The 478521-nt window shown below is 37.7% G+C and overlaps 5 protein-coding genes across 12 annotated transcripts; all 5 read left to right on the top strand.

The window, feature by feature from the left end:
- The first annotated feature begins 2259 nt into the window (after nucleotides 1–2259).
- On the top strand, nucleotides 2260–21400 carry IQUB (IQ motif and ubiquitin domain containing). The gene is given in 12 exon segments (XM_056515722.1): nucleotides 2260–3057; nucleotides 3897–4007; nucleotides 4115–4290; nucleotides 4509–4664; nucleotides 6464–6674; nucleotides 10371–10546; nucleotides 14802–14972; nucleotides 16356–16532; nucleotides 18045–18293; nucleotides 18703–18888; nucleotides 21106–21243; nucleotides 21246–21400. Coding segments are annotated over 12 exon segments (1977 nt in total). The 5' UTR covers nucleotides 2260–2858; the 3' UTR covers nucleotides 21273–21400.
- A 6793-nt stretch (nucleotides 21401–28193) lies between these two features.
- Nucleotides 28194–77030, top strand: ATP6AP1 (ATPase H+ transporting accessory protein 1). 2 transcript variants are annotated; one of them, XM_056516375.1, is made up of 11 exons: nucleotides 28194–28461; nucleotides 28546–28685; nucleotides 34405–34531; nucleotides 34632–34700; nucleotides 40739–40932; nucleotides 41945–41988; nucleotides 45486–45571; nucleotides 63894–64135; nucleotides 64715–64768; nucleotides 71426–71663; nucleotides 76331–77030. In XM_056516375.1, the coding sequence occupies exons 1-11, from the start codon at nucleotides 28336–28338 to the stop codon at nucleotides 76538–76540; spliced, it is 1530 nt and encodes a 509-aa protein (XP_056372350.1). In that variant the 5' UTR covers nucleotides 28194–28335; the 3' UTR covers nucleotides 76541–77030. The 2 variants fall into 2 exon arrangements, with proteins under 2 accessions (XP_056372350.1, XP_056372351.1); XM_056516376.1 differs by having other exon boundaries at nucleotides 28195–28475; nucleotides 28590–28685.
- Nucleotides 77031–99559: 22529 nt separating this feature from the next.
- Nucleotides 99560–118923, top strand: SLC13A1 (solute carrier family 13 member 1). 2 transcript variants are annotated; one of them, XM_056481951.1, is made up of 15 exons: nucleotides 99560–99690; nucleotides 101508–101636; nucleotides 102388–102524; nucleotides 106313–106500; nucleotides 107081–107138; nucleotides 107228–107291; nucleotides 107790–107950; nucleotides 110447–110566; nucleotides 111746–111844; nucleotides 111934–112035; nucleotides 114783–114886; nucleotides 115764–115873; nucleotides 116553–116714; nucleotides 118519–118656; nucleotides 118757–118923. In XM_056481951.1, the coding sequence occupies exons 1-15, from the start codon at nucleotides 99592–99594 to the stop codon at nucleotides 118898–118900; spliced, it is 1815 nt and encodes a 604-aa protein (XP_056337926.1). In that variant the 5' UTR covers nucleotides 99560–99591; the 3' UTR covers nucleotides 118901–118923. The 2 variants fall into 2 exon arrangements, with proteins under 2 accessions (XP_056337926.1, XP_056337925.1); XM_056481950.1 differs by having other exon boundaries at nucleotides 99564–99690; nucleotides 107787–107950.
- Nucleotides 118924–190899: 71976 nt separating this feature from the next.
- CADPS2 (calcium dependent secretion activator 2) lies at nucleotides 190900–465154 on the top strand. Of its 6 annotated transcripts, XM_056481827.1 has the most exons (30): nucleotides 190900–191336; nucleotides 246732–246845; nucleotides 278301–278633; nucleotides 300513–300593; nucleotides 302205–302441; nucleotides 306604–306725; nucleotides 320950–321061; nucleotides 330585–330724; nucleotides 357778–357844; nucleotides 363096–363204; nucleotides 364363–364566; nucleotides 372112–372248; nucleotides 375749–375936; nucleotides 387458–387559; nucleotides 391602–391665; nucleotides 393740–393863; nucleotides 396392–396412; nucleotides 406276–406379; nucleotides 409832–409988; nucleotides 416933–417074; nucleotides 417204–417323; nucleotides 424794–424949; nucleotides 427041–427188; nucleotides 428196–428210; nucleotides 430726–430800; nucleotides 434051–434134; nucleotides 434249–434281; nucleotides 443745–443852; nucleotides 460266–460370; nucleotides 464195–465154. In XM_056481827.1, the coding sequence occupies exons 1-30, from the start codon at nucleotides 191013–191015 to the stop codon at nucleotides 464363–464365; spliced, it is 3897 nt and encodes a 1298-aa protein (XP_056337802.1). In that variant the 5' UTR covers nucleotides 190900–191012; the 3' UTR covers nucleotides 464366–465154. The 6 variants fall into 6 exon arrangements, with proteins under 6 accessions (XP_056337802.1, XP_056337804.1, XP_056337806.1 ...); XM_056481829.1 differs by lacking the exon at nucleotides 417204–417323; XM_056481831.1 differs by lacking the exons at nucleotides 396392–396412; nucleotides 417204–417323.
- Nucleotides 465155–474677: 9523 nt separating this feature from the next.
- On the top strand, nucleotides 474678–477104 carry FEZF1 (FEZ family zinc finger 1). Its single transcript, XM_056481888.1, has 4 exons — nucleotides 474678–475475; nucleotides 475644–475778; nucleotides 476067–476199; nucleotides 476800–477104. The coding sequence occupies exons 1-4, from the start codon at nucleotides 474678–474680 to the stop codon at nucleotides 477102–477104; spliced, it is 1371 nt and encodes a 456-aa protein (XP_056337863.1).
- The last annotated feature ends 1417 nt before the right edge of the window (nucleotides 477105–478521 follow it).

Genomic DNA, 478521 nt, shown 5'->3' with positions numbered 1-478521 from the left:
TTTTTTCATAGTTTTTAGGCTATAAATTTACTTGTGACATCATTATTAGAAATTTTTAATTACAAATTTATATTTTATGCAATGGTATTGGGGGGTAGGTCAATAAAAGAGAAAAACAGTATTCTTAAGTTATTCACTCCAGAAACTATTTTCACTGCATTCTTTAGGATTAGATTTTTTTCCCCAACTGTTTTTACTATAATTACAGAAATTTTTAGATTTTGAATATTAAAAAAGTGAAAAGTACTTAGTTTCATTGTTTGGTTTTGAAGGATTTTTCAGTCTTGACCAAGGTAGAAGCTGGTCTTTTCCTAAGTAAAACCACTAGATGGCATTCCAGAAGAGGACTTTGCAATAAACACAATTTTCACATGAGAAATATTAAGGGATTACAGACTGAATGAGGGCTAATGCTGTCACATGAATAATGAAAATTAATGGATTTCAGAAGTAAGTATTGAGCTGACCTGAAAGGAATCAAAATAAATTTAAAAAAATGCCCCAAAGTCTAGTATAATTATAGTGGCATGAAATTCTGGGGGCAGGGGGGGAGGAATATGGTAGCAACTATTGGAATTCTTTCTACTCTTCCATAACTGAGCTCTCTTCCATTTGCTGAACTCTCTTCTTGTTCAGTTATTTTCTCTACTTCTAAAGATGTATTTGTCATGTGATTTAAAACAGCTCTCCTATAAGCTTATTAATTGTGCTCCAGGGGAGAGGAAGTCTTTTTCACGGCTCACTGCTGCTGCAACTTGATATATGGTGTTTTAAAACTGAGCTTCACAGATAAAGGCACAAATGCATGTATGTGTCCTCCATACATGTCCTAATTTACTCCAAGAGGAATATGCTAGCAAGGTATCATTTGAAGGCTAACTAATGATTTTGCTTGATTTTTCTCTTTTAATTGTTGGAAATACACGATGATGCAAAGAATTTCATCATCTGTTGTAAAATGGTAAGGTAGATAATTGCAAGCTTTGAGTTAACAAACTTTAGATCCTTAAAACACTTTCAGATTATCTGACTGAAGTCATGTGAGTAAATAAAATAGTTTTTCTGCAAGGATGGGACCTAGAGACAGAGGCTGTTACACCAGAAAAACAACTTTCCCATCAGCAGAGCAAGTAATGAGGTTTTTGTCATTCCTAGCCTGCCATCTCTGCTTCTTAAGCTGTCCCGAGTGGCTGTGTTCTGAATCTGAAGCCAAAACCAATAGGAGATAAGTGAAAGCTACTTTTTATTATATTTATTTTAATATTCAAAGCTTATATGCTGTTTCATTAGGAAAAAAATGAAAAATCATTGCAACTTGAAAGTGAGTTTGAATGTTTAATCGGCTATATAACTGACAAAGTGACAGTCTCTTTCTATAGGATTAATGGTGATCCTATTCTGGGAGTTCAAACAAGGTATTAGAAAAAACAGCATTAGCAGTGGTAATGGGAAATTTCTGTCCTTTTCATGGGAAGCAGGCCCACGTTCAAGTGCCAAACAATGTCTGAGAAACGTGGTAACAATGATCATGGCATACAATTATTGAGTATCCATTTAAATTCAATGCCTGTTGAAATGCTTTTTAAAGGATTCTCCTGGAATTTCAACACAGAACTGTATATTTCACGTCTGAAAGTTACGCGATGTGACCGTGTCTTCAGTTTTCTTGTAGCATGCAGAACACATTTGGAGGAGTTGTGTCAGAAATGGCACCTCAGAAACCAGGAAATTCAATTTCAGATGGTTTTCATTCTGATTTACGTGTGGTTAATTTGCACTTGGCAGCCTCAGTGCTCACACCGCGGGCCTCGGGACAGAGCAGCACTACGAGGCACAGGCGGTGAGTGCCACCGGCTGCGAGTGACGGTGCGGAGCACGACGGCTGCCAGCATCACGCACAGGACCCTTTCTCGATACCCAACAGTTCTGGGGGTTGGTACAACTTCTGCTGCTACCTACAGCACAAGGATAGGTGTTTTCATGCATTAGTGCCGCTGTGGGCTGGTTCGAGCTCCCCACGGCGCTGCTCAGGGCCACGGCGTGGGCACGGCACGGCGGGTGTGCCAGCCCTGGGGCCGCTCCGGGCAGGCGCCGTGAGCTGCAGGGAGCCCGCGGAGCCGCCCGTCCTTTCGCACCGCTCCCGCTCTTCCGTGCCCTCTCATTCCCGTTTCCAGCCGGCCCCGCTCCCAGCGCGCACGCTCCTGCTCCGGCCGCACGGCCCGTTGCCGTGGCTACCGCGCGGCCGGCGGGGCGAGCAGCGCCCGCCCGGAGCGCCGCGGGGCCCGGAGGGGCCGGGAGGTGCTGCCGGGGCTGGGCTGGGGCCGGGGCCGGGGCCGGGGCTGGGGCAGGGGCTGCGGGGGTCCCACCGTGCGCCGAGCGGCCGCCGCGGCCCGGCCCCGGCGCGCACCGTGCCAGCGCCGCCCCGGCTGTTTCCATCGCCGGGAGCTGCGTCCCGGCTCCGGCGGGCTTGGTTGTGGTTTTATGTTGAGGAATATGGGTTTAGAACTCTTCCAGCCCGTGTCGTTTTGGTGACAACTCGGAAAGCCGTAAAGGTGTGCTGTCTCTGGGTAACGACCCCTTGGGCCATCTTGTGCTATAGGCAGAGAAAGAGAGGTAAAATGAATTGTGCCGGCTACCTGCCTTCCAGTATTAAGTTTGGTAAACACCAGCCAAAAGTGCTTTCTGTTTGGTGGAAGCAAAGATCTCTTGCTGTTCTCAATTGGACTTTGGGGAATAGATACAGGAAAAGCTTTTCAGCACAGTAAGTCACCCGTAATTCTGGTAGTAGAAATGTGCCAGTATGCAATTTATAACAGACCCTGTGATTATTCTTGCAGAAAGGTTAAAAGCACGAACTGATGCTTCAGGAAATGGAAGGTGCATCAGAAGGGTCAAGTGCAGAGCAGTCACCTGCATCCTCACAACGGGAAGCTGGGGACCCAGCAGAGAAACCTCTGCCTCCAGAACCTGCACGCACTGCACAGTCAGAGGGCTGGGACCAGCAGTCTTCACAAAATTCAGTGCTACCAAAGAATACAGCAAAGGGGACACAGACAGGTAAAGAAGTTGTTAGTATATTGAGCATCAATGGTTGAAAGAGATATTTTTTTTTCAGTTTGGTTATAGTTTCTTGCACCTCCATGCACCCTCATTCTGTTTATGCTTGCTGGGATTTGGTCCTTCTGTAACTTTTAAAATTCTCATATGAAACATACTCCAAAGGTAAGAAATGTATTCTTCATCTCAAACTGTAGTAGTCTTTTCTAGATGGTATTTTATAGAATGATCCTTATTTCCAGAAATGTGTATGAGTAGGTATGCATATTTTGTATGTGCATTTAAATTAATAGTTTAGCCAATATTCTAGAAATCACCTTACTATTTTGCCTTTCTTAGATTTTCCTGTAACTTACCTACCACCCTTCTTTATCCTTGTCTTTCTTTTGCAGTCCTCCAAATGCTCCATCATTTCCCACACCTGTTCTGCAGTGTTCTGGGTGTCTTCAGTCAGTTCCTCTTCCCAATACAGGACCATATTTTCTTAGCTCTTCAGAGCAGAACAGAGCGTATCCTGTTCAGCACCTGAGCACAGTGAATAATAATTCCTATTTTGGACTTGCTGACTACTTTCCTCTTGGCTGAGTTGCATTCATCTGCTCTCATTCTGAGTAGCTGACTAGGAATGTCTGTATGTTGTGACAGCATTACATTAGATATCACCTTTAAAATTGTATGATAATACAATTTCAGCTTTCAAATAGACTCTTTCCAGTGGAAAAAAACTATGATTATGCTGTATTGTAGTGTTATAATAAAAGTATCCTGGTGTAAACTTGAAAGAGTTATTTGTTTATTTTTAGAAGCTTCTTAGGAATGAATTTTGGTTTTATTTTTAGCAAGCAGGATTGAGGATAATGAAAGACTTAGGAAGACTAGGGAAAGTCCTGGGAAAGTCATTCAAGAGAATTATCACATGCCTGATGTCCTAACTGTCAGAGTACAAAGAGGTAAATACTAGTTTTGCATGTTTATTTATACACATAAAATTGTGGTATAATCTAGATGTATTACTGAAAGAAGCAATATTTATATTTTGGAGCTTCCATTTTAACAGGTTCAGATTCATTTCAAGAAGTAGATGTAAAAATTGAAAGACCTACCTATAATAAACCTTTTCTGGGTGGATTTAGGAATGTGTCGACAGGAGTGGAATTTCATAACGCAGGATCACAAACAAAACCCCCAAAACGACCTCACAAAGGAATTCAGTTATTTTGTAAGGAAACACAGGTAAAGGCTTTGTAATGTCTTTTTAGAATGTTGTTTTTGCCAAATGGAATAGGAAAGAGGAAGTAAATCTGAGATAAATGTGCAAATGAAAATATTTAGTGGACAAATATCATTAGTCTTGTGATTTTTATTACAAATAGCTAATTTTGCCACTTGCTGTAATGGGGAAAAAAAAATCTCTCTATTTTCTTCTAATCTGACATGCATTTCTTCCCCAGACAGCTGTGGAAAAAAATGAGCGACAACAAACAAGCAATACAACATCGACACAGATGACTAAAATTGGCCTTTATGTATCAAACATGACTGACAAACTAATAACTCCTGGAAAGTATTTTACAGCAGAGGAATACCATAAACGTAGGCTTGAAGCTGTAAGTCCTTATCTGTTTCAAACAATTTGTAAAATAACGTATTGTGAAGGATACCTGAATATTTAATGAATGTTCAGAGTTTTCAAAGACTGGATTTAAAAGTGTAAAATGTAAAATGCCTTTTTATGCTCATCTTTTGTCATGTTTTAGATACAGGGGAAGCGTGTGTGCTCTGTGCTTTTAGTGACATTTGATACCTTGCAATCACTTAAATATTAAGAATTCTGAATTTATTGTTTTCTGTCTTACAGTGACAGTTAAGTTTCCATGTAGAGCATTAAGGATTAAAACAAGCTTGTTCCAACAACATTCTTATTATCTCTTTGGAATAACCTAAGCTACATGGCTAATGTAGGGCCTGAAATTTATTGGTTTAGGATTTAGGATCCATTTTGGATTCTGTTCAAGCTCCCTGCTTTGACACTAAGGTAGAAATGGGCTGTTCAAACACAAGCAGTGGGTCTGTGGGGTTTCCTGGTGTACTGAGCTGCCTCATGAAGGCAATTCACATTACAGATCTGCATATTCATTGTGCAGAGGATGCCATTTAGGCATTCCACACTGCTTTTTGGAAATCATGTATTCTGCAACTGCACATCTAACTCAAGCATGCCCTGAATCCTGTTAGGTGAGGCACGGCTTTGTAAATGCTCTAGTTATTAATTTGATTGCTGAAAATAGTATGAATCCAACTGCATGGGGAAACAGTTGATTCCCCAAGTGTCTAAGGAGAATAATTGTATTGGTAATTGTACTGGCATGGTTGGCAAGATCTTTGAAATTTGGGTAGAAGTTTTCTTGTAAGAACTTCTTAAATCAGTCAGCTTTAGCTGATGGCAATAAGCATCTTATAGAAGTGGAACCCAAGTAGGGAGTAATTTCCTCAGTTTTACTGAGGAAATATGTTTTACTGTGGGCTTTAGTGACACTGAAATCTGTAGTGTGTCCTTAAGGAATTTACAATGCACAGTAGAGAGACGTCAGTTTGGTGTTGGCTCTCGTTAATGAATTTGCACAGTGCAGTATAGGTCCATATTGGAGTGCTGTTTGAAGGCATAGTCAAGAGAAGTTTTAGATTAGGATATTACCAGAGACGGTGTATTAGAATGATTTTGTGCTTGATAGTTTTTGATGCTGAGCAGTGCAAGGTATCTGAGGGTATTGGTCTGACTAACCTGCTCATAGTGCAAGTGCTAACTCAGCCAGCAGAAGGTGAGGCCTGTGCAGTATTCTCCCTTAACATATTGTAGACATTTCCCCAGTCCTGAATAGCCACAGCTTGGGAAGGTTAGTGATTTAATTTTCTTTTTTCATTTCTGTAACAACAGCATTAGTAATTTCACTTTCATTATTTGTTCAGAAATACAGTGCAGTTGATTTTGTGTCTATGTGTTGATTTTTGTAACTAAAAATTTAAAAGAAATTTTGCAAATGTGTCTACATTTCCACTCCGTGAATTGGTATTAAGATGAGGAAAAGAATAAAAACAGTGCATGGCAAAAGACATTTTTAAGGGGATTTAAATGTAGTTTATATTTTCATTTGATTATTTGAACCTAATTTATCCACTGTACTCACTAGTTAAATTCCTGCAGTTATCTAACTGAGTAATCATACTAGTGCTTAAACTAATAGCACATGACTGATTTATTAACATTTAAATTAGTTTCAGTACAAGAAAAATCTTGGATAATGTAATTGGGGAGCTGGAGAAAAGAACAATTAAGAAAAAACACTATGCTACAAAATGCTACATTGTTTTTTAAATTCGTGATTCTTTGGTATTGTATCACATATAGGTAATAGTATTGCAGAAATATTTCCGTCGTTGGCATGCTGGAAATTTAGTACAAAACCTGAAGGAACAAAGGAGGTTAAGGCTGGCACGGGAGGCAGAAGAAGAATTACAGAAAAAGAGGGAGAAAGAAGAAAAATTGATAAGGGAGTATGAGAAAAAACTGAACCCTAAAACAAAAGAAGACTTTGAGCTACTGTACCATGAGTTGGAATGTAAGTTTTCTTAAAGAGATATCCTTAAAGGAACAAAATAGTACAGCTTGTTTAAAACAAACTTAGGGTTTTTACATGTTCTTATAGATACTTCCATGATGGTTTTCTGCTTTGCAGTGGAATTTGTTTAATTTGAAAATAATTATTTTACTTTCATGTAGTACTAGAAACAGAAAGAAAGCCTTGATGCTCTGTTAGCACTGTTCAGCAATAACTAAACATCCCTGTTATCAACATCCATCACCTTACAAGCTACTGTGACTAAAAATTAACACTATCACAGCCAAAACCAGTACACCTTTTTCAGAAATAACAGTGCTATTTGGCAGTTTTATTAACATTATTTATTTATGTCTAAATTTAAGGTCAGCTAGAAGAACAAAAAGGGTTTTTTTCAGATCAGAGTTACTTTTATTTTTCACTCTACATTTAAGATCCTGAAAGCAATTATGTGAAAAAATTAGTGTTAAGATCCATAATTCATTATTTGCTATAGACTTTTTTATAATGGATAATTTTTGCACATAATTTGACAACATATGACAGAAGTTATTCCTTTTGTCTTAGTTGTCCTCTGCTGATGCTTTTTCTCCTTTCTGGTTAATTCCATGTTTCACAAAACTCTGTTGCCAAAATTTTAAAAAACTCTTAGGAGTTCTGCAGGACATTCTGAAAGTCATACATTTCCTGTTCTTGGAGTAGATGATGTCTAATACAGGCAAGCACCTCTAAATTTTTCCAGAAAAATAATGTGAATGCTGTAGATAATTGACATAAAACCTTACAAGAATCTAATGGTGTAAATTGAACAAAAATCTTAGAGTATGTCCTTCAGAAAAATAAAAACAGTCAAAAGCTGTCTATTTGTACCAGCATAATGAAACAGCAAGACATATTTTAGTTCTTTACAATGTCTCTTTTAAAGCTAGAGGTTTGTAGTGTGACTTGTAATAACTCTTATGTTATCTAGGTTACAGTGCTTTATGGTCTAGCTCTTTGATAGTTTGGATATTGTTGTCCCTGTAGCAGAACTGACCTAGTGGATTATCTACTTCATTGCAAAGCCACCTACCCTTCCTTGAACCATCTCTGCTCTTCAGTGCTAAACTGAGCTTAAATTTGGTGGCATGTGTTATTCATAGAGCTTAGGATCACGATTCAAGAGTTCCCAATTTATGCACTAATCCTTTAATGCTGTCATACTTGGTGTGACATTGAACAAATTGCTTTATCTGAATGAATAAATGATTTATAAATATCACTGTTCATGACAAATGTAAAAATTATTGCTTGTCTTGAACTTTGCAGTTGTTGGAATGGTATCTTCATGAGATTTGTGGTTTGTTTGGGGTTATCTACCCCCTCCCTTTTTCTTTGTAGATAGTTTGCTTTTCACTTCCCAAGTGTCAAGCCCCTTTAAAGGTGTATCTCACTAAGTAATCAAAAGCCAAGGTACTCAAACAGTACTTTCTTTCCTTGCAACTTCACTATTTGGCATCTGATTTTCTGCAATATTTTCTTCAAGAAGGTGCTTCCAGAGTAATGTGCTTTCTGATGCATGATCCACTTTTTTTTTTTTTAAAGTGTGAAAAGTCTTACTTGCAGTAGAAACAACCAAGTCCAGTTAAAGTTATGGAAGAGTGCTGATCTTCATGATATTTTTAGATTTGAAATTTATGATTATGCAAGTGTCTCTTGCTTAATTTAATGACTTTGGATTCACAAATAATAAAACATTCAGCCAAGCATGTTCAAGAATTTCATATCTAGGAAACCTGAAAAAGACATGTGCCACTTCAGAAAAGAACAAATTCCAGTATTTGAAACCTTTTTGTAATATTTTGTTAAAAATAATGGTCTGGCATCAATCTCACTGTTTAGTTATTGTAAACTGTTGTTGACTAGTTGCTTCTCTACGTGGAGATTTGCAGTCATGCTCTTCATTTTAATAAAGCTTAATGATTCTAGGAAGCTGGGAGGTTTTTCCTACCTACATCTGAAACAATTTTGCATTCTTATAGTGTCAACAGTTTACACATGCTAAATCATTGTGACAGTAACAGAATGAGACTATTGTCCTCCAGCGATCTGTGAAGGTTATTGCTGCAATCACAACAGGTTACTATTACAGGGTCAGCCAGTACATGCAATTCCTGGTGGTACAAAACTTGCCTGTTGACAAATGACAAATAGTGCAAATGAGATCTATCTATATATTCAGCATGTCTGCATAGGCATTTATTATTTATTTGAAAAGTATGAACTATTTTACTTTATAAACACTGGAATAAAAATTGTAATGAGTAAAATCTCTGCCTATAGAACAGATAATCTAAGAGGAGTGTTCTAACTTGGTTGCATTTAAATGGGGAATCAAGAGGTGAGTATCCATGGTGAGTGACAGCTTCTTCATTTCTGAAAGTATAAAATTCCTTACAGTATTTATTAGCTCCACCTTAGAAATTGCTGCCCCCTTCAGGCACAATAAAGCTTCATGTAAATTAATTTTATAAAATGCTGTTTGCTGAATTGTCTTTATTTAAAATATATATATTTGGGTTCTCAGTACTTGTCAGACAGCTGTCATATTACAGCTTGGAGAGCCTTAAGGAAATGAATTGAAATACTTAAAAATGGAAAACATAAGGTATTGCAGATAAGAAGCCACAGGCAGAAAACAGGCCTTTCTCCTTTCCCTCCTCCTGCCTCTAATCTTACCTGATCCAGGATGTTACAGGCTTTTTCAGTGCACCACATATTGGATGGTTTTCTTCTATGCTGGGTTTTGATTTTGCATAACTGTTCTGGGATGATAACAATACTTTGAGGTATTATTGTTGAAGTTTTGAATCTTATAAAATTCCCTACAAAACTCCAGAGGTATTTGAACTGGATCAGACTCTTCAGAGAAGCCAGGAATTGTTACAGGATATGCAAAGGCAGTAAACACAGTTTGATTTTACAAGCAGATTTCTCTAAAGCCATATAGTCTGTATATGGGCAGCATAAGTGTCAGGGGCTCAGATTCTTATGCAGCATGTACTGATCCATGTGCTGCTGTCATGACCATCCTGTGGCTTCTTCTGTGGCCACTTTCACCCACTTGGAGGGTTATGCTGTAGAAGAGGAAAGGGAGTGCAAAGCAGTGACTGTTGAGTTATTAATGTATATTCATCTGCCTTGGATGGCAAAAGGTGATACCACTGCAATATTCAGTATAAGACCTGGAGGGATAAAAACTGTCAGTCAAGTTTTATCTTGGTTTTAGAGGACTTCAAGCTTCTTTAGATTTTACACATTTATGCAGGGAGAAGCAGTAATATTCTCAGCACTGAGTACTAGTGGTACCACTGTAAGATGCAGCCATTTCATCATATATTTCCACAGGCGCTAAATTATTTTTTTTTTCACACAGAGCTTCTTTTTCTCCTACTCCTCCTTGAGTTTGGAGTACAAATTGGCAGTCTGGAACTGATATACACACACATACTCTCACGGAACATCTGTATAATTTACATTCATTTCTAGGCCATCTTGCATGTATTGAAAATAGCCATAACCATCAGTTCCTTAAAATGGAAACTGGCTTTTAGTGAATATTGAAAGAAAAGTCAATTATGGTGCTTCTTAAATATGAAAGCAGAATTTTTGCTGGAAAGTACCTTGTAAAAAATACCCCAAATATTCTATCTGCAGTATGGATGCGGGAGGAGACTGAGCGAATTAACAGAACTCTTAGTGGAGCTGAAAGAAAGGCAGCACTTTGTGCACTTCTGGAGGAAGAGACACAGCTCATTGCTTGCATTGGGATGCACAAACTCGATGCCAATTTGGAGAATCAGCAAAAATCAATTCTGCACCTTCTGCGTAAGGTCAGTAATCAGGCTGATCATGAAGAATACCAAAGTGTAGGAACAGAAAATACACCTGAAAAGAATAAAAAATGCTTTTTGCAGTTTTTAACAGTTAATCATGAATGCTGATGTAAATATCCAAATTTTGTGGTTGCTCATGTCAATACAATTCAGTAAATTTCTTAAGCCAAGCTGAGAATTTCATAGCTGTCAGACCAATTGGAGGTTGAACAGTGCATCATTAAGGCTGTTAACTATTAAAAATATAAACAATAAATATAGTTAATTATAATAATATAAATATATTATCCTTCAGAAAGTAAATTTGTCATTAATTTCCCAAATGAGCATAGGCCTCTGGTCCTCATATGTCTGTCTTTAAAGAAAGCAATTATTCTGTTTTCCTGTACAAAGAAGAGTTTGAATCTGATGTTGAACTCAGTTGTTCAATCACTAAATTTAGTTCCATTAGAACTTTAAAGTGTTCTTCAGTCTTGATTAAAAAATATGAGAATTCCTGCATTCACAAAGATAATTAAAAATGGCATTAAATTCAATGGTATCTTAATGTCAGATACAAAAAAGTTTGTCCTTTTAGGTGGATATCCAGTGATTGGAAAAAAGTAATGGTTTATTTTTCTGGCTGTTTTCAAAGTATATGACATCATTATGAAAATAATAACTGCAACATAAATAGTTTTTAGCTATCTAAAGTTTTTATTATTATTCTAAAATTTTGACTATTTAATGATCAAAAGTAAAAATGGCAGTTTTGTCCAAAATAGACTTTTTTTCATTCTTTTCATTGTTGATGCAGGGGAACTGTACTCTAAATATGATTTGATAAAATCTATTACATTTCTAATCATGAACAAATTGCTTATCTGAAATGCTGGTGGAACTGTTACCACATTTATTACTTTGGTGTGATTGTTTTCTGTCTTACTGCTTCAAGAATGAAAAATCCCCAGAAAACCAAATAATTTTCAGAGCCTTGAAACATTTCTATCTTTGCTGTTTGCTTCTACTCCTTACAATCTATTCTGTTACCTTCTAAGACGAAGAAGCCTGGAAAAGTCAAAGCAAATACATTTCTCTCTTAACTGAATCTGTCATTACTTTTCCCATAAGGACAGATTTTCAGTGTCCTACCCTGTACAGATTACTTCCAGCACATATTCTGACAAGCTGTACAATTTTCTTACATCTAGAATCAGAAACAAAATGTTCTTCAGCACAAGAACTCTCAGTGACAGTTGATGTTTGGAGAATCAGGAGACACATCAGAGACAACAGATATTTTTTCTTTCCAAACAGTGAACAGACTCCTGAAGCAGTTACTAAGAATTTATTTAATCCTATTTATATGTATAAATTATGTTTTTCATCAGAGAGACTGTAATCTTTTTAGTTTTAAAATCTATTGAGCTTCTGAACTAGTGGAACTTTTAATGTTTATTTAGTCATGACAGCTGTAGGATTTTGAGTGTTGTTCTAAACTGTTGACATAGATAGCTCTAACACAGAGGGAGAAAAAGTAACAATTTCTGCATTTTTAAAAAGATAAAATAAATATAATTTTGCAAGTCTCATTGTTTGGTATGACTAACCATGCAATTTAAGCATTTTAAATTACAGTATAAAATTTATTTCTGAGTGCTTGATTAGGGATTTTTTAGTTTTTTTCTTGAACTTTGAGCTGGTAATGTTGATCTGGACACTTGCCAGTTAAAGCTGGAATAACATCTTTCACAGCTGAAGACTGCAAGCTGCAATAGCCAATGTGGTATGAAACTTGCTTCTCCATGGAAACCTTTGTTCCCTTCTTTGCTGCTTTAAGCATGTACCTCCACAGGCATGTGTGCTCTTATGAAGGTTGCTGCTGGTTGTGTTCACCATGTTCTAGGGGGTTCTTTATGCTGAGCTTGTTTTTCAGCATTTATACTTTGGAGAGGAAGTATTTGATTAAGCTTTTACACAGCAATCATATTTAGTTAAAGAAATTTGTGCAATTATTGACTGTCACTCAGGTCATACCTTTCATGCTTTGTACTATTTATGCATGCATCCTATGGATTTTTTTTGGTCATACTTAACTTTTTCTCTCTGTTTGTGGTGGTGTGTTTCTCTCCTCAGGCGCTTTTTCTGCTTTCATGCATTGGCAGCAGAGTGTAGTTATAGTAGTCTTGCTTTCTGAAGTAATACAGATAACAGGATTATTGTAAATTCCACAGCAGTACCAGCAGACCAAAAGAAAAGAGAAAGCTGGCAGAAGATCTCAAAGTTTTAGTTTTTCTCATGTCAGCCTGGAGTACAGAAAAACAGTCCTGAAATCAGAGAACTTGAGATTCTTTCTTTTTTTCTGTAAAATGCTGCATTTTTTTTTTTTTACATTTTCAAATGTTTTTATGTAATATCCAGCTATGATAAGGTAGTAAGAAAATATACAGAAGTTACAGATATATTTTTAAAGAATTAATTATAATAACACAATTGGACTGTATTAAGGATCATTTGCAAAATGGGATGCCAAGACTGCTTGCATATACTGGGTTTGCCAATTATCAGAAGAACATAATTTTGCTGTTTCCTAGGATCTACTCTGGCCATTGAATCTTTCTAGCATAAGCAAATGACCTTTCTCTGTTACTGTAAATCCTTGAAGAGGATCAAATGTAGGCACTGAATTAATTACTACATGGAAAACAGTGGTTTGTCCCAGTTTAACATGCCAAGGTTTGACAGCATGATAGACCTTCTAAGTTGGTCTGAATTTTATTGTTTGCAAAGTGTGTGTTGGGGGGTTGTTTCGTTTTGGGGTTTATTAAACAATTTCTTGTACTGTACAGAAATAGTGAAACAAAATGAAGATACAGTAGAATGCTCCCTATTTATGACAGAGAAAAAATTGCCTGGCTCTAGTTTTGCAGAAATCCAAAGATTTCACCAAGTAATTTTTTTAGGGTTTTTTTTTAAGCTTATGTCTGGTTTTGTTACTGCATTTCTTAGTTTTGGCTCTGAAATGTAACCTCTGGTTAACAATATCTCCTTTAATTAGAGTTCTGCCCTCACTGATAATACAATTAAATGTTGATAATTTGATGTTAAATCTTTTTGAAAATTATTTTGTCTTTCTTTTCCTTACCTAACTTTATTTGTTTAAAAGTTAGGAAAAGTCAATTTTGTTTGTGGTGATAACTAATCATATCTCTTCTAGCTACCTAATATTCTTGGTATTTTTATTCCTTATCACCAATTCCAGTCTATTTCATCAAAACAATGATTGTGTCAATGCTGGAGTCATGTCCAGAAAACTGCTAGGCATGTGAATGCTAAATGAAGTGTTGCTGTTGTTAGGTCACACTGAGACTGCAAGGTGAAGCTTGTGAGTGTTAGTGAATGCCTAAGTTCCAAATATAGTGAAAGAGAATTAAAACACAGAAAGAGGTTTCAAATACCTCTCCCCATTAAGAAAAGGAAATGTAGTTAAATAATGATGGGGAGAGGCTTTTGAAAATTCTTTTTCTATTGGAATTGGATACCTGTCTCCTTATGTAACAGTGTGATTTGCAACTAAAACCAGTGTTCTGGAAAGAAGAAAATGGTTGTACTTTTCAGACCTCATGGGACAGGTGACATCATGTATTTTCTTACTGTCTACAAAAGTTAAAGTTGTGCAAAGAGATACTTGAAGCATAAGGCATATGGCATGTGGTTAAGTTAGCAAACAAGAAGCTGGATGAAGTGTCTGATAAACTGTAAACACATACCTTGCCCTAGCTCCAACAAAGTGTATTCTTTCTGCAGCTAGTATAAATAGAGCAGTTTCCTGGATATATTTTTTACTGCAGTAGACTTTAAGGTTCTAAATTTGCAATCTTTACACAGTCAACAGACCTATTGATTTTTACTGATAGATTGACGGGATTTATGACTGCAAAGAGAAATACAGAGCAAATGTATTCTAACACTACTGTCAGTAAATTGACTTTAAAGAAGTAGAGCATATCCCTGTAGGAGAATATTATTTGCTTTTAATATCCTGTAAGTCGAAATTGTCATGACCTGCAGCTTTAAATAAAGTGTGCAATTAAATGTTTGCTTTGGTGGAAGAGGCACTGTATCAACATCGACAGCAGAATTAGCCTTTTGCATTATCAGGCGTTAACGTTAAGTCCCTGTTTGCTCTGATGAAACTTGATGTAACATAATGCAATTGTTCAGTTGGTGGTCAGATTTTAATAGCTCAGAGTTCTGCAAATTGTTTCTGAAGTGTGCACAACCTAGGAGGTGGAAAGCATTTGATGGAAAAATCACTGAAATGGACACACAGAACACGCTCCGTGGCAAAGAACTACTTGAAATCTACCGCAGCCTTACCAAAGAGGACATCCCAAAAGATGAGAGAATATCTCTGCTGTTAACAGTCAAATGTACAGTGCAGGTAAGGTTTAGGTTTCTATTATGTTTTGCTTGAAGCTGTACTTCCCAAAGATGCTGTCAGTTAATTATGTTGACACATAAGCAGTGCTTATGTGCCAAGTGACATCATGGACAAGTGCCATGATGGTGAGCTGGCAGCTAGAGAACCTTATGTACTACCTGGTGTGTGAGTGTAATTTACATTCCAGATACACTCTAAATTCATATTTCACTTTATCAGGTGCATATTCGTCTTCAGGTTGTGTTAGAATTTTAAGGCTTTAGACTATTTTTTATATTAATGCATCATACAATTTGAGTACAAAGTTTAGTTTACTACTTAATATCAATCTTATGAGAACCGTGGCAGGAACGTATGTGGTGATTGCAATTTATTTTTTCTCAGATCTTTGAAATATCTGTTTAGAACCTTATCTATCTATTGGTTTGGATTACCAGTTTTATGGGTAGCAAATACTGATTTTTTTTCTTCTCTTTGCCCCTCTCTCCCCACCCTCACTGTTGCTGCTAGTGTTCCCATTTAATTAGAAGCTAGTTGCATTTTTTTTAGTCTTTCGCATTGGTTTTATTTATTTATTCATGTACAAAACGAATGAGTTTCAAGGTCCTTTCAGGATGGTACTCTTGACATCAGCCTAGAATATAATGCTGCTTCCTGGTTTTATTAAAACAAACAAGCATTTTGCTATTTGTTTTAGTAGTGCCAGTATTTGATTTAGAGTCACTATGGCATTGAGAGCACTTCTGGCTTATGAACTCTTGCCCATCTTAATATAAGTCAATATTGCTGCAGTGAACAAGTGAGTTTCTATAAATTAGCACTCTCTTTTACCTGAGAAATCACTGAACTCATTCACCTCTTATGTCTCTTTCTCTGGAGAATTTCCTGTCAAGCATTTGAAATACTGAAGTGACTAATTTCCAGGCATACTGTCAAAGTCTCCCATGCCTTTTTTAAACCCCTCCATGTTACACCTCCAATCTCGTAGCCAAAGGAAGCTTTTTAGGGAAATATTTCTTTGGGCTTTTGAAAACTTAAAATTTTGCTTGTTGAGTAACTCTGCTAAGTATCTTTTAGTGCTTCCAGGCTTATAGTTCCTGACAGCTTTGGTATACATGTACAGGCTTTTTAAAACAGAATTTTTAAGCATTCTCATGTAGGACTTCTGTAGTTCTACAGTTGTTACATTGGAGATTTTTCCCTGAGATACTAATGAGTTCTTCTGTGAACATGTTCTTATATGAACATACAGAGGTGTGAATGGTAATGGGTGTAGAATCCATAGTTTGCTTTCATGTCTCATTGAATGATTTTGTTTACTTCTTTATTGTTGTGTAGTTTATTTTCCTTTTTCTCTCTTTTTATTTTTCCCTTTCTTTTTAGGAACATGAATGTAAGTTAACACAGGAAATAGTAGCGTTAATTGACAGGGAAATTGATCTTTTGTCAAGAGATGTGAAAGAATGCAACTTGGAAGGACTGAGGAAAAGAATTTGTACATTATTTCTTCAGTATATCAAAAGTCCAGAGTTTAACCCTGAAGTTGCTGGGTTACTTAAGGTATTGTTCTTATTTTGCAGCCTGACATAGTGGCCATTGAGTTAAAGAGAAGAGGGATGGAAACCACTGAAAGCTTTTTTATTTTACGTTTTGCTGTAGAATTGGTGAAGGAGTTCCTCAGAGAGTAAAATGTAGCAAGTACACAGGCTTCACACAAATAAATTTATATAGTCCTATTAGGAAGCATGGGGCATAGACATGGTTATAAGTACCTGACAAGTGGCTGACAGCACTTAGAGAGCCCAGGAGCTCTTTTGTCTGAAATAAAAAATCTAAAAGTTATAAATGGTGGATCTTATGGGATGGTATCAGTAAAATGCAATAGCAAAATGGTAACCATGTACTGAGAGAGGAATTGTTATTTTTTTGTACTGGACAAGAGGCAGCATGCCATGCATCCAGAAAGGAAGAACATTGCCCATATCTAGTGAGCTTGCATCTAAGCAAAAACTGTTCAGGCCTTCTGTTGTAGAATCAGTTGCTACTGTGTGCAAGAAGATGTTAGTTTTAGTTTAGTTTAGATGTTAGAAGTTAGTTTTGTGTGAGTGTTTTTCTTCTCTCACTACAGATTACAAATAAAAATATGATTCACTATCATATGTTGCTGCTCTAAGTAGCAATGTCTGTTTTGCATCTATCAGAAGAGTATTCCTCGAACAGAGGTCAGTGTTATCTCAAGAACAGAAAATCTGTGAGATTTAGATGCTGATGTTAGATTTAGAACCAGCTAGCAGTTAATTTTGCACTAGTTTTATTAGAAGATGTACCATAGCAGAGACTGAAGATTATCAGATTACTCAAACTATCAGGTTACAGACTTGGTCCCTCTGCACAGACTACATTACATTCTTTCCAGAATCCATGAAGGAATATGGGGGTGAGGAGGTCATTATCAAGTTTCTCTATTTTCTTTCCATGTTGTTTCTGGGCATGTGGGTTTGATGAGTTTCTATTCTAATGCTAAAATATTAATATGCCCATAATCTCAAGGTTTTATCTTCATGATAAAGGGCAGATTCTACATGAATAATCAAATGTGTTGGAGTCAGTGAGTCAGGGGTCTCTGTAAATTCTTCATAGAGAAATCAGAGTGCAGAGATTGAATTAAAGCCTTTGAATGGATTGAAGTCAAAAACCTCACACAAATGTGGAGAATTTAGTTTCTGTTTTCTCTGTGTTGTCATCTTTCCAGAATAACTGACAATCTGCATACATAAAAGCACCAGGAAGAGCACTGGAACATCATGTTTAGGATCTTCATATAGCTTAAAAGTGAAATAGAACTGATTTTAGCAAATGCAGTAAGAAAATACAGTGACTCTAGGTATCCTATCAAAGAAAAATCACAACACTTGATTGTGTATTTTAAAATAAATACATGTAGCTTTTACATATTGAAATACTTGCACAAAGATACGCAAAACATACCCTGACAGTGTCAGAGTAACAGACAACTAATACAAAGATACCCTGTAGTAAACTAACTTTTTTTTTTTGTTTTTTGTTTTTTAGGTTCCACAAGATCCCTTAAAGCTTTATAAAAAAGTTTACTTCTGTCACAGCTGTGAAAATTACTTACCATCTACCGAGTTTCCCGTTGCTGCAAATTCCCGCACCATTGGCAGATGTCGCTCGTGCTACCGGCTGGACAATGAGGCTCGGCAGCGAGAAGCGTACTTGAAGTACAGACTTATACTGGAGGATCTCAGAAAGTCTGAAGTTGATTATCAGGATGATAGTAAAATTGTTTTCTTAGTTCAGGTACTGTTGCTACTCATGTAAGCAGTGGCTTTGACTACATGTCCTTTATTTTGTGAATGTTGTTGATAGGTTGAGAAATAGGGTAACAGCTACAGCTTCTTCCTGTGATATGTATGTTCCACACCATAAAGAAACAGCCCTTAAGCTCTTGAAGCATAGGTGTACTTCTGAAGGTGGTTTGCAAGCAGCATACTAAAAGAAGCCTATCTGACAGATCAAAGAATCAGATGTTGCAACAACTATGCAAAAAGTATACGTGTATGTCAGGATGCTCTTTAACCAAGTGATCATATGACATGTGCATAGAAACTTTTTTTTTGCCCAATGATTTATTTGGATTTTTCACATGGGTGCAAGACTTGTAGAATGAAACGTGCTTCTTCATTTTTAACCCTGTTTGTCATTTCAGCTTCCAGATATGCAGTACCTGATTGAGAACATATGGAACTGCCAGTCAGCTCTCAGTGCCTCCAGTGACCTGTATGATTTGGTTATGGTTAGGTGGGATAAGCAGCATGAGTGGTCTCCATGGAACACTATTCTCCTCACTAAAGAAGAGGCAGATGCACATCTTAAGCTGTGTGACCTTCAGAAGGTAAATTTCAATGAACTTTATTTTTTACATTATTTATGTTATTTTTTAATAGAATCCTGTGACTAATTATGTTAGGCCAAATTTAGTCATTACACTGTATTTAAATTGGCTCATTGTGAGTATTTAAATTATTGCATCTGTACTATTGAAAAAAATGGACACTAATTCCAGAAGGCATCTGGCCTGTACAGCCCATTTCATGTACCTGAACTCTGTCCTGCCCTGATTCTCCCTCCTGAAATGCAAGAAGCTGAGTGGTCTTATCCATGCAGCCTGCTGAGAGCAGTGCAATGCATGTGCTCTTCCTTCAGGTCAGATCAGACAAGAGCTAGCCTGGATGAAAAGCATACTAAAGACTAAACATAAATACTCTGACAGTTTGTGCCTGTTCTCTTGCACATGCCCTGGCCTCATTAGTTTCTGGTCTTCTAAATTTCTCATCAAATAGAAGAATGATTCCTTGTCTATAACTTACCCATTTGTTATAAAATTTGTCACTTCTTTCTTGCATAGATATCAGCTACATATTCCTTACAATGTAACCTTACTGTTTGCATTTAAGCAATATAAGCATAATTTATCTTCTGAATTAAAACCACTTAGGACTGTGTTAAACTTATCATCAAAACTGTTTTTTTACACCAATCCTCCCAAATTCAATATCTAAATGTGTGAGATATATCTCTCCACTGAACATCATATATTATTAAGACTATTTAGTATTTAGTATTGTATTTAGTATTGTGTTTGTCCTCCCCTTAATAATGGCTTATTAAGCCTTTCAGTAAGCCTATCAGTGAGCCATTCAGTAAGTAGTGATCTGCAGTGATTGTTGCCTAATGTTCTTTTGTTCAGGGTGTTCTTAATCCAATTTTTAACACAATATAGGTGCATCAGAAATGCAGCTTCAGCTGTTATGTATTGCTCTTCTTTTTGGAAGTCTTAAGAGCAAACCAAACAGAGCAAATTAATTGCTCTCTTTAAAGTTTTGCTTTATGAATGAAATATATCAGCAAATTCTAAAGGCAATAGGGATTTTGACATCCATTCTATTTTGTGTGTGAGTGCCCAGCTTGTGTCTTCAAGCAGACATGTTTATGTGAGCTTTATCTTTAGAAGGTAAAATGGGTTTCAAGCTGGAAATCCCCTCATTGACTCCTCTCTCTCACTGAGAGTCAAGAAGGTTATTCAGACAATCTGAATCCAGAGATGCTCCTCAGCATCCCTAAATTTCTGTGACCAGCATTACAGCAGGCAAGATCCTGATTGAGCACTTCTCTGGTTTGATGCCATGAGTCTGGATGCTATAGTCAAAAATTGCCATTAACTTGATCAGGTCCAGAGCTTCAGTGGATTGGGGAGTTAGGTCAGAACAGGTAAGCTGCACAGACCTACATAAAAACCATGATGTATTTTCTTTAGCTCTTGCAAAAAATATAGAAGTGAATCAGCTGTAGTGAGGACTCAACTTTCTTCTTCAAAAAAACAAAATGAAAAGAATGTGAAATAAGGAATGAGGCAAAGATGAAATGTTGTGAGTTGAATCATTGTTTTTCATCCACTGAAACAGAAAAGGCCTCTTAAACCATTTATTCTATAGTAATTATTCATAGTGATTTTATTTAATAGCAATTGTTTGCAGTGATGACTACAGCAATAGCAAAAGGTCTTTCAGTTCAATATTCTGGCTATTTATTCCATCATCCAAACTACTACTAATAAGTAGGAAATTGGGAAGATGTCACCACTGCATGCAAGTGCTGACTGAAATGCTGCAAAATATTTGCTCTCAGGATTAGTTGAAAATAATGACTCTGATTCTTATCAAGGAATGCCCCTGCAGTCTTCACCTTGCACATGATGCTATCTAAGCATTGCCTTATTTAAATTTCAGATGTAAGTACAAATGTTCTCACCTGAAATAAAGAAATAAGTTTTACCATTAATGGATAGAAAAAGTTAGTCTGGTTTTAAAACATGACTAATATTTCACAAGGAGAAATTTTCACCACTGGGCTATAAGATAGTACTACATAACTACAAAATATTTCATTAAATATATATACAAATAAATGATCTGCCTTAGTTTATTAAAGGGTCACTGTTTATACTGTTGAAAATATGTCCAAATGTTTATAATGTCTAAAATATGAAGCAACACATATTTTTAGATATTTTAGTTGTATTTATAGGATTTGAATTTATTTCTCTTTTCAGACTTATGAAGCTCCATTTATTTACAAAATGGAACAAAAGCATATCCGGGCAAAAAACTACTTTGCTCAGATTCCTGTGATGTCATCATTTTTGCATAGAAGTAACAATCAGGCTAATGAAAATTCCTACAAAAAACATAGTTCTTCAAAGTTAAAGAAGTGAACTAAATTCCTAGGTTTTAAAGAAATATACTTTTTCATCAATACCCTAATTCTATTACACAGATCAAAATAAACTTCTTAGGATAAAATATTTTTGTCTCAATCAATTAATTTAACTGCATTTCAAGTTTTGTAACCTCATTAAAAAAAATAAAATGTTGTTAAAGAGCTTTGTAAATTCTCAGTTTTTACAGCAATGATTATTCTTGAATTGCTTGGAACATTCTGTTTATAGTGTAATATTCCTGGTGGGCAAATTCTGTTAATTCTTTGTCACCCTTTAATTAAAAAAATTAATACTATAGCACTGTATTAAATTTATTTTTCTTGTCTTAAGCACATAAGGCAGAAACTCTCTCAAACCCTGGGTTCTTACAGAACAACAGAATAGATATAGCTTTCCAGATATAGCTGCTTTTCCATGCAAACATTTGTGCAAAAGAACAACTTTACATTTTGAAGCTCATCTAGATGGTCATAGTGGAACTGCCAGCATGTAATTACTGTATCCAAGATGCTGAAATAATTGTAATTATTATAATTTGAGTATTTAACTTAAATATCATAATTTGGAATACACATTTCAGACTGTTTGAAATATGTTTATTTTTGAGATGTTTGTATTATTCAAAGAAGTAAATTCTCCCCATAATTAAAAAAGTTTGTTGGATCATAGTTACAGTAAAAAACACGGTGTGGTGTTAATTCAAAAATCCAACAGAAAGTTGCAAGGTTCTTCTTGAAGCCTCTATTATAGATGTGGTTTTGACCCAGCCTTGTGCTCTAACAGATGAAACTACCTAGGAAAAAGCAGTAGCATTTACAAAGAGAAATTAGCACCTAACAGCTGGAAACTGAATGGAGTCCCTCAACAGAACATGAATTGTAGAACCAGTACCTGCCTGACCTGTGCATTTTAACATCAATGGAACCTTTCCACTGATTTTACCATTAAATTCAGAATTTTAGTTTCATGAAATTCTGGATTTTAGTTTAGTACTGAACTAATTGCAGGATTGCAGCACATGAGCATTGCAGCTGACTTATCTGCTTTCTGGCATCTGAGCCTTAAGATAGGCTGCTAAGTCTGAATTTCCCTCAGAGTGATAAAAGGAGTTTTTGAGTAAATTATGGGTTGAATGGCAATAGTCACATAGATAGGAATCTGCCTCTTTATAAATTAGTTTCCTTCCTTCCTTTAACATATTTTTAAAAAGGTAATTTTTAACTTACCTCTTAATTAAAGGTAGTAATTAAAAAAGGTAAAACTCCAGAAAGATGGTTTAAATAAAAAGTAAGGAAATAGTTCAAACAAATGTGAAAGGCCAGTAGTCCATTGATTTCAATGCAATGCAGTGTTGGAAGTTTCTGGAATCCTAGAATCATTTAGGTTGTGAGGACCTTTAAGATTGAGTCCAACCATTAACCTGACACTGCCAAGTTCATTAAACTGTCTCTCTAAGTTTCACATCTCCATGGCTTTTAAATGCCTCCAGGTGTGGTGACTTCACCACTCCCCTGGGCAGCCTCTTCCAGTGCTTGACTACCCTTTCAAGTGAAGAATTTTTTCCTATTATCCAACATAGATCTCCTGTGGTGTAGCTTGAGGCCATCTTCCCTTGTCTCTTGACTCTTCAGCAGCTTCACTGCCCTTCTGTGGACATGCTCCAGCACCTCAATCTCTTTCTCTAGTGAGGGGCCCAAAACTATTCAAGGTGCAGCTTTAACAGAACAGCATTTGAGGTGTGACCTCACCTGTGCCGAGTGCAGGGGGGCAATCCCTGCTCTAGTCCTGCTGGCCACACTGTTTCTCATCCAGGCCAGGATGCCATTGGCCCTCTTGGCCACCTGGGCACACACTGGCTGATATTCAGACAGGTCCTTTTTCCTGCCCAGGTCCTTTTCCACTGGGCAGTTTTCCAGCTGCTCTGCTCCCAGCCGGTGGAGCTGCCTGGAGCTGTTGTGATAAAAGGGCAGGACTCAGCACTTTTCCCTGTTAAACCTCATACACTTGGCCTTGGCCATCAGTCCAGCCTGTCCAGATCCCTCTGGACAGAGGGGAGAGCCTTCCTTCACTCTGTCAGATCCACTCTCCTGCCCAGCTTGTTGTCTGCAAACAGATTGAGGGTGCCCTGATCCCCTCATCCAGGTCATTGGTAAAGACATTAATCTGAACTGGCCCCAGCCACTGGTGACTGTGCCAGCTGGATGTAAACTCCATCCACCACCATCATTAGCTCTTTCCTGGCAGTGCCATTTAGTCACACTGGGAAAACTTCTGTGTGAACAGTTAAAAATTTGTGCTGGAAATATAGTGAGTTGGATGCTTGACTGTTTGAATATTTGGAACGTGCTGTTCCACAAAATAAGTGTCTTCTAACTAATGTAATCCTTAAAATCAGTGTCCAAAAATGGCATTTGAAAGCATGGAAATGGAAAGTTTTAGAGGACATGTTGTATGGAAAGTGAGCTGTTGCAAGATAGAAAAAGTATTTTCAATACTTTAGATAGTTGAGTTATTTGTTAGGGCAAAGCCAAGTAAAACCAACATAATTAAAATAGTATAGTTAAAAAAAAAAAAATAATTGAAATTACCAAAATCGTCCATGTTAGTGGTCTTTAGTTGCTAATTTTAATTATTACAGATTTTTTTTGTTGATACTGTTACTAAATTTAAAACCAATTACTTTTTTACCACTTTTTGCCCATAGCATTTATAATTATATTCCATTTTGAGAAGGAATACATTGTATTGCTTCACCTGTTTATCTAGCTTATATATGATATAAAAAAACGTACTGGACAAATATGAAGAATGATCATTTTCTCTGTATCAGACAGTGGAGAATACTGGGAAAATTGGCTGAAAATACCAGAATCTAGGAGAAGTCATTGCATTTTATCAGGAAAAGAAACCTTTCAGCTAAAGGGCCAGTTTCTAATAGAACTGAGTAAATTCTTTAAAAGCACAGCTGATCATCTTTGCTTGTATTTCAGAGAGTTACTCAAAAGATGATTTTAGAATCTGGTAAATTGGTAAAAAAGGTCTTTTGGGGCATAGATCCTTCCAGGATAATGAGAATAAATGACTGCAAAATGTCAGTACCTCTTCAAAAAACAGAATGTGAGGTGAACCTTCATTCACTTCTGGTAAGTGGTTGAAGTGATGAACTTTATCAAGTCTCTTAAATCACAGCTTAGAGGTTGAGATCATGAGGAATCCATACTCCTGGAGGGCTGATGAGAGATGCTGGGATTGACTCAGTTCTTTCCAAAGACTCTCACTCCCAGGCAAAGGGGATCAGCCCATATGGCGTGTATGCTTCCTTCTGCAGAAACACAAGGTCAATCCACAACTTCTCTTACCTCACAGGACTCTTCTGAGCAGGAGTTTTGGAGCAGGAGCCAAAATTTGCCTTCTCCCCACCTCCAAGACCACTGTCAATCCATTTCCAGAGGGAAAGGCTCTACCTTTCTTCCCACATGCACAAGTGATTAGCATGGTAATTTGCAAGGAAACACTTGTGTTTTTCCTCCCCATTCTGAAGAGGAAAATCCATGCTTTTTTCAGGATGAAAATTTCCCTATTCATATGTCAAAGGAAGAAGACTGAGAACAATTGTTTTCTCCACCTCCTTGCCCAAAAAAGATGTCCCAGTGAGCAAAATATTAGGTCTTTTCTTAGATAATAAAATTATTGTAAACAATGATAAAGCAGGGTTCTATATTAAATATGTGAGGGCAGCAAAGTAGTTGCTGACTCCCATTTGGCATATGGAAAATACTTTTTCAGTAGGAAATTATACTAATAATAACTGAGATAAAACCCAAAGTCATCCATGTCTTGATTCTTTTAATTATTATTTATTTTTAAAGAGCCTAAATTTAAATATGTCTATTAGCTGAGATGGGAGAAGTTTTTTAATATGCTGCTGTAGTACCATGTTAACTCCCAACCTGTTGCCTAAGGATGAAATTTTCATGCCAAATGGATAGGAGTTATTTTTGTCACCTATATATAGATAGTTCTTCTAGCTTATCTTGTACTGTCAGTTGTCCTTATTACAACAGTCATCCCTGCATGTCTTGCAGGCCTAAATGTACATTTATCATTCACACTTCTTTTTTAATCCAATTTTTTACATCAGGAATGTGGAATTCTGAAGTTGAGAGTTTTGATGAGAGTTTGCTTCTTTGTTCATTTAAAAAGCAGTTCATTTGCAAAAGATGTTAGAGTTCAATCATCTTGGTCTTTTCTCTCCAATTATTTTTTATGACTCCCATCTTTCCACTTCAGCAGGATAAGAAATACAGATTATATGTGATAGGCATACAATTGTAAAAGAGAGCATGTAAAAATCCAGAGAAATGGATAAGAGTAGAATGTAGAAGAAAAGTATTTAATATTATAGTTTTATTAATAAAATTATTGTAGTTAAGTGGGGATGCATGGTAATGGAAATATTTCCTTTTTCATTGCCATTTTATAATACTGATTTCACAGTAGTTTGATTTTCAGTATTTTGAATCTGGGTTGCATTTAAAAATATCTTCATAATAAAGCAGTTCTAAAATTGGACTCAAGATCATATATGAATTTTCAAGGAAAAAGCAATGTGGAAATGCAACAGTAAACTGTGTGTGCTTTTGTGCATACCAACACACATTAATAAAAACTAGGTTTAGGTTCCTACTCACAGAAGAAAAAACACTTTGATCTTAATTAAATGAAAGAAAATAATATTATTGTTAAAATCTCTTTGCAATAGGTACATTTTTTTCTTATCATGTGGCAAAAACCCACAATTTTTAGGAAGGAGAAAATATATGCAGATGTATTTGTGAGCTAAATTTACTTAGTGAAGCAAATCAAAATCCCACTCAGTAGGTTCTTCTCGTTCTTTTTTTCCAAAGCTTTCTTCGCTCCAGTTGTTCCCAAACTGCAGTTTGTGGAGAAATATTAAAAAGACAGCTTGTTTTCAGTTAAAAGTTGTTCTTAAGTGATATGGTAATCTGAGAGAAAACAATCTGGCTATGTTTCAAGAAGTTTTAAGACTGTTTCTGTAAGGCAGAACCAACTGTGCATGTCACTTGTGAGTGCTGTAAGCAGCAGCAGGGAAGGGAAGGGAAGGAGGCAAAGCTCAGCGTGCGATGGCGGGGCCGGCGGATGGGAGCGTGCGGAACCCAGTCCTGTGTGTGCTGCCACTGCCCTGGGGAGGAACAGGAAGGGAGGGGACAAACCACATGGCTGCACTCTGCACAATAATGGTTAATAAAGTATAAAATGTACCCCAGTTTTGTACCTCAATGGAGGATGAGAATTTGACACAAAATTTTAAGAGGGAGATTGGCAGGCTTGTTTTTCTCGGCCTCCACAAAAAGGATGTCTCTTGGTAAGTCTTGGGTCATCAGTTATGCTGAGTATTGACCCAGGAAATTCCACCTGTGATTGCAGCAGTGTTGTTAATACTATATATTCTGCAGTAACTGCATTTGTCACCAGTGGCAATCCCAAAGAAACATATAGGCTGCATTCAATAAACCATTGATTTGTGAACTCAGCTGGCTCTTCTGAATGTGACGAGACCTGCAGACTCTTTGTGCATCTGACATAGGGCCTAGGGTGGCGTTTTTGCAAGTGTGTGAATTGGTTAGTGTGTCAAATATTGTCCTTCTGCAAAATTGAGTTTTGTTGGAAATTCTGCAATTCTTTTATTCTGTCCAGGTGCTTCTTGCTGTCTTACCTGTACACACCCATAGACAGACAAACACTGGCTTGTTAAAGGGATCAGACAAGATTTCTAATATATCTTTGAGAAAGAGAGGCAAAGGTACAGTTAAAGAGTTAAATTCTGTGTTATATAAAGGTAATATGGAGAAGGACCATGACAATGTTTTATTGCTACCCTTAAAATTATTTTTTTCTGAGAAATCAGATTTCAGATTGAGTTGATGAACAAATTGCCTTATATTAGGCAACCACACTATAACAATGTACTGTGATTCAAGGCAAATCACATGATTTAGCTGATCTGGCTACATGTGCTCAGATTTAGACATGCATGTCTTCTGACCTCTATCTGTGTCTTCTTGTACAATTTTCACTCTGCTTCCTTATATTTCCCTTATCACAACTCGTTTTAACACAGCACAGAACTTCTTTTGTGTATGATCTCTAACATCCTGTTCTGGTGGTGAGGATTTGTGCCCAGATCCAAACATGTGCTGAGGCTGCTACTGCCTAATGTAGTCACAAGGTGTAGAAACAGCTCAGTGTTTGCAGGCACAAAAGAGTGTGCCAGAGCAATTTGCTTCCGGGCATGAAGGAACTCTCTAAGACTATTTTGATCTTGCATGAGACTTGTGAAATACTGAAGTCGTGTCATGTTCTGAAGCGATTATAATTTGCCCCTGACTTTAGATACTTTTTGATTTCTGAGACAGCATTGCTTCATGCAAAAGATATCTTAACAATTCTGAGTTTCAGTGGCTCTGAACGTGCCATTTTCTCTCTCTCTTCCTTCTTGCTGAAATCTGCAGTTTGTTGCAGATTTCAAACCTGTCAACACCCAAATGTGTGACGCCAATTCTCAATACATGTGAAAAATCTGAGCTGAGGGACATGATAATATGTAGCAAGGGAAGAAGACAGAAGTTCTGCAGAATACATTTTGTGCAGTACAGGAAACTTTTCTGTAAACTCCATTTTGAAGTTATATAACTGCTGTAACTGGGTAGGACAGGACTTCACGGCTCGCACTTCAAGGTTAGAGGAAACTGACAGTGCTCCCACCGCGGGGAGTTTTACGAGCGGCTTAAAGCACAAACCTGAACGTATTAAAAGTGTGAGTAAGCTCAAGTGAAGGAAGTTGATGTTTTGAAGGTTCCCCCTGGTGTCGGGCAGCTCAGCCCGCAGCCTGGCTGATCCGGGAAGTGCAGCCGTGCACAGGCTCGGGCTGTCCCTTGGCGGCTGGGCAGGTCCGTGTGCCTGTCCCGGAGGAGCACGGCTCGGGCTCTGTCCCGGTCCGTGTGCCGCTCCCGGGGCACGGCTCGGGCTCTGTCCCGGTCCATGTGCCGCTCCCGGGGCACGGCTCGGCTCTGCCCTGCACAGGCTCGGGCTCTGTCCCGGTCCATGTGCCGCTCCCGGAGCACGGCTCGGGCTCTGTCCCGGTCCATGTGCCGCTCCCGGGGCACGGCTCGGCTCTGCCCGGCACAGGCTCGGGCTCTGTCCCGGTCCATGTGCCGCTCCCGGAGCACGGCTCGGCTCTGCCCGGCAGAGGCTCGGGCTCTGTCCCGGTCCGTGTGCCCGGCTCGGCTCTGCCCCGCCGCTCCTGCCCTGCTGCTGGGCTGCCTCGCCGTGCTGCTCCAGCCCTCTGTGTCAGCGGAGCATGTGCCGATGCTGCTTTGGTCGACTCAGAGGTAAGAAATCGAGTAAGAGTGTATCCCTGTGTGTGTGTGCCATTGTGCCATCGAATATGGTAAATCAGCTATGGGCCCTAAAATTATCCAATAAATAAATTCGCACCCTGGCCATCAAACAAGCCAGCAGATGATTTTACCCATTTTTATTTATAATTTTAGTGTTCTAAGCTGAGCAGTAAGAAGTAAATAAATCCTGTAAACTAAAAATCTGAAGTAGATGTGCTTTATTCACCCTAAAGTATCTTTGAACTCCGCTGTTAGAGATGTTGTGACTTAAAGCCACACAAAAAGGAGCTGGCCAAAAACTCTGAGGCAGTTTTTAAGCCTTGGATTTCCTAACTTCTGAACCCTGACTTTTCACTTTAATATTCTTTTAATACAGGTTTTTAAGTACACTGCTGTATGTATATGCATCAGGTGATGGAAATAACTGCAGACGTGAAATTCAGGGGTTTGCATATACTTATGAAATAAGACTTTGAAGCTGTTTTAAAAGAGCCAAGTGTAGATATCTTTCTTTCCAACCAGGAATTTTATCCATGCTCAATTTAAGGATTTTTGCACCATTATTTGGAATTTCCAGAAACATGGCAGGTTGGGCAATGCAGTAGCTTCAAGTGGATACCAGATACGTAAAGTTGTCAGAAAAATATGGGTCACTTATTTGCCACCTTTGCCTTATTTTTACTCATCTTTTATGTATTTCCAAAACCTGAAACTCTGCATATGGAAATCTGCAAGTTTTGAAAAAGTTTGATTTTATAGCTTTACTTTGTTTAAAAAAATAAAAAAAAAGTTTCAACGTCAAGGAAGTTTTATATTCAAAATACGTAGTGATTCACCACTATATGACAGGCACTCATATGAGTATTAACCTCTGTATTTAAAACCAAAGTAAATGTTGGAAAACATTGTTCTTAGGTTAAAAGTAATTCTAAACATCTATGAAAAGATCAGTCTTTCCTTTGTCCTACTTCCTGGTTTATATAAAAAACATACCTGCTGTATATATCTAAACAAGATCTCATAACTTAATCCCATGTGGTCATAAAAGCGAGCTTTCCACCAAGATGCAATTAGCAGCTTGTTCTACTGCAGATTTTTCCGGTTTCTACAAATCCAGAGCAAGAAAATTCAGGAGACTGGACTGGGTAAACAGTTTAATGTCGCCAGGAATAGGACCTTTTGTGGAGGAAGTGTTCCTCCAGCCATGACATTTGCATTTTGAAAGGAGAAGTTCTTGAGGGGCCAAAATTAGTTCTGGTGAAGGTCTATGAAGCAACTGAAAAGAACTGAAAATAAAAAAGCCCTGACAACTTTCTGTTGCTCACCCCTAACTCTGTGCTTTACATTTGGTTCTTCACAGTGATGCGAGGTTTGCAGTGTGTGATCCACAGGCCTATGAAATTTGGAAATCACTATTAAGAGTCTTAGCAAAGTGAACTACTGCAGAATTGCAGTAATTATGGATATCTATGGATATCTATTCACTCTGTAGAAACCCAGTATAAATCCCACCAGTATGAAAGTTTAGCGATTCGTTAATCAACAGAAGTTGCAATTCACTGATCTATTCCATCACCTTTTTACAGGTTATCCGTTAGGATTTGATATTGAATAATTGCATTTTTAATTTAGAATTAGCCACTGTCAGCCAAATCATATCTCAGGACAGCTGTATTAGAGAATGTAACACTTTAAAGTCTCTTTTATGCATCATTACTGTACTGTAATCATGCTATTAAAGATAATTTTAGATGCCAGATTGAGGTGAAACCTGCAGCTGACAAACACAGGCAGTGCACAAAGCAAAGGGAATTATATCAGTTCTCACAGAGACATTGGTAAATCAAATACCTCTTTCCTCTAGAAAGAAAAATGCTGATCCCTACTTGGAGAAAAGTGGTTTTTTTAAAAAAACAATATTCTTTCTCAAATCAACTAGGGAATAACTCAGTATGTCACACTGTCCTCATTTTCTCAAAAGAATATATCACTGGATATTCTTCAAATAAGTTTGACATGGAAAATTTGATCTTTATTTTAAATCAGCCTTTAAACTGATATTACCTGGTTGGGTTTTTGAAGTAGGGAAGGTTGAGAGGCTCTTCTTGCATATGATACACAGAACAAATTTGATTTAGCCATTTTGAACCAATATTCAGAAGAATTTCTTTCCCTCCACAGATAAAGAGAAGGAGTTTGAGCAAATAAATTCATTAAAATTAGCTTCTGTAATTGCCCCCTCATGTGTTTGTTTTAGGAATTATTTTTGCCTATATTCTAAAATATATTACTTACCTTTTTTTTAATATTATGCTTATATAGGGAAAATAATTCTTTTCTTGCAAATCCAGGTTATAAGTGACTTTGAGAAGGTGTTGATGCCAAATAGTACCTTTGCACTATTTTTTTTTCCTAAACTAAAAAGGTTTCTAAACTATGGGGACTTTACTGATAAATCTGCTGAAAGAAGGTGTAATTTAAAAAGGAAATTTTTTTTTTTTGCTATAATTTTATTGGATGCCTATGGAGACACTGTGTGCCAGCATGAGCAGGGGAAAACATGATTTCTTATATGGCAATCACAAGGTGACTGATAGAGACAACTGACAAGAATAACTTGTAGGAAAGAGTTCTGAAGCCAGCTACAAAGCAAAAGTGTAAACTCATGAGTTAGACTGCTAGAAGTCCTGTTGTCTTCCCATCAGCCCTTCTGGTGGGTCCAGATACAGGAAATCTTGAAATCTTTGCTTCCTTCAACCTAATTGTTCAAGTTCCAGGAAAAATACAGTTCAGGAAAGAACATGATGTTGTCATGTCAGAATAAGAAAGAAGCAAAATACCAAGCTAAGCTTGCTTTCCTCACTTTCTTTAGGGCATTGTTTGACTATTGGAGGAAAGAGAGAGCAGTTAAGTCAAACTTAAAGCTTCCTTAGGATTCCTTAAACTTGTGTGCTCCTGCACACACATCAAGGAGCATACATGAGCAGAGGTGCTCGTCACTGTGAGCCCCAGTGTGCTGTGGCAGGGCTCAGAATGCACTTGGCACGTGGAGTCTGTGTGTCTTTGGACACGAGATCTTATGTGAACAATCAATGACAGCAATCAATATGTGTGCTGGCCTGCTGCTGGTTTCACACTGTGCCATCTCCAGGGAAGCACATCACTGGTGTATCCAGGGCCCCTTGGCACTCACAGATCTGTCTCACCCCACAGTAAAACACAGTAAAACAGACTGACCAGGCAAGGAAGCTGGAGCACAAGTCTTGTGAGGCATGGCTGAGGGACCTGGGGGTGGTAAGCCTGGAGAAAAGGGGGCTGAGAGGAGACCTCATTGCTCTCTACAACTCCCTGAAAGGAGGTTGTAGCCAGGTGAGGTTTGGGGTCTTCTCCCAACTAGCAAGTGATTAGATAAGAGGAAACAGCCTCAAGTTGCACCAGGGGAAGTTTGGGTTGGATATTAGGAAAAATCTCTTCACTGCAAGTGTGGTCAGGCATTGGAATAGGGAAGTGGTTGAGTCAGCTGGAAATGTTCTAAAAACACATGGGTGTTGCACATGGTTTAGTGGTGGACGTGTCAGTGATGGATTAACGGTTGGACTTGATGATTTTGGAGGTCTTTTCCAGCCTAAATGTTTCTATGGTTCTATTTCATGTCTGAACCACACTGAGAATGTTGTTGCACCAAGCAGACAGCAATAGCCCCTCAGTGAAGGATGTAGCCTTCCCTACTGCCATGTGTAGTGCTCAGCAAACTTTTAAAAAGAAGCAAAATTAATGCATGCAGAATCTTGTGAATATAAGTATTAGGCTAATGCTGAATTTTAATAGAATTATTAAGCAACTCATGTATTTTTTTTAATGACGATGAAGTTACTAAAGTTGACTGCTTGAAAGTTAAAAAGTGTCTCAGAAGGTGTTTTCAAGGTTAGATAGTTAACAAGAACTGCTTCAAGGAACAGGGAATTTCTTAGAAGCAAGTATGCTTTAAAAGAAGATCATTAAACTTCTGAGGTTTTGAGTTCACAGCAAAAGCCTTTACCATTGTGCTGCTGCAAATAATTTTGTTTTGTTTGATGTGCTTTCTGTTACCTTTTATTCTTAATTGCAAGTCTCCAAAGCTCTCAAAAGTGTCATTTTTTCCCCCTAAGATTAGGTGTGAAATGGATTTATTTAGTTATTTTTAAAATAGATATACCAAGATATTCAGTGTCACTTTCTTTCACACAAGTCATTTTTATCATCTCTTAATTTAATCTATGTGCTTTTTCTTTAATATCATTAGTATTTTGATGTGTCCATGCAAGGCACAAAGTCAGTATGAAAGTCAGTTCCTGAAGAGTCATTCAGATTCTTTGGAACTTTCTGTATTTTAAAATATATTCATTAAAAAGATTATACTTAATTTTTTGAAATTGTGAGGTTTGTCTTCTCTGAAAACTGGAAGCATGCCTGTTACAGTTTCTCAGTTCTTAATGTTCATAAATATAAATTAATGTGGATTTCCAAGAACAAATGCTGGGTTTATCTCTGCCATGTGTGCAATATTGATTCACTTTCAGCAATCTTCATTGGAATTGCAGGGAAGACTTGGAGTGCAATTTAGATTTTCTTTATCCAAAAACAACATTGAACCCCACCTATGTGTTCATTAACCCTGTTCTCCCTCCATGTTAAACAACTGCAAAGCTTGTTGTCATTCATAAAAGCTTGCTGTGCAATGGTCATTCACAAATTGTTTTGGGTTAGAAAATTTAACTTTTATCCCAGCTTGATCAAATTGCCATCATATAATAACTGGTGCTAGAGCACACAACAATTGCCTATATTTGAATCTTTGTAATTAGAACCAGTTGGAGTGTCTGGAATACCTGTTTTCTCAGGTTTTAGTAATTGATGTGTACCTGAGAAAAGATGGGAGATTATGCATCAAGCTCATGGCTTTCCACAGACAATGAAAACACCTAGGATAAAAATGTTCATAAAAATTTTCATCCCTATACACCAGTGTTGCACACTGCTAAAATCCCAATGAGGTGTTGAAAGGATAATGCTACCTCTTGTTTTGCCTGTTTTCTGTAGAAAGAAAACTAAATAGATGAGTTATTTCTCTGTCCAGTCCTCATAGTGACAGGTTGGCAAAAGAGTTGTAAGCTGGGTGCCTTGAGTCCTTTCTGCTGTTGGAAATGTGACTCTTCTGAGCAGCTTTAGTAGAATGGCTCCTTCATCGTTAAAACCTTAAGACAGAACCTGTTTACAATAGCACTGAACGACACTTCTACTAACAAAAGTTTATTAAAAAAACCCCAAAAAACAGTTTATAACAACTTGTGACCTAGTTGTCTGAGTTCTACTCCTCCTGACCTCCATTTGTCAGCACTGCAAAGTGTTGGGAGTTGGGATGCTGTCTGGGAATTCTCTCTGAATGTTTTCAATGTCTTCTTTTTTGGAAAGATGCAACTCTGATGTTGTACACAAACAAGAAAATTGAGAGAGACAACCCCTATCCATTCTTGCTGTAATACAGTCAAATTGATACAGGCATAAATGGGCAAGTTCTTTTTCTCTTGAGTGGAATGAAAGTAAACTGAACTGCAAAGTTGATCTTAAATGAAAGATGATGATTTCATTACCTGCTGCTGCATATTTAGAGAAGGAAGAGTTGTCATCACTAGCAGCAAATGTTACAGAAAAAGGCATTATTCCTTTGTAGATCACAGTGGAATCCAGACACTGCTGTGCATGAAGGACAAGTTGTCTCAGCCCAGGAGCTGACAGTGCTCTTGCAACCTCTTTTTACCCAGAGCTCCAGAAACCTCGTCTTGTTCCTGCAGGATAGGGTATGTAAAGCTTTTTTTTCTCACCAATACTGAGCACAAGTCTGTACCTAAATGAGATGCCATGGTTCCTTCTCACCAACCTACTCTCTTTGTTTTTCAGCTTAGCATAGATGATTTCACATACTTCAGTGAATCCTATGGCAACAAGAATCCGTTTCAAAATGTTCAGGCAAGCATTTATCTCTTTTATTTCTTTGTGTGCAATACTTAAAAAGAAAAATAGAAAGATGTAAGAAATATGCAAAGAGACAGTAACTGGGAAAATGGCACTGAGTTGTAAAAGTTTTCCTATTTAAATTACTGATATTACTTCAGTTTAAGCAGAGTGTTAAAGGAAATCAACTGAGTTTACAGATATGTGCTTTGTAGCTATTATATTTTCAAAGACTGAGTTTTCACAATTCATCATAACTGACAAAATTCTTCTTAAATATGCTGCAATTTTCTGTTGTAAAAAACAACATAAACTTCAAGACCAACACCCCAAAATTTTGGTTTGAAGGCGTAGGAAGAAAAGAACTTACAGGAACCAATCTTCTTTTTTTTTTTTTTCTTATCTTCAGATTTTAATGCCTATTTTGTTCTTACAGAAATTGAAGCTTATTCAGGGAGTTAACTGTTTTATATTGTATTAAGTTAATATATCACTAAATGCTATATTGCCTTAATCTTCATGAAAATGATAATGCTGCTTGATTAACTTGAAATAAGCTCTAGGCACAGAATTCAAAATGGAATCCTCCAGAGTCAGTCAACAGCTTCAAATTCTATCCTCACTGAGAAGGTTTATAGATTTTGTGCAGAGTATCTATGGTTGTACTTACATGTCAGTTTATTGAAATGTAATCAGACAAAATGTTCACTTGTGGAAGTCATAAAGACATTCCTGGAGGCACTGCAAGATGCACTGAGCTATTAGTAATGTAAATGGTATCAGAGCACACAAGTGTAAATTCCCAAGCACCACACAGCAAGCACTATATGTAATTAAATACATAAATATTCACATAATACCTGTCTCTACATCTGTACTAAGAACCTCACATCTTCCTTGTCTAACTGGAACTGGAGATATTAATCTCTTTGTCATGTAACAGCATTTTAACACCGATGCTGGGAGAGAAACAATTATTCAAAGTATCTTTGTGGGTTTTCTGAGGAATAAGTGGGAGTCACAATCATCTGTGGTTGTGTCTGCAGGCAGATGCACTGCTTATTCTCTGCTGTGCATTATCTTCTCAGGGTTTAACATCTCTCCAAGGCTGTGTCTGGAGCAAATTTTTATTGCTGCCTGACTACAAAACTGGTTTAATTTCAGCTGTTTGACATGCATTGCAATGCATGACATTGCAAGCTCCTAATAATGTGTGGTCTTATTTAAGTAGGCTCTGGGTGTTTAAGGGGCATATCAAAGTATTTATAACATTCTTCTTTTGCCTTGTAATCAGGACTCCATCAGCACTGTAGATAGAGATTAAAGGCTTTGAATCTAGAGAGAAGGCCAGAGACTGATGGGTTGGAAATCAGGTGTGCAAGGGGATTTGGCACCTAGTGAGGGCTGGTCAGAGGTCCTCAGCTAAACAAAAGGTCCTGTTTAAGTAAATCTTTGTCTGTATCTGGCATGTCAAAGACTTATGCCCAAGTTTTTAACAATCTGAATAAATGTCAGCAACTGGTTTTTTTCCTAGCCTTGCCTCTGTTCCCTCTCTGTCTTCAAGCTGAGAAATTTTTCTGTATTGTGGCTTCTTTAAAACTGGAAAGTTTATTTTTACAGATTGCTCACCTTAACTCCAGCAGTTCCTACATTTGTTCTGTTGAGTTTGGCAATCTTCATGCTTTTCTAGTGTAGTTTGATGGAGGTGAGGTGCTGTAATGAGTGAAAGAAAATGAGATATGTGAACTACATGCTTCTTTCTCTCCTAGGTGCCCATGGAGTGAGTTTTGTCAATATCTATTATATAGAGTTTAGTTCTTAAGGCCAGAAAAGGAACTTTATAGTCATCCACATTGGGCATAACAGAGTCTACAAAAATTTGCTCAGTTGCTGTCATATTGCTTGAACTCCACTTGAGATACTTTGGGTATGAAATCAGTTCTTATATATGCTATGAAAGATTGCAATAATATTCACACAACACTGGACAAAGTGAAGGTCAGGTCTGAATTATCTGGGATAATTCAGATAATATCTGGGGATATTAGAATCCTTGATGATGTATAATCACAAGTTTTTTACCTACACAGTCTATATTATACAAGTGATCAGTGAAGCTATAATAAATGTTCCATTGCTCTCAAGCATCCTCCTCTATGAACTTCAGAAATGCAAACTAATTCATGAACCTAAGCTGGAGATTTTGTTTAGAATGTATAAGTGCATATAACAGTATGTATACTACTGGAAGAAATTGTTATTTGAAAAAGAGTTAAAGGTTTTTAAACCCCAGAAACATTTGCAGATATTCTATTTGTTCAGCTGCATTAGCAGCTGTTCTGAGCTTTTGGTATCAATGGGTTTGCATGCAATAAAAGAATCTTATTTCCAGTTAATACAAAGGGAATCTTATAGGTAGATCATTTATCTTGAACTTTCCAACAACTTCTAAATTAAATAATAAAATACAAATATTAGCATTTGGGGAACTTCTTTCTCAAGCAGTCACCCACCCTACAAACTGTTTTTCTTTAGTATTATCTTTGGCTTTCCCCAGACAATGCTCAGCTCCTTAGAACTGCAGTGTATATTAACACATTCCAATTAGTGGCCAGCTGTGCAGCTTCATAATTATGACTCTAAGTCATTGACACTTGTAGTGTGATAACTCCAACCTGTCCTCACTCAGTGGTCATAGACTGAGCAGTACTATTTAGTAATGTGTGATACAGAGATTCTAATAAAGTTTTCATTGTCTTTATTTCCTTTCTTTTAGTTTTATTATATTATTTTTTTGACAAGGGAACATGCACAGAACTGCATAATAATCAAGATAAAAGTTCATCACAGACTTATTCGGTGACATGATGATGTTTTGTTCTCTAGCCTTTTCTAAAATGTGATTAATATTTGATTTTTTTCAATCCTGATGTTGGGGGTTGACCTGTCCTTCAAACCAGGACACCTGATCACTATCAGCCTCTGAATTACTATTTTTAAGGAGCAGTTGTAACTCTCAAGGTTTCATTACTGAAGGGTAACCCTCAGTTCTGAGTCTATTACCTATTATTGTGTATATGAAATTAGGTTTATTTTTCTGTCACCCTGTACTGTGCTAAAATCAATTGAATCTTATCAGTTACTCAGTTGCCCAAGAGGTTGTACCAGCAGCTGCTTCTGTAGTTCATCAATCAGCCACTGCCTTTACTAACCTGAAAAATTCATCATAAGGAGCAAGTTTCATTAGCTCAATATTTATCTTTTTATCAGATAGTTTAGGAAGGTATGGAACAGAACAGGCCATAGTGCAGTAACAGATACTTTTTTATACCACTTGCTTGCTAGATCTTTACCTATTCTTTTGCTACCTTCATGGAAAAACTGCCTCTCTCTCTGCAAAGCAGATTAGTTTCTTTAGTAGTCCTTGCTTCAAGACTCTGCTGAATGCCTTGTGTGTGACCAAGTAGACTGTACATCTAGAGCTTCCTAGAGTACATGCCTATTGACTCCTTCAGATATCTTCAGCAGAATTGTTAGGGAAAACTTTTTTGTGAAAGCCACATCAATCTTTTCCCCAGTACAGTCCTTTGTTATTGCTCTAGTCTGTATTTTAGTCTTTGGAATACTTCCTCCCATTCTTGGACTTCAGGTTTTCTTCTCAACAGTCACTTGGATCTCTCTGTTACCCTTAGAAAAGAAAAAAAAAATTGGTGTCATGTTTCCCACTGTACAGTACAGCATGGAGGTTTTTTCAACAATACTTCCTGTGGTTGCAACACACTTTATCAGGTTAAGTACATCAGATCAGTTTTCATTAAATTGTAACTTACAGCTTTATGCTTACATTTGGAGGGCATGGCTACAGTGTAAAAGTCTGTGGGATAGATAATAATTGGAAAGTTAAAATTAAACCTTCCCCTTCTCCTTCTTTTCCCCTTCCCTTCTCTCCTGTCGTTCTCCTGTTCCTAGTTACTATGTTGTTTTCTTTAGCAGAATGCAAAACCAGATGTTCTTCAATATCCTCTTCATTCTCCACCCCCTTTTGGAGTTTTCATGTTTTGAGCAAGCATGGTTGCTGAAATCCTAAAATGTGTAAAGCAACAGATAGGCATTGTAAAGAAAAGTGCATAATTGCCAAATGGCAAAAAGGACAAAGAAGCAAGGGATCAGATTGCCTGCCTGAGGCTGTTGAGTTGATACCCAGCTGTGTCTGCCCTTCAGATGAAAAGCAGCTGAATACCAGAGGCTGGAAGCTGAGACAGATGGCAGTGCAGCATTGATTAGGAGCAGAGGCACAATTAACATATTACTCAGTAATTATACATTTTATATCTTATTCTACATTAAATGAGTAATCTGCTTAATATATATCCTTGGATGAAATGTCTGTTGCCATTCTGGCTGCTGCTATGGGACAAGGCATTAAAATATATAAAATAAAACAAAATCATTGAATGGCATAGAATTTGAGGTCTAAATGCAAATCTGTAAATAAATCAAAATGAAATGCTTCATCTTTTTCTTCCAGGAGGTGCTAAAAACACTACTCAAAGATCTGTACACAAGATCAGTGCTTTCTGCTCTATTTTTGTTTCTGCAGTTACTTTTCTATGAGTCTGGCAAATCAGACAATACTGCATAATCCTTTATACCTATAACCTTTGCCTAAGAAGGAAGTTGTGAGCAATTATAAAGAACCAGAGCAGGTCAGAAAAGTGGTAAACAGTCAAAGAACAGACAAAAATGTAAAAATGAATAGTAGGAGAAAAGTGTTAGGAACATCAGAACACGTGCATCAGAGGGAGAGCAAGTCTGTAACAGCCTGAAGATCTGAATGTTGGATCAAGTGGCAGACTTAATCTAGATTAAATGTAGAAAATACAAAAGCAAAGTTAACAAGCTATAAACTAGGACTCAATGAAAATTCACCTTCGAGTATTCATATTTGCATTGTCTTTCTGTGGCAAGACTTTGCTTGTGGGCAGAGTCCAGGGGTGGCTTTTTTGAGAAGCTGCCAGAAGCTTCCCCCATATCCAACAGTGTCAGTGCTCCAAGGGGGACCCACCAGCACATCATAGACAGTGGTGACATCTTTAAAGAGGTGAAGAAGTTACTGCACAGAAGCAATTGTGTTTTGAGAAGAGAAGAGTGAGAATGTATGAGAAACCAGCAGCAAGGTCAGCACGGAAGGGATGGGAGGAGGTGCTCCAGGCACTGGAGCAGAGATCCACCTGCAGCCCATGGAAGGGACCCCATGTGGGGGCAGGGGAAGAGTATGAGTAGTCCTCCCCCTGAGAAGGAAGAGGCAGTAGACACAGTGTGTGATGAACTGACCTCAGACCCCATTCTCTATCCCCCTTCACCCCTGCAGGGCAGGAGGTGTAGAATGATGGGTGATGTGGTGCCTGGAAGAAGAGAGGGGTGGGTAGAAGATTTGGCTTTATTTCTGTTTATTTGTATTTATTTCTATTATCATACTCTGATTTGATTGTTAATAAGTTTAATTATTTTTCCCAAGTCAAGTCTGTTTTTCTTGTATAATTGGTTAGTGAACTCTCCCTGGCCCATGAGCCTTTTATTTTCTCTCCTTTGTGTAGCTGAAGAGGGCAATGATAGAGCAGCTTTGGTTGGTACCTGGCATCAAGACAGTGTCAACCCACCACAACATTAAACATGGGCTACGTTAATTTTGATAATTTTCAAATCTTCATCTTGCATTTTCTTTCCCCAAATATTTCAGTTTAATTTTAATATCAAGAAAAATGTTTGGAAAGATGTTTTTTGACTATGCAGGTTCCACATTTATATAATGAGAATGTTATAATGAAGACAGTAAAAATTTGGTGTTACTGAATTCTTTAAGCTTGCTGCAAGCAAATTCAGGAGTAGCCTACAATCCATTATCAATCAGGCTGGTGAGAATTTACTTGCTGTTTACTGTGGAAGTTCCTCACCCTGAATATTAACTAAAGATCCATTAAAAAAGGTTATATTTAATTGTTAAGCAACTAAATATTAAGCAAGTAAATAAACTTCTCATAAATTTCTTGCAGGAAATTCTTCAGACTTCTCCTTCATCTTTAGTTTTGCCAGCTGTTGACAGCAAGGCTACCAGGTATCTCCTCAGTGCTCTTCAAGAATCAGGAGATTGGAAGTTAACAAATGTAACTAACCTCAATGTCTCTCAGCTGGAAGTGAATCCATCTAACCCAAACTTACTGGTGGTACAGCTGCAACCACTTGCCAGGTAAAAGTTTATCACAAACAGAGCTGACCCACATGTTGCATGATTTTTGAAAATGTGGTTGTATTCAGGAAATTCAGAAAAACACAGTGGAAGCTTGTAGGGCTATCAAAATTGTTTCTCTTACAAGGATGAATTCAGTGTTTTTCAGAGTCCCCTGCTGAGCTTACCAGGTGTAATAGATGAATTATGTTGAGAAAGGCAGTCAGGCATTCCTGTTGTCTGCCTCATTATATGAGAACAAAGGGGCAGCTAATAAAACTAAATGGCAACACACTTTTTAGCAGAAAGACTCAATTATTTTACTCGACACATGATTAACCTGCAGAATTAATTGCTGGGAGGCATTCCAGGGGTCAAAAATACTGGCAAGATAAATAAGCAAGCAAATAAACAGACAGACAAACCTGAAGCTAATAAAGAGCCTGATTTTCCATCACTATGGAAGGAAGAGGAGGGCTATAACTCTTTGTTTTCAGCTCTAGGAGGGCTGTGATCTAACAGAGATAGGAAGAGACTGTTCCTTCAGGTGAATGTATATTTAGAAAATATAAGGGATGGTTGCTGAGCTGCTTGCTCTTCTTCCCAGCTTGTTACTTGGGCATTTGTACCTGATGGTGTAAAGTACAGATATCAACATGTCCTAAACAAATGCAATTTAGCTGTCTCGTCACTACACAAAAAGAGGCATGATAACTATTTTAAAGAGCTCCTGCACAAATGTTAAACAAGGGGCCAACACCAAATGAAAAAACTTCCCAGAGACTGATCAAAATACTGTCAATTTTATGGCTTTTCTGCTGCCAAGGAAATTTGAGGGGTTTAAGAATCAGAAGATGGGGTCCTTACATTTTTAATGGCTTTGCAGAAGAAAAGAGTCATTAGGACGAGATGAAAGAATTACAGAGGGACTGACAGCAATCCTTTTATCAGTCAGTATCTTCATACATTTCTGATTCACATAATTCTTGCCTAGCAAAGATTTTTAATTATTTCTCTCCCTATTTTTCTCTAGTGATTTAAAAGAGATTTCCACCCTGGAAGCAATTGCTGAAAATGGTGAGTAATACTACCTAGACATAACTCACATTTGTGTTTTCACTTGAGCAGGTTGTATTCTCTAGTTCCCAGGCTTTGCTGTGCTACTACTATTCAAAGGCTTTTATCCCACTTCCCTTCTACAGTATTTATAGGCTGTGGTTATCTTAGTTTTAATCAGACAGTAAATATCTGATTAAAAATCCCCCTGGATACATCTCTATGACATGAAATTTAGGCTTGATAAATTCCCATCTGCTTCAGGCATGGGCTTTTGCTCATTCTCTGAGCCCAGCCCTGCATGTCTGTACAACTTGAGCTGCCTCCTTTGATCTCACCTTGCACACTGGCAGCTGGAGCTGCCAGGCTCATCTATTCCAAGGCCTTGGTCTCAGCAATGTGTGTCTGCATGAATAGGAAATGCTTTTCTAATCTTTATGAAACAATACTGATGGCCTTCTTTGCCTTTGATATCAGTCTTTTACTGGTTTTGCAGTGTGTTAAACACTACTTGTTAATATAATACTATAGACATTTTTTCTTGCCTGGCATCTGGTTGAGGAAGTGGTGCCACACATGAAAAGGGCTGAGAGGCATCTCATTGCAGAGCTTTTATTTACTACTTTAAGTTAGAAATCAAATTATAAAGTGTGCCAATCAATGAAATGGTAGTTTGGGGGTTTACAGTGTAGTGGGCTGATAATTAAACAGTATTCTTGTTGGCTATGACTATTCCTGCTCAGAACTGGGGTTGTGAAATCAGAAACTGATTTGAAAATCAGAGGAAAATACCTTAGTACTGAAATCAGTTGTGTATTCTTTTCTGTTTGTTTTTGCACAAAATGAGTGGGTTTATGCTAAAACAAGCAGTTGGGTTTTCATCTCTGAATTTCAGAGGAGTTATTTTGTTCTCTTTTCTTGTCGACAGAGCATACTGGATAGCTGAGCCTTGGCTTAATGTTGGTCTCAGCAAAATAGTGGCTTTTCTTTATGGGACATTTCTCTCATCAGTAGCACAGATTCAAGAATAAGCTTCCCAAGCCCTAGAATCATAGTACCATAGAATATGTTGAGTTGGTAGGGACCCCCTGGGATCCCTGAGTCCATCCTGGCCCTGCACAGCACACCCCAAGAACCACATCATGTGCCTGACAGGTTCTCCAAATGCTTCTTGAGCCCTGCCAGGTTTGGTTCTCTGCCACTTCTCTGGGAGCCTATTGCAGTGCTCTGGGTAGAAAACCTATTCTTGATAAGCAGCCTAACCCTCCACTGACTCAGTTTGGTGCCATTTCCTTGGCTCCTGTCACAGGTCACGAGTGGTGAGATCAGCAGTGTCTGCCCTTCTTCTCCCCTCATGAGGAAGTTGCAGACTGCAATGAGGTCTTCTCAGCCTCTTTTTCTGCAGGCTGAACACACCAAGCAGCCTCAGCTGCTCCTCCCTTCCCCCTTCAGACCCTTCACCAGCCTCATTGCCCTCCTCTGGACACTCTCTAATAGCTTTATATCCTCCTTATATCCTCCTTTATATCCTGCCCCCAGCACTGGAGGTGAGGCTGCCCCAGCCCAGAGCAGAGCAGGACAATCCCTCCCTTGCCCAGCTGTGAGGCTGTCCCTGATGGCACCCAGGACAGGGTTGGCACTGCTGCCAGGGCACACACAGACTCATACAACTGCTGTCTCAGGCCACTTTGTTTTGGGAAAGCAAAGTTAGGAGGTGATCTGTGGGAGCAAGATAAGGCTATGCCAGCTTTTTGGTTGGCATCAGCTAGAATTGGGAAGAAGGTGTGTGGGTTAGGGAAGATGTGCAACTTTTCTTGGCCAAATACAGAATCTGCACTATTGTTCCCATGAAAGCACCTAATTTAGATGCTCTAAAACATGGTGCACAGTCTGAGGTATTTTCTTTGGAGAATTTGAATATACTTTGTAAGAATGGTGGAGTTCTGATCCCAGGCAAACAAGAGATCTATATCAACTCTGTTGTCATCAGGATGTTCACAGAAGCTTCTCTGGATGAAGGAGTTGCCTCTAGAATCTTCCTGAAAGCAGGAGTTATAGATGTTACTGGTAACTATAGTTACATGTAGCTCCTTTCTGAAGGGAAATGAAAATAACATGTTTCAGAAAGCTTTGGGTTGTTTTCATGAAAGAAAACCCAAAGTCAGTCTCTGCATTTTTATACATATTATTTTTTGTTCCGCAAGTTTTTGCTAAGGCTGAAGAAAATTTCCAAAATCTATGAATCCAGAATACAAAATCTACATTATATAATGCCTTAGATCTTCACAGCCTATAAATTGTGGCAATAGTTTTTAGGCAGTTGTTTTTCTGAGTAAGTGCATTTCTTATAATAGATTATCTTAGCAATAATTTACAGCTATGATTCTTGATTCATATGAGGAAATCAGTGCAGTTGAAACCCTACAGAAAAAAAAAAAAAAGCTTGAATTCTTACAAAAGCTAAGTATTTTACTCAACCAGGACACCATAATTACAGTAAATTGAAGTGGTTAAAGAGGATAATAATAAAAACACCTAATTTCAGCAAATACGAATAAAAGACAATTTCTATAAAGTATAAGCTCAAAATCTGAGAAGTTTGTACGTCCAGATTATAAAATATCCATCAACCAGGCTGGTCCATGAATGAGAAGTGGGAAGGCCCTGAAGCAGTAAATGTGAGTCTGCTTGCTTGCTTCTCAGGCAGTCCCAATAACAACACTAATAATGGCTCATGATTCACAACTATTGTGCTCCTTATAAGCAGATGTTCATGTTTCTGCATAAATATTGAAAACATTTATCAGCTGTATTTATTACAGCTGCCTGTGGTTTCAGAACTAGAGGAGGATCTTTTGTAGAAGCATATTTGGACCTCTTTGAAAGGCCCTCTCTTCCTTGATTTCTCTTCCTTTTTCAGAAATATTCCACCATGTTTCTTCTTTGGTGTTCAATGTAATGAGCAGGAAAATTTCCTGTGTCCTATTGGGAGTGCAGAAGGCCTTAAATCCACAGAAGGCAAAAGAAATCTGGCTACCAGTATTCTACATATCATGCCCCACACTGAACACCATTTTTGAGTGTTCCTCAGTAGTAGTTATGTGGATTTTGCCATTCACAGAACAATGGTGCTTAAATGTTATTATTAATTTAATAATTAACTGATCACTTGGCTAATAGTCATCCTGCTCTCGTTTTTAAGTGATTTCTTCTGCTCCTGCTCTTGATTGCCCAAAGTTCAAACTTTTGGCTATATTTTCCATGGTTTTACTTTTCAGTTTCAAAATCACTGCTTTTTCTGAACTGTTGTATTTTTTTTATATTGTCACTGAAATTGTGCATTTTTCAAGACACTGAGTGTGTCTTATCCCATTTGTACCTAGATAGAATGAGCTCTTAAGTTGCTTAAACAAACTGACCAAGCTTAAACCTCTAGCTCATTACTTCATTAACTACTGTAGGATTTTAGCTTTCTCAGCTTGCAGAGTTTGTTGAATTATACATGTTTCTATTTACAGACAAAATAATTGGAAGAGTGACCATGGATCTGCAGGAACAAGGGATTAACTTTTCAGTAATTTATACTGCAATGAGACCTTCAAGGGTGAGTAATCTTCAGTGCCTAGAACTGTCAGATTTTTATCATCCAATAACTTAATGTTTACAAAAGAACTCTGTAGATGATTTTCAAGATTATACAGACAAGCAATCTATATTATGTGGGATTTTGCCCAGAAATGATTGCATGAATTTTCATATATGATAACTATATCATGTAAGTATTGAAGTTTTACTGTTCTAGGGGATTATAAATCTGCCTTTCTCTGTAGAACTTAATACTGTTTTTAAGAACTGTAAATTAATTTTCTTTTCAGTTTAACTCTAGTGGTCTTGTAGTGAGTTCTATGTGGAATGTTATCAAGCTTCCTAGTGTGGCTGGTTAGTATAGACAGAGTGTTATTGATTAACTGAAGGCTACTAAAGTATCCATTTTAAAATGAATTGGTTTAATTTCTTATAATCAATACTGAGGATTTACAAGTGCAAGATAAAGTTTTCCCCCTAGCTGATTGTTAGAATATAAATCATAAGTCACATCATATCACATTAACAGCAATAATGCAGGATAGTTATTTATGAAGATTTTTGTATGACATACAGGTTGCAATAAATAAATAGTAAATTTTCAATTTTAATATGAATAAATGGAAGGCAGTCTTGCCTTGAGAAAAAAAAAAGAGTTCCCATTAAGAAGAGAAACATTTGAAGGATGGGCTGAATCCCAAAAAATGCAGCTTTGAAAGAAACATGTCTATCTGCTTCAGAGGTAACACAATCAGAGCTCCTAATATGATAATGGAATCACAGAATCATTAAGATTGGAAAAGACCTCCAAGATCATTGAATCCAACCTTTGACTGATCACCATCATGTCAGCTAAGCTATAGCACTAAGTGCCTCATCTTGAGCACTTCCAAGGATGGTGACTCCACCACCTTCCTGGACAGTTTCAGTGCTTGACAGCCCCTTCAGGGAAGAAATTCATCCTGATGTCCTGCCTGACCCTCCCCTGGTGCAGCTCGAGCCCATGTGCTCTTGTCCTGTTGCCTGGAAGAAGAGGCAGCCCCCACCTGGCCACAGCCTCCTTTCAGGCAGTGGGAAAGGATGAGGTCCTGGCTGAACACCCCACTTCCCTCAGCCCCTCCTCATGGGATGCACTCTTTAGACCCTTCACCAGCCCCACTGCCCTTCTCTTGCAGTGAGGGGCCAGAATTAAACCCAGAATTAAACCCAAGGTGTGAGCTCACCAGTGCTGGGTCCAGGGGAGCAATCCACCCTGCTCCTGCTGGACACACTCTTGCTGGAGCAGACCAGGGTGGCTTTGGCATTCTTGGCCACCTGGGCACACCCTGGCTCGTGTTCAGCTGCTGTCACCAGCCCTGCCAGGCCCTCTGGGCTCACACAGACTGCAGGTGGCACAGTGGGTCACCAGCTGCTTCCTCCTGGGTGGCAGGGTCCTGTTCTGCTCCCAGACCCTGTCTGCCAGCTCGGGGGGCATGCTGTCCTGAGGCTGAGGCAAAGAAAGTGCAAGTACCTCAGCCTTTTTCTGGTCCTTTGTTACAGGTTTCCTCCTTCCCCACCTCCAAGGATAGAGAATTTCTGTAGCTCTCCTTTTGTTGCTAATTAATTTATAAAAACACTTTTTATTATCTCTCACAGTGCTTGCCAGATTGAGTTCTAGCTGAGCTTTCAACTTTCTAATTTTCTCTCTACATGACCTAATGACACCCTTGTACTCTCCCTGAATTGCCTACCCCTTCTTGGAAAGGTCATCAACTCATTTTTCTCTGATTTCCAGTGAGACCTGCCTGTTTAGCCAGCCCAGTCTTCTTCCCACATCAGCTCATCTCCTGGCACATGGGGATGGTTTGCTTCTGTGGTTTTAACTTTTCTTTCTTAAAGTATGAATAGCTCTCCTGGCCTCCTTTTTATTGAGTACTGTCCAAGGTAGAGGTTTTGGTGACCTCTTTCCACACTTCATCAATAATTGTAAGCTCTATCATTTTGGGGTTGCCCAAGACAGCCTCTGACCACCACATCTCCCACCAATCCTTCTGTGTTCATAAACAGCAGGTCTAGCAGGGCACTTTCTTCAAAAATTCACCCTGTGAAATTAACTTCCAGAGCTTTTAGAGACCAAATTTAGAAAAAAACCCAATAGCATGAGAAGACAAGCTCACATTGAGATTCTGTGTACTGTGTGTTTTTGTGGCAAAAGAAAGAATATTAGTCCAGAACTTGTGATCTGCCTTTTTTTTTTCTTTTTTAAACAAAGATCCAAAATAAAAATTAAATTTATTTTATTATTTTGGCTCTTTACTGTTTGAAATCAAAGGCAAATGGACATTCTTAGCTGAAAATTGCATTTAGAACAATTGGAATGAAAAATATTTTTAATTAATTAGAAATTGGAATTAAGAGAAGGAAGTTTCTTATCAATATAAAAATATTTTAAATCTATGCATATTTCAACAGGCTTTCCAAATTAAAGTAACTTAGTTTGAGCAGCTGAAGCACTTTTAAATAATTAAAGCAATGCATTTTAAGATGTTCTACATTTTTAAAATATAAGCAATTTAAACTTTTCTCAATTGTATAAACGTAATACTTTATAAAACCATTTGAAGCATTTTTGGCCCCTCACAATAATTTTTAAGTTATTTTAGTGCATTCAAGGTTATCAGCTTCTGTACAGAGCTAGAAAAACCAAAGCAGAGTGTACTTTTGAGGGTTCATCACTCTGTGTATTTGTATATAACCTCTCCTTGGTATGTATTGCATATCTTTGGCTGCTTGAACTGGAAGGTATGAACTGTTTTATAACCATACCTGAAAATACTAACTCCCTTTGCTTAAACTATGAAGACTATATTGCATGATCTATGTTACAAGATCACTCCCCAGTGATAACCAAGAGAATTATATGTAAGAAGTAAAAGGCTTTAATCATATTGAGAATTATTTTCAAATGCACTATGTAAACTATATAGTGTCATTCACTATGGAAGAATTTGAATTCACTAGTGGCCTTATTCTCTGTGATGAAGGAAATTAGCTTTAGGTATTACACTTCATTAAAAAAAATGGTAATCTCCTTCTATTTAGGTAAATGAATTTTACACAATAATATCCCAAAAAATGGTGGTTTTGAGATGCTTCTCTTTTGAAAACTCTACCTCCTTGCTCTTGGGCTTAAATAACATTGCTATGTTATATTTTTTTGTTCCTCCATTGCCTCAAGCAGAGAAAAATAGATGTTAGAAATACATATATTAGAAAAGGTTCCAGACTGGTATTGGCTTCATGGAAAGTGAATTAATGAGCAAAACTGACCTATGATTGAGCATCTTTTCTGATTTGATGAGCAGGAGCTATTCAGTTTAGTCAGTGCAGACACAGATGCCTTTAGGCTATTATAATTCATTACCCCAGTTCATGATGGGGATTTGTTCAGACTGGTTCTTGTTCTGTTCCAGTTTCAGCATGATTGGAGGGCTAGAGCACCTCTTCTGTGAGGAAAGGCTAAGGGAATTGGGATTGTTCAGCCTAGGGAAGAGAAAGAGTCAAGGTGAACTAATTGCTGTCTTTCCAGTGCCTCAAGGCAACCTGCAGGAAAGCTGGAGAGAGGCTTTTTAACAAGAGAATGTAGTTGTAGGAAAAAGGGGAATGGTTTAGATTCAATATTGGGAAGAAATTCTTTAGTGTGTGGGTGGTGAGGGCCTGAAACAGGCCAGTGCCCCATCCCTGCAAGTGTTCAAGGCTGGATGAGACACTGAGCAACCTGCTCTAGTGGGAGGTGTCCCTGCCCATGGCAAGGGGCTTGGAACTATGTGCCTTTTAATTCAAGGCATTCTGTGATTCCATGATTTGAAGCTGGAAGAATTAAGAAAGAGGCACCACTTGGTGACCTACTTGAAGTGGTTTCACTAACCAGTTTTCACTTTGAAATGGTTTCACCATAAAGGAGCTGTCTTCTTCCAACAAGGCAACTGCTGAGTCTTGTGGCTCATGTTTTGAAATGCTTTGACTTGTAGGTCTGTCTGAGTTGGGGTGAGTTGGGATCTTTCTGGTTGAGATAATAATTTGTATCATCTAATTCTGGGCAAGTGAAGTTAATGTGTCTGTATCTGAAGTCATCAACCACAGTTCTCTTTACGATCAGGGGTTTTTTAGGATAAGGTCCTTCTGACTGTTTTGTAGGAGACTGCTGCAGGATGAGATGAAACTTGCCCTTAAAGGCAGTCATTGTTAGATCTTGACATGTACAGACAGCGAGACAACTCTCACTCAACATTTCTCATCTTTTTTTCCATTAAAAACCAGAAACTTATCTCAAGATATGAGGAAAGTCTGGCCTTCGCTTTGAAAATTGTTTGATAGCTTATTTTTCTTCACGATAACCAAACCTCTCTGCAGTCCTTGTTCTTCTCTTTCATCAGCAGTTCTCATGAATATATGAATTTCTGTGTTCTTGAGGAGTTTGATCATGGTCACTCTCTGCTTTCCTCTGGTTAGCTTTTTGGCTTATGGCTGTAATGCATAATTTTACCTTGCTGTTGTAATTCAAGAGGTTAAAAAGGCTGCAGTGATTTAAAGACAGATATGCTTCAGATCATAAATCTCATCAAGTTCCCCATCCTTCTGATCATCATAGGTGTCCTTGTAACATTTTTACTAGTTTTCTTTTGAAACTGCAAGACAGTTTTATAGTTGTTATCTTTTCTCAGTGAGATTGAATGCTGAGGGACCACATATTGCTGAAAGGAGATTTATGGCCACATTCCAGCTGATACTCATTTTGTTGACTCCACTTTTTACAGATGAATTGTGAAATGCTGCTTAAATTTTCTGTACTGCCTCCACTTTTTCAGAGAGCTTGTTGCCATCAGCTTTGGGCTCCTTCATTCTACAAGCTATCTGCTCTAGTTGGTGTTTCTGTGTGTTGAGTCTTTGATACCACTCAGAGCCAAGCAGTATGAGTTATAGGAAATTCTTACAGCCAGAAGTAACATTGGAATCTGTCACACAAGTAGTTACTTTTGACACTTAAAAAGTGTCTCTTGGAGATATCTTCAGGTGCTATTGCTGTGCACCCCAGCTGAAAGGAGTATGAAAAGTTTTTATCTGCTTTGATAAGTGTTTGTGGTTATGTTTTCTTCGTTTCTGCCTTCTATCTAACATATTTTTAAAAATGCATCATCCACTTATGTCCAGGTCTCCTCTGTTTTATTAACTATTCAGTTTACCACTCCAAGGAGACTAAATGCTGCAACAGCCACTCCACTGACTTCACAGCTCCTGGCTAATGGAATGCTTTTGACCATTTAATATACTCAAACATTACATAACATGAGCTTTCCCATGAATAAACATTAGAAAAATGCTTATAATGCCATTTCAGGAGCTGCAGTGTGGATTAAATATCTTCACACATCCTTGAATACAGGAATTGCCTTATTCATTTAGTCTTCTATTTTTACATTTGAAGGAGCAACTGTAGTTTGACACAGTATAATAAAGCATCAGTGTTTCCAGCCTAAAAGAAGAAATTCTTTATCCTTTGGTCCTTTCCTCTCCCCACTTAATGAATGCAGTTATAATAAAACATTAACTTGTAGATGAAGAATGTACATTTGATTATTTCCTAGCAAACTCCATTTTGAGAATTTTTTTGACACGGGTTTTTTTAAATGACTACAAAAGAACTGCTTGAGACAGGCAGGTTGAAGCCAGTTAGTTGTCACTCTAGATGAACAAACATTTAGCCAAATTAGTTTAAAAAAATTGAGTGATGAAAAAGTGATTCTTCTTAGCAATTCTTTATGGTTCATTCCATGTGTCAGTGGGGAATTCAGAGAAATAACTGGTGTTTTACCTTTAACTCTAGACTTTGCACCAGAGCGAGTTAAGATTCACTTGCTTTAAACATTTTTCAACTTCAGCTTACATTTTATAATATATTTATATATACATATGTTTATGCACTTCACTGCTAAATGAAGGACAGCCTGGAACTAAGCTATTATTTTTATCTGATCAGAACAGTTTTATTATTTTTGGCTACTAAGTTTTTAAGGCATAGATGAAACCTGTACAGAGGTCCCATATGGATCAAATCAGAAAGGTTTATTTATTTTGCTTTTAAAACTAAGGACAAAAAAGAAAATTGGGGCAAGGAGGTAAGGTGTAGAAGGATACAGGTAAGGATGAATTGGACTAAAATTTACCACAAAGTGGTAAAATGCAGGGATAAACATTCAGTCATATATAAGCAGAAGTTATAAACATAATAATGGCAAATGAAATTAAGGTATAAGGGTAAAATAGGATAGATTAAATGGAAAGTGTAACTGTAAACAAGCATATTTATATGACATGCTGGTAGGCATGCTAAACACTTTCTGGAAGGAAGATGCCTAAGTATAAAAAGTATTGGAATGACAGACTAGAGCTGTAAAGGACTGATGTTGGGTCTTAAAGGAATTTTGGATTCCAGAAGACAAAGATAAATATTCTGAGAATCCTGGAGACTATTCTAAGAACAGTCTTTGAAGGCTGAGGCTGAATGCAATATCCAAGTGGTATGTCTTTAACATAAGGGTTAAAATAATCCGTCTATCTGTGATTTGCTAAATTACCCAATAATCTCCACTAATTATGTTGACTGACACTGCTTGTGTATGGAATACAAACTGCTTCAACACAACATACTAAAAGGTCAGACTATATGTTGAAAAAGCATTTTCCCCTCTCCTCCCCACATGGAAGCATCCCAAACTGTGTCATAATTAACAGAGTGAAAGAGGTGAGGCTATTAAAAGTAATAGTCATGCTTCAAAAAGCATAGTCCTGTATGATACAGAAAATTAAAAGGAATATAAATTCTTGCAAATTTAGTTCAGTATCATATGGCAGACCTAAAGATACTCAGAGAAATAATGTGCACAAGACCCGAAAGCTGTTTGTAAAAACACATTAGACAAGAATTCTTTAAGAGAGTACTGGATCTAATGAAAAAGAGGAATGCAGAAAAATGAGTGACAATGCAAAGCCAAAAGGCCTGTGCATTGATCATTGCTGTGGCAGCACATAAGTTCTCACTTCAAACACTTTTTCAATAGACATTGATCCTCAAAACTTCTTCTTCTCCGTTAGCAATAGAAGAGATTTCAGAATAAATCAATACAATTTATTGTGTCCTATCATCAAGGTCATATACTATTCACCTAAGTTTAAACTAAAATAAGAAACTGCCAAACTGTCATCATGATTTCTAATTTACAATTTTTGAATTAGAATTTTTATACTATATATGAAAATTAAAAAATAGTATAGCTTTCATCTCAGAGGAGCAGGATATTTCAAGTTTGATTTGGAGCTTGAAAAGAGGCTCCATATGTCTGGAGAAATACTTCCAGGAAACCTACCTTCCATACTGGCAAAAATGGTTGAAACTGTAGTCATAGATGTGTGGATCTATGAAGAAAATACAATGTGGTTTCATTGTTTTCTGAGAGGCATAGGACAGTGACTGTATTGCTAAAGTAAAAAGGGTAAAAAGGTAGAATTATTTGGTAGCAGAAGTAAAATCTTTAAAGGCAGGAAACAAAGGATAAAAATAAAGGTTTCTTGTTCACAGGGGGGAGTATTTGCCAGTGGAACTCTGTGGGGATTGATGTTGATGCCTGTGCTGTTCAGCAGAGTCATTAGTATGGAAAGGGGGCTGAAATCCAAAGGTGCCAGAGTTTGCTGATGTACTGACAAGTTGGAGAAACCACTCATAGCACTGCATTACTGAGTGATAAAAAGACAGATACAATCCAGCCTGAAGAAAAGTAACATGTAGGGAAAACCTTAAATCTGCATATTACACTGTAGTGAGTGGCTGCTATTTCTCAGAAGAGGAACTGCAGTACAAATGTGGGTAGATCTCTTGGAACATCCCAGCAGTCAGCAGTAGGATGAATAGCAAGTATTTGGAAGGAGGAGGACAAAGCAGCTTCAGTTCACTAAGCCCTTACTGAGTACAAGTCTGCCAGTGGAATAGTGCATGTGGTTCTGGCCACCCCATCTCCAAAGGACACAGTAAAACTGTATGATTAAAATATTTCAGCTAGGACAGTTCAGGAAATTCAAGAGGGAACTAATAAATAAAACTGCCAATTACATGGACAGGCTGAACCAGAAATACTACACATTATCTCTGGAAAATATTCATGACCACTTGGACCATAACACAGGAATTCAGGGGCAGCAAAATCCTTTAAAGAAAAAAACAACTATTTTTGGATGACAAAAGCAGACAAATTTCAAAGATTACATAAACTAATGGAAGAAAGAGAAGAAAGATGGGTGGAAAGAAGGTCCTAATGCACGTGTTGATTTGAATGCAACCTTCAGCCCTTAAGGTTTCTAAGCCAAAGATTACAGAAATCAAGGAGGGCATCGTAGGACAAGTATTGTTTGTATTTACCCTTTCCTTGTTTCAGCTGCCAGTTACTATCAGGAGCTCTGGCTGTGAGCTAGGTGGACCTTTGCCCTCACAGAGTTTAGCTGCTCTCATGTCTTGGCAGTGGAAGCTTGGGATATTGACATAGAATTTCTCTGGAACAGGAGTGTGAAAAGTAATATGTAACTTATTTAACTAAAGGCCAAGAGCCTGAAGAGGCAGCCAACAGAATAAGCAAAGCTCCACTGTGAGAAGCTCACAGGCTTTCCTCCTCATGCTCACCTGTTAGTTTATTGTAGAACTGCCACCTGTGAAAATGAAAATAATAGCCACACCATAAAAAAAAAAGCCTGCTGCATGTAAACCATTGTTCTGTTGGCAGCCAGGAAATCCCTAAGGGGAAGTGACTGTGTCAGCTGAAAATCAGGTCGGTGGCAGCTCAAGCTCAGAGCAGTCTTTCCTACTTTCAGTACACTGAAACAGGCTGGATTCTCAAGATCCTTGTGATTAAGCATCTGCAAATTGCCCCTGGGGACTCTGAATCCTTTCCCTGTTCATTGCTACTGGTGAGCACAGAGACTTGAGTCTTCAGTGCCTTCTCCTGACACCAAAGCCCAGCCAAAGCCCACTATCATGATCTTTTTCACAGGCAGGTAGATGTTCCATTTTAGGGAAGCACAGAGCTAGAAGTGGGAATGATTCCATCTCCCCAGAGGATGCTGTGAATCCTCCCCATGAGATATCTGGGGCTGAAAAGCCAGGAGCTCAGCTGTGTGGCTGTATGGTTGGGTGGGCTCTGCACGTGGTCAGAGCAACCCTCAATATCTACCTGCAGTACTATTGTCTTCCTTCCCTCCATAGGAAATTAGAGGGATGCTGTGCACTGCAAACACCACTTGTATCCTGCATAACTCGTTCTGTACTGCAGCCTCTGTTGTCTGTCTGAGAAAGAGCTGTTAGAGGAACAAAGACAGACTTTACTAACACAGGACATAAAAATTTTCTCTTCATAGTAAAATGCAGATCACATATCCTGGGAAATGTGAGATCTGATGGCACAATAACAAAGCCCTAAATTTTAGTGCATGCAGTCTGTAATACAGTTAGGACTAGTTAGAAGAAACCTGGATTATTTAATTTTAGTTCCAAGTGAAATTCTGTGTTCTTTCTTTTCAGCTTATAAAAAATTCTGAAAAAAAAATATTTTATGTAGTGCCACAGAAAGTTTTGTTTTTGGAGCTTTAATGTTTTGTGGCAGGAAGACATTTTGTTGTGCTGTTCTAGATCTGCTATATTTATGCATGTAGCAGCTGTGTTTTCTTCTAATTTTTAACTCTTACCCTGAATGTGATTCCCTGAAGTATTAAAGTGTTCAAAGACATCAACTTATGATTTCCTGCCATATGAAAAAGTAAAAAGGAGCCATCATTATTCATACATAGTCATTGTGTATACAAAACCATAGATTCATTAAGGTTGGAAAAGACCTCTAAGATCACTGAGTTCAACTGTCAAACTATGCAGCCATTTAATCTCTTAAGTGCAGCATGCATTCCTCTAAGGTTAGGATAAAGTATGATAATGTTTTAATGGAATTTTCAAACATATTTGTGATTTTAGCAGAGGAATATATCTTTCCTTTAGGGATGGATATTGAAATGTTCTCTCTAAAAGTTACCTTTATTCAATCCTAAAGGCTTTTCCATAAAAATCTGTGAACCTGGAATTTCTCTTTTCCAAGTTTGTACATTAGAGGGTTAAGCATACAAAGCTAAGAAGTAGCCAGTTAATGCAGTGTTGTGGGATTGAAACACAGATCTTATTTCTTTCTGAGGGCTGTGTTATGCTTTCCTGTTAGCTGACAACTTTAAATTGAAACAGATTTCAGTCAACTTTTAGAAAGCTGTCTAATTAGAAAATCTAATCGATTAACTTTCTTATTTCTAATTAGAAAATTGACTGATTAAAGAAAGCTGTGCTATTAATGTCCTTTTAAGAAAAAGTCCTGTATGGCCAGACTCCTGTACAGCCACCTGTGCCAGCAGCATTAAAAGTGCAGCAGAGCTCGGGGCAGTGGTGGGAGAGTTCTGGGACTGTTAGCTGGGGATGCTGGAAGAGCCAAATTTGCCCTGCACCAGGCTGACAAGTCATTGTTTCATCTGGGATCCTACCTGGTATTGTAGCAATGCTCTGACCATGCCTCCAGCTCCTCCAGCCTCACATGGCAGTCTTTGTTATTGAGTTGCTGCATTATGTGTGTCCTTAGTATCACTGGTAGGCCAGAAAAAAAGGCAAGAAACTAATCCCTTTCCTGACAAAATGCCATAGATATATTTTTTAATTTGTTGATGGAAGCATTGCTTTGAAAGCTGTACATAAAGTGATGCCTGACATCAAATTGGATATTACACAGAATATTTTGTTCTCATTCAGTCTTTTCTGTTTTATGAAGACCTCAATGTTTACAATTTTATTGAAAAAATGCATCTATTACTCTGTAATTTTATTTCAGATTTAGACCAAGTAATTGAGTGAGTTCCTAGATTGATATTTAATGAATCAGAAAAAGTATATTCTGCTTTTAGTGCACTACAGGATGAAAGTTAAACCTCAGTTATTTTAACAGCTAGATATCTCTTCCTCTGGGGCTTTCAGCCAAATCACTTGTAAAATTCTGCAATGGAACAGGGAGGGTGTCTTGCCTTATGTTGAGCAGAACTATTGGAAGGTGAATGTTGGAATCTGCTGTGCCTTCTCACTGTTAAAACTCCTTCCTTCTCCCCAATACACGATTTCCTTATGACCCTAAAAATGTTCCTTGCTCCTGATCCTCACTTCTCAGAATCTGAACTTCCAGCAGGAGTAACTGACTGTGGTTGAACCAAATCCTCAGCCAGGCTTGCTGTTTCCAGGCATTGAAGCTTGGATATGGTGTAAAAACAGCAACAGGCATCAAAAATGCTGGAATGAAGTTGGTGTTTGTTCTCTAATAAGCCTGACCTTATAAATTTCCAGTTTCCAAAGTTCCATATCAAAACATCCTGACAAGGATCCATAACTAGCAGACACAGAGGTGGTAGTTCCACCTAACTGCTGGGAAAGATTGCATGCTTTGGTCTCATTTTGGTTAATTTGATCAGACAGAGACTGGTAGGAAATAAAGGAAATTATGAAATTGTGGTTGATGACATTGGCTGAAGTGTGTTAAGTGGAAGATTTAACTAGGTTTTGGTGGAAACAGGTCTATTTTGAAAAAAAACTTGGAAGAGGAAGAAAGGTTTGTCAAGAGAAACAAAAGCATGGAAATCTTGAAAAAAAAGCATGGATATTATTTCTAAGATTAGCTTTGTCTAGACTTTCTGATGTTGATTTAATTTATATATAGACCCCTTCTAGCTTACATACCCTATTTCACAAAAATTATATGGATATTAAGTGCAAGAAAGCAGAGTAGAAACTGGAAACCTTTTTATAGGTTTTCTGTGAAAAAAAAAAAATAAAAATTCTTCCCTGTCAAAAGATCCAATTTGCTAGATTTATTGGCCAGTTTTGCAGATTAGTCCTCCAAAGTCCTGCAGGATCCAAATATTATGTAGAGAATGGGAAAATTTTAAGGGTCTTCAGATTTTTAATTTCCCTGTGACTAGCCTACATCTGGGACAAACAGTGCTGGCAATTCTCCCAGCACTGTGAGTAACACACTTTGGCTCCTGTCTGCATTTTTCAATTAAGTAACCTACCAGACCCCTGTGTAACCTCTGTCCAACTCTCACTGCATATCTGTTCCATTTTATTGCAGCAGACACTCCTCCATCCTTTTTCACATCTCCCATAGCAACTTGGATTTTACATATGGATATAAGAAAGGGAGGAAAACAACCAGTTGGAAGTGGGTATTCCCCTAGCAGTCTAAAAATTATGCAAAATCTGTAGCTTCTTTTATCTCTGTGGCAGAATTGCCTGAAACAGGGCCCAAAATCTAATGCTCAGCCTGGGGACATTGGCATCAGCAAATATTTCTTGGATGGTACATCTGGTAGGTTCCTTTCAGGATTCATTTTGTTTTACAAGGCAAGTTCTTAATATATTTTTTCTCCCCTTTATATATTGCCTGCAAAATCTGATTTACTAAAAAGATGTAAGTTCTAACACTTTTGAAGAATGACCAATACATTGTTTTCATTGAAATAATTGTGTTTGGGTTATTTGTCCTAACTGAAATTTAAGGTGGCGAATTAAGTGTAGTAGCTCCTTCTAACTGCTATTCCAGCTTATTCTGTTTTACTTTCTAAAATCAGGATATCTTTATAGATAATTTCCTGCTCTTAGGTTAGATGAAAAAGTTTGGTATAAAAATCCATTGAAAGTTGTAGCAAGAAAATACCAGGAAATACACTTTTCTGCAGAAAATGGGGACTGCATTTACAAATGTTCTTGTATGTGCCATCCATTGTCTTATTTTAAAGCCTTTCAAGTGGAATTGTTCTCACAAGTGCTGCACCACACCACCTTGCTCTGCTCTGGGTTCTGTTGCTTGCATGGCCCCTGCTAACTCTCTTGTCTCTGCACAGTGTCAGAGGCACAGAGAAGTTCCATTCTCTGTAAATGACAGTCAGGAGATCTTTTATCCATCCCAGTGCTGCTAAAGGACAGGCCTGTGAAGAAGCAATCCTAGGCATGAATACATGAGCTGATAGTGCAGATTGTGTTTGTGCAGGCCACTGAACTGAGCAGCGCAGTAAATACTCCAGTTTTATTGCCTCTTCTGGCAGGAGACCTTGAAGTGCTTGCTCATGACTTCAGCAATCTCCACAAGTCCAGCAGTTGTATCAATTATAAAAGAGAACATTGTGTTTTACAGTGAGATCATTATGTCTTACTGTAAGACATGCATTTTGACTTCAACATTCGTGTCCCAGCCTTGTTTTTGTGAAAGCACAGGTGAGTGATGCAGAACACCAGGTACAATCTGAGTGTCACAGGTACCAAGCCATTTGGCTTGCTGGTAGAAGTGTGCATGGTTCAGCAGGGAAGCCATCAGATACCAGTGTGAGACAGCAAGGTTGGTCATACATCCTGCAGGGCACTAAAATCATAGTAACCATTGTTAACAAATGAAAGCACATTTCTGTGCATCCTTTTTCACCTGCTTCATCAGATTAATAATAGAGATGGGAAATAGAGGTCAAGGATTCTTCTGGGAAAAATATCAATGTGCTGTTGAAATTTATTCTGATGTCTTATTTAGGCTTAGAGTTGTTGTACAAGTAAGTAAAATAGGGCTGGAAGGGACCCTAAATATCATCCAGTTCCAATCTTCATGCCGTGAGCAGAAACTCTCAAGTACACCAGCTTGCTCTGAGCCCTGTCCAACCTGGCCTTAAACACTTCCAGGTCTGAGGCAGCCACAAGTCAGCCTAGAAGGGAATTAAAATCCCAAAACGTTAGAAATCAGAAAAATGTTAGCAGTTAAAACTCTGAAGAGTAGAGATAATTGATAACTCTGCTTAATGTTCTAGATTTTGACAGCTTAAAACACTGTTATGCTACCGTGTTCCACTGACAGGGGAATGAAATTAGTCCCACCAAATATATTTCTGTTCACTGTATTTGTGATTTTGTAAACTTGATACCACAAAGAACATTTTTTACAGTTATACCAAATTCTAGTGCTTGCCTTTCAAATTGTTGACCTTTAGCAGTGAGATTGCCTGCATCACAGATTCGGGATACACTATCCATCAGGAAATGGATGTATCAGCAGGGATGGTGGTGATGCTACCCATAGTGAGACCATGATGCCACATCAAATAGAAAACATGGAGGAAAACTGATCTGCTTGTGTGGGAAGGAATTTAAAATGATAATTTCAGAAAAAGCATTTGAAATGTGCTGATACTTGGCTGGGATGTGGATTCTGAAGTGGCTTCTAATATGCCACAGCCAAACCCCAGAAAGAAGCATGATCTGCCATTCTGCAGTACCCCTCCACTGAGCACATGGCAGCCTCCTAGTGTCATTTTTAAAATATATATCTTGAAAAAAAAAAAAAAAAAAAAAAAAAAAAGATGGTCTGTGTTAAAGCAAATTGAGAAAATGCAAGCATACAGTTCCTGGTATCCTGTGAGAAGAATTACAGTTGTTACATGATATGAAGATGCAGTTCCATCTACCAAACCCAAAATCTACTTCAGATAACTGGTATTTGTCTTTGTGCTGTTATTGTAGGAGTTGCAGCACCTGCCCTGCCTTCCTTGGACCTTGCATTTCATTATTTAGGTCATTATATGTGATCCAAGAAGATTCTTTGTCCTCATTTTTACAATGCATTTTGAACTAAATACATTCTGTAACTATTTTCAGGTTCTTTTCTTCATTTGTGCTATACCATGCAATGCTAATAAGCAATATCTGACTCTAAAACTGCTTTTTTTTTTGTTTTCTATAGTAGAAGCAAGGATTCTTACGTAGTTTTGCAATACTAACAGCTGACTTAATCAGGTTATGACTAGAATTGGAAAAATTGCCATTTGCTATCCAAGTCAGGTATATACAGAGAACATACTGTAGTCCACAATGCAATGTGGATGTATGGACTAAACTAAGGTACAGCCTAAAATGAGAAAGGGAATGGACCTTTCTGCCTACTCATCTCCATCCTTGAAAGTACAGAAATACCTTTTCAATAAGAGCAGCAATCCCTCAGAGAGAATGTGGTCGTAAATCTATGCTGTTAGGAATTAAAAGAAGCAGCAAGGACAGTTTTGTTATTCTTGATGTGCACACTTTAACACAGCAATAAGAAGTCAAGAAACGAGAGATTGAAACAGAATACACAATCATCTGTTGAACTGATACTCAGAAATTCCATGTTGTAACCAGTGTAAAATGTAGTCTGTTTCTGTTGTTCATTGCCATTCATCATTTCAGCAAATGGAAGTTTCATTTTTGTATGGTTCTCATATGTGTTTACAACTATTTGATTGATATTTGTTTTCAACTATAGTTTCAAATGTATAAAATGGCCCAAATATTTTTTCTTGTCTCTAGCCACTCTGTGTTGGAAGAGCCAACAAAACTGTGGCAACAACAACAAAACGAGTAATTTTGGATGTAAGGTCTGTTTGCTTTGAAAAAGATATGTATGTTGGTGTATCAAAATGTTACCAGATCTGCTTGCTTTCTTGTTTTCAAGAGAAATGATTGTGAATTAGGAGCCTTGAAAAACAGATCAAAGGGAAGAAGTTTGTTCAGGCTACCTCTATGGCAGGTTCAGTTAGTAATTAAAACATTCCATTGTGGTCTAGGAAAATGTAAGCAGCTCCCTTCCTTTTTTTCCATTATGTACGTGATTTAATCAGGTCTTGCTGTTGTTCTCTGCTTGACAGAGATCAAAAATGCCATTGATAAATTCAGAGAAGATGACAGTGATTCACACATCTCTGTTTGGATTAGGTGAAGGAGAAGGGCACACTGAATGACAGAATTAAATGTGGTTTAATGATTGGCAGCACTTCCACAATGTACTGTTTCAAATAATATAATTTGATTTACAGTAATTCACTGTAAATATAATCCATTTGTCAAGGAAGTGTCTTGTAAATTATTGTCTAGTATGAAATGTATGACATCGGATAATGATTTTGATTCGGTACGCTCGTGTTTGTGCAGCAACAGAAGAAAAAGAAAATATTCCTTATACAGAGAACCAGGGACATTGTTGGGAAGCTCTCAGCTGCCCACTGCAGTGACCTGGAAGGAGCAGCTGCTGTCCTCAGCTCTCCAGTGAGTTCCAGGCTGGGCTGTTTCAGAGCTCTTCCTTCCAGCCTGAAGACTAAGTTTTTAAAAATCTCTCTCTGATTTCAAGCGTGCTTAATTCACAGAATCACAGAATATGCTGAGCTGGAAGCAGATTGAGGGGTGCTGTTAATGCTCATTTACGCAAGTTTTGACACACCACCTCATTGCTCATCACTGGACAGCCTGGTTTTGTTCCTTTCCCCCTTCCAAGTTAGTTTAAAGATTTTGCATCAAGCCCCACTAGCTCCTGGGCTGGAGCTCTTCTTCCCCTCTGACACAGGTGCCTCCTGCCAGGTGTCAGTGCACCTCATGTTGAGTAGAATATCCCATAGTCAGCAAACACAAAATTTTGCTTCTGTACCAAACTTGGAGCCATGCATTGACCTGATGGGTCTGCCTATTCCTATCAATTAATGGATTCCTTTGTCTCTAAAAGCTCTTCTTTCCAGGTTTGCACTCTTCTTGTTCATATGCTTTCTGAAAGAGACAAGGGAATCTGTATGCAAGAGCCTCATGGCAAAGTACTGCTCAGAGAGCAATAGAAATAAAGCTGTAGTCTTATGATTATATTTTAATAGCTTTCTTTTTATTTTAAGGTACTTCAACCTAATCCCCCAAGTTATCCCAATCACAGTATCCAGTGTGGCTTTGTTTTCAGCTGGTAGCAGGTGGTTTTTAAAGCCCTCTTTAGATGATACCTGGGGCCCACATAGTGAAGTCAATAGTTAGACAGGATATAATTTAGACTTCAGCTTTTCCTCTCAGTTTGAAATAAAATGATTACATTTCAGGAAAGCCTAAGGAAAGATTTAAAGTTTTATATCAAAAATTGAATATTTTCTTTTGTTGTACCCTCTTCTTTTAAAGAAAATGGTATTAATTTAAAATAATGGTTGTTCTGATGTCTTTGAAAAGGCACTACTCTGAATTAAAAAGAAATTCATAAAGTATGCATGTATGGGAGGGGAAGATTGCATTCTTCACTGGAGCATTTAGTCAAAGGGTTTTAGTGGAGCCCATTCTGCTTAATTGATAGAATGAGGTATCTACAAAGACAAACTGTAAATAACAGATGGCCAATAGCATTTGCAGAGCAGCTGTTAAGGTGACAAAATCTTCTGAGGCTCCTCTCCACAGACAGGTTATGAAGCAATATTATAGTCTCCATTTCAGACTGGAAAATGGTCCTTGACTGTCTTTAAACCCATGAAAAGTAGTTCTAGGCAATAGTTCCACATAATTACAGTTCTGGTAACCCTTGTAGCCTTTGGAATGCCTTTCATTTCTTGTACCCTAGAGTTATAGGAGAGTAGAGGCCACTTGTAGCATACAAAGTTGTAAAGCTGACATGGGACTCAAAAATAGGTGGAATATCCCAGATATGAATGGAGTAAAGAGTGAGGAGTGAGGTAAGAACAGAATAAATTTCTTGTGTGATAAGGTAAGGTTGCTTCAACTGTTGGTATCTGTGGGGCTGCTTTACCAAGGATGCCCTGGGCACATTTTTTAAAAGCATTACCTATTAAATGGAATTCCTGGAAATATCCTAAAAGCAGATGTGTCACTTCTAGGAGTTCACCACATCAGCCAAATGTGCAAAGGTCTTCTTTTTCAGAAGCCATCAGAAGAGTGTAAAAATATGCTTGCTGTAGCTAAGTAGACTGCTCTCATGCTTATTAAAATACAGTCTGCAAAAACTGTTACTGTTGCTTAAGGGGAGAATGTCACTGAACTAGGAAGTTGAAATTTTCTTTTGATTATCTTGCAGAAAAAAAAGAGCTAATCTCTTTCAGTATATTCGTCTGGAAGAAAAAAAAATCTTCTACTTGTTAGCACAAATGAATACTATTGTCTTAAGGCAACACTACCAACATTGTTTTACATACATTTGCATAGTATCAGTGGTTCTTATTTTTACATGTGGACACCTGGCCATGGGAACTTAGGTTATTATTGCCTCATTAGCCTCCACACCACCAGTTAAATACAGGCAGTAACAAATATTGAGGTTGGTTGAGGATTTAAGAACAGGTGCTCATGGTACAGAATGGTGAAAGTCTGTTTTCAACTGAAATGACTTACAAAGGGATGAATTGTTAATGTGTTGTTATTGCAGATTTCTAGAAGAACTGATGTGATGTCAGAATTAAGACGACAATTAATGGCTGCTGAGGAAGAAGACAGTTTATCATATCCTCCTCTGAATGTGACCACTGGAAATGTTTCATGCATCCTTTTTTATGCTAGTAATTTCAGCCTCAAAGCCAACAGTTCGGTTTTAATAGATTTGACAAATGCAACATTTTTAGCAGAGAATGTGGATGTTTCTGCCTCTGAGTGCTCAGACAGCAACACAACGTGAGTAGCATAAGAGATTTCATACCATAATACTTGTAATTCTGAAAACCATCAGAAATGCTACAGTGTAAAATCGGTTTTAATCTTCTTCTTCTAAAGCATCCAAAATTTTTAAAAAATATATTATTAGAGGAAAAAAGTTAAGACCACAAAAAATGTTCATTTGAGGCCTCTTATTGTCATAATTTTTTCTTTCTATGTTCCCTACTTTCTTGTTTGTTTCTATTTGCTCCAAACAGGTTTCCCCTGCACCTGATCTCACAATCACAAAAATCTCCACTGGCATTAATGAGATCTTAATTTCATTCCCTTGAAGGGGAGTATTGCCAGTTAGGATGTAGTAACTCAGCTAGAAGTACATTAATGAAACATGATCTGTTTTCCTTTACTTTGAAGCACCTGCTCTTGGGTAAATAAAACTCTAGAAATATTTAGTCATATTTTTCTATGTACTGAACCTTTGCTATATGACTTTTGTAATTGCCTAGTGATTTACAATGTATCCCTCAAATTGAAATGTCACAATGATCTAATTAAAGCTGACTAGTCTAACATTAAAAATCTGTTTCTTATTCTTAGACTGTCACTAAAATACACAAAACCAGTGAATGGAATCAACAGCCTAGAGATAAGGTAACTTTTGATTTATTTTAAATAGATCTTTTGTGGTTTACAATACCTGCTAGTAAATTAGGAGTAAAAAATAGGGGAGAAGTTAAATGAAAATATTTTTAAATTTATTATTTGCTTTTTCTTCAGAGGAGTCATTATGCAGGAAAACAATAGTATAGTCTTTATGCAGAAAATATATTCATATGCTCAAGTAAAGTTCTGAAAAAATATTGTATGCAAACATCCATACTGTAAGGTGCTGGTATATGCAGCTTCCACAGTCCTCTCAGGTAAATCTAACTGTGATTTATAAAAACTTTAAGGAGTTGAAGTCTACCTGCATGGCCAGGGCTGTATTGAGTCCTAGTGTGGATTGCCAATGCACTCTATTAGTGCTAACTTGTGGTTAATGAGAGGTCCAAAAAGTTTTAAAGTCTCTACTGTCCATGGGGGGTGACAAGACCACATTTCTCCTACTGTGACAAGAAATAAGAAAAGATAGGGGATTGGAAGACCTGGGAAGAAAAATCAAAGGGAGAATTATAGAATTGTTTACACTGGAAAATATCTCTTTGGTCATTGAATCCAATCTTTAACCCAGTGCTGCCAAGTCCACCACTAAACCATGTCCTAAGTGCAACATTTTCCAAATATCTTCAAGGATGGAGACTCAGGCCACTTACCTTGGAAGAAGTTCCAAGGCCTGGCAACCCTTTAACTAAATAAACTTTTCCTAATATCCAACCTAAACCTCTGTGGTGCAATTTGAGGCCATTTCCTCTTGCTCTATGTGTTCTTATTAAGGAGAGGAAACTAAGCCCCACCTCACCACAACCTCCTGTTGTGTAGAGACTGATAAGGTCCCCCTGAGCTTCCTCCCCTCCAGGCTGAACACCTCAGCTCCCTCAGCCTTGTGCCACAGGACCTGTGCTCCAGCCCCTTCCACAGTTTTGTTTCCCTTCCCTGGACATGCTCTGGTACCTCAATGTCTTTCTTGTGGTGAGGGGCCCAGAACTGAGCTCTGGATTCGAGGTGCAGCCTCACCAGTGCTGAGCACAGGGGGACAAACACTGCCCTGGTCCTGCTGGCCACACTACTGCTGATCCAGGCCAGGATGCCATTGCCCTCTTGGCCACCTGGGCACAGGCACGGTCATGTTCAGATGCTGTTGACCAGCACCCCCAGGTCCTTTTCCACTCTGCCCCAGCCTGTGGTGCTGCCTGGGGCTGTTACAACCCAAGTGCAGGGCTTGGCATTGCTGATCCTCATACCATTGGCTCTGGAATATCAATCAAGCCTCTCCAGATAAATGCTCAAGTGAATAAATGCCATTATTTACACTGAGACAGAAAAACATACTGTGTTTAGTTAAAAGGATCCCAGAAGAACTTATCTTGAGAGTCAGTGATGTGTTTAGAGTGGTATTCAGAGTGCATGAAGACACTCATAGTCAATATCAGAGATCATGACAGGTGGCAAAAAAACAGACAGACTTTGTTATTTAGCATCCCCCTTCTCCCTCAACCAGCTAAAACTTTGTAAGAGAGCATACTTTACAGATAGGATTGCTGTTAGTATAGTATTTTTATTTTTTTGAGTATTGAAGTTAGCTGTGGGATCCCTGGGACTTGTCCTTGGTGATGGTATCAAGCATGCCTTGGCTTCAGTAATGTAAATTATCAAAGAGACGTGTATTTCCCTAAACATCATGGGGAATTAAGAAGATATTTTCCTTGGATCTCAAACCAAGATTCTACCCAAGCTGTATTTTTCCTTTTACTACAAGTCTCAAAATATCATTTTCTCTGGTGCTGCTGCCTTGTTGCTCTTCTGTCTGCTCGTTAGTGCTCCTATCCCACTCTGATAGAGACAGGCCCTCCAAAACACTGCTGTGATTCTCATTCTTCATCTTTGCACATCCTAGCACAAGTCTTAGCTGTAACCTCTTCCTGTATGAATGAATGTGGTTGTTTCCTACATTTGCCCTGAATATGGCTATCCTCAGCATAATATCATCCTTTCTAGTAAAATTACAGGTCTGAGAAAATAGTACAAATCACAAAGCATCCTATGGAGCATGGCACTGTGCTTCAGAACTGGTTAATAGCTAGACCTTAAAGGTGTTGTTTTCTTGAGCAGTCAACAGGCTTCTCTTAACTGTACAATGGCAAATTGCAAACATTGAGACAGTACTATAGAAACAAAATCCTGTGGCAATTGAAACATTTATTTTGAATTTTGTTTTCTGTAGCTGGCAGAAGATCAAATGTGATGTTCGTGCACGCATGGATTTAGTGAGGATTATTTAGATTTATGTTTAGTAATTTGTTTGTTTAAAACTTGTAATTTCAATTAATTATTGGATGAAAAATTGATTGCAGTCATGAATCTGGGTTGCATCTGGAGAGAAGAAATTTTAAGCAACTCTGCAGACAAACTGTAATTTAAATGAAAATGCCAGTACAAAAGGTGAATGGTTCATGTTTTCTTTCTTTTTCAGGAAAACTTTTTATATCGTTTTGAGACTGTTGTAGTAGAGGCAGAAATATTCACAAAGTCTTTCTTGACCTGTGGTTCTACTTGAACACACTATAGCTAAATACCAAAATGCATAAACAGCTCTTGAAGCTGGAATAAGAAACTCACAGACTCCACAATAGGTGAGGTCTTGAAAAGAGAGCTCAGGTAAGGTCATGGATGTTTTCATGCCAAGCATGTAAGAGTAGCATAGGCTGGCTGTGTTTTGCAGGATAATTCGATTTATTCCATTGGGCCATGTGTGATCTAAGTTTTTAATAGACCTTCTGGGCAAATAAATACAAATATGTCTAAATTGATTGATTTTTATTTATGACACAGGTGCTTAGAAATATAAAATGGAATAGAGGAAGAATGTAGGGAGTAGCTTCCAGGGTAACAGTTTCTTGAACCTTGTGTGTGGGAGATAGAGACTGACTGCTTCTGTACTGCTTTTTTCCTCTCTTCCCTTAATTTGTTAAACTTTATCTTGACCCATGAGTTTCCTCATTATGCTCTTTCTATTCTCCCCCTTTTCCTGTTGAACATGGGGAGTGAGGAAACAGCTAAATGTGTGCTTGGCTTCTGGCTGGTGTCAATCCGTAACACCTCAGAACCTTTATAAATTAACAATAGTTCTAAAGGCTCACCTGATTATTTGTAGTTTTCTGTTGGATTCTGTGACTTGATGGGACAATGGTGTCATTTTAGCCCTCTGTTAGCTACCATAACACAGTATTGCATGCTATATAAGGCAAATAAAGAGATACACAGAACAGAACCAGAAGAAGCCATTAACTTTTTTCATGATTTGCCAACACTTTATTCACCTTGTGTATCTCAGCATGTCTCTTGTCAAGAGCTTCTAAAATCCACAGAGATACGTTAGAACCTCTGTTTTCCCCTTCTGGTTAGTTTTGATTGGATTTCTTTTTCAAGATTACATCTTGGTAAGATCATGGTCTGCCTTAACAAACAGGACACAAGCAGGGCAAAGAGGTGGAAGGAGAGACACGACTGCACTTTTTGCCTCTGTAAAGGCCTTTATTTATAAAGTGTAGGATAGCAAATCTTGAAGACTCAGAGTGACTCCAGAGAGGATCATGTTAAACTAGCTCAGTTTATTCATCAATAAAAGAGGTTCTAACTTCAGCAGCATGAGCAGGATCCAGGGCCTGGCTCCCTCATCCACACCAGTGTAAGCCCACGTACAGAGCAGCTGTGCAGGTCACATCCACCTCCCCCTGTCAGCTGTGACTGTGCTTATCCTGTGCAACACAGCTGTCACCTCCCTCTCTCCAGCAGGAGCTACAGCCTCACTCATCCTCCTGCACTTGCAGCGGGAGATGAGCTGGAAGGGAGTGGCTGTGGGGTGTTGTGATGGTGTTAGGAAAGTCAGCCACTGCTGCAGCAGGAGTGGGAGCAGTGGGAGGAGTCCTCTGCTGGAAGAAGCATCATCTCAGCTCTCTCATAAACTGATCCAGCTGTTCCAGCATTTGTTTGTCATTTTCTCTGGGAAAAAGTGTCAAAGTGAATGGAAGTGCAGAGCATTAGTATTCCAAACTTACATTGATACATACTTGGCTACTGTTGTTGCTCAATGTATAGAACAGAATAGGGTTGACCCAAAAAACCCCATGTTTCAAAGTCTTTTGCTTAACAGTTGTGCTCTTCTTTGAATATTTGAAACAGTAATTGTAGCTATCTTCTGCTTCAGAAATACCTCTGCTTGTAATGATTAGCACATGGGACACTAACAGTGGTGGTGGCATTCAGAGTTCATACAATTATCTGGCACAAAGGGAGCCTGGCCCAGGACCAGGAATTTTTTGTGCTCCCATACATAAAGTACATAATGTCTCTAATGTACATGATTATCTCTAATGTTTAACATGAACAAAACATTTCCTTAAGAAGCCAAGGTACTTTCAGTTCTGCAGATAAAACCTTTGTTCTCTCTCTGCTATGTATCATTAATTTGTTATAATGTGCTATTTGCTATCTACTCATTTGAGAAAATGTTAAACTAAATGAAGTAATTCTATAGATTTTTGCTGTTCAAATGCCTTTTTTTCTTGTATTTTAATGAACTCTAGTTACATCCATTATCAGTTAAGTGTGTGCTTGTTGGAGGCTATTCACTGTTAGCTGTTTGGAAAAATGCCAAGGATAGCCTTTATTACTAAGTTAACTGTGCTCAACTAGTTAACCAATTAGAATGTTAATTCTCAGAAGTCTGCAAGTAACACAACATTTTAGTATTTGGTGTAATGTGAAGAGACAGCATTCCCTTCTAAGTAATTTTAGACTGTACTCACATACATGGCCTTGTAAAACTTTCTTCATATGGTCAGTTTAATGTATTTTGTTCATGTGGTCAGCTTTTAAAGGAATTTCCTTCTTTACCACTTTTCTCATCTTATGAGCAAAAGTACAGACCACACCCAGCCTCTGTGGTAGTTGTAAGCATTTAAGTAAGCTTCTCTGTGTTTATAACTGGCTTTCAGCTTGTGCCTAAAGCATTGCTACTGGGACACCATGGAAATTCTGTTCTGATTGTACTGTACATCAGGAAAAGGTTCCTTTCTCATAGCAATAATATCAAGGTTTTAATTTTGTAACTGCATAAGAATAGAATATTAGAATAATAGAATACATATATTTGTAAATGTGGACTGGATGGATTTTTTTTTTTTCTCTTTTTCAATAATGCTTGCAGCTCAATGTTTTATGGATAGAACTGCTCAGGCTTAAAACATGAGGGATGCCATAAGACAAAACATCCTTTTCTCACTTGAATGACACTGTGTCCTGGAATTTCTTCTGAGCATTTTGAAACTCCTGAGGTTTCTGAACTTATATGAATCAAAAGCCACCAATTGTTAATAATTTTTTTAAAGCATGGTTAGATTCTATGCTGTGTGTATGATATGATATTGAAAGTAACTAATTTGAACAAACAAGCAATATTCTACAGAGAGAATATTCTCTCTGTATACATATACCCTACAGAACATAAAATAGTCTATATTGTGCCTCATTTAAGAATGACTATACTTTTCTTTCAAACCAATCATAATTCATTGAAGTTATTACTTCAGATTTTAAAGTCAACATACAGTGTTACCCATTGTGGATAGAAAAATTAGAATATTTCATTTTGTAGCAATTCTTATATATTGCTAAATAGATTTCTCTTTTGTGGTTACCAATAATCAAAAGAAATCATCAGCAAACTATGTAGAGATACACATGCATAGACCAAGTAGGGTTAAAGTTATTAAATAATGTTGTTATTAAACAATGTATACCAGGGAGAAAGGTTTATAATTTCCTTATGAAATAGCTTGAATGCCTAAAAGTAACTGTATAAAAAATGGTAAAGATTTTTTATTTAGATTTATCTAGATTTTTATACAGTCCTGATCTGTAAAGGATCAGAATATACTTCTGCATGTCTGGATGTTCTCAATTATTTCTGTTGGGAGCTGTTCAGATTGCATTAGGAGTAACATAAATTTCATTAATATAAACTGCTGCAATACCACATATACACAGATGCTTTCAAAATAAGAAAATACTTTTTTAGTGTCTAGCCTACTTCAAATTGTGAAACTAGAGCTGACAATCCTTCCTGACCCACTAGTGAGAGAAAGCTCTGTCTTCTCTGCCAAATTCAGACCTTTGCAAAGGAAATTGCCATTTAGGTATTTGAGCCAAAAAAGAATTGCAGTGATAAATTAGAATGTCTATCATACCTGTACCTATCATAAAAGCAATTTTCATAAAATCCCATAAAATGTTTATTCAGAGCTACTGCAGTCTGACTTACTTTTTCAGCTTCTCCTCCACTGATATTAAACTGTTGGTAACTGATGAAATACAGCACTGGCTGATGCCCTTGAAGAATGGAATTGCATTTACTTCTTGCCTGCCACAGTTGTACAAAGCTGTGCTTGTGAGGTGAAACTCTAAGCAGTGAACACATTCACAGAACCTCTTCACTTGTGAGCAATCTTGGGAGGCCATGTCATCATCAGCTGTGATGTTTGCAGCCAGCAATAATGAAACTTTATCTACTACTGGTACTTTATCAAATGTATATTAATTTTTGCTTCTAACCTTTTGACTTTTTCTTTTTGTCCTCTGTTGTGTTCCTAGGTTTTTAATGACCAGCAAGTTCTATGAAGTCTCGGCTAGAAAATGGTTCACTTTAGATTCAGTTGAGATTGTACAAGATGGAGACAAGTTTGCTAAATTTAATGTTTCTGGCATCTCTGCCCCTGCAGAGTATTCATTTCACTGTCAGCTGGTGGGAACAAGCAATCACTATCCTGCAAGGCTGGTTTCATCCAACAATGAGGCACAAAATTGGGATATTTTCATTTCCGAGTTGCAAGTGAGTATGCCTTGCCATTTCAGAGATAACTCCAAGAACTATTACTTGCTGTTGTAGGTGGTGAACAACACACATTCGTAATGCCCTTACTTTCATTCCAGCCTGAGGGAAAATGTAAAAGAAAAGCTGTTCCCCAAGGTGAGCTATTCAGTAGAGGGGTAAAAAAGATGCCAGTTGCTGAACAAGGAAAACATGAAAGCAAAGCTTTGAAAAACAAAACTATGAAGTTGTCCACAGAAAGAAAACCTAATTAAACCAAATGCACTTAATCAGGCAAAGAATGACTAAGTCCTCATGCCTGTTTAATGAACTGGGCTGCTCTTGGAAACAGGGGCCTCTTAGGTGGGTGGCTTTATGCTGCTTATCTTGTTTTTATTTGATTTCTTGGTGCATTGTTTACCTAGGAAAGTACAGCTTAGTGTGGCTGCTGTTTTCAATCACATGGACTGTCTGTACTCCTCAGATAGAAACAAAGCCCAGAGCAATTAGATTTAATGGAAAGTTTGCCATGGACTTCAGTCAGGAATGGTACTAGTTCCTGCATGACCCAGAAGGAAAGCAGATTGCTTTTTTTGAATGATACATAGCTTTTCTGCATATTTAGTAGTAGTTCAGAGTACATATGTGAGGTGTAGATGATTACACCTTTACTACTTTAAGCTTTGTTCTTGACTTTAGCATGACAACATTTATATCTTAAAACAATGTTGCACTAAGGGATCTCTTTGATGAAAGAGATCATGTAAATAATAGGAATAATTCCAAACTGTACTCTATTTGTCAAACATGAGCTAATCTCATGATAACTGGATACAAATGCTGATAGAATTGTATTTATAATTTTGATAACAAACCAAATCTCAGTAATCTGACTCCGGACTTGACACTTTCCTTAAGCAATGGAAATCTCACAGAAGGAGCACTGGTGCTTAGATTCATTTTCCACAAATTCCAGTCTCACCATTTTTTGAGAAGCAATGTTGCAATACATACCAATGTTGTGAAGTTCCTTATGATGTTATTTTTATCTAAAGGTGTGAAAATACCTTCATTCAATAGTTCATGCAACTGTACTTTTCCTAGTAAGTCTTTGGAGTCAGGCTTTCACATCACTAAGATATGAAAGGACATGACCTATAAAAGTACAAAGTGTATACTTACCACCTATGTTTTCTTTCAGTTTCTGTATGCACTGATATTATTGCTTTCTTAAAGCTTAAATAGGCCTTGCTCCAACCTTAGTAGGCATCCTTTCATTGTGGTCTTAACCAGCATTAGAAATAATGGTTTCCCACCTTCTTTATTGATGTGAACAGCAGCTACTTCCACTCTTCAGATAACAGAATCTCCAGTTCCTCCTGAGAAAGGGGTTTTTATCTGATCAAGTCCTAAACACGGAACACAACCTGAAAACTCCCAGTCTGATATTTTTCTGTTGTGTGAGAAAACAGAAGGTCACCATTCTAGGCTCATTTCCAAGTTCTGTCTGACCTAGATCATACTTTTCCAGGTATCTTCCACTGACACATACTGAAAGGTGATCTCAGTATCAGTCTTTGTTATTGCATAAGTTTTAGAAACCCTCAAACTCTCTTTCATGGTGAAAAAAGCATGTGGGATGTGCTCAGTAGTTGCAGCCAGCACAAAATCTTGTTGCTGAAGTGAGGAACATGATTTTCATGTCAGTGTTACACAATGAATTAGAAACCAGGATCCAATGCCAGTCAAACTGGCACAATAGCACTTTGCAAGGCTGGGTCCTGGAAGCTGAATCACAGTAACAGAGGAGCAGTGGCAGCTGCACAGGGAAGCCTTGCACAGCTTATTCCTAGGCAAGGCTGAACAGGGGTAGCCTTTCCCTTCATTCAGTTCTGGAGCTGCCTCACTCACCACCATCTAAAAGATGATCTGTGGGATGCTGGCTAGGCATGCTCACAGCCTAGGATGTCACACACCTCCACAGAGCACCAAAACTGCTCCAGGTGCTTGTTGCTGCTACAGGAATGGTTGTTCTACCACCATACCTTTTGAGGATCTCATATTTGTCAATGAAGTTAAAGAGGAGGCTGCCACCAAAAGCACTGCTTTTCTGTGGCATGTATGGTTCAGAAGTACTTTGAAACCTATGAAAAACTGCCAGAAAACTTCAAAAGCAAGAATATTTTGATTCTTTGTAGCTAAAATATCTCAAAGTTCTAAAATTAGAAGTTTGGTGTGCACTTAAGAGCTATAAACCCAGCATATTTTACTTTTAAGTTTTTGTCAAAGGCCATATGATGAGAAATCTGCATTCAAAAATATTCAAAAATTAACAGTAAATACAGACTTGTATAATCAAGATGAATGACTGGTCCAAACACCAAAATTAAAACTTCCACTGGACAGAGGCCTGTATACAAAAGACTTTTGCATTCATAAATATTAGGGAACCACACATAAGTTTTTTTAACTTTTCTATATATGCTGCTCAGATTCTCATTTTCTGCCTGGTATCTAACACCCCCACAGAAATGATAAAACTTCAAAAAAACAATTAAATACCCTGGCATATTCTTCACCTCCTTCCTAAAAGTAGACATAGCATTTTAGGAATTGACAGTGGAGTCTTTCACCTAGATGGTTCAATAAACATAATGCTGTTGAATTGAAATCATTAATTTCAGTATTTCTGGCTCTAAAGCAGGAGTGGCAATGCCCTTCTAAACTGTATATACCTGTTAAGTACTTCAGAGAGTCCTTGTAAATGTGGTAAGAAATGTGTATTGTTTTGGGAATTTCAATCCATTTTTTGGAACAGAAATGACATAAACCATCACCTTCTGTCTGTTTTTATTGTCAATAACTCTTTCAGGCTACATCTCACAACTCCTATTCACATTCTCACTTGTTGTCAAAGCAGTGGCTTAACAAGCAAAGGCTTTTGCAATCATGTATTCTCTAAAACTGTGCAAATAGTTGTCCAGCCCTGCAGCTTATTTTCACTAATCCTGCTTTAATCAGAAGTCTGAGTACCTTTGGTGAAAGCAATCTTTGAAAGTTAGCTACCATGATTTGACTTGGAAAGATTATTCTAAAAGGTTGAATTGCTAAAATTGTCTTTACCTCCACATTACCTAAGGAGTCTTTAGTTCCTCACATAATATTAGTTTTATTACCCACCATTCTGGAAGGTACAGACATTGTTCATAGCACACATATTACATAAACATAAACTTTAGAGACCTGAGCCATGACTGAATACAAACCCAGAATGTTTACTGATGTATTTGTTGCACAGCAGATTTGTTCAGTTTGTACCAAAACCTTCCCTAGGAAGTACAAACTCTTTTATTGCCACAAATAAACTCAAGTTTTCCATTTATTTTATTTTAAATCATAGAATAATCATGGTGTGGGAACACATAAAAGTAGGAATCCATGATCATCTGCTTTCTTGCTTGGGTGAGATTCTTTTAAATAAAAGAATCATTTTTTAATTTTATTTGATATTTTATTGAAAATATTGTTTTTTATCAAGTTGTTTCTTTACCAGTGGATTAATGATATTTGATGCTTTCCTTACACACCCATTTCAAAGATTCTGTAAATACATAAGAATCCCAGTCTTCATTTTTCTTTATAAAATTATTTAAGAATTAATCAAAATGAGATCAGATTTATTCTTTCCTTCCTCTTCCCCCAGTTTTGTTCCCTTCCTTCTAAAGTACTTATGCCATTATATGCCTTTTTGTAGAGGGGGGATTGTCTTCCCTTTATTCATAATTTTCTATTCCTTTGATTGGTTTGAACAAAATTTCTAGAAAGTTAGTGGTCTCAAAGGCATTGTTTGTTGATATTTTTGTATAATTGGGATCTAGACAGAGAATATATATATCCAAATTTGTTGGTTTTTCTGAGGAAAAGATTATGTTTGGAGGATGTTCAGTGGCAGACATTGCAAATCCAGTCAAATCAGAGCTATTACAAACTTTTCTAAATGGTGGAAAAGTTTATATGAGTTCTATAAGTTAATAGACAACACAAATCCCATACCTCAATAAAGCAAGCCTGTCCTTCTGTTTTGAGTCTTTGGTGTCTAAGGAGGGAGGGAAAAAGATTTCACAACTTGTTTCTCCTTGAACTTTCACTAAAACTCAGCCAACAAAGGTCATCTTTATTTGATGCATTTTGAGGTAGGTTCTAGAAATTTTATTTGTCAAGGAGCTATTAGCTAAAACTCTCAGACTATTTCAACAAATCTCATGATCTGAGGAGCCTTAATTCTCATGTTTTTGAGTGCTTTGAGTTTCCTGGTTGTGTGGTCATAGAGCTGATGATCCATGAATGCTTAGACACTGATTATGTGATACAGAATACTGATCAGAATACAGAGAATGGAGCATACTGGTCACATGTCCCCTCTGGGACTTCACTTCTAAAAATAATATACATTTCTGAATTGGGGGGACCTAACGCTTACTTAAGAAATGGATTCTACATTTTTAATTTCCTGGTTCTAAAGGAGATCTGGAAACTTGTTTTGCAGAGGATTTTGTTCTCACTTGTTTTTTAATGGGCAGAGTATGACTGGTAGTTTAAAGGTGTGGCTTTTTGTAATTACCACATATATCCTGAAAGTAAGGACTATGCTTAATTGCACTCATCTATCTACCTTTCCTCATTTTCAGATTCAAGGCTTCAGCATTGTAAACAACCAGTTTTCCTATGCAAGTGACTGTACAGGTTTCTTCACTTCTGGAATTTGGATGGGCTTGGTGACATCTATAATTTTACTGTGGATCCTGACCTATGGAATCCATATGATCATGCAGCTCACAACAAACAGCAGATTTGATGATCCCAAAGGTCCAGCTCTATCAGTTCCTCAGACAGAATAGCCAGGGATTGACTTCATGCCACTGTGGCTTTTCCTAGTCTGATGTTTATGATTTTTATAAACTTTTTATGTCATAATATGTTTAACTTAAAAATATATCATAGGAAAACCAGATAATTAAGCTATATATAAAAATGATCCTTATTCTTGGCAACAATAATAATTCAATCTGTTATTATGATCATTTGTTAACAGCTTTTTGTGTTAAGGTTCTGAAGTGAGACTGTAGAGGTTATTAAGCTCTCTGGCTCTTAGGAAGACAATTAAAAACTTTTATTGGCAAAGAAAACATACCAAAACATAGATAATTGGGAAGGATACAATATTTGCTGAGAAACTATATGTTGAAAATACTGTTTTTCTCTCTAAAGGCTCTTTAGTGTCATGATGATGCTGCGTCTTAAGAAATTTTAACTGTGTTTTGAAATTTTTTCTCTTGAGTAAAACGTCCAGAAATATACAGAACTAATAAAGTATAAATTACTAAATAAGTGGTCCTGAGAAGTCTTTTCAAAATACATCACTTTGTTCAGATGTGGTATCACAAAGGAGAATGGGTAGATTAAGGTTTAGCTTCCATCTAATATTATCTTACACTTGTGAGAATTATGTCGAGTAATTTAGTGCTGGCTTGTGTTTGTTTTAGCCATGGACAACTGATGGGAGGTCAGTCAGTGGCAGAGAGGTCCTTGTCCAAGCTGATCAGAAAATTAGATTTGCTGTCATGGAAATGAATGCAAATTTTCATGTTCAGAACCTGTTATGATTCAATGTGCTGGTGCAGCAGCATCTTAACAGCAATGAGGTAGTTTTCTTAGCCTCCTCCATTTTCCAGGTATGTGTGGAAAAGTTATGAATTTCATTTTAAAAAAAAAAAAGGAAAAATAATGTTATATAAAATTATTAGAAGCACTGTGCCAATGTACTGTTTAAGTCCAAGCATTTTATGATCACCTCAGTGCTTCTAGAAGTCTGAAAACATTGTCAGTGTGCTTTTCTACTGCAATTAATAGAAACACCACATCTTCTAACTGGGTAATCTGATTATGGAGTGAATTACTAAATTTTATGTAGAACTAGGAAATAGTAAAGGATCAATGGTAAAATGTTAAAAATATTAAAAATAAGACTTTTATTCTTTCTTCTGGAATGTTTTTTTTTATGACTGTGCATGTTCAATTAGTAGTTAAAACCTCCAAAAATATCGTTTTGACAAAATTACATTCATGAATTGAGAGAAAATTCTAACTTTTCTCATCTTGATCCATGTCATAGTACAGTGATACAGAGGAAAGACAGTTAGAATCAACTATTTAACTAGACAGACAACAGTTTCTATCCATCATTTCTGGTGTCACACTTCTATTATGCAGTCCAAAAAGTAGATTAAATGCTGTCTGAAGCTATTCCTTCTGAATCATTCAATCCTGACCTGGAAAACAAAAGGAAAGTGTCATATAACTAGCAGAGGTGTCTCCTGCACTGTAATATTTTTCCCAAATGCTTTTCAGAACCTCAAAGAATGCATTTGATGTACAGAGAACCTGTGTGTTAGAAAGGCATATTTTCTGTGCACAAATTAGTTGCCAGGAGACAACTGGACTTGTTTTATTAATTCTCCCTTTGAAGCAAGCTGTATGAATGTGACAATGGAAAATTGACATAATAGTCATTTTTAGCAATAACTGTTGCTAGAAGAGGGAAAGGCTATGCAAAGGAGTTGATTTGTAGAAAACAGCTTTCTTAGGACTTTTATCTAGCTTCAGTAAAATTTGGAAAAGATTTTGTTCAACAGTGGTGATAAGAAGAACTGAAGAGGAGCTTTACCAGGCCACTTAGCTTAGGATTCTATCTCCAGCAGCAATATGAGTGTGGTGAGCATCTCTTAGTGCTCCCTGATGATGTTCTCCATTCTCCACCATTTAGCTCAGGTCTTTCTCCTCCAGAGGTGTTGCTTTTGTATTTAATAACTCTGGGTACTGCCATAGCCCATGAATTTGTCACGAATTTGAGCCTGTGGGCTCTCGTGCAGCTCACAGTGCCCTGATGTTGGTGGATGATGGTGGATGATGATGGAACAGACTCATGTTAACTGTACCATGAGATAAAGATAAGCCTCTCTCAGAAGAGCTGTTTGATGTGTTTGGTGTTCCAAGGTGAAGGTGAAGTTATTTTTAATGGAGAAAAGCTTTTTCTACCTTCCCTCACAGCAAGGGTACCATGCTTTGGCAAGTAGAGCCTGTCTGTTTCTATAGTGACTTGGGATATCTTTGTAATGGAAAGATCAAACCACAGGCTTATCCTTGTGAGTCTGTGCTGGAAAACAGATGAGGAAGAAAAGGAACAATCTGGCTGTAGCTGTGCTGTGGGCCAGGTGGGCTGGGCTCTGGGGACAGTGGCCTGTCTGTCATGGAAAGGAGCTGCTCTCTGTCCCCATGGTATGGGCTCACCTTGGCTGGCAAACACCCACCCTGTGCTCGGGCTCTTCTCAGGGTCCAGCCCTGCTGAGAGCACCTGGACCAGGCACCCAGACCCACCTGGGAGGGCCCTGCAGGTGCTGGAGTCCCCCTGCCTCTGAAACCCCTGCAGCTGCACATCACCCTCTGTGGCTGGAGACAAACACAGCTGGTCACCTCTGCAGCGCTGCCTTCCTTCTCTGTAAAGAGGAATGAGCCTCAGCAAATTCCAGGAGGATTTTGCACCTGTCTGTGTTTGTTTCCCTTTCTGAATAAAGTTGAAACCCTGTCAGGAGCCTTCCAGTTCTGCGTTCTTCTGATTTCACAATTCAGCTTAATCATAAATGTACTTGTTAAAACATGCCTGTTTGGGGAGCTGTTCCAGACAGAATATTAGCTCTGTCTGGAAGAGTGTGAGCCTTTAGGACTTCTACCAGGGTATGCTGAATTTATCAGGAGTACTGACTTCTGTGTGTGCTAGCTCATTTCTCTACCAATTTAAAAATTATATAGAAAAGATGAAGGGGATGGTGGGTAAGAGTATGAGTTAGAGAAGTAAAAGCTTTTTTTTCATTTACATATACATAAATTAAATTTTATGGAAAAAAACCCAGGAACTTAAAAAAACTGCTAAAACTAAAAAAAAAAAAAAAATCAATTTAATGCTCAAGAATCAAGATTAAAACCAGAGAAACCCCAAAACTGAACTGAAGAAATAAGGTATTTCATCACAAAATTCAGCAATAATCATTTATTGAAAGGGATTGTTGAGATGGAACTAGAATCTGAACCTCCTGATTTGTGTCCTGGGCTGTTGGTTTCTCTGCCTGTGAAATTACTCAAATTACTCATTTCACACACCATGCAGAAACCCATCGATGACTTATAGTGACACAATTATAATAGAAATAGTCCAAAAATAATATTTTTATGTGGGCAATAAAGGAAGACAGGTTACTCCATCTGCAAGGGACAACTGAATGAAGTAATTAGCTCCACCTTTCTTTCTGTGTGCCTAATAAATTACATGCAAATCTAAATCAGCTGAATTATTAGGCAGTGTCCAAGCATTAAAGAGTTCTGTAATTATTTCAGCATAAACTGAGGTCAAACAGGAGAAGCTACAGAGGCTGAAAACAAGGAATGGCCTTGAAAAGCTAATTCCTGAGATAATCAGAGTCACAAGAAGTCTGAATGTTGGATGCTGGCCACTGCTGGCAAAACAATAGCAGTAGTGGTGATGATTTTTGGGGCAAGTTAAGTGACAAACTTATTGTTACACTGAACAAGAGGAAGAGCCAGTGCACACAAGGGGCCAGGGGACTCCTTTTCCTGAAGGCTGTTTTTTAATCTTGCATTCTGTCATGGGTTGACCTTGGCTGCCTGATGCCCACTCAGCTACTCTCTCCCTGCTCCTCAACAGGACAAGGGAAGAAAATAAGATGGTGATCTTGTGGGTCAAGATAAAGACAGTTACCACTATGGGCTAAACAGATTTATGGAACATTGATCTATTGCCAATTAAAATATGTTGGGAAGTAAGAAACCAAAGCAAGACTAAAATAATACCTTCAGTGTGCACAAATGCCAAAAAATCCATGGTGTCTAATACCTTTAGTAAAAAGCCCTGATCTTCAGTTTCTTAAGAAAGGTTCTGTTCTCAGGTTGTTTCATTACCTATCAAAAATAAAATAAAGGAGAAAAGAACAGTTTCTTTGGAACTCCGATTTCTAAAGGCTTAAAAATGTTTGAGGTACGAGGGGGGTGGGGCAAGGAAAAAAAAGAGATCTTACCAAGGGGTGGGTCCTTAAGCAAGTAGTCTCTCCTGACCAGAATGTGGGCCAGTGTCTTTCTTAATCTTCCTCCCTGTGTAGGTGGAAAGGGCATTTACAGCAGAGCCCAAGAGCAAATCAGCTGCTATTGATGTCCCACAAATGAAGTGGCTTCCTTCTCTCCACCACAACTTTTTGTATACCTCCTCTTGGAGCCAGGTTTCCTGCTCCAGATTATCTGGATTTCTGTATCACCCTGGAGCTGGTATGTTCTTGAATTATTATAGTTGAGCTTCATTTTAGACTGTTTCTTATGTCATTCATTGTTGCCATAATAGAAGATACTTTACTGAATGATTGTATATTTTCTGCTTTGCAGAGAGAAATGTAAGTGTCCAGTGGAAGACTGAGAAACCCATTTTTAGTCTTAGTATTTCTTTAACTAGTTGTGTAAAAGTAAGATAAAATGAATGACATACAGTCACCATGGCATCATATGCAACTAACTTTGATTAATGAAAACTGCAAAACTAATGTTTGTAATGTAAAAGAAAACCCTAACTTTTTTTATAAAAGTAATTTAGGAAGGTGGATAAGTTAGGGACTTATTGATGTAATGTTTAAACTATAATTTTGTGTAGCCTATTTACTTTGGGGAAATATAGATGCACTTGGATAATAAAGTGACCAATTTAGTTATTTAGCAGATCTCTTTCACTGAAGTGTACTGGCATGATTTAAGACATTGCTGTCCCTACCTTCCCTGCCTTCCATTCATGCATATCTGTGCCTCAGCTGCCTGTCAAGACCACTCTGCTGTGCTCTCTTGCTCCACCAAAGATGCAGTGTAAAGGTTTTGCACTAGAGTAGCAGGTTCTTCTCTGGATCTGCCATTTCTGCTGTGAGTAATAAAATCCTGGCAGAGGAGCAAAGCAGGTAGCTGCAAACACTGATGTCTTAACATATTACAGCAATACTGGGGAAAGGTCTTTACTATAGATGTCAAAAGGGGAAATATAAAGGATGCAACTAGCCAAGTGCCTTGGCAGGATCAACATTAGCCTGAGAGGCAGAACCAGCTCCAGTTCAGGGAATGTGTTTCTGTCTCCACATGCCTCAGCCTGTGCCAGGGCAAGTTCAGGAGGGCTCTGCTTCATATCCTGCTATGAACACCCCTAAAGGCTGTCCATGGCAGAGGATAACTAGAGAGCATCAAGATCCAGCTGTGGACACCTTCTCTCATTCTGTATCTTCAGACTGCAAATGAACAGGGATGGTCCAGTCCTCCAACCAGTCCCAACCCTTGTCTTTAGTGAAAAATAGGAAAACAAATGTGGAAGAGGAAGGGAAGAACAGATAATCATATTTTCCTCAATAGTGAGAATTCTTGCCCTTCTGGGTGGTTTCCAGAGTCCTTGCTTGGAAAAGCAAGACCAAAAACAAAGGATCCAGCCACTTTCAGTGGAAGTATGGACACCTGTGTGATGTTGGGCTGTCTTAGAACATTGTTCAAATCTTCAACTTTCTCTCCCAGAGTCACTCTTTGGGGCTGTCTGCAACCTAAGGCAGGAGTCACTGCTTTGGCTGCCCTCCAGAAATTCTGAGGTAGGTGAAAGGGAGTGTAAGGAGGATACTGTGCAGCTATATCACATTTATCTTACCACCTGCATGAAGCATCAGAATTGGATGCCAGAGTGCTTGAAACAGAAAGCTGACTTCTGAGTAGAAAAATCTGAGGTTTCATCCATCTTTTTAATATTACAATACCGAGATAGTCTGCATTTGTTTGTAGAGCTTTCTTGGATTTGTACTTACACTGCAAGAATGGACCAGTTCCATCAGTTTTTATTGATTTAGATTTTCATAGGAGTTTTTGCCAGTGTACTGATTAGTTTTGATATCAGAATTTGCACCTTAATGCCTTACTGCTACCAATTTCTGTGGTCTAACAGTGATTAATAGATACCTAAATGGAAATAAATTAGTATGGTGGGGTTTTTGTCTGGCTTGTTTTTTTTTCTTTTCCTTAAATAGCACAAGAAATTCTTTACTGGATATATCAGGGAATTTATAGTTCACTCATGTTTTGACATAATTTAAACCCATTTCTGCTATAATTGCTTTCGTAGCACTCTGGAGTTCAAGGGGGCAGAAAGGATTTATTGGGCTAAGGATGCTTCTGGCAATGGGCAAATGAGCTAAAGATTAATGATGACTTTTCTGAATTGTGATATCTGAAACTCTTTATAAAACTGATGTCTGAGAATTAAGAAAGACATAGATTTTTGCCTAATGAATCACTGTCTTCTGTTTCTCATGAAGCTCTTGGTTAACACTTGATCTAGTTACTTTTACCAACTTATTTGATCAGAATGCTGAGGGCCTCCTTCAGCAGGGTCACTGTTTTCATCTGGATAGCTGGTGGTTTCACTTCAAAGATTCAGTAAGATTGCATGTTACTCATTAAGTAAATCTGCCCCTTGTCTAATCAGGAGTGTTTGCATCTTCTGCACATCCAGGGTCAGATTCAGCTGCTTTTCAATGGGACTCTTGTTCCAGCAGCTCTTTATGTTATATCTGGAAGTTACATAGTGATCAGCATTAAAGCTTGGGTCCTTCTCTGACAGTGTAATATATGGGGTCCCCTGTCTCAAAGTGTCAGCACAATTCAACTGCAATAGGATCTGTGCTCCAGCACTTTGCACCCTGGAGGGCACTTGCAACAGAGGAGGCAATGCCCACCATTTGTCTTCTAAGTGAAATAATTTCATTGTTGTCATTATAAATCATTGTTTTAGTGTATTTGGGGGAAGAATGATCTTTCCCCTTTAAACACTAAGGCCAATGTAATTTCCTATTGGATACTTCTTTTAAGGAACCTTGAATTTTCACTCTAGTGGTGGTGCTGTGGTGGTAGTCATTTCATACCAGATCCTAGTACAAGCTTCTGATACTGAAAGAGTCCCCAAATCTTGATGTATTAATGGAAATCAGTTCATGTATACATAAAAACTGCAGCTTTTTGTCAGATGCAGCCTCTTCTTTCTGGCATGCTACAGCATGTTGTCATATATAAGTTCCAGCTTATACCTGAGGTAACACTGGTTGCACAGGCCATGTGGTCTGTCCAGGACCATAAAATTAGCATTTCTCCCCCAAAACCTGAGGGATTAATGTGAAGATTATACAGATTTTCCTCCTCTGCAGTGTGATGGTCCTGCCATGTCTTCTCCAAGCAAAGAATTTCATGCTCCCATCACACAGGTAAAATACACAAATGACATTTGTATATTGCCCTTCTTTTGCTTCATCGTTTCTTTTCATGGGGCTATGCCATCCATCTGGACTTCTGGTTTTAAGGTTGGCCTGAGTTGAAACTTGAATTGTTTCTCCATTTCTGAGTGTTTACAATGACTCTTTGCCAGTAAGCAGCAGAAGTGAGGGTTGACCTGATCTGATTTGGAAACGCTGTCCAGTGTGAAACTTGAGATCCCTTCTGCCCACACAAGGCAGCACCTTCTAGCTGGTCCTTCCTGTTAGGTGACCTGCTTGCTTAGAGCTGAGCTCTGTGCTTAAAAGCATTTGGCAAGTGCAATGCACACCTGAGAGCAGCACAAGGCCCACTCACAGCCCTCTGCAGAAGGAAGCTGCTTATTTGTTTAGAAAATAGAGGCTATTGCTTAACTGGTGATATTTCAGTCACATCCATGGCAACAGGCTCTGAGAGACAAAGCAGGTCTTCACCAGAACACACAGCAGCTAGAAAACAGAATGGAGTTAATTTTACATAGCAACAATATGAAGTTTCCATTAACTTTTGAATTTTACCTCTTAGTTAGCTGATGATTTAATGGCTGTTCTGCTAACCATTTATGAGCAAATTGGCATTGATTTCTGTCAGTTGTCAAGCATCCCTTGTTTTTGTAATGACTGGGGATCTGCCAGCACAGTGTGGTGCCCCCTTCCCTCCTCTGCCCACACAATCTGTCAGGTGCCTTGCAATGATAACTGTATTTAAGGGGTAGAAGCATTTGGAAATTATGGCCTAGTTCAATGGCACTGTAATTTTTCTATCTATTCCCAGATGACAAAGGAATCTGTAGCAAGTTACACCCATGTTTGTGATTGAATATGAAAGAATATGAAAGTATTTGGAAGTGATGAAACATGGTTGATGCTGTCTTTATGTTGTTCTCCCACCTCAGGTTTTTTAACTGGTTTTGGAGAAGCAGAGGAAGCCTTGACAGATCTCCACAAAATTTTAGTTCTTTATACTTTTGTTCATGGGTATTTGTGTCTAGTATTCCTATCAAGCATCTGGGAAGGACAAGTATTCTGATATTCAAATCATGGGCAAATACTGTAATTTTATCCTCTTATTTCATGATTTTATCCTATTTTGTCTAATGATTGGATCAAGATTGTAAGAACATAAAGTACCAAATAATCTCCTGTTGGTCATGCTTTCAGATGATATGACATTTTTTTTAACACAGTTAATTTTGAGAGCTAAAAAAGAATCCTGTTTTAGAGCAGAAACCCCACAATACTGTTGTAGTTCTATAAAGAACTACTTAGCCATGAGGTAGCTCCATAAAATCCTTGATTTTGGACTGAAAACAATGTCCTCTTGAAAACTTCTCCCTCAATTGTATTTTTTCACTTAAATATGTAGGCTACTTTACAGAAATTTTTGGCAAACCAAAGGCTGCTATAGAAGCCACTGGCTCAGCAAACAATAGGAAATGTTCTGTCCATCTATCCATCTCACAGAATCACAGAAAGGCTCATTTTGGAAGGGAACCCAGTGGGTTATCTGGTGCAGCTTCCCTGCTCAGGCTCAGGGTCATCCCAGAGCACATGGCTCAGGATTGCATCTGGATGGTTCTTGAGTATCTCCAGTCAGGGAGACTCCACAACTGCTCTGTGCAACCTGTTCCACTGCATGGTCACTGTCAGTAAAGAAGTTCTTCCTCATATTTGGGTAGAATTTCCATGCACCCACCCTGTTGTTGCCCAGACAAACACCCCCTCTGCTGTGCCATTGCTGCACCTGGACTCACACAGGGGTGCAGGGAGAGCTCCAGGTGTCATCATACTTGTGAGGAGTCTAATCACCATTTAGTCTGTCCTCAGACCTTGTTTCCATGCAGCACTCCCATGAACTTCCCTGAACATCTTCTCTACTATCTCATTAGTTTTGGTGTTAGGAACAATTTTTATAATTCCACATGTACAGAACATTTTATTTTCTTCAATTCTTTCACTGTAGTTTTTCTTGGCTGTAAGAAAATCAAATCCTTTGACACCTAATACATATTCTTTTCCTTATACAATTTGCTGAGATGAAAAATTATAACTTTTTAATTGTATATGAACTGAAAATATAGGAGAAGCTTTGTAAACAGTCCCATATTCAAAATAATTTTGTGAATGTTCAAAGTAGAAAAGGTCAGACATATTTAATCCCTTACTCTTCCTGCAGGAGAAGGTTTTCCTTCTCCTTCACCCTTTAAACAACTTATCTCTCAAGTCAGTTAAACATTAGAATCTCAAGACCACAATACTAATTTTATATTTCATTATCTGAAGAATGAATGAAAGTCATTAGCATTTTTGTTGCTAGATTAGAGACAAATGACAGACCATTCAATTTTTGTGAAGCCTGGATATTTTCAACAAGTCAGTGGAGTAGAATCCTTTGAAAAGCCAGTGTTGAAAACTTTTCCCTTTCTCCTGAAGTAATACTCTTTGCCTGGCTGTGACAAAATTCTCACTGTGGTGAAATTAATTGGGAGGATTCTGTCCTGTTAAGCAGAGAAAGGAACCATTTTTAATTAAAATTTTTCTGTAGTCTAGCCTGCCAGAACTTTTCTTTAGTTTAGCCTGCCAGCAAGTCCACTGAGGAGCAGAGAAAAGAAAGAGAGCAGAGAGACAGAAATGACAGGGCATACCAAAAATGAGATGAAAAAAGGAAAAACTGGAAAACTTAATTCTTCCTGCTAAAAAGTTGCTTCTGGTACTGCAAAAAAGGCTCAGCTCCCCTGTCCAGAGACAGGGAAGCTGCATATCTGTAATAATTACAGCTGGATGAATACCATGAATAGTCATTCATATTCTAAATGGATTTGCTTTGATGGTATTTGTCATCTTTTTTGTTTGGTTTTGGTGGATATTCTAGTAAGCTTGTGGTAAACAGTGGCCAACAGATAACTGATGTACTCCTTGGATATACATGTGAGCTTTAACAATATAGTAGTAATAATTCAGAATCTTTAGCAAAAGAGATTTAAACAAAAAAGGTACTTCCCCTTCCCACCATTCCCTCCCCCACAAAAAAAAAAAAAAAAAAAAAAAAAAAAAAAAAAAAAAAATCCTTCTTCTTTCCTTCCTTTGGGGTGTCATAAGACACACAAAAATATATCTTAGTGAGGATTACTGAGAATTTTTAACAAAGAAATCTTTCCTTTTATGTACTAACAGTGAACTGTGTAACCCCTAAATAATCCTAGCAAATCCTCCCTAAGTGATCTTACATACTTATAAAGGTTTGAAAGTTTACTACCTTTAGAATTCTACTGACCTTTGCAACAGCAGAGCTTATGAGAAAATTTGAGTATTAAAAATACTTGTTCTTGTTGCTTTGTTGTAAGTTTGAATTTGGCACACACTTATGTTACAAATACTGCATGTTCTTTCTATAAAATATAGTCTACTCCAATGTATTGATAGCCTGTTTTTTGCTGTTTTCTGAGAAACTTTTGTCAAATCATGCTACAGCAAACAATGGAAAACAACTGCAAAAAGAAATCTTGCTAAAAATAATGTAAATGCATAGTTAGAATTAAGTGAATTAGTAGAAAATTAGGGAATATTGTACACAGACTTTTGAAACTCCAAGAAGAGTGCAATGTGTGTTTTGAGTTATGCTCAGCTATAACTCACCTCCCTGCCAGGATTTGACACAGCCACTGTTTGCACCACATTAGTCACTAGCTGTAAACCAAGTATGTTCAGCTGTAGAGATTAGTCAACATTAAATTGCATTAAGTAAGGAGTTTCCTCACTAATTATTGTATTTATAGTCCCATTGCTTACAGTACTGATAACAGTGGGCATGGACTTAACAAGAATGTTGTTTTGCAGCTAGTCTATTCTGATTGTGAGTTTTGATTGGGTTTTCTTTTCTTTTCTTTTTTTTTTTAAGAGATGGGCCTTAATTGCAGTGGCCATTTCCACCCCTGACTTCCTCCACAAGTCTGCATGTGCCTCTCTCCAGGTTTGATGGTGCCATTCAGGCTCAGGGGATGCTACCAGCTCCCCTGCAGTCTGTTTTCAGGGAACAGGGCTGACATGTGTCACCTCAGCCTTGGAGAAGGCAGCCAGGGTGCAAAGCTGAGGTGACTGACATGTGGCAGTAGCAGCAGAGCCCTGGTGATGCTGCCAGGTCTTTTTGTGCAAGTGTCTGGGTTTGCTGGATTTGCTGTGTGGCCTGTCAAGAGACAAGACAGGTGAGGAAGATATTAACAGAATTAATGGCTTTTAATGAGGCTGTGCACAGCACGTTTCCCTTTGCCTCCAAGGCTGAGCAGCAGTCCTAACTCATCTTACCCATAGTCCTGGCCACCAAAAAGCCAGTTGATCCACTCAGCTGAGACATTTTGAGCCAGGCAGATTTAACACTTGATTTGTTGCTACAGGTGTATTCATGCTGATCACTTAAATAGAAACTTAATTGGCTAAGCCATCTGAAAAGAAGGCAAGACGGGGGCACTTGCTCTTAAGGGAGTGTGCTGAGGGCTGGGCAGGTTCAGGAGCTGTCAGGGAGGAGTAGCAAAGGATCAGGGCACAGAGATGGGAGCCTTTAGCTCAGAGATGGGAACTGCTGCAAAGAGCATGGAGCAGCTGGGCAGCCCTGACAGGCACAGAGGGAAAATGTCCACATCAGAGAGCTGTGCAGAATTTGCTCTGTTCAGGAAGCCACAAAACTAGCTAAACCAACATCAGAATAAGGACTGTTTGAGAGGTCCAAGTAAAAAGGTAATATTTATTTATTTAATTGTCCTTGCATACTGAGTAGTTGATTTTTTTTCCTATTTAAAATGTTAGCCTATTCACTTTATATTACAATAAAGCCCATTTGGTTTAGGGGTTGTTTGTTTGTTTGCTTGTTTTTAAAGCTTTCAAGCCACTCAGTTACCTTTGAGGAGACCTGTAAGAAAGCAGTTTACAGAGGACACTTAACACTGTGGGAAGCTTGCAGTCCCATCACCCAGCAGAGATCAGGGTATTCCCTGGCCCCACCAATACTGACCCGAGCTTGGCTGAAGACCAAATTGTTATAATACAGATTATCTGTCTCCTTGGTTGCTCTGCAACCAGCAACAGCAGGTTTCCTGTTGTTAGATCACCCTGACACTCTGCAAAGGAATGTGGAGGCATTGAACCTTGTGACAGAGGAATTTGCAGACTGCTTAAGAAGCCGGGAGAGTTTTCAGAATCTGTCAGAAATTCTCATTAACCTCCCATTTTCATTGTTCAGAATACCTGGGGAAAGTGGTGTTTATCTACATAGCCACACAACATATTTATCTTTTAAGAGACATCATGACCACTCTTCATCTTGGCTGCAGTGGGTCAGCAGCACTTGCCATCTGCACACAGCTAGTGCACAAGTGAAATGGGAGCTATTAACACACACAGCAGAAATCTCTATTTCACACTGTCTTGACCTCAGCAGCCAGAAGAGACTGGTCTGGTTTTGGGAGTCAAGCTGGACCAGGGCTGCAGAGCTGCCTCTGCTCCCCACTGGAGCCTCTGGGCAGGCAGGAGCAGTGTGCCTGCTTGCCAATGGTTGCTGTTAACCAGCAGCTGCCCCTTCTCAGGAAAAGCAACAAGCCTGGTGATGTCCCACAGGAAAAGCTGATGTCTGGGATCAGCCAGCATTGAGTTGTGCCTGTCTTATTGCTGCAGACAGAAACAGGGAGTTGTATCGTCCCCATCAGGGGTTAAAACAGAGGAGCCCAAGCAGTCGGTTCTGTACCAGTTTGGCCCTGAGTACCACAGCTGGGAATGTAAGCTGTTTTCAAGAAGTATTTCCTCTGTATTGATAAATAATGGTTTCTACAGAGATCTTAAGCTGCTGAATCAGGTAGAAAGCAGTTTTTATAGCAAAAGGGAAGTTGACTAGGAGTGTTATACATGGGGGGTTTTTTACATCAAAGTTACTGTGTCACACATCAGTGTAAAGTAAAAGGAAAGGAAAATTTTGCTGAAATGCAGACAATTTGTTTAAAGTGTCCAAGAGTTGGCCCAGAAGCTAATTTAAGCTACTGTTGTTCAGTTTCCTCTGTTAAGAATCCAGCCCTTGGGAGCCCAGAGCTGCTGTGCCCTGCTACCCAGCAGTACACAAAAACATCTTTTATCCTGAACTATGTTCTTCTGCCTTCTTAATAAGTAAAGTTATAATCATGCAGGATAAGTTTTAGGAAAAAAAAAAATGACCCTGTTCTGAAAAAGTCAGAATAAAATATAATTTTTTTTGTTCTCTTTTTTGGTTGTTGTTCCACTATTATTGAATGAATTTAATTTTATTTTGAGGGAGAGGGATGGTGGGGAAGGGAACATATACTGGGATTTGATTTGGAAGAACTGTGAAGATAGGAAGTTTGCTAGGATATCTGAAACTCTTTCCTACCATTTGAACCTGTAAATCTTTTACAGAGCTATATATATGTAAATTGGCTGGTTGTTAATCTTTGCAAAGATTAAGAATAGAAGTAATGACCTGAAGCCAGGTTAAAGGGGACAGTGATTAATGTCTCTATAACCAATTTCAGTAAGGAATTCCAGATTGCCATACTTTACATATTTGTGGTGTTCTGTCTCTCTCCCTTTGTCCTTCATGTTTTTCTGGGACAGCTAATGAAGCCTTTTATATTATTGAAAAAAAATACTGTTAGTTTGTAAGACATAGAAGAAGCTTAAGTTCTTGTGACCCATAAAGTATGCTTTTGCCACTTTCTTTCTGATTCACACCCACTGTATCTGGTGATTTGGCTTCCCAGATGTAAGCAGATCCTTCAGGCAAATGGGTCAGTAGGGCTGGCAAAGGCTCTGTGTTTCCAGGTCACAGGAGCTGTTAATATGCAAACTTACCTCTGTTTTTGGTCAGATCAAAACTAGATTAAAAGCAAGAAAACTCTAGCATGTTAGAAAATTTAGAGAGGGGAAACATTTGTTTCTAAGGCATGAGGTGTTTCCAAAATTAAATTGTTCAGCTGATATTGGCTTTGGGAGCAGCTGCTGGCAATCTGAGCAAGTTCCTGTGCATTGCTCTCACTGATATGAAATAATCTGTGGTCATTTATTCCTACTTCATATCTGCCAGACAAGGCTAGTAGCTGACCTGTTGCAAATGCATCTTCTGAATTTTTGTTGAAGTCACTTGTTGGAGAGAGAGGCCACTGGTGTAAACTTGCATGAGCCCATCAGTGCTGGGGGCTCAGCCTCTTGAGACTGAGCTGGCTGCCTTGGAGCCAGGGCACTCCAGGGACCTAGGAGGCTCAGAATTACATCTAATAACAAAGTAATAGCATATTTATGCATATTTTATACATCCTCTTAAGTTCAATTAAGAGTTCTGTTCTTTCTGCAAAAATGGCATGGCCATACAATATTAATTTAGAGCTTTCTTTGAACCTGAAAAAGGTAATTATATCAGAATAAAGGAGAGGGGAATGGTGCAAGTTCCCATGCTGTTAGAATTTAATACTGAGTTAAATTCAAATGAAACAAATTAGAAGAGCTCTAACATATGGTTCAGTGCAACTCTGGACCTGATCTCTGAGCTTGGTCTATTTTAAAGGCAAATATTAATGGTTAAGCACTTACTGATTAATATTTTTGTCCTCTGTATTACTTTAATAAACACATTACAGAAATCAAAGTGGGATTTTTAGTGTGATTTCACATCTGAATTTTAGTCTTTACTCACTGGAATAAGTTTTCCTTTACTGTTGATTAAATGACAGATACAAATATGCTCTCTTGTTAGGAGGCTGATCTTGCATCCCACAAGAAATCATTTTATTGCAAGAAAAAAAAACAACTCTTGCAACATGGCATATAAGTCTCATGTTGCCTTAATCTTTAAGGGGATTGCTCCCCAACTCAATTAAACCTCCTTGTCTAAATTAAGAAGGATGCATGCTAATTTGTGCAGGTTAATTCTGTAGGATATGAGAGGATTTGCACTTTTCATCTCATGACGTTTTCAAAAATCATTTTTTCAGGTGATTTTTTTCCTGCTGCCCTATTACTCCCTCAGATAATTGCTGTGATAGTAAAAGAAGTAATCTTTGAAAATATATTAATTCAAGCAAAATTTACTCTTCAGAGTTGGGCTGCCTTTGGTTGACATGACAGCAGTAGGCTTTGGGCATGGGCAGTGTAAAGAGAGGGACAATGCAGATGCAGATAGAAACATCCCAGCACTGCTTCTGAATTTTGGACTGTTCTTAAGATATTTATTAATGACACAGCTACCCTAATATTCTGTGATGAATTTCAGTAGGTAGTAAAATATGTACACATGGATATAGGCATGAGGAGGAGAGCAGAGACTGTCTGCTCCACCCTGGAGGAGGTTATTTGGCTGCAGACTCCTCTCATTGCTGTGTTCCAGCCTGAAATTTAACTTTGTTAGCAGGAAATTTCCTCAGACGTGCTGAATAGGGCTGGAGATGGGAAATGTGTACTTAAAAATGCTGGCAGAAAATATTTTCCCCTAAAATCATAAGTATTATGAAGTCAGAACATTTACCTGTTATAAGATGCATTTATTCATGTGCTTGGGTGGGTTTTTTTTGGTTTTTTTTTTGTTTTGGTTTGGTTTTTTTGGGTTTTTTTTTTTGGTTTTCTTTGTTTGTTTTTTTGGTTTGTTTTTTTACATGAGGACATTTATGACAAGCAAATACTGTTCAGAGAACAAAATATTAATGTGAAGTTTTGGGTCAAGGTGGGAGAAGATCTAATAAAGAATTATAAAAATCTCCAGAAGATAAAGTAAAATTATGCAGAAACTTCATTAACAAAATATCACCTGGGGGAGAAAAATGTGAGAACTTATGAAGTGTATTAATAAAATGGAAATATAAATGTATTTTACTGAAAGGAAGCAAACTGTTGAAATCATTAGTAATTAAAAAAAAAAAAAGAAAAAAAAGTAAGATTAAATCTAGGAATGACTGTGGTTAGAATAATTATACCATTGAAAAATTTCGTATAGATACTTCTATCAATTAAAAGTTCCTACATAATTTTTGCAAACTTCCTTTATTCTATTTTGTATTTCACCAGAATAAATGTATCCAAGGAAGTGAATTGGAACTTTGCTCTAAGTCAAGCTTAATAGTTAATGTTTTGGCTAATTAACATCTTTCCTCAACAGTGACACAAGTGATCAAACATCTTAGATAAAAGCCAGCATGGTTGATGACAGTAGCATGTCATCATCACACAGGCAACATCAATTATGGGAAGTATAATTCTACCACTTCCAATTATCTGTCATCACCTGGAATAATTAAAAATGAAAAAACTAGCAAACAATTGGGGAAAGGATTTAAATATTTTTCTTTCTCATATTGTGTCTCAACAGACATCATTATGGTAGTACTGACTCGCATTTTATTTGATAGAGGTCCACATAAAAGTTTTTGCTGTCATGAAGGGAAAACCCCCTGCAAACAAAGACACCTTTTATAGTGCTGTTGTCTACAGAATTTTTCCTGCTGCTTTTGCAGCAGGAAAACCAAACACAGATTAGTTTGGGTTGGAAAGGACCTTTAAAGAGCATCAAGTCCATCTCCTGCTGTGGGCAAGGACATCTTTTGCTAGATCAGGCTGTTCAAAGCTCATCTGAGCTGCCTTGAATGCATAGACTTCCCAAAATTGAAACCCTTCTCTGGGAGTTATATCTTGTAACTAATTTTAAAACAAAATTCCTCCTCCAAAATGATTAAAATCAAAAGTATAGTATGGTGTTTTATCAGAGGATACCTAAGGTTTTTTTTGCAGCTCAGATAATTTTCTGACAATTGTGGACTGTTTTCAGACATACACTTTGAAATTCATTACCAAGCTTGTAAGTTTGAGGAATATTATTAGCACTTCATGGAATGTAGTCTTACAAATCTGTGTCAACTCTACCACAGCCTCCATCCTTTCATGAGGAATGTGCACATTTCCAAGTGAACTCTGCCAGGCTGTGAGAGTGTCTCTCCTGGTAAGAAGGCTTGCCCATGCAGATGCTCTGCAAGTTAAAGCTTTTGGTAGCCATGGGGTCACACAGCACCAACTACACATCATTCAACAAGAATAAACATGGAGCCACGTTTGAAGGAGGCAAAATACTGTTAAATGATAAATTAGGCCTATAAATGCTTTAAGATTTGTGTTCTGATTTTATATTGGAGAACCTCTGTGCTATCATTGGAAGAGAATGTTTTGCTTCAGAAACCTGGAAGAATATATCTAGTGATTTCTGAAGCACTTGAACTGAAGCACTTGAACTGATTCAAAGAAAATGGCTCTAAGTACAGGTCATCTTGAAAAATCACGACCCTAAGGTCCTTTAAGTACCCTTTAAGTGGGTTTCTATTAAAAATGAAAAGGAACATGTTTACAATGAATAGTGAACTTCTTACTCATTAAAATTTTCAGTGTCAAGTGATTGGATTTTGTTTCTTTTCAGTTTGTTTGCTTTTATGCAGTAACGAGTGTGAAAGTGTATTCAACATGTCAGAGCCTTTCCATTCAGAAATACAGATTGAATGTAGGGATAAAATGTGTTTGTTCGCTCATCACATGATGAAAATTGATTTAATCTGTTTTTTGGGAGCTGCTTCTCCAAAAGGTGTCAATGATCTCTTTCAAAGAGAACTTCTCCAGTTGTTCTGTGGTGTAGAAACAGAAATGTCTGGTAATATTGCCATACTGTCTGTGATAATCAAAAGGTTTCTAACAGCATTTTGAGATAAAGAGATAATATAATTTACAAGGCCAATGGCAAGGTGTGGTGGGTTGACTCAGTTCATCAGCTCAGCATCACATGGATACTCAGCTGCTCTGACTCCAGTGAGAGGCAGGAGGGACAATAGGAAGAGCAAAGGTGAGAAAGCTTGTGGGTTAAAAATATTTAATAACTAAAATAAAGAGGAATAGTAAAATGGAATAAAAAATTAATACAAAACTAAACACTGACCACCTCCAGCAACTAGGTCAACCCCCAGCCAGGCTCTGAGCAATGTCTCTCATCCCAAACTACCTCCCCCCCCCTCAGTTTTTATTGTTAAACCTGTTTTATATGGCAGAAAATATCCTGTTTAATCAGTTTATGTCAGTTACCTTTGTTTGTCCTAACCTCTTGCACACCCTCAGCCAACTCACTGGGAGGCAGAGTGGGAATGTCTTGATGCCATGGAAGGACTTCTCAGCAATATCCAAAACATGGGCCTGCTATCTACATTTTTAGTCACATTTTCAAAACATCACATGGTCCAAACCAGCACCATGACAGATGCCATGAACAAAATCCATCCATATATCCATCCATCCATCCATCCATATATCCATCCATCCATCCATCCATCCATCCATCCATCCCAGCTCAATCTCTAGCCCCTAGTCCATGCTAAAGTCCATGCTCAAGCCTTACACTATCCAATACAACCTTACCAAGCAGCACTCTCTTTCCTGTTGTGTGATATATATATATACAGACATGATTCTCTTAGTCTAGGCATGACCCCTGTAAAACATTCAGAAAACGTCCATTGGGTTGTTTTGTGCAAGACTTGGCCTTCATGTGTTGTGGTGGTTGGACACAAGAGATTGTGTTGGGTCATGTTGGGTCATCATGGTGCTTGCCTGCCTCTTTGCAAGGCTCATGCTCCTTTGCTTCAGGTGATTCTTGATGTAGAACTTCCTGTAATATGCAAATGAAATCGCATTTTATTTTCCCCAAAAGTTAAATGTCCCTGGGGCATAGAATAGATATCCCAGTTTTCCCACAATACCCATGAGCTGTGCCCAGGTCTTTGAGCAGATTTCCCTGTAGCCCTGCTCCAGCAGCCTTGGCACTGCTGGTGTGTCTGCCAGAGGCTCCAGTGGAGTCATGCCTCCTGGCACTGGGACACAGAACATTTCCCTCACCTGGTCCTGTCTGGAGTGGCCTGTGGGGACTGCATGAGCTAATGCTGCTAGGTCTGTGCAGCAGTTTGTAGCTCAGGGCTCCAGTCAGAGCAGTTCTCTTGGATCACTCAAGAGAGGGCACACAAGCAGACTGTAAGTCCTGGGATATGCATTCTGCAGAATCTCACAGTACCTAGGAAAGTTTATTTTTCTTTGTGTGCTAAGCAGTGGGAATGTGACTTCTGTCTCATTGTATCTGTTGGGGTGTGATGATGCCCCTCTTTCTTTCTCATTCCCCTGTGGATCTCTCATACAAGATCCTCTTTTGTTTTATTGAAAAATTAACATATAGAACAACGTGAATTTTTCATTTCTCTGTTTCAAACACTTCTGCTTTGTTGTCCCACACAACTATGTTTTGGAGCCCTTCAGTCCTCAAGGATTGAAGAGAAATAGCAGTCCTCAACCAAGCTGCAAATGCAGCTATACCTCAGCATAAAAGGACCATTCCTACAGGCTTTTCTGAGGTCTGAAGAAATGAACCAGAAAATTCAACTACTGAGAAAATACACGAGTTAGCTCAAGACATAACAAAAATAAACTAAGCTTTCCAAGAAAGCTAGAGATTAAGGGATCAATACTGACCCAGATCAGCTAACACTGGGTAGCATAACTAGAAATATTCTTTCTCCTTAGAAACTCTGTCACTTTTAATTTTTTTCCAGTGTTGCAAATATGACCTTATTTATTTTTCAAATTGAATTTATAATATTTTTTCATAATCGTTCAGTAACACCTCAAATCACATTAAAACCACTTTTTTCTTCACATGCAGAGCTGTATGTTTAAAGCTCTTGTAAGCAGGATTGCAAATCCTCTCTTGTTCCTTCTTCCTGCTTGAAAGGAAAGTTCTGCCCCAGATTCCATTCTTTCAGAAAGACCTCAGCTCTCCACCACTAAACTTAGTCCACTGCACATTAATTCTTTCCCTGAGCATCTGTCTGTCAATCCATTCTCAGGTTACCTGTAGAAGCTTGACTGTCCAAAATGTCTCAGCATAAGTTTGGAAGGAAACTTCTTCAGTGGAACTCCTTATTCTGCTCTGACCATCTCTGATAGCTGACCAGGGACCTGCAGACAGGTTTGAGAATTTCAGTGTGGATTATGCAGTACAATTCTTCTCTTCATTGGCAATATTATATTTGAATCAGTTTTGGAAGTCTCTTTTCTCCTTTGTTCTGGATTTCTATCTCCACGCAGCATTTTGCTCTAACAGTGATTGTCTAAGAATGCTGAAAAAAACACATTTTATGGTCCAGTATCAGGTATTATATTTGTTCTGCTGCTTACTAGTGTATTATTCAAAAACATTAACAAAAATATGGGGTAGAAAACTAAGCAGAATAGACCTCTTAAGGATTCCATTTGAAATACATTGAAAGTAGGAATCTAAAACAATTGCAACTGCTCTTCAAGAACAACTTTTTAAAAACTTGTACACACAGGCATAATTTCCCCTAGAGCATTTCTTCTATGTTTACCTCTGACTTGTTCTCTTAGTTTATCTAAAAAGTTTATTGAAGTAAAATAAAATGCTTATAACTTACACTTTAGGTCACTAAGTGAATTGCTCCAAAAAAAGAGAAAACTAAATTGAGTTTATGTGACACATTTAATTTCAATTTATTATTTATGTCTTATCAGTTTTCTAGAAACTTGTAATACTCCAAAATTTTTCAAATATTTGGCATTACAAAATACATTGAAATATATTCTAAAATAGTTCTCAGATTACTGTATGAATTATCACCCATGAATTCTGCGTGGATTTCATCTGGAACTGTTGACTTGAACACTTATATTAAATCTAAGTATTTACTACATCCACATAGTGTGTTCAATTTTTCATATTAAAACCTTTGTGAAGACTCAAGGAAAGTAAGTTTTGAAAACTCCGTCACTGCCTGGAGTCTGTCTTGCCTTTTGCCTACTAAATCACTCTCCTCTCATTTCCATTTAGTTCTGATACTTTAATAAAAATTTTCCATGACTTCTCCAGATGAAATATATTTCATATTGCAATCCTTCTGAATTTATCAGTCTAAATGTTTGTTACTCCTTTCTAGCACAGTTTTTTCCAGATCTCACACAATTCTCTTTTGATTTTTGGATGTTTGAAAATTTCTTAACTCTGTCTCTGAATTCTTTAGACAAGTTTGTCTTTATATATTTAGAACAGTCCCTTTCAAAAGTTACCAGTTCACTTGAACATCTTTAATCCCTTACATTATCTCCCCAGGAAGTCTCAGTCTCATCTCCCTAGGCTGTGTCAAAGCTGTTTTCCCAATTCCCCAGTAGCAAGGCTGTTTTTTCATTATACTTTCTCCAGTTGATTTCTCACCTTTGGGTTTTCAGTCAATTGCTTTCTGACAGTTAGATATGAGATACTGCTTTCCCATAGCCAAAGTCCTGCCTTCCTGAAACCAGGAGTGTGTGCTCAACACTGACAATCTGATCACTTGCTTTGGCTGCACCTTGACACATGGGATTCTTATAATCAAAAGGTTATATGGGTAGCAAAAATCTACCTTTATTACCTGTCCTTTGGACAGTTCTGATGGCAGCTCAAACACTGCACCATCTGTCTCCTCTTCTGATTTTCTGCTTCATGTAAGATCCCAAGCACAAAACAATGTGTTCTTCCCCCTTTTGATCTTCACCCACACACAGTGTACAAGCTTCTTTCCTTTCTTTTCCTGTTCTTCATTTGATGCTATTTTGTTGCATTACAAAGACAGTACCAAGTTTTCTTTTTATTGAAAAGGAGGAAAATTCAGGCCAAAGGATTTATTTATTTTTACTTTTGTCTCAAAAAGTCCCCTACTCTTAGACTTCCTCAAAACTTTGTATGAGGTACATAAAAAAAGACTTATCTTTTTTTCTGGATGAGAAGAAAATATGAGCTCTTCCCTGCCTGGCAAGAGAAAGAAAAAGTCCCCATTTTCTCATATGCTTTAGATTCTAGACATAAAAGCAGCAGAAAGGCTGAGGCTGAAAGGGACTTCTGCAAGTCATCTAATCCAACCTTTTACTCACAGCAGAACAAAGTTCAGGTCACGTTGCTCCAGATCTTGTCCTAGGGAGTTTTGAATATCTCTACATGTGGAGAAGATGATGAAGAATTTTTAATCCTGTTCAATAAAATTGTCTTGCTTATGATTTCACAGAAAACCCCAACTGGTTTTGAACATCTATTCTATTTACGTTATATGTTTTGACTTCCTATGGAAGTTGACAGTGATTGGAGAGCACCTGAAGTTTTTATTTTTTCAGCTGTCTAAAACCTGTTGTAATTACATAAACTTGTTATGAGGAAGGGCAGGGAGAGAAAGTCCTGAGAGGGCTGACATCTAGGCTTGGTTTAAGGCAAGCACTTATCTTATCAACCTACTGTTAATAAACTCACTAAAACAATAAAGACCCAGATTTAATTTTAACTTCCTTTACTGACTTGCTTTAGCAATGGCTAAAGGTGATAGCTTGGAAAAATATTAATCAGAGTCAGCTATTTAAAGCCAGACTTTTTTTTGGCAGTTTCTTCAGGGAAGTTCATCTAACAGCCAACAACCATGAAGATTCTTAGTTACCTCCTGGCTTACCGAAGGTTTCTGCTCATTGTCCTCACCCCACTGCTTTTGCTTCCACTTCCACTTATCATCAAAACCAAAGTAAGTGACCTGCTTGGAGAGATAATTATTTTGCACCTGTATGTAAAGACTGAGATTCCCAGACCTTTTCAGATTAACAGAATCACAGATAGTTTGAGTTGGAAGGGATCTTAAATGAATGATGTTTGCATTGTGATTATTTTTTTGTCAACTCAGTGTATTTTCACAGAAATGTAGAGAAGACAGCTTCAATATAAAATTCTGTACTAGATGCATGAAGCTCTGAATCACATATTTGTTTTCTAACAACATCTGGACTACATTGAAAATACTGTTCTCATTACTTTCTGGATTCTTTTAAAAAGAGCTCTGTATGATTGACAATGGAGATGAATTGTCAGGAAAAGAGCTGCAATTATTTTTTGTTTAATGAACGATTTTAGTTTCATCACATTTTGTGTTGTCTGACTGGAAATAACTGAAATCTGACAAATTCCCTCTGGTTCCTAAAGAGCAAAATCTATGACAGGACATCATAGTTTTATTTTATGTTATGAAATAAATTCTGGCATTCACTAACTCTTGCAACAATTCCAAGCTGATGAAACAGCTATCTAACAATGCCATTAGTGACTCCCTTGGTACAGCTCTGATGCCAGCAGAATGAAATGGAATTCTGTGATGTCTTACCCTGTGTGCATTATACATAGCATGTGTGGACATGAGTGAAAGTTTGGTTCAGAAGTCCTTGTGTCACAGCTAGATGGTGGTTCCAGAGCAATGTGCTTCATGCTCTCACATCACAGTTCTAATAGTCCAGTTTCATTTCTGAGAGGAAAATTATGGGAAACTCTTAATGTGGTAGGACTTAAGTGAGATGAAAGTTTCCCAGGTGAATGGATATTTTCAAGTTGTTTCATACATAACAAAAATTTCTTCCCCAAAATAAATGATAGCCACAGCTGACTGACTTAGGTTTAATATTGTTGTTTTCCAGTCAAAGGTTCCAAGAGCCACATCATTAAACTGTTTCTTTCCCAGTACAAACCATCTCTGCTGCTGTTGAGTAATTTCATGCCCTAACCAGGGGCACTAAGAGTTCCAACTGTTTTCCTTAAAAGCAGAAATATAAATTAAAAACTACACAAAAGAGATTTCTAATAACTCTGGAAGAAACTAGGTTTACTTCACCTCATTATATTTGTCTGGGGCTGAATTTTACAGGCAGCACTGAAAATCATTCTCCGTTCTGGGAGAACTGAGAGAGAAAAAAAAAAAATAGAAAAAGGAAAAAAGAGAAAAAGAAAAAACTCCTGATTTTAAGGACTTGAAACAGAATTGCTAAAATTCCAAGCCTTAAAAACAACGGTTGTGTTTCTTGTCAGTCTTGCATACCTTTTTTGTTAGATGATATCCTTGCCTTACTGCTACTGATGACAAAACTTCAGGAGAGAAAAAATTTGATCAATTATTGACTGTGAATACTCCTTGAGTCTTAAAGGTTTGCTTACAGAGGCAGAAGCTTTTGATTTATAGGAATTCATAGCCTGAGAATGCTCCAGAATGACCTAGATAATTAATTGTCCTTGAAGGAATGGGCAGCTGACTTTTTTTCCCACCTTTCCTGAGTGATAGAATTTAAAGAATTTTACTATCTCTTAGAGAAAACTCTCTACACCTTTTTTACTGGTTGTGTTTCATGTCTCAGCAGGATTGTCAATAGCACACAATAACTGCCCTAAATACAGGTCCTTTGACTCATACTTTTCCAGGTGTGGGGAGTCTCTCTAGTGAAGGAGCTGTACTTTTTGAATTGTGATTTTTATTTTCCCCTGGGTGATCATCTCATGTTCTTATTGGTTCCTTTTGTATTTTAGGAAGCAGAATGTGCCTACACATTGTTTGTAGTTGCCATCCTTTGGCTCACAGAAGCTTTGCCACTGGCTGTTTCAGCTTTGCTCCCTGCCTTCATGTTCCCATTGTTTGGTATAATGTCATCTAAGCAGGTAACCTTTACTTGTCTCTCCTTTATACTGTGCATGTCAGGAATCAAAACTCCAAAGAAACAAACACATAATGTTGAAACATGTCAGGCAAATCCATGGATTTGCTGAGTGCCAATCACAATAGTTCTGCCTCAAGACTTGCTGACATGCTTTGTCTTCAGGATTTGTTCACATTTCTTTAATAATTTCATTAATAATTTCTTCTAGATAGTGGCTCAGAGTTTAGATGCCAGTTGATGGGAAAATTCTAGATAGTTATGAAATATCCTCAATATTACAGAGGCAAAATGTTACAATAATGACCCCATGTGCAAACTGATGATTCTACACCTTTGTGCCAAAGAGATGCAATCACAGATAATCATAATCTAAGTCTATGCTTAAGGTTATTATTTTACCTGTTGGCTAAATAAAAAAGTAACAAAAACAACATTTAATTGCTGATTTAGTATGTATGTGAGACGTGGTTGATGTTTTTAGGTTGTTCTATCCTAAGCTTTACTTTTCATTTTGTTTTTAAATGTATGCACTTTAGTGCATTTATTCTTGAATAATTTGGTTAAAGGAAATTAACCATTCCAACGAACTTAACAGTTTAATATTAAGCAAAAAAAAAGTATATTTATTTATTTCATAATACAATATTACTGATTTTTTTCATAAAGTGATATTACCAAATGCTAAAAGAAATTCACCATTTAATTTTTAAAAATGAGTTTACTTCCCTTTTTTTTTTTAACTTTTGTTTCAGGTAGCATCTGCTTATTTTAAAGACTTTCATCTGCTGCTGATTGGAGTAATTTGTTTGGCAACCTCAATAGAAAAATGGAATCTTCACAAAAGAGTGGCTTTAAAAATGGTGATGCTGGTGGGTGTCAACCCTGCATGGTATGTGCTAAACAATGTCTGGAAGGACAATAATACTTGTGGAAAGCTATGTAATCCAGAAATAATTGCCTACTGCTTTTTCTACAGCAGAAATCCAGCCTTTCTTTTCTACTCAAACAAAGTAGATATTTAAATTTATGAGAATGGTTTGTAGGTGACACTTTAATATTCTGCTGAAATCCTAATTGAATGTTCCCTTCATGCTGCTGTTCATAATAAGGATCCTTCTGAACAAAAAGTATGATTAGTTTGTGAATAATAGAAGGGTCCCATTTCTTGATGGTCCTTGGAACATTCCCACCCAATGCCTACAGCATAAAATGCTGATTTTTTTTTTTTTTTTTATTTCAACAGTGTTTTCAAAAATATGGACATTCCCAAAATTATAAAAAGAGTTCAAGTACACAGTGAGGGGGAAAAAAATCATAAAACTCAGCAGATGGTAGGGAAGGAAAATCACATTAACGCAATGTCTTTACTTAAGGTGTTTTCCTTTGTCTGCATAAGAAAAAAATCAAAGGATAGGCACTTCAGCTGGATGAGGTGATAAGGGAAAAGAAATCACACTGTCTGCTTACTCACTCTCAGCATATATCTTAGGAAGTGAAAAATCTTTCTTTGCTTGCTTTACAAAGTTGCAGAAAAGGTTTAGGCTGAGAGAGGCACCAATAAGGCTACACATAAGATCTGTGGAGCAAGTAGAGCTTCCCAGAATACACCATGCTCATGATTCTTTGCCAGAAAGCAGAAAGGAATCAAATGGTCAGAAAACTAGAAACCCCAGGTCTAAAAAATGATGCCTCTTAAGTAATTTAACTAATGACACTTCATAGGAATTCTGGGTTATTTCTATTCTTCAGTAATTTGACTGACCTAATTTTAAATCTCACGTGTCTTTTGGTTTAGTTCTGCCTCTCTTGGTAGCTGGTAGCTTTCTGTTGGGAAAAAATTATCTTTATATTTTGTTCTACTGCCTCCTGTTATCTTAAGCTGTATTCTTGTGCTATGCAGGTTTAGTTATTTCAGGTTGTCTTTTGAACACTCCTAAATTCTCATCTTTTAGCTGAAATGTTGAAAGGGAGAGCACAAGTGGATGCTGTGCTGTGCTGAGCTGAACATGGCTGTGAACAGTCAAACCTGAACCCAGCATCTGAGGATACCTAAAGCAACTCCACAGAGTTGTAACCCTGAGGGAGCATCCTTCATATCTGTCACACTGCCTGATCATGACAGAGGGAGGATGAGGTTATGATGAAGTGATCAGTGAAGGAGAGGATCTGCCCACCTGCCTGGCAGGCATGGTGCTGCTCTCTGCAGCTCCTCAGCTGCTGGCAGCACACCTTGCACTCTGCAGCCTCACCCAGCTCTGCAGGGATATCCCTGCACCACACCTCTGCACTAGAGGGCATGAAGGGCAGCAGTGACAGCAAAATAACGAGGGATCCTGGATTCTGCATTGTATATTCCTCTGGAGAAGCTGATGTGTATCAGAAATATGTGACCAGCAGGACCAGAGCAGGGATGGTCTCCAGTACTTGACACTGGTGGGGCTGCACCTCAAATCCTGTGTTCAGTTCTGGGCCCCTCACTACAAGTAAGACATTGAGGTGCTGATGCAAGTCCAGAGGAGGACAATGAAACTGGTGAAGGGTCTGAAGCTTCATAAGCCTGAGTCTTATGAAGGGCAGCTGAGAGAGCTGGGATTGTTTAGTCTGGAGAAAAAGCATCTCAGGGGTGACCTTATCCCTGTCTACAACTCCCTGAAAGGAGGCTGCAGCCAAGGGAAGGTCAGCCTCTTCTCCCAGGTGAAAGGTGAGAAGAAGAAATGGCTTCAAGTTGGGCCAGAGGAGGATTAGATTGGATAACAGGAAAAATTCCTTCACTGAATGGTTGGTCAGGCACTGAAACTGGATGCCAAGGAAAGTGATTGAGTCATCAGCCCTGGAGGTATTTGCAGATGTGGCACTTAAGAACGTAGTTCAGTGATGGACGTGGCAGTCTTATGTTTATGGTGGGACTTGATGATCTTAAGGGTTTTTCACAGCCCAGATTATTCTATGATCCTGTAAAGGCTTTTCATTTGAGCTATGCAGTAAGGTCTCCACACTAGCAGAGAAAGGTAATATGTCTATGCAACCTGCAAGGACTAAAAAGAGTAATAAAATACCAATTGTGAACTACAATGAAAAGAATGACTTTATAGTTGGATATAATGAAATAATTATCCCAGATTCCATGCATAATCTATTTTTTAACAAGACTACAGGGAAAATAATCCAGAAAAGCTGGGGCTGAACAGGGTAGGATATATTTCATTATTTTGCAATCACTTTTAGAGTCCCTCAGTAGAGCCCACCCCGTGTACCAAATGGTCACCTGACCATCCATTATACCTGACCATCAATCCATCTAATGCTGGAAATTTATGATGAATAATATTGAAATACATTAGTGAATGTTTCCATTTGTTTTTATTTTTAAATCCCCTTGCAATTTCTACTAAGATGACATTTTTCTACAGTATGAAAATTCATATTCAGTGTCCTTATTCTGACCTGTATTTTCTGCATAAGAAGCACAATTCTCCCTCAACTTCTGTCTGAGGACCTAATCAAAAAATTAATGGATTTTACACTACTGATGACAATTTGTTCTGAGTCAAGTCTGTGACTTGCTGGTCTACAGATAATTAATCATTGTGCAATTAAAAGTACACAGGAAAAAACAAGGTTCCCCTACTGAGAAAAAATCCAGTTTGAAATGTTGTTGCTATTAGCTGAATTGAAAGGCTATGAGAGACATTTTGATTTTTTACATCATCAAATAATCTTTACATAATTTTTATATAATTTCTCTATTGACTTCATGTGCTAAGAAAAACTGACATTTTTTGTGAAGCTTCTGATCAAGGCTGGGCAAAGAACTTTACAAATTGCACAGATGTCTTCTGAGAGAAAGGTGCAGCAGCACCATTCCTCCACTAACTTCTCTTGCTGTGGTGATGCATGGCAGGTGTTTAATGCCAGTGACAGCACCTTGGAATAGGGAGTCAAGAGGACTGATCACATTTCCAACTCCAAGAAATGCATTAAAGCAACATTGTGACCTGTAGTCTAAATTTACAATCCAACTTCACCAGATATGAAGTGGAATGTTTGATTTTTCAGTCATTGATGCAATTCAGTGTATTGTATTACTATTTGTAGTAAACCTAGAAAAAGTTGAGCCAAGACCAGATTAAGGAATTGTAATGACTTTCCCTTTGCCATTTAATATTGAAGATGACATTTATTGAAGCCCAAATAATGCCTACACATCTTGGTGCTCTGTATAAGAGCTAAGTTTTGTACCACTTACTGAATTTTTAATATTTTTTCCTATAACAACTGCACTGGTATATCTAGAGGACTTAACTAAGTGATAACTCCAGGGTTTTGACCTAGACTGTACAATAGGAGATTAATAACATCAGCAGTGTGGACATTTTAATTCTCATTTGAATTTGTGACATGCATGGTGCTCTTTCTTCAAAGATGGTTCAAATACAATATAATTCTGTGAATAAATATTATTGCTTCTGCTTCACATTATAACATATTTGAACCTCTAAGATACGATAATTTCAGTGTCTTAGAGACAATTTTAATTCAAAAATGTTCTCAGAATTACAAGCCTTAAATTTTCAGTGTTTCAACTTTTCTGTTTACAAACTTTCTCTCTTTATATTAAATAGGATGATGATAGGAGGTGTTCTTGTAGCTGTCCCAGACTCTCCTCTCCTGTTGCAGGCTTACTCTGGGTTTCATGGTTAGCTGCGCTTTCCTGTCGATGTGGCTCAGCAACACCTCTGCTGCTGCCATGGTGATGCCAATTGTGGAAGCTGTAGCCCAGCAGATCATCAGAGCAGAAGCAGAGGCTGATGAGCTGGAGCTGTCCTGCTGCAATGGCTCCATCAACCCCGCGCTGGAGCTGGACGGTAGGCGCTGCAGCTCTGCCTCTGCCACCCTCGCTGGCAGCAAGGGGCACAGCGAGTGCAGTCACGGCCAGGGAAGGACTGGCATCATCACAGCCCTCACTCTGGGACTCCTCCTGGACTACTGTGTGTGAGCTCCCTCGTGATCACAAAGATTCACTAGAACTGAGCAGGTGGATAAGAGGACGGGAGAAGGGAAGGGGCTGGCTTATCAACCTCTCTTATCAACCACATAAAATGTCTGGAAATATGACTCCAGGCTATAGAGATGCACAGGCTTAAATAATAGCACAAGAAAGGAGCTCGTTAAGCTATAGGGTAATGTTGGAAGAGTTGAATCTGAACTGATTACCTCCACAGTTGGATTGTAAATTAGAAATATTTCTCCTCATTAGAAGATTCAGATTCCAAGGTACAGGAGTCATGCAGCAGTAGGGCATAATTCAGCTGTTTCTGAGATTGGTGCTTGCAAATGGATTGATGGGATGATGTGAAGTGAGGGCATGGGATGAGACATGCTGATGGAGCCTTTCCAATTTCACTTCCTTAAATGCTGTTCTGTCTTTGCATCACTATCTTACAGAAAATATAGGTGAACATGAAAACCCAGATTGGAAAGAGAAAGAAAAACAAGTTAATGGGTAATTGTTATTAATTTAGTAAATTCTGTTCTAAGAATTCATCTAAATAGAGTATCTGTTTGTTACAATACATGCCTTTGTTTCTCCAGATGTAACAACGTGGGTAGTACTGTATGCCCAGTTGAAAAGGAAACTGAAAAAGGAAATGAACAGGTACTTAAAGTCTTTTTATTATGCAACAATATTAGTTTTATCCTAAATTTCACTTCTGGTGCCACACCTAAAAAGGCACAGGTTGCAATGAAGATGATTACATATGAATAAGAAATACACCTGTAGTCACACGCATGTACACACTTTGCTTGTACAGCTATTTCATTGCTGGTTTTGTCCTCCCATTTTGTACAAGTTAAAGCAACCTCACCAGAGTACAAACTCTATATATCAGGTGTGTGTATATGTATCAATCTATAAAGAGGCAGTTCTGTAAAAACTAAGACAGATCAGGGAAAGGACTTCAGGATTTGACTCTGCCTCCTTTTCCTTTACTTTAATTATTGCATTACCATTGTAACTGCCAACCAAACCACGCTGCAAACAACTGTATTGCCAGTAAATTGACTGGCTCCTCTGAGATATCCTCAAGTTCTACTTTTGTGCCTGATGATGAGCCCTTCTTATGCATTAATTGGTGTATATACTTTTAAGCAGAACCTACCACCTGCTGAAGCAGAGAGAAAAAGCAGAAAGGACAAATACAGTGGGATTTTCAAAGTGATGTGCTTATGTGTGGCTTACTCTGCTACCATTGGAGGACTGACCACAATCACAGGAACATCGACTAATCTGATTTTTACTGAGCACTTCAATTCGTAAGAGACTATATTATATTATTTGTATTCTTAGAAATTTTAACTTTCTTTCTTGAGCTCTCCCCTAAAACACATTAGCAACCTTGCCCTTTGATTTGATATTATTTGATTCTATTGCTTTTCTTAATTGTTTGTTAAGGAGATAAAAAGAAATTGCATGTTTGTATTTGTCTTGCACGGGTAAGGTCTATAAATGATCTGCCAACACATGCAACAGGATTGTTTGGTTAAGTAGTACTTTCCTATTTGGATAGCTGGATGGAAAATGGTAGATTTTTCTGAGAAGGAAAGCAATACTTAGCATGAATAGAACAGCCACTATCTAAAGATATGTCATTAATTTCTAAATACAGCAGGAAATAAGTTCAATCTGCTTAGCAAAGAGCATCAGGAGAATTTCAAGAGGCCAAGCACTGCTGAAATGAGAAAACTGGGTCTATTAATCAACAAAAAACACAAATAATTTCAAAGCAGTCTGAAACTTTGCATTCAATGGAAAAATGTTTTAAGGTTTTCCAAAGCATTTTTAAATATTCATACTCTACCTTAGGTAGAACTGCTTTGAAAAGAAAATTGGCAGATTTCAGTACAAACCACTTGCAATCCAATAGTTCTTGCTGATCATTTTTTTTCTTCTGCAAATTTTTTTTCTTCTTACCATTGTCAGAAATAGTCCTACTTCAGTTTTGAAATAAAACAAAATAAAGCAAAACCCTTTTTTGCCCTCCATCCACTGTTTTATATTGTACATGATAAAATTGTTGAAGACCAGTATTTGATAGCATTTGTAGTGTTTGCCTGCAAAGAGTTTACTGTTATTGACACTAAATCACTGTAGAAAATAGATTACTAAAATCAAGCACACTTGCTCAGTTTCCAGAGGAAATAGGTCTAGAAAATAAATCAGTGTGTCCTGTCCATCCTTGCTTCAGGCAAGATATGTAGTAGATAATCCAACAATGGCAGATAATCTGCCCAGAACTATGTAAGAGATTGTTTTTAAAAAACATTTAATTTTCATTCTGCTTGATAAATATTTGCTCTAGAGATGAAAAAATCTTGAGTTCAGTATTCAGATTACTAGAAATATTTACACAAACACCCATCCTTGTCCAAACTTATTGAAGAACCTGACTACAATAAACTAACATTTTGTAATGGCATCGACTCTTTAGTATAAAGTTTTTAAGAGCTTGTTTTGTTGCTCAATAAGAAATTATCACACATATTTCAGGAAAGATCATGGTGCATAGCCATGTAATCAATAAATTATGTAACATCACAATGCTTCATATGTTCTGTATTGTTACATTGAGAGTTTTGCTGTCCCATCATTATGTGCAGTTGCAACTTAGAGCAGCACCCCCAAAAAAGGGCAGGGGTTTAGGTTTTGTTTGCACTTTATTTGCAATATATATAAGCATCATAGTAATTATAGATCAAATGTAAAATTTTCACAATACTTGAGAGAGCATTTATAATAAGTACTTAGAGCTTTAAAACCCTATGGAATCATCAAAATTATTTTCCTTCTAGCGAGACCTGAAATAAAAAAGATTGGCTAATAATTTTAAATAGTCATTAGGATGTCCTCTGTCTGGACATTTTCCTTTCCCTTCTATCTGATTTTTGCATCAAGAAGGAAAGCTGCTGAAGGAGACTTGAATTTTCTCACTTCTAGCATTAAGAGCTATCTCAGTAGAGGTGGAGGAGCTCAAAGAAAGATTAACTTCTGTTCATAATGTAAATTGGAAAACAGGCTGTTTTCACTCTGCCTTTTTGCCTATCTGGCATCAAACAAATTCAGCAGTAAACCAATTTCTTTCAGAGATGCAAAGCCCTTCCCCTTTTCTTAAATGCATGTGGAAGGGAGATCTCTGCTTGAATGACCCACATTTACAAACAGTAGCTTGAGACAGCCTCAAAGAGACAAGCTGAGTGGAGAGATATCCACCTGGCCAATGAACACTTATGGAAACTAGTAATAATAATTTTGATTTTAATCAGTTTTGAATCATTGATGGAAGTCTAAACAATACAAGTTTCAGTGTTGCTTCCAATGTTGCCTTCTACATTTGCTGGAATTTTTTCATTTGAGTATATTTTTCTTGTGCTGAAATCTCATCTCAAAAAACTCCTTTCTTTCAAGTTCTATATCTTTATTGTCCCAACAGCCCTTAGGTTGTGCATGGCCTTCCTTTGCTTACTGAACTCACTTTAGACACACCTCAGTCAGTGTCAGATTCCCCAGACTGTTGCTGATCCATTGCTCAAATAACTGGCACAGCTGGTTCCTGCAGTGGTCATGATGAGCAGGAATAGGATGGGAGGGTGAAGCAAGAGGATGCCACAGGCCACCTCATGCTGAAGTCTGCTGCCAGCCAGAAACTCTCCCACAGCAGTGCTTTTTGGCAATTCTCACAAGTCTTAGTTTCTTTGCAAAGGTGAACCAAATTTTTTTTTTTTTTTTTTTTTTTTTTTTATGCTTTCCTCCAGACGTTACCCAAAATGCCAGTGCATCAATTTTGGATCCTGGTTTATCCTTTCCATCCCCATTGCAGTTACTATTCTTCTGCTCTGCTGGGTCTGGCTCCAGTGGCTTTTCCTTGGGTTTGAGTAAGTGAATGGTATAATTAATAAAACTAAAGGTTGTTTATATAAAAGATAATTTGTACCAGGAGTAAATATTGCATCTTAGTTTAATAGGGTCAATAGGGAGAAAATGCAGCAATGGTGATTTGTAACCTTGATTAGTATGGCTCAGTCTCCAGATGGGACAAGAATTATCTAAAATAAGGACCCTGGACTACTCAGCCCAATGTGAAAAGTCCATACCACAAATGGGTGTACTCACTCCTTTACAATAATCATAATCATTAATCAGTGCATGTTTGCAAGACAGAAGAATACTGAAATCATATACTTTTTTTTGGCTGGAAGAGTCATAGGAATACACCATTTATTGGAGTGAGGCATTGGTTTGAATACTTGAACAATGTCTGTTATAAACTGGATTACTGTGTTTGTAAATTTGAGGTAAGAAACTTCTGCTTTTCCTAAATTTGTATGTGGTGGTATGGTATCTGTTTCTCCACAAAGCTTGGGCTTTTATGGTTTTGGAGAGGAAAATACTTCTTTGGGGATGATTCTTCAAAGCCTTTTTCTCCATGAGTTCACTAACATCTGGAGGGATAGGTGGGACACGAATCTTCCAAAATTACAGAGCTGCTTATTGTACAAGACATGAAAAGTGAGACTAGTTTTAAGCAGACAGAATCATCCTATGCTTACCACTCTATGTAAACATATATAGTTTATCTTTCTTGATTGTTTTGATAGTGTTCTTTTTAATATTGTGTAAGAGTTTTATTCAAGAATGAAAACTGGCTTATAGCAAGTACTCTGCTGATCAGTATGTAAGCCAATCACATGATAAAAAATTTGCATACAAAAACAAAGTAAAGCAAAGCCATAGATTTAAAGAGACTCTCCTTAAAGGCAGTTATATATTTGACTCTTTCAATTAGTTCACACGATTAAAGTTTCATTCTTCTTGGCCAAATGACCTTGTCAATAACAGGACACATTCTGTTGCTGCCTCTGTCAGTCTCCCACTGGGCATTGTCAATTAATTCCAATATGCTCAGTTTGGTGTGTGATAACTAAATGGGAGATACTGCATTGTAAAGTGACAATTTTACATTTGTCAAGTGCTATTGGTAACTGGAAAGGTTGGACACTTTTTTCTGTATACACTGTTAACTCATCATTCAATATTGCTGCTTTACATTCCAGTTTTAAAAACATGTTCAAGTGTGGCAAGAAGAAAACAGCTAGAGAAAAGGCCTCATCACAGGTGATTCAGGAGCAGTACAAGAAACTGGGACCAATTAGGTATTTCAAACTATAAATCTGCAAACAAGAGCAGGTAAATCCAAGTGTCAATTCTGGAAAATTTATAATTCATTCTACTTCTGCTATAGCTACCCAGAAACTGTTACACTTGTCCTGTTCATTCTAATGACCCTCCTGTGGTTCACCAGAGATCCTGGCTTCATCCCAGGATGGTCTTCACTTTTCCCAAAGTAAGTGATCTCTTTTGATAAACCAATGAGAACTGTACTGTGCCTTAACTACACACCTTCTTTTCTTACCAATTTTCAAAAATTAAAATAATTTCAATATTTCAGAAATATGCTGCCAGGCCAAAGCTGTTGCAAACTTTTGTAGCATATACAGAAGATAAACCCCAGCAACTTCACATATGTATGTCAGCAATAGCTGAAATGTGCTAAACCTGTTATAGGATAAAATAAAGTGCCTCCTAATAGGGATTATTACTAGATTTTAGGCTTAATGTGGTGAGGGAAAATGCATAACAATTGCTGCCACAGTACCCCACTTCCTCATCAAATGTGAAATTTATGGAATAAATCTGGTTGGAATTTTTTCAACTAGTGCTCCTGGTGACAGCACATACATGCATACAGGCCAACACCTCCTGCTTTGACAGCTGAAATTACTGGTATAAATTACTGTCCATTCATACATAACTCCCTTAAAGTTCAACTAAACACCAAAAAGCCAAGAACTATTGTATTTTTTTTGCCTTCTGCTGCAACTTCTCCAGGATCACCTGGATTTCTTTCCCTAAGTAATCAGTCAGTCATACAGGAACTTATATTACTGTGATATCCCCTTTTCTCTTGCTGTAATTACTGTTATTTCAGTTCTGGTTTCCTGTCATAAAGTTTTGAGTTTTGCCCTGGAGTGGTGGGAAGTAGTCAGAGGTTTGGGACAAGTAGGACTTAATGCTATTTAGGTCCTTATGGATTTAACATTTATTACTGGCTATCCCAAAGGCCAGTTCTGAACTAGGAGGGTAATTTTCCATTTTGTTTTCCTGTGTGTTCATGATAAATTACATGTGAACACACATACAACACACCTTCTCCCTTTAAATATATTCCACCACTTACACACCTTCCCAGTGCTCTTCCAGTCTGGGAGGGGGTGTCACAAGGAATTATTGTAACACTTCAAAGATTTAAAATAAAGTATTAACACAAAATTATTTTGTGCAAAAAATACCATTAAAAACTGTATTTAAAACTAAGATTGTTTTTAAATTATTTACTTTTAATCATCAGAAAAAAATTGAAAAAGAACATTTATTTTTACCTTGTAGCAACAGCAGAGCTGATGATCTATGTCTGTTATGAAACACTATACTCTTGGAAGGGTTTTGGAGTAGTGATCTAATTAAGCAATCAGCTAGCTAAGCACAGCCAGAACCTCCTGCCTTAAGAAAGCATAAAAATACCAAATTTTTTTTTCAAAATGTATTTTCTTTGCAGGCAGACAATAAGAAGCAGGAGAACTAAAATGTTAGATAATCACTTCAACTTCTATGGCACCTTCATTTTGTGACAGTGTTAGCTAAAATTATGCTGATTTTGGTGTAAATCAGCTGTACATATGTAATACATATGTATTACATATACATTTGGGATTTTTTTTTAATTTCACCTAAACAAAGCAAAGGGATACATCAGATTAGATATTTGTAGCATATAACTGAGAGAACTTTTTTTCTTTTCAGTGAAATGCTCTGTTTCAGTACAAAACATTAAGCTGCTGGGAAGATCTGATGGGAAGTTATTATTGGACCTACTGTAGCTGAATATTTAGAAAGCATATGGTCTGAGGAGGAGAGAACAAATATATTGGGGTATTGGTTCAGAAAATCTTACAGAAGAACTTGCAGAAAATAGAAAAAAATAACAAGGTTAAGAAAATGTTTGCTTAGCTTTCTTCAGTAAAATTTCTCATTTTAATGACCATCTTGACTGAAATAAGACAGACTGAGACCTGTCACCAGCTAACATTGCATAACAGTCTTGGATGTGTTAAAATGGCCTTACAGCTCAGCTTTGCACCTTGCCTGATCTTGGGCTACTCCTCACAAGTTGGAAGGATATTGAAGCAGTTTAAGAAACAGTAGTGCAAACAGTTTTTAGGCACTGGAAATGACCAAATCAAACATGACCCTTGTGACTGTGACCCCAGTAATAACAGCCATAGGAGGATGATAATAAAGCTCTGCTGCTTTCCTCAGCTATAAAGGCATTGCCCTTTAAGGCTATGCACTGTGCTCTTTAAGGCCTCTTAAACTGAATCTATTGCAGAGCATATTGAAATAATTAAATTTATCATTAAACTGTGAAAACTGGTTATTTAAGCACCAGCTACTCCTGAATGTCCTTCTCCCTCAGCTTACTTCTGTGGGGCAAAATAGCATATGCTTACTCAAGATGTTTATTTATGAATTTATAGGGCCTGCACCAAAAATTTCTATAGATGTGAGGAACTACCTTGATTGTCTGGCAAGTGCCCACTCAGCCACTTCCTCACTGCCTCTCCTCAGCAAGGCAGGGAAGAAATTATGGTGAAAAAGCTTGTGGGTCAGGATAAAGACAGGGATAACTGATTGCTTATCAGTTACCATTATGGGCTTGATATGGGAAAAAGTAATTTTACTGCAAATTAAAAACAGAGTTGGATGGTGAGAAATAAAGACAAAAACTAAAACACTTTCCCCACATCCTCTTTTTACCAGGTTCAACCTGACTCCTTCATTCCTTACTCCTCTACCTCTTTCCACCACACCTAGTGGTGCAAGGGATGGGGAATAGAGGGTTATGGTCAGCCCACAGCAGACTGTGAACTTTTCTGCTGCTCCACCCTCTTCCTCTCTCCTCCCCTCCTTCTCCTGACTATATATATGACTATATATATTTATGTGGTTTTTTCCTTGTTAATTTCTCCTTAGGTATAAAAGCTACATCACAGATTCAACAGCTGCCTTAGTGATAGGCCTCCTGTTCTTTATTATTCCAGCAAAAACATTGTCTAGGACATCAAATGGAGAAAACAGTTGAGTATATTTTTATGTCGATTTTACTACAATAATGTACATAAGATGCTACTGTAAATGTAACTTGTTGCCCTGGTTAGAGGGATGTTGTTAAATTATAATGCCTTAAAGATATTAGACATTAAGACATTAAATTATAATGTCTTAATAGAGGGTGTAAAGCATTCCTGGCCTGGAAATCAGCACCAACAATTGCACAATTGAGCAGCAGGAGCCAGTGCTGTGCAGGAAGCTGCTGCCTGCAGCCCATGGACACCCATGGAAACCACCTTCCCATTGACTGCAATGGGCTTTAAAATGGGTCTGCATGGGGCAGATGCTTTGAAAATGTTGCTGCTGGATTAGGGTACCCTATAAAACTCAAAACTGTACATTAATTCATTATCATGTCATTTTTCCTCTTCAAAATGGAATTTTTGTTTAAAGTACACCTCTGGCTTGTCCTCTTTATGCATTCAGTTGTGCTGGTGAAGACAATGAGATCGAGGTCAGAACCTAAATGAGTCCAAGTGAAATGGCATTTGTTCAACAATCTGTCTGAATAGCACAGTTTTACTGAGTAAATTAAACTCACTGATATCCTACAGCTGTCTTTCACAATAGGCAAGGAGGGTAAAGGGGCCGGTGCCCCACTGATGGAAATCATCTCAGCTCTAATGTCTCCAAGACATTTCAGTTTTCCCCAGTTAAAGATCTGTCCCAGGAAGTACAGGTTGTTTCTGTCAGACACTTCTTTCATGTTCTAATGATGAGGTTTCTGTCTTTGAATTTTTCCCAAGTACTTCCCCAGAAAGATTATTTCAAGAGCTTTTCAATATGTTTTTAAATGTTGGTTAGAGTGCTTTATATTTTTTAATTCTATTTTTTTCTCTCTAGCTGTTTTTGGTTACATTCCACTGATAACTTGGAAGGAATTTCAGTCATGCATGCCCTGGGAAATAGCTGTTCTTGTTGGTGGTGGGTTTGCACTGGCAGACGGCTGCGAGGTAATGCAATTTATAGAAGGTACTGAATAAATAACATGACCCAATCAGGAGCAATTCAGACATGCTGTGAATTCACACTTATTCTCTTGTTTTAGCATGTTACTCTGCAGCAATATTGAACAGGATAAATGTGAGGAATATTCAAGGTGTTCAGAAAGCAGGTTTAGAGGAAAAGAAGTTTCCTACGTCTTCCAATACTATGCACAATGATGACTACTGTTTCTTATCTAATTTAAACCTAATGGGAGCAGGAGTTTTGAAGACACACTATTTTTAAAGCCATAGAGTTAATGTCACTGAGATAATTCCCATGTGGAGCCTAATGGCTACTCCAGAAAAATCAAACAGCTTTGGACCTGGACTCTGGTTATGAAGCCTAATGTAGTCATATTACCATTCTGATTAAGACTCCTCTAATCATCTCAGAGATGCAGATATAAATAAATGGAATATAGTTTGCATGGGCTCCTATAGGGCCCATTTCTAGCATTGAATTAGAAAAATGGTCTTGAAAATGTGGTAGAAATATGGAAAATATTTCACATTTTTCTCTTTTACCTGAATACTCCACAATAAGAGAAGTGTGTTATATGCATATATATTGTGTTATATACAATTTAAAAAAATTTCCTTTCAGTGACTTGCTGAACTTAATCATGTTCTCACGTTCCTTACGCAGGTTTCAAAACTTTCTGAGTGGGTAGCAAGTAAATTAACCCCTCTAGGATCATTACCCTTGTGGCTGATTATCCTGATATCCTGCCTTATTGTCACTTCAGTGACAGAAGTAGCCAGCAATCCAGCTACTATCACAATCTTTTTGCCCATACTATCTCCTTTGGTGAGTATAACAAGCCTATTTTTAATCAGAATCTACTCTGTCGTCCATGTAATAATGCAGCTGCTCAAAGAAGCAGTTTTAAAAGTCTCAATAAAATACTTCATGCAGGTTTTTTTGCTGTCCTATACCACACATTGGATACTTGGTTGCTTTAGGTGTTTCTAACAAGACATGCTGAAAAATTGGTAAAGTTAGATAAAAGTTCATTTCGTGATTTAAACCCAGAAAGCAATTAAGCCACAGGCAGCTGCTCACTCTCTCCTGTGCCAGTGGGGTCCTGGACAGAATTAGAAGGGGGAAAGCTCATGGGTTCAAATGAAGATAATTCAAGAGGAAAGCAAAAGCCCCACGTGTAAGCAAAGCAAAACAAGGGATTAATTCACAGCTTCCCCTGGGCAGGCTGCTGTTCAGCCATCTCCAGGAGAGCAGGGTCCCATCACCCTTAACACTTACCTGAGGTGAGAAATGCCACTGCTCCAAATTCCCCCTGCTTCATACAGTGAGCATGATGCCATGTGGTCTGGAATATCCCTTGGTCAGATGGGGTCACCTGTCCCAGCTGTGTCTCCCACCAATTCCACCCCAGCCTCCTTATCAGCATGGCAGTGAGAAAAATAGAAAAGGCCTTTGGTCTGTGTTTTTTGGTCTGGCCTCTTGTCAGAAGAAAAACACCCCTATATTGACAACATTGTCTTCAGCACAAAACCAAAACATAAAAGTCACTGTGAAGAAAACTACCTCAGAAAAATCCAGTACAGTTCAACATGTGAAAATTGGTGCTGTCATTACTATTTGTGAATATTTGAAGCTCTTGAAAGGACAGTTCTCATCTTCAGCAAAAATGGTTAACACTGCAGGTTGTCACAAAAGGGAGGAGAGGGCTAATAGATCTGCTTTGTATGTAATTCCAATTTCTCCTGTCCTTAGATCAATTCTGTTCTTTCTTCTCATTATTCAATTCTGTTCTTTCTTCTCATTATCTTTATCAAAACATTCGATCCTTTCTTCTTCAAAACTTCCTGATTGTCTTCTAGTCTGTAGCTTTTCCTCTTGCCAGCCTTGAAACATACTAATGCCTTTTCTCTTTCTTTCAACAAAATGCTACTCCTGTTTTCACAGAATTACAGAATCATTTAGGTTGGAAAAAATTTATGAGATCATCGTGTCCAACATCTGACTGATAACCACATCTGATAACCACTTTGCCAAAAACTATGACACTAAGTGTTCTGTCCAATTGTTTTTTGGACACTTGCACAGATAATGACTCCACCACCTCCATGAGCAGTCCCTTCCAATGTTTAACAACCCTCACTAAAGAAATTCTTCCTGATGTCCAACCTGAGCTTCCCTTTGTGCAGCCTGAGGCCATTTTCTCTTGTCTATCACTAGCTGTCTGGGACAAAAGACTGACCACCCTCCCACCACCTCCTTTCAGGTATCTGTAGAGAGTGATGAGGTCTGCCCTGAGCCTCCTTTCCTCAGGCTGAGCACCCTCAGTCCCTTCAGCTGCTCCTCACAGGACTTGAGCTCCCAAATTTCCTCCTCTGGACACGCTCCAGCCCCTCAATGTCCATTTTGTATTACATACAAATTCAGCTTTATCATCTTTCTTACAGAATTCTTGCTTTTTCTGCCTGTGAAATGTTCTTAAAAAATAGTCACCAAAAAAGGTGATTTCTCATTGTTTAAACCAGCAGTTCCATGCACATTTCACTTGTCTTAATATAGGAAGTTTGTATTTCTGTATTTGATTTGGCAAATGCATCCATTGACAGCTGTACTCTCTTTCATTTTTTGGTAGGCTGAAGCCATTCATGTGAACCCACTTTTCATTTTGATACCTGCTACCTTGTGTACTTCCTTTGCATTCCTGCTTCCTGTAGCAAACCCAGCCAATGCCATTGTGTTTTCATATGGTCATTTAACTATTATGGACATGGTGAGTTTTAAGCTAAAGTCCTAGAGGGGATTTTTGACATTTAAAATTTTTTCTTCAGTATCTTGATGGATGTTTCTTCTTTCTTTTTCCTCTTTTTTAGGTGAAAGCTGGCTTGGGCATTAACATCATTGGAGTTGCTGTAGTTATGCTTGCAATTATGACGTGGATAGTGCCTATATTTGATCTCTATACTTACCCAAGTTGGGCACCCAACATTTCATTTACAAATGGCACAGGACTGTAAATAAAAAAAAAAAGTTTCTTTTCTTTTTTCTCACATGTGGTGAGTCACTTAAAATGCTTTCAGTCACCACAATGATAAGGACCTACATTACTATAAATGCTGTATTTCACAGTCCCAGAGACTGATGATCCAGTCTGAGAGTCTAATCAGGAAGAGTGCTAGACTTTCTAAAGATCATAGTTAGATCAGGTGTCTAATCTAGTTCAGCTAGTCTGAATTTTAATATCTTCATGTTATGAAGGAAGGAAATAAATGTGCATAGCCATTATCACTGGCAATTTGCCCCCATTCATAGGGTAGCAGAATAATGAAATTTTGATTTTATTATTTCAAATACAAATTCTTGTTATTACTTATTTGGGGGTAGTCAGAGAGCATGTTGGTTTCTGTTTTCTAGATTCAAGCTCTGTTTGAAACAGTATTGATCACAAAAAAAAGATCAGGGAAGGGACTGTCTTGAACCCATAGTTTACAGACCAGTCAAAAATGCACAAGAAATGAAGAGAGGCATGATCACTTACACAGCACTTTATCTATTAAGCACCTTGTAGCCTGGATGGAGAATGCATACTTAAGCATGTGTTTAACCTACGTTCCCCCAGGACCTCACTAAAATATGTTGTTTCACTTGTAAAAAAAAAAAAAATCTATTTCTCTGGATAGACATATGTTGATCTATCTGAGTTGATCTGTACAAAGTGATACTAAATTATCATCATACCTCTCTGCCAAAAGTAGATATATCCCCTTGAGGAAAAAACCAGAAGAAAATGTTGAAGATTTGACAGTCAATCTGTCAATCAAGTGCATCTTTACCAGGAGGCTCATGAATCTGCAGGACAGGTGTCAGTTTAAGGTTACTAGACTGTGTTAATATTGTAATGTTTTAAACACAAAACAGTGCAATGTGGTCAGAATGTAAGTTGGAGTTCAAAGGTATCTTCAAATAATGATGTTCTATTGATTGTTACACATTTTTCACCTAAAGACTACAGCCTTACCTGTTGTGAAGATCTGTGATAATTTGTAAAGAGAATGGAATTAGTAGTCTGAATTTAGGCTGCAGGTATTTAGATTGGATCATGCCTTGGGACATCTGTATGACAGTTGTAAACATCAATCTGTCTTTTAAAGATAGTGTCAATTTTTGTTAACAGCAACAACCAAAAAATACTTTTGGTTTTTGATTAAGGGTTTACATTTATTTTTGGTAGTGCATATTTAGAGATGTTAGTCATGACTTCTGTAATGCCAGAATGCAGTGTATAACGTTGTATATGTAGTTTGTTTCCTGTAGCTATTAGTTGCAGGTTCAGCTGCAGTGAATTATTAAAGAAGCACTTTTTCTTAATGAATGGCTCTGTGTAAGTATTGAAGTAAGTATTGGTGCATGACACTGTGCTTTTAAGCCTGATTGAGGTTATCACATTTTTTTTATACAGTGGCAAACTAGGGCTATGACCATCACTGGGGCAGTCAGGAGCTGCCACTACACAAATAAAGTTTATTGATGCCCTGCAGCAATGATTATCATTGCAGATGTACAGCACTCGGCTAAATGAAGGCAGGTACCAGAGGAAAAGGCTGATACAAGTAACTAATCCAAGATACAAATCCTGGATTATATAATCTGGCGTTTTTCCAGAAGCCAGTGCAGTCAGGAGCTCCTGGGCTGCTCAAGCCTTTGGTCGTGCAGGCACAGGGAGGAAGACAGCAAAGAGAGCTCTTACTTACTTTAAGGTATCACCTTCCAATTTTGTCAGTAATTTCCCGATTATTCAAGAGCAGTGGAAACAGTGAATCACAGCATTTCAAGTGGAAAGGATCTCAGAAGCATCCAGTGTTGCTCAAAGCAAGGTTATCACTCTGTTCACACCAGATTGCTCAGGGGTTTGTCTAGTCCTCTTGAAACTCTCCAACATGAAACAGCCACATGCACAATTTCCCTGACTAATGTTCTCCAGTCCTTTACTGTCCTTGTGGTGCAATATTTTATCTTTAAACAAATGAGCAAACATATTAATTTTAAGTTAACAGACTTATTATTCTCCCTTTTATTTGGGATAGATTCTTTTCTGTTTGTAAAACTGTTTTATTTTTACTTTTACATGAACCAGGAAAAAGGGAAGACAATCCTCTTTGTGGCCTTATGCTCACCACTCCCACTGGATGTGATATTTTTAATCTCCACAGGTTTGCTCTGCAAAGACTTACAATCATGTGGCAACTGTTGTTTAGCCAAAGGAAATCCATTAACTGCTTCTGAGCTGCCCCTGACTTTCATTGATTTTCCCAATACAGAATTGGCTGTTATAACCTTAGCCTTGAATATGACAATGAGATCTACAGGGGTCCACGAGCCCACTTCTCCATTAAATCAGGCTTTGACATCAGTATTCTCTCTTCAACTTGCATATCTTCATGGAAGGAAAAAACCATGTTGCACCAGTTAAGAGAACTCTTAAGAAGCTGTGGACTAGGACAAGTGATACAATTTTCAGTAAAGCTGAAGCTGTTTGTGCTGGTTGATTTCCAGCTGTTCATTTTCTTTACTTTCTGGCTTATTCATAAAATCAGTATGACAACACAGGCCTGTCATGTCAGAACCCTCACTTAATTTAGACCACAGTATTTCCCTAAACTGTTTTTTCAGGTCAGAAATTATGGTTAAGTATCTTATTACTCAAGAAAAAAAGAGTAAAATTGTTTAATGAAGGATGCATTTTTAAAAACTGTTTTCACTAAACTTGGTGTATGCAGTGGATAATACACAAAGAGACAAGGGAGAGATTTGTGAAGCTGGTCATCTCTTGGACCTCATGTTTTTATAATCTGTTGAAATGAAACACAATTATATATAAATTGACTTTTAGCAACCAGCAGCTTAATTGTGTCATAATGTACTAAATTAGTGACAAAAGTAAACGATTAAGCATGATGTTTTTGGAGACCATATCCTGTAAGTAAGCCAGTTATGAACAATCAAGTTGCTAGTACTGGGAAAGTGTCTTAGCAGGATTTTTAACTTGTTTTGCCAAAAGTTTAAGGAATCAGTCAGGTGTTGCATTTGAGATAATTTGTTATTATTACTAACTTATTTTTAAAGCTTTTAGGAATGTTTTAAGTAAAAATTAACAACCCTGCGGTGCAGGGATTAATATTGATATTATATTCCCCACCTGAGAGCACTGAAATGGAGGAAAAATCATTTCAGAGTGTGGCAATCTGGATACCCAAAGAGTGGATTTAGTCTGGACTGCAGGCACAGATCACTATGCTGATCACCAGCAGAAACACACTCTTCATATGTTGCTATTATATTCCTTGCTTTGACCCAATTTGTATTAGGATAAATGGTGGAAGTGCACCTATAATTATTTTAAGAGTTGATTAATATATGACATTAATGATTTGTGATTTGCTTTGTTCATAATTTCCATATGAAATTGGGTTTTTTTCCTTTGAATCAGATGAGTCTCATTAGTTTACTGTAATAGTACATAAGTAATATTTTTGACTTATTATTTATTTGTGATCTGATTCCTGATGAATTAGAAGGAGCTTTTGCCATGTACTTCGTTGGGGATATGTGCCAGGTCTCTGTTCTCCTTTCCTATGGCTATGCTACACTTAGTGTATTTTCACTTTATTTTGAAAGATGTGCCTTTAGATTGCCAGAAACCACAAACCATGTGTACCCTGGAAAAATCTTGACTTTTCTATTTTACAATCAGGCAATCAGATCAATCTTGCAGCACAAATCCCTTTATGTACTTTTAAAATAAAACTGCTGTGTTTGTTTGCTGCCAGGGTCTAGCTTGTTTAAAATCAACCAGCCCATAGCTCAAGGGCTGACTGAAGAGCAGTGCAGCTCAGGAAGAGTGTAGCAAGGAAAAAATCCCAGATCTTACAACTCTGATTAGGTGTAGATAGCAAACCACAACAATAAAAACTGTCTTGCATGTTGTGTGCAGCTGCTGGCAGGACTGGAAGGCTTCTGGTGATCTCTTAGACATCCAGAAGTCCTGCCCCCTCTCCTCCCCTGTCCTTGGCACTTTCTCTGATGGTGACACCTTGCTGCCCTGGAGATCCTGAGGATATCCCCAGTGGTCAGGCCTGCACATAGATCAGATCCCTTTGCAGATATTAGTCAGAAATGATAACTGCAGTTATCAGCTTAATTCTTTGTCTCTGCAAACTTCATTTGATGGTTTATGGTTTTAACAATCACTTGAACTGAATTCTTGTCAGTGTTATTCTCTAACACTTTTGCCTTTTGTTTTTGAAAGCCTATGTATGTTATTATACTTGCACAATGTTCAATTTCTGCACAACTTTCCTTTACAATACAAATCTACTATTTTTAAAATAGTATTTTCTGAACTCTGTACAGTCCAACATGTATTAGTGATACACTAAAAGGGGCTAAAGTTGTGATCTTCAAAGAAAAACTATTTGTCAATAAAAGTGCCTGAGATTTCTTAAACCTTCTTTATTGTTGTATCTCAACACTTGATATACAGAGAAATGGCAGAGAAAAAACCTGCTGAGAATAATTAAAAATTGCTCGATATTGAAAAAGTCTACTATAAAAATAATCTAAAAAGGGGGAAGGTCTTTTTGCTGTGAAAAGCAGTTGCAGTAAAAAAATCTGCTCTCTGCCATGTTCCTCTACAAACACAGAATAAATATATCACAGTCTCAAACTGCTTTAGGATTAATCAGAAATTAAAATATCAGAAAGCAAGCTATATACCTATGCAAAATAGCACTTTAGTACCTGGTTTCTGATTCAGGAATAACCATTTTAGGTCAGGATGCTGGAGCAGACCCACAAGGATAGCTGGAAGAGTCACTTCCAAGCATTTCATTTGGTCATATTTCAGTGGAGGGTCTCATGTTCTGCCATCTTCAGCTGTGGCAAAAGTGGAAACTTGGGTGAAAATTTGAGATTGCTGAACTAAGTTTACAAAATATCATAGAAGTTGTAGGATAAAAGGTACCATGAGAAATCTAAAGAGCCAGCAAGCTGATACACTCAAAACCATCCACAATAAAATTCTAGTTAAAAGCATGGTGCTGAAACTCTTGTCCTCAGGCATCAGTCCAAGAATGCTGCAGGGCATTTTTGTGCATCTTGTTTCCTTCCCATAGAGATTTCCATCTTCATCCTCTGACATCCTCTAACAACACACTGAAGCATGAAAACTTTTGTGATCCTTCCCCAAATGCTGACTAATTTGAACCCCCAGTTTTTACATCTCGAGAGAAACAAGTGTTACCAGGATAAACCTTCTTCTGACAGACCTTAGAGCCAGCAGAGAAATATTCCTGAGCCCCAGAAACAAAGCTTTAAGTAAATAGCCTGGGCAATGAGCTGTAGGGGAAGCTCTGGGTCTGGTGGCCACAGTCACACCTGTGCTTCTCACACTGCTGCCCCTCCAAGGCACAGGCAGAGATTTTCACCCTGGCAAATGAGGATAAGAATGTTTTGCTGTGGCTGGATTATGGTCTCATACCCGACAGAGAGATACAGGCACAGTGACATTCACAGATTGTGACATTAGGAATCAATTTGCAAAATCTAAGAGAGTAATTTAATATTTCCAGGACTAAGCAGGCAGGCAGACTCCCAGATTTTTCTTTGAATATAACTCTTTATAATTAAGCATGAAAAATTAATCTTTATAATTAATCATGAAAGAAAAGTAATTTCAAAGCCTATGCTAAAACAAAGACTGCTGGTTTCTCAGGCTAGGTGTTTACTTTAGAAATGAAAGTCTTTTAATTGTAAGTGGGATTTAAAACAATATAATTCAAGAGGCTAAGAGGCAAGACCTTTATGGTACACAGATCATCACTGAGCTAAGGTTTTCCTCACTCTGGACACTGTAATTTATGCTATATGATGTCCATCTTAACCTGTGTTATCATGAGCAAAGACAGCAAAGCAGGCATATGTACTAAAGCTGAAAAACATTGGCATCCTAGGCTAAGCAAGTCTGGAATAACAAGCCATAAGCATTTAATAGTTTTTACTTCTTGGCTCAGCAGAAGTAAACAATTTTAAAGTCTTTTGTATTTTGCAGCATTTGCTTGAATGTATAACAAATGGGAAAAGCATTTTCTGCTCTCCTAGATGATTTCTCTGAACAATTACCCCTTAAGTTAACTTGAAAAGCTCTGTCTCTTATTGCATTGAAATATAAGGAAGAAAAAAAAATAAAAGAAAGTAAATGAGAAGAGCAAGGGAGCAAGGAAGGAGAAGAGTAAGGAAGAGAGAGGGAGACAGAGGGGGAGAGAGAAAAGCTAACCTACAATCTGTAGTTCTGAGTCTCACCTTTCAAAACTGGTAATGATCTGTGCAAAAGACTGACAGCTTCTCCTGACATTCTTCATGGATTTGAAAAGTTCAGTTTGCATAATATAGAAACCATGTGGTGGCTAGTTCTTTCTTTAGATGTTATTATAATGCATCAAAGGAGAAGGAAATGGATGGCATAGATAGTACTATAATTTTTCCTGTTCTCACTGTGAAAGCAGATGGAGTTTTGCACCCATTAAGAACAAGTCTTCAATTTCAATAAGCCTTTAACCCTTTCCTAGTTACACTCATATTTTCAGTGTAGCAATTATTGAATACATGGCTTAGGCAGTATCTCATGGGTGACATTTTTGAACACCACTCTTGAAATTCTTGGGTGTGGAGTCCTCTTCATGGAATAATGGAATAGGATTTATATAATAACTTATTAATATACAGCCTTATAACTAAAGCTTATAATTTCCAGTGTGCTCTGGCAGCCACCTAGCTCCTTACTCTCAAGTTGTATTGCACTTACAGTATGATTGTACAGACCACAAAGAGAAAATAGATTGTGTTATACATGATGTTGACAGGTCAATGAAGGTTATTATATGAAGCTGCCAGGAGATTAGGAGTTTTCTGCTTCTTCTACAGAACTATGATTGGACTGAATAACAGGAAGCCTAAATGTCCTGTTAGTTAATCCAAGATGGAAACCTCCATCTGCTCTGATTCCCCTTCAAAGGTGGAAAAGTACAGTAGTAGGCAGCTGAACTTGGTCCAGCCAAACAGGTTTCACATCTGTAATGCTCCCTCAAACTGTGTCACAGCCAAAGGCAGCTAAATGTTTGTTGGACCCTAATCCAACCTCTTCCCATGGATTTCACCTTGCACTGTCACCTGCCTGCACAGCTCCTGGGATTGCTCTTGAGGTTGTCTCCTGGCAGTAGAAACCCATACAAGAAGCTTCCAGTCCAAGGAGGCATCCTCAGCTTGGTTCAGTTTCTACAGCAACCTGTAGAGTGCATCCCCTCAGCATCTCTTGGGTCTTCTTCCTTGTCCACATCTGGGAAATGTCAAGCTGTCTCTGATTTGAAGCCATTGAGCTGAAAAGTAAATAGAGTTAGCAGAAAAGCAAAAAATACTAAAAGAAAACAATAGTACTAATTGCTGCTCTCTACTGTATTATATAGGGCCCTAGCAAAACTGTGAATGTTCTTTTAGGCTAGCCAAGCAAATGAAAGTAAAAAACATTTTCAGAGACTGGTGACAGAGAACATTAATGAAAGGTTTGAGCTATTTAGCAGAGGACCAGAGCTATAGAAAATCCCACTCATTTTACTTTTAAGAATAGCTGCAAGCCCTTGCAGTGTGATTACCCAAGGTTGTGAACCACATCCTGCTGAAATCCATTTGTAAATAAAATTCATACATAAATAAAATCACATCACTTGATTATGGTTGCAAATTAAATAGAACTGCTTCCCAAGATATGTGCTCCCCTAGGATAAAATGATAACTCTCAGCAGGACCAAGCAATAAATTTCCAGCATTATATTGGCTTCTATCTTAATTGTGAAAATAACTAAATACCAGCTGGAATGTGGAACTGGTTGAGCATTTTTCCATATTTTCCTGTGTCTACTCAAAGCATAGCAATAGCAAAATGTTTTTGTAGGCACTTACTACTACAATAAATAGCCTTTGTAATTTTGATTATAGGCAAGACAGTAAGGAACTTGTTTTAACAATACTTGTAAATGCAAAAGGCATGGCAAAATAATTAAACATTTTGAATTTGGTTAACATATTAGCATTTGCACGTGTTAATGTCGCTATTAACGTCAGGAGGTACTACTCCAACTGGAAAAAAATAAAGAGTAGTGAGGAAAGAGAACTCCATTCAGATAAATGCCAAGTTCATCTACTTGAGTTTCAAGAAAGAAGACTGACTGCAGAGTAAGTTTCATAATACGAATTCCAATTCATGACATATAATTTAAATTTTTCTTGTCTCAGCTGGAACCAGAGGACAGGGTGACCAATTGATCAATGCTCCCTGTAAAGGTTTATTTTGTGCCTGTGTTTAACACTTTGAGCTGCCATTCTCAAACTTCAGCTCTCTAGACTGAAACAAATAAGATGTTTCTGTAAGTTCCTGAGCATGGTGCCAGTCATGGGTAGATCAGCACAGAGACAATTTATACTTTACCCACTACATGAGTCTGAAAAGTTGTACTGCTCATGGAATTATCTGTATATAGAAGCAGCATTTCATTTGTGAAGTTCAGTATCCTGAGTGCCCAGATGCACAGATATATTGACAAAATTAGTTCTGGATAAAGTTATGTATGTTTTAAGCAAAGTGAAGTATTTATCTGACAGAGGAAAGTTTTCAATGGGATATCTGCCTAGTGAGTTCTTCATCATTAGACAGTTTTCAATTTCTAAATTACTTGACTGTTTTATAATTATTTTTTTAAACTTTAGTTAATTTATTTGTGCGTTTCTGGGCAGTTTGTAATGTATTCACATCCTTCTGAACCCAGGTGCCACAGAGGTGAACCTCTTAGGTTTCAATCATATATAGGCAGGCATTCCCGATAAATCTACATAAAGCCCCATCAGCTCTGAGTTTGGTACCCACACTCATTTTCTACATCCCAAAATGCAGGTTATATAATTTTTAAATTCCTTTTGGAGAAGCATCTTTCTCTGCTTATGAACCTCTACAGACTCTGGACTTTTTCAATCCTTGTGCTGTCCAGGTACGAAGTCCTTAACTTCATGAAGGTAATTTCATTGGAATCCTTCATGAGGAGCCTTCATGAAATCTTTATCCTCACCAAGGGCCAAGAGCAAGGTGCTGCACCTGGATTGGAGCAAACCCCAATATCAATACAAACTGGGGGATTAATGGATTTAGAGCAACCTTGCTGACAAAGGGCGATAATTTTAACTGAAGGAAGGGAGATTTAAATTGGATATAAGGAAGAAAGCCTTTATGAAGAGGGTGGTAAGGCACTGGAACCAGTTGCCCAGAGAAGCTGTGGATGTCTCATCCCTGGAAAAGTTCAAGACCAGGTTGGTTGGGGCTTTGATTGCACTTCAGAATATTTACTCAATCTTGCAGTATAGTTTTGAATTCTAAATCTGTTCCAAAGAGTCCATTACCCACAGAATATTTCTGTTACCTGTAAGTTTTATTGCATCATTACCTTACATGTTATCTAAATCACAGATTAAACTAATGCTACAGGAGCCCAGAAATAAAATTTTATCCAAGATAACCTACTAGATACAAGCCTCCACTGTTTTTGGCAATTGACCCTTCTTTTTTAAGCACATATTTTTAACACACTATGTATGTGCTATACCTACACTATATAATTTTCTTGTAGGTCATATCACTCTAAATTACGTAGAAGAATGAAGTGAATCAAAATCTTCACTAAACTTAAGATATGTTACTTTTATTGCTTCTTCATCTACTAGACCAGTCTTTTTAGTAGTCAGAGAAGGCATTGCTTTTTCTGGCATGACTGGCTTTTGACAAACTAGTGTTGGCTGTTTCTGCCCAGGTTACTATCCTCTAAATATTTAGAACTGGTTATTTGATTGCTAAAATAGCATTCTGTGTATCCAAGTGAGCTTGACACATTTGGTTGCTCATTCTTTACTCATGTCAGACCTTGCTGCTCGCTATCTTCTCACAAAGAAGAGACAATTATTCAGAATTTTTTCCATGCAAATTCCTGAAGTATTCAAGAGTGAAAATTCAATCAGCTGTCCCTAGTCTGAACACATCATACCTATCCAAGGTGAAGTGTCCTTCACCTACTGTTTTTATACTCTGTATTGCTTCCCATACCCTCTATAATTCCCTTTTATTGAGCATTTGGTTATAACTCACCTCCTGTATGAAAATTGAAACAGAAGTAAAAGGTTCAGAAGATTTTGTCTTCTTGTTGACATAATGAATTACACCTCTTACCTTGTAAACTGTGGCTTAGACTATATTCCCTCAAATTTGGTTGTTAAACAATATTCTGTTGTATATTTATGTTCTTCACTACTTGAAATGCATTTTGAATCCTGGCTGTGGAGGGTTCTGGAAAGACATGAACCAGTAAGTAGCTATGAGTAAGCAACCCTGGTTCATGGCTTCTGCTCAGTTTGGTGCCCCTGTGTGTGTCAGGCAGCAGAGTGTGCACATTATCAGATAACTAAACTTTAGCACACTGTAATTGCAAGAGTCATGGGGGCTCAGATGTTGTACCCTTTATGAGTCTGTTCCACAAAGGTGCACAAAGGTGGAATGGATGTGATTCATCACTAATTTTTTAAGGCAGACAGAAGGTATTTACGTTCAATTCAGTTGAGAAAAAAAAATTATTTTCCAGATTACTTAATGTTTAATATTTTACATTAGGTTCAATGCTTTTGTTTTAACTTCAAATATGGCAGACACATGGTATAAGCTTTGGCTTTCCTTTATCTAATTTATTTCCTTTTGGGCTAAAATAATAAAAGAAATCTTCTCAGTGTGAAGAGACACATAAATTGGCTTTTTGGCACTTCATGTTTTTGTGCTTCAGGATGTACAACATTATTGAACTAGATATTCAGGAGCATGTTGGAAGTTCTTAAAACATCTGAACATAAAATTAAAGGCATAAAAGTGGGATGTAATGGAGTTGCAGTTTTGTCTTTTATTTCTGAGAAGCCTCTGTATGTATCCAGGCTTTGCTGACTTCATAGAACCTTGCTGAAGTGCCTCCAAGAAGCAAACAACAGCATCTAAATTATTTAAGGAAAAAATCACAGCACCATAATGAATACTAACCTTCCTCAAGAATAAAGGTCAGTAAATCTATTAGGGTCCTTGAGCTTTGCCTTGCTGATATTTCCAATTCCTCTAACTGATTTCACTATTATTTTAAACAAGGAAATATAATTTAGCCTTGAATTTATTAGTCACCTATGCCACTAACTAGACTACAGATAACTGTTAGAAAAACACAAGATAGATAATACTAAATAATCACACACAGACTTTTTAAATTGGCATTGCCTCAGCTAATTACAGTTAAGTGAAGCCAATATGTAACTATATTCAGCTATAAATATATTTGCATCAGAGGCTTTCCATGGACCCACGAAAAAATAATAACTGATATTCATGTAGCTACATAATAATCACCACTCAGGTGTCACAAGGAAAGAGTTTGTGTATAGAATTTCAGTGAAGAGTCAAAGACAGGACCATGAGATAGGGGCCATGGGCTTCTCTTCACTGTTTGGCTGCTGCTTCATTCTAACCAGTATCTCAACATTCATGTGCTTTTTTAAGTAATACTATTGAAGATTATAGAATAAAAACACCTTCACATTCTTCTAGGAGATTGCTGACATACAAAAGAAGTTGCTCTATATTATCCAAGATAGAATTAATATTTTTATTGGAACAAGGTGAAAAAACAGAGAAAATTTGCTGAAATTTTCACCATATTCTTCTGCTAAAACTATGGATACTCAAGTTGAAGATAATGTCATAATACCATCTATTTCCCAGTGTACCAATAGCAAAGTCAAATAAGGTTAATTGTTTCCCAGACTGAGAAATAGCTGTAGGTGAAAGAACCTCTTCCTGAGACCAGAGTGGAGCCCAGTGAAAACAAACATGTTCCCTAGACTTCATGGTTTATAGCTAAAGAAGTTAAAGAAAACCTCAAACAGTTACAGAAAACACCAAATCCTTTCTAGCATCTAAAGCAAGGAATCTTGTAAGCTCTTTCTTCCCTAACTCATTCAGTTTCCAGTTACTTTTTACAAAAATAATCTTCTCCTGTTTTGTCTCTCTCCTTTTATGCACAAAGAGCTGGCAATTGTCTAGAGAGCCCTCAGGAGACCAGGTTAGATTTTGGCTGATCTTGTACAGATGTCTACAGAACAGTAGGAATGTTCTCTTGTACCAAAATGCCACATAGTGAATAAATCCCAAATTTCCAATAACCCCTATAACTGTTTGATCAATGTTGCTGTTCTTTGCCAGCTGGCATCAGGGTAATCCCCCACACAGACAGGAGTGCTAGTGTGCAGAGATCAAAAGAAAGAGTTATGACTTATTTAAGACACTCTGCTCTTGAAACATCCCTTGAACATACAGCACCAACAGAACCTGGCCATTGTAAAAATAAACATCTAAAAGGGTCACGTGCAGCTGGAAATTAAGATTGTGCTGTTTGTTAGTCATTAAATACAAGTACTATTGATGTGACTTACAGAACTTACAGAACTCAAAGCCTTCAACAACCTGATCCCACAATCTGTCTTGTCTGCCCTTAAATATTCTAGGCATATGAACTTGCCCTTTAATACATTTAATACCAATAAATCTTACCATCCCTGGACTGATGCTGGTTGGAAACATCATGGCTTTTTCATTTTCCTCTGTTCACTTAAGGGAAGATACTCTAAAATGTGAGTTTTTCTGTTTATGAATTAAAATGTTGTGATAGGGTGCATTCTTGTTGTTATCCTGTTTGTTTGGGTTGAAACTGGATGGGAAAAGTATCCTTTCACTTCATAAAAGGTAAGGGAAAAAAATAGTAGCTTCTGGCATTTATGGTAAGCAAGTGACAGATGTGAAAATCTAATAATGCGTTCCTAACAAGATGCAAGAACTAAAGATATATTCACAGATGGCATCTCCAGGAATCCCATTCTGTAAAATTATGGCAATGAAAGATTGCCATAACAGAAATGCACATTACCACTCCATTTTGTTCTGTTCTCTTTATCAAATACATATTCAGAAGTGAATTATTATTTATCTGACTGTTGGACTGTGGAGAGCACAAAAAATTTGCTATTTGTTTAGCACTGAAAAAAAATGGGGAAAAATTATAATCCATGTGTATTTTTAATACATACTGGTAAAATAATATGTTAGAATCAACTGCATACAGGTGACTTTGAGAAGCAGCAGGAAAGTATTTGTTTCAAGGCTTGTCAAACTGCTTATCACTATCTTGTTCCACTATGCTGCTGGGTATTCTGGCTTGAAACCAGGGCACACTGTCCTTAAAATTACCAACGTGTAAGTGCTTTGCTGGGGAGTGGCCAATGATACCAGGCAAGATAAAGTCCATTGAGCTTTAATATTGCATTTGTATAGATAAAACTTACAGATAACATCTGTTGGATATACTCAAGAGTATCTTAATTTGTTTGTCATATTTGGGAATCTACCCAAGCGTTTTTCTTCTCTCTGTTATGAATAGATTTACTCTGAAAACCATGATATTTGTTTAAATTCCACCTATCCTGTAGGGGATCCAGCTGCCTGGATCCAGCTGCCTGACAGGATCAGGGCTTTAAAAATTACAAGCCTAAAGATCTGTAAAAAGAGATATTCTCTTTCAGTAGTAGTGATGATATTTTATGCTCCAATTTAGAGGGTTTTTGGGGTTGTTTTCTTCATACAAACAATTCACTAAACTGAAATTAGCCTGAACTGATATTTAAATATATAATGACCTGGATCCAGAGGCACACACAGATTTCTGCTACATAACCCTCAAAACAATACATTTCATGGTAGGGTGCTTGAGAGACAAATTTTAAATAAACAGGAAAGTCTGTGTAATATTATGGAATATCCTTGAAAAGGATGTTGTAGCAGAGTCAAACTGGAGATAAGGATGGTACTAGAATTGCAACAGAAACAAATAGCTCTTGCACATTTAATTGAAATTTAATTAATTTAAAAGTTGGGATTGCTTTTCCATTAGAAAATTCCAAAAGGCCATTACTGTTTGCCAAGAAGTATTTTCCTTACAATAATTAGTACTTGTGATATGCCTTACAGAAAAGAGCAATGTATTCAGGCAATTAGGAAGTAATCTCCAAGTCCTGCTGAATGTCTGTCAGCAGTGATGCCTCTGGTGGGACAATCCTCCTGCTCCCAGGCTTCCCCAGACTCCTAGTGTCACCTTGGAGAGATCACTCAGCTTTGGCATGGGCAGGAGGGAATATTCTCCATGAGCTGCTACCAATTAAACATAATAAATGAACAGATATGTGAATACATGTTTAGAACCATTGCAGTGTAACCACATTCTGGTGTTACAGAGCTTCACCTTCACTTTCTATCACAAATAAATTAATCAAGAACAGCTCATCCATATAAAAATGTTTTCCCTGCTGTATAGCCAGGAACCATGCTGTCTGCAATATAGTGATCAGTCAAATCAGTTCTATTGAAAATTAAAACTGCCTGAAGGCAGCTTTATTTCATCTAAATAACTTTCTCACATCTTCATATAAAATGATAGAGAGAGAGACTCTAGGCATGCTACTGGTTTTAACTGAGTTTATTTAAAGCAGATTTGTAGCACCATTTGGACATTGGCTCCTTCTCTACATGTACAAAGTAAATAATTCATCTTTACATCCAGAGTTGCTGATCAAATTAAATTAAACTCCGAGTTTCACCAAGTTAAAGTACAGGCTTAAGTAGGACCTCAGATATTTAAAATCCTGGTATTGAAATAGAGAGATACTTTTCTCTGCATTAAATTCTTTACCCTACATTTTAGCCATCAACAGTATAGATGGCTATATATATATATATGATTATATAAATATATATATAATTATTATATATATGTATAATTCTTTCAATTAATCCTCTTTCCTGGAGCCCCTTTCTAGTTGCAAGGGAAAGAGAGAGATGGCCCTAGAAGAAGATTCTTTTGGCTTAGCAGCTATCCTACAAAGTACAGCTTCTGCCCTCTGAAATGACTCTTTCTAGAAGCAGACACATGCACTAGAGGATGCTTCAGACAAGATGTTTGACAGTAAAATAGTTAAAAGTTTAGCCTACTCCCAACTATTGCCCCAAGATATTTATCAAAAACATCCAAGAAACGTCAGCTGATTAAACCTGGTGGCAAGTGCCTGGGTTCCCAGAGCTGCTGGCAGGTGCAGAGGATGTCTGTGCAGTGCAGACATATCAGATATGGCAGTGGTATGGGAGAAAAACTGCTAGCTCTAGACCTACTGGTTATCGTTTTCTCCCTTTTTTTTTTTTTTTTTTTTTTTTTTTTTTCTCTCTCTCTAAATACTCTCCTAGGAATGCCACAGTGAATCAGTGATACAGATCTTGTTGCTGGGTCCTTATTAATCCCTTTTGGAACTCCTTTAGTGCATTTTGTACCTTAAGATGGGTAGTAGAAGCAACTGACAGTCAGTAAACTATGGCAATTTTCTGGGAGTCTATGACTCCTGAAGTGATCATTGTCAGTTGGTTTAAATTGCAGAAATCTTCAGGCTGTTCTGTCAGCATCTGGATTTCTCAGGTTATGAGGAAAAAAAAATCAAGGCTATTTTCTCCTCTGCTCAGCAAAAGAACAGGAAAATTTATTCCTGTAGGTTAGGTTAAGACAAAAAAGAAAAGAAATAAAACAAAAAACAAATTTTTCATTATTTTTTTTTCATGTGAGAAAGAGAAAGACATCAAAATCAGAGATGTGTATGGCCTCATACAACTCACACCAAGTCTCAGCTTGCTCTGAACACCATGCCATCAATCCTGATTCACAAAGGCAGTCCAACAGAAGGATTCTAAAAGTCATTACTGAATGTTCAGTGTTTCATCTTGAGTTACATTATCTGAGAAATAAGTTTTTAACCCATAGCTGGGCTATAACCTTACATGAAGACATGCTGGGGTGACTCCTATGGCTATAGTGTTGGAATGAAGGACAGATCTTTTGGAAGGACAGGTGGAGCTGATGAGTCAAAGAGCAGGTGGAGGGCCTTGAGCTCCACATGGGAATGGAAAGATGATTGGGAGTTTGTGAGTGAGGATTAAAGGGAGAGCAGGGACAGGTGACATTGTAGGTGGGTGTGCTACAGGCTACATGCTGCCTGACCAGGAAGGCTGAGTGGATAAAAACCTGCATGGACAGTGGTCCCATATTCACCAGCCCTGGTCCCCATGGGGGAATTTAATTGTAGTTGTTGAAGGGACAACACAGGGGGACATAACCAATACTTTTCCAAGTGCTGGAGGAGCCTACAGGCAGAGGTGCTATGCTGGACCTTTTTCTCACCAGTGCTCTTGGGGAATGTGAAGATCAAGGGCAGCCTGACCTTCACATCCGTGCAGTGACTGAAATAGCAGAGGTCCATCCCAAGATACTTAGGAGAGCAGGGAATTTGAACAGCAAGCTCCCTAGCCTGGATTTTAAGAGAGCAGATTTTTGCCCCTTAAGGGATCTCCTTGGAAGAGTACCACTGGATAAAAACCTGGAGGGATGAAAGGTCCAAGAAAACTGGCTGATATTCAAGGACCACCTCCTGCAAATTCAGGAACGATGCATCCTATCAAAGAGGGAGTTGGGGAAAAATGTCAGCTGGCCTAAAAACAAACAATTATCTCCTGCTCAAACTCAAACATCAAAAGGAAGCCTACAGAGGGTTGAAGGTCAGGTAGCCTGGGAAGAATAAAGGGAGAATGTCCAAGCAGGTAGGGATCAGAGTAAGTTAAAGCCCTGATAGCATTAAAACACATCTTGGATGACAATGGCAACAAGAAAAGCTTCTGTAGGAACTTTGGTGAATAAGGGAAGACTAGGGAAAATACAGATCCTGTCCAGAAGGAAATGGAAAACTAGGTTACCTGGGATACAGAAAAGGCTGAATTATTCAAAGTCTTTGCTTCAATTCATTACTGGCAAATGGTCCAGCCATGCTGCTCAAGTCACACAAGGTAAAAGCAGGGACTGGAAAAATGAAGAACCTTCCACTGTATACGATCAGATCTGAGCATTTAAGGAATCTGAAGGCATGCAAGTCCATGAGACCTGATGAGATGCATCCATGAGTTCTGAGGGAACAGGCAGAGAAGGTGGCTAAGCTACTATCCATAGTATTTGAGAAATTGTGGCATTTCAATATAGAAGGAGGGTGTATGAGAAAGATGGAGAGAAACCTTTTACCGAGATCTGTAGTGACAGGACAAGGGCAACAGTTTTATCCTCAGATAAATTTAGAATGAACATAATGAAGAAATTGTTCACTGTGAGGGTGTTGAGGCACTGCACCAGGCTGGCAGGAGAAGTTGTGCATGTCCTCTCCCTGGAAGCATTCAAATCCAGTTTGCATGGGGACCAGGGCAACCTGATCTAGTGGGTGGCATCCCTGCTCATGGCAGGGGGTTGGGAACTACATGACCTTAAATTTGCCTTCCAATTCAAACCATCTATGGTAACAAACTCATCAAATGACATTTATTTAAAATAAAAAATAAATGTTCAAAATATTTTTTGATTCTGTCATCTGACTTCATTGTATTCTGTAATACTCTCCCAGGAATTTATTTAGCCAAAAGTATAAACTATGAGCCTGCTCACTGAAGAGCTCTTAATTAGTTCAAGTGATAGAAAGACTGAGATTAGCTGACCAGTTCTTTTCTTTGCAGAAAAGAATGCTAATTTTAAGTCATACCATACTGATTTGTTTTTCCTTCACAATTTATTTTTAATCTCAGCTTTTTTAGCTTGGTCTGTACAGATATAAAAAAGGCAAATGCATGAGCTTTGTTCTTATTATTCCCTAGCATTCCATTTGAATATTTACTAGTGGAGAATATGGGAGCCAACAATGAAATTTCAATGCAGGAATTCACAAAACTCCTTTGGAAAGATGATTAATAATGGTTGTTGAAAGTACAGGATATGAATCAGCCTCTATGTCCTAATGATTGGCTCTGTGAGAAAAAGAAAAGATCACCATACCAGGGGAAAAAAAATTTATAAAGTGATTTAAAGCAATCTTGTTGCTGACTTACTTAGCTAGGTAATCATTACAGCTATGGTCTAGGGAAAGAAAGATTTCTGGCTCAGCTTAAAAATATGAATTGGTATCTCAGAACACGACTTCTGAACAGAAAAAAATATTTTGTCTTTGATTTATCTTAGATCAACAGTGAATCTCTGACTAAACACTGCAAAATAGGTATTATTGTGCATACTGTGATACAGCAATTTGTGCTTGCTTTTCCTTTGTTAATAGGCCTTATCTAGGAAAAAGTAGGGATGAACATACTCAATTATCTTTCCATAATACAGTGTCGTTATTTAATTCTCCTACCTTTTTATCCGTGGACATTTTCCCAGTCATTTTTAGTTACTGCCTCCTGTGGGCTTGTGCAGCAGACATGCTGACTCCTTAATTAAAATTGCATGCCAGGAAGTAAGAAACTGCCAACTGAATGCTTGCCTCCTACTGCTGCATTCTGTCAGCTCAGGAATGGTTATCTTTCTCCTCCCCTCTTATTATTTTTTTAAGGAAATGTCAGTTTCTGAAAGTAAATTTAGGGAAATCTTGAAAATGCACTTAATTTGGTGATCAAATCTAGAAAATGTTATTTTTTTGTACAAAAGAAAAACGCAAGCACATTAGAAGGATGAAGTCAGTTTGATAAGTCTGGATAACCCAAAGACCATGCAATTAATACAGGTATAAAAACATTGAGGGACAAATCATAGTGGCTTATGCTGCAGGTTTCTCCCATCTGGGGACATATCTGCAGAACACTCCTGGAATTAAACAAGAACCTTCCTAAGACATTTCTCTATTTTCCTGGAGGTTAAGTCCTTGTCCTAGGTTACAATGTAAAGATATGCCCAAAAGTATGTATTCTATCACCATCTGCTGAAAACAGGTGGGTCAGTGATCCTTATCTCTGTGGAGATATCCTCTGCTAATGGGCCATCTGTTAAAACCAGATGGGGCAATGTTCTTTATCTTTCCCATGACCCATCCTCCCCCCAGGAAGATATCTTCTGTTAATGGGCCATTGAGTCCCACTGCATTACTGATAAAATTACATCATCCCACTGTGAGAGGCTCCACCCAGGGGGAGGAGCCAAACCTAGATAAAAACTGAGATTTGGAGCACCAAAGCAGCCCTTACCCACTGGTTTCCAGAGGACAAGAGCTACCAGAACTTTTTACAGGATCACTGCTTCAAGAAGACCACTTCATCTGGACTGCTACCACCACCCTGACTAGTGGGGTGTCAGGTTGTATTCTGACTCTATCAGTGGGGGTTTTTTTGGTTTTTTTTTTTTTTGTTTTGTTTTTGTTTGTTTTTTTTTGTTTGTTTTTTGGGTTTTTTTAACTGTTGCATGCATTTTATTTTTCTCTCTCTTTTTTTTTTTTTTTTAATTTTTTTTTTATTTTTCCCTATTGACTTGTATTTCTGATTTGGAGTCTCTCTCTGGTTTTGCTTTCAAAACCATTACAGTCCTATTCATGGAGGAATGAGGAGTCTGGACACCTGTCTGATGCTGCTGAGGCTTTAAGAAAAGAGGCAGGACAGCAGCTGGTCTTCCAGAGCACACAGGTGGGACACACATCCCTGCAAAGCCAAGAGGCTCCCTCACCATCCATGCTGCTGCTGCCTGAGTCAGAGCAGAGAGTTCAAGGTGATTTCTGGGGTGGGAATGTTGAAGTCAGAATTGTTAGGGCCCGCACCAACATTTGTTTATTTTCACCATTGCTTCCCACTACATCAGCCTCAGGTAGTTTCTGTTTTTGCTCCTAGGAGATTACATACTGGAGCCTTCTCTCAAAGAGGGGGAAATAGAAAGGGTGTGGCAAAAGTTGCTCCTATCCTTCTAGTTGTACCTTTTGCACATTCCTCATTTTGTCGATATAAACTCACAGTTCCAAAGCTTTCCACATATCTGCAGAGAGTTGAAACAGGCTGGTTTGTTTGCTCTGGTAAGTGGAATCCACCTTTATGCTGGCTGCCAGAGACCTCCAGGTAACTTCTCTAGCAGCTCCCAAGAATGGAGCTCCTGCAGCCAGAGGCCTCAGCAATTTCAGTTCACATGTATGCTCTGCTCCACAGCTTCTACAGAGAAACAAGAGCAGAACAGCTCCTTTAGCATTTCATATCTTCAGGCTATGAATTTTTTTTTTTTTTTTTTTTTTTTTTACAATTGTCTTTGTTTTTGCACTTACAGAGTGAAATTTTGACCCCAGAGAACTCAATAGGAAAGTTCTCCTTGATTTTAGCTAAGCTAGGATGTCAACTTAATATGGCAAAATGGGGAAGCAAAGCAAAGGTTTTAGAGACAAATAACATCTTTTATTGTAGTAACTTACATACTTGGGAAAAGGCAGGTAAGCCTTTGGGCTTACAAGCTTTATATTCATATTGCATGGCTTAAATATTCATTTGAAGTTAAAATGTACATGAATATAATCTAAATACAGCAGGGCTTGTATTTTAACTAGTACCCAGTTATTCACACTTTTCAGAACTAAATTTAGGCTTCCATTTTTGGGTTGAAACTGATAAAGCACAAAGCTCCACCACAACCAAAACACTAAAAAGGAAAATAAATTTTAAAAGCCCTCAGAGTGCAAGTTGAAAACCAGCTAATATCCTTGTGCAGATTGGAGAGAAATGTATCTCTTGCTCTGCTTTGCATTTTAGTTCTCATTTTTCATGTTTACTGCAAGCAGGTAGGAGCAAAAATCATGAGTCCAGGTGTCTTGCTGCATTCAAATCCTCTTGAGTTTGAATTACAGGGAGGAGAAAAGGAGCAGACAAAATCATGGATAAATACAAGATAAATTTTGAAAGAAAACTTTTGAAAGCCAATCATGGTTGCTAAGTAACAAAAGCATACTTAACCTTTGCTAATGATTAACAAACCACAAAATTTGCACAAGCCAGGAAACAAGTAGCAAAGGAATTTTGTTTTGGGAGTTTTATAGGTTTTTTTACAGTTTTTGCTCTTATAAAATTTGCAAGGAGATAAGAGGGAGGAAATCGCCGAATTACTGAGCTGAAGAAGGCCTTGTTCTGCTGTGAAATACTAGCAAGAGATGTTTGTGTTCAGAAGACTTTTCCCCAAATGATAATCACCCTGAAATGAGATCTGAGCCTGACTGTACCAAGCTCCCTTTTGAGCTTCCCAAGATTTATTCACCTACTCATCACTGCAAAGACTTGGGGCACCACCTTAACTTAAGTCAATTTTGGTGAGTCTTCACAGAATATTTTCCATGTCATGTCTTAATCTTTTTCTCTCAGCATGGGTGATCACAGATATTGCTTAACAAATATTTTTCAGTCCTTGAAATCTCTTATTGCATCAGCTAGAGGTAAATCCAGTCCATCTGATCTACATTTCTCTAAATTCATTTATAAGGCCTTTATCACTATATTTTGCTAAAGTTCTTGCAAACTTCCCCCAGAGTAGTACATAAGGGATCAAATTAATTTCTCTTTAAGGGTTGGGCTGTTAGATAACTGGAAGTTGTACAGTGAGGTACAGTACATGAAAATGTATTCTAGATATCAATGAAACCACAATTTAGTCCATGGCTACCAATGCTACGAGTGCAAGCTCCTCTGCAAGTAGTTTTTTCCTCTAAAAATCTCAAGGAAATTGTGACTTTAAGAACATCTGTTGGTTTGTTTATGTAATTAAGCTAGCTAGATTTTTTTTAAGATTTATTTTTTATGTATGGCTCCTCTTTTACATATCTGCCTGTTTAATTATAAGAGATGCAATAACCTGAAGTTATGAAAGTAAGATTTTCTCTCTATATGGTTGTAAGATCCTTGATCTCTGGACATTTCTGCTGTGTGATTCCATTTCTGCATCCAGTGAAAACTTTTACTGTTGTTCTCTTTCCTACTTTTCCTTTCTGCCCTCCATTAGCAGGCAGTACATCCTCACAGGGTACATTATGTCACAGAAAAAGATGGTGTCTGTTCTTGTCAAACAGCCTTTGTTTGGAATGCCAAAGGAGAGCAGTAGGACAGAGATTTCTTATCTCTGGATCAGAAATAGATGTCACACACCTGTGTACTGGAAAACAAGATATTCAGTGAAACTGGTCAAATATTTTGGGAATTATGTGCTATATTCTCCAAAAAATAACAGTTTATTGAAATTGAAACATAGAAGAGGCCCTTTACCCTTTATGATCCAATTTCTTATATGAAAACAGAAATTCCATTTGCCCAGTTTGAAATTATATTTAGATTCATAATTTAGGATGAGACAGATGTTAAAAATTATCTAATATGTGAAACCATTCAAAGTCAATTGGAAGAGTACATCTTGATTGATCCAGACAAACTAAAAAATACACATATGATCGTTATTGCGCCAAAAACATTTAAAAAGACAAATGTTTACCCTAAGTTTGGAAAAGGAGTTCTTTCAATTACATAAAAACATTCTTAGGATGAAAAATCTTACTTCCCAGAAAATCTGCAAGAAAATCCTGGCAGTACTTTTTCTCAAAAACAAGACAAAGTACAAACAGACTAGGAATAGGAATGCAGACAAAGCACAAATGCCTTTACAATTTAAGACTTTTTTTGGTTCTAAATTTAAAAGCTTGTACTCTGGTAGATGGTGATTTAAAGCATCCATAGACTGAGATATTAAAGATGAATTTCCTCATTGATCTTCAGAAGATTCTTAGAAGATCTAGATTTGGAGGATGCACTGTATATCAGAGACCTAGATGTAAAAAGCAGTTTTCATCAATCTGTTCAATAGGGGTAAAGTTTATTTCATTTATTTGTGACACACCTACATCAGATGCCTAGGCCTTTACCAATGGTGTGTTCTGTTTCTAATGAAGGGATTAAAAGACACAGGTCCTGTTGATGATTTCTTGGGTTTATACTAGAGATGTCTCTCAGAATACACTCAATTGCTCTGGTTGCATTCTTGTAATGTAGATTATTATGGCAGTGTAGGATATCCATCTTAGAACTGGAAGCCTAGTGTTTGTTCACCTAAGTAAAACCAGACAATTTCTCAAGTGTGTTTGTTTTATTTTGAGGATTGCTATGACCAAGATGACAGTATCTTTCTCCAATTGTTATGATGGTTCAAAATATCCCTCTCATGTACTTGCTTAACCCATGGTGCTGGTTAAACACAGCTGTGTATACTACTTACTCATCTCTGCAGAAATTATTAGATCTTCATGTAGCTCTAGACATGATTATTCACAAATGAAAGAGTTTTATTACAACTTCCAGTGTACTAAAATGCTTCCAATCTAAGCAAAATTAAATTGCCCCTGGATTATGGATGCTGTCATAACAGCTTTGAAGCCATTGCCTTGCTTCATAATTCTGTTCTTTTTGAAAGCAATCCCATTCTTTTTAGGAGCATTAAACATCAAGTCGATTCTATATGCCAAGATCTGAAATCAAGAGGAGAGTTATAACAGATTAACTTTACATAAATATTTGTGGAGTTCAAAAATTTCAGAGCAAAACTGAACCAACCAAATAGATACTCCTTAATAATATTTACAGTTAAAAGGAGGAAACAGGAAAGAGGAGAAAAAAAATGACCACATCCTGATTGGATTAATAAAGTAAGCAGGATTAACAAGGCTGATGAAATTAGGTAAGAGAGTCTGCTAGAAACAATAAAACCATTTTTATGGGTTTTCCTTTTACTGGGAAACATTATGTGAAACTAACCAATGCTCTGGAAAATGAAAGCACTGATGGACTGGAGAAAGCATGATGCATCAGATACTGAATAATCCAGACATAATACTTTGTATATTTGCAAACTATGAGGAGACACAACTGAACAGAAACTTCAAGCATCTGAAAATTCATGCAAAATAAGTCAGCAGGCCAAAAGACTGTAGAAATTTTCTGCAGAAAATTATCAGTGCCATGGCTGAGATTAATCCTAGGAACTTCTAAATCAATTATGGTTTTTTGTAGATGTTTCTCTTCAGGATGTTAATCTACAGGAACTGTATAGAAATTATTGGTCTATACCTTAACACAGATCTTTTTTTAAAGCCCCCCATATTTAAACTGCAGTTCCTCACATTTCCAACAGATACATACAAGAGATGATGGGAGGCATGACACTTGAACCCTACTTGAGCTTCCCTGCCCTCTTTCCTTGGCTCAGTCAAAATTTTGAATCTTTTATACTAGAAGCCTTAACTTTGTTATAGAGTTTAAGATTTTTTTGGTGTATGCTTGCACTTAGAAAGATGAAGTAAAAAAGATGGGGGAGAGTCAGACTCATTAGTATAATTGGCCCCCTCCAGACCTACATTTCTGAGTGTGAATTAGACCTCATTTCTCCCTTTCTGCCTGCCTCCTACACATACACACTGACACACATCTTGTTGCTGATCATTTCTAAACTCATAGCAACTATCTTAAATTAACTTACATTTTCAAGGGGAAATTACTCTTATTCTTGAAAGACACTTAGTTTTTCAAACAAGCTCCTTCTTTACCCTTGCAGTTTCTTCATAGGAAGGGGAATTCCCTCCTCTGGCACAATTCAAAGTCCAGTTCTGCAGTTAAGCTCAGTATTTAAATTGTCTTATGAGACACTCCCTAGGTGAAACTCATTCATATTCTCATGAACAGTTTATTTTTCAGTATTCTGTTTGAAATTTGGCACAAACTACCTATGTTCCTCATAAAAAAAAAAAAAAAAAAAAAAAAAAGAATTTGTTTTCAAGAACTGTTGCCAAAACTCTGGGCATTATGCAAAAGCAAGGAAAATCTCTTAGAAAGCAGTAGAAAAGGTTCACTATCTTTAGCTAATAATATTACATGTGAGCCAAGATGCTGGGTCAGAGTGGACATCTGATGTACACTGGGAAATGCATGTTCACAGACCTGATAAAGAAAAGGCAGAGTGATACTTTTGTGCCTGAGAGAAAATATAAAACATTTTATTTACAGAAGTTTAACTCTTTTATCACAAAAGAATTAATCAGCCTCTTTTTTACATGCAGTACTCAGAACCAATTCTCTGCTTTGTGAAGATTCACGTTTATGTCTGTACAAAAGAAAATTCCCCCAAGATCAGACATCTCCAAAATCATATTTCATTGCCAAAGCATCATGGTTACTGGGCAGCTCAAACAGAAGAAGCTGAAGAGGGATAGGACAGGCTGATTTAATCATTTGCCTATCAGAACAGAAAATGAATTCTCAGTTCTACTGATATGAACAATTCAAAGAGAGTGTGACAGGCATATGTAATTAAAAAAAAAAAAAAAAAAAATCTATTTCTTCCCAGATGCAGAATCCAGCTGTTTGAAACTAGGACCAAAAAGCCACAAAGTGAAGCACATGTAATCCAAATGGCCTGACACCCTGATCTCCACTGAAAGACTGGATATGAAAAAAATTATTTAAATTCTATTTGATTCTTTAGCTATTAATAATTTCAGTAACTATAACACCTCAAGAGAATCTGACAAAGCAGTAACAAAACCATAGAGGTTAAGTATGAGATAAAATCCCCACACCTGTGCAGGACAGTGTTTTAAATGGCCATAAGGTACAAGCCAGTACTCAAGATCAAATGATCTAAAGTGAGCTGCCACTGAACCTAAAGTCTAAAACAGAACCTTAAGCTTCTGTTTTGGCTCTGAAAGTTCTCTAGCCTTTGACACCTGGCCCTTATCTCATGGAGTGCTTGTGTTGGGTGACTCTTCAGGGACTCTGAGGCACCCACCTGCAGTCAGGGAAGGTTTTCTGCCTTCCCAGAGCCAAGGTCCCAGAGGGAGCCTCAACATGTCACAAGCACAAACTACCATCCACTGTAACTCTTCCATGTGGTCATGACTCCAACAGAAAAACCTCTCTCTTTTAACCTGAATGCATGAAAATTAGTTCCTTCACTGCCTGAAAGGCTACTCACTGTGGGATTTAAACTCGTTGTTTACTTCTGTAATTGCCACATCATTAATTGCTATAATATCCTATGTGATATCTGTGGATGCTTGATGAGTACCTTCAATATTTATTCATATACACATATTCTCTCCTCTTGGAATTAGAGCTGATGACAGTCTTACATTGAACAGCATTTTCTTTCACAGAACAAATTTCTTACATGGGTTAAGTGCAGTTACTGTGGGTTTGATTTTTTATACCAGCCTTTGCACTGCTGGTATTTTCAGAAATTGGATATAGATCAAATTCTTGGCAAATAATTCTAAGCAACACATTTTTGTTCCATTTATTTTTGGCAATTGCAGTATATAATCTCCAGTGTTCACTAAGGCTGACATCTATTTTTTCATGTTGCTGACACTTTTGCTTCACATTGACATGTAGGACAACTGTCACTTAGCATGACTGGACAGCTTTCTACAAATCTCCCCTTCTTGCTCAGACTAACTCAGTGTTCCTCTTATCTTGTCGCTTTTCTACTGAAATACTTTTTCCCCACTTATACCAAAAAGCCACCAAGTAGATTGATTCTATAATTTTTATGGGAAATCCTATTTCTGCACTGTGACTTCAGGGAACTGATCTTTGCTTTCCTGGCTATGTCTTTCCTGTCCTGTAGAGTGAAATAATAATAACAACTTTAAAACATTTATATAAATGCTTTATATAAAGCATTCCACATCCTAACAGGGAAGGAAGTACAGAAAGCAAAATACTGTTATTATTCACCTTACATCTACACTATATCTCTTCCTCCAAACAGCATTTTATTCTAAACAAAAGAAATTCATCAGAAGTTCAACTTCATCCTTGGCCCATCATGTTTCTATGGTTACAGAGCCTGTGTTTTTCATCTGTAGAAAGTAGCAAGAATTTTCCATTTTACAAGACTGTTGTGGCCCATCTCTCTGACCCTCCCTTATCAAGGACAGGTTATTCTCATTTTGCCAGCCTTGTCAAGCCCTGCACTGAAAGCATCTCCCCATCAGACTGTAGGACAAAGCTTTTAAATACACAGTAGGCATTATTTGCAGTAATACCAAGAAATGTCATCACTAAAAAATACAGATGTAAGAAGGGATGTTAGACTTCATCCCTGAAGGCTATTTTTCCACAGATCAGCCAGGCTTGGCATGATGGAAGGGGCATGATCCTCTTCCTGCCAGCACTATGTGCCTTGGCCTCCCTCTCAAGCCTGTTGCATGGCTAGTGTCAGAGACAAGGCACCAGACTTCACCTCAGATCCAGTCCATCTTGGGTATTTTCTCATGGCATTTGATTTTGTATGTCAAGTGCAATTCAATGCATACACAAGCATGTATATATGTCTATATATGCATGTGCTGTCACAGTAGATAAGCAATATAGGTAAATATACAGACACAGACACCTCTGTTGCACACCTCTACCATGAGGCAGTACAGATCCCTCTTCTCACCCCAGCCTTTCTACAGTGATAACACATGCTTATAGACTAAATTTAAGCTTCCCTTAAGCACAAGTTTACAATTCCCTACAATCCCCTTAACATCCTCTTAAAATATTTTTTTTCTATTTTCTATGCTCCTATGAAGAAAAACAGCCCTCCCTTCTGAGAAAAGGAGCAAAGACCATCCCTTCTCAGAATAACATCAGAAAATGGCTGATTCTGAGTCAGCTACCCCTGTCCTGACCAGTGTATTCCTCATTTGCATTCCTCTCCTTCAGTCATGTCTGGGATTTTATCTGTTGCTGTAACATTAGTGAAAATTACCATATAAAACTTCAAAGTTAGTTTAGTGCAGTGATCTACCATGACTTCTTGTTAAAAAACCCTTTAACAGAATATTGTTTCCATGATCGTTCCCAGACTTCTTCTTCCTTATTTTTTTTTTTTTTTGGACTCTTTCTAACTCCACAGGGAATGACCAGGGTTTGAGGAACCTGTGAGAGTGTCTGAAAGAAAAAGCCTAGGAAAAAGTACATGGCAGAATATCCTGCCAAACTTCATTAGAGAGAATGGAAATTTTCTGTAGTTAATGAAAGGCAACTTCCCAATGTCTAATAACTCTTGCTGTGCTTTTCTACCATGAGCCAGCACATGTTCATCTTGAACCCTTTTCAAACATTCACAATTTTCCAGAGCAAGGAGATCTGGTCTCCTTGGGTATGGCAATTAGGTGTGGCATGAAGCACCCCTTACTTTTGTTTGACCTTGTGCATATCTCTATCACACAATTTCTGAGTGTATGGTTTTTGGACTATATGTTCATGCTACTGACTGTGAATTCACAGTGAAGAAAAGAGGAGTATTAAATCATAGCCAGTGTGCTGCTCCAAATGATTGGCACAAAGGTTCAACTGAGAAGAGGCTGGCACAACCAAGATGTCACAAATTTAAGTGACAGAGCAACTAAAATTCACAGGAGAATAAAGTGTTATTCACCTTTTTCTTCTAGACTACAGAGTTTAGAAGTAGGATAAATATTTGGCTGTGAAAGAAGGTTTACCAGGGTGACATATGTCAGAAAGGGAATAAGAGGTTGATAGCAGGAGTTGCTTGGAGAGGAACCTGTCATGACCTCTCTCTCAAGAGCTGCTGATTCAGCACAATAACTAAACCCAAGTCTACCACTCTAGGTCAGGTTATGGCTAATTTTATTTTTGTGCCTCATCAAAAGCTTAACTGCAGTTCTAATTTAAAAAAAATTGACAATTAAGTGGCTGCCAATTCCGCCTTAATTATTACATTCACCAAATACAAGAGCTAACTTGCCAGCATTTTGAATTTTCTAAGTGGAAAGAAGTAGAGAAAATAGATAAGATGTCAATTACAGTGAATTGCAATTAAGATTATTGGCAGATGAAGACCCCTGGGGATCTAGAGTCCCACATAGCAGTAAGCTTGATAATCAGATAGTCTAACCTTGCACTAAAAAAGAGAATGTGCCATGTTATGCAATATAAATTAATCATTTAAGGACAAAGTTTAAAAGAAAAAATGGATAGAGAAGTACACACTCAAAATCCTCCCAGTTTTCCTTGTCTTTGAAGTGACAATCACTCATCTGATCCCAGGATTCTTGCCTACACCCAGAGCAGAGAGCCCAGGAGCTCCTGGCACACACCAGCTATGTTCCCAGCCCTGTGACACTGAAACCCCCAGGTGCTCCTGCCTAAAAAACTGGCTCAGGCTTCCCTATTGGATGTTGTTCAGGCTCCTCAGTTTATTTGGAGAGGATTTGCTGGGCAGCCCTGTGGGATTGCTGATGGGATCTGCAGGTCAAGACACCACAGCACATCCCCAGCAGAAAACAGATGCTGCTTTTTCCTTCTGTCATTAAACCACAGCAAAAGCAGCTAGCTGATCTAATATGTAGATTATCATAACAAAAGACATATCTAAGGAATGATCCTGAAGATGATATCAGAAAGTAGGGAGGCTTTCTGTATTGCCACCTTCTGTGGTAAATCAATTCAGAAATTACTGATGACAGAATGAAAGACCCTGCCCTCTGATATTAGAGATAAGAAGTGTCATTTAAAGACAATGCCAATCTTTCCACCAGCCAGACCTTGTGGAACAGCACTCAAGTCACGTTAGAAGCATGCAAACAAGATTTCTTCTGTTCACATTTGTTCCCATCATGTCTCTCAAACAATACTGAGGCTGAGGGGAAAGGAACTCATTGTGGTTTTACCAGCTGTAATAAAATATTCACACCAGTTAATACCATGGGGTTAGACTAGATAAGCCAGTCCTGGAAACAGGATTTCTGTCCTTAACTCTGTAACCACCACAGAGGCTTCCTCATGGTTATGCTGGACTGCCTTTGCATTTCTTATTCTGAAAGGGGTGAACAAAAGAGAGCTGTACCTGTTTTCATCCCTATTATAACTGCCTAAGGGGTCATACAGGTCAGAAATACCACGTTCTCCCCTTTAGCATGGAGCTCTATCGAGCTTTCCTGTAATACCCTCTTATTCACTACAGTCTCCTTTAAATCTAAATAATCAATTTCTTTCAGCATTCAGAGTGCCATCTGCTTACTCAGGGGACAAGAGAAAACTGACATCCTTTAGGCAGCAATAAACCACCAGCACATTTCAGAGAACATCCATGAGGTTTTATTGTGACTTCTGTATGTTATAGTTCCCAAAAGTAATTCTACTCTCAATTTTTTTCTGCTGACAGCACTGTGTGACAGGGACCATACAAGCAAATAGCTTTTATAGACAGCCTGATAGACCATACAGATAAAATAGTAGAGACACAAGTTCACTTTGCCTTGTGCATCAGTAAAATTCACCACTGGATTTGACTAGCAGAAAATGTATTTTTATGAGACATAAAGTAGATGTAGACCTTGAGATCCAGAACTAAGATGCATTGCACACAGAAAGTGCTGTTTTGGTTCACAAAAACATTGCCCTGTGTCATTGCTTCAGTGGTTATTTGAAAGAATAGGGAGTTTAGCACCCTCAGAATAGAAAGAATGAGAAAACTTGGCAATTACACATAATAGTCTTCAAGGATGACAGCTGCTTTTGCATACCTGGCACACTGTGACTTCCAGCATCAACTGCAGAAAATGGGATTGTGGAGGTGACATCTGCATCCCAGTGGCTGGTCCTGGGCCATGTGCCTAGAGGGTAACTGGGAGCCACAGTGTCCCAGCTGCAGCTGGGATTTACACTGTACCTCCATATTCTGCTGGAAAACCCCAGCTCACCAGTGCAGGGGGACACCCTTCCTCATCCCAAGTGCAGTGCTCACCCTTCCTCATCCCAAAAACAGTGCTCACCCTTCCTCATCCCAAGTGCAGTTGTGGGATGCTGTCCAGTGTCAATGCAAAATGGGAGAGCAGGCTCCAAGCTCCTGCAGTCAACATCTACTGCTTTGAAATAAATTTTAATTTTCAAAGACTTGTTATAGGTTTTTACAGCTCATTAATGTTGTCCCCAAACTATCAAGTGACTTCTTTAATTTCTTTTTGCTAAAACTTGTGACACTTCTCTGCCTTGGAAACTGACAGGACTGCCAGACTTATGCTGGTGATCTCTTACAAAAATACAGGAGTGACATGTTCAATTAAATAGTACTAGAATTAACTAAAACAGCAATGGTTGGCAATTGGTTGGAATTATACACTATATAAGTGTGGTTGTTAAGTAAACTTAACTTTGGAAATAAAGCATATACAGTCACCTGAAAGCAAATGGAAGTTTTCCCACTAATCATTAAATTATACTTTCAGAGGGACAAGACACATTCCATTTTAGAAAATCACTGTGTTAGAAAGAAGCAATGATGTAGCCCATGAAGATATTGTAGTGGATTTTCCATTATTTGATATTTTTAAATTAGAATTATCATTCAAAAAGAGACACTGTAGCTTAAAGAGAAAATAACTGATTAAGTGCCAAAATTACTTGCTGAGTTTTTAGATTTTTATATGCTCTACTAAGTCAGGTGGTTAAATTACTAGATCACCATGTGTTTCTACAATTGAAAATCTATAAATTTCCAACCAAGATTAGTGATGTTAGTGACAGACTACAGACAAAAGGGTTGCAAATTACCAAGACAATTATTTCACTAATAATCAATTCTATTTTGAAAGTACTCTGACACTGCAGTTCAGATCTCATCTTTCCATTAAATAATAACATAGAAACTTAGGAAATAGAAAACAATTCATTTTGGTCAAGGCAAAGTAGATAAAATAATGCAGACAACAGAAAATTCAGTACTGGTAATACTTAAAGATTATACTCATTTTAGTTCTGATCAAAAGGTTTCAAGTCCTAAATTGCATAATGCTCCCAGTTATTTTTCATACAATTCCTATTGTGCACTGGATGTGAATAAAAACCTGCCTGTAAACTTTAAATCATGAGCATCAAAAGAGATACTGTGGTTGAAAGTTTGCTCCATAAGCATTCATAAAATTTTTTATTCATTCAGAAGTCAGGAAGTCACCAGGGTAGAGCACATACAGAACCAACTTAGACTGATTTACAGCCTTATTTAGAGAACTGCATTATTCTCTGGAGCTCTCTGCTTTTTTTTCTTGGTGACACACCTAGACTACCCACTTCTAATTTAGATCCCCAAACTGTGTTTTGTATTCCTATCATGTTGAGAAGATGAAAAAATACCCTCTGAAAGAGACATGAGAAAGAAGTGGGGACAGGAAAATTAAAGTTTTGAGGTGAGCCAGGAAAGAGATTTGCTGCAGTTTTTCAGACAAGCAGGATCCAGTTTTCTACTTAACCTCAGAGAGGGAAAAAAGCAAATTTTGAAGACCATAGGTATGTTTGAATGGAGCTATAGAGGACTTAATTGCAAAAGACCTTTAAAAGGTGTGTCTATATATATATGCAATTATTTATCTAACAATCTAAAAAAAATCCCAAGAATGTGTATGGAATGCAGATAGCCTCTACAAAGTTAACACTGAATATAGAATATCATTATTATTCAGTACCAGGATATGTTCCTGGTATTGAATAAAGCTTTCAACTTCAGCCTTTTTCTTCCAAATTCTATCAAAAGAGAAAAAATATCATGCAATTTACATAAAATAGCTCATCTCAGATTACCCAGGTTTTTAAATTTTTTAAGATAAATTATGATTAAGTATTTTTGCTTACTTTTAAATAACATTTTGAACTTTGTTTTATATTTTTCTGAAAATGACAATAAGAAATGTCATCACAGTGGAAATTTATTTAAATGGTTTAACTAACAATGGAATTCATAATTAACTCTACATTTTTCTGAAATTGTATGATAAATATCTTCTTGGAAATGATGTTAGGAAAGTAGGGACCTATGAGATTAAAACCAGGAGCTAGTTATTACACTGAAAGTATCTCAAAGTCAAAGCCACCTTTGGGCTGTAATGGATGTTAGTTGATGACTTAACACATCCACCCAATCACACCTGTCACTGGCTTACCTCCTTTTTCATCCTAAAAAAGTCCAAAGCAGGTACACATGTACCTGCTTACATGTTCCTCTCTAAAACAGGATGGACATTGTCCTCTCAGTGATCTGGGGAGGTCCAGGCTGCAGGCACAGCATATGAGTCTTGATATTATGTCCTTCAATTTCTCAAAAATATATTTTTTTTTGTTGCTTTGCCACCAGCTATCACCCCTGAAAGCTCCATCTGGGAGTTCATTCCTCTCTTCAGTCCATCAAGGTACATTTGTCCAACTGACAGCTAGAAAGTGTCTGAAACATTCTTGTATCTCATTCTGGTGGATGAGAGAGGGAGAAGTCCAGAAGACCACCCTCCTTATTGTGCAGTGCCTTTTTGCTAGTCCTTGCTGGCCCCTTTGAGCAGATGTGCCATCAAAAAATACCCCTACTCATCTTGTATCAGTCCACTCAAGCCTTCTGACTCTCAGAGGTAAGAAGACAATCTCTTCTTCCTGGCTGGAGAAACAGAAACCAGAAACTGTGTGCAGCAGGTTTCCCCCTGTGTGTTTATCCCACATGCAAGGGACAGAGTGTGGGACTGGGAGCCTCCCCTGTGTTTTTTCTGCAATAACTGCAGCCTCCAAATAGCTCATGAGATTTGTGCTGAGAGCTTTTGCTGCCCCAGGACTGGACCAAAACCTTCTGCAGGACTGCCAAGGTTTTCAAACAGCCATGACTCACAGGCATGATGGCAGAAAACCATTTAGTTTTCATGCTAAATGCAGTTCAGAGGCAGTTTCTAGTGCTGCTGATGAACTGCTCTCTTCTATGGAGTGTACTCCATCCACACCCTTAGCTCAATGGAACTCAGAGAAAATTAAATGCCTCTCAAATTAACTCTTTCCATCCCTCTCACTCCATGCTCACACTTTCTTCTTTGATCATGCTTGTCAGATCCATGTAAAGTAGATAGTCACAGTTTATAGATTACAACTTGATTTTTTCTTCTCCCCCCTCCACTCCCACACAAAAAATGCAGTGACCCCTTATTTGGTCTGTCTTATGTATATAGCTGCATATTTTACACCTTTACAGTTGAGTTTGTTTTCCTGCATCTGCAGTGTTATGCAATTCTGTTACCTCAAACATAAATATGAAATCATGTATTTGAGTAGTTATGCACTATTTAGTACGTCCCAGAAATAATTTGTTAATATTTGAACTATAATGAAAGCACATAGCAGACATTATCTTGAAAAAAGACATAAACCTGTACTTAAATTGTAGTAATTTTAAGATATTTGTTATTAATAAATTAAACAGTCTGATTAGAATAAATACCTTAGAGATACTTCAATAATAGTTATTGATAATCATTACACAATTAAAAGTTTTTGTTGTTTGTGCTTATAGTTATATACTCATCACTGACCACTGGGTCTAAGTGACTTCACTATTAATTGCATGTTCACCCTTCATGGAACTTTGTCTTCCTTTTCTTATCATTTTTTTTTAATGCAATATATACTTTGTAACATTTATGACAAATTTCCACAATGCTTTTCAGCTACTTCTCTGCACTTTTCAAATATTTTTCATTTGATTCCCTCTAGGTCAGACATTGAAAGACCTAAGCCAGAAAAACTCAAGTCAAGCTGAATATAATTAATTGGCCCCAAAAGGGCCAATAAAAATTATTTCTGTCTCCTGTTTGAATCTTGGTATTTCTGAAAATCACTCACAAGTCCATAAAGGGAAGGCACAGAGAGGAGCAGCACAGAGAATGGAAGGTTTTGCAAAAGCCCCAGCCACTGGCACAACCTGTGGGTGTAGCTCCTGCAGAAAAGTGTGACCAGCTGCTGCTGGGAGAAAACCATCAAGCATTCACACAAGCCCCATCAGCTCAGGACACCCTCACCACCATTGGACAAGCAGGGCTTAATTCAATCCCTTATCTACCCTCAGTAATACAACTGGAAATGCTGATTTTCTTCCTCTTTTTCCTCTGACATTCAGCACTAGGATTTATGTTTGGCTTTCACCTTGTATCATCTCTTTTCAGCAAATCTATCCTCTCCTTTGCTTTCTCTCTCTCTCTCTCTTTTTTTTTCTTTTTTCTTCTTTAAGCTTTTCACTTCAAATCTTAGTAGTTAAACAGAAACCACACTTAGCAATTCCTCCCTGGGTTTTTCTTTCCAGGAGGATTTGCAAAGCCCATGCTTGGCAGCAAGTGCTGATGCCACCCCAACGAAGTCCCCACTGAGCAGCACTGCTTACTGGTGACAGCACTGTCCTTGCATGAATCACAGACATGTGCAAAGATGCAGAGTTTAGCACTAGGATGTGTATGAATATTCAGCTTAAATATATGCCTGAAGCCCTCATTTCTACAATTAGAAAAGGCTTCCAAATATCACAATAAAAATTAAAGGTATGTGTATGGTTTTCTGTGAATTGTTTGGCAATCTCACTTCAAGCACTATCAGATCTTTCTTACACTTGGAGATGTTGCTGCTGCTGACTAGCAGATGGCTGGGTTGTATCTTTTGCCCTTTGCACAGGAATGATTTTGCTGTTATTGTCTGATGAAATAGCTGGCTTTCAACAGCAATTTTAATTTAACTAATGTACTCTTTGGGAGACAGGTGAAATTTATAAATGTTTGCTGAAGCAAAGTGTCTGGTCACGGACACACATATTTAAAATGAGGGACATGTACGAGGCAATTTGGGTAGGATGTTCAGAACAATGGCTTGAAAAAAGCTGCTGTTTATAAATTGCTATTTACATAATCTGCCATTTCTGTTATCTGCAACATTCTGCACAACAAAATTACTGCAAGCAAATGAAATTTAAATGTCACTAGATGAACTAATCTTAGCTAAAGCATAAGAAATTTAAATTAGCCCATCGTTAAAGCAGCTTCCATGACACCCTTAGAAGATGAAGTAATCTTTTCAGCTGGACAAGGATGGTGGCTCAGCCCTTATTTTTGCTCTACTGGTAATTTGTCTGTAATCTGAAGATGAGGAGTCTCATTCTTAGAAGGTATCACTGTCTGCCAAAATGACACACATCTAACATGGGTGATCCACTGCAGGTCACCTTGTGTTTCATATTGAACAACGAGGCTGTTCTTGTTTAACTGTGCAACATTTGATATTGTCACATCTGGGACAGTTAACCAGGAATGGAAAAACATTGGGCATAATGGGTTCAGTCCCTACATGGGTCGTCTGACTCTGATTCAGCAAAACATTTAAAGCCAAGTTAAATGGGAACAATGAGAGCATTCCTTCCTTCCATCCACTGGCCTTATTGCTGAGGAAGTCAAGAGGAAGATCTGGTTCTTAGGCTGCAGCATCTGCTTGTGGACACTCAGCACTCATTGCAGAAGCACATGGACCACAGGAGGCTCAAGCACAGCCTTTCTCTCAAAGATCTCACACAGATCAGCACAGCACAGCACAGCTGCTGGGTTCAGCTGCAGCCCAGAATCACACCAGTTGGGTGCCCCAATCCTTTATCTTTGCATCCACACTGCAGTGCAACTTGCACAAACCCAGCTCAATCCAGGTGGCCCAGTATAATTTCACATTAGGACAAGGGAAATGCACAAGAGAGAGAAAATCTCTCCATTTCCCAGATCCACCAAGTATAAACTCCATTTCTGCAGTTCTTTTTGCCTCCTATACAGGTCCTTCCATATGGCTATGTTATACCATCCCATACATGTTTTGTTTTTTTTTTGTAGTGGGATCCATATATGACAAGGATAAGTGTGGAGATAATGAGGGTACAAAATATTACACAGACAACTACCACTGTAAAGAGATGCAGAGACACCTTATGGTCTAGGATGAGAAAAATGGCAGAAGAAATTCAGTGTAGGTGAATTAAGAGATGAGGTAAAACTAAGCACTCCTTACTTGATATATCTGAAAAAGATGAGCTTCAAAAAAAATATTTCCAAGAAACAAAATTTGGCATTATAATAGATACCTCTATGATCTCTCTGTCTTTAGAGGACCACCTCCCTAGGGAGGAATAAATGTTTTTGTTATTACATGTAGTCTTAAGGAGCACATTATACAATAATTTGTTGTTGTATATTTTAAGAGATCTGTATTTAAATTTATATAGTGAGATAAAACAGATGCAAAAATTTTTATTGGATTATTTTCTGCAATTTTTCACTTCCTTGTCAGGTTGTTTGTAAAGATGATGGAAAATTCCTGAGGGTATCATAATTGTGTTTCATAATATAATAATAATATATGCAAGACTTTAAAAATGGAGAAATCTTTAGGGATATCTTCTTTTTATAGACTGTGGTATTATCACAAAACCCAACAGTCATATAGAAAATTAAATAATTAAATGTCAGAAATTGCTTGTGTTTTTAATTTCTTCCACTAACCTTGTCATCATGATTTGTTGGTATGTATTTTTACAACAAACATAGAGCATACAGAGAAAGCATACTAACAAATTTAGTTCTTTAGACTAAAATTACAGAAGTCATTCCTTTTAGATAAAACACTTATAAATAGTTCTTTTTTTTTTCTTTTTTTTTTCTTGTATTGACTCAGGCAGCAGTACTAAAGCAGTGTAACTGAATTGTGCTGTGTTTTCTGTACTGTAGGACTAGATGACCTCCTGAGTCCTTGCCAACCTGAATGAATCAACAGCTCTGTGATCACTGCCCCAGACCAAGACTGTGGCTAATTTTAAGCTGCTCTGCCACTATTCCCCAAGTGGTTAAATACTTTTTAAGAGAAGAAAAGGACTTGGCCAATATTTTAAGTTTAGCCCAGCACTATAACAGAACCCTGAAACCACCACTCCATTTACTGTGGCTGCTTTTTACAGTGGCATTAGTCTGAAATTAACCACAATCTCTCTTTTCAATTGCCATGCCTACAGCCAAGGTCCAGTGATACAGATTACCCAATACAAAGAGGGGCAGCATCTCATAAAGCAAACTCATAATTTTCTTCCATACCCTGTTCCAAAGCTGGAAACTGAGTATTTCAAAACTGAGATGAGTAAAACCAGGAATGTGAGAATCATAAGGACTCTGGCAGAGGAGGTCCCCTCAATGATGCATGTGTGTCTTTTCCAGTTCTACAACAGAAAAATTGTGATGTTACAGAAAAGAATGGTAAAAAACAGTGGCAGAGGACTATAGCCTATAGTTGAATTATACCACAAACCCAAAATAATACAGCTATTAGCCAGCTAAATGATCAAATACTGTATTTAGGTATCATGTTTATAAGGCTTTAGTGTGACAAAACTCAGTCAACATGGTTTGTTCTGCATAACAAACTCTGTTAGGAAAAACATCTACATCCTGATTAATTTGACCTGCTTGACCATGGTAAATGGAGATCTGCAGAAAAAGTCTTCATACAAGGAAAACTTTTAATAATGAGTGCATGTAAAAGTATTAAAACTAAGGGAGGAAAAAAGTCTTAGAAAACTATAAGGGGACTGTTTACAGACCTATACTAGAGTACCAAGTTCCAACATGTGAGCCCATAAAAGGATAAGGAATTAGAATGCATAAAATACATGTGTCTTAGAATACAATATTAATGGGCAAGTAAAGCCTAAATATTTAATTCCAGCTAAGTGAGTCAAAGGAAGCAGAAGATAAAGAAGAAACTGATTCATTAAGAAATGAAATGTGAGCTAAACAGAAAGCCCTGTGATAAAGGGAACAGGCATCCATTCACCAGACTATTAAAAAAATTTAGAAACTGATGGCTAATTTATTCCTTCACTTTTGTCTGTGCAAACTCAAAGAAACACCCTAAATTTCAGTGGAGCTGGTCCAAACTTCTATCATTTTTAATGATGTCTGTCCTTTGTCAGAAAGATCAATATTCCTAAACCCTGAGGGCTATTGTCTGCTTTTCAGTGCTGTAGAAGTTTTTAATAAGATTAGTATTTTATCTCTTGATGTTCTTTTTAATATCCCAAGGAACTAGATAGTTTCTGTAATGTTCTGTGTGGCTGCCTCCATAAACTGTTCTTGTTCTGAATTCACTGAACAGGTGTTACTTTTATATACCTGCAGATGGTAAGGCTACCAGAAGGGACATCACAGCAAAGCTAAATAGCACTTCTTACAATATAATGCCAGTTCCTCACCCAGCATACATCTATCAGGAGTAACTTCAAAATGACCAGGCTCCAAATACCAAAGTAGACTTAGATGGAGTAGTGGGGATACAGAGTTCTGAGGGGTAGTCCAGAAGTCTCACACTTCCTACAGGAAGAGATGTTCTTGCTTTATACACACTACTAGACCCTCAGAAAAAAAAACAAAAACAAAACAACAACAACAAAAATGCCCACAAAAAAACCCCAAACACAAAAAAAAAAAAAAAACCAACAAAAAAAAAAAAACCAAAAAACCCAAAGAAAACTCAAAAAAACCAACCAAATCAAAACCAAAAAATAACCAAACTACTTCCCAGGAAAAAATGCTCCCATACAACAACTTGGTTTTAACTTTGGCAAAAGGGCTTTTCTGGGGCTTCCTGGATTATTTCATCGCTATATTTTGTGTATATTGAGTTGTAATATTAAATAAGAACTTTTTTTTTTATGTGGTTTTACAAGAGACAAGACAAGGCTGTGACTTGAGAGGAAAAGGACTTTTTTATTATTTTATTGTGTCTGTCTGTTCTGGTTCCCTTCAAGCATCTGATAACCACCATTTTTCACTACCTGAGATTTTAAATGCTGGCACTTATAAAGAGTTTCATAGAGTTAGCCCAATCCAGAAGCTGCTGTGGCATAATCTCATCCCCTTGGTCCTGTGCCTCTTTGCATCAAGAGGAATGAATATGTTTGTAGTGTCTTAGAGATGTGCCCTTTGCCTCCTCTCCACCACAATTCTGCTGTTGGAAGCACCTGAGTTCAGGAAGTTACCTGCACTACAGAAAACTGAAAACAACAGTATCCAAACCTATGCTGGCAGCCTTCATGGACTAAGATTCTAAATGTGACGAAGAATAGGAGAGAGATTATGGATTTCACAATAAAATACAATAAAGCTATGTCAATCTGAAGCAAATAGAATTGCAGTTCTGTAGCATGTAAAACCACAAGATTTGCACTTTGGACTTAGGAATTTTTTAACCATACTTACAGCACAGAGTAATCATTTTGAGCTAAGCTTTACAAGTAGCCTCCATGACACTGCTTCCTACTTGATATCTGACAAACAAAGCAGGTAGGTATTAACAAAGCCTTAAAACATCTAATCAAATAGAATTATAAAAATCTAATATAGAAATCTTAAAGGCAAGATATATAAAAAATCAACAGCTACTGATTTCATTTCTTAGGTTCAAGAGCCAAGAAACTGAGATATTTTTATTTTTAGAATATGCCAACAGATGAGGCCCCTGCTTAATAAAAGTACAACATACTGCATTTTTTATGGACCAATATGTCCTCACTCTTAACCATAGGAAAAAATTTGGTTGTTTTAATGATCAGAAGCAAGAAGCACCTTTTTGTTCCAAAATAAAACTACAGTGGGATTGCATAACTCTGTTTCTCTCACGCTCTCTGGCACAAGCTGAGAGTTTGTCATTGACACAGCTGATAGGTATGATTTGCCCTAATGACAACACTTTGCATCTGAAATCAATCTCCCTATCTACAGCTGAGTTCTAAGATACAGCATGATTTAGTACAAATTTCAGGATTAAAGCACATAAAGAATAAAGTCATAGCCACTGAGACTGCAGGAAGATTTTGGGGAGAGAATAAATTAATTTACTCAAGTTTGGATTAGTCAGGATACATGATAAAGATCTTCATTTGTGTTGCTTTTTTTTTTTTGGTAAAGAGATGTAAATAACAGTACTTCATTTCTCAGCTTAGCCCCATTATCAGCCTTAGATCCAAAAGTATTTTTATTCATTAACTGATAGTGATATTCGTTATGAGTTTTCTACTAACACAGGCCATAAATCTTTTATTCAGCATTCTAAGGCTGTAAGAAAATTAAGAAAAAATTATAGAGGGCAACCTAGCCATTCACAGCTGTTACAGTTTGTCATTAAAATACCAGTTAAGAATTCCAAGTTGATTGGTAGTTACATTAAAAATGTATTAACTAAAAGTTTCCAGGAAAGAAAGGAGAGAGGAATAACCTCTTGATTTACAAAGGTATAGAATCACCAGTATAATACACTAGAAATCTAGAAGAAATAGATTCTAAGGATTCCAACCAAATAACCTTAGAAATAGAAATAGAAATATCATTACTTGATAATAAACACTATATAAAGAAAAAATCTAGTTTAATTCTGACTGAACTCTTAGGTCCTGAAAACTTGTACTTTATTCATCAAGTCCAGCTGGAAATGACTCGATCAGTACACAGACTTGACTATACAAGGCAGACTGTGCAAGCACTCACATTCAAGACAAATTTGTATTTATGAGCAAGTCCTGAATATGCATAGATATGAAAAAAGGCATTTCTGTGTTCATGTACTTATTTACTTAATACACAAATGCAACACCAGCTACATTCAGCAAGAAAGCATATTATATAATAACTACTTTATTAGGCAAGAATAAGAGCATATAAAGGGAAGGGGAGTATCAGTATCCCAGTTTTACAGAGCATGAAATAATGAACAAAGAGCTTATCTTGAGTTACAGAGGAAGTCTGAGGCTCAGGCAGGAAATGAAACCAGGACTGCCTGCTTTGTCCCCAATTCTTAGCACAAGATCAGCCCTCACCTTTAAGTCTACATATCTGGGATCAAAGGCATACAGATGCTTTCAGACTAAATCAGAGGTTTGCACAGCACTTTTCTTGTAAGCAGTAAATCTTCAACTTAATCCATAATTGAAGAGGCAGCATTTCCAGGAGGCAAGCCCATGGCAGGGCACTGCTGCAGTACAGAATATGGCTGCTCATGAAATTTTTAGTACTTTTTCCTCAATCAGGTCTGTGGTCCTTACATTTTTCCATTTGAATTTACTGTATCTAGTAAGACCATGACCATAAATGATATGGCAGCAAGAAAACAAATCAATAAAATATATCACAGGTATAGTCAAACCAAGAGACCACTTGCTTTTACAGAGCAGAACAAGAAGCACTACCTAATGAGACCTATGGCCACAGGTTTGATGGGTACTGGTGAATTCAATCTCTTGCTGGACAGCTGAACTCTCCAAGGTAAACTGTAGACAGACACAGGTCCTTGTTACACAGTGTAATTTCTTTGTGTTACTAAATTTTGTGAGAAATATTTTCATCAACTGCAAAAGAACCTGCAAGAAGAAAATAACTATCTGCCTAAAAATATAATTTTTTATTTTTTCCCCCCAGTATAAGGAACCTAAGATGAAATAAATGAACTTCTGATTGAATGCAAAACAGAATTATAAATGTAACATATCTGTGTTGTTATGGCTTAGAACAATTATATGGACAACTACAGTGGAAGCCACATACCTGCATTTGTTCTCAGGGAGTGAATGCCTCTTGATCAGATTCTTCTCCATCACCCACAGCACTTCAGTGCCACTGTCTGTTCTGGGCTTACCAACCTCTCTGTGACTTTAAATCTGTGAGCCTGACTTCCCATCAGCTCTTGGTTCTCTCCCACTCTGCCTGCCCTTTAGTTCACTTGTGTGCAGTTGCTCCTGTCTGTGTTTTTGTCTCCTGCACCTTTGGTCATGACCATGGAAACTGTCTCCATCTAGCCTGTCAGTCAAGTCTGCAGCACAGCTGGCACCTTTGGCAACAACCCAGATCACCTACAATTTTTCTAAATAATATTCCTAAATTGTTGATGATAATTGATAATGATATTTCTTGCTATCTTTCAGCTAAATATTTGGCCATATTTTTATGATTCAGTATGTGATTGCTATTACAATCTTTTCCTGCTGTTTCTGACATGTGTCTTCTTGACCAGTTGTGCCTATCAAAATTTTTATTCAAGGAGCACCTTCTTGGCTTGTGGCTACAGCAGTGTCTGTCTCTCCATAGACTCTCCTTTTTTTGCTCTCCAGGCACACACCATGTGTTTTGGGTTCCTCACATCCTCTGTCTATCCCACCTGAACCTCTTATTCAGTGTCAGGAGTCACCTCACAGCTCCTGTTCCCATAATACCACCTTCCACTCTGTACTTTCTAATTTTTCAAGGATGCCTTTGGCTTGCCTCCCTGCAAGACTAGTTCTCATTGGACATCTCCAGCAGCAGCACCCAGCACTGCCCCACCTTGTGTCAAATCTGCTGTTTCTTGTGTCATGTTTGTTGGGATGAACCAAGGCTTCAGGCTCCTGGGCACCATGATGATGGAAGCAGTATAAATGCTTCCAGATCTGAGTCCTAACTCCATTGTTGTTGAATTTGATGGTCCCAGTAGACTCTCTGAACTCAAACCAGATGAAATGAGAGCAGAAATCACTTTGTGCATTGTAGGTTTTGTATTAATCTGTGTATAGAGTTCCAATCTGAATATGGTTTTGCAGCATGCAAGGGCCATTTATTTCCTACTATGTCCATCTTCAATTGACAAAAAAATGAAGTGTTGCCACTTAATCAGGGGGTCCCTTCCTTACTACAAATATATATAAAATATTGTTATAATATATTGCACCTTTCAAAATTAAAAATCAGTATCTGTACTTGTGTCAACATGAGTGATTCCAGTTTTGGGGCTTTCTCACAGAAACTTCTCCAGCCTTTTAGAGCTACCAGTTAGTTTTACTTAGTGCTCTGTACTTTCCTAAGTAATGTATTCCTAATTTCTGAGCTAGGATAATAAATTGTTTTGTAGGGGACTGCTAACTAAAGGAATGTAGTTTACCCAATAAGGCAAAAAAACCCCTTGGTTTTATATAAGCTCATAGGAGCAAATCTAGTTTGTGTTATCAGGTGGCAGGGCCAGGATGATTCATTATAACTCAAATCACCTATTCAAAACTCTGTGAACTGTATTTCAGCTCTATTTTCTTTGTGTTCAGGGTATTCCACAAACTGGAAAAAAAAGCTAGTCTGAAACAACCTCATTGCTGCTGATATAGGAGCAGTTTAGGAAAAGATCTCCTTAAAACCAAGTCATAACAGCAATGAGCTGACCTGTTGGAGAACTACAGCCCACACTTGGACAGGTCACAGCACTGGGAATCACCTTGCAGACGACTAGATGGCACTGTTCTGCTTGGCACAGCTGCACACAGAGACTTGTTTGCTTGGCTACTGAAACACCCAAAGACCTGACTGAGTGGCTTTCAAAATCAGCATGAGCACAAAAGAAAGAAAACACAATTTTAATATCTTTTTGTATGTGCAAAATATGTTTTATTCTTCTCTTCTTATTTATTGTAAGGGCACTTTAAAAGCCCTAAGCATTAAAAATATATAATCAGGTATTTCATATTACATTATTCTGGTAATTTCCAACATGGTCTCATTAGCTAAATGCTCTAATCATTGTAGACCCCAAATTAAAATCAAGCTGCAGTGAGCAATGACAGTTATATTAAAAACATATTTTTCATGTGAGTTTCAATGGTTTTAAGACAAGCTAATTTTAGTATAACTGATGGTCTAAGAGGGAAGCAATATTCACTGTCATTCGAAGAGATTCAAAACCAATTATATATATGGAAAGTAATTGCATGTGTGAAACAGAGGAACTCGAGGGACAGACCCAAAGGACAAAGCTGTTAACAGTTAAATGATGATCTTTTTTTTCAGTGCAGTGTTTGAACCAAGATAATGATCTCTGATTAACAAAATCAGGGTTTTTATTCTGATGTGCTAATGACCTAGGGTGAATCTGTGAACTGTACTTCAAAACTCAGAGCTGACCTGCCCCTGCAGAGCCAGCTGGAGCCTCAGGCCTGCATGGATGCACCAGCTGGAGCTGAGAGGATTTTCAGATCTGGTGGAATAAGAAGTGAATTTTTCATCATCCAATTCAGGCAAAATCAGGCAAATTAACTCAAATCACCTCCTTAAATGCTCCAAAGAGAATGCTTCTGTGATCCCATCTGTTCAGCAGAAGAGCTTGGGAAGCAAGTATCCCCAGAAGAAAAGTTCCAAGAAACACCTCTGGGTTAAGAACTTCTTAAATCACTGCAGCTTTTTGCAAAGTTAAGGTCTGTGCTTGACATCTTTATTCCTTTATAGAGTTTGTCTGCCCAAGGGCTGCAGAAGACCTAATGTAATTTAGATTGCAAAAGGGAAGTACAGAAGATCTTGATAAGCAGCACATCCTTTCCTGATCTGCTTCTGTTACTCCATGCAATAATCTCATATATCTCTCACCTCAAAGACTCAGCTTTTCTTTACTGCCAAGCTGTGTTGAAGTCTTTGCAGAGATCTTTACTTGTTTATGTTTGGCAAAGAGATAATCTGCCACATGCCAAACAGAAAACTTCTATGTGATCATTCTAACACTTCAATCTTTTAATCTGGAATAGAAAAGCCAAAACTGTGGGAGAGGGCTTCGTATCTTGTATTTACCCAGATTTCTGAAGTTTTTTTCTGCTACATGAAAAAATGCTGCAGACTGTTAAGTGACAAAAGATTTGTCTAGTTCACCAGATCTTTTGCTTTGGGACTTCTTTTGCCTCCAGTATTTACAATAAGGCACCTTCAATTTCTAGCAGCTGCATTGTTCTTTGACAAACCTTTGCCCTAATATTGCTATAAGCCTAATGTAAACTATTCAGCTGTGCTCACAATCAACCACAGAATGAATTGCCTTGCAGAAAAGAGAGAGAAATTATGTCTCAAAGACCTTTAAAATAAATTCAATAAAATTGATAGAAGCCTTCCAGCACTTTGCCTGAGAGCAAAGCATTTCTCAGCAGGCCCATCAGGTCTGGCACGGGGGAGCCAGGCGACCCACTCCCACTGCCCCCGGCTGCTGCACACACAATTTGTGCAGAGAAACCTCTCTCTCAACCCCTGATCCCACATGTCAGACCCAGTTAGATGATGGGTCACTCCTGGGTGGTCCAAGGAGCATTCAGTTATGGTTTTTTTTTCTTTCATTACTAGTCTGTTATACCTAGCTTCAGTTAAGACAAATCATTATTGTTTTCACTGTTTAAGAACTTTGTGAGGATGATTTTTAAAATACAGAAGCCCATTTCTGTGACTATTCAACTGTTTTTAATTAATTTATCTTCTTTTTAGTTATGATTTTTGTCTCTTTTTCCCCCCACCCCAAATGTGATGTGTTCTAACCCACTTCAGATCTTAAATCCTTTGTTGTACAGCTGACAGGAGGTTGACCTAGTACAAGGGAACTAATGATGTGAGGATAAGAAGCAGCAGGCATGGGAAACAGTGCAGGGATAGCTTTTCCTATGGCAATGAAAATATTGTATATTTTCACTGATATTGTAGAAGAACACAGCCTTTGACTCAACACAGGGATTCTGTTGCCCAGGGTCCTCCTGAAGCCCAGGATGGTCAGGGGTCTCACTCCTGGCACAGCTGGGGGTTCTAAGGTCAGAAGTACAACTGCCACAACGGGGTGAGCTCAGTGGAGCAGTGTCTCATCATAAGGGAACTGCTGTGGAGTGCTCCCTTTCTGCCCAGGTATTCTCAGATTGCAAGCAAAACATCAAGAATGTGAGAGTATTTAAAAGAGCAACATAGGAAGGCGTTTTCCATCTTACCATGTACACATGGGATATCTTTCAAATTTATTTTTGCTGTCTAGAATCTCCTTAATTAAATTTAAACTTATTTTTCCTTAGTAGCTTAGAAAACCAGGAGACAACAAAAATTCCTCTACCAGAAAATTCAGGATAAAATTCTGCATACTGGCAATGCTGACTGTATGAGATGCTACCCCTTCAATTACCAATTCATTTTGTGATATTTTTTTCTGCTTTATTTCCAAGTAAATCCATCTTGCTGCTTTACCAGCCCCACTCTGTTTTGCTTATGAGCTCTAACAAGATCACAGCATGAGGTGGCATGATTGCCATCAATAGACAGAACAGGACTGTGATCATGGTGATTTGCTGAGACATTCAGGCCTGTAATTGCTTAATAATAACCATATCTGGGGTTTTTTTGCACAGCAATCCTGTGTTAAAGTTGTCTCTGACTCTTAGCTAACTCAAAGTCGTGGTGCAAAAAGTACAGCTGCTTGCAAATGGTGAGACAAATATAGAAACCATCAGATATGTAAAATGCTGCAATAGAGGAGTAAGAGCAGCTAGCAGAGAAATCCCTGCTTGGAAAAATCAGGCTTGAGAAGCCCTTGGTTTCCTGAAATAAAATAGTACATAGTCAAACTTAGGAAATATAGTTCTATATCTCAAATTATACTTCTACAGGACATCCTGTTTGCTTGTGGTCACTTTTCAATTTTTCTTAATTGTTTTCCTGATCTGCCAGTGAATCCTGACTGCTGAACATGATTACTTTATTCCCTCAAAGCTATTCCTTAAGGAATGCCATTTGGGTGAGTGTTAGAAAACAGTCTTGGAGAAAAGACTTTTTATTAAATGCCTTCTATATTAAACTATTTTAAGAACCATGATTGATTGGCAATGCATTTCTCTGGACCAACCACTATAAACATTAATCTTTGCAAGAGCAAGTACTGAGGATATTCAGGTGACACTTTTTCTTAATGCAGAAGGAAATTAATGTCTGGGACAAGTTGTCAAGTAGCAGTTGTACCTGTCAACATCACTTTGTGCCAGTGTAATACATGAATTGTATTACAAATATATAGAACAAAATGACAGTCCAGATGTGAAAGTTAGACAGAAGGATATACAGACTCAGATAAGACACCTGTCTGCCTTTTCTGATTGAATTTTACCATTTTGAGTAACATCCCTAGGTAAGAAGCATGGGGATTCATGAATAAAAATGAAGTCTATCTATTTTATTTAGTATTTTTCAATATTTTAATGATGGGTTTCTCCATATATGCTTTTTCAGCAGTGAGAAGTATCATTATAGTGTAAAAAATGCTACTGAGGAGAAACTAAGAGGAATAAAAAGCAGAGCAGCAGCAATCAGTACAATAATAGGAAATCTGGTAAAAAAAAAAACAATTTTGTTAAAAGACATGACATAGGTTTACATAACTAGTCAAAACTTATAAATCAAATGTCCTGACAGCCCACAATTTGAGTCAGTTTGTTGCTCAAAGGAACTTGAGGAAAAAAAAGATTTTTGCATCAAAACAGAGTGAGTTCGATTCCTGATTGCAGAGAGAGAAGATTATGGTCTTTACATGTAAATCAAAAGAGTTATGTACTATATACTGTGGCATAAATATGAAATAAAACAACTCCACTTTCTGGTGATGATGGGATGATAGGAACAGTGGCTGGAGTCACAAGACTTTGGGACAGACTGGGTAGATGCTGAAGCAAAGGATGCAGAGAGCAGGTTATAATTGGCAGCAGATTTTCCAAGTACTTTTCTGCTTCTGTGATGGTACAAGCTGTGCAAAATGATGATGATGTGCTTAAATCAAGGTGTTCTATTAATTTATACTTTTGTCCACGGTATGTTGCTCTGTACTTAAATAACTGCTCAAAGCTGTGTGTTACAAGAATCCAGAGACTCACAGCTACAGGAGAGAAAGAAGGAATAAATCAAGCCAAACTAGGTGGCTTGAGGGTGCACATAGCTATTAGACTTTGTGGTGCTCTCAAACAGACTTTCAAGCTGTAAATTTCCCAGTCTGCTTAACAGTATTATGTTTTACAAACTCACTACTAGATTAGACTAATGAAAACAGCCATAAATCTGTAGCATTCAATTTAATTCCCTTGAGAAAGCTTTCTGATCCTCAGTCTAGTCATTAAAGACTTTTTGGTGATTGTAACATAAAAAAAAAAAAAAATCCTCCCAAAATTTTAAAGTAGAACACAAAAAGTAATTGCTACTTTGATCAGTCTTACACTGCATGAACTTTCCACAGGTAATTTTTACCCATCAGATCAAAAGTCTGACTTCTTCCTGGCTGCACTGAACTTCTTTAAATTCTTGCAAATAAAAGAGCAGTAGTATCACAGAAGAACCATGTTGTTCATATATGAATAGATTTTCTGACTCATGTAATTACATTAAAAAAAAATTAAAATATTGATTCCCCATGTAGAGCAAAGGATTTATCAACCCTTCAGAGGTTTTGCCTATAGAATAGCATCTTCTACATTCAAAAGCCTAAATTTCAAATTGTAGGTAAATGAATAAATTCCTATATTTTCTTTAAAACTGAAAACATGTCCATGTTGGAAACCCTGAGGATTCTGCAGTTTTCAAGGAGTTTGCAAATCTAATTAAAGGGCAGACTCAAATTGTTAAAGAGATTACTAGACCTTCCAAGTCTAAGTGTCTAACATTGGTTCAGTTGATGGACTCCAGAGGGAATAAATCTGAGGCCATGACTCTGAAAAATATACACACTTAAACATCTTTTTCTGCAAATGCCAAGATATGAACTCATACATCTCCTCAGGGCAGTGTCTTTTAACTATGTAGATCTTTCTCAGTTGTCTTTCTTAGGAATATTTTCCCAAATCAAAGCCTAAAACAGTACACCTGCTGCAGAATATGTATGTGTATCTGGTGGGGGTAGAAGAGGTTCTTGTGTCCTTTGGCTCCTGGCATTTTGCTACACGATCAAACTGCCACAGTTGATATTTTCAAGGACAGCTAATCACACTGCACTTAAGCAAAAAACAACAATATTCAGCTCACAGTGTCAGAAATTCCAAGGCTATGGAAACAATATTACACTCGAAAGAAACATCCTAACAAATTTGTAGATTCAAGATCATTGGCAAAATTTGGGGTTTTAAAACTTAAGAGGCCCTGGCAATTTCTGACCCAAATACCTCTCACAAACAAACATATATTAAAAGAACAAGGAAAAAAACAAAAAACAAAAAACCCAAAACTGGTTGCATGTAAGTTATTATTGTGTGGCAGAGCATGTTCTTATCTTTCCAATATACATAATGAAATACAATCACTCACCAGTTCATCATTCAAACAGCTAAATCTGATTTCACAGTGAAAATGCAATTTTGTCTCATCAGGTTCCATAGTGCTGAAATGCTAAACTTAACAATAGAAACTGATGTGATATGTTTGAAATTAAATTGAATCACTGCAAACAATGGGTTTCTTCAGAGGCCAGCCTTGACTGAATATGTTTTTCCACTTCATTTTGCAAAGAAATCATCAAGTGTAATGGCTTCAAGCAATCTAAGTGACATGTAGGTTGAGAAAATAGAAAAGCATTGCTGAAAAAAAGTCAGGCACAAAGAAGGAGAAATTATCACACACAGCACTGAAGGCCTTATCACTTCCACATTTCATCTGGAGTCCTAAGCCAAGCAAGGAGCCCAGCCTTAAACCAGTGAAGTCAATAAAAAAAGATTTATTCTTCTTCAATCCCTGAATAAGGCCCAATGCCTGAAGCCCACTGTGTGAACCTGGTGTGACTGTAAAAGGTGGATACAGAGGTATGAGCTTGGATTTTTTTTTCAAATGTCAGAGGATTTGTCAAGACCCATCATGAGGAAAACAGAAGAACAAGTTGCAGCCTGCAGACAGCACATCTCAGAGCCAGCCTGATGGGCACCCAAGGGGCAGGATGGACCATGGGCTGCTCTGCACAGCTGCTCACTCCACACAGAAAAATTTGGAATGTTCCTCTAGAAGAGGAGGATCTTGCAGTGATTTTCATCCACTATCCTGGGAAGAAGGAGACTGTACAGGCCTGAGAGCACATCACAGAAAGAGGTTTGTTTAGCTCTCAAACAATCATTTTAAAATCTACAGATAAAACAGGATGGATCTCAGCCTGAATTTAGTCTTTTTGTGACCATTAATTTCCTTTAAATACTGTGAGAGACAGATTTCTTTAATATAGCCACTATACACTAATTTTTTTTTTTTTCTCTGTCCCCAAATAAAAAATAAAAGGTCAGGGAGAAATACCCAGTGTTGTTTGTTTCCTTTAGAGCTGAACTGCCAGCCAATTCCTCCTTTCAGAGCCAGATGGCTGTTAGGTAATTCAGTATCAACTGTCCAATTCCTAGATTCCTGTTTAACAATATTGTTCATTTTTATTTGTTTACTTTAAGGATAGATCTGCAGGGAGGTTTACAGTCTCTTTCCTTACTTAGGAGAAAGCCTATATGAATAAAGAAGAAGTTAGGAAAACAAAAACTGTGAGGTTTCCTGGGGAAGACTTTCTCCTAATCCTTCCAGGAAAATAATGAGTTGAGTGATTTATTGAAAGAAAAAGCACTCAGTTGAATAGGGCTCCAGTCCTTAGACAATATGGGCACCTGAGCCTTCCCTGCAGGACAGCAAACATGTACACAGCAGTGCTTCCTTTTCAGAGCTGAGCTCCACTGCCTTCTGTTGGCTCCAAAGCCCTCCTGCTACAGAGACTCCAGGAGAATTTCTAGGGAAAATAAGTAAATTCACAGAAACCAGTTCAGTATCTCACATGGAAACACCTTCTGTTTGGCTCATAAATTAACAGATACAAAAAAACAGTAATGATAATGATAATGATAATGATAATGATAATGATAATGATAATGATAATAATAATAATGAAATTTTGTCTTCCTTCTACATTCATGTTCTTGCTCTGGGTAAGTTATACAACTAAGGTGAAAAAATGCTGACCTGCTAGAGTCAATGATCTTCATTAATATCTACCAGAAGAGAAAATGACAGATGATACATCAAGAATACCATATGTGTCAAACTAAGACATTTTTACATTTACAAATATAAAGAAACTTTAACAAATAAAAATATTCACCATTTCCTTCCTGTATTATTAAAATTTAAACCAGGGTTTTTTTTTTCTTTTCATGAGTAAAACTTTTGAAAAGTTGGCAAACCCTTTGTTTGCCCTGGCAGCACAGAATTATCACGACTTTTTTATTATTATTATTATTATCTCAATAGCAGAGTCTGCTGAAGTTATGATGACATAGTTTTCATGATAGTCTTTTTATTCCTACTAAATGAAAGAAGTCTAATGCAGTTTGTAATACTCCAATCAAATCAAATGGGTAAAGTCAGATCAAATGAGTGATGATTAGATATGGAAAACTCACACAGCTAACTACATTTTTATACATAATTTTATTCTGGTGAAAATAATTTTGCAATATGACAACATCTCAGCATCTTCTATATTACATGTTCTTTTACAGGCTGCTCCTGGAAAGTAAAGAATAAACTGGGAATCACACCATGATCCCTTTTATTTCTTCCAGCCATTTTTCTTGGTCATTTCTGCAGGTCAGATTCTGCTTTACTAATGCCTGTGCAGCTTCAGTGTTTTAGAAGAGTGTCAGGAGAAGAAAAGGCAAGAGAGACCTGACAGCATAAGCAATAGATTGTGCTACCTTGGGAGAAATTTTGTGTAGGGGTCCAAAGGAAATGTTCAGCTTTGTATAATAAGAGAAAATATAATAATTTAGGAATTATGTGACTAGAGGAACTGATGATAAAGATTAATTTTGGAGCACCCTTTTGGCTATGTTGATGTGGACAGACAGAGCAAGGGTGAAAAACTAAGTTGCCTTGGGCAGGAATTTTAATGGTGAAGGAGAGCAGAATTTGAATGTGAATCAGGAAAAAGAAATTTGAAAGCACATTGATCCTGGGGAAGTGGAGACAGTCATTAGGGAATATGACCCCAATTAAATATACCACCTTAAAATATTTGTACTTAACTCAGGCATTACATTTTGAATGTGTGATTCTTTGTCAGCCCTCCATAGGACTAGACAAATAGCCTCTGGAAATTAAACTGATAACAAATAGTCTTGGGAATTTAATCTGATAATTCCCTTTTTTTTTCTTCTTTCTTTTTTTTTTTTCTTATTTAGTTTTTTTTTGTGACAATCAAAGACCTTATGAAGGCTGGTGAACAGAAGTAATTGGCTTTCACAGTGTAAGTACCAGGATTTCATCTTGATTTGACAGAGGATTCATTTAAACTTGAGTTTTCAATACCTTCTTTCTTAAAATGATACAAATATGTACATTTCCTCCATTTTTATGCTCATGTAATCTAATTAATAAAGGTACAAGCATTAAGCTTTTCTTAGATGTTAATAAATGTGAGGCTAATGAGCAGTGGAAGAACAATTTGAACCATGCAGCCACACTACTTGGTTCTAAATTAACTTTAACCACTCAGAAAATGTACTTAGGTTATCATCAAATCTCTGATCTGTGAGAGTACTTAAGCAAAAAAATTGCTAGAATTTAAAAGGAGCAGGTGGGAAAGTAATAGCAAAAGTGCCATTCCCTGAATTGACAGAATGATAGTTCTGGCTCTAGACTCCCTATCCCCACAAAAGACAATGTAGGAAAAAAAAAATAGAGCTAGAGACAGATGAAGAGAATAATTAGATACAGGAAAGAGAGAATGGTACTATTTTCAGAGAATAATTGGAACAGATATGCACAAGATTGCATAAAAATATATATTTTTTTAAAGTTGTCCCTCTTTCTAAAGCATCTGTACTTTCTTGCAGACAGTCCTGATGGTGTCAGTACTACACATACCACAGACGAGTCTTACCTAATTTCTAGGTGATAACAGTATATGAAGAACTCCATATTAAAGATTTCCTTAAAGCTAACCCAGTGAACATCTTCCTATTTACTCTGCCTTCTACTTTTTCCTGTGGCCTGTTTCCTATCCCCACTGAGGCCTGTGATGCAGCTGAAGGTGATGTTTAGTGAGAATGCAGCTGAAGGTGATGTTTAGTGAGAATGCAGCTGAAGGTGATGTTTAGTGAGAATGCAGCTGAAGGTGATGTTTAGTGAGAATGCAGCTGAAGGTGATGTTTAGTGAGAATGCAGCTGAAGGTGATGTTTAGTGAGAATGCAGCTCATCCCCTCCATGCTGGCAGCAGGTGAGCAATGACAGGCGTGCATGGCACTGCTATGATCACACACAGCCCTGGCTTATCCAAAGTGTTTGATCAGGTCAGTATCAGTAAATTGGCTCATCCTCAGGTGTATTCCTTCCCACATAAGGACCAGGAGGTTGGCTCTGAGCCCACGTGAGGGAGAACAATGTTAGCAGGTAGATGAAATTACTCTGAAGAATTTTCTGTGCAGTCATCTGTGGTTAGAGGCACATATTCTTTCCAGCCAATTGAGCCTGTTGCTAAGGCATGCTCTCTCATCTCTCCATGCCACTCAGCTCTCCCAGCCAGCAGCTCCAAGCAGCTTCAGTTGCCTGGGAGACCCTGCTCCATCCTGGGCAGCAGCAATTGCCTCCCTTCTGCACACCTTCCCAGGTCTCTGCTGAGCCACAGTGACCTCCCCACACAGAGCACCCAGGTGAGAGCAGAGAGTGCCCTTGCCCATCCCTCCAAAACCTGAGCAGCTGTGGAACAGCACCTCTGCAGACATGTCAGCACACAGCTCCACTGAGTGCCATCCAGCCCCACAGGTGCTAAGCTTTTCTTAAAGATGCCCCATGGTACAGGCCAAAACCAGCTGGAAAATCCAGCATGAATATCACAGTTTATACCTTAGGAACAAAATCATTTCAGTTCAAAATTATTGCAGAGAACTCAGATTTTTCAGGCATATGAAAATGTGACATAAATTTGCATAGGCAGTACTCAGCTGCAAACTTCACCCTCTTGCTTCAGCTTCAAAGAAAACAGCTTCCAATTTACTTTCTCATAAAATAAAAACAGCTAATATAATAAAAATTAAGTAAAAAATATAAAAACTTAGACAGTAAGTCCATCAAAGCCAAGCACTACCCTTCACACAATTCTTCTCCTTGAAGAACAGATAAAGAAAATGAACCATATATAATTTTGGCCATTTGGGTAATTTAAAGAATTACTGCCAAAATAACTGGGAGAGCTTGGCTGTGACTCACATTTTTCTGTTAAAATCCCATGAAAAAACACATTTGTGACAGACCTTGGCTCCTAAGTAATAGCACACCACATAATAGCTTGAATCTTTGTGTCTTTCTAAACTAAATTTCCTCAAGCTCACAGCTTTTCAGGAAGATGATGACTATATTTTTGAAGAACCTAATTTGCATGAATTTTTTCAAGAAAAAACACAAACCCACCAAAAATACAAAGCATATATCTTGCTATCACAAGAAAAAAAAAAATCTTCAAATAGCCTAAGATCACATGCCAATAGAGTTTACTGACATACTGTGAAGCATTTCTTAAACTTGTTTAGATACTGTTCAACATCAGATATGCGAGACATAGAAATTAAATATTGGTTTATTTACACCTAGACTTCATCAAAATTCATTGAAATTTACTTAGGCTTTTAAATTACCCATACAAACAGATTTCCTTCAAAGGAGCTTTTTTTTAAAAAAGTGGCCCTTTAAACCCTAATTGTAATCAGACTTCAGACAAAATTTCCAGATGGTTCAGTCCAGACAATCTGCTCTTTTGAGTGCCTCTCTCTGTAAAGCCCAATGAGCATCAAGTGTATTTATCACATTCTGATGCAGTTCCTGGCACAAGATAAATTTACTTTTCATCTACTAGAATATCAAATATTTTACATTGTAATAATTGATGCAGTGATTGCAAAATTGCTGTTCAGCAGTGGAAAAAAATGCCATTACAGAGCACAGCCAAGCACCCTGACAGTCTGATGTGAACCCTAATGAATTAGCTGACAAACAAGCACAGTAAATTCTGCTCAAGTATGCTCTCTAAGCAGCAATTCACAAAATCTGCTTTTTTCCCTTGTAAGGCTAAAATCCATGCAAATTAGCTTTCAGTGGGGTCATCATATTAAATAGAAAGCATTTGAAGAGAAGCTTCCAGACTGGCTCCAGCCCAGTGCTGCTCTCAGCACTTCCTTCCTTTCTGCACTAAACCCCTCCCAGCCTCTCAGCACCAGCCATGCTTCAGCACTTCTTGGCTGTGGCACTCAAACAGATGGAACAAGGACATTCTGACCACAGACCAAACCAGGATTTGCTCCTTGGAGGTGTGTCTCCCTTGCCCTGTTGTACCCTTGCCTCAGAAGAGTCCTTCTGCAGCATCCCAGGCCCACACTGAATCTCACAGAACCGTCACAGAATCTGCTAAAGATAATTTGAAATTCTCTGCTGCAGCCATAGTGCAAAGCCTGTCTACCAAGTGTTCTGTAAATCTTGTTCTGGCAAATTTTGATTCAGAAACAGGATTTAGGCTTTATCTCAGTTAAGGATTGCAGGCCACTGAAGATAATGTGGCATGGGAATTAAGCTGCATCAGAATCCCCACCTGCTTAAAGTTCTATCCCTGCTTTGAAAATCACTTTTGTAGTATTTCTAATCTTAAGCAGATTTTTCACAACTGATTGATCACCTGCATTTCTTCCACTCTCTCACAGTACAGGGCAGCCTGGTAGAGCTGGGTAGTTGTTGATTGTTCTTTGTGAACAGAGACAGTCTTCACTAATCTTAGTGAGCCTTCTGTGCACATAAAGACAGGGCAATTCTCCACCAGACCACCAACCCACAGCTCACCAAAAACTTCTGAACTAGTCCATAATGACTAGCAACATGAAACTGGAACTGTGGGATCCAGTGGCCTTGGGCAGAGAAATCTCTTCATGACCCAGAATCATGGAATCATTCAGGCTGGAAAAAGCCTTTAAAATCTGAAGACCTCACCTAACAATGGACATCACATAAAATGGACACAATGCATTTCAGAGACAGAGATTCATCTCCTCTGCTGTTGGAAATGGAAAAAGTGCCCCTTAGAAAGCATATTCAGGAAACTGGACCACAAATGTCATATAGGGGTCCAACAATGACCTTGCAGGGAAAGCACTGCAATTGGATGTGATGCTAGAGACAGATGCAAAAAAAAAAAAATGGAGAAGACCTATGGTCAGACCACAAAAGCAATTCTCCATTTTAAAGTTATTTTTAAAATAAATTACAGTTATTTTAAATTTATGTTCAGATAAATTACACTTTATGTGTTAAAACAAATTACATTTTTTGTACCTCTGAAATTACCTGTCCCAGAAGGACTGCAACAGAGCACTCACATACATGTGCATGGAAGGGATGCTGTAAAGGCTGTCCCAACTTCAGCCCTTAGTCCACCTCCAGAGAGACCCAGATTTCACAGAAGTGATTTGTGTGTGCTGGTGCTGTTCAGAAGCTGACCTTTGCTCAAGGTATCTATTCCTCATGATGCATTCTGATGTCTTCACCTGTCACAAAGTCTGTTAACTGCAAGCATCTATGGCTTTTATGACTTATATTAGAACTCATTTTAGAAGTTACTTCTTTTTGCATGTCAATTATATATCTACTGAAAACATAGTATTTAGTCATCAGATCTCCTGGAAATAGCTGCTTTATAAAACTATAAAATAAGTACATTTCAGAAATACTTTAATTTTTTCATTTTCTTATTCTGTTGATGGTATATATACAAAATAAACCAAGAATTCTGTCATGTCAAGATTATAATGGCTGAGTTCATGAGTTCATATTTTTTTTTAATAGGTTTTCTTAGTCTTGAATTATCTTACAAGTTTCATAAAATGAAAAATAAAAAGCCAAGGGGCATTTTGCCACTGCTTCATATCTATGGTTTTTACCCTGAATCCATGCTTGCCACTGAAACATTCTATCTTTTTAGAAATGATGTGAGCACTTTGCTTTGTTGATGTGGTTTGCTACCCAATGTATCAAACAAATGAGGTACCAGGTGGCATTATAATAACACAGCACATCAGCAGAGTTAGCTGTCTCTGTGATCAGGTCTTGCATCATTACACCAGAAAGCAATCAAAAAGCTGCTTGAAACATAGCACTGTAGGAAGGAAGAAAAAAATTCTGAAGCATCTTTAACAAGAATTCACAGAATTAAATTAAACCAGAATATACTGACATCTCTTACATGATACAAGGTAGAAGCTCTAGTCTTACATTATCATGTAATCTTCTGCAACCAATCCTACAGCATCCCATGAATAATTGGGCATACACTACATCTGCTTTATATATGTATATTTTTAGCCTCCAGTTTATATTGGCTCCATTAAAGTAGCTTATGCTTCCCTTTTTTTTTCCTGATCCTCTGAAGTGGTTCAAGAATCAATTTACCTGCAGAGAGGTGTTATCATAAGGCCATACAATTAAGAATGATATTTCATGTTTTGATCAACATTTAATAATAAGGAGAAAAAAATTGAAAAATATCTTTCAAGTTTAATTGTACCTTTCACCAAAAGTACTGATTTTTTTCAATCCAGGGACCATTTTAGGAGTATGAGAACACAGGTTTTCTCCATAACATTTACATGTGAATTAAATCCATTAGCCATCTGAAAAAAGTTTCTAGTTTCTAACCTTCTTTTCTTAGTCCTTCTTACCTTCATTACCTAATGAGGTAATTTGAGTTTCAATTGGAGGTCTGGAATCACCAGGATGGCAGGTTTATCCAAAAAGGCAAAGGAGGATGCAGTCTCCAGCTATTATCCTTCAAATCCCTCAAAAACAGAGGGAAGATGCTGAGTTTCTTATTGGCATATTCCATCTCCTAGACTGTGCTGGATCAGCTCAGGTACACTGCTGAAACTAAGTGCTCTCTGTCTCAACCACTAAAAAAATCATTCACCATTTCCTTTTTTTCCTTGCTGCCCACAGCATTATGCTACAATCTTTCCTTCTTCCTCCACTTCTGCATTAGACATTTTGCATGTTGTATCTTCCCTGATCCTTGTTTTCATAGAGAAAAACTGACTCAGACTATGTGCAAGTGACTCCAGAAGTAAATGAGTAACTGAAAATACTGTACAGAAAAAACAGAGATTTATCAACTGATCAGCTGCTCTTGTCATCACACCCCTTCAGAGAAACGAGCAGGGGGAAAATGTACAAGCACACCTGGATGCCTCAAGAAGGTAAAATTCCCAGTGCAACAAGGTCTTTGAAGCATAGGAGCCTCCTAGCTGAAGCACAGATGGAATTATATGGACCTGGGAAGATGTGACAGCCTATTCCCCCTCTGACAGCCCTTTTCCCTCCCCCTGTCAGCAGTCTGGCTGGGCTGGCAGCCCATGGGATGTGGTGGAAGGCTCCAGGGCCACAATCTGTAACTGGGTGCTCTCCAGCCAGTCCTCCATCTGACACCATTGTTATCAACAAAATCCCACAAAACTATGTGTTGGCTGCACAGGAAATCTCTGCTCTTGAGTGGGTATGATGTCTCAAATTCATTTCTCCCACAGTCTTTTCACTTGCTGGACAGATTTGGCCATTATCTGTAATAGCAAACTTAGCCCTTTAAGTAGACACCCCAGTGCACTGGTTTTTTTGGTTGATTTTTTTTTTTTCCATTAAAGTAATATCTAGAGGAGTTCTTGCACTAGCACTTGCCTTTAGAAAAAAGGGAGGGAGTGAAACTCACCTTGAAAGCAAGGTACTGACTGCTCATAATCTGAGCATGACTGATCCTACCTTTAGCTGGTTTTACACTTTTCAGGCTTGAACAAAAGTGCTGTGACTAATATTTTAATACATGTAAATTAACATATTGGAGTGACTGGAAACTAACATTTGCAATATGTTTGCCAAAGAAATTGTTACCAACACAGCTTACAACAAGAGCTCAAAGATACAATTGCAGCATAAATTTTATTTTTCAATGCAAATTACTCTGGTCAGATTTAAGATACAGCACCATCTTATGGATATTTCTTTATAGATTAATGAGTGCAAGTGGTTATCTGCTGGCAAAAATGTTTCTTTGCAAACAAAATGTAGCAGGGAAAAACTATTCATTGCTGCACTTTTTGTATATGGGAAAAGCCAGAATGAGCTCTGGAAATGGGAAAGGATATTGTTCTGACACACTCACTCTGGCAAATCTTCCTTTTATCTACCAAGTCTATGCTCAGGATGCCAAGTATTCCCACTACTGTAGTATCACAGATTTCAACAAGTACTAAAGTTTCACGTAAGAGATATCAAAAATACTTGCTGGTAATTTCTTGAGCATGTTAATATACAAACATTTAAATCTCATTTTATTTGTTTCTTTGTTTTAGAGCCATTTATATAAAGTAGGGTCAAGTTTTCAAGGTATTTTTAACCTCAATTTTAAATAATACGATCTCTGTAAGTTTTCTTTCAAAGTTTAAATTCATTCCCATTTTGATGATTCCACAAGCTCCAGAAAAAACCCAACAGAAAAAAACCAAAGCACATTCAAATAGTGAGAACCAGCAATTCTGGTTTCCAATTTAACAGCCCACTATTTAAGAGATCATTTAATTAAAGGAGGTGTAACTGTTCACTGTCATTTCATGCATTCTTAGTCATAAATGTCAAATAGAATCCTTTGTGAAAGTAAAAGCCACACCTAACTTTTTTTTTCCTTTCATCAGCATTGTGAAAAAAAAATTAAACACATTAAATGTATTTTTGCCATTTGTCACTTAGCAAGAAAAGCATTAGCTGAGTTTATTGCTTTGGTATTTAAAGTATTCAATTAAGCATTGAAACATCGAATGCTTCAACTCATCAACAGTGACTGACTACACAAACCCTGATTCTCTCAACTCATTCAGATCTGATTATAGGAAAAAAACATGCTATCACTTAAAAAAGAACAACCTACAATAAAACTCCTCCTCTTTGGGAGCCCATGTAAGTGTTTAACCATAAATACAGGTTTTAGTCTCATCAAACTCAACAGCCTTGAAGTTTTGCAGGTACTTGCTTGACTAGTGTTAAGTTTGCAGGTAAAATGAAATACCTTCCTGAATGGTGGAAAAAAATGTATGTCAGATTGATGGATGGATGGATGTGTGTGTGTATTGTACACAAATATTTTAAATTACATTACTTTTACCTAAAATACAGTCTAAAATTCTAAGTACCCTGCAACAATATAGTGCATACAGTGAAATCCTAGGGGCTGTGAAACATTAATTGATTTATAGAATAAATTATGTCTGAGACTTTGATTCTTAAGGAAACATAGGTTTCAAAAACCCCATTAGGCTGTATGTTTGCAACCTTCCTGAAATGTCACCACTGAGGGGTGAAGGAGAAAGGTTTACTTTGTCTTGGGTCATTAAGAGTATGTTGCTGCCTTCTCCCACACTGTCCTAACCCAGGCCTTTTACAGTTTTCTGATTTACAAGAAATGTCTTAAACTGCTCTAGAAACCAAGGGACAGCCAGTGCAGTATCATGATAACAGTGTTGAGGTTTCACATTGAAGCAGCATCATCACAACTTCACCTGTAGGATCTTTGTAATCAAAAACCAATTGCAAAACCCAGTAACAATGAGTGGCAGGAGAACTTGGCACAGTTTCTGCCATTCATTTTGTTAACTTTCTCTTTAACACTAATCTCACACCATTACTTAGCAACCATTCCCCAAAGGTTGTATTCCAAAGAACTGATTGCAAGATGCAGGACAGCAAAAAGAAATTATATTTGTATTTATTGTTTGCCTTTGGAATTAGTTTAGCACAAATATTTAAACACATTCTCTATGAAGAAAGTGTCACCTTCTACTTGTTTATCTATTGTGGGGACAAATATGTTTCAATAAACTTGCATTGAAGCACATGCGTTCATCTAGGACTCTACTGTCTTCAAATAATTTTTTGTGAAAAAAAAAACCAGAATTAATTTTTAAAAATGTACTTAGTAAATGTCCACTTTACTTAAAATATTAGATACATTAATAGTTGGGAAAAAAGAAAATAAAATATTAGTATTACCTTTGAGATGTCCTGTGCAGGCCCAGGAATTGGACTTGATGATCCTGACAGGTCCCTTCTAACTCAATATATTCTATGATTCTATAAATATGTTTCTACTTTAGAAGCAAATGCAAGAATTACTTATCTGGCAGAGGTTTCCAGCACTCCTGTCAGCTTACTGCCAGGCAGAACTTTGGTAGTTTCATAAAAATAATGTCAGGGCTTCATTCAAACCAAATCAAAGTCTTACCTGTCTTGATTTTTTAATGATTTTATAACAGCCTTTCTGACAGAGTCACCAGACGACAGAAGATGATAAAAGGCTGAAGAGCCAATGTGACATTATAAAAAGGTGCATACAGCCAAAGGCAGCAGTACCAAGCTCAAGTTCTTGGGAGTCCAGCATCCCAAATCATAATATTTCAATATTTTGAAATCACCAGATCTGGGCAAAGCCAGACCCACACTGCACTCTTTTAAACTATGACAAGGCAATAGAGCACAACCACTTCAACTTCCCTCCACAGGCAGGACAGGGGGTTTTTGGAGGGAGTAGGGGAATATGAAATCTGAATTCTCAATATACTAACTGCAGGTGATTAATTTAAAGATATTCAGATTGTATCACATTACATGATCAATGCAACTTTAAGTTTAAACCAAAAATTTCTGGGGAAAGGATCATCAGGTCACCTGTGAGAGGAATGAACTGAGCTGTATGAAAATTGCGCTGAAACTGTACTAAAACAACTATATTGAAACCACATCTTCAGCTAACTCAAGGCATTTTGTTAGAAGACCATGAGGCTGAGAGCATGAGAAAGCAGAATATTTTCAAATGGTGATGGAGAGAAAAGAGCCCTGTCACTTCCACTTATGTGATTTAAATTATTGTGCTGGTTCAAAATAAGGAAATATTTTATCCAAGTCTAGCCACAGAATAGTAATTTTTAAAAAGTGATTAAGAAATGTTTCCAGCTTGCTAGATCTAAAGATATTCCCCTTCAGAAAGGCTGTAAGAAAGTCTTCTAAAGGATAAATCCAGACACTAACAAGACTTCTCTTACCCCTGGATTAAAAATTATTTTATTCTGGCATATCCAACTGACAACTTCCTTAAAGTTCAAAGGCAGGGCAGAGTTTAGGAGTCTTTGGAAAACAAATGGTGAAAAGTTCACTGAAGAGAAGAAAGGGGATATTTCTGTCAGCAGTAGACCTAACTTGTCAAGATCTACATTCAAAACATGGACAACTGGTATGATCAGAAGACTTTTCAAAGAGGCATAATCATAGTGACAAGCTTTTTACCCTTTTCAGAGCACAGCCCTTGGGTATTCTTGCTGCAGCTGCCTCTGTCTGCATTCTCTGCCACATTTTTCTGTGCAATAAAGTGTGTAAGTTGTTTGTAAGGAATTCTTCTGGGAGATATATCAAACTCAAACTCATACATAGGCATCTGAGCAGATTATGACTGTCTGAGCACTCAAAATGCAGATTTCAACCCTGAGAAGAAGGATTCTTTTTGTTTTGACCATATGCTGTGAAAGATCTGACAATGCATTCAAGCACTCTCTCCAGCACCAAACAGAAAACGACCATGTCTATCACTCCATAAGGGTTTGAATCAGATGGTTTCCTCACATGCAGTGGAAAGATGTGGTCAGAATCAAAGGTTCCCTTGATATAATTTCAAAATCTTGAAGAAATTTCCATTGAGTCTCATCATCCTTTAGAATGGTTTGATTAAGCAGTGTTGCTTTGCCATCCAGGAGCATTTTCTTTACATGAATCACCGAGTTAATGACCCTCTGTACCATTTATTTCATTATCCACCATCTGACAAAACAAACATTGACTCTGACTGTTGTTCTGAATGTTAGGGCATGATTGTTTAAAGTTAATCTATTTTCTTTTCCAGAAGGATGATTCTCAACAGTGATGATTTGGTCAGGGCAGTGCAAGATAGGGCCATGTTAAATGACAGGTCATTTCTATAACAAATGGAATGGAAGATACAGCAAGGACACTGTTAATCCACCTGAACTCCAACAGCCACCTTAAAGGAAGACAAATTAATTTTAAGTGACTGGACTGAGGCTGAATTCCAGAGTTCAGAACAAATAAGAAATAATTCTCCTGAACAATGCAGGCAGTCACCCATTGTGAGATAGTTATAAGCCCAGTTCCTAGTAAGAGTTCATACAAACTGCATTTTTTGATAATTTTGATTAATTATGTTCATTGCCAGGGACCTGAGCTCACCCAGGAAACAAAATTAACAGGATACTAACACACTCAAAATATTTTTAAGTAGATGATATGCAAAACTGCAGACTTGCATAGTGAGAGGAGAAAGAATTAAAAAGGATGAGCCCCATTCTGCATTCCTATTCTTCTCCCTTTCTCATCCCTACTCCTTTCACAATCACAGAGCTGCTCTCACTGGTAATAACACTGCACCAAACCCCTGCTTTGACTGGAGCAGGGCCACATTTCTAACAGAATAACATTAGTGGCTGTTTAATTCATAGTGTTAGGAAAATGAGGCAGCTCTGCCACTGGAAATATTAAAGCTGCATGGCACAAATTTTGAGAATGGGAGGCTTGGGGTAACATTAAGACCAGCTCTCTGATTTGAAAAAGTTCAGTGTTGGAACTATTTGCCTGGGAAGATTAAATACTAGAAGGTATTAAGAAAAGGTTAGACAAGAACCAGTCACAAATTATTTAGGCATAGGAGATCTTATTTTGGAGCAGAAATACAATCCCAATAACTTCTTAAGTTCCTTTCCAAGTCAATATTCTATTTTTTTTTTTTTAGAACTGAATGGGTCTTAAGCAAGCCATGGATTCCATGGAACTCACTAGCTGTGTCTTGCAGCATCACACGTGCAGCACGTCCTATAAAGGATACCACATTCCAGGGTTTTGCTGGAAAGACTCCACACCACTCACAACAGCAAGTCCTGTGTCATCTGGGCTTGCTATAAAACCAGGTATTTTAGAAAGTAGTAACAGTCCCTGGAAATGCTACCTGTGTGTTAATGATAACAGCCACATGAAAGTATTAATGTAATATGGCTACTCCACAATGGCTCTGTACATTCCTTGAGGTTGCTAATTCAGAAGTTCACTAACATGTGACAAGACTACACTGGCATTATTAAGCTAACAGGACAATAGACTCTGTGGTGTACATGGTTCTAACATTCTTGCCAATAAAGACAGGTTGTGAGTTAGAGAGGTTTCTTGTAGGTAGAAGCATTCCTCTAAAAAATAATTTGGATATTTGTTTAGGATTTTAAAGGAGATTTGTGTCACTTTTTCAACCCCACATGTAAAAATCAAATTGCTGTAAATATTTGAGCTTAAGATGTAGAGAACACTACCTTTCAGACACAAGGCTACCCTGAAACAAATTAATTCAAAAATCTCCATTTTATAGAATAGCTTTTAGTACTAAGTCATGATGTGACACAAATTTTAATATGTCCTCTTAGTGATAACCTACTCCTTGCATAGCTGCTGCACAGCTTGTGAGTAATGCAGCATCACCAAAATGTCAGAGCAGGGCATATGATTAGCATTTTCTCAGATATTTCTGTACATTTACATACCTATGCACGAACTAAAGTACAAAAGCTACAAAACTGGGAACTAAGTGTGGAAATGCTTGGATCTAACCTAGGTTTTCTCTTTATATGAATCAGCTCCTGCCATCACTTATGCTGCTCAGCTGCCCTGAGGACTCAACTGTGGAGTTTTGGGTTAGATAGTACAAAAAGACTCTTCACATGGAGGGTGGCTGGGCGCTGGAATGGGTTCCCAGGGAACTGGTCACAGCACCAGCCTGACAGAGGTCAGGAAGCCTCTGGACAATGCTCTCAGGCACTTGGTGTGGCTCTGGGGGTGGTGCTGTGCAGGGCAGGAGTTGGATGATCCTTGTGGGTCCCTTCCAGCTCAGCATATTCTGTGATTCCGTGATTCTGTGAACTGAGGGGACAATGAGAATTTCCCTTAAGGGCTAGGAAAGCTAGTTAGGAATCAAGCATGTAGATGCTCTTTGATCCTCCCTATATTCTTGTTTGAGACTTATCTAACTCAGATATCTAACTGGCATGCCAAAAAAAAAAGACATAAAAGCCATTTTGTTTAATGATTACTCACAGGGAATCAGATCAAATGGAATAGTTTGGGAGGAATTCTGTCCCAAACTCTGCAATTCTGATATACATCAGTGGAGCAAAGGTGTTTTTATAGAAGAAGAATGTATTACACACTGTCTGCAAATGAAAATTGTGATGAATAACAAGAACTTTGAAGCAGAGTAACAGTGTGATGGTGGCTGCAAGAGTGCAACCTCTCCCTCTAAGCCTGTGAATGCTTGCTTGTCTGGTTGAGAGGACCAAAGAAATAAATTCCATCTTTTCAGGCAAGCAGAAAGACAGAAAGAAGCTGCCTGAATATTTATGCAGAGTCCCACAACCTGTATTGTGCTATAGTGAGAGCCACTACGAAGTAAATCGGTGGCAAGTCTAGTTTTCAAAGAAAACTCTATTTTGTCAGCACAAGCTGAAGAGCTCTGTTCTTTGCAATCCAGTTATTACTACTACCCATTTTATATGTGATCAACACCACAATGTCTAGTCATTTCTTTCTACAAATTCCCATCCAAATACTTGAATCTGCACAGAACACTGAAATTAATAGAGGTACCATTTGACATGCCTCTGGGAGAAATGCAGTCCTGAAATGAAATGAATTAATATAATATATATAAAATATTAATAATAAGTAATATCATAACGTTCCTTTCCAGAAATGAAACCAGCAGAAATTTTAGCCACTTCCTGCAAACTCATCACAAAGGATTAAATTAATCTTCTACAGAAAAGCAGGAGGACTGGAAAATGCATCAGCTATGCCCAAACATCTCATACTATAGAGTGAGCACTACAGTGGTAGTAGTACACAAATGATGATATATTTATTTTTCTGAAGATCTACTGCACACAGAACATCAGGAAAAGAATGTAATCTCTTTCGAACTTTCAAATTTACATTCTTCCAAGCAGACTGCAAATCCACATTAACAATACCATAGGCCCCTAGAGCCTCTTCATTATGTGGTTTTGCCTAGGCAAAAGTTCATACATAAAAGTGGACAACAGTGTCAACAAATGCCTTCAGAAGCTGTAAGCAAGCACACAAAAACGATATATGCTCAACTTAACCATCTTATTATTAAAAAAATCCCCTAAATGTCATAAAAATTGTGTTTCTCTACTTTACATTTAGGTTTTGTACTTTTGAAGAAATATTCTCTCATGCTTTCCAGTTTTTCTCCACAAGTTCGTGGTATACAAAGGAGGTCAGAGTGGGTAAGGGAAAGGGTGAAGCAGTACTTCACCCACACTAAGTGCTGCCTGGTGTGGTATATCCTCATGAAAAAAACAATTACACAGCACTCCAGAAACATCACTGTCATGTCTGGCTTTGGCTATGACCTGCTTAAAAATAACATAAGGTGAGATTCATGCTTAATCACATGGTTTGGTAACCCAAAACAATAAAGAAAAATAGCACAAGAAGTGTCTAAAATGACAATCCTATGCTCATTGCTGAGCCTCAAAATAATAACGAATTTTATGACCAAAAGACAGTTACAGGTGAATTACAAGGCACTGATATTCTACTAGGAAATCTTTACTAAGCATAAATACGTTCTTATATGCCTTAATTTTAGCCATATATTTTCTCAAATGAAGGATTTGAAAACATAGCTATAATTTCTATATCTTGGGAAAAAAAATCTCAAATCAATTCAAAACTGATTTTTTCATCACTAGTTATTTTATTGCTTCATTTATCCCCTAAATTGCAAACCTTAACAACAATATCCTCATTTCATTGCCATATAAAAAAGAACAATCCAGTTCTTAATACCATTTTGTTTAGACTAATATATTCCACAAATTAAGTAAGACAGAATATTAGAACTAGGTAGAAAAAAATGCAGTTGAGTGAGTGCAATTGTGTATAAATCTGTGCTGAGGTTGGGCAAATTGAAGAGTAAATATAAATATAATAGTTTTAGTTAAATTTTCTTAATGAGAAGTAATTATTAACTTTTTCATTGTTGTGGCTGGATTTTTTTAAGGTTGTAAGTATTTGAGTATAAATATTATGCATTGACATTTGTGCACTTAACTCGCTGAGTATTTGAACACAATCATCTGAGGAATTCAGGGACTAGTTCTGACTAATTTCTTTAAGACAGACACCACCATTGTTTGATGGCAGCACTATGAGTGAAGTACAAAAAGGGCTCCAGAAACTTAGCTTTTGTGCTCTGCAGACATTCTAAAATATATATTTGAAAAATATACTCTACATTTAAATGCACCAGATGGAAAATAGCACCAAGAATCAACAAAAGATCAGAAGCAAAAATGCAAAAAATGTTAGACAAGAGTAGCTTTACAGAATGGAAATACACAAGATCAAATAAAGGGTTGTGATACAAGTAGCTGCAGAAGGTAAGGGTGTTCATCCTAAGCTGTTAGATATACTGATAGATATTGTCAATTCATTTTACCAATGTACCCAATTCCAAGCTGAGAACATTCTGTTTGGAGCCTGGTCTGATGGAAAACAAAATCTAAATTGTTTCTAAATTTCATCATCTTCCCCAAAAAAGGAGATAAAAAAATTTAGGAGGGAAGAAAAGCTGAGGCCTAAAAGCAATGCATGAGACTTTTGCTGACTTGCTAGAGGTCCTTTGGATGCAGCTCTAGGGAAGACATGGATGTTTCAAGTAGTGGAAGAAAGCAAATAGCACTCCTATCTTCAGTACAGACTAGAAGACAAGAATAAAGAATAAAAGAACTACAAACCAGTCAGCCTCACTTTGATTCCCAGGAAAATGATCGAACAAATAAATCTGGAAACTGTTTCCAAACATTTTCAAAGCAGAAAGCTGATGGGATAGCCAGTATGGGTGTAAGGATGAGAAATTATGCTCGAACAACCTGATAGGCTTCCATGACTGAGCAACTCACTTGGTGGATGAGCAGAGAGCAGTGGACACTTTTTATCTTGACTTCAGCCAGGCTTTTAACACAGTCTCTCTCCCATAGCACTCTCATAGACAACAGATGAAGTGCAGGCTGGCCTAAGCTGCTGGCTAAAGGTTTGTGATCATTGACACAAGGATCACCAGAAAGCCAATCACTAGTGCTGTACCCAGGGATTGATGCTGTGACCAATTTAACATCTCCATTAATGACCTGGACAGACCACACCCTCTGACAGTTTGCAGACACCACAAACTTGGGAGGAGGAGTTGATACACCACATGACTGTGTGACTGTTCAGATTGTGTGATTTAGCAAGCTGGAGAAAATGGAATCTCAAGAAGCTCGACAAAGGGAATGGTGAAGTCCTGCACCTAAGGGATGAAAACCTTCAGGTGCAGGCTGGGGGCTGGCTCCTGAAAGCAGCTTTTCAGAAAGATTTAAGTTCTGGTGGACACCATGCTGAACATGAGCCATCAATGCACCCTTGCAGCAATGAAGGCAAACAGCATCCTGGGCTGCATCAAAATGAGTGCCACCAGCAGATCAAGGGTATGATAGTTCTCTCTTCAGCACTGGATGGGCCACATCCAGAGTGCTGGGCTCCATGATACAAGAGAAACACAGACATGCTGAAAAAAAAATAAAGGTTAGGAAGGTGATTAATGATTTGAAGCATGTGAGCAACGTGGAGAGGCTGAGAAAGCTGGAATAGATCAACCTGGAAAAGAGAAGACTCAAAGGAATCTTAACAATTTATAAATACCTGATGGAGGGCAATAAAGAACACAGAGCCAGACACCTCTCAGTGATGCCCTGGGAAGGAGAAGTAGTAATGGGCACACAAAATTAAATGCAGGAAATTAATTATGTTTAGACAAAGGACAAAGATTTTTTTTATTTTATTTTTTTTTTTATTTTATTTTTATTTTTATTGTGAGAATGGTCAAACACGGGCATGAATTGTGGAATCTCTATCCTTGCAGATGTTCAAAACCTGATTGGGCTCAGCCCTGGGCAATCTGCTTGAGGTGACCCTGCTCCACCAGTTGGACTAGATGAGCTGAGAAAGTTCCTGTCCATCTTAACAATTCTGATTTTGATATAAAGTGTGAAAGAAAGTGAGACATTTCCCCTCCATAAAGGTTCAGGCAGCTAGTGGAGCAACCATAGCCTTTTCTAATAAGAAGAGCCATGTAATCTTATGTATGAAAACATGATCATCCTGGCCTTAATGCAGCAGTATTTCAGAGATGGCACTACTGGATTGAGTCATTACATTTAAAATTGTCTGGGACCTGACTGCTTTAAAGTTTCATAGAATTCATATCCCAATTTGTGCTTTGCATATCTTCAGTAGCAAGATTTTTGTACTGTTACTTTAGTTTTATTTGCTATTAGAATGAGAGCAAGTTTTTGCAAATGACATCCACAAATCTGAGAGGAAATTGTACTCCTCTTAGTGAAAAAGTAATTTACAGTAACCATGTGTTTTATGGAACTATCTACTACAGGACTAACGCTACTTGCCATGGAGACACAAGCACTGGCAATCACAAGTGATTGGTGATGGTGGTCCCATAAGAATCGGCTTTAGCAATTACTGCACTGAGGAAATGTGACCAGAGTTGTTCAAAAGGTTGATATTCATGCTTTTCCCTGACTATCTTTCTGCATTTCACAGATTTTGCCTACTATTGTTAGTTAATGTTAAGGACACGAGTCATCCATAAAAATAGCCCACCTATTTCTGTACAACCGCTACACTTTGCACCCAAAGTGTGAAGAAAGCCAGTGTGTTTGTTAGCACAACTCTCCCTCAGTGTTCCCTTCATTTCCCTGGTACAGATCCAGCGGCAGAAGGACTCAGACTCTTAATGCCTAATACTGCCATCTAGCTAATGGTTGCTGCCCACAGCAGGAGGAATTTCACCCTCTGAGAAGTGGCTCAGTAGGGAGGTAACTGACAGCTTTAAAGATCCTTCGTAAATTTGCAGCGCTGGGCATTTCAAAATATTGATAACGGACTAGAGACCTTCACCACTCTAACCCCAGCTCAGTTCATACAGTGAGAATTGGGTCGGCTGCCTGAGTTTGTTGAGTTTTCATACAGGGCTTTGAAAACTTGCCACTGGTAATGAGCAGGGCCCGGAGCAGTGTGGGCACAGCCTCAGTTGCCTTTGTTTTAGAGCTGCGTACAGAGTCATGGTCTTTCTGTGTGCCCGTCCATCCCTCCAGTCTTTGTCCCTTGTCCTCCCTGGTCCCGTATCTGTGGGCATGTAGGGAGTGAGAGAAGGACTTGTTGATCCTCACAAAATCTGATGTCCCTTCCTGCCCCGTTCTGCCTTCCCAGGACGCCCTGATCAGACTTCAGAAATTTCTCTCTCACATGGTGAAGCCTTTTTTTGTTTAATTTTAGTGGGTGCTAGTGGTAGGCTTTTGTATGGCTCTCACAGCCTTAACTGTGACAGCAACCACTGAGACGATGCACCTATCTGGATCCTCAGATATTCTAGAAAAACGATGTCAGAGAGATGAGAACTACCTATTTGTGGCTGCAAGCTCTCAACAGAAGTAACTTGCGAGAGCAGTGTACGCTTCAGCATCAGCTCAGAAACGCAAAGCTCCGGTGCCTTTTTTTTAGGTCCATTTGAAATGCCTCTCATTCCTCTACCAACACTTGGCAGAGGATGCCAGCCAGGCTCGGGGTCCAGCAGGGAGTCAGCCGTGTGTCCGAGCCTGGCGAGCGGCGGGCGCGCTCCACAGCTGGCCGGGAAGCGGGGCAGGGAGCCCGGCACCAGCCCGGCCGGGCCCGAGCGGAGCAGCTGCTGAGCGCTCCCTGGCCGTGCCGTGCCGTGCCGAGCCGTGCCGTGCCGTGCCGAGCCGAGCCGAGCCGAGCCGAGCCGAGCCGAGCCGTGCCGTGCGCTGGCAGCCGCGGTGTCACGGCAGTCCCGGCGCAGCCCGCCTGCCCCGTCCCGGGCGGAGATGTTAGCCCGGCCCCGGTCCCGCCTCTGCCTCCGCCGGGAGCCGCTCGCAGCGATTCCCACGACAAGCCAGGCTCGACCCCCTTCCCAAACCCCGCCTCTGCTCCCCGCCCCGCCGCTCCCGCCCGGCGGCCGCCGCCGGTCGGAAACAGTCCGTGTGTAAACTCGACGTGTCCGGAAAGGTGCGCGCCGCTCCCCGCCCCGCTCCGCGCCCGGCCGCGGGGCGCGCCCGCCGAGAGCGATGCTGGACCCTTCCTCCAGCGAGGAGGAGTCCGATGAGCTGCTGGAAGAGGAGCGGCGGGACGTGCTGGTGGCGGCGGGCGGCGGCTCGCCGCGCTCGCTGCCGCCGGCGCCCCGGGACGCGCGGGGCAGGGAGGCCGGGGCGGCGCGGGCGGCCAGCCCCAGCCCCTCGGTGCTGAGCGAGGGCCGCGAGGAGCAGGAGCGCCTGCAGCGAGAGGAGCGGGAGAAGCGGCTCCGGCTGCAGCTCTACGTGTTCATCGCGAGGTGCATCGCGCACCCCTTCAACGCCAAGCAGCCCACGGACATGGCCCGCCGGCAGCAGAAGGTGAGCCCCGCCGCCCCGCCCCGCCGTGCGCTCGCCCCCCGCGGGACGCCCCGCTCGCCGTCCCGCTCCGCTCGCCGTGCCGCCCCGCCCTGGCGTTCGGCAACAGGTGGAGCGGGCCCGGCGGCGGCCGAGCTGCCGGAGCGCCTGCCGCTGCAGGGCTGCTGCCAGCGCCCTGCCCTGAGCGCACCCTCTGTCCAGAAATCCCCCGCTCACCGGCCTGAAGTCGTGTAAGTTTCTAGAGTTGCGCTCGGAGTCGCCGGGAGCGCGGGGAGCGGCGCCGGGCCGTTCTGCGCTGGAGGATGCGTTCCTGCTGCTCGGCGGTGCCTGATGGGTGGGAATAAACCTTCCAGAGGTGCCTCTGCCAGTCGCGTTCTGACCGTCTGTACACAACCCGAGCAATTTAAGCCATAAAACACGGGTGAACGAGAAAACTATTTTGTTTCATGAATTATTGAGTGTGCTCTCTGTACATAGAAACAACCAACATGCATGTTTGTAGTGAGAATGACCTTCTAATGAAGGTTGACCTAAGGTATTCTCTGTCTTTTGCATGTGAAGGACAAGCTTTTGAGAACTGGCAGGTGTGTGGTAGGTATTTATGCTTATTCTCTATTAATTTTGAGCTATTGAATAAGTAGAATACCTAAAGTTTTGGATTAAGGCACTGCATTTCCAGATAACTACTTAAAAGCTCAGTTCTTGAAATGTTTGTTCTAAAAAATTGGTTATTTACTTTCAGTTCTGTAAACAAACAAACTAATCCAAAACAAAAGAAACAAACAAAACCCCCATTCTACATCACTTTCCAGACGGATAGTGATAGAACACAAAAATTATTTAGTTCTACTTGGCTTTTATGATCTTGATACTTCCATATGTCTAAGGGTTTGCAAAATCCATTACTAGATGTTTTGGGGTATCTGAAGTATGCCTGCTATAGGTAATTGTGTTTAGTGAATTCTCAGACAAGTTAACATGGCAACATGGTAGTAGTAAGATTGTTTCTGGAAGATTGTTTTTATTAAGTGTTAGGTACTTAAACTCTGAAGCCTGAAAAGAGACATCTTGTAAGCAGAAAGCCAAAGAAAATCTGAAATGAAAATTTTCAATCCACTGGAAATTCCCTACCACAACACGGAATCATCATAGAAATTATATTTTGAAGAGACATCTGGATCCCTCCAAGTGTGACTTCCCACTGGACAAAGCCAAAGCAGACTTTCTGTAGTGTTGATTTCAATCTAGGTTCAAGTAGGAGGCTCAGAAGCCTCCAGGGATGAGATCTCACAACCTCTCTGTGTGACCTGCTCTACTGCTGCATTGCCCTCCTCTTGATTAAATTTTCTTAATCAGCTTCTAAGTTGCAGCTTGTGGCCATCAATTGCAAAAGATACTGAGCATTTAGAAGTTCTCACGGATCTAAGTCACTGAGTATAGGAACTGTTTTAAAAACAACTACTGTGTTAATTATTTTTATTATTAAAATGTCTGAAAAAAGATTACTGATGTGCAGCAAATGCAGAAAGAAAACTGTTGTGGATTTAACTATGAGCAATGAACAGACTGATTGACAAATTGACTTGATACCTAAAAATAAATATTGCTCTTGCTAATTGCTATTTTTAAGTGAACTCTGGATTTTGCATTAATTGCTGTATGTACAAAGAGACTTTTGTCATATTTAGTAATTTAGCTGCAGAACAAGGATGACTTGTCTTTTCCTGGTCAGGAAGTAGTGTTTTAAATAAGATGTAACGCAAAAAATATGTGTTTTATTGCAGGAGTTGCACTTCTGTCTAGATGTAATGAACTGCACATAACCATCCTTCCTCTTATTTGACAATTTTCTATATATTAGCCAGCAAATTATTGCATGTAGAGGAGTTGAACTGGTCATGAGTTTTGAGAGTTTAGAAAACCTGCTTTGATGGTTTGGAATTGTCAAGAGCTGTATCAAGGAGCCCTCTTTATGTCTAATTTCTGTTCTCTGTGCTGCACAGTGGCCCCCTGGCAGCTTTGGGAATGAGAGTACAGCCACCTGTCTTAAACTGTGTCCTGAAGACACTTTGGAGGTGTGACAGGTGGTCTAGAGAAGAGATGGCTGAGAGGGAACCTTATCTATTTATATAAGTATCTGAAGGGAGGATTTCAAGAGGATGCTCTTAGTGGTGCAGAGTAGTAAGACAAGAGACAGCAGGCAGAAGCTGATGCACAGAAGTTGCACCTGAATATGGGAAAGAACTTCTTTACTGGGATATGAGGAAGAGCTTCTTAACTGTATGGGTGATTGCACACAGGAACAGATTGCCCAGAGAGGCTGTGGAGTCTCCCTGACTGGAGATATTCAAGAACCATCTGGACACAATCCTGTGCCATGTGCTCTGGGATGACCCTGCTTAAACAGCGAGGTTGGACCAGATGACCCACTGTTGCCCCTTCCAGCCTTACCCATTGTGTAATTCTGTGACTCATATTCTATGGAATAAAAGTCTGCCTTATTTCCTGAATTAATTTTCTATCTGCCAAGATAGGATACGGTTATGGAATGTTCCTTCATCTCTTGCTCTTTGGCTTCAGTTCAGACTTGTGTGACAGCATGTGGCTGCTGTCCATTGTGAGCTGGCCTGAGGTTCCTTACCTGTGTTATGTAACTGGAGCTGTTGGCTGCAGCATGCCATGTCCATCATCACTTATCCAGGGTATGGTTTTGAATGAGAATCTGTGATGCTGTGTGGTTTCAGCCCCCTGCCTCTTGCTGCTTGTGAACTCCTTGTAGTGCTGTTGCACCAGCAGTCTTTCAGATAACCTAAGAATAGTATCCATCCTGCTTAAGAGCAGAAGTAATTTGTTCTTTCTGCCAGTTCATTTGGCATATTGCTGAGCAAGTATTGAGGAATGCAGTTTGCTTCCTTTTTAATGTGGAGGATATTATCCAGTAAGGGAATTAGATGGAATTCATATATCAAGTATCTTCAACTGCATTGTAATATTAGTAAGAAAATGGGTTACAGTATGGCTGGCTTCTTATGTTCTTGCTTTAGTATCAGATTAAAATGTACTATGTAGTATCTCAAAGCCACCATACTTAATGGACTGTGTTATACTAATTAAACAATTTTGAATGCAGGCAGTGTTTCACTCCCCTGTTGTCCTTTCTTCTTCCTTCTTTCTTCTCACTAAGTAAAATTAGCTCTGCTGTATTGTGATAGATAAGATTAACTAAAAAAGAAAATCAAACTTGAAGAAAAAACAAGAACTAGCATAATTCACCAGAGTCTATCAATTCCTCTAACTTGCTTTAATGACAAATTCAATGTAATTTAGCCCAGGGTTTGCTGAATCACATACTCTATAATATGGCTGCGTTTTTTTTTTTTTTATTTTTTCCCCTTAGTCTCTAGGATGAATATGTAATAGAAATACTCTTTTTTAACTGTTCAGAGTTAGTTGATGACCTGCTATTATATCCTGCCTTACTTTGGTTGCTGGTAGATTTTTGATAGAGAAGGGGGAATAATCAAATATTGGAGGTGTGGAACTGAAGCATAGTGTTATTTTTCAAGGTGAGGTGGCATATCCTGATGAAGATGGAGTTCTACAGAGTAGAGCTAGGATGTGTTTAGTAACATATTTTCCTTAGATACTCGTGGATATCTAGTCATGTATTTTCTACCTTGCAGACAAATATTGATGCATCATTTCATACTGTTCCTTTATAAAGCAAATTTTGTCTGTACCTGTTTTAAAGAGACTCACTTTTGTGAAGTTACCACTTTATGAGTCTCCTCAAACATATTTTGCCATTTTTTTCTTCTCTTCACTCATCCTTGTTTCTAGTCCTAACAAAAGAGAAGACAATTGTTAACTGAGCCCATTCCTCTTTCTTCTGTTCTCCTACTCCATCCAAACTGAACTGCAAACTGCCAGATTGAATTTATCCATATATTGAGACTTGGGTTGTGAAAAAAATCACTTGTGACTGTCTTCCAATAATGGAAAGTGGTGTATGTGAACATATATTAGATGTATGAGTGTATATCTACTGATTAGATGATGCCCCTGGTAACTGCTGTTTATACTAATCAGATTCTGCATCTGAGAGATGAATCAGTGTTAAAGTTCCTGGGGAAGGAAGGGGCAGCAAAGTGCTGCAATTAACTAGCAAAAAAAAGCCCAAAAAAACAAAAAGGTGTTCCTGTGTTTTTCTCTCTTAACATTTAATTACTCTAGTAATCCAGTGGCCTCACATAAATCCAAGACTAAGGGAGAAGAGTAGCACTCCTGGGCTGAACAAGACTAAACTAAAGGCTTAGTACATAAAAGCTGATAATTCAAGTCTTGCTTTCACAAATGATAGGTATTAGAAGTAATTGAACTGGCCACGTAGAATTCATCACCTAGTGAGTTTACTTCCTGAATGCTTGGTGACTTATTTTCATTCCATTCCATTCCATTCCATTCCATTCCATTCCATTCCATTCCATTCCATTCCATTCCATTCCATTCCATTCCATTCCATTCCATTCCATTCCATTCCATTCCGCTACTAAACCATGAGTAGATCAAAACCATTGACTTCTAGCTAATTCTCCAAAGCAGGAGCAGTAATAATCAGTAATTTATTTTCATCTAAATTTTGTGCATTCATTCTTTCCTCTTTCTTGGACTTTATCTGTAAAGGAGAGGTCTGTAATGATACATGCTCACTGCATAACACTGTCAGGAAATGCTGGTTGTGGGGATAGACTTCATTCTCTGGATTGCAGTTTCATTGCCAATCTCTGTTCTGTCTCAAGCCCTATATCTCCTTACTTTTGAGCTGGTGATGTGTATCTGCTTATTTATTGGCTAAGCATGTTTTGGAAAGAAAAAATTTCTCTTGGCCTCTGATCATGCTTCATTAGATGTTGCTTTCTGCACTGCTAATGTAGCAAAGAGAATACATCCAAAACCATTGTTTTCAGAAACTCTAGATACATTTCAGAGAAAAAACATAGCTATAAAACTTGTTCATCTGGTCAAAATTCTGTGTCATCCTGCTCTAAGCTCTGTATAGTTTTTTATTTTTAGTCAAGTGAGTATAGAGAGTTCTGGTAAATCCTGTCAAAACCCAAAATATGGTAGCCTCCAGACCTCTTTACATGAGACAAGATTATTCACAAATAGATCTTTCTACCCCCGTGAGAACTGGCTGTTAGGGGAAGAAGTTGGTTTTGCTTGCAGTAGGAAAGTTGCTTGCCATGGGCAATTGAATCAGCCACGATTGAAGAAGTACTGAAGGGTGATGAGAGAAGCAAAGCCTTCTAATAATCAGTGCTGCTTCAGAAATGACAACCCATCAGAGTTTTTTTTTTAATCTTAAATTCTTCTTCTGGCCTACCAGCTCAGATTGATCAGTGTGGCTTGGCCAGAAGCTGGAAAGGTGCTGGGAAAACCACGTATTGGTAAACAGCTGTTTAATGAAGTGAACATATTTGGACAGTCTGTAAACCTGGTCTGCCAGGATGAAAAATTTATCACTCTCTTCTTTTTCCTGCTTTTTTTTTTTTTTTTGTTTTCCCTGTCTATTTTACCTATACTTGCCTTTGAAATTTGAGTAGTTGTTATTATTTTTTGATGGGGCAATTTAATTTTTTTTTTTTTTTGTAAATTAATGACCTCAGGTTGTTTCTTTTTTTCTGTCATCCACACAGTTTTGCAAATGTGTTAACTCTGTTTGCAAGTACCTCATTTAAAGTGTCTTTAGAAGACTAGTTATTAGTTTTTTCTACAGGGGAGCTGACAAGAGGAAAATTGCCACCCTGTCTGTAGGGACTGTACAGGGGAATTGTCTGGCTGGGCTGCCTTGCATTTCTAACCCTTTGCAGTTGTTATTCTCACACTGTGGTTTGTGTATCTGAACTGCTGTAATTGGTGATTGAGAAGCAGAAATACCAAATCAGTTCATCTTGTCTTCAATACTTTCTCTGACATCATCTGTGAAATATACTCATTGATGCTCTGGAATAACAAAGCTGTTTTTCCTCCTCTGAACCACACTCCTTTACCTGCCTGAGGCGCAGTATATCAAAATATCAATTACTACATACTGTCATTAACTGTACACAATTGCCAGAACAGAAAATACTGTTTGGTTGCTAGTTTACTATTCATTGAGCAGTGTATTTCTGTAATAGCAAATTTTCAATTTTTCCCCTTTGCTCCCTCATGCAAACCTGTTGTCATCAGTTCTTTTTTGGGGGACACTACTAACCAACCGCCTTTCCATTTTCATGCTGGTTATTAGAGTTGTTTTTTCTCTTTCTGGCTTTGTACCATTTCTTTTTCATATTGGTGAATATCATCCTGAAGTTGCTTTCAGTATGTGCTGGTTTGCTTTTTTTAATGTACCTTTGTATTTGTGTTCTACTTTCCCTTAACCTTGTTTTTTCCTTGTATGTAGATATCCCTTACTTTGCTAGCTTAACAAACCTCTGCCTCTTGCTGCTTCCCCTGCTACCAGTGGAAAGCTAATAGCTCAGGGATGAGATTTGCTTTATTGACCCAAGAGGTATCCTTAGAGGAAGATGGGATGATGTGCTTGTTGTCTGCTAGGAAAGTACTTGGCTGGCTGCCTGGCCTCTGCTCATTGAGGGATGTGTTTTGGGGTGTTTGTCTTTATGCCTTGACTCTGGTCCTTACATTTCATGTACTGAGCCCCAGTTACTGTGTTACTCTGTCTGAACAGGTGCCAGTCTCTAAGGCTTTTAATCGTTTAATCCCGAAGTCAGTTCTCACGTAGGGCTTTTTTGGCACATCAGCTGCAAGCATGCCTCCTGTTTCTTTCCAAGTTACTCCTGCTGCTGCCAGCTGATGGCAGTGGCAGGCACAGGTCTGGCTCTCAGGCTTGTCCCTGACTTCTGGCTCTTGCCTTCCAGGACGGAGGCAGGGCGAGGAGCAGCGCCTGCTGGAGTCCTGCTCATCTGCCCAGTGCCTGTCTCCAGTTCCATTTCTGCCTGCAAGTGCTGGCACTGAGTGGAAAGCAGCCCAGTTCTTGTGCATTGCAGCTGATTCCCCCAGGTTTCAGAAGAGCAGCTGTGAAAAGGCAGTTTCCAGTTTGTTACTGTGTGTGGGAAACTCGGAGCAGCAGGAGAGATGGATTGTTTGCATGTCGGTACCAGGCTACATCTTAAGCTTGCATTTTGAAGGTTATTTACTCAGCCATAAGCATTGAAGGCTTTTCATTTTGTATTTAAAACTCCCTGGAAGTTGATGGTACTTACTCATAGAATTTATTCCTGCTTCTTATTTATTTTGCAGTGAGGAGATAAAGCATATGCTTCTCTTCAGCTGTTTGTGTGCATGAGTTCAAGAATGTTCTTGAGTGTTTTTCCTGTCAGGAAGGGGAAAGCATTAACAGCATTGTGAAAAATGAAAAGAGCTAAAGTGAGTACTTCTTTAAATAGTGACCTGGTGAGTCAAAATTAGAAAAAGAGAAGGTGATTATACAAAATTTTTCTGTTTCCATTTTTCTCTCAACTATTAATTATTCATTTATGTTCACTTGTCTTGTCTGTGGAGTTTTAGAAATAGATGATAGCAGTGTCTGTGTAGTGAAAGTGCTGCAGGGATACTCTGAGTGATAGACACAAAAAGAATCCTTAGGATAATACTTTTTTATTAGACTTGTTTGGGCCATAGACAAGGATGTGAAAGAAAGGACAAATCTATAGGGTATAAATGAGACCTCTGAAGAGATGGTGTACATCTACAATTGTTAGAGGAGAAATAGCCATCAGTGATAAGAGTTTCATGGACTGAGTTGAAGGTGTTGAGAAGGTGTATGGAACTAAATTAATTTTGGTGTAGGGGAACTTTTCAGGAAGGACAGTTAGAAAGTTAAAGAGGAATGAATTTGTAGCAGAGAAATCCATTGGTCATGAGAGTTAGGCTTTTCATTAATTAACAGAAGTGAAGAAGGAATATCTTAGGGGTGAGTTTGCAAGAAATATATTGGTCTAGAAAAGAGGATAATGATAAAACTGGTAAATAAGGGAATAGTCTCAAAATCCATGTCAGTGTAATGCAGAATAGCTAGGGCAAATAACTGATGAGAAAAATGGTATGCTGAAGTTGGACTGCATGAAAATCAAAGCAGTAGCATATAGTGCACTGGGGAAAACTGTGGGGTTTTTTTTCTGCAGAAAGTTGGAGTTGTTTTATATGTTTAGGTTTTTCAAATGATGAATTCATGAGTTTTCTTTTTCTAAGAAAAAGTTCACCTTCAGGCAGTCTACACCAAATGTTTATCTTGCTGGCTTTTGCTGGGAAACATCCCTAGTTTATGCCTATTCCTCATAAATTCCTTGATTTATTTGTAAATTATATATTCTGAAGCCTTGTAGCAAAGTTATTTCTTATTCAGAAGTGTTCTACAAATGTTCCCCACCAACTATTTAATACATCAAATACGTATTATTGCTAAAATATTAATAATGACCATTTAATTTTTTTATTATTTTGACCTCCTTATGGATGGAGCATAGGCAAAGAGAAGAAATTAAAAAAAGATTACGTTGTTTGGTGTAGATTTGATAATAAATCATCTTAGAAGTCACCTCCCCTTTCACTTTCTCTTCCTTCCTACAGTGTCATTAAAAGGCAGCGGATTTTTCACTCTCACCAGTGGGGAGTTAGAATAAATAGTGTTATTATTTAGAGATGGAAATTAACAAACTCCATTAGAATTTTTTTTTTTTGTAGTAATCTTCAGCTAGCTGTTGGAGTATTTGTCTAAATGGAGGCTTAGATTCTGCTTGCTGTGACTTAGCTCCAAATGCAGTATCATTCTCATAGCCACACGTGCTACACACAGTAGACAGTCTGAGCTTAGTGGTACATGGTTATGAAGTAACTAGATGTGTTTTTAGTTTAAAATATTCTGTGATAAAAGTTCTGACAATCTTCTTTATATGACTTTGGGTTCTTTTCAGCATACTCTGTCTCCTAAATTAATTTACTTTAAAAACACGACTTGAGATTAAAAGCTTGCCAACTTTTAAAGTTGTCTTTCTCAGCCATCCAAGGTTTTAGCTACTTAATAACTTAATGTTCCCAGGCCTTTTTCTGTGATAATAAATGTTACACAGTTATATAAATGTTATATAAAGCTATTATAAGACTGGCTATGTTTTGCTAATATAAGCCTTCCATTTTACCACATTTAATATAAAAACCCAAATACTCTGTGGAGAGCTAGGGTAGTGCAGGAGGGTATTTTCCATAATGACTTGCAGCTGTACTTATTACCAATCAGTAATGTGCCTGGCCAGTCAATCTTCAGGATATAAAGCAGTAGACCAGTTTTCCATCAGCTACAGGTATTTGAAGATGGAGATGCAGTGAAATCAGGTGGTTGCTGGCTGTGCTGGAAGGAGCCAAGGGACATGTGGTCATGTGAGGGACAGATCAGGTAAGATAATGTTGTATGAGGGACAGTCCAGGGTCAGGTGGCTGGGACAGGGAAAGCTTGGGGCAGCCAGCCAAGCAGAAAGATAGAAGGAACCAGAGCCATGTAAACTGCTCATAGATAAAGGAATCAGTACAAACTGCTAATAAGAGAATGGAGTCAGAATTAACAGAGAGGCTCATAAGATAAGGAGACAGTGTTGTATAAGGAAAAGGTCTGTAGAAGAAAATGTGTTGAGTTCAGAGTTGTATAAGGACTGAAGATGAAAATGTGTAGAGTTGAGGCTGGTAAGAAATGCAAATGAAAGGGCTGATGGTGTTGCCAGCCCTATCTGTCTTGTCTTAGCTGTGACAATATTCTGAAAGCTGAAAATTACAAGATCCAGCTGTATGTGTATATATCAATGTATTTTGCTCAGGTGTTGATGAAAAAAAAGTGTCAACTGTGTATTGAAAAGCTAATCTGTTTGTTCTGCAGATCAGTCACCCACTGTTATCAGACAATGTGAGTATTTTTGTGCATGGCTTTCTCAGACACCCTGAGTGTAGGATGTGTCTCATGGGACTTCTCTTAGAGCCAGATGAAAATTAGTTTGTCCCCTCTTTGCCCCCACCACTCATAGCCTGGGGTGGGAAATTTTTAAAAACTTTTCCTTGCTGAATTGCCTAGGTCAGTGGTAGGCTGTGAACAGAGGTGCTGGTTTTGCTTGACTCTTCCTTAAACTTTAATTTGAGTAACTGGATTACATCAGTCTTTCTTCTGCTTTAATATACTTTGCAGCCTGTAGATGAAAAAACACCTTGTAAGAACGAGAAGTATTATCTATTTAAAATAATAAATTTATTCAGATTATTACTAAACTTCCAGCTGGTTTATGTATTCTGGGTATTTAAACTCTAATGGTTTATTAACCCATTGATTGCTAACAACATTTGGTCAGAACTCAGTCCAGAAGGGCCTTCAAGAGGTGTTATAAAATCAGCAAACTGGGTAAAGTCTCCCTACACGACCCTCTTGCTGTTACAAGTGCACTTAACTATGCAAAGCAACACAAAAGTGTAGGATATTGTACAGGCTGGCAGGTTCTGTTTCACTGTACAGATGCACTTTTCTGGTGTCACACTGCTTGCCAGTGTAGATGTGACATCAGAGTCAGATTTATTATACAGCAACTAACACAGAGGCAAGAAAGAGAGGTGGAACTTAAATGAGATAAATAGCACAACAGGGACACAACAGTCTCCTTTCTGAGCCATTAAAGCAGGACAGCATATGCAATGCAAACATAAAACCAGCTGAAATAACAAAGTAATAAGAGTCTTGCTATGTCTGAAGTTAATTAGGGGCAACAAACTGCCCTTAATTACTGAAAGTGTGGGATCCTCAGCAAAGCTGCATGGGATACTAATTAAAAGAACTAATTATAAGAAATAGAATGAATAATTAATGACCAAGAAATCATTTTCAAGAGTATCTTCAGAGAGCAAATAAAGTGCCCTTGGAAAATATTGTGACACCCTGAGCCATCCACTGAATCTAATCCTGCAGATAGACCTGAACTGATTTGCAAGTTTGCTGTGCTTATGCTTTCTAGTGCTGAGGCAGGGACTAATAAGGGCAGAATGACAGACAAGATAGGAATAGTATTGCCATTTCAATATCAAATGCTCTCTTCAACTGTTTTCTTAATGTATGACTTCAATAGACCCTGCTTATTAAATATGCTGATATTTTAAGTATTTTGAGTAGTTGGCTTTGCAGCTGGAGCTGAGAGAGGTCTTTGGTGCTTGCAGAGGGCCTCTGGGTGGTATCCTCTGTGTTGATCAGTAGCATGTGTATCTGTAGCAACTGTTGGCTGTCAAGTGTATGGGCCACCAAATGGACTGTGATTTTTCTGTGTTTTTGAAAAAACAGCAACATGGAAATTGTCTGTCTGAATAAAAATTGAAAGTTTAAAGATTTATCTTCTCAAAAAAAAAACCTAACAAAATCAAAAACTATCTCGATTAATAAGGCTTTTTTGTCCTAAGCAGCTCTTTAAAGGGTCTAATCAGGGGTAAAGTTTTATCCAGTCATCTGTATGGGTGTTCCCACCTAGTTGGCACTACTGAATTTATTAATTTGAACTGGTTTTAATAGCCTTAATCGTCAATTACATTGACACATATATAGACATTTAGATTAGGAATAAATAAAAATAAATGCTTGGAAGTATTAAACCCCAGGAGCAATTTCCTAAGCTGGTTCTGAGTCTCTGCTGGAGGCTGAGGTGGGAGGCTGCAGGTACCCCAGAGTGGTGGGATGCACATGGGTCTTGAAGGGTCTAGGCTGGGAGTCAACCCACTGCTGTGTGATGTCTAAGACAGGCATGACATTTAGTTCTCAATGATTGATCTGTCATCACTGTAGTGAGCCCATCTTTATGTGGGATTAATGTTCACAGGGGGACCAAGCCCAGAACTGAAATACCTTTGCAATCCTTTGCAGTGTCTTTTAGTTGTTCTGAGCTTCAGTAGATTCACTGGTGTCTCCTTGGTCCCATAAGGTTGTGTGTTGCAGTGAATGGATTAGTATCTGCTTGGTCCCATAAGGTTGTGTCCTGCAGCTCTGAGTGCGTTCACATCCTGGAAGGAGGATGTGAGCACAATTGACTCCTGTCTGCTCAAAGTGAGACCCTGATCCATGGCAGAGAGTCCTGCTGTTGGTGGTGCATTGATGCTTCCCTGCAGGAATTCTCTATGGGATGTGAAAAGCCTGCATTTGTGTGGAGTTTTATATATATATATATATATATATATATATATATATATATATATATATATATGTATATATATATGTATGTATGTGGGAGGAGAGAGTGTGTGTCTGCATGAGACAGGCAGGGGAAAGAAGCTATAGGAACTATAGAAGGGGATTAGAATGAGTGCTGCACTCTGTGTTATGATCTCATTGGTTTTAAAGTTATGCATTAAGCATAAAATACTGAAATACAAGTTACTTAATGCTACTACTTTTTCAGAAATATCTTTTTATTTGTTCTGTTTATTGTAGTAGAACCTGTAAATTGCTATTTATTTAAAAACAAGCACACACTCCCAACCCCCCAAACCCAAGCCAACAGATCCAACATCCCAAACCCTGCAGATCTATATTTCTGCCTTGGCTTTTGTAGCTTTTTCAGACACAAAACTCCTAAACCTTGTGATAAGGAAGCACAGATGTTCGTATGAACTGTGTTAATAGTGAAGATTTTATTTTTATTAATATTGAGCTTTTAGAATTGATCTGACTCCTTAGGGCTAGGTCAGCATGCCTGTTGAAATGAATACAGTGAATTTCTATTTTCTCTTTCTGCTCTTTTCATAAGACTCAAATATCTTGCTTGATTTTGTAGTTAGGATGGATTTATACCTTGGCTGTAGACATTTGCTTTGGAAGCATACATGCTCTTGGTGTGAAGGATAATTTACTTTCCTAATTTGATTAAATTTGTGGGTTTTTTCCTATAGTGGAAAAATTAGTCCAACAGGAAGACAGCTATCAGAATTATGTAGTTAAAAAAAAAAGTAAGAAAAAATTCTCCTCCTGCACTGCACAACTGTGGAGATAGTGCTTACCTGTTACTCAGTCTGACTTTGAGGCTACAGAGCAGCCAACACAGCTGTCATAAGTCACTTTTTGGGGAAAAATATAAGTTGGTCTATTTTATTTTTAGTGGTGATGTGGTTAGGATGGAACAGCTCCTTCATATTGGTGGTCAGACTAACACTGCCTCAGTCAGTGCTAATAAAATAAATGGGGTAATTCCTATTGACTTTAATAGCTGGAGTAATAAGTATTCTCAGAGATTGATTGAAGAGGTGTGAGGAGCTGAATCTCTGAGCAATACAGATGGTCAGTGATGCAGATCCCTTTCAATCCATAGTGCTGGAGAGCCTGGAAAATGAACAGAATTGCATAATAGCATCAGAATAAGATAGGCACCCTCTAACCTTTCCTTTCTGAAAGGCTGAAGGATTCAGGGAGAAACTCAGTCATTTTGTCAATGAAGTTAACCCATCCTTGAACAGGATGTGCATTTGTGTGTAAGGCAGGTGTCAGGTAGCACATACTCACCACAGTCATTCACATGAATAAGTAAGGAAAAAAAGTAGTACTTAAGGAACCAAAACCAAAAACTGTCTCAAAATACCTGTAAGTTGCTTTCTAATTTTGGGTAAATAAGTTTGTGCAATCAATGCAGGAGAATGAGAAAGATCAAGATGGACTAAACTAATGATGCTTTGAGGAGGATGTGATAGTCTGAGTTAAGGACACCATTTCTGATGCAGCAGCTTCTAAACAGTTTAGTGTGTGTATTTGCAAATTGTATGCATACAACTTAGGAAGCCAAAGCAGGGATTTTTTTTGAAAGGTGGCACAAATAGGAGAGCTGTAGATTTTTCCCTCTATATATTGTGTGAAAACAGGTATTTTGTCCCCCTGCTAGTTCACAAGATTCTTTTTGAATCACCACATAGTTACCAGGGGATACATCTGCTGCCGAACAGCTCTGCTGCTGTATTTGTGCCTTTGACAGAGCATGGAACAAGCCAGGGTGACAAAGCTGCAGTGCCTCGGGTACACCAAGTGTGCATGCTGGCGAATATCATGGCAGAGTGAAATTGTAGATCTGCTGTGGGATGGAAAGGCTATATTGCAAAATTGTTGCAAAGTGAGGAATGTATTCAACTCAGACAAGTTACTGTGTATCATACTTGATCTGCAAGTGGGAAGGGACCTCCTGGGTTGAGTCAGTCTCATGTCTGAAAATAAGACATCTCTTTTATTAGCAGGTGAAATTTCTCTTAGTAAGTATTGCTGTTTTTCCTTTCTCTAATGTTGTGAGACTTTTGTTTCCCTGACAAATGCATTTGCAGGTTTGGTTTATACCCACTTCCTGTTCTGTCAGCTCTGCCCTTCAGCTGTAATAACAACTTTTCCTTCCTGAAGAATTTAGTAGAGGATGGCATCTTGTTCTGCTAAATGAAACAAGCCAGGGTCTGAACCATCCCTCAGGCAGTAGTCTCTCTTCTTCTCTGACTATCCTGCCTGTAGCTGTAGGTTTTTCAGCTGGAATGAATGCCCCCTTGTTATCATGTCACATTAACTTGGTGCCTGGAGTGTTCTAAGGCAGTGCATCTGAGCCTTCAGCTCAGAGCAGCCAAGGAGAATGAAAATCTTGCAGAAGTTGTTGTGAGTCCTGGCCTGAAGTTTAGGATTCTGAATTTCAGCCCATTTCTGTTACCACAGAAATGATAACAGAAAGTTACCACACAGTTACCACACACAGTTCCTGTCGTGGCTGTTTTCCAGTATGTCTTTTTATCCAATAAGTTTTTTTTTATCCACTCTTGTGTGCTAGTGCATCCCAACCCTGAATGCCAATATCAGTTTCCAGATTCAGAATATTTATAGTCGTATTCCCCTTCTCTGTAATGGTAACAGTGTACTTATGGTGAATTTTCAGCTACCTTTCCTTCTGTTTCTCCTTTACTAGTTACAGTCACATTTTTTGGAGTCTTTTTCCCCTTTGTGTCAGTATCTCTGCTGTGTAACACTTGTGTAGGTAAGATACACAGTATTCTCCTAGCTGGAAAGCAAGAATAAAAAGAAAACAGGTTATTTGATATTTTTATCATATCTTAAGTAGTTGTGGTAAATCAGTGACTTTTTAATCCTTCCTATTTTGGGTGAGATATTACTCCATTGCCCTTACCCTGATTCTAACCTTATTTTTATATCCTTGTCCTGAGGAGTCTATGCTCCTCTGCATATACCTGCTGCCCTCTTTTGGGAAGGAGTATACTTTGGCCAGTGCTTTCAGACTCTTCTAAAGAGTTTGCACACTGCCTCATTCAGGTCTCTCAACTCTTCAGATGACTGAATTGAACAACTCCCATTTATTCCTTGACATAGAGAATAAATTACCACTTCTCAGTTTCCAGGCTAAAGAGATCTTCCTGACAAAATGCAAACTGCTGAGACCAGATTTGTGTTCAATAACAATGCCTATCGGCAAGCTCTCAAAATAATTAAATGCTGTGGTGATAAAGAACAAAACATGTTCAGTGGCACAATTTGTATGAATCCACTTGCAGTGTTGCTGTGTGTCTTCCTTCTAATTTGTTTTTAGCCCAGCTGCCATCAATAGTCTTGAATTCCTGGTTGTCCAGTAAGCTTCTGAAAAGGTTGTTTTTGGCATTCTGCCCTGGCCACATTTGGCACACTGCAGAGCAGAGTTGATGAAACATCTGTTAGGTCGAGTGTTTTGTTGACCACAGGAGGCTAAATGGTTAGGACATACTGATTTCTCTATAGAAGGTGTCCAGACTTGTGAATTTTCACTGTACTTTTGCATATGACTTCAATGCTTGTAGCAGTCATGTGTAACACAAATAACATGCATAACAGCAGCATTTGGAGTTAATCCTTCCCTCTAAAATATTGAGCCAATGCTTTTGTTTTGAAACCCATTGACATGTATATATATGAGTTTTCTGTGCAACAAAAAACAGACTGGTGCTTCCTTCCTGACTTTCCTTCATTTGACACCATAACTCTGTGGTTGAATAGAGCACAAGAATGAGTTGCATATGTCCCTATGTCATCTTTTATTCAGCCTGTAGTGTGGTAATTCAGGCATCTCCCTGCATTGGAAAGTTGGCCTGTCTGCCTTACTCCTACTCAGCTCTTGTAAGTAATAATTTTAGGGGAAGCTGTTACAATTTATATACTGTGAATTTTTTCTGAAGGTCAGTCATTTTTTTTCTGTGCTTCTTGAGAATAGTGCTTGTGACCAAATGAATTACTTTGAAAGTCTGGTTCTTGTTCCTGTGATGGTTAATTGCACAAAGTTAAGCAAACCTCATTAATCACAACTCTTCCACTTCTCACACTCCTCAACTGAACTGGTTTTTGTGGAATGGCGTAGATGTCTTTTGGTTTAAGCTTGTGTGGTCTGGTCCTTTGCACCAGGAGGAAGAAAAGCTTTAGAAAGGGAAAAAGAGGCATCCTGTTACATTAAGTTGGTAGTCTCAGTAGAAGAGTTTGAGGAGTTAGAGTAACTGGGAGTTAGAGGGAGGAATAAGCTCTCTCTCTGGAAACTTTTCTTCGATCCTTCATCATTATGCCTCCTGTGCAGAACAGGAAGAATATCAAAGTGTTGCTCCTCTACTGTCAGTTTGAAAATATTAGAAATACTGAAAGTTGTGTTCTGTCTGAAGTTTGGAAAGGAAGTTGCCTCTCCAGAATATCAGAGTTAGCTGACAGTGCAATAGCTGTGTAGTAAGTGTCAGCTCAGTTCCTCTGACATGTACCTAATCACTGTGCCATTTTTTATTGTGACAGTGGAAGAGATGGAGATCTGGAATCCTATTCTGTTGCCTTTTGGTTAGATACATAAACCACCAGTACAGTCTATACCAAAGTTTTCTTAGGCAACTTTTGCAGGATTAAAGATAAGAATTTACTCCTGACTTAAACTGGGGAGGCTGGGAAGCTTTCAGCCAACTTCCTTTCATTGTTTCCTTCAAACATCCGATGTTATCTGGTCTCCTGTCATGTTATTAAATATGTTTGCTGTTCTGGAGCCTCTTAACCTTTTTCCCTTTGCCTGTGTGCTATGCCCTGCTCACATCCTGACCTGCAGGGGAACTTCATGGTTCAGTGGAATTTTGCACAAGTGGATGCTCTGTGAATATATTGTGATGTTGTAACTAAGCATTTATGGAGAGTAATAGCTTCAACACTATTTTATTTTTTTCTTTTCTTTTTATCTTTAAGAAGGGAACAAAAAAATGGTCATGCTGCTAAACTCTAATTAGAGTAGCTTTAGAGAGACCTGCTTGATTTGCCTTTTGAGCTCTGTGCTCTGTCAGGTAGGTTTTGATCAAATGCTTTCCTGCCAGCATTCAATTGTTAGCATTCAGTCTAAGTTACTCACCAGTGAATTATGGTCTGTGATGTGGTCCAGGTCCCATTGCTCTAGTTCTTTTCTCTTTACTGATTTCCATCCTTATTTTCGTTATTGTCCTGGTCTCTCACTCTGTGCTTCCTAGTGCTTTTATTTTGTAGCTTTTCAGAATGAATGTCCATGAGTCATGATTTGAAATAAAATGCTAATAATGACAATGTGCAGCACTTTGAAATAAACATTTCTGAGATTGTTCCTTTTAAGTGGTAGACTTTGAGAAAAATTATACCACTCTGCAATGATAAGGCAGTAGGTATTGAAAAAAAAGAACAGGCTGGTAAACTTTAACATTTTAATTTAAATAACTTGTTCTTGAATAGGTTTGCCAGCATCAGGAAGAGTGAGAATTTTCTTGGCCATTTCCTCTAAGCCAAAATCAAGAAATTGAATCATAATTGGTGCAGAATTAAAATTACATAATTATATGGTTTTCCTAATCTACACAGATCTGAATAATGGCTAAATAGTGTTATGCCCCCTTTGACTGTGGGTTTCTGTCTTCTGGAGTGTGCAGATATTAAATGCTAGCTCCACCAAGTTGTCCATAGGGATGTAACATGGTATGGCCATGAAGCCAGATGTTGTATTAAAATAGGTAAATTTGAGCATGGACTATGTGACATGAAAACTTACCAATTTTTGACTGTTTCTAGTCAGCTGTTGGGTCTATAGTTCTGGGTTTGTTTCTAAACTGAGATTTCCACATTCCCCTTTGTTTCTGTGGTTTCCTTCTCCCTGGAAGTAGTACTTTTAGAGGCCCACTGATGGATGGGAAACACTTCTGGTAGAAGTCTGTGTCCCTTGTCTTTTCTTATCTCTACAACTCTCTTTACGGCTTCCTTGGAAGTGAGACCTTGGAATGCAGCTGTAATTGAAGAAGTTTAGTGATATACTTTGCAGAAGTACAACTCCCATCCTAACTGCTGATTTCTAATTAAATACTTGAGATCATGTAATCTGTAGTTAACTGTTTTTCAGGGGTCTTAGTACATGGCATAAGGGTGGGCAGTGAGAGGGAGAATAATTTGTTCTAGGGGAGGCAGACTGGATTTTCCTTTACTGATGGTGATGAACACCCTTGCTTGAAAGTTTTGACTGAAGAAAACGTTAGAAGTGTTAGCAAAGGAAAACTCTCGTTTGGCAAAATTTATCAGAACTAAGCATGCTTTAATTTGGGTAGTATAGTGTTTCCTAGTAATTGGTATTTTTTCCAAAATTAGTTTACCTGGTTTTACTTGTTTGGAAAATGGTGCCTCTGAAGATCAGACATGAATAAGAACCCCTCAAACTTTTCACTCTTTTAGCCCTTCTGCTTTCAAGATACTAATTTATCTTGAATGATCTAAAATGAATAGGAATTACCAAACTGTTGGTGGTTGGGAGCCAACTGTTTATGACTGTAAAAATAAAATCAATTGTTAGAGAAGAGACAAGCATCTCAAAGACTTGGGTGATTTATACAGTGGTATCAAACAGTTATCTAAGGCAAATCTGTTGTTATTTGACTTTAAAATGCCTGTTGAGCTTATAGGCAGCTCAGTTTAGCAATTACTAATTGGTGTGTGACTTAGGAGCACCTGGAGGTGATGAAAGGGCTTCAGTGTTATTTGAGTGAAGCCAGACCAATATGAATGGGTACTACTGCACTGAAAATTAGGTGTGTGGCACTAACAGCCCATAGCCACATTGTAAGATATCTTCTTTTTTTGGTATTTCTTTCAGCCTCCTGTTCAGAGAGTGATATGTTTGACTCTACCTTGGAGGGAGATTTTGATTTTTGCTAGGTGTGTTCATTTTGGAAGAACAATAATATACTATTCTTATAATTATTCAGGATTTCTGGGTGGAGGAGAAAAATACTTGGCTTTAAACCAAATGGCTCATGAGGAGTCTAAATTTATTCTTTAACATGTGACTCTGGGATTTCACCCTATATAAGCAACATAGTCATCAATCTTTATTTTAGATTACTTTGTAGCTGTGTTTGTAGGAGTAATATGATTTGGGTACGTATGCCTGAAAGTCCTTGTTGTTAGAAGTTTAGACTGAATTTGCATTATTTGCATAGCTCTAAAATTTAGCAGAAATAGAGATCAAATCCTGGGGGAAAATTCCTTGTCAAAAGATGAGGTAGTGTTTACAAAAGGCTCACAGAATACTGATTTATTTTCCTTATTTTTCTGTCGTTTGATACCGTTTATGATTAAATAATTCATTTTATATTGAGGTTTTTTTGCTTACACAGAATGTTATTTTCTATAGTAAGAGAAGCATTGTTCCTTAAGTGTTAGCTGCCTTTGAGTGTGGATTTTCCACAAATTCTGGATTATTGTGGATGCTGTGAGCATGCTGCTGTCTTGTCACGACGCCAGAAACATCTGTCATTTTTGGGTAATAAAATGCTCCACTTTCAGAGTATTTTGTAACCTGTGATTCTGTATCAGAATGGAAACAGAGATGTAAAGTTTTGTGTCAGCCTTTTTAGTGACTATAAATTTTTTTTTTGTCCTGCATGCAATAAATGGATCTGTGTGCTTTACACTATCGTGCACTCCAACCACTCTTCTTATGTTTTATAAATAAAAGAATGAAGAATTTGTAGGGAATGTACTAATTATTGTAGATTTAAAAATCTTCCATGTAGTAGGATTATTTCCCTCACTTCATACACAAAGAGGCTTTATTCTCAAGTGCTGTAATGTCAAAGTGGCAGTATTGTCATGGATGTAATCAGTGACTCATTTCTGAGTTAGCTAATTTCAGTTCTGTATTTAACTGAAGAGGTGAGTTTGCACATGCAAGACGAGAAGCCTGGGAAGGTGATGTGTAAATTTGGGCACTCTTGTCTGGAGTCCCATTTAGTTAGAGGTGATTTGGTCAGCACACCTGTGTGCATCAGTTCATTCATGAAGTCATCCCCTCGTTTGGGATATTTATAAGGCATGTGCTGCAGGGTGACAGGCGACTTGCTTGCTTGGGTACATCAACTGCATGGCTAAAATCTCCACTGAGCACATGGAGGGATTTGAACATCTTCAACACTGAAGACTCTGACCTTTCTGACCATCTGTTCAGGGATCTGACCACTCTTGTGAGAGTAAAAAAAATTCTGTAGGTCTAGAGAAGAATTGCTCATGAGTTGAGTTCTGCAACTGTGGCAGATACATACAGCTGTGGTGGGATACAGCTGCCTGGGACTCTGGCTGACCTGGGCTGCCACTCAAGTTGTGGTAAGGAATGTCTGTGTGACACTCTGATAAGGAAATATATCCTGTATCCTGAAGTGTTGCCAAACTGTTTACAATATAGACTGTATCTAGAGTTGAATGTGGGCAATCATTTTTCTGGTGTGCTGCATTGTTATCACATTGTGTTTTGCATGGGGTTACTTCCATCAGACCAGAATTCATCAAATCCAAAATGAGTAAGACTCACAACAATATTTTGTTTGCACATAGTGGTGAAAGGTCCTAAGAAACCTCTGCTTTCTCTTATTCACACAGCATCACTTTTAGAAATCCTCATGTTCACTGGAACAAACAACAGGAACAAGCTACCCAATTTAATTTTGGCCAGATGATGAGAATTAAAAGTTTCTGATCTAATGATCTAATCATGGACTTTTCTAAAAATATGGATGTCTCTCTATCAGTGTGAAGTAGGTTGTATATTAAGGAAAGATTCTCCACCCAGAGGGTGTCTGGACACTGGAATGAGCTTCCCAAGGAAGTAATCACAGCACCAGCCTGACAGAGTTCAGGAAGCCTTTGGATAATGCTGTCAGATGCATGGGTGTGGGTGTCCTGTGCCAGGCCAGGAGCTGGACTTGGATATTTATTAGTCCCATCCACCTCAGACTGTTCTGTGAATCTTTGTGCATACTTCAGTGCAGCTCTAGTACAGTGCTGTAGATAAACACTTTTCACTTGGTGGGCTGGGATGCTTCAGGATCCTGAAATAGTCAGGCCTTAAATTTGAAAGCATACTGTGCTATCAGAAGTCAAGACAATTTTATCCTGATACACTTGAATAATAAAGATTAATATTCTATCAGCTGGAAACATAAGATTTTTCTATCATAGATATAATAAAGTTGTTAGAATTAGCAAGTATTTTTATTTAAGAAAGATGATTATTTCTTTTTGTATCTTGCCTTGTGCTTAATGTTATTAATTACCTGTTCCAATTATTTTTTCTCTGTACCTCTTATATGCCTCTTGCAACTTGCTCTGTCATATTTTAATAAAACAGCAGTTGTGTTTTTAATACAATATGAAATTTTATTAAACTTATTTAGCAAAATTATTTTTTTTTACATTTTTCTAAATTGCTTGAAAGTTTTTTTTTCTTTTCTCCTGAAGGAGAGCCTTATTTCATTTAAAGCAACTAGCTTTTTGGCTTGGGGTGTTTTTTTGGTTGTCTCTTTTTTTGGTTGGTAGTTCAGTGCTGGTTGCCTGCCTGTTTGAATTTTTAGGTTCAGAAATGTTGCTTTGAAGGAAGAAGCAATCTATCATGATGAATTTCCTTTCTTCCCCTCTGCTGGATCGAGTGGTCCTAGAAAAGATGCTTTCCCCTATAGTGTTCTGACTGAAAAGAAGTGGCTACTGCAGCTTTGGCATTAGGTGTTGGTCTGTCTAGTTGTTAATTTCATGCAGTTGGATCTCAGGAGATGATAGCACTCGTTCTTCCTATGGTTATCTGAAAAGTAGAATCTTATGTTTTTTGCAATTTGCTTGCTTTCTCCTTTCTCAAGAGTATTAATCTTATTGCAGTCTTTCTCTGGAAAAACCTTTTGAGGTAACTTGCTGCCTTTGAAACCTTTCATGGTGACTTCATTCTTCACAACGTGCTGTCTTAGGTTTGTCTTTAAAAAAGGAACAGAAGTTCTACCTCCTTTTGGCTGGTTTTTGAAAGCAAACTTTCTTGGCATAGGGGCTTTTAAAATTTAAACCTTCAAGTTTTTTTCCAAAGGAAAACTTAGTGCTTTTATGAGACTGCTTTACTTTCTTGAAACTTTTGACTTAGATCAGAGATAATGCCTTGGGGAATCACTCTTCAAGTAACAGACATGCAGATGACAGTGAATTCTAATGTCAGAAAAGATCATGATATGGGATTCCTGAGTGTTAGTAATATTAGAGCAAAATTGTCATTCAAGACTTACTCATTTTGGGTGGTTTTTGCTTCCTCTTTTTTTCAGCTGGCTAGCTTGTAAAACCAGATTGGATTCCAAGGACTTTCAAACTGTTGAGAGCAGCATATCTGTAAATGTGAATTATATAAGGAATGTAGCTTAAGGTACATAAGAAATAGAAATCAGGAGCTTAATCTGCAAGACCAAAAAAATAATGGAATATACATTCAGTATTCTTTGTGTTTCTGGTAACTCCTTCAGTGGCCAGTTGTGTTCTGTTATCTTTGTGTTGTCATGGAGTTCACAATCTCTCTTTTCCCTGGGAACTGTGCTCACTTGTATCACCCATGGGATGCTGTAATAGCTATGCACCATTCTGAAATGTCTGGTGCTGAAATTTCTGGTCAGGCTCTGGGAAATTTTAGTATTGAGCTCCTGACTAACTTCTTCCTGTGTTGATAGAAGACTGTCTTCCACTGTAGAATCTTAAGTTTACCTAAAATCATGGAGTTTGGCTCATTTATTAAACAGGTTTATTTTTCTTTTTTTTAATCCCTGTGTATTTCTTATTCTACCACTGTTGTTGCAAGTTGGTCAGCTTGATGAGCTTATTTTGAAGCCAAAGTATAACAGGCTTTTCTTTAAAAAAAAAAAATAATATGAAGGTCAGAGCTTTAAGCCTACGCTTGTGTAGTCTTAAACCATATTCATGGGTCATCATATGGCTTTTTGTTTAAAAACCAAAACAAAACCCTGATGTTATCCACAAATCTTCTTGGGCACAAACTAGTTTTATTTAGTATTTTATCCTAAATTCTCTTGACTATGAGGAAAAGCAATTTTGATTTTAGGTTTAGAAACTCTTCCTGCTTGGTTTCTTTGGAGCAGTTTGTTGGCTTCGGTTTAGCTGGAATATGAACCTCAGCACTGAGATGCAGTTGCTTAGAGAGGATTCTTACAAAGTGTGAACAAGAATGCCATGGGCATAATGTAGCATTTGTATTGATTTCTCTTTTTGTTTACTGCAGATCTGTGTTCAAGTGTAGCATCCTTCTAAGACCTGACACTTGAGAATTCCTAAGAGCTCCTTCTCTGTTCTGTGTAGCTGTTTCTCAAGGGTAGAGATGCTTTCAGTGAGCTGCCTAGTAGTCTGCTCTGCAAACTCTTTGCTATCAGAGTTCACTTTGATAGGGATTGAAAAGAATTAACTGTTTCAGAGGGAGAAACAAAAGTATTGTTGAGATGTAATCTTTCAAATAATTACTTCTTGTAACACAGTGGTCTAAAGCACTTCAGATGGTGTAGAAAGCTTGGTGGAGGAATAACTAAATATTTCTTCAAGTCCAGGCTTGCATCAGGCCTGATGCCAGTGCATCAGCAGATGGGCAGCTTTAGGAAGGGCTGCAGCTCAGAGGAGGGCATTGCTGGCAGGATCACTGTGCTGTGTGCTGCAGGCACACTGATGGGGAACATCAGCCAGGCTGCTGGGGCTCAGGCTGCTCCATCACCTGCTGAGCCCTTTTTCTGCCCCTTGGCGATCACTCCCTGGCAGGGGGAATTTAACAGTAATCAGAGCACTGCACAAAACATCTTAACTGCCCATGTGCTGGGAGGGAAGAGTTTGCTGCCAGCAAAGGGATTTGACTTTGCTTTAGCCATGGTGGTCAGCCTTGCTGCTTTTCCTGGACATGTTGAAGGATATGCCATAGGGCAGATATCACACAGACAGCAGCCCTGCTTATGTCACCAAACTGACTTGTGAGGGCTTTTCTAACCAGTTCTTGCTCATTTTTTAACTAATTTTTCTTTGCTGCCAGAAGTCATCCTGTAATGGAGCTCTCCTGTCAGTCCTGTTTCCTTGCACTGGTCTTTCTCTGTTTCCCTGTTCTTACCTCCAGGTCCTGTCCCAGCCTTGTGCACCCTGACCCACCTCTAGCTCTGTTTTTCCCAGTTTTCATCTTCAAACTGTTCACCACTCTCTCACTCTCTCTTTATTCATCAAATCACCTTATTTTTTACCATCTTTGTATATCTAGTGTCTCCAGTACTAAGAGGTGCTTACAGGAAAGCTGGAGAGGGACTTTTTTCAAGGGCATGTAGTGATAGTACAAGGGGGAGTGACCTTAAGCTGAAGGAGGGTAGATTTACATTGGACATTAAGAAGAAATTCTTCACTGTGAGGCTGATGGGGCACTTGAACAGATTGCCCAGAGAAATTTGGGACTTCCCATCTTGAGGTGTTCAAGGTGAGGTCAGTGGGGACTTTGAGCAACCTGGTTTAGTGGCAAGTTGCTGCCATGGCAGGGGGGGTAGGGGTAGATGATCTTTAAGGTCACTTCCAACCCAAACTATTCCATGATTCTGTGACACCCTAAGCTGAGTAGGGTGATCTCATTGATCTGGGGGAAGCACACAGCATGGTGATGCTGGCAAAGGCAGCCTGGCTGTTTGTAGTTATCTTTTGTAACTTCTCTTTGCTTGTTAGCTGTGTCAGAGGGCAGGCCAGCACCTTGTGGTTTTGGCTGCAGGGGGAGGTTTTAGCTTCTGGAGGTTTTTCATGGTACACAGCTGCAGAAGGCTTGATTGACTAGAGAGAAATTAGAGTTTTATAGCTCTGCTGGGTTGACCTTGGCCAGCTGCCAAACATACAACCAGCTGCTCTCTCATTCCCTTCCTTAATAGGACAGGAAAAGAAAATAAGATGGAAAAGTTCATGTGTCAAGGTAGACAGGGAAATCATTTAACAGTTGCCATCATAGGCAAAACAGACTTGACATGGGGAGAATTAATTTAATTTATGGTCAATCACAAGGGTTGTGAGAAATGGTGGTCAAAACTAAAATGCCTTCCACTCCTATTGCACCTCATCTTTTTCCCAGGCTCGTTATCACTTCTTTATTTCCAGCTCATCTACCTCTCTCCCCCTCCCTGAGTGGCACAGTGAGAAGGGTGGTGGGGGCTGTGATCTGTACAGGACAGCTTCTCCCTGCTGCTCCTTCCTCTCACACTTTTTCCCTGTTCCAAGCACGGGTCTCCCCCAGGCTCTGCAGTCCTTCAGAAAATTCCACATGCTCCAGAGTGGTCTCCAAGGGCTGTTGGGGCACAACCTGCTGCCCTGTGGTCCCTCTGCTTGGAGCCTGAAGCTCCTTCTCCACTTCTCTCACCTGAGTGTCCCAAGACAGGTTCTCACAGTTTTTCCTCCCTCCTTAGTGCTGTGTTTTGCCCTTTCTCAGTGTCTTTTCCCAGTGTCTGTCAGTGTATCCAAGGGGCTCAGCAGTGCCCTGTGGTCAGTGCAATGACACCCTGTGCAGTAACTTGTCTAAAACAAGGGGTTGTTTTTATATAGATGGCAAAATACCCTTTCTGGACACAGAGAACATTCTTTTGTCATGCTTTTGAGTCCGTGGCCTCCAGAGGTGTTTCCAGGACCTCTTTCAGGTTACACCCTGTACTGGTAACCATGGTCATTGCTGGGATAGAGGGGCAGTGGGGTGGGCTGTGCTGAAAGGGGAGATCACTGCAGGCACATGAAAACAAAGTTACAGCCTAAAGATGAAATGTGTGCTGTATGATCCAATTAAGGGGTTTCCTGTTGAATGTGTCAATCTTCCTTACCCAAGCAAAGCATCTATGTAAGTATGTTAAATCATGCATAGGAAGAGTGAGATTTATTTAGAAGTGAACTGTGTTTTTGTACAACACAGTGATTGCATTTTTATTTGTGGCATTTGTTCTTCTCTATGCATTTGATATATTTTCTAGTGAATAATAATCTTGATTACTTTCTTCTGGTAACATTTAAGTCTGTCCTTCATCTCCCCTTCTTTTTGAAAAAGATAATTAACTCCTTGTTTCTTATTTTTGGGTCTAGGTGGACTGGATATTATGCTCTGTTTATCTGCCATAGCAGCCAGAGAAGGAATCAAGAGCTGCACAGTCCATTGTCATAGTGCTCTTTTTCATTTAAAACAAAACAATTGGTTTAAGTAATGCAGGAGGAAAAAACATTCGACTTTAGAAATATTTCATTTCTGTTTTCTCTAGTGATAAAAGGATATGTGGGAGTCACTTAAACCCTCTTGTATTAAATGTTACTGCTTCATGGTGATTATTGCTGTTCTCTGCAATTTGTCTTTAAAAAGCAAGAGGGAAGGCAAGTCAGACTTGGCCTCCCTATGTGTGAGGGTGGACCCTCAGAGGTGCAAAGCAGCCTCTGCTCCCTTTGCACACCAGTGGAATTGCTGGGGTTTTTTTAATGTTGCAGTATTTTTGCCACATATATTCAGGCCCAAACTGTATGTAATTTTAAGGCTGGAACATGAAAGAACTGTTTTAGCTAGAAATATCTTGGGAGGCTTATTTATTTTCTCTTTTTGTCTCTCTCAGGTTTTATCTATTACTTGAAGGAGACAAAGGAAACACGAATATAGCTATTTCTGTCCATTGTGGCTTTGATCTGTTCCAAGAAGGAAATAAAGGCTGTGTTGATGCATCCTGTCTCTAAAGGTGACCCTATACCACTGTTGAAGATCAGAGATTGACTTTCATCCCTCCTAGCTTTTAATGTGCCAAGGGAGGAAGAGCAGGGGACCAGACCTCTTTGCAAAAGTTTTTGCATTCTATTGCACAGCAGAAATACTTGCCTTTTCTGTTTTTTCCAATCCCACCTGATGCACCTGAAGAAAGTTTAGTTTTGAGCTGGCATTGAGAACTAATAGATAAGATGGTGTGAAGAAGGCTGGCTGTTTGGACTGCAGCAGGTAGGGGAGAGCTCAGCACCTGGGATGTGTGGGAATCAGGGAAAGATGGAGAGTAACCTGAGTGTTACTTTTACAAGTTTGCAGGCAGCATGAAGGCCTACATCCCATGACTGTCATGGGGTATATTTGCAATTAGACTGTTTCTGGGTTTCAAGACACTTTTTTATTGTTCGGAGTAACAGAGAAGAACATCAGAGTGTATCCAATAGTTCATTATTCAAGTGTACAGAAATACTACATGTGAGCATAATTCTGTTCACATTTATCCATGTTCTTATCCTTTCCTGCACAAAAATTCCTTTGAAAATCATGCTGAAATGCTGACAAGGAATGGATGGAATAAGTGTTTTACACTGTTATTTGAATAGTCCAGTTGACTTTGATACTGTTAATATGCTTGAAAGAAGTGCTCTACTGAAGTACATGTAATTTTGCTCTAAAGCCAGATTCATTGTCTCTTAATAGCTCACTTTTTAGCACTGAGAGATCTTGTTCTGAAGCAATACAAGTCTTAAGAATTATTGTAACTGACTTCATATTATTAAGTCTTACTGCTTTAGGTTTGCAGGATAAAACCACAAATCCTACAAATGCCAAAATCTTTCAGCAAGTTAAACTGTACTTATAAGATGTAGGTGTCTAGTAGAGGAGACTTAAGAATTCATGTGATTCATGTGTTAATTCTTTGCAGCAGTAACCCCTTACTACTACCCAGAAGCTCTTGGGCTTTAACTGTGGTAGCTCCTCTTGCTGGAGAGGTCACATTGACTTTTCTAGTGTAGGTGATCACTTGAGATACAAAAAAAGCCTGGAAAAAATTATCTGTGAGAAGCATCTGTAGGACAAGGTAAAACTTCTTCAGGAAGAATCAGAAAGCCAAAGAAATACAGTTAGAAACACACTAGTAGCCTACAGCTAAAAACTGAGTAGCATCTAGTTACATATGGTAGTTCAACTTGGCCTTAAGTTAAAATTGCTGATGAATTTTAACCCAAAAAACCCTTTTAAATTGTTTGTCTTTGTAAATCAGGAGTTGAGTCATTTTTCCATTATTGCTTAGTGATATGCAAGTGATATCAGATTCCTTTTTGAATGCACTAATTTCTGTTGTGCCTTTAAGTGTGTGGGTAAAAGTAAGTAAGACTTTGATACTTACAGTATGGCCATATTTAATGGCCTCTGTAAGCAAAGTGGTTTGTAATACATTTCTGATAGTTTGTGAGCAGGAGGATTATTTATGTACAAATTATGTTTGCTTCTGAAATAATAGATCTATTTTATTCTCATTTTTAAGTTTTAGTATTTGTGGCAAGGATGTACTGTACCCTATATGTCAGATCAAGTGGAATTCATCACAGAGCCATAGAACACAGAATGGTTCAGGTTGGAAGGACCACAGTGGATCATCAGGTCCACCCTCCCTGCTCAGGCAGGGCCATCCCAGAGCACATGGCACAGGATTGTGTCCAGACAGTTCTTGAATATCTCCAGTGAGGGAGACTCCTCTTCCAGTGCTCACTCACTCTCAGTTAAGTTCTTCCTCATATTCAGGTGGAATTTCCTGTGCATCAGTTTCTGCCCATTGCTCAGCACCCCTGAGAAGAACCTGGCTAGTGGAAATGTGTGTCTGTGTCTTACAGGTGTCCCTTTCCATCCTCAGCAGAGGTAAGGCAGGCATTCCAGGGCTGCAGAGTCTCATCTCTCTGTGTTTGCATTAGGATGAGCAGATTGTGCCTTGCCTGTTTGTCTGCACTGTCTGGAGGGGGCCTAAGCTGATGGATCAGCTGCCAGCATAAATATTTATTTTTTATATAATGTGTTCAAAGGCATCTCATGTGAATGAGATGAAGAAGGAGCCTGCCACTATTCAATGCTGGCAGGACCAGAATCTTTTGGACTTTTTGTTGTAGAAGCTTAGGTTTCTAGTAGTAAAAAGTGAAAAAGTAGTGTCTTGTTAATAATGATTCTTGTGCTCCTAGTTTGTCAGACAATGTTTTTGTCAATGTGTTTGCCCTGTTAACAATTTTTTTCTACAATGCATGTAAAACTATACAAAATCTTTCTGTAATCTCAGAAAGACTAATAACACATTTAAACTCACCAATTTAAACACTCCTTTTCCTATCAATGACTTATTTTGCTTTACTTGAGTGAGTCAGAGGCTTTCTACTTGTGAATTTAACTTAATTCCTTCATTTGTCCAGTTCAACATCAATATATTATAATTTTTGTCCTGCCTTTCTAGTTCAAATTAGAAGGCTGAAACTAGAAACTTTGGATAATGTAGGATGTATTTGAAAACTCTTCCAGAACTTTATAAACTCAGAAATCTGCATCTTGACATAACAAATGCTCTTGAGTCTTTGGAGGGAAATTGTCATTGGGAAGTATCTTGGAGCTTTAATGTTTCTGTCACAGGGATTTTATTGCCAGACAAGGTGTTGTGTAATTAACTGATGACTTGAAATCGCAAGTTCTTGTCAAAAAGTGGAATACTACATCATTCTGAATTGGGATCTGTTTGTTTGAAGACAAAGTTAATTATATTATGCTTCTTAATACTTCTTTTGTGGTTCTCTTTCTTTAGAAAACGGATTTTCTTAAAAATTCTGAGTATTTGGCTTATCTTCATTAATTTGCATTTAAATTATGACTTTGGTCTTTTCTGCAGCTAGAATATAAAGAAATGCTGATACAGACATAATTAGGTAGCACTTTCCTTTAAGGGTTTAAAACTGCTTGCTACTGAGATATGTGAGGGGAAGGGGGAAAGAAATTGATAGTATTGTGCTGATCCTCAGATAAACTTTTCTTCCAAAGGCATCCAGTGCATACCCTGCAGTTCAAACCAGAAGTCTTTTTTCTATTGGCATGCAAGTTTTATGGGATAGTTAACCTTTGTCCTCTCTAGCCTATAAAAAAGAGAACAGAGGTTGGTGAGATTGTGAATATATACATATATAATTCATAGAGACTGTATTGTTTAAGCAAGATAGCATTTAGCAGGTTGCTGGGTTTCCCCTTCCTCTATTTCCTTTGCTTTTCCATTATGTTAACACTCACATTATAACTCAAGCTAGATGGTCACCCCTTCAAGTGCATTTTGTAAGAATAAGCAAAGGAGGGAGGAAATGACTTGTATCCACTTACTTGTACTTGTGGAGTGCATTACACCTCAGTAATGTAAGTAGGTTTGACACATACAGTAAAAGTGTATCTGTAAATGAATGTATGAATGAAATGGCAAAGAGGGTATCTCTGAATAGTTAAAATAATGTACATTCTGTAAAATATGTTAATATATGCTACAGGAACTCTATGAAGCATGTGGTTTTACAAGAGATGTAAGGGGGGGAAAGAGGAGACAAAATAGAAGTGTAAGATAAGAAGATAATCACACACAATCCTCTGTCTCTGGGGAATCATCTGTAAACTGGGAGATCATGAGTTTCTCATGCTGTTGATAGTCCTTCAATTCAGGAGATTGAGAAATGTGAAAGAAATAATAAATTGCTGTCTTAGAATATCTTCTGATTCTCCCTGTCCCAAAGATTCTGACTTCAGTTTTAATTTTTGCTCACAGAAAATCACAGACATCCTTGAAAAACTTTGAATGCCTAGTCAAAGCAGTAGGCAGAAAAAATAATAAATGTTTTTATCTGCTCAAAACAACACAGCTCATTCAAACTCCGTAGCTGTACTTTTTGGGTTTTAGATGCTTTCAGAATTGTTAAAGATTTTTTGCATTATTATCCTGTGGGATGCAGCTGTTAGTCACCCATTTTACAGTTGAAAGTTGTAGGTTTACATGTGGCTTCAAGCTGAGTTCTGAATAAAATTTTTTATTTACAGTGATTATCCCACATAGGAAGTGAGGTGTATTCTGCACACCTTTCTGCATATCAAATGAAAACTGGCGGTAGACTCAAAATTTATGATTCACATTTGGATTTAATAGTCACCAGTGGGTCTTTACCTAGAGATGACAAACAGCTTTGGCTGTTGCAGTAGTTCACATAAACATTTTTCTGCTTGCTAGCATTTTTTTGCTTTGTCTTTATAATTTGTTTCTGTCTGAACTAGGATAGACAGTAACAGTGTTACTCTGCTTTCCTTTTTTGTTTTGTTTAAGGTCCTGAAGAATTTGTGAAACCTGAATTTTATTTTTTTTTTCTATTTTAAGATTGTGCATATATAAATGTGACACAAGTAGGACTTATCACCTTTTAAGAGAAGAATAGAAGATTACTGGAACTCCTCTGACCTAAACAGTCAGTTTTCCCAAGCTCGCTGGATCTTTTCTTGGCTGGTGGTTTTGAGCACTTTCTGTGCTAAAAGCTGAAAGTTTTCTGCTTTTTAGCCTTCTTTGAAAGTATGTGTATAAAGCTTAACACTGTCTATGGTAATACATAAATTCTGGCTAATTGGCTAATATTTTTAAAACGTGCCATGAATTTTTAATGATTATTTTTTTATTATATCTGGTCTTCTGGACAGAAATTACTGTAGTGCATTGCCTCTAGACTGAATTCATGCTAGAAACACATGGCTGTATTAGGTGCCTGTGCATGGTGGTCCATTTTGCTGTTTAATATTGTAGCAGGAGATCATGCCTGTATTCTTCCCACAGATGACTCTAATGGGATATTTTATAGTTGTATATATAGCCTGTCATCTTTAGGCTGCATTCTTGTTCTTGGAGCCATGTATAAACATCTTATCCTGAATATTCTGCTTCTGTCACAAAGTTAGTGGTTTCCTGGTGGACCATATGTTGTCCATATGGGCTGTTGTCCATATGGGCTGCTCTACATGCTGCTTCCCCTCCAGTCATTCCTATCCACTGTGTTGTGGATCTGAGAGTTTTAGGTTCCAGCACTGGATGACCTACATATGACTGAGAAGTAGCCTGATGCAAGGACAGTGATATCAGTGGGGAATAACAAAGGTTTCTTCACTAACAAAACATAAATTAATAACTGCCTAAGCAGTTTGTATTCCAAGACTCAGATAATTCACCAACATAATAAAATCAATGACATGCTGGAGTTCTGCAGCCAAATATTCCTTGGGCAAAGCAAACTAGTAAAACACAGCACTGAAGGGCCATCTGCTAACATGAGACACTGTATTAAAACCTTTCATGTTACCATTTGCACCTGTGTGCATGTAAAATGGGATCCTGCAAATCTTTAAAAAGGAGAAAAAAAAGTGATACTATTTGTATCTAGTGTAAAAGCTATTAAAATACAATAATTCCAAAATTATTTTGCAATTCCTCTTATTGATGCATATATTCATGATTGTGTGGGATGTTTTTAAGTGAGAGAATTAAATCCTTTTTCCAAAAGGTAGAAATGATCAGCGACAGGATTCTTGAGAAAAGACTTAGCACTAGGCTCTGCTATTATTATAATGTTCAGTAATGTGCTAACTTTTAGTCTGCCTTAGCAATATAAGGGAAAAAAGCTCCTTTCTGAGAGCCTGCTCTGCATATCTTCCTGAGAAAAAAACTTAAAAAAGTATGACACTGATCAGGAAAATCATAATTTTATGTACTGGGCCACTCTGACTGAACTGATGCCAATTGTCTAAGGCTCTTCCCAAATCCCTCTGAAGTGGCAAGATGATTATGCACTGTGTATATTACCTCTGCTTCATTGTCTTGCTTTTTTCACTGTTTCATACTGATAGGAATTTATGATTAATCTCCAATCAAATTAGTTATCATGCAAGCCTCTTATTCTGGCTGTGGCTGCACTGTAACTTGCCAGGCTTTGTACCATTAACAAAGAAATAAACCTGAGATTTTTGACACTTGCTTATTACTTGTAGGATGCACTGTGTGTTCTCTAGCTGCATCTTCTGATTTTCACTCTCAGTTTTGTCTTCTTTCAAAGCTCAGCTGATTGATTCAGCTCTTTCACCTACTGTACACCTTGTATGGTTTCTGTACCTTTTTCCTGCCTTTTCCTTTCCCAAATCTCTGCCCTAAATGCTTCCACAAAATTTTAGAAGGAAGGTATAAACTGAGATTTAAAAAAAAAAACTTGGGGAAAATATTAGGAGACTTACAATTTGATTATAATTGCTGGTATACGTTGGATTTTGGGGGCTTTTTGAAAGTTTATATTGAGTCAATAAATGAGCTTCTAAATATAACAGTTTCATTTGTTTTAACTATAAGATTAAACTTCTTTTCCAACATTTTTTGTTTGTTTTTTTTTTTTGTGGGGGGGGAAGGCAGGGGTGGAAGAAATGGTGTAGAAGGAACTGTTTCCTTAAGCATGTCCCAATTTTAATTAATATAATCAGCTGATTTGTCACAATTTTTCAGTGTCTAGGGAAGAAGGGGATGATGAAAGGGACCAGTTTGTTATCTTGTAATTCTGTGTTCATTTTCCATGTTTCACAATAATGGCTGTGAAAGCACCAGGCTGCCAAATACCATTATTCCATTGCATTTGACAAATTAGGACAGCAGAAAGTGTCTTGAGACTCATCTGTGATGGTAAATACTGGTTTAGTTTGATTATCTCAGGAGACTTTTAAATATCTCAGAGCAGGTAGAGTTGGAAGGGAGCACTGGAGACAACCCAGTCCACCTCCCTGCTCAAACACACACAGCACATCACTCAGAATTGTGTCCAGACAGCATCAGAGTATCTCCAGAGAAGGACAATCCACAACCTCTGAAATGCAGTCTAAGGTTACTCACACGGCAGACAAACTTTCATTTCTTTTGATAACTTTGAAGTAATTAGTGTGGTTTTTCTTTAAACTTTTCTTATAGCAATTCATCATGGTATTTAAAAATGAAGGATTTCTAAATTATCCTTGATAACCATATCCCTGTTAGTGCTCTAGGCAGCTTGGTTTATATGAAATTAGCTCTGATTCTGGGTTTGCACTAAATGACTTCCAGGCATTTCTGCCAACCCTGAATTCTCTATGATTATATTAGAACAAAGATTCAGCTATTTAAAATATAAAGTTCCAGGACTGCAAACATGACTGATTGCATGTGTGATTGCAGATTGGGTAATTAGTTTGTTAAAATCTGTTTGGAATTAATCCTTCATATAGATTTTGAAAAGACAATTTCATTACCTTAAAATAAAGACAATTTTTTCTAGTTAATAACATCTGCTTCTGTTTTAAATCTGAACTCTAAACCAAATTTCTAAGATTTAGAATTTGTCACTTGGGTTGACTTCTTGTCCCCCATGAACTCCTAGGATGTAGGGAGTTTGTTAACTTGTTGTTCATTTTTTTTCAACACTAATATGTACCTTTAGAGTCAATGTGCTTGTATTAACCATCATCCTTTCCTTTCATTAATTAGAATACTAATTATCCAGTTTCCCCCCTGAACTTCCTGCCAAGAAATCTGTGAAGCAGTCTTGCATAATAGATTTAATTGAAGTGTTTTGGTTAATAAGACAGATCTGAACATACTTGGTTCAACTTCTTGCTTCAGTTCTTTTCCACGGCTGCTTATTTTTTTAAACTTTCTCTTGAGATTCAGCTTCATCTGTGTAAATGAGATCACCCTATAGCATCAAAGAGTGGTTTGGGTTTCCAGCAGTTATTTAACTGCCTGGTTTTACAGAACAAGTGGTATGCAATGAGCATTCTTAACCTCATCCTCACTGAGGTAATAGGATTTTGGAACTGTCAACACTGTCTCAACAAGTGCTCTGTCTGTAGAACTGGAGTTGTGTCTATTGATTGCATTTTCTCTGACTTAATTAAACTACATACAAATTTATTGAGCTTTTAATCAAACAGCTTAATTGTCTGCAGTCAACAGCTGAATTTGTCAGTGGGGTACCTCAGGAAAGAAACTGTCTTCTAGAGAGTTACCTGACGTGCAGGGAGGACAAATGTGCATGCATCTGTGCATATGCTGTTTATAAAGATTAATTTCATATGTGAAAAATATTTTGTGATTATTTTTGTGACATCAGACAGCCTGACATTAACGTGTGTAGATATACTGGAGGCAAGTTAAGGTGGTAACTTTAATTCTGGTTTCTTTTGAGTTCTTGGTTTTTGAAAATTGAATGGGTAATTTAAACACAACTTGAGTATACAGTTTATTATCTTTAATAAATGCATATTCCATTGTCACTTTGTTCTAAACAAGAACAAGAATTCCTGTTCTTAAGAACATTTTATGAACTTCCTGCAAATGTCTGTTACTACAGAAGGAGAGATGGGCTAGCAGTGGTATTAATATATTGGCTGCACTTGTCAATACAGTCAAACCCCTTAATACAGACACTTTTTGAGTTTTAACCTGGAAAACCAGGAGACTTTCAGATAGATAGACAGACAGATCTGTGAATCTAAACAAAGCTTCAGGGACAGCACAAAATAAATCTAGGGTGTTTATTTAACCTCAAAGATTTACTGCAAATGAGATCAAGATTTAGAGCTTCTGTGGGGTACTGCATGCATCTTACCTAAAAGGGCCAAATTTTAGGTAGTGAAAATCACAGATCATTAGCAGCTGCTTCTTTACTTACTTGTAGGAGTAGCAAATATTTACTGAAATGAGACAAAGCTCCATTGGATGTGTTATTTTATGGAAAGAGCAAAATCCTGGAATCCTGACAGCTTAGAATTTAGCTAGTGGGTATCAGGTTTTCCATCCAAAGTGAGAGTGTTCAAAATAGGTGTAATTCAGCTTTATTGGAGAGGGTTTTGGCCAAAAATCATAAAAATACTCAATCACTTGATGTAGTGCAATGTGGTTTTTACTTTTTTTTTTTTTTTTCCAGTGAAAAATATCAGATGCTGAGGAGAAAAACAGGAAAGTGGGGAAAAATAACACAAAAGCTCTTAACAAAACCGACACACCAAACTCTAACCCTATGTATGTGCTTCCAAATAATCATGCCTCTTTGTCTAGCTTCTTTCTCCAAGCCAAAGTTAAGCAGTCCCCTGAAAGCTGAGATTTATTTTCCTCATTGGTATTCAAATTATTGCTTTGGGATTGCTGTTAGTGTGGAAGTGATAGTAACTGATAAACAGCTTTCAGTTGGTAAGTGGCTGTAGTACCTTGCTGTGCTTTTGCTTTTTACCTTTCCTCCTTTCTGCAGGTTTGTTATAAATTGAGTTTTCTGCCACTTGTTTTCTCTCTAGCAAGGCAGCAGAAGACAGTGCTTCAGCTGGTCATCTTCTGGACACACTGCTGTCCCACTGATCAGGCATAAGTGGTGAGACAGTGCTTTAAAACTCAAAAATTTACCATTTTGTATGAGGGCTATTTCTGCTCCCCATATCACTGCACTCCTATTACTCACCTATCTTTGTTCTTCTGTTGAAATTTGTATCCTTAGTGCTGGCACAGACCTGGCTGCACTTGTTGGAGGAAACAATTTCCTCCTTCTCCTCTCTCATGGATAAATTCTGCCAGTGTTGAAGTATTTGGGATACACTCTTCTGTTACTTGTGGGTGCTGGAAAGCCTTATTCACAATGGGTAGATGGATGTTTGGCCTTTAAAGTCAGGGAGCAACTCAATAGGAGTGCCCTGGAACAGAATAAAGACAAATGTCATGAGGCAGAACTCTGATAAGGGCTGGAAGGAGTGGGAAGGATCATTTTAGGATGGAAAGTCATTTCAAGAGGACCAGAAGATTCTCATCAGTACCCTTTTAATATCTTCTTTAGCACAGCTGAAAGATCCAATTGCTTCATAAGAAGCTTGCCTGCTTTCCTGTTGTATTCAGCCTGTGAGTTAAAACTCACTTAGACAATACTATTCAAAAACTCATAGTCCTCCTTCCTACACTTTCTTGCAGAATAAGTGGAGAAGGCAATATGATGAACCAGAAAAAAAATCAGTATACAGAGTCTTGGCAGACATTTCTTAGCATAGTTGCCATACACTAAATGTGCAGCAGATGTATGACTAGGAGTAATGGTCAGGATGGTCAGTTGTGTATACACAGTATCAACTAAACCATGCTCTGTTGTCAATGAAAGAGTCCATATGAAAATTTTTAAGAAAACTGATGCTCTAAAATACTGGAAGAAAATATATCTACCTGTTTATCTGGCCCACAGAAGCAAAATATGAAATTTAAGTTCTTCACTTAATGTCATCATGTTTAGAGATAGAGAAGTATTATGTAAGGTTGTGTCTTTAGACCTATCTCAATCATTAGGGAGTCTTCCCTTCAATTCCTTCGCAGTTTGTATGCAATTAATTATTGAATGAATGAACTGAGTAATATGAATTAAAAAAAGAAATTAATGAAGTTATTGAAATAAATAGTAATGTTCTAGAATCACTGAAACCTGGAACTCCATATTTACCAATCTAGGTAACTCACACTTCAGAATAACTGGGCTAAGCATGCAGCTCTTCTGAAACAACATCCCCCCAGCAGAACAACTCCTACAAGAAATAATAAGTCCTCCACAGCTACCTTCCCATACATCTGGTAAAGACTATAATTTGTCAGTCAGAACACTATTTCTAAAATACTAAAAAAATATTGCTATTTTTTTCCCTTTTGAAAAAAAAACAAAAAACAAACCAGTGCTAAAAAATTGGATTGGTAACTCTTAGAAACACAGTTAAGTCATCTACAGAGCCATTGTCTTGTTCTGCTGCAGATCAGGTATTTTGAAAACTGGTGTTTTCAGACATGCTTTGACATTTGATCTGTCTCTAGCAGATATAGGAGATTCATCACATTTTGTGCATTTTTTCTTCTCTGGGTGATTCTGAAGGAATAACTAGCTATGTTGAAATACTTCACATGTACTCTCTGCTTTTAGTCTTAAGTTTGGATTTCAGTATAATTAACTCTGAATTTCAACTATTTCTAATGCACAGTTCTGGAGAGGGTGACTGCAGTCTGTTAGCTAAAAACTTTGTTCTGGCACATATAATTTCAATGTACTGTGACTCTTTCTAGTTTCAAAAATCTTGTTAAACTACTTTGCATAGAGAAGCACAGTATCAGAATTAATTTTCTGGTACTGGCAGGAAAGATGAGATTGCAGAATCAATGTATGCACTTTCAAGGACCTTAGCACAGGATCTTCTGTCTGTGATGCCTTGAATGTGACTTCCACATTTTCTGCTATTATCAGTGTAGTCTGGAGATGAGGAAACCTTTAAAGAATGCAGAGATATTTGCAAGGTATCTACCCAGAGAAATGTGAATTTGTGCAGTATCTCTCTCAGACAACTAAGTACTTAAGAGTGCTGCTATTTTTTTTTCCTTTTAGGCAAGTGTTCTTGTTTTTACCAATCATATGTGCAGAAGACATATCTAGCTATTGCCTTATATATAGAAGAGTGCCTTCCTCTTTTCTTCCTCTTTTTCTTCCCCTTTTTTTTTTAGTATTAATCTTTTTTTTAGTAGCTTTGCTATTGATATATAGTGGAAATAATGAGAAAAGGTCTCAAAAGCAGTTTCCAGGCAGCTTTTGAAGAGGCAGGGCCAGTGGAATAGAAGAAATGAGAGATGGACAGCAAAAGGCTGAGATGCAGAAGTTGTGAATTGCAACAAAGGAAACTCCAGCTGGATGTCAGGAAATTCAGTTCTGTTGGTGAATATGGTTAAGCACTGGAAGAAGTTGCTCAGAGATTTTTCAGAATCCATATTACTGCAGGTGTGCATGCCTGGACAGGCCAAGGCCTTGAACACCATAGCAGTTTCAGTACAGCAAATTTGCTGGCTTTGCTTTGAATAAGAGTTTGGACTGTATGTTCTCTACATATCTCAGCCATCCTAAATTTTTCTTTGATTTTTTTGTTCTTTTTTCCAAGAAATTTTGGATTGATTTATTTGGCCATATGTGTACCAGCTGTATGGTGTATTCAGACATGTCTCAAAAGCGTGGGACACACTGGGCTTTGATGACATTGCCCAGAAATAAGAAACTGTTAGGAAAATTCTAGAAAGATCTATGCTTAGGGAGGGTTGGGGAAGCTTACTTAGTGACTTGTTTTAGAACTGTGAGCTGAATGTAGCAATGTCACACCAGTGTGCTGGAACATGTGGGTTCTTGGCACAGCTGGAGTTGAAAATGTGCTGCTAGTACTGTAAATGATACTGGAAATAGTCCTGTACTGTGAGAGCTACTCATGGTGGCAGAGTTGACTTTTGGTAATGTCACACTATCTCCTTAGTTAATCCCTGCCTGTTTCCTCATGTATTAATCCATTAAATGCACTGGGTGCAATTTAACCTAATTACTATATATTTTTATTGAAATATACCCTATTTGCTTCATGTGAAGTAATTGTAACCATATGGGAAACTCCATGTGTTTCGAGAATTCTTTTAGAAAATATTCTGAAAGAATAAAGAGCAAAAGCTATGCCTCTGGAAGAGCTGAGATAGATCATGAGCTGGTTCATTTGTGATCTTTAGCCCTTGAAGGCTTCAATTTTTGCTTAATAGCTTAGCCTTTTGGAGGCAAAAGCAGTGTTTAGTTTAAGCAGCAGTTTTAGCTGTTGATAGTCAACTATGCAATTTTGGTATGTTTTTGCTTGCTTATTTTCATCATCTCTCTCTGCTCTCTTAACTAGAGAGAAAACAGTTAACATTGTTATTTCATTCTTCCTCCCCTACTCCCCTTTGTCAAGGGGACAAGTACTCATTGTGAGGGTGACAAAATAGGAAGATGTGTAGAAGATTAGGGCAATAAAATGTGTATGGAATCCCCTTTTCACTCTATTGTGTGCATATTGCAGAATTTATGATCGAATGTTTGGACTTTAGGAATAAAGAGGGAGGATGGCTGTATGATATATACTTTCTTACTTATCTTCCTATATTACTTGGACACCTAATTTTTATATATTAGGATAGTAGTAGCTTGAGGGAGTGACAGAATTCTTGGAACCTTGACTTCTGAAATGTTAATCAAACTCATATCATACTGCAAATACTTGTCAGTGTAGAAGAAGAGGTAAATTGAGAAGAGTTCAGTGGTTTTTCTACATTTCATAAATTTGGAAATTGATTTCAAGAGGACATAATGAAAGTGTTCCCAGTAGATTTTTAATGTATATTCAGTAATAAATAAGAGGAAACCACATCTCTACTCACCTGCAGCCCATCTTACTCTGAGGTCCACTCTGTGGTTGCTGTGGTACTCAGGATTTTTCTTATAGCTCTTTGCTCCCTTTTTTGTTCTTTATTGCACACCTTTATTAAAGTCTGGCACAGGACATTGCCTCTTGGTGCTTGTGTCACACTGAGCTTTGTCCTTGAATTGCAGTTGGCCGCTTTCAATCCCAGAAACCTTGGTGAATCTGGTACTTCAGGCTTGGGCTGTTCACTCGTGGCTAACCAATTTTATTTGGGTATATCTCTTTTCCCATCTATTTCTTAAAATTGCAACATAATTTTTTCTAGTGTAAGTAGAAACTAAACACAATATCTGATAAAAAGTTATACTATCTTGTGTAAGGATGTCAGTAATGCAGGGATTTTGTGAAGTGTAAAAACTGTTTCAGAGACTCCATCCTCTCATATCCTCAGACCAAGTTTTGAACCAGTTGTTCCTTCAGAGTTGTTTACTGTGTACATGAAGTCCAAACAGTTCAGTATCCAACCAGTTACCAAATTCTATTTATGATCTTCTTTTTATAGACTCTGCACCTTTGAATTCTGTTTTCTAATAATAAATAAATAAATAAATGTTTGTTGAATTCTAATAATGTTCTCACAAGTAGATTCCTTGTAGCTGTGTGGTGCATTTCCTTGTCTATTTTCTTTAGCTAGCTCCTAATCAGAATTGTAAGACTTCTACATTGTGTTTATAATCTTGATCTGACTATTTTTTTTACACTACACTGAGTTTAACAAATGCATGTATCCCAAAATACTCTGTCAATCCAGTTCTTTTTCAAACCTTAATGGATAGTCTGTGACAACTAATTAGGGATATTTGTAACAATTCTAGACTTATTAATATCCTTATCTGAAAAAGTTACTAGATACTGTGTTGTCCTCTTAACATAGAGATAATATTTTTGGGTTAAAATTTGGAGGTGGTAAAAATGGAATATATCTATTGCAGCAAGTCCAGAAAAAAACCCTGGCACTGGTTTAAGTGATTTAATCTCTAGCAAAGTTTGAAGAGAGAAAAGAAACGTGATCACGAAATATTTTTGCTATACCATGATTTCCACTTTTGGGTTACTTTATCAAGTCAAAGAACCATTGTTTCTTCTATTGGAATGCTAGTGACAAACTACTGAACTTGGCTCAGATGTGGCTCCCTCACTTAGATCTCTGGCCATCTGTCCCTGCTCCACCCAGGCTGCATCTGATGCTGCTGCCTTTTCCTTCTGGTCTCTTGTGTTTTATCAAACCTGATTCCACAATGTGCCCTGGAAATTACTGCAGTCTAAATCAATAGTATAAAACTGTCAAGTTTTATACCACTCTTCTCTTTCCAGATGCATTACCACAGTGTATGGCACTTTTATTTCCTAGCAGGGAAGCATGGACACTTGATAGAAGAAAGAAATAGTGAGATTTCACTGGCATGGGCTGTTCTGGCAAAAACCTGTGAACCTTACCAGAGTCTAAAAAGGAATGTCTTTGTAAAAAATTGATCATAGGTAAATCTTCAGATTCACATGTTTTTGTAGTGGAAGAGCTTTTGTTTGAAGTAACTTCTTGCCTAATGTGATTATTGATTGATCTATTGGAGAATGTCTTGAAGCCTTTGTTCTCCATTATTTGACATATGGAGGCTGTACAAAAAGAGGAGAGAAATAATACATATTCTGTACGCTGTGCAGAGTAAGAGTGAAAATCTTAGAGGTAACATTACCATTGGATTTTCTTTGTTATTTTACAAATAAAAAACCCCTAAAACTTTCCTGTAGAATTATTTACTGTTGAGTTGAATATGCATGTATAGAGTAAACAAATCTGCAGTATTGTGCTGTACAACCTCATTGTTTGTTTTGATTCATTTGGTTTACTCATTGAAGAGAGAGCAAGCTACCAATACACCAGGCATGGTACAGTGACGTGTCCACTGGCAGACACTCAGCTTTTGTTTTCAGTATTCTGTCCTGATTAGTATTCAGAGCATGGAGGAGAATGTGATGCAAGGGAATTGGTTTGCTGTTTTACTGACTGACTCAGCCATTTAACTCTGCTCCCTCAAGGCATCAAAGACTACAATAAAAAAAATACATTTTGCCAATAACTTCCTATGGAAATAAGTGCAGCTTAATAACTTTTTTAATTAGTACTAACATTATTGCAGAATGGAAAACTCCTTAATTAACCTTGTCTTCTTTTTTTTTCCCTCTTGTTTCCTGTAAGACTGTTACTGATACTGAAAACTTTTGTTAATCTAACCTCTCATTTATCATTGGAAAAGAGATTTCTCTTTTAATTGAAATTTCAATTGTAAGGTGGTTCATTCCAGTACTATTTCTAGTGGGAAGCAGAATTTTCTGTGATTTTATTGCTCCTTATTTTTAAGTAGAATAAGTGATAAGGTTAAGGCCAGACTTCTCCAGACTTTTATGCTCTATTTTCACAGAATTAAATTTATCTCAGCACTGTATTGTGCATTGCAATGTGTCTGGTGGTTCCTGATGCTTGCATTGAAGGGCTGATGAGAAATGAGGTACTGGGATACAACTCTAAAAGACAAAAAACCTTCAGTTAAACATTGTATTGAACACTTAATAAAAAAGTAATTGTGAGAATATTAGGAACCTAAACCCCAAAACTTCTCCATTAATTGATTTAGAAAAATGCATCTTTGTAAAACTGGTGATATGACTGAATTATAGCTTAACTATCTATCTTCTTTTCATGTCAAAAAAAGGAGCAGATATTTGCAGTGGTGAATAATTATATCTTTGGGAGATAGTGGTATTGGGCTTAGGTAGAAATTGAGAAAATAGCTCAAGCATGAGCAGCTTGTGTTGAATGTAGGATTATGTAGGGAGAAGCAAAAATTCTGCCTGGAAGGAGGCCTGAGCTGAAGATGATTTATTTTCCAGTCCTGATTTTCCAGAGAATTCCAGGGGATTGCAGTGTCTCTCCATCAGCAGTGAGAGAAGGAAGGAAATGAGTCGAGCATGGACAACACTGTGAATATCTGAGGAGGGGTGTGGACCCAGGTTGATGCCTGGGCACCATGGGAGAGATGCCAGAGTGATACCAGTCCCTTTTTCAAGTTGAACCTGAGATGAGGGAAGAGGCAGAGACCTGTGGGTCATCTGCTTGGATGAGCCTATTGCATGAGATCCCCTTGTACATGAGAGCTGCAATGAATACAAAGATGAAATCTTTAGGATTCTCTCTGAAGCATCTGTGAGGAAAGAAGATCATAAAGAGAAAATTAATGAAACCTGAATGACTGCAAAATTTTGAAAATGGTACAGAAATGGGGAAGACAGAGATACAACATGGTTTATATTTTAAAAGAAATCATTGGAAATCTTGATGAAAGCTCTTCTGATAGCATCAGTGAGTAGCTTGTACAATTTATGCACTGTGAATGTGGAGATCTATGTGGAGATGTTGTGAATTATGTTTCTGCTTCTATTTGATTAATGTAGGTTCAAAAGTTAGAAGTATTATTTTTTTATAGAAGTATGTATTTTTATTCAGGGTGGTGAGGGTTGGTTGTTTTTAAGGGTGATGTTCTGCCTTTCTGCTGGAGCATACCTGACAGGAGCAGGAGGAGGGGGAACATGGGAAGCAGCATGCTAGAAGCTCTGTGATCACTGAAGCTGGAGGCAGAAGTAAGGAAAGAGGGGAGAGATGTGAAGATTCCAGGCTATTGCTAGGAAAGGGATGATTTTGAGAGTGATGAAGAGAAATGAAGGGGGCATCAGGGACAGATTGACCCCTAAGGGGACCAAGCTGGGATGCTGATAGATCCAGAGTCATGATGATGTCTGAAGACACTGTCCAGAGAAGGCTGTGGTGATGAGGCAGATTGAAAACCATGGCAGGGAATCCTGTCAGTGGGTGATTTTCAGGTGGAGGATCAGGGAGACAAGAGACAAGATGCTGATGTGTGCCAGAGAGCCACCACAGTGGCCAGAAAAAAACAACTCCCAAGATAGGAGGCTCAGGACCTGTCTGCTGCCCTCCACCACAACTGTGCAATGAAGGGACTGACCTGTAACTCACCAGCACAATATACAGCAGAGAGGACAAACACAGTTATTTTACTCAGAAGTGTTAAAATACTGATATTGTCCATTATTCAGGTTCTCTCTTGTGCAAGCACATATGTGCTGCAGACCAAATTAAAGCTCATCAGTTGTGAAAATTGTGGTGGCCTGAATTGTGCACATCAGGTTGCAGAAAGGCTTGGTGAGAAGCAAGGAGCATTTTCAGAAGGGAAGACAGAAATAACACCAGGAATGAAATTTGTAGGTTATAATTAGTAGGTGGTGTAATAGCAAATACTGCAAGTTCATTTCAAATGGTTAAGAAGAGAGAACTATTTAATGAAGTAGAGAAGGAAAATGAATCCAGAATCTTGATTATGAAAGAAAAAAGACAAAAAATAGTTTCTTTTTAAAGTATGAAACTGCTTCCTGCCTCCAAAAAACCCCCACAGAAGCAAGGATGAGATGGAAAAAATGTGCTGATAAGCAGAAGTATCTTCTAAAATGTTTGGATGATATTAATAAATCCCATGCAGAGGAAATCACTTATCATAACAAATGCAGCAGTAGAAATAGAGTTAAAAGGCATAAAGAAAGGAGAAGGTTCTGAATCACTGTCAGGAAAAGCCTGACAATAAAATCTGTTAGCTCCTGTTATAAGTTCCTATTTAACCATTATGAAGATCCTGTTGCTTGAAATGTCTGAAACAGAAGGTTTTTATGGTATTCAGGGTGGGAGGGTGTTCGAGTATTCCTCCTTTTAAAGGAATTTTAATAGTGTCTTCTTGAGGCTCTTAATTGCATAAAGATTAACTGGCAAAATATAGCTTTAGATAGCATTATTGTACCAGTCTCTTGTGTGAAGTCTGACAGATTTATTTTGGGTGTGAAAACTGTACATTTAGATTTATGTACTGTGTTTTCCTTCTACACTTAAATGTTATAGCATACAGCTCTGAGACAAGCTCATTTTTTCAGAGGTGAGTGATTTTGCAACAATTAATTAATTTACCCATTATTAAATGTGCTTTGGAAAAAAGGTATCTACAGATGTTTGAGTGCTGCTTTAAACTTTTCCCAGACTAAAATGACTCTTCGACAGAAAGGGGACAATGTAGTCATGAATGGTAACCAAAATTAAATGGACTGTGAAATTCTCCATCTTGTGTTTCAAATACATGGTTCAATATGGCTAAGTATGTCATTTGGATAGGATGTCTATGTGTTTTGGTATGGAAAGGATTAATTGAGTCCAGTGTACCTAGACATCTGAGAACATATGTGATTGTAATGCTCAAGAATTTTAGGCTACCTCTACATCCCTTTTGGAAAGCTTTGGTTTTATTTTGCTTGTGAATTCAAAAGTAAGTGGAGTACTGCTTAAAGTTGCAATCAAATGTCATTAAAAATCTGTATTGCTCTTCCCAGTAGCCATGTAAATTAAGCCTTGAGAACTTTGCAAACTGACCAGAAGGATTGTGATGATCATGACTTCATGATTGTATGCATGTAAATAAATCCTGTTGTTCCATTTTTCAAATCCTTTCCCTCTGCCAGAATATTTGGTTCAAGGAGATGTCCCCTTATACTTGAGTCTTTGAATGGTGGAGGGTCTCCTACATATCTCAATGAGCAAGTCTAGTGGAGTATTAAGAATTTCCATTTGAGTGTATTAGATTGACTGCCAGTGTTGAATAATCCTGCAGCAATCATGGCTCTTTGATTTAAGAAGAACAAGATTTGTGGGGGAAAATAAATGCCTTCTATTAGGGGAGTTGGGGAAGCAAAAGGGACTTTTAGGTATGTGAGATATTAAAATCTGTGACAAAACCAGAAAGTTTCAGAGTTACTTATATTAGAGAATAGTTTGTGGAAGGTGTACATGGTATTGGCAGGGGACATGGTAAAACTTGTTGGACATTTCTCTGGTAGAATCTTATAGTGCAACACAAAACTAAACTTTCATGGGTTTGTGAGTGCTGCAATCCTCTAGGTTAATGAAAACTGGTTTCCAGAGAGAGTTCTGGGAGATGGGGCTGAGAAGCCAGAAAGGAAAGCACTTTCATGAGAAGCACTCTCTTTGTGGTTAAGGAGGAGCTGTTAAGTTCTGTAAGATTGGTTGCTGTGTGCAGTTGGTTAGTTTCATCCCTGTAGTTTTTGAGATTATCTGCTGCACTGGTTCTAACTCATATTGCATGCTGAGAAATAAATGTATTCAGGGACTTGGATGTGTCTTTCATGGAGGATGTTTATTGGGATGGCTATGCAGATATTTGTATTTATTGTGCAGGTAGTGTCTAGATTTTGTTTGCTGTAAATGTATTCCTGAGGCTCCTAGAAAAGTAGGAGATGAGAATGTTTGAAGTCTCATCTCGTGAGGCTGGGAAAGGATTTCAAAGTAGAAATTTTTCTCACTGCAGGTTTCCAAGGGAGAAAAGTATATTACAAATAGAAGTGTACAAGATGAGATGATACCTGGATAACTCATTCAAAGCTCATTCAAAGTCCTCTTTTACAAGAAGGGGTGTCCTTGCCTGACAAAAAGGAGGGTCACTTGGGTTAGCACAGTATTTACTTTTTTGATGTGCTCTCTAATATTAAGGGTCTTTGAGCACCCTAGTTCTACAGTACCATAGTTAAATTGGGTTGTGTATTGATGTGAAGTATTTATGTCCATATGATGTGATGACTGAACTGTTAATGACCTTACAGGCCAGACTTTACCTCTGTTTCTTTAATTTCCTCAGTTTGTTAATGGATCAGCAAACCAGCCAGCAGTGGTCTAGTGGAAGGTTTTCTTCTCACAGTGCAGGGTTGGAACTGAGTGATCCTGAAGGTCTCTTCCAGGCCCTTACCCTATGAAAGGCAGTGGTAGCTGAGGTTCCCACTGTGTGTTCCAAGGCATGATTTTCGTGGTCTCTGCAAGAGTCATCATCACTTCTCGTGGCTGGAGGCTTTGTCTGCAGAGCTTCAGGCATGGCTGTTCTTGTGGCTCTGGCCAGCTCAGTGAGGCTGCAGTGCCCCTGTGTGCTGTGCATGGCACATGGCCTCAGAGTGCCTCACAGGGGACAGCAGAACACAGCTGCCCCAGGGGAGAGTTTGGCAGCCACTCCAGACTGAGGGGAGATCGGTGAAGCACAGCACAGAGGAAACAAATATAACATTATAGAGCTGCTGGTTGTCAGCCAAGCTCTACAGCAAATCTCAGGTAGTAGGAGTAGGTACAAAGAAAATGATTGCAACTCTACTGACAACCTCATCTCAGTGGAGATAGTTTTTATTGGGGTGTGATATTTACTTCCTTTAGGAAAAACACATAGCAGATTCTTTTCTAGCATGGTGTAGTCTGTAAAAGTTTGATTTTTCAACAAGAAAGAAACGTATCATTGCTGTATCTTCTAAGCAGTTAAATTATCCTGTATTTATCTATATATTTTCACTCTTCTGCCAAAAAGTTAGGAAAGTATAATTTTTATTTCTTCTTTTTCCCCACAAAATACTTGTTCCTCTTCATTCTCAAAATACCTGTTTATCTTTTCCTCTCAGGTGCCAGTTTGACCTTGCTGGAATCTGTATCCAGCTCTATATTTTGGAGGTCAGTGGGGTACACCTGAATGCCTTCATGTAAATCAGGCTTTGCTTTGCTCACTTCCTGGGATTTTTGTGCCGTCACCTCTACTCCCTGAAGAAAACCAACCCCTAAACCCTCTGGTCCTTGTGAGATACTTTTCAATTCTGCTAAAGAATCTTGAGTATGCTCCTTTGGACAATGAAAGTATTTAAAATTTCAGACTTAATGATGCATAAAATATTTATAACTTAAACACTTTGTAAGTGGAATTGAATGACCATTATGGTACTGGTAACGTTTCCAGTTTTTAAACAAACGAGAGAAAGGTAAATGCAATATTATTCTTGTTAGATTATAAAGAATGACAAATGTGTTTGGTACATGAATTGGCTGATTTTAGCAATCTAATACTTGATGCTACAAGGCACTGAATTGTTACACTAGGATTGTGTACTCAATGTAGTGTGCATGGAGTGACAGCAAACAGAATCCTTGCAGACAATGTTTTACTTGGAATTACTTCAACTTTAAGAAAATCAAAGAACAGTCGAGGTTGCTAAGTGACAGCAAAATATTTATCCTTTTTTTAGAAAATCAAACTGGTTTATGCAATGAATAGTAGGGGACAGCATATATTGTGTGCCACCCACATGCTGTATAGGACCATTATTGCACATAATTAAGACCTGCATAATTCAGCTCAATAACCACAGCTATCACCTCTGTCTTAGTACTGAAATTTTCTAATACTGTTTATTTAGTCGTCTTCCCCAGAAGAAAATCTGTCAAGTAATCCAGTGTAAATGAGTACTCTCTATCTCTGCTGTGAAATACAAGTGTTATTCTTTTGTAGGCAGATACTGGAAGAGGAGGCAGGATGGGAGAGGAAAGAGCAAGAATCACAGTTTATAACTGGCTGTTTGCTTTGCAGGCTTATTCTCATCACCAGTGTGAGATGAAGCGCACTGAGAGGCAATGATGTGGCACAAGTGTCACGTTTTTCTGGAAAGGGAGGGTAATGATGGGTTCAGCCTAAGGCTCCATGCCTCGTTCTTGGCTCTCACAGAGGAGCTGTGTGTGGCTTTTCACTCTGACCCTGTGGATAAAGCCCTCCCCACCACCACGGAGGGTGGTGAGAATCTCTAATTACAGCAGAGTGGTGAGGGCTTGGGTTGCTCTTGAGTCTCACTCAGCAACAGAGTGAGAGATTTTTCAAGTGTTGTTAGATGCAGTCCTGCCATTCGAATGCTAAGGCTGATTTGGGAAGCAGAAAGCTGCTGAATTGTCTCGCAGCTGAGCTGGGCCACCCTGCAGAGGAGACATAGAGAGGGAGTCACTGAGCTCACCATCCTTGAGAGCTGTGGCAGTGGGATGAGTTAGACCTTGACAGAATTTTGACTTTTCTTTTGTTGTTGTTGTTTGTCCCTTGACAAAGAGGTTGTCAGACGAGAAACAAAGTTATGTTCAAAGGTATGTGTGAGAAGTTGACTGGGGAAAAAAATTATTTGTACCTTCAGTTCTCTTAATTCACTCCTGAGTGAATCAGAAGAGAGGGACAGGCTCTTTTTTCACTCTGCTCTCAAAAATTAAAGCTTTGACTAAAGTTTTTCAAAACCAACTGCTGCTGCCAAAGACATTATACAAAATGGCATAATTTTGAAATAAAAATGCTTGTTATTTTTTGGAAGTGTTGAGGGACTTTGGTGCTACAGAGAGTACACGTTGCAGCACTGAGGTTTCAGGAGGTGTCCCTTTGGTTGGCTCCTCCCTTACCCCTGTGTTTTTGCAGTCTGTGTAAGAAATATTTTCTCTTGCTCTGTCTTTAGTTGCAGCCATCACCTCCTGCTATTTCCCTAAAATACCCATATGGTCTGACAAGGGTAGTTGCACACTACAGCGTGGGAGGAGAGAAGAAACAGAGCGAGCATCAGCGGGCGCCTGACCTCGGCGCACGCCGCAGCCGGAGCGCGTCCCGGGGCGGCCGCCAGGGGGCGATGGCGCCCAGCGGGGACCCCTGAACCGCGCGTCTTAGAAAATCAGGATTTCAGTCACCTTGCTGAAAATTAGTAAAAGTTAAAAGTTAGAAACTTAAATAATTGATTGTCTGCCATTTCATGTTTGCTCAGCTGCGCTTACAATGGGAAAAGACGAAACTAATGAGCAGACCCAAAGGAAGATTGACAATGCGACCAGAAACCCATGCTTTGAAAAAATTGGACTATCCCCAGAAATCATTTGCATTGTCATTGATAGAAAAGGTCAAAAGTTTAGGGTGAGGAAGACTGGCGTTACTTCCTCCTTTTAAGACCCCTCCCCACGAGAATGACCCCAGACTTAATTTAAGAAGTCAATCACGCATGCTTAATAGCTACTCAAGCTAATTATCATAGGACGCGGGGGATGGGAGGGGCTGTTAATATGAATACGTATTTGTTTGAATCCTTTGCTAATAGACTCTGTGATCACCTGTGATTTGGCAGCGCGCATTAGACGATTACCTCACGCTGCTGCCCAGCGCTGAATAAACATTCACTTTCTAACTCTAAATTGTTAGAGACTCTTTTGTCCGTCACAGTTGAGTGTCGGTATTAGACCAATACTCGTATTTTGGTAAATCACCCGGCGCTGCCCGTGTGTGCCCGGAGCCGGGAATGCCGCCCGGGGGCTGTACAGGGGTCTGTGCTGGCAGCCCGGGGGCTGTACCGGGGGTTGTGATGGGCTGTACCGGGGGTTGTGATGGGCTGTGCCGGGGGCTGTGCGGGGCTGTGCCGGGGGCTGTACGGGGCTGTACCGGGGGCTGTACCGATAGCCCGGGGCTGTGCCGGGGGCTGTGATGGGCTGTACCGATAGCGCGGGGCTGTGCCGGGGGCTGTACCCGGGGCTGTGCGGGGCTGTACCGGGGGCTGTACCCGGGGCTGTGCTGGGCTGTGCTGGCAGCCCGGGGGCTGTGCGGGGCTGTGCCAGGGCTGTACCGGGGGCTGTGATGGGCTGTGCGGGGCTGTACCGGGGGCTGTACCGATAGCCCGGGGCTGTGCCGGGGGCTGTGCCGGGGCTGTACCGGGGGCTGTACCGGGGGCTGTACCGATAGTCCGGGGCTGTGGCGGGGCTGTACCGGGGGTTGTGATGGGCTGTGCGGGGCTGTACCGGGGGCTGTACCCGGGGCTGTGCGGGGCTGTGCTGGCAGCCCGCTGGTGGCCCACCACAAGCCGCCTGCTAAACGCGTTCCTGTGCGGCCGGAGTTGTTCAGGGCAGCGGTGCTGTGAGTTGTGTCCTTGCCGCTGCTGTTGGCTCTGTGTGCCTAGGCAGCGAGAAGCCGATGAAGATGCTCTCAATGAAACATGTAGCACAGTGAAGCTACAGTTTTATTTTTTCCTTTTGTCTTTCAAAGAGGAATAAACGGTATTACTCTTAAAAATCTGTACATGCTTCATTTTTCCTTCGTTTGAGTCTATTAAGGAAGCAAAACTTGTGACATTGGAATAACTCACTAAACTTCGAGATCTATTTGAAATACAACTTTTTATACAAACAGGAGTTTAGCTCTATATAAAATCCATTTAATGAAATGCTTAAAGGTATGAGTGGAGCTAAACCAGAAGCACCTTTAGGTTTTCATACCCAGCTTTCACTTTAGAAGGAAAAAAGCAAATCTTTAAATTAATACTCAAAGAGGAATAGATCTGGATATTTGACTTCTTTGAAATGTAAAGTGCAAGGTGAGAAACTTTTTAAGTAGTTAACTGCTTCAGGCTCTTTCATGTTTTTATATTACTCTGGTTAAATTGCTACTGCAACTTGAAAAAGTTACTCTTAATTTAATTAAATAGCTCTTTGAGAAGTTGAAATAATGTATTAAATATTTTAAATATTTTCATTATCTGATAGCTTACTAAGGTTAGCAAATGTAAAGTGAAAAAGAAAGTTACCTTTTTTGAAAGACACAGGGGTGGAAGGGAAGGGAAGAAAAGTTTTTATCTGTTGTGTGACTGCAATAAAGAAAAAAAAGTCTGAGTGCAGTTAATCTTGCTTTCCCTTAAATTTGTCTTTACTTATCTTCAGTCATTTTGCAGAATGCAATCAGATCTGATATTCTGAGTCACTGGAATTTAGCTACAGTATGCATTCTCCCATGAAGCAGCAGTAGTTGTTTATGAAGTATCACACAGAGTTATGACAACAGATTCTGTACCACTGAGAATGCAAAATCCAAAGAAGCAATACAGAACTGAAGCAGGTTAATGGGAAGCAACAGAATCAATGAGGCTCTGCTGTATACTTTTGATGGTATTCTGAGTTTAGTTTATGTTTTGGGGGTACATAGTATTGTGGGGGTTTTTAAATTTAGGTTTCCTATTTATGGTTCTTCCTACTAAATGACAGTGAAGATGAGAGTGGACTGAAAGTGAAGGTCTGATGTGCAGGGATCTTGCACAGAGCAGAGGAGGAAGGGCTGGTGTGACTGAAAGGAAGTGCTCTTGCAAAGGACTTGGAGAGAATCTGCCCAGGCTTACTGCCCTCAAGTTTAAACACTTCTTTGGGATTCTGATTGTACATAATGTCTTTTCTTGTTCCATGCTGACCAACTTCAAAGGTAGCTCAGACTTTGACAGGCTGGGCTTTTTAGCAGTATCTGAGAGCTGATGTCCTGTACAAACACCTGTTTCTCTGCTTTTGCTACTGCAGCATCCCAATGCAAATACTTTTTCTCTCCACATTTCCAAGCTATTACTTTTACTGTTAGCTTTGTTTCATTTTTAAGCGCTTCAAATTGAAGGGTGTTAATGAATTCATTAAAAATGACCAACATAAAAAAAAAGAGATGAGAGAAAACTTTACACTCAATATTCTGACAAGTAAAAAAATGCAGAGGAGCTGTATGCTGCAGTAGACTACTATAAATTATTCTGTATCTTGATGGTTGACTGCATCTCTACATATGACAGTACTTGGGGCATGTAAAATAGACTTCAGATCATCCTTAGTGCAAATTGTAGTTTTTCATATTTTCCACTGGAAATACTATTCTTTTTTAGCTTTGCAGGAGAACTTTATTCTGTACATCCAGATATTGCTTTATTTTGCTTTATTTATTACTTTGAGATAAAAGTAATTTAAGAAATATACAATAATCCTAAAATGCCACTCAACCCTTTGAAATTCTTACTACCTAAAGCAGTGAATATGAAAGCCATATATAAATATTTCAAAGGCATTTCAGTTTGCTGAACTATGATGGTTAGAAATGAGAAAGTCAGAATTAAATTTATATTTCATTGCCTTATTCATAATGTTGTTGTTTGGTATGTGGGTAATAGAGAAGCAAATCACCTAAAGAATGAAGTCTGCAAGCATGAAAACACATTTTCATAATTGCCTTGGCAGGAAGCCTGCATGTTCTCGTGGCAGAGCTGTGAATATGCCATGGGATGAAGGAGCTGCTCACTCAGGGGCACTCTCCTCTCTTTTCAAAGTTCTCCAAAAGAACGTGTATGCTGGAAAAAAAGTCCTCAAACCATCCATAATAATTTGCATTTTCTGGTGTCTCAACTTGTGCAAAGTATTTAGAAAATGAGAAGAATAAGAGGGATCACATCAGTGGGATGAGGTTTGATTTCTGTCAGAAAGAGCTCTCAGGTGTTGTGAAGGTTGTGTGCCAGGAGTGGATGTTTGGCAGGCATGGATAGGTGTGGTTTTGGGTGGATGTGCAGACACAATATGAGTATTTCTCCCATTGATTTTTAATTAGCAGTGTTACAGGGTGGGGTATCAGTGTCAGGCTGCTGCTCTCAGGAGTTCATGCAGGGAATTTATCCAAGTCACAGCAACCTCTGTTGAAGTTTCCTTGTCTCTACAGGGGGTCTTTTTTTCCATAGGGGTCTCCTGGGGCTTGTTCTGTATCGTTAATTGTTCTGTTAAGATAAGGAACAGAATTATCATGTATTTTTAGCTAGATTGGATTTTTTTTTTCAGAGGCACTTTTCTTGGCTTTGCATCACTACTGCCTACATTTCATTATTTTTTTAGAGGATTTCTGATACCCAGTATATAGATGGCATCTATATTATTGTTTGCTGTCAAAATAAAAGAGATTTCAGGTTGGCAATAAATTTGGAGAATTTTGCAGAAAATTGTTAATTTTTTCAAAGAAGCACATGAATTTGCAAACTTAGCAAACTTTGTGTGGGATGAAAATCTTCCTGTGATGTTAAAAAAACAGAAGTTGTTCGTGGTAAGCCCATTATGAGGATACCAGAGATTTCACTAATTTTATAACAGTGTTGTAGCTTAAATTACTTCTAAGTGTTGATATAAGAGATTTGAAAGCCTAAGGCCACTGTATTAATGTAGGTGGCAAAAAATAATTCAAGAAGAAATTATTAAACCAAAGGGAGCTATTATTTGCTGCAGGTTAGCCATTACAAATATTGCTTTCTGTCCTCTGGAAAAATGTTTTCATTTTCTGGCTATACATTTGTTTGTTTGTTTGTTTTACTTAAGCAAAATACAGGAAGGATGAAAATAACTTTCTGTCAGTTGTGTTTGAAATTTTTTTTAGTGTTCAATTTAAAGTTCAAGAATATGATGTAATATTCAAACCTCACAGATTTGATAAGGAGAAACACAAAATAATTCAAGAGTTGATAGAAACCTTGGCAAAAGACCTGTATCTGGATCACTGGGGAGCTTCCAAACTTTGCTTTTTTCCTAAAAATTGAACTTTGATAAAAATGGGTTGATTGCAAGGTTTAATTGTGTAATGTGCTCTTCTAGGAGTTTGTTTTCAAAATGTGTTCAACTTTGATATGAAGTCCACCAAATGTTATTGGGTGTCAATCTTGGAGCCTTTGTCTGCTCTTCACTGAGATCCAGTTATTATAGCTCCATTTTCTTCCCAGTGCACATGCTTGAAACACTCCAATGGTAGTGCCTAGTTTACTCCAAAAAATGGAGGCATCTCAGTTGTTTATGTTCAGTTATTTGAAGGCTGAAAAGAAAATTATGCATTTGAAGACAAGCTAAGAGCCAAGTTTTATTAACTGCTGCTGCCATGGAGCAGATCAACCATTATATTCAGCATATGCATATAAAATCCTGCACAGAGGCATCCATGCAGACCTACCTCTGGAATCCCCAGGGCACCAGGGGAAGAGCAGAAGTTCCCCTGTGTGCCTGTCCAGCTGGGACTCCAGAGCTGCCTCTCACCAGGGACCCTCTGTCTTTTCCCTGCTCACAGGTTCCCAGTGTGTGCAGTGTGTGCATTTTCACTTGGAGGCTAACTGCATTTCTTTTTGTCCTCTCCCCTCTCCTTGTTTTTCTCTTGCCCAGCTCAACAAGCAGCAGCTGCAGGTGCTGAAGGAGCGTTTCCAGGCCTTTCTGAACGGGGAGACACAGATTGTGGCAGATGAAGCATTTTGCAATGCTGTGCGAAGTTACTATGAGGTGAGCTCTGTGCTTTCTTCTCTGGATTATCTTCACACTCTGCCTTTTCATGCAGGTACAAGGAAAGTAATTTTAAGTTTCAAAGGCTGAGGACTTCCAAACCTTCTAGAAACAATTTCCTCCTAAAACAGCTTTGCTGTTTTAAAGGTTGAAATCTACTGCCTGAGCACAGGAGAGAAACTGAACTGGAAAATATTCACCCTTTTTTAAGAAGGGGAAAAAAAAATTAAAAGAGAAGATAAAATGAAAAACCCCTGGTGCTAAAAATCTTCCTGGCAGCACTTGATACAACTCGGCACTGCTATCTTTATCTCCATATGTCCAAGGTAGCTCTTTTAATCAGCACTTTGTAAGTTGCCACCCTGAGAAATATGTCTTCAGATTTAGTTACCATGCAGAAGGTTTTGGTGAGGACCTGCCTGTTCCCTTCCAAAAGAGCAGAAGCTTTTCCTGCAGACAGGCAGCTCTCACTGGCTGTGACCTCCAGGCATGTTCAGTGCCTACAGCCCCAGTGCAGATCTGTAGGTGCAGTTTTAATTTCCTAAGATCCAGTTCCAAACTAGGGGATGGTTCCCTGTCTGTCAGCAGCCTAGGGCTAGTGAATTAACTTGTTACTCTTAGTAAATAATATTGTGTTTTCATTTTGCTTCATCTAACTTCTGACCTGCTCAATGAATCAAAAAGACTGCCTTATGAGAGGGCTTCCTTCATATTTCAGCCTACCAAATTTTTTTTTTCCAAAATTAGCTTTATTTTTGGTATATTATTTGTTCATTTTACCTGCTATTCTTTGGTAGTGAACAACTTTTTCCTCAAGCAGAAAAATATGTGATTTATGTCCTACTTTGGTTTTATCTACAATGAATTATATTGCACAGCAAAAAAGAGAGGGATAGGCAAATGGTTTTCCTGTTATGCTGTATGCTGTGAAGTCATGGACTCAGAGTGTGGAAATAGAAATTTGAATGTAAGCCATAAAACTCAGTGTGAGTTTTCCCATATTATGGTATGATCAGTTCTGTGGCATTTGAAATTAAGGAATTCTCACAAGAACACTTGTTAAAAGCTGGGGATAGGTCTGCAGGTGAAACTAGAATATGAACATTCTCAAGGTACTATTTTAGGTGTGTGAGAACATGACAGAAGTGGTTAGAAAGTAATCCATTCTTCTGTATAGCCAGTGAAGAAGTTAAGGCTGGGAGGAGGGACAGTTTGGAAGATGGTGTAGGGCAAGGCTGAGCCATTTGGTGGCCCAGCAGTAGGTTTCAGAGCAGGGGGATGTCTCAAGGGGCTGAACTTGGGGTAGAACTGAAAAGGACTTAAAGGTTATAGTTCACACTGTGTAAAAAGCTTGATGTGTTAGAGGAAGTGGTCTGCTCTTTGGAAAGGATGTGAATTAAACTGATTTTAAAATAAATGTCTAAACAGCAACTGTTCTGTTAAGATTTACTTTGTGCCTTTTATTTGATGAAATTTTTTAGGGGCGTTGAGAACTGTTTTTTAGCTTATCTTCTCTTGCAATGAAAGGCTGTGCATAATAATCTAAGATAGCTTTATAAAATGAAAGGCTGAAATTTTCCAGCTATTTTCAGACATTCACCATCCAAAACTCTCAGCATTGCTGTAATAAGGATATAATGACACCAGGGCCTTCATCCTGTGTTAATATACCTTGAGCTGATATACTAGCTGTAATTTTAGTCTTTTTTTATTTGTTTATCCCAGCCTCCCAATTCCATTTTACATTCTTTCCACAGACTTTCTTCCAGACTTGCACTGCCCTTCCCAGTTTGAGTCAGCATTTGCTTGTCTTGAATTTTTAATTTCTTGTCAGGGTTGTAGTAGATAGTTGCCAGTAGATTTAAGGACCAGAGCACTGGAATCCAGATGGAGACTTAGTTCAAGCTACTGCTTCTTTTAAATGCATTTCAGTCAAATTTTATGCATCTGATCACGTATTCTCATCCTTACTTGTATGTGTCTCTTGTGCCTTTTCCTTTTCTTTGCTCCCCATTGGTTGCAAATATTAGTCTCTGTTACTTCTTGGTGTGTTCTGTTCATGCTGGGCTTTGATGCTTTTTCCTCTCTATGTCTACCACATATGGTCCATTACATCTTCCATGTGGTGATGTTTGTACCTTGAATTAGGGTCATCTTCCTTGTTTCTGTCATACAGCATCTTACAAAAGTCCATGTTAATTTCCTTATACTTTAGTTGCTCATCTGCAGTTCAATTATACCTGACAGGGTAAGAAAGAAATATGTGGTCTGCTCAGTAATTATTTTATCCTGAGAAGTGAATATTCTGAAATTTATTCTGATTAAACTTGCCTTTAATCCTTTGCAGTAGTCATATTTTGAGAGTTATTATAATATTCTTTGCAAATCCAGGGTATTTTCATTACTGTAGTTGATTTTCTACTTTAACTTTGAATGTGAAAGAGAACATCTGTTTTGGGGATGTGATATAAATTCTATCAGTAGTTGCAGGTGTTTTCACTGTAATCTGTAATTAATGAGTTTGTTCAGACCGTGTTATCTTAACAATCCTAAGAGAAAGCTCCAAGGATTTAGGAACTTATTATTGCTCAGTCTTTGATTTACTTTTTATAAATATTAGCAGGAAAAGCAATTTATTTGCTAAATAAATAAACATTAATTTCTGCACTCATTTCACTAGGCTGTAGGTCATGCTCTTGTGTTAGAACCACTTGGGAAGTTTAACCCATCTGGCATCAGTTTTCATTTATCTTCCAAATGTAGTAGGAAAAAAATTTATATTCATAGGAAAAGTTACATAAACTCTTCTTTAACTGTGCAGAAAAGGTTATTTTGTGTGATCTCCCCCTCGAATCCCAGCACACTTTCTTTAGAGTCTCACTGAAATTTAGCATGTTTTATTTTTGTATGCATGAAAGTATGATTATCTTGTTTTCCTCTTCAGTCTTTGTTTATAGAAGGTATGGAAATGTTTACTCTTTCTGAAATCATTCTCTCAGAATTAACATAGGATTTTATTTTTTTGTGCGTGGAAAATTCCATTACAGACATTGAGCCAGATTCTAATCAGCAGAGCATCAGACACTGGTGCTGCTTTTCAGATAAAGAGAAAAATTCAATCATATGGCAATTTTTTTGAGTAATTATATTGGACACACTGCTAAGTATAAAATTAAGTGAGAAAGTGACTTATGAAACAAAGTCTTTTTTGCTTAATTCAACCCTGTGGTTTTAAAAACTTGTTTGTGCAATAGTAGATAATCTTTCATTCATCAGTTCCTGTGTGTTCTTTCACTGAGATGTTTATTCACCACCTTTAATATACTTACCTCTAATAGATGTGCATATACCTTGGGCTAAACTCACAGTGCTAATCCTTCAGCCTGAATGTTTGCAGTCTTAAGTATCAGTAAAATGGGTGCAAAGAACTGTAATGAATGTTTGAAATACTGTGAAAACTTTTTCAATATTGTAATGATTGCAAGTTCTCAGGTTTTCAACTCTGCTGAAGGCAATGTGAAGCTGCAAGAAGTGCTCCATACTGGTGTTTTTCCTGTTTTCCTTGCTGCTCCATTTTAAATATGTAGTTCTAAGCCATGATTATTTCATGCTGCTTAAATCTGAATGTTAAATGCAGGATCTGTAACACTTAGTACTGTGGGGTGTTTTGTGAATTTAAAATCAGACTTTGTTCAACTGTATTGGTTTGCCTGTGATACAAAGATCATATTTAACATACCTTCTGTTTAAGTTGAGGGGATTTGTGTACACGAACCTAGGTGTTAGTTTGGCACTGCCAGGCTGCAAAAAAATGAACTAAAAATAGAAAACAAAGAAAATAAAAAATAAGAAAGAGGACCCACATCATAAAATGATTTGAGTGGGAGGAGACTCTAAAGATCACATAGTCCAATCTGCCTGCCACAGGCAGGGACATCTTTTACTAGATAAGTTACTCATAGTCCCATCCAATCTGACTTTGAGGACTTCCAGCAATGAGGCATTTTCAAGTTCTCTGGACAATCTGTTCCTGTATTTTACCACCCTTATTATAAAAATTTCTTCCTTACATCCAGCCCAAATCTCCCCTTAAGAGCTTTCTAAATGGTAAAATAAAGCATTTCCCTTCCTTCATTCCAATGTTGTGTTGCTCTGTAAAAAAAGTGGAGGCATTTCTGTAAAGAAAGGAGTGAAAATATCTATTTTTGCCTGTGATTTTGGAAAACTTGGTCTGAAATTTTTTTGCATGGATGTGAGGGCAGAAGGATCTCACTGATGAAATGAGAAAAAGGACCCATCTTCCTGGACTAAATGGTGCTTTGGTGCTTTTACAATTTTATTTTTACTATCAGCTATTTTAGGCACACCACTTTTATTTGAGGTAACAAAAGGCATAGTTGATCCTGATGAATGTTTCAGAGGTGAAGATGACACCTAAAGAAACAAAAAGCATTCATTAGAATCAAAACATAAATTGTAATTAAATGTTGGGGCATTCTGGTTTTATATTGAGATAAAATAATAGAATCAGTAGATTAAGCATTTATTTAAATACCTTAGGTTGTTAAGTGTAGAAGCTAGCAGCTTCAGAGCACTAATTCACTGGTTTCTGCTTTCATTTTTTTAAAAAGTCATAATTGGCATATGCATGTATTTAAGGATATGGGTTTTTGCTCTGTTCAGGTTCTCTTCAAAAACCTGAGCACTACACCAGCATGGGATTTATGATTGGTACAATCTCATTTGGAGAAGCTGTTTCTAAAGGATGGTTTTTGATATTAACTTTAGGATAATCTTGTGTTTTGCCTTGCAAGGATGCCTTTTTACACCAGATACATTTGTAGTTGCAACCTATTAGCACTTCCACAGTTTCCTTCCAGTTGCTTGAAAACATTGGCTGACTTGAGGTGAGTGTGATAATATTCTGTGGGATCTGTTATTTTAAATGTCTGGTGTAGGCTAGTTCTTTGAAAAGCTTCATAAAAGTTTTAGGGTACCCTAAAAAGGAAAGTTGCATAACACTGATTTATTTAGGTCATCTGTTTTGTTGAAGAAACTCTAATGCCTTCAGTGTTTTGGATCACCAACCACAATTTGGCATGTAATGGAGATTGTCTCACTGTTAGCAGACTAATTATTTTTCTGAAAGAAGTGAGAGGGAGATAAGATACAACAAATTAAAACATGCTTTACATGATCTCGACCTCTTCCAGGCAAAGGAGAGACCCATAGAGTGGAACTGCAGGGTTTGTGATGTGCAGCTTTCTCCTGAGAGTGCTCTTGGGTTGCTGTTCCATGGAAAGTGCTGAAATCCACCAAGTCTCTTGCTTTAGACATAGCTGTGTGTAACAATTCTTTGCCTTTTCAGACTGGAGCTCCCCTTTTCTCTCACCTGGATGGTGTCAGAGAGGCTGTACATCTGCACAGAAACATACAGCTGCTGTTAAAACTGTGTTTGCCCAGTCTCTCTGGACACTGACCACTATTCATTTGAGGATGCCATAAGGTTTCTATATTGTAATAGCTTGTAAAAGACCTGTATTTCAAACTTTCAAATGAGGTTGATGGATAGAGTTTAGGCATTACTTGTACCAGTCCTTTGATTTGGATGTGTTGATAGGAAGACAGAAAAGAATGGCTCATTGAATGTAGATGAAAAAAAATTTCCAGTAATTGTATCCTTTTTTGTTCATTTGGTGGCTGTTGTCCCAGGAAAGAAGGATGCCTTGTAGGTCTGCATTACACTACAGAGGTTGTTAGTGTTGGGTGGTGAGGTATGTCTCTACTCTGATAAGCATTATGTGATGTTAGCTATTGTTTATTAGATAAATTCTGGATGTCTGTTAATCTGAACAAACCAATTAGAAAACCAGCAATGGCCCACACTGTTACACAACAGTGAATTTGCTTAATTGTTTTTTCCCTAATCTCAGTGCTGTTTTACTCAGTCTCAGAGGAAAACAAAATTTATCTGCACCTTGGTTTTGCAATTAACAGCATGTTGCACTGAGGCAGACTATACATGTTGTTGTTGATGCTGTCTTTTGGGCAACTAAAGGTGGTAGGGATGGTTTTTAGCTAGCCTGATATTAGGAAAAAATATGACAGTTTAACATCTCATCTGCCTAAAATCTTTCAGGAGATACTAACATTTTATTTTGCATTTTTTTAATCTGAAAATTATAATGTGGAAGCATTTTGCTTTCACTTCATGATGAAAGGATTATAACTCTTGATCTTTTTAACTTATCCTTCCTGCCACTTTTTCCAGGTCTCAGCACAGGTCTCCTCTGAATGTGGAAGTATCTCAAAATATTTCATTAAGAGTTATGTTAATGCAGTGAATTTTATTTTGTGCCTTAGTATCATGACATTTGTGTGTTCCATTCAGCAATATCTCAGGGAGTCTCCAAATCAATGTGGAGCACCAGGACAGTTTTTTTCTCCTTTTAGCAGTCAAACAGATGTTCAGCCATGGCTGAATTGCTCTCTCTCTGTATGACCAGAGAGAGGTGTGTAGTTTCACCTTAATGGTACACATGATTGTCTCAATACAAGTGAAAATTCTTACAAAATGCTTATGGACTCCATTTGAGCCAAAGCTAGTCCAAACAGGGTCTCTCTGTCTCATGACTCTTTAGGTTCTAGAATTTTCTCATGTAATTAGCAGTCCACTGTAGAAAGTTGCTATATTCATTCTAATTAATTATTTCACTGAAATGCAAAAAAGCTACTATCTAATTGATTTAGTGATCTTAAACACTCAAAAAAACCCCCAAAACCCCCACAAAAAACCCCAAACCAAAGCAATCAACCAACCAAACACCCAAAACCCAACTCATTCAACAAAAAAGTAGTAAAGGAGAAAACCTCTCATTTTCATGCATCATCAGATTGAATTTTTACTTTTCTTTTTTTTTTTTTTTTTTTTTTTTTTTTTTTTTTTTTTTTTGTTTACTCCATATACTATATTGCTTACTCTTGGATTTCTAGATGGTGGGATAAATAGCTTTTCTTTGCATGTTTTAACTGAACCTTTGTCACTATTTTACTTTGTGTTAGAAAGCTTTACCTGTCAAATCCTTAGAGATGTGTAACTTCTCAAAATCTTTTAAACTTAAAAGTAATCGCTTGAAAAAGTGCTATTATTGGTGAATTCTTAAACTCTAAGTAAACCAAGCTAAAGAAGGCATGGCAGTAAGGGCTAAAAAAACTCAGCAAATGCATGGCTGAAATCCAGAAATCAGTAAATAACAAGTGAGGTTTTAAATTCTCACTGATCTCTCTCAAGTCCATTTCAAATCTGTTCTGATACTAATTTCAAAAGCCAACAGCAAATTCTTATATCCTGGGAAATGTAAGGGCACAGCACAGACAGTGAGGATGTAAATATTTTCTAAGTGATTTTTTCCTCGAGTTCTGCCTGATTTATGTTTCCCACCATGGGGTATTTCTGAAAAGCTCATTGGAAAACAAGATTTTTCTCAAGCTTTTATTTCTAAAGTTCTGCAGAGATGGCTTTTTCTATTTCATGTTGCCTTAAAAAAGGTTGAGCAAGCAAGAGGTTTCTTCAAAGTTAAACACAGGCATGAAGTTTCTATCCAGCCAAGATTCTCAACAAGAAACAACATTATCTTAAACAGAGCATACTAGAGAAACAGATTAGTGAGTCTGTTCCAGTTAGTGAATGCTTTCTTCAAGAATTGCTAGTGAACAGTAACTACCTCATTAAGGAAACTTTCTTTCCACTTGGCCTTGCCATTAAACCATTTCTCCTAATTTCCTCATTCAGATTTTCCTATTAACTTAAGGTCATTGCATTAATTTAAGGTCATTGCTTAGCTTGGTTTGTTTTAAATGTGAAGTATACAGTCCCTTCTTTTATTGAATTATCCTTTTATATAAATGTGTCCATCCTTTGCCTTCTTAGCAAAACAAAAATACTGAGCGAATTACACATTCTTAATCTGTAGTATATAATTTTATATCAGGCATTTATTATGGTCCATCTTTGGACCTATCACTATCTTATTTCATAGGGTTGCAAACAAATCAAAATCCTGCCGTGGTTCTGATACTTTGTACTGTTTTATATTTTACTCTGTAATTCCTTTCATCCATGTAGTGGTGGTCCTTACAGAAGTGAGTGATCAGAAGGGATTTGAATTTTAGGAATAGTGTAAAGGAAGAAGAATATGTCAGCATGTGTCTAGGCCAGATGTTCCCCTGAGCTATCCTGTCTGTGCCTCAGTTAACTTGTCCAGAACTGGCTCCTGTCTGTCTGCTTGCCACCATGTGGTCACAGAGATGTGCTCCAGCTTTCAGAGCCACACAGCCTGCCTGCTTGCACAGCTTCCAGTGACTGGCAAGATCATTAAAGACATGCTGCTGGTTGGTTGTTTTTTTTTTTTTTTTTTTTTTTTTTTTTTTTTTTTTTTTTTGGGGTTTTTTTTTTTTTTTTTTTGTTATGAAATAGTCAAAAGATGCAGTTGTGCATCTGTACGTAGAGGTCCAGATGGTCCTAGATGTGCATCTGATTTGATTTCTCTTTGTGCTTCCTGATCTCTTAAGAGCTGATGCTGAAGTAACTGCTAAGATGCTCACCAGGCTCACCCAGCTACTGCCCAGCTAGAAAGCTGCAGCTGGGTGCAGAGAACTCATGAGCATCACATCACTTTCAGCATTTCCCCTCAGCTTCAATGTCAGCATGCTGGTCCACAGCCCAGCCTGAGGAAGTGAATAATCTCCTGGGGATGAGACCTTGATATTCTTGCTATATTTAAGTTTTCCATTCTTGGTGTATTTTTTGTAAACTAGGAAAGGTTTTCCTTTGAGAGCGGCAGGTGTCCTTTGTTTCCATGTGTTTTGTCTCTGCAATTTTCACAGGGATAAATATGCTTCATAAATAATATGTTATTCTACTCCTTGCATGCAGGGTACTCCTGCAGCAGAGCCTTCTAAGTCTAAGAGTAAGAAGTATATTAATCAGAGATGAAGTTTCAGTTTCAAGGAAATCCAAGTTTTTTTCTTAAATCTTTATTCCTGATCAGCATAAGATTAGTGACAAATAAATACTTATCTCCCTTTTTTCAGTCTATTCACTTGCAAGTCTGCTGTAATCTTTCTTTGAACATTAACAGTTTATATTGTCAGTTTATATATTAAATTACAAGTTGTTTATTTAGTCTTTCTCTTTTGGTTTATTTGTTCCCTTTGGTTTGTTTATGCCCAGACAATCTGGAATGCTGTGGTAGAAATGTGGACAAATTACAAGTCAATATCCTAAAACTACCCCTTCACTGTTTTACTGGTTTTTTCCTGAATGCAATTCAGTTTTTAATGCTTTCAAGAGTGTTTCCTTTATAAGTAGTTTAATTACATGGAAGCAAAAGGAAACAAAGCAAACCCAAGTCTCTAGTTCTGTACTGTTTTTTGCAGTGTTGTAATGAGCTGTGACACATGCAATGTGATCAGCAGTACTGAAATGCCCACTGAAACCTCTTTGGCTTTACTCTCTTGTCATCTCTAACACCTTCCTTCAGGCTAGTAGTGCAGAAGTCTTTTCTTTAAAATAAATCTGAAAATAAGAAAATGTCTTTAATTTTTGCCTTCAGTTAAGTGATTTTGTAATTTTAAAGTTTAATCTTTAATAATGGAAAGCAAGTTACCTTCTTTTCTTGCCTTTTGAGCATTTGTAGCTCAATAAAACTTAGAGAAAGCTATGAAAAGAACACCAAAAACAAAAGTGCCAAATTATTTTAAAAACTTGATTTTAAAAAAAGGCAATGAGCAAGTTTCCCAAACTTAGTAACATTCAAGCAGCAATATTGTGCCATATCAAAATCCAAGATATTCAGTATCCTTTGTCATATACTGTCAAATCAAAGGAGATTTTTGATGAAAAAATACCAGGACAGGAGAGGCTCATGCAAGGAGTGTCTTCTTCAGTTCTAGTCATCATGGCTGAGGGGAATCCTCTGCCTGTCCATGTTTCCATCACTGGTAACAGTGTAAGGCAATTAAACAGGTCTTCAGCTTTGTCTTTCAGCAACAGGAAGAGCTTGTGGTTAATGTATTTGTATTCCATGCAGGCACTTCTGTGTCTGGAAAATGAGCCTTCCATCAGTTGTTAAAATGTTACCCTTTTTCATTTCTCAGGAGTTTGTTTTTGGGAAGGCACATGGGTGAGGTTTTAGAAGCCCTGTTGTCTTATCACCCTCCACAATCAATTCCTCCAATGTAGTAAAGGTGGTTCTAGTTGCTGTTTGACCATTCTTTCTCTGCTTGTGTTGGGAGGAATAATAGACTTAGAGAAGTAATCTTAACATACAGACATTTCTTCTGACAGTGGCATACTGTCCTAAAATTTTACAGATGTTCAATTGTGGAAAGACCAAGTAAGCTAGTCCTTGGGACTCCAGCAACTGATGTAATTTGTGTAACTGGAGAAAAAAGTTCTTTTGAAACACCAATTCTGATCTGAGTCTTACAGCAGTAATGAGTGATTAATTGTAAATGATCTCTGTTGCCTTATTCCAACTCTCAGCCTTCTGACTGCGCTTCAGATATGCTGCAAATACAATTGAGAAAATGAAACAAGGGAACAAAAAGAAGTGATGCATTCTATTTATCTCCTTCTGTTTCACTGCATGCTTTGAGCTGATGAGTCTTCTGTGCCTTAATTCTGGCAAGAGGCTCAGAGGGGAAGAAGAAGGAATGTGTCTCAAAGTGTGCTGGGAATCCACAGCCCCACCATGGCACTGCAGCTCAGTGATGCTTTTAGCTCTCTTTCCCTCTTGGACTACTGAGCACATCCATCAAGGCTCACTGGGAAGTAAGCTAAAGCTTTCATCCTTCCACATGAAAGAGATTTACCACTTTTCTGATCCAACTAGCAGTGAGTACTGCTTCAGAAAGTCAATTTCTGCTGCTGATGAACTGATCAGAAAGGAAAAGGTAAAATGTCCTACTTCTCTACTTGAGTTCTCCCAGTGCTACTCTAGAATGTAGTTACAGTTCAACATGTTCAACAGTGGTGCTGAATTCAAAGCTAAGACTGAAAGGAAGGATAGATCCAAGTCCACACCAATTACAGGTGATTTGAAGTATTAAAGACCAAGAGGAATAAAAGACCATCACCCTCCTGTGAGTAGCAAGTTTCTCACTGTTTGAGGAGTGAACTGTGAACACACAGGACTCATGGTAGTGGCCATTGGCCTAGATATCTATGGATGCCAAAGTCCTTTTTTTGGACACCTCTGAAACAAAACTTGAGATGTCTACTCAGAATCTACTTGAAAAGCATTCTCCTGGAAAGATGCCTTGTTTCTGTTTTAAGCAAGGACAGGTCTTCTGCCTTTGAGGATGAACCCAGAAGGAGTATGCAGCTTTTGTTTCCCTGGCAATATTACAAAGATGGGTCTGAGAACTGCAGGTGGGCTGCATCCTTCCAGTGCCAGCCTGATCATCACGACCCAGCAGGTGTGCAGTATGCATCTGATTGCATTCTGTAGGCCCATGGAGACTGAATTGTCTGCCAGTATTATAAGACAGTTTGATGATGCAGAGGTCAGGCTTCTATAACCAAAAATGGCTGCAAGAAAAGAAAAATTTACACGTGAGAGCTGCTATAACTATTCTAAGACTGCCTGTGGAACAAAGATAAATCCTTCTTGAGCAGGAGTCACTGAGAAATTTCCAAGCAGTGGAGGAGAAGATGATTTAACTTGTGAAATGCAGATTTCTCTTCTACCATTGAGTCTGAGAAGTGTTTGTCTGTGAACCCAGACCTGATCCTTTGAGGAAGCAATAGTGAATACAGGTGGCAGGGGAGTCTGCAAAGCACAAGCAGGCATAGACTGAAAGCTTTGGCAGTAATAAGATGTCCTTCTTATTACTGTTTAGAGAGGGGGGAAAACCTTTTTTACTGAAAGCTCTTAGAATATACTGAGGTTAACAGTAAGCTGTCAAAATGTCAGAAAAGGTTATGGTTAAACAGCAGCAGCATTAACAGCTTTTGTTAAAGACAATGTTCCCTTTCCACTCAATGGACTTTGACACAGGAGTTGGTGATTTGAAAAGGAAGTCTACTTTTCCTGTCAAAGTATTGTTACAGCTATCCTAATGACAGTCAGTCCCTGATTTGGAGTTTGTTACCTTCAGCACCAAAAGACCCTTAATGCTCCTGCTAAAGCAGTCTTGCTCCTTTTTTATCTCCTTGTTCTCTGCATAGAGCAGGCTAGAAGAAAGGTCTCCTGCACCTGCTGCATGTTTGAGTCCATTGCTTTTTTGAGGAAATGCCCAGGACTTCAGTGTCCTGTGTTCTTTTGCTGGATACCAGTGTAAAACTGAATAATATTTATTAGACTATTTGAAACTAATGGAAGCATTTAGCTCAGTCTTTGGTGATTCTTTAAAACATTTATTTGTTTACCTTTAAAATATATTTCTAAATTTTACAAATCTGTGATCATGAAACAGCTGCTGTTCTGGTTGAAATCAACTGGAGACCTAAGCCTGCTGCAATTCAGAGCTTCAGAATGAGTACAAAATACCTAATTTGCTATGGTAGTGGGTGAAAGTGTGTGGGGAGGGGTGCTAAATTTTTTGGGAGGTTTCTCTTTACTTTGTTCATTAACTGAGCAAGCTTTGTGGTGAAAGAGGGTAAAGTGGGTCTGGAATATACAGAAGCTTAAAGTGGAAATCAGGAAAAGTCACAAATGACACTTTTATAGGTGATTTCTGTAAAATGTTCTTGGTGCTTGTAATTCATATGTTGCTGTGTGATGAGATCCAGCTGCTACCTGTCAGCTTGATCATGGGTGGGACAGATGGCCTAAGCATGGCCCATTACTGAAATAAAATGCATTCATGAAAAACAACTACAAGGGAGGCTGTTTACATTTAAAATTCACCACACATTTAGCTAATTAATAAAGTTTCAACAAGGGACTCATCACGTTACAGCCTTCAGAAATTTACTTTTTCTGGAATATAGCAGCAGATCAGGCTACATTTTGTAGAAATGCTAAGGTTCTGGTTCTCACATTTGGATTGACAGGTCTGTTTAAATTAGAAATCCTCCTCCATTTCTTGTACCTGTGCCAAGTTTCAACCTGTCCAGTCCAAGCTCAGACACTGGCTTTCTGCCTTACATTGAAGTTGGTTGAAATTTGCTTGGAGTTCCTGAAAAATAAGGAGACATGGTAATTTAAAAAGCAGGATTTAAAACAGATTTTCCCAGTGATTATCTGTTCAGATGAAGGGTGAATAATGGACGAAAACTCGGTGGGAGTTCTGTGTGCATAGAATGTGCTGAGTTGGGAGGGAACCACAAGGATGATCCAGTCCATCTCCTGCCCTGCCCAGCACCATCCCAGCAGTCACACCCTGTGCCTGAGAGCACTGTCCAAACCCTTCTGGAGCTGTGTCAGGCTGGGGCTGTGACCCTGCCCTGGGAGCCTGTTCAGTGCCCAGACACCCTCTGGGGGAAGAACCTGTTTCTAACATCCAGCCTAAACATGCCTGACAGAACTTCAAGCCATTCCCTCAGGTCCTGTCACAGTCACCACAGAGCAGAGATCAGTGCCTGCCCCTCCTCTTCCTCTCGTGAGGATGCTGTAACTGCAGTGAGGTCTCCCCTCTGTCTCCTCCAGGCTGAACAGACCAAGTGACCTCAAAGGCTCCTCACAGGGCTTCCCCTCAAGGCCCTTCACCATCTGTATTGCTGTCCTTTGGATGCTCTCCAATAGCTAATATCTTTATAACAGCACCCAAAACTGCATGCACTTATTTACTGTTCTAGCATATAAGTCTGTGCTTGAAGAAGAAACTGCTGGTGCTGCCCTGCCTCCTGTGGGGGCTGGGCTTGATAATTAAATTAAACATCTGCAATACAGACCCAGTGAACTTGGATGGCAACGAGCAAGAGGTTGCCATAAGCAGAGCTGAATGTTTGTTTTTCAAATTTGCATAACTAATTGACAGCTTATTAGGAAAGCTGAAAGCTAGAGGCAGGAAAACAAATTGGTTACAGCAGAGGAAAATTATTGTTACAGCGTTTGGGTACTGGGGGCACTTAAACCACATTAAAAAATGATCCTTCAGGAGGGCAGATGGAGAGGTCTGTCAGAAATCAGTTTCAGCTGAGTGTGTTGGTATTGCCACTCATTTCATTCCATGGCTGTGCTTCTGCAGCACACTGCCTGACTGCTACACCATGGCCAGAGTGACAGTAAATCTTGTTCCTCACTCTGGTTTTCTTCTCTGAGAGCTCCAGTTGTCCTGTTTCTGCACCTCCATGCCATGCTGGATGGCTGCACTGTTCATCTCCATGGGGCCTGACAGGCAAAGTGCTGAGCATAGGGGATGCTGCTGGCTGGGCTGTGAGTTCATAGCTGCTCTGGGGCTGCTGTCATTGCAAGGCACCCAGTGCTGCTTCCCAGGGCTCCTCTGTCTGCCAGCAGCATCCTGAGCCACACTTCTGGGAGAGAAACTTTGGTTCTGACTGGAAGGGCAGTGTTGACTGTATTGCACTGAATGACAACGAGGATAACCAAGTGTAGGGAAGGAAAGGATGTATCCAGCCTCAAAGAAAACATCTACCTCAAATACCCTAAAATAAAAAAAACCTGTTAATTATGTTAAAATAGTTCCAATCATATATGTCTCGTGGTCATGATGAAAGCAGCAGTCTTAAAGATAAGAAGCACAGAAAAATTAGCTTCAGAGGTAGAAGAGAAGGCTCTTCATGCTGCCTGCTGATTTATGTTTGAGAGTGGGAGAAACTTGTTTCTTAATTTCTGTTATAAGGAGGGGAAAATTAAGGAAAAAAAAATTTTAGGTGACTTTGATTGGAGATTTCATGTAACTGGTTGTAAAATACCATCAGATCTTTTTAGGGCTTCTTGCAATGATTTTTCATATAGGACTTTTAAGGAATATCTTTTGGGTCATGTAAAAATAGGACTTAAAGAGTAAAATTTCCATGGCAGCATTCTGAAGCTCATCCTGCCTGTTTAGCTGGCCCTGTGCCTTGAGCTGGGAGCATTTCAGTATGTTCTTGAGGAAAATGCTGTGAGGAGGAGGAGGTTTGTTAAGAACTAGCTAAAGTTTAGACAGTCAGAGGGCTGTAGGAAAAAGATGGGCATTATCTAAGCCAGAAAAGAACTAGGTTGATGAAAACTGGAAAAAGATTGTACTAGATTTTTAAAAACAAACTATAGGAGAAAGCAATAACTTCAAGATAATGCATTGTTTGTAAATGAAATCATAACATCCTATCTTAGAAAAAATAGGAAAAAAGTCTGTTAAAACCCCCAATAAATAGGAAAAAGCAGTTTTAAAAAATGTTAGCTAAGCAGAGCATGTATATTAAAAGCTGAAAATAATTCCCAGTAATCCAAGTGAGTAGTTGTACAAATGGTTCTCATTGAAGGGGACAGATATTTTCACCATATTTTCAGATGGCAGGACCAAAACTATGATCTGTAGAGAGCAAGTGATAACTCTGCAGAAGGAAGACTTTTCAAGAAAGAAGACAAACCCATAATTATTCTGCACAAATCACAGAACAGTTAGGGTTGGAAGGGACCTCTTGCAAAGGTAGAGTCCCTTATAGCAGGTGGCAGAGGAACCTGTACAAGGTATATTTATGTATATATATTTTATATTTATTTGTTAACCAGAATGCAGATTATAAAGACTTTTCAACAAGGCTGCTGGAGTAAATGCAACTACACAGTTTTTGAAGCATAGAAGAATCACTAAAGCTCCTGAAGCTTAAGAAACTGTTAAGATTCACTGGATGGGAGGGGGAAAATTAGGAGCACTTTTATTAAAGTTGATTGCCCACAAACTGTAGTTGCAAATGTGTTGAACTAAAGCAACCATATCCACGAGGAAGGAGAGCCTGCAGTTAAACTGAGTGTAAAACATCTGTCAGTGGAAACAATAAGTGTAACTGAGAATATATTAAATGTAGGAGATTGATAAGAGAAATACTGATAGGGGGCAGTGTAGAAGAGAAATTCTGGAGTTACCAAGAAAAGGATTCATGTTCTCTACCTCTGATTCAGCACTTCTTGTAGTTCATAGAAGAAAAAAAAAAGAGTGCTGTAAATTAAAATGCCAAGGGTGTTACTCAGCATCTTTTCTAACTGATACCTATAGCTTCTATTAAACTAGTTTTAGTCTGGCAAAAGGAGACACAATTTTAGCTATATGTCTTGGAAAAAATACTATCACAGTAATTCATATGACAATAATTCTTTGGGTAGACCTTCACATGAGATGGTTTCTTGAAACCTTTAAGATCAGAATAGCTACAGCCTTGATACATTAGTTAAATATAAGCTAGGTTTCCCTTATCAGACCTCACACATGGTAACTGAGTCAGATTCCTTGCTCAGAGGTTAAATATTTGTTTTCTAAATATGTAAACAAGGTCATGCTAAGTTTGTGAGGAGTTTCTGACTTTAGGAACCACAATAGCTTCTCCTTCTCCAGAACTTTTATCTGTTTTTCTGTCTACTTTCTTGGCATTTTATCTTCTTTGAGGCTTCTCTCCAGTGATTTGCTCATGCTCGTGTTTATGTATTTTAAATCAATTTTTTGCTGGTAAAACAGATTAGCATGCCTAAGAGGAGAAACTAAGAACAAAAAGTGCTCCCTCCCAGGTGAATATTGTAATATCATTAATCCAACTTCCCAGGTCTCAGCTGTATTAGGAAGATGGAGAAGGGTCCTTGACTGGGGAAAGTCAATCTCCTCATTGATGGAGAATTGCTTTAGAAAACAGGAGGTATAGTTTTCATTCTCCCAACCTCCACCACCTCACATTGTGGAGGAAGTGCCTTCTTGCCTGTATCTCAGTTCAATTATTTGACCATTTCTCTCCAGGACTGTGGGGCAAGTTAGGTCAGACAGCTTGATGCTTGACAGTGGAGCCCTGAAGAGAAATAAGATCTTTAAATATCACCCCTTTTGGCTGTGTTTAGACATCTGTGAACCCTGTAATGTTATGCCAAACCTTCTGGTACAATGCTTTTAGCATGTGGAGGCACCTAGGTCTGGAATTTCTGTGCATGGTAAATTGTTGCCATCAGAGCTGCAGGGTCCTCTCAGGTTTGTCCCTGAGTTTTCCCAGCTCCTTGCATTATAAAGGGCTTCTGATGTCTGTTATGCCACAAGTACTTAAATAATTGATGGCTTAAATAAATGGAAAGAGTGAAATGGTTTTTAGCATGTGTATGTAAATGCTTTCAAATCTAGTGGTTTGAGAATTCATTTAGGATGACCTTAGTGAAAACTGCCCGTGGGAGGATTTCTCTCCCCACACCTCACTGTCCCCACTGCACAGCCAAGCTGTGAGCCAGGTTTGTCACCTCATAGAGACATAGAGCAGGTTGTTTCAATTATCCATTTTTTGTTAATTTTCAGCTGGATCAGCTCTTTGATTCATATGACTGAGTCAGGGAATTGAGATAATCAGCAGATTTGAGTCAGCTGCCAGATAGCCTGAACAGTTGATGAGGAGCTTGGGCAAGAGCTATTGGCTGCCTTTTGCTGGCTGCCAGTCTCAGATTGTCAAAAGCATTTTTGCTCAAGGCTACTTATTTTTCCTAGCATTTCAGTAATTTGCAGGGGAAATTGAATGCTAATATTATTGGCCTTGTTAGATGTCATTATTTAGGTGACAGAGCTGGTGTTAATGCACACACACACAATTATTCAAATTTCATCAACGAAAAAACTTTAATGGTAATATGGGAAATAATTGGACAGTGTTTCTTCACCTTTTTTCCAGCATTCTGTAGCAGATTAAAACTTTGTCCACCGATAGCAATTTTTTAAAATATAAGATGATGCTGCCCTCCAAGCCCCCTCCATGCTTTTTCCCTTAAGATATGGATAATCATTATTGTGACATGAAAAAGCTTTAATAATATTTTCTTCATGTAGTATGTGGCTCATAATTGTTATGTAAAAACACAAAGTGAAGTGCACCCAATTAAACAGCTGCAGGAGTAAAATAGGTTAAGTCAGGAGAGAAGCCACCTCTGTGTGGTTAGGGTACACATCTGTGGTACATTTCTTTTCTAATTCCACTTACACAAATTTAAAAATGTAACATTTTTCTGATACTGTTCCCAGAGTTCTCAACTAGATAAAATGAGAAAAATTGAATTATTGTCTTCTGATCCTAACTGAAATATCAGAAGATGTTATCTAAAAAGATGAGGAAGTCAATAACAGCCCCATTAGGTTTTAGATTGATAACATTGATCCCTATGACTGTGTTGGAGTCAAAAGTTCATATTGCTTATGTAGCATATGCATATATATTGCTTATGTTGCATATGCTTACATGGCATTTACGTGAAATCTCTGTTGTATTATGGATTACTTTGAAGCTGTCTCCAATCCTTCAGTTTTTTCTTCTCTAAGTAAAGCTGCAGAATGGAAGCTCAGCACGGATTTACTCTAAAACTAAAACCAGCCAAACAAAAATCACTAGATGGAGTGTAGCATAATATCCAGAAAGTGCTAGCAAATTAGGGTTCCTAAGTTACTTTTGAGCTGGAACCATGCCATAAATGACAATATGTAACTAAACTGCTTTTTTCCCCTCACATTATGGCTTCCTTACCTGTTAACTCAATGGGCATAATGTTAAAAAATGGATGCTGTTCATAAACAGTGTTTTTGATGAAGAAAACAGTGCATGGAGGAATCTTTTTAGAAGAAAACCATGCATCCAGTTTAATGCCTTCTCTCAGTTTAGTGTTAGTTCTGAGTATGTCTGGGTAGGCAGGAGAAAGGGGCCTGGGCTGTGTTTCAGTGGCTGCTGCACATGGAGTCAAGGCAGACCTTGGGTGAGTGGAAGATACATCTTCTTGGATATGTCCTAGGAATATTCCAGCAGGGAGCATTCCCAGTCTTAAAGGCTATAGAGAGGAAAATTAAGGGTTAAAAAGGTAGCATCTTGCTTTTAATTAGGTACTGAGAAATACTGCTAGCTAGCATGAACCTTTATTTGAAGTAAAGCTAAAATCTGGTCTAATTTCAGTGTAAATCTGTGTCTGTTGCTGACATTGAGACATAACTGCCTTTATTGAAGTTTTTAATTTACAGCTTTTTCAAATCTAGAAGAGGCTGCTAAGCTTGGCATTTTTTCATTCTAGATGTCAGTTGTTCTTTGCATCCCAAAAGATCAAAGTTGAGTGTGACAGTGAAGTTTTCCTGCCTTTTGACAATGTGTTTATGAACTGCCTCTGTGATGGTTCCACTGCCAGTTTCTTACTTGATGACAATGCAGCTCTAATTGCTTCTGGATTGCATGGCTGAAGCTGAACCTCGCTCTGGGCCTGGAAGCTCCAAAATTTTTGGTATAATTTAATGCAGACAGATTACAAATTCAACCTGCCAAAATGTATAATAACTTGAGATGTTGGCCTTGGCTCTGTCAGCACGTGAAGAAGTGCTTGCTAAAGCCAGTTGGATGTGCTGGGTGGGAACAGGGGCAGCTCCAGGCAATGCCAAGGCAGCATTCCTGTGTTTGCTGCAGCTGCCATGTGTCTTGCAGATGTTGTGTGCATCCTCCTGCCTGTGGCTGCTCCACGAGCCCATGCTCTGGGACGTGGCAGAGCTGCTGCACAGCTTTGCTCCAGTGTGCCAGGCTTTGTAGCTGGAATCTGACAGTCTTGTACAAACTCTTTTCTCCTTGACTTGAATAGAGTTCACTTTTTTGGTCTTGTTGGGCAGATGTGTACTAACTTTGTGACTGCAGCAAGAATTAGACTTACCTTCCAATAGTGTGTTTCTTGTTACAGTTTTTTTTCCTTAAACTTTACCCCTTATGTGTTCAAATTCTCTAGCCTTTTGTCTATTTCATGTTTTATGGGCTCAATTCCTAGTGTGAGGGTGAGATAATTTGAATTATTTCACTGAATGGAGCCATGAATTCTAAAATAACATCACAATACAAATTCTAAGTACACGCTTTCTGCTTCTCTTGTAACTGATTTTTTTTTCAGTATTTAAATAGTGATCATGATAAATATGCAAATTCTACAGCAAATTAACCTGTCAGTACTAATAAGTATGTTGAAAGGTGCAATCATTTGTAGAAGTGACCATGATAAGGAGGTTGTTTCTGGCTGTCATAAATGTATGATTAAAATAAAAAACCTTTAGGATTATTCTGGGCTCTTCGGACCATCAAATTTGAAAATCTGTGTTAGAAGATGACAGAAGGCTCTTGGTATGAGTAATGTGTTTCAGAAGTTGGCAGATGAATGGTGCAAATGTTTCCAAATAGCCTGATGCAAAATTGAGTTACTTTTTTATAAAAACTACTTTGATCAGTGTGAGTCTGCTTCTTAGATAAGTAAGTGGGAAATATGTTTTGAGAGTAGTCTAAAAGAAGCTGTAATAAAAATAAAAAATCTTATGCATTAGTCCAGTTATGACTAGAAATTGAGTGGAATAACAGTACAAAGACTAAAATGAGAAGAATTTGTGATCAGACTTTGGCTTTGCAGTGTTCAGGATTTAGCCTTTTGAGTGACAAGAGATGTGTGGTCTTCTCTCTGGGCATTAAAAATGGATTATGATGTTGACTAATAGGCTAGTCACAATAACCAAATAACTTAAGCTTTATCTTGGTGTAAGTAGAGTTGTTTTTACAGCAGGAGGGTAATGTTTGTTTGCTTATTACATTTGACTTGTAAGCCATTTGCATTTCTTGCCAGAGCTCTTGATTGGCTTAGCTTGAAAACATTTTGGAATACAGGTGCTAATGTCACTTAAGAGACAAAGCTAAAAAATAAGCATACACTCCTGTACCTTTCTAATTTATTGAAACTGGTGCCCATAAAAGAGGAAGAGGTGCAGTCTTGTTAGGGTGAATTAGAAATCAGACTGGGCACAACAGGAGAAGGAGAACTTTTCAACATCATGGTGGTAATGTTTTTTTTATTTCTTTTTTCATCCTCAGGTCTCCACACTGTACTTGTTGCAGTGAGCTGTGAAGCAAAAAAGTTCAGGACTTTAGGGTTTCTTTCAGCTCAATTATAAGAGCTCTGTGAAGATTTCTTTTTCTTACTTATATGTGTAACTGTCCAGCAAAACACTGTAGATCTTGAATTAGATAACTGGATAGATAACTAAGCTTTTGTCCCTTGGTATACCACCACAGGCAGGAGGTTCCTCTGACTGCAATAATTTCAGACTGCCCCATTAATTGCAAAGGAAGTTTCATGGGTTGTTCTGCTGTTATCAGCACTCCCCTCTGGCAGCCCAGGAAAGGAAGGGCATGGTTGTGGAGATGCTGAGGGAGGAGGATAAAGGCATATGGACAGTGTTTTCCCCATTGTCCCAGCCCGGGTGCAAGTTTTCTTACCTCACCTTACCATTCTTCTGGACTTCAGGCTTTACCTGAGCAGTATGGACACCAAGGAGGTCAGGGGCAGCAGAACTGGACAGGCAGCAGCTGTTCCTGTCAGAGGTAGGGGCAATAACTGGCTGGTGTGGCTGTGGAGAGGAACTCACTGTTCACTTTTTGTGTTTTAAGTTAAATTTTAGAGCAAAAGAAAGTTAAATCTTTGCCATAGAATACTACTAGGAAGTCAAACAGTTGATTCTTGTGTAAAATAAATGAATAAGCAAGAAATTGAAGGTGTTTATGACTTGAGATGATATCTTAAAAGGTAATCTTTAAAATGGTGTAGAGAAGACTGAAGTGTTGTGAATTAATATTTTATAAAACTTAAGTACTCTAAAGGGAGATCAAACTATGACTAAGAAGCCTCAAAGTTACCATTAAAGCTATTTGGACCTTGACATATAATTGGAATGCATAAAAATAGTCCAGCTTGTAAAAGTTTGCATTCTGCATGCTAAAATCTAGAGGGATTAAACTGCAGACCAACTGTTCATTAATCTTCCCATTGAAGCATTGCTGTCTGAAGTGCAGCCAGTGGGTGATTATTAAATCTAAGGAAGGGTTTAAAATTTAGAATGCATTTTGAAGCTTTTTTTGCATATTATAACTTTCCTGCAGACACCATGAATCGATCACCCTTGTGAAAAATTAATCAAGGAAAATGTATTGTTGTTTTTTGACACAGAAAGATTGCTCTTACTAAAGAGGGAGAGAGAAATATATTTATGATAAAGGCCAGTTTTGTAAGAAAGTTGAATTGGAATAAAAATATTTGTGAAACTACAGTTAGCAGCTAAATCCAACATGCCAATGGCTTAGTGCTGCCAGCCCTGAATATCCTTTATAACTTACTGGAATAGAAATGAGTGATGAGATGGTTGATGTTGAGAAATGTCCACAAAAATAATAATTCATTCTAAGTGCAGAGACATTAAAAAAATTCCCCAAGCACTCCCATTTTCATGATGCATTGTCCCTGTTGGTATTTGCACTTACATTCCATTGTTCTTAGCTTCTTCTTAAAACAGAAACATTTTGAAGTACAGATTATCTTTTAGGAGAGGCAAGGAAGCAGTTTATTGTAACACCAAATACATTATCATCACATAACTAGTATTATCCATCACATCAGCTTGCAGTTAAACTAAACTGTTGCTTCATCCTGTTTCTCCCCAAATGGCCCAAAATCTTCTGTTGTGACTGTTTAGAACTTCTGGAAGGCATTTGTGCCACGGGATGTCTTGTAGAACAGTCTGTACAAGGAATCCTTGCAAGCTTCTCTGTCCTCATTGTGGCAAGAGAGGTTCCTCTCCTTCACAGCAGAGCCTGCACTGGGAGATCTGGGTTGTCCTCTGGGGCAGTATACTCTAGCCCAGCATATGGAAAAGGGTCAAAACAGGTGAATTGCAGAGCTAAACATGAGTTGTAGGACAGTTTGTACTCCTTTAATCTCCTAGTTTGCCTCTATTTACTTGACTCCAGTCAAGCAGTTCTAGATACCTGTGGCAGTTGTCACCTTTTATCCTTTTCAGCCTATTTGCAGCCTATTTATTGTTACTTCTCTTATTTTAGTAATGATGGAATTATTTTTTAGAAGTTGTAGTGAGCTATCCTAGCAGCTGTTGGGTCAGACAGGAGGCAGTAGGTGCAAGCAGCCTTTTCTACTTGGCTTTGGGGTGTGAAGTACACAGCTGTGGTTCTTTCTCGTTGGTCTTTTTCTCTGCCACTCCTGCACACTACATCTAATTCCCAAGAATACTGTTAAAATGATGCCACCCTTCATAGGATGCAAAAGAAATTTTTTCTTAGATGGAAAGTGGCTGCATTTTCCCATATGTCTGTTTTTGCCCAAATCCTGGCAATCACAGTAGGGGAAAGGTGCCACATTGATAGACAGGACATCACCACTAAGCCTTCAAAGGCTTAAGAGGATCTACTCTGGTCCTTGTTTTCAGTGACTACCCAAGTTTTGCAGTATTCACAATGTGTCAGTTCTTTTCCAGTTTCCTTAGGCCAAAGAGTGAAGTCAGTGCTTTAACCTTTCTCCCCACCCAAGAATGCCCTTTCTACTCCACCAAAAAAATAAGCCACTAAAACTAATTAGTACAGGGAAAGAAAGTGGCAGGTTATTTGCTTAAGTTGTCAGTTTGCTGGCACTTCTTCAGTTGCTAAAACAGGAAAAAAATAATGTTATGAGACAACATTTCAGGTGGCTTCAGCCCAATTTCTATTTGCTCATGTCCTTTTTGAATATTCAGCTGCAGTGGCAGAATATATAAACTGGAAATGAAAAAGTGGCATTGATCAGTAAAATGATATATGTTCTGAAATAGTGTCCTCACTCTTCTTGAAAGTATTTAGGGTGGTGGTGGGTGTTAGGGACTGAAAGGATCTCAGCAGACCTGCTCTGACTATAGAGTGCCTGGTATTATGTTTAAAATTAGAGTTACAGTAGAATGCTCATTTGAACTAAAAGCTATTAGTCTATACTCAGGTGAAAATGGTTAATGCAGAAACACATTAATGGCAACAGGGAAGTGAAATAACCAATTCTCTTCATCTCTGACAAAATGAACCCAGTGCAATGCCAATGATGAAAACTGTCACTTAACTTCCACTTTCAGTCAAGTGGAATAAAAATTAGAACCACAAGTGACTCCAGAGAAGAATTTAGAGAAGTGAAGGACTGTTTTCCCTTCTTTATTGCATTTTGCCATTTGCTGCAATTTTTCTCACAGATAAGGCAAGAAATTGGATTTTATATTTAGTAACATTGTAGCCTCAGAGGTAGCCTTATCATAAGAGATGAAGTGCTGGGACTACTTGTGAATTGTACAGCACTCAGTAAACACCAAGAAGGCAGAGAACTGAGAAGGTTTTTAGGCAAATGAAGATATGAGTTACTGTTTTTAAGCAGGTGTGTGTTTTTCTCATTTTTCAGATATCAGAGGTAGCTTTGCATAAACTAGTCATCATCTGTTGATTGTGAAATAGATAAATATGCTAAGTAAATGGTTTTTTTCCTAATCCTTTTTAGCAAGATTCAGTTTGCTACTCATTATTTCTATGTAAATATGTTTCCTTTTCAAACTCTTTTTTTTTTTTTTTCTCAATATTTGGTTTTTTCTTTCTGCTTTATTATTTTTGTCATCTTTTGTTGTCCTTCGTCTTCTTCCCTCATACTCAGGACACTTTCCTTCTGGAATTTGCTGGAAAATAGGGACCAATTGTGAGGTGACATCACTGTGTTATATATTCAATTTAACAGCCTTTTTCAATCTTACACTATTTAAAATAGACCCTTTGAAATTCTCATGACCTGGAAATTTCCAGTGGTCACCAAAGGAAGGAGTTCTGGTCAGGCAGAATCAGCATACTGGAGAGCAAGCTGCTAGCTCTCTTATGAAGAGGAAAAACTCTGGAAGCAATGTGCTGATCAGCTCCTAATGCCTTCCTTAAATTTCACTTTACTAACCAAGAAAATGCACCTTGGCAAAAAGAGATTTTGCAAATCACTTCTTTGTGGCATCAGATGGTGATGGATATAACCAAGAACAGTGAGCATGTTGAAATCCTACTCAGTGGAGGAAAAGATTCCTAATATGGTCAAGGAAGAACTCTGCTTTGTATTTCCCTGCTGAAGCAGTTTCATGATTGCTTTTATTGCCATTTCTTGAATAAATTGGGAAAATAGCAGAAGAATAGGTTGCTGGTGACTTACCTGGCTTGGTGACAAGACAAGCCCTGCATTCAACTTGCAAGCAAACAAATGTGTTTGTCAAAGCATAAAACTCTTCTCCCTTCCTTTGGAATTTTGTGTTGCTCAATATAAAGATTTGTAAAGTACTTCTTGTGCTCATGGTCTGTATCAGTCAATATATTAAAATTATATTGAAAATATCTCATGTCTAGCATGGAGTTGGGTTTTTCTTGCTGTGATGCTAATTAACTTCTTCCCCTGGCAGCTGAAGTACCATTTCTGCTGTGAAACTATTGAACTACATGATTTATTCTAGATCCACTGTGTGTGGTCTGTTTTATATCTAAAGCTCCTGAGAAACATCTACAGAGAGTTAATGGATAGAAAAGGCTGTATGGAACTTGCTCAGTCTCCAGTGACATATGCATTATTTCCACAATTAAATGGGAATGATGAGTTGACCATATAGGTGTGATTTCAGACTTCATGGCATTGCCTACAGCATTTGTACAGTCTCCTAGCCAGGGGAAAAGCAATATGCAGAAGGAATAGTGTTTTCTCCAAAGCAGCATATCGGTTTTTCCATGCCATTAATGGACAAAGAATTATAAAAATTTCTTTTATCAGCTCCCTGCTTCTTATGTTTCAACAAACTAAGCATCACAACATTTTTAAATATGCAGATCTATTTCTGCTGGTTTTTTACCTATTTATCAGCTAATTTCTCCCTGACGTAGACAACTGGAAGATGAGAAGTCATTTTGGAAATTGCTTGCTTGTAATTACCCTCATGCAGGGTCTAGCCTGAGCATTCTTAGCATAATCTTTGGGGAAGATTTGCATCTTTTTGGCTGCTAGAGTTGAATACGTGGCTGTGGATCAGCCTGCAGAGATCTAAGGTTATGTGAACATCCACTGCCTGTGTGAGCAAAGTCACTCAGGAGGGAATACATCCAGGTGGTATTTGGAGAAAATCTTCTGCAGGATCCTGGTACCACCTGAGGGCCAGTACCATGATGCACAAAACCCCTCAACATGCTTCATCCTGAGCAATGGGGTTTGGTCAGAGGGGACACTACTGTTAAAGTGAAGGTCACAATGCCTGTTCCAAGTGGAGGCACAGCAAAAATAATCACACCCATGCTCATGTAGGCAGCAATCCACACACTGTGTCACACTAGGTGCAAAAACTACTGTTGCTGTTGTCACCTGTGAAAGAAGGAAAAATGTGCTTGTTTCAAAAGGGTAGCTGGTTAACTTTAATAAATTAATCCAGGAGAAAGCACTGCTCCTGGGTGGAAGAGTTTTGTGGATTTTTATGGTGATTGTCACTATACCTCTGTTTGTTCTTATGCCCAAGGCACGAACGTTGCAGAACATGACTCTGAAATGTGCTGCCATCAGGAACAGCAGTTTGGGGAGACATTGGCTATTGCTTGTGCATTTTGAAACAGCTGGCAAACAACACATCCCAGTGCACTGTGTTGTGTAGTACACTTACAGTCATGTACCTCTGGGGCAGTAGCACACATTTTAATTTTCAAGAGTTTGAGTTTTGGTGGGTTTTTTTTTGCAGTTAGCTGGTTGCTAAGTTGTAGTAAATGTCCACTGTGAAACTGTAGTGCCCCAGAGAGCTGAAGAAAGCAAAGTAAATCACCTGAAAATTTCAACCTGTGATAGTTTTTGAACCATTAATCTTAATAAGAAGCAATTATAGCTTAATGTGCTCACGAAGGCTAGTAGATATATTTAAAAAACAAAAAGGGGAAAAATATTAAATGATTATGTTTCTTTGGATTATGATGATTTATTACTTTAAATTTTATTTCCTTTTTTCACCTTAATGTAATGTTCTACTTTAGAGAGGTTTTAAAAACAAAGAACCACAACCTCACTGTTAGCCAGAATTAAAGATTTTTTTTTATTTATTTCAGATTTCTCAGCTACTCAAAATTAAGGAGGACTGTATATGATACTTCTAAGGGACATAACCTTTCATTAATAAAATAATTATGGAAATTTTGAAGTAGAGTAATCAGAGTTTATAAGTGTGATTTCTTAAAATATCAATATCTTTTGCTTTTACCTGAAGATGAGGACTGTGTTCTGAAGACTCACATAGATTTAAAAATAGGATCCTTTAACTCTGATCATTTCATTGTAAAAAAAAATCAAAATAGTGCCCAGAGGATATTTCTAGGGCATGAAAGAGAACAAGGGAGGAAGAAGACCGGCAAGCAATGCCTAATTTTTTTTTTTTTTCTAAAAATGTGAAAAGTGCTTCTGATTTCAAAATACTGAGCAAATCTCATTAACTAGCTCAATTTCCACTCATCTTCAGCAGCCAAGCGTTATTAGAAGTAGCTATTAAAATACATTGATAACTATTAATGTCTTCTTTGATATAAATGCTATTTCAGTGGCCAATACAGTAATTTTATTCAAGGAGCATAAAAGTAATTAATATTCCTCTTGGATGTATGATGCTACTATATTAAACATTTATTTTTAACCCAAAATGATCTTGTTCTTGTAATGTGCTTCGTTGAACTAATCTAAACATCAATTTAATTTTTTTGGTGGTTTTTCTGTTTGTCTTTCTTTCAAGACCACTGTAAGTGCAGTGAGAACATCATATCTGAAAAAATGTTTTTTTCTCAGCTCCAAGGTATAGCAGCAGGCAGTGCTGGTCATGGTATATATTAATTACTACTAGGAATAAGCCTTTGTGTGGTTTTAGTCTAGAGTAGAACTACTGAGGGCTGTGAGAGCTGGTCCAAAGAACATTGCTCACATTAATGACTGAAAGTGGAATACTTTGTGTTCCTGTGGAGCAGGTTGGTGACATCTCTTGACAGTGACAAGTGTTGCTAATGAGTTGTGGTATGAGAAGCTTTGAAGAGCTGCTGCAGTATCTGCATAGGGGCTATTAATATTGCACATGCTTTGTTTTGCCTCAAGTAATGCTTCTAGCACAACATGATGATGCATGACACATCCAATTTTTAAATAAGAAACTTATTTCAATTCCTTTTAGTTTGCAGGGAGAGTATTTTCTGTCTTTTGCAGAAATTTTAGAGCTCAGTTTAGCCCTGAAAATTGCTGTCTTTTTTTAAAAAAATACTCAATGTGTCACAAACTCAAGAGTTCTGGTAATTGTACAAAACACAGCAGGAACTTGAGTACAGAACACATCAGAAAAATATATCAGAAACCTGAAAAGCTTTCATAGACTTGAATATTCCTTGGACTTCCATCAAAGTCCTTTTTGCCCTTGTTCAGTCCTTATCAAAGAGGTACTTCTGTTCCTTTTTATTTTTTAAGTGACAAATTTTAATATTACATAGTTGCCATTAATCTTAATACAGTCCCTGCTTTGCTTCTGGTAAGCTTAAAGAAGAAGAAGAAGAAAATTCCTTTAAAACAAGAACACATCCTTAATAACAAAATGTTGCTCTCTGTCTGTGTCTGGGTGATAGGGTGCTTCTGAAAAAAATCTCCAAAGAGAAATATCTGTAGCCCTTACAGGACAGTCTTCTTTCTGTTCTAACATTAATGTGTTTTAAGGATGCCTCAAACATCAGCTGCAGTACATTGTCCTGAGTAAACACACTGGAGATCTAGGTGGTGAACTCTGGTTCAGTCTTTGTGCAGCTGTAGGAGGGCAATGTTTGGCCCTCATGCAAAAATACATTTACAATAGTGTCAGCCTCTGGTGGAGTCTTTGGAAGAGTGTCACCATTAAAGAATGTGTTTGGATTGGTGGTGCTAGCCCAATGGCCACACTGTAGTTCTTGCAGCTCCTTAGCAAGCTTCAGGAGGTCCACAGAGACCTGCATAGTCCTTATTAGAAGGACATAATGTACTTTCACAGGTAAAATAATGTGCAGCATCATTTGGAGCCGTTGATGCAATCAGTTATGAATGCTTAGTGTAGGTAATGGAGCATTTCTTATGGTCTGCATCAGATGCCTGTTACAGCTTTGATTAGTAGTCTGGAAGAAAGAATTGTTTTATTCTTCATTCAGAATGGCATACGAGTAATCATAGTAATAGGAGGAAGAACTCCTGGGTGACCAGTTAAGGTCCTCTGTGCAATGGCTGTGGTGTGTATTTCACCTTGTTATGAATGGGTGGTTTAGATTTCTTTAAAAAGCCTTATGAAAGATATTAGCAAAAGCATTTTTAATATGGTGTTGTGAAAATGCAGCTTAACAAGGTTCAATGTCAATGTTTACTCTGCTACTCTGTGGCACAGTTGAACAGTTGATTCAAAACTACAAATGCATAAATAAAGCTACCAAGGCCAAAGTTTCATATTAAAAGGTTACACACAATGTCGGTCACTTACCAAAGATCTGCCATTGTAAAAAGTCTCAGCCTTGAGAGGCTCAAGGGAAGATCACTGGGATACAGCCAGGCTGTTTAGCTGGGAGGGCACAAAGAAAACTCACTTCATCTCTCATATATATGGAACACAGTGGTTGGCTTTCAGTAAAATTTCCTGCAGTGGGAGAGGCATGCATGAACCTTCTTGTACCCACAGCCTCTTTGTTCCTTCATAAACAGGTCTTGGAAAAGCCATTCATGTGTGAACTGCCTGATCAGTGCTCCCAGGTCACATGCACTGGTGCTCACTTGAGTCACTCTGCTCCTTTTTGGGCTTTCAGAGAACACATAGAGGAGTTTGTGGCCAAGCTGTGGCACAGGCCATGACCTCTGTTGGAGCTGGTACCAAACTGCTGCTTGTTTGGCCACGTGGCTTAGTGCATCCATCACACCTATTACTGTGCTGTTACAGAATCTATTTTGCAGGTTTGGAGTTGGTTGGCTTTTTCTTGTGGTTTTTTTTTTTTTTGTTTGTTTGTTTTTTTTTTTTGTTTTTTGTTTTTTGTTTTTTTTTTTCCCCACAAGACTTATCCCGTTATATTAGCAATACATTGATTATGTGATCTTGCAAGAATATGAGATTTTGGGTGGGAAGTGTCTATAAATATTCTTGATTTCTCACTGTCTTCTGCATCTCTCATTGGCTATGTAGACTCATGTGATGGAAGGTTAAATATTGTTTATGAACAGTATGAAGTAGCTGAAATAAGTTTGAAGTCATGTGTTTTACTTGTGAAGCTATTAGAGGAATGTATCATTTGAATTTGCAGACTGTTAAAAAAAGGAAAGCCTTAATATCCTTGCACCTGTTTGTTTTGATAAGTTTTACTGCTGAATGGAATTTCTGACTACTAGTTGTTTTGAAATGAGATTCAATATATGTGTGGCCTTTTGAGGAATTTAATATAAACATTAATTGCCAGTAACTATATCAGGTCTCATTATGGGTAGGCATTTAACCTTAGATACTTCTGTTTACATAAAAGGAAATGTATCATGGTAGAGCTGGAGCATAATGTGATTAGCATTTATTGGTGATGGGGTTTTTTAAATAATCTCTTTGGGCAAATACTTTTAGGTTTAATCCGCAGCATTTCTGTACAATATCAATTAGGATATCTTTTGAAAAATACATTTTATAGCTAACCACATTTTAAAATGCACTACAAGAGTTATCCTTTCAATGGCATGATGTAGTTCAAACCCTACCCCAGGCACACATCCATTGCTTGCACAGCTGACTGTGCTGCACTCTCAGATTTTTGTTGGTTGCATCTTGCAGAGAAACAGTTTCATGAGCCTTGGTACTATAAATGAGCTACATGCAGGCCACGTAGAGTCCTGGAAAGATTGACTTTGCCAAGGCCCTTCTAAAAGAAGAGATGGAAACAACCATTCTTAGACATTGGAAAGATTTTACAGAATGCTGGAACTGATTTAATTGGTTTAATGTTGTAATTTGCCTTGTCATATCTTAGAGTATGACTAGTGGGGAGGGGCTTTTTATGTTGGTCTTTGGTGATTTTAATTGTTAATTATTAATATTGATTGTGGTGTTTCTTTAGTTTTTTGGTTTTTTTTCCTTTGTGCTTTTTTTTTCCTCCTGGATTTCTGTCTCATTGTGAGTAAATTTTAAATTAGCTGCTGTTAATTCAAAGTTCATCTAATCTAGCTATTATGAATTTATTCACAAATTTTTTTAAAACTACGTAGTTTAAGTATTTAGTGCAGAAACCTGGTTTCAACATGGTCACTTGTTTCTTTATGGAAAACAGGACAAATTTGGCTTGTATAACTTTCATATAAAGCTGACTTGTGTAGTAGCAAAGTACTAGACTGTGTTCCTTTATATAGGGATTCTTTTGTATTTGTGTCCATGCCTAACTGTTTCTGTTTCTTTTTTTCTCTTTTACTTTTAAAGGTATTTCTCAAGAGTGACCGGGTTGCAAGAATGGTCCACAGTGGAGGATGTTCTGCAAGTGACTTTAGAGATGTTTTTAAGAAAAACATAGAAAAAAGAGTCCGAAGTTTGCCGGAAATTGATGGGCTAAGCAAAGAGACAGTGTTGAGTTCTTGGCTAGCCAAATACGATGCCATATACAGGGGAGAAGAGGACTTTTGCAAACAGCCAAATAGAATGGCCCTAAGTGCTGTATCAGAGCTGATTCTGAGCAAGGAGCAGCTTTATGAAATGTTTCAGCAGATTCTAGGGATCAAAAAATTGGAGCACCAGTTGATTTATAATGCCTGCCAAGTAAGTATTGGTGTCATGTGTTGTGTCCACAATGTCTCCCCTCTGCCAGCTTCCACCCTGTGTGTAGAATCCTTCAGTTTTAGGTACATCTCTGCAGTCCAAGGAGATGAGACTGCTCAGCAAGGGATCTTTGCATGATCTGATTGCTGCTGAGCACTTGTATAAAGGTATGCAGAGTGTGTGGTGCTTAGGCTAGAGGGGTCTCCTTTAGCAGTGTCACACCCCACACAGTTTGAGGGATTCTGAGGAATGTGCTGTGCTCTGTACATCTGCATACCCTCTGAAAAATTACATATGCATGCACCTACATTTCTGAGCCTGTGTGTTAATCTTTAAAAGAAATTTGCTGCCTATAAATAGATATTCAGGTGATTCAGGCTCCTATTGGATATCCAGTGCCTAAGAAGGTTCATTTGTTAGAACTAAATGTGCTTCAATTTAAACATCCTCTACAAAGCTAATTTTCACATTTCTGCATTGTTGTTTTGTTGGATAAATGATTTTTCCTGTAGATTACTGAGGCCAAGACAGTCCATTCAACAGCCATATTTAGATTTATGTGTATAAGCTCTCACTAATCAGTAATATAGTTGGAATGTAAAATTATTTTATTAACCAGTGTTCATAGTGTAAATTAACAGTTACTTATGGAGGAAAAACCTGAAGAAAAATAAGGTATTTTTGCAAGTCTCACAACCAAGCAGCATAGATGAAACATTTAAACTGAGATCACACAACTTCTTACTCTGTCTATAAATACTCAACCAGATTACAGCTAAAATGTTTTTCATGTATGCTGAAGGCTGGTTTGTAGTTACAGGCCATCTTAATATAGGAACAAATTATATGTATTAGTGTAGCATGAAATCATGTACATGATTGAAACATCTGCAGTGCATCACACTTCTGCTGAATCAAATTATGAGCAGTGTTTTGAATTAAAAGAAAGAGAAATTATTCCTTCTTATTTTTTTTTCCTATTTGGCCCCTCTTTTTTCCTTTTGCCTCTAAATTCACATTCATGTCTATCACTGAGCCTCTGGGACATGTGGGTTGGTAATAAGATGAGGAAGCATTGAAATCTGGGATAATCATTCTGCTTAATTTTGTGAGGGTTTTATATACAATAGAACATAGAGGCATGGGAGGCATAAGTTTGGATAAGCCATCAGGAGGTCCTTCAGTCCAGCCTCCTGCTCAAGGCAGGGTCAGCTTTAAAAGCAGGGTCAGCTGTGAGACCAGGTTACTGAGGGTTTCACCAGGCAGGTCTTAAAACTTCCAACAGTGGAGACACACTGTGCAAACCTTCTGGGCAACCTGTTCCATTATCTGAAAACATGAAAAAACCACTGTGTTTTCCAAGTATATAACTTGTTACTTATAGTAGAAACTCAATATGGATTCCTCTCACCTCTGGTGTCTGGGGATTGCTAAGTCTTGCTTTGTACATTTCTGTGTGTGATCAAAATCTGCTGTGAGTTTGCACTGGGCTAGAGGAAAACAAAATAAGTGTGATCTGTAGAACTTTGAACAATTAAACAAGAAAATTGTTCTTTTAGTCTAGAAGTGGTTTTGGTCATACATCCACTAGGTTATTGTATCTGTATACTTGAAGGTCTCTTTATTTTGGTTGGTATGTGTATAAAATTTGATGGACCAAAACTGTTTGGCAAATATCAACAATTTTCTGTCTTAAATTCTTGTTCCATCACCCATAGAGAGACTGAAACATCCCAGTGGCTAATTTTTGTCTTCTAACTTGGTAGAATAGTGAGCATGGAATGGTTGTATTTTCTTATTTTTTTGCTTGCAAATTAAAGAGAAAATAAACTTGTTGTGTGTAATAAGGGAGAAAGATTGACCACCCTGAAGTGTGCAAAAATGACTCAGTGGAATTAAGAGAAGGCATTTCTCTTGCTCTTCCTGCTTTTGAGCACTGAAGGTTGTAAAATCTCTGTGCCGGTCACTGAAGTACACAGATTCATATAAGTATTGGAGGATGGGAAGTGATTAAAATAATCTACCTCTTCAGGAGCAGATTCATGAGCATCTATGTACTTCAAGCTGGAAAGAATGGAGAAGCTATACCCTTGCTTGGGGTTCTAGCTTTGTGCAGATTTTAGTTTTCTGAGGCAAAGAGGAGGTTACTTTGCTAAAGCAAAAACTTTTATTATGTACTCCAACAGAGTTCCTACCAACAACAGTTTTCATATCCTGCTCCTGTGGTCCAGTCAAGCATATAATAGACCAAAGTTATGAGAAGAAGTCTGTTGCAAAGAAAATGACAACAATCATACCTAGCCTTGCCAAAAAGTGCAGTGTAGACAGCAACCAGTCTCTGATAATGTAATATCTTTTCTTCTTTGGTGAAATCCCTTATTTCTCATTATAATTTTAATAATATTTTAGTTTAGGCTGTATCTTATTCCCTTCTATTGACAGTGTATTTATAGAAGATGAGATGAAGTTCGACTCGGATTTCAGTCAGCACCAGCAGTTTTCATTGTGCCCTAGAAGCCTCTATCTGTCTTTGTATGGAAATGCTCACTTTCATTTCCCTTTGCTGCTGCTGTTTAGAATACTAGAGACATGAAGATAATGATAATCAATAGTGTCTGGGAGCAGTGAGATAAAGTCCAAGTCCAAATAGATGTTAAAATTGTATTTTTGATAGAGCTTTTGATTAGTTTGGCTTCTAGCCTGTGCTTCTAGCAGAGGATCAGATATATGAAATTTTGTATATTTTCCAGCTCTGAGAAACAGCTGCCCTTAAAAGCAAATCTGTCCAGTTATAATTTGTGCAGAAAACTCTTTTTCCTTTCCCCCATTTTTTATACCTTCCAGTCCTTTGGAAATAGGAAAGAGAAAAATGTCTTACAATGTTGATGATAAGAGTAAATTATCCTGCTCCTGCAGGGCTGCTAATCAGACAAGGGTGCTCTGTATAACCATAAGAGGTATTGTCTGCCAGCCTCCTCCTTGTGACTTCCTCAGCATTTAGAAACTTTTCATTGGATTTCAGTGGCTTCTGCTCCCCAGCCTGGTCTAAATGGAGCATTCCCTTCCACTCTTAAACCATTGGAGTCTTGATATCCCAGCCCAGCAGACAGTTCTGCTGGGGTGTGGGCTCCTGTGGGTCCACAGTGATTGCCATTCTCCATCCTTCATGTGATAGCAGGGAGAACCAGTGTTCGTTCAACCAGCAGAAAAACCTAATCAGAAATAACGTGAGTAATAATAGATCAGCTCTCTGACACTCTCAAACAGAGTCCACATAGCTATGGGAATTTTATGCATTTTTCTTTGAAGAATAACTTTTTTTCACTATCTTTTAACATAGGCTAAATGCCTTAGCTTGTACTTAGGCAGTGAGCATTAACAAGATCACATTGGGATGCTGAAGACTTATGTGATCTTGTTTTCAACTTCACAATTAGAGAAAGGCCAGAAACTGCTGTCAACCACCCCATCTCTTTGTAATTAAAAGGTTCAGTGTTGTAAATGTTAAGACTTTCACCTGATTCTTATCTACATTATGTTGCCTCAAGCTGTGTTATATGATAAAGAAATGATTGCAAATTAGCTGGGATCTAATGTGCTCCTTGACTTGCATTTTAGATGCTTGGCCAAACTGTTTCAATTTATTTGAGAGCTCAAGAATGATACTTTTTTTTGGTTATTATTATTTTCTGTTAGAAGATAACTTTTCAGTAAGTCGAACTGGAAGTCCAACTCAAACTGATTTGTGGTCATACACTATTATTCTGCTTCAGCAGAATTTCTTTGTCAGCTGAATTGTAACTCCACACAGGAGTTTATTTTATTTTGAAAGTGCTGATGCCTAAAGAGGCTACCTGGAGCAGAGGCTAGACAGTGCTAAAGGAATAAAACAGGTATTTTATTAAAAGGCCTTCAAAGGATACACTTGGGCAGTACAAGATGGACCCAAGATGGACAACAGGTCATGAGTTTTCACACTTTTATAAGTTTTGGTCCATTTACATGTTTGGGTTAATTGTCCAATTACAGCTTCAGGTTATGAAGCCAGTTTGCTCTCCTCAATTCAGTGTTTACACTTTTTGGGCCCAAAGCTGCAGCAGTGTCCTTGGTTCTCAGGCTGGAAAAGGATTGTTTTGTCTAACTGAACTGTGAGGAGAACTTGCTAACACTTTATGTGCAGTTCAGAGTCACACACCAATGCAGTACAGAATCTTAAAAATGTAAAAGCTAAAACTTAAGGTATCAGTGCCTTTTATAGGGTTGCCTTTTTTGGCCTTCTTGAGTGCCCAGAGGAGGGAACAATACTTTTCATAATGAAAGAATGCAAATCATATTCTTGTTTTCTAACAAGCAATAAATAACTTTTAGTTTAATGTAACAGTTTTTAAGAATTATTTTTTGCTAAGTGTTTTCATCTTGACAGTTCTGGGAATCAACCACAAACTAATTCTTTTGGAAATAGCTTTAGATGGTACTTTGCTACAAGATATAATTATCTGCTTAAAATCCTTTTATTGTGTCTGATCCTTGATTATCTTTAGCTTTTGCAAGATATAAATCCTTGTATAAGTGTCTAATATTGAGAATGATGGCTTATATTGTATCTTCCAAAATAAATATCTTTATTTTTAATTCTAAGAGTAGTTTCTGCCAAGAACTTCTGACTGGTCTGCTTATGGTGCTGAATACAATTGGAGTCTTTCACCCAGCACTTTTCTGAGGCACAGTTAATTATGCAGTTTTGGAAATAAGTCAGGTTAAGGGCAATTTAATTTGCAGCAAGGCCTTTGTGACTTTTGTATGTTTTTAGTTCTGATCCTTTCCTTGGTAAAATGATGAGAAATAGTGCAGTTATTTCACAGATCACAGAATTTCCCATACTTCTGAATATTTTCTGTAGAAACTTTCATACCCTGTATAAGTTATGAGGACAGGTGTGAATTTATGAAGCAGAAAGAATAATAATGCCTTTGTACAGAAGGTTTCAGTGTAGTGTTGATAATCTTCTTGAAGTGATTAAACAAGTACTAAGATTCCACTTAGTTTTCAGACCAAAATTTAAACGGATTAATTATTTTTTTTAAGTTCAGGCCTGGCACAGGGAAAAAAAAATTGTATGGGCTGTATATTCTAAAACATGTAAGTATGTATATCTGCAGGTTTTTTAGTCACAAGAAAAGACACTGGCTCTGTGAGATGCTCTAATGTGACCAGGGCTTCTGTTAAGCCAGTGTATTTCTGGTGGTCACCAATGCCTGTCATTCCTTACTTCATGCACAGTTATACCCTGTACAACAAAGTGACCTGTGAACAATATGGGCAAGGTCCATTGCTGTATTTTCAAGTTAACATCAGGTGATAGCTAAGACATCCACTGATGCCTTAAACATCCCACAGAGCTCAAAATGTCCTTTCACCTGGCCCAAAATATTCCTATTGGCCTTTAAAAAAAAATAAAAAATCCCACACCGCAGTTTTGTTCTCGTCACTGCTTTATGCAGGAGATCTGCTACTTTTGAGCCTTACCTGCTGAGAGTTTACTGCTGATGCACAGCCCCAGCATGGGGCAGGGATTTTGCTCTCTAGATAAAAGACATTTTTGCAGACACTGCAGAGTGGATGCAGACAGGGAGGAGTCAGGGTAGAAGCTGTCAGGCCTCTCAGTGGGCAGAAAGGACTGCAGGGTATGAGAGATGGCTGGGGAGAAGAAAAGCAGTGATTTTGGGGGACTGTGGGAGGCTGTAGAGTTATAGTTAGTATTCGAGTATTGACTGGATTTTTACATGCAAATGGGAGTCTAGAAAGTTTATGCACATTGCCATGGGATAATAGTGATGTCCTTTCTTAGAGAACAGGTCAGTCCTTTAAAATTGTCCTGTGTGTCTTCCAACCTGAAAAGTGCTTCATGCCTTTTATAGCAGAAAAATTCCAATAACCACACTTCAGGCTTATTCATACATCTGCTTTTAGTTTCTAGTCCCTGTAAATACCAGAATATATCTTCCTCCATGCTGTCCTCCTCTCCCCCCAAAAACAAATTGCTTTCTGATTGATTTTACCCTCTTCAAGGGAAAGAAAGATTGGCCAGTCTGTTTTTGAGCAGAATAATTCAAACCAAATGTTTCAATGAAGAAATAAATCATCATTTCCTACAGGATTTTAGATGTTGCCTTTTGTTCATGAGATGTCACTCTTGATTACATGCATATAGGATTTTAATATGAAATTATTTCAGTAGTTATATTTTCTTAAATTTTTTTTCTGAGGTGCTTCATTGGTATTTTACCTCCATTCAAGAGGTTTGGAAAGGTCTTGCTCAAGACAAAAAATTTCAGTCTTGGAGGAATAGTGCTGCAACCTTAACCATTCCTCCCAAGATTACTTATGTAATCTTCTTGTGAGAAATTCAGAGCTAAAATGAATGGTGTTTCTCAGGCCAGTTTGGATTTTCAGCTTAATAACATGAGTTCTGATGAAAAAGGAAGTCTTGTAACCCCAGGTGCTTCAGTTCTGTTAGCATGCAGTGATGGTACCTAAATAGGCTGGAGGGAGAATGCTTTAGCTCCTGTAAAAATATTTATTTTCTATAGTGGCAGAGTTTACTTTCAAAAAAAAGTCTCTAATTGGCCCAAAGGTTGTTGATTTGTTCTCATTTACTCTAATGATAAAAAAGTGATGGGAAGAATATTAAAATATCCTCAGAAAAGCAAGTTACCTTTTTACCATTCTTAAGTATCTGGCTTGTTTAAGTATCTGAACAATGTTTAGAAGCCATGCAAACTACATAAAGAAATACTTAGAATTATTTTTGTTTGTAGCTAAAGCAATACTGAGAAAATACCAGGGAGAAATTTTGTGTAGGCAGCATTAATACATTTTCACTACTTGAGGTACTTCTTATTCAGCTATTGGATGAGGAAAATTTGCTTTGACATACACAGTTAAAAGAAGAGCAAGTGGATCTTCTGAAAACTATGAAATTATTCAAAGCTTTTATTTATCCAGTATAAGCGTTAAGAAAAAAACTCTGAAGGATAGTTTTGCACTTTTAATTTTAAGATGAAACTTACATGTGGATTTTTCTATCATCGAGCTCTTTATGCATATTTGGCTTCTGTTTTGTATCTGCATGAGGGAACTGGACATTTAGGGTCTCTAGTAGACTGAGAGAGTATCAGCAGTCATAGGCTAGCAGATTTCCTTCTGTTGTCTGAGTGGGCATCCTCATAGACCTGTTCTGCTGGGCATCACCTCTCTTGCCATGAGAGGCATCAGCAGAGAGAAGCTGAGGGTCAATCACCCATCTTCCCTGCTCTGTCTTATGCCTGCTCTGAGGATGAAATCACAGACACTGGGGTTTGGGCTGCAGGTCTTTCTTTGAAGCTGCTCTGTTTTCTAGGACTGTCTCTGGCATTCAGTGAGTGAAGGAACAGCAGCAGAATGGCTGTGTTAGCACAAAGAAATGAGGAAGTTGGTTTGGGCTTTGTTACAGGAGATCCTTTGAAGCTTTTAATTTTACCTAGCCTGTGTTTCTTCCCCTAAATACTCTTTTGGAGCTTTAATGAAGTAATTAATGGTGTTTTGACATTTGCTTGAGTTAAGGGAGTTAAGCTTGCCTGAACACTCAAAGCCAAATATATCCGGCATTTAACTTGCACTTATATTAAAATCACCAGAGCATTTGACTCATCATGTTTTATATCACCAGATGAGAATAAAATTTATCTACTTTGGTATTAAGGAATAAAAATAAATCTTTTCTACAAAGGCTGTTGTATTATTAATTTTTTTTAATATATTTTAAAATCTTTTTTAAGGAGAGATTCTCTTTCTCAGGTAGGTGAATATAAAACAAATTATTTTTACAGCCACATTTCCAGACTGATGATTAAGTTTATTAATGTGTCTGCTAGCTTATATGTGCATTTGAATGAATCACTGTGAGCAAGCTGAATAAGTTAATGACCCTTAGCATGAATTTGTCACCTGTTCTTCTTATGGCATGTTAGTATTATAAATTTCCTCTTTATTAATTTGAAGTAAAGAAGTTTTGCTTAGACAATCCTTTGTTTCTCTGCAGCATTTTTCATTCTGGGGAGTCTTCAGCAGTTATTGTGTGGCTACTCCTATGGAAAAGCCACAGGAAATTAATTACCCTGTTTCTGTACCTTTCTGGCTCACTGGTAGTGAATTTTTGTTCTGAAGCTTAGCTGCTTTTTTCCCCCTTTTAGGAGTTTTTGAGGAGAATCCTCTTAGCTTCTTCAGAGGAATTTTCTTTGCAACCAGCTGCCAGGCCAAGGCCTTAAGGGTTCCTGTATCCTGCATAAGGAAAGATGCAGGTGAATGTGGAAATGAGCTGTCTCTTTCTCTCTCTCTCTGTGTATATATATATATATATATATATTTATGTATTTATGTGTGTATATATATATATTTATGTGTGTATATATATATATATATGATAGATACATATTTTGGCTGTAAACTCAGTATCAGGAAGAACTTCTTTGACCATTGGAAAAGGCTGCTCAGAAAGGTCCCATCTGGACACTTTAGGTTTAACCCTGCCTTGGCAGGGAGGTTGGACTAGATAATTTCCTGAGGTCTCCTCCAAACATTCCTATACTGTGATATTTTAAATAGAAATGTAATAGCAGCTCCATAATACAGGGTGGACTGCCCTATGCAAGAGTAAAATGGTTGAGAAATCTACAGATCTCTTTGAATGAGCTGTAATTTGTGTGTTTATTTTTTGTCCTCTAGGAAGATATTTTTGTACCTGTCCTAAAAATGAGAGAACTCTCAGGACACCTTTTCAGCTGTCTCCTCTGCTGAGGGCATCCTGATCTCTAGGATCTAATCTCTCAGTCTCTAAGCTTTCAGGCTGTCTATCCCAGATACCTTCTCACCTTGAAAGTGGATTGATTCTCAACAGAAGAACCATGATGCAGGGAGATGCTGCTTTCCCTTTCATTTATTCCCATACTCTGTATTACAAGCTTCAAGGATAGTTGTTGAGATTCAGTCTGGTGTCTGTGCCAAAGCTGTCTGACTTGTGATTAGATGTTCATAATTTCAAACTTCTGAAATGTTTACAAGGAAGTGCCTGATTCTCTCTCTAGGTCTTCTGTAGGTAGATGAATTATCTTCATTTTAGTGCTATAGGCATTATATAAAAATTCTTAGGGCAACTAAAATAACCTTGGTCAGTAACATGAGTAGAGATTAAAAGAAAATAAGTCACCCTCAGACTAAAAGTTTACAGCCTACTGGGAAAAAGTAAGAGAAGAGTAAAAATAGGATTCATCTGTACTTTTTCCTTATAGGAATCTGTTTCTTGAGATAATGAATAAATAAATTGACTTCCAGACATTTTAGCTGTAAACAGAAAAATTCTGAAATAAAATTGAGGCTACATGTTTGGTAGAAATGTCAGCTTCTAGCTGATGTTGAAAGGAGGTGTATGGAAACACTCTGGGACTGTGGCAGGAGAAATATCCCTTTGCAAACGCTGGAAGGGAAGAGTCACTCCCAGTAGCACCTCTGAATAAGCTGTCTTCCTAACTGGTTATGTAGTGCCAAGGTATTTTTAATGGGGGAACACTTAAACTTCCTGTAAATGAGGGAAAACAGTACTGACCCATGCCTGAGAGAGCCTCAAGGTATATACAATTTCTGGAGAAGCTTTGTTTTATTCCTAGGAGCACTATAAACTCATGTTCCAGTCAATCTGGCAGTCTTCTCATTGTACTGTGCCTTTTCTCAGGAGGCTGGAGACAGCAGAATCTTGCCTGAAACACCTTTGCCTCCTGTGGGAAACTCTTCTGAATGATATTCCTTTTTTACTATACTAGAACAACTATTTTGCCTTAAAGATGGATAGCAGACTTTCTGTAACTGGTGTTTTCGCACGTTTGGTGTTAGCAATCTCCATGTTTCCAGGAGAATAGAAGCTGGAAGTTTGTAACTTCTAGCAGCAGGAGAAAGGATCCCTGTCTCTCTGCAGTTCTAGAAAACTTGTTCAGGACCCTGGCTGCAGGGGAGGATGAGTCAGGTCTGTTGTGGGAAAAGTGCATGTTAGACACTCAGGTCGTGGGGTGGGACCAGAGGAAAGACGAAGCAAAGTGTTATTTGTTGTCTTCACCCTGTCTCTGGTGGTCACACCTTTATACCTGCTCCTAGCCTGAATCTGATGGTAGAAAGATTCCTGAGGCCCTTTCAGCCTTCCAGCTACTGCCCCTTAACCTGTGCAAGCACCAGTGACATGACCAGACATCCAAGGTGACTGTAGGACTGACAACAACGATGGCCCAGGATGGCACATCCAGCGTGACCAGGAAGCAAAGGTGTGATTGTGGACAGGATTTTAAACTAGACTGTCTTTTGGGCCTCACTTCACAGATCAGAACCTTCAAAAGTAGCAAAATTCTCATGGTGCAATACAAATTTGAAGTTTGCCTTCTTTTACGTTTGCCTCTGGATTAAATATATTCTTCAGTCCTTACTCAACTATTTGGGATTTTTATTTTGTGGATGGGTATCTATACATCACACCACCACTGACTCCTAGAAACAGGTGGAAATACAGAATATTTTCCAGGTTATGCTGTAGAATAGAACAGAAAGGGAGAAAATTGGATTCCATTTCTGCTATCTTCTAGCTAGCTTCTCCACATCATATTTACAGAAAGTTGTCAGCCTGAATTCTGTCTAGGTAAATCAACAATATTTAATTATTTTAAAAGATATTGACATGACATTCAAGGTGCTTTTGCTTACTTAACGCAATTCTCATTAACTTTTATTGCCCTAATTGTATATATTCCCTTTGGTTTCAACACCCCAAAGAAATTCTCACTAGTGATTAATAAGGCAAGAAAATATTCTGCATGATATTTTTGGAGAGTGAGTAGGGTAAGCAGAAGGAGAGGGGATTTCCTTATGGAGCAATGATGACTTCAGGAAAACTGAAAACACTGTGAGCCACTTTAGGACATAAATATGCATATACCAGCAAGGTTTGCATGCTAATCTTCTGGTTGTCTTGGATATGGTAATCTCTGTGCAGGTGGTGGGAGAGGATGAGGGTGGAAGACTTTTTCTAAGTAGGATCAGGATATGAGTCATAACTAATTTAAGGCCCATCATGTCCTGCCTAGGGTGGGTGTGGGAGGGTATTCCCTAGGCAGAACCTGAAACTAAGTTGTATTTAAGGTGACAGCCAGTATCTATTTCAGCAGGGTCCGGGGGAAGGTGAGAGAGGGAATACACACGCCCATTTCTTTGATCATCTTACTCACCAGAGATTACCAGTGCAGCTGGGACTTCCACAGTGTCCATGTAGGCGTGCAGATAACTGCTTAAGCACTTTAAATAACTCTGGAGGCTTTTCCATCTCTCCATTGATTACCTAGGGACCCCACGTTTCTGACTTGAAAGATACTTTATTTAGATGGTTCAATAAGCTCTCTAAATAGCTCTGAAGCTTTTTGCCCTGCCTAGCTGTAGGAAGAACACCCATGCAAATAAGAAGACAAAGACTTGAGTGAAAAAAATTAGTAAAAATTAAGCTATTTCATGTGTGCATATTAATAATTTTGTGGTGGCAAAGTTGGAGTGGAAGGTATTTTCATAGTTGGCAACAACTGAAGAGTTTGACCTTTACAGTGCAGAAGACAGCACTGTGATGAGTGTGAAAAGTCTGTCTTGATGGTATCCCTGAAGTCCAGTATGCAGATGTGGAAACCAAAATGCTGTTGGATAAAAAATGTTTACAGTATGGTATTTTACAGACTTAATTTTTCCTATTTCTATTCATAAAAAAAAAAAAAAAAAATGCTTTGCATCCATGTCCTGGATTTATCTGAAGGATGTATTCATAGTATTTATTGTGACTAAATATGTAAATAGTAAGAGCCTGTCATTATTATCCTTCCTTCTGTCACAGCATAATGTGCTTTCCTTGTGTTTTCATCCAGTCTAGCAGTGGTGGCCAAACATTGTAGTTTCAACAAATAAGAAGTCCACTGATCTGTTGCATTGCAAATGCCAAGAGAAAGAGAGGCAGAAAATTCAATTGTGTGTAGTGGCACTTCTGACCTGTACTAACATCTTGTTTCTCCTTTATAATCCCCTACTGATTCACTAATTTGAATCCTATTGTGATTCTAATCAAATCTAATTCTGCAGTTTAATATTTATGTTTTTTATTCAAAAACAGTGCTGCTCTAGACACCCAGTGGTCTGACTCCTTATCTCACCCCATGACACTTTTCTGAAGGACAAACTCTGTTTTAAATATCCAAGTAGCAGTAATCTTATGGTGCAGTCTTGATGTTTTCAAAGAAGGTTTTGGATAAAAGTTTCATATGTTTTCCTTTTGATTGGTTCCTAGGGAATTTAAGTGTTGTTTCTATCTGGCTCACTCTGTTTTGGAGAATTGTTGCATGTTTATTCAATATGTTGTGTCCTGGAAAAGGCAGTGTAAGGAAACCTCTGACTTTACAGATGAGATAAAAATGTTGTGTCTACTCTAATGTTGCTTGAGCTGCAGGGAACTGAAGGGGATCTCCAAAACTGCATGGGCAGGAGTGTGACAAGATATGATTTCATGTAGGAGATATGATTTGTAGGAGATTGAAAATGGAAGCAATGCTTCTGTATATGACTTTTGGAGAATTTCCCAAACCTTTTGTCATGGGAAGTGATGAGGGCAGAGGTCCAAAAAGGTTGGGACAAGTTGTTGGAGAGCAGGCACATAATTTGACATTAATAGGATTTTTTCTGTGTGTGCCTTATAACATGCTACACATTTCCTCAGGCTCCACAACCATCCTTAGGATGTTTCATTTGGAGAACAGCCAGGCCTCAGCATTTATCCAAATAACCTCTTTTGTTATATCAACAGTTTTGGTCTATAGGGACCAAATTTAGGGGGAGTTTAATGTTGTCATTTTCTTTTTCGATTTTGTTTCTATTTGGGCTTTTTTCCCCCTTTCAGAATCTGCTGGTAGTAATGTCCAAGTATTATAATGATTCCAAGGCTAAGTAAAGAGTCTGTAATACTTACAGAATCACTAGCTAAAGACCATTGAGTGTCTCAGTACATGCTGTCTGATTTTTCTCTTGTTGCCTAAACAGATGGCTGTGAATAAATAAATATTTAAAATATCTGTATCTAGGTCAGAGTATCTTTATCACTGAATGCCCACATTGCATGATTATCAGCTTCTGTGAACCAAATAAAGCATCATCTTTTATCTTTGTGTTAACTCAGAGTTAAAACTAGTAGCAGACTCAGTATGGAGGTAGTGATTTTCTTTGTAAATATGAGGTCTTAGCAGACTTTCTTCATTATCCCAATGCTTAGGCAAAATAGTGATATGTGTGCATTATTGAATTCTGTATATTTTTTTTGTTTACTTGTCATGATTTTTTCAAGACAAGAAACACTTCTCAAATCTTAGAATTTAAGTTATCAGAACATCAACAGTCCTATAAAATAAAATGTGTAAAATTTTTTAATTGGGCAGTTGATGCAGAGCAATTATATGGTTTCTTTGTGGAAAGGCTCATGCCCATAAATTAGTGAAAGTCCTGATTAGGAAACTCTAATTTCTTTTCAGCCCACATGGACAGTAATGGTGCTGGGGTCTGTTCAAATCCAAATACACCAACAAAAACCTCATTCTTAACTGTGCAAGAGCATTTGCATTACTTTTCCAAGTGTCCTGTTCAAAAAATATCAATTCAACTCTGTAGATCAAAATATCCAAGAAAATATTGAAGACTACATTTTAATTTGGTCTAGAATAAATTTTGAACTGTTAATTTATTTTTTAGTTTTCTTTAGTAATGGTAATATTAAGTAGAAGATGCATGTCACATGACATTTGAGACATACACTGGCAAGGTTAATCAAGTTCACTGTTAATAAAAGGTTTTTCACAAATAGTTTTTCTGAAAGGTTAATGGCAGTCAAGTAGGAAAGATGGTTGGTAGGGAAGCAGTCATTGGCTGAAATTGCATTGTACAGCTGCACATCATTTATATCACATTATTTTTATTAAATAAATTCTTTCTTGATAGAGATTTCCTCAATAATACATGTGTATTTAATTCTTCAGATGTCTTATTATTTGCAGTATTGGCAATGTACAGTGAAAATTTGATCTATGTACATGTACTGAATGGAGTGGATTTATGTTAGCTCTTCCCATTGTGTACATTTTGACTAGCTTGAATATTATATGAACTTCCTTTCCTGTTTATTTTCAGGTGTTATTGTAGGTTTTACTTGGGATTTGGTGTTGGAAGTCCCTGAGTAAAATGAATCATGAGAGGCATTTTAACCAGTACTGAAAACTCAAAACTGCATATATATTTTTTTTTCCCAAACTTGAATGTAAGGAAAGGCCATATTAAATTCTCAGATTGATTATTTTGGAAACTGCCTAAGGTTCCATCCAGGGAAAAAACAAACAAAAAAAAAAAAAAAAAAAACAACAAAAAAAAACAAAAAACAAAAAAACAACAAAAAAAAAAACAAAACAAAAACAAAAAAAAAAAAAAAAAACCAAAAAAAAACCAAACCAAACCAAACCAAAACAAAAATATATATATATAATTATGTTTTAAAATTGTATAGTTTTCAGTGTTGTTTTTTGGCAAATTTGAATTATTTTTAAAATTAATAATAACTCCAGATTTTGTGTTGCTTTTAATATTTTTATGGTAACCATATTTTATGAATCAGTATATAGTAATTTTAATTACTGAGTAAAAGCAATTAGTGCAAATAATATCTTAAAAATCAATATTGGAATCAAATAAACTGGTTTAAGACTTTATAAAAATATTTCTGAGAACAAAGTATCTCACTATCTGAGATTGTACATGATTTTTTTGACCTTTTTAGGTAGTACCAAAATTCTGACTGAGGTCCTATATCTCATGTACTGAAAGTACTCAGGCACAGTCTTTGAAAACATTGATTTGATTGGATTTTTTTTTTTTCAGCTGAAACTAGTGTAGAATATTTGACTGTTGACTGACCTTGCTCTTTACCTGCATTTTTATTTGTTTTTAACAATAACAACACACTACAGAGAGTGATATGCTAATTGCTTTCTCTGTTCATCCAAAGACCTTCCATCCTAATTTCAATATTTATATGTTTATAAAACTGCTGCTTACTCTCACCCCAAAAAAAACTGTTAAAAAAATTAGCAGTCAGTAAGACTTTTGACTAAAAGTAATTTTAGCATATGTTTGAGCTATTTGTGGGCTCTGTATTGCCAGAAAACTGAGTGATCAGCTTGGCCAGTTGTCTGAGAGACAATCTTGTGCTCTGCTAGAGCAAAATCAATACAAAAAGCCTGTGAGGCCTGATGGTGCATTGGGAGGAGCTGTTTGAACACCTCATGTGGGTTTGGGACCTGTGCAGCTTTTATAAATCTACTTGCTGAAGGCAAATTGAAAGTAAAAATGGTTTCAGTTTGGTTGCTGAGTTTTGTCATAAAATGTGCTGAAAACATGTCTAATGCATTCTACAAGAGAAATAATTTCGAAAGTAGGTGCCTTTTCTCCCTCTTTATTTCAGCCATACAGATTTTCTCTCTCGACATCCTTTCCCATATGTTTCAATTGATTTTTTATTGCACATATGCTAAACAAAATTCTCCATATATTTGCCAAAACTAGTGATTTTTTTTTTTTTTTGGGCTTTGTGTATGTTGCCTGGGAAAAGGAGTGAGTTTGGAAGAGCAGGATATAGGAAATGAGTTTTTAAAATTTGTGGTTTGCAGAGTTGTGTGAGAAATCCACAGGATTTCACTACCACGGTCTGGGTCATCTGCCTGCATAGCCATTTGTGTGATATGTGATAGGGATTTTATGGCATGCAGAGAAAAAGAGAGTTTTAAAATATCATTTTATTGATCTCTTTTATGAATCTTAATTAATCCTCTGTATAATCTATGGACAAGGGAGAGAAAATATCTTAAATCAAAAGCTAAATGGCACAGCCTCCTCTGAAGTAGAGGAGTGATGACATTTTCTTTATTTTTACAGCTGTGTCTTTCTTGCTGTGAAACAGGAGGCAGGAGGTTTATCAAAAGATCCAGCAGTAGCTTAAGAAAGCTCCACACATCCTGCCCTTTAATTAAATCTGTTTTTTGCCTCCTGTATGATGTGGAAGCAGTTTACTTCCATCACAGTCTTATCTTTCAGAAGTTAAGTTGAGTTGAATTCATATCCAAAAGTGGTTGCAGTCATGAACTGAGTATGACTGCTCTGTTTTGGCCTGACTTGGAATTTGTTGATTCTTCCACTCTCCCATATTTAGTTGCTAATCTTGGTTCACAAACTTGGGAAACTTTGGGAATCTCCAGGCTGTTTGTGTTCAGTGCACTGTGGCTCCTTAGCGCTGCAGACACTTTTATTCTTTTCCCAGTCTGCTCCTTTCAAGCAACTCCACCTGTGTGAAGATAAGCACAGGAGCAAATCCTGCAGGCCTGAGAGGCACCAGGTCTGTCTGGAGCAAAACTCCCTTTTTTAGAGTCAGAGGTAAGAGCAGCAGGGACAGTGATGTGAAAACTGCTGGTATTTGCATCTACTACACCCATTACCTGCCTGCTGCTTTCTTCATTGACGACCAAAGTTGAGCACTAGGACTTCCCTGTCCTCTTCCAGCCATGCTCCTGGATGCCATTAGTTGCTTCCAGAAAACCATTTTTGTCCATTACTGTGTTATCTCGACAGTTTAGATCCAAGTCCTTTATTCCATGTGGCTGATGTTGAAAGTTTTTAGCTCGGCTGCCTGGCAGTAGTCAGGGTTACCTGACAGGGGCATCTGCAAACGAGCTTTCAGCTCAGCAGGGCTCAGCCTTGGCTATGTGTCACACAAGGTAGCTGTAAAGGAAAAACAAGCATTGCTGCCACACAGAATGAAAAAATACTTTGGATTTCATGTTGCAGAGAGAAAAGCAAGTACTTAGGTACGTGTACCATCATTTTAGTCATTAAATGAAGAGAAATTTGTAGTGCTGTGGGCATATATATGTAGTTTCATGTTGATGTTACTGTGAATTAGAAAGCTGCAGGGAAGCTAACAAAGCAGTAATAAAATAGTCACATAGAGGAACTATCAGTTTGAGCACTGTGAAAGTGGAGAGCATTAATTTCAGCAGGTCTGTATTCATCTATGCACAAGCTGATCTCATTTCTTGGCCATAGGGTATCTGACTTTGTGTGTAGAGTAATGCAGGTGTGTGCCAGGGGCTTCAGCACAGCACCTCCTGGCAGCATTAGTACCTTTTTCACCTTAAGTTGCACATTAACCAGATTTTTTTCTGGTGTACAGTTTGTCTTTTGGACTAATATACACTGGTTACATTACAGCCTTGTAAGTAATTTTAAAAGAGAAAAAATATTTTAATAGGAAGCACAATGCCATCTTTTTCTGACCTGCTAAAATATAAAAACATTCATTTATTCAGATGTATTTCTGTTCTGTGCTGTTCAGGCATACACAAAAAGCAATAGTTTGTCAAGTAAGATAGCATGATGTTTCTGAACAGTAGTTTTTAACTCTGGTAATTTCATAGTCTTTCTAAAATGACCAGATAAACTGAGGAGCATTGGCTTCATGCAGATTCAAGGAAGAGGGCAGCACAACCTGAAGATGTGTCTGAATGCAGTTTGATTTAACCTCTGGTAGTGGCTGTTTGTAACTTGACTACTGCAAAAGGGATTTTTCAAAGGTTCTTTCTGTGACCAGAGTTGAGCCAATTTTCACAGTTGGAATCCTGCTAAATGTCAGATCCTTGCTCTAAAGCAAGATACTGCTTGAACACTTTGACAAGATGGTCCCCACTTTCCTTATTATGGACAAAGCAGTGTGTTGTCTATTGTCTATCATGGTTTCTTCAGAAGCAAGGGAATGTTTTGGCTGGAATCGTTAAAGCAGAAACTTGGAGTAGAAAACTTCAGTCTGTCTTTCAGGACACTTATATAAGAAACTGAAATCCTCTTAATAAGAATTGTTGGTCAGCTTGCATTTTGAGGATGCTGCCACTCCATCTCCAAAGGTGATTGCCCTTTTCAGAGTGAGAAAAAAATAAAGACAATGTCAAGCATTAAGGAATAAAAATATTTTTTAATTAATAGCTAGCTGTCTGATGGTGGTAAGTTTATTTTTAGAAACCTGTTTTAATGTAACACCATTGGGAAAAAAAGAGATAATTATCTGTCTTTATTTTTTTTCGAAGTAACTTTTTATTCACCCAAGTGTAGTCGCTCGTAAGAACTAATTTTTCTTATGAAGCTTTAAAAATCATAATCATCTTTGCAGAAAGAAAACCTGTCTTTCTCATGCTTTTGCTCAGTTGGGAATGCTCCTGCTGAATTACCTAGCCCTCAAAAGGGGAGTCAATGTCTTTACCTAGGTTTTACAAGATTCCAATGCCTAGGTGTGGCATTAAGGGGAAACATTTGTTTGTCAGGACTTCTGATGTATCTGATTTACTGAAAACAGGTCTCTGGTGTCTGTAGAGTTGTTCTGTAGTGAGGTCCCCCTCTGCTGAAATACAGTAAGAGGGGTTTAAGTGACATGGGAGCATCTCTAGTGTTGTTCTGTAAGTGAATATTGATGGGATAGTACAATTACTATTGCAGCAAGCTGAAAAGTTTTTTGTTAAATGAAATTTCTATGTACCCTCTTTTTCAATAATCTCTAATGATGTAATTTTTTTAAAAAAATGACTTTATATTTAAGAGTTGGAAACGTTGTATGTGATGCCCATGTAAATGTGAATTATTCTTAAAAAAAAAAACAAAAAAAAAACCCCTTTTTTACAAAGCCTCTATTATAAATCCTTTCAAATTAGTGGTTTCTTTTAACCAAATTTCAGTTGCAGTACTGAGAAGATCTGAATAGCTGTTCTGCTTTGTTACATTTTTACTAATTTCTATGCAGTGTCATGCTTTTCTAGTTTTTATTTAACAGTTTGAAAATTATTCCAGTGGTTGTCATAACTTGAAATCTGCAGATATGTTAGATATGGATCTGATCCTCAAATATGGAATTAAGGAAAAGGGTACATTTGATGTTAATGATTGTCACTTCTCCCCATTCATGTGATGGGCTATATCAAGTAAAAAAGTGGACATAACTCAAAAATTCCAAATACTGCTTATATTTGCAGAATTTTAACAATCTTTCCGTTGTTTTCACTTCATAGGCAGTAGATAAATAAATTATGATTGAGTGCACATTCATAATCACTTAAATGCCTTGTTTGTAAAGTTGTTTTTTCCTGTATTTTTTGAGTTTGGAATAAAAACAGGTAAAATGATGTTGCCTGGAATGAGATATCAAGGTTACTGTTTTTCTGATCATCATTTCATTTTGCATAATGCAAAAATAATAACATTGACAGTTTTACTTCTCATTGGGAAATGTGAATGACCTACCAGTCGTTATTACCTTGGCTCTTTTCTGCTTTTCACCTCTTCAGCTTCTTTCCATACTTTACAAAACATCATTACATACAAACAGAAAACTCATTACAATTTACAAGTGTTTCAGGAAGAAGACTGAAGTCTTAAAATAAGTAAGTAGGGAAATCACATTTTAAGTTTTAAAATAAATAAGTAGGGAAATCACATTTTAAGTACTCAAGTACAAAGAGATGATGGAAAACAATGCAAAATTAAGAAGAAAAAAAAAAGCTAAGATTTTTAAAACTGGGTTACATATTCATTAACCTGAATGATCATATTTCTTTTTAAATGAAAAAATAGCTAAATATCAGTCTTTAAGTAAAATCTCTTCTTACTTCTTCAAAGGAGTTAATAATGAAGGCAGTCATTTAAGTTGTGTATTGACCCAAGGAAGGGCTTTAGCTTTGTTCCATTCTCCTACACTCTCCTTTGTGCAGAAATCAAAATTCAGTCATTGAAATTACCTTCAAACAGATATTTTCAAGCAATTGCCTGTCATATATATTGTTATATATTATATATATAATAGATTTTTATTATATTATATATAATTATTATATATATATTAATATATATATTATATATTATGGGATATATTATTAAAATAATTTTGACCTTCTCTTAGCCAAAAAGAAAAGCAAAATTGGTTTCATATTGGACTGGCTTTCATACTGAGAAAACAAAAATAATTAGAAAAGTATGTGGTTAAAATACAAAGGAAAATATAAATCTTCTCAGTGACAAGTTCAATAAGCAGTCTCTTCTTTTGAGAAATGGAAGAATACTAACTTATATGTGTATTCTGAAAAGTTGAAACATTTTCTTTCATGTAAAACAGTCTTGCCATTTATGCTCACAGTCAAGTTAGGAGGAGGTTTATTGACAGGCTTAGTGGGAGAACCCTTCCAGTCTGGCACATGATCCAGCTTCTACTCTCTGATATAAACTTGAGCCTCTTTTGGGGATGCCATCAGGTTTTGTTCTCTTTCTTTCTGGTAGCCTGGCTCAGTTTCTGCAAAGATCTTGTAAGCTGCCAGATTGCACAGGTGGCAGATTCCATGTTCTGTTATCATTTCTGGACTAGCACTGAAACACTTTTCATCCTGTTTCTAAATATGGCCAGATTTGCATCAAACACATTGCTCTAATTAACCTGTAAGCACTGGATAGTGCATTTTTAATTTTTGTTTGGTTTTGATTTTGTTTCTTTTTTGTTTTTGTTTTTTTTTTTTTAATTGGAATTTTAATATTCATGAATGCTTTGGTTTAAAAAGCATTGGATTTAACTGGGGAGCACTGTAAAAGGAGGTGGTGTTACATATTTGGCGTGATGCACTCAGAGTAGCAGTCTTAGTGAAAAAAACACTGAAAAACCTTAGTTTATTGTAATGAATAATTTGCCAAACTAACTCTATGTTCATTAGCTGGAGATCTGATTTAATTGAAGAACCAGTTTTTGCCAGTTTGCATCACTTATCATTTTAAGTTTTCTTTTAGTCAAGAGTGATTCAGGTATCCTTAAACCTTAGCTATATACCAAATGCACTGGGGTTTTTTCAGCATGTCACAATCTGTGTTCAGCCCTAGGGACAGAAAGAACCCTCTGTAGTAACTCTGCCCTGGTTTGGCAATTATTCAGGTAAGATGGCAAGATGTGGCTGATCTTTTCCAGATGTGTCACTCTTTTTTCCCCTTAACCACCCCATGCATTGGGCTGAAGCTCCACTTCACCTCCCCTCCCTCTTCACTGCCCTTAAAAGTAGGCAGGTGAAAAATTAGTTGGGGAGTCTCATTCCTGTTGAGAGCCAGCTGTTCTGTTGAGGTGAAGACATGTGTCCTTCCCCTTTACCTCCCTGATAGAAGTCAGATGTTTAGTCCTGACTGTTCTGTAGGTATGAAAATATTAGAAGTTCACAAATTGGATATGCCTTAATGTGAGCAGTTGGGCAATACTGGGAGAAAAGAGCTTTGTGAGTGAAATAATACCATTCTTAGAAGGCATAGTCACACAGTTTTCTTCCAGGTACCTATATATGCCTATACAGGAACACATGGCACCCAAGAGCAAATATTTCTAAGCCAATCTGTCATTCCAGTTTTCTGATTCATGGAGAAATTATTTTAGCTGCTCTTTTTATAAAGAAACAATACCCCTTCTGTATAGCCTGAGTATTGAAAATGCAAGGGAGCACTTGTTGCCCTTCAGAAACCCTGACTGCTCTGACTATGTGGTGGCCATTATATTTCTTTTGCTGAGTGTTTCACTGATTTTAAGATGAAAATTAGTTTTTCTTTTTCTTTAGCTACATGGCTTGCTATAAAGCTAAAGTTCAGTGTGTTTCTCATGGTTGGATTTATTTTTGTTCTCTGTCCAAGCTGGATAATGGAGATGAGCAAGCAGCCCAGATCAGACGTGAACTAGACGGACGGCTACAACTGGCAGAACAAATGGCAAGGGTAAGTGACTGCTTCCTTCTACCAAGAACATACCTTCATGTGAGATTGGGTGGGATGATCCATAATGTGTGTTTCTGGTTCTAAAATTGAGCAGAAGATTGTTTGAAAACAATCTGGCAGGTGCATTTCTTTCTGCTCTGAAGAATGTCTGACAGCTGGGGTTGGGAGAAAGCAAAACCTGGTTTTGGAAAGAAATATCCTGTGTGATCCAACATTGCCTTCAACAGCAAGTCCAATTTTCCTCATTTTTTTACATTAGATGGAAAAAGCATCTTTGCCAGAGTAAAGATCTTTTAACACCATAACAGTGTGTTTTATTTATCTTCTGTGTGGGCACATTATTATTTGAATGATCCTCACAGGATATAGTAGTTTAAAAAACACTGCTAAGGGTCTGGGGTTTTTTGCTTGACAACCCTGTGCCTTGGCCTGTGTTTTTAGTCTCTAAATATAAATTACTTGGTTTTATTTTTAGTTTTTTTTTTTTTTTAAATGTAATTTACTGGCTCTGTCATGCTGTGATGAGCCAGTCCACACAACTTGCTGCAGGAATTTTTGGTCACAGTCAACTTGCTTGGTCTTTGTTATTGAAACAAAATCAAAGGTTTTAATGTAAAACATTTTATGATAGGCCTTATAACACATAATGATAAAAATTGTCTGGTTTAGGAGCAGAGTGCCTATGACTTTGCTGAGAATATATTGGGATTGGTGTTTGTTTGTCATTTATATGTAAAACATATATTTTAGAATAATTTTCATTTTTGTTTAATCTTGAATGACACTCTCCTAAGCATCCAGTATTCAATATTTGGAGAAACTGTGGATAAAATTACCTATGTATGAGTTCATATATGCACTTTATGTGTACATATGTTTCTTCTTTTTGTTTATTGTTATAAACACCATATTTAAATGCTATAATCTCACTTCTACAGTGGGAAAAAAAATTAAGTTATCTCTAATGTTCAAGAGAGAGGTTATTATTTAAAATAAACCATTGCATAGTAAGTACACATTACTTTAAAAATGAATGACCCATTATTAAAAATAAAGGTAAACAGTGATAGGCATTTCTTCTCATGGTTTTAGTTTATTAGGTTTATATTAGAAGCATGAATGGGACTGACTTATTTTTGGTAGCATGGGAAATAGATGAAGTAACAAAATTACCAGTGGGCAGATAATTTTATAATGTCAGTTTATAAATTATTAAAGGTATCATTAAAGGTGTATTATTAATTACTATGCTTACAACATAAGTAGAAATAAGTAAATGGAAGTAAGAATAAGTAAGTAGAAATACCTAATGTGTGGTTCTTCAGCTTGGATTTATGATTAAATGATTAGGGGAGATGTGCAAGGTTCCATTTTTACTTTGTTTCTTCTTTCCAAGATTAACTGTACTGTATTTTTGAGTCAGGATTAGCCTTTTGATTGCTGTTTTGAAGACTTAAAAATAGATAGACACTGAAATTCTGAATTATATTTTTATTTATTGTCTCTTAACTGAAAGCACGTGATCTATATGTATGATATATGATCTATAATGTGATCTATAATATGGGAAATTTTTTTTTCTGCCCTGACTTTTAAACTATATTTTCCAAGGAAAGAAAATTCCCACAATTTGTAACAAGGGAAATGGAGAACATGTACATAGAAGAGTTGAGGTCTTCAGTGAATTTGCTGATGGCAAATTTGGAAAGTCTGCCAGTGTCTAAAGGTGGGCCAGAATTCAAACTGCAGAAGTTAAAGAGATCACAGAATTCTGCCTTCTTGGACATAGGAGATGAAAATGAAGTTCAGCTGTCAAAGTCTGATGTGGTTCTCTCCTTCACATTAGAGGTAAGCACAAATTTCACAGAAAACTTGGTGATGGTTTAAATTGCTGGAATATCTGCCTTGATACTCTTTTGTTATTAGTCTTGGTAATTTTAAAATGTTATGTTAAAGAAGCAAATTACACTTTGTATCTTTGGTAATTAGGATTTAGAATATGGCTGTGAGATGCATTTTCCTCTTCCAGCAGAGTTGCATTTGGGCCCACACAGTAGTGTGGGAAGTTTAATCTCCCACACAAATGTAACTTTAAAAGAATTCCAGTTTATGAAATAGCTATGTATAATTTTAAATGTTATAAAGAAATACTGTTATTATCTGGAATGCATTCATACAATTTTATAAACAAATGGAATTTTCTCACTAGAAGCATTTAGAGCAAACACAGTGATTTTCTTTATTGGTGATCATAGCAGTTCAGTTTTTTATACATTTCTGCATTTTCCTCAAGAATCTGTCTTGTATTTTCTGAGATTATGCAGGAAGTCTGGCCTGTAGGGTTGCAGTCCTAATCTGTATAGATCTCAATTTACTTCAAGAGGAAGCCACAAATACATTAGGTTATTTAAACAATTCTGATGACAGAATAGAATCACAGAATGGCTTGGATTGGAAGTGACCTTAAAGATCATCTGGTTCCATCCCCCTGCCATGGCCACCTTCCACTAGACAGGATTGATTAAAGCCCTCTCCAGCCTGGCCTCATAACTCAGGTCCAATTCTGCAAATCTGCATACCAAGAAATGCTTATCTTGCTTTCAATAATAGTGGAATCAAAATATTGCCACAGTGTGCATTGTGTATTTGTTGGTCAGAAGGTGCCACACTGTGTTATGCACTTTAAGTGGCATTAGTTTGTTTAAGACAGCAGGTAATGATACACAATAAATATTTCAATTGATAAAGAGTGCAAAATAAATAGAAATTGTTTATCTTTTAAATATTTTTTCTCAAGTGAAATGAGTATGTTTTTTTTCATGTGTTGAAAAGTCAGATAATTTTTTCTCATTTCATCATTGAAGATACAGAATAAAAAAACATCAAATATGGACAATGAAGACATTTCAATTCTTTGTATAAAAGAGAATTTACTTATCCCACTATATGCAATTTTAATATTACTAACTATTAATGTAAAAGCCCAAAAATCAGCTTTCAAACAGCAGTAAGATCCATCATTCTATAAGCCAAAAAGTTTTAGTTCATCAAGCATGTAAAACTGGAGTGCAGTCCTTAGTGTTGAAGTATAGAAGATGAAGTATTTATAACTCTTGTGCTGAATCCTGTGTGCCTCCATCACGTGTGCCATTTCTGCCTCAAGGGGAATACCAAGCCTGGAATGGTCCATAAATAGCATTTATAGGAGTAGGTCTGAATAATCTAAAAAGTGCCAAAAAAGTTTGGCTATAATGTTTCTGTACTTCAAGAAAGTGTGCTTGGTGGTAGATATAAGAGGAAGAAAAGCTCTCTCTGTCCTTCTAGAGAGAGCTATTATGTACTAGAAATTGTGTGATATTTAGGGGAAAAGCACGGTAAAAGTTTGAAACAATCATGAAATTAAAAATGACAGGAGATATAATTTCTGGTAAATTTATAGCAGCTTTGCCTTGTGTACAGCCTTTCCTCTATTCCACCAGATATGTGGACTATTAGGTCTGGTGAACTAATTTTTTTTTTCCTTTTTCCCCATCAGCAATAAAGAGGTTTGCTTCAAGATAACTAATCTACAGTTCATCCCATGCAAGGCAAAGAATGAAAGTATTAAAGTGTGATAGTTTTTAGTAGGGCAGATTTTCATTTTAGACATGATAGTAACCACATAAGTTTGCTCTCTTGCCAAACAGTATGTGCATATTTTGCTCTTGGGAAGAAAAATCTCAAAAGATATAAGGGCAAGAGGAAGCAGTTGATCTGATATTAATGAAAACTGAAATATGGAAGATGTGATCTTTTTCTATGCAAATGGCCAAATAGGAAATGTTGATTGCATTTCCTAGAAGACATTTTTTGGAAATGTGAGGTCAATGCACACAATTTCACATGTCTTGAATAACACAAACATATCTATTTTGCATCTTGTGGGGACTCAGTTGCAGGGTAACCAGCAGAATCCCTTTTGAGGGCTGCTGAACTAGGACATGAATGAATAGGAAATCTGTATTGGATAGGATAGAGTGGAAGAACCCCAACAGTTCTAGATGGGGGTAAAGTGTCCAGGGTTCTTGCTATCACTGTGTATTGTTATTATAAATAGTAGAATTTGCTAGGGATTTTAACAGTGTTCCAGCAGAAATGAGCTTTACTGACTAAGGTCAGAGGCATTCTTGAACATTGCTGCAAGCAAAAGCCACTGTTTTTACAAGTTGAATAAATATGTTTAAATATCTTATTTGTCGAAAGTTAAAAAAAATAATTTAAAACATAATAGTAGGAGAAGACTTATTTATATTCTTCAGCTGTTAGACAGTTTAAAAATAGACAAGCATTTAGGAAGCTGTTTATCAGCTAATGAGTTAATACACCCACTAGTGACAGTTTCCCTTGGAAGGAATTAAATGCAACTTTTTTCCAGTGTTGGAATCCAGAATTGTTAACAAAGAAAAATGTACTGTGCAATTAAGTTGGAAACTCAGGAAAAGAAGTATCAATGTAAAAATGAGTAAACACAAAGCCAGTATTCAGCAAGGACATTGTATATTCGGTATGTGGAAAGACCATGTAGGCAGTATTACCTAGAAGGATCTTTAGTGCTGTCTAACTACTAGAATTCCTGAACAATAGATGGAAAAGAGGGATGACTTAATCATTCTCCCTGAATTGCTGTTATTATTTATAAACCATAATAGGCATTACTGATAATTTATGGGTAATATAAATAGGTCTAAATGATCAATGACTGTCATCTCACTGTAATATTTACAAACTAGCAATTTTGCAAGACATGTAACTATTAATAACATTCTAGGAGTTTAAAAGTACAAAGGATTTTATAGCTGGGGGCGAAGTCTGGTTTCATTTACTTGAATTGGAGCAAAGTGGCACACGTGCAAAGTTTAATAGCAAAATATTTTAGTAGTTGCTTGCTGACCTAAGAAACCAATTGCCCCTAATGAGACCAAAAGTAGTCCTAACTTCTGACATCTTTAAAACAAATTAAACAAATGTTTGTTTACATGTAAGGTTCAGTTGAGGGCAGCTTCTCTTGATAAGAGAACATTTTTCCCAGCTTCTTTGCATGGGCCTAAATGGAACTGGCAAGAAAAGCAACTTTTCCAAAGAAAGCAGGGGAGCCTGACTGTCTTCTCAAGTCTTCTGAATTAAAAACATCTGAAATGCAAAAATTCCAATAAGTTCACACTGTGACAAGATTTATAAAAGGCAGAGAGCATTTAAAGTAGAGCTGCATTTGGCTTTTCTGAGCTAGTGTGGAGTAGTCCAGAGGAGGTGAAAATCTATAGGATCTGCCAAGCTCATAATTTCCCTGGTGAGGAGCACTTGCATGGCACAGCTGGTAGTGGTGGCTTTTTCTGTTTCTCTACTCCCTCTTCCCCATATGCATACTGAACCTGACTGCAAGTACTGCACTGGGAGAAGGAGAGGATGTGCATAGTGGGGAAGAGGTGTAACTGTAATTTTACAGTGCTGTGACCTCCCTCTTCCTCAGCACAACACCAAATCCCTTCTGAGGTTCAAGGGTTGCAACCTCCAGAGAAACAGCCACCATCATTTACCTTTCTAGATATGATCAAAGTATTTCTGTGTTTACCATCAGACTTAGTAACCTATTTGCTCTATAAATATTCACTTAGATGACTTATTAAGAGATACAGTTTCTTGTGTATAAAAGTTTAAAATTATATTCTGGCATTAGTCTCAAATTGCACTATTGGCATTTAAGTTATGATTGGAGTGAGTTTTTGGTCACTGTCCAAGTAGAAAGAAAGCAAAAATTTTAATTCCTTCTAGATGATGTCGAAAGTGGAAAAAGAAGATAAGATCAAAACTTTTCTCTGTCTTAAGATTTGATTTGAGTGACTGAACTTCAGGATTTTGGGGAATTTTCCCTTTTTTTTTCCTTTTTTTAAAAATATCCATGGGGCTTAGTACTGCATTAATTGTGCTGTGTAATTTTTCCTGAAGGATAAACTATTTGCTTTCTTTTCCTCAGATTGTTATAATGGAGGTACAAGGTTTAAAGTCAGTTGCTCCCAACCGGATTGTGTACTGCACCATGGAAGTGGAAGGGGGTGAAAAGCTTCAGACAGACCAAGCAGAAGCTTCCAGGCCACAGTAAGCCTTTCTGCTCTTGCTGCATCAGTATCTATTTTCTGTCATGGGAGAACTCATCTGATTTCCTTTGCAATTTTTACAATTAGCTTAGTGTTAGGTTATGTGAATTTTCTCCTGAGTAATCTCAATTTCTTTCTGAGAAGGTAAAATGCAAATAATACGTATTTAGGGTGAAGCAAGTACCAAGTGTGGATGCTGCCCAAATGAAAATCGTTGAATGTACAGATGAGGGAAAGAGCTAGAGACTGCATCCTCCAAAAATACAGACCTCCAATAGGTGTTAGTCTGAGGTGATTTTTTATATTGTAGGTTAATGTGTGTGTAGGTGGCCTTGTGGAGTGTAACTTGTACAGTTGGAGGGAAATCAATACTCAGTAATCAGTCTTGACAAAGCTTGCTCACCTGCTGAGCCTATTTCATTTTAAATTATAGCAACCACTTCTTTCAATTAATTTTTGATGGAGGCAGTCAGAAAACTTACTTGGAGAGAGATAACATCATGCCATCTGTAGTTGAACCAGTTAGTGTAGCAGAGAGTAAGAAATTAAATTGGTTGATTTCTTTGACCTACACACTGTCTTCAGACACTTTTCACTCTGTTAAAATGTCATTTGGAATCTTTTGTAGATATCTTTTCAGACAGTATGTTGGGGTTTTAGTGGCACCATGGTGTGCCATGTGAAATACAATTTAAAAATTGCAGTTGTTACAATGTCTGATAAAACATCTTCTATGCAATTGGGATGGTAGTTTCTAGTCCATTCAGACCACAAAGACAGAATTTTTTTGGGCAAAATTCAAAGCACAATTTTGTCTGTCTCTTCTACGATTGGGAATAGAAGGAGATCTAATTTGGTGGGCTTTCCTCTAGCTGTGGCAACTTTCCTTGGCAAATAAGCCAGCAGCATATTCAAGCACCTTTGCAGAACACTAAGTATGTGGGACAAGATGTGAAATTCATTTGTCACAGTCCCTGGCTGTGTTCCTTCTCCAGGGTATTGGAATACTTTTTCTTATCATTTCCATGTACTACCTGAGGGCCTTCTAAAAAGGAATGATGATAAAAAGACACACAGATGTGCACATTGAAGCAAGGTCATAAGTGGGTATTCAACATCACCTGCTTGTTTTTTGATCTTTGGGTGTGTTTTCTGGTGGTACAGGGAGAGACCCACTAGGCTTTTTGATGGAGGGCACATCCCCAAAATGTCCTTTTTCTTACAGTTGCTCTCATATTGTTTTCTGCAACACGTGCCTGCAGCCTTTACCTGCTGACAAAGCCAAGGTTCTTGTTTCTTCTGATGGTGTATTCCCCCTTCTTCCTCACCCTTGAACTCACTGGGGTCTCTCTTAAATACCTGGTTAAGCCCTGATATTGTTGGTATGAGTCTTTTAATCACCTAGAATATACAAGTTTCTGAATTTTGGACATGTTTTTCTTCCTTCCAGAAAGCAGTCTATGGACATTAAGGGTTTTGTTTTCTCTAGCTATTTACAGTTATGGTGAGCAAAACATGATAGGGATGGTTCACAATCAGTTCATGGCTTACTTATTTCATACTGCAGGTTAAGGTAAAGGTTGTAAAATCAATCAGAAGTATATAGATGTAAGTATGATCAAGTAAGAAGTATCAAGAAATTAATTGGTTTTCCTACTAACAAAAGTGGAAGCTTTGTGAAAAGGAAGTTCCAGAAAGGATGGAACCAATGCAAGAACAACTGAAGTGTTTCTAGGAAAAGGTGCAATGTTAGGACCTGCTCCAAGCTTGTAAACTGATTTAATGAACTTCAGGCTCAAAAGGTATGAGCTATTTCATCTAAATGGTGGTTTAAAAACCAAAGTAATTTGTTTGGAAATAATTGTGTATCTTTCGAAGATGAATTTTAGAGAAATGCCCTGAACTGTAGTGTGGAAGCACAGGAAAGGGAGTTACAGGTGCTGTTAACCTGCTGTCCTGTAAAACAGTGTAGCTTAGAGGGGAAAGGATTATAGAGCTCTGAATAGTATCTAGTTCTTGTGCTCCTCTGAGTTGTGCTCTTTTCTGTTTCTGGCAAGAGTGATTAGGAGACATTGGCATGCAGTATGATTATGGGTATTTAGAGACACAGGTTTTGAGCACAGATAGAGACCTCTTTTGAGGCAATGAGGGAGGATATTAAATTAGACAAGCATGAAATTAGCAAATTACGAGCAAACAGAAAGAAGATGGAGGAAGCTGCCTATGAAAAGGGACATGCTTTCTTCCATAGTTTAGTTTTTCTGTTAGAGCCAAATCAGGTTTTCTTGGCAGTAGCAATATTGCTTTTATTGATTGGTGGTGGAGACAACTAAGAGGGCTTAGCAGAATTTAATCAGAAATTATGCTGGTGGAAGAGCACTGGTGGGCAAGCACAGCCAGACCACCTCTTTCCTGATACAGAAAAAACAGCTGTCAGATGCCTGAGGCTGCTGCCTGCCTGCTTTGCCTGCTGCTGGAGCTGGCTTCTTACTGGTGTAATTTTTGGTACTGTCTTTCTGATATGAAGGAAAAGTATCAGTGAGGCTGGAGGAGATCATAACTTCAGGTTTTATGTAGGATGTGCAGCTAGAAAAGGGTACCAAAGCTCTCATACTAAGCATAGAATGAGACAGTGATGAAAAGTGAATGATTACCACCAGCCTGCTGTGGGAGACTGCTGGCAGGAGCTCCAAATCATGTGCTTGTCACACACATTTTTCTGTAGTCAGTTTATCATTTTGAGCTGGTAGCTGCATTTGTGGAAAAAAAAAAAAATCAAAACAAACAAAACCCACTAACAGCATAAAGAATTATTCGTGGCTATTTTTTCATCTGTGAAACATCAGTGTGTGCAATGCAATGCTACTACTCAGTCAGAAAATTCAGAAGCTCTGATAGTGAAAAGGACAAAATAAGATGTTTTGAATGTTTCAAAATGCCACTGCAAGCCAGTGTGATCCTAGAGGAGAGATTAATGGAAACATGAGTCAAGTGCACACTTAATTCACCATTTATCCACTATTCCAAAACGCTGAATATTTTCTCTAGTATTTTTATACATGTGTATAAGTATTCATCTAAATCCCTGAGTGCCACCTTAAGACTAATATGAAAACTAGAAACAATATTAGTTCTTAAAGAGAAGATGCCTGATTGGAGTCCCTGGAAGGAGACCATAGTTTTCATAATAAATATTTTCTGGTTTGTTAATGCATTTAACCCCTGCTTTCTCTCTCTTTGAATAATAACTTTGTGAGTTTAAGTGCTTAATTTTCTTCAGCAAGCTAAATGAAGTACTGCTTATATGTATCTTACTAAGTAACTAATGATCATTCTAAAATGCAATTGCTATAGAATAATGCAGTTTTACTGAGCTTATGTCTTGGACAGTTTTACAAACAGATCAGTTACACAGCTTCACATGCAAATCCTATAAAATTTTTATAACTGCCTGTGAAATATTTCTTCATTCCTTCCAACTGTTTCCTGCCTTTTAGCCCTGCTGAAAATCCCTCCAAGGTAGCCTGTGACCTTTCCTACCAGAGATCAGAAAGCAGAGCCCTCAGAGGGCCCTTTTAGTTGTGGAGCTTTGCATAACTTTGTTGCTGTGATGCCACAGGGGGTCATCTGCAGAAATCCAGTGCTAATTTCATTTTTCAAACATTACTGAAGTGGCCTTGGTTTTAGTCTTGTGGAGTCTGGTATCCACATTTGTTTCTTATCCTTGACTTTTATTCATTCGGAATATTAAATAATGTGATTTCTTGTAAGTGTCATGTTTTAGGCATCCAAAATCGTGCCTAAAAAGTGGGAACATACTATCATTTAGTACTACACATGACTTTTTCTTGTCACATACTTATACAATAGGAAAATATCAGATCTTGATGATGAGAAAACTTTAATAGAGACAGGATATTCTTCATGAAAACAAGACAAATAAGATTATCATATTTTACTGCCAGTGATTGTAGAATCTTATTAAAAGGGCTATTATATGTTAGAAGTATGGGAAGAATGCATGATTAAAATCTGACTAGAGGAGGCAGGGAACCTCAGTCAGTACTGCACAAATAAATTAAATGCTGCTCACATTATTTTTATGCCATGTTCTACTATCATTAATTCCATAAAATGTTTGAAGTATGATAACTTCTGCATATATTAACTAAAGATTGCATAGAAAAACTTCCATAGAGGTGTTTGAGAGACATAATTATGCTCATGGATACAATGCTGAAAACTTGGTAAAGGTGGGCATGATCCTTTAATAGTAGTTTGGAATTTGAGGGGGGCAAGTGGGAATCATGACAGGAAGCAAAGTGTGTCTGCTCTCATAAATTCAGCTTGACTGAGTTGTATAATGATTGTTATCATTTTCTCTAAGATTCATCTTTATATCTCTAAAGGATAAATTCCATCATTGTGTTTATCTTGTCATATGCCAGTATGTCTTTCTTTTTGGAGCAATTGAAAAAATAGGGTAGAAGAAACAATCTTCCAAAAAATTGGAATACCATATATGTTTGTTATTCAGCTGTTAAGAGGGGAAAAAAAGAAATTAACAGTATCAAATTATTTGATGTTTCCTTGGTTCTGCAAAGGAAATGTTGGAGAAGAAAAAGAATACACATTTATACCAGTGTGTCTTCTGGATTAATGATGGAAAAGTTTCACAAAAGAAATATGGATTCAGGTGAAAATACACTTGATGCCTTGGTTCTCTGATGTCATTGATTACTATTTTATATTCTAAAAGAAGTTTTTCATCTCTCCTATTGCAGAGAAATATATAGAGAAACAATATTAAAAAACATTTAAAACTCCACTGGATAAAAACCTGAGCAACCTAATTTTAACTGTTCTTGCTCTGCACAGGAATTGAACCAGGTGACCTCTAGAGGTTCCTTTCAACCTAAATTTTATAGTGATTCTATTATTAACTCCCAAAATATTCTAGGTCTGTCTATCTAAGGGACTTGTGAAAGCCACTACCATTAGAAGGGAATATTGTATTTTCAAATAAAGAAGTGTAGTGTGGAAGAAATTGGGATGAGAGGAGATAATTAAGGTTGGTTGTATTCCCTGCTTTATTTGGGTAGTTAACAATAAACATAATCCTTATGTCACCAAGGTATATATTAGGGTATATAAAATATATGATACATATGGCATTTAGAGAATGGATTAACTCTCCTCATCTAGAGGCACCACTGGAAAGAACAGTTGTTTATCTGTCTTCTTTTAAAATGTAATATTATATTACATGTCTCTTTCAAGACTGATACCAGCTTTATTTCACAGTGCATTTTGGAAATCTTTGGGTTTGAAGATGCATGTCTCACCCATGCCTTTCACTATAACAAAGAGCTTGGAGGAAGGCTGTTTACACACTGCTTAATGCACAATTTTAATCTGTTTCCATTCTCATTCCCACCTCATCCTCAACAGATGCCACTAGCATCTTGCAGACAGATTAAAGCTTTCTATAACATTGTGCTAAAGCATTGTGCAGTTGTGTGATCCAACTTAAAACTGGAAGGCCTTTGGCTGTGAATATCATGGTGAAGCCAAAGCTAATTAAATATTGCTTATAAGCAAAATGGTTTTGATCAGACTAAGCCTTATTCTAATATATCCACCTGGTCTCTGGCTGGGTCAAACTGGAGTCAAAGGCAGCTGTAAAGGCATCTAGAGGGATGTGGTCTGTCAGAGAAAAGGTGGGGTTGAGAGGGATTACCTCAGATTTTACCTTCCATCTCCTCCTGGAATACTTAAGTAGAGTAAATTTGAAATTTGTGTTTCAGAGTGGTCTGCACCTGTCTTATCTTGGAAAAGTTTAATTATTGTTTGTGGGCAATAGTTGACATGAAAACAATTCCTTTAGATTCTTCTTAAATTTTGATATGACCTAAATGTCCAATCTTACATTTTAAACATATCTTATTCTTGTATCTTGATTTGAAGAGACCTTTCAAAATTATGTGTCTTGTAAGCAGTATGACACAGCTGCATTCAAATTAATTGCTAAACATTTTACTAGATATAGTGTTTGAACTGGAATGCATTTTACAGCCTAATTTAGTTTAGGGTTGTTGTTTTGGGTAAAGAGAAATCTTGAGAAAAAGGATTTGAAAGAAAGAAGTTTCTGCTTTTGGATCCTGTTCAGTCTAAGAATACTTTATACATCCCAAATGCTCATGACACTCAGAAAACTATTTTTCACCCCACTATGGGCAGACTCTTCTTTGCTGTCACTGTGTTAGTATGTGCATTGATCCTCAGAGGTGTCAAGAGGTCCAGTACTTTTAGAATATAGAACAGTCCACTGGACAGATGAAGAAAATATATTTATAGATCCTGAAATTTCTTAGCAACTATACATCATTTAAGGTGTGATTCTACACGTTAATGTGCCTATTTGAAAGCAATACCAGTGGACTGAGAGTAGGAGGACAGCAAAAACAAAGGCAGGGTAGTGTGGACAGCTGATAAGAGCAGTACTAGTCAGAAGGAGCAAAAAAGGGTTTCAGATTAAAATATACCAACTGGTCTTATGCCAGCTGGAATACTGACATTTCCTTATTTGATTCCTGGCTCTTTCCTGACAGACTCTGCAGGCCCAGGTGGGTCAGCCTAGTTTGTGATTTGTTTTCCCACATCTTTAGACTTAACATGACAGCATCTACCTGCTTCATCAAAGTGCTGTGAGTTTATAAATGTTTCTAAAACGTTTTGAATGTTTAAAGTGTCACAGAAACATGGAGTAAATAGGAGTTGAAACTTTTGACAGTTTGTGATGGATTCATAATTATCTTTTTCAAGGAAAAAAAGTGAAATAAATACACATATAGAAATTTTAAGAGCATAAATCACTATGTCTTGCTCTTGTGCCCATCACCTCTCTCCAGGTGGGTTTGAACCTTGGTAGGAAACAGGAGGTAATGCCTCTCATGAATTGTTCACTTGATATGTACCAGCACCTGGCAGTGTGCCAGGCTAGATACATACCCATGAAAATTTTCACCCTGGCTTGTCTTAGTTGCCTGTGTTGAAATTGAGATGGGAAAGCAAGACTAATAATTTATTCATACCATTTTATGTTTGTAATGACAATACTTGTCATAATACCACTCTGTACTGTTAGAGTGCACTTTTCTTCTTTTCAGTGTAGGAAGCCTAAATGAGTGTTTTTACTTAGTTGCTTATTATGCACTGAACCCCTCTTCTGGTTTGCCTTTTTGATTTCTATTAGATACTTTTTGTTTGATAGAAAAACTAGTCGCACTTTTGTTGTGATTTTTTTACAAGTGATTTTTCATGTATTAATAATTTTTATGCTTATAATAAATACATGATTGTGCATAGATCATTATTAGCTCTCAGATAAATAGCAATTTAGAGCTCTGTTAATTCCTTCATTCAAAACAGTTGTTATTTTACCAAAAGCAAATCCTGGGAAAAAAATCTGCATATTAACAGATTATTCTTTTTTCCTTTCATAATAGTCTAGTTGTATAAAGGAGCTTTACAGATTAGCATATCCATCAAAACAGTGTATCCTTGCTGTTGCTGAAATAACAATTTGGAACTTTCTTTTCCTTGAGAAAAAAGTTCCAAGAAGAAATTCCCAGTGTTTTATAACAATCACCCTCAAACTCTGTAATTTTGCTGCTGAATCCACTAAAAGAAAAAATTACCCAAACATTTACTTTTTTTTGAGTGACTACACTAGATAGTGACTCAACAAGGCATCAATTAAATTAAATTAGTGAAATTAAATGGTAGACTGCTTAGTGTGTGCAGCTGCAGATGCTGAACACACATTTTCTGGAAGGGAAGTGCTGAAGAGATGGTTTGTTAGTCTGCATTTCAAACCATTAGTGTGCCAGGTCAAAAGTTCCCATATAGACAGAAATAAACAATAAATGGTAAAAGACAGTGGTGTAGATTCCACTTAGGTGGAATCAAAGGTGACCTTTAAAAGTAATTGAGTGACTTTCCATGCTTAGACCAAGACTTACCTTTCTGTTGTACTTTCCCTTCCTCCTGTCATTGACCTCTGTAGAAAAATTTATTTTTCTCCTATCTACATTTTGTAGCTTTAGGAACACTTTGATGGGAACCTCAGGGTTAAAACCATTACCATTGTCATGTTCCTTCAAGAGCTGGCAGCCCATAGATAGTAGCTAAATAAAGTATTTATGCAAAGTATCAGTGTTTCTTCGATAGGGATTGTAAAACAATGAATCTGTAGTTCTCCTCAAGATTTGTGCTTAAAATCATGGGGTCACAGTAACACAGGGAAGAACAGAGTCAGAGAAGATTAGATGAGGTTGCTAATGAAAGGCCAAAACACATGGCTCAGTTTGTCTGAGTGTGGGGATTGTCTGTGATTCTACTCTGAAAGGGTGTTAGGATTTGTTTAGAACTTTCTTTATGCCTTGCTTTTCAGCTGCAGTTTAATGTGCTTGCTCTGAGCAAGGAAATTATGCTCCTTGTTCTTCCATTAAAATAAAGGGGTATTTTTAAAATAGGGAAATAAAAAAAATATTTTCCAGGGAAAGCATTTACCATGTAAACCCCATTATAAGCATTCTAGAAAGGTGCAAGCATACCAGCTTTCCCTTGTGGTTCCAAACATTAATTCCCAGTCTCACTGATGTGTACTGGGGAATGCATATGTAAATAAAGAACAAAAAAATAAATTTGTCATGTTGCATATAAGGAATAATCTTTACCCTATTAAATCCTTGTGCAGTACCTTTCAATATCCTTTTTCAAAGGGAGAAGCTGCAATGTTCATGTTATTTTGTGTGGTGGTCATGAGGAAAAAATAAACATGCTTTTGGGCTGTATGAGACAGCTGTTAGAGTCTATGATTTCTAGTGTAGCATCCTGGTGTCAATCATTTACAAATGGATGAGTATTTTTGTGCTCAGAAGAGAAAATTAAATGCTTATGATATTTTTCCAAGTATCAGCAGGGAAGAGCTAGTAGCAATTAGCACCAACTAATGCTCTCTTTATGAGTCTCAGTAAAAACACCAAAATCAGATAAGTATGGATTTAACTCTGCTTTTATTTGGGTGAGTGGAAACTCCTCATCAAATTATTGATTGATTGTCAGATTGCTGTGGGGTGACTTGCCCTGCTGGAGCAGCACCTGGCTCTCTGTCTCACATTTTGTGTGTCTGTATCTGTGCAGTTGGACATAGTAATATGCAACACTTCATAAATTCCACACTCACACAATCCTCCACTAACAACAGACCTGGATTTGAAGTGTTTTAATGTATTGGTGTACTTGGATGTGTCAGGAGGTGCTGAGCCTCCTTTGTCCTTTTGTTTCCTGGCATTTCATCTCCAATGTGCACTGTGAGTATGGTTTCTAACCTGAGCATTATAGACACCTTTAATACAATTAAAGCTTGTTCTCAGCAAAGTAGAAGCAGCAGGGTTAGTATAGGTTCTTGACACAGCTGAAACACAAAGATATTGCAGAGACCTCAGCCTACTATTTCAGTCCAGCTCCAAGATGTGCAATGATGAAGTGCTGGTAAATGTCTCGCTCCAGTGGAGCAGTAAGATGCCTAACAAAATGGCTTGGGTGGGTCTTCCTGCTCATTCCAGCTCTGTCCACATCCCTGTTTGGATAGCAAATAACAAAACTCTTCCAGAGGACCTCTTAAGACAATTTAATTAATAGTTAAGAAACACGTTATGCAGAAGACTTAAACCCAGAATCAAAACCAGAAAGATGCAAAATATGGCACCAAGAAGACCAATACACTCTGGTACTGCTTTCAAAAATGAGGTTTCCATATTGCTCATGACAAAAAATGGTGTAAAAATTCTGTAGAATTGGTATTTTATCAGAAATAAAGTATTCCAGTAAATAGGGCTAAAATAAAACTTCTAGATCTGTGCTTAGGATAATAAATTTTATTACATTCACTCCCATGATCTCATAAAAAAAGTTTTGACTAACAGAGACCATGAGTTAAATGGAAAACCTGAGAGAGAAATTTGCTGCTGTTCCCAGTGTATGAAATGTGTTCTAAACTGAAGTAGAAAAATTAATTCGCTTACAGGGATTTCTGTGACACAGTGATAAATCTTTAGCTGAAATAAACATTCACCTTCTTGCTGGCAGGAGGTACTTTTGCAGTAAGGAAAATAAACTTTGGCAATATATTTTGTCTCTAATTACTATATCAGCCCACATACTTCTGACAGCAGCAGAGAAATATGGTGAAAAGACTGTGGCTTATGGTTGAAGATGAACATGCATCAAATCACTGCAGTTTCTGTAGTAAAGAGAATGAGAAGGTAAAAGCAGAAAAATTATTTAAACAAAGGAAAATTATGTGGTGAAATATGAGCCTGAAGAGGCAGAATTAGGGCTTTTTTTCAGACTTAAAGTTGTTAGTTTTAGAGGTATCCAGTATTCTACATGGGCTACAGCTAGCAGTGCTGTGAGCTCACTGTTAGTTAGTTGCTAGTTAAAACATGTACTATCACAAACATGAATAGTTAAGATTTAATAAAGGTACACTGTAAATAACAATTTCATAAGCTAGATAAATTTGCTTGTTCTTTCTTCTCATCCTTTCTTCCATCCTTCCTTCTAGAACTCCATAGCAGAGCAAGTAAATTATCTGAATATACTTTACTCAAACAAGATCAAAATGGCACAAAGTAACTACTGCTCTTTTCAGAAAGCTAGGTTTCAACCTACAGGTTCACCTGTATGAAAAGTAAAAGTCAGCTCTAAGATTTATTTTTGTGTAGAAAGTATTTCAGTTATTGATGTTGAAAGTTAAAATATAAAGGAAATCATCTTTTCTTTATTTGGCTTTCAGATTTTGGAGGCCACATTCTAAGTTCCTGTTTAAAACAGAAAGTAGTTCAATTAAGCAGTTTAAAAGTTTTTGTCTTATGAATGATGTGAACAATCTTTTTTATGGTGGTTGACTTTGATATCTGTGGTTCAGAAAAAGAATCCTCTCTGGGAAGTTCTGTATCTTCTTCAGGAAAGCTACCATGGTGCAAACCCAAAGTTAAAAGAAAATCATTGATTTTTGTTACCTATACATAGCAGCTTAGGTTTTAAACTTAATGGAGATATTCTGATAAAATATTTGCTCCAGAGAGATTAAGCAAATGTGAGAATCAGAAATATTAATGCTTTAATTGGGATTAAAAATGCATTTGACAGACAACAAATGTGTTTTGGAAGAAAATAATTAAAATGTTGGGAAACTAAGTGGATGTAATTATACTAGAATATATAAGCTGAAATAAGAAACCACAGTAATGGTGATCAAGATTTTCATAATGATAATTAATATTCAGGTATTGATTTCATTAATTATTAGGTATACTCCTAACCTATTTTCACCATTAAACTCACCAGATCTTTGAACAGATATATAGATCTAGAATAAATATCCAAAAGTATGTTAAAATATGATGGAATTTTACAGTGGAAATAACAAGTGATTCAGTAAAATCTTATTTATTGGTTAGGAAGACTGTGTTTACAATCTTGGCATTATAGGTAAGTTTATGCAGTTTAATTACACAGTTCTTAGTCACAGCTGATGGTGGGACAGTACCTTATTGAAAGTGATTGTTTGCATGTATGTTGTAATAGTTTTAAATTGATCTATATGCTGAAAATCTGATATTATTTTTTACACTTTAAGATATAGAAGCTGAAAGTGTGATGCTATCCATTGAAATGGCATTCAGTTAATACAAAGTATTATTCATAAACAGGAAGAATAAACAAATCATTGATTTGTTGAGTGGAGTCTGACCAGGTGTCATAAAAGAAATAGCTGGGAGAAAATAAAGTTGAAATCTGACAGCTCTTGAGCACCTATATAATTTCAGAATAGTATGTACACCTGCATGCTTTACTCAGTCTTTCCTTTATTTTGGGTCATCCTTAATAAATACTGAGTTCCTGGTATCTTCATGGCACAATCTTTACAGATCAGAATTTTATTTCTAACAGAACTGAAGTTTATTAGGAGGTGTTGACAGTGCAAACTACAGCCAAAAAAGCCATTCTTATTGCTACACCTCATTTCACACCAACAAAACAAAAAATGCAAATTGCAAGCTGTTATTAGCATGAACATTCATACAGGTTAGACTACAAGTTGGAGTTTGGATTAGGCTGTCATTTCTGACTTCTGCTTCAGTTCTTGCCTGATGTATTAATACTATGCATAATAACATAAAAATGCTTTTAAATGTACAGCATATAGATGAATTGTATCTAGATAAAGTCATTCTGCCTGGAGTATTGGGTCACTTATGTTCTTTCTTGAAAAGAGCAAACTAAATTGAACAAGGTCTCACTATTTTGGCTGCTGATTTCAAAAGGTATGAACTGATGCCTCTGCGAAAACATGAAGCTTCAAAGAGACAGGACTTGTGTTCTAGTAATACACAAGGAACATAAAGATAAGCTACTTTGCTGTTCTATTGGCAGCTGATAGGAACATAAGGTGCCCACAATAAGTGTGATAGTAAAGGATGCAATCTTGGATTTGCCTTTTCTAACAGAACATGATTTCTCATCAAAGTGCTTAGATTGTGTTTCCACATTCAAACCAATGTTCTTCCTGAATACTGGGATCTGGAGACTAAACTGAAGATACAACAATCTCATCTTTTAGAAAGGTGCTTTCTCCTTGGAAGTTTCATTTCTGTACAGTGACAAAACCTATCCCTGACACCACCAGTAGTGCTAGGGATGGTCTTATTCTGCAGCTGTAGCATCAATCATCAGATCATAAACATGTTTTCTCCCAGTCAGGAAGGTAATTTCTGAGAGTTCCTATTTCAGTTACCACTTTGCTGAGGCTAAAGCTATGCACACCACAGAGTGAGTGTCTGTTTAACCTAGACAGAGCAAAGAAGAGAGAATTTAGTGCAATATTCAGTTAATTTGTGATGAACCTCACTTTCAGAGTCAGACACGTTCAGCCACCTGTAGGACTGGTTTATACAGGGCTGCTGCTTCCTTAAAGCTTTTTGGGTTTGATTGCATATTACTTTCTGGGCTTTGTCTTGAAGTCTGTAACTCATGGTAGCTGAAGCTGGTTTTTTGCCTAATCCTTTGCTGGAAAATTGCTACTCTATGTTCACATAGCAGTACTGGAGAGATTGTGTACTCTTGAATGTAAATGAAAATTATTGCATCTCCTAAATGAGGGCCTAAGATTGTGTAATGCATTGTTTTATAGAGCATACTCTTAAGGTCATCTGCTTATTTTATTAGTTTCTGATAATTGTAATATTTCACACAGTGAACAAAAGCAGGAGAAAATGGGGCTGTGCTTTCTTTTTTGCATTTTTTGCATTTAGTAGCATAATCACAATCAGTTTAATCAATGCAATGAGCTCCATGTGGTTGTCCAGGAATATGGAATAGATCATTGAAGGAAGTTGCAACTGAATTTGTATAACTTTCATTTTTTGTATCACTGGCACACAGGGAGGAGGAGGGGAAGGCTGGCAAACCAAGTGTCTTAACTGAGATAAGAGATTAATGACTAGAAGTCTGCCTAATTAAGGTTCTCTAGAAGCATGGAGCCTTGTGGCAGTAATTATTTTGCCGAGCTATAGTCACTCTGATAATAATTTTTTCCTAGTATTTGCATTTGTGTTTATGTTTTTTCTCCATTCTCATACCAAGTTGTAAAATATATATAATATAAAATATAAGATTTTGTCTGCCTAAGTTTCCTAAATTATTCATGCTGTGGTTGCCTGAAGTGAATTGAGACATGATTCTTTGCTAAATTAATATGACTTGTATGCAGAAGACAGTGAATATGTTTCATAAAAAGTAGATCTCTCTTTATTTTACTTCTTGCTTGATTCTTTTGTCTCTATGAAGATATAATTTCTGTTCTTTGAGTTTTGCCATTAAAAATTTTTAATTGATATTTTATGACAAAATTAATACAGAAATGCCCTGATTTGTTTTATTGTAAAAAAAAAAAAAATGCCATTTTTTCTATGTAGATATTTGATCTTGGATTTTCGAAAATGTACCTCCCATTCCTTTCCCACCCTCCTCCTAAAGCTTGAAAATTAAGTTCTAGGACTGCATTGGTAAATATTCTGCAGAAGAGATTACAGTCCTATCACTCTCAGGCCTGTGCTGAGCCCAGTTAAATTTTGATGTTTTGTTTATTGCAGATGGGGAACCCAAGGGGATTTCACCACTACTCACCCTCGGCCTGTTGTCAAAGTAAAACTCTTTACAGAAAGCACCGGGGTGCTGGCACTTGAAGATAAAGAACTGGGAAGAGTGAGTATTATGTGCAGAGAAGAGAAATATGTGAGAAATGGTGGGTAGAAGTGTGAATATTGATAAAACGTGCCATAAAGTGGTATGAGGCCTTCAGTAGCAGCCTGCTCTGCTGTGGCTCTACCCAACAGTGCTTTTCTTGTATAAAGGTGACTTTTACCAGGGTTCAAAATGTGGTAGGTTGACTTCAATTACCTTTCAGAAACTTATATCAGCCATCCATGATAGTTCTCTTTGTCTTGTTTAAAACATTAATTTCTACATGACATATCAATGCTTTTAACGATTCAAATTAGGACTGAAAGGGAGAGAGGTAAGACTTGGAGTATAATAAATGTTGTAAACAATGGGGGAAAGGAAAGGAAGTGGTAGAAGGATGGGGCAGAATGGGAGAGGAGTGATATATGAGAGTAAAATAAGAGTTTATTCTTGTTCTCCATGAGCTTTTCCTCCATTTTCATGTTTTCCCTGTCTTGACAGGATAATCTGATATTGGCTCAGTGAGAGGACAGTGCTGATAAAGCCAAGGTCATTCTTTTGATTGCCATATGGGCCATCCACTTAAAAGCTGGACTCAATTACCCTCCTGGGTCTCTTCCAACTCAGACTATTCTGCAAATTCTTCTTAGGATGGAACCAAGAGCTAAAGAGTGCAATGTATCATGGAAAGAAGAGGATAGGGTGAATGAGGCAGGGAGGGTCTGCAAATCTCCCCCTCTTCTCCTGTTGAAATTTTCCACTCTGACACGGAGCACATGGAAGATAACTCACATTTTAATGCTCAGTTCTACAGAGTCCTGGCTCATGGTTTCTCATTCAAGCAAGCACAATTTGTAGGAAAGAGCTGGGCTCTTCTGCACTTCGTGTCCTCTGAGCACAGGTGGTTATGCAAAGACACATTCTCCCATACATTGTGTTACTTTTTGAGGCCAGGACTGTGTCTTCAGGATTACTTCTTGCCTCATCTCATATCCTTCTAAGGTCACTTGGTCTAGGTGTAGGTAGGATGTGCATGGGGAAGGTTCCCATGGGGGTAGCCCCCTGGAAAGAGCCAGGCAGGCAGGGTGACAGGTTCAAAGGAAGCACAGGTGTGTAACTCAGCAAAACAGTCACCAGTATCTGCATTCAGAACAGTAAAAGAGACACTGAAAGGGTGAAATTGCAGGAGCTGCATGGTGTTACTAAATGCAGAGAAGTTCCATCTCTGTCCCTCCTTGCTCAGTCCTTTTAAAGAAGCAAAAGGGAAGTCAAGTGCCAAGGTGAAGGATGTTGGAGGAGGGACTGTGTGGCCATTGTGAACAGTAGCCAGCATACTTATTGCCAAGGACTCAGAGAAGAAAATAGTATCAATATAAAGAGGCTAAGTATCACAGGTTTTAGCAAGATCCTCTGTGTCTGCCACCTCTAATATCCAAAATTTAGGTACCAGCCTTGGTCTGCTTTCTTATGCTGCAGCTTGTCTAAGTTTCCAGGACAGGAAAGGTTTCAAATTTAAAGAATGAATACATTTCAAATGTAAAGTATTGAATGTAGCTTCTGCCTTACTTGTGTCTTGTGGCCACAGATGATTGGTTTGTAGTTTTTTTTTTCACTCTTTCCTCTCCCTACACACTCCTGGCTGCTTTCTGACACATCTGTGTTTGTCACCTGGTCAAACCAATTTAAAGAAGGTGTCTTGGTTGGGAGGGGTGAGGGAAAAGAGGAAAATAGGTAATTGAGAGGGGATAGTGACCTCAGTGCCCTGTTGTTGGAGTCTGACCTAGCTTTCCCAAAGACAAAACAGGATCTATAAAAGATGAGGTAAGGAAAAGCAATCTTCTTTTTCTGATTCTTACTCTCCTGGTATTCTTCCAACTTACTTGTCTGGTTTAACCAGAATATTTGTGAGTGGTGGTTGCTAGCTTCAGGGGAGATTGTAAGAAGATTTGACAGAATTTTTACATAATAATTTTCAGTACTATGGACTCCTGTGGTACACATTTTAGCTTTCAAAGTCTTCTTTTGTGGTGATGTCTTTGTTTTCCTGTCTGAGAGATTTAAATTCAAGTAACATTTGGAAAGATGTGGGGTCCCGTTGGATATGCTTAATTTTTATAAAGTTTGGCAACTTTGTGCCTGGCAGTGACTTGCAGGAGTACATCTGATCCAGGTTTCTTATCCTTGGAAAAGGTCTGAAGATACTTCCTACTGGTATTTTTCCTGTACTTAAAAATTCAATTCAAACCTACCCCTTCTGAGGTAGGCTTACTGTGAACATTAATTCTCATCTGTCAAGTACTTTCTTAAAAGTGTGTGTCTTGACCTGATACCACTTTTCTACATCACTGAAGCTTGCATTTCCAATACCTTGCAGTTGTTCTGAAGCTTTTGTTCTGTTTAATCTATAATTAGAAACAGAAAGCAACATCAAGTTACATGATTTGAATTTTGAACTTCCATCATATACCAAAAGGTTTCTTCTGCCACCAAGGGATCAGTTTTTTAGGAAAGAAGATCTAAGGTATGAAATACGGAGCCAGCAAAGGTTTCCCCAGTACTGTAGAGGATAAGGGATTTCCATTGAAGCCATCAGTGCATGGTGATTTCTCTAACTAATGAACTTAAGATGTAGACCCTGATATCAGCAGGCCCCTCATTTTTGGAGAACACACCGATTCTTTCCAGAAGTAACTCACTCATTGGGGAGCAGAAGGGAGGCAGCCTGTGCTTTCAGTAGAGAGGACAGATCATACTTACAGTTTATGTACTCCATGTTTGAAAGCTTAGGCTGGGACATCATAACCTCTGCTGCAGAAGCCACCAGGTCAGCTCCAAGTGATGGAAGGGCTGATGTCTTTTATCTTTGATGTCTTAACATCTTTTCTCTTCAAAGCATTTAAGATGTGTTTGCTATGTCACTTGTCTGATATGGCTGTCTTCCTCCAAAAATACCAATAAACCCAGCTGTGAATCCCAAGAGAAGATTTTGCTTGCTGCAGGATATTATTCTGGCTTCCTGCTGACCACTTTCAAACAATAATAAATCTTAACCTTTATTCTCTGTTCTATACAAACTGGAGAACAGTTGTAGAAATTCAGTTTTTCACTGAAATTAAAAAGAGAGATGTGTGCTGCACAAAAGGGGAAATAATGTTATTTGGATTTGGGTTCTGCAGAACATGAGCTTTTGGAGTGGTCTGTGTCTGTGTTTGTGCAGACCTCTACATAAAGTGAAACCCCTGACTTTAACTTCTAGAAAGTGAAGCAAGCTACATCTTTGAAGCTAAACTTATTCTTATGAGGAAATGTTAAGAACTTACTTTAGTCAAATATCTTTGAAATTTGTGGTAGAGATTTTATGTGACTGATACTGATCTGGCCACCTGAATAATTTTTCTATGTGCATACAGAAGGCAGAAATTATGTTTGGATTTGTAGGTGCAACAGCTGAGAAAGTGTGAAGAAGCCTTCAAGAGCTTGATGTAACTACTTCTGAAAAATCAGCCTGGTGGGTTCTGAAACACAGGGATCTGATACCACTTTTGCTTGTTCAGTACTTTGTGTATAAAGATGTTCAAACCCAGTAATTGAAAGTGACAGCCCTTGTGAGTGCTTAGAGCACATGTGGATACAATGGGAGAGCAGCAGGTGGTGTTTGATTGCTGATACTTTTTGAACATAAGAGTATTTCAGCCTTGTTGCTCTGACTATTCAATTAAAAGAGAACTATTGTCTCACAGCCTGCCTGTCACAGTCAGCTGCAACCAGCAATAATTAGCTGTGCAGCTATGCTTTTTGGGTTTTTTTCCTTTAGTGCTGTTACTGTGTGTTTGATATAAAATTATAAGATAGCAGTACTGGCTAGGTACCTATACTCACAGGACTGATGGGTTTCTGAATGTTCTGCACTGGGCATCTTATTTATCTTCTGTGCCACATTCAAAGAGCCCCTGAGCAGAGACAGTTTCATTCTGTGACTGCTAATGTAAAGCCTGCCATCCTGGGGATTGTGTTTCTCCATCACACTTTGAAATTACTGAGGTTTCTCAGGCTTGAGTTCTTCTGTTTTTCTTTTTTAAGTATGGAAAAATTGAAGAGATTGCTTCCCCCCTGCTTTGTCTCTTGCCCCCCGAGCAGTCTGCCTGTCAGCACTCTGTGATGTCTGAGTGCTGTTGTTTCCACTCTTAACAGGGGGGTTCTCAGTAGCTTCTTTGAGAGTGCCTCTTATTGAAAATGCTTGAGATACTTTGCATTCAGGCCTTGTCTCTCTCAGATGTGGGGGAGAGGCTCTTTGGGAAGGGCTCAAAGACTACTTTATCAATTGCTAAGACCTGCTAGGGTAAGTGTTCAGCCAGCACCATCAACAGAGGTTGATTGTATAAATTGTGAAGTTTTCCCAGTTCTTTTTCATCAGCAGTATTCTAGATAGCTCTCTCACCATGTGACTATTTAGTCTCTCTGTTGTTTCTTGTTTCATTTTAACCACCTGCTACCCAAAGCCTTGTCCCAGTGTTTCAGCTGTAATGCAATCATAGCCAAAAAGCAAGAGATCACTCAATAGGTGAGATGATAGAGCTTGCAGAGAAAACTCATAAACTCCCTTGGTGATCAAGCTCTTATTAACCCATTCTTAGGGGTTCCCAAGGTCATAACTTTTCTAAGGGAATTACTCTGAAGAGAGACATCTCCTTTTGCCCTTTCTACCTCCAATTTTGAGCCTCTTCTTGAGGTTCTTTTTCCTCATCCTCCTGGCAGCAGAGTGTCATGACTTAATGCTCAGGGAAAGTGGTGCAGTGCTGTGCTTGGCAGGCTGCTGCTGGGCCATTTGATGGAGCTTCTTGTCACACTGACAGCAGCTTCTGCCTTTCTGACATTAGCCAGTCTTTGGGCAAGGGGCTCTCATAACACACAACAGCTCCAAACTTTCAAGTTAGAGCAGAAGGTATCTTGAGAAGAGTCAGTAGATATTTCTGTCAAAACCATAAATGAGGCTGGGGCTAGAGTTACACAAACAACATAACATTAAAGGGTTTCTCTAGGCATCTATTTCATATCCCAAACCAGCTTCAATAATTTTTGTTCTACAGCTATTTTCAAATCAGTGAAACAGCTTATTTAATTAAGGGATTTTACTATGTTGTTTGTTCAGGGGATGACCAGCAACATAAATTTGCATGTGCTCAATAATAACAGGTACTTGCATCATAACTTAAATTTTGCCTATTCTCTCTGCTTGCACTGGCATCTTTTCAAATCACTGCGTTTGAAAACATGAAAGAAAATCCTTATATTGTATTAATTAGTCCTGTTGCATGATGAAAGCTTTGGCAAATGCAGTTGACAGGTTGTGTGATCTTTTATGTCAGGCATTGGCTGTTTTTCATAGCTTTAAATAATCACAAATTGAGTTTGAAATGTCTCTGGTAGAGCATGGGAGTTAGAGAGCTTTGTTTCTCTAGGTCATTGTGGAATTTGTTGCATGACTAGGAGTGTGTTTTTTATTCTGAGCAAACCTCACAAAGCTGCTTATGACTAAGACCACGTTATGTATATTCAGTTCTCAACAATTTTTAACTTGGAAAGACCGTAAGATAGGAGGTTAAAATTGTTCATCCTGTGTATGCAGTAAGATATAAAAGGAAATGCAGCAAAAAAACACCATTTGTATTCAGGCATGAGTACTTTTGTCTCAGAAAATTTTCTACCTTTTCTGTTGGAGACTATAGAGTTTGAAGAAAGGAGAGGAAGCTTGATGCCAGAAGCAGGAGCATCAGGGCACAGGGCAGGACTGGGAGACACCAGGGCAGCCCCATGCACTGGGAGCCTCCAGAATGTTGGCTGAAACTCAGCCACAAGTGTCAGGTGGGGGAAAATGTGGAGAATATCTTGACTCTTGGTTTTTCTCGAGGTGCTTACAAGTTTCTAGTCTGTTTGCCTCTTGCCTTCATTAGTGCCTTTTGAAGCCTGCATATTCTTTTGAAAACAGGACAACTACAGCCAGGAATGGTTAGATTGAGAGCTTTATCTCAACATGGGAGTACCAGGAAGAGATATTTCTGCCCAGTACTTTTGACATTGAACCTTTTGCTCAGTTATCTTCTCTGAGAAAGCAAGAATGCCCCCAGTTTGGTTTGTTCAAGCTTTAGAGTACTTTGGACAGCTCAACCTTTCTTTCATACTTTTAAAAGAAGATATGATCAATGGGCCAAAAATAGAATTAATAGTTGCTTGTCTGGATTGACTGTTTGGCTCAGGTGTACTTAAATTAACTTCTTTTATTGTGATCCAGCTGAGGACCTAAATAAATATTGGAATCACAAAAATGGTGGTTAGTTTAGTTGTCAAATGATATTAGCTTCAACATCTTTCTACCTGTCATCTTTTAAGCCCAAGAGAGAAACATTTGCAGTCATTCACGACTAAGAAATAATATTTTGAGAACATCACTTTGCACAAATGACTGCAATGTTGCTCTATAATATTAAAGAATTCTGTGTTTATTTTACATCCAGATGAGGAGAGGCATAAAGTGAACTTGACACTTTCTCAGTTACAGTGTGGTCTGAGGAAATGTAATGTTGACATAATTGGAACACGTGGTCAAGTATTTTTTAATGATTATGAAATGATTTAAATTATTGAATTATCTCAACCCAGACTGTTCTGATACTATTAATTTGCCTTAAATGAGTTGAAACAATGCAATGCCCAGCAGCTATGTTTGCTGTGTAGCTTTCTAGTCATTAATAATTCATTATAGTTTTTAATGTAGATTACCTGTTAGTATAATTATGGTAAACACTTTCATATACTAAAACCTCAAAATTCTCTGGGCTGCTGCTGAACTAACAACCATGGTGATATCCACAGGTATATGAACAACAAAATAAATCAAAATCAAATAAAATAAAGCAAAACTTCATAAATATATGATGTAGTAGAGAAATGTATGATGCAGTAGGAATTCTATAAAAGTTATAAAAGTTTTAGGCATAGTGAGGGTATCCTCTCTTGTGACTGTTATATCTGCCAGAGATGACATTTCAGTGGATACCATTGCATTTTTTTAAAGTAGACTATGAAACAACCAGATTTAAGATTTAGATACTTAAGCAGTGTTGAAAGGAGATCTGAGACAGAATAACCTTGGGAAGTTTTTCCATGGACAATGGCAATGACCTCACATTGCCCTGTTCCATGATGGAGAGAATGCTTTTAATAGGAATTTTAGCAATTCTTTTTTACTTTTCTTATCAAGGAGAAGTTGCCAAGTGTTTTGGTTTCAGTGATTTTGTGGGAGCTTGCAGCTTGTGCCACCTGATGCTGTGGCTGTCATTGCCCTTAAGGGCAGTATTGGTATGAAGATTATTGTCAAAATAATTAATGTTTGTTGAATACTTTGAGTGTGTTTGTATGTAAAAAAAAGTTTGATTACAAAGTTCTTTCAAGCTCTCATTGTTTAAAGCTGGAAAGCATGACAAAGTGTGATACAAACCCAGCACAGTGCATACTTAAATAATCTGACACATACTTATTCTTTGTGAGAACTTTGAAACTGAAGCTCCATAATACTCCTTTTAAAACTCAGAAAAGGAATTGTCAATACCAGATATAAATTAATTATACTCTTGTCTGCTTTTATTTTCATCAGCATTCTAAGAACTCAGGAAGTTGACAGGAGAAAGATGTCACTTGAGATGCATGAGCTGTGATAAGCTGTTACAGGACTGCAGAAAAGGAAAAATTCTTAGCATCACCTGCAGTCCTATGTGAATGCCTACTGAATAAACACAAGGAATGTATAATAATTCTGTTTATATAGTCTTGCAGTTAAAGGGATAAATAAACTAAAAATAATTTTCCCTTTGATACATCAGAACGCAAAGGTTGCCGTGCTCATAATGTTTTTAAATGTTATTTAGGGAATGCCTTTTACTCAGAATGAAAACCAGAAAAAAGGAATAAGATCTGTTATAAATAGTGGTTTCTGTGCATTGAAAAAAGAAAAAAAAATAACCTCCTGGTTTGCTAAAATCAGAATATACTGATTCTTCTGCTATCACTTTAAAAGGTACTGAATGTACTCAATAGATCTGACAGGTTAATTCTTTCACTGGTTTTACAAAGGTTGCATATTTGATTAGGAGTGATGCATCATATTTCTCTGCTTGACTGGAGCACCTGATATTAACAGGATGCAGGAATGTGCTTCTGCAAAATATTGAGATGAGAAGCTGAGGGCCTTCCACTTACACCATCTTTCAGATGATTAGATCTAAATGACACTGTTCTAATATTTTTGGTTTAATAACATCTGCTAGATTTATTCTTCCTTGGACAGATTTGCTCAAATCTTTAATTTAACCTTCATAGTAAAACAGAGGATAATATGCTGTGTTTTAGATATATGACACAAGTACTATGTGTAAGAAATTAACTTGATGGTTAACATAATGATTAATTTTATTTTTCAAGAAGTGAAAGATGTGAAGAACGATGCTTTTTAGATTGTTGTTACTTTTGAAATGATAATGGTAATTGATGGTAATTGATGGTAATTGTAATTCAGAACTCTCTGAAAGTCTCCCAAGTAGTATGTTTGGAATACTTTAGAGTCTAAATTCTAATACTTTAGAATACTTCAGAGTCCAGATTTAAAAGCAGTGTTTAAGGAAATTATGTTTCAGCAGCATTTAACTGCTGAACATATCACTTTGGGTAAGGATTTGATGCAGTAGTTTTTAATTGTACTGGCCCTAAATGGATACATTTTTGGGTGGTAAATAAATATTTAACAGCTTGTGACTAACAGTAATCTAAACTTAGTTGTTAATAAAACTTTCAAGAAATTTATATAACTGTTTTAAAAATTAAATATTTAAAATTCAATGGTTTGGGGGTTTTTATGTCTGTTACTGTAGATTAAACAAAAGGTTTGTGTGATATCACATGTGAATTGGACATAGTATCTTACATTTATTATATTCCATTTTCAGCAAAGGTGCTTTGGAATTCATCTATGATTTCTGTTGTTTTCACTAAAATTGACTTTTATTTATGCTATTGATCAAAAATTGGAGACAGTAACAAGACAAATACTTTGGTTATCTTCTCTCAAGCAATGCCACTACTGAGGGCTGATCCATTGCATAACACTACAGCAAATTGCTTCAAAAGGGTGTTTCCAGCAGAGCAGTGAATAATGTAGAAGTTTAGGTTGCTATTTAATTGTACATCACCCTTTTGAAATGCCAGCTGTTCATTTTTAAAAAGAAATTGTTAATTCAGAATGTATTAACAGGAGGAAATTTTATTAACTCATATGAAAATTCCCATTTGTAAGAGAAGGAAGGAGTTAATTTTTGAAATTGGTCTGTTAAAATGAGATTGAGTCAGCTGGTTTATTAGATCTAGAAATTTTTTTTAGTCATCTTTCATATTGGAGGAGATGCAACAAGAATATTCACTGCTTAGTGTCTCCATTAAAGACTACAAGTGATTTTTTTATTCAGCTTGCTGAAGTTTTTCTTTTAATTTCTTGCAGGTTGTGTTATATCCAACATCCAATAGCCCAAAGTCTCCTGATCTGCATAAAATGATAGTTCCCAAAAACAGCCAGGACAGTGACCTGAAAATTAAACTGGCAGTGAGAATGGATAAACCACCTCACATGAAGCACTGTGGGTAAGTGATCCATTTCCTGCCTGTCTTTGTTTTATTATATTGTCTCACTGCACCTGTGTTTTAATAAAGTGTATCTAAAACCATGAAGTTTGTAAAATATTGTAAATGTCTAAAACATTTCCTATAGTATGGTATTGTGTTATATCTACATTTTATACAAAAAGTTTGGATTTGTCAGGAACAGCCTTCATTTCAGGTGTTCAGTAATGTGTTAAGACAAATGATGAGCTACATCCAAAATGCAGAACTAAGAGTGCAGTCTTATTGAGATACTGGTTTTGAATGTTACAATTTATGGCACTTTAAAAAAAAATATTTAGGAGAAATATATTTTTCCATTAAAATAGGATTAATTATATATCTGAATAGAGTGGTATTTGCCACATAGTCTTCCCTTCCTTTCTTTGTCTGCTGCATAGTCTTTCTCTTGAAAAAAATTTAGATATGATTGTTAGTTTAAGGATGTTTTTATGTCTAACACCAATACTATGTGGAATAGATTATTCAAAAAGACAGCTCCTTTAATTGCTGCCACTATTCCTCAGCCCATCTGCAAAAACAGGTAGCATTGCTGACAGTAAGCAGGTTTGTATCTTTTGTTGTAAAGCAATCACAAAGAATCAATGCATTGTCCATGCTATTTAGGTTTCTTTTTAGTCTCCTCCTGTTTGTATTCTGCCCACTGTACACAGGCAGTGATTGCCAAAATTTTCTGTGTATGATGCTTACTTTAAAAAAGCAACCAAACTGACTTACTTTTTGTCAAAGTGTTAATCAGTTGGGCTCAAATTTCCCAGGTGTAAATCTTATTCCTCATTTTGGTTTTGAGGAACTTAGACACAAGTTATTGGGACTGTAACAATGAGACTTACTGGATAGAGAACTGTGGCTGGTGACCAGGAACGTGAGGAAAGAGAGGAAAACCAATCATGAAGTCAACGGGGGAACTGGAGCTACTGTGCTTGGAGACTGGAAAACTTCAAAGCAGGGCAGCAAATACTTAAGAGCAATGGGATAATGTAGCAGGAGAGAGCAGGAAGACTCAGCTGGATGAGTAAGTTGGAGTAGAGAGGAGCTGGAGAGCAGAGATAAGTGTTTGTACTGAAGCATGATGCTCTCCTGTGAGTCCCACCTCCTGCCCCATTTGTTTGCAAACACCTGTGAAATGGTTTGGTGATGTGGCACATCTGTGTCTAGGTCCAGCCCACTAGTGTGGATTCAGCTTCCTGCTGCTGGAAGGTGCTCAGCCTGCTGCAGTAGTGCAGGGTTCAGGGACACACTGTGCTTGCTGCCTGCCCTCTTCAGCAGGCTTGTCAAAAGGCAGCCATGGAGGCAGGCTGACTTGAACCACATCAGCAAAGAATGATGTGCAGCCAGGTTCATGTGCACATGGCCTGGTTCTATTGCAAACTTCACCCTAAACACATCAGAGATGTGGTGCTGCCATGCATCTATCCCAACGATGACTAAGAGAAGTTGCCATTTTTGATCAGGTCACTAATAATGTTGGGGTCATGCTGTTGCACCCCCAATTAGAGTATAATGTGCAACTGGATCCAGCAACAAGGAGACATCTCCAATGTTTCCTCTCATCATGCTCCTGTGTTTCCCCAGAGACTGTCTTGGCAAGGAACTGTTCTTCTGGGGTCTTCAGAGGGTCTTCCTAAACCTCCTAGTTCAGTTTTCCATACTGCTTTGTATCAGTAGTCTTGTCTGATCATTAAAGAAACCAATAAAATATTGTTGTCAATAATTTAGTTCAACCATTGTCCCTTTTGTCTGCTGCTGATGGTTGCTTCCTCAGATTGATTTTGAATGCTCATCTCCTGGCACTGTGATTTACTTCTACATTTTAATTCAGGGTCACTGCTGTGACTATTCTCCAGCCAGATACTGTATTTCATCCCACCAAAAATGCTCTAGGCCAGTTATCATTTCCTTTTCTTTATAGCTGTTAGCTGTAATGATTATTACCTAGACAACCTAGACACTTTTTAAGGAAAGTTTGGGCACCAGCGGATGCGTGGATTTCTCCATCATTAATGTGTGTGAAATTAAATAAAGGCTTAATAATTCCTTCAATAACCATTGAAGAGATTGATGAGGAACTGTAGGAAACACTGGAGTTGCAGTGAGAGGAAGGAAAAGATTATTTATTTGGAGGGAAAAAAACACCTGCAAGTAGAATTGTTAGTGTGAGCAGTTAGTAACTATTAATGTTATGAAGAGCCATCATCCTGGCACTCCCTGCAACCTTCTCCTGACTTCCTGGGTAAGTGTAAGTATTGACAGGTCATTTGCTGTTTTTTCAAGAGGGATTCCCACCTGCTTCAATACACATATTACAGCTGCTCTGGTCCTGTACTGATACTGTGTTATCAGGAAAATCTGCATTTGCAAAGAGACTGTAAACATGTGATGGATGATGGGCAGTATCATCAGAAAGGCAAAGGAATATTTTGCAGTTAAAACAGTTGAGGGTTGCTTGGAAGAAACTGGCTTTTATCCCTATTTGTGCTGCACAGAAGGACTTCCTTGTAAGGAACTGAAATGTTTCCACCTGTAGTAACTGATAGTATGTCATTTGCTTCCTGTGTCCAGTTTGATAAACTGGAATCTGATTTCATAGAGCTGCGTGCCACTCACAGCTATTAGCTGAAGTCAGTGGAAATGGGGCTTTAAATATTCATTGTGTTGTTCATGTCCAAATATCCTAAAAATTAATATTTGAAGCCTGAAACTTTTAGTATTTCACTTGTCTTGTTATCAAGGAAAAATAGTACCACCTCCCAGGATCATACACATATGAAGGTGAATCTAGAGAAGCATCTGGTAGAAAAGGTTCCCACACTGGAGGAGCCACGGGAGTGGAGGCACTGTCACTTTGCTCAGCCAAAGGTTTGTGCTTTGCTGAGCAGGGTTATAACAGTGCAGGCTCTGCAATTCCCTGGAAAACCTGCACAATATGGGAATGCAAATAACTCTAGTCCCTCAGTAAAGCAGTTTATGTTTATAAAACATAATTAAGGAGGCCATAGGATAAAATTAAGTGCTGAAGAGCTCAGAGGCAGCTGCTGCTATCCTGAATAGGGAAAATGACAGGGAGATTTTTGTCTATGTTAATTTTATTTTTAATTTTTTTTATTTTAGTGTTAGAATGTTGTCATATATTTTAGTACAGTGTCATAGAGTACACAAAAGGAATGGATATAAAAGGATGACAGAATGTGATCATCCTTTCTCCTGGAATTTATTCACCATGTCAGCAAGTTGAATTTTACAACCTTTATAACAGACTTCTTCTGTAGTTAGAATGTTCAACCCAGCTAAGTTCTAATTTTTCATTGTATTTTTCAGAAGCATCTCATGCTTTGTCTTTAACCAGTGTTTGTACTAGACAACTTAAGTTTTTTGTCAGAGTTTACAAACTAACATACAAAATTCATATGTCTCTGGTAGGAAGGGAAGGCAATCTGTTGGTATTGTATAATGTTTTTCAGATGAGAGTCTCAAAATTTACTCAGAGTTGAATTCAAATTTTATCCTACAGCCAATTGCAGAAAGATGGGTTTTAGTAGATTAATACTCTATCTAAGACAACTACAGTTAGACAGCTTTTTAAGATATGGGAACTGTGCCCAAATATTTCAGGTTCTGCAGGGCTGGCAAAACCCACAGGCCCAATCAAATGGTGGTTTTCAATTTTATCTCTTCAGAAAAGTTTCTCCTTTTTAAGACTGACATTACTTACTAACACAGGGGATATGCTGGAAGACTTCAAAACTTGTCTTGCATTTATGCTTCAAGAATATTCAATTCTACAAATTATATTGTCTTGTACTAAAGTCACAAATAGTATTCTGGACTATTCGCCTTCAAAGCATCACTTAGATTTCCACAGTCATAACCAAAAATTATATTTTAAATTAGATTATAAAGTTGGGATTTTTAATTACTAATTGTAACCTTTCTAAGAGCAAGAAACAAAAATATTTATGACTCAACAAAGCTGTGAATCTCAATTGCAGTTTATTTGTACTTCTCCAAAAAAGAGGTTTCTTTTTAGGTTGCACATTCCTAAAATTAATCTAGTGTTACTCCACTAATATGACTTCTAAAAAAAAATTGATCAAGGAAACAATTCATGTTTTTAAAAGATACTCTGTTACATGCTTTAAAAAATGGAGCACTATTATACATCTTACAGTAAATATAATCTTATTACTTTTACATTTTTATTTTTATTCTTGCATGTAAAGCAAGTGGGAATTAACTTGGTGGATATATATCCATCCTTTTGTATCTGAATTGTGTCAATACATCTCAAGGCAAAGCACTCTCAGCTGGTCTGAGAAGTGACAAGGTAAATATTGCTCATTAATGGAGGTTTGTAGAACAGTTCCAATTATTGACAATTCATTATAGTCCAGATTCCTTTCTCATAATTTGTACTGCATTTGCTTTCTCACAGAATGTGGTAATCTTTCCCTTTTCTAAAATGATTAGCACATATCAGATACTTTAAAAATGTCCTTTATTTTGTAAAGCAAACATCAAAACTATGATTTTTTCACATTTATAATTTTTTTTCTGGTGCAATCTTGAATCTAAAACAAATCATCAGAGGAAAGAAGTAAAATTTGAGCTAAAAACTTCCTCTGTAAAATTCTAAAAGCCTGTTTCTTTCTGTTGAGTTACAATAGCAGCATTAGGGAGGTACTGTTTGCTTCAGGAAGGCTCAATTGGATCTCCTTAATTCCTAATTATATTAGGGTTGAAAACCCCAGCAGGACAGGTTAATTCACTCAAGATATGTGGATTACTCTAAATATCTTCTCTAATGCATGGGGGTTTTTTGATGTGCCTTTGCACATCTGTGTGCATTTAAATCATGCATTATTTTAAAAACTAGATTGTGGGCCTGTTGAGTTGTATCTTAGCATAGCCTAGTGGTTGTTAAAGGGTATTATTCTATTGCTTCCTATCTAGTAATAAAAAAGAAATGCTGAGATTTTTTTTTAAAGCTTGCTTTAAAAGGGTTAGTAATACTCAGTGGTTTTAAGACACACACAAAAAAAGGGAAAAAAAATAAAGTAAAATAACATTCTTACTAATTAAACAGCCCAAACAGGACAATATTACTAAGTGTAGTAAGTGGCAATATTTGGATTTGACTTCCAAAGTAAAACATTTCAGCTTCGCTCAAAAGTCCTGAACTTTTTCCATGATTTGAGAGGCAAAATTAATTCCTTTTTGTTCTGTTCTGCTTTCTGCTATGGTATGTTGCATATGGAAATCATATACCTTTAATTCCTTAAACTTTTGCATTTGGAATAACATTACACAGGCACTTAGAATTTTCCATCTCTCATTTATAAAGAAAGTATTTTGATGATTATTTAAAATCATTGTCTCTGTAATAATAAAGAATCTGTGTGAAATGATTTTTCTCTCACAACTTGTTGATGTTTTGGGTTTTGATTTGTGTTTTTTTGTTTATAATTGTATTTTGAGAATATGAAGATCACCATTAATTGCTAGTAATGCTAAATTACTTTTTTTCACTTGAAACTGGCTGAGATGTTCTTAGGAGAGCATTTATAAATAGTAAATATAGCTACTGGTTCCTCAGTGTGACTGAGGAATCACATTTCTCCTCCTGCTGCTGTAGTTTCAGAACTGAAGTAAATGCTTTGGTTAGCACTCTTCTAAGATGTAGAATTAGAGGATAAGTAATTTTTTTCTCTCATTTTTGTGGCACTTGTCACCCATCCTTAGAGGGGAAGATGAGTATAACCTGGTTTGCAGCTGAGTGAAATGAAACAGGAATAAACAGAGATCACCCACGGTCAGGAGCAGTTTGGTGACAGCTCTGGGGTCTGCTGGCTGCTCAGTGCAGGGCTGTCCTGTGCCTGTCACCTGCATAAACCACAGTCATTGCTGCTGCTGAGCTCTTGGCACGGGGCACTGAAGTCAGCCAGAATGAGGCTGGTGCCAGCTCTTCAGGGCTGTTTGTCCATGGACCTGGCAAAGACCAGGACGAGAAGCAGAGTTAGCTTTACAGCTTCAGGATGTGTAATATGGGTTTGATCTGAAGATGATATCTGTTCCCACTGTCATTATTTCAGAAAAATATGCAAGGTGAATACATTGAAGTTAGTCTACTGCAATTCTGGGTTACTTGTGCAGATAAAGTAAGATGTCAGGAATACAATCACACTTCTCTCAGCAAGCGCTGCAAGATCCCTGTCACAGATAAACCTTCATAATTTGAAATGTGTCAGTCCTTAGTCACTGAGCCAAAACATACAAATATATCAGAATAACTAAACAATTTGTTTTACCAACAGTAAAAAGTTTAAATAGCAATAATTTTTTGCTAATATAAAACCTCAAGTTTAATTTTTCTTAAATTAATAGCTGTAGAATTGCTTCAAAGTGAAGGAAAGTGTTAGAAACCTACAGTAATACTTAAGATGTTTTTAGCATCTTAGAAAATCCTTACTAATGCTTGGTATTATATGGTAATATGAAGCAGTAGTACTACTTTCTATGAGATAAAACTTTGTATATTACTTTTCACCAGTTACTGAAAATGTTTCTCCTTAATGCTTTTCTCTTTCAAAAGCAAGGGTGGATTATCTGAGAGATTTGTTTCACTTTTTCATTTCTTAACAACATAGCATAATTTCCTGAACCAAATGTTAAAATACTCAAATATTTACCTAACTACAGCATTTTTTCATCTACATGTGTAAACTCTTCTGGATCCCTTTATAGTATTTGATTCATTTTCCCAAGTTTGTGTGCTGCCTATCTGGTTGTATCCATAAAATCAGCATAGTAGCACCATCTAGCTTTCTGTTTGCTGCTGCTGCATTTCTTCTTAGAAAACAGTAGCAGAGCAATGACTTCAGCTGCTGCCTCAAAGAGCAAAGTTCTCCCTTGTCCTTTGGTAGAATGCTTACTTTTTGGGTTGTGGATGTCAAGACCAGGAAGCATAGAAGTCAGATGGAAGCTGTTGAGTTTGTTTCAATTTTGCAAGCTTTACATAACATCTGATAGTTTGGAATTCTTTCCTGATCATTTAATCATATGGCCTCACTATAAGAGCAAAAAAATTTAGGTGTTTGGGATATGTAAGCATTTTCTGAGTTTTCTCAAAGCAAGTACTAGGTAGGGTGGGTTACCTTGACACATTGGTTTATCAGTGCTAAGACAATTGAAAAACAGAAAAGGGTCACTGGAGGTAGTAAGGTAAACTTTCCTCTATATATATTGCAGCCAGAACAGGAGTTATTATCTTAGTAATTTATACCATCATAAAGTTTAACAAGTTTAGAAGGTAAATCTTTCTAAAAAAAGAGAGATTGCTCACTTCCAGCATTAGGCCCTCCAGGGTTTTTTTTAGATGACCAGCAATCCATATATAAATGGGAGATTTTCAACTAGCTTTGTGCCACTTGAAGCTCCTCTGTGAAAAAATAATCCTCAGTCAGTCTTCCTCATATTTAGGAAAGGGATGATTACCACAGAGTAAATATATGTTCTTGGTTCACTAATCAAGTAACAAAAATACTCCTGACTCCTGTTTGTCACAGTTGTTGCCCTGTGAAATCTTGCTGCATGTTGAAACATTGTGGGATGCAGCTGTCTGCTGCAAAATGATCCCATTCCAGGAGTTGTGTGTATTCATCTCAGCTGGGTCTGTGTAAAACTCACTTGCTCCCTCTCACTGTGATTTTATGTTGTGCACAGTATTTCTTGTCTGTCCTGTTACTGAAAAATGAGATGCAATGTTTGCTCAGTCTAGCTGTCCCCTAATGCTCAAGTTGTCCAAAGAATCTCATTCTCATCTACTCACACTGAGGAATTCTTTTCCAAAGAGTACCTTGTAAGCTAATGTAAGCTATTCTTCTGGAATACAGAAAATGAACAGAAGTGTATATCTCTAAAGGAAATTGTCTCATAAAGAAATTTATTTATGAAGCAAAACTTATTTATGAGTTGGAGATTTCTTTTATTCTAATTGAAGAGGTCATGGAACTTGGTAGCAGAGAGAGGGAGACATACTACCTGGCCAAAACCCAACACAAAACCCAAAAATTGACACAGTGATGCCAGTACCTGCACTACAGAACTGTTGGGTCACTGACATGTTCACAACACTTTTGAATTAGAGTTGGCTTGTTTCAGATTCAACACATGGACAATGTGACCTTGAGACACCAGGTGAAAGATTTCATTGTAATTTCTGGCAGGAAGGCATAAAGAAGTATTAGAGTTTCAGCTGGGTTTATTTGACTTCAAAGACAAAAGAGGTGAACTACAAGTTTCATTTCCCAATCCATGTTCAGTCTAGACCTAGCATGACAATCTCAGGTTTGATCAAGACAAGCACTGTAGCTGTAGGTGGTTCTGTAGTGCTGAAGCAAACTGTATAAATGCAAGGTTTTTACCACTCATGGAAGATATGTTGTGTGGCTGATGAAAAAGGCTTTGTTTGAATTTCAAACAGTGGACTGTTGAAGAAAAAAAGTGGGATTGGTAAAAAAAAGTGATCAGCACAGCAAATATGACTGCATATTCAGGAATGCCTGCTCCTTTCTTTACATCAAAGTGTCATCTAACATCCAGCACCACAAATCTATGTGTAGAGGATATTTTCTCCACTCAGTGAAAGATCCTGAAGAAGGATATGTCACAAGCTGCTATGAAAATATCCTGGCTGCAAACTTCAGAATGCTTCATTAAATGCAGTCACTGCTGAACATCTTGTACTGGAAAAGACTGGCATGGTTGATCTGTAAATTAACTACAGCATGAAGTTAACATGATTCCTTTGAAACCATATGTGTTTTTCAAGAAAACTTATGAAGAGGAGATATTTTTTTATTTTCAAGAGTAAATCACAGACAGTTGCTGACTCTGAAGATCCAAGACCCTGAAACCCTGAAGACAAGTGAGTATCCCTTTCTGCAAGATAAAACTCATAAATCCCAGCACAGAGTAAACCCAAATATTTCAAGGACTTCCAACATTTGGAATGAGACTACTGAGAAAGTAACAGAAATTTAAAAACTGAAACAGTGGATTTATATTTCTGCAGAAATAATGCTCAAATTTTGGTCAATAATTAATAAACAATTTTAAATTGGGTTCAAAGGCAATGGTGTGTATTTTTTGTTTATTTTATCAGAGAGTCAAAACTGTCATTCATGCAGATGTAACTATCTTATCTTGCTGAATTCTGACAAACCTGTCCTCATTTTAACATTCATAAAGGAACATACACTTGTATATATTAAGGTCAAAATTTCCTATGTACATAATAAGCTGCACTTTCAGTGATGTATGAAGGTGTTACTATTATTATACCAAGGTGTCTCATGTGAGTATTTTCTGTTATGCTACTTTGTGCTTGATGCTGGTATTTCATTGTGCTAAATGAATGTTAGCATCTTGCCATGGAGAAGAGTGCTAATGTGATAACTGTCTTCATTTAAATGATTTTACTGTTACACACTTTTGCAAAATCAATTTACTATAATCAGTTACATTTTAAGAATTAAATTGAACTTCATGAAAAATGACACATTAAAATTACATTAATGATTGATTGGATAATGATAATGGGTTAATGGAAAATTGCTATGGAAAGAAGAAGCAAAAGTGTTTATCCTGCTGCTAGATCCTTAGAGAACAGATTATAGCTATGAGCCTGATTTTCTGTGCTTCACACAGTAATTGCTTCTGAGGAGGCACTGGGAATCTTTGAAGATCTTAATGATATGCCACTGCCACTTTAATTGCTAAAAGAAGCCAAGAGAATCCTAATTGCCAAGAGAAGCATTACTAATTAAGGTGTCATTCTTCATTTATTCCATAGTAATTTATCTGAAATATTTGTAAAAGCTGAGATACAAATTTAGATCCAAACTCACTTAGCTTAATCACAACAGACTTCATATGAAAAATATCTATGGGTTAGGCAAGGTTAATCATAAAACTTAAACTATTTTTTTTCATATCAAAAATTTTGGTTTGCTTTTGCTCACAACTTTTTAAAAAGTGAAGTAAAAAATTGAGAATAGATTAAAGAATCTGTTTTTATTAATATGTAATTTATACTTAAATTGTGATTCTACCCTGACATTAAAAAATGTTTATATGGGGTATTCATTTTTTTGTATTTCACCTTAAATCTCCATGCTTCTGAAATGTTAAGATGGGTTTTCTTCAGCTCTGTGATGGGCAGGGTGATGCAGGTTCAGTTGTATATGTATTGTCTTTAGATCATAACTGTAGCAACACTTGTTCACTATCTTCTTGCCTTTACTAGGATGAAGTGTGCATAATCGATTTGGTATAGAAAATCCCTGTGATCAGTACTGCATGTGTGTCAAATCCTTCTTTGGCTTGGCTTTGCTAAAGTCCTTATTTCACTTCACAAAGTAAGCAGTTGAGATGAGTGGTCATGCTGGTACCTGTCCATTTCCTGCATACTGGGTTTTGTACCTTGTTCTCTTCTCAGCCTTCTTTAATGCAGTTATTCACATTCTCAGCCATGTCCTAAACTCTTCTGGTTTTGGCATGGATTTTCTCTTATGGTTTACCTTAATGGTGCCTTGCATATATAAATACCAATTTTTTTTCTTCTTGTTTTATATTATCTCAGAATCTATCATCAAACATCTCAGTGACCCATAGAATAGCTAGGTAGACATTTCTAGTTTATACTATCAATTTTTAGTTTGCAGTTATTAACTTTAAAGCTCTTCCTATCTCAACTTCTTGGTCTTTATGTGCATGTGTTAGGAAAAAAATGAGTGAAAAAAACCTTTGGCAGCAATTCTCAGCTCATCACAAAAGAGAAGAGATTATTTCCAGGCCATAAAGATAGTAATGAGCTATGCTGAAGCATCACTTAGGATTTGTCATCATAGTTTATGGGACTGACTCCAAATTCATGTCTTCTCCACATGGGAAATTTGAATGCAGCATCACTGCTGAGAAACCCTGGTCAAATGAGTTCTAGCAACAGCCACTTGTTACAGCAGTGAGATGAGATTCAGCCCTGTACCAATAAGGCTAATTGCATGTGATAATCTGCCAGGGAGAGAGAAGAATTAAAGAATTAGTGGTATAAAGAGCAGTAAACTGGGCTTGTCTGAAGCATCTGTGAATGATTTTTAGCCACTGATGGCTACCAAAATTATGTTACCCAATACAAAGAGCTGGTAATCTGGAAGACCTGAACTCTGATATTTGTCTTCTTGACTGCAAAGGGAGCCAGGTGTGAAGTGTGCCCAGACAGATCTGTACAGAGACTCAGTGATGGCTGGGGTCTGGTAATCACCTCATGCATTTCTGGTGATGTAGTTCAATCTCTGTTCAATCTAGACTTACAGCACCTTGGTGGCTGCAATATGTGAGGTGCACCAGCTGAGCACCACAGCTGATTTCATTTAATGCAAGAGGAGTTTAGTTCACCTGCTGTGGATCAGTTCTGCAGTGTGAACCAAGTGCTGCAACCTTGGGCAGTGAAGGGATTTTCTTCAAAAACACACTTCTTACTCAGACTAATTTACCAATGTAGATAAATTCTCTCTTTTTTTAGGTATTTGACTGAAGTACCTGAAAGGGGTTGGGCCAAACTGGGCAACATCTTCAACTGATGCCCATGCCAAGGGTTCCATTAAGGCTTCCATCCTGGAAGTACTTGAAATACATGTGGTTATCTGAAACAAGAATTTGTGCTTGTAAATATTTCCTTTGCTGGATTTTTTAACAATATAAAAAATGCAATCTAAGCAGTTTTGCCTGTTATTGAAAATGCTCAAATCAGAACTTTGGAAAGTTATTAATGTGCAAATTTTTTTTTCTGTATTTTCATTAAAAGTAGCAAAGCTGTTGGTAACTTAGAAACAATCCACTAATCAAAAATAGAAAATAGACCTTAAGTTCATTAAATTGTAGGGGAGGAATTGAGAAAATACTTTGATTTGTAACTGGTTTTTGTTTTTTTCTAAAACACTAAGTAATAACTTTCATGTTTCATTTGCATGTGTTTTTCCTACCAAGTAGACTAGATGGGCTGACCAGTCAGTGCTATGTGGATTGAAGGTAGTATTGAGAAATTAATTGTTATGCTGTAGCAAAATGCATGCCTTTTTAGGTTCTCACAGGGAAGATCATGATCTGAGTAATTTCATGGACATGAGGTGAAATAAAGGCAGGGCATTTTTTTTTTTACTATGCATCATTGGTCTGACTAAAATGAAAGCATAGTGTAGGCTGCTTACTTTTATTACAATAAATGATGAAGAAATTATCATATCAGAAGTGTTCTAAAATTTGCAATCATAAGTTCAGAGTATTGGGAACTTCACAGTAACTCTACAGCATAATTGAGGAGACTCTGACCTGACTGGAAGGTTCAGGTTGGCTTCTGCTGAAATTTTTTCATGCTGTTGTTACACAGTTCCCATAGCTTTGGAAAACTATCATTCAGAGCAAAATTTGACTTTTAGTTTTGCTTGAATTTGCTGCTCTGTAAATGCACCCAAAATATGCTGGCTGTAGAATGAAATTGCATGCAAGTATTCCTGCTTCATAGCCTATTCCAGAATTATATATGGTAGATTCTATGTGTTATTTCGTATTATATATTTATTTATTTCAGATTAAATCTTTTAACTTTTTGCCATCTAAATTTCTTTTGAAACTTGTCTAGAAACTTCCCTTACATGCATGAGTCTGCAGTAGTGGAGATGTGGCTGATTATGATATTCATAACATTATGCTGTACAAAGTCACCTAAGCAATATCCTTATTTTCACAGACTGCAGGACCAATCATCATTTAAATAATTGTTTTTGTTTTTGTTAATATTGCTTTATTCTACTACAAATAAGCATAGCACACATATCATGCAGGTGAAATATGCAGTTTATTTATTGGCCTTTCTCATCAGGTGATCTGAGTTGTTTCTTGATACCATGCACTCATCTGTGACATGAAATTTAAGAGAGAGTTATTTTCACCTGATGTACATTGACACTGCATGTGGCCTGGCCTGTCCTGGCATTATTTCTATACCCAGAGTGCCAGTCCTATTAACTGCAAGGATGAGGGCATGCCACCTACCTCTTATGTCCTTCTGTTTCTTATGCTGCCCATCTGTTACTTCTAGAAAGGTAAAATTCACCTAGTTTTTGTCTTTTGGAATATAAGCCTTTACAAAATCAAAGGTACTTATGGCAGCAAAATTATTTTCAGAAACTAAAAGTGACCAATCTAATCCACTCTGTGTGTCAGAATGCTTCCTCAGAAACTTTAGGGTCAGTTGTGCTATCATGGGTCTGAGGGTGGATTTCAATTTATAATACACTATTCTTTATGGGCAAAAATAATTCTGACACAATACTGAATGTAAAGGCAGAGGTAATTTTTTATAAATTCAATTAGGTGGTTTGTTGGTTCTGTTTTTTCTCCACAGTAGTATAATTTCATTTATTAAAATATTGTGTTTATTTTTCACGTAATAGCAGAGCCTCATGGTCCTGTATTACTCCTGTTTTCTTCAAACCATGTTTGCCATACCTACCTCCCTTTAAATAGTCCATGTCCTGTTAAATGTCAACACAATTGTGTTGGCAGATCAATTCTGTTTTGTCAGATGCCTTGAGTGTGTCTCATCCCCAAATAGGCATCACCAGGTAGGCTGGCAGTTTCTGCACTGTCATCAGTGTAGTGATGCTTTCATACAGAGTTATGCACTATTAGCTCATTCAGTCTTTTCCTGTAAAGAAGAACTTGTCTTGCACTACAAATGATCTTTTTCTATGTGCAAACCATCACAAACCTTTTAATTTAATCTATTTTAAATTAACTTTATGCCTTCTGAGTGGTGTTGCTGAAAGCCCCATCTAATCTGGCTGTGAACACTTCCAGGGATGGGGCATCCACAGCTTCCCTGGGCAGTCTTTTCCAGTGTCTCACCACCCTCACAGGAAAGAATTTATTTTTAATATCTACTCTAAACTTACCCTTCTTTAGCCTAAAGCCATTCCTGCTTATCCTACCACTACATGCCCTTGCAAAAAGTCCCTCTCTTGTTTTCCTGTAGGTTCTCTTTAGGCTCTGGAAAGCTGCCCTAAGATCTCCTCAAAGCCTTCTCATCTCCAGGCTGAACAACCCCAAGGGTCTCAGCCTTTCTTCCTAGGAGAGGTGCTCCAAACCTCTGAGCATCTTTATGACTCCCTCTGGACTCAATCCAGCACATCCTTCTCCTTATTTTAGTTTTTTCCAAAGATGAAAGTCAGTGTGGTTGTGATGAGAGAAGTGTACCTTCTCCTAAATACACAACTACTTACCCTTTCTTAGTAAATCAGTGGCTTAGAAGTGACTATTTTTATCATGGGTTCCTACATTTATAATTTTAACTGCTGGTTTAAATTTTGAGATCATTTTAGGTTCAAGGTCTTAAGTAAAATGCACTGTCATAGACCAAGTGAAAGAGAGTAAGAAACTTGGGTCAGTTTTTAGTGGTGTTGGTGTAGAGAAGTGTGCCTAAAAATGTACTCCCTTCACAGCTGGATAGCTAATAGCAATTCTCTTTTCTAAAACTGAATGTTTGAAGCTCTCTAACCTTTTTCATCTGGTTTAAATTCTTAGTTTTGAAGGGCAAGATAAGATCTGAAGCAAAGGTCTAAAGATTTAAGAGTATGGAATGATTTGTTTTAGGTTAAGTGCAATACACTGGGCATGGGATGTCATTTTACAGAGGTTTTAGTCAAGCCATTTAGAAAAACATTCTGAGTAATGAAGACATCCAGATGAAATTGGAGTTGTGCAAGCAACACATCTGGGACAGGTATTAAATATTACAAATATTGCCAGTAGCTGAGAGCACTTGCTAGGCTAAGATGTCTACAAATGGTACATACATTACAATTTGGTGTTTTTATTCATTACTGATGAAAATCTTAAAAGTTTTAGAGGAGGGAACCCAATAATTTCTGTAAATCAGCTTTACCATTCTTTTTTATATTGAGGAGAAATGGATCCATTTTCAAACAGAAAATAACTGTGATACTTAGATTAGAATTGGATGATTAAGTTAATAAAGTAATCATGTAATGTAAAACTTTATTGTCGTTATAGAATGTGGGTGTTCAACTTAATCACAAATGTTAAATTCATTTTTAATTGAGCTGTATATAGTCTCCATAATGGAAGACTTGTTTTTTTTCTCTTGCACATGCAATGTATTTTAATTGAACACCTGATTCTTGCCATCAGCACATAACATCTGGGCACTATGTTTTTTGCATTTAGATACACTGATTAAAACTCAGCAGAGAAGGGGATAATGGGAAAATAAAATGACAACATTATAGAACACTTTCATCCATATTTTTTAATTATATATTGAGAAGCTTTTAATTATCTTATTTCATTTAATTAATCCCACTGCTTAGGTCATTTGTTTTTTATTGATAATGGCATGTCAGCAGCTTCACTAATTGGCACAAAATGGCATGTGGCTAAACTGTCTTGTCTAGTTTGATCCAAAAGAATTTCTTACTTTTTTCACATTCCTGAGACTTTTTATTTATTTCACAGTCTTTTCAGCAATATAAAAAATATTTTGACAGAGCAGCTTGATTTAAAATTTAACATTTCACTTCTCATTTTTGTTTCTGAGATAAAGAAGATTCTAAAGAAAAAGTTTTTATTTCCTAATGCGTTTTAGCATCAGAAAATAACACTACACTTTGTAGATTTTAAAAGTTTTAGTCTTCAGAGAGTGAAGTATTTAAAGCATTTTTTATCATTAAGTCTTTAGGCACAGTTTGTCAGCATTCACAAATTTAGTCTGGAAGAAAAGCAACAGTCCTGTGCCACTCCAGCAGTTGTACTTTAGGGTTTTAGGGATGTTTTGCACTGTTCTTTTTTAAATTAGTCATTTAACAAATCTGACAACTCTTGAGTATAGATGAGCTCAAGTTATACAAACATTTTAGTGCATAACATTAATTTCCTGTTGATTATTACATCTTATAACAACAGAGATTTTATGTAAATATAATTGATAAAAAAATAATCTTTTTTTGATGAATTTCTTTGAATAATTGATTAGAGACATCCCCGTAATTTTAGATTCTTCTGTTCCAAAACATCTTTTATATTTTTCTTTGAAGATGTAACATATTTTTACTCAATAATTTCTCAAGATGTGTGTACCAGGCAAAAAAGATTACAGTTTAACTAATTAGAATTTTTGGTTTACCAAATACTGATACTTTTGCAAATTATTTCTATGCTTTTTGAGTTGTTGGATAATCTTTATAATGTATGTGTTCAACTGTGTTGGCACTTCAGCAGATGAAGTAACTCATCGTTATGCAATGAATGTCCTCCCCCTAATTTGAGAATAAATGTATTATTAATATGTATGACTCTCTGCTCCCAGATTCATGATTTGTGAAACAGTAAGAAATTCTACTCATTTAAAATACTAATTTTAAAGCTATTTGAAATACAAGTTTCACATTCCTTGCCCTGAAGTTTAATTTAACCACTTTTTGTGATTACATGGTGGCATTTTCATTGCTCTTCAAGTCTGTCACAAGCAGGTAACAGGGATTGATTTGAACCAGATTTTTGTTAGTCTGGGCCATGGCATTATACACATCCTGACATCCACAGGAGGGCAGCATGGTTAAATCAAGGGAGAAGATGGGAGTATGATTATAATGCAGCTAAATTAATCTCACTTTTGATAGTTTATATTGTCTTGTGAAAGTGTTTATAATTGAAAAAAGTGCATGTTTTCCTAGGCAGTACAGGTAAAGAAAGTGCATGTTAATTTTAGAAGTTTCAAAGTGTAGCTTTTTAGTACCTATAAACATTAAGTTTTTCTCTGTATATACATGATCTATTTTGGAAGCAGGTTATAAAATATTTAGTGTAGGAGTTACTAAAGCCTAGTTCAAAAATTAGCTCTGAAAATTTCAATAAATTCTGTTATAATATCGTGGTAAATAAAATATTTGGAGAGTGGAGGCAGCTGTTCTTATATGTTTACAAGACATAGGAACTGCTCTATCCTCTACTGCTGACTGAGCTATAGCAGGAAATGAATCCTTTTATATATCTGTGTCTAAAAATATATATAGATATAGATATATAGATATAGATATAGATATAGATATAGATATAGATATAGATATAGATATAGATATACATATACATATACATATACATATACATATACATATACATATACATATACATATACATATACATATACATATACATATATGTGTAAAATTCTGTTTGGGGAAAAATTAAAAAATCTCAGTCTCAGATTTGAACAATAATTATGAATAATACTAAAAATATTTATTCTAATTTTTTGTTTTTAAATTGATCACCCATACACCCATAGCAGATATTTAATTTGTTCATGTTATTTACAAATAATTGCCATCTTTCAAAAAGTATTTCTAAAACTTGAAGTAAAGAGAAGCTGCTTAAACCTCTCCTTGCATCCAATTCATCAGCACTACAGCTTCTATTTTCTCTTGAATTTTATGGATTTAAAAAAAAAATATTTAATGACAATTTTGTAGGTGAATACCTACAAATACCTACAGTATGTAGTTTTGTAGTTCCTTGTCAGACAAGTCTGCAGCAGGAATGGACTGACCCCAGTAGATGGCTCTGATGCTCCCTCCCAGGTAGTATTCTGTATTCCAAAACTCCCACTTCTACAGCTCCAGTCAGAAATCAGTTGCAGTTTAGTAACTCCAGAGAGGGAACAGCATTTGAATGTTTTATTTTCTACATACTTGTTACGATAAAAGACTTTTCACAAAGAGCAAATCTGTGCTGTTTTTGTAGGCTTATATCTTTCTTGCCTAGCTTTTTTTTTTCCCCTTACCACTACCCAAACTAAAACCATCTTAGAAATTTTTTTCCTAATAATATTGATCACTTTTTAAAATCTTAAATACCATGAAGAGATACATGAGGAACTTTCTCAAAGGGCATATATTTTTCAGTGATGCATTTATGTTTGTTTTAGATTGCTTGCTTCTGTGTAGCATTTCCAAGGACAAACATCCAATCATGTTAATGTTTCTGAAAAAAAATACGCTGAAATCTCTCTCTTCCAGTGCCACAAGACAATTGCTGAACAGTATTAGTGGGTGCTAGTTTCACTGTGAACCATACCAGCTGCTTTCAGGCACAGCTAGTTGAGATGTGGAACTGTGCTACTGGCTGTATATTCTAAAGTTTAAAATGGTTGAGAAAATCATAATAGAAATGAAGTTTAATTATTACTAAGCTTAAATTATTATTATTAAATTATTATTTAAAACCCATTCCAAAGTTACAAACACATTTCTAGATGAAGAAGCTTCTAGGGACAGTATCAGCATGAACATATGAGGAATCTGTGGGAATATATACCTGCATGATTCCCTCCATGTCCTGTTGAGAACAAGGCACAGGCCTGAAATTGCTTCTGAGTGCCCATTTCTGTGTTCTTTTGGAGATGCTTCTTCCTGAGTGACATGGAGTGAGAAGTCTATTTGTTTCTCTGGCATTTTTAACATTCTAGATGTACTCTAGAATTTTATATATATACTCTAGTATAGGAAAGTTGTTTGTTTTTTTTTAAATGGATGTTTTCAGAGAACTGATTTGCTGGGTCACACTATGAAAGCTTTCTTCCTTGTTTTTACCATTGTATTGTCATCAAAAGATGGCCAGGAGTGTAAATGTACTTTTTTGAATCTAGTTTTTGATGAAAGCATCACCTGCAGTAGATTTCTGCATTCTCCACCAGTAGGTTTTTTGAGGCAGAATGTCTCTCTTCGATTAGCCTTACTGTCTTGGACCAAATCTTCATCTAACCTGTCTTCCACTGTGGCCAGCATCAGATGACTTGGAAATTTATAAGTGTAATTTCAGTATTCTTTCAAGACTCCACCCATCTGCAGATGAAGGACTTTCTGAGCCAGATATGACTCTTGGCATATGCAAACATTCGTTGCAATTAAACTTCTCTTTCACAGCCTGTCCAGGAATGCCTAAAATGCACAATGAAATGTAACTAATTTGACTTCATCTAATTTGACTTGAGGAAACAAGCCTCAACGGTGGCACTGCTGTGTAAGAGTGGAAATTAATGTCTGGCACTGTTCCTACATTCCTTAGAGGTGCTCGAGACGTGATGGAGACAATCCACACCACTGATACACAGGCAGCATTGTGTCTCATTGCTGCTGTATGCTGGGTAGAAAGAAAAGTGGCATTTGTTGGATCCAATGTTTACATGAAGTCTGATAAATAAAAAGAGAGTTTTCCAGTGTATGAGAGCATAAAAGAAGTGTCAAAATTTTAACCCAGAAGAAAATTGTATAGTAAACAGCTCTTTATTTCTGCGGCATGGGGAGAGACTGCTATTTCAAAGATTGTGTATGAAGTCCAAAAAGATAACTTCATTTTTTTGCCACTACTGCTTAAATTGTGTGTGTATTCTAGTACTTTTCATTCTGGATGGTTCTGTAGTTGCACAAATAAAAAGAATTGTTTTCTGCCAAGTGTGCCAAGCGTTTTGAAATCTCTATAGTCGATGTCATCTCTATTTATTATTAGCTAAGTTCAGCCATTGCATCCACAGATGTTTTACCCCACAGAATTGGCTGAAAAGAGCAAACAGGTTTATTATTCTGATTGTGCTTTAGAATGAATAACTTTGCAAATAACAAACATGTTCCATGAATGTCATACAGTTGACTTTTCATGATTCCTGGGTGCAGAAAACCTGCTTAATATGGTCTGTTTTCACACAACTAATTCCAACAGCTAAGTTAGGAGTCTTTGCACCATAGGCATCTAGGACAGCCCAGGGAGACAGAAGGATGCTTCCAAGGGGGGGAATCTGCAAAGTTCTGAAGAGAAAATACACCCCAAGCACTTTACACTGGATCCATACAAAATTCAAGGGAAATATGAGCACTGAAATTGGCAAAGTGGAGTTGCAGAAAGAAATACATTTAATTTGCTGTTTCCCTTTAGAACATTTTGTTTTCACGTTTTTTGGTTTGTTTTTGTTTTTTTAAATCATAAGTGTGTTGCATGTTTTGACACACAGTTAAAAGGCTGAAGAGCTTTACAAGCTTCTGAAATGCATTTTCCAACTTCTGGAAGATAAGGGCTGTTGTGAGGCTTTCCTGAGTGTTTCTTCTGGTGCACTAGGACCTCAAGTTTTGAACAATCTTGCTCTTTTCCACTTCGGTTTTTCTCCCAACAGAAATTAATGTGGAAATACTCACCTCCTGCACTGGACATGTTGTGAGGAATAATTGCTTAGTTTATAAAGCACTTGAGTAAGTGTCAAGTAAAGCTCCTATTAAGAGAATAATGCTATGTAAGTGGGAGCTTGTTAAACTGATTTGTTTCAAAGCTTTTTAAGTGGTGGTTTTAATTGAATTCTTTTAAGGTTTGTTGGGTTTTTTAAATCCAGCTATCAAGAATTTTACAAAATAGTTGGAAAACATCATATAATTCTGAATAAGCATCTTCTGTGTGCGCAAATTAAAGGAAGGTGCTAGACTCATTCATTATCATAATTTCTGTACTTCATTTCAAATCACAAATAGGGATACCAAGTTTCACATGCCTCCTCATGCCTCTGCTAGTTTAGATATACCACTTTATACTAATTCATAAATACTTACTCATGACAATGACAAGAAATGTTATGAAAATACTTAGAATTTACTGTCTTTAGAATGAAAATGTATGTATGTCGTTCTTCTAACACATTTTATTTTAAAAAAATTACTCTGCTGAGTTCTGTATTCTTTATGAAATTAAAATCGTATCAATACAAAAATGGCAGTTAAAAGAAGTACATAACCAATCAGAGATAATCAAAGCCAAGTATAATTCCAGAAGGAGCTCACTGCTTTTACTGTCCTCTACCACCAAAGTTTTCAACACCTTTTGACTGTTTCCGTCAGTGTGTATGACCTAGAAACAAAAGCAAATTTTTCATGCAAACAAGTTATCAGCAATTTAGGCTTTCTAGATCACAAATAATATCACTACCTGCAAGGAAAAAAAGTCATCAGTTTTTTCTATCTGATTGCAATGCCATGTGCTTCCAGTGCCATGGAGAGGTGTCTGGGCTGGACACCAGGCTGATTCTGGGTGCTCAAGATGATTGCAGGTCCCTTAAGGTCTGTAAGTGTTTCCATAGCCAAAGTGAATGCTCAAGGGAGAGCAGTGCAATTTAAATTTTTTCTACTACTTCAATTTAAATTTAGGTTTTCACTTTGAAAACCAGTCTCTTATCTCCTGCTTTCTGTGCTTTTGTGGTCACAGACTATTATCTTTTTGGATGAAATGAAACCAAGAGATCTCCTTCAGGGGTGTACCCATATATACTGCAAAACACTGGTAGCTGCTTTGTCCATGGGTTCAGTTTAGAGCTAGTCCAAAATGTCTCAAAAAGCACAGAGGGTAGATGTCAGCTCCTCAGCACCAGCTGTTTTGCAGTAGTGCTGTATTACCTGTTTACTTTGCAATTAGATTCCATCAGGATCAGAGTGCTTTCTACATTTATGTTGCATCTGAGGGATTTCATTATTTTATTGCCTGGTATTCTCTCAAAGCTAAAGGATGTTTTTCTGTCATGACAAACACTCACATTTACATGCCAATTAGGTTTCATGATATGACATAAATCAGATTAATAATTCTCAAGTTGTAGTTACTTCACAGGTTCTGTAAGTACTGGCATGCATATTCACAAATGGTGAAGCGGTTTAGAGTGCAGTAGGATATCACTGTTAAAGAATCTAAAAATATCAGATTGTCCAGCATTCTTAAAACCATTTATACTGTAAGTGAAAAGTGTTTAGCAGGAAAAAAAAAGCCACACATTTTCCTGTTCATACGATGAATATCTTGCTTATTGGAATAAATGGAACCATTTTCTGTGGCTGTGATGTTTTTATTACTTGACATTCTTCAATATTTCTTTATTCTTAGCAGGCATAATTACAGTAGTTTAGGCTGATTGTTTTCCATTCCATCTGTTGAAGGCTTATTTAGTTCTCTTTCTCAAGAGCACAGAAAGGACTAAAATGAATCTGAGAATGTTTACAGCTAGGTTTCTTATGACCCAGGTCATATTGTTGTCTTGAATCAGTTTTCTCCTCGTCCTCAACTGAAAACAAAAAAAAATTCTTAATCTTGCAGGGTTAAATAAAAGGATGAATGCAGTGCAAGGAAGATTCCTTTTATGCAAGGCACGGGGATGACTGAAAGTGCCTGTGGGCATTTGGTCCCCATTGGCTCTCTCAGCGAATGCAGTGATGCCCACGGATAGCCTGTATTGTTGTCAGTTAAATGGGATCATGAGTGTCTGAAAGGTGTTTGAGAATGAACTGAAAATCATTTTCACAAGTGGATGATTACTTCTGCCACATGTTAACCGAACTCTATCAGAGTGGCCCAGATTTTTGAGACTGCATTAATTGCTCTTTCAACCTTGACTGAGGTTTCTCTTTAAGAAAGGCCTTTGCTGGACTAAACTGCTACACATATTGATTTTTCTTTCTATATTTTTTTTCATTGTTTGTGATAAATGAAGCCTTTTACAAGTAGAGAATTTATCATTCAAGATGTAGATAGATTGCTTCATTCCTTAGAATAAAAAGGCTGGTCTAAAAATGATCTCTGTAGAAGGAGTGAGTCCATTCTCATTTCTCCCTCAGTGAATAGCTCTGGTATTCCACACACAATTATGCTTTTTCAGCTATTCATTAGTGCTGATTTTTTTCATCAAAAAGTGGAACCCTGCACTCTCACAGTGAGGTGAGGACAGAGCAAATAAGCTGCTGTCTTCCTTCCTGTGTATGTCATCACATAACTGAAACTGAACTATAATATTTAGCAATATGGTTTTGCATTTTGGTAGCACAAGGAAATGCACTTTGAGAGATATTGAAACTTTATGTAATTAAAACCTGGTTATGCCCAGACTTTTTAAAGAAAATGTTTGTTCATTTTATTCTTAGTATTTCTGGAGAAATTTATACTGAAAGAAAATATATACTGGAGAAAATTATACTGACTGAGATGAGATTATATCTAAAACATTTTTATCCGAGTGTTTCTGTATTTTGTAGTGGAAATGTAATTTCTTGTAATTTTATTTGTTTTCCAGGAAAGCTAACTTTAAATATTAAATGGGAGTTTTTTGTACCATGTTGTAAGCATTGTGAGGTATAATCATGTAATTGATGATTTCGTACAAATCCTTTTTTTTTTTTTCACTTGGGACTGAGTGAAAACATGAAAACACCTTTTCTCCTTGTCAGAATATTTATTAAACATTCTCAAAACATGATCTTAAAGAGAAGTAGAAACAAATCTGAGTGTTCAGATACAGGGGCAGTTTTCAGTGTCTTCCTTCCCTGTATATGGCTGAACTTTAATTATTCAAGAATTATTTTAGATTATATCAACTTTGGAACCCAAATTAGAGCAAGAAAAAATTGAAGCAAATGGTGTGGTTATTGTTTAGAAATATGGAACTGGCACTTCTGGATATCAGTTTCTAGCTTGTGTTGCACAAAATCTTTTGAATCTTTTGCCTAAAGGTACAGTGTTAGAATGAATGGCTGTTCTTTGTTTCTTGTTGCTGCTGAGGGTGTTTAAAATAATCTGAGCAACTGATGCTGTGTGTTTTGTGCACATTATTTTGGATGGAGAGAGTGACTGTGGCTTCTGGGTGAATACAGATACACTTATGGGTATAGAAATAGGAGGCTGGAGCTCTGTGAGTTGGGACTGAGAGATTCTGTTCTGTTTTCTGTCCTGGCATTTACCTGAGACTCTTGAAAAGTTATGCCATTCCCCTCTTAAAAATGAAACATTCTTTGGCTTAGCTCACTTCTGAATCTGTTAACCTATTAATTTTCTGCTCCAGCTGTGAAGCCCAAGTGTCATTTAATTGTGAAAACTGGCTATTGTAGATTTTTTTTTGTTCTAGATATCAGCTGCAGTTCCTACAGATCCTAGATGTTACTGTCTAAATATAGGAAGGTTCTTGAAGATCCTTGGGTCCTTTGCTTCTCTTTTTTTTTACTTTTTCTTTTTTTTTCTCCAAATAGAAAATTAATGAGAAAGAGGTGCTCAAAGAAGACTCTAGAAGCTTAGGTGGGTCCTTCCACCTAAAAATGTTTGACTCTTGAGTAAGAATTGATCTCTTTATCATTCAGGAGCAGACACACTTAAGATGACCCCAGGATATGCCCCTTGTAAATGGCTGAAACTTTGTACATTAGAAAAAACCTGGTACCATTAGAGATGGCACTGGAAGAGCCATCACATAACTGTGTTTATAGTGATTTGTAAAACCAGATGGCATAAGTCTTTGTATTTCTATAATAAATCCCAGCTTTCTGTCATGAATATTATCTTTTTTATCTGGTCTTATGTAAGATCTGTGAATTTTAAAGGTAGGTAGTTAATGTTCCACTCCTTTGTTTCCCAAGGAAGCTCTAATTTGGCACCTTAGTTGGAAGCGATTTATAGGAGGAATAAAAGTGCACTTTGCCATTTAATTTCTTTTTGTGCGCTTTATTATTTTATACTTTTGGATTTATTGTATCTTATACTATTTCTGCCTGTACTGCAAAACTATAGGTGGTATATCTTACATGAAGAGTAATTTAAAAGGCAGCCAAGTAATATAAAAGCATCACCTTTTCTCTAATAACAAATGTTCTTTTAAGACCTCTAATTTTAAAAGCACATTTCTGCAACAGGATCAGCTAATAATGAGAAAGAGTTAGCATGGAGTTTCTAAGGTTGGGTTACTCATTTTCTGATGTGCAAGAGGCAAGAAGCCTTTGTTAATCTATGGCTTCTTTACAGTCATTTAAGACATGTCAGGAGGGTGGGAGCATGGTCAGGATATCTCTGTACTGTAGCTTTGGAGGACTCTGTATTTTCAACTGTGTTTTCAAAATACAGTTTCAAAATGGGGCAGTTGCCTAATGACATATATTAAAAAAAAAACCTTTATGATACTCTGGGGGATGGAGTGGGATGCAGTGGCAGAATCACCATGAGGAACAGGGCAGTCTTGGGACTGAGAGAGACCAAGGGCACCTGTGGACTTTTTCACTTTTCTCCCTCAGGTCATTAAGCTTCAAGGTGAAATTCATGATTTATTCCCCTCCACCCTCTGGCAATAGTAAAGAGATGAGCATGGCAATAGCAATGTTGTGTGCTTTGGGGAAAGCAAATGCTCTGGTACATGCATGAAAAGGAAAACAGTTTGTATTTTGTGGGAGAATGTGTGACCATAAGTCTGTGAGGTAAATGCTTCCTTAGCTGCAAAATATTATAAATTTTAACATAAACCCTAGAATGTGCTTTCTTTTGAACCCTTTCTGATACAACCCTTACTCCTTTCTTTTCATTGAATTTATAATAGTCACAGAATTAAGAAGTTAAAAAGACTGTGGCAAGATCTGAACTATTCAAAGGCCACATCAACTGATAATTTGTACACAAAGCAAATTTTATATCCTCTCATTCAAATAAAAAGCAGAGTAACCAAGTAAGGTAGACCTTCAAAACAGGTGCAGAAGTTGAAGAAGGACAAACACTGGTGTCATAATGATAAGGGAGCCACTGCATAATTTGACAAACAACAATTAATGATCAGCATGCTGAACGTTTATTTTAGACATAAATTTGTCCTTTGTGGTGCCTCATGTGGGAGAAAACATTCTTGAGGTTTCATCCAGGACAGGTATATAAAGGGTTTTGCCTTTATCTTGCTTATTTATTTCACACAAGATGTTGGTTCATTGCTCTGTTTTTTGACTGAGGTGCAATCACAGAAGTGAGTAGAGGGCAGCAGATCATATTCTCTTACCAGAGAAGCCTCTGTTCATCTGTCAGTCCTCTGACCAACCATCTCCCATCCTATTATCATGGCTACTTCATAATGTATGTGCAGCATCCTCTGGAGAGTGCCCTGTGAAGCCAGTTCATTGGTGTGAACCATCATTTTCTGCCTTTGACCAGCCTGGCTGTACCAGATGTCCTTGACAGAAGCTGGCCAGCCAGAAGGGGCAGCTCATAGGTAATGTTTTGTTCTCCTGTCAGGTTTTAAGCAGCAGATCCTTACCACTCATGGGCTCTTGCTCATAATCTCACAGCTCATCCTTTTCTTCTTGCTGTCTTTGTTAACAACAGTACAACATGACCAGAGTAACAGTAAAAATGTCACTATAATGCCAGAAAATTCACTGCAAATTCTTGGGTAATGACTGTGCTCTGCCACCAAACCATATCTGTATCTGTGGTTTTCTCATCTCACTGGTCGATTCTCCTGATTATTTCCTCTGATTCAAAGCCTGGAAATTGCTAAAGTGACAAGGAGTTTTTGTAATCCAAGAGCTTTTCTAGTGAAGTACTTCTGTTTGGGAAATTAGATTCTACTTTACTCTGAAAAAAATTTAATCTTGTGTGTCTGCTGACATTGTGTTATGTGAGAATTTTATCACACTTTCTCTGGGACTGACTCCTCACAGACTAAACAAACACTAGCAAATCTGTGGAAACCAAGTGGAATAAAAATTGTTGCAAGCATCAACTTTTCTAACATTTGGCATTTCTGTGTAGTCAGAAGTGTTCTACTGTAAGCTACTTTTTCTATTTTTCAGATCAAATTGGTGAAATAAAAAGTGATAAGTAGGTATATCTTCACAAACATGTGATCATTTGTTTCTGATTTTTGTCTGTTTTGAGTGAAAAGGAATGTCTCTTTGCATTTTTATGATATGAGTAAATAGAAGAAAAATCCCTTTTTACATATGACAACACTGAAGAATCAGCTCAGTAGACTGAATAAGTTAATACACAGATTTGTGTTTGGTCCTCCTAATGTCATGCTACTTATTAATGGAAACCCACTCCCTTTATTATTTCCTCTGCAGGTACTTGTATGCTCTAGGACAGAAGGTTTGGAAGCGGTGGAAAAAACGTTACTTTGTCCTTGTTCAGGTTAGTAGCCAGCCATGGAATTTCAGTAAAATAGTTCTTGGACTATAAATTGTGTATGATTTCTGGAGTAGTTTGTAAATTAATATCTTCAGGCAATGTATGCAGTACTACTCCCAGCTTCTTGCAGCATTTTTTTTTTAATTTAAAAAAGAATTTTTTTTTTTAATTTATATACCTAGTAAACAGAAATGCTACTAAGTTTTATAGATATATATATAAATGGGGCCCTACACTGAGCAAAGTTTCAACTGAAACCTAGAAATTTCTGGATGAAATTTTTGTCACCTGATGACAGCTGTTTGTCAGCACTCAATTTAAAGTAAAGTCATATTTCACAAAATGTATTGTGCTTACGATTTAATTTATTCTATCTCAACAAATATTTCCTGCCTTTGAAATTAAAGCAACAATACTTATATTAAGAACTTTTTCTAATTTTTTTCATAATGTTTTTTTTTCTTTCTTACAACATTAAATTGGGTAAAATTATATAATTGTTACAGAAAATACAGTGTAGTAGTTGGTCACAAAAATGTGCTAGGCTCATATTTTGTAACTTTTTGTCCAAACCCAATAATATTAGTATTTTCACATGCTAGTGAATGGTAATATTGACTTGAGATAAATAGAATAGTAGATTTTGAGTGGTCAAAACAGAGAAATTAAAGATTTTTAGGGAGTCTTTGAAGAAAAAAAAATAATTTTCTGTTGGTGTTTGCCTTCAGATTGCATTCAATGTTCTTTGTATTAAGTTCAGAGAATTCTGTTCCATCTTTTTTTTTTTATTGACAGAAAACTCCTTAAGTCTGAGTCTACATAAGTATCATACAAAGGCTGAAGCCTGTTAATGAGGCTTTTTTAAGAACAAAGTCTTCTAAGACTGCAGGAAGTCTGATTTCTTTATCAGTCAGTTACACTTACCTGCTCTCCTCCTTAAAATCATATGGCTGTAAAAGAAAAATTGCTGGACAAATTCTTTATTAATGTAAAAAGCCAAGAGTATTTGAAGGAGATTCTGTAAAGTCTATAGAATTCATTTGGGTTCTGATTTTACCAAGGTCATTTGTGAAGAGATGAGGACATTTTATGACTATTAGTATTTGTTGGGAAGATCTCTAGATAGGATAGCTGTCAAGGCATAGCTGGGAACAGAAAATAATTTCAGTAAGACTGTGCTCCCTTGTCCTTCATTCTTTTTCTTTAATACTCATCCTAGTTGTCACCCCTTTCACAGAAAGAATGAACTTGTTCTTTTCCTCTAGCCACAGGTGTCATCTGATTTTTAAATTCTACATCTAAGAGACACATAGTCTTTATGTGCATGCAATATGGAACCATCATCTGGGAGACTGGTTTATTCCAGTCAAGTTAATTTTAACTATTTTCTACTCTCTATGCTGAAATTGAAATACTGGAGGAGAATATTACAGGAATTTTCCTACTGTGATGGGATTTAGTCATCTATTTCATTTTAAAACAGCTATCAATTCAATAAAGCTGTATAAAAAATATGGTGTTAAATCAATATTTACTGTCCAGACAGCTCTGGCTCATTTATATAGTCCTGCTGTGATACATTCACTGGCAATAAGCTGAAGTCAATACATGTGAAATAAACATTCAGTAATGAACCAGTCTGTTGTATTGATATATTATTGACATATTGACAAGTCTTCCTCTATAGATTAACTTTTTGCTAGCAGTAGGAAAATATCAAGGACACGAAATTCAGTGTTAAAATAGAGGCTACCAGTATGGTTTACACACACACTTTGAAAATTTACCTCAACTGTGACATTAGAAGAATAATGTTGATTTTTTCAGAGTGTGATGTGAGTAATGTGCACCTTCATTATTGCTGCACCTATTACAAGTTGTTAGTGGTTTCTGAAAGAACAGATCAATGTTATAGAAAGGTTAAAGTATCTGGAAATTTTAATCTCTTCCATTTATTTGATTTTTATCCTTTAGTATCCAGTCACTTCTCTAAAAGGTTATTAATTTAAAACCAGAAAAAGACAGTTGGTAAAAAGCCTGAGCTGGACCTGATGTGTTTTACTTAATTTACTGTCTGATATCTCCCTCCAGTAATTGGAAGGCAGATCCACTTCTGCTGTTTTAATTTCACCTGGTCAAATGTTTAAAAACTCAGTAAATTGTTTCATGGGTAATTTTTTCCTAAACACTCAAGCCATGCAGGCTAATTCTTGCTGCTGAGCTCCTGGAGTGGGCTGCCCAGTGATGTTGCAGACACCACAGAATCAGCCAGATGTGCAGTAACACCTCCTCCCAGCACATTAAACAGTCCTTGTGCCCCTGGGGACATCCCTTAGTGACACTCCTCATAAGTCACAGTCACATTTCTGTACCTATCTGTCTGTCATAAATGCATAGGTTGTTGGTTTTCCCCCTTGTTACAAAACAGGTAGAACAGCTGGTGGTCAGATGTTTGTACATCTGGGGAATAACAAAATTCAAGTAAATGCAGTTGTAGGAAGAGGAAGCCTTTTATTCTGTCAAGATTACCATTCAAAAGGATAAACTTATTCTGCTTTTGCCTAAGAATGTGTTGCACATAGTCCTGACTTTTGAGTACTCATTATTCTACTAAGTATTTATGCTAATTTGATGAATTCTTAGGCAAAGCTGATTACAGCTCCATTTACTAATAATACACTTAAATCCAGTCATGGATCTATATTAAAAAGTGTTATTTCAGACTGTGCTAGTGATTCTCTTTGTAGTAAGTGAGGGAAGCCACTGATGACCATAAGGAAAAGGGTTTAATAGACTTCAAGTGTAAATAAATGAGGCAATTTCTGTATTTCTTCATTTTGTTTGGACTTTTTTTCCCCAACAAAATTTTCTTGGAATTTTTCTATCTGTTTCTTTGGTGAGGAAACTTCCAAATGTCTCATTTTCAACAAAAAGATGAATTGTCACTGATTGTGACTGACTGTTCCTTTAAAATAAGAGAACACATTTGCAATATGTTCAATAAAATAAAATCAGCAGCATTCTAATGTCTGTCTTGTTATAATGGTAAGGTTAAAAATTAATAAAGATACATAGCCCAGGTCTTAAATAGGTTTATCTTAAAAAACATTCCATGGCTGAAGAAATCTTAAAAATATGTGCATCCTATGCATTTGCATGATTAGTGTTTGCTAGCTTCCCTTTTGATGGCTCAGATTGCTTACACAGTGTGGTTATGTGGAATTGTTAACATGAAAATGTGAGAGATGAATGTGGGTCCTTGCCAGCTTATTTCATTCAACCAAATGGAATAAATTGAAAAACGTTTTTACTGCAGTGCCGAGTATCAAAAATTAAAATTGTAGTCAGTTTGCAAAGAAAAGGAAAGGAGGAGGTTCTCATTAAATATAATGCTAATTGCAAAGGATTTACAGTTGTGTGACTCTGTTGTGTGGCCAACAGCTCCCTCCCTGCTTGCCCATGAGGGCAGATTTGGCTGTGGGACAATAAGCAGGGAAATACCAAGCAGTGGCAGAGGTGATGCTGCTGCCAGGCATAGAGCAGGGGAAGGATGGGCTGGCTGCTGTAGTAGTCCCTTTCTGGCCTGAAAATCTGAATTTTGGGGTAGACTAGATTGTCTTTTGTGTTTATGTCTATTTAATGTGGTCTTGGTGTGCCCATGTAAGTGAATGTACCAAACCTGGTGTGGAAAGCTCACACTCAGTTTCAGTTGCCTGAAAGTGTCTCTCAAATTCTTATCTCCTGTGAAATCTCTTTGCCTAACTAACAAAATAACTAAAACCAGAAAAGCTATATTTAGTTTCCTGCCCCCTGTAGACACCTGCTGTGGTTCTAGAGACATCAGTTTGGCAATTGAGGCCCAATGGGCATTTTACAGAGAGAGCTGTTACAACTGTTCCTTTTGCTTGTCAAGGCTGTGCCAGGGGATGTTCAGTCACCATGCACTGCATACACATAGATAGCATAGTCCTGTTTCAAAAAAGCCCTAATATATAAAATAATGAAATATTAATCACACATTTCACCCTTATTTTCAAAAAGAATCAATCTTTTACAAAGAGTAAAGGTACAACACCAGCAAATATATGAATGAAGCTGAAATCAACTGTCCAAATTTTATTTCAAAAAGGATCATTCCTGAACTTGTAGCTAGAGCAATAAATTTAGATAAGTTAGCTGAGCAGTTAAGATAAAAATGATCCATTATATATTGTAGATGAGCTCCTTACCTATCTGTACATCCTAGCATAATAATTTTACAGATAGTTTAACTCAAGTCTTTTGGCCAGGTATCCTACAGTCTTTGGAGATGAGAGTTTCAGAGGTGCATAAACATTCAGTTCCCTTTAGTTTCAAGTGTTCACAGATTCATGTGCTCTTTCTTTGGGTCATCTATAATCCTCCCAGCTCTTCACATAAAGCTGGGAACACCTCGGTTTTGTTTCAGTGATTGCTTTTCTCCTCCCAGATACTACATTTCTTTCTTTATCATTCTTTATCTTTTCAGTCAGCTTTTCCTCTCCTATCCTTATAATTTTCTATTCTGTCCACAAAGTAAAAAACCACCTGGAGACACATTCTCTTCTTACTCCTTTATAAGTTTTTTGATAATTGTACTTGATGACAAGTAACCAATGTTGTCCATGCCAGCTGCAAGCAGCTTGGCCTACACAGTACATTATCTGGTGAGCCAAGCAGTGCAGGGGTAGGTGAGAACACAGGTGCAAAAGGTACAGAAATTAGACTATACAATCAAACTGAATATTCTGATGCTTGCCATCATTAACTAGAATTGGCCAGATTATGTGTTCCTTTTTTCCAGTTTCATGATAATTGTGCCATTCCTTCTGCAAACAGTACTTCTATGCATAAAAGTTCTTCTTTTCTCTGTTTCTTGGAGTATAGTTCTTTTTTTCCTCATACAGTATACTGAGCAATTTGGTCAGTACCACAATACTTTCCCTACCAGAATCTAAATGTCTTCCCTTCACTTTTTTGTAAAGCATCAACCCAAAATGTATTTCAGGAAACTGCAGAGAGGTGTGTTTATGGGTTATTTTGTTTGGAGTTTTTTGTTTCTTCATTTTGGCAGAAAGGGGAAAGAAGGAGAATTTTTACACTGTAAATACTTCTGGAAAGGGGAAAAAAAGGGAATTTATTTATTTAGCAAATGAAAGCTAATTTAAACCATGGTACATTTGTTAATACAGTTCTGAAATGCAATTCAGTAATTAAGAAGTCCTTTTTTATTCAGGTTAGCCAATACACATTTGCAATGTGCAGTTACAGAGAAAAGAAGTCTGAGCCTCAGGAACTGATGCAGCTGGAAGGATACACTGTGGATTACACAGCTCCTCACACAGGTACTTTTCCTGGTTTTGAAGTAGGATACTGAAGCACAATATATTTGTGTAAAATAGCTGTTTCAATTTGGTTGTTTTGATCTAGGAGCAAAAACTCTCAAGGTTCTTTGGCAGCAAAAAAATCCCAAGATTCTATGGCAATTATTCCCCTGGGGCATTCTGGTGTGAAAAATCATGCTTTTAGAAAGAAGCTTTTTGTAAGACTAATGAAAAATAAACTTTACACTAAAGTTTCCTAAAACATTGTAAGACCACATATAGTACAAGGAGAAATTTGTGAATTCCAATCAGTCTTCCCCTTTCCTCTTTTTGATGGTGATGGCATGTGATAGTATACTGTGCAGTATATTCGTACATAATTTAGAAAAGAAGACAAATTATGACAATGCCTGTGAAAGACAAGTTACTTATAGTACTCAGAAATAAATTTTGAGATATCAGAAAAATCTCCACAAGCTAATCTCTCCAAGTTAATATTAAAATGGAAGAGGGAAATCACATGCAGAGAAAAATAATTCTACCTATGCAGTGGAGGGTTATGAAATGAGGAGACTTCTGAAACATTAAAGATTGATCTTTGAAAAATATTGTGTCAATGTTTAGAATAATTGAGAAATCAAACATTGTTCAGAAGGCATTTTGGAAACCAAAACAATTCTGTCATCAAGAAATCCCTAGTACAGCCATGTTGGCTGTTGTGTTCTCTTCAAAAAACAGTGGAATGAGAAAAAGAACTAAAGAGCAGCACTCATAAAGGATATGGATCTATCTCAGTTCAATAAGAGATAAAGTTGACAGGAATTTCCAGCTAATAAAATAATAACAGGAAGGAGAATATATTAAAAAAATGCAGAATAGTATATGGCAGAGAGAAGATAAATAAGAAATAAGTTGGAGCTGAATTTAAGGTGAAGTCATGTAAATATTTTCTCCTGTGATTTCTGCATTTATTCTACTTATGATCCCTCTATGTATTACCATTTGATCCTTATAGCTCTAGATTTATCTTATTTCTAGGTCATAATCACCTATAAAACGTTTTAGCACACCCCTCCACACACACACATACTCTGATAAAACCAATAATGTAATAAGCATTGATGGTGATTTAGAAGTAACTTGCATGTATCAAGATTACCTTCCTATTTACTGCTTCAGGTCTTCAGGGTGGAAGAATGTTTTTCAACGCTGTTAAGGAAGGCGACACGGTGATATTTGCCAGTGACGATGAGCAGGATAGAATTCTCTGGGTTCAAGCTATGTACAGAGCCACAGGTCAATCTTACAAGCCTGTTCCTGCAAGTCAAGCTCAGAAGATGAATCTTAAAGGAGGCAATGCCAACACAGATATATCCCCACTTTGTAAGTTGGCTTTTCTTTTCTTTTGTGGCTTTGGTTTTGGTTTTAGCTGGTGAAATATGTAGCAGCTCACTCAATGAAGTTTAATTAAGCAGAACTTATTCACTAGGCAAATGTGTCTAGCAGTTCATTGTCAGCCAGAAGCTCTTTAACTCAGATTATTATTAACAACAAGGGAAATCCTGACTTGCAGGTCATTATTTTTATTATAATCCATGAAAATACAGCAATTAGCTTCATATTCCTTACAATTGACCCATATATTACCATGGAGACGGTGTTTGGTTTGCATTATATTTTTCATTAGCCAGCCAGTGTAGTGTTGAATAGAAAGGCATCAATCTATTCTCAGAATTTTTATAGATTTAGGTCAGCTTTATCATACATTGTATGTATTAGTTACCAAAAAATTGCTATGCAGACAAATTGGGAGTTGAAAGGCAATAGGTGGGCTCCTGGATTTTATTTTTTTTTTTGGCACATAATGTAATATTAAATTACATATAAAAAATTCTTGAAATTATTCAGGTTTAAATTTTCATCACCTTTCTTTGAGGAAAATATAATTTCAGAGAAATCAAGGTAGAGAGCATGTGTTAAACATATTTTAAATCTTCATGTTATCTCTTTGAAAGCATTCTGTCATGTAGATATCTGTACAAAGGAAGCATATATATTAGGTTTTTTTGATGTTGTTAGGGAGGCTGAGTGCAATCCAAGGACCTTTCATAGTAGCCATCAAATTTCTGGAACATCATATGATTATTATACAATAATCCTTCATTATCATATAATCATAATGTGTAGTGATAGAAGGGAAACAGTTTTTAGACTAAACTTGGTTTAGTGTCTGAAGTCTGTAGCAGGTTGAGTCAAACCCATTCTCCTCCCTCAGTTATGTCACTCAGTCTCGCAACCTCCTATTCATCCTGTAATCTTATATCAGTTTGCTTTTAGAAAACAGCAAAATGTGCTTGTTAAACTTAGTAATATTTATCTAAAATCCTGAGGAGCTCTCAACGTAATTGAAAAAAAGTTTAATCTCACAAAAGCACTGACACCTTTTTTTCATCTGAAACCATTTGGTGGGGAATTAATCTGAAACACTTTGTAAAGAAATCTTTCATTATGGGGCCATTAAGGTGAAGTAGGATGGAAGTAACATTGCAAAAGCAAAGGTGGGGCAACAGCCAAGAAGTGCTTCTGCTCTCCTCCTCCCAATTCCCTGGATTTGTGCTGGATGGAGTTCACTGTGTTCCCACCTATTTCCCTACTTCATGTGCATCAGTTAGAAAGTACAAATGAAGTGACCACTAACAGCAGTAGCCAAGGACCTGCTCCTGGTTTTGGACACGGTGTTAACCTGGAAGTGAGAGCAGCTAGAAAACTCTGACCACGGGGCAATGAAAATTATACAAAGGAAAAGGTACAAAAAACAATCACAAGTTTGGATATATTTAAATTGTGTTGTCAGAAATAAAACTACTGATAATGTTAAAGAATTAAACAGCAATCATCACATCTTGATATTACTTTAGAAATTATTTTAGAGGGACTATAGTTCTTAGGTGGAAACCATAGGAAAAGTAAGGATTATTTTAAAGATGTTTTAAGGGAAGCTCAAAAGCCTAAAATATCATGTATTTTTCTGTCATGCTTATGCATCTACTTACACAAACTAGTATGACTGAATTGTATATAAATCAAAAATCTGTGTTTAAATTATTACTTTTCCTTTGGATTTAATATACTTTAGTGTCGATATTTTGTAATAATTCACAAAATAATTCATAATTTATAATAATTCATAAATTTCTTTGTAATAGAGTAACTTGTAGAATTTAATTGAATATGATATTTAGAACCATTGTTTCACTGACTTCTATAATACCCCAGTTCTCTCTACATGAGGAAATTTTTTTTATTCTGTCTCTTACACTTGAAGTAGAAATGGGCATAATCAAATTATGCAGTTTTTAAGAAACTTCAAGAACTGAGGTTTTCAGATATAACCTTAGATAATTTTCTAAGGGTCCTACTTTCTCTAAATATATAGTGAATTTCTTGAGGCATAGTTCTACTCATAAGAAGACTCTATAGCTGGCCTTTTGTCACATTTAAATAGATTCCATTTCATGAGAAGTTCATTTTCTTTTCCATGGAAAAATGTTTACATGAAGCTAAGTGTCTTATATTTCTAATCAAGATATAATACCACTTACTTGAGAGCTGGCACATATATTAAATTAAATTAAATTAATTCTCAATTTTTTCTTCTTTACTATGGTACATTTTTAGTATTAGGAAATACAGTTTTGACCAGATTATTTGTCAATCGCTATTTTTATGATTTTTATTTTCCTATTAATGCATAATTTAATAATTTCCAGCCAATAGAAGCTCACATTGTTTAAGTTTCTGCAGTGTGTCATGCAATGCCATCTCCACATACAGAAAGCAGAAAACCAGCTCGGGCTTTGTGAAATAAATGTCAGTTAGTGGCATTCAAACCTTGGAAGTCTGTCCCCATTTTCTTTATCCTCTAAGATGAAAAATCAACTCAACCTGATAAAATGTGCAAAAAGAATTTTCAATAATTTGGAGAAAATTAAATATCTTTAAACTGCAGGATGTAGAAAAAAAACAACTTGAGGAGAAATGTTTCAGTGCTTTTCTGTATAGTGTTTATAAAATATCTTCTTTTATCCAGAAATTGTGTTGATAGTTACGAAAAGCATCAGAAAGTGGTATTTAACAGATTCAAACTACTGTAGTACCTGACCAGCTTCTAAAATGTATACTAGTCGATTTTTTCATCTCTAAGTAACTTGGTATCACAGTTTTGTGGTATTAGGTGACTCCAAAACAAAAGTGAAGACAGGCTAATATCAGCAATGATCAAGAAAAAGAGACTGACCTTCACTTCCACTGTTCTGCATGAGCATGTTGAATGAAAGAACAGAGTCTTTAAGGATGCATGATTGTAGAATAGCCAGAAGTTTCCCAAGGACATTAATGTTTCAGGCAAAGAGCCAGGGAAAAATAGATTTATTTGAATCACATAAAGGTTCAGGAAGTGATCCCTTTCTTAATGAGCAATGTATTAGAATATATATTCATACAATTGGAACAGCTACTGGAGTGCTTAGCACTGCTAATAATGCAGGAGTTAGCAATTGTTCATAGCACAGGAGTTAAAAGCAGCACAAGGGGATTGTCATGTCTTAATGAAGAAATACAAAGCCAAACATAATTCTGAACCTACACCCTCATGAGTTCAGAGACAATCTCTTTCAATTAATTACATTTTTAGAAACAAACAAGTAAAAGATATTTTTGTCGTTTTGATATAGTTTCTTTGGCAGGTTTTACAGCTTTATGTGCACCATGCCCCTTTGGGAATTTGGAAGACTGGAATAACTCCATCCTCCCTGCATGTTTCCCCATTCTCCTTTATGCCCATCCCTGTCTCCCTTCTAGAAAGAAAATGTTTACACCAGCCTCCACCACCTCAGGCAGCCAGTAAGTCACCTGTGTTCTCTCTTTTGTACTAGTCAGGAACATGTAAAAACTACACAATCATCTTGAAATCTGCCCTTCCACAAAATGCTGGCAGTCATTCAGTGTGGTATCCCAGCCTGACAGTCAGGCCACATGGGCCAGCTGCTTTCTCATTCTCTGCCACTTTCTCTGCAGAGCTTATTTCATGGCCTGATACCTACATTATGGAGTTCTGGGGTCACAGATTGTCTCTTTGGCCTGTGTAGCACTTTGGAGTCCTGGTCAATGATCAGGAGTCAAAGTGTTCCCAATGTAAGCTGTCACCATCTGTCTGGAGTGGCACTTGAAGGAATGTAATGCATGTCTTACCACTGTCTTTTCCAACCAGTTCCAGCCTCTCTGGAACAGAGTCAGAGCTCTTACCCTGCTAGTCTTAGTCTTTAAATCTTTTTAAACCCTACAATACTAGACTGCTTGCCTCTACCTTCTTTTCTTCCCTGCTTGCCTGAGCTAGTTCAAATTGCTTTCAAGATGCTTAAAATCAAGCAGAGATGTTACTGAGAGCCACAAAAAGGAGCAGGTCACCACTCAGCAAGGCCAGCACCTGCAGTTCACCCTAGCACAGGGTAGATGATGCAGGAAGTGTCTGTTTGCTTCTGGGCTGGAACAGGGCAGAGATGCTGTGTAGGGATGCTAGAACCACTTGAGGATGTCCATAAACGTCTGGATTGTCTTAATTCAGTCAACTCTGTATGAGCTGAATCACTGAGGATGAGGTGATTTTAATAGCCTTTGCAGCTGGGCTAAAATTTAAAGTTTCTTGCAAAAATGGCAAAAGGCATACTCAGAATGCTGTTCTGCCCAAATGAATATCTTTGTCTAAAAAAAATCACCCAAAGAATATGCTTAAATTCCTGCAGTAGCTTTTGTTTATTTTTAACATTGTCTGAAAATATATTTATTTGTCCTATCTTGATTAAAAAAAAAACCCAAAAACAAATTATAATTTCCAAAAGATGAAATACACAGCCTGAAACTGGCAGTGCAACATGGAAATAGCAGCCAATGATTTTGAGTTAAAGGCAACATGGAAAGCATAGCAACAAATTTGATTAAGAAGGGAAGAAAAACTAACTGTGAAAAAGCAAGATAAGTATTACTGCTTCAAAGCTCTCCCCAAATATCTTCCCAATATTTTCCAAGATTGAGAAAATGTAGAGAAAATGTATTTGTATTTTTTTCTTAACTGTATGGCAATATAGCACCTTATATGCCTTTTTTATTTGCATGTGTTTGAAGAGGACAGCTAAAGCTCATTTGTATAAGAATTTTAAAAATGCAATCACTCTAACAATTTTTAAGAGGATTTTGACTTATTTTATTAGTCACAATCATATACCATTTATGAATTCCTCATGATCAAGTTCTTAAATTTTTTAAAATTCCTTTTTGTTGCAAAATACTTACCAGTTGTCTTGCATGAACATCATAGCAAGAAACAAAAAAGTAATGTATTACATTAGATATATTTTTCTGTTATTTCCTGCTTGCCTACAGCTGGCAAAGGTAAGTTTTTAGTTATTTATCTGTTGCTTAAATATATTTAGTAACTGATCTTCTGTTACTATTTGACAATGTTATTTGTACTACTTGATTCACTCAAAAAGATGATCAGTCATGGATCTTTCTTTTAGAATTAAATCTAGCAAATGTTTATGCTTTTAAATCCATACTTTTGGTTAGTTTGCCCAAATTGTGTAATAGCAAATTCTGCTTTCACAATCTGTATTGTGTTCAATAGGTCACCTTACTCCTTAGGATCATCTGGATACTGTATCAGTATGCTGGATCTGTTTTATTTGCAACATCCAATCTCCTGATTTTAAAATACTTGAATTACTTGTCAGTACTTACATTTTCTCTCTTAAAAAAGGGGCATCTTTTATATTGGTGTGGTTAACCAGAGAAAAAAACAAAAGGTTATTTTAAGAATTATTCAGCTCTGTGTGATTTTCTACACAATGGCAAAAAGAAATCTTGATACTTTTTTTTTGTTTTTTTTTTTTTTTTTTTTTTTTTTGTTATATGTCTTACTATGAATAATGTTTATAGTATATGGCAAACCTGATATTCGTGTAAGAAGGAATACTTTATAGAAATGCTAAAATCAGTCACTTGCACATTACATATAACTGATTTGAAAAGAGTTTTATCTATGTATGGACATTTTGGAAGCTACAGATAACTTCATATGTTGTTCAGTACTTTTGGCAATGTAGTTGTGTTGATATCAGTTGTTTGCCTTTGAATTAATGTGTTTAAATACAGTTAAATTGCACTAATTAAGAGACAGCATTTCCTGTACCTATGCCAAAAATGTGAGCTGGGTTTGTCATTAATGATAGGCTAGTCTAATGCTCATTGAAATATTGCTAATCTGTGTAATCACATATGCTACAGATCTTTCAAGCATTTAAAATACATGCTGCTGCTTCTCTGGGGTGATGGTCTCATACCTTACACCATCGACATATTGTCATCCTGTTTATTTGCTGCATCCACCTTGCTGAAATCTGTCACATGGATGTGACTCTTGCTTTGACAATGCAGGCCAAGTGATATGAATTAGTTTCTGCATCTTTCTAGGATTTGATGTTGCAGATCCTTCAGCTTGAATTAAATAATTCTCCCATCCACAAATACAGCTGGAAGTCGGACTTGACATGGATCAATATGATCTGGGGCTAAATTTCTAAATGTGACTGATTATGTTAGCATCATGCCCACAGATCAATATTGAGTTTTATTATGAACCTGACTCTATAATTGTGTTTAATCAATAAACTTTTGTCTCCTTTCTTTAGAAATTTTAGATTTCTACTATGCAGGTTTTCAAAATTGCATTTAGGATACACTTAGATCTATACTTTTCTGGTAACGAATATAAAAAGACCTAGGTTTGAATTTAAAGGAACAAAGAGCTAAGACCCTATTGAAAGGGGAAGTCAATTTTTAAGTTGATAGGACTGTTCACCCCAGTACAGTCTATAGAATCCAAGACAGCTAATGTGCTAATACATAACTAGTCCTTTTGGGCACTGTAAGGCTTTTTCTGTCCATACTAGATAGATAATTCACATTGAAGACTTTGACAAAACATAACATTAATGAAAGCAATCACTAGAGCTTCTCTTTTGATAAACCCGCGGGGTTTAAAGGCGTTGAAAGATGCAATCTGTGAAGAACAATAAATTTGGGCCTTTGATTGAAGTGCCATTTGGGATGGTATGCTTTCTCAATGTATTTACACAAAAATGCTGCTCCCTTTTTCAGTACACTTTGCTGGAAGGTTGAAGGAGCTCTTTGCCATTACTACATTAAGGTTTGTCTCATTAAAAGCCGAGTACAAAAAGAAGGCTGGAAATGACCTAGCTCAAGCCAGTGTGTTCATTTCTGCTCCAGTTTGCCATTTGAGAAGTAGGCTTCAAGCCATGATGAATATTTCTATTAAGTGGTACTTTGAACTGCAGTAAAGATGCTCTTTCTTTTCTGAAGAAACAAATGCATAAAAGTGTTTGGGGTTCTTTTAGCTTCTTCTTTTTTTTCCCCTGTATTTTGTGGTTATTTTGCTAAAATTAGAAAGAGAGCCATACTAAACCAGGAAATTACAGAATATTTTTCTTTTCTACTTCATAACATTGTTCTTAAATTGAAACATTTGCATAGCCTACCAGAAAACAATGCTTTGATACTTTTTTAATGTGCTGTGTTGTGTTTTCTGACAGCCTTTCTAAATTTTGGTTCACTTGTCAGTGGGCAGCAATTTATTTCACTGCTACACTCCATAAATTGGTATAACAGAAAAATAGTTCAGTGCTAATATTTTCAGATTAAAAGACCAAGATTCTATAATAATGAGTTATTTCTTTGAGATACTTTCAGGAAAGCTTAGACACTGGGGCATGTATGCCATGTGAACACTGGTGTCTGTAAGTCTGAACACACTCTCACATGTATTGTTCTGCACATTTCTCCTTTGTGTAACAGATACAGACCGTGGCCAGAAACATGGCATGGATGAGTTTATTTCTGCTAATCCCTGCAAATTTGACCATGCTTCCCTCTTTAGACTGCTTCAGAGACAGACCTTGGATCACAGATTGAATGACTCCTATTCTTGTTTGGTGAGTACTGGCTGGAAGATATAAAGAAGTGAGAAATAGTTGTTACAAAGTAGTTCTTTCTTCCTCGTTCATTCAACAACTGCAGTTGTAGGTGGAATAAAAGGTCCAATCGATTGGTTTTAAATTTGGAAATTACATACTTGCAAGCCTCTGCTGTGCCACTCAATAGAAAGCAAAGAGACACAAACTGTCTTCTGTTTTATCAGCTGAAATTTATCATGTCCTCTGGGGAGGTTTGAATAAAAACAGAGACTTTTCACGATGGCAAGAACTCCTGTGGTATGATTTCCTGACTCCTGTACAGGTATTTTAAGGTCCAAATGTAATTGGCCCATCTCAGACATTTTCATCTGCCTTGTAATTCTTCATTCCACTCTGATGTGAAGGAAAAACACCAAAGAAGGGAGCCAGACCCTGTAGTGCAAGTAACAAAGGGGTGTATAATTATTTAAAGTAAATAGAATGTGATCTCTGTATAAAATTGAATGTTTTCCACATTCAAAGAATACCACCATTTCCATCATAAAAGGTAAGATATTGGCTGCAGTTTCCTTTTCATACAATCATTTTCTGTTCTGTGCTTTGTGAACTAGTTCAGGATGGGGCTGCTTCAGGTTTTGTTTTCATTAGAGAAGAAAACCAGCAACAATCTTGTAGAAGTTCATCAGATTATACACACTTCTTAAACAGGTTTGTGTGGGTCAGACCTCCTAAATTCCTGAGGCTTCATTTTTCACCTGATATCCTGCCTGAAATAGTGATCTCTCACTAAGGATCTAAAATGCCCCACAGCACATAATTTTTTTTTTTTCACTTTAATGTCCCAACAGCAACAAAAAAAGATAATGGGGATTTTTACTTCTTTTTTTCCATTGTTCTGACTAGTCTTGTAATACTAAGATAATAATTGGAATTTTTAGGTTTGTTTGCAGTTGTTAAAAAGAGGAAAAAATTATTATTTGATGACAGTTGCCTCCCTTTTAAAATGCTGCCAGATAAGTATGTGTAGGAAAGTTAAAGGTCTCATTTTTTGTCTGTGGGTTGCACACTGAATCAAAGAGGCCTGAAGGTACATCTGTACAAAGTAATTGGCACTCAAAGAGAAAATGGTTAGCTTTCTACCAGTGCATTGGGGTCAAACTCTTTTTTTTATAATAATAATAATGTAGTAAGACACTTAATATAACCTTGAAATCAGGAACTTTTAGAAGAGGTTAGGTGAAATGTACAGTGCTATAGCAACCATAAAGCAGATGTATGTCTTACCATTCTTTTTTAAATTCAGGTTTTAATAAGTGGAATGGGTGATAATTTTTTTAAATTGCATATTTAACTACCTTTTTTTTTATTTAAAAAAATTTGGAATGTCAAGGTAACAATAGGATACATGTAAGTGTAATTTTTCTTTTCTCCTATAATTTTTTAGAAACAATTCATCCCTTATTTCAACAAATGCAGTTTAACCACACGCATGACATGCAAAAAAAAATTAAAAAGCATAGGAATTAATATTATGCAAAGTTCTCTAAATTATTATATAACCTCAAATTCTTCAATCCTACATTCTTCTTGGTATAGGGAAAGTATTGAGGAGGTGGGGGATTTGGGTTTTTTTCAATTATAAAATAAAGAAAAAGTGGTTATCTAATACCAACACTTTGTAGGATAGAGTTGTTATGTGTTTGAGAGACTTGTGCATGATATGGGATTGAAAAAGGGCAAGGGAATCACATTTAAATGAAAAACGACCACACAAACAGATCTTTTAAGAGAGACTGAAATTAAATTAATGAGCTCTTTAATTTTTTTTTATTCTTGTCACAATTATATCTTATGAGAATGAGCAGAAATTTTAATAGTTTGCTTTTGTGCTGCGAGTCAATGATAATCAACATTTTGTTATGTTTTCCATAAAAACATAGGGAGAAAACAGTGACAATGACAACATATTGAGAGAATATCAATCACAATAACCACTGTTAATTATATCTAGGGCTAGGATACATATTATTGTAAAAATACAGTTAAAATCCCTTTTCTTTCTTCTTTCAATATAATACCATATTTTGTATCAAAACTGTGTAAGCTATATGAGGCATTGCAACATGATCAAATACTAGATTAACATCCTGAATGCTGTTCTGTGTTCTAAACCTTAGTGTTCTCTAGAAACAGCTAAAGCTGTTCTGACTTCAAAGAAATTAATTGGAAGCAATTTAAAAAAAAAAAAAAAAAAAAAAGAAATACCTTTGAGTTGTTTCTTCTTTGCACATAATATGTTAAATAGAAGACTTTGGGGGAGACACACACAGACTAAATTCCTGTCTCAAGTAAGTCTTTTAGTAAAGTTAAAACATTTTTTTTTTAACTGATTTGAATATATTTTTAAGTATTGTTCAATAGTATTTTTGCTGATATTTTGTGCAAATACTAAACACCTGATCTTACAGAAGTATTCACAAGCATTAGAGAAATATTGGTCTTCAGCTGCTATAGTGATGTTATAAATTCATGAATCTCCAAAATCATTTTGCTTATCCAAGTTATTTGTATATTTGAGTTTTGATATTTCTCAATCTATCTTAACCATTTGGTGAGATGGAATGATGAGAGATGACGAGAGGGAAATATCACCACAATCAAAACAAGAACAAAGAAAAATGCTTACATAGAACAGCTGTGCAGTAGTTGCAGTTTTCCAAGGTTTATTTTTTCTCCTTGCTGCTTTTTGGAAGCTCACTGTGCTACTTCTTATCGTATTTCTGCATCAAGACTCAATTATATTTTTTACACTCTGGACTCACTCAAGAACTGTTTTTGTTGTATGGAGGAGTCTTTACTTTGCACATGTCTGTGTGAGGGTTAAGCTGTTCTCATCAATACTGACAGAAAACTCTCCTTAAGCTTGAGAATATCTAATAATTATTTAAGGTCAAATCTTACTCAGATGGCTTTTAACAAGCTACCTAGCTTCTCTTTATCAGTAAAAGTTGTTTTAAAGTCGTTAGAAGTGCATGCATGTTACATGGGTAAAGGGTTGAATTGTGGTCAGAATATTACAGTTGCAGCCACAGAGAACTGACCATCCAGAAACTGAGTTTTAATGTCCATGTTAATGTCCCTCAGCACTTCTCAATTCTAGTTTGTATCTTACAATTCATTGCTAAAAAAATTAATCATTTTAAAGTGTTTGTTTATTTTAGGTTTTGATATATCATTAATCTGTACCAGACTTTGGATGTAATAGCATGATTTTGTAAACAGTGTGTTTCATGGTAGTGGTAACTCATAACTGCAGATAGTTTCCTGACATGTAATCCTTTCAATAATGGGGCTGTTGTAGGATCTAGCTTCCCATGCCATCAGCACTAGTCAGATGGAAATCATTCTAATATAGAAAGTTTATAATGGACATAAAAATCTATGTTTCTGTTCTTTGTCTGATTTAAAGCCCAGAGTGGGAACATAAATCTCCAAATGTGTGTTTTTTTGCCTCTCAGGGCTGGTTTAGCCCGGGCCAGGTGTTCGTGTTGGATGAATACTGCGCTCGCTACGGGGTGAGGGGCTGTCACCGCCATCTCTGCTACCTCGATGAGCTGATTGAATATTCAGAGAATGGGTCTGTCATTGATCCAACCTTGCTCCACTACAGCTTTGCATTTTGTGCTTCTCATGTTCATGGTAACAGGTAATTTAATGATATATTTTTAATCCATAGATTTAAATTCATGCTCTAAATAAAAGTGTTATAGGCGCTTGCATTCACCAATTAAGGAACTGCACACAGCAGAAATAAGTTAATGAAAGTTTCTTCAGGGGTACTGGAGGTTCCATACAGATTACTGTTTAAAAAAATCTCCTTTTAGCATGTAGCGTCTTAATGCAATGTGTTTTCAAGATAAAAGGAACTCATCCTGGTAAAAGGGTAGTCTTCTTAATTCTGCATTTATTTTGTGGTACTACATGGTGTTTTCAGTAAACATTTTGAAAAATTTTGTGGTTTAAGGGAAATTTTTACTCTTATTCTGCAGTCTGTAGCTTGGCAACTAGTCATACTATACTGAGTTCTTCTGTCTGTGCTATCACAAAGAGAAATAACATATATTGGGAATTAGGTGCTAACCCCCAGCCAGGAAGGGCTAGGACCCTTTCCACTAGACAGGTAGACTGCTTCAGGAGCTTTTTGCCACAGTGATTGTCTTGAGATGGTATCTTCATTCCACTTGCAAGTGAAAGACTTAGAAAAAAAATTAAGTTGTTACTTTGCTATTTTTGCCCATTCTTTAAAAGAAGCACTGCTTCATCCCTGTCTTGCTTTGTCTGTGTCATTCCAGACTGTGAGAGGACAAGCTCTGCTGTTGGAGACAGCTATTGCAGATCAGACCATGGGATAGCTCAGGTCAGGAGGGAAGACAGGAGATCTCTAGGCAAGCCTCCTGCATGAAGCAGGGTCAGTTACAAGGTCAGACCAGGTTGCTCAGGGCTTTTTCCAGTCAGGGCTTTACCCCATTTGAACCTGTCTAATTTCAGTGTAGTTACATCTATTGCCTCTTGTCTACCACCCAGTACACCCAGAGGGCTGCCATTCAATCCACCTCAACACCTCCTATTCTCCAGGCTGAGCAAGCCCAGCTCCCTCAGCCTCACATCACAGCACATGCTCTGGTCTGTCACTGTCACAGTGGCAATTCAATAAACTTGCTCCCCATCTTCCTTGTATATGAGTGGGAAGTGAGGCAGGCAGTCAATCAAATTGTAGGGGAATGTGCATTTATTCCTATTTTATGCCCTGGAGCTGTAGACTGCTGTATGGACTATGTTTAACAAGTTCAAAAATAGCAAGGAGAAACCCAATAGATCCTCCCAACTGATCCAATCCTGCCACTGGGGTAAAACATCACAGTCCCAAAAAGAAATTTCTCTCAGTAAATCCCCAAACTGAATCTTGATCAGGATTGGAAGAGAGATTTTCTGCCCAAGTTATATTCTTGTGTTGCTTTGCTAGCAGTCAGCCACAGAGGCTGTTTTACTTGTCCTCGAGCCAGAGAAGAAGAGGTAATCCTCAGGAAGGATATTGTTTCCCTCACTGAGGCTCAGACAAAGCCTCAGCTGGAGCTGGGGATTTGTGACCTGAGTGATTTCATAGTGGTAGACTAACAATATATAATACGTGATAATAATATCCAAAATTGAAATGGTTTTGAATGTGCTTGAAATGCTGTCAAGAATCTTAACATTCATACCAGTAAGTTAGGAGATTTCTGGCTTTTATATGGTAACCTATTCTCTGTAAAAGCATTCTTCTTCATCAGTTCCTCAAGAACCTGACACATTCGTATTTTCTATTGAGCCTAAGTCTTTGTTGTTTCTCGCCTTTTTATTATTGGTTTCAACCTAAGAAGACAAACACATGTGATAATTGCTCAAACTTATTTCAAGAATTCAAAGAAAGGTAGATACATTTCTTTTTATTTCATAATTTGAGTGAAGGACAACTGTGCACGCAGTGCATGAAAATATCTCAGGGAGCACATCATTTACACAGTGGTAAGCACTCTGTATTCTGTCTATTCCTACAGTACAGATATTCTCTGAATAGCATTATGAGTGTTTTAGGAATAAAAGAAGTGTTGAACAGAGAGGGTCTGACTAGAACTGAGATATTGTAAAAAGGAAGAAAAAAGAAACATGAAGAAAGAAAAAAAGTAAGTCAAGGACAGAGGCAGACACACTCACTCAGAATGACAGACACAGATATACGGGCACATAATATACCCACTCATTCATTTACTGCAGCACTAAGGAATAGTGAAAGGTAAAAGAGAATTTCACAGACAATGCACGACAGGCCAAAGTTCTAGGCTGGTCCCTGGCGTTATACATTTTTGTTTTGTAAGTCAGGCTGGGAATCAGAAAGACCACAGAACAAAGGGCTTTATACTCTGGCCATGATGTATTTAATTGGTATGTCACCTTTGCTTCACAGGGGGATCTTAGACCCTCCCCTAGCCTGAGAAAGATCATCAAAATTGATCTTGAAGTCAGGTGGTGGAGGAGCATGTAGAAATGCAGCTGTATCTGTAGTTCATATTGTCCATTTCTTTTATGTATGAATTTAAAAATAACAGGCAATCTAATGCCATCAGTCAGATGATCAGATACAAGTGTCTCACCGTCATTTCTGGTGAGGAGAAACTCAATCTGAATCAGTTTTGGCTCTTTTCACCCTTCATATGTTTTCAAAATTCTTTCAACACGTTTTTGAACCTTCAGGTGTCTCCTGTGCTGTTTTGCTGTGCCCTAGGACTTGAAGCATGTTTCATGCTGCAGGCTGTCATCTTGCAGACTTTAACACAGTACTGTGGGTTTATTTCAAAACATCTGGAATAAACGTGTAGAAGTTTTGTTGTCGTAGAGCTTCAGGGATATTTGGGGCACAGAACTGAGCTCCAGCGTAGGCTGTATGCAGCAGACCTTGTCTCCTGATCTCAGGACTAGGGATCAGTCCTCAGCTTTCTTTTTTTTCCTGAGATGAAGATATAGACAGCAACTTCTGCTAGATTTATCAAGTGTACCTGTGCTTTGTGTGTCTTATGCCAGTGTTGTTGGTTTAGGAACAGAAATGTTTACTCAGGGTCAAAAACAATATGCTGAGTCCTAGACTGAGAAATTCAAAGCTTATTTATCCTTTTCCTTTCCTTTTCTTTAGTCCATTATAGCTGGGCTAACCAGCTGCTTATGTAGAAAAGGTGTTTCTGCTTTTGTAGATGACAGTCTTAAGACATTCTCTTCCTAAAAACCAACAAGGAAAATATTTTAGCAAAAACTATATCTGTGCTGTTTAAATAAATGTACATCCTTGGTTTCGAGTCAACTATTTTCTTCTGTAAATAAAATCATTTTTCATTGTCTGTACTTCTGGTGCTATGAGGATTTACTGCTCTATCTCCTTTGACTTCTCATCACAATGTTTTTCTTCTGAAGTATTACATGATCATTCATATGAAATTTTCCATATAGTTCCCATCAATATAGTTATTTCACAAGTAAACTTTTTGCTCTGCACTTATGCATAAACTTATTGCTGGTGAAAGTTAAATGGGCAGAACAGGGAACTATAGGACATTCCTGAATGATGACATTTCAGTCTAAACAGTCCAGGTAGGAGCTATTGTTTTCTTCCCCATCATGTTCACTCTTGTCTCCTTTTCATGCTGTGACTTCTATTCAGTTCCTCTTGTCTGAAATGAATGCTGGTGGGTATCACATGAAGTGTGAAGTGACTTCTTTCCACCTGCTGAGTTACAGGCTGAATTGAAAATTTCAAAATTCAAGCATATTCCCTTGCTATACCTTTCCTTATTCAGAAAGATATCTGATGAAATGGAAGTTCAGATATGAGAAGGAAATGTGAAAGTAATGCTACAAAAATCAGTATATGACTGAAGATGAATAAGTTGGGGAGTTTTTTGTCTTTATTGTAAAAGCTTCAGCACATGTGTGTTTCCATAGAATAGTCATATTGAGTCAGGGTTCTTCTAAGCCAGTCAGTCATCTATCTTCAGAATTCACCTGCTTGGAGTAAAAGAAGAGCAAGCATGTGCAATACTTCCTCTTTCTGACTCCCAGCTCTTTGCAGCTCAGAATATGCCCTGTTTGGTAACCTGGAGTGAGTCTTTATTTCAGGTACTTGTCCACTGCACCCCTGAACCACTGAAAGCCCTTTTCACCCTCAACACCTCTGACAGCAAGTTCCACAACTCAGCCCCTCTTGCTTGAAGAACTATTGCTTTGAACTCGACTCCTACACATCTCATTTTATGCTCTGCTGCTATTGGAGAGGTAAAGGAGAAAAAGGAAAAATCCTATTCTGTCTCTTTGCTATTTAAGATTCAAGAATTGGAAGTGAACAATGCAATGATTGCATTGGGCAGAAGTTTTTGGCTAATTCCTTGTCCTTTTCTGGTGTTTCCAGTGCTGATTTGCTCATTTGACTACTACTGAACAGGGAATTCCATGGAATTATCCATCATAAAACCAGGATCTCCATTCTGAATAACAGCTGTGCTTTCCTTACATTTATCTATGTTTCTCATTGTTTTCTGTTGTATTTCTACCTGATTTCATGGGTCTTTCTGGAATTTCACACTATGCCACTGTCATTAAAATTACATTTTCTATCACCTCAGTTCTCAGCTGTTAACCAGGTCATTTATAAATACTGTAAAATAGCACAAGTCTCATCACAGATCTCTGCAGAAGAACTCTACTGGTAACACGCCTTCACAGCAGGTACTCACCTCTCTAATTTTAAATGTAAATGTAGAAACTTTTAGTCAGGCACTGTTTAATTGCCTTTAAAGCCTTTAATTAGGGACTCAGTCAAAAGAGCTTTGGAAATCAGATATTTCATATGAGTCAGGTCACACTGATCCTGGTTTTAGTCCTTTTAGAGAACTTCAAGAACAGAAGGTAGGATTTCTTTGTCTTATGGCTTCAAAGCCATACAGACTTGAAAATAGGTGATAACTACCCAAATTTCCTTACTCTTATCCTTAAATATCCTTCTATTATAGTTCCTTCTGATTTTCTGGGATGTTTGTAATACTTACTGGCCTGTATTCCCCTTAGCTCTTTGGAGGTTTTTTTTATTTTTATCCTCCCATTTTGATTCTGATCTCCCATTCCCCAGAAGGATGGCAGCTCTCAATGAGAACTTTCACATACCCACAGGTAATTCAGGTTGCCAGCTGGTCCTGGCAACTTAGAGCTGTCTGTTTTTCTCATTTCTTACATGAGGGGATTTTTAGTTGCTTTCATTTTTAAAACATACTGTGCTGAAAATTAAGAATTATTTTGCTATGAACAAAGAAGGGTTCCAGCATAGAAGTCTTCTTTATAATATTTTACTTCATAATAATACACCAGTACAAAAAAAATCATTTTCTATCTCTGTAATAGCCTTGCCCTCTCTGAGAGCTACCTTTAGCTCATTGCCATCATTTGGCAATATAGACTCTCTGATAGGCTTCTTACTTTGGTTATGCTTGAAGAATAGTAGAATAAAATGACACACAAGAGAAGTGAAACTATGGAAACTTTGGAAAGTGCTATACATTCATATATTTGTTTTCATTGTTCAGTGTTTTGAGGTGAGAAACGTTTATTTGCAATTCTACACTTTGTGTCAAGTCATAAAAGAATGTTGAGAGAAATCATCCCTTTTAAATCTGGGACAAGGAACTTCATAAAAATAAAGAAAATAGTATCATTACATTGCCCTGTTTCTTCTGATCTTTTTTTTCTGGAACTTCTGAATATGTATTTTCTTCTCTGACTAACTTAACTTTCAAGTAAGGTTGTTTATATCTTGATGGTTTCTCTTTCATTTTGTATCTTTCATAAACAATATGTAATTAGACTTAAAATTAAATTCCAGAATGTTAGTCCATAGTTTCACCATTTATCTGCACATGGTTACCATCTGACATGAAAGGTTTTGTCCTGTTCATCTCAGGAGTGTTATGTTTTCACATGCACAATTCCATATATAAAATATTTGAATGTCATATAGACTTTTTCTTAGGTGGTTTTCCCAAAAAAATATTGCCAGCAGAATTTAGTGGAACATTTTGGCTTTAAGGACTTGAAAATTCTTCCTCTTTCTGCTATCTTTCTTACTTACTCTCAATTCTACATGTTCTGTCTGGGCTGTAGTTACAGCAGGTGCAAGGTCTACTTTAACTGGGTTTTATTGGCAATTGGCCCTTCTGCTTTAATCTTAGATCTGTTCCAAGGCTGTCCAAGAGCTGGAAGAAGGAGCCTGAGTTCCCTTAGAGTGTGGATCTTTAGGGAAGTGTGTAACATCAGTCTTCTAGTGTCTCTCGTGTTTGATACAGCATTTAGAGATGTAGCAAGAGTCTATTGTTTTTGTAGTTTGTCTCATTTTTTATGAGTCATCTATCATGAAAATGTTGAGAGTGGATTTCTCATACTTAAACCCATGTTTTTATTCAGAAGTCACTTGTTATCAGTTACTATTTGCCCAGAGCAGTGGAATGAGAAAATGACCTTTCAGGATTGATATGCTATGTGAGTTTGTGCTGCTAAATGAGAAGCAGTATTCTCTCCATATAAAAACTATCCCTCTCCTTCCTAGTGAATATGATCTTCCCTTTTTCTGAATTGTTGAGCAATTCTGAGAATAGAAATTTTTCACTAGCCCCAATGTCAAACAACTTGCATCATCCAGTTCATCCTTCTTTTTTGGAAGCTGATAATGTCCAAGGTATATGCAGCACAGAGAAGGTGAACTTTTCATTTAATCTGTATTCTCCTTTTTAAGTGGTTTGCCTATTAGCATCACAGCCCCAAGCCTTTGATGGGAGATGTCTCTAAATAGTTAGGTTTGGAGCAACTGGTTTAGTTGATACTTACTTTTTAATATATGTCATTCAATTAGTGGCGCAGTTTTCTATATATTACTCATGTAAGGATCCAGAATAAAGCTGTCAATGGGGTTCTCTTGTATTCAAAGCTAGAAGCAAAACACTTCACCTTGTTGCAGGTGGCAACTGAAGCCGTTGTCTTCACCTTTGTTTAAAGAAGGGCTACTCTCCTATGTTGAAAAGTGTTTCTAGCTACAATAAAGTTTTAACAAAATGTGTCCTCACTACATTATTAACAGAGGCACATTTTTCAATGACTCAAAAAAAAATTTGCAGCTGAAAAGCCTCAGAGAAAATTTCAATAGGAATCTCAATAGAAAATTAAATATAATTCACACATTACTAAGAATTACCATAAAAAAGTTCTGCCTGTTTAAGGTTATACTTGCCATCTTAGGCAGTGAAGGAATGCTGTTACATACACTTACCATCCCTAAACATTGTACAGTATTTCGTTATTAATTTCAACTGCTTACTGCCTTTACATACCCTTTTACATTGGGTAAAATGATATTATATTAATGCATGCTTTGCTTTTCAGTAGAAGGTCACTAATGAATCCTAACTAAAATATACCTGCATAAAAGATTATTAAAATTAAGCTGGTTTATTATCTTAATCTGTTTTAGTCACCTTCAGAATTGGTCTTTTTCATTCAGTTGTGAAAAAAGGGCATGACCCACAAGCAGATGTCGGAGCAGTCTGAGAACTGCGTACAGCAGAAGGCTCTATTGTGCCAGTTTTGTGTCAGAATATTTGAAGAATAGTTAATATAAACAACAAAATGCTCAGTCTTCAAGTTTCTGCTGGGTAAAGCTGTGTTTGAATGTGTGGTAATGCACTGTCTTCATTTTCTGTGATAAAAACTCCCTCTATTTTGTCTGCTTATAATCTGGAAATCATCATTCTTGTATTTATGTAACATAAACCATGGACTCTGCAAAAGCCTTAACACAGTTGCCTTTAAAAGGAAAATTTGGATATTTCAGTTCTTGAATATTAAGTCCTGTAAACAGATAACAAAAATTCTACATCAAATTGTAAAATTTTTAATATTTGATTTTCTACTAAACAAGAAAACTTTCATCTTGCTAATTTGAAACTTTTCACTATTCTTTCATTTGATTGTACATCCTGCTTAGTATAAAAACAAGTGCTCTTAGAAAGCACAGAAGTTTTCCAAAACAAATTGTTTCTAGAAGAAAGGATGCCTTTTAAGTTTGGTTTTGTGTTTTCTATGTCCTTGAAATGTAGTTTATTACAAAAATGTCTTATGGACCTTAGCTGAAATATCTTTTCTTTTATTTTGTTTTCCATAATAAGTTCTTATCTTGTTCTGGCAAGATGGCAAATTCTTTTTGGTCAGCCTTACTGCTCATACCTGTGTGTCTGTTAGAATATCAATCTGTGCATTACTCTCCTCACACTGTTTTCATGACACACCAAAGTGATGGTCTATGTTTTTAACGAGGAAAGCACATTCAAAATACTTCTGAAATCTTTAAAATATGTAAAGATGCAAAAAAGCACCAGTATCAATAATATTCCAGAGGAAAAAAGTCAGGTATGTTCAGTTAGTGTTTCCAAGGCTGTCTCAACAAAGCAGCCTTGCTTAAGGTAACAATTCACTCTCTGAGAGGCCACTAGGAGAAGCTGTTTCCAAAGTTGAGGGCTGGAAACAATCCACAGTCAGCCCAGTGTCCATGTCCAATTCCCATTGGAACTGGAATAGTTTCATCTTACGTGCTGTACATCTTCACAATAATCTTAATCCTCCAATTCATCAAGTGACCTTTGCAAATTATTGCAGATTTTAAGACCTCTAGAGATCAAAATAATTCTAGATGATGCTCCAAGCCTCAAAGGATTATATCAAGTGAGGAAAAAGAGTCCATTGCAACAGGAAAACTGAAATCCACCATCTAATCAGTCAGCTTCTCTAGAGTAACTGCTGTCAGGACAACAATCTTCCAATACCTTTGCAGTAAAAATGAGTTTTAAAATTCTGGTCAACCTCTACTTTTAATTATTTTACTGTTCATTATTTGAGTGATTTATGGTTAAACAGCTATTTCCACTTGAATTTGCTAGCTCTAGGTCATGAGGTATTTATTTCAAATCTCTTCTGATATTTAAGTCTGAGTGAATTAAACAATTTGACTTGTGACCAGAGACAACACTACATCTGTGCCAGTTAGACTGTGATCTAAGCAGATAAGACAAGCCAATCCAAATCCAATTGACAGAGTTCTCAAAAAATGGTAAACTAATATAAGTGAGAGAGAGAAGGCTACTCAGGTTTTGAGTGTTCACTGTTTCACCTAGTTCTCTAATTCTAAAAAAATGTTGTGAACAATAAGGAGGAAAAAGATTGTGGAGGAAAGGAAAATCTCCACTCTCCATTACCTTCTTGAGAAGATGATGTTAAAATGAAAACTCTTCTTAGGGCAGTCCATCACTTTTCTTGGCTGAGTTCTCATAAGAGAGGTCCCAGGTTGCAATATCAAAACCTAGTACTAGTTTAGAATTGAAAGAAATCAAGTCCACAACATCTGACTAAGCAGGAAAGACACATTTGTTGTTGCTTTTAATTGCAAAATAGTTCTTGCATAGTTTATGGATGATCTAAACCTTTGAAAACTAAATGACTGCATTACTCTAATTTTCCTTGCAGGCATAATAACACTTAAATAAAAATAACCAGATCAAAACAATATTATTTATTTTACTCAGTCTCCAAAATAAATAAAATAAAATAAATAAATAACATAAAAAATATCCAGAAGATTAAATGAGTGGGAATTTTGAAGTATTTTGCTATTTTTAATATTTCAGCTTATCTCAGAAACAGATTTTTTTTTTTCTATGGATTCTTTCCTAATCAGCAGTAGGTATATATTCCCTAAAGTACAAAAATTATCACCAGCATGGTATGTCTCAGAACCATGTTGCAAAAATGCATTTTTATATTCTTGTTGCAATAGAGTTTGAAACAAGAACCAAAATTGTGATTTAGACTTCATGCTATTTTCTAAAAGCATATTTTCAGGAGATGAGATTTGCAGTGCTATAGGTGGTAGTTTTCCAACACCTTTTTGTGTACTTTTTCTTCTGGGACATCTGCTTCTATGCAAACATATATTTAGCAGTTCTGAAAATTTTAGTTATTGTCAACAAGGCTCCTTATGACAACAAACTCAGAGAAGTGACAGGTCCCTGGTATGTAGTGATCCTAGCCTTAGTGCAGGATGACAGATATGACATCCTACTGGCTCACCTTTTTCACTTATTGCTATCTGGACCCCTAGGTCTTCCCTGACATATATATGACATGCCTCAGCAAGGCTTAATATGACAGAACTATTTACTTTATCACTCCAGAGTGCAATCTCTCCTGACAATGGAATCAGACAGTGCAATTTACTTAAATTTGAGCTCATTCCATTTGTCAGAAGGCTGAGTAAAGTATCCTGGCATCCATCAAAATAGAGAAGATAAGTTTTTTGCTTTTTCACATCAAATTTATGCAATGGTGTATTGATGTGCCTGACTACTTCCATGCCCACCATATCTGAATTTTATTGTTGTCTTCACAATAATTTAAGGAAATCAGGCATTCTTTCCACCTTGACTTGACATATCACAAATATAAGTGATTTAAACAGTGAGAGAATTGTTTATGTCATGACCAGATACCAACTTATCCCTTCTAGTTTAAGCATAGTGCAGAAAGTTAAAGTAACAATTTAGGAAAAAGGTGCTCACAGAATCCTAGAATTATTCTTGGAACATTCAGAAAGTTCCAAGAAAGAATGCTGTCTGTCTTTATGTAATTTTACTATGGTTTTCTCAGTTCTAGAAACACTGAGATAGTTTTGGAGGCTCTGGAGAAGCTACAGAGCAGATCCACACATAGTGTCAGGTTCAGAAACTCAGATGAGAAGCAGTAGTTGATTGTGTTACCTTGGGAGTTAAGAAAGTAAAAAGAACATTTCAGATACTTCTTTTTAAAGTATGCTGCATGTGGGGAAGTTGTGACTGGGTGGCAAAAATAATATTTGTGAACTGTGTATTTAATTTTTTTTTTACTTCTGTCATCATTTTAATATAAATATATCAGTAACACCTTTAGGCTATGACTAGACCAAGTGTATGTTTAACATACTAACTATAAGCTTCTTTTTAATTGTTGTGACTTAAATTTGATGTTCAAAACAATGCCAGTGCTTTTGTTTTTTAAAGACTTTTAGTTGCATCTTTAAAGCTGCACCTATGTGGAAGTCTTGATTACATGATGTTATTGTCAGTATAGGATGGGAATCAAACTCTATCCCCACTGTGCAGGATTCCTAGGTGCTGCCTGCTGTGGCTTTTCTCGCTCTAGTTTCCCTTCCACATTTACTTTAAAATCACTTTTAGCCATTTTGTGCCTCTAGGAAAATAAACAGAAGATTCAAGGAGATGAAATTTAATAGTATTTGGTGGGGTGTCACTACTGTGACAGCAGTACTAACTCGTGTTCATATTGAGATGATGTAGGACTTGAATTCAAAATTTCAGCTCAAAAGTTAAATTCTTTGTCCAATTGCAGCCTGTGCTTTAGCTAGATTCACAAGTAACTGTCTATCCTTTGAGGCAATGAGAAAGAGGAAATAGGACTTAACACTCATGTTAAATGAAAACTTTAGAAATAAAGATCATTGTCCAAAGACAAGTCAGCATGAAGATATATCAATGATTCTTAAATATTTAATATTACAGGCCAGATGGAATTGGAACAGTAACTGTGGAAGAGAAGGAAAGGTTTGAGGAAATTAAGGACAGACTTTCTTCCCTTTTAGAAAACCAAATAAGCCATTTCAGGTGAGTCTATAATTCATTCAATGATTGCTACATTTTTTCTGGAAGATTTTTCTCATGGTGTTTAATTTTGGTCTTGAGCAAGTGGAATGAAAATAAAATTGTATGCTTGCAAAGGAATAGCTTAAATATGGAATAATTCATTTACACAAGTGGATTTACTTGAAATTTATTTGTGAAATATGTTAGTTGATAGATATGATAGAAAAGATTGTGCAAGAATATATGCCTGGATTTTGTTGATTTTTTTAAAGTTCAAGCTTTTTATAACTCTAACCAAGAAAATCATCTGAATGAAAGTGATTGTGCCTTAACTATTTCTGGATTACTATAGATCAGTAAAATCACATGAGTAGAGAACATCTTTGATAGATGGCAGTTAAAACTTTTCCTGGTATCTAATATAATTTTCTTGGTTTCATGATAGACTTTATTAAGTTATGATATATCTTCGTTAAGTTAGGGGTCATCATGCTCACTAAAGATTTTGTCATATCAAGGACTGTCAATGCCAGCAGAAGGTGTTTACAGGACTACAAGAAACTGAAGGAACATGGGATTTGCTGCTATTTTGTAGCAATTGATGGTTTATGAGACAGTATAAAAATTGCAGGTAGACCACCAAACCTGTTACTTTGTCACACTAAGCCAACCTATCTGCCACTATTCTGTCAATATACTCCTTTTAGACTGTATTTATAGAATTTTTTTGTCTCTGTATCACATCATAACAGTCAGTTCCACTGTTTAAATAGTTCTGTGTGAAACAGAACTTTGGTTTGGCAGGGTTGACTGTGAGTTTGTTGAATGCCTCTCTTATTTCATGAGGTAAATATCTAGTATTCAGTGGCATCATAGGTCATTGGGGATTTTTTTTTTAGAGGACATAACAGCCTTCACTTGGGACTTCATATCCATATTAAACTGAAGAGAGCTAGAGTTCTCCTTGGAGAGTGTTCCTTTGGGAGAAAAACAATGGTCTTTCCTTTCCTCTTTCCTCCCTTTTACAAGAATAAAGAGCTCTTGCAAGAGTGCTCCCTATTATACAGAATGCTCCCTACCTTCAGGCCTTCACATGCATGAGACTAATTACAAAATGTATAATAAAGTCTAAATGATATTTTGGTTGGAACAAATAAAAATCCCCATCATGTCTGCTAACCTACACTATGGGGTTATGTTGATGAGATTGTTCTGCAACAGTTACCGTAGAATTTTTCTGCCTCAGTCTTGGTGGATTTTGAGCAAATTTAAATAGCATTAGAAGTTCATCCTTGACAGCAATTAAATGTGTCATTCAGACATGAATGATTTCATCCTTCAGAGGTTTGCCTTAAAATACTATTTAATCAATACAGACAAACTGTGCTCTGCCAGGTGGGGAGTTTCTTTCTGTCAAAAAATATTAAAAATAAAATTTTAAAAATAATGAATTATCTGGATTTAAACAAGGATAATGGCATAATACTGGAAGAAAGAAAAAAGATAGTGCCTTAAAATATGAGTTTATAAAAATGTAGGACATCCTGACAAAGCATTGGAAGTAATATTTGAAATAAAACCTAGACTCAAGACATGTTTAGGGATCACCACTGTCAATTAACAGTTAATAACCTTGGCTGTCAGGTTACTTTCTTAGGAAAACATGGCATTAAAACAACTCCACATTTCAGTCCTTCAAAATTGTTATGATAAGCGAGAAATGCCAAATATTTGGAAAAATGCATTCAAGGGTAAGAATTTATGGAGAGTATGCACTGAATTTCTCTGCTTTGGCCTTACTGTCCTTGAATGCTCTGTATTCCTTGTCACCAGGCAGTGCCACCATCTCCCAGGCTGGTTTCTTGCTTCCACTGTGCTTTTTTCTGTCAGTTTGGGCATCCATGCTCTTGTATTTGTTACATTTCCTGGATTATTTCAGAGACTTTCCTGCCCTCCATGTTCAGATAAGTTTTATCGTTTTTCAGTGCCAGATTCTCTATGGTAACCTTTATCTTCCTCACAGAATCACAGAGAGGGTGTCTGATTGTTTGGTTTCTTAATTGTAACATGCATTTGCCTCCTACTTTTTTGAATTTTACCTCAGGCTACTTGTAGACTTCTTGCTTTTTAAAAATTGTATCTTTAAAGTTTTTGCTTTTGTTTTCCAAGTTCTTTGTTTTTCTCATAGATCCCGTTCTTGAAATTTTATATGCATGTACTAAACTTTCATATACTGAATTTTTTTTGCCTTTTTTTTCTTTTGCTACATTATTAAATTATATTGTGTTATGACTGTTACTACAGAGCACTTCTTCTGCTCTGCACCTCTCAAACTATGTCCTCTTATGGGAGACTGAATCCAAAATAACATCTTTTTTTGTGGGTTTTAAATTAGCTGTTCAAGGAAACAATTCAATCCTGTGTCCCAAAATACTGTCATTATACCTTGTCCTAATGAGATACCAGTCAAGTGCATATGCCTGGAGTTGAAATCTTGAATTTGCAGCTCCTCTAAACTCACTTAACATTTTGTAATCACTTGTTCATGGTAACTAGGGGATCAGTGGTACAGACTTCCAAGGATCATCGGTAGCACTTTTATTTCTCTCTGCAATATGTTGATATTGGTTAGTGTTGTGTGCCCTGGTCAGCTGTGATGGGCAGTTTAACTGAGGAGTGCATGTCTCTTGCTGCCTTTTCAGAGCAGCTCTGAACCTTTGCTGTGTCCACCTCAGTGCCCAGGTCACACCCATCTGAAAAAGACACTCTCCCTTGCCTGCCAGCTGACCTGCAGCTCCATTTTAACACTCCCCTATGGCCTTTTTAATTTTCATTTTCACTGCCACCAGCCTGGTTCCATTATGATTTAGATGCAGTCAGCCCATCCTGTGCTAGTGGCTGTCATCTAAAGTAGTTCTTAAGGTACTTACACCTTTCCTCTCTGTCACCTTGTCTACCCACTGAGACAGATCTCTGCCAGCCTCTCAGGCATCAAATGTGGAAGAGACAATATTTCTGGGAAAGCCGCCATGAAGGTCTTGGACTTTAACCTCTTGCCTGGCTGTGTGAATTTTATCTCTGGAGTCTTTACAGAGATAAAAGCAAATACTGGAATTCTTGCTGCAGGAAATCATGTTTTGACCTAATTTATAAGGCTTTATTTTGGCTGACCAAAATGGAGACCTAAAATTCACTGGTCTGAATCCTTTTATCATTAAAAATGATTTGACTAGTGGAAAACATTAGAATAGGAGGCTACCATTCTCAGTGAGTAATAATGAGAAAAAAATAATACCAGGAAAGTAAAAAATCCTTTTTCCAATTGGGGATATCCCAGTAAGACTTTATATCCAGGATTAAGAAAGGTTACAGTTGCCTGAGCATTGTATTCTCATTGACCTGCTATATTGCATCATTCAGCAGACAAAAATTTAAAAATAAAGCTATGATTGCAATCACTTTTTAATTTACATAATTTTAGGAGTGGGTATGGTTTAAGTTGTGGCTGATAAAATTTAAGGTAAGTGCTTTTCCAAAGTATTTTTAATATAATAAAAAATATCGAAAATCTGCCAGTGTTTATCTCTCTAGAGATTAAAATATCTGATATTTTATCCTTGTCTTAATCCAATTTTAAAATAAAATGCAATATACAGAATGCTGTTTTACAGGTCCAGTAGCAGTCATGGCTACATGAGAAGTAGTACCTCTTTCCAGGAAGATGACTGGAAATTTACTCTTCATTAATTAAATAAAATTAAATTAAATTAAACTCTTCACAGTTGATAATTTGGAAGTGATGCTTTCTGCCTTTTAGGGTTTTTTCTGTGCTTAGGTCTAAAATGCTGGTAGAGTGATACTGCTTGGTATGTATGTACTCCATGGCAGACTACTGAGGAGGCTTTCTGCTTTTATTAGTACTTGCTAACATAATGCAAGTTGTATGCAGATACATCTTAAAGTAAATTCATAAAGCAGCTTTTATAATTCTGATAATTTTATGTTCCTCTTATTTTTTTTCTCTTTTTTTATTTTGTTCTTTTTTTAATTTTTACTTTTTAAGATACTGTTTCCCTTTTGGGCGTCCTGAAGGAGCTTTAAAAGCCACACTTTCATTACTTGAAAGGGTAAGTTTGAGAACATACTTTAGGTTCTGCATGACTTCTGAGCTTGCATTTTTCTTTTGCATTCAGGTTGCTGAAAGCAGGTTCATGTCTTCTCAGGGATTTTACTACTGGTCTTAACTGGCTTTAACTTACTGCTTATTGGAATGATAGTTGTTTCTGTTTTTCTCTCATTGTCTTCCACAGAGACAAACAGCTGTTTTCTGCAGGACTTACTGGACTTTCACTTCAAGCCACTGAATTGTAGTCAGTGGCTCTGTTCCTTTTTTATTTAACACTTATTCAGCATTACCTCTAAAGTAGTACAAGTCTACTCTACAGCCCCCCTTTCCTGCTCTTTATGCCTTCTATGCTGCTAATATGGTCTACACTCACATGTAATATTAAAAACCTCTCTATAATTCAAATAATATTCCATAAATGCTGAGTTAATAAAATCGGAGTCAATTTAAGAAGCAAAAGCTATACACAGCAAATCTGACATGGGCAACCATAAATGTAAACTCCTTTCCAGCAAATCCTCTTGTATTGACTGGAAAGGAGAATACCTCATAATGATAAAAGCATCTCTGTGGAAAAAGGACTTTAAATTCCAGCAGAGATTCCAAAGGAATTGTATCAGCAGGAGTCTGATGAAGGTATGAATTCAAAAAAAGCTTAAGTCCCAGGCTGTGTTGCTTTGCCAAAATCAGAGAGGTTGTCCTGGCAAATAGTTATTCTGCAGTGCAGAACAGTTCATGGATAGAGATTCTCTCTTAGAAAACCTCTGCCATGTTCAGAAAACACACAGGGAGTCTAGGTATGCATGTTTTATATCACTTTCCATCTCAGTGATTGTAGTCCTGCTTAGGTTCCTTTACTTTTTGAAACCTCCATTTCCTCTCCCCATCCCTGCTGTCACAAATGTAATGCTGCTCTAACTGGTGCTCAAGCAGCCCCACTGTCAGTCTTGACTGGGAATAAATGTGCTTCCTACATTTGGGGATGCAGAATGGCTTAGAACCATTTTATTTTGCCTGTCTTTGAATAATTAAAAAAAAAAAAAAAAGGTCAAGAACAAAAGGTTTTGAATAGTGTAAATTCACTTGTTGATACCCCATAAGTTATTAATTTAAAAAAGCAAATAAACACACATAGAGATGTCATATTTGTGTGCAGATATTCTAGAAGTCTGTTTTTGCAGCAATGTCTTCCTAATAGCTTCTCTGTTGGTGAATGCTTTCTTTTCTACCACCTCCTTCCCCAGACTGCATCTCTTGCTTTCCCCTTTTAACAGTAGCTTTTAGATATATAAGGGTGTAGCTTGTCCAGGGATCCACTTGAGAAGTGTTATTTTAAGGTTGTGAGTTATCTGAAATTTTATTATTTACATGAAAATATGAGGAAAACATATTTTGTTTACACTTACCTGTTGAAAGTTAACGGAGTGCAGAATTAAAGTAAATATGCAAGCTAGCTATCAATGTTTCTTTTTTAATAGAGTAGACCAGAGTATGTTATGCTGCATTCATATAAAGGGGTATGGATTCTATGGTTTACCTCACTTGCAATAGGTGAGGTAACAACTCACACGTTTTAAAAACAGTCATATGGATTGTTCTTCTACTTTTCCATAATAAAACATTCTTCTGGAAGTTCAGTGTTTTCACTGCCCACTATATAGATAACATTTTTTTTCACAGCAAGGACATGTTACATTTTAATAGCTTTACACAGTTGAAGAGTCCATGATTCTGCAATGGTGGAAGTTTTTCCACAGGTGAGAACCAAGCCAATTTCCACAATGACATCTTTAATGGTGAATATGATCCAGCCCATCCATGGGATGCTCTTGTTCTGCTGTCTCAATGTCACCCAAACATTGTCCAGTCACTGACTGGAATGCTGGAAGATGCCATACAGGGCTGAACAAAAACCTTCAGTGATGAAGATCCAGCTCCATCACCTGAAACAGTTCCTTTTTTACTTCTGCCTTTAATCACTGTCAGATCTGTAGTAACTTTAAGATACTTTTATCCTTTTCCTGTGGGATTTGGGTAATAATTGTAATGAGGTGGTATAATTGTCTCTGACACAGGTTTTAATGAAAGATATTGCCACTCCCATACCAGCAGAAGAGGTGAAGAAAGTGGTTAGAAAATGTCTGGAGAAGGCTGCCTTGATCAATTACACTCGACTTACAGAATATGCCAAAATAGAAGGTTAGTACAGCAATCAGCTGCTGAAGTGGCTGTAAAAGCCAACAATGCCTATTAACTGCATATTCTGTGAGCAGCCTTTTCCCTTTCCAGAACAAACCCCTTCCACAGCAAGGGGAAATGTCTCATTAAAATCTCAGCTGGTGAACTGTGGAGCTTTTTCCTATTCATTGCTTTAATATGCCTCCTGGGTCCCTGTTTGAATAAAAGACTAGGACTTCCTAATTTAAGTTGCCCTTTGTTCTTACTTTTGAGTTCTTCATAAATTTAAGAGGTTTTTTATGGGTTATTTTTTTATTTCTCTAGCTATTTCTAGTGACTCAACTACTGACAGGAAATTCTTTCCTTAACAGCAGTGTCGCTGCCTTGAAATTTGAAAACTGTGTATAGATTCTTTTCTGAAGTATTTATAAGGCAGACAAATATATAAATGCTATTTATTCTTGCTTCTGTGTTACCAGATCCATAATAATAATCTGATTATTAAAATATTTATTGCATCTTGATTGAATTAATTAAGGGGACAAAATACTAGGTTTAAAAGCAATCAGAAGTTTTCTCTGCAAGTTTGGTGTGTTCTATAACGTATATAATGAAATTAACTACAATATTGCTAAAAAAAATGGCCAGGATGCACAATGTCATTTTACTATTTGTAAGCCTTATGTAGAACAAAAAGGAACTCACAATCATCAAATGCTGTGTCAAGACAGACTTTTATTCTCCATAAAGTACAAAAACTAGAAATACTCCTGCCCAAATGTTTGCCAAGGACAAAAATCTGTATTTGCTGGATTTTTGAAGCTAGTGTTAATCTCAGGAAAATATTGAAGGATTAATTCTGTTCTAAAAAAAACCTAATTTTAAGCATATTAATTATTTTAATAGCGTGCATTTCTAGCAATACACCAGAAGAAACAGAGCTAGCTTAGGAGCAAATTGAAGAAACCTCATATATTTAGCAATATTATAAAGCCAACTTTTTTTCCTATATTTTATCTCTGCTCAAATTCTGTGAAAAACATGAGTTAACCGATCTCACAAGTGATTAACAAAAGATCCATCTCATCACTATAGCAACCAGTATTATATCATGGAAGTAACAACATGAAACCATCCTAGTAACCAGTTTATCATAATTAATTATGATATCATGTTGTGTTAAAGAAAAAAAGGATGAATATTATACCTGTTCTGGAAATTGAAAAGGAAAAAAATGTTTTCCTTAGTTTTCATTTTTTATATTTTATATTTTTAATGTTCAGTATTTGAATCATGTATCAAACCTGTTGAAACAATGAGTATAAAAACAGAATCACTTTTATAATATGACAAAAGCTTGCAAAAGATACCTAAACACACTGAAAATGAAATGGATTGAGAAGTTTTTTGTGGAGATGTAAATGTAAATCTTTTCCTGAGATTTTTTACTATACCCTAGGGAACTGTGGGACTTCCCCTGAAGTAGCAAAGTTTGCACTTCAGGATATTCACACTGAGGAAGCTGGAACAGCACATGAAGCTGACTCCCATATTTCAACTTGTTTACACTTACCTGTAGAAAGTTAATGGAGTGCAGATTTCTTTTCCAATTCAATTCTTTTTTGGACTTACTGCCTTTTGGTTGGAACACAACTAGATTTATTGAGTAGTTTTGCACTCATATAGTTGCAAACTCAAAGCACAATACATCATTGCATATATAAAGAGAAATAGGTGAAGTACTTTTCTGAGAATAAAGTACTGTGGGAAGTGAAGGACTCCAGCATCATAACATCAGAAAATTCAATGGACTGGATTTCAGTAGCAATGAGACCTGTATTGGTATCTTTTGATACTCTGATCATTACAAACATCCTACTTTTGTACCAATATAAATGGGATGTTTTTCAGCAATAGGTTTCATTCTGCTTTTTAGGTTCATAGGAACATTATTGTATCTGTGCACTGAAGTTACATTCTTCTTTTGAAAGTAATTTCTGTTAGTGTTTGCATTAAATGCTTACTCCTCAAATTGCATACAGAATGCATGGAGTCCTTATCTTTATAATATTGTTGATGTTCTCAAATGTGGCTGGCATATATTTTGGAGATTTTTGTCCTTTGACTATTTCTTTAGTGAACAACATCATATTAGTCAGTCAAAATGTAAATATTACAAGATCGTGTCAGCTATAGATCAATAGCAAATACCTATAAAAGTAGGGATACAAAGGTTCTGATACAAATAATACTCTCATATTCTTAATTTCTTATATTGTTTTAATATCATATATGTTTCTGAATTCCCAAGCACGATATGGATGCAAGCTCAGTGCCTGAGCTTGAAATAAAACTATATAGGGCTAGTAAACAAATATTTTACTCAGAAACATGCATCATTTCTCCCTCACATAAAAAACCATCTCTTGTGTGATGTACTCAAGATTTAAAGAAGCTATTAACTCCTTGTGTAGCATTTATTCTTCTCTAATTATATGAGTTTTATTTCTGTAATGATGTTTTTCTTTCCCTATTTTTTTTTTTTTTAGCAACAGCAGAAAAGGACTCAGGTGATTACTATTTGTGTGCATGTTTGCATGTATCACATATGTAGTGTGTTGTGTCTGTTGTTATTATTTTTCTTGATTTGAATAATACTAAGATGCTGATCAGAATGTTTGTAAATATTAAAATTAATTTTGGTGTAGTTTAGTCCCTGTATTTACACTGATAGTCAATAATGATGTACCTATTTAATAGCAGTTTAGCTAACTTTCTGTTTTGGAATATGATGAAATTGTATTTTCTGTGGAAGGGGTATAACTAAATGATGCAGAAAAGTTTAATTTGTTAAATTCAAAAACAGTTTGTGTATTTAGAGAAATGTAATTTCATTGTCTTCTGCAAAAATCTGTTTCATAACAGCATTGCTCAATTTATTAATGAAGGTCTTGCTAGAAAAACTAATCTTGTAAAACTGAGTTTACATTTCTCTGATAGAGATTGATAGTGATACTCTTTGTTTAGTGATACCTATCTTTTTCTGGTTATAGCTGAGGGTTACAAGGATGATTGTTCTTTGTATTCCTAATTTCATGTAGATGCTATGGTGGATATTCTCCAATAGTACAGGGAGGGGGTTTTGAGTTCTTGTATCCCAGTATTTTAAAATCATTGTACAAGGAGCACAGCTGAATTACTATTTGCAGCTGAGAAGAACTGACTGCATAGGAATATGAGGAGTTGTGCATTTCTATACTGTGGAATAGAACTTTGTTTTATCTGACATACATACCCAAAGAAACATTGATTGTAGTGCTTTGTGGGGTTTTATAAACAATAACCACAGTTATGGGAAGGGACATTGAACTGGTAGTACTCTTGTGAGGAATTTTCCATCTGGAAAGACAGGCTGGTGTGATGACTAAAAATTTGCATAAATGTAGTTCAAAGAGGAGCTCCTGGCCAATGAGGGGCTTGAAAATTACTAGAAAATTATTAAAACTATTTTGTAAACAACTGTGTTCATTACAGAAGAGTCAAGAAATGCCACTGGTTTCCAAGACTTCCACTGTTTTTCATTTAAAAGCTTTAAAAGTCCTGTAAATAGGAGAACTGTTTGGAATTTTTAGAGGAGAGTGGGCAGTGCCCTGGTGGAATGGATTTTCATTCACAGTCTGTTAGGGTGAGCTGGTGGGAGCTCACATTGCTCAGATGAGCTGCTCACCCCTCTGATCAACAGGGAGAGGTTCCTTAGGCAGGGGACTCCAAGGCTCTGAAGGTCCTTCAGCAATTTCTCTGTGTAAGGCCAGTCTCACAGCATCAAATACAAAATACCTAAAGACAGTTTCCCTTCCAGGTAATATACCTAAAACTACATAGCACAAATATTCTGATTATTATTTTTATACCTCTAGGTATTAAAGAAAATATCTCTTGAAATTAGAAATTTGGAAACAAGTAATTGAAATTAATTGAAAATTGTTCTTGAAATTTTAGATTTTTTTTCTTTCACCTTTGCACAGTAAAACCTCGCCTGTGCACTTTTATGCAATGTATGCACTTCTACCATGTGTATCACCTCAAGTACAAATCTTCCTTGTGCCACACACTTGCTGATCTTAGTTTTTCTCAGGCTCTTTATGTGGGAAACCCAAGACCATTAAGCACAGACAACAAACATAGTTACAGGCACATAAGTAAAAAAAATAATAAATAAATAAATAAAAATAGAGAGTACTGTACCTGATTTTGGTCATTTTACATTAGGTTTCTCCATGCTTTCAAAGAAACCATTGCCCTTTTTAAGACAGGATAGCAAAGTTGTCCCTTAAGTGACTGGCAAATAACTAGATTAGAGAATGGATGAGAGGAAAGCCTAGCACATACAGTAAGTGGAAATTCACTGTGTGACTTAGCTGAAGCTAGAAGTTTTAAAGCTGCACTTATAATTTAGTATCTTAATTAAATACCAGTCCTGACTAAAAATGCAACTAAAAATTAATCAGAAACTCTGAGAAAAATAATTTTATTGAAAGGAGTAGATAGACTGTGCCCACTGGAATTTTGTGTAGCACTGAACATATTTCTCTGATGCAAAAGACAAGCCACTGAGATGAATCCCAATACAATGACATTTTAGGGCCAAATCCTGCTCCTGTTTTTGTTTCTAGCTGGACTCCTACAGATTTCATAATGAACATGATGTGCAGCATGCTTAGCCCTAATACCATATATTGTAGTTTTGTGGAAAATACGAAAAACTATTTCTAGATAACTGTTATTTACTTTTTAACTTGTGCACTATATAATGATAATGAATCTTGAATTTCAGGAGTGTCCTTGTCAGGTAATACAGAAGTAAATATGCAAATTCTTCTTGTTGTGAGAGCCCTTTCTCAGCAGTGTGGTTGCCAGGTTGCCAGGTCTATTCCCCCAAGTGCTCTCAATTGAGCAAGACTGAATGTTTTCCCAAAGACAGTGGTTGCTTTCTTCATGGCAAACATGGTGGTATAAGCAGCACTTCCATCAGCAACATTTGTTTACAGTGGGGATGTCGTTTTATTGAGTGTCCTCCATCGTTGTACTGTTATGAGTATAGAATAGATTATTTACATTTGCCATGGGATTTATAAAGGGTTCAGCATGTCATTCCCTATTACATGTACAGCTGAATTTCTCATGGAGTAGCTAATCTGCTCAGTCACTGTAATTACCATTATGAAGAGAATAGCAGGAAACCTACTATTATAATTTTGAACTATATCTAAGAACTCTCATATAATGCCCTGGTAGTTTGCAGCAAGGGTTTATAATTTGTCAAGGATATGAATCACAGCATCAATACATGAGAATCTCTTTTTAAGTATGACCCATTTTCTTTTCAGCATATGCTGCCTTTGAGGTTTCACTACCTGAAAGTACTTTTTAAATCATTTTGTGTATGGCCTGTATTCCTGTCTTATTCAGCATTTAACTTACATTAACTCTTCCTATAGATAATGCTGAATATAAATGGACCTGCCAGATTCTGAGGCCAGAGGCAAACAGCATTTCTCATATGCATTTTGCATACTTTCTTATGCAGAACCTGTAGAAATTTCCATGGCTCTGTCACCTGTTTTCTCTCCTTCAAAAAGGATGGCCTTCCTTACACAGACTTCTTATTTTTTACTTACATTTTATACCCATTCATACACAGAGTAAGGAAATGCATTACTTATACATTCTTAGAAATTAATGTTTTTGCCTATTAAATTTATTAGAAATCTGTATGGCTAATGATTGATTAATTCTGCTATTGCTGCTGTTATTGCCTGAGAAAAGACAGAAACTTACACATAAATGCATTTTTCAGCACAGAGGCATTACCTTGATGTGCAGATATGGAAGGGATTAAAGTGGTAAATGTCTGTAAAGCAAACAGGGCAGTTTCTGTCATTGTCCATGGATATTAATATCTGAGGCAATAGATTGTAAAGATTAGAATTATTGGTCAGTTGTCTTTTAACTCACTATTTTTAAAAGACTGTAGTAACTTAGTACTGGGCTCCTTCTGCCAAACAGTTTGAATAAAAGGAATAAGAATAAATTTCATAAATTTGAAGCAAATAGTTGCTCTGGACTGTACAATTACTCAAAGACAAATCAGTTTTCATGTCAAAATTTGTTTCTATGAGAAAGACTGCCAAAGGCTGAATAAATGTTAACTCCCTACAAGAGAAGGTCAGGAGAAGCTCAGAACTTTGCTGGCTTTTAAGACATTGATCATTAACATACTCATTACATACAAATTTCTAAAGGAAGGACTATATGTAAATGCTCTCAAGGCTCAGAAGGATCTGTCCAAGAAGACTACAAACATTATTGAAACTGAGAAGGCAAGAGGAGGGAGTCACTGTATGTGGAGAGGACTTGATTAAAGCTCTCCATGCATGTTCATTTCACTGAACAAACAAAAGGGGGTTTCACAGCAGCATAGCACCTTCTTGGTCTCTATTGTGTGACTAAATGGAAATGGGGATATGGGCAAACGTCCCTGATTTCAGTTTTGGACCAGAGGTCTGTAAAAGAATCCCCAGATGTTAGGTCTGCATCCTGACCCTCCTTTGTAAACATCCTCCTTTAACAGTAGGGCTGAGTCAGTCTTTATCCCTGTGCTTCCCCCATGGGAAGGTCATTTCAAGTCCTATTTACTGTCCAGGTGTACCATCACTTACATTAAAATTAGTTCCCAAACTTAAACATGCCAACCTTGCCCTGTATCCCAAATGAGGGAAGGATAGTTCCATCCTTCATTAACATTTCATCATCTGCAGTTCCTCCATGCCCTATGATGCATTTTTAGACAAGAGTTTAGTACTCATGCAACCTAGCCTTTCACCACCTTGTCTCTGAGTAGCCACCTATTCTTCTTTTTTACCTTTTCAGGAGTTTTTCTCTGTTAAAATTTGAATTCCACCTTCTGAACAGTGGTGACAAGAACTGTGCAAGGTCATCCCCATGAGATGCCTTGCAGAGTACTAGCAGTACAGTTATCCCAGAAACATTTTATCTAATGCAGTCAAGGAACATGGGTTCTGATGTCTGTATCATCCTTGTGTCACACAGCCCATCTGTCAAAAGTTAATTCAACCCAGTCTTAGAGTTTTGATCATTTTGAGCTGACATATTCCCAGTTTATAGGATGTTTATTGCAGTTCATGTGTCAAAATGTATTGTCTATTCTTGAAGTATATTGATATGTTTTTGTTTTTATTTTGAAGGTATTTTAATATGTTTCTGTCTCACATTCTTTGGAATTATCAAATTCCTGTTACATCTATCTGTTTCCTGTGTTTTACACATTGTCATTTTGCTCCTAATATTCATTCCAAAGTTCCTGGTGAAAACGTTAAGGAAGCTAAGATGAATCTTCAAGGTATCTCTCAAGAATCCTTTTTTTGCACTTTCTCAGCACTGCTTGTTTCCTTTCACTTGGGGCATCTTCTTTATACCCCACACAGTTTCTTTTTTAATCATCATTTTCTTCATCTTAACTGGTAGTTTTCCCATGAGGCACAGTATTAAATGCTTTATTAAACTCAGAATAGATGAGATCTACTGAATTTTTTAATATAAAATATCCTATCTAGAAAAGCACAATTCTAGTTTAACCTACCTTTGTAAATCTGTGTTACATTTTATTCTATTTTCTGTTCATTTTATGTTCTCAGTTAATAATTTCTTCAAATTTTTAGTTAAAAATTTTCAACATCTGTTTTCCCTTCCCCTTGCCTGCCAGCATTAGATTTCTTGTTGTCATTTTTCAATAAGGCTCTAAAGTGTAGAGTCTTAAAATATTCTGGTTTTCTAAAAATACTTTTTACTAAGTCTGCATTTTCTGCCAGTTTTCTATCCATCTGATAGGTGAGTTATTCATATCAGGAATTGCTGAGAATATGAGTTCTTTCCCCCTTTGAAATGAAATTAAAAGTGAGGAAAAGAAGGAAAATACCAACTGCATGTATCTGTGTTGCCACAATCAGAATACAAAAAAATCATATATTTAGTGCTTTGATGATCAGCTGGAAAAAAAAAAAAGAATTTTTCTTCTGTTTTTTCCTTTTTGATTTTATTATTTCTATGCTTTTCAATGAGCCTAGACTCCCTTTTTTGAAAAAAACAAAGCAAAACAAAAAAAAAAAAAACAAAAAAAAAAAAAAAAAAAAAAAAAAAAAAAAAAAAAAAAAAAAAAAAACTGTGATTGTCCCATGAAGGCAATTCCATTGAATACTATGATAAATTTTAAAAACCAGAAAATATTGTAGCATGACACACTTAATAAAATGGTAGATCATGGATTGGGAGATGTAAACTCTTAACTTTTTACAAATCTCATAATCTTTCTGTACTTAGCTAATAATGGTAATTAATTCTATTTTTCCCCCCTAGAATTTAAATGCTATTGAAACTGTAGAAAGCGATTATGGAAAGATTGGTTTCAGCTTCATAATTAAAGCTAAATTCCATTATTTGTATAAGGCTAGATTTTTTTTTTTTAATCAGAAAAATAGAGAATGTCCTTCCATGTCTACCTCCTTACTTTTTCATGCAGAATTAATTCCGTGAGAAATTGCACAAAAATTTAGCACTGTCAAATCTAAATTATCTGTGGGTAGTCATACCATTTTTGGTTTAACTCTTCAGAGTCAGTCCAGGTTTAGTAAGGTACTTGCTTCTAGCAGATTGCACATGTTAAAAAGACCAAATGAATGGGCCCTGCTGGAGCAGAGTTGGCTCCACAAAGCTCAAATTATGATGTGTCTGTATCATCAATTCCATTGTGTCCTGCTTTACTATAAGCCCACTGAGGCTGTGAACTTGGGAGCTTCTCAGCATACTTGCCTTTTTTCCAACATCTCTGCCTGGAGACAGGTTGGCTTTCCTGAGTCCCTGGTTCTGGACATGCTTGCTTGAAGAAAAGGAGGAAGGATGAAATAAGAGGCAGAGAAAACAAGTAAGGGATATATGCTGTCACTGAGTGGAAGGCTGGCAGGCCAGAGACTAGTTGCATTGCATTCATAACCAAGAAAAAACACCTCTTTAATCAGCAGATTCCTGTGCTCAGCAAATGTCAATGAGAAATGAATCACACGTGTTTAACAGCTTACATGCTGGGGAGAAAATGGGAGAGGTGAGTTGTGCATTTGTCTTCAGAGATAAACTCCCTTGTGGAAAGCAAGCTTAAGTTAGGTTTTAGACACACTGTTGTTAGGTTTTAGACATCCTGATTGTCTCAGAAAGAGGACTGGGGAGAAGTTCCCTGACCTGTGTGATGCAGGAGGTGAGACTGCATGATCTGGGTCCCCTGTGGCCCAGGGCTCTGTTGGTTCATGAAGCAGTCACTTTTTCATTTCAGTAGCTGTTCACTCAGTTAACTTAGCTCATTTAACAATATTATTTCGGTACCTATGTGACTCACTGGTAATGCATACTTGAGAAAGCATCCATTATTTGCAAAGCCTGATTTGCTTTTTCATTTTGGCAGGATGTGAAGCTGGAAACAGATGATTGATGGCTTTTTCTGTTTATTTTCTAAAATATGTCAAGCAGCATATTTACTGACTCGACTCCTGCTGCAACTTGTTAGTTTGAATAGTGTAAACACATCTTAACAACCTTTAGTAATTGTTGGAAGAGAGACATCATGAATATAATGAAAACTGACAGCACTGATTTCCATTCCTGTAGTTCCTTTATGCTTACAAAGACAAGTATAGTATTTGGCTCAGGTGTTTTGGAGATTCTAAAGCTTCCAAATAAAAATTTATTGCTACTCATATTTCATATACACTACTTGCTATGTTTATTAAAAAAAAAAAAAAAGTTAATATTTCATTCTTTATCTCACAAATTCTCAAATTACTTCATAGCCCCTTGTGCATATCCACATGTAAATGGTGGGTATCCATTGCCTTGTACAATGTAATTGGTACTTGCCTCAGACCATATTTCTCTTCATTGTGATCTTATCACAGTGGTGGAGCAGGATAATCTCACAGTTAGGTGGTAAATCTTTTTTCCTCCTGCTCTCCCTAGTGATAATAATATCTGTTCAATAGCCATTTTTAGGCCATCTTAAGCTAATTGCAAATGTGGAATAAGTGAATTTATTGCAGTGCAAAAATGCAACATGAGATTCAATGTAATTATTAGAATTACTTTCTTAATAATTTAGAGCAGCCCTTATAGGATATAATTTTTGAATATTTTACAGCTTATTTCATTTTATTAGGAATGTATGCAATTATGAATGCAATTATTTTGTTTACTTAATTAGTGGTGCAGTAATGAATATCAGGCTGAGTTTGTAATAAAATGAGTTGTTTATGCTGAAATCTCATGTTCCAGTCATGCTCTGTATTAATATCACTGGTTTATTCCTAAGACTCATTAACATCAGTGACACTGCTAGTGAGGTATATTATCTATATGAATTGTACTTGCTGTGTTCAGGGAGGGAGGATACTGACCACGAGAAGAAAGAGAAATTTTGGTCCAGGATAAGTGTAGAAACCACTGGTTTAGTCTGAATCCAATAGTAATCTTTATTATATAAAACCTTAATAATAGGCACTTGGCCAATCCTTTCTAATCTCTCTTGATTCAATATGTTTGTTGTTATATTCATATAATCATAGTACAGTATAAAAATTGCAAAGGCAATACAGTACAGTATTGATAACAGTGATCTTGGCATTATGAATGTAGTTCATGCCTGGTATGTGCTTTGTGATTGACCCAAGTTCCTACTGTCTTGAGCTAAAATCTGGTTTTAGAAAGAAACCAACTATTTCAGCATATCTGGTTATATGGTCTCTTTTAATAAGATTTGAAAAATTCTTTGTAGTTGCTTCAATAACTAATTTTCCTGCTTTGTTTCTGTGTGAAAGCAATGTGGGGTTTTAGTCACTTTGAAGTAGATACTGAAGATTCTAATCCAGTGTTTCTTCAAAAGTTGCATCAAAGCTGTATATTTCATCACTGTAATATGCATTAGTGTGTTAATGCTGGAGAACTAGACAAGGTCACCTGTCCTTAAAATGTCTAGAGTGTTGCTTTGACTTGCTAGAAATATTATTGCATGCAGATTGATATTCTTACTAACACCAAGGAGATTATGTCAATTGTTTAATTAATCTGCTAATGTTCTATGTAATGGTGAATGCAAAGTGGGAAGGAGATGTCAGCAGAATTTTCTGTGTATGAAGATGTGTATTCACGATTTGCTATCCATGTGATCCGTACACATGCACAAAAAATGGGAAAATACAATTCCTGAAACCCTCTCTGACCTTGTTAGCAGCTTTATAAATTCTCTGCAAACCTGGTTAATGTGACCATACTTTTTATCTGAATACATTGTACATAATTTCCATCATCCCATGATTTGTGCTTAGCAACAAGAGCTTTGTTAAGTAAACCAGCTCTAATAGCTAATGCTGAAGTTATCCCTATCAATGCAAATTGTGTTGTTACTTTTACTGATTAAAATGTGTTTGTAAAGAATTCTGTTGGACTCTTCCCTTACCTCTGTGATCCTTCCTGAAATCTAGTGCTATAATTTTTTTATTTGCAAACTATTTGTTGTTTAATTTCCTGTAAGTATTTTAGTTACATTTGGTTTACCTTTGTTGTTTCCTTTCTTTTTGAATTCTTTTAGGCAGAATGAGTGAGCTTCATGTCATTTGTAACATCTGAATTTGTGCTTCTTTTAGGTAGAATTTTTAGTAGGCTTGTGTTAATTCTGTTATAATCTCCTTATTTCATAATGCTACTTTTCACTATGATACTGAAAAGAATGCAGATTCGCCTTTGCTGATGAACTGCAGGTAGAAAATTAGTTATTTGAATAATCACTCATTATAAATTAGTTGTATGAATTACTGTGGTTTCCATTTTTCTTGTTTTTAAATATGCCTAAAATGGAATGTCTTCTTTTGGTGAAACATTTGGAATTTTTGACTGCTGCAGAAAGCATGAATTTGCTGATGACAGTAATGAGTCATCTGGCAAGAAGACATTGTACTGACAATAACAAAAAAGGTCTCCACTATCTGCTGTCATTGTATATGTGGCCTTGAAGAGAAAAATAATTTCCTTGTTGCAAAAGTTAAGCATCTAATACACTGATGCACCTGTTATTTCTCACATATTAAATCAGATAATGTTAACAGTGGCCACTGGTGCTCTTATGAATTTTCTTTTTAGTGATCTGGATATTCAGCTCTATTTATTTGTATTAAATGATTATCCTTAAAATTTGAAATTTCTTTTACATCCGAAATTTGTCATTTTGCACCATTCCCATTAGTTTCTGACATCATTTTCTCTTACTGTAAGTCATTTTTGTCCCTAAAGCAATTTTGGTTTACTTTTTAAATTCATATAGAGACCATGAATCAAGCAACACCTGCCAGAAAACTGGAAGAGGTTCTTCACCTTGCAGAACTCTGTATTGAAGTTTTGCAGCAAAATGAAGAGCATCATTCAGAGGTGAGGCTGTAATTGCATTTGCTGCACAGAATGATTTGTTCCTAGATTTTCTCTCCCCTGATGCGAAGCAAGTCTGTCAAGAAACATTTTAGTTTTACTTTCTGACATATGTTTAAGGCAGTTCACATTTACTGAGGAATAAGAGACTTGAAGCTTATGAAAAGTGAAGTGAAATAAATCTCTACTTCAATTCACTTGAATGAACAGTAGGTTTAGAAACAAAAAATAAAGAGCATAAAAAAGAGAAAGCATCTCTGTGCTGGAGGTTATGGATATTAGATTATAGATAGAAAAATAATGATAGTTATAATGATCTCATTCCCATTGCTCTTCTGTTGATTAGGAAAGTGTGCTTTTAAACTTGTGCTTTTAAAATTGGCATTGTAAGGTAGAAGAAATGAAATAAAACAATTTTATGTTTCTTACCTTCACATCTTTTGCTTCATGATGCAGAAACCATAATAGCTAGAATTCTAGCACCTCTTATGTCAAGTAATTGCAAAACTTTACTTGGCCAGATTCACTTGTATATATTATTGAAATTTAATTAATAAATACAGTTTATTATAAGGTATATAAGGTTCAGGAAACTGTTTCTAAAATGTTCTCAAAAATATGCAAAGGGATAAACATTATTTAGTATATATAGTTATAAAATATGATCATTCAAAACATCTGGTTTTATATCACACTATGGAATCTGGTTTTTAGCTTACATCTGTCATGTGTGAACTTGTTATAGATGTTTTATCTTATACTGAAGAAACAGCTTTTTTGATGATTTTAAATTAATTCCCTGGAGGTCCTGTTCTACACTACTGTTGCCACTGTGTTACTGTGTAATGATTACTTAATAAAATGTATATATTGTGGTCTTTGTCTTTTGAGGACCTGCATGGCTGTAAGAAAATTGGATTTCTGTGATAAAGAATACAGAAACAAAACCCAGATCAAAATCATATATATATGATTTAGCATCTCTGTTCAAAGATTGCTTTCTATACTACTTATTTGCAGTCAGAGATGTGATGTTTTTCAGAAAGGTAAATATATATTTCATGTGCCTTCAGATCAGCAAAAGTTAGCAATCTAATCTAAGGCACCTTGAAAAGAATAAAAATAATGCTAGTAAAAGCATTATTTTCCCCTTCTTTGATTCATGTAATACATATTCCATTACACTGAAATTTATAGAGCATACAGAATTTCAACATTAAAATATATCTGAGAAAATGTTTGCCAAATTATACTTTCCCTACTCAAAACTGAATATTAAGTATGGTGAATTCACATCATAATGTTATGCAAATGCTCAGTGTTTGATACTACAGCTGACAAAAAGGATCAGTAATCTGTAAGATAATATATCACATTTTTTAATACTAGATTTTTTCTCTTTTTTTTAATTCATAACATTTACAAATTTCGGGGATTCCCAAAGGGAAGAGAGGTATGTGATTCCTGATGAACTAAGCATTGTTTTGCTCTGCTCATAGCATGGAACTGTGCATTGAACATGCAGCATAAACTGTTTTCCTGATTTCTGATGTTGCATAGCCACATTTATGTATCTTCCAGAATCTAAGAACTCCATTCTTCCTTCAATCTGGTCAGTGTGTCTGTTCTCCTAGAATGTGCATCACCAATTGCTAATTGCTTTTAGCCTATTTTTATCCATAACAACTGTGCTGTTACATTTAGCTCTAACTTTTTTCTCCTATTCTTCTTTCTTGCTGCTCAAGTAATGATGCATAGCTCTTGAGAGAGTCAGAAGAATTTCTGTCTGGGTTCAAAGTCTTGTTTAAAATGAGGAAGAACATGGAGAGAAGATGTGCTCATTTTCTAGTTTTGATTTGCTTTGTTTTGAAATTTTGGCAATATTTTCTGAAAAGTGTTTTGCTTGCTTAGAAGTGTCCCCTGCTGTTGCCTATAGACATCTTTTATTTTCATGTAGTTATTTTCTAGAATGAGGAGTCTTTTCCTTTAATGAACTCCTACTTAAACAGGGTTCATTAATAAGAAATTCCTTCCAGTTTGATGAAAAAGACTCCATTTCAAACTCTTGACAATGTTTTTGGAGCCTCATCTCTCCTCCTCACTGTGGGGCCAGTGGTTATCCTTCAATCCTGCCAGTGGTATACACAAAGTACTTTTCAGTAATAGCAGGGGATGCTCAGCATTTCTTTAAAAGCTTTTGCCAATTCATCATTTCTCCATTTTCCCCATCTCAGAAAAAACTACAGGCAGTCATCAGAAAGTCCATGATGCAAAAACACATTTGTAGACCACTTTACAAAAGTTGTCTTTTATTTGTTGTCTTTCAGTGCTGACTACATAATTCTTCACCACCCAGGGCCTGTGTTTCATAAATGAAATGAAGATTTCTGTGAATTTATTTGAAGCTAGGGGGGACTCAGCTCTTGTGTAGATCAAGCTACATATGTTCCATGCTGGCAACTCAAAAATATTCAAAATTATATATTCAAAATGAGTGGCATAAGTTTGAAAGCAATGACATCTTCCTGTGTTGCCTGTGTAGGCATTTCTCACTGTCAGATGTTCTTATAAACTCTGAGCAAAACACTCTCAGCAGGATTTGATGTTCATCCCATTTCATAAACTCCCTTCATTTTCATCTTTAACTCCAGGATCACAGAGCTCCCCCAACCCAATGCTCAGCTCCAATACTGACATTTAAAAGCCTAAATTTAAGTGACAGTAAAAAGGTACAATACTTATGTCTTTGATGAAGAGCTGGCTTTACTTGCTTATAATATTTTTCACAGATTTCTTCTCCTCTTTAAGGATTGATTAAGAATATAAATTTTTGCCAGAGACATGTTAAGTTACCAAAAATGAATACAGACATTAGTGAACTTCTAAAGATCTATAGCATTTGCACAAGGAGAACTGGATGTCTTCCTCAGAAGAAGCTGACATCTTTAAGGCAAAAATAGGAATTAAAATCACTCTCTAGCTGTTAAAAAAAACCCTCAGGCTTCAAGGAATAAAATTTCACAATAAACCATCCTTTTTTATTACCAAATGAATGCAAAGTGTATTTATAAAGATTTATCATAAAAATAAATTCATCTGCTTTAGAACTTAATGAAATCAGAAGAAACATATATGGCCATTTTTTCAAGGGTGAGGCCTTCATGCTTTTCTTTCCTCTCTGGAAAAAGGTTGCAGGCATTCATTATTCCTTTTTCTATTTTTTTGTGTTATATTTTTATTCTGATCATGTCACCTTTCCCACAATAATCTGTTTGATTTCTTACATTTTTTGATGCAAAGTTTTATAAAATATTTTCACATTTTTCACTTGACCCATTCTTCCTTCCCCAATGAGACAGGATGTGATGTGACATACTCAGATGTATTCTGCCAGAGACAGAGCACATCTCTTTGCTTTGACTATGTTTAGTAATTCTATTTTGTCATGTTTGCAGGCATTTGCTTGGTGGCCAGAGTTGTTGGCTGAGCATGCAGAGAAGTTTTTGTCTCTGTATTCTGTGGATATGGATTCAGCACTTGAGGCACAGCCACAGGACTCCTGGGACAGCTTCCCACTTTTCCAGCTGCTGAATAATGCCCTCAGAAATGACAGTAAGACCTTAATTATTTTTACATACTGTTTGTAAGATTTTTCAATGTACCCACACCTTAGAAATGTGTTTCTAAATAGGATAATGCTCAAAATAAAAGTGACAATGTCTGTTTTTATGATACATATCCTGGTGTTCCATTTCCTTCAAGCTGAGCAGTTTCTCTCTATCCTTGCACCATTTCAGTCCTTACTCTGGCAGTGCATTACCTCTTGGCATTCACAAATTACTCAGTTTTGAAATAATTATGTATCAGGTAATGTAAGAGGTATTTATAGTTTGCATTTAATCTACATTGCTTAAATAAAATTGTGGTTTATATTTCCTTCTAGGCCTTCTAAACTACCTTCACACTAGTTATGTCTAGAAGGGTATAGTAGTGGTAGCATGAATGGAATAAAATACACACAACAGAGGTTCTGTTTGGATCCTTTGTTGGGCCAACTGCAACTTCAGAAACTTATTAAAATTGCCATGATGGCAATTGAGAAGGTTGCTGAAAAGCATTAGGGAGGTGTTCAATCTTAGTGCAGATCTCAGAAGAGCTGGACTCCTGGATTGTGCACTACTTTGAGTGGTGTCCAGTCATCCAAAATCCAGATTAAAAATCTTAAACCTATATTCAGATGGGATATTCAGCCTATTTGCCTACCATCACACATTTTCAATTTAGGAAGCTCATTTCTAGTTGTGATGTTACATGCACTTAAAACAATTCTTGGTTTCTGAAAACTGTGTAGGTATCTTACAAGAAGGATTTGTGATACCAGTTTTAACTTTATTGTTGTGTCATTTGTGTTCCTTTGAGCTTTGGTTCCAACCTGAGAAAAGTGTTAGAAACAAACAAGTGTTGTCCTCACATGCAAGAGATCACTAATAGGCTGCTGATTCTTCTTTCCTTAAAAGATTAAACAGATAATAATACTAAATTACTAGAATAGGCTTAAGAAAGACATTGCATGAAAACTTTCATGTTAAAGCAACTATTACAAATATTTTAAAACTTTAACTGAAGGACGTGAAACAACTGTTGTATGAAATATCACACCTGTATACCAATTTCAGTAATTCCCTAGTGGTAATAGATATATTAAATGACAGTTTCTGGCAGGTGAAAGCCATCTGGAAAATAACACACTTTTTCCAGAACTACTGGAAAGCAACCATGGAAATTAGTCACCTATTAATCAGTGGACATGTTAGCAAGTGGCAAGTGGCTGTTCTACCAAGGAGTGATTCCCAAGTGGAACATACCTCAGTGCTTATTCTTTAATTAACAGTCTTTTCACCTTGTAACTGCATTAAAAGCATTAGCAAGAGCTTCCTATGCTTATATAATCAATTTTACAGTCTTCCAAAGTAAAATAAATAATTCTGACTTTACCCTAAGTGAAAATCTTCTCCTGAAAACTATCCCCTTCATAAAGATATATTTAGAAAAAAAATCTAAAAAGGGAAAAACTGGAATGTGCTCTCATGAGGATAAAAAGGCTAGTGTTAATAATTAACAAGGAGAGTGAAGTGGAGTAAATTAGCCATAATAGAGCCCACAGTGACTGGCAAAGTCACCTCTCATTATCAAAAAACTCATTAGGAAATGAAGAGGTGGAAATCCCACTGGGTTATTCTCACTCTCTGGCTATATCAGAGATTACTTTTCAGACTTCTTTCAAATGAAGAACAGTTAGGTCACCATATTGCATATTAGGTTAATCTTCACTGAAATTTGGAGGACTGACACCTGCATGTTATTCTATCTCAAGAGCATTAAATGAGCTCTAAATCTTTGGTGCATGAATCAGTTTTCACATAAACCTGACATGAGAGAACTCCTAACAATAAAGAAACAATCTTACATATACACCATTAAAGGAAACTTGCATGTAAAACTATTTTTATAACTATGTCATTAAGTATAATAAAAAAAACTCTGAGATAATGGAGAATCATATTCATGTGTATTCAAATAATAGTGAATATGCTATTTTACACAGTCTAAAAAGCATTGTACAATATTCAAGGTGAATACTTCAAAGTCAATATTCACTTAACAATGAGAAAAAAATGCATTTTCCAATATGGTATATAATTTTTTTATGAAGAGAGGGGAGGATGGGGAAGTCCTGACTGAAGCTTCCATTTCTTTCATGAAGGACTCCATTTTGTGTCACCTTAAGACTCTTTTTTTTTTTTTCTGGCCTTATTTCACAAGGAAGAGTACATCAGTGATTGCATTCCAGTTTGGTCTAACTGAAGAACTTTAAAAAATGGAGGGAGGAGAATGATCTTCCCATCTTGTAAAATTTTTCAGCTTTACTCATGAGACCCAACTACAGAAAGTGATTTAAAAAATTACATTCACTGTAGAGATGAATAATAAATTGAAGATAAATTTATTGTAATATTTCAAACTGTAAATATTTGAAAAAATTATTGTATACATTTTAATGATCTCCAGAGTTGCTACTGACCACTCACAATTGTGCCTGACTCTGTAAAGCTTTGTAGATTTTATAGTGATAGCAGTACTCAACATCTCTCTATGACAGCAAAATTGTTTTTTAAAGAATTAAATATTCCTGAAGGGAAGAAGAACATAGTTGTCCTGGGATTGTGCTTTATTTTCTGTAATGAATGTGTTACTTTTTGTCCACAGAGCCTATAAATTATGCTGTGAAGGGACCTGCTTTAGAAGGCAATTTACTTTCTGTAGTTGTTTAATTATTCAGGTTAATCTGGTTTTTAGTGACCAGAAGACAGGCATGTATTAATTCATCTTCATTTAACATGATGTGAGAGATATCTTTTACTGACATATGCCTAGTTAGATTAAGTGTCTATTTTACTTGGTTTAGAGGTTTTCTAACTATGTTTAGTATTCTGATCATTTCCTTGCCAGGTTTTCTCTCCAAGTGTCACTTACTGACACTTTGTCCTGTGCTGTTGCTCAGCACTATTGCATTGCTACCCTGGTACAAACCAGTCAAAACTAGGACTATTAGAAAGGTAACTCCTAATCTTCATTCTCCTTTCAAGTATTGCTCAGTGGAATGTCTGTGCACCTGCTCTAACTGTGCCACAGTCTGCTCTAACCAGCAGAGAGTCTGATGAAGCTGATTTAGGAAAAACAGCATGTTGAGTGTTAGCCTTTTGAAAGCCATTGCCATAATTATGGTTATTGACTTCAGAGAGGAATTCTCTGATACATTTTTTTCCACTTTCACTGCTAGTATTGGAGTGGCAAACACCACCAAAGGCAAATTAATCACCTTCCTGCTTTGTTACAACTGTGTACCACTTTTGGCCTAGAATTTTTGTATAACTTTGTACCCTATCTTAAAATACAGAGTAGAGTTAGAAAACAACTGGGATTTAAGGTGAATACAGAGCAAACTGTATACCCACCCCAACACCTCAAACATTACACTTCTCATTCATTGTAGAGGATATCTTTCCTCAGATCAGGGACTCAGTCCTATTAGGAGCTGCTTTGAAATAACCTGCCTTCAGGTAAGAGTAACTGATACTGAGAGTTAAGTCAAGCTTCATTATTCCCTTCCAGAATACCCAATAATCAGTTTTCCTAATGGGACTTCTAAACAAAAGTAAATTGTGCAATAACCTGTTTATGTCACTCTATCTAGTAAAGATTAATTAAGTTTTAACCTTGTTTTCACAAAGTTAACCTCTAAAATTCACTTTTTAAATATTTCTTATGTGTAAAAATACAAGGTAATTTCCATATAAATTGGGACACTTGCAATTTTTACTGCAATTTAACTACCTGATTAAGAAATTCTCTGTGGAGACAGATATAAACAGCAAATGAATGGGAATATAAACTTTCTTTTCTCATGTCATTGGTTAGTTTCAATTGCTACAAATATAATCTGGACCCTCAAGGTTATTTGCTTCTTGAAATTTACTCTTTCTTATTATGGATTTAAAAATTTACCAGAAAATTCAAGTTATCTTTTCTGTAGAATCCTATGAAGTGCAGGATGGTTACTGACTCTCTAACAGAGTGCTAGTTTAGTCAAGGGGAAAGAGGCTCATGTTAATCTGGATCATTCTTCCCTGCCTTTGATTCTGCTGAAGCTCTTGAGGACAGCATGACATGCTGACTCCAGGATAACTCCTGAGATGTGCCTCTATTAGTAAAAGCAATAGAAGCCTCACCACTTCTGTGGTACACAGGCACAGTGGATTCATATCCTACTGTTAGAGATGAAGCCTCATTCCAGTGCTGAATAACTAGACTTTAGATTCATCTCTGATATCTTCTGTCATATTTTAATATATTTCAGCTAATATATTTCCTAACATGGAAAAAATTGATTAACTTTCTACTTCAACTTCAATATTTCAAGAATATCTACTTTGGGGTTCTGGTTCTGTTCCTGCAATGTGTTTTCCTTTAATATTGTCTATGCATTACCTCGCTCTGGCATTGGGTTTCATTTTATTGTTGTTTGTGTGAATATGAGATGGCTCATATGAAGAGGGTGTGGGGTGTCTATATTGAAAAGACAATGGAGAATTAAGCTACATAGCTTCCAAGATAAGTGGTAGTTGAGGGATCTGAAGTGTGGCATTTCCTCAAGGATCTCTTGTTTCCCATCTGCTTTGATGCACAGGTGGTACCTTTTGGCAAGATCAATTTTAATCATAGGGTAGAGTGCCATGAGTCTGATGATGATACTCAGCTATATCACTTATCCCTGTGCTCTGAGTACTTTCCCTGTCCTGCTTTAATCCTTGATGCAGATGTCCAGATGGGTAAATCAGAGCTGCCATGTCCTGAACCCTGGGAAAACAGAATGCTCGTGGAGTTGTTGAACCAAGGCAGTTCTCTTTTGTGAGTGTGTACACCCCTACAAAGGCAATTCTGTGGAGGAGAAGTGACAATGACTCTTGGCATAATTTTGGAAAATTTCACTTCCCTGTAAAGACTGGTGTGATTATGTTAGGGAAATGATTCAGCTTTATAAGTTGATCACTTTTATTGCTTGTGACTTCTTAAAATTTCACACTAGCTTTGAAATAACAAGTCACCCTCCTGCCCGTGAGGCTTCATTACTGTAATTCCCAGAGCAGTGCTAGTAGCAGAGCATTTCTGCAGTGTGCTCAGAAAACACTAAACTACAAGCTTATCCCTTCAAGTAACTGTGATTGCCTGATTAATTACAGTTCTTCACTGGTTTGCTGTAAAGCATCAAGATTGATTTAATTGGCACAGTTGTATTCTTGTTGTTATTTTTCAGCTCAAAGTTGCCTTGAAAACTCAGCCTAATATGCAAATGGATACCAGCAGCCTTTTGTTTCTCAAAGGCAAGAAACAAGCAGCTCATCAGCTGTTTACTGGGCAACCTTTGTATTAATACCCAAATCCTCCTCAGTCGTTTTTGTTGCTGTAAAAGGTGATGTAGTTTTAAGATATATAAAACAATTATGAATAGAGAAAAATAGCACTGTTTCAAATTTCTGATATATAAATAATAAGCCAGAACTAACTAGTTAACAGTTATTTTGAGGAGCAGTGTGATTAATGGATCCTGTTTGTAATGGACTCACAGGTACTCTCAAGGGTGGATTCTCAAGTGTTTAATAAAGAGATGATCCTCTGCCTTTTTCTCAGTGGAAACCATAATAATCTCTGCCTGCTGCCTAGCTGCCTGTTTTTATAAAACTTCATATATCTGGTGTCTCCACCCTGGTGTCTAAAGTGGTTGGAAAGTAGCTGAAAGTTTCAAAATTCTTAGCAAGAAAGTTACACAGAACAAAGAGAAAGCTGATCATGTAATATTGTTTCCTCAGATAAAGGTGATTGATATTCTATTTCCTATTACTCTACAAGGATTTTCCAAGAAAATAGGTTTTTGCTTTCAGATCATTGTATTCAAGAAAAAAACCCATGTAGTGTCCAAACATTCAGCAACAAGGGAATTTCCATGCAATACAAGCAGCAGTAGGGGACAGCAGTAGGGTTCAGTTTGGGCTGGACATCATTCAGGAATGGAAGGCAAAGTAGTTTCTGGAAGTTGTAGACATTATTTTGACATGTTAGATATGGAGTGGCATTGGTAGTAGAACAAAAGGGATTGTAATTTTAAAGGATGCTGTCCATGGTGAGCCCTGTGATCCAGACTTTGGTGCCCCTGCAATCATACAAGAAGCCTGTGTGCCAGAATATGTGGGAGGAGAGTCTACAAAAGAATTTAAAACAACAGAGCAAGGATGAGAGAAAAGGAAGGTTTCCAAGGTCATGAAAATTTCTCTCTGTGGCTGAGCTTCTGTGATTTCCATATGCACATGGGAATATTCTTATAGGTACTAATAACAGTGGTATATTAAAGGGTGAACACAGACAAATTCAAAACATGAAATATATATTCCCTTGGTGGGACAGGACATTCGTGTGCTAAGAGTTAGCATTTGCTGGGAGAACACTTAAGGGAATACAGGGACAAGCAAACTGTGATGGCAAACTAATTTTCAGATTTTTAGCATGTTCAGTTTGCAGGTGTATGCAGTTTTTCAAGTAGTAAGTCCCATCTGTGAAGTAGGTAATATTCTACTGCTTATGAATGCCATTCAAATACTTTATTTTCTTTGTTTGGGTATTTTTGTCCTGTCTTGGTGTAGAAATAATGAACAAAATAGCTAATATTTAGATTCAGCAGAGCATATTATTAATTTTGAGAAGATGCAGAAAGGTTCTGGTTCAGTAAAAAAACTTCAAAATGTTCTTAGTTTTCATTACACTGACAGTTTGAATGTACTACACTGTCCTTCTGGAGCACTTCATTTATCTTTTCTGACCTGTATTTCCTACACAAGTTAGATCTTATTCTTATAATGCCTTTCTGTACTAAAACATTATGAGATACACTTCTTCCTATAACAGAAGGTCTGACATTTTTGTCTCTTGTTTGTCTTTTAAAGCACTTTTATGCAATGGAAAGTTTCATAAGCACTTGCAAGAAATTTTTGTTCCCATGGTCGTCCGCTACATTGATCTCATGGAATCATCAATTGCCCAGTCCATTCACAGAGGTCTTGAACAAGAGTCATGGCAACCTGTCAAGTAAGTGCTTTTGGCAAAATCTGAGCAAAGCACCTGCCTATAGCTTTCTGTCTAATAAGGGGTTCTCCCCTGTTGTCCTTTAAATATTCTATTTTTTATTGTATTCCTACATTGTTTATTTCTTCACAGGAGCATCACCAACAGTCTTCCTAATGTAGCTCTTCCAAAAGTTCCAAGTTTGCCTCTTAATCTTCCACAAATACCTAACTTTACTACACCAACCTGGATGACTTCTTTGTATGACTCCACGTGTGTATTCTTCAATAACTTTCTGACTGTATGTCAGCTCTGCATGGCCTTGCTAGTGTTCTGTGCAGCTGTATTTGGATTGCATGGTGTTTATCCTCTCTTAGTTGGAAATTGTTGTTCCTTGGGAGTGAGCCCAGCATGGACTGTTAGTGAGTTGCGCTTTCTAGAGCATTAAAATGTAGCAAAACCGGGTAACTTAGAAAATCTAACTTGGCAAAGGTCTGTTATAGCAGGAATGATGTTTCATACTCTAAACAACCTAATTACTCTTTTGAATTAACAAGCAGTGGGAAGCCTTTTGGATGACTGATTTTAGATTGTGGTTTTGTAAAATGAGGCAGCCCATTATATTTTTTGCATGGGTTTGATTAACTCATTTTATATGGGTCTGGAAGTCATTGGTTGTAAATATTGTCATCAGATTAAATATCCATGTTACAGGAAAATAGTAAAATGTTAAAAAGTACCAAAAGTAGAAGTGCATCCCTTTCCTTGTCCGCTTGAAGAAAAAGAAAATCTTTCTGATTTTTCCGCACTATTTGAGAGCTCTGTGGAAACATTACCATAGTTACAGTTCTGATTTCTGTGTGAGGACACATTAATATATGTTAGAGAAAGGCTCAAGAACCTTCTTTGAGCTAAAGTTATATTAGGAAAGCATGAATGTGAAAGACTTCAAGAAACACATATTTAAAACACATACATTGACAATATCATTTCAAGACAAGTGTTGTCTTTTCAACTTCTGTGACAGACTTCTAAATAGCATTAGATCTATTTCTGCAAGAGTTAACACAATCATAGAATACCATATTAAAAGGGATCTCAAGGATCATCTCATCCAACTTTCCTTGGCAAAAGCATGGTCTGGAATGGCCCAGTGACCTGTCCAGATGAATTTTTAAAATGTGCAGTGTTGGGGAATCCACCATTTCCTCTGGGGGAGATTAGTCCAATGGCTCATAGTCTTCAGTGTGAAAAATTTCCTCTACTTTCTAATCAGAAAAGTAACTTGAACCCATTATTGTCTTTTTCATGTGACTCCTTGTAAAAAGGGAGTATTATGATTGTTGTTCTGCTGTTAATTCCCCTAAAATGTGACAGAGTTCCTCTTAATCCTTGGCTTTGGTACCTTTTGTGTTTGCTATAGTAATGCTAGGTCTCTCCTGATGTGCTTATGCAAGTCATTTCAGCTTTGAATACAAACTAATTGGCCTTCTGGAACTCAAATTCCTTTCTGTTATCCCCAGGTTTTCAAAGGTCACTTTTTTCTTAAAGAATACCTTTGGGAGTTAAGAGTTGTTAATCTTGGATGTGCTCTTGTAGTCTGCTTTCTAGCAGCCACATCCAATAAAAATAAATTGTATTGATGAAATTTCATGTATTTTGAATACTGAATTTGTAATTAATACAGATTCTGCTGGAGGATTATAGTGGTTGATCTTTCCTATATGAAGGGTTTGGTGCAGCAATATGTTTGTTAGACTCTATTGTCAAAACACTTCAAGCATAGTGAAATTCAGCAATGGGCTCATCCCTCTAGCACATGTTCTTGTATTTAGTTTCATGCTATATATGAAACAGTATGCATAGCATCCTAAACCAGCCAGTGAGCATTTCATAGCATTTGGTGAGCAGTGAGGTTGACATGCAGTAAACACTCACCATAAGTAGCTGTCATTCTGCTACTTTTCCAGAGAAGTGGGGGTGAGCAGTGTCTCTTACTTGAGTTGTGACCTTTGTAAGGCCATCACTGCTTTCAGCCACCCCACACACCATTCAGGAAGGGATCTGCCATGGTGCTGGCTCTGTTGGAGGCACCTCTTCATGTTCTTTCCCAAAAACATTGAGCTTTGAGGTCATATTTATAAAATGTGTATGAGTTGACAGTCTCAATTGCAGGCAGCGTTACGTTACCTTTGTAATACTCTGGTATTCAGGCAGTATTTTAAGAATCAGCCTATCTGCATTCTACTGAAGAGCCAAGTAAATTCTCAGAATATTCATGTATTTGGGTAAAAAAAAAAAAGAAAAATCACTGCAAGTCATGTATTCCTCCTCCCATGCTAAGGAGTTTCCTTTTTCCTCCTGGTGGCTCAGTTTCTGGCAGAGGAAGTGGTTCACTTTGACTGTTATGTAGTCAAAAGAAAGGAGGAGGGTTTTATTTTCTCCCTCTTCTCCCATCCCATCTTTTTCAGGGAGAGCACACTTACTATTAAAGTTCTTCAACAAGGAGTAACTCAATACCTTTGCTCCAATACCTGCTAAGCAAAAGCCAGATCTTCCTGACAGTTTTCCCTTTCAATGTGATGAACACCCCAGCTTAGATGGACTAGAGGAGTACAGTGAATTATACATATAGTCAGCAGAGTCATCTGATTCAGGAGCACAAATAAACTCCTCCTCTCCACTGCTTTCCCCACGTCTTTCTTTCCCAGTGTACTTCCTCCTCCTGGTCACAAAACTGATGATTTGGCAAGAAGATGACTATGTATATCACAGAGTTCTGCTGGACTTTCCTCTTTCTCTTTGAAAGTGATGATTTTGGCCAATTATCCATTATCAATTTGAATTATAGAATGAAGAATCTAGAGTCAAAAAGAATGAGAATGAGTAGTTTCTGAGCCAACTGTGTTAAAGATTTGCTGAAGTCCTGAGTCTCTTTTATCTGTATTAGAAAGAGATATATTATTCTCCAAACTTTACTAATGTTTGTGTCCATGGTCTCAAGCTCATGTTTAAGTATGTTCATATTCAATAGAGGTATTTTGTGCATATCTAAGAATCTTGCTGAAGAGAAAGAAGTGAAAATATATTCACAGTTAAGCATACATTTGTGTGCTTTATTGATGAAAATATATTTTCCCGATTTTCACTTTGAAGTTGCTACAATTCACTTGAACATTACTAGCAAAGATTGTTTATATTTTTAAATTAATTGTTTCTCTTTTTGTCCTTGATCATTTGTTTTGGAGCAATAAATATATGCTGCTTATAACCACATTTAGAAAGATCATTACCTTTTTTCCACTTCTTTTTGGGCATTGGAAAATGAGTTGTGAAAGGGGGAAATTGTTATGAGGATTAGTCTGTTTTTCTTGATTGGTCTCTGGAGAAGATAACTCAGAGGACACATTGGCTAGACATGTAGAGCACTGTGAATTGCACTTCCATTTGGCTGAAGATAATTTTAAAGAGCAAAAATTTTTAAATATTCTTTAAAAGCTTTCAATCAGCTCCATTGAGGATTTTTTCCTTCCTTATTCATTAATTCAAATATACTATTTTGAATTGCTTTTCATATTTTAAATATAATTTTTTTTGCATCTTCTGTACCTGGCTTTTAAGTTCGATAAGTGGGTGATTTTAATTGTTCATTGTTGCTATCTGCCATCAGCTTCAGGAAATTTCAAGGCTGAGGCAACCTGGAATAAGGTATATGCTTATAGGAGAATAGTCCAGTCTTGTCTTCCACCAGAAGAAGCAAAATCAAAGGAAATGTGTCATCTGTATTCTTCCTGCTGTGGCTCAGCTATGATGAGCGACAAGAGAGACAGGACTGGAGCAGTCACAGTGTTCCAATAGTGATATGGAGGGAGTTGGCCTGAGTATGTCTGAGCTCCTGTGCTGGACCTCTCTGTGTGTTTGTGAGTGCTGAATGAGTCAGGAGACCACCTGACATCTCTGTTCTGGGGGGTTGCATCTGCAGTGCCACATACATTACTGTCCTAGAGCTTACCTCCTGTAATTTCTAAGGGTGGGTATTTGCACAGTGACATTTGGCTGATCTGCTTTCTGTGGAATTGCTAGGTCCTACTGAGCACTCTGGAAAACAAATTTATATTGTGGAACAGATTGCTTTCCTTCCAAAAACACTAATATGAAGTAAGAAAGAATACTCAAGGACCTTGTTTGGGTGCTTGATCCTTAGGTTGCCTCATTCTTGAACTAAGAGCATGGGGTAGTTCTGTCCCCAGTGTCTTTGAGGGACTTTACAGTAACTGATGCTTGCAGAAGTTCTGCTCCATCCTTCTGCCTTATCTGCTGGTGAAAAGTAGAGAGATAGGACTGAGTGGAACTGACACTGAAATTATTGAAACTGTTCTGTTGAAGAAATTCTCAATTGACTTTCAAGCCCTGAACAATTATTTTGAGGCAGCATACAGAATGAAAAGCTGGAATTCATGAGGGATGTAGTGCTCGTGCCATGTTTTGTAAGTGGTCCTCACAAAACACTAGTGGGTAGTATCTCACTTTCATTAAAAAAAAAAATGCAGTAATTTGTAAAATGACCATCCAGGTCCTTGGTGGATTATAGAAGAATTGAAACAAGCTGCTTTTGAATCTTTTGGTTGATTGATAATATTCTTAGATATTTAATACTTATATTTTCATATCCTAAGCCACACTATGGAGTTTCATATGTAGGCAAGATATTATTCATTCTACATCTACTCTGGAGTCATGTGTGGGAATATCTTGCAGCCAGTGTACTTTATTAGTGGACTGTTTGACTAATTGCTGCTGCTTAGGTACCTGGCAAGCCCAGTGGGAAGCTGCCTCTTTCAGCTGTCAGTGGATAACAGAATTAAGGCTGCATGCCTAGGAGGCTGCATGCAGCTCCTAGATTTGATATGATGAAGGTTCTTGGAGAAACATTGTCTTGGATCTCTTTTTTTTTGCTGTGTACAGTATGATGCAAGGCATAAAGCCATAAAATAATTTAAAAGGAACCTTTGGAGATACCTAGTCCACTCTCCCAGTCAAAGTGTGACCAAATGCAAAGTTAAATTCCCATTATAATAAATGGGAATATAACAGGATGTGCATAATATTTGCACCTTTTAATCCCTGATTATCTTCTCTTACTGCAATGGCCTGATTATAAGAATGGACAGCTGGACAGTGCCTGAAGTTTTGGGCAGCAAAGCAGTAGAGTTTGTGCTTGATTTTAAAACTATGGGTAACTATTATAGTTTTTAAAGAAAGAATATAAGTTTGGTTTCCTGGTAGAGCAATATTATTCCCTTCTTTAGACTGAAGTAGCATTACCTTGCACATTCAAATAAACACTTTTCATAACCAGGAATGCAGGAATTACTCCTGTGCCAGGAAGACATAAAATCTGAGTTTAGCTCTTTTTTGCAGCATTTAGCAAAAAAATTAGATATGTGTTTGGATGTGTGAATCAGGAACAAACAATTTCTGTTGTTTCACTTTATTTTCTCTCCTCATCTTATTAGTATAATATGTTAGTCAAATTCAAATGTCATTGGACAATGCTGAATAAAAAATTGAAGGGTGAAAGCTCAAAATTATATAAAAAGAGAGCAAATTAATTAGCATTTCTCACAGAATGAATTCTTCCATGAACCTGTGACTGTTATTACATTTATTATAATTGTGAAATTTTATTTGGGAGTCTAATTAAACAAAATTAAGTGTCTCTTACAGTGTAGTAGTAAACATAGTAGTAAAAGTGTGTAAGAATGCATTTATGTTATTATGAAATCATTAGTCCTCCTGAGTCCTAAAGAATTTCCTTTGGACGTTCATCAGGCAAAAAAGAAACAACTATGGGAGAATAATAAATAGTTAAATTTTATGATCTGATTATGGAAATTATTAGTTTTTTTTCTGGAGAAAATTTGGTTTGTTTTCTAGAAAAGATGTGTTTTATCAACAGTTATATAAATACTGAGATGTCCCATCTCTGTCTCCATATGATTTGTCTTATTCTTTTGCCCCAATCATCTCAAAACTTGATTTAGTCACTTTTGAATCAGATAAGGTCTAAACAAAGCATCAACAGCTTCACTCACTGCCAGTGTGCATGGTAGATGCAATGATATCTTCAATATTTGCCTGTCATATAACTTTTAAAACAGGATTATAAATTTTCCAGAAGCTTTGGTTGTTTTCTCTTTCTGTTCCTTAATTAAACTTGGAGTCAAAGTGGTCCCTCAACAGGTAGAACCCCAGTGCAAGCTGCAGCCCCAGCAGTCCCATGGGCCTTTTCCCTGTTCCTGCTGTTTTCTTTCAGGACCACAACACAATACAAAATTAACAGTTACTGTGTAACAGAAGTGGGGAAAAGATGCATAATATGGAAAAAGTGTGTGGGAACTGTGGGGCACCCTGCTGTGCACCACGGAGATAGCAAAAGCTGCACATTAATCCGAGCTGGTGGCTCGGAGGCAGCGTTTCCTTAGGCAGGAGCTTTCCCTGTCCCAGCTTGTCCCCTCAAGGGACAGGTGGTGTGTCTGGGAGGTGATGGGTGCAGGGGAGGCTGAAGCAGTGCTCCTGCTGCATCCCTGCTGCTGCTGCAGAGCCCTGAGCACGAGCTGAGCTTTAATCCACCTGGCTGCCTGGCTAACCCAGCGTGACCCTCTGCTGGTGCTGCTGTCTGAGGGCTGCTCACATACTACACGTCCTTTCTGCTGGTTCATTTGGTTCTGAATCTGACCCTGCTCTGTCCTGAGCACAGCCAGTGCTCACTGATTCCCTCCATGAGAGCTGGAGTCACTTGACACTTTGATAATTCTGTTCTTCAGTCATAAGGCAGAAGAAACCAAATGATAGCAGTGATATATTTAAACTGTTTGGATCTGAGTTGGGACTGTCAGGCTGAGTTTTAGTTGCTTGTGTCACTCACATCCTGGAATTCAACGTTGCATAGTATGCACTAATCCTGAATGGTAACTCAGGCACTGCAGTAAAACACATCATTAAAATTTAATTAATCCGTATTTACAGTGGTAGTGTAAATGAACTTATTGCCTAGTTTAGCTTTAATTTGTTGCATTTTACCACAAGCAATTGTATTTAAATTTAGCAGTCAAATCTGTGTGAAAGAACTCGAAAACATTGTGGACAATATGAGATGGCATAGAGCCATATTAATCCACTGGTTTTGTTGTACACAAATTTCTTTAAGTAGTTTCTCTTCCCCTTTTTTTTCCACCCAGATCTGATGCTATTCCCTCCTTTAGAATTCATGAGCATTTATCTAGGGTCTATTTGTCTGGTTATCTCTTTTACAATATTACTACTAGCATCTTCATTTCTTTGGTAGACTTATCTACCAGAGTTATGAAGGCACTTCACTATATTGAAAATATCCATACTATTTCTGTACCCTATATTTTTCCTATCTTGATAGGAAACTTGAGCCATTTCATTTTCCATGCTTCCCAACATCCCATCTACCTCCCTATCCTGCCATATTTCTCAGCTAACAAATAAGAAATCATTCACTTTTTTCACCCTAAGGGGATATATTTTAAGTTTCCCAGTACCTTTTTCACATTTTTTAAATAAGAGCAACTGTACTAAAAGACACAGGAAAATGAAGGAGGAAGGTGGTGTGATGAGGAAATCTTATTACCTTAATTATGTGGCAACTGAGATAGACATCCATACATTTATCTCCTGTTTTCTGGGGGCTTTGTTTTGTTTTGTTTCTTATAGCAATGGATCAGCGACATCAGAAGACCTTTTCTGGAAGCTGGATGCTCTGCAGATGTTTGTTTTTGATCTTCACTGGCCAGAACCAGAATTTGCCCACCATTTAGAGCAGAGACTTAAACTCATGGCCACTGACATGATAGAAGCCTGCGTTAAGAGGTACAGCTCCAGTGATCACATAAAAACTGGGAGAGATTTGAAAATTAACACAGGAGGGGTCATGCTGGCTTCAGTTATATCTGTACCAGAATCCTCTCATGGAAATCAGGGCAATTCTGAAGAGATCATGACTTGTGTTTATTTCCAGCATCTGGCAATCAGCAATTTGGCAACATCTAGGAAATACCAAGGAGAATTTCTCTATCTGTTGTGAATAGACCCTTGGAAGTGAATCAATCAAGTTTTTTCTATTCCATTTTAGTGGCAAATATTAACAGAAATCAGAATTCTGCTAGAAGAAATCTTTCTCTTTTTGCACATTTCCCTCCCCCTTTACTACATTATTCTTCATGTTCAGTTAATAGTATTACTTAATTTGTCAATTTTAGAGTGCTGTATCTTAGAAATATAGTACAAACTATAGAGCATAAGATATTTCTGCATTCATACAACAAACAAAAGAAGGCTGTCTGATAGTCATCCAACTGAAACTAAGTTTTATAATGCTAAACTTCTGAAAATTACAGAAAATAATAGTGCTTTTTCCTTGAGCTGTATCTTAGCATTATTAGTATATTCTTTTAAATTAATTATAGGCAATCTGATGCCATAGCTTTCAATAAATATCACTAAGTTTAGAAGAAATGTTGGTATGTCTAGAAAATTTACAGAGATCTACAATTGGGTGCTTCAGAAAGCTTAATCTAGACATGTAAAAATACAGGGGTTTTTTATAGTAATAGAATGAGGGAAAATAAATTTTGTAGATAATTTGTGCTAATCATAAAATGTACAATATTGATAAGAATGACTAAACAAGCAGAGAATCTTTACAGATGACATGGTATTGCATTATTTTCTCTAAACACAGTAGGAAATGTAGAATCTCAGGCTGAGATATGAACCTGTTGCTAGAGCTAGGATGATGAAATCATGATTAAAAATACAGAAACATTTAGAAGAACTTCTATTTGATTATGAAAGGGGAATGATACAGAGAATGGAATAAAAGTTAAAACTCTAACAGAAAAGTAGGAAACATTAAAATTAAAGCAATCCATCTGTTCTAACATGGCATGGAAGCTCAGTCAGTTACAGTTATCTAAGAAATCTTAGAAATATGATGAAATCTCAAAGGACTGGAAGGCTATTAGTATAATCTTAGTCTTAAAAAACATAAAAAGAGTAGCAAAGAGATTCAGTGCTACTACTATATGGACTATATAGATTTTGAGCTGGAAAAAGAAAAAAAAACAGGACTAAAAATATATTAATATTTTAGTCTTAATGAATAACATACCAATCTTAATACACTAATTATGTTTTGGTGTGCTCAAAGATACTGTATGTCAGGTAATAAAGATTAGAGATTAGCAACTCAGAAAAAAATGATGGAATTTTTCTATTATAACCATTATTGTGATAGCAATATGATCTTAAGTATTTTTAAAATGGAAATAGGGTTCTTCTGTTCACATCTAAAAACAATGTGTGAATTTCTGGTAGCCACATTTAAAAATAAGGGTGGAAATAAAGCATTTAATCTTTAGGCATGTTGAACTGTTGTTTATTTCAGTGACATTGCTCCTTATTTACACTGATGTGAGAAGAAGATAAGGGGGTTATATTATGTATCTCATTATATATCTTAATTTTTTATATAAATACTAATATTTTCTTAATATTAAACTAATTTTCTTTATTAAAATTCTATTTCTGTTAAAGCCAGAAGAGGATTTTTTCATTTTATTTCTTAGAAGCAAGCATTTTTACAATAAACTGCATTTTAGAATAGAAAAGCTGAAAAATAAGGGATATTTTCATTGCTTTAAATTAAACACAAGGAAACATATTGTTATGTAGAAAGCAAGAAGATACTGAATTCACTGAAGAAGTGAGAACCTTGAGATTACCATAAGTGCAATTGTTTATTGAAAGGTTGATATTCTGAATTTACAGAACTTTAATTCTAAAATGTTCTCATTCATATGTATATTAAGCCAAAATATTCAGTAGGATTTATACATGTTTACTGTGTCTGTTCAGAATTATCAGAGATACTCATATTACAAATTGTGTTTTAATCAACAGAACAAGAATTGCATTTGAACTGAAGCTGCAGAAGACAAACAAATCAACAGACTTGCGTATCCCTCCTTGTCTGTGTACCATGTTTAATGTCTTAGTTGATGCCAAGAAACAGACAGCTAAACTCTGCATACTGGATGGGGGGCAAGAGGTAAGTGGAATTTTGTGTGTTTAATTCCCATATTTGTTTGATCTGAAACATCTCATGCTGCAGACTGTCCTTAGATTACTGTCAAACTGAGATGCATCACTCTGTTGGTGCAGAAGTGTGCATCAGCTGATTCCTGGAAGCATCATGCAAGACACAGCCCCTCATCTTCCACCAGGGCACACAGAGTGCTTCTGTAATTTGTTTGCTTTGACCTGTGAGTCTGTTGAACATTCAGAGGATTTCTTGACTCACAGCCCCTCCAGGAACTTCTCTCAGGTTGCAACAGAAAAAGAGCCCACTTCAGGACTCCATTGTAATTGTAAAATAGAGCCAAAATATTATCCTTTGCAGAGAGGTTTTAATTTAGGAAGGTTTGATTTTAAATGGATTACAGATCCAGCACTCATGCCTAGGAATATGCTGAAAATAGAGGAAAGAAATAATCAGGTAATTTAATGGATTTTTTAATTTGGTCTCCAAGGACAGGGACTGTTTTGGCAGTAGTGTGCTGCCAGGACTGTAGATACTCCACAGTGGAGCACTGATGTGCTTTTGAAGGATATGTAAACTTCACTGACTTCCATCCCTCCCGTGTTGTCACTCTCAGCAGGAATTATGTGTGAAATGAAAAGGGTATGCTGTGTAGATTGGTGAGACCACCAGCAAAAAATTAAAACTGTTCTTTCTGTGCTAATGTAATTTGGTTTGTAATTTGTTTGATTTGGTTTTGCAGCGACAGTAAAAACATTTTTCAGAATTTGGCAACAAAAAATGTATGTCTGCTTTAGGCACCTTCACAGTTACACTATTTGGACATATTTTTTTTAGTTGTTTTTTCGCATTTCTGTGCTGTCTTCTTCATTTCATTGACCAATCTTTTCAAGTGATCATAATCAATGTAATTGTCTTTTTTTTTTTTTTTTCCTACTTCAATGAGACACTCATCATTTTCCTTTTATACCCTGTCATTTTTATTTTTCCTTTTGGTTTTCCGTGACATGAACCAGTTTGCTAGTCAATGGGTAAGTGTCTTTTCATTGTTTTTTAATTTACATTTTTTCATTTAATATTAATAGCCACTTTTTATTTTAAATGGTAATACTGCTTTTCATGTTGATTTGTTAGCCAGGCCCTCAGAATTCCTTCACAGTCTGACTGGTATCAGCTTCTCAGTTCTGTCCTTGTTCATCCTCCTGGGCAATTCCAGATGAAGTCTTCACTTTTGTCCTTTTCAGACTCAGTGTCCTGTCTTACCAGGTCACAAAGTTTTGATTCTTTCCCCTCTCAGTGAGGCCCATCAGAAGTAAACCCCAGCTAGCAGGTGTCTGTGTGAGCTGATGCTGCCATTTCACCTTTCCTGTGTGTCCCTTCGTGTGTGACCTGCGGACACACACGTGCCCTTGCTGCTTGGGGACAGGGAATAGCAGAGCCTCTGGAATGACCTGCAGGCAGGTGGCACAGCCCCCTTCTCCAGCATGTGCCATTCCTCCTGCCTGCTCTGGACTGTGCCTCCTGCACTGTCAGGGGGCCAAACTTCACCCATCTTCTTAAAGCCCAGAGTCAAACCATCTTCCACAAGGATCTGAAGTTTTGTTTTGCACAGGGCGACTCTTTTAGTGGGAATTAGCACTGGAGATGAGGGGGTTAGAGTATTTATGATCTCATGATTTTCAAAATAAATCATGAAAAAAATTATTGTGATTTTAAAATTCACAGTTATTGTGATCTTTTAAAAAAATATTAATGTGATTTAAAAATTATTTCTAAAGAAATGTCATGGTTTTGGATCTTGTGCTTTTCGAAAAGCTGAATTTAGTTCTTTTTTGCCTTGTTCAGAAGTGAAGTTACTATTTATACTCCATTTCTGCAAAATTTTATTTGCTTTGTAGGGAGAAAAAAGAGAAAAAAGAAAAAAAGTATAGGAACTCATCTTACATACATAGATTCATCAATTTAATGTACTGTGGAAATAAAGTTGCAGGCACTTTCTGGGAGAGACAACTGATTTTTTATGGATCACAAGAGTATATATACACTTTTGACATTCATCAGTGGGAGAATAATTGTTTATGGTTTCCAGAGAGTAAGAAAGCATTGCCTTCTGAAGAGTGGCAAGCAACAGATGTCAGACACTGTTTTGTGACCAGACCCCTTAGCAGATCCAGACAATATTTTATTGGTCAAGACATTAATATGGTTAGAATATAATGTATATAAAAATATAGAAATTTCTTTGATGTATTTCTAATATGCTCTGTTCCAGTGTGACCACAGCTGTTTGTCTGAGTTGTGTGTTTACATTTTTGAAGTGTTTTAAACTTTAAAAGGCAGTAAAAGCATAAATCAATGTTTGGTGTATTAACCTGTACTAACCTGTAGCAGACACATATATGTGGGCAAACACATCTCACAGTTTTATTCTCTCTTATTTAAACTCAAGTTCAATATCTGTGCTTTTTAGAAGAACATTCCTAAAAATATTCAGCAGATCGGAATTAATGTTTTGGTTTGAATGGCAGCTCTGAAATGGATGAAAAATAGCCTTTAAAAACTTAGAACTCTGAAAACTATTCTGCTGGCAGCTGCTAAATTAGGCTAATGTTTACACTGACCTCAATACTTTTACTCCAAGCATTATGCTGTTAGCTGTTCCAAGTAGCCTTGAACTAGGAAGATAGGGTTAGTCTTTACAAGTCACATTTTCTGTGAAGTGGCTATTGGGGACAATCTTTGCTGGCAGATAAATGTTTCTAAAGGAAGAATTACTGTTTAAATTGATGTGCCTCCTTGACAGAATGGGATCCCTAGTTCCTGTTAATTTCAGAAGGATTATCTAAAAAGTCTTTCGGATTTCTTTAAAAGCATTTACTTAAAGGCACCTTCTTTATGAAAAAGCACAAGAAAAAGTCTATGGAGAATGAAGTCTGTTTTATTATGCCTTCTATGGCCTATTAATTTGTTACCATCTATTCTGCTTTGTTGATGAAATTTTAATTTTGCCCTTGCTTGAGCATATTGTAAGATTTGTATAAACTGAAGCTCACTGTGCTAACAGAAAGGCTCTTTCAGGATGAACAATTGGAGCTCATTTTATTTCTAGAGGACATTTAAAATAACTTATGAATGAGAGTTGTCAGACATGAAATGCTGTATTAATTAAATCTTATTCTAGTCTTTTTGCTTCTCCAGCTAAACCAACCCTTTAGAAAAAAATACATGGCCACCTTAATTATATAGGAGAAGACAAAAACTATCCTTCACATTCCTTTGCCTGAATAAGTATAAGAACTCAATTCATCTAAATAATAACCCCATTAGCTGCTTAACTCAACAGTGTACATGGGAAAATTTTCAACACAGAATGTAAGAACCTGTGATTGGGTGGATCATTTTCAAGCATTTGTTCTTCTGATGTTCAAAATGATAATTTTAAGTAAATCTGATCTGGCGGGGTTATTAGCTTTGCACCATTTATGACTTATGACAAAAGTCTGTGTTCATATGCATTCTAATGCTTTTTTATCTTTTGAATTACAGCAACAATACCATTCAAAAATAGATGATTTGATTGAAGAAACTGTTAAAGAAATTATTTCACTTCTTGTTTCAAAGGTAAAACTATTTGCATTTTAATTTATAATACAGCAGAAAATGTTTGAACTTTGGAGAGGTATTCAAATAACACACAGTTTTTCTTGACACGAAAATTGTGAGGGACAGCACGATTTGTAAATACTACTTGTGAAAATAATACTGATTTTACAAAATTAAATTTTATAACAATTAAGTAAACAATTTCTGTGCTGCCTGCTATTGGGATAAGTTTGTCTTTTGTGTTTCTGTTGTAGGTAGGAATTGCTAGAAGCTAGTAGAACTGGTAGGACTAAATTTTGTCAATATCATTTTATATAATTCTATGTGTTACTTTTTGTTGACTTTCTTACATGAGAACTTTCTTCCTATCACTTAGTGTTTAAATTTCATATTTAGATGTGGACAATATCCAGAATTTCAGTTCTTTGTAATGAGATTCTGGTCCACAAACCATTTAATTAAAAATATTTTGTAAGTTGTTGTTTCTTGAAATTGATTTTTTAGACTTTTATTCTTAGAAATAAAATGTGTTTTGGCATAATATAAGGGCTTGGAGAATAAGTGAAGAAAACTTAAACAATGTCTTGTCTTTCTTTCTGTAGCACCTCTATTCCAGTAAAAGCCTTATTATTTCTGGCAAATAATGACAGAAAAGAAAGATTTTATAAGGAGTTTTGTTATCTAAACATTGCAAGCTGCCCGGAAATACCTGATTTTCAAAGTAGGAAAAATAAGCAATATATTTATAATTTGTGAGTTAGTGACCAAAAGTAAGACTCTGGTCATATTTTCATCATGCTTTTATTTTTGCTTGTCACAGCTTGCTGGGGGGGATGGGAATCTGCTTTTTGGATTGACATCTATCAGTTAAAGAGGAGGGCTTTGTAGACTCATTTCAGAAGTTTAAAATAAATGTTTCCACTTATTGATAACTGTGTAGAAGCCACACATTTTTTGGTCTAAAGTGAAATTTTGATGTAAACATAATTACAAGCAATTCAACTCAACAGTTTCAAGTTTTGCATGTTGCCTATCATAGCTCCCAACTAATCTTCCAGTTTATGGTTTTAGTGTAATTGAAGAGGAAGAAAGGGGAAATTAATCAGAAAAAAAAAATGTGCTATTAAAGGTTAAACTTTTTGATTTAATTTTTTTAATATCTGAGATTGTAAAAAAGGAAGAATATAGTCATATTCCTTCTGGATGTATGTACAAGAAATTCTAGAGACAACTGCTGTCAATACAGAGGGATTTGTGTTATTAGTTGTCACAGTAATACCAGAGGCTGAAATCTCAAAACAGGAAGAAAATATTCTGTGTCATTGGCTGATCACTGGATGCTTAACCAGTGTCTCCTCACTTGAGATGTGAAATACCAGCGACATCCTGATTGCTTCTGTTTCAAGGCAAAAAGCTTCTGAGGTTACAAAGGAAGGCTGAGGTTTTACTCTTGGTTTTGGCCAGAAAAAAAATGCACATCAGTGTTCATGATAGCCATATGCATTCATCTTTTGCATCTAATATATTTTCATTATTTTCCAGCCTTTACCTCTTTATTGCCTCCTTTGTGTCTCAGTGGAATAAGTGTTTCAATCATTGTTTTTAGCTGCAAGTCACTTATGGAACTGAAAATAACTCTTTTCCTTCAGTGAGGTTTTACTTGTGAAGAACTCTATGGGGCAGTTTTTACACAAAACACATCAGTCTAAAGTGTTCAAGAAATCACAGGAATAGCACAAAACAGTGAAACAAAGCACAGTGTGTCTCAGGGTAACCAATTCATAGAATGTGAGGTATGTGCAGAAATGCTTTTAGAGTTTCACAAGTCCATACACTGACATCTTGGAAAACAAGTTTCCAGCTGCATAACTAAGCCTTTTGTTTAAACAGACATCCTTAACCCTGAAATGTTTTGCTCTCTGTTATTTTGTGTCCCACTTGTATTGGATTCATATGTTGGCACTGTGGACACCATGTTGTTTATGAAATCAGCCTTTGCCTGAGCCAATCTTTGCACAATAAAGTTGAACTTTTCTGCAGAAAATGAGTTAAAGTATGAACAGCAGCTTCTCACAGGAGTGCAACTGCAAAGCAGAAAGCTGGTATTTGGTCTATAAAGCAGGTAGAGAAACAACTGCCACTCTCTCCTGTGATGTGGATTTATTCTTTGATTGGCACCTATGTACCAGTGTCTTAATTAACACTGTAAATATGACAAGTTAGATTGATAAATGACAAATGTAGGTTTGCACTTGCTCCTGCTCCTTGAACTGCTAAGAGCAGGGCTTATTGTAAAGTGATGATCTCAATTCCTCTGGAGGTGACACTGTTGTGACACTGTTACAGGGCCCATTAACAGCATGCCAGATGGAATTTTGTTCTGTCCTCACACTCATAAAATGATACTCTTGGTTGTGGGAATGACTGTGTTGAGAGCAAGGGATGACTTTTAAAATAATCTTGATATAAACTGGAAAGCAATTTATATGTGTAAAATAAATGTGTATGAATACAATGGCTGACAGATACTTTATGTTATATACTGTGAATTACTTGAGCAGCAAAGCATCACAGAGGAATGTGAAAAGGCAATTTGTTTGCTTTAAGGCAAATTTGGGGGACTTTAAACATTAAAGTTGTAATTAATGCAATTAATAAGATTTTTTTTGGTCAGAACAAAATTTTGGCAAAAACACCTATTCATACCTCTTACTGAGGAGTCATGCTGCTCAGACAATAGCAGGGAGGAGAAATCACATCATATGTGAGACTGGGCATATATTTTCTTGTCTCCTTGGCCATGGAGTAGCAGCTCAACAACTCATGCTGCTGGCAGAAAACCAGTGTTATTGCACTTTCAGGTGAAATCAGAGCTCGTTTCCTATTTAATAGCAAAGATAAAAGAAACATGGTATCACAATCACCACCTTAAGCAATTGTGCTCTATCTTTGAAGCAGTGGTCCTGGAAAACAACATGTGATTTCTACCCAAAATACATGCTGGGTACACACACTGTGTATATTCATATATATTCACCCACATTCTAGAGCAACAATGTTGTGTTGGAAGCAGGGCTGCCTCCAGAGAAACCTTGGGTTGGGTTATCCTTGATTTCAGCACTTTGTGAGATGCAGAAAGTGATCAGGTTTGCAGTTCATGTTGCCCTGCTAATCAAGACAAATATGAGGAAGAAAAATTCATGCTCTCATTCCAAATATTTAATTTTCACACTGTGCATTTAGATTTTTCTCTGTGCTTTTCCACCAGGTTGTTTCAGTGTTAGAAGGTGTGCTGTCTAAATTGTCAAGATATGATGAAGGTACTTTCTTCTCATCATTAGTTTCATTCACTGTAAGTATTTGGATTCTCAAAGGTTCTGTTCTTCTTTCTGTGCATAGTTCTGAAATGGTGTGCAATTTGTAGTAATAAGTACTTACTGTGTGTTTTATGTTTAATTTTCTAAAGGTAAAAGCAGCTGCCAAATATGTTGATGTGCCGGTAAGTAGAACCCTTTCAGATTTATTTATTCCATTGTACACAATAATTCAGAAATTAGGGGGGGTTTTAGCTCACATTTTTTATTGTTGACATTTTGCTTTCCTACAGAGATTCATTACAGCTTTACATAGAGTGTTTAAACAGCCACTACAACCCTGAGAGGACGTTTCATTTCCCTTGTGCAATAAGTAACTCTCAAAGCAAACTGCAGAAAGGTTATTCTCAATGCACTTTTTCAGTTGTGGAAGAGTGAGGATTGTAACTTAGATACTCTTCTGTGGGGATAATTGTTCAAATGTGTAGTATACACAACAAGTAAAAGCATCATACTTGAATATCCATTATTTTGTGATGTCTAACTTCAGGACTCAGGTCTGCTTATTTAACCCCTTGATTGCTCAATCTCCATTTGATTTACCATTCATTGGTTGTGCAATGTTTGTGTGCTACAGGTAGAAAATAAAGGGGCAACTGTTGGAGCTCTTTTGTACATAAAGGCAAAATTCAGCTGTTAAATATTTTTATTAGAGTATGAGAGTAGAATATCTGTTATTTAAATAAGCAAAGTTATGTAATATTGTCATTTTCACTCTCAATATCCTTTGTTCTCTCATAAGTCTGCATTCTCATTCCTTTTTAATGCAGTTCTAAAAAAATCTTATTTTCCAAGGACAGCAAAATGAGACTACAATTATTGTAAAAGTGGTGATTATTATGTAAATGAAAAATATTAAATTAAATACAGCTGAATGCCAGATATGCTAAACTTTGTGGTGGCCAGCAAAACCTTCTGCATTTCTATCTTGAAAAATTCAAGCTTAAGTGATTTTTTTTTTTAAATCCAGTGTGTTAAATAAAAGGAAAAAACTCTGTTTCTGGAATTTTAATTTTACCATCTTTATGTTTGTTTCATCAATAAGATGAATTGTAACATTTCTGTTGTTTACAAATGATGTTTTCAGACTTTTTTCTTATTTTGTTGCCTTTTGAAATTTTTTTTAGGGTTTTTTTTTACCTTTGGAAATGCTCTTTTGTTTTATAAAAAAGAAAAAAGTAGGCTGTCTTTCATTCAAAGGAATGACCTCATATCAAATCCAGTTAATTTACCTTTTGTTAATATATTGTGCTGTGTAGCTGTGGCAAAAGGTCCTTGTTGAGGCACTTAAGACCCAAATACCTAAAGAAAAAGTTAGTGTATAAACTAGAAATTCATGAGCTTCTTTCAGGTAATATGGGAAACTCTCCAAATTACCTATCCATGAGCAGGAAACATCAAAGTCTCTTACCATTGGCCTGGATACATTGGTGTTGAAGTTCACAATAAAAATGAGACTGAAAAATACGTTTGCCATATGAAGGAATATTGTATATCAGGTCACACAGGGATGCACTCACTGTTCCAGAGAAACAGGGAGGCCAGCAGGAGATGGCTGCTGGAGCCCCCCTGCCCTTCTCACATTCCCTGAATGGTGGTGCTTGGCTTGGAGAAAGGACCAGATTACTGGCAGGCTATCAAGATCCTTGTTTTATTACAATGTCCTCACTCCCCACCTTTCTCACACACCTTTCTGAGCATTTAAACTGGACTGTAGTTCCACAGCTGTAAATTACAAATGTAAACTGTGCTTCAGCTGTGGATCTGACCAGGCAAAGGCTTTCCAAATTCTGGAGGTCTTTTTACCAGGACTGAAAGATTTTCATAGGCTGAGGTTTGATTTTGCTTCTTCACATTCTTCTGCTGAAGGCAGAGCCCTTCCTGTCACCACTGACAGAGCCATCCAGACTGAATGGGGCTCAAAATCACCAGATGTCAAAGCAAAATATTCCTGCTGTAAGAGGAGGCTGAAAGTTGTCACATCACAGGGTCATCACCTGGGCTCACAGCTGAGGTGAGAAGTGGAGTGAGGGGCAGCACACAGGGAGGAAGGCACACTGAGCTCTTGGTCCTGTGACAGTGACCTAGCAAGCCTGCACTGAAGATAATTAAATACCTCATGGTTTTATTTTTACCTAATATGTTGTAAAAACTCTTCTTGTCCTTCCTTACCGTATAGCTGCACGTGTGGAAGTTAATTAAAAGTGACCACAGTCAGCCTTTCTTTTGATGTAGCTGCCAATATGTGCAGAGTTGCAGAGTGTTAGACAGTGGCATCGTGCCCCACCTCCATCTGGGGACATCACTTGGTGCATCTCGAGGAGAAGGGAGGGGGGACACCACAGGGGGCTTGGGGAGTGTTTGGGTGTGTGCATTTGACAGAGTTTTTGATGTTTGATTACCAGGGTTTGGCAAACGGTGAAAAATATGCTGGTTTGTAGTGCAATAAAAAGAAACTAACTAGGCAAAAAAGATGTTAGAAGAAAATGGAGGTAGTACTGAGCAAAATGTTTTAGAGGGAGGGTATGAGGTAAAGGAGATTAAAAACTTAAATTAAAGTAAATAAAAATAGTAAATTATTCAAAAGGAAGGAAGACACTCCTGGATGATTTTTAGTCCTTTTGAGGAAAAAGTTCTATTAATAGTGAGAGAAGGTTTGGACAATAAATAGTTGAACATGAAGGTGCACACTCCCTAGACAGCATGCCTCAATCTCTCAGGACCAGGGTGGGAAAGATAGACAAGGACTTGTGGTTCATTTGGCAGATGGGTTAGTAAAAATGCTACCTACCCTTGCTGTCTACCTCTCTATTCATTAATCTTGCTGGGCAATTATGATTATTACATCCAAGAGAAGAAAAAAAAAAAAAAGTGGTTTTGTGGGATTTTTTTTAACTGTTTAAGAAAACATGCAGCATAAGCCTCAATTTTTCAGAATGCCCTTCAAGAAGTGGGACAATGCAGTCCCAAGGAGCTCCCATTGCTTTCCCCAGCTATGCATAGAGGGCTATATGGACACCACATATGTTTTGGTAATTGAAACCCCAACAGAAATAAAAGCAATAGTGCAAAATTACCCAGACTAGAAGAGTAATGATGTTTGGTGATTTCCTAAAATTATCAGTGAAAAAATCTAGTTGCTGTTACATTCTCCTTATTGGTAATTGTCACAGTATTCAAAGCTCTGCAGTGGAAAAAAAATGTGGCTGCTGTGGAGGCGGAAGTATCCAAAGTTTGGAGGAAAATAACACAAATGTTACAAGTAGTGCATGAAGGATGAAATTGGTTCTCTTTTTAATGCTATGTTTTGGTAACTGGGATTGCAGAAGCTGATTTGAATATGCAACTCATCCAAATCCACTATAATCCTTTGTTAGTTTCTCCTAAAGTCCAAGCAGTCCATAAGAGATGTAGATGTACAACCTAATATTTTTCCTTTTTTTAATATTCTGTTCACAAAGCCAATTAATTAATGAGAATAGGGAAAGAATGCAGTTCAATTGAGGTTAAAAAAAAAAAAGTATTTTGTTAATCTCAAATGATTATTATTCCTTAGTCATGCAGATAATTTCATTGTGTTCAATTTCTCATCATGTAAGCCAGTTTTGCATACAAATAATCGTGTCTTTAGCTGGTCATTTCTACACACATTTTCTGCATTGACAAATACAACCAGAGCAATTACTCATACAAATTGAGCATCCAGTTACGTGCTCATGTATATACTGCTTTTTGTTCAGGAAGGTATGTTTAAATCCCTTTGTAGGAGCCAGTAATCTATGCCAGTTACTTAGAGGGCACAGAAGGAACCTAATCCTCCCTCTCTTCATATGGGCCACCTGTCATAGCAAGTGCAGAGAGGCCATTTGAAGGAGCCAAGGCTGACAGCAGTGCACAGCTCACACAATGCCAGCCCTCTCCCTCCACTCTTGCCTTTATGTGGGGATCAAAGGTATGAAAAGGGGCCTCACACATGTGCCAGCATTTGACTTATGGGGTCTTGTAGAGGCCAGAGAAGGAGCTCTGCCTCCTACCAGGCAGATACACATGGAGACCTTCCAGATACCTTCTAATTCAAATATAACACTTGTACTGCACGGTCTCATTTAGATGATTTTAAGAAGCAAAGTCTTTTTGAGAGACATGTTTATTCAGGTGTGGCCGGATGGCGCTCGTCATTTTTAATCTGGATTTTCTTGTAGAACTCTATTTTTAAAAAAAAGACCACAGAAGGGATATTATCCTTATGCTTAGGGCTTCTCCTGGCTCCTCTGTATACCCACACCTGGGCACTGGCTCTTCTGTTTTCCAATCTGTGAAAAGAAGCTTTTGTAGAATTGGAGGGAAAGCCCTGCAGCATCTGTTTTAAGTCAGCAGTATTTTTGAGATACTTCTTAAATGGCAATCAGAAGGATGACTACTAATCAGTAGGAAAGCTATAATAGCAAAATAAAATATAACTTTATGGAAAAAAAAGCATATTTTAATACCAGATTTTGTCGCAGAGGCTGTAGTAGTTTGAAGAACTTTTGCACTAAGAATCAAAATCCTGGTGCAGACATTTGCATGCCTGTGTTTCCCCATGAATGCAATGAAAATGCATGTATATGAAAAGGTGTTTGTGTAAATGCTTGCAGAATCACAGTTTAAATACAATGCATCAAAATACATGCATTTCCTCTTTGCCAAAGTTGCTGTTCCTTTCAAGAAGATGTTTGAGAGAGAAAAAAAATGCATTGCATTTTTTCATTTAAACAAAACCATTTATTTTATAACCATATAAAATTAAAATGTTACCTTTATATTAGACTGATTATGGAAGTGGTGCACCTTCCTGCCTGGCTTATGTATTTCATTTTGTAAGAAATGATGGGGATGATGATCGAGCTGTGGATACTAGCAGTTTTTATTCCATAAGTATTTTAATGATATTTTAATTTTGTAATTCCAGAGCCCAACTGATGAGCCTTGCAGTATTTAGAGAACTTTCAGGCAGTGAAATTTTCCAGCATACTCTTTCATTTAGTGGTGGACACTGAATAAGGAGCTCCTGTGTTCCTCACAATAGCCCCCTCCAGCTCATCACTCCTTTTCATTGCATTGTTACAGCCATGCTGTAGTTAAAATTACTCCCTCCAGGATGCAAGGGAGGGGAAAGAGGTGGAAAGGAGAGCAAACACAAAACTGGATGAATTTTGTTATTGCACAGTTAGTCTCTAGCATCTGTTCTCATCTTTGAAACATTAATGCTTTGGCAGGATAGCAACTTGGTAAAACCTAGTGTAGTGGGTTGAGGCTGGTTTCTTGTTTTTAGAGCATAATACTTTCTTTCAGAGAGTATGAAATGAACTTGAAATAAGTTCATTTCATACTCTCTGATGCTAAGAAATGTTCTGTGACAAATGCCAAAGTGAGAATAAACCTAAGTCAAGTATTTCAAGTGTAAACGATTTTCACTGAGATTTACTTGCCTAGAGGAAAATGCCTAATATTAGTGGCAGCATTAAACCCACTGCAATCTTTCAGCAAAATATTTGAATGCCTGGAATTTCGGGCAATGCAGCATTACTTTTCACTAGGTGCTTCAGGCAAATATTGCTAGTGGGAGCCAGGCATGTCAATCATAAAACAACTTCTACAACATCTTGGAAACTGAAATAATATATTTTAACATTTGCCTCCGTGTTAAATAGACACTATGTTTCCTGTTCAGATGAGGAAAATTAGTCTGTTTCTTCTTTATCTGAATTTATTGCTATAAAAAGGTGCCTGGCAGTCAGGACCCACCTACCAGTGAATAGTAAGAGACAACCTGCACCTGTGGGATTAGGTGCAGCAGCAGGAAGTAAGAGCACTTGCAGTATATAATTAACAAGGATTTTTAAATTTTTCTTTCCCCAAACAGCATGTTCATCTTGCCAGGTTAACTAGTGATTAACCCTAAAAAAGAATGTGCTGAAGCCTACACCCTTGTTTAAACTCATTCACTCGCCAGTGTATTCAGTTACTTGTGTAACCAGTGACAAAGTAACCCTATTTACAACTCTTAATTTCCTGGTATTTTATTTGATGTCTTTGTGTTTCCAGTTTCTCTATTCATCTCTTTGTCTGGTTCTCTTTCATTTTCAGATAGGCAAAACAGCTTGTCTCTGTTCTGAATAAAACAAACTTATAATAACTTTCTATCTATCATTAAAAAACCCCACTGTTTTTCTTGGGGAAGCTTTCAGATATATAGATATATATATATATATATATATATATATATATATTTATATTTATATTACCTGGATAACATACCAGGTTAAATTTTTTTCTCCCAAAGATGTGCAAACAACTCTCATTAACTTCAGCAGATGTTCTGCCAGAGATTCAGAGAAGATTTTTTTTTAATTGAGTATGGATGTGGAGACTGGAATGTTTTAGTCTTTTCAATTAAATGCCCCCTGTGACAGTTATTCAAAATATATCTCAGTTTCTATTTGTTTGTCTTCTAAGGTACATGAAACTTCTTAGTTGTTGTTTGTTTAATTCTGTATTAACTTGGGGTTTTTTTGATGCTTAATAATTTTAAACACATCAATAGAGGATAGTGTAATCAAAGGTTTCCAAATAACACATAATCCCTATTGTGAAAAGTTAAAACATTAAATATACAGCATTAAAGCTATTCTGATGCTTATAATAGCTTTCTTCTTTCAGAGAAAACAAATAATTTCAATGCATGCAATGTGAAGACATAGTGAAATATTGGATATACTGTTGGTTCATTCAGTGTTTAATGTGTGCTCATGGTGAGCAAAGATGATTAACCTTCAATGATTTTGGTGAGGTTTGAAACAGACATTTTCAGAGTACTGATAATCTGCCTTACCCAGACTTCCTTCTACTGTAGTCAGACACTGTTTGAAAGGAAAATTAATTTTTTTTTCCACAGCAATTTCAAAGATAATTATCCTGCACACATTAAGAAGGATAAAGTGTTTTAAAGAACTGTAATTCTAATTGGTAAATGTCACCAGCTGTTGCAGTTACTCTTACTTGTGTATATTCTTTTAATGATTACACTCCTGTGCCACAAGCTACATGAAAATATATTCACTAGGTGTGAAATTCCCATATGTCACAGCTTCAAGACTAGGTAAACATCTCAAAGATATGGGAGTTAATGCTGATGGGAAATGTTACTTTCCTTGCTTTGACTGTCTGCAAGATAAACATTTTTTTATTTAACTTAGTAAAAGAAAATATTCTATTAATTGCAGAACCACTAGGTCTTAGAATTCAGTGGAAGATTCACTAATAAATACATTTGAATGTATATCTTCAAGAACTATAATCAGCCTTTCATTTACTAGATTATCTCTTCCCCCCATCTCTGGAGATTTCAAAATATTTTTCCATTTTTCCTCCAAGTTAACTCTAATACAATTCCTATAAATTGTGTATGAGGTTTTAGAAAGTACATAAGGTTTCAACACTGATTTTATTGTCTTGTGCCATCACAAATGAGTAAACTAAGGTAAAATATGAAGTTTTTTTTGTTTTAAATCTTCTTCACTTTATAATTTGTCTTAATATAAAAGCATTTCTATCACATTTTAGTGAAGGTACTTTTTAATGAAGATCTGTTGGTTTCTGTCAGCCTGGTTTTCCAACAGAAAATGTTTTGTCTTTTGAAATCTTAGATTTTTTTATTCTATGCTTAGGATTTAGGTGTATGATGCAGATGTAAATATCAATGGTCCTGCTTTCCTCTTTAGAGTTCTATATATGCTTTCTTCTAAGCATATATAGATGAGGTAAGTTTTTGCAATGGGCTTTCATTGCCTCTAGAATGACCAGTCCAAATGTAGGAGATATTTCAGTTATTCACTGTGAGTTTTGGGTGTGCTAAAAGTATCAAAGCTGGACATAATTCCACATTGAATGGTTACTTTTAAAAAATGAAACTGCCATTTATTCACATATATAAATGAAAAAGAAAATCCTTTTATTTTGGAACATATTCCTCTATATGTCTGTGGTAGATTCAGGGTAAAAAAAGCTGACTCTCATAGGCCAGGAAGTTTCACTCACTGCAGCTTTGAGGAAAGAATGCTGTCATCCTGTTTCTGTAATAGGATGACAACAGTTTCTGGACAAGTTTTAGTATGGACATGCTGCACCTCTCCTTCCCATGTGTGCTCAGACCTGTTCATATACATTGCAAAGTATTACATACTAGATAATAAGAAACAAGAAAAATTTAATGTTGAATATTCACTTGCAGACTAGAAAAAAAGCCTTAATATAAAATGATATGTTAATATTTTAACTACATGAGCATGTTCATGCATATAGGCTTTTAAAATATGCTAAATATTTTACAATGTTGTTCATGTCCTATTTTCAGACAATAACAGTTTCTGAGAAATAGACATGTTTTATGCTTGGGAATTCATGGGCTGGGTATAACTACTTTTGTCCTCCTTCCCTAGAACTATTTGTTATTCTGTATGGAGTCGTAGCAAAATCTGCATCCTTTTTAAATGTTAAGGCCCATGTTAAGGCTTACTATATAAAGTATTATAAAACCTAGCATTCTTTTGCATGCTAGGAACATTATAAGCAATTGTTTGGGAGTAAGTAATACTTTTACAAGCTTGCTCACACAGAGGGCATTTGCAGAAGACTTCCCAAAGTGCCTGTGTGCATTCTGTTAGAAATAAGTGAACTACTTATCAGCTCTGCATACACTGCCAGTGAAGGGCAAGTTGCAGGCTGTTAGGAGTGTTATTGTGGAACAACTTTTCATGACAGCAGAGATCCAGAAATTGCAGCTGGATTCTAGAGGGGAGAGCAGTTTCAGCCACCACTGTGCCTGTACAGCTGTACACATACAACATATCCTAGCCTGGCTCATGTTTGGGGGTGTGGTATAAAAATTATGCCTGCTCTGCTGTTCATACAGATCTGTTTCATACAGATATATTGGCACAAGAAGGGAAAAATTTCAATCCTTGCTCCTCCCCTGGCCATCCTCTTGGCTGACTGCAAGTTTGAAAACAATAAGGGTGCAGGACTACACTCAAAACAGCCTTTTTATGCCATTTGCTCTCAGGGATGAGCTTGAGCTTAGCTTGAATTGCAGTTGAAGCTACCGTCAAACACAAAATTCAGCTGTGCATTGCAAGTAAATTAGAAGAAATCTTAGGCAGTAAAGAAGGAACTAAACACTTTTTAAAGTATTTTCTGAATGTGATAGCAGGATTGAGATCTCCACTCTCAGGCTGGAGTGGCTGGCTATCAGAAAAAGGGGAAGATGTCCAAGTTTGCCATTGATGTTGCCAGAGCCAAGACTTCATTCAGCTGCATATGGCAATGTAGATTTATGACTCAGAACATCCATAAATTAAAACTGTAGAACTACATTGATAGTGAAACCTCCTGAACATGTTAACTAACCCGGAATTCACAGCAGATTTTGTTAATACAGTTTGTACATGTATGAGCATTGTAACATTTGTTTTCATCATGTTTAACTTCTTGTAAGTCTCAGTTGTTGAGGGGTTTGTCTTTCCTTCCCCTCACTTTTTGTCTTCACAGAAACCAGGAATGGATCTAGCAGACACCTACATTATGTTTGTTCGGCAAAACCAGGATATCCTTCGAGAAAAGATCAATGAGGAAATGTACATAGAGAAGTTATTTGATGTAAGTAACTAGCCTTGCAGGGCTTGCTGGTATCAGAAGGGATAATCTGGACTTTGATGGTGTTCAGCAAGCTGGTTAGACATTCATCACTGTTGATAATTTTTTCTTTTGTTCATTATCTAAAAGCTTCAGCTGTCAAGGGCAGCCTGTCTTTAAATATTTTCTGCGTGAAACTTTTAAGTGCTAGAATTGATAGAATATTATTATTTGAGATAGTAATTTTCCACTGTGAATAGTCCAGTTATATTCCATCTTTTGATTTTTAATTTTTTAATGGAGAGAATTGGATTGGTGAGGTTTGTGGATTTCATTGCAGACCAAATTTCCCTAAATTAAGAACTTTTACAAATCACTGCTTGCTTGTTTACAGAAGGAATACACAGATGCCAGGTACATCTGTGGGTTTGACTGGTACCTCTGTGAAATTGCTTTTAGAATTTTATTTTATAGATTTCCAGTTTAAGCCTTCTAATTTCGTAAGGTTGACATTGGTTGAATTTGCATTAACATTTATTGAATTTTCAAACTCATTTTCAAAGTTCTAATCTGACTTCTGCTAGTTCAGAGTAATCCTCATCCTCAAGGTGCATGCAAAAATTTTCCTCAGCTGTGATAATAACTTCTGCAGCCTTCTTCCATTCATTCACTCCAATTCCTCATCTTTTTGTTGGAAATTATCACATTTCAGTTCATTCAAGTTCTGACTACTAATTTATGTCTAGTATGTCCTTTTCTTAATTGCCTGAAGGAGAAACTGTAGGCAGCTGAAATAGAACCTTCTGTATAAAATTAAATCACTACATATGTAAAATACACTTAAAATAAAAGCTATTTAACTGTAAGCTTGGATCAGTTTACATGACAATTTTCTCAGTCACAATTATATAGGAATTTGAACAGGAAAATAAGTCATCTCTAGCACTGTGAACTGGAATTTATTACAAAACTAATTCTGGAACGTAATATAGACTTTGAAATGTATTTATTTGTGTCATCTCCTAAGTATTTTAGAAAGCTTTGCTGGCAGTTTCATTTAATTATGCAAGTTACAGCAAATGTTTTCATAACAGCAATTCACAGCCTTTACTGTGACACTACAGTTGTGGCAGTCACAGAAGGTCCCATAACATAGACTCTCAGCCATGGTATGTCATGTCAGTGTTTGTTGTTTGTTTGACTGGGTGGTCAAAATAAGACCTAACTCTCAGATTTTATATTTCCAGACATTCCCAGACATCTTCTCAAAAAAAAAAAAAAAAAAAGAAAAAAAAAGTATCATCTGTTTTAATAAGCTAAGTGCTAATATGTGTGAAAAGAATGATTTTATAAAAGCTTTGATGCCCTGCAGGGGTAGAAAAATTATCATCCATCCAGCTGGCACCTTCACAAAGTACTAAAACTGTATTAGCAACTTCTGCTTCAGTTTGCTTTTGCAATAAATCTGCAAGCATATGTTTCATTTTCAAGTTTCTATTTTTTGTTTTGTTTTTCTTTGGGGTTATTTTTGCTTATGTTGTCATTTCCTGAACATTAATAAAATTATCTGCCTAAGGCCAAGTCTAACTCTCACTGGAGAGACCATGTTGACTTTTTTGATGCAGTGGGATGGGACTGAGTTTCAGGCTGTGTCAACGTGGGGCACTGGCCAGGGCTTGGGCACAAGCCTGGGAACTGTCAAGGGATCCTCCACACCATAAAGTCACCAGCACAGTTCCTGGCATGATTTTGGCTTAGCACTAACACAGGGACAGGCTTCAGCAGGGCTGGGTTACTGTGGGTTACGGTCCTGTTCTGTATTTCATTCCAGCAGTCAATCTTTTCAGCACAAGAGAGCATCTCCTACATGGACACCAGTTCTGATACAGCACTTGCCTTGGAGTTTGCAAACCCATTTCTGTCCCCTTTTACTCAGTAGTATGCATTGTATGCTGCTGTGTCCAATGCTTGTATCTGTAAGAAAAGAAAAGATACATACATAATATGCATTTTTTGTATCATATATCTATTAGTGTCTCTATTTTTCTTTCTACATGGTGGTATCACATTTCTATGTAACATCACACTGAGAGATATAATTGATTAAACAGATGCAGCATTTAAACAGCATTAACAAATATGGGAGCTCATAGCATGCAGAAATGTAAAACAAAGTCATCTCACTCTGTTAATTTGCCTTTCCTGACATTAACTCAGATTTAGAACATTATGACTGAGCAAGATTTTGCAAATTATTTTTAAAGGGTTTTTTTAAAGTATTGCTTTAGGAAAACATAGGTACTCTTTATAAATTCAAATTTATCAAGTTATATTTCAATAGAAAGAATAAAATACATACACATTTTCATGTAAATGTACTTGAAACCATTGGACTGACTAGAGTTGTAGATTACAGTTGCTTTTCTCTTAAAACACATTGAATTAGTATCAGCTAGGTAATCATGTGCCAAGTGAAAGAGGAAAAGTACATTTTCCTGTGCTTCAGCCAGGGAAATACCTCATCCAGAATAACAAAAAACCTGACTGTTCTATGTGCTAGAGATCTAAATTATAGAGAAGATTAGGCCTAAGACACTATTTTAACCCCACAAAAATGTATAATTGCAGACTATTTATGTCCAGATATCTCTGACTGGTCTAGGACTGCTGTGTGCTAACAGCATAACAGTGGCCAAGTGAACAGCATGTCTATCACACAAAGTTGTGTACATAAAAAAGATCATTGAAATTTAAGAATAATATTGATACAAGTACAAATGCCTGCCAGTGAGTCACAATGTGTTAAGGTTAGGAGTTGTAACATTTTTAATCTACCTAAGAAGGTTCTAACTGGAGAGAAGACAATAAAAAATGTGGTGTTTTTTGGTGGTGTTTGGTAAACCTATAAAAGCAGTGCCCTGCTAGACAAAATATGAAAATAAGGAGAATGGAACTTAAGCTTGTGATTTGAACCCTTAAGTATGAAGGAGGTTCAAATCTCCAGTGCCTTTGAAAAATGGCTGGGCTGGTAGTTTTTTCTGCACCATTTTTAAACCATTTAGATCTTGTGCCTCGGTACATCTGCTAATCACGCAGCAGAACCAAGGTGGAAATTTTTTTCCTTCATTTCCACTGAAAAACTCAGCTTCTGGGTACATTTCCTTATTACCTCCTCCAGAAGGACTGTAGACAGCAGGCAGGGTGATATGTCCAGGTGCTCCTGGTAGCACTGGTCTCTCCCAGGTCAGTGTGCTGCCTTCCTGTTCTCAAAACTCAAGTTCTCAAGTCACCGGGTTTGAAGTCACAGAGATTTTTCACTTGGTCAGTTTATCGAAGACATAGGAATTTTTGCCTTCCTTTGCAGTATGGAACATGGTCTTCTCCCTAAAATCAGCTGGAATTTAGCTTGTCAAATTCCTTCTGTCACAGGGATTCAGGACATTTATCTCCTACTCTCATGCAGTAACAGCTTATAGTTGAGGGCACGAGGGGGGTTGAGAGTAGTGTTTATCTGTTTTTAACATCACATTTCTTAGAGAGCACTTGAAACGTTTGTAATCTATTGCATAATCTACTGCACATCTGCAGTAGCTCTGGGTTAATGTTTTAGAACAGTGTATTACTTTAGGTGGGCTTTTTTTGTAAATCGTGTTTAAAATACTTGTTTTCAGAAAATATAGTAAATCAAGTTGGTGAATGGAAAAATTAAATATTTAGAATATAACTACACAAACCTAGAATAAATAGAGAATATTACTAATTATTATTAATGCCTCTCTTATTTATAAAGATAATCCATTTCATGGAAGATGTAAGAGCATCTATGCAGTCTATCAAAAAGCAGTGCTTTGTATCTGATCACAAAATTATCAGATTTTAAAAATACTCAATTATGAAATTCCCATGGGATCTGGTTCTACCTTCTCAAAATCAATAGTCCTTTTACCCTTAACTTTAATAAATGTGGTGTTGTGTCCACAAACATGCCAGGTTATTCCTATTGACTTGACTTAGATTCACGTTTCTACTAGAACTTTTAAGATGGGACTCATAAATCTTGAACTCCTGAGTATTTTGATATACATCAGACTTGTAAATTTAAAACTATGTCCTTTAAAAGAAATTGGATTTTGTTGACAAACCTCTTGGAAAAGCATTTCTTTTAACTTTGCAAATCACTCTGTTAAAACATGGATGCAATACTTATTTTCTGTAGTAATGTCCTAGTTCCTAAGTGCCACCTGGGTAGATTCTCACTTTCTTATACCTGTGAATTGCATGTGAAGTATGGATATTTAAAAAAAAAAAAATTCCAGACATCTTTGCTTCATTTTCCTTCTTGGTGTACTTGCCATTGAGAGCAGTATCTAACAGGTTATATTTGTGTCTGTTGTGGAAAACTTATGGTGTAAACAGATGTATGATTACAGTTTTATTAATACTATATGTGCAATGAAATCTTTATGAAATAAGTGATTGCTGCTCTGAGAAATAAAGAATGGTTTCAGAGAACAGCTATAATGCATCAGTGTTCAGCCATTGATACAACTGAAAGGATGTCCAACTTTTTTAAACTCTGTGTAAGAGTTTATATGGCAGGGAGCTCATACAACTGTCTTTGGAGTGCAGAAAGCCTGAATGTCTTTATGAGCAGTTTAAAAGCTTAAGCACTCCAGATTTACATATCCGGTTTTGCTTTTGTATTTCAAAGGTCCAGATGTAATGTGATATTCTTTTTCTGTTGAAAAAGTGCTTGCCTTTTGTCTGGAATGTTTATTAAATGCCAGTGGTGTTCCCATATTCCAACCATTATTTTTATTTTCCATTAGTAGCAGGGATGTACTTGAGATTTTATGAGGTCTTTATTATTCTTCAAAGGTTATTATGATATGCACTCTGCTCAATGGCTAAATGGAGATATGAAGCACTCATCTGACTAATTTCTGTTTGCCATTCATTCTGTTTGCCAAATGCTTTATTCAATTGCCTAATTTCTATAGGTTTTCTGACCTATTAAAAAAAAGGTGTTTAAAAATGTGCAAATCATGGTGTTACCCAGCTAAGAGAAACACTTAATCTAAATTGAGTTTTCAGTAGCACCAACTCCTTGTGCTGCTTAAGTCTACTTTAAAAGCACTATTTTTGTAGTTTTTAGTATTCAACTATGTTTTTTCTAGAAAATGTCAATTGTGATTTTTTTTCCTTATTCTCAAATTACTTCCTGTCACACTAATTTTAATAAGTAATCTTCACTTTTGTTGTTATGTAATTATTTGCAAGTGTGTGATTTGACAAAAGATCTACTTGGTTAAAGGCCACATTTGAATCAAAAGCTGTGTTTGTATTAACCTCTGAGAAACATGAGAGGACCGTGCCTAATTACTTAAAAAAATATTCAACAAAAATGGATTGTAGCTTGTTGATCTTCTTATTTCTTTGATAACTCAGAGTAATCTTCAAGAAATATGTGGGCTTCTTTCTCAGATTCTTGAAATTTGATCACAGTGCAAAATTGTCCTTTGGCACAAACCCAGAAATACACATCTTTGCACGATGCACCTGGACATATGTGGCAGGTCTGGTAGAATCAGCTAATTAACAACACAGGCTTAAACAGGCACCTCATCTGGCAGTGTAGTTAGTTGCCTGATGGTGCTCAGCAGGATTTGGTAGTGCTTTTTATTTTTCTATCCTAATGGTCTGCTGCCCACCTAATTTTGCCTTATTGTCAGCCACTACTTACCACAGCTTGAGGCCCTCCCAGGAGGCTAAATTATTATCAAAGGATTAGGGAGATGTAGCCTTGCAGCTCTGACATTTCTGATTACTTGTCTATGCCAGAACAGTAATTAGCTGTGACTAATTAAGAAAAATGTTCCTGCCATAGAAAACCATTTAAAAGAACTGAGAAGTAGAAAAGCAATTGAAAAGCTGAGCAGTGCTCAGATTTGCCGATGCTCTTTAGATTTTCACCAAAGTCTTAACTCATCTTTAATTGCATCTCTTATTTTATGGGGAAAATAGAAAGCTCGTGATATGAAAACCACTCTGTCGTTGTCTCATGATCTAACAGATTTTTTTTTTTTTTTTGAGTTTTGAAACAGTTGTTTCTTTTCTGGTAAGAGAATTTTAAAGTAAACTGTTGGCAGTGTCACTGAAAAAGTGAGTTATATTGACATGCTCAAATATAGGAAACTCTTCTGCAAGATGGAACAACACCTTGCAAACTTACTGTTCGAAGTCTTTTTAAAGTTCACTAAATTATTCCTGATGTTTTCAAATGGAGTCTCCTCATTTTTCATGGTAGCAATATCTCAAACAAAAATAGTTCATTTGAAATCAGACAAATGTAACCTCAATCTGATTTCAGATAGTGTAGAAGTTTTCTTTGATTTTTTTTTTTCTGGATTATGCTGAGAAAAAGAGTGCCCACTCTTGGAGGGTGCTGAATATGCAGCAGCAAAGCTCAGTACTGTTGAAATCAGTACAACCATAAAACACTTAAAGCATGTGCTTCAGAGTTTGCTGCTTCAGGGCCAGAATTCAACACTTTGTAAGCTGTTTTATACTGTAGCTGATAGTGTTTCCTCTAGAGAAACACAATGGCATAACACAATGGCTGTATTTTATATGGTTTTGATATGATACACTTTCACACATCTTCATTCTTTATGCCATTTTAAATTCCTGAATTTCCATTTTGTTGTTTACCACACAACCCAAAAAGATTTAAAAATTACTTTCTCAAGACATTAAATATCCCATATCCAGTCTGCATTTAGTATTCATGGAATGGATGTCTGACACCTTTTTCACACCAATTCAATCACATTACTTAAATTTTTCCAGCAGGAGAGTAATAAACTATGAAATAAATGTTCTTATATCTTGCTAAAAATGCTCTCTGGGTATAAAGGGAAAATAGAAGATTATTTTAGGGCACTAAAACTAGTAGCATGGTACTCAGAATTCCTTACACTGCCCTCCCCCTTAAGTTCCCTGACTTGTGTGAGAAGCTCACTTTTTTGGAAAGAAAAAAAAAGAACAATGTATAAATTCCTCTGGGTGTTATGAGTCACAAGAGGAAAATGGATGTTATGAGTCATAAGAGGAAAAATGGGGAGAAAAAAAATCCCAAACTTAAGATTTTAAAGCCCATCTGATTTTTTTACCCTGAGGGAATTTTTTCAATAAATAGAACTACAAGGGGGTTTTGCTTATTTGTTTGGGGAGGGTCTATAGTATTGGGAGCTTCCAGTATAGTTTCCTCATATGCATTTTGGGTATATACTGTTCATTCATTTATTAACTTAGTTAAATGGATCTATCCATCACTCATTCATGAAAAACAATAACAATTCTATCTAATAAAAGAGAGCTCCTTCCAACATCCAGGCACAATTTAGTCCTTTAACCTTTTTATCCTGCTAGGCATAAAGTAGCAGCATCTCATTCCAGGCACTGCACTTTTTCTTCTTATCTAGATGGCTTGAAATGTGTCTAGCAACTTAATAGAATCAATTGAGGGTGGACAACTATAAAAATATAAAATAGCACTGAAACTTTAGATGAGTCTGTCAGTAAGTGTTAACTGTGGCTGCAGCTTTCACATTCTACACAGTCAAGGGAAATCAATAAGGATTGTACCATTTGTATTGTCTTACCTAATGTTTGTTCACCATGAAGTGCCAGGCACAAGCACCATCTAGGGAATATTGATTTCTTGATGTACTGTAATTCACACAACGTATAAACAGCAGGAGAACCTTGTGGCTTCTCAAACCTTACTTGCAGGTTTGATGTTTATACTTGTATTTCATTTGGGTCAAGCTTAGTTGAAAAAGGAAAGTAAAACAAAACTCTGCATAAGTGTTCACAAATAGACACACCACCACACTTTTGATCACATTACAAGAAAAGTCATGCCAGAAACCATAAGAATAATCTAGTTTTACTATAATGAGTCAAGCATAAAAGAAAGAGGTTGCTATATTGCAAATCAGAATAGACTGGGATGCTGCAGAGTGCTCTGACACAGATTTGTCAGTGGAAAGAGCTTCTTCACCTCTTTAATAATGGAAAACTGAAGCTTTAGTGATGATTTAAATGTGCAGAACTGTGGAACTAAATAGAGATTATTTTCTTTAAATAATTTTCAGATGTTTCAAGATATATTTTCCTAGTTTATATTGCACTGAATTTCTTTTGCATTATACTGCACTTTAAAGCACAAGGAATAAAAATTAAAAATAATGCAGAGAAAAATCTGCTCACAAAAACCCCCCAACACAGCTGTAAATTTTACATTGCTGAGAGTGCTCACAGGCAACAGGGTCTGGGTTGAAAAGGAGCATACCAGGCACCTGCCCAGTCCAAGGACATTTCTCCAAAGAGAAAGGGAAGGAGAGAAGCAAGAGGAAGGCTGGAACTCTGCTCCACATTAGGGCAGCTCAGCATAGTGCCCAGCTGAAGTGGTGTAAGAGAGAAGTAGCTCCAGCAGTGTGCATCTCCCTGCCAGCTTCACAGCTACATCCAGCTCCATCACATGGCACTGCAATAGCATAAAGAGTAAATGCACGAGTCAAGATTGATGAGGTGGAAAGAAATGAGCTACCTGTCAATATTCACTCAGAAGAACTCAGGATGGTTTAAATACTGTAATAAAAACATCTACTTGACCTCACTCCACAGGGAGCAGGGAATCTACCTAGAAGATTCTAGGACAAAAACTACTAAAGTGAGTGTAAAAGCTACAGCTCAGATGCTGATCCACTTTCAGCCTACCTTGCTTTTGGTACCGAGGTGAATAATAATCTTACTTTAAGGGAGAAATGCAGCTAACAGGAGGTGTGCTGTGGTCCCTTTGATGATACCTCACTCCAGGGAGTGAGAACTCCCCAGGGAGTTCTGGGTGAGGGGGCTAAAGCAGAGATGGGTGTCTTGAGTGCATACCTTAACAGGCAGAGCGGCGTATAAAAGGAGGGAGAGGGACTTTTTGTAGGGGTATGGAGTAACACAATGAGGGACAGTGGTTTTAAACTGAAATAGCTTAGATTAGATGGAGGCACTGGAACAAGTAGCCCAGAGAGATTGGAGATGCCCCATCCCTGAAAGTGTTGAAGGTCAGGTTGGACAGGACCTTGAGCAACCTGGTCTGGTGGGTGGCATCCCTGCCCATGGCAGGAGGATTGGAACTGAGTGATCTTTAATGTCCCTTGCTACTCAAACCATTCTATGATTCTATAATGTTAGGCATTCACTTAGGAAGACTGCTTAGCATTTGTACAGCTAAGTACATTTGTAGGGCTTTTGAAACTAGAGCCTGAAGCAAGTGTTATAATGAGTAACAACTTGGTCATTTTGCATTATGTTAATTTGTTTATTTTGAGGATCCAAGCTGGCTTTCATTTCAGGGTCACTCAAGTGATGTTCCCCGTTCTGTGCCTTGGAGGATGTTTGTGGTTGTACCCAAATTGCAACACAACACAGTGTAGCAAGACTGACAGTGTTTGCTCCACAGAGTTTAGCACCAGAATAACCTATGGAAGTTTTGTTCACAGATGCAGTGCATACCCAGAGTGGAGCAGAGGAACTGTTTATACTGTTAGTCTCTCACAGTCATGAGCATCATGTTAGTACCTACTGTTTAAAACCAGAACAGTAGCATTACATATGTCCAGATATGGAAGGAAATTATATGTATCAAATTTAGCAAACTTTGTTTCCCAGCTTATCTGCCATATGTGAAGATGTCAGAAAAAAATTAAGATCACACACATTATAAAGTGGCACAAATATTGTAAATTGCTGTTTAACAACCAATATGAAATACAGAGGAAGAAGAGTACTGTATATTTTACGTTAAAAATCTATATTTATTTGTAAATTGCCAGCTGTTGCATAGCAACTAGCCATCTTCTAATTAGAAGCCAAAAATATGAAAAAAATTACTTTCCTTCTAAAAGATAAGCTTTTCATATGTTAGATGCTCTTTCATTTTTCAGAACTATATCCTTTTTGATCAGAAGTTTCAAAGATGCTTAATATGTTTTAAAACGAGCCATATTTTTTTCTTTTCTTCTCATTATTGATTTCTGAAAATTGATTTTGTTTCCTTGTATCACCAAAATATCCCATCCAACAACTGTTCACTTGTTTGCTGTAGTAAGTGTTTGTGAACAAGGTCTTTGCATCAAGGTTTTAGTTCCTTTTTCTGTTGAGCTCCTTTCCCTTTTCTCCTGATTGCTTTGGGAGTGGCAGTGGGAATCCTTCCTTCAAACAGGCAGAAAAGAGACTGACTAGAGACTGAAGTATTTGTTCTTAAGAAAAACAAAATGCTTTCTGAGCTTCCTGGGAGGTTGGAGTAATGGCACAAAATAAAAGGAAAGGCAAAAGAAAGCCAAAGGAAGCATCCCACTGGAAGAAAAACTTGTTTCCTTGGCCGAGTGCAAGAAGCAAGTTCTTAAATCTATAATTGGATTTTAAAAAAAATATGGGGAGCTGGAGGGAGGGGGGCGAGAGTAGGAAAAAATTAAAACAGGGTTGGGGGAAGACTCAGAGTTTGTAATTTCAAATTACTAAACTTACAAAATCTTGTATCAGAAGTATGAGTGTTGAAGCAGCCGGTGGTGTCTGCCTCTCCTTTCCTGATGCATACACCTGTAATTTAGGCTGTCAACATTTTTGCACATTCTTAAGACAAAGTTCAAAACGTGCTTAGCATTCCAGGCCCAGAGGAGGAAGCAAAGCAAAAGGTGGATGAAAGCCTGAGATGTTTCTGGGAAGATGCCTGGATAAATGGTGCCAAGCATTGGGGGTGTAAGGCACTGGTGAGGTGACAGAGGAACGTGTCAGAGGCTCTGGGCAAAGGAGGAGCTCATGAGGGAGCACAGGAGCATTACAGCAGAAATAAGTGACACAGAAATGGGAGGACTTCTGGACAACTCCTTGAATGAAAATGTAGGAATGGACTATAAATAAATGGACTATAAAATGTAGTGAAATGGGGAGTGGAGTTTTTGCATTTTGCAAAATATTGATTTAGTCATTTGGCGTTTTCCAAATCAAGGGCTTTTAAATATCTGATGATTTTTTTGGTTGTTTTTTTTTTGTTTTGTTTTGTTTTTTGGTTTTTTTGGTTCTTTTTTTGTGGTATAAGAAAAAAATCTTCATTTGTTTGTCCTTCCTGCTAATCCTGTGGTTTCAACAAGGCCAACTCCATGGATTTTTCACTCATGCTTAGTTTAATTTCTTTTTAGTTTATCTTAAATAGAATTTCCTAGGGAAAAAAAAAGATGCAAATTTGGTGGCATCATGATGACCCCCCCTGACTTGGGAGGTACTTTCAGTTACCAAGACTTCCCAGCTTTCAGAAGAGTGTATGACCTCATCATTGCTGAGGTAAAAATCCTCATTTAAGTGGATTATATCTTACTTGAAAATACAGCTATATCTTCTAAACCTCTGAGAATGTTCAAAAACACTAAAAATAACATTTGTGTCCCTCATTATCTTTCAACATTCCACAAAGGCAATCAGTATGACTATTTGTATTTTGCAAAGAGGAAAATAAATGATGAAATTTAAATCAGAACCTTTTTTAAGCTTTTGCTGTTTGCATTTCTAAGATATCACTTACTTATTTTTTCACTATTTAACATTTTTTAAAATATCCTAGAAGTACCATGGTCTGCTTGTAGTGCTCTTTATCATAAACTTAAAGCAACATAATAGCATTTAGTAAAAACTAGATATTTTCGCACTTAAATTTTAACCTGCTCATGTTTTGTCTTATTATTATTTTCTCATTTTAGTTTATGCTGCATTTGGTGTACAGTGTCTTTAGTGAGAAGTGTACTTTTTGTTTCTGGTAGGGCAAGTAGAGCTGAAGGAAGTAGAAGCATCCTGTTGTTGTCTGAGCGAGCAAGTTCCTGATCAATAGTGTGATAAAGGCTTCTGCAGGAGCATAAAATGCAGTTCCTAGAGAAGCTGTTCCCCTGCCATACTCAGCAGAGAAAGCATTGTGACAATGCCCATTTATCAAGAGCAGCCAAGGTATAGAAACTCAACGGGGTCTTGTCTCTCAGGCGTTAGGGATACCGGCCCTAGAAGGACCAAGCCATTGTGTATTGCTATGTATTGAGCCTCCTTCCAGGTGGCAAACAGCTGCACCTTTTTATAAATCTTCAAAAATAAATTTGGAGTGCTTGCTTTCAGTACTAAGGGTTATATTTAATTGAACCATTCTGCGGATGTTATAGCTCAGGCACCCAGAAAGATGGTGAATATTTATTATATTTGTTTTGTGTTTCCACCGGTCAGCAGAATAATGAAATTCCTTAACTACTTCTCTTTAACTTGCCTGAAGAAAGCACGGTATGTTGCTAAATCGCTTTTCACTAGCCCTGCCGAGAAACAACTTTAATCCTTGTTAGAAAATTGCAGAGTCTGGGCCTGACAAAGAGCTCATGCCTGGCGCATTGTGAGCGCTGGGAGCGGGGCGAGGGGAGCCCTTTACAGCTGCGTGCCTCCAGCCCGTCTGAGCTGCACTATTTAGGCCAGGAGGTTTGTCAATTCCTCCTGACAATGGAACGAGTTTTTCAGTGCCTGTAGCTGCGCCGAGCCCCGTTGGGGATCAATGCTGGCCATTCAAGCTGCACCCTCTTTCATTGCTTTGGTTTGTTAATTTAAGACTAAAGGTCTGCTGAGGGGGTTTAGGGTGTTTAAGAAAGCTGATGAACTGTTTAAGAAATCTGATGAACTGAGAGCGTTTATAGCTCTGGTGTGGCAACTATTGGCACTGAGGGAGCTGTGTCCTTGTTGACCCTCTTGTTATTAAAAATGCACAAGTGCTGCGCTTCTCAATATTTCAACACTCTTTCATTGTCAATACCACCTTCTGAGCCCTTCAGCTTGTTGCTTGCTCTAAAGATCTTCTTAGATTGGGTTTGAAAACTTCACCTTAAACACTAGATTAGACTGATGTTCTGTTTTCCGTGCTCCTGTTGATTTGTTGAACCTTCCCAGGGCTGGAAAGCAAGTAGCAGCTTGATGGGGAGACGGGCTGCTAATATGATTTACCAGTGTACAGTCATGCACAATAAGTGTGAATAAATACAAGGGTCTCACAGAGTCAACCCTAGCCTTTCCTTTTCTCTTATTTTTTACTTTGAAAGAGGTATCTCAGGAAAATGAAGTGAGTAATGCATGCCCTTACAGGAGCTGGATGGGCTGTGAAAAAGGAGAGAGGAGGAAATAGTGAGGCAAACATTTCTGTTAAAGTGGCTGGCTGGTGTTATTTGCTGATTTAGAAAAAATATATAATAAGCACTTACTGCTTTACTCTTGCATAGACAACAGCAAGGAATGTGGCAGTAGTACCATATAATGAACATCTGCAAGAGATGCATTGTCCTTTCACTGCTATTGTTACTAATGGGAAAGTTACTTTTTCTTAAAACTGGTCAAATCGATTGTTGTTGTTTTTGTTGTTGTTGCTGTTGTTGTTGCTGTTGTTTTAACTGGGTAATCTCAGGCCAATTATCCAATCACTGAAGTTTTGGAGTTAGCAATAGATTCCCATCATTCACAGTAGATCCATCCCTACCTCCCTAACATGCTTATGGTTGTCAAAATGTGTGGCCTTGGGTTCTTTGAGAGGAATTTGCAAGGAATTTTTTTAACAGACTCAAAAAGAAGTTATAGGGAAATCTTTATTTTCTTGTTATGAAGTCCAGCATTTAAGTTTATGCAGCTTCAGCCTATACTAAGACCTCAAAATTAATGGCTATAAGACCAGTCATTAACAAGAATCCTACCCACCAGTGATTCTGGGAGGATTCTACAAATATACTGGATGTGATTTTTATTAAAAATATTGTGACAAAAATGCTTTTTTTTCTAATAAAACAATAGTAATATTTTTTCTGAATAAGGTATGTTGACAGAAGAGCAAGTATTGTAATATCATTTTGCAATCACCAAATTAAACATTTGTACTGAAAGTTTAATGCATCAAAGCATCAGGAAAACAAAGTTGAGCAGAAAATTAATTTCCTGCAATGTCTTAGCTTTGTTTTCAGTGCATATAAAAATATCAGGTATGTAGAGTCAAAGTTTTACTGCATCCATCTTAAATAAGTTTTCTGGCTGGGCTTTAAAATATTTTGCCAGAAAATTGGAACAGTCTAGTGTCAGTAATCTGTCACTGTTCAGTATTGTTGCATGGGAAAATCAGTGTCAGAATTTTCAGTCCTGTCTGTAGGTTGTTTGTCTGAGCAAGTTTGAGCCCGTTCTGCTTTCTACTTGATACAAACAAAATACATAACAGATGCATTGCTGGAAGAATATCAATTTCCAAAAAGCTCCCCTACTAAAATAGTTCTCTTTACCAGGATTGTGTTCACAATTAAAAGCAGTAGAGTCAGAGTGATAACACAATCTTATCTTATCTTATCTTATCTTATCTTATCTTATCTTATCTTATCTTATCTTATCTTTATCTTATCTTATCTTATTGTATTTGGGTAGAATGTTTTATGTAGGAATTTTTATGTTTATTTAGATCAATAGAGTTCAATTAATAAACACAATTGTGTTTTATTTTCTAGACATCTATATATATCCAACACTTGTCATATAGTTTACCACTTAGTAACAAATCTGTCACATTAAAAATATTTTGGAGGTACTTCCAAAGGAAATCAATACCAACATTCATGTTAGGGATGAAATAATGTGAATAGGATAAGAATGTCATTCAGTGATTAAAAAACAGTATTTTATGGATATCTAATAAGTCCCACATATTAGTGACTAAATCAAACTACTTTTAGTAAATATGTGGCTTTTGTGGTGCATTTTTTCACTTCTGTAAAATTGTAAATTAATAAGAAAAACTCTAAAAAGTAAAAGTAGTATATTTTCAGTGATTCATAATTAAAATACAATTTAACACGTTTGAAAAAATGAACTTTGAACATCTTAAAACTAATAGTTATAATGTGATGAGACTGTTCCTTGTAAGGAAATTATATTTGTAGTTATTTACTGTATGTCTTTTATGCTTTTTACAGAGAGCTTACATTTTGATGGAAGAATTTTATTTCTTTCTTTTGTTACATCCCGTAGCAAGTAATTTGTCTTCAGATTTTCAGTATATATTTTATTTGTTCATGTGGAGGTGGATAATGAGACATGTTAGAGACTTCCTTTGAATTACTTTCACAAAATATACCTTGCCTAACATGCTGCATTTTAAAATATGCACATGATTTCCTCTCTTTGCATATCTGCATTTTGCAAAGACACAGGAAATTATATCAGAAAATAATTTAAACATCTTTCCTGTGGGAGAATAGACTAGAAACAGAGCTATGACACAAACTCTTTTAATCTCTTACTATTAAAATGAAAAAAAATCCCTTCCTTTTTACAATTTGACTAAATGACATCTGGTTGTGACTTTACAGGAGGGGAGAAAAGTGCTACAACTATATTTAGTAAAACCTCTTCTAATCCAGTTAATGTGAAAGGACTATTACAGTAGCTATTTGGAACTGAGCATTTTTTTTACAGTAACATAGACACCAACAGCAGAGGGCTTATTCTTAACCTATCCATTTGTGAAGTGTTGAGTGAAAACATACCATGCCTAAGACATAAAAAGGAAATAAGGTAGTCAGTAATTATAATTAGTAATTAACGTAACCCAAAACCTTAATATGGTTATTTTGGGAAGGGTGGAGTGGTGTTTTGATCATATTTAAAAACAGTTTCCAGGGGTTCTTGGTATTTTTTACTTAATGACGGAAGTGATAAGAAAAGAAAAGAAAAGAAAAGAAAAGAAAAGAAAAGAAAAGAAAAGAAAAGAAAAGAAAAGAAAAGAAAAGAAAAGAAAAGAAAAGAAAAGAAAAGAAAAGAAAAGAAAAGAAAAGAAAAGAAAAGAAAAGAAAAGAAAAGAAAAGAAAAGAAAAGAAAAGAAAAGAAAAGAAAAGAAAACAAACTTCTTATTCTCTGGTACTGTTTTCCTGTTTGGATTGAAAAATCTAGTTACTGTAAATTCTCTCTCAAGATACCCTACCTGTTTCTATCCTTTCTGTTTTAGCTGTCAATTCTCTCCTGTAATTGTATCTTTAATATCCATTCTCACTAACAGATAACAAAGTGCATAACACTATTTTGCTTGAACATGTTGTAACTGAAAGATAAAATGGCAGGTGCTAATTCATGTAAAGAATGGTTTAGGTCAAGTTATTTGATTTCCTACTGACCCATGCAATTCTCATAACAGGAAATTATATCATTGTTGACTTCAAGTGCTGATCTGTGATCATTTCAAAGTGTTTCATTACCTCTCATTACCAAATCTGTTAAATGAATACTGCAGGGTTATTTAGTGGTGTTTGTTGTTGGTTTTTTTTTTATCCTTCTTTTCAGCAATGGTATAGCAACTCCATGAAAGTCATATCCATGTGGTTGGCTGACAGATTAGATGTTCAGCTTCACATCTACCAGCTGAAGACTCTCATCAAGATAGTGAAGGTAAATAAAATATGTTTGCATTAGACTGCATAGTAAAGAGAGAAAAGTAATAAAGTAATAACATGAATGATCAATCCAAAAGTTAGAAAATGTGGAATGAAGTTGTAAACTTACGTAGTTTTAGGTTGGGATTTTTTTTTCTCCAGTTGTAGCAAATTCCAGAAGTAAAATGACTTATTAAACCTCTTAATGTTAATTATATGTGCACTAGTATTTGTCATAAATTATGGACTTGGGGACAATTAAGATAGTTCCAAGGAATTTTGCAACTGGCTGTACAGCTTTGCTGTATGATTATTCTTACTAAATTATTATCTTGTTACTGATTTTTTGTTTTACCTAAATAATTTCAATAGTATTCCTTCTCCATTTTCCCTCTTTTCCTAAAAAAAAGGAGCTATTTTCTTTTTTATGCATATGTAATTACTAGGCTTAATTGAAAACAGTATCCAATGTACTAGATAACATTTTCTAATCTTTCATACTAAGGGATAAGTATCAATAGAAATACCAATCCCTCCACTTCAGTTCTCAGTTGTTTACATTGGCCAATGTCAAATGCTTCCAAGCAGTGTAACATGCCTTGCAATAGGCAATTATGGTTAACCTGCCATAAAAGAAACTTTCCTCCTAACTCCCTTTCAGATCTCAGTTGATACCCTTAGGCAAGAGACAGAAAACCATTTCAGATTTTTTTTCCTTTTAATTCTGCCTTGTTTAACTTTGGACATTCTTGTTATCTGTACAAATGTGGAGTAAGAAACACCTGTTGTCAGTGGTGGCCTTGGTTTCTTAAAAATATTTTCTCATTAAGTTAATGCAAGACTGTAAAGTCAGAAGCATTTTAACTTGTGCTCACCAGAATTGCAACTGCAGCTTTCAGGATTCACTAGCAAAAAGGAACAGAACAGAGAGAAATGCAAGAAAACAGTCACAATAATGATGGCATCATGCTCCCTGAAACACCCAAGCTTAGCTTTGCTGTTCTTGACCTTAACTGATTTCTGTGGGAGCAGGATTTGGCTCTTCACTTGATTGTGTGCCCAAATGGCAAAAGCAGTTTGCTGTTTGTTGTTAAAATGAATGTTCCTTGTTAAAAGCTATTCTCAAATTAATCGCAGAATCATAAAATGGTTTGGGTTGGAAGGAACCTTAAATATTATATAGTTCCAACCCCTCTGCCATGGGCAGGGACACCTGTCACTAGACCAGGCTGCTCAGAGCTCCATCCAGCCTGGCCTTGAAGACTTTCAGGGATGGGGCATCCACAACTTATCTGGGCAACCTGTTCCAGTGCCTCATCACCCTCCCAGCAGAGACTTTTACAAATATCTAATCTAAACCTACTCTCTCAGTTTGAATCCATTCCCTCTTGTTCTGTCACTCATGCCCTTATAGAAAATCCCTTTCCAAGGTAGTTATCCTCTGAGGAAGAAGAAAGGTGTTAGAGGATCTAAAACCTGTGTCCCATGAGACGTAAGAATGGGCAGGCTAAATTGTGCAAGAGAAATATCACTAGGGAGATTAAAGGAAACTCTTACAAAACTGAATTTCAGGTGAATGAGCAGACTGCCAACCTGCCTTCCCTCTGCCACCTGGCACCCTGGTTAGCCTTGCTCAAAAGCAAGAGGCTCCCACTGTAGGTGGGAACGCTGCTTCTGGCCTTTCTGTGCCCGTATACCTGGTTTGTTCTGCATGCAAATTCCAACTGTGTTATTCCATGGCACCTCTGTGGATCTTAAAGATTGAAGAAGATGATATCAATCATACTGGTTCTGGAAAACAGAAAATTTTGTGGACCTTGGTTTTGGTGGGTGAAGATAGAACTGGTAAAACAGGAACTCAGAGACAGGAGGCTGCTGGGAAACACAGAACAGTGGTTCAATAACAGTGTCATAAGAAACTTTTCCTGCTGCAGCCCAGCTGCAGAGAGATGTGGGAAGGCACAGTTCTTCCAGACTGAAGTGAATGATATCACTTTTGTGTTTGCTTTAGGGAAAAAATAGACCACAAACAAACAAAAACGATCCCACAAGAAAAACTTAGGAAACTGTATTGCTCCTGTCAATTCTTAAAAATATTTTTTAAAAAACAAACAAAATATAATCAAAACCCAAACATACAACAACAAAAAAAACACCAATAAAAGCCCAAATAAGTAGGAGATCATTTTTGAAGGACACAGGATGAGTAAGAGAAATATAATTCTTTTGGATTTGGATGCAACAAGAGTAGTGGCATTATTAAGAAAGCCTAGAAGAAGAAACATTTTTCCCTTTATTCTCTTTAAAAGCTTATGATGGCATAAGGGTTTCATTAGATGTCTGAGACACGTGCAGAGGGATGTGACTAAAGAAGGGTCAAGGACCAAGAAAGTTAGGGAGAAATGAAAAATTAAGCTTGGAAGTGAACATTATTATCCTGCAAAACTATGTCAAGAGAAGAGCAGTGTCTGAACCCCAGAGTGCTGGTCTGAGAATGGGAAGAATACAATGTAAAAGTGAAGGAAATTGCTGTAGAACCCGTTAACAGCATCAAAGCAAATTGAATGCACAGTGTTATAAAAAGGGAATGCAATGGTGACACTTGAAAAAGACCAGGCAGGGTACTTGCAGGAGTGTGTGAGCAAAACATAAGCTGCATCCATTGACTCTGACGCTGACCTGTGAAAGTCAAATAAATCTCAGTTGCACTGATTCAAACAAGGTTTAAATAATCATCATAGTGGCAGAAAAAAAATCTCCCAACTGGATGTTACCCATTTTAAGAGTGGTCTTTTGCAGTTCTCTGAAGTATGAAGTGAAATAAGATCAAATCTTTTCTTTCTCTAAGGGTTATACATGGTCTCTTCCTCAGGCAAAGGAATGGGTCTGATAGTCCTTAATTATCTTCCATTTTCTATTCCCCATATTCTGTTCCAAAACATTGAGAATTTGTAGTGATAGCATACACAAAATAAGAAACTGCCTAGATCAACTTACTCTTTTTAAGCATTTAAGGGTAATATCAGGAAAGATTATTTCAAATGTCTTACAATTTAAGAATAAAGTAGATAGGTGATTGTTCCATGTACTTACTTGAACATAGCATTGATGAATAAAACAATTCCACTCATAATTCTTACATGATGGAAAAACAAAGAAGAAAGTCATGTCTGCTTGTTCATAAGAAGGATGAATACCAGGGAAACAAAATTTTCTGAAATGAAAAAAAAAAGAGTAGATGTGAATCAAAATGTAGAGACTTAGATTGTAAATTAACTAGGTAATCACCTGAGAAATTCTGACACTATGTAGTGTCATATAGATCATAATCTGTATTCATTATTAGAGTATATATTATAGTATAATGTATAATCATTGTTTTTCCACATTTGGCATATAAATGTAAAGAGAAATATAAATAAAATTTACATTATGGGAAAAGGTCAGGCTTTTACATTTTCTGTAAACTGAACTGAACTACCTGTAGGCAAATTCACATTTCAATAGGTATTTAGAAAAATTCTCGGCTGCATAAATGAATACTGAATACATGAAACAAATGGAAGTTACTGAGAAATCAGCAGTTAGAGTATGCTGTAGCACAAAATACAATCTCTTGAAGGAATTACCATTAAATTAGAACTTCTAGAGTTTGTAGAAGTGTAGAAACCCATAACTAAGACCACACAATCTTTATCAAGGTGAAAGGTCCCTAACCTGCAGGAGGAATAAACTTGTGCTACTGGCATGCTAGAATATAGTATATATATATATATAGTATAGTGAAAGAGTACTCAGACTTGCTGGAGTCCAATTCAGGATGTTTTGCTTTTGCCACAGAAAACCTACCGGGACTTCAGGTTGCAAGGCGTGATGGAGGGGACGCTGAACAGCAAAACCTACGACAGCGTGCACAGCCGGCTGACCGTGGAGGAGGCCACCGTCTCAGTCACGGATGCAGGAGGGCTGCAGGGCATTACAATGAAAGACAGCGATGAGGAGGAAGGATGATGTTATTTCACAAAGCATTCAGAGCTGGGGGTGATGGTTTATCTTTGCCTTGGGGTTTTTTGGTAACTTGTCCTTGTAATTGCATTTATAGTTTTGCCTTATGATATCGGTGCAGAAATGCAATTTGCTCCATTGAAAAAGAAAGTGAGATTATCAGAGGAAAAGTGCCAAGTACATTTGAGAATAATGGTTGTAGCATATTTTTATGTATAGCTTTGCTTAGGGCTGCAAAAACACTGGCATGGAGTTTGAGTTCCACTTGTGATTACATTTCTTTCCCTTTTGTTAGCTACCATTCATTCTTGTATCTCCATCTGATATTGATGTCCTGTGCAGAAAAAAGATGTGTGTCTCACTTAAAACACAACTATACAGGAAATCATCCTTGGAATGAGTCAATGCCCTAGGTTAAAAAAAAAAAAAAAAAAAAAAAATTAAAAAGTGTATTTTCAGGATTACAATTTGTTTCCCTTTTTTTGTGCTTAATTTTACATTGTTATGTGATGTGCTTTAAAAATTTTAATCTTGATTCTTTGTATATTGAGGTTGGTATATAAGCAGAAGAACTTCAAGGACAGTCAAACACATACAAACTGCTTAGGAGTGTCATGTCTATTCATTTTGCAAGTTTAAAGATCTATCATCCTGTTGGATGTCAGTAAGCTTGCCGTCTATGTTTGTATATCTGTGAAAATTTTCAGGCAATAAGAACACATTTTGTCGTGGCCATTTATGTATCTACCCAAGTTTGTATAGAATTCTACAATTAAAAGATGTTTTCAGTATTTCAAACAATTTGAACCATTGTATGATTCCTCATGAAAATGAGATTTTTTTCATTATTTCATTTACATAGTGATTTATAGCAAATATGTTTCTTTTATAGAGCAGATATATATAGCAAACAGGTACCCAAGGACACAGTGCCTTGAAAAAGGAAAAAAGCAACAAAAACCTCTCACTAGCAGATGAACAGACAGGGCCCACTGCCTGCTTTCTGATGCCCTCAGGATGTATTATAAAGAATTCAAATTTTCATCAGTCAAAACTCACACAGCTTACAAAAAATATAGCAGCTTCTTTTTTTTTTTTTTTTTTTTTTTTTTGCTTTTTTTTTTTTTTGTGGGACCATGACTAATTCCTGAGTTTATGTACACAAAATCAGAAAGAACACAGACAACACCCAAAAAAGTAATAATAGGTTGTTCAGGTCCTTGTTGAGCCATAGCGTTATACCTAAGGGGCTTTACTGAGGATCTGTTGTGGGTTTACAAGGCTGATGTGAGGTTTCTGTGCAAGAACAGTCTGTAGGATTTCAGGGGTCTGTTGCAAGCATGCAAGGCTGCAGGAACTGAGATTGAGAGCTGCAGGGAAGGTGGCTTTCAGCACACTTGGCAGCTCAGCCAAGCAGGGAAGGGCAAGTTGCACTTCTGTGTGTCTAGGGAGAAGTCCTGAGTGGTAATTTTTTTCTATGGCAAGCCAGCCTAATCATCCCATGAGCTGAGGTGGAAGCTCACAAGGAAGCTACAAGGAAGAACTGGGAATTGATAAGGTAGACCATGCTGCTCAGCTTTTCAGCACCATCTCTGCTGGGCTGAAGGAGGCACAGGGAGTCCAAGCAGTATTTTTCCCTATTACCAGGCTGCTAGATGGATTTGCTGATTTAGGTTTTGATAGCAGTAAAATAATTTCATATTCCTTTCCTGTCATTTGTCCTAGTTGTGCTGGTGTGTGGAAGCTGTGATGCTTGAAGAGCAATTTGGGACTCTGGTGAGACCCAGCCTTGGTAAGGGATAACCTGCCTGGGCAGGAGCTGCAGCCTTAGCCCCAGTGTGGCTGTGGCAGACAGCAGGGTGCAGAGGAAGCCAGGCTGCCCAATGTAACACCCATCTCTTAAACCCAGTGAAGCAGAGAGATCAGTGTCAGTCAGGCAGAGGGAGTTTTGTCTCTGCAGAAGTCTCCCTGCTTCCCCTCTCCCCATGCTGACATTCCTTAGACCCTGCAGAGGTGCCTGTGGAGAAGCCAGGTGTAAAGAGGTGAAGGCAGGTATCACTTCAGAGGCCTGCAGTGCTTGCAAAGGTCTCCTAGTGCAGAGTTGTGCCATGTCTGTGCAGGGCTTTCACCAGAAGGCATTAGATTTTTAAAGTTACATGGTAATACAAGAGTAGGAAGCAATATCCAAATTGAACACTAGCCCTAGCAAGCCACTAACAGAGTAGGGAGCTGGAGTGGGACCTAGAAACACCAGGACAGAGTGCCTGTCACCAGCACAACCCAGGAAGGGTCTGTCTCCTTCAGCAGAGAGTGACCTGGCATCAGCCTCTCTGCCCAGCCCTGCTATCCAAAAGCCCTGTAGGAAACAGTGACTTGCACTCACCTCCCCTTTGGGCTTTTCCTCTGTCCCAAGCTGCCCCCAAGGCATTCCTGATGAGGCAAACAGCTCTCCCTATCAATTTCAATGATTGTAGAGTAGGTTACAGTAATTTCACCTGTTATGTCCTCAGGAGACTGTGGGCCATCATGGTTCTAATGGGCCTCTCCTGAGACTCCCACCCACAGCCTCTGTCCAGGGACTCAATCTCAGCTCTGTCCAGGGCTGCTAACCTCTGCCCAGTGATGGAGGAGGAGTGCTGGATTCTCACCTGAGCTTCAGCCCCACATGTGCTCGTTTATGGGCCCTGTTTGTCCAGACCCTGATCCAGAGATTGACTTCAGGCCTTTCCAACCATCACAAACATGTCAATGATCTGGTCTCCGAGCTGCCACCACCTCCTCCCCTGCCCTGCTCCCTGGCTGGGTGTGGTGGGACTGGCCCTGACTGCTGGGGCCTTGTCCAGGATGCCTATGCCTTAAGGAGCAGTTAATCCTGTCTACATTCTGAAGTATTTAAAAGAGAAAAATAAGAAGAAATCCACCTGAACGAGATTATGAGTTTGTGTGGCTTGAGTTATTCAAGTTTCATGAAGCATTATACACATACACCCCATATGTCAAGCACTTTGCTATGCAATTTCTTCTGCTTGCAATATTGCAAGATACATTTGTCAGTAAGATAGGGATAAGTAAGGAAATCCAAAACAAATCAAACAAAAACCCAAAACAAAGATGATGAGAATAAAAAAAATAGACTATGTAACTATGGAGAAGTTTCAAGATGTTTGGGAAAGAGAAATTAACTCAAACACAAACAGAGGATAAGTTATTGTCAGACACAGCGCAGCAGACATCAATGAAAGACAGGTACAGAAAAGACAGTGCTTCAAATGTCCTTTAATTTCTTCCAAATGCAAGTGATTTTTCAGTACCCAGATTTGTGAAACCGTGAACCAGCATGAAGCTTGAAAGGCCAGTGAGTTCCTGCGTGACAGCTCCGGTACTAGGCACCGTCGCACCGAGCAGCAAGGGCAGTGCCCTGTGGGGGAGGGCGCAGGGGCTGCCTCCACATCAGAGCTTTGTTAGAGTGAAGCCGTGTGCCCGTCCCGAGCGGAGGCACCGCCGCTCGCTGCCCTCCTTCCAGCGAGGCGCCGCCGCGCTCCCCGAGCCGCGGGGGCTCCGCGGGGATTTCCGCTCCTCCTGAGCGGGTGCGGAGCGCAGGGAGCCCGCAGGAAAGCGGCAGGAGCGGTCCCGTTTAATTCATTCCCCTTGAGTCTTAGTGGTACAAACGCGGCTTTAAAGTCGAATCAGGTGCGCGCCGCCGCTGCGAGCGACGCTCGGGGCCGGGTTAGGAAAGCGATGCTCGTAGGTCTCTCCACCGCCTGGAGCCACGAGCTGGCTGCCCTCGGCTGTCGCCCCTGGGCAACGAGGCGAGAGAATGGCAAGGCAAGGCAGGGCTGGGGAGCCCCCGCGGTGGCAGGGCGGCGTTGGCACCCTGAGCCTCCCACCTCCAGACAGGCAGAGCCGCCGGCTCGGGGCGCGCCCTCTGAGCCCGCACCGGGGGGTCCGGCCGCCGAGACTGGCGCTTGTGGAGCGGCCCCTCTTTTAAACCCGACCCCGAGCGGAGGGCAGCCCCCGGAGCAGCCTTGGAGGAGCAGCCGGAGTCAGAGGACGAGTGGCTCCCGGGGCGCCGGTGCTCGTCGAAGGCGCTCGGAGGAGCAGCCTCCCTCCTTTGGCCCTGTGAACACCGCATCCACAACAGCGCTTCCCGGGGAAATCTCGGGTCAGGTGCCGGATGTTTCCAGGTTTTGAGAAACTCCTCCTGAGACCCACCAGTCTCCCGGCGCCGAGGGCAGGCGGGGCACCAGTGTCAACTTCGGAGTGAGCAGCAAGTGTGGCTCCACGAGGGACACGGCCATGAGCGCAGGGGGCCGGGGACGGAGTAGAAGGCTGTGAGGCGGGTTCCTGCACAGAGAATGTCCCTTCGGCAGCTACCGAAGGGGGTTGAAGCAGGCACTGGGCTGTCAGCAGAGGAGCGCGGAGCAGACGGCGGGGCGCTCGGGGGCTGGGGGAGTGGGGCTTCCTCTGTGCCGACGGACGGGACCCGGGAGCCCCTGGGACCCGCGGAGGCACCGCGGCCCTTGTTTTAACAGCGACTGAGGGAAAAATAATGCAGCTAAACCAACAAAAAATCAATCATACAAATACAAAAAGTTTGGTTTCGGCCTTAGCAGGTGTATTGTCGTGTTCCGCCCCCCTTCTCCTCCTGCCCCCTCAGTTCCGAGGGTGGCTCACTTGTCGCCTGTGTCTGTTCCCGGACATGGACGCCGAGCGAGCAGCCGAGGTGGGGAATCCGTCCCGCAGCAGCTGCGACAGGGCACGTCTCATACTCTCGTTCTTATTTTCCCATTTTTCACTTGGCTTCTCCCCCGTCTCAGCAGCGGCACATCGAAACGGGTCCCGCCATAAACGAGCGGGGTTTTGTCCCGCTCCGTGTCCGCCGGACACCTTCCTGTCGCCCTGCCGAGCCCGGCGCACCCCGGTGCCGGGAATACACCACACAGGCTCCCACACAGCGACCAGCTCTTCGCATTGCTCCAGGTTGCCTCCCAGTACACCGACAGAAAATGGAAACAAAAAATAAGTTAATTGCTCCTGATCCTATTCAGGAATCTTAAAAATAAATAGCTTCCTTCAGCCAAAGAGCGCATTGCGTTCATTTAGCAGTAACGGGGCTAAACATTTGTTGAACTGGGAAAGGAACAAATGAGAAAGTGTCATTCATGGCTCCAGCTGCCGCTGGCCTATCCCAGCCACTTCCACCAAGGGCCCTTTGGAGTTGATGACACCGCTGGGTCCCCTCACAGGCGGACTGATTAGATTAGACGTGATAGCTGCAGTCCACGTTCGGAGCTGGCACACTTAGCCAAATTGCTCGCATGAATTACGGGAGGGCCGGAAGCGCTACTTTAGAGGGTCACTTGTAATTTCGTTTATATGTGATTAAAGGCTTTATACATGAAAAGGCTTAATTTGCACCAGTTTCGTTTTCGATTTAGGGGGGTCTGTACGAAATGTACTGTACTGCCAAACTTTGTTTACCTCTGGATGCACTTGTATTTTGCGGGTCAGTGTTAAATGTTTTTTTGTTTGTTTGTTTTGTGATGGATTCGGTTACAAATAGCAACACTTTATTATTTTGCTTGGGGTAAGAAGGACACCAACACAGCCTCATTGTATGGGAAGACTACACATGGTCTCCGAAGATGTATACACGCGCATATTCATATTATTTTCTTCTACCGGATAAATGATCAGTGGAGGAAACGCCGAAGTGTTACAACTCAAAAGCTGGGAAAGGCCGAGCGCCTTTGCCCGCGCTCCAGAAAGCGCAGAGCCCGAGGCTGCTGCGAGGTGTAGTCGGGGTCTGCAGAGGGGAACGGGGGCCGGGGGCCGGGCCCGGGGCCAGGGAGCCGCGTCCGCCACCCAGCAGCCGGGCGGGTGGCGGTAGCAGCAGATTGTCACCGAAAAGGACCGCGGTCGGGATCTCCTCCAGCGCCGGCTGATAAACTCTGACCGCGGCCGGAACACTTCCCCCCGCTGGAACTCCCCGATTATATTTTTACTTCCCTTCAAAAGACAGTAAACAATAAGTTCTGAGTAGGAACGAACAGCGAGCCGTCCCAGCACCGCAGCAGCCAGGGGCTAATTCCGAATTAGCCAAGGCTAGCGCGTTCTTCCGCGGCGGGATCTGCGGGCATTGCGGCTGAGGGGAGCACGGCGCTCCCGGTGTCGGGGTAAATCACCTCTTCCCAAATCCAGCTGCTCGAGAGGGAGCGTCTTGGACTGATGCTAGCGAGACCAAACCCAAGCTTTAGCAGAGAATCCCGGCAGGGTCACTATTAGTGATGACTATTACAACAGTAATAATAGTAATCAGGGTCTATCCAGCCGCCGTCGAGCCTGCCGATGTCGTGGCCAGAAGGATGTTTTGGAACGTCCCTGGTTCCCTCCTCGCTCGGGTTCCCCAGAGGCGTCCCGGAGCCAGGAGGGATGTTGCCATCCCCGCTCTCACCCGGTCGTGGGGAGCAAGCACGGTCGAGCTCCGGGAGCACAGAGGGAGCAGCCCCCTCGGGCAGGAGGGTTGCGGTAAAGAACTCCCAGGAAAATATTAATACAAGCAACAGAAGGTTAGCGGAGTTATTATCCTTTTCAATTCATTTTTTACTTAAAAACGCAATGGAATTATTCATTTTATTAAGGAGGAAGAAATTAAAGATTAGGCTCTAAGGCGGTATTTTACCTCCCTCTAATCGCCTCTGGGATCGGATTGGCGTAATCCTGACGACGAGATGAATTCGCCGGTGACTCGGATTTCGAGTGCATGTAGAGATACGTTATGATAATAATGCAAGTGAGCAATATCAAGAACATACCTTAGGAACGAATTAAACACAAAGCCGATTACGGGGAAAAAGAGAACAGCAGCTTTCCCGGGCAGAGCACGAAATCAACTCGAGGCAAAACTTTTGCCCTTAATTTCTGCGAAGGTTTTTAACTGTGGGAGGCCGGCGGGCCTGCTCCTTCCCCTGCCAGCCCCTTCTACTGGGACTCGGTACGTGCTGCCAGCCTGGAGGGAGTCCGGGACCGCCTCAATAGAAACCGGCCGGGAGATTCCTTATTGCCACTTTCAGAGGCTGTAAATCTCTCTGTCTCGGGAAAAACAACCCTGCACCACGACTTCAGGATATTTGCGGCTCGGTAGACATGGAAAGCTAAAAAAAGATGCGGTCCGAGGGCAAAGCAAAGCTCAGGACAGAACTAAAAGGATATGTCGAGGTTGATTTTAGTAACTCGATCTATATTGCGGGCAGCACCAGCAACTAACAAGGCTTCATCTCTGAGACAGAAGAGATGACGTATCGCCTCCCTCTCCCCACCCCCCCCCCGAAAAATTTTGCTTTTAGATCGCAACTGAAAATTAGGCATTTACATAAGTTGTTGTGAGAAGCACCGAAAGAAAGGGAGGTATATTTGTAAGGAAATAACGAATAATAAAGCTACCGCTTTTTCAAAAGTGTATCTCGATATTGAGGGGACCAGTATAATTGCAATGGCAAGGCTGTAATTGCTGCTTTGGGTTATTTACCCTGCTCAAATGACACTACATATTTTACTTTCAAACACATGTCAAAAAGTCAATCCCAAAAAGACCAGTTAAGAACAAGCTGTTAACTTATTAAGTATATGAGATTTGAAGCCTCTAAAACCCACTCAACAATAATTCCCTTCTTCAGCACCAATCAAGAGGAAATTTGCCTAGATTGAATTAAATGTAAATTGCTCTGAAGGAGGAAATTCTCCTCTGGCAGACATAAAGTACGAGAGAGAGAGACCGACTCTCCGGAGAAGCGGGCAGCCCGAGGCAGCTGCCGCTCACGGCTCTGGGGGGCCCGGCTGCGCCCCCCACGAGTCCACGATCCCTTTTTCCTCCAGGTAAGAGGCGGGCGGCTGCAGCAACCCGATCCGGGACAGCAATTACGGTCTTAACGCCCCGACCCATCTGCCGTGGGGAATTGCGGGGCAGAAGCACGGAGCGGTGCAGCCCCGCTCAGCGGCCCCCGCCCAGAGCAGGGGAAAAGAGCGAGCAGGGCCGGAGCCAGGCATCGCGGCCGTGGTCCCGGCACAGCCCAGCACGGATCCCGTCCTTCCTCCGCCTGTGTCCGTCCCGACACCGGCCGAGGCCAGCCCCGTCTCCTGTCGGCCGCCCGCGCTCCGGGACACCGAGGGGACGGGGCGGACGCGGAGGTCGCTGGGTGCGCAGACAGCGGTGCCCGGGCCACTGCCCTTCGTTCGACGTCAGTCCTGGGGACCGCAGGACATTCTCTTCCTGCCCGCCTCGCATCTCCCCGTTGCTCGCATGGAGCTCCCGGCCGCGGAGGAGCCGTCGTGGAACAGCCGCTGCCTTGCTCTCCTCAAATGGAGCCGCGGTGGCTTGAGGCCGCACCGGCCGGGTCACAGCTCCGGGGGCAAGGATGCCTCCCTCCGTCCCTCCTTCCGTCTCTCTCCATCTCTCCCTCCCGTTCTCCCTGGGCCCCCAGCCCACCCTCCCTGCAGGATGGTTGTCCTGGGCCGGTGGCTGCGGGGGGAAGGCACTGCCACTTGCCTGTTCCTGGGCTGGTACCCGAGCAGCGGGAGTCGGGCCTGCCTGCCTCGCTGGGGGCTTCCCTCCATTAGCAAACCCGAGACCTCCAGCCTCTCTCCCCCTGCCTAGGAGAAGGGCAGTGCCGGACCTCTGAAGTGGAAGATGCTGCGTGGGTCCCTCCGCAGAGGGACGCGGCCTGGCCGCTCGCTGCGGGGGTGGCAGGGACGGAGGGACCCTTGGCCTCTCCTGGGTGTTATTTGGGTAGCGGCCTCTCAGTCACCAGCCGAGTGAACCCCGGGCCGGCGGGAGGAACGGGCCCTTGTCCTGAGCTGTGGGATGGTAGGGTGGGCGGGAACACAGAAAGTCCTGAACCCTCTGCTGCCCCTCTCATCTCCCCGACCAGCCCCGCTCCCTGAAAGGACGATCACCCGCTGGCGCTGTCCGCCCCGAACAGGGCCCATCAAGCTTCTCTTAAATACATGGTGATTGCATCTGTTTAGGTGCATATATATCTATAAACGGCGTGTGAGCTATATATTTCTTCGTGTATCTATGCCAACCCTGAGTTTTCGGTATTTGTATTTTGCTTGTATTCCATAAGGACACAGAAGCTATATTTAGTGTATATGCAGGCTACATACATATATATATACACAAAAATATATAAATATATAAATTGTGCTTCAGATTTAAAAGGCATCCCTTCTTCCTACCTCCTTTTTCTTCTCTTCCCCTGCCCCAGGTTTTGAGATATCCTTTTGCTCCCAAGCACTTGTTCCATTTGGCCCGGGAGACTCCTGCATCCCCACGTGCTGGTCTCGCCGTCTGCTTGTTGGAAGTCCCCCGCTTATTTGTCTACTGTGTTTTCCAAAAGCTCACCGCCACCTGACCTTGTTCTTTAAAGCAGTGAGCAGTCCCAGGAGCAGTCCCAGGAGCAGAGCAGCCATTTCCCTCCCTCCCTCAGACACACACACGTACGCACGCACAAAGAGAGCTCGGGCTGGAAAGTGGCAAGGAAACAAACAGCTTCCCCTCCAGCCGCTTCTTCTGCAGCACCTTGTTTGACAAACACCCTGGCGCTTGCCCTTGAATTGGGTTTCACATCCCTATTTAGCACTTGGACAATGATTTTAGATGATGTCATTTAAAGCCAAACAAGAAAATTGATCTCGGATTTGCTTGGCCTCTAAAGCCTGGTTAAGCAGATTGCAAATAATAATAATAAAAAGAGAGAGGGAGGGAGGCAGAGGGGAGAGAGGCGAGAAGGAGGGAGGGCCACCTCCTTCCCTGGGCGGGGGAGACGAGGGCGCCAATGAAAAGTAGGCGCTTGCTGGGGGGGAAAAACTTTTCCTGTTGACTGTTGGAAGCGAATTGAGCAATTATCTAGTTTACCTTCTCCTCTTGGAAGTTAACGATTGGCGAGATCTTGGCTGCGTTATTGACACAACACTTTCTATTGATAGAAATAAGTAGCGATTGTCCCGAGTCATTGGTGCGCCAAAGTAAACTGTGATGGGCTGGCATGAGTCCACTGGACTGAGAAGGCTGGTTCCGCCGGCGGAGGCTGTGGTGACGGTGGCGGCGGCGATGCTGGTCTCTGTCCTCGCAGATCAGTAACTAGAACAGGGGCAGAGAAAGTGAAAGAGAGAGACAGGGGAGAGAGGAAAAAAAAAAAAAAAAAAAAAAAAAAAAAAAAAAAAAAAAAAAAAAAAAAAAAGAAAGAAAGAAAGAAAGAAAAAAAAAAGAGGCGTCTACCACAGCGGCTCAAACCGGGAGAACAAATGCAATTCAGCCATGGACAATAGTGGCAACCACACGGCGACCAAAATCCTAGCGACTCCTCCGTCCAGAGAAAGCCTGACTGCCAGGAGCAACATGATCAGCACGCCCAAGCCACTCGCCTTCTCCATTGAGCGCATCATGGCGCGGACTCCAGAGCCCCGCTCCATCCCCGTCCCGCAGCTCCTCCATGGCTCCGTGGCCAAAGGCGACCCCAAGCATCCGCTGCACCTCAACTCCTCCATCCCCTGCATGATCCCCTTTGTCCCGGTGGCGTACGACACCCTGCCCAAAGCGGCGGTGGCTGGAGCGGAACCCAGGAAGGCTCACTTAGATTCCTCTTCCTCGCCCTCCTTTAGCTGCGGCGATCTCTTGAACTGTGCCCTGAGCTTGAAAGGAGATTTCCCCCGCGATGCCCTGCCCTTGCAGCAGTACAAACTGGTAAGACCCCGAGTGGTCAATCACTCCTCCTTCCACGCCATGGGAGCCCTGTGCTATTTCAACCGAGGCGACAGCCCCTGTCACCCGTCCTCCAGTGTCAACATCCACCCGGTGGCTTCTTATTTCCTCAGCTCTCCCTTGCACCCGCAGCCCAAAGCTTACCTGGCGGAGCGGAACAAGCTGGTGCTGCCGACCGTGGACAAGTACTCGGCGGGGGTGGCCTTCAAGGACTTATCGCAGGCTCAGCTGCAGCACTACATGAAAGAAAGCGCTCAGATCCTCTCGGAAAAAATCGCCTATAAGACGTCGGAGTTCAGCCGCGGCTCACCGAGCAGCAAGCCCAAAGTTTTCACGTGTGAAGTTTGTGGAAAGGCAAGTAGCGCCGTAGCCCGCCTCCCTTCCCCAGCCTCCTGTCCCCATCCGTCTGCCCGCCGGCTGTCTGTCGCTTGCTTGCTTGATTTTTAAACGACGGCTCCCGCTCGGCACTCCCGCCTTCTAATTTTATTTTATTTTATTTTATTGTCTGCTTTCTCTTTCAAGGTGTTCAATGCACATTATAATTTAACGCGCCATATGCCGGTGCACACGGGAGCCAGACCCTTTGTTTGTAAAGTTTGCGGGAAGGGCTTCAGACAGGCGAGCACGCTCTGCCGGCACAAGATCATCCACACGCAGGTGAGCCCATCCTCTGTCCCTTCCTCCCTGCCCAAGACACTCCGCTTACTTTTTTCGGGGAGCTCGGATTTTGCCCGGGCGCTCCGAAACATCTGCTCGGGGGGCGGCCAATCCGAGCCCGTGGGGAGATTTCGTTTGCCTCAAGCGCGGTCGGTACGGCGGGTGCCCCGCTCCGGCATCTGCGAGCCGCGAGTTAAACACACGAGTCAGCTCATATACCCCGCTAAACAGAACACAGACCCCGCAGGACAGCCAACAAGCCGTGACTTGGTGTTTGTTTCCCTCCAGGAAAAGCCACACAAGTGCAACCAGTGCGGCAAAGCTTTTAACCGGAGCTCGACTCTGAACACGCACACGCGAATACACGCCGGCTATAAACCATTTGTCTGTGAATTCTGTGGCAAAGGATTTCATCAGAAAGGTACCAGTCCCCAGCACCCTCTCTCTTGCCCGACTTCCTCCTCCTCAAGCCAAGTCAAGTGTAGGGACAATTGGCGACAGGGAGGGTAGTGGAGAGTTAATTTTGTGTTCAAGTTTTATTATTAGATATTTGGGTTAATTTTAAGTTTGGCTAGCCCCGACACATGTCCTGCCCCACGGAGCGGGGCAGAGGTCTCTGTCTGGGGGAAAGGCAGGACAGTCGTTCCGCTGGAAGCGACTGTTCTCCCCTCACCGCAACATGCAGCTTCTAGCGCGGTTGGGCAAACGAATTCGCCTCTTATTTCCAGCTCCAAACATAAGAATTTAGTTACTTTTTCTCCCCATGTTGTTGTGAAGCCTAAACCCAGGGGTTTTATTTCTGTATCTGTCGTGATTTTGGATTATTCGATGTTTTCCTTGTCGTCTGTTAAGTGTAAAAGCCGCGGGGAGGATGGAGAGAAGGCGGGAGGTTTGCGGTCGTTTTATCCTAAACCCGAGCTCTGGTGATGGGACAGAATTTGGGGGTTTTTATCTTTTTCTCGTCTTTTTAGTGCCCGTCTTTCAAATCCAGGTCCATTTACCTTTCTTGTCTCATTCCCAGGCAATTACAAAAACCACAAGCTGACTCACAGCGGGGAGAAGCAGTTCAAGTGCAATATCTGCAACAAGGCTTTTCACCAGGTGTACAATCTGACCTTCCACATGCACACCCACAACGACAAGAAGCCCTTCACCTGCCCCACCTGCGGCAAAGGCTTCTGCAGGAACTTTGACCTCAAGAAGCACGTCCGTAAGCTGCACGACAGCGCCCTGGGACTGCCCCAGCCGCCCGCCGAGCTGGGGGGGCCCGACCCGCCGCCCCCGCCCGGGGCGCTGCTGCCGGGCCCGCCGCCGCTGCAGCCGTGAGGGGCGGCCGCCGGCCCGAGCCCCACCGCCTCTTTGCATGCACCTGTTAAGCGGTTTTGTGTATTATGCTCTATATAGCAAACAACGTTAATGGGACTGGTGTTTCCTCTTTTTTTTTTTTTTTTTTTAATTTTTCCTTTGTTCTTTACAGACTATTTTTTTTTGTTGTCGTTGCATCTCAGGTGGAGAGATGGTTAAAAAAAAAAAACAAAAAACAAAAAGCGCCAAGCCAATTTCTGATGTATTTATTTGGGAATCTGTATTACCCGAGCCGGGAATGCTGCACCACTTTAATTATTTCGATGTATATATATTCCCCTTGTGTTGATCCTGCCCTGCCTCCGCTGTCTGCTGGTTATCCCACCCTTCTTGGTTTTCTCCTCTCCCTCTCCCCCTGAATATCGTATCTATATGGACACAACTGTTCTCTATGTACGGATTTAAATTTCGCATTGATTCTTGCACGTGGAGAGAAAAAAAAAAAAAAAAAAAAAAAAAGAATTCGTTGACCCGATGGAAATAAATCTTTGCCAAGGAGTGTCTGCGGCGGCGTGGGCTGCGGCGCGGACGGGCGGGCGGGGAGCGCGGCGTTGGCGCTGCCGCACGGCAAAGCTCTCCTCGCCCTTGCCAAAACACTGAAACAGCCGCTAAAGACTTTAATTAAGAGGGGTAATTAGTTCGAATTGATCAAAGCAGGGTTGTTATGTTATTAGCTGCTCAACAGACTCTGCCAAGACGAGCCTTGAAAGCGCAGCCCGCCCGTCGGTGGGCGCCTGAGGAGCAGTGGGAGGGGGTTTCCTGGGATTATGCGGCTCCCGGGATAACAGAACCAGGCACGGAAGATGGGTGGTACCCCCCTGGAAGGGCAGGCAGGCCCGCTCACCTCCCTCTGCTCTCTCAGGGCTGTGCCCACAGCCCCCCTTCGGGAGTTCTCGGACAGGGGCCGGGCCATGCTTCACTGCGGGGCGGTCCGGGAGAAGCGGAGGGTGTCCCGCGGGCCTGCGGGTTCGCCCCACTCTGGGGATGTGTCAGGAGCGTCGCGGGTCTGCCCCAGAGTGAGCCCTGCAAGGACGGGTGATGTGACATCCCAGGTGTCGCTCAGACCTTGTACTCCTGGAGGCCTCCCAGGGTTTTGGCCTTTGGGGTCGTGGTTACAGCCGCAGTTAACGCGTTACACCCAAGAGGAGGATATCGCCTTGGGGCGGCGCTCCCTCCTGGGACGTTCCCCGGGGTGTCCGCAGCCAGCAGCTGTGGTCCTCAAGCTCTGGTCACCTCCGTGCGCCTTTCCAAGCGGCTGAGAGGGGGAGCGCATCTCTCTTTCCCTTCACAAGTGTCCGGTTACCGCAGTAATCTCCCGAGCCGCCGGCTCTGCTTGCAAAAGGCAAAGCAACAGGTCAGATCCACAGCTCGGGCAGAC

This window comes from Oenanthe melanoleuca, chromosome 1A, assembly GCF_029582105.1.
Source record: "Oenanthe melanoleuca isolate GR-GAL-2019-014 chromosome 1A, OMel1.0, whole genome shotgun sequence".
In the NCBI taxonomy this organism is placed as follows: domain Eukaryota; kingdom Metazoa; phylum Chordata; class Aves; order Passeriformes; family Muscicapidae; genus Oenanthe; species Oenanthe melanoleuca.
This window is presented reverse-complemented; position numbering and strand designations above follow the sequence as displayed.

Bases quoted from the DNA above. Each gene is read 5' to 3' on its own strand.
- SLC13A1 (XM_056481950.1), top strand. From the start codon at position 99,592: ATGAAGATTCTTAGTTACCTCCTGGCTTACCGAAGGTTTCTGCTCATT. The intron at 111,845-111,933 runs GTATTTCAAACT...CTTCTGCTATAG, and splicing joins AAGAAACTGGGACCAATTAG to CTACCCAGAAACTGTTACAC. The intron at 112,036-114,782 runs GTAAGTGATCTC...ATTTCTCCTTAG, and splicing joins TGGTCTTCACTTTTCCCAAA to GTATAAAAGCTACATCACAG.
- ATP6AP1 (XM_056516375.1), top strand. From the start codon at position 28,336: ATGTGCCGCTCCCGGGGCACGGCTCGGCTCTGCCCTGCACAGGCTCGG. The intron at 34,532-34,631 runs GTATGTAAAGCT...TTTGTTTTTCAG, and splicing joins TCTTGTTCCTGCAGGATAGG to CTTAGCATAGATGATTTCAC. The intron at 40,933-41,944 runs GTAAAAGTTTAT...ATTTTTCTCTAG, and splicing joins CAGCTGCAACCACTTGCCAG to TGATTTAAAAGAGATTTCCA.
- CADPS2 (XM_056481827.1), top strand. From the start codon at position 191,013: ATGCTGGACCCTTCCTCCAGCGAGGAGGAGTCCGATGAGCTGCTGGAA. The intron at 191,337-246,731 runs GTGAGCCCCGCC...TCTCTTGCCCAG, and splicing joins TGGCCCGCCGGCAGCAGAAG to CTCAACAAGCAGCAGCTGCA. The intron at 434,135-434,248 runs GTAAGTATTTGG...AATTTTCTAAAG, and splicing joins CATCATTAGTTTCATTCACT to GTAAAAGCAGCTGCCAAATA.
- FEZF1 (XM_056481888.1), top strand. From the start codon at position 474,678: ATGGACAATAGTGGCAACCACACGGCGACCAAAATCCTAGCGACTCCT. The intron at 475,779-476,066 runs GTGAGCCCATCC...GTTTCCCTCCAG, and splicing joins ACAAGATCATCCACACGCAG to GAAAAGCCACACAAGTGCAA. The intron at 476,200-476,799 runs GTACCAGTCCCC...TCTCATTCCCAG, and splicing joins CAAAGGATTTCATCAGAAAG to GCAATTACAAAAACCACAAG.